Source organism: Lemur catta, chromosome 2 (assembly GCF_020740605.2).
Source record: "Lemur catta isolate mLemCat1 chromosome 2, mLemCat1.pri, whole genome shotgun sequence".
NCBI classification, from domain to species: Eukaryota; Metazoa; Chordata; class Mammalia; order Primates; family Lemuridae; genus Lemur; species Lemur catta.
Genome location: NC_059129.1, coordinates 118,613,958 through 119,108,663, shown reverse-complemented (window position 1 = coordinate 119,108,663; position 494,706 = coordinate 118,613,958). Strand labels below are relative to the sequence as shown.

Here is a 494,706-nt window from a genome sequence, read left to right as displayed (position 1 = left end):
CTCCGCCCGCCCTCCCGAGCCTGGCTGCCCCGACGGCCCTTGGCAGCCCTCAGTTATTTCCTGTGGCGCGGCTTTGCCCGTCCCACGCTTGGAGGGGTGAGCTTGGGACTGGGCTGAAAGCATTCCCCGGCCCGGTGTCGCCAGAGAACCCATGTTTAGTTTTGCAAAGAGCTTTGAAAACACAGGGCTCTGATTGCAAAATACTTGGGAAGAGGGAGATGTACAACAACTAGACCTTGCACATCTGTATCATGAAATATTTTCTTTACTTGGCTTTTTAAAAAAATGCAAATTGTGGCAAAGTCGCAAATTTTTAACAATGGTTTTATGCCTAGACATTCAGTGGAAACCAGCTACTGCTGTTTGCAGAATAGGGTAATGATGTGAGTATAATGGGCAGAATGCTACCGGGATTTGTTTGTTTGCCTGTTTTTTGTTTTCAGTGCAAAGAAACCAGGGGAAGGACAAAAAAATTAGGCGCATACATAAACAAAATAATCCAGTCCCTTTTGCAAATAATAACACTTCACTTACCTTCAATGCATCTTAGAATGGAGGCGGAAGAGAAGATCGCTGCACGACCACAATAAAGACCATACACTAGAAGTCATCAAGCTAGTTACTCTGATTTTAAAATAATTCTAACAAGTTGAGTATCTGGTTTCCACGCCCACAGCATTTATGGGCTTGTAGAGAGGTACAGGCCAGTCGGGTCCCTTAATATTCAATGCCTGAGCTCTATGCTGAGGTTGTGTGGGTAAGACAGGTCTTTTTCTTAAGAAGCTGATCATCTACTAGCAGAGAAACAGGTGACTACAATAAGTAATAAAATAACAGCTGCAAAAAAGTTGCGGCCTAAACTTTGATCTTTTTCTTTTCTCCAAATTCCTTTCTATGGGGGCCTGGTGAGTGATACCTACAAATGATAAAATCTCCCTGAACAGGTTTTTTTTTTTTAACCCTATATAATGTGGTTTACTTCCTAAGCTGATCCTGGTATAGGATCACATGAAAGCTAGAAGACCCTTATCTTAACTCAAGCATTTCTTTCAGCTGACTCCTAGTCTTTTAGACAAAGCCTTACTCTTTCAGCCAATCGTCAACTAAGGAATCCCTAAGTCCACCTGTGATTTGTAAACCCCCACTTTGAAATATCCTGCCTTTTCAGGCCAAACCAATGTATGCCTTCCATGTGTGGATTTATGACTTTACCTGTAATTCCTGTCTCACTTAAATGTATTAATATAAAACCAAACTGTAACCCAACCACAGTGGGGTCACTTGCTCAAGGCTTCTTAGGCGTGGCTCCATGGTCCTCAAATTGGGTTCAGAATAAACCTTTTTAAATTATTTTACAGAGTTTGGCTTCTCTTCCGTTGTCAAAGTAATCCACGTTAACATTGAAGAGGATGAGACTATGCCATCCCAAATATTAGACTTTAGCATAAGGATTACTTTTGTGCTGGAAGCAATTGAGAAACTGCCGACTCAAGAAGAACCCTCCACCGTCCCCCTTTCTGCCTAAAAGCAGGGCATAAATTTCTCATTGTAAAGATGACATAAATTTCCATTTTTAATGATGTACCAGCTCTCCCATACCAGGAAGAAGAAAGGAGTCTTACCTGCATTACACACTTTACTAAGCAACCCTTATTTCCTAGTTGCGGAACCCTTTCTGTTCCTAGTAGCTTTCCCACAATTTACCCTACCGGAAGCCCAACCCCCTTTTTCTTTTTTCTAGCCTTTTCACACTTTATCACCTTTTTTTAAAATGGTAGATAAGCCCCCAGATCTAACTGCTCCTTTGGGCTTTTAACTTCTTTCTTGTGAAGCCCCTACGTGCATGCATAATGAAACTTTTCTCCTGTTAACTTGTCTTTTGTCAGTTTAATTCACATGCCTCAGCTACTGAACCAAGAGGGTAGGGGAAAGATTTTTTTTTCCTCCTATAATAAATGCCAAGAGAAATATGAATGTTTCATTCCCTACCTAAGCAGAGTTATCAGCCCAAATGCCACCTATCGTGGACCACCGGTATTGTGAATATAGAGTCTTACCCAACACCTCTCATGTGAAGGAACATTTGAATTACCCAAGTCCTGAAAAAGATTTTTCACAGAGCTTCTTTTTTTTTTTTTTTTTTGAGACAGAGTCTCACTCTGTTGCCCGGGCTAGAGTGAGTGCCGTGGCGTCAGCCTAGCTCACAGCAACCTCAAACTCCTGGACTTAAGTGATCCTACTGCCTCAGCCTCCCGAGTAGCTGGGACTACAGACATGTGCCACTATGCCCGACTAATTTTTTCTATATATATTTTTAGTTGGCCAGATAATTTATTTCTATTTTTAGTAGAGACGGGGGTCTCACTCTTGCTCAGGCTGGTCTCGAACTCCTGACCTCGAGCGATCCACCCGCCTCGGCTCCCAGAGTGCTAGGATTACAGGCATGAGCCACCGTGCCCGGCCATCACAGAGCTTCTTTGAGAAACGACTGGGGCAGGGGAAGTATAAGGTGAACCTTGGACATCTTATTGTCCCAAAAAGCAAAGACAAATGGGGACTATCCAAAACACAGGAACTAGGTTGAAACAGCTTTCTTTGAGCAAGTGGGAGACAACTTGACATCAAGAAAGTATAACAACTGTGATATTATAACACCCTGACTGCATAAAATCCTTAAGTCCATAATGATAATCAAAAAATGAGAAAGAAAAACTAATGGGCCACCATTGGAAGTGACAATTACACAACTCCTAGGTATCCTTACTCTGAGAATTGGTAATTAAAGGGAAAGAATTAAGCATTCCTTATGCCTTTTTAGGAGGAGTGGTATTAAGAGAAAGCTGGTTTTCACAGAAGACTGTCTGATAATAAATGTAAAAGACATGAAAGAATTAGAACATTACCATTTTCCCACCATCCTAACTGATTTAAAGTTACTACATCATCAATATATCCTAAAATCATTACATGAAAGTCTAATGGGGAACAAGATATTTATAAGTTGCCAAAATATTACCCCACAAAACACTTTGCTAATTGCTGAAGAGAAAACATATCTTTGCACAGTATAAATAAATCTAGTTGTCACCACCTTTAATGTGTGATTAAACTTAGCATCAATAATGATGGAACAACCTGTGCCTCCTGTGAAGGCTATATAATCACCCAGGAAATATTCTTGCCAAAAATGTTTCACCTGAAGCCGTTAAGGCTTTAAACATAATTTCCAGTTTTCTAGAAATACAGAGACTAAAGCAACAAATAAAATAACATGATGAGGAAAGAATCAGACAAATCCAGAATGTGCAACATTCTATGAGAACATCGGCTCTAGCTTTTCAGTACATTAGGAGTTGTGGTACAGGAGCAGTGGGGTAGCTTGAAATTGAAGGCTTCCAGTCCAGTCATCTCGGCAGTGCACATTGTCCTCTGGGGAAAAGAAGGGCTGTTCACTGTGACAGGGAGGAATGGGAAGAATGTAAGGAGAGGAAGGGAAGCATGGACCAGATTATCAAAGCCCTCCAGAATCATGCTGAAGACCCTGAACGTTAGCCTGAAGGCACTGGACAACTTGGTTCTTTTTTGCTGTCATAAAAATAAGTAAATACCTACAAATTTGTCTATTTAATTGATTTTTAATATCTATTGATTCTGTCAAGTTTTTTAAAAAATCCTAGTTTTTTTTTTTAGTTTGATTATCTTTAACTGTAATTCATTCTCAGCACCATCCAACAATAATAAAACAGGGTTTGTTCCCCATGTCAGTGAACTGAAGTAGCCTACTGCTATCACAGGGGACCACAGCTATCGTCCGGAACTGTCAGCAACCTCCTCTGGGGAGTAGTCCCTGACCTCACCTCCACCTGGATTAGGTGCGCCCCCTGTGGGCTTTAATACACCCTTTGCCTGCCCTGACAATCCCCTTTACTGCATTTTCCCACTTCGTACAATAGACTTTATGCCACGTGAAGGCAGAGACTGCATTTTAGAGTCTTTGTATTCCCAAATGCATGGAGGTTGCTCAATAAATAGTTGTTTAGTGAATGCATAAAACTTTTATAAGCATTAGATCTATTAGCTACTCAGATTTGTCAAAAAAGAAAGCAACACACCCAAATAATTTTTTTAAGAAAAGATATCGTAGGTAATCTTAATGTCGTAAAGCTTTGTAGAATAACAGCCTGTTGTTGCATGGCAAGAGTGACGCCATCTTGAAGCAAAGCTGCCATGATGACGGATGTTTGACCTGCATACCAAGGTGCTCTGCAGCAAGGTCTTTAAACAATGCCTGTAGCATAGATAACCCTTCATAAAGATGCTTATCTAACCTCTCCAGTGGTCATGAGTTGTTGCTCCATAGATTAATATTGCTCTATAGAATTGTTGCCCTATAGAGACAGAAATGATTTCAGGAGTTTTGCAGGGCTTTGTCCTAAAGGAATATGTGAACGTGTTAGTTCACATATCAAAAGCTGTCTTGCCTCAGGAGGGCATCTGACTGGTCAGTCAGCTGCTTTCCAAGGTGACTCTGTGTCTCAGACCTGTCAGTTTTTTGCACCTACTTCTGCACGACAAAGCTTGGCATGCGTGGAGCCACAGGGTGAGAACTGATCAAAGAGTATCTGCCTGACAGACACCTGTGGCTAAAAGCAATTAGCCTAAGGGACAGTTCCTGCTTCACTCCTGACTACCTGTCTCAACCCACAGAAACTAGATAAAGAAATATAGAGCCACTGTATCTCTGTTTAACCTTTCTGCTAAGTGATAGTTTTATCTTAGAAGTTTGTCTTAGAAAGAAAGATTTTATAACCATTTGCTAATGTAGATAGAGTTAATTAAGGGATCTCTAGAAGCTTTTTGGGAGACTTTTAACCTAAAACGAACTACCTGTTATTATGTAAATCTGTTACCCCTGGTAATCCTCCACTGTACCAATAAATACTGACGTGAAATTTTACGCAGGGCCTCACAGCTCACAGGAATGCTGGAGGTCTCCCGATCCCCCAACTTTTATAAAATCTATACTTTACAAAACTGTACTTTCATCTCTGTGTATTCTTTTATTTCTATATTCTATTATTTTCTATTTTGTATTATTTTCCTTATCTCTTGCAATGACCCCTGTCAAAGGCACCCGATTTTTTGCTGGGAGCGTAGCTAACTCCCTGCAATGAGTTTTGGCAAAGTAAGTCTGAGACATGGCCAGCTGCACAACTCTTTACTCTAGAAGCTTGCTACATAAAGGATACTTTTCTGGAGAGTGGATGAGGGATCCACCCAGGGATCTACTTGTCTGAAACATGGCTTCTGTTCATAAGTCCTTATTAAATATTTCTAAGAGGCTGAAGTACGGTGGCTCATGCCTATAATCCTAGCACTCTGGGATGCCAAGGTGGGAGGATCACTTGAGCTCAGGAGTTGGAAACTAGCCTGAGCAAAAGCTAGAGCCCCATCTGTACTAAAAATAGAAAAAATTAGCCAGGCACTTGGGAGGCTGAGGCAGGAGGATCGCTTGAGCCCAGGAGTTTGACATTGCTGTGATCTAGACTGATGTCATGGCACTCTAGCCCAGGTAACGGAGTGAGACTCTGTCTCAAAAAAAAAAAAAAAAAAAAAAAATCTGAGAAACTAGATTTTTCATCCTTTTTCTTTGGCTTTTAGGGGTAGCTTTGCATATACCTGCTCACCACCCCCAAGCTTCTCCAGCCTGAGGCTACAAATTAGCTAACATTAATGTCTTCATCTCAATAGCTAAATGAACCTACCAAATGATACCAGGACACCAATCCTTTGTGAAATTCCTCCAAAATACGTCCAGATTTTCAAACAGTGTCTGGCATCACCAGTGAATTATTCCAAGCTGCCAACCATTCTCAGCTCATGTCTTACTGAGCACTACTGGTCCCGTCTTCATTCCAGAAAGTCCTCTGCTCTCACCGCAGATGAGCAGCTATTAATAGTTCACCTGGCCACAGTGGATTCTCTCAGTATTCACAGTGACAGTCTCTTGCAAATGAGAACAACTCCTCCATAAACATTTCACTCTGCTAGGTCTAGGGCCAGGTGGGAGGTATCACAGAAGACTATTTGGACCTATGAGAATTCTAGAATTCATTGAGATAGCAAGTTTCTTTACACACACAGCCCTTTTTCTCCCTAGAGGAAAATGTATGCTGCCAAGATAACCAGATGGGAAGAGCTCAGGTTCAAGCTACTGTACCGTTCCTGTCCCATGATCCGTCTCTGACCTTCAGAGTCTTATTTATTTCCTTAAAATAAGTTCCTAGGAGGCTTGATAGGTAAAAGATCATGAATTATTGTAAGTTTTTTGAAACATATTAGCAAATTATCCACCAAAAATTTCATACAAATTTACATGCTTATAAGTAGCTCCTAAAAGTTTATGAAATTCTACCATTTACTCTAATTTTTCATTTATAAGGAGTAAATGGTTGTGATTTTAAATCTTATTTTAATTATTAATGAATCTGAATATTTTTCATATATTTAATAGCCATTTGCATGTCTCTGTAAAGAGCTTTTGCTTTTTTCTAAGTTATCTTTTTCTATTACTTCATAAAATCTACTTATTAATTATCTAAAAAACTCTGTCATATATACTGAACATTTTCCCTAACTCGTTACTTGTATTTTAATTTGTATACAGTAGTTTTTAGCAGGCAATTTTAAAAATTTGTATGTAATCTTATGTATTAATTTTCCTTTGTGGTTTTATTTCTTTGTTCTAATGATTTCAAGGGTTTTCACTTCACAAGATTATTTACAGAGACTTTTACTTTTTTCCTTTAACATTTAATTCTTTAATGAATCTGGAACTCATTCAATTATATCATATGAGATAGGGATTTTATTTTTCCTCCAAAGAAACCAAGTGTCCAAGTGCCATCATGACATACAATCTACAGTCAAGAACTTCAAGGTCTGTTTCCCACACAAACGTACCTGCCCTGTCACTTTTTCTCAGGTCATACTTTTGCTAAATTAGTTATCTCACAAACTCAACTGCACTAATGTACTAATAAGTCCCAGTGAATTATTTTGACAAAATAATGGCAGGGAAACATACTATACACTTTATATACATATGTAGGCAGCCACTTTATTAGCCATTAAACTGCTTTAATTTCTCTTTAATGTTTATCACTATCTAAAATTATACTATCATTTGACTACTCACATATTCTTTATTTTCTTACTAGAATGTAAGCTCCATGAGGGCAGGGATTTTGTGGTCTTCATCTAGAGTCTAGCATGTAGGAATTTCTAAATACATATTTATTGAATGAGTTATTTATTTCATGAACTTTCTAGAGATTGAACCTGATCCTAAAGAGGTGACTCTAATGGGAACCAAGGATGGAGATTTTGGAGACCTGAAGGCCTTTTGTCTGCTGTTTTGCCTGTTTATAAGTCTAACAGTGCCTGTAGACATTTACTTCCACCCTCATCATAAAGTTGTTACACTGTGGATATTCATTCAGCATTCACATAGCTAATTCACCTCCCAAGCATTACCCTTGAGATGCAGGAATATTGTAATTAGTAATTATTGGTACTCTGCCTGTTTTCAACAAAAAGAAAAAAAAATAAAGTAAGAAAGAAAAGACAACAAGCATATCCTATTACAGTGTTGTTACATGTTGTAAATAATGAGCCATAAATGTGTTTACCAAGATAAATTGTTATAAACTGTCTCCAGCTTCAAATTTGTTCAGAAGTATAACTTATTTATTAAGGTAAATAGTTATTTTATAATACAATGAGAATTGAAGAGAGGATAACTTCATGGCAGACAGGACATTTTTCTGAATCATGTCATGTAGAAAATTATCTTTTTTTTTTTTTTTTGAGACAGAGACTTGCTCTGTTGCCCAGGCTAGAATGCTGTGGCATCAGCCCAGCTCACAGCAACCTCAAACTCCTGGGCTCAAGCAATCCTTCTGCCTCAGCCTTCTGAGCAGCCTGGACTACAGGCATGTGCTGCCATGCCCAGCTAATTTTTTCTATATATTTTTAGTTGTCCAGCTAATTTCTTTCTATTTTTAGTAGAGACAGGGGTCTCACTCTTGCTCAGGCTGGTCTCGAACTCCTGAGCTCAAGCAATCCTCCCGCCTTGGCCTCCCAGAGAGCTAGGATTACAGGCGTGAGCCACCTCGCCTGGCCTGAAGTTATCTTGATGTCACATGGCCTTCAACTCTACTGTCAGGCAAGCTATCACAGAGGTCATGGAACAAAAAGACTCCCACAGCAAATTAAGTTACTTACATCACACAGTTTACTAAATCAATTCAAAACACACAGTGAGGGCCGGGCACTGTGACTCATGCCTGTAGTCCTAGTACTTTGGGAGGCCAGGCAGGAGGATCACTTAAGGCCAGGAGTTCGAGACTAGCCTGAGCAACAGTCTCTACAAAAAGTAGAAAATTAGGCAGTAGTGGTGGCACACACCTGTAGTCCCAGCTACTTGGGCGGCTAAGGCAGGAAGATTGCTTGAGCCCAGGAGTTTGTAGTTGCAGTGAGCTATGATTATGCCACTATACTCCAGCCCAGGCTACAGAGGCAAGACCCTGTCTCAAAACAAACAAACCCATAGCGAGAAGCAGGGGGAAAGAAATGGGGTACGTTAACACACTTAGGATCAGATGCAAGTGGTGTGATTGGGCTATACTACCCTGAATCCTGGGGTCCATATTCATGCAACCTGTCTCTCTGCTCCATCAGCCTTCTGCTCATAGTGTGGTTATGAGAAGCAGAACTGAGGTTCAAGCAAAGGGGCCCATACATGGAAGGTTGCCTAAGACACTTGCTCTATTAGAAAGATGGAAGGACAAGTACACCTGGCCACAGGTGCTTCATATACATGTAATGCCTCATGATTATTAGATACCTCTTGGTCCTTCCATCTCTTTTAATGTGCATCTACATTTAACATGTACCTGCTTTACTTACTAACCACTTACTATTCATGACACATCTTAGTTCATTCATTTCCTTTGTTTTCTTTCCTTCAATAACAGATCTGAATGTTCTCAAACAATATTAACAAGGGCATATTACAAATCTCTAACACAATTCTCTGCTTAATCTGCTGCTCTTTTACCAAACCTTTATAACTCATCTTGAATTTCAACTTGGCATCAAAATCCTTCCAAAAGTTTGGCCTTAACTTTTGGTTTTTATTTACCAAAAGTAAATAAGCTCTGATATTTACTGAATAGTAGTGAATTCTCTGATTCTTACTATTTCTAAGGTAACAATAAAAGGAAAAGGTTGTTTACCTATCTAGCCTTTCCTGTCACTCCTATGATCTGTACATTTCCCACCCCGACTTAGATACTGATTAAAACTCCTTTACTTGGGATGCAGCTTTTTAATACATTTCCCCTTGCTCTTCTTAATTCCATTTAAAAAAAAAAAAGATAAAATGAAGGAAACTGCCAAAGTAGGATCCCTTTGACTACATGTTTATTTGAAGATCTTAGCCCCAGGCCTATCATTCAGTCCAACAAGTTTTCTCATTCACCTTCCTTTTCCCTCCCTGGAGTTATTTTACGGCCAGTCCTGCCAAAAAATTTCTAAATTTCCATAACAGGCATCCACAAGAAAACACTGCCTTCCTTTCCTGGCCCAAGACTCTCAACACATGTATTACAGATACAGTGACCAACTGTCCCGGTTTGCCAGGGACTATTCTATCTTAGCACTGAAAGTCCCATGCCCCAGGAAACCCCTCAGTTAGAGAGCCAGGAAAGGCTTGGAAGGGGCAGTAATATTTGAGACCAGATTTGAAAATGAGTGCATTAAGAGAGCTGGAGCAGTGAGGGTGACTCATTCCAGGGTTGTAGAGGCAGGACTGTGCAAATAGATGCTAAAGAAAGTGGGTCTGCCAGTTTGACTGGGTTAGGTAGCAGAGGACTGGGAGATAAGGCTGTAAAATTAGGTTGGGACCAGATTATGGAAGGTCTTAAATGCCAGGCTAAGCAATTGGGACTTTATTGCATCAGAATTGGGATTTGTTAAAGAACTCTGACCTTGGAACTGACATGGTGAAGAATGGCTCTGGAAAGACAGGTCTTTCAGGCCCATGTGGGATTTATAGGAGAGGGCAGAGAATTGAAGCCCCAGCTCCGGTTAATTCACTGTGATACTGCAGTAATCCAAGTGTGAGGGACAGAAACTTACACAAAGGTGTTGGCCTCAAAATAAAATAAAAGTGATAGAATTAAGAGACTGCAAGACAATAGCTGCTAAAACTCAATGATTAATAATGCACAGAAAGAGAAAATCAGTCGGCTAGCACCAGAGCATTAGAAGTGGGATGAATTGGGTATTCTCAGAGCAGCCCAGAACGAAGAGGAAGAGAAGTGGGAGAGTGGGGAGAAGGGTGAGTAAGTGAGCATGATAGCACAAAGAGTGTGCTGGGTGGTAGGACGCTCCCCTGGATCTCTCAGATATCTTCAGCAAAGTCATTAATTAAATTCACCAATCTTAGTTGTGAGTGATTTTATCATGGAAACCAGAGAGGGCTGAGAAACAGAGAACACACAAGGACTCCTGTGCCTGTAGGCTAAAAGTTTCCTATGATTATAAGCCCTTGACAATGCACAGAAATCTCTGGGAGGCGCTGGATTGTCACATGCTGTCAGAATTTGAGCCACTTTAGCTAGATATTGGGGGACAAGAGTGACATTGAGCTGGATTCTATTTAAATGCCCAAAAGGACAAGCAAATGCCCAAAAGTACAGTAAAGGACAACAACTGATTGAATAATAGGGGGATTTAGAGACAGAATGAGAAGGAGAAGGAAGTCATCAATCTCACATAGAGGAAAGCTAGTTAGGAAAGATGGATCCTGGCAAATATTCAGATGGGGTTATGGTTAAGGGAGCTACTTTCTAAAGATGTCAATTTTCTTGATGAAAATAGGTGGTGAAGTCACTTGCTGGGAGGACAGGTAGACACTGAGGGAGGACTTTTGGCAATTTGGAAGTTGTAGGTGTACAAGTGGTCATTGAAGCTGTGGTGTGGATGAGGTCACCCAGGGAGAAGGTATATGGAGTTAGAAAATTAGGGGGTTCCGGATGGGACACTTTCACTATCTCGGAATCTTCTTCTTCTTTTTTTTTTTTTTGGTACACTTCATCAGCTGCCTAAATTATTTTATACTTACTGCATTTCTTCTTTTCTGGCTAAGAATAAGAAACAATCACTGTAAGAATATTTCAATCACATCAAGAACATTGATTCTTTTTCTTCAGTCAAAATAAGAGGGATCATTTGCTTATTATGAGGTATATGCTAGTTTGTATAATTACTCCAAAGATAATGATGTCTTATATTGCTGGCTTTGAGATAATCTTTATTTTTATACACTGAAGTAGTTATTCCTCTTGACCACATTTTGGGCAAATGCCAGGTTGGCGGATTAGGCTTAACAGCTCTAATTAGGCTTCCTGAATTTGATTAGTGCTGGGGATTAGCTTCTCATTTGATAGTGTATCTTACAAGATTTCTTAGCTTGAAACTGTGTTTTCCTGGCTATTTTTTGTATCATATACATTTTGTAAAACCATCATTATAATTTCCAATAGACCAATCTCCATTCATGACTTGTTACTGTTATTTCCTAGTAAGATTTCCTGAATACTAAAAGGAAAGAGTTAAGAGTTGTATCAAATTCCACTTTCTGGGTCATCAAGGCTCTATGTTACTGTTTATTGGTTTCATTGTCCTCCTAATGTGCCTGAAAGTATTGATGCAGTTCATGTTTCAACTTCTCATTGATTGTCCATTTTAAGTGTGAGCTATACTTATTTTTTTTTCAGGGAGATATTAACATAGATTGTATTAATAGGATGTTAATAATAATATCTGGGTTAGCAGATTTCACATCTTTCAAATTTAATCTCATTGCTTATTTGGCACAATTATTCCTCATTTTTTAGTTGTGCAACTGATATTTAAAACAGACATCACACAAGCCTTCTTTGGTAAGACTAATCTTATTTGCATTCCAATTAGAGTATAATTGACAATTATACTATGAGGTTTTCTTTGACTATTGTTAGAATTAGAAGATATAAGAAATGGAAAAAATAGAAAATGTTTGAGTACCAGAGAAAAATAAATCAGAGTTGGAGGAAACTTGAGTCTGTTCTCCCATACACAGTAAAGGATTTCCTTACAGATAGTCATCTATTTGAATACATCAACCACCTAAAAGCTCTTTGTCTAAATATTGTGTGGTTTCAATTCCAAAAATATATTTCATGGTCTATTGATCTAGTTATACAGTGAAAGAAAGCCAAAATAATTATACGCAACAAAACCGAAAAAAACCCTTCACCATAAAGTATTAACTATCCAAGTTCCTCTGATTTATTTCAATCCTTATCACTTTTTTAGCAACAGTACTTTTTTTTTGGAGACAGAATCTCGCTCTGTTGCCCAGGCTATAGTGCCATGGTGTCAGCCTAGCTCACAGCAACCTCAAACTTCTGGGCTTAAGCAATCCTATTGCCTCAGCCTCCCGAGTAGCTGGGACCACAGGCATGTGTCACCATGCCCAGCTAATTTTTTTCTATATATATTTTTAGCTGTCCAGATCATTTGTTTCTATTTTTAGTAGAGACGGGGTCTCACTCTTGCTCAGGCTGGTCTCAAACTCCTGACCTCGAGTGATCCTCCCACCTCAGCCTCCCAGAGTGCTAGGATTACAGGCGTGAGCCACTGTGCCCAGCCAGCAACAGTACATTTTTTTAGATATAATTTCTATATATATAAACAATATATAATACTGTTTATGTCACTTTATTAACATTTTTCAAGTAACTATTTCAAATAAGTGTTTTATATTTTGCATAATTTGTACTATATTATACTGTGTTCTTGTATTAATGTGCCATCATTTGTTTAACCAGTTCCCAAATCTTCATCATTTTGGTGACATTTGGCTTTCTAATAGAATATACTTACAAATATCCTTGGATTTTTTTCCTTTCTTTTATACTATTTTCTTGACACATACATCAAAAGTAAATTTATCACTAAGATAAATTAAGAATAATGTTCCATGTTATGGGGTTTTTTTTTAAAGAAGAAAAAAGTGGTGTAAAGGTGATCTGCTTCCCAAAAGCCCTCACTATATTAAGTTTATTATTCACTTGGTACTTCCTAAGTGGTTACAGTTGCACTTCTTAAATCATCAGCAATGCTGAAAGTTTTCTATTGGTCAAATATTTATCAATAACTCTAAATTTATTTGGCTTAATAAATTGCCAGAAATTCCTTGGGTCTTGTAAATAGGCAACATTGTCTATAGGCAGTGTAATGAAGTGGTTAAGAGCATCCTTGAAGACTTCAGCAACTATGTTCTAGGGTATGATGTTCACTTCACCTACAATGTCTTTATTACCTACAGAAAAAATTTCAATCCTCCTTTAATGTCCATTCCATAAGTCCCCTTCATCTGACCTTTCAAACCAAAGGGGTATATTCTGCACTGTGAAAACTTCCTCCTCTATTTTCATCTTTTTGGGAGTAGTTAAAATATTCTACCTGCCATGATCCTCTCCTTGAATAGTTAGCACTTTAGCGGAGGCTAGCACTCTGATTAGCACATAGGACAGACTTGATATCGTTTTGTTCTGAAATAAATATGACTTGACTGATTCGTGCTTACACACCAAGGCCTCCTCTCACCTGTCCTAAAAAAGTGAAGTGACAAATCTACAAAATTTCCAAATAACAGTATTTTACATTGATTTTTCTAGTAATTTCCTCACCGAAGACTTTGAGCAGCTACACTTTTTTAAAATCAATCTTTGCCTTGTTTTCTCTGTGGAGATCTAACTTTCATAGTCCCCAATGTTGAAGCTCAAAGTGTTTGACCTCAAGACCTTGAGCTTAATCCTGACAGAAGAAAGAAATTTTTCAGCAGCTTCATTGCACTGTCTGAAAGGGCTTAGAGCACCCTATTTCTGAGTCCTGGTCTCCGGTGTACCCTCCACAATGACTGGGCTCCTGTTGTTTGTTAACCCCTCCCATAATCTTTTTCTTTCCTTTTCCTAGACCTCTAATTGAACTATGTTAGAAATCTGACTTTGTCCTCAATTCCTTTAACCTCTCTATACCTTGGTCCCCTGTATCTGTGGTTTTTCTTTTCACAGTTTCAGTTACCGGCAGTACAATACAATAAGATATTTTGAGAGAGACCACACTAACATAACTTTTATTAAAGTATATTATTATAATTATTCTATTTTACTATTATTTATTACTATTAATTGCTCACTTTGCCTAATTTATAAACTAAACTTTATCATAGGTATGTATGTATGTATGTATAGGAAAAAACATAGTACCGTATATATAGGGTTCAGTGCTATCAGCAGTTTCAGGCGTCCACTAGAGGTCTTAGAATGTATCCCTCCAGGATAAGGGGAACTACTATATTTTCCATCTCTTTGAGCTTCATTTTGGATAAGTTCATCAAACATTTCCTCCAGTTCACTAATCCTTTCTTCAGCTTTGTCTGATATACTGTTTACCCAGGCTTTGAGTTTTGAATTTGGGATACTGTATTTTTCATTCCAAGGGCCTCTGTTTGATTCTTTTCCAAATATGCTTGTATTTTTTTCTTGCTCATGTTTTTAAGTCTCTTGTTTCTTTAAACATATTAACCATGTTATTTTATATTCTATAGATGATAAACCTAATATTTGAAGTTTTCATGGATTTTCTTTTTCCTGGTTCATAATTATATTGACATAATTATATTGACTTCATTTCTTATATGCTTTGTGATTTTTTTTTTATCGTGAGCTTGTGTTGGACCTTTATCTGTGGAAATTCTTTGAAACCAGGTTTGATATTGCATTCCTCCAAAGAGGATATGGGTTTATTTCTATGTCACCAGGGGGCACTATTAACCTGAAACAACTGAAATTCAGTTTCTTATTGGATGTCTTATACCACATTGGTAAGGTTGCCAAATAAAATACAGGACATCCAGTTAAATTTAAATTTCAGATAAACAACAAGTAATTTTTAGTGCAATATTTGGGACATACTTATACTAGACATTTATTCGTTGTTTATCTGAAGTTCAAATTTAACTAGGAATCCTCTATTTTTATTTGCTAAATCTGGCAACCCTACACAGTTGCTTGAATTTGGCTTTAAACCCACATAAGAGGTTGCTAGAGTTTATGAATTCTCAGGGAATGTTTTTTTTCATTCTTCCAGGGCAAAGGTTGAGAAAGGTAAGTTTTCAATGTTGTCTTCTTTAAGGTAGATTTATTTTTTCTCACTTTTATACTAAAAGCATTGCCCATTAGAATCTTAGCTCTATGCAAGGATTACCTATTAGCTTCCTCACCTTAGGTAGATCTTTGGCTTTGTCAACTGTTTTCTGAACACCAATTTTCAAATGTTAATTCAAGGTTTCTTAGGTTGACCCTTAGGATGAAAACCAGTTTATCATTTACCTTTCAGTCTTTTCTTTCTTTGTTGTTTCTATAGATTTCTTACTGTCTTGCCAGCTATATAAAATGTTTTAAAATATTATTTTTATAGTACATCCAATATTTCTAGTTGTTTTGAGTAGGGAGTGGGTAGGAATAAGATATCCTTCAATCCTTCATTCCTTCTAACTCTGCAATCTGAATGGGTCTAGTCCAGAGTAGTGAGCGTCATTTCTTTGCTTTCATATTCTGCAAAGACAGGTAATCTGTCCAGTGTCAGAGTATGGAACCTTGCTCTGAGCTCAATCTAATGACTCAAGCAAACTGCCACATTTATGTCCTACCAGTGCTCTTTCACTGAGGTTAGAATCTATTTCCCTGTGCCCTAATCTCTTTTACAGAATATAGGTGAATTTAATGCTTCCAAAACACTACCCCAACTTGTCTTCTGAGTTAGTCCTCAGGGATCCCATTCTTATTGGTGTGTCATAACTACAGTTTCTAGAACCAAATCTGATACTTCTCATGGGATTAGCCTTAGATTACTTTCCTAGTTGCCTTCAGGAAGACCAGTTTTCAGAGTGGGGTTAGATTCCCCTGGGCACGTCTGCCTTCATGAGTGAGTGACCAACAATTTCTTTTTCAGCCCCATTGGTCCCAATGTCAGAGTTTTAGCTTGTCTGTCTTGTAGGCCCACCCAGCACTGTACACCTTTCGTACCAGTGGTGTGCTGAAACTAGCTCACATCAGACTGTGAGAGCCAATCATTAAATTTTAGGGAATTTTGAGAGCTTGTTACTAAGCCCAGCTATTATTAAAAATTAAATTATGGGCCAGGCAGTTCACACCTGTAATCTCAGTGCTTTGGGAGGCCAAGGCAGGAGGATCGCTTGAGCCTAGGAGTTCAAGACCAGCTTGAGCAACATAGCAAGAGCCCATCTCCACAAAAAATTTAAAAATTAGCCAGGCATGCTGGCACACACCTATAGTCCCACCTACTCAGATGGCTGAGGCAGGAGGATTGTTTGAGCCCAGGGACTGGAGGTTGCAGTGAGCTATGATGTTGCCACTACACTCTAACCTGGTCAACAGAGCAAGAATGTGTTTAAAAAAATTAAATTATGGATATTTATAATTAAATAAATTATATTTAAAACAGTGGTAACTATAAAGCTCTTAGAAGAAAACACAGGAGTTGATCTTTGTGTCTTAGATTAGGCAATGATTTCTTAAATATGACACCAAAAACACAAAAAACAAAAGAAAAAATAGATTAAATTGAGCTTCATCAAAATTAAAAAGTTTTGTGTTTCAAAGGACACTATCAAGAAAGCAAAAATATAACCCACACAATGGGAGAAAATATTTGCAAATCATATAAGAGGATTTTAAAAAGTTCATGGAAAATGCATACTATGAAAAATTATATAGAGATTTCGATTTTTTTTGCATGAAAATAAACTCATACTGACTTGTTATAACATGTCTGAACAAGATCTAGTTTGAGGCACTAAGAAGGATAAGAAGGATAAGTCATCAGTTTGAAAAGAGCCCCATCAGAACAACACGAATTCTGCTAAAATGGAAGAAAGAACAAACATTTAATTTATGGTAAAGCTTGGGTGGAAGAATGGTGAAATCATAGATGCTTTACGAAAACTTTATGAGGACAATACCCCAAAGAAATCAGCCCTTTACAAATGGATAACTTATTTTAGGAAAGGACAAGAGGATGTTGAAGATGAAGCCTACAGTGGCAGGCCAGCCATATCAATTTTTGAGGAAAAAAATTAACCTAGTTCACGCTCTAATTGAAGAGGACCAATGATTAACAGCAGAAACAATAGCAAACACCACAGACATCTCAACTGGTTCAGCATACACAATTCTGATTAAAAAATTAAAGTTGAGTAAACTTTCCACTCAATGGGTGCCAAAACCATTGTGCCCAGATCAGCTGCAGAGAAGAGCGGAGCTTTCAACCGAAATTTTAAACAAGTGGAATCAAGATCTTGAAGCATTTCTTTGAAGGATTGTAATGAATGAAACGTGGCTTTGCCAGTGCGATCCTGTAGACAAAGCACAATCGAGAGGTGGGAGAGGTCCAGTCAAAGCAAAATTAGACCAGTCAAGAGCAAAAGTCATGATAACAGTTTTTTTGGGATGCCTGAGACATTTTGCTTGTTGACTTTCTGCAGGGCCGAAGAATGGTAACATCTGCTTATCATAGGAGTGTTTTGAGAAAGTTAGCCAAAGCTTTAGCAAAAAAATGCCAGGGAAGCTTCACCAGAGAGTCCTTCTCCACTACAACAATGTTCCTGCTCATTTTTCTCATCAAACAAGGGAGATTTGGAGAGAGTTTTAATAGGAAGTCATTAGGCATCCACCTTATAGTCTTGATTTGCTCCTTCTGCCTTCTCTTTGTTTCCTAATCTTAAAAAAAATCCTTAAAGGGCAGCCTTTTTTTTTTTTTTTAGGAATAATGTAGAAAAGACTACATTGCCATGGTTAAATTCCCAGGACCCTCAGTTCTCTAGAGATTCTCTAAATAAATGACTGGTACCATAGCTTACAAAAGTGTCTTGACCTTGATGGAGCTTATGCTGAGAAATAAAGTTGTATTTTTTATTTTTATCTTTTAATTCCATTCACACCACTGCACTTCAGCCTGGGTGACAGAGCCAGACCCTGTCTCTCAAAAAAAAAAAAAAAAAAAAAAAAGACAACAAATGCTGGCAAGGATATGGAGAAATGAAAAATGTCCAGAATAAGCAAACCCATAGAGACAGAAAGTAGATAGAGGGTTGCCTAGGGCTGGGGGAGGCTTGTGACCGTCAGTGGTTATAGGGTTTCTTTTTGGAATGATGAAAATGTTCTAAAATTAGATTGTGGTGCTGGTTGCACAACTCTATAAATATATTAAAAACCATTGAATTGTATATTTTAAATGGGTGAATTGTATGGTATGTAAATTATATCTCAATGAGCTGTTAATTAAAAAAGTAATAAGTATTTAAAACATCACTTTCAAATTATTTTACATTTCACTGTTTTCTATGCTCCTGAGATTATTTACTAAGAGACGATGCCCAAGTGGCCCCAGAACATAAGACCAAATTGTGTACCATATTAAAACAAGGACTTTTATCTCAACTGATATCTTGTTTATATCTTTATAACAGACAGCCAGATGGCTTGAGTGATAATGCTCTGTACTAATCCTTTAGGAGGACTAGTTTGCTTGAGGTTTAAACACAAACAGTAATGATCTGTGCCATTATAGGAAATATAACGGTGCCACAGGGCTTCATGACAAATAAAATGATTAGAATATGGTACACGAAAAGATCTAGTCATTCAACCTACTGCACTCCATTAACAAAATTTGTTGAATATTATAGAAAATGCAAAAATGAATTAGATCCTGTTCCTGCAGGCAGTCAAGTCTCAGCCAGGAAAATGGAAATCAATTTAAATATTTAAAGATAAAGGCATTTAATTTACAGAGAATTAGGTACTGTACTTAGAAGGTCATGAGGAGTGAAAGTCAGGGGAGCTGCCATCAGCTTTCATAGTCACTGAAGTTCAAAGAATCTGAAACATCTTGCTTTCATGCAGAAGTCAGAAAGATGCAAGAGACCAAAGTCAATAATCATAGTTGCTTTGAAGCCCTGGGGTGAAAGATGCAGGGGAACAGAGAATTAGCTGCAAAAAGTCACATCTTAAGTTCACATGTCCCCCACTATGGCTGAAGAAAGAGGAATGGCTTCTATCCCTCTTCTGGCTTTTTTCATTCAAGTGCACATACGCCTCATGGGCAGAATCTAAACTCTATTTGGATCCCTTCTGTCAAGGGACCATGGAAAATGTAGTTCTCATTCATCCAGCCCCGACACAAAGAGAGGAGTATCAAAGGTACTAGAAGTGGTGCTGAGTACCAAGGAATAATACGTGACTCATTACCCTCAGGTAGTCAAGGAAATTTTCGGAGACTGCATAGAGTACCAGTTACTCTCAATGAGAGGGAATGCGAGTTGCAGAAATTTAGTCTTTCCTTCAGGTAGCACCTTGATATATCTTGAATCACTGGATTCCTAGACATTTTACCAAGTTGGCAGGCTCTGAAGTCTGTTGGGAGATGATTTTCCACCCTCTATCACATGCCTTAAGAAACATAAACAGTATTTGTGAATTTCTCTCCCTTGTTCCAATCATCATTATGTCATTAATGTAGGAGGCCACTGTGAAGTCTGTTGGATAGCGAGACAACGAAGTTCCTGTGGGTTAGATTAAGACTGAGAGCTGGAGATTTGGCATAGCTCTGAGACAGGACTGTTGTGTGCTGCTTACACGTCTGTGTAAAAGTAAGGGGCTCCTGTGGTCTTTACTTATTGGTGTAGAATAGGAGTCCGAAAACTAGAGCCTGCAGGCTGGCCATTTGTTCTGGAAATAAAGGTTTATGGGAATGCAGCCATGCCCATCATTTACATATTATCTGTGGCTGCTCTCATGCTGCAACAGCAGACTGAGTAGTTGGGGCCTGGACTTTTACAGACCAGCCAAAATACTGCCCTCAAGCTAAAGATAAATAGAAATAAAGCAAAGTCTTAAATTTACATCTAAAACAAAACCATGGCCCTTTTAGGAAAAATACACACTAAAATGTAGGAATAATAGTTGAAACCAAGTGCTTTTTTCAGAGATTTGAAATAATTACTACCTATTTAGGTGGGCTTTCCATCTAAGACTTTATATTCTAGTATAAAACAGCCAGATCTGTACTGTTCTCTTAACTTCTGATCAAATAAGCCTATTCAGAGAAATCTGTATATTTTCTTTATACCATTGGGCAACAGAACTTGTAATATTTGATTGACATAATAAATCACTACTTCTAATGAAGCACAATTTTTTAAAAAATAAAATCTCTGCCTATTCTAAAAAAGCTCCAGTGCAAATTTCAGTGCAGTCAGGACCTCATTTGGAATTCATTGGGGATTACTGCTGAAGCAACATATTGACCTGAATGAAGAGAGGTTGGCCTACAGCATGGACCCTGAGCTCTCTGTTTAGGAAAGCAAGAGTAAACATCCTCTGTCTTTTAATCTAGTAGTGAGTGAGGAGAGAACATGGGCAAATATTGATTCTATGACCTTTTAGTTTGTATTTCCACTTATAGACATTTTTCTTATATTTTTGAATCTTCGTAATAATTTGTAATTATATAATGCTTCATAGGCTTTGTGTTTTCAGAAATATATCATTTGATATCCATATCAACCCAGAAAATTTTTTCTTCTCACATTTCATAGATGAGGAAACCAAAGTTCAGAGAGTCAGTAAATCATCAAATTTCAAAGAGAAAAGTATCAAAAGGAACAAATATTCACCAAGTATTCACCATATTGTAGGCACCGTCTTAAGCCCGAACTCAAACCTTGATTTTTAGACTCCAAGTCTACTATGATCTGAATGTTTGTGTCCCCCACAAAATTCATATGTTGAAACTTGATCCCCAGTGTGATAGTATTAAGAGGTAGAGTCTTTGGGAGGTGATAAGGTGCTATCTGTGAGAAAATGGCCCCTCACCAGACCCCACTGAGTCTGCCAGCACCTTGATCTTGGACTTCCCAGCTTTCAGACTACATGAAAAAAATTTCTGTTATTTAAAATACCTGGTTATATACCCACTTACAAACAAGGTCAACTTATTGCTTTTTGTTATACCGACCCAAATGGACTAAGATAAACTTCAGTATTCTTACTATCACAATTTATTAATTTCCATTATTGTGAGTACTGAGAATAGTAGGTGGTGGTGGTAACTTGTAAGCACATAAAAAATACCAAAAATGGCCAGGTGTGGTGGCTTATGACTGTAATCTCAGCACCTTGGGAGGCTGAGGTGGGAGGATTGCTTGAGCCCAGGAATTCAAACCAGCCTGAGCAATACAGTGAGATCCCATTTCTACAAAACATAAAACAATTACCTGGGCGTGATAGCGCATGCCTATAGTCCCATCTACTTGGGAGGTTGAAGCAGGAGGATTGCTTGAGCCCAGCAGTTTGAGGTTGCAGTGAGCTGTGATTATGCCACTGCACTCCAGCCTGGGTGACAAAGAAAGACCCTGTCTCTAAAATACATACACACACACACCCCTGCAAACACTGCTCCCAAACTGAGAATAAGATGACTAGTCCAACTTTAAGGCAAAACCTGTTTATAAAGTTACTGAATAAGAGGCATTAAAAATATGCTTATATTATTGCATGAGAAATTAAGCTGAAGAACAGGAAGAACTTTTTTTTTCGTTTTTTTTCTCATGAACCTGACATTATAAACATAGAGGAAGAACTTTTTAAGAGTTTAGTTGTGATATTCTAAATTGTCTAATCACAGGAAGTGGTAAAGTGTTTCTGGATAATTATTATTATTAAAAGTAAACTTATCTTTTAGAAATGATTCATGTATAATCCTGCTTAAAGTCAGCAGCTGCATGAAAGGTTTGCCTTCTATTATTCTATGATACCATCTCTAGTAAGAGGGTGTTTTCCTTCCACTTTAACATCCTATAAACTCATTGTGAAAGAGTTTGTAATCTCAGATATGAATATGCTTCTTGAAGGATGTGTCATAAAGCTCTAGACAAATATGAAACAGGAACAAGTATGCTTTTCCTTGGCTTCTTGCAGAGGTCACACGCTACCAGATTCATGAGTTATTCACTAACTAATTTATCTGATAAACATTTATTACATATACACTATGTACTAGATTTGAAAAGAATATAAAACATTAGTAAAATCATTTCCTATCTAATAGATTTTGATTGGCCTAGTCAAAACCAATACTAGTGACACATATGAATTATTATCTTCATTAGAAAACAGTTTAAAGTACCTAAAAGCCTAAGGCTAGATGACACACAAAGGAAACTAAACAAGCATCCTTTTGTCATCTAGGCCAGGGGTCAGCAAACTTTTTCTATAAAGGTCCAGATTGTGAATATTTTAGGCTTCATAGGACCATATGGTCTTTGTACAACTATTTAACTCTCCCTTTTAGGGCAAAAGCAGCCATAAATAACACATAAATGAATGAACAAGGCTGAATTTCCATGAGGCTTTATCTGTGGGACACAAATTCAAATTTCATGTAATTTTCATGTGCCACAAAATGTTATTTTATGACTTTCTAGAACCACTTAAAATGTAAAAACCATTCTTATCATGCAAGCCAAAAACAGGCAGTGGATCATAATTTGCTGATCCCTGATCTAAGAAAGTATTATCCATGAAAGAAAATATACAGTTGCGGATGAGCATGAAGGATGTGCAGGCAACATAATAAAATGTCAAAATGAATATAAAACTAAATTGCAAATATTTAAAATATTTTCATATCAAGAGTCTGAAAGATGATAAAGTGTTATAGGGGTTTCATTTCTGGATGGAACAAACTTGGCTCTCCTTAGATGAGTAATTTCAGTCATTGGTGGAGAAGGACTGAATGACCACATGCTAAAAAATGAAAAATAAAGGCTTATCTTCAAATTTGTCACAGTTCTTAGCCATATGCTGCCTGGAAGTTGAACCACTTTCCATACAACTCTCTGTACTTGGCTTCTATTTTTTCTTTTGTTTTTTAAATCACTGACCTTGTGTTTCCAAAACTTTGTGTCACTTGGGGAGAGTCTGATAGACAAGAGATCTATGTAAGAAAACCTATCAGCTCTCTTAATAGAATCCAACTCTAGCCATCAAGGTTTGGGATGGAGGGAGGAACTCCAAGTGAAGGCTGTGACTGGAGCTTGGAGTGGTGCTGGAACTTACAGGCCTGACTAGAGTCTTCAGAAGTTCCTGCCCTGAGCATCTCTCATGTCCTGCATCATATCATTTTGTCTATCTATTACTCCACAGCAAACAGCGTCATGCAGTTATCACCTAACAGCACTTTGCGTTGGTTTATTGTTTAACTCTCATTTTTTTTTATCCTGGGACTTCCCTAATAGCACAGGCTGGGATGTCTGCAGGGACCTACCTGGCCTTCAAGCAAGTGCATCCTGGAAGTGTCAGGGAATTAATGCCCCATGGAGCAGCACTTGCCTGGGTGGGACAGGAGTTCTTCCTTCCCTTAATGGACAATTCTGAGGTTCCCTGGAAGGTCCTGGCAAAATAACTTTCTTTTATAGGCTTTCACTCCTTTCCTATTTTTCTCAGGCTCTGCTTTGAAAGTGAGCGGAATACTATGAACTGCTTTTACTCATAACACTTTTGACACCAAAGGTGTGGGCTTTTTCCTTACCAACAACCAGTTATCCAATGCTCCAGACATTAGCTGGGTACCCTACAATTCAATTCAGTTCTCACACTAACTACTTGGATCACCCTCCTCAAGTTTGATAATTTGCCACAATGGCTCACAGAACTCAGGAAAACATTTTACTTACTATTACAGGTTTATTATAAAAAGGATACAAATGAACAGCCAGATGAAGAGACACATGGAGAGACCTGGAAGGGTGCTGACCATAGGAGCTTCTGTCTCTGTGGATTTGGGTTATGCCACTCTCCTGGCACGTGGATGTGTTCACCAACCCAGAAACTCTCCAAATCCTGTTGCTTAGGGGTTTTCATGGAGGTTCACTATGCAGGCATGATTGACTATGCTGTTGGCCATTGGTGACTGAACTCAGTTTCCAGCCCCTCTCCCCTCCCTGGAGGTCGGGGTGGGGGGTGCTGAAAGTTCCAACCCTCTAATCACATGGTTGGTCCTTCTGGCAACCAGCCCACATCCTGAAGCTATCTAGGGGCCCATCAAGAGTCATCTTGTTATCATTTAGGAAATTCCAAAGGTTTTAAAAACTCTGTGTCCCTAATACATATTAGGGAAAGACCAAATATGTATATCTTATTGTATCATATATACTCAGAGTGCCTTAGTCTTCTCAGACTGCCATAACAAAATACCATAATCTGGTTGGCTTAAACAACAACAACAAAAAAATTAAATTCTTACAGTTTGGAGGCTGGATGTCCCAGGTCAAGGTCTGGTAGGGTCGGCTCCTGGTAAGGGCTTTTTTCATGTCTTCTAGATAGCCGCTTTCTCGCTGTGTCCTCACATGACCTCTCTTCAGTGTGGGTACCAAGAGAAAGAGAATCAGCTCTCTAATGTATCCCCTAATAAGGGCACTAATCCCATCAGACCAGGACTCCATCCTCATGACTTTGTCTAACTCTGCTTTACCTCCCTAATGCCCCATCTCTAAGTACTATCACATCAGACGTTAGGGCTTCAACATACAGCGGGGATACAAACATTCAGCCCATAACACAGGGTAAGACATTCACCTTTCCCTTGAGGAATCACGCTCTTGCTTTTATAGGCACAACCATCCTGGCCTCAGGGGCGACTGCACATCCATTAGTGCTCTGATCAGAGCCTGGTGTTGGTAGCCATGAAATGAATTCCTTTGGTGACAACTTCAGAGACTCTGAGTGATATTACTGTGGCTAATTGTAGATGAGCCACAATAAGATCACATGTACAATATGGGTTATAAAATAAGATTCCCTCTTAGTTCTCTGAGGGCTCTAGTGGGAGCCGAACCTAGGTCTGACTTGCACCTTATCAGACTGATAGTAGATTCTCCTGCGTCAAAGGTTGTCAATCCTGGCTGCATAGTAGAATCAGCTGGGGAGGTTTTGAAAACTACCAGTGCCTGGACCCATATCCAAAGTCTGGTTTAGTGGTTCTGGTACGGATTGAGGCCTCAGTGCTTTTTATTATAATTCTAAAGTGTAGCCTCAGAGGTCACTGCCCTACAGGGGCCTAGGTAAACTGCTCACTGCCCACTGTGAATTTTCCTAGTTCAGGAACAGAGACTTTAAAAAATGACTTCCTAAATACTTTTAACTACAGTTTAATTTGGGGCTGAGTTTACCAAGAGGCCAGGCAATAGTTAATTATAAAAGTTCTTTGAATCACTCAGGAGAAAATAAATATAATAATATTTAAAAACACCACATTGTACCCCAATGTTCATAGCAGCATTTTTTACAATGGCCAAAAGGTGGAAACAATTCAAATGTCCATCAGTGGATGAAAAGATAAACAAAATGTGGCATACACATACAATAGAATATTATTCAGCCTTAAAAATGAAGGAAATTCTGATACATCTACAACATGGATGAAACTTGAAGACATTATGCTAAGTAAGATAAGCCAGACACAAAAGGACAAATTATTGTATGATTTCATTTATTTGAGGTAGCTAGAATAGTTAAGTTCATAGGGACAGAAAGTAGATCAGAGGTTACCAGGAGCTGGTAGGTAATGAGGAGTGGATGGGAGAACAGGGCAGCTGGTGTTTATTGAGTACAGAGTTTCTATTAGGGATGATGAAAAAGTTCTGGAAATGGATAGCAATGCTGGTTGCACAGCATTATGAATGTACTTAATGCAAATGAACTGTATGGTTAAATGGTAAATTTTACATTATGTGTACTTTACCAAAATAAAACAAAACCTCCTCTTTATCGGTCTGATATTTCTGAATGAAGATTGAAGCTGTTCTGTAGTTCTGATGGCTACCATACCACTGATAGCAAAAGGATAGGTTGGCAACAGTGAAAGAGAAATCTCATTTAACAAAGTTTTTTTGGCATGTATCACCAGCCTGAAGTCATGATAAAGTGATGTGTTTACAGGACATTTTTCAGTTTTTAAAATATTTGAATATGAGTAAGTATGTTTAAGCCTTTTAAAGGAAAAAAGAAATAAGCCTGGACAACAGAGAAAGACCCTGTCTCTACAAAAAATTAAAAAATTAGCCAGGCATGGTGGCACATGCCTGTGGTCCCAGCTACTGGGGAGGCTGAGGCAGGAGGATCGCTTGAGCCCAGGAGTTCAAGTCTGCAATGAGCTGTGATCATACCACTGCATTCCAGCCTGGGTGACAGAGAATGAGACCCTATCTCTAAAAACAAAAAACAAAACAACACACGGACACAAAAAAAGAGGAAAAAATTTTTTGAAATCAAAATTAATGTTTGAAAATAAAAGTAGTGATGATCTCAGCACTTAACTTGATATCTTAACTCCAGAGTTTTAGATACAACAGTAGAGGGTATGTAGCTCCCAGCTTTAAAGATTATCAACCAATGATTAGCATAATGTTGGAGCAGGTGCTATAAAGGATAGAGATTATCATGCTCTTGGAATTTCTGAGTCATAGTATAGTCTGCCATAAAGAGCAGTATAAGAAAGGATTTGTTCAGACTGAAGAAAATCACATAATTAGGTCTTTTAGTAGCAGTAAGAAGTGCATGTTGTAAGATAATTCTAGGTCAAAAGACCCTGTAGATTAACTGTCACCAGCTCCCTTTTTCCTTCTTGACTGTCAACTTATGCAAAATTTTACTCCTTTCAAATTTGGATAATGCCTCTCTTTCTTTGCTTGCCATTAACCTGATTAATCTCTTTCTTGTACCTCCATTTCTCTCCCTGTTTTTCTGTGCTTCTCTCTCACATGAAGTCTTTTTCCATGGTAACATATTCTCAGAAATTATGATGAATGCAATGAGAAAAAGAGTAACTCATCATTTCCACATTTTCTTTGCAAATAGCTTTTCAGTTACAGCTCAGCAGTATAAGGCTGTGGAATGTAGGTAAACAGTTCCTACCCTTCTTATTCCCAGGGACATTGGGAAGCTCTTCTCTAAGCTCTTTATCAAACTCCCCTGCAGATGAGATTTTATGCAAGATAAAAATTTTAGAACTGAATGAATGAATAAAGAAAGGAGCCAGAAATTTCTAAAACATTCAAGTTTGTAAAAACTTTTAGAGAACATCCTGGGGTCCCTCTGCTCTCCTGTGATAAAATTTCCTTCCACATCTCTCTCCCACATAAAGGCAACTTGCCTCAAGGTAAAGAGGCTTTTGTAATTGACATTGTCCCTTTATCCAGAAAGGAATTTCCTGATCCCTAAATTCTTGGTTTATCCACATCAGGGGTGTCCTCTTCCCCAATTTGTGTCTCTTGCCTATTAACAGTGGCTCCACTGTGTGTGGTTGGGGGATTGGCACCCTACTTTTCCTCTCTGCCCTCTTTATTTTAATTAATTAATTACTTATTTAAAAGACAGGGTCATTCTCTGTTGCCCAGCCTGGAGTGCAGTGGCACAATGATCATAGCTCACTGCAGCCTCGAACTCCTGGCTTCAAGTGATCCTCCTGCCTCAGCCTCCCAAAGCACTGCGATTATAGGTGTGTGCCACCTGGCCTCCTCCCTGCCTTCTAACTTGACTGAGGACTCCCAAGAGCTTACCTGTCCTTCTCTGCTTCCTTAGGTCCTTGGGGAACCTTCACCCCAATAGCTAAGACTAAATTTTGGGAAGGCATTTTCCTATTGGCTAGAGTTGAACAGCAGAATGAGTTTTCACCAAGAAGCAATATCGTCCGAGGCAATGTGTCCTGTGGGAATAGGGATAAATACGTGGTTGAGCTACATCGTGGCTTCCCAATCACTCATTTGCTGGTGCAACATGTATTTATTTATTTGTTTGTTTATTTCTTTACTTATCAAATGACTGTTATTTGCCATGTGTTGTTTTACAGGCTAGGTATAAAACAGATGAGAATCAATGCTCTCAAGGAACTCATTTTCTAGTGGGGGCCATTAAAAAATGAAAAACTAAAATGTATAGGATGGTAGGTGGTGATAAGATCCAAGAAAAAAAATAATAGAGCAGAGAATGGGGGGGGGGGGCGGGGAGAGACAGAGAGAGAGAGAAAGAAAAATTGTGCAATATTGGAGTAGGGAGGGAAAGTGTCTCTGAGAAAGTAACATTTGAATAAAGACCTGAAGGAGCAGTGAGCAAGGCTTGCATGTATCTGAGGGAAGAACATTCCAGGCAGAGGGTTCAGCAAGTGCAAAGGATCTGCCTAAGGTGGTCATGGATGTGTTTTTCCAGGAAGAGCAAGAAGACCAGTGGGGATGGCATAGAATAAGAGAGTGGGAGAGCATTAGGGGTTGAGGATGGGAAGTGCAGGTGAGCTGAATCCTGTGAGTCTTTGGAGAACATTGCAAGGACTCAGGTGCTTCTTTAAATAACATGGAAAACTATGAGGGATTTGAGAGGATAATTGATGTGATCTGGCTTTTATTTTAAAGCTCATGCTGGATACAGTGTTGAGAAAAGTCTGAAGGGGGCATGGGCCAGAGCAGAAACATCAAAGCCAGTTAGGAGGTTATTGCAATAATCCAGTTGAGAGATGATGGTGGTTTAGACCAAGACAAGGGCAGGGAGGTGATGAAAGGAAATCTCTCTGGAAGTCTCGTGAAGGTCAAGTCAATAAGCCAATGTCTATGGATACAATAAGGAGTAGGAAAGCAAAGCATTGAGATAAGTCAGTCTGAAGTGTTCTAGAAGATAATAGTGTCTCAGTTTGTCAGTCTCCAATTGAAATAAATACTATTAATAATGCCCACATTTACAGATGAGGAAACTGAAGTTCAGAGGTAATTTGTTTAAAGTCACATAGCGTGCAGGAAGAACCAATGCTTAAACCTTGATCTATCTGATAAGAATCTATCATTTTAATCATCACTATTTAATTTTTTTAAATAAAAATTTTTTTTAGAGACAGGCTGTCTCTCTGTCATCCAGGCTTCAGTGCAGGGGCATGATCATAGCTCACTGCAGCCTTGAACTCCTGGGCTCAAGCGATCCTCCCACCTCAGCCTCTTGAATAGCTGAGACTATAAGTGCACACCACCACACCTATTCCTCAATTTTTTCTAGAGACAGGGTCTTGCTATGTTGCCCAGGCTGGTCTAGAACTCCTGGCCTCAAGCGAGATTCTCAGCTCAGGCTTCCAAAATGCTGAGATTATAGGTGGTGTGAGCCACTACGCCAAGTCAATAACACACTTTTTAGATAACTACAAGAACAGTGTTTTAGTTTAACTTTGCTACCTACCTTAAAAATATTTTCTTTTAGTAGCAGGAATCCTTATAAAGATATACCTGAGTGAGTGAGAGAGAAAGCTACATATACTGCATCATAAAATCTATTCCCTCTGTGTTTCCGATCATCACTCATAAAACCAATGTATGCTAAAGCGTGAACCACTGACAGGCATGGCTTACAAGAGTAGGAACAGCTCCATAAAGAAAATGAACTGACTGTAAGTAGGAAGGTGTCTTTCCTTATCCAGCCCCATTTGTCCAGCCTGACTGACGATCTTTAAGGAATTGTCTCCAGTCTGGCGACGATATGCTCAATAAATGTTTCCTTCCTTCTTTTCCTTCTCTTCCATCTTGCTTTCTTCTGCCTTTCACCAATTTGTGTCGATATGGCTTCACTGTGTTCTGAGAATTTACATCCTGATTCACCTGGCTTCATTCACCCCACACACAGTTCTTTAGTATATTTTAACCTCCTTTCAATGCACCCTCTCTTTACAGCTTAGCCTAAGCTGATCCAGTCTGCCTTGTATTTTTGTGCATCCTGGCCTCAGGCCTTGCTCTGATTCTCAGCTATTGTTTTCATCTCTTTTCCACAGTCAGGGAATCCATGAGCAGTTTCTCAGGCAACCGCAGAAAGATAAAAATGAGCAAATTTTTTTTTTTTTTTTTGAGACAGAGTCTCACTCTGTTGCCTAGGCTAGAATGCCCTGGCATCAGCCTAGCTCACAGCAACCTCAAACTCCTGGGCTCAAGCAATCCTTCTGCCTCAGCCTCCCAAGTAGCTGGGACTACAGGCATGTGCCACCAAGCCTAGATAATTTTTTTATATATATATTTTTTAGTTGCCTGGCTAATTTCTATTTTTAGTAGAGATGGGGTCTCGCTCTTGCTGAGGCTGGTCTCAAACTCCTGAGCTCAAGTGATCCTCCTACCTCGGCCTCCCAGAGTGCTAGGATTATAGGCATGAGCCACCATGTCTGGCCAAAAAAATGAGCAAATATTATAAATCTAATGTATGACTCAAAGTAGGGGTCAATAGATGAGTTTTCCTCCATCCGTGACCTACTGCCAAACAAAATATACTCTCACAGCTTTCCTGCTATACTCCTGCTCCTGAAATAAACACATAATGCTCTTGAGGATTCCTAGTGTTTTCAATTCCTGGTAACAATGGAAATATAAAAGGATATGAGAAGTTTTTAAAAACTTTAATGTGACATACCCTTAGACCCTTAGGTAAAAAGCCAATATAATATATTGACACCAATGGTGAAAGGGAGAAAGAATCAAGATGGAAAAGAAGGAAGAGAAGGAAGGAAACATTTACTGAGCACGTACTCAGTGGTAGGACTTGTGCTAGGCACTTCCAGGTAGGACCTCACTTAATCATCTTGTGTTGCATTTTTGTTCTGCATAGAGGAAAACATCATGGCTCTGGGTTGATCAATCTTGCTCAAGTTCCTACAACTAGCAAGTGGTGGAGCTGCTTTGAAGCTAATTAAGTCTATAATATTTTAATACTTTTAATGTATATCAAAATGTATGTAAATAATATCTTAAATATTTATTAAAATCAGCATTGATATATATGTCATAATCTTAATTATCCACCTTCCTTACCTAGGTAAGCCCTAAGCCATAGTTCTCCCAAAGAGTAATTTTATATTTCAATCACAATATGCCTAATTAATAGGAGAAATTTGTGTAAAATGGTAATTCGGTTTTGTTTTTCACAGACTTTATAAGGAATTTATAATAAAAATTCCTTTCTAAACGTAACTGTGGCATAACTTCCTCAGTTCTTTAATAGCTTCCAGATGTTTAGATAATTTTGTTTAGAAACTTTTTAAATTATCAAAGTTCTTTGCTGTTTAAATAGGACTTATAATAAAGTAAGTCTTCTCTACCCTGTTGGACCACTTGATGTTGAAAACTTTTTGAAGTCATAACTTCAAAGTAGTTTACATGGTTATAGTCTCATAATAAATACAGGATTATAGACTTTTCTGTAAGATTATAAAGGAAATGAAAAAGAAATCATGACAAAATGACTTCCCATGTTCCTATCTCTTCCTTTAAATGTTTACCAATTGGCTGGTAAACTCTTATTGACATTAAAGGATATTTTCTCTAGTACAAAGGGTCAAGGTCGAGAGCAGAACCTTCATTGTCAGCTCATAGACCACTGGCAACAGAGTTAAACAATTTACTTGGACTTGAGATAATGTCAAAGTGAATGACAATTTGTGTCGTGGGAAGTAAAAAGTCTAGGTTTGTAGGTTGGAGGCATGGATAGTAAAGTTTCCTTTTGCTAATAGTCAAAAGAGTTAGTAAAAGGTGAGGACAAATGTGGAACCAATTGAAAAAAGGGTGGAGAAACATGACTGAGACACTTACAGACAATTTTTATGCTTTAAATCTCAAGAGTCTGAAGATTAAAGGATCTGATTTAAAAACAAAGACAATGAAAACCAAAAAGGTCTTTTGTCTGAAGATGAAAGAACAACTTATTAAAATTTGCATTCTCTGTTTTTAAAATAGACAATATCTTAAGGCTACAGAAAAAACAACAAAAAGGGATAGCTTCAACTTCAGACAAGTAAGACAAGTAATACTATGGCAAAGAGTGTCACACAAAGCTGTTGTCATTCTGTGTATGTGGTGAATGTCCACTACTACCACACTTTGGGATGGAGCTCTATTACACAGTTTGTGTTCTTTTTATTAGTCATCACCATACTTTGCATCTGAATTGGTGTGAGGACAAAAACACAAACTTCTTTGACAAGACTTCATGATAGCACTAAGCCAATAAGGACTGTTGAGAACTAAGACTTGAACACTCTCATAATAAACTGGCTTTTAAAGTATAGCTCAAAGAAATTTAAAGGAGGCATAAATTGTAAATATTATTGCAGTATAAAATTCCACCTGCTTAGAACTAGCTCCATTATATTCCAAACAATTGGTTAAATACTTACTTAGAAGTGGTTTTCAGTTGCTTTCATTGCATTGTTTTCCGGGTCTTGTTTTTCATTCTTTCCTCTGGCAATTCTCTTTACTAAAATTGTTTTGTGATTCAATAAAGGGACCATGTCACCAAACTGAAAAAAATAAACCTATCTACTTTTCTCATCCTATTATTTTTTGTCTTGATTTGTCTTCTATTCTTTTTTTTTCTTTTTCATTCTTTTCTTTTTTCTCTTGAGTAAAAAGGAGGATATGATAGGGCAAGACTTCTTTTGCCTAGATAAGTTCTCCCAAAAGCCTTGCATCCCATAGTCTGTGAGTTTTTTAAAAATACTTTTCATTTTAGAACCTATATATGATAAGGGATATATTTCTTCAGATGTCCATATGTACACAAACCGTACTTATGCTTTTTCCATAATTCCTCGACTACTCACAAGAACAATCATATTAGGTTCACATTGTTATGTTGTTTAAAAATAAAGAACACATACATTGGGAATGGAGGCCATATAACTGGATGTTCATTTCTACCGCATATTTATTTTCAAGTCAGGAATTGATTTTCCTGAATGCAAAGCAAAACTGCTGTTGACAAACATTAAATATATTTATTCATGTAAAAAACTTAAAAATATCTATCATATTTAATTTTGACCACCAAGCTTGCTTCCTTTTAAAAAAATCTCAGAAATTAAAAGTTGATAATTACTTAGAATCCAGTAATTAACAGGTTTGACTTAAGGAGACAGGCCAATTCTATCAAACCAAATGTTAAGGGCAGTGTCTGTGTCATTTTAAAAGAGGCTTTAGTATTTTTAACACAATTGGAAATATACACATAGAATGAGATTAATTCTTTCTGCTATGAAGACCTAAGATAAAAGCAGAGAGAAACTGGTACTTAGAGATCACACAGATTTTTTTCCCAGCATTTGTTTTTTAATTCAACATTTTTATTGAAGTATTACATTCATACAGAAAAGTGCACAAATCATAAGCCTACCACTCAATGAATTCTTGCAAAGTTAACACACCTGTGTAACCACCACCTATAACAGGAAATACATCATTTCTAGTGCCCCAGAACAACCTCTCAGTCACTACTCCACCAGTAAAGCTAACCATCAACCTTGATTGCTATCACCATAAATTATCAGTGCCTGTTTTTGAGCTTTATATACATAGAATCTCACTGTGTACATTCTTTTGCATCTGGCTTTTTTCTCTCAGCATTATATTTTTGAGATACATATATTCTTTTTTTTTTGAGACAGAATCTTGGGGTGTTGCCCAGGCTAGACTAGAGTGCCGTGGTGTCAGGTTAGCTCACAGCAACGTCAAACTCCTGGGCTCAAGTGATCCTCCTGCCTCAGTCTCCTGAGTAGGAGTAGCTGGGACTACAGGCCCACTCCACACTACCTGGCTAATTTTTCTATTTCTAGTAGAGATGGGGTGTCACTCTTGCTCAGGCTGGTCTCAAACTCCTGACCTCAAGCAATCCTCAAGCGATCCTCCCACCTCAGCCTCCCAGAGTGCTAGGATTATGGCTTGAGCCAGCATGCCCAACCCCCTAAACTAAGGTCTTTATCTGATCTTCCCAGTAATCAGGAGAGAGACAGATAATAGCCAAATCCACAAATGGGCCAGTTTTAGCCAGCATGATAAGGAAGTCCCCACTGCTTTAACCTTCCAAGAAAAGCAACTTTAAAATGACCAATCCACTTTTTGTTCTCTGTTTCTACTTTCCTCTGCCTTATTCTGTCTAGAAAACCAAACTCCTCTGCTCAGCTCATTGGAAGATTCATTATATAGAATGAGTTATTGCCTGATCCTACAATAGCAAATAAAAGCCAATTTAGATCTTTAAATTTGTTGTAATTTTGTCTTTTAACATCTTTTAACTAGACATATGATCCATTTATATTGATTGTATAAATCAATATGCTTAGATACATTTCTGCCATCTTTTTTTTTTTTACTTTTATTTTTATTATTTTTGCCCTGATTTCTCATATCTCACAAGATAATGGGTAGAGGGCCAAGTGGTTTTAATATGTACATAGATACTATTTCTTATTATTGATTATTTCAACAGCCTATTTTAATTTTTTCAAATACATTACATATACTTGTTTTATTTTCTGTGTCTGACAATTCCTGTTACTGTAATCCTTGCCAGTTTGACACTGTATATTTTTAATTTTGCTGATTCTTGTTCATGATGGCTTGTGTATGCATGTGTTTTGTGATTTTTTTTGTTCTTTTTTTTAAACAAGGTCTTACTCTGTTACCCAGGCTGCAGTGCAGTGGCATGATCATAGTTCACTGCAGCCTTGAACTCCTGAGCTCAAGTGATACTCCTACCTCAGACTCCCAAGTAGTTGGGACTTAGGTGCACACCACTATGCCTGGCTAATTCTTATTTTTTTTTTTAAACTTTCTTTGTAGAGATGGGGGTGTCACTATTGCCTAGGCTGGTTTTAAACTCCTTGCCTCAAGTGATCCTTCTGCTTTGGCCTCCCAAAGTGCTGGGATATAGGAGTGAGCTACCACACCCAGCCTCTTCTGTGATTTTTGATTGTAAATTCATGTTCCTTGGAGTTTTAACTGTGAGAATTCCTTGAAAATTTGGTTCAAAGTAAATCTGTCAGATACTATTGACATTTATTTCTGCCAGGTGCTAAATTTTTATCTTCAGAATTCTCAAGCCACAAAGGCAACATACATTCTAACTGAATCTGAGTATCAGTGGGCCTGTGTTAGGAATTCTCAGGGAGGTGTTTTTTCCTTTCCCCTTCTCAGAATTATTGCAAAGAAATTAATGCAAGGTCTTTCTGTAGAGAAGACTTTTTCTTCTAATTTACTCACAAGGATGTTGCTTTTCAGATCACACTGTCTTCTAATAACGTGGCCTATGAAAGAAAGACAAAACTCTAAAACTATCAGAAAAGTGCAGATGACTGCAGGCAAAAGGCAGCTCAGCGGTTCTGCTAGCATAAACAATATAAATGGCACCCGCAAAAGGGTGACAAATGTCAAAAAGGCACGTCTTCCACTGGATAATGTAAGCCTTTTTTTTGTATTTTAATTTTTTTTTTTTTTTTAAATAAAGTAGAGATGGAGGTCTCCTTATGTTGCCCTGGCTAGTCTCCAACTCCTGGCTTCAAGCAAGGCTCTTGCCTCAGCCTCCCAAAGTGCTGGGATTGCCGATGAGAGCCACTGCACCTGGCCTGATTCAAGCTTTGAGGACCTGACTGTGGGTTAAATATTGTCTCACTTTTTACCTTGACTGTGGGCTGTTGTGCAAAGCACAACTTTATCAATGTGTGCAGAAGCCTGTGGCAGCTTTAGCACCTGCTTATCTTTGGGATTTTCTTTTTCTCATAGCTTCTGACCTCTTACAATTACTTTGCCATTTCTACTAAGCTCAGCTATGTATTTAAAAAATGTTTAAAAAATATTAAATTCATCATTTTTAGGTGCTATATCCTGAGAATTTTCCTCCGAGTATCAGGTCTGTTAAACTGCAGGAAACAGAAGTTACATCACCCATGTTCAATCAGGCTCACTGTTTTAATCTTTCAACAAATATTTGTGGAAGAAGCCCTACTTGAGCCGCTGTGCTTCGAACTAAAATACAGTGGTACACAAAGCAGACAAAGTCCCTGCCTTCACAAAGCCTGTGGTTGAGTGGTCCTTTATCATTTTCTGGGTGTGTTTTTCTTCTCAGTGATTGTGCTCTCTGGGAAGATTTTTCTCTGCAGAGGGCGGGATCATAGGTAGTAATAGCATACACACAACCTTAAAATCCCTACCATTCTAGGTGTTTTCCAATAAGTAGAACACATTTGTGTGCCCTGGGGAACCACACAAAATCAAACTGAAGAATAATACTTTGCTAATACCACCTTCCACCGCACATCTGTTTTGAATAAACTAGGGACCACTCCCTAAAATGGTCCATTTTTCAAGTGGAGGAATTTGTTTGCTTAGAAACTGCAACATTCCAGTTCCAATCCCACTGCCGCCACTATTTCCAGGGGCTATGTTACAAACTAGCCAATCAGGTCTGGGCTCTGTAAATATCCTAAGCAAACCCCATATAATCCAGGGGGATTACTCTTCTAATTTTTATCCTGGTACTTTTATTCAACAGTCTCTTCTGCTGCTACTATAATAGCTGATGATGGGTTTTACCACCACTTGTGGGGATCACTTACAAATTATGCACCACAGGCAGGGCTCCTCAGAGTGGGCCCAAGGAATTTGGCTTTCACTGTCCTGCCACATCAGAAGTTGTCTATGGTATTCTGGGGTCGTTCTGTCTGCCCAGCAAAATTCAGTGACACTGCTTAAAGGTCGTTTTGCCTTCCCAATCTCCACAGCTAATGAAGTGAGCACTGGAAGTGAAACTGCTGTCTTTGTCTTTCACCTAACCAAGCCCTCCTCCCAGGCAGTGCTTGGGAAAGAGTTCCACAACCGCAGGTCAGCTGACTGCACGCCTGTAGCAGGGTGGGGGGATCGCATGCCAACCCATTTTTATGAAAGTTTGGTGTTCCGTCTCAATAATTTCCCATAGTAGGACATCTACGATTTGTTGCAAAACGTGGATCCATGCCCATAAGGCTCTTTCCATAGTCTCTCCTTTGCCTTCTTCGACTCTCTATGGCTGTGAATGAGCCTGGAGCCTTCTATTCCGACCTCTCTAAGCCCAGTGAGGATTAGGCACAACTTAAGGGCCTATCACCCTTCTTTACTTATAAAGTAAAGAGAATCAAAGTCAAATATAAACTTTTCTAAACTTGTTCTGTGTTACTGCCTGAATTTAATTGGCATAAAATGGGACTCAATGAAATTTGTATATTTATATCAAAAATCATTTTATCCTCATATTTCATTTATACTCTAAAATGGCAGATACAAAGTATAGTCTCTGCTAGGTAGTGAGGACAATTTGAGGGCAAAGATAGGACCCAGAATTCCTGACTTCCTTTACCAAATTTATTATTTACTAGACTATGAACTCTAAGATGGCAGGTACAATGTATTATTCATTTTTTGTATCTCCAGAGCATGGCACTGGCCTGGTACCTAATGACACTCAGATTCTTAAACTGAAATAATATACCTTTGTTGCATTCTTTCCAAATGTAGCTTTTCTGGCATTTTTATTGGGCCTATTCTATTTCTGTTTTCAGGTCTAGGGAGCAATGGACTGTGAACCCCCATCGGGAGAAACTGTGGAGACTCTGTTCCAGGGTAAGGGAACCTGCACATCCATGCCTTTTCCTCTCTCTATCATTGAGCCAAAAGAAGCAGGGGCGTGTGTGTGTGTGTGTGTGTGTGTGTGTGTGTGTGTGTGAAAACTCCAGGTACAACTGAGTTGGATTTTGGCAGGCTTGAGATGCCTATACTTCTTCTTAGCTATAGTTGGGAGTGGCTTTTCAAAAGGAGATTATCATCACTTCAAGTGACTTACATGGAAAAGGGGTCCTGTGATGCTTTTGATGAAAAACCTGTGGAAAACTTTACTGTACATGGAAAGGAGAAGGGTTGCTTGAGGGCAGATTCTAATACTAGACTAGAAAAACACGGTGCCTGTGGTAAATTCTTTACAAAGATGGCTGCCAACAGTTTTTCCCATCACCGTCCACACGTTCCGGTCCTCCTACCAAGAGAAGTCTGTGACCCCTCTCCTTGAACTGGGGCTGGCCCTCTGTCTTGCTTTCACCAACAGAATAAGACATAAGTGATGTAGTTTGACGTGTGGGCCTGGGCCTAGAAGGCCTTACAGCTTTTGTTTTTATCCTCTTGAAAGTCAGGTGGCATGCAAAGAAGTCTGGGTTATAGTACCATATAGTCCACATGGAGGGAGAGAAGGAGGAAGAGAGACAGGCTCTAGAGGGCGAGAGTCCTTGTGGAAGAGAAATTATTAATAGGTGCCCCAGCTGACAGGCAGCACCAATGGCCAGACACGTGCCTGCAGCCATCTTCAGTCCTTTATCCACAGTTGACCCTCCCAGCTGACACCACATGGAGCAGAGATGAGCCATTCTGCTGAGTGTTGCCTGCATTCCTGTCCCCCAAAATCCTAAGCAATAAAATAGCTGTTTTAAGTCACTAAGTTTTGGGGTTTTGTAGCCCAACTGAAACTGTGCCAAAGATGACCCAGGTGACAGAGTGACTCCTGCTGTCATCTGTGTGGTATCTTTGTTGCTGTGGCAGTGGAACTGGGACTTCAAGCATTCATGGTGCTTTGTCAGGTCTGTGTCCTGCCTGTGGACCATGTAAATGAATGGCAGGTTCTCAATCTAGAGCTGTTGCAACACTTCCACTTGGTTTGGACATGGCACCCTGCAAGCACAAAGGTAAAGGAATTGATCACCCATATAGAGAGATCAATCTTTCTCAGGGGCCATACCTATGAGGGTGAGTTGGTAAGTCAGGGTGCTAAGAAGGTCCTGGGTAAATTTGTAGTCCATACTGCCAGATGAGACTTGCTTGCAGATAGTGCTGAGGATTGAGGCTGTGATGTTAAATTTGGATATGATGAGTCTCAGGTCTGGTTATCTAGATTCCTGTCTTGTTCTCTGTGTCAGTCCCTTGCCTGTTACTAGAGTCTGTTTGGTGGGAAGACCAGTCTTGTTCTTACCAGTCTGTTTTCCTGGGGTTTATCATTCTGCCCTTGAACTGCAGCCTGGTAGTCCTGACAGTATTTCAGCCTGCCTGCATCTCTAGATGTCACCCATTCAGGACTTTGTCCTTCTTTCTGTCCAAACCCCTCTTCTCTCCCTGTTAGATCTCCCGGCTTGCCTGGATACCACCTGTTGTTTGCTAACATGTCTATGGTATGGGGTTCCATCTGTTTTCTTCACTTCCTTATAGCTCCTGGAACTTGATTTTTCTACCCTCAGTTCTTGCCAGATCCTCACTGAATTTGTTCCTTTCCATTGAAATGCTGGGGCCATGTAAGGTTCTGTCTAAAACACAGAGTTTAATTCTTCTTCTATGCAATAGTCTTTAGGTATTTAATAACAACCTTTTCATTACCTTTAATCATCTCTTTAGGCTAAATCTGGCTGGCCTTCACATTATCAAAGTCACTCATTTATGGATAGAATTCAGATTATTAATATTCTTCTGTCCAGGGGCAAAAAATTATTCTTAAAAGGTGGCATAAAAAAGCAATTCTCCAGGCAGGGCGACATAGCAAGACCCTGTCTCTAAAAAAAAATAGAAAAATTAGCCAGGCATGGTGGCACATGCCTGAAGTCATAGCTACTGGAGAGGCTGAGGCAGAAGGATCCCTTCAGCCCAGGAGTTTGATGCTGCAGTGAGCTATGATTGTACCATTGCACTCCAGCCTGGGTGATAGAGTAAGACCCTATTTCAAAACAAACAAACAAACAAACAAAAAGATTCACAGACTTCAACAGAGAATATAGTAGGGATATCCTTTCCTATGATAAACTAAGTGTATTATATTTTACTAATTATGTATTTGTTATTATTTTGCATTAGTATTTTAAAAAGGTTTCATCAGGGGTGGAGCAAGGCTTTATGGGCCCCAAAGCTTATGTGACTTTAGAAACCCTTTTTTAAATACAGAGTGAAATATAAAATTACAAATATAAAGTTAGTTTCAAGGCCTGTGAAAATAAGGAATCCTGAAGTTTAAGTTTCATTAGTTTCATTGTAAATCTGCCTCAAGGTTCATTATAGTATTTTGTCACAAAATTCCCAGGTCTCCTTTACCAGAACTGCTGTCTAATCAGGCTTCTGCTCTGTCTTAGCACACCTTATTAATTTAACTTGTGCACTTAGCATATGGGATTGCGATTAAGTAAATTAACACATGTAAGGGACTTAGAGCAATGCCTAGCACATAAAGCACACAATAAATGTTAGCTATTATTATTTTTATTATTTACTAGAAGGACCTTAGCAAATAATTGATCTTCCCAATTATTGTTATTATTATTTTTTAAGAGACAGGGTCTCGTGTCGCCCAGGCTGGAGTGCAATGGTGCAATCACAGCTCACTGCAGCCTGGGCTTGAGGGACCCTCTTGCCTCAGCATCCAGAGTAGCTGGGACTACAAGTCCATGCTACCACGCCTGGCTAATGTTTCTATTTTTTGCAGAGACGAATTCTAGCTATGTTGCCCAGGCTGGTCTTGAACTCTTGGGCTCAAATGATACTCCCACCTAGGCCTCCCACCAACTCTCTTTTCTTTGATATAATGGAGATAATACCTGCCCTGCCTTTTTCATAGGGTTATTGTGAAGATCAAATGATAAAATATATGAAAGTGTTTTGTTAACTGAAAAGCATCATACACACGGTAGGTATTGTTACTGAGGTTTCATTTGACATTGTTAATTTTAGGAAAGGTTATGTTCAGGAAAGAAAGGGAGACTTGACTTTGGCTGAGGTGGAATCACTACAGACCTCACTAGAGGTGGGCAGAGGCAAATGACAAAAGGTGCATGTGTGGCCGATGCTGGAGGCAGTGAGCTGCACACCCTGTTTGACATGCATTCAGAAAAGATGACATAAGTAGAATGTGAGACACAGAGGCATAATTATACAAAAGAAAAGAACCGGAAGGCTATTCTGTATGTGTGAGTGTGTGTGTGTGTGTGTGTGTGTGTGTGTGTGTGTGTGTATGCTTGTGGCTTTCCACATTTTGGCCCCAAACTTTCCAGATTCTTCTTCAGCCATGTCACACTCTGCAATCCAAGTTCCCAGGCCTCTGCCCCGGAGAAATCCTACCCACTCTTAGGGTTGAGCATAAAGGCCTTTCCTCCATGGGGTTTCCCCAGCTCCTCCCGTCCCTCCCACGGGAAGAATAAATGGTTCCTTTTCAATGCCCTTTCTGTGAAAGCACTTTTCCACTCCAGACTGAGGGAGACCCAGTTTTCCTTACTCTGCATCTCCAGGGCCTACTCTAGTGCCTACCACGGAACGTAGGCTCAGTGGAGGTCTAGTCAGTGAAAGCACTTCGCAGAAATAACTTTTAAAAGTTGGGAGGACGTTTAAGGCCGGGACTCGCAGGTGAGACCGCCTAGCACACAGGCATTACCTGTCACTATCCGGGGCGGCCCCGAGGGCGAAAGAAGTCCTTCCAGACGGGGGTTCCCTGCGGCCCGCGAACCCCGCGGGGAGGGGCCCCCGCCCGTGCGGGGGCGTGGCCTGGCGCTGGGGGCGTGGCCGGGCCGCGGGGGTTTCCGTGCCGGGGGCGCGTCCGGCGGGGGCGCGGGAGGGGCTTCCGCCGCGAGGGGGCGGGGCCGGCGCGGCGAGGGCTCTGACGGCCCCAGCCAGGGAATTTCAATTTGAAACCTAGCGGAGGGAGGAGGCAGGCGCCGCTGGTCGGCGGCTGGGACCTGAGCGGGACGGGTCCCCGCGGCGAGCGAGCTCCTGAGGCGCGGCGTCGGGGTGAGGAGTCGTGCGGGGTTGCACGGGCTGGGAGATTAGTCTCTGCGGAACAGCCGGGGTGGCTCGGCTTTTTCCTCTGGCTGTTGCTGGGAAGCTGATCCCGGGCAGGAAGCGGTGGCGGGACGGTCCCACCGGGGGTGGGGGTGGGGAGAAGGGGGCCGGCTTTGGGATTTTCTGCAGTTTCCTCTCTTCTCCCTCCCGCTCTCTGCCCTGCCGGATTCCCGCCCCGGGGTCCGGGTCCTGTTGCTTCAGGCCGGATTGCCGCTTCCCCGCTCCACCGCGTTCCCCCTCTCCCCGGGAATCGGGACCGCGTCCCGGCAGAGCCTGGAGGGTGGGGGCACGGTGAGGACTGAGTCGTCCCCGCCGGGCTGCTGTGGGCTCAGGGTCACGCGTCCGGGCCCCGTGGAGCAGCAGCGGGAGAAATCCGGCTCCATCCCGGGCGCGCGGGGGCTGCGGAGACTCGGCCGCGGCGTCGCCCTTCGGGAAGATGGTTTGGGAGGGGGGTCGCGGGCCGGTCGCGCGCGGGGGCATTGCGGGGAGCCGGGCGAGCGCAGCGTGCCAGCCCCACGCGCGGCGCGGTCGGGCCCGGGGTGGCTCGCGCCCGGCCGCTGCCTGCGCTGTGTGGGAGCCGCGGAGAGGCACGCACGTTTCGTGCTTGGGTCCTTACCATTCCGACGCCCAGGCCAGCTCACCACGCACACATCTAGTTTTTCTCCTCTTGCGCTGGGAGCAGGGAGTTGGGAGCATTTTTAGGTGAGCAGCAGGGAAGGACGAGGAGAACTCAACGGAGCGGGCAGGGTTGGAATTGAGGCCGGGGACCCCATCCCCAGATGGAAACGCTGCCCCTAGGTAGCAGCCGGGACGTCTGCGGTGGGACGTCAGTCATTGTGCTTCCCAGTTGGCTAACCTACCGAAGGTCAAGTTTTTTTTTTTTTTTTTTGGAGAGGTTTGGTGGGAAGAGCTCCCGCCTAGAGTCTGTTATTTTTGGGAGGGGTCTCTGTGTGGAACCCTCTTTACTGACCGAGGACGCCTTTCATTGAATTTCCCAGTTCCCGAAAAGCTGCCCCTTTTTTAAAGAACCCTGGATGGGTGGGAGGAAAGGTGGAACCTAGAGGAGCTGTGGATTTATTTTATGTTTTCTGAATCACAGCTTTCCTCAGTTACTTGAACTTATTGCATCTGAAATAGCCTGTGTGTGCCAGGCGCCTTGCACCTCTTGTTACCGTTAAAAGTTTTTTTTTTTTTTTTTAAATGACTTTCACAGTTTCCCCACATTCTTTTATTTTCTTCAGTTCTCTATTTTTCCCCTTGTTTTTATTCTTTCATCGAAATACATCTTTTCTGTGTTCTCTGTTTTCTAACACTGTATTGAGAATTAGCATTTTGGTCGGTGTCCTCTCACATTTCCTTTTGAGTTTAACACTCGAGGGAAATTGAGTCAATTTCTTCACTGCAGGTGCTGGAATTTAGAATTCTCAACCTTTGAACAAGTTTTACTGGGGAACTGATAGTGCTTAATCCTATTCAGTTTCCCCTCGCAGGCTCATTGCAGCAATCCAAATCACTGGATTGCTGTTGCAGCCACTAATGGGGTTGGGTTGCAATGAAGTCTTGACTTGTGATAAGGGCCAGCCCAGTACATGTATCAGGCAGCAAGTTTGACACAACTTTTAAAGAGCTATGCTGTGTCACCTGTCAGAACTCTAGTGATCATTCCTGTAATTCAATTTGAGAACCATCATCACATTTCGGCTATCTACTCTGTGGAGGTTATTGGAGAACTGTACAAGTGGTAATGGCTTGGAACAATGGTGTGGATTTAGGGCTAATTTAATCCTATTCTGTCTTCCTCACTTCTTGGGCAGAATTCCCACTGAAGTCAGTAGTGGTCTTGTGTGCAGACAGACCGCTGAGAACAAGAGGCTGCTCATTTAGAGTAACTGGAGGGGACAGTGTCTTTCCTTTTAAAACATCCCTCTTTAAGAAAGACCTAGTCATAACAGTTCTTTAATCTTTTACCTCTAATCCAAATAGTTAAGAGCACTGTGTGCAAAAACCTTCGAAAGAAAATTTGTGGATGAATTGAACCATCAATCCTCAAACTCTTGAGATCTAAATTGGATGGAGATTGTTTAAAAAGATTAAAAGTGATTGAAAAATCATTTAACAATGCTAGAATGTTAGTAAAATTTTTGCTAACTTGCGTAAAAAACTTAAACTGCTATGGAGTTTTTTGCTGCAATGGGTATGTATATTTAAAATCTGAAATTTAAGTCCAAGTAGAAAGAAACAAATTTGGAGTTTCATGGGGTGAATCCGAAGGGAGGCCCACCAAAAAATAACTATACAAGTACAAAATGAGGACATTCAGATAGCTCTTGCTATATTTTGAGAGATGATAGCTTCAGTACAGTTTGCTCATGGATATAGTATTCCTTGGGAGTTAGTGACTATCTGGGCTCATCATTAGAATTGTGAGCACTTGTTGATTTCCAGGTTAACTTTGTGCTGATCTGATTCGGTGACCTTGTTAGATCCTTTGCTTCTTAATGTAATGTTCTTGTGGCTTATCCTTTCCAAATTACTAGTTCTAAAGAATTGAGTTTAGAAAACCTAACCAGTGACCAGAATGTAAAAATAGATATTTAAAAATCAGAACCGTGTCCACGTGTACTGCCTAACCACTTGCTTTCAACTAAAAATATTTGCAAAGATGACAAAGCAGTCTCAACCAAAATATTTATTGGTAAAATTTCTCTGTAATTAGTAATATCGTATAGTTATGTTTAACATCAGGTTCTACTCCGAATCACCACTCTCATATTCCTGTGGCTAGAGAACGACAAAAGTTGTATCTTTGGCATTTTATTTAGGAATGTGGGATTTATATTTTATATAGCATAATGCTAAATATTTTTGAAGGTTTGATTTTGTTTCTGTTTCCACAGGAAAGCATGGGCCTTTTTCTTTCTTTTTTTGCACTGAAGTGGTCTGTTTAAAAGCTATGTGTGGACTTTTTTGAAAAATATGAATTATGCAGTTTGTAGGGATCAATACCACTGAGAGTCACATTTTTCATTTCTAAAATCTGTATTATTTACTTGGAGAAAACAAAGGAAATGTGCCTACCTCCTCCACCCCACCTTTATTTAGAAACATTTTCAGTGTTCTTGTTTGTTTTTTTCAGATTCAGAATTGCTGCACCTAACCACTGGGTACCCTTACAGATTTCAAAGCCTTAAGTAAATGTTTATGCTGGCTTCAGTAGTCAGCAAATGGTAGCCAAACCCTCATTTACTGCTCTTTTATAGAAGCTTGGAATCAGGGCTGAACCCTTAGGAGTCAGCAAATCCACTCTCAGCCCTTGTCCCCTCCCCTCAACACACAAACATTTCCAGCCTCTTTGGAAAGCCTGAGTAAATAGGAGATTTGTATATGATTCTCCCACAGATTGTAGACAGAGCATCCTTTGGGAATGCCATGTTTTAGCATAAACCAGCAACTTGATGTTCATAATATTTGTATCATTCCTCTGCCTGGGCAATGTCCCAGACCAAAATCTAAAATGGAGTCAATGCCTGGTATCACATTATCTATAGGGAAATGGCCTCCAAGTTCCCTATTAGTTTTTTTTTTTTTTTTAAGAAACAGGGTCTTGTTCTGTTGCCTAGGCTGGAAGGCAGTGGCACAATCTTAGCTCACTGCAGCCTTGAGCTTGAGTGATCCTCCTGCCTCAGCCTCCCAAGTAGCTGGGAGTATAGGCATGCACCACCACACTTGGCTAATTCTTTTTTAAATTTTTTGTAGAGATGGAGTCTTGCTATGTTATCCAGGCTGGTCTTGAACTCCTGGTTCAAGCTATCCTCCTATCTTGGCCCCTCACAGTGCTGGGATTACAGGCGTGAGCCATCTTGCCTGGTATAGCTATTAGTATTATGGTTATGTAGAAGTTACAGGTAAGCCAAAAAGGAAAGAAGTAAATCATCTCTATTATCTAGAAATGATTGATAGGTTTTTTTTGGTAGTTTTTTTCTATAAAGTATGTATGTGTACATCTTTCGTATGAAAGAGGATATTATATATATTTGCTATGTGAAGCACCTGTACATTGTTTGTATTTAATAAATATTTGATGAATTAATTCACTAAAACTTTATATAATACAGGTGCTTTTAGTAAAGATTCCTTGAAAGTTGGAGTTGATTTTGTGGAAACTGGTAATGTTTCACGTAGAAATACCATGTAGGTAATAATATTTCATATGGAAGATTTGCTTTATTTTACCACTGGATGTCGTTCCCCCTTGTTTTGTGGTTGGCTTGGGATCTGTGTAGGTTTCTTACAGGTGTATTTTTCATGTCTGGAAGGGTAGATCATCTATACATTATTTCCCTTGTGTTGGGATGGTATTTATTTTAATGAGAATTTCAGGGGCTTTCTGAATTTTCTCATTTTTAAAGCGATGTCTCTTACTCCTTGGTGTTGGAATAGATGTCCTGTGGCCTATGAAAGCATTCATGCTGCTTCTGGTTTTTTTTTCCCCCCTAAAGATTAAAATTGAGCTAATTTCATATTCTCAGTTACCTTTAATATGGAAACATGTTTTCATTTCAGATACCTCTTTGAAATTTGGTATTTTTTTTCACTCCAGCATATTATAGCCATTAAGGTCTAAATGTATATAGATTGTCTCCTCAATAATCTTTATGCTAATCTGGAATAATTTGAGGACAAAGAAACTATCTTTTATAAGATCTGAGCTGTGGCCTTAAGTAAGGTTTTGCTTTAGATAGCCAAGTTGAAATTTTACATATATAACTAAATCTGGCATCACGGGGATGGTTTAGTTCTTTCCAGTTTAGAAGCCAGAGGGCGTGGAAAAGCTCCCAAAGTGATTTTATCACTGTCTTATCATGGTAGAACGTTATTGCCTAGGTCAGTTAGGGAAGTTCCGGGTATCTAAACTTAATCTTTCAGGGTATAATTGAAAAGCCAGCTTCCTTTTGTTTTGCTCTCATAGCCTCACCATCAACCTTCATGAAAGAATTTTCAAATACTTAAAAGATTTATGTTGCCTTTTTCCAGGTTAATTGTGGTTTTAAAAACTTGTCATATAGGTCAGATTATTAACTCTCTAATCACCTTTTCCAAGCCCTGAGTTCAGGTTTCTGGATCTCCTGATGGGCTTCAGAGCTGGACCGACCACCAATGTAACAACAGCGCTAAGTTTAATCATATTTTTCAGAGTTTCCTATATTCTACCAATATATGTATACATTCTAGTAGCTTGAAGACTTGAAATTAAAATGCAATTTACACTCTGCCATAATTCTTTGGTTCTTTTCCTTTTGTCCAAAGAGGCTATTTTTGTTTTTTAACCTTAGGTTCATTTACCTTGAGGGCCAGAGGGAGTTTGGAGATCATTTGACCTGGGGTGGGGACTAGAGAACTCAGAGGTTCATAAACTGCCTGAGACTGTAAGTTAAGAGGTATATACCTGCAAGTGAGTGAATGAGACATTGAGAGAGAGATAATTTGGGAAGCAGTTTATGAAAGGGTTTTGGGAAACAGAAAAGGTGAGCACTAATCTAGTTAAGTTCTTATTTTTTTGAAATCGGGAGATCGAAGTCTTAAGAAGTATTCTTTTATTTTTATGTCTTTTTTTCCATGTTACCCTATTGCACTTTCATCATTGATTTTTTTTTTCCCTTTCCTGCCTTATTGTGCTTATTTCCATTCAGCTGAAGTCTTTCATTCATCCCCTTTTACCCAGTTGTCAAGGTTAAACTGAATTTGGATGTAATCCTGGCCACTCATATTCTTACCCGTGAATTTAATGAATGTGTTTTATTTCCTCAGAAATTTCTTTGATGGAAATATTGATTGATTAGAAGGAATCAGTAACGAGCCCACACTATTTGGTGCTGGTTAGACTGCAACATACGCTAGTGTGACCTTGGGCAAATTATTTCTCGTAGCCTCATCTCCTTTAGTATGGGGTTAAAAATCATACCTACCCCAGAGTTATATGAGGATTAAATGAGCTAATGCTTATAAAATGCTTCACAGAGTGCCTGGCATCTGTGAAAATTGTTAGGTTAAGAAAGACCTAGTGGGTTGGTTGCTGGTGAATATGTGGTAAGCAAATTTTTTGCAGTGGTCAGGAATAATTATGTGGAAGTATAATCTTTAATATGAATATGTGGTAAGCAAATTTTTTGCAGTGGTCAGGAGTAGTTATCTATGTAGAAGTATAGTCTTTGATATGAAACTGTAATTTCCTATGGTGATCACAAGTTAAAACTACTTTTTGACAATTTCAGTATAGTATCTCTAGAATTTTTGAGGTTTTAGAAAACCCTGTTCTAACAAACTCCATTAATCCTTTTTGGTAATGTATAAAAGAGCATATATATGGCAAGGTGGTTGGGATCTAGTTTCAATAACATGGAAAATGTAGTCTTTTCCATAGGTTGCTGATTCTAAATGTAAAATTTGTGTGCATATGGTATAACTTCTCTCTATAACTGCAGCAAGCTTGCTGAAATAAGGCTATTAGTGAAATTTTTACTGATAATGTTTAAACTTCTACATATAGCATTAAAATATGACCTTTATACATCTGATACACCTATTTTTGTGTGTGAAATAGATCTGCTGATATATTTTCCACTAAAATAGTGTTTTAACTTTAAATTAGTTGCCAACATTAAGAAATCAGGAGGTTTCACGTAAGTATTTTTATTTTAGCCTGGAAAGATTGGAGGATTGTGGCAGCACTGGCCTGTGCTCCTCCTTTGCGAGGACTGTCAGCTAGAGTTTAGTAATTTCCATCCCAGGGGTCATCTTCTTCCTACTTTGTTGCAGTTCCTCCCATTTCCTTTCGTCTTACCCCAAACCATTTCATTCATTAGCATTAGATATTTGACTCCTTTAGACTGTTGAGTTTGCACTTCTTTTACTAAATATCAATTGAAAGATTCAGAACGGCCTAGATCAGTATGATGTTAGAGTGGATGTTGCTGGCAGTAGGGCTTTCTACCTTGTAGGCCAGCAGTCATTTCCTGCCTCTCCCTTTGTGAAAAATGAGCTTTGGGTCACTGTCAGAGTCATGGTTTATGGAATCCATTAATCAGTGCTCAGTATGCAGTAGGCCCTCAGAAACATGTGGAGGGTATACTCTTTCTGGTTTCGTCCTAGACTTCATGACTTACTGCTCTTAAACAAATTGCTTGGTTCTCTGAAGCCTAGTGTTATATTCCTGCAGCCAGTTTCTGTACCCTATTTGTATGTTATTTGGCTTTTTAAAGACTTTTTCCATTTCATTATTTAATATTTTATTATGTATGTCTATAAGATAAACACTATTTTGTAAACATAACTGGAATACCATCATCATGCTAAAAGTTCCTTAATATCAGATATCTTATTGGTATTTTAATCTCCAATTGTCTCAAGTTTCAATTTTTGAAAAAGTTTGTTTCGGTCAAGATCCAGTTAAAAGCCACACATTTTAGTTTGTTGACATCTCTTTCAAGACTAATAAGCTATAGTTGCCCCTTCATCTCTGATTTTTCCTTGCAATTTGTTTGATGAAGAAACTTAATGGGTGGTTCTACATAATTTCCCATAGTCTTGAATTTTGTTTATTTCAACCTTGTGGTGTAGTTAACCTGTTCCACGGTCCTCTAATTTTCTTCAGATTGATAATTGGATCTAGAGACTTAGTCTAATTCCCTTTCTTTCTTTTCTGTGTCTTTCTCTTTTTTCTTTCTTTAACTATTTTTCTTTTTCTCTGTCTTTTCTTTTGTCTTTTCTTCCTCCTTCCCTCCCTCCATAGGTGTGGGCATCTTTTTGACACTTCTCTTTGCTTTGCCTACAACCTCCAAGGCTCCAGTGCTCTCATGGCAGCTGCTTTGTTTAACCTATCCTGGACAAGTACATTTTATGCTCAATGGGTTGGCTTTGTTCTAGGTTCCATTGTAAGTAATCCAGTAAGGCCAGAGCATTGATAATCAAACATATTTTTAAAAAGGAAGGAAACTGTTTTGGAACGTAGACTAAGTTGATGTTTTGCATGTGTTAACATCTCTAATCCTTTTTAGAGCGATACCTTGGAGTAGCTGATGTGCAGCCCATTTTGTAAATAAAAACTTGAGACTTGAAAATTGAATAAATTGCTGAAGAGCACCCAGCTTGTTTGTGGCTAAAACCCTTTTATTGCTTTTAATTATTTGATGCTATTACTCAATAGAACTTGAAGTTTTTTGAATTTGTTCGCATCTGCAGTATCTAACTTTTATACAAGACAGGCTTGCTTTTCCTGCTTGGATTTTGCCTTCTAGTTTCTTTTGTAAAGATGTGATTATGAAGCATACTCAAGTACTACTTTTAGTTGTGTGATTCTTGAATCATACTGGAATGGGGAGGACCCTTGTTTTTCATGTAGAGTAATATTTCCAGTCTGATTTTTCAATGTTAGAAAAATATACCAGAATATAAAAATACATCAAAGTAAAATATGGGCTGGCACAGTGGCTCATGCCTGTAATCCTAGTACTTTGGGAAGCTGAGGCAGGCAGATCACTTTGAATCCAGGAGTTCAAGACCAGCCTGAGCAATATAGTGAGACTCCATCGCTACAAAAAATAGAAAAATTAGCTGGGCGTGGTGGCCTGTGCCTCTGTTCCCAGCTTCTCAGGAGGCTGAGGCAGGAGGATCACTTGAGTCCAGCAGTTTGAAGTTGCAATGAGCTATGATGATGCCACTGCACTCTAGCTGGGGCAACAGAGACCCTGTCTCAAAAAAAAGAAAAAGTGGCTATTCCCCCCACCTCTAGGTTCTTTATTTCTTATGGTTTTATACTGTTTTGCCTTGCAGATGGCATTCCCCAGAGTGCTTGTGTGTGATTTAGAAAGTCAGGTAATACTTCAGGGACTAAAAGGAAAAGCAGCAGACCCATTGCCTCTGAGGAGTAGGATTTCTACTCCTCAGAGGCAGTCATTTTCAATACTTTTGGTTTTATTTTCTGGTGTTTTGTCTCTAAATAACATGATTTTCTTGTTTCTTGAAAAAATCAAGAAACAACAAAGTATTTTTTTGTTTTATTATTTGTTAAAAGTTTATACATTTCCTAAGAGAGAAGGGGACATACTGGAAGTCCAAAGTTTGGTTTCACAGCCATTTAACAGCATCTGTCTGCCTCCTTAGTTCTTGTGAAGGTATTTTTGTGTGTGCATAATCAAATTGTGGTTTCTGGTGTGTGTGGGGGAAGCACTATTGATTCTGTCATCTTGCTGATTGCCTACTCCTGCTTCTTGATTTTTACATTTTAAATAATAATGCCTGTTGATTTTGTACCTGGGTTGAGTTAGCCTCCTTTTCTAACTTCCTCTTCCATTCTCCAACTTATGTGAGCCATGTAAAGTGCTTTGATTGCATGGCGGGAGGATTGCTTGAGCTCAGGTGCTCGAGACTAGCCTGACCAAGAGCAAGACCCTGTCTCTACTAAAAAAACAGAAAAATTAGCGGGGCATCTCTGCCCATGCCCGTAGTCTCAGCTATTCTGTAGTCCCAGCTACGTTGAGGCAGGAGGATCGCTTGAGCCCAGGAGTTTGAGGTTCCAGTGAGCTATGACACCACTGCACTCTATCCAGGGCAACAGAGCGAGCCTCTGTCTCAAAAAAAAAAAAGAAAAGTATTTTTCTATTCTCAATTTGATTGCTTTTATAGTTAAGCTGTGTATAGAATTCTAACTTAGTGATTACTTTCTCTCCAAATGTTGAAGGCATCTTTTGAATCCTTTTTTGAAGGCTGTTTTCAGTCCTCAGAGGTACCTGGAACCTCCAATTCCCAAGGCTCTTAGTGGTTTTTCAACAATCAGCTTGTTTCTTGGAGGCCCCCACCAAAACAGAAACTCAAGTTTCAGTTTCCTTTGCTCTGTTAAATCATTTACTTTGTACATAGGCTTTCTGTCCTCCAAAATTCTGTTGACTTACCTCATTTGCTGGCCTGTTGCCTCCCCCCATCTTTTTTTTTTTTTGGTGGATTTGTACCTTTTTTAGAAAAAATTTCCTTACTATCATTTTAGTGTGACTTTGGGAGGAAGCAGAAATTAACTCATGTTCAATCCACTGTATTTAGAGTTTTAAATTGACTAAAAATAAAATTCACAAGATTATTGTGGTGCTCACATTTGGTAAGGACTGGAGCCATATAAAATAATATGTATTTTTTCATATCAGCTGCTGGGTTGAATTTCAGTTATATATAAAAAGATATAGAAAAGTCAACATCTAGCATGGGTGGGAATACATGACTGATATGTTATTTAACAAGAAGATACTTCCTAGAAAGAGTTAAGTAAATGTACTATATTTTCTTCCTGTGATATTTCAAAGCATTAGTTTATATAGACTCTTAGAAATACATACTTGAACTAGATTTAAAAATATCCAATAAAAACAAATTTGGTGAATATGTATCTGTCAGAAATGGCAACCTTATTTTAGAGTTTATTGAACATCTTAGTTTATCTATCTTTGGACTGGTAGGTACTTGGTTGCCATACATAAATTTGAATATTCTTTGAATAGGATTGGGGATTAGAGTAACCTTTGAACTCATGTGGCTTCTGTTAAATACTGTTAGGGCGAAAAATTTCATTACTAAATAGGGTGTAAATAAGGAATGGGATTTACGTTAATGTGAAAGTACAAATGTTAGGGATTTTTGTATATGGGATTTGGGGAAGGTGAAACAGAAAGAAAGATTCTGAATAACTTGGCTGGCTATCAGTGGCTGTGAGGTCTGGAAGCTCCAGGAAGGTCTTATGGCTATGAGTGCATGTGGTTAGTGTTGGTCAAGTTGCCCAGTGGATTTTAGAGATTTGTAAGTTCCAATCTGCTATTCATGAAGGTGTTGCAGGCAATAGGTAAGGACAGCATTTCCCCAAAGTGTAGTGGTATGTTAACTGATTTGCGGTGCCACATAGATGGATCTTATTCTTTTAATGTCTTATAATATGTCAGTTTGGATCAGAAAAAATATACAAGTACCTCAAAACTATGATTTCGTTCATATTACTTAACATAAGGCTAGACTATTAAATATGATAGTTTTTCTAACTGACTTGATTTAAAGGTAAGTATTAATAATACAGTGACTATGGAGTTGACAAAAATTATAAACTAGCAATATGAATAACTAAAGTTTGAAAGACATTGGGTAGGTACAAAATATGACTTCTTTAATCACAATGCTTTTATACATTTTTTTTCTTTTCATAGATGACGATGTAAAACTGTGCTGAGTGTGGCATAGATTTCTAGGTATTTTTCTTTTTTTTAAATACTGTTTGTATTTGTAGAGTTTTTTTTTATTCTTTTCAAAATAAATCCTTAGAACATTTTCCCATTTGTTTTTTAAAATAATTTTGTACCGTAGTTGTGACAGGAAAGAAAGAGAGTTAGGAAGAGGTTAAACTTATCCAGAGTCATTCAGACTTTAGTAATGGAGCATGAGGCATAGTCAAGGTCTCCTTGTATCCAGAGTTGTTCCCTACACTGTGCTTTTTCTTTTCTTTCTTTTTTTTTTTTTTTTTTTGCTGTTAATGGAGTTGCCAATTGAAGTTTTCTTGGAGAACTCAGGAAGCCTGCCAAGTTTTGTAGCTAAAGGGATGTCCTGTAGCTTTTATATAGTTGTATCTTGAGCCCTGAAGGTAGACAGACCTAGGTCTTCCAAAAATAGTTCAATAAATGTGTCAACATTTTGAAATACTATTGAAAAAACAAGGAAGTAGAGGTCCCAGGGGATTATTGGAAAATGATGCCAAATGCCCTCACAAGTATTTGAAAAGCAAATGTGGCAGTGGTTTAGTGGCAGTGGTTCATATTCAGCCTTGGTTTTTGGAGCCCATTTTTATTTATTATGATAATCTTTTACTTTTTCCCAGTACTCTCTGTTTAATTGCTTTTAGAATGGTAGAAAAGCTGCTAAATGAACATATTCCTTGGAAAATTTTCTTTAATCCATTTCTCCTAAGGAGAAAAAGGAAAGCTTTTTTTCCTTAATAAAGTAGATAAAAATTGTGTGTGGGAAAGGTCAGTGTGTTAAGTAATGAGTTGGGTCTGTCCACTGACAGAGAAATCAAGAATTTATCCATGAATTTGTAACCAGAACTGTTTTTGGATCTTGGCCATTAAAATCAACATCAGTAAAGCCTTCGTCTTAATTTCCTTAATGCCAAGATTGTCTGTTTTATATTACACACATATGGGAATGTGAATACATTCCTCCATCCCCCTACACTCCCCTACTCAAAAGCAGGAAAATAAAGGTATGTTGAAAATATTCTTAACTTTTGCAGGTCTGCAATGAAGAACTGTAGATGTGGGCTGCATGCATAGTGCAGATGTGGCTTCCACCTAATCGAGGCCAGTTCACTTTCATCCTCAGTGCTGCAAGCTTAAATTGAAAGACTCAAGGGTAGATTCTAGAACATTCTGTAGATCTATGATCTGTGTGTTACCAGCTCTGTGTAGCACACCTGATGGCAGTGAAGGATATAGTGGCTCTTTTTTAAAGACCTTTTTGTTTGGTTAGATTTTTAAAAGCCATGTTTTTACTGTAGTATCTGACTATCTATTGAAGTGGTTTATTTGGAAGAAGGAATGTACTATGGTCAGTTATAGAAAAGTGTTTTTTTTTAACTTTTTGTGGAAAATTTTAAATATATTCAGAAGTAGAGAATAGTAGTGTAATGAACCTCACATACCTTCAGCTGGCTTCAGCAATTACAGCACATGGCCAATCTTGTTTCACCCTATCCAATCCCTGACTTCCAGCAAGCCCCCAGACTATTTTGAAGCAAATTTCAGAGATCATATACTTTCATTTATTTGTAAGTAAGTGAGATTCCTCTCCCTCCCTTTTTTATCATGTACTTTTTGATCTCCAAATTAACATTTATGGTCATTACTGATTTAGTAGAATAACAGAAAGTAGTTCATTTATGACATATTCAGTTGGCTTGTTTTTGGAGTAAATATCTGAATACTGTTTTGGTCACTGAAAGCAGTTTCACCTAAATGCAGCATTCTGGACATAGAGAAAGCTTTATCCAGTGCTAAAAACAAAAACAAAACAAAACAAGAACAAAACCAAAAATATAACCAAAAGCCCTAACAGTTTCTAAACCAAATCTGAACTGATCTTCAAATTTTAGGGTATCCTTAAAGTATTGTTGGTGTTGTATAAATTGTTTTTTTCCATGGCTCCTGCTTACATTCATGCTAGATTGTAATGTTTTTAGAGTTTCCTTTTTTCTTTTTTCCCCTTCCTCCCTCTTTTCTTTCCTTCTTTTGTATAACATAGTTTGGTGGCAATATGTTGGAACTAGACCAAGGGAAATGTTTTTTTTAGCTGACTATTTTAATGGTACTACACATTATAAAATCAAAGCAGCTTACCATGTGTATAGTTCTGTCTGGCAGTATGGTGGGGAAGGTAAATGCCTTAAACATTGATCATAGACTAGTTCAGAAATCATTATGTAAATTATTGACATTATGGCTACAGCTGACAATCACTTAATAGTTGAAGTGCTTTTGCTAAACAGCAGGTAGGATTTTGATGTTGGAGATAGTTTATTTTATATTGCAATTCATACATTCAATCAAAATATAATTAATATAATTTCTTTGTAAAGACATTACATGCGGAGTTATAAAATATTGATAATAATAAATACCATTTCTTGAATACTTAACATCTGTCAAACACTATTCTATAAGGACTTCTACATATATTTTTCATTTAATCCTCACAGTAACTCTGTGGGTAGGTACTAACTATTATGGTCACCTGTAAGAAAATTGAGGCACTGCAAGTTTAAGTAACTTACTCAGAGTTACTCAGCCAATTAATGGCAGAGCAGGGATTGGAACCCAGGCTGTCTGTTTCCAGTGCCTACATAACTACTGTCTTATATTACCCCTAAGAATATGTAAACTCTTTCAATCCTGTTCCTATTTGCATTCTTCTCCCCAGAGGTAACTATCTCGAATCAGAGCCAATACTACACTATGGCATTAGGGTATAATTTGATCACTGGGGGGTAGTTTCCATTCAGAAACTTGAAAGCAGTTAATGAGATCCTACTCATGTTCCTTTACTACCTTTAGTTATAAAGGGGGAAGAGAGAAAATGGAAGCATGTAGAGAGCAAGGTGGTAACTGCCAATGTCTGTCTGCCTTCTTTACTTTTAAAAAATGGAATGTTGAGTCCATCCGGAATGTTGACAAGTCACAAAGGGGCTGTTGAAGCCAGCAGTTCAAAGTACTGTTGAAAGGTCAAAACTTGTGTCTCAGTTGAGTACCTTGAAATGACAAGTGTATTATTGGAACATTGGCCATCACTGGTCAGTACTTAAGAGTATAGACTATCGTAGGAGTTTATCCTGAGGCTGTAGTGACTGGAATTTTAACAAACCAGGTACCTGATACTGTTTTCTCCTCATTTTTTTCTGAAAGGAGCAGAAGATAGAAAATTATTCTCACCTCAAGTCCCAGTCCCCTGATTACTAAGTGTGACATTGGGAAAGTGATGTTACTTCTTGTGTCTGTTTTCTCTTAAGTGGTTCCAGTTGTCAGGTGTGATTTTTGAGAGGTGGTGTCCTGGTTCTTGTCCTGAAATAAGTCCTGATTCATATAAGGTATCTGTGGCTCATTCATTTGTCACTGTGGAGAAAATGATTTAAAGTGTCCTTCCTTTAAAAAGGAAAGAAAACATAAACATAGTATTTTGGCAGAACATTGATAAAACTTTCATGGTATCTTTATAGCAACTTTGGGGGAAAAAAATACCTATTAAGTGGATGGAGGTCTGTGGTGGTGTTCGTTAACTGAAATTTTAGCCCTGGTCATCTCCCATCCAACATATTGTTGCCAGTGGTATTTCCGATGACAAATAAGGAACTGCTTATCAGATGTACAGTTTTCACAGACGTTTGTAGAAAAACCTATACAGATAGTCTTGTTAGCTACAAAATGGGCCAAAATAATGTGAAATTTGTTGGAAATAAAGGTTAAGTATGTTTTATTGTAAGCTCTTTGAAACAACTTTGGTATGAGTTGAAATTATGATGACATAAGTTCTAAAACAGGCTGTGCAATTTTGGTCTTGTTGTCAGTGTGCAACTTTATTAAAAAATAATGGATGCTTTTTATTCCTCAGCACAAGGCACTTCTGGTTTTATCACTCCATTGAAATTGCTCTTTTCTAGGTAATCGATGGCCTTGTTGGTTGTCAAATGTATTATTGAACTTGTTTTTCCCCTTATTGACTTTTGACATTGTTGACCAACCACAATGTCTTTGAAATTTTCTCCTGACATGTTATGGCTCTTTGTTCTCGTTTTCCTCATCCTTTTCAGACTTCTTTTCCTCTGCCTTTCTTGTTAGTTTTTCTTATTTCCCAGGGTTTTGTCCTCAGCCTTTGATTCTTAGCCCTGACTAATTTTGTATCACCAAAGACTCTATTTACTGTTGTAATCTGTTAACTCAAAATCTGTCCCAAGACCAAGTCTTTCTCTTGAATTCTGGATCCTTGGGTGACTTAGAGGAATCTCTACCAGTATCTTAAAGAAAGTTTTTAAATGAATGTGTGAAATATTTTGTGTATAATATGGGCTGTGATAGATTATTTCTGATTGACCTGGAATGTTTAGATAACCACATTTTAAAGGGTACATAGTACGTACTTAGTATATACTTGTTCAATAAAAATGAGTGGAAGCTTTGACAAACTGAAACCATGTCCGTGAAGGGTGACTGGGTTGTTGAGGTGAGGAGAAACTATTGCACGTGAGGAACTAGCTATTGAAATAATTCAAGCGGTTGAGATTTATTGGGGTGGACAACTTGTTGAGAGCTAGCTGTTGAGCATTGGCTTTCAGATTTCTTTTTGACAAAATCTACTGCAATAAATAGACTTTTCCTCTTGACCCTTTGTTCAATATGGACGTGTACGTGTGTGTATATGTGTGTGTGAATAGCAGAAACAATCTTACTGTGTGTAGTGTGCTCTGAGATTTTCCTTTCTATTTAATAAAATTTCAGTCAACAGTCTACTAACTTGATTTCACAACTCACCAATGGACAGTGATCTATATTTGAAAAATTCTTTTTCAGTGGATAAAATGAAGTGGTTTGGAGAAGGGAAGTTTCCTGCCGGTATGAGAAGAGCTTTTTAATAGGTGGAGCAGGTGGAGGTTGGAAGGGGGCTGCCTTGGAAGGGAGTACTTTCCCAAGGCTTGAAGGACCCGGGCAAAGAGGTCATTGGAAGATGGAAGGAAGATTCACTAGGTGGCAGCTGGGACTTTGTGACCACCAAGCTGTCTTCCAAATCTAAGATTTTATGATTCTCATTTTGTGACTTCTGAAATTTTAAGATGATTAAAGTTATTTAAAGATGAAAAATGCCAATTCCAAATTTTATTTGGCACTATTCTGCTTTCTTAAACCAAAAATGTCTCACTGCTCTTTTTTTAGACATTAGCTTTTAAATTTATTTTTTAATTAAAATTTCTTCTATCCTATATGTTAACTTTATTTCCATTAATTTTATTATTTACAATACTTCCTTTTTTTTTTTTACAAAAAAGCTTTACATAGAAAGTTTTAAATACATGATATACAAAAGCAAATTGAATAGTATATTGATTGACACCCCCTCCTCATTCCTATCACCCAGCTTTAACAGTTATCAACTCATGGCTGGCCTTGTTTTTTCTATGTCCCTTTTCACTTCACCCCTCATTATATTATTTTGAGCTAATCCCAGGCATATCATTATTCCATCTGCATCTATTTCGGTATGTATCTCTAAGAGATAAGACTCTTGAACAAAATCCCAGTATCATTATTACATCTGAAAAATTAACAGTAAATCCTTAATATCATCACATATTCACTCTGTTCAAATTTGTAGTCATCTTTGTTTTCTTCCATAGTTTTTTGTTTGAATCGGGATCCAAATTAGGTCAATACATCATGATTAGTGATAGGTTTCTTCAGTTCTCTTTAATCTATAGATTCTACTCCCCTTTTCTCTTATATATTTCCTTGCAGATTTTTTTGGAGAAGTTGGGTTGTTTGTCCCATAGCATTCCCATAATTCTTATTTTTCTGATTTCATCCCTGTGGTATAGTTTTAACTTGTTTCTCCATAAATTGATAGGTATATATACAGGCTTTTTATCAGCTTCTGGTTCAATTTTTTTTTTTTTTTGATGTGAATACTTCATTGGTTTTGTTATTTCTTAAGTATACTAAAGCAAATTGTAAGGATGTTTGAATTTCTTACTTAGTTCTTCATTTTCTAAAATCAGCCTAAGCCAAATTCACCATAAAAACAGATGGAACCACTTAGAAATTTGGGAAGATAATAATCCTCTGCAAACACCACATCCAAATACAAATTACACAAGAATTTCTAGTCTGGCTTTAATTCCAAAAAAGAAAGGGAGAAAGCAGCTGCCTTAGCAATTTCTATGGCCCACAAGCCAGGTTTTCAGCTAAAGGGAGACATTTTACAGTAAAATCAGTCTTGATTTTTCTAACACAATGATGGAAACATTTGTTTTGCTAGTTAAATTTCCCACCCAGTAAGCAAAAGTATCTTTAGTGACTACTTTTTTTCCCCCTGTCTTCTTCCTTGGCAGTTGGAAGTAGAAGGATTAAATTGGGAAGATGGGAAGTCAGAAAGCAACCAATATATGTGGGAAATCAAAGAAATGTGTTCTGCAAAGATACTTTGAAGGATGTTTGTAATCATTTTTTAAAACTTTTTATTATGGACATTTTCAAATGTAAGAATAAATAGAGGGGACAGTGTAATGAACATCCATATCCCCAACACCTAGTTTGTGTCCTCATGTTTAGTACACTTTCTAATAGAGGGGAATGGATTCACAGTGCCATTCCCTGGAATCTTCTGTTTTCATTTGTTATCAGGCTTGCGGCATAGGCCTTGTCTCTTCTTCTTTCTTTTGTCAATGCTGGTAAATCTTTTGCTAGTTTTCATTTTACTTTATTTTGGTTGGTATTCATTTTGTTAGGTGGTTGGTGGAGATTCTATGATCAGGTGAAGATACTGTGATTTAGGTTCGTTCCTTGTCTTCTTACTGTATTTCTTTAAAGAAAAAAAAAGAAAACTTTTTTTATAATGGAAGCATATACAAACATAGAGTAGAATAATGAATCTTCATTGTTCCCGTCTTCCACTAATTACCAACATAGGCCAATTTTGTTTCATTTGTATATCCCCCACACCCATACCTGTTCTATGCTGGATTATTTTAAAGCAAATCTCAGACATTATATCACTTCATACTTTTTTATATGTCTGTGATGGGTAAATATTTTTTTTTTTAAATCAAAGCCACAATTTGGTTGTCAAATCTAAAAAACTTATTTTCTTAATATCATCAAATACTCAGTGAACGTTCATATTTCCCCAGTTTCATAAATGCTTTTATAGTTATTTGCTCAAATTAGAATTCAAATAAGGTCTATGTTCCATTTGGTTGATATATCTCTCTAATACAGTATCTTAATATGTAGTTTGTTTCTCCTCTTTTATTGAAACTGTGTTGTTTGTCCTATAGAATTTCCCACATTCTGGATTTTGCTGATTGCATCCCTGCCTGTAGTGGTGTTTAATATGTTTCTCTCTTCTGAATTTTCCTATAAATTGGTAGGTAGATCTAAGGCTGTATCAGATCCAAGGTTGATTGTGGGTGGAGCAGTGGTTAGAATCCCTCATAGTTGTTAGTGTTTATTTCTTACTGCATCTCATCAAGAGTTATAATGGATAGCTGGCTCTTTTTTGGGGTGAGATTGATCAGTGGACTCGGGTGTATTTAGCCAGATCAATCCACCCAATATAAAATTTTCCATCAGGCTTTCACCTCATGGTTTTTAGCAGCCATTGATGGTCATTGCCTTGATACACTATTTCATTAGATCAACTTTTTCCCATATATTTTCTTCTGAAGTAATTTCAATTAGGGAACTCATGACATTTCACACCTAATGTTTTTGTTAAGTATTTGTAAGACATATGGACATTTTCCATTTAACAAGAACACTATTATTATATGTAACAATCAATTGGCAGTGGTTCTCTAATATTATCTAATATCCATTCTGTATTAAAATCTCTCCAGTCATTCCCATGACGTCTTTTATAGCATGTTTATCAAAGCAGGATCCTGCCAAGGAGCACATACTGCATTTAGTTGTGGTTATGTCACTTAAGTCTCCTATAATCTAACATAGTCCTCCCTCTTCCCTTTTTATTCCCTTTTCGTGACAGTGACCTATTGGAAAGATGCAAGATGGGGTCTAATGCATCTTTCTTTTTCTTGGTTGGTTGAATTATTTCTGTGTGGTGGTATTTAACTCATTCTTCTATACTCTTTTTTTTCTGTAAAGTAGAATTTAGATCTAAAACCTTGATTAAATTTAGAATAAACGTTTTTGGAAAGAGTATTTAATAGCCAATTTGTGTGCTTCATATTGTGTCATATCAGGAACCACAAAATATAGTTATCTCACTGTTATAAAAGCTAAAATTGAATAAGGTGATGACAGATCTCCCCATTATAAAATTATGTTTTTCCCTTTGATACTGGCATAGAATTCTGGGAGGAGTGAGATGTTGGCACCATACAAACATCTAGTTCTTTATCAGTATTTCACCTAATAATGGTACCATCCATTAGTGATTTTACCAGAATCAGTTGTCTCATTGGGAGTAGCAAAATGGTGATAAAATGAGATTTTTAAACAATTGTGGTGAGATACAGGTAACATAAAATTTTCCATCTTAATCATTTTTCAGTAGCGTTAAGTACATTGACATTGTTCTACAACCAATCTCCAGAATTCTTGCAACACTGAAACTCTGTACCCTAAAATGGGATTTTTATTATTCCTGCAAATTTATTAGCTTACCATTTTCTGAGCAAAATAATTTTCCCTCCTCAGTGTGGGCTGTTTTATTACCATGAAATACAGCATTTTGTTTGAAATGCAGGATAAATACTTAATTTTCCCCTTTATTTAATTTTAGAATAAGCTGTTGGTTTGTTTGTGTTTCCCTTTTTTGAATGTCGTTATTGACTTAAGGATTTTTTATATATTCAGTGTATTTAAATCAATTACAGACCTTCTTTTTGATGTTCAAATTGTCCCAGCATTGGCCATCTCCTTCAAACTGGCTCTTGTATCCTTTGGACACTACCCTATCAGCCCTTGAAAGCAAGGAATGTGTTTGTTTAAAGGCCGTAAGGTTTCTTTTGGAGAACAGCATCAAATCTCTATTAGCCATAGCACCAAACACATTTGTGTTATAGAAAAGTGCTATAGAGCAGAGTGAAAACTTGATACTAAGGCCATAACTGATGAACATACTTTATTTACTATTTGATTATATTGGAACAAAGTAGTTGAAGAGTTTGCATGTTGCCAGATTTTGTCTTAAACAGCATCTTTATTACTTTTTTCCTATTCTCATATTCACCTTCCTGGGCCATGGATTAAAAGATTGTAAACTTAAAAATGTCAGAGTTCCAACATATTTCACAGTTATAAAGTCCATCCTCAGAGGAAATGAAAAGGGGTTTGCATCCTAACCTTTGCCTTTTATTCCAACGTAACATAGCTAAACATTCTGCTTAGAGAAGGTCAACCTGGTAATGCTGGATCAGTGAGCTGCTGTCTTGTTTCCTGCAGGCAACTTTATTTCCTCTGATTTTGATAAACAGTTGAGGTTTCATCAAGAGTTTAAATGTTTAACTGAATTTGTGAAGAACTGTTTTGTAATGGAATAACCCCATACTTATATGTTTCCAAGCCTTTGGGAAGTCACTGTCTGACGTTTTTAAAACATGTTGGTTTTGTAAATTGGCTTTTCTTTTCTGAATGTAGAGTTTAATGTGGGTAAGTCATTGCATAAGCAATCATTCTTTTCAGTTTTGTAGGTTATTTTCCCTCAGGATAAATGTGGCTTAGTTTTATCCTTATACCCCCAATAGTCACTATCATGACTCTTTTGTTAAGCATTAAATATGAATTGCCAGTTTTTAAATACTTTGAACACTTACTGAATGTTGGGCAGTGGTACAAATAATACAGCTGCATACCATACTAATAAAAACAAAATGTTGTGCCTTGAAAAGCCATTTCTTCTCCAAGAATAGAAAGAAGTATTATGGAATTCTGTATTTATTTACCAATGAGTTAAGTTTTGGAGTAAATAAAAGATTATACTGTATTTTTGTTGGAAGTATTCCCTTTCAGTGTTAGGCATGGTTGGTTTATAAAATAACTTTATAAGATTATTTTTATAACAAGACAATTATTTTTAAAGAACCAGCACTTAATAAATATGTGAAATTGCCTTAACTGTAGAAATTGTGAATACTGTTATATCTAGTAAATAAAGTTATTCTGTGAATTTTCCAGATGGTGACAGCAACTAGAATAATTTGATTCATCATCTCTGTCCCATTTGTGATATTAATGAATTGTGAATTAGTGTAATTTAAATCTCTACTGGATTGTCCTATAAAAGACCCCAGAGGCTTAGTGTTTCTTATATGAGAATTTAGAGAGGTAGTTATTTTCTGTATCACTGTACAAGGGATTTCAAGCATTGAATAGAGAATATATATGATATATATGAGAGATAAAATTGCTTAAGTAAAAACAAATCAGAGTCAGGTAAATTAAAAACAACCCCCCCCCCCCAAGATTCAGATCTACCACACATGCAACTGTAGCTGTGGCCTAACATACATTTTTCCTGATATTTTGTTTAAGAGTATTTTTGTGCATATATTTGTATGTTCTATCTTGTTTTTATACAAGACATATTTTTAAAGGATATAATGCTTAATAAAGCCGTTATTCTTCTCTGAAATGTCTACTGGAAACTATTGAAGATTTTTTTCCCTCTTAAATATCATTCTTAAATGTTTTAATTTTTTAAAGTATAAAGATGAATAACATTTTTGAATAAAGGAAATTATAATAATAGTTGATTGATAAGTTTTTTCAAGTTTTTTTTTTTCTGAAGTGGTAAACATTTATGTGCTTTAGAGCCAGTTTTTTCAAACTCTGGTCCTGTGAAAGTGAGTCATATCGTCCAAAGCACAGCTCAGATGTCAGCTTTTGTATGAAGTTTTTTCTAACTCCTGCAAATAGAGTTAATGCCTCTGTCTTTTATGGCACTTAGCAGATTGGATATTAAAATCCTAAAAATGTCAGTTTTCCCTACTTACATAAACTTTTCCAGGGCAGCAACCTTATTTGTATATTCCTGTATTCTGTACAGCTATATGTTTTTCAGAATTTTAAGACATCCCATAAATTTTACCTTTTTTCTTCTTTTCATTTTGCCTACCTGGTTCCTATACCAAATTATAGAATATTAGCTTTAGAAGATTATAGAGGTCTTTTAACTCAACCTTTTAACTTATAAGTGAAAAAATTCAGACCCTGAAATATTATTATTATTATTATTTTTTAACAGGGTCTCAATCTGTTACCCAGGCTGAAGTGCAGTGATACGATCATAGCTCACTGTAGCCTCGAATCCCTGGGCTCAAGGGATCCTTCTGCTTCAGCCTCTCAAGTAGCTAGGACTATAGGCATTCACCACCACACCTGGGTATTTTTTAAATTTTTTGTAGACATGGGATCTCTCTATGTTGCCCAGGCTGGTTTTCCAACTCCTGGCCTCCCGCCTGGGCCTCCCAAAGTGGTGGGATTGCAGACATGAGCCACTGGGGCTGGCCAAGACCCTCAAATTTTAAATGATCTCCCACTGCCCACTACCCAGACCACAAAGCAAATTAGCCTCAGACCCAGGTTATAATTCATCTCTTTGTTCACTTTTCACAAGATCTTTTTCTTTATACTTGAGATTCTACCATTTCCCACAAACCTCCGATCATCTCAGTTAGAGGGTCTATTCTAGCCTCCAAACTATGGTGCTATTTATTGTATCATGGCAGCCTTTGTGCTTTCTGTTGTCATAATCATTAACAATGACATTGCTAACCTTTGAGTGCTTACTTTGTGCTAGGGCTGTGGGATAATAAGCATATTGTTTATCTCATTTTACCTCAGAAGCACAGAACATGGTAGATATTGTTGTCCACGTTACAGAAATAAGGAAACTGAAATTTAGAGAGATAAAGTCTTAAAAGGTCAAGGCTTAGATTTGAACCCAGGTTGATCTGATCACAGAGGCAGGCTCATCTACTCTGTATTGTAGTCTTTTGCATGGAATCGTCCTTTGTATTCCACTGGATTGTAAGATTCTTCATAACAATGAATATGTCACTAGTGTGTTTTTGACTCCTACAGCATCTATCACAAAAGAGCTCAGTAAATATTCATTAACTTCATTTGGAAGGATAACTTGACCACATCTTCAAGGTGAAGGCATTGCTGTTCAGTGGGAGAGGAAACAGAAGGTGACATGTGAAGTGCAATAGTAGAACTAAATTTAGGCTCTAGATGTAGGAAGGGGACAAAGGTATGGGGGTTGATTGAACTTTCTATGAAATGATATGGACAGCAGAGTTCTATAACTTTACTCATTTAGTGGTTGTAACATGATTTTCTACATTTATTTACCTGTAAGAGTTTGAAATAGCATCTCAGTTGCTATTGTCATTTCTGGCTTTGTTCGTTGTTATATTTGGTGTTTCCTTCTTTAAGTAGTATTGAAACTGTTTCTCAACAAGAGTTAACAAAATACTGATACCTTTTCATGGAAGATTTTTAAAAAAAATTTTTTGAAACAGTTTTACTCTTGTCACCCCAGGTAGAATGCAGTGGCATCATCATAATTCACTGCAACTTCAAACTCCTGGGCTCAAGTGATCCCCCTGTCTCATCCTCCCAAGTAGCTGGGACTACAGGTGTGCACCATGATGCCCAGCTAATGTTTCTATTTTTTTTTTTTTTTGTTCAGTAGAGATGTGGTCTCGCTCTTGTTCAGGCTGGAAGATTGGTTGTTTTAACGGAGAGAGGTCTTGGACGCTTTTCTCAAGTAGGATCTTGACCTTGTTCTTAACCCAGAGCTTCCAAACCGGTAGGAAGCTTAAGCTGTAGGAGTCCATTTTCTTAGGGATGTGGATTGTGTGAATGGTTGTCCTTTTATAGTCAGGCAATTAGGTGTGAAGAATCTTTTGTCCCTTCTGCCTGTTAAGAAGGTGAAACTCTTAAGCTGTTGAAGAATATTGATTTTCCATTTTTGTAGGGTTTGAGTTTAGTCTTCTTTGTTCTTTTGAACTAACCCCCAAAGGATATTGTGCCAGCTTAATTCTTTAGTGATCCGGGGTCTGGGAATGAACCCAACCTTCCCCAGTTAAGGGACAGTTGAATAACCTTTTGAAAATGAATACTGTCCATAACTTGAGAGATAGGATAAGTGACATGTTCAAGCTAAACTCAGTGTATGACGAGTACTAGTCTAGGAGACAAGAGACCTGAGTTGCTTTAGTCCGTATTTTATCATTAACCAGTTGTATGGTCTCAGAAAAGTAACTCTGAGCTTAATTTTTGTTATTTCTAAACTTGTAATGAGTTGTCTTATATTATCTCCCCCGCCTCCAGCTCCATATGTTTACTGGTTTTAGATACCAAATTTAGTTTCTTTCTGGTAGATATGAAACCATAATTAACATTCCCCTGGTTTGGTTGGGGAAACAGGTCTTTAGTGTCAGTTTGTAACGGCGTTATGCCATGCGGTGTATGCTGAAGCTGGCACGGAGACTTTGTGGTTCATCATATTCATTAGGAGATGTTTTAACTGTCATAAGCACTTTCTGTGTTATTATGTCTTTAAGTAATTGTTGGTGACTATAGATTTAGCCCTTGAGTTCTATTTTTATTGCGGTAAAATATACATAAAGATACATTAAAACTGTATTAAAATATATGTAATATGTATTGGTTTAACCATTTATAAATGTGCAATTCAGTAACATTAAGTATATTCTCAGTGTTGTGCAACCGTCACCTCTATTTCAAGAACCTTTCCATCATCTCAAACATAGATTCTATACCCAGTAAGCATTAACTCCTCCGTTCCCTTTCCCCCCAGCCTCAGGTAACTTTTATTCTACTTTCTGTCTCTATGAATTTGCTGTAGGTTCTTCCTATAAGTGGAATCATACAATATTTGTCCTCTTTTTTTTATGTTTTTTGAGAGACAGAATCTCCTCTGTCGCCCAGGCTGGAGTGCAGTGGCGTGATCATGGCTCACTGTAACGATAACGTTGAATCTGGGCTCTGTCTTCCTTTATCTGGCTTATTTCATTGCCTTTAAAGGCTGAGTAATAGTCCATTGTTTGTATGTGCTGTATTTTGTTTATCCACTCATCTGTTGATGGACATTTGTGTTGTTTTTACCTTTTGGCTGTTGTAATTCCATTATGAACATTGGTGTGCAAGTATCTGTTTGTGTTCCTGTTTTCAGTTCTTTTGGGTGTATACCTAGGAGTGGGATTGCTGGGTTGTGTGGTAATTCTTAAATTTGTGGGGAACCACCAGACTGTATTCTACAGCAGCTGTACCATTTTATATTCCCACCAGCAATTCGCAAGGGTTCTATTTCCTCTACCTCCTTGCCAATACTTGTTATTTTCCTTTTTTTTTTTTTTTTTTGATAATAGCCATCCTGATGTGTGTGAAGTGGTATCTCATTATGGTTTTGATTTGCATTTCCCTAATGGTTTAATAATGTTGAGCATCTTTTTATGTGCTTTTAGGCCATTTTTATATATTCTTTGGAGAAATGTTTATTCAAGGCCATTGGCCGTTTTTGAATGGGGTTTTTTGTTTTTTTGTTATTAGTCCTTGATTTTTAAATGTGACATTGAATAAGGAAGTATGGTATACATAAAGTTGTTTCCTTATGATTTTTGTTTTGACAGGATTGGTAGATGTGAAAACACCCTTTTTCATGCAATTTTTCACAAAAACATTCTTCTGTGACTTGAGAGATTAAATGATATGGTAAACAGAATTTGAGATTTAAAGTTTGAGGCCGCAGTCCATGCCTTGGGCAAGTTAAACTAGCAAGTGAGCCTACCTGTAATATCCTGGGATGATGGGTGCCCTGCCCACTGGCTCTTGATATGAAAATATGAATCTGAAAGCGCTTCATAAACTGAATAATGCCATTTGTTATTTTTCACTTTGACCTATTCAGATATTGCGACCTGTGCATATCTCTGTGAATGAGAAAAAAAATGAAGGTTTGTATAGTACTTGTCTTCAAAGGGACCAAAATTATTTCATTTATTCTCTTTACATTCTTAGGAGCTGAAAGGAGATAAATATTAGTGTATTTTATGGATGAAAGACAATGAAGGATGAAATCCTTGTATTATTCCACAGCTTCCTAAACCACTGTACTAATCCCTCTTTCAGCAAGACTTCATTGTGCTATTCTAAGGCTGTTTCTGTGGTTCTTGACATGACAGTATATAGGAATCTAACTGATATGTAACTTTGGTTCCCGGGTTTATCTGGTAAGCATTTCTTTAAGTGGTTTTCTCTTCAGATGTACTTGTAGGGACTTCTCAGAATTGAAGCCATTTTGAGATTTGCTGTATAGTTTAAACAAATGTTTCCTTTCTCTTTTACACCCTGTTCACTTTGGAGTAAGTGTAGCTACATCCTCTTCAAGAAATCATTTCATGGCATTTCAAGAGGAAAATAATTGTCTTCTACCCAATGTTAATATTAAAATAGCAGTTTTTTTCTATAAATATTATTCTAGTTCTCACTTGTGTACTTTATTAAATGCTGCCTTTAGAATCAATGAAAGGTTGAGATAGAAAACATTATCAGAGTTTCATGGTCAAAAGGCTCATTTTAGAGTGAACATAATTGCTATCTCATAGGTTGGATTTATTCCTTTTGGTTGTAAATGTTTACAGTTCTACTGAATTTTTCAGCTAGTATGTTTATAAATATTATTTTTTTGTGTGTGGCAATTCATATAACAAGAATTGAATGAGGAAATCAGGAAGTTTTAAACTGTAACATTGGCCAAGAGTTGGATTTAATTTATCCTTAGTAACATTTCTAATTAATTAGATAATTCTAATACTTAGAGCTTAGGATGTTTTCTTTTAACATACTTATTGGCACAAACCTATTTGAATTTATTAACCATATTATTTTGGAGCCATTTTGGGTACATAGTTAGCTTCTACTATAGCATTTTTTTGGTGTCCATTCTTACCACTTAAGTAGCTTCCTTTATTATGACTTTAAAAAAAAATTTGTGTATTTTCCATTATTACTTGTTTGCTTACTTCTCTACCCCTTAGCCTAATGGACATTTAGGTAAATCTGTTTTTTAAGTTGAATACTTAAACTAACAATTCGTAATTTTGCCTTTTTTGGAGTGGTGCCTACTAGATATTTAGCACTGTGCTACATTTTAATATTCTTTACCATTCTCTATAAACTATTTAATATAGTAGAGCCTTTGCTACCTTTAAGGTGGAGAATCTCAATTTATTAGCAGCTGTTGCTGTATGCATATAATTCTGTTTGACTACAAATGCATTTTTATAAGGTGAGCCTGGTGGCATCATTATGTAATATAAATGATTCAGGTGAACTTGATTCAGATTCAGAAAATTGTTTATTATTGAGGTGAGTGCTTGAGAAATTGCTTTTTTGAAATGTAGTTCATTTTAAAAAGATACTATTTGAGGTTCTAAAATATGCAAGGAAGGTTGTGTATTATTCTTTGATCTCATTACCATCCAAAGGAAAGCTTATATAAAAATGATTTTTCATTAACTTTTTGCTTTCCGGTATAGAGACTATTATTAGCCAAGTCCTGGCTGTCTGGTCAATTGAGAAATACTTTTCAGTAAAAGCCTATTGATATAGTTTTGGAAGTTTATGGAATACCTGCTCAAGTAGTTGCTTTTCTGAGGCAGGCAGTGGTGAGAGCAGGAGGTTCAAGCCCCAGAAAGGGCCACTGAGCCCAGCCATGGCATGGTGTGAGAGGCCACACTGCCCAGCAGTCAAGGAAGGGGTCAGGCCCTGCAATCACACAGTCTTTGCCTCTTGCTGGCTTTGTTCTTGAGCAAGTCACTTCTCTGGGCCTCTGGTTCTCTTAGGCTTGCTGTAAGTGTACAGCACAGGCCCTGGTAGGAAACAGCTAATAGTTGATCCCTGAACCTTTGTTAAAGTAGTCGAAGATCTGCAAACAGTGATTCCAAATAGTTTTTAGTGTATGTGTGACTGTGAGTACACATGTGTTTGTGGAAGGCTGCAATCCACCTATTATCCTCTTCATTGGAGTTTAGTAGTGCTTGTGTAGTCTGGAGGAGCTGCATAGAAAAACAAAAAACAAAAAACAAACAAGTCCTCCCCTGAGGATTTCATTGTTGGATATAGGGCTCAGAACAGTCAAATCTTGGTTCAGACTTCTAGGTATTGTGGCACCAACAGCTGTGTCCTATTAAAGATCGACTTTTGGCAGTTTGGTAGCAGTTAAACATCACTGGAATGTTTAGGCAATTGCTTTTTAATTTGACAGACATCTCTAAGTTTTTCCAAAGTAAATGTATAAAATATAGTCATTCTTTGACATGTAAATCATATTCAGGATTCCATGGGGGGAAATGAACTTCTAATTTCTGGAATTAATTTAAATTGCCATTAATTCTGGCAATTTAAAAATAGAGCTGTGATAGCTCTAATCCTTTCTGCATGTTTTTAAAAATTTATTTCCATAGAATGAAATTGTGGAATGTAAATTTAGCTTTTGAAAGGACAGTGATTAATGTACTGTTTACCTGGGTGATTCTTCAGCATTGACTAATGGAATTTACTAAAAACACCTTTCACAAGTGCTCAAATGGGGTGGGGATGATATTTTCAGGTTTTTGCAAAATATATCCTAAACTGTTAGGCTTTTTGATCTCAAGCGCACCAGCGTAGTGGCTCATGCCTATCATCTAGCACTGTGGGAGGCCAAGGCAGGAGGGTAGCACTTGAAGCCAGGAATTCGAGAATAGCCTGAGCAACATGGTGAGACCATGTCTCTCCAAAAAATAGAAAAATTAGCTGGGCATGGTGGCTCACACCTGTAGTCACAGCTACTTGGGAGGCTAAGGCAGGAGGATTGCTGCAGCTCAGGAGTTTGAGGTTGCAGTGATCTATGATGACACCACTACACTCTTGTCCAGGCAGCAGAGTGAGACCCTGTCTCAAAAAAGAAACACAAACAAAAAATAAAAAACAAAATCAATTCTAAGCAAAATAGAAGTGTCAGCAATTCCCTGATGCTTTTACCAAGTGGAGCCCACCAAAGGGGGATGTTAAAAGGAAACAAGGTCTTGTGTTTCCTTGCCAGATTTTTAGAAAGGAGAGAGATGTTAGGGAGGAAAATACTCGTGCAAATGTGAAATGTTTAAGGTTTTTTTTCCCCTTTAGTATTCTCTCTGCCTTGCTGATGAGTTATACTGATTGGAAGATGGGAAGGTTGAAATGTTTGCCATTTGATAGCAACAACTGATCACCAAGAGAGAATTGCGATAGCTTTGCAGAATTACTTGTAGCTCTTTACAGCTGAGTTATCAGTCATTTTTTGTGTACCCTCAGTAATCTGGCCGTTCAAAAATGTGACAAGAGTTTTATAGCATGTGTGGAGAAGGGGGGACACAAGAAATAAAGACATGGCAAGTACAGATTATTTTAGAGTGAGAAACACTGCTTTAAATAATTATTTATAGCATTTGAGTCATCTAGTTACACAAGTATGATTAGAGGTCAATAATGAAGAGAAAAATATATATGTAAATATGTATTTATCTGTAGTATATAATGTGCCCTGAAGAACTTCCCATGACACTGGTATAATTTAGTATATATTTAGATAATTTGGCGTATGATTTAGAGACTGCATGACCTTCTTTTCTTGAGATGATGGAAACAAAAAACTTCTATTTGAGGGCTACTGCCGTGAGGGATACATATTTAATGCAGTATTTTAGTGTTCAAAGTACTGAATCAGATTTAACAATTTGCTAATATATTTATAATTAACATTTTCCCTTTTAAAAAAATTAAACCAGTTAGAGTCAACTTTTTATATAGTGTAGTATGTCCTGAGCATCAGACATTGGAATATTTTTACTTCATTGCTTTATTCCTTAGAGAGCAAAATTGTGACTGAGGGATGACCCAATTCATTAGTGACAAATAGCACATGACTAGGTAGTCTCAGAAGGGGAAGTGAGCTCTGTACACAGAGTAGAAAACTGCTTTGTGCCCATGTCATGAAAGACTTGTTTGGCGTATACTTTTCTAAGGGGCCTAATAATTGCTTTGCCCCCTCCAGAGAGTATTTTAAAACAGGTATTAATTCTTAGAAGGTGTCAGTAATTCTGATGTTGCTCATGATTGGTAATGTTGGTGATTTGACATCATTTCTTTGTTCATAGCATGAATGAAGGGCAAATCGACTTTATGAATTATAACTGCTAACTTTTAAACTCAGGTATCTAATTTTCATACATAATGGAATGCTGGCCTTTTGTTTCCTATTATCAGTTTTTTTTCTGCCAGGCCTTTGGAAATGATCTCATCAGCCACCAAATAAGCCTACTGTATGTTGAACATCTGAATTGTGCTCAGGTACTTGTGATAGAAGTCATGATGCACAATTTTCACTTTTTCTTTGGAAATATTTCAACTCCTGGCAGTTTTTGATAAACTATTTAAAATTGGTTATCAGAAGAAAGTTGAATTGACTTTGGAATATTGTGAGACTCTCAGAAATATGAATAAATACTTTTTACACAATTGTTTTTTAATTTTTGAGGGAAATCGAAGTCATTGTTAAATCTCTAATGCTTAGCTTAGGAACTCTACATTTCTGTTGAAATGAACAAATAATTTTCTTTCTTTTGGCTTAATAAATTGAAGTTTTCTCTGTTTGGGTACTGTCTTAAGGCATTGCTGGTTTTAGCATCTTTACATAGGAAATTACTTGGAAACACAATGTTTACAAACTATTATAATGAAAATTATCACAATTGCTTTAAATGTTTTCCTGATGTGATATAGGAAGGGTCGATCACTATAGGGCATGATAATTGAATAAAGATTAAAAGTCTCCATAGATTATCCTTTATTTTATTTCAAAAAGATGAACAGGCTGCTATCCTTAAGTGTCATTTTTTGATAGACATTGGGACAAGAACTTAAAACCACACAAGAATTTCATTTTTGATGATGTAATGTTCATATAAACTTTTCAGAATGATGCCAGCCCTATTGCTATGACGTTTGGCTCATGAGGCCACTATTAATCATTGGCTACATTCATCATTGGCCTCGTATCTTTTTGGCAAACATTTGAGTCTCTGTAGATTTGTGAGGTAATGGGTAATTGTTTGACTTGCTAGGCAACAGCCTGCTGAGACCCAGTTGTGTTCCCGGGGGGAGCTATAACAGCTATGTTGGGGCTTGGCCCTGTGGAAAGGAAGCTTATTTGTCTTAGTGTCAGCTTTTTTTTTTTTTGGTATTACAATACATAGTTGGATGTGGGTGATACACACTTAAGACGTGAGTCTGAATTGTAAGCCTTGCTGTTAAGACTAAGTGTATTTCAGATTTAAAGGAATCAACTACATCTAATGGTTCTGGCTTACAGAAAGAAAAGAAAAAAAACAAAACAACAACTCCAAATTCAGCCCTGATATTTAACTTTTTCATATTTGGTTGTCATCAAGTAATTTTCATTTATTAGGAAAACATGTTTTTCTGATGTATTTTGCCTGCTTAGCCCCTTATGTAGTATGTACTTGGAATGAGGGTTATAAAATGTCCTGAGAATTCTTACACCTGAGCTTATTAAGCCAGGCAAATGAGTTAAATAGGTAAAACCATGACAGAGTAATCTTAAGACCAGTGATGCATATTACATGTATTGAGGTACCTAAAGGAATGGAGGTAAGATGAGTGCAGAGGGCCATATTGCAGCTGGAGGGCTGGGCAGAGGGGGCCCTCCATAGACACGAGAGGAGTTAAAGTTCTGTCTGTAAGGCATAGGGATCCATTGTAGCTGCTAAGTTGTGGCAAGGTGAAAGCATTGAAACAAGATGATGTAGGATTTTCAGAGATGTCCAGGATGGTTTGTGTGGAAGGCCTGCATTGGTGGTGTACATCAGGAGAGGCAGGTTTATTGGTACACAGTGGCTACCCTCATGAAGTAACATTTACCATGTTCAGTTCTCTTTAGCTCAGAGTTTGAGCCTCTGCCTTAGAGACACAAATTCATTCTTGTCAATCAGTCTCTTGATACTGGCGCTTAGGAAATCTGAACTATGACCTTCCTCCTTTCTCCCAAGCAAGAAAAACGAAAAACAAAAACCCAGCACCCACAAACAAACAGTGAACCTTTAGGTGAGATGGTAGGTTATAAATTGAAATGACAATTTGTTAACTTACAGAGAAAAATATAATATGGACATCATCCTGTCTAGTGTGTGTTCTGTTTCTTGGCCACATGGCACATTGTCAGATGAGTTGTGGGAGCGGAGTAAGAACTGGAAGGTTGAGTAATGATAAGAGAAGGCTTATGAGTAAATCATTGTTATTTTTTGTATCTGTTATCTGTCTGTTCCTGGGCTGGGTGCTTTCTCTTGTTCATGTAGCTTTAACAAAATGAATCTCGTCCCTGTCTTTGTCCATCACAATAAGACTATTCTTGCTAGAAGTGACTAAGTATGTGGGTCAGTCTGATCACTCTCTCCTTCTGAATTCCTTTTATCTGTCTCCTCATTGCTGGCCACTCTTAAGATTGACAAACTTCTTAGTCATTTTAATAATTTCAGTCATACTGCCTCAAGTCTTGGTGACCTGGGGCCATTTGGTATTTTTTTTTAGGTGACTTTGCATAGCTTTGGTCTACTTTGTGATGATTTTTCTGTACTCTCAAAGGATAATCTTATATTTAGGTTTCCTTTTGCCCCTCTATAATGCATACAGTTTGAAAAGACCAAGACAGCTGGCAGGGAAGTAATCTGGGAGGCCAGCTCAGGACTTCAGTTCCTGGCTCTGTCTGAGCTTGCCTTGCTGCTTGTATAGTATTTCTATACCTTAGGGGATTTGGAGTAGAGGGTTTGCTATAGGAATGAAGAAAGAGGAATCAATCTATCAATCTTTTTTTTCCCCCACCCCCCAATCTATCAGTCTTTTCAAAGAATAGATGACAGACTCTAATGAGGACAGATGAGTGAAAGAGAGAATGGAATCAGGCAACTCTGCAGTGAAAGCCCAGGGGATAGTCACTTTTGTGGGAAGATGATTAATTTTTGACAAAGCCACAGTAGATCATTCAAGTGGGGATAATTATGGGCCAGTGGTTTGATATTTTGCCTTTGCCTATTGATCAAGGCCAGAAATGTACATTTGGGTAATCTACATTAGAAATAATGGCTGTCTGATCTTGAATGAGTCTTTTTACTTTTTCTGGGCATCTCTAAAACAAATCTGTAAAAAGGTAATAATTCATGCCTTGTGTTCCTTAGGATGTTGGTTTGATGATTAATGGTAAAATAGCTAATATTATGGTGTTATGCTAAGTACTTTTGGGTACAGTGTCTCATTTAGTCTTCAGAACAAGTTAGGAATTGGATATGTTTGTCCCTGTCATTTGGAAGGGGAAACAGGCATAGAGAGGCACCCAAGTTCATAGTTACCAAGGGTGGACTTGGTACTTGTAGATGTCTAGCTGCTAAACACACCCTAACCACTACACTGCATTACTTCTCAGATAATTTATATGAAAGCAATCCAAAAAGCATACGGCTTTAAAAAAAATAGCAAGCCTTGAAATGAGCAGAGTAGAATGAGGTCTCCAGTGGAGAAGATGGGCTGGCCTGAGTTTTGAAATGATACTGATAAAATGAAGAATATAGAGGAAGAAAACTATTCTTAGGAGATTCTAGGGTATTAAAGGAAGAATGGCTTTGAATCAAATAAAGATGTATTAAAGAGGAGATTATTTAATGTTAAACTTCAGCTGAGGATCTATGTAGAGGATAGGAACCCCAAATCCCAGAAGTTGGCTTTTTCTCATGCTCAGGTATCACTTCCTCAGAGAAGCCCTGAGATTGGTTGGGACAGGATGGTATAAGATCTGGAGTATCCAGTGCTTAGTATAATATCTAATGCATCACAGGTGCTTGACATTTGTTAAATAAAGGAATTGTGGGGGCAGACCTCAGGGATATAACTTGAATAAGACGTGGTGGCCACTGCCATTAGTGAGCTCTCAGTCTAGTCGGGGAGCTTGATTGTTAAAACATAAATAAATTGTCATGTGCTACCAAAGAGCTCTTGTGGTGGACGTAGACCTTTGGCTTGTGGTCCTGCTTATTTACCATCTGTCACATGCCATCATTCTGTGATAGAAATGTCTTGTTTTGGGAACCTCTTGAGGCCAGGAGATTTAGTAGTGCCATAGCCTCTTTCTTGGCCTGGATACAAGACCCCTTATAATGAGTGCCCCTCCTTCCTGGCAGCTCTGCACCCTCATTTTTCAACAACCTTAACTATAACCCTATACACTAGTGATACCAAATTACTCATTTTCCTTTTGAACATGCCATATTGTGTTATGGCTTGGGGTTTTGTATTTGTTCTTCCCTCTGCCTGTTTTCTCTTTTCCTCACCTGCCAAATTTCTGCTCACCTTCCAAGTTCAGTTAAAAAAGGTATTCGTCTTAGTGAGTTCTTTGCTTGCCCTTGCCCCTGCTTCAGTTGACTCTCCTTCATCTGTGATTCTGCCTCTGTCGTGGACCTATAGCTTTATAATTGTGTCTTCACTCCCAGTAACCAGAGTGCTTTGTCTTACTTTCCTCTTTTTTTCTCAGCGTTCAGCTCAATGGTCGAGTCATGGAGGGTACTCAATGACTAGATCCTGAATGAATAAAATAATAATGGCTGACTGCCACTTATAAAATGACAGTTTTCTCCAATATTTGTTTTTAAAAAGCTTTATTTATTTGATGTGGAAAAGAAGTTAAATATTCCTGTAGAAATAGAGTTCTTTTCAGGAAAGGGAAGTTTGTTTTTGTATCCACTGAAATCTTTGGCTTACTACAGATGAGATGGAACTAATTTTGGAGGGAAGATGAAGGACAACAGATGGAAAGAAATAAGTAAGAAATAATAAGAAATAAGTAAGGCTATTTATATCCTTCAGAAGTTTCTTTAGTCACTGACTGTATAGCAGATGAAATAATAAAATCCTTAAGTATTTTTTATTACTTAGCAATCATATATACATGTTAAAATAGTAGCATGTATCAATATATGGAAGGAATGCTTTTTGCATTCTTTCATTTTTTGAAACTTTTTGTGTAAAACTTATCTAACATACTTTTCCTGGACATAATAGCTTCATTTCCTTTTAAATTGAGATTCAACACTTTTTACTAATTTATTCAACAAACATGTAGTGGTACCAAGCAATATTGTAGTAATGGAAATAAGATGGTTTACAAAACAGGTAAAAATTCCTGCCTTCATGGAAATCACCTTCTAAAGTTGAATCTGGTATGATGATGTCACAAGAATTTTATACAGAAACATGTTTGAGTACTTAATATCTATGATATTCATAAGAGGTTAATATTGTAGAATTCTATTTTAAAAGAGTTTTTTTTAAAGGCTTATATACAATGATATTATTTATAGTTTGGAAGGAAATACACCCTAGGAACAATTGATGATGATGGTGATTACATTGTTTTTATAATGGCAGCCAACACAAATTTCTTACCAGGCACTGTAATATAATTAGAATACTTTAATTCATTGAAACCCCACACTAAGTTTTGAGATAGGTGCTATCAATTATTTTCCTTTTACAGATGAGGAGACTAAGGGAAGGAGATTAAATCACTTGCACAGCAGATAAATGGTGGAGCCAGTTTTGAACTTAAGCATGTTAGTAATTTATTATTCAAAACAAGGCAATTGAGAAATTGTTCCCTTTAATAGACTTTATGTAGATTTGCATATAAAGCTGATGAAGAATTATCTGTAGAAGGTAGTGTAAAAAATATAGTATCATGTGGAAGATAATGTAATAATTATGAGCACTATTAGAGCCAGACTGCCTGGGTTTTCACTTAACAGCCATATGCCTTAGTTTCATCATCAATGAAATGGAAATAAGAATAATATTTACCTCATGGAGTTTTTGTATGGATTAAATTAGTATTAAATATATGCAAAAACTTAGCAGAATGGTGAACAGTGCAGTGTTCAGGAAGTATTACCTGCTGCTCTTTTATTGCACCATTTTTTAAAATAATTCACTTTCTTGAAGGTTTATTTTTAAGTTGCCATATTTTGGGATGTATACCTTGCTTTTTTTCCTGATTCATTTTTCTGTTTTGTATCAGTTGGGAGTTTTGGGTCAAAGTTTGCTCAGAGGGTATTAGAGTTCAGTTCTTTGAGTTTATGTAGGATTTTTAATGTTTCTCATTAATTCTTGCTTGCTACACCTTCTAATAGATAGTTAGAGCCACCAGTACATTTTATAACATAGGGAGTCCTGCAGTCTTGAAATGATGTTTGTTGAAGTGATATTCTTCTGGGTGAGCTCCTTCTGTGGAAGGGTCACAGCACTCACTAAACTCCCTTGAAGTAACGGGAGAGGGAGAGATCAGAGAACTTAGGGATTGTTTCAAGAGCATGATCAGCACAGTGAGTGCTGAAGAGCTTGGGGGTCGTGGGAAACCCCATCAGTAAACTGAGCAACTTTGACCATAATCATCAGTGATGGGCCGCTTGACCCTGTCTAAAGAGTGAGCCGAAATTGTTGATTGGCATCTCTCACCAAATAAACTTTAGATATTTATCATGGAAAAAATCAATCTATCCGTCTTTTCACTGACATTTCATTCAACTGTGGTTAACTCCAGTGATGGGAACATTTTGGAATGTGTGTAAGCAATAGATAGGGAGAGGAAATCACTTTGGGTCAAGGTGAATATAAAGGGCAGAATTATATAATAGACTGTTTAGAATGTAATAATGAGAACACTACATAGTAAAACTTGAGAAAGGCTACAAAAACTGGTATCAGACACTCAACTTTAAATTACTGTCACTTTAAATGAAAAAAAATTGAAATGAGCTAAGCATCACATTTAAGACAATAGAAAAAAAAAACAACCCAAGAATAAGTCCTTGTAATAAGGAAGGAGGGAGTTAATGACATGAACAAAAATTGTAAAAGAAAGAACAAAACAAAAATGCCAAGAGCTAATTCTCTGGTGGGGTGGAAGGAGGGAGGGATGGGAAGTCACCCAATAAATGATAACCCGTTAGCTATTTTATCTAGGGAAAAAAAAAAAAAGAGAAAAAATGTACCACCTCAGAAGACATTATAACTACATACATCTATGGTAATAATTTTGAAAGCACCAACAAAATAGAAACATATGTTTTCCTCCAGAAAAAATAGAAAACCTTAGAAATTAATAACCATGGAAAAGATTGAAAAATATTAGTTGCTGGACCTAGACTATGGGAAAATGTTTTCATACAATCATGGAATAGAAAACTCCCAATCTGTTCTAGAAAATAGAAATGCATTGAAGCATTCTTCTTATGTTTTCAAGCTAATATAACCCTGGTAACAAGTACTGTAACAAGTACTGACTAGAATAATGACAAAAAGAAAATTATAAGCTTATGTCACCCATAAATATATGTAAGGGCCTAGTAGAACAGAGAAAGAAAAGTCTGTTGTAACCAAGTAGAATGAATGAAGGAACACTATACCATTTTATACTCCTTTAATAGAATTTACCATATTGCTAATTAAAAGGAAAACATATAATTGTTTGCTAGGTAAGGCATTAAGGAATTTTATGAAATTCCAATATCATTCATGAAAATGCTAACTAAATTAGAAATACAATTTCTCTAACATGCCAAATGTCTTTCTAAATAATGTGAAACATTATATTTAACAATATACTAGTAGCACAGTATACTCAAGGTTAAGATAAAAAATTATTACTTTTAGTCATTTATGTGATTTTTGAAATTTGTCAGTACAATATGACAAGTAATGAGCATAAATATTGGAAAAGAGGAATCAAAATTATTCTTCACAGTTTATATAATATTCTGTGTGTAAAACCCAAGTGAATTAAGGGATAACTGATTAGAAAATTTTATGTAAAACAGATCTTATTTATTTATTTAAAAAATTTTCCCAGGAGTATAGATTCAAGTTGCCCTGAATATATGCTCCTGTAAAGAAGATCTTATTTCCAGTTCCTAATAATGTGAAATTCTGTTTTCTAGGGACAAATCTAACAAGTTATGTAAAATCTTTATAAATTGTGAAACATTGAAGGATATGAAAGAAGGGCTGAATAAATGGAGAGATGTTTATTGTCCATATATGGGGATGCTCGATATTGTAAAGATACCAGTTTTCCCCAAATAAATCTATATTTCAGTGAAAATTCATCCATAATCCAAACAGGGCTTTTATGGGCCAGCTATCCTAAAATTCATGTACAAATTAAGAATAGCTAAAATAATTTTGAAGAACACGTTGGGACAACTTGCCTGTACCATATATCAAGGCTATTATTAAAACTCCTCTGGTAAGGATAGATAATTAGACCAGTAAACCTAATTTAAACTGATATAAGTCTAGCTGGCTGTGGTGGCACCTTTTCGTTGTCCTGGCTACTTGGGAGTCTGAGGCAGAAGGATCACTTGAGGCCAGGAGTTCAAGGCTGCAGTGAGCTATGATTGTGCGAGTGTACTACAGCCTGGGCTACAAACCTGTCTCTTAAAACAAACAAAAAAACCGAATTAAGTCTCAATATAAACCAATATAAGGAAGCTTGTTATAGAGGCTGCATTATAAGTCAGTAGGGAAAGGGGAAAAAAAAATTTCGTTCCCTACTTCATACCATATACAAAATTGCATTATAGATACATTATAGATAGACTGAAAGGTGGAAAGGCAATCTTTAAAATTTTTAGAAGAAAGTATAAGCATTGTTGTGGAACACAGAAAACAGAGATGGTAAAAAGATTGAGAGATTTTATTCTGTTAAAATAAACTTCCACACAAGAAAATAATCACTCTGAAAAGATAAGACTCAACTTGGTATAATATTTTCACCAATGAGTAGAAAATTGATTTTTAAAATCCAGCTGGTGTTCAGTACTTGTTTTATTCCTGACAAGGTCTTACCTACTGTGAATATTAAAACCAGTAGTATAATGTTAAAATTTTAAAGCACTTTGCAAAACATATTCATGTATATTTTCATTTAGTTATTCTAATTACTTTCTGAGATCATAATCTAGGCAGGATTTTTATTCCGATTCAAATTAACCAGCAGTAGATACTTGTACTTATCTTTTCTGATTCCTAGTTAAGTTCTTTCATAGTTTTTTTTCCAACCCACAGTTTAAAGTCTAGGTATACTTCACTTATGTAGCAGATTTATTCCTGAAAAAGTCATGTTCAGATAAGTGTTTAGAACAAGTGGTATTTTAAATGTAACTATGGTGGCTTTCTAATTTTAGAGATCCAACGGTGAGTCTTTTTAAATAAATAATGACTTACTGATTTATTGCCTGGGCTTTTTTTTTTCTGGTTACTATAGTAGTTCTTAAACCTTAGTATGTGTAGGAATCATCCAGTAAATTTATGAAAAACACAGATTCTGTGACCCCCTCCAGTCTCAGAATTCTGCCCTTTCTGTTTCTACATTGGTTTTTTAAGGACTGTGAATTTTTCTCATTCATTTTGGTATTCTCCACAGTGAACAGACTGGTGGAATGTGTGTGTGTGTGTGTGTGTGTTTCCTTATTAAGTACTTAATAAATATTTGCAAGATGAATTCAGGAAGAGCTACCCAGAAGGCAATATCTGAACAAAATTAATACTGTATTAATTGTGGATGGAGAACACTGGAAAGAATTTAATGCTCAAAAGTTAGATGTGTGTTGAAATTGGTTTTCAATTAAACTGTTAAGCATTATTTTCAAACATTTTTTCACAAGCAAGATCATTTAAAAACATAATTATTTTAAAATTCCATTCCTGTTCCTTCTGGAAAAGGCATAACAGAAAATAAGAGTGAATGAAGAAAAATCACATTGTTTTGCACAAGTACCCCAAGCCTTCTTGAAGGTTAACAGTTTTCTTCTCAGGAAAGTTGTCCTCTAGCCACAGGCTACTGGGAATTGTTCAGCACATTGGCAGCAACACAGAAAACTGCCCTTTTCACCCTTTCCAGCACACAGACCTAGACAATTCATAGCTGGAACCCATCTTCAAGAAAGTGCTGGCTTTATTGAAGCCAAATGTCAGAGTTTTTCATTTAGGTACATGAAGGGCCTTCTGTGCTCTTGCCATATATAATAAAGTAAACCACACGGACATACTTGAAAACAACACAAACAAGCAAACAAAACACCCTCAACTTACTGTGTGTGAATACAGATGCAAACATAACCTAGTTTGTAATAAATACATCTCTCTGTCTTGCTCACTTTTTACCCCTCCTCAGTGTTAGCTGTGTGCTTTTTAATATAGTAACTGTGTAATAAATATTAATTGAATATGGGGTAGAGGTAGGATGAGAACAAACAGAAATCAGTGACCAATTCTACATTTTTCACCTCTTTTGTTGTTTGGAAAAAAAGTTCAGTTTTATTTTAAGATGGGTTTTCTAATGTGAAAAATTTAAAAATGTAACAGGAGTAAAGAGATTCCTTAATGACCCATTTAGTTCAATTCTGAGGTAAATCATTCCCAAGCTGAAGTTTTCCTAACATGGGCCAGAAAACCTGTGTTTGAACAGTGAACTTGAGTGCTTTATCATCTTTTGCCAGACCACTGGATAACCCTGGGCCAGTTGTTCTGTTGTCGTTTACCTATTTGAAAGTAAGCTGTGTGAAGATGTGGGCAATTAACTCAAGAAATGTGTGTTTTTGCTTTTTTGGTGATTATCTTGCAGGCTATTTTATGCTAGTGTTGAACAGCACACAACGCTATTTTCAAACCTACAGGAGTAAATCTCCAACATAGAGGCCTATTTCTTCTTGCTCTTTTCCACACTTTCTCATTAATATTAACAATTATAGATGTACTTTGAAGATGCTGATAAACAATAATGTGGAATCTCTTTGATACTCTGTTTTGATTTTAGAGATAAAAGATAGTCTGGTTTACTAACATTTAGTTAAGGCAAGCAGTGAATGAAAGCATGTTAACAATTAGTGCTTGTAGTTTATCTATTTAAATTGGAAAAATTACCTAAAATACCAAGGTGTGCCTTTTGTACCTAGACAACAGGCAAGCCTGGTCTCTGTACTGACTAGACATGCAAGCGTTTTCCTTTCAATTTCTAAGTTGAATTCCTTGGTTTGTCTTCCAGATTTCTTCCTTGTATAATCCATAGGATTTATTTTGTTGGAATAATTCAAAGTGTACCTTTGAAAAGGAGTTCTGAACTTGAGCATATTTTAAATTAGTGTTTATATTGGACTCTGACTGAAAAATATTCTTTTGATTATCTTCCATTATATCAAAGTGTAGTGGGTCTTGTGTAATTGAATCGAGGTTCCTTTGCTTATCATTTTTGTGTATGTGGTTTTTGGACAGTTTCTGATATCGTACGTGCTCTTTTGGAGAAGTTGCTTTTGCGTCATTTTTGGAACTTGTTTGTGGTTCAAGTCATTTTTGGAGACAGAAATGTTCCCGGGAAAATACTGGGTTGATTTTTTTTTTTTAATCTCTGAATTGTGAGCTTGGTTCACAGATTGGATTTTGGCATTCAGCTCAACCAGGGCAGGGTAGTATCCAGCTTCATTTTGTGAGTGACTGTAGATGCCTTTTTACCATTTGGGCTTTTTTGTTTTTTAAATAAATGACCAGTCTTTGAAATTTTAAGCCAAATGGTATACAAAGGAATTCCTGGTTTCCAAAGGATCCTCTTTAATTTTGTGTTTAAAAGGCAGTATTGGCTTTATTTTTAGAAATTAAATATGTTACAGCTGTTGAGTAATTTACCACCTCCTGCCCTCACCTTCCCTTAAATAATCAGAGGAGAAAAATGTGGGTTGATTTTGTGTAGTTGAATAAAAAACAGAACTTCAGCTTCATCTTTGTGACTGGCACAAATGCGTTTATGTGATCCACAAGATCGTAGAAAAACGCTAGATTCAAATGAAAGATGTCGTGAGTGAGTGGGTTGCCTGTGGGTTTTTTTTTAATTACACCTATTTTAACTACTTATTTGAAACTTAGCTCGGATTTGAGAATAGTGGGAAGCCAAGGACAATTAAGCGTCAGGAAATGGCTTCACGTGTTGCCTATTGCATCCTTGACGATTTGGATAAAACAGAAACAGCTGTGATTCCAAATGTCCTATAAATTTCAAATGTTGATGTAGCACACTTTATGAGCTCATTTAATGAAGAACTTTGCCTATATGTCTTTGGTGACTTGCTTTTAGTTTTCTTCCCACAAAAATGCAAAATATTTGGGGTTCTTACTGCTAAATGAAAAATTATGTGCATTTGGCTCTGTAAAGCAAGTAGCCTTGAGAGATGGGTTTGCCTAGAAATTGACTACGTTTTTGTGGGAGAACGGGTGAAAAGGGCAGTTTTCCTGTATTGCTGCCAAAAGGTCTGAACAATTTGTAGTAGCTTGTGGCTAGAAAACAACTTCTGTGAGGCAAAAACAGCAACTCCAAACTGGCTCTGGGTATGTGTGAGAAAGTGTTCTATTTTTCTCTCTACTTGAGTATTAGGCTTTGTAGAACATTTCTTTTAAAAAGTGAATTGTTAATATCGACTGCTTAAAATGGTGTTTTAGCTGATTTGGATAAAAGTTTGGAGAAATATATTTGGAGTTAGCACAAGTGGGGAAATAATGTACTTAAAGGTAGCATTTATATTTTGCTTTTGTTATAGCCATGTGCTTGTGTAGTAATTCATTTTTTTTTCTTCCCGTCTTAAGAATGAAGGTAAATTTTGACATCTAAGTTACAGAAATGGGTTTTGTCGATTTGTTTTTTAACTGATTAGAAATGTGTTTTCTTCTTAGTTCACTTGGGCAGTGTGTTCCGTTTTGTATTCAAAGTGTGTTTATAAAATACTATGTGTAACTACTGGTAATTGCCATTTATTAGTACTTAGAGTGTGCCAGGCACCATGCGGATGTCCTTACGTTGGTTATATCGTTTACTTCTCTGGACAAGGGAAATAGTTTAGAGAGGGTAAATGTCATGTAGCTTAGAAGGTGATTGGAGACAGGAGCTAGAGTCCTATTTGTGTATTCCTAATTATTTCAAAAAAGTTTTCCATGTATTTATTCATTTTGTAGGCTAAAAATCTGTAAAAGATTATTCTTGTAGAATGGGCTTAGATGTGGAGTGAAGATAGACTTGGTTTGGCTTAGTTTTACTGTTTTCACCAGGCTTTCTTTCCTTTCCTTTCTTTCTTTCTAGATAGGGTCTTGCTGTATTGCCCAGGCTAGAGTGCAGTGGCGTCATCATAGCTCACTGCAACTACAAACTTCTGAGTTTAGGAGATCCTCCTGCCTGAGCCCCCTTAGTAGATGGGACAACAGGTGCGTGCCACCATGCCTGGCAACTTTTTTTATTTTTTGTGAAGACGAGGGCTCATTATTGCCCAGGCTGGTCATGGACTACTGGCCTCAAGCAATCCGTCTCTGCCCCCTTGGCCTCCCAAAGTGCTAGGATGATAGGTATCAGCCACCATGCCCAGCCTAAGCTCTTTCTTAAATTGAAGCTTCCCACCATACATGAGTATATGTGTACTTAATTATTTAATATAATTTTGTGATCTGAATTAGCAGTTACCACCATATAAACACAATGACATTGTTACTTAAATGATCTAAACTTTGTTTTACTTTGTTGGCCTTAATTTGATTTTTCTCTTCCGTTGGAGATATCTATTAGCTTTTCATTAAAATGCAGGCAATAGATGGTTAAGGTATAAGCTTTTTCTTATCTTAATATTTTGCCCTATTCATCAACATCAGTTTCTTCTTCATTGTATATTTAATTAGTCTGATGTTCATCATTTAGCACAGTGGTGTTAAACCCGGGTAGAGGTGGCTGAGTGATGCTTTTTCCCTAAGGGACATTTGGCAATGTCTGGAGGCATTTTTGATTGTCATGACTTAAGGGCGTGCTACTAGTGGTAGCAGCCAGCGATGCTGCTAAACTTCCCACAGTTCGCAGGACGACTCCACAAAGCAGAATGTCAGTAGTGTAGAGGCTGAGAAACCCTGAGCTAGCTAACAAAACAACTCAATGGTAACTGGGCAAGTTTTTATTCTCGCTTCTAGAGATGGCGGAAGAGGATATCCCTCTGTTTGTTCTCCCAGCCCTAAGCTAAATAACACATGTTGACCTTACACTGGATTCTATCTTTCACTTCCTTCCTACCTTCATCCCATCCCCAATTCTGACTTAGGGGAGGTCACATTAAACTATTATATACATTCTGTTAGCCATAATGGTTGACTCCCTGTTCAGAATGAACTACCTTGGCTTGGGGTGGGAGAAAAGCCAAAGAATGAAAAGGATACCCATCGAAGATAAATTTCATTTAACTCAGTTTTGACGAAGGTCCTAGTGTGCCTCCCAGAATTATATTGAGTACCAGAGAATGCAGTTGTGATTGACGAACATGTGTCTCTACGTATCTATAGATAAGGTTGATTAGCTTTGTAAACTGAAAATTGAAATACAATAGATAAATAGAATTTTTAGAAAACCTTAACAAGAGACCTCTGAGTCCAATATCTATAAAATACCTACCTTGTTAATAGAGAAATTGATTGAGTTTTATCTTTTATTACCTCAGGAGTTCTTGGGCCTAAACTTTGTGATTTTGATTAAATACAAAAAGTTGAAAGGAGCAGCTTGTAGTGGTCTTTCCTTTCCTACTTGATGCCTTTGCAGGAACTTAGGAGTCTGTACTTCCTTTCTTTGTTCCCTCCATCCTTCACGAATGGCTCCAGTTTTACCCTACTCCATCTTCTACTCCTACACTGTTTTGCATATTGCTTTATGCAGATATTTCTCAGAATGGATTGTGGTCACGGGCTTACTCCCTGTGTCCATTTTAAGGCTATGATGTCCTAGCACAGTGCTGAGTACATAGTATCCAGTCCCTAAATTTTGAGCAAATGAATGGTGGAGGAGAAGGAGATGCAAACACCTTAGCAGTCTTAAAACTGAATGACGGAAAATGGTTACTAGGATGACTGAAAGACAGGGTGCTGAGGAAGGAGCCTGTCAGTGAAGATAAGAATTGTTATGTTAGCATGATCATACTGGTGTGGTTTGCTGTGCATCTTCTTTTTTGATGCTGGAGGTCTGGATGAGTGAGGCTAGAAGGCTAGCAGGCTAGCATGTGGTTTGTCTGAGGTTCCTCTAAGTATCTTCCCGCTCTGAAGGGCTGGTAGCTTTGGCATGTTCTTGAGTATGATCTGCCTATTTGTTGGCATATGGGTTTAAATTTAGACTACCCTACTGAGTTCTTTAAAAAACTGTTTTATATATTCATCCATTTATTTTTTCTTTATGCCTATCAGGAAGAACTGGGTTTCAAATTGTGAGAAATGGCCCTTGAAGTCCTGCAGTGATTGCCCGATGGCAGCACTCTTGTGGCACCTGGAATTCTGGGCTAGGCTTCTTCGGGCTGATATCCGTCCTTAGCCTTCAATTCTATTGGCCCTTGAATTTGAAGAGACATAACTCCACTTTACTCTGGGGTTTCTTCTCTTACATGAATTGCTGTCACCATTAGTGGCTTGGTTCGAATAAATAGCAACTCTATAATGTGCATGTTCTGTTTTTATGTTAAATTACACAAAAGCATTTATTAGACACTTGGTTTCAATCTAGAGATAATTGTGGGAATAGCTGTTTCTTTCAGCAAACGGCCAACTAGCAGGGCACCGGTACTTAGCACTTTTGGCTATGCCATTGGACTTGTCCCTTGCAACTTGAACATGCCTGATTGCACAGGTATTTGCATGGTTGAACAAATTGTATTTGGACAATAAACTGTTATCCTGTCAGTGATTAGAGAGGCAGGACATATTTATATATGGTTTACTTTGGTAAGAGAATTAAGAGAATATTACCAAATATTTTCGTAAAAGGGGAGAAAACAAGAGTACTTTTCGAGAGTAAATATTCTTTCTTTAATGGTATGTCAATATTGGAACTTGGCCTCGTACTGGGGCAGATTTTCTTTTTTCCTGAATGGCTAGTATCTTTTCTTTTTTGTAACATAGAGTTTGTTAGACAGAATATTAAGATTTTTCCTATTGGAGGATAGCTGTAGTTGGATTGTGCCTGAGAACATAGGAACATCCAATTTATAGTGTTAGTTTTTTTGAGTCTGTAATTTTTTTGCTTTATGTGCAGGTGTGAAGTTGATGTCCAGAAGAGTGGGAGTGTGGGTTGACTAGGGAACTCTTGTAGGATTTCTGGGGATCAGCAAGGATCCATTTAAATTTTGTGGCTATGAATTTAAATTGAGAAAAGTTATCATGATTATTTTTGTTTGGCTGCTTGGGTGCAAGTCTGAAGTAAGGCTAGAGATAGATGCAAGCATAAAGAAGAGGATGAGTGTACTGGAGGGAGAGAGGGGCAAGGGAATTAGGGTATGATGGTGGCCCCTGGAATCCAATTTGCTTAAGGAGGGGAATGAAGACTGGGGCAGTAGGAAAGTGATAGTGGCACAGGGGCCTTAGGGTGAAAGAATTGTTGGAGTTGGGGTTCAAGAGGGATTGAGCTGCAAAGATGCAAGATACTCAGAAGTTGGGATGCATGAAATTGAGATAATTATAGGGTTATAAGTCTAGGTTAGCATTTTTCAAGAAATCATTTTAGAGGGCATTTAAAAAAATGAAATAAACAACATGAGAGTCAGGGCCTCATCAAGCCTGTAGAAAACTTCTCTGCAAATTAAAAAAAAAAAGGCTTCCCTTTTGGGAGAGGAAAGAAAAAGGGGAAGGGAGGTGTCTCTTTTTCTGGCTGAGGTGTTCTGCTCGCAGGGAGAAGGCTGGGTGAGTGGAAGGGTCGGGGCTGGATTTAGCACAAACTGCCCAAGCTTAGGCTTTAGTCTTGGACAGAGTGGATCACACATAGTCATTTGGAAACTGTTTCCATTAAAACTGGGTGTGTTTACTGTATATTCTGTGAAGTGGGTTGGGATGTAAATAGTTTCCTCTGGATCACAGTTGGAGAAAATGGAAAGCCAGTGCTTGGGGTGTGACCGTGGGAATGGGAAACTGAGACAGTGAGAAGAACAGGATCACTGGAAATTTGCTTTTTAAATAGAACACACACAAACACACACAGTCCTCTGCTCTCTGCCTTACAGAAAGGAGGAGGAGTATGGGTAGTAAGTAAAAACTGTTTAGATTTGGAATGCATTATGCATGTTGAAGGTTTGGGATTCAGGTCCCGCCCACCCCCCAAGACCCTAAGCATTGTGGGGTAGTGAACAGTGTGGCCCAGATACTGGTTGAGCTTCTGGTCCAACATGGGTCTCCCCAGCTGCATTGTCTGTCAGACCAAGGGAAGTAGATTAGAAAAAATGCCAGGGTCTAGGGCATCTCAAAGATCCTGTGAGTCTGTGAAAGGTGGGCGGTGAGGAGAGGGGACTTTTGATCTGCTTTGGGTCATAGAGAGCTTTCTGGGCCTTAGTTATGGGTTGCCTACAAAACACATCACCAGCAGCAGGTAGTTGAAAATTGAGTAATTTTTAGAGGGTTGTGAGAGTAACAAAGCCCCATGGAAGATCAAGTAAGCAGTCTTGAGAATTTCGAGATAGGAGCTGCAGCCTCTTCCTTCTTCTGTTGTCTTGACTACTTTTTCTAAAATAAGAAAAAAATGTTAGTATTGGCATCTGAGTGTGATTTTTGCCTTTGCCTTTAGGATGTAAGTAAAAACAAACATATTGAAGATTTTCTCATCCATCTCCTCATTGTTATGACTTAGTGTAGGGTGCTGATAGGAAGTTGCAAAGCCCGTGTTGCTTTCTAGACTGAACTTGGGCAGTGGAGAGTCTCATTTCCCTTTGTGGGGCCACACTGGACAGGCACTGGCAGTGGGGAGCAGCAGGCTATATTCTGCCGCTCTTAAAAAGGGGAGAGGGACGTGACCAGGGACTTTCGCAGTGGGGAGTTGGGGAATTTGGGCAGAGGCTTAGGTTTCTCCGGGTGGGCTCTTAAAACTCACACTCCTATCTGCTTGTCAGGTACCCCATCTCTGGGTGGGCTCCTTGCTAGAGGAACGATGGGGGTAGCGGTTCTTCATTACACCGTCTAGCACGAATGGGAGGTGGCATGCGTTACTCTGTGTTCTAGTTGGAACTCTTTATTGCATGTTTTCCTTAGAAATGTTAAAATTTGTGGTTTTCAACTACTTTCAGGTGTGTTATAGATTATTGACCCTCTGTAGTAGGCTTAGAAGTTAATACTCCCTTTAATGACTGTTTTTTGGGGGGTGGAATAATAACAGTAGCTAACATTTATTGTTTATTTTATGCCAAGAAACCCTCATTCTATAATATTTTTTGCATTGCTTCAGATTCCCTTAGCCTCATTGTACAGATTGAGGGTGGAAGCTTCTATCCCCAGCATCACTTTTGTCGTCCCTGTCTCACTCCTCCACTGTGCCCACCCCTTCCCCAATCAAGTCCTCGCTCCATCTGGTGTTGGGGAGTTATGTATAGTTCTTTTTTCAAGCCAGTGACTCAAAATCATCCTTTTGGAATATAGCCTATCATGAGTCAGAGATTGTCTATAGATAGGCATGTAGAATTAGTCCTTGTCTGGCCTGCCAGATATTAAATAAAGGTTTAGAGCTGCTAAAGCCTGGTCTTCTAAGGATGGTCCTGACAGTATTTGATGCTATGTTCCACAAAAAGTTTAAAGCTGAAAAGTTGCAAGTACAGCGCTTCCTAAGGAGGACACAGTCAAGTATAACTGTGTTTTATATTAAACAGCATTGGGTGGGCTCAGAGATTCAAGCTGCAAGCTGCATTCCAGGGACAGTTCAGAGCCATGGCTGGTAATGACATCACCTCCGCAGGTGCCAGATTATTTTCCTCTTTTTCCGATATAGCCTGCCCATGCTTTAAAAAAAAAAAAAAGAAGAAGAAGAAGAAAACAGAAAAAAAGAAAGACAATTAAGTACCACTGTGAGAATTTCTTGGGAAAATAACTGTGAAATCCAATTCTGGTCCTGTGTGGAGAGGTAGGGAGATGACAATGCAATGATTTTTGAAAACCACCCAGTCCCAGAAATTCCAGTTTTGGGTTACTTGCGTTCAGTCACTCCCGAGAGATCTTTGTGAGGAGAGGTGGGGCGGAAGGAGGCGATTTCAGACTAGATGAGAAAAGTAGCTGTGGAAAAACAAAGTTGAGGGTTTCCCTCCCTTTATTTTGCCCCCAGTAAGACTGGGCCTACAGTGTAAGAGAACTCTGATTTGCAGTGTGTTTTGTAGAGAGCAAAGAGCTCTGATTCAAAATGTGAAGCTTGGATTTAAAGGATTGGATCTTTTTCATGATAATTTTATATGCTTATTGACTAGAATTTGGAATAGAGCGAAGCATAAATAATAAAAGATGGCCTCATTCCCACCTTCAGATAGAATCACTGTTAATATTATGTTGTTTTTATCTCCGTACTCTACGTTCACAGCTTTTGGAATAAATACTTAAGCAAACGCATATTTGTGTACATTTCACAAAGTGGGACTCATTATGTTCAGTTTTGATGTCTTTTTCACTCAACATTATTTGTGTTGACACATTATTTTTTTTAAATGTAGAATTTTAGAACAAAGATACTTTAAGAGAAAATTAATCCCCCAACCTTTAATTTTGCAGGTGAGGAAATTTAGTAAAATGAAGAAAATTGACTTGCTTACAATTACTGTTACTTTCACAGTTGCAAGTAGAATTGGTTTCACCTATTCCACAACACTTTTGACTGTACCATTCTGTCTATTTTATTTTATTTACTTGGGAGAATTTGTGAAGTATTGTTTTCCTCTAGGATAGCTTAAAGATCATTGACCCAGAGAGTTATATCCATCTAATTGTAACTTTGAAGAAAAAAAAGGAAAAAATCAAGACCACCCAAAGACAGCTGTTTAGTTAATTTGGCCCAAGTGATTGGGAGAAGTTTGAAAACCATTACAATGTGGCTGGATTGTTGCCATTTTAGGGTTATTTGATGTGAACCTGAAAGGAGGAGTAGAGGTTAAAAACATATGTTTTATTAATATATTTAGCATAAGCATATGCGAAGGCTTTCTCTTCTGCTATATGAAAACCAATAAATCTTTTAATAGCTTTTTAAATGGTTTTGCTAAAGTAATTATCTCATATGCCAAATTTCTTTTACTCAGGAAGGTATTTGCCTTATTTTGCTGAATTCCTATAGGAATTCTTAGCTGTATCATTCCTTTGGCAGTTGCTCATACACAGTCTCAGGGCATTTATTCTACTGTTGTCTTGAAATTGGACTTGTTTATTAATGTTAACTTTTCACGAGGTTGTCTTTGCTAGCAGTCTAGGTTATCAGCTCCTCAAGAACAAGGATGTTGTCTTGCCATTCCCTGTCCTCCTTCTTCTCTCTCCCCTCCACTTTCCTTCGACTCCATAGTACGAGCAGGGGACCTTGTAGGTTCACAGTATTATTGCTATGACTTATTAAAAATGTTCTGAATGCATTTGAGGCTAGAGAACATGGTCTCTTCTCTCTGAGTTTATAGCTGTGCTGATGATCTAAGGAACACTTCTGTAGACTAAATAGGTCATGATTTACACACTTTTCATTTTGGTCAACAGGCAGTTAGATGTCCTATTTGAGGCAGTCATTATGGCCTCAGACTCACCCTCATTTGTGTTTGACCTTAGGCTAAATCTGGAAGAAACTGTGTGACAGCTGAGGTGACTTTGTTGAGATGGGGAGGAATGTCTGAAAAATAAGTGATGGAGAACCATTAGTTTTTGTTTTACTTGGAAAAATTCCTCCACAGAATTCTTTAGAATATTAAATTCTGCATCTTGGAGACTTACTGACAATTTTGTATATTTTTTGGCTTTCTTTATTTTGAGGGAAGAATTGAAGCTCCGGTAGGAGGAATAGAGAAATCTGGTGTTGAAAATTTAAGGAGTTAGGGAGTAGGGAAGAAAGGAAGTAACTTATTTGCTAGAATCTATTTGTAGGTAGGGAAATAAGGAAGGAAGAAAGAATGGAAAGAGTTTGAGAAGTAAGCAGGATAAATAGCCAAATATTAGGGTGGGGACTAAATCTGAATGGTCATTTGGCGCAAAGTTGATTATACTTTTGATTCTTTTCCAGAAGGTTTTCAAATGATTGGGGTGGGTGGGTAAACTCCACTTAGAGATGACAGCTTAAGTGTTGGAGAAATATGACGGAAACTGGCCTGAGTGGCTAGATAGCGTAGGAAGAAACAGAATTAAAAAGAATTCTATTTTTTTTTCTGGCAGCTCTCTGTGCTTCTTATAATACTGTATTTAACTTGTTCTCTAGTGTTATACCCAAAAGTTTGTTCAGTATAATGTAAAGAATCTGCGTTTTGATTGCTTGCTTTCTTTCCTTTCTCTTTCTAAGCTGCTTGTCTCAGAGTAGGCTTTGATGCTTTCCCCATCCCCCAAGTGTGTCGGGACATCGAAGATGTGACCAATTCCATGAGCTGCACGGGAAAGCAGCCACACCACTTGTGTGATATGAGTGTACACACACATATGCTCTTTTCCCTTAAAAAAGAGAAGTATATGGTTGTAATGTAAAGTTTCTTTTGTTACTAGAGTGTGATTTCATTTCTCTTGAGTAGTCTGTTTATTATTAATTACATTTAAGTAATAAAGGATCTGCACACTCTCCAGAGCATTTGGAATTATTTGCTTTCTGTTTCTGTTTGGCTCTGCAAAAAAGTTAAAGTAACTTGGAAATTAATTTCACAATTGGAACAGGAACTATGCCTCCTAAAGGTATTTATGTTTACCTTTGGGTTCTAGTATCAGTCGCATTATTTCCTGACCCAGGGCTGGGCCACCTCTGACTTAAGCGCTATCGCTGAATTGTGTCAGCACTGCTACTTAAGGCGTTTATCCTAATCCAGGCGTCCTTGGATTGTGCCGTGCCAGTGAGCAAGGTGGTGGCAGTGATCACAGGCCCGGGCTGCAAGTGTGAGTTCTGAGGAGATCTATGATTACCTAGCGAATCCATTACTGATAAATGTGAGTTGGTGTTTTTCTTGGGATGTTCTGTTTTGACAGCATGCAGGGTAGTGGTATTTCTGTTATTTATACTGTATCATTCTCCTAGAATGGAATGAATATCTCTGAATTCTGTCCCACGGGGTACCATTATGCTGCACACATAAATAGATGCTGATGGCCAGTGAGGAACCAGCTGCGTGCTGGTTGAGATGTGGTAGATTTGGATTTTTGGTAGTTGGGTTGGCCAGGTTTCCTGGAAGTCAAGCTTGTATTTTACTTAGAGATATCCTAAAAGTTCTGTGTAACTGTTACAAATTATATTTGAGGGGTTCCAAAGGAATGAAATAACAGTGGATTTCTTATCTCATGCCTCAGTTATGAGAGCTACAGCTGCTGCTTTCCCTTTAGTTTTCCAGCCATTCCTTCTCCCTGTTTTCTGCTGTGATTTCAGTACCAATTTGAGCAGTAAAAGGATCCTCCCTAACCCGGTCTCATAAATGTTATGCACAGATGAGAGATTATAGTAATGTCTGTAATTAAGAAAAAAATAGCTAGTGTTCCACGTATTTATACTGTGTTTACCTCTATAAGAAATTGGAAGTTCAACAGTGTGAGGTGCACGGGGAAAAGAAGATAACAAGAGGAAAGTATGTTTGGGGAAAATGAACTCCATTTGAGAAAATGCTCAGGGACAAATTCATTCAGAAACATGAGCTCATCACCTGGCTGATTTGAGCTCAGCACCTAGATGATTTAACGTGTTAATGCAAATGAGAAATACCTGGCAAGACAGCCTTTGCCAGGAGGTTAGGTTTCTGCCTTTTCTCAGGATAGTCTACGAAACTGATCTCTCAGTCATTTAACTCAGTTTAAAATTCCTTAGATTCTCTAATATCTATAAAATAAAGGGTTGACTGAGTTAATTTTTTTGAGTCCCTCGCAGATCTGAAATTAATATGGTTCAGGAGGATTGTACACCCTAAAATATATTATTTTAGGACTTATTTCAGAGCCATTTCTAGTTTCTTCTTACTTTTCTCAGAATTTAATACCTTTTTGAAGATAGTGACCCATCGGGCCAGTCTTAATGCATGAGAAGCAATTATGCAGGATGAAGATAGTAAATCCCATGTTCTTCACATTTTCTTAATGTGAATCTTAAAAGATGACATGAGGTTTATCATAAATGTGCCAAAATAGTATTTGTTCCGTTAGAGTGCTGTTTAACTTAATATTTATAATAACATTATTGAATCATTAAGATGATTATTTTGGATAATAGAAAAATAAGATTATGATGCTTAGAATCATAAGCGTTTGAAAACATAGGTGTGCTGTATTTTTCTTCTTTTTGTCTCCTTTCTTTTTACCCAAAATATACTAAGCAGAACTTTGTGCAAAGGGTGTGTTGGTTGCTGCGGAGGACACAGAGTAAGACGGGCTTGTTTAGGAGTGGATAAAGTGGGTACATAGAACCTATAGTGGAGACCAGTGCTGAGCTCAGAAAGAGGGAAGCAGGGGACACTGTGGGATCCAGAGGAGGGAAGGGCAGCATGGAGCCGGGTTGGCAAGGTCGTAGCCTTGTGGCTGGACTTTCCTCGATGATGCTGGTGATGACCAGCATTCTAGTTGGGTGGCTGTCTTTTGAGAAGAGGCCCGAGGAGCAAGCCTGGAGACTGAGAGGCTTACCCCACAGAACGATAGCATTCGTCCTGGGCAGAACTGAGCAGAAAGGCTAAAAGGGAGGGTCAGCCAGCTCCTGGAGGACTCTGCATTGCAGTTGGAAGAATTGGGGTGTGCTTTCTGTGGTCAGTCAGTGGAATCACTGAGGTTTTCCAAACTGGAATGATGTGATCAGAACTGGAGTTTAGGAAGATCAGTTGGGTAACAGTATCCTGGTGGGATTCAAAGTAGGGCTGACAAATAATTTATGAGAAATAGTCATAGGGAGAAAACCTTACTCGTTGGGCTTATTTCCTTTAATCAGAGTCTACTGTTTGTAACTAAAAAGTTTTTTTCACAACACAAAAGTCATCAAATTATTTTTTAGGGTACCATCCACTGAAGGTAGCTAAGCACATATACTTCATATAAAGTGAGGAATAATCAGCTTAAGGTGCTGATTATGATCTTTCTCCATCCAGTATGTTGAGATATTTAGTTTGTATTAATCCTGGCTCTGGCATTGCTTCTCTTTGTTTTTTCCTAAGGCATTTCTTAGGGTTGCTCTCTTAACAGTGTTTCAAAAATGTATCTTGGTTGAGTGGGTATACCCTAATTTCCCCTTCACCTCCAACTTATTATAAGCAAGTGGTTCCAGTTTTGTCTGCAGTTTTAGGAAAGTTCTTGTCCCATTTTTAAAAATAGCTTGTCCTAGGCTGGGTGTGGAAGACCACTTGAGGCCAGGAGTGTGAGAGCAGCCTAGGCAACACAGTGAGACCCTATCTCTACAATAAAAAGAAAGAAAGAAAAATTAGCCAGGCATGGTGGTGTGTGCCTATAGTCCCAGCTACTAGGGAGGCTGAGGCAAGAAGATATCTTGAGCCCAGGAGTTTGAAGTTGCAGTAAGCTATGATGATACAACTGCATACTCTAGCCCCTGGCAACAGAGTGAGACCCTGTCTCAAAAAAAAAATTGTTCTTAATGCATGTGAACATCATTTGATGTTGATAGTCTTGGAATTCAAAGGAAAAGTATCTTGGAAAGGAAGTGAAAGTCTCATTGCTGGTAAGTTAAAGGGGGTGGAATTGAAACTCAGATCTGCCTGATGCTGAGTTATTTTTATCTGTAAGCCTCAGTTTCTTCACCTGTAAAATGGAACCAATCATAGTACATTTTTTATAGAGTGATCATGAGAAATTAAATGAAATGATATAGGCAGATTGCTTAGCATAATGCTGGCATAGCTTGTTTATAAGCTACCTTTTAGACAACAGGAATTATAAAAATGCAATATTTATGAATCTAAAAAATTTACTTGATAAAGTAATTTTATTTTTCTATTTTAGTTATATATTTTGCAAATTTAACATTTGAAATTACTCAAATTTTAAAAGCATTAAGCACTCTTGCTTTTATGTACTATAATGAGTGAAACTTGTGTCCTCAATAGTTTCTTTTAATTCTTCTCTACAGACTGTCATTCTACATGTTTAGTTCTGTTTTGTGTTAATTTTCACTGCCTTTCCCCCCTCCCTCTGAAATGCAATAGTCCTGTAGTGTCTTAGGGGAAACATTGTTCTCTTTGTTAGGGCTAAAGAAGTGCCTTTGTCACTCCTTTGAGACATTCTACAGATGCCATTTTGCAGTTCTGAAAAATATGTCCCTGTCCTCCTTGTGCTGTGTTAAATTGTGCGTGTATTGTGCTTGATATTTTAATGAAGTTGTAGAGAATATTTGACAGTAATACTTGTTATATGATAACAAAACAAAGAAAGGTTCTTTCTGGATCTAACGTAGATATGTGTTCCCTGATCCCGTCATAACCCTGTGTGGTCTGAAAGTAGATCCCTCCTGCACGTAGATGTGACCTCAGATGGCTGATGCTTTTTGACTAACTTCATAGGAAACTGTTAAAACAACCTCTTCTGAGCAGGAACTGGTTGATGTGTGTTGCTTTTAAAAGACCTCTTAATTTACATGTTCTTAATAGCATTTTAAGTGGCAAGTATACACTCTAATTTGCTAAGTGGCTTTAATCTTTGTATTAAGAAGTTGGGGTAAAAATCTGTTGGGAAATTGCTGTGATAAAATCCAGGAAATTCCTTTCATTCTTTTAAATCCAGTTAAAATCTAACTATAAAAAAAAGTCCTCTGATGTAGCAGTGTCTGAAAGCTTCTTAGAGTCCAGTGATTTCTTGTACATAGTGCCAAGCTCGAAGAGGAATTGTATGAATGTACCTCTGTGTTTTAGGTAAATCTATACCCCATGGCACAGTACCAGTTTATTATAATTTTTCTGGGACCTAGTCATCCTGCTTTGTACTGCCTTTAAAATTGCTAAGCAGGAATATGGAAATAAAGGGAGAAAATTCTACATTTTTTGTGTTAATGGACATTATTTAAAGTTTAAAATTTACACTAACAACACATGTTCAGTGCAGAAAACGTGGTAACAGAAAAATGTAAAGCAAAATTTCCTGCTCACGTGTCAGGAATAACTACCGTTAACATATTGGTTGAACATTTCTAGTTTTTTATCTGTAAATATGTACACCTGGGTGAAAACAACAGCACTATCCTTTTATTTATTTATTTTTGAGATGGGTCTCACTTTGTCACCCAGGCTGGAGTACAGTGGCAAGATCATAGCTCATTGCAGGCTCGGATTCCTGGGCTCAAGTGATCTCCTGCCTCAGCTTCCTGACTAGCTGGGACTGTAGGCTTGTACCACCATGCCCAGCTAATTTTTAAATTTTTTGTAATGCTGTGTTGCTCAGGCTGGTTTCAAGCTCCTGCGCTCAAGTGACCCTCCTGCCTTGGCCTCTCAAAGTGCTGGGATTACAGCCATGAGCCACCATGCCCAGCTGCATTATTTTTTTAAGCTTGCTTATTTTACCTTGGCAAAATAGGGTAATGTTTCTCTGTAAATTGTTAAGGTAGTAGAACTTAATTTTGCAAATGTTAATCTGTAGGGCATTCATTCATTATTTGGACTCATTTTAAATTTACTATCAGTAGAAAGTGTGCACATTTATTGCCAACAGATATGTGTCAGAAAGGGACAGGCCAATCATTTTGGATGCTTTCCAGGGTCATATAAGTGTAACAAGTCTATATTGTCACTGTTAAGAAGCCTTTGAAACAAGTAAAGATCTGATCACACAAGCCCTGACTCATCCTGGAGAGCTGGCTCACTGACTTTCCAACAAGAGCTGATTCTATTGTGGCTTGACTCCTGTCATCTGGGGTGGAGGTACACAGGGGTTACAGTGTTTGTATATGTCTGGGCATCAGCTGGGCTTGTTTTATGTAATGATTCCAAGCTCTTTGTCATGCCATTCCATCTGTTTCTCTTAAAGATAAATATACAATTGGTATAGGACAGATCCTGTTACAATAAACTTTATGGCAGAAACAAACTCTTTCTTTATATAGATGTTCTTTTATAACTAGAGGTCTAAGTGGGAAGACATGCCCCCAAGGGGACTGGTGGATACTGGGACCAGTCCTTCTCCACAGAAGAGAAAAAGTACCTCAGGCTCCCTTATTACCCTGGGGTCCAATGGGAAGAATATTTACTTTTGATACACAGATAATAGAACAGAAAAACAGATTTCCTTATCTAGTTATAACTGTGCTATTTTGTTGATTTTTTTCCCCAGCATTTATTGTATTTATATGTTCTAGTATGGGAATGGGGGATAAGAGGAGGAGATAGAAAGGGATGGGAAGGATGACATGAGTTAGTTGCAAATTATGGCTGAGTCAAACTGCTTGAATAGAACAAGTTACAATCATTGGACTGGGGTTGACCATGGAGGAGGCAAGGATCAGGCACATTGTGACAAAGGGGCAGTTAGGTATGGCAGCTAAGTTAATTGTTATGGATGCTACATTTCACCCCTTTGGTCTGATGTTTATGTAGGTATACACACTTTATGTTTAAGTGTAATATAGAAATGTGTATACTTTCAGTGCATATAGTCATAGATATGTCCTTGTCTGTTATAGTTCAGGCAAGGTACTGTAGGTACAACTGCAGGCAGATTCCTTCCCTCACCTGGGGCAGACTGTGCAAGGCCTGTTGACCTACTGCATGTGGAGGCAGTGTCTTATCTCATAGAACACAGTCGGCTGTGTTCATTCCTCAGGTGCTGTTCATTCCTCTGGTTCCCTTTCCATCCAGCCCATGTGTCCATGGTGAACCCCATCATTAGGTTTCCCCCAAGACATACTCTGCCCTGCCCTGCTGCATAGCCATATCACATTCTGTGGTTCATGGGGTGGACGGTTAGGGTCAGTGAGAGCAGTGATTGCCCTGGGTCTCAGCTTGTCCTTGATGTGTGATCCCTGATCATATCTAACTGCGCTTGGTGCTTTCTACTGGGAGGATTTCCTTCACCCACTATGTTATATCTTAGGGTTTTAGAAAAGGGGCTACATTGCTCCTAGCCCATTTTCATCTGTCTTTTATGTTCTCGGCATCCTGCTTACTCTGCCAAGGGGTTTTGCTGGAGTGGTAGAGACTCCCTGCTGGGCTGGTTTGCCATTTACCACACATCTCTTTCCTAGCCTCGTGATTTGTCAGTGTGTGTGTGCCATAAACTCACAAATAACTTCATTGCATCCCTTCCAATCCCAAATTTCATTCTGGGTTACCTATGGCTTAAAAAATCAGTAACCAAGCTATCATTAGGTTTGGTCATACACTGCCTATTTTTAACCTTATACCTGGAAATTTGGGGTGGATTTTTTTTCCAAGTGTAGATATGGGAAGCGGACAGTGTAGACAGATGAGAGTCAGCCTTAACAAAGACGTGGAAGCATGAAGACTCATTTCATGCTGAGGAGGCTGGTATGGCTAGAGTTCAGGGAGTGTAAGCAGAACACAGGCTGCAAGACTGGATTGGAGCCAGCCTGTGCTGTACCCAGGAGATATACTGAGGAGTTCGGTCTTCATCCTGTAGGCCCTGTGGGAGCCACTGGAAACCTTTTAAATTACTGGTTTTGTCATTATTGTTTTCAGAGACAGGGTCTTGCTCTGTTACCCAGGCTGGAGTGCAATGGTGTGATCACATCTCGCTGCATCCTGAAACTCCTGGGCTCAAGCAATTTTCAGGCCTCAGCCTCCTGAGTAGCTATAACTATTAATACAGGCGAGTGCCACCACACCTGGCTGATTTTTTTAAATTGTTTTGTAGCCATGGGGTCTTGCTATGTTGTCCAGGCTGGTTTCAGACTCCTGGCCTCCTGCCTTTGCTTCCCAAAGTGCTAAGTTTACAGCTGTGAGCCACCATACCCAGCCCTATTTTTGTTGTTACTTTGGAAGGAAGAGAATTACAAATATGTATTTTAGAAATGTTATAAGCTAAGTTTTCTGGGGAATTATATAATTTCCCTGGCCCAAGGAAGCTTCATTTCATATATCTTTTATTTATAGCTGCTTGATGACATCTCCAGCTCTAGTTGTGGTATTTGTTTTCTCTGTATGTGGTAAAACCTGGTGGTATTTATTTATTTTTGGTGGTATTTATTATAAAAGGATGAGACATTTAATTGTAATAGTAATTTCATTGTTACCAGTTAAGTTCATTATGTTTACTACAGAAAAATAACATGAAGCTTGGGAATGCTGATTTAAGGAGCTATCTTTAGTATTTGTTGCTCTTTATTATGAAACAAGTTTGTGCCCAGTCTTACTGTGTGTCAGGCTGTGGATCCAAGGGTAAGAAGACTGAGCTGCTGAGTTCACAGTAAGACAAACTGGCACTAAGAATTCAAAATGGTAATTTTAGTAGTAGAAATACATATAGAGAGAGGACAACAAGGTAAGTCTAGATGGAGAGAGGAAAGTATAAGAAGTGGTACCTGTTCTGACTCTAATTTGTTTTGTTTTACTGGGATTTGGTTTGTAGCTGTGCACCATTTAATGAATTAGATGTGGTTATTCATTAAATCATCAAATGTCCCTTTGACTACCTACTACATGCCAGGCACTGTATCAGGCTGCAAGGGAGATGGATGTAAGATTGCAGTCTTTGCCCCTAGAAATCTGATGGCTCACTTGGAGAGGTGGCCAAGTCAGTAGCAATTTAGTATTAAAGAGAGAAATGTTGGGGACTGGAAGTTGCCCTGCAAAGCTGTGCATACATAAATGTTTCATACTGAATCATTTTGTTTAATTATTTGATGGAATCTTTCTATACATCAAATGTGTGAGAGTGAGAATCCTTTTGTAAATCACCCTCTTAATAGTTCTTCAAGAAATACTTGTTCAGCGAATGAATGTATCTTTTGTGTAAGAATAGATTTTTATAAACTGGTATTAATTCCAAAGAACATTTGTATTGTTTGTTGCTTGCTATCCCTTCATGGAAAGGATACTTTTCTTTTCTTTTCTTTTTTTCAATTGAAACTTCCAGGAAGTATCACTCTCTTAGGATTTCTGTCCAAGCACTTTTCTGAAGCCAATGGGTGGGTGTATGTTTAGATCCAAGAGAAACAAATTATAACGATGGATGTGAACTTTTCACAGTCTTCTCAGAATAAAATCTTGAAAAAATATTTTTTACGCTTTTCTTTCTTTCTGAAGAGAAATAGAGCAAACATAACATGTTAAGCGTATATGCATCTTCACATTGTTTCCACTTTCCCTGGTAATTAGCAGGACACTTCAAAATGCTCATTAAATATTTTTGGTTAGGATTTTAAACCTTAAAAACTGGTAAAAAGAAGTAGATATGTGGTGGAGTTCAGATAACATTGGCCATTGCTGTTTTAGAGAATGTATGTATTTTGGGAGTCAAGGAACAAAAATACTATAGGGTTAGACCTATGAAGACAAGCAAAATATAGTATGGATGCCAAATAATAAAAGCTTTCTGTTGTAAGAAATGTGAATTAGGTATATTGAAAGTCTCAGCTTAAATTTATTAAATAAGAATGTGATTGGGAATGGATGAAGGCTTTGTAAACTGTGAAGGCCTGTAAGTGTATCCTTGGTATACCACACTGATTCTTTAAGCTACTCTCCTGCCCTGTATGACTACCATTATGTTTTGTGTGGATGTGAAAGAGGACACAACCATGAAGGTACATGTGACAAACCTGGCAGATGTCAGAGGGAGGTGGAAATTGGGGTAGAAAAGTAGCTATAGTCACAAAATTGACATAGTTTAGGTTCAAAGCCAACGGTGTTTCCAAGTCATGGACTTGAACTAAGATTGTACTGTTTAGTAACTAAAATTTAATTTTATAATTAAAGGTTGTAAGCACCTTTAGGACATTTAATCATATGCCGTTAGTGTACTGACCACATTGATTTGTATGAAGAGATCTTTGTCTGGACTTTTACATAGACTTTCTTTTCTTCACTCTTGCACTAAACAAGGCACCTCACTTCTGCTATCTAGGGCCATTTCTTTAAAGGCTTTACCATCACAAGTCATTTTGTATACCACAGTTTGCTTCTTCATACCTTTTCTCTTGTTCTCAGTTCTTATCTTTAAAGTAGGTTTCTTGTACATGGGATCGAATGAATTCTTCCCCTTTTTATACAGTCTGACAATCTCTGCCTTTTAATTGGTGCCTTCAGACCATTTACATTTAATCTAATTATTGGTGTGGTTTGGTATCTTGCTGTTTATTGTCTATAGATTAATTGACTATATTTTCCTTATTTCATTTTATCTCCACTATTGCCTTATTAGTTATACCTCTTTGTATTGTTGTTACCCAGTCTAAATTGAACTCATTAACTTGCATCCCAAACAGCTTACTCCTTCTTTGTTAATTGTTCTTTCTTTAGCTTTCCTCTCTGTCCTTGTACTTTTATGTGTCTTCAGCATTGTATCCTCTTACCATTCTACTAATTGAATATTTCTTGAATTTATCCACTTTACTCCACTGACACCTTCCCTATTCATATACTATAACCTGCACAGAGACGAACTTTCTCATGGCCCAGTTTTAAGTTTGGTAGCCAAAGAAACACAAATCCCAACATTGAAAAAATTGACAAACCATTGAAGTTTTTACTCTGGCCTCTAGAAAAACAAAAGATTTCATTATAATAGCAAAACTTAAAATTCTTTTCATCAATTTATCTTTCTGATTCTTCTTCATTACAGTATAGAGCAGCCCTCAAACTCTCCCCCTGAAACAAATCCCCTCCTGAAAAATAAATACCGACTCTCAGTTTTAGCTTGAGTCTCTCCTGTGTTCTTTTAGCAGCTATTTTCTTGTTTTCTATTCAGCCCATTCTACAATAAATTAGTCAGATTGCTTTCAAAATTGAAATTATAAAGGCATACTTCTCTTTGGGGGAGAGGGAGCAGAGGCTATGACTACCCATTTGTTAACCTTTTATTTTACTTTAAACATTATCCAGCTTTGTGGAGCTTATGACCTCATGGGGAGAAAGGCAAATAGAGTCAACTGGGCGTAGAGGTTGTTCAGAAGAGCGTGTATGGGTATATTTACCAAAGGCAGTTATCACATTTGTGTTCACAATTATTTGGCACCTAATGAGCTCTCAGTAATTATTTGCTGAATGAATGAATGATTAATGAATGATCTGATATTGGGCTTCCTGTCCTTCATTCCTGGCACTTATCTTGCCGTGTTAAGCTGGTTTGTAGCCAGTATTCTTTTGGTGGATTAGCCTGCCACTGAGACTTCCTTCCAAATATTTTTTTTTTCATTAGATACATGTAGGTGACTCTGTACCTGCTTGAGCTGGTACACTCCGTCTACCATGTTTAGTTCTTAGTATCTTGAACTGTATTCTTTTTTTTTTTTTTTTTTTTTTTTTTAATTTTGAGACAGGGTCTTGCTCTGTTGCCCAGGACTGGAGTGCAGTGGCATCGTCATAGCTCACTGCAACCTCAAGTTCCCGGGCCCAAGTGATCCTCCTACCTCAGCCTCCTAAGAGCTGGGACTACCAGCGTGTGCCACCATGCCTGGCTAACTTTTTTATTTTTTGTAGAAATGGGGTCTCGCTATGTTGCTCAGTCTGGTCTTGAACTCCTGCCTCGGCCTCTTAAAGTGCTAGGATGACAGGCGTGAACCAGTTTGCCTGCCTCTTATGGTCTCCCAGGCTTAAAACCTTGGCATATTTTTCTTAGTTTTTCTTCCTCTTTATCCACTATTTGGACTTCAACTCCTGTGGATTATTTTCTCTGAAATTTATTTAATATCTATCTTTTATTTGTTACTACGCTGCTACTTCCATCTGAGCTTATTGATATAGCTTTCCATTTGGACTCTCCCTGCTTCTACTTTCTGTCATTATTCTAGGTCCTCAAATTTATCTTCCCAGAGTAATATTCAGTGGTCATTCTGCTTGGCCACAGTCAAATGCCCAGGGGATCGGAACCCATGTACACTGTTGGTGGGAACGTAAAATAGTGTAACCACATTGGAAAATAGTCTGGCACTTCCTCAAAACCCTTAACATAGAGTTATCGTTTGATCCAGCTATTCTACGCAGGAATATGTCCAAAAGAAATGAAAACATACATCCCCATGAAAAATTGTACAGGAATGTTTATAATAGCATTAATCAAAATATCCAAAAAAGTAGACAAACATAAATATCGATCAGTTGATAAAAGGATAAACAATACGTGCTATAGCCATACAATGTAATATCATTGTACAAATGAAGGAAGAACTGGTACGTGTTACAACGTGGATGAACCTTGAAAACATGTTAAGTGAAAGAAGCGAGACACAAAAGGCCACCTTTACTTTGATTCCATTTATGTAAAATGTCCAAAATGGGCAAATCTATATATAGAGAGAATAGATTAGTGATTGCTGGGGCTATTGTGGGGTGATAGCTAAATAATTATTCAAAATGTTGTCGAACTATTACTACTATCTCAGAACATTTTTATCTTCCCTAGAAGACACGCTGTACCCCATAAGTAGTCAATCCCTACTCCTCCCTTCCCCAGCAACTTCTGAATGTTCTGCACCATTTTATATTCCCAGCAGCAATGTATGAAGGTCCTAATTTCTCTGAATCCTTGCCAACACTTATTTTCTTTTTTAAAAATTGCCATCCCAGTGGGTTTGAAGAGATGTGACTTTGATTTCCATTTTCTTCTTTTTTTTTAATGTTTATAGTAATTTATTTATTTTTATTTCACAATATTATGGGGGTACAAAACATTTTGGTTACATATAATGCCTTTGCCTCACCCAAGCCAGGACTACAAGGTTGCCCTTCCCCCATGCAGTGCACTCTGCATCCATTAGTTGTAAGTTTACCCACCCCCAGTACCCCCTCCCACGATTTCCATTTTCTAATGACTAATGCTGTGGAACATCTTTTCGTGTGATGACTGGCCATTTGTATGCCTTCTTTGGAGAAATGTCTATTAAATCCTTACCCAGTTTTTAATTGGGTTGTCATTCTGTTCAGTTGCAAGACTGCTTTAGAATATCTTCTGGATGTTATTAATAGACCTTTATGAGATACATGGGTTGCAAACACTTTTTCCCATTTTGTGGATTGCCTTTTCACTTTCCTGATAATGTCTTTGACTCACAAATGTTTTTATAATTTTGATGATATCCAATTCACCTATTTTTTTTGTTCTTTTATTGTGCTTTTCGTGTCATATTTAACAGTGTGTTGCTTAATCCAAAGTCATGAAGATTTATACTTGTTTCCTTTTAAGAGTTTTAGAGTTTTTGCTTCTACATTTAGTTCTTTGATCCATTTTGAGTTGATTTTTGTATGTAGTGTAAGGTAGGGGTTTAAAGTCATTCTTTTGTATGTGGATATCCGGTTGTCCCGGTACCATTTTGAAAAAACCCCATTGGAAAGACTTGGCACCCTTGTCGAAATCAGTTGACCATAGATGTGTAGGTATTTCTGGGCTCTCAGTTCTCTTTCATTGATCTGTATGTCTGTCTTTATGCTAGTACTATACTGCTTTGGTTACTCTAGCTTTGTGTAGTAAGTTTTAAAATTGGGAAATGTGAATCCTTCCACTTAAGTTCATCTGTTTCAAGATTAGTTTGGCTATTTGGGGCCTCTTATAATTCCATATGAATTTTAGGATTAGCTTATTCATTTCTGCAAAAAAGGCAGTTAGAAGTTTGATAGGGATTTCACTGAATCTGTAGATCAATGTGGGGAGTTATTGCCATCTTAACAATATTAAATCTTTGAATCCATGAATATGGGCTGTCTTTCCACTTACTGAGGTCTTCTTTGAGTTTTTTCAACAATTTTTTTTTTTTAGTTTTCAGTGTACAGATCTTATGCTTCCTTGGTTAAATTTATTCCTATGTATTATATTCTTATTTGAAGCTAAGTGGAATTATTTTGTTTTTGGATTGTTCATTTGTGTGGAAATAAAACTGAGTTTTGCATGTTGATCTTGTATCCTGCAACTTTGCTGAACTAGTTTATTACGTTTTTTTCTGGATTCTTTAGAGTTTTCTATATGTAAGATTGTGTCATCTGTAAATAGAGATAGTTTACTTCTTTCCTATTAGATGGTTTTTAAAAAAATCATATTCTTTTTATTTTTCTTGGTAATTACTCTGACTTGAACTTCCAGTGCAATGTTGAATAGAAGTGGCAAGAGGGAACATCCTGTCGTGTTCCTGATGTTATAAAAAAGCTCTCGATATTTTGCCATCAAGTATGTTAGGGGTATGTTTTTGTAGATATTCCTTATCACACTGAGGAAATTCCCTTCTATTCCTAGTTTATTTTTATGACAAGAGGATGTTGGCTTTTGTCAGATGTTTTTTCTGTGTCTATTGAAGTGATTGTCTATTTTTCCCCCTTCATTTCTATTAATATGATTTATTAATTTTCCTTTGTTAAACCACCTTTGTATTCCTGGAATAAATCCCCTTGGTCATGGTGTAAGATTTTGTTAATATGCTACTTGGATTTGGTTTGCCAGTATTTTGTCAAAGATTTTTGCCTGTATATTTATAGGGATATTGGTCTATAGTTTTCTTGGGATATCTTTGTTTGGCTTTGGAATCAGGTCGAATAGAATGAGTTAGGAATGGTTTCTTATGGCAGTGGTGAATATCATCTAAATTTGTTTGTGGTGCTGGCTGTACAACTCTGTGACTATGCTAAAAATCATTGAGTTGTATAAAATGAGAGACTTGTATGATACCTCAATAAAGCTGCTACCAAAAAAGAAATCGTCAGGAAGCTCCTCACCGATATGTTTAGCCCAGAGTTCTTATCTGGGCCTTCAAAGTCCACAACAGTCTTTCCTAGCTATCGTATTTCTGCATTACCTCTGATTTATCTTTGTATGTAACTCTGATCCAGTGACAGTGATCACTTAACTGCCCCACTCACCACTTCCTGCTCCGCCAGATCTCCCAGAACATCTTGTGCATCTTACTTTTTCACACTGCCTAAGGGCTGTTCCCACCTCTCTTGAAAGTTCCTGTCCCTCCTTCCCACCGACAATTTAACCTTACTTTCAAAGTTCTAATCAAGTTTCTTCTATTCACCACTCTAGCCTGCAGTAATTTCTTGGTCCCAAACCCCTAAATTTGGTGATTATGTTGTATCAGTTAAAAAAAAAAAAAAAAAGGATAAGTGTGATCTAGAATGTGTGAGTTTTCTTAAGGAGACAGTAGGACAGAATATTTGAAATCAAAACTGTCCTGGGAAATCGGTACATGTGTTTATAGCACACATAGGCATATATTCTTCTTTTAAATGTATTTACAGTTAACTCACAAATTTATACGGATAACTTTTCATTTGGACTTCTCTGGTCTCCCCCAAATACAGTCATGTACTACATGTTTTGGCCAACAAGGGCCATGTATATGATGGTGGTCCCAAAAGACGATAATGGAGCTGAAAAATTCCTATCATCTAGTGGCATTGTAGTCATGGTAACATCACAGCCAAGGTAACATCATAACACAATGGGTTACTCATGTATTTGTGGTGATGCTGCACTGCCAGTTGTATAAAAATCTAGCACGTGCAATTATGTACAGTACATAATACTTGATAATGATAATAAATGACTGTTACTGGTTTATGTATTTACTTTTTATCATTATTTTAGAGTGCATTCCTCCTACTTATTAAAAAAAAAGTTAACTGTGAAACAGCCTCAGGCACACCCTTCAGGAGGTGTCCAGAAGAAGAAGGCTTTGTTATAGAAGATGACAACTGCCTGAAAATCTCCAGTGGGACAAGATGTGGAGGTAGCAGAGAGTAATATTGATGATTCTGACTCAGTGTAGGCGTAGGCTAATGTATATGTTTGTGTCTTAGTTTTTAACAAAACAGTTAAAAAAGTTAAAAAAAATTAAAAAGAAAAAAAGCTTATGGAACAGGGATATAAAAATATTTTTGTATAGCTGTACAGTGCGTTTAAGGTGTTACCAAAAAGTTAAGTTAAAGAAATGAAAAAGTTTATAGGGTAAAAAAGTTATAGTAAGCTAAAGTTAATTTATTATTGGAGACAAATATTTAAAAAAATAAATTTAGTATAGCCTAAAGTCTACGGTGTTTATAAAGTCTACAGTAGTGTACAGTGATGTCCTAGGATTTCATGTTCATTCACCACTCACTCACTCACCCAGGGCAACTTCCAGTCCTTTAAGCGCCATTCATGGTAAGTGTCTTATATAGGTTTACCATTTTTTATCTTTTTAAATTGTATTTTTACTATCCCTTTTCTATGTTTAGATACACAAATACTTATCATCGTGTTACAGTTGCCTGCAGTATTCAGTACAGTAACATGCTGTATAGGTTTGTAATCTAGGAGCAATAGGCCATGCCATTAGGTGCGTAGTAGGCTTTACCATCCAGATTGGTGTAAATACAATCTATCATGTTCACCCAAAAATGAAATCACCTAACAGCGTATTTCTCAGAACATATCCTCATCCTTAAGGAATACATGACTGTAGTTCTCAGTGCTTTGAAGAAAGGCATATAATGATATATCTAGTCATTAACATTAAATGCCAGACAAGCATTTGTTGATGTGTATGTACATGTTTGGAAGATAAGATATACAATTTTCAGTTGTGTTTCAGTTTTCCTTGTGGATTTCTGAAATTTTTTGAGAAAATTTATCATACTAGATTAGAAATAGTTGAATAAAGTTCTGATGATATTAATAGTAAAGTCCGTGGGCAAATGTGAGACATGTATAGGGAAGACTGTTTATGTAAAGGCTGCTTTTTAGAGTTTAGTGAGGCATAACTGGGAGGTTATATTAACATACACATCATGGTGTAAAGTCAAGAGCATATCTCGCATAGAATAGAATTTAATTCAGATCAGGTATCTACCTCATATGTAGTTGTTAGGGGGTTGAGCCAGGATCCAAATTCAGGTTTGTCTCATTCCAGGACTAATGATTAACTACTATACAATTTTGCATTCCATTCTTATTAAGGGAAGTTATTTAATTTGTTTGAGCCTCATTTTATTTGAGTATACAATGAACTTGGTAATACTTGCTGTGCAGAGATGTTTTGAAGTATAAATGAGCATGTTTGTAAAGCATTTAGCAGAGAGTTTGCTTACAAAATAGGCAGGTCTAGTACTATTAGTAAAATATTTTGTTTATTCAAACCAATAGCACTGAAACTTCTGCAGAGAAATGAGTTTAGCTCTTGGCTTTAGAATATTGAATTCTTTACATTTGGCACAGTTTTAAGTGCTTGTTTCTCTAGAATTTAGACAATTTTCCAAGTTAAGTCATTTGGTTATTACTTTATTTCCCTCTATTCTTTTTGTTATTCTGAATGAATTGTTATCAAAGAAGAGACAGAATTATATCTTCTCTATTATTAACTTCCCTTCTGAAGAGTTTAAGAATATCTGACACTTGTGGTTAACTGCAATTGTTATATATTTAAGCCTTAGATTTTGAAGTTTGTGGAATGAAATTTAGGAAGGCTGATTTTTTTTTTTTGTTGGAAGCCATAGTAGAAATAAACTAGAGAAGTGGTTATTGGTTTTCATCTTGGCTACAGAAGAAGTATTTGTATAAGAGTATTTGTTGGTGTTGCTATAGAAATGTAGTCAAAACTACAGCAAAAGCATCACAAAATAAAGCATTGATTTGGTTACCTGAATTGTGTTCTTATGTTGGAATTATTCCTAATTGATTTCAAAATGTCTGATTTTTTTTATTCTTGGCTGTCATAAATATCCAAATATAATTTTAAATGAATTAAAGTTCAAAATAAATCAATATTCTGAGTATGAATACTAATATATAAATTTTTTTGATCACAATTAAGCCTTAGAAGTTTGGAAAAAAATTCTGCTCTAGTAAATACAAATTTCCTGTTTGTGATGGTGATGGATTGTAATTAAAAATGTATATGGCTTCATTTATTTTAGCATAATTTTGGTTCAGTTGGAGATTTTTCTTAATGAAAACCATATATAGGTGGTTTTTCCCAAATTTTATTTATATTTTTTTTATAAATTAAAATGGATATGCTGCCTTTTTTTTAGCTTTTTAATAAAGTTACAATTTGGATCAAGAGCAGTTCCACTAACCAGTTTGTAGGGGAAAATAGCTCTGCTTCTGGCTTTTATAGACTCTCTTGTTCAAAGGAAGGACTGCTATTGAGTCAGTTACAACTTCAGTGGAAGATGTCTTGCAGCTGTGCCTTTTTGGTTTTGTTCCAGAGATAGTATTTGTGTGCACTGTCAGAATGTCTTAAAGGCTCACCCTGGAATGGATTCAACCCTATAAAAGGAGTTTTGTTTTATAACCTTTCACATGTTCTTATGGGGTTCTGGTGGTGATGGTGGTCTTCATTATCTCGTCTTTTAAACTGGCATTTTATTGAGACACAGGCTTCACAGTTTAAGAATAGGAACTACAGTTGTAGGTATTGTATCTCATAACATAAATTTAGTCAAGCCCTTGGCACACACTACAATGCAAACAAGATCCCCCTCCCCAAACTTTGCAATTTCAGTGAGTTATTTTTTCTGTTCTGTGTTTATACTGATAAGAAGATTGGCACTCATTTGATTATATTCTTCTGGGTAATTTAATAGATATTGATTTACAAATCAAGGTAATGCATTAGAAGATAGAAGATTATGCAGGGAATTCCAAACACGGTTTGAAGAGTTTAAAACACCAATGACTTTTCATGTTGAAAATTGTCCAGCTTAACCCGTTTTGAACTGTATGTTTACATAAATGCTAGGAGAATTATCATCGAATATATTCAAGGTGGATAACCATATTTTCTTCAAAATTTCCCCTTTTCTCCTCAGGTTTTTTTCCTTTAAATTGTTAAAATTACAACAGGTTTATTTTAAAGGTCTTAATTGGCTTTTATTTGAGATTCTAAAAGCAGGCAGTACCTCCTTCTGTAAAATAGAATGAGTGTTCTCATGAACTGAACAAAGGAAGTTGGTTTTTTAGACAGAAAAGGGCTGAGGAAAGCAGAAACAGAACAAAAGCAGATGAGTTGTTTCAAAGTTACTTTCCTTCTAGGGTTAAAACAAAGGGGACTTCCTTATCATGCCTGCTCAGGTAAACTGGGCTACTTTTGATTGGTTGTTATGAATCTCCTGGCTCTTTTTATTGTTTTTTTTTTTTTTTTTTTTGAAAACTGTCCTGTGTCAGAGTTCAGTTCCATTACATGGCACCTAGCATGAGTGACTCCATTCCTGTTTGGTTTGGTCTGATGGGGCCTAGTGTAGGAGAATAGTCCAAAACAATGACCTCCTATAAATTTTATTTAACAAAATGCTCTGAAGTTATCAAGCTATTTAAGGTGGAGAATAAGGCTGTAGATCCACCCCTGTCTTTCTAGCTTCCTTAAACCCCTTTCTCTCCCAGCCCATGTGTATTTCCATTACCATTCCCTTTGGTCTCTGGGATTGAGATGTACCTCCTGGTGTCCAAGGTCAAAGTCTTCTTTCTGGGTTTGATCCTTTTGCGTCTGTCTCTTCTGAACTATATGCCGTCCATTTTCCTTTCTTTCTCTTTTGTGTCTTGAACCTCTCCCCTCTTTGTCTCTCCTATAAAAAGCCTGCACCAAACAACTCAAACCTCTCCTGTACATAAACATCTCCCCTCAACCCTAGACTTTTTGTGGTTATTACTTGCCCTTTCTCCAGCCTTTTCTTCAGTGCTGAACTTCCGAGATTAATTGACACTTGTTATGTCTCAGGCTCCTCTCTTCAACATTTTTTCTTTATAGCCACTTGACCTTTTCTCCCACTAGCCACTGAACTTGCTCTTTGAGGTTACCAGCAATCTTAGGATACTGTTTAATTCTTGTTGGTACCTGCAGCAGTCTGCCCTTGCCCTTGTTGGCCACACTCCCTGTTTGACTCTTTTTTCTTGCCAGTGCTTTCTTGGTTTGCTGTCTTTCTCTTGTGCTGATCCTTCCCAGCCTCCTTGGTAGGCTCCTTCCTTTCTCTGTTGGGATATTTATGATGAGCATTTTTCTTACTCTGTTTTGCCTGCAATTTGATCTCCCTCTGATGACACTGATTGGCCAAGCAATTCCAGATCTTAGTCTGGAAACCCCGCCTCTGTCATTCAGATACACATCTCCAGCCATCCTGATCTCCACCTAGATGTCACATAGGCCCTCCAGTCCAAGTGTGTTCAAAGCGGAAGCTTTTGCTTCCTTCTTCCCTGTTTCCTACTCTATTGGGAAATCCCTGTGGGTTCATGGTACCACTGTCGACCTTTGACTGCCAGGAACCTGGGAACTTTGTTCTCTATTACTCCCATAATCCAGTGCATTATCAAGTCCTGTCCATTTGACCCACTAAATATTTATTGACTCTAGCCCTTCATTTGCATCCTTGTTGCCTCTGTGTTGGTCTCCTGGATCCCTGAAGCATTATCTTAACCAGTTTCCTTTCATGGAGTCACTTGTTCTCACATGCTTGCAAAGTCATCCTCCAGAAATATAAACTTAATACCCTTTTTCATTGACTACAAGATAGAGTGAAAATATCTGAGCTTTTGTACACTGACCATGCATTGTTCGTTTCCCTTGTCCATGTCCTCCACTCCCTCCCCTCTGTTCCAAGCAGATGAGGGTCTTACCGTTCTCTGCAACGCATTTATCTTTCATGATTCCGTGCCCATCCCTTATAGTTCCCACGGTCAGGAGTGTGCTTCTGCCCACTTACAATGGGCCCAGTAAGTGCCTTCTTATCCTTCAAGGTCGGCTCAAACGTCATCTTGGGAAGCATTCTTCCCTCATCAAGTCAGTTACTGTTAAATTGTTTATGCTTACATTGTATCTTATTTTCTTTGTGGTATAGTTATTTATTTAAATGTCCTTCTCTCACACTGTTGGAGCCATGTTTTACACAGGTCTCTATCCTTAACAACTATCAGCAAGCAAAAAAAAAAAAAAAAACCCAATTCTTCATGGAATGAATGGATCGTAGCAAAACCCAAAAGTTCAGAAATAAAATTGAAATCTCATAGGCAAAGGTGACGTGAGTATGCTGGCTTGATGTTGGATATTTTTTGTTTATTGTTTTGGGTAGGTGTGGCAGTGGATTGGGACCATATTAGCACTTAGGGTTTTTTTTTTTTTCCGTAATTTAAGTTTGAAGAGGTAAGTTTTAGAAGTGAAGCTATAGAATGAAGTGGGCAGAGCTACAGTTTGAAATTAGAGAGAGCTAATAAAGTTGTGAAGGGTTGAAAGTACACTGGTTCTCTAACAAGTGTCCACACCATTGCAGATTGCATGTGTCAGGCAGAAGGGAGACAGTGAGGCAGACGAAGTGAGGAGAGGGCTCCAGATGGGGTTGGACCTCTCCCGGGCACCCTGGATGTGTGGCTGTGCACTGCTTACCACATACACCTTAACACTGCCCCAGCTTGTCCTTGTGGAAGCAGTGTTCAGCTTTGTACAGCACGTGTTTTGTTATGAGCCTATGTTTATATGTTGGGTGTTTATGTGGTTCTAGTAGGGCCTCTTGGAATGGTGGTGGCTGTTTTAATGGAAAGGAGAGAAAAAAAAGAAGGGAAACTACGGAGTGGGGAGTGGTTAGGGTGGGGAAATAGAGTTGAGAAAAAAAATAGATGAATTGGTAGGAGATTATGTTAATGTTTGATTTTTAAAAATAAAGTTGAATGTAATAATACCTTTACCCATTTTTATGGGAAGAAGTTTGGATGAATTTTTTGACCATGCAAATTCTATGTTTATTAGTAACTTGCATTCATTTAGCATGTTGTACTTTACCGTAAGCAGCTAGTATGGTAGTTCTTTGATCCTCACAACAGTCCCATTATTTAGGTAGGTTAACCCCTGGTACCTGTTTTTTCAGGTTGGGAAGAGTAGAGAATTTCTGGGCAATGGCCATTTTATTTTTGGAAACTTACAATTTTGGGGGGAGGTGGGAGGATATAGGCTTTTTCTTGGGTGCAGAGGTTGGGGCAGAGCTGGGGAGCATTTTAGGTCTGCTGGATTCCCAGGCTCAGGGCTGTTTGTTTCTTTTGGCCCTTGGATGGGCCTCTTTTCCCTTTTCTGTCTCCCCTTCTCACCCAGGCAGAGCAGTCTGCTATGGGGAGAGGCACTGGGATTATTAGCAAGAAACTGATGTCTAGCCTGATCAGATCTCTACTGATTTACGGTGTAAATAACCTAACTTCTGGGCCTCAGATTCCCCCTCTATGAAAGGCAAGAGGTAGGAGTACATGACCATTGAGGTCATTTTTAGCTCTGAACTACTTTGGTTCTATAAAAATCCCCATTTTGCTCAGTCATGTGTAGGGTGTTACACAGCTGCTAGCAAGATCTTTGTTTCTGCCTCGTTGGTAGTGGGCTTTGTGATAGGTGCTTTTGTTTTATTTCTTTAATCCCTAAGGCACACCTAGCAGTAGCATCTGCTCATTCAAAGTGAAAGAACAACGAGCCTAAACCTTGTAAGCCTGTAATGCCTTCCTTGACCCCTCACAAAGGAGTTGACCACTTCTGCAGTGTCCTTCCTGTACCTCTAGTAGCCCTTATCACATACTTTTTAATGATTTGTTTATGTGTCTGTCTTCCCTGCTAGACTGTGAGTTCCCAGAGAACTGGTGTGGGCAAGAATCTTCCCCTGGTTCCTTAGGGCCTAAACCAGTGTCTGGTGCAAAGGAAGAACTTAGTACATGTTTCTTGGATATAAAGTGGAATGAAAATAATACAAAGTACCTGATGGATTGCTATACTGGTCTGATTGTATAATTTAAAAAGTGATGCTTTTGGCTCTTGTAGTTAACTGTTTTTAAAAAAAGGATTTGTTAAGAGCTTTATCTTAACACTTTTTAGATATTTTTGTTGTTGTTCCAATCAGTAGCTTTTTTGCTTAGACAGTCCCAACCACCACCCCTTTATTCTTTTATTCGTTTTCCTCCCCTGTACTCCTACTGCTCCTACTTTCACTCCATACAGCCTGTAAACATCTGGGGTCATGCAACATATTTCTTTATTAGAATCACATAAATCTATAGTACCTTCTAACATTACATTTTAAAAATGTAATTGTGTTTAATGTAATTGGACATACGAGCCTAACATTGCTAAAAAGTGGGTAGGGAAGAAACTTTGCAGATGACTCATGTGCAGTTGTGCAAATTATTTTGTTTCAGAGCCTGAGTGAAATTAAACTGGGGTGGTATGTGGTTAAAAGAGAACTTGTGCATTGGAGCCAAGGTACTAGTGAAAAAAATTATTTTTTCTGCGGACATCAGTTATATCAATAGCAATGATCCTATGAAGTGTGGGCATTTAGTAAATTTTATAGACTAAGTGAAGTTCACCTATAGTCATAAAACTTTTCTCCATGTTTGTTCAGGAAGTATAGTTTTGCATTATGATAGGTAGATTGAAAGATTGGATTCCCTGTAAATTCAGTACAATAAAAAGAGTCCCCCCACCCCAAGTTATTATATTTCAGGGTTATGCCAGAATATTGTGTTGTCTACTTTTTTTCTTGGTAGGACAGATGATGATCACTTCTCAGATGGAGGTTTGAAGACTGAGAGGAATTTCGTCTTACTCATTGTAATTTTTGTGATGCTGATAACTTTATTTTCTGTTCTGATTTTGTCCCTTATGATTGGGGAGCTATGAATGACCCATCAGATTATTGAGTCCTTTACATCTTATTCAATTTCATTCTTTGTCCCCGTCAAGCAGGAGGTGGGATAATTTTTAAAAGTCTAGAAATTATGTTACTGGATTTAAGATAAAACTTTATTTGTACATAAACTCACATATGTAAATGTAGGAAAAGTGTTCCCCTTCCTAACTTCAACCAACTCCCTTGAATATTTTAAAAATAGCATTCAGAGGATGAGCCTTCTAATTTCCCATTTTCATGGAATAATGAGCCAATGTCAAAACGTGGCTCTTTTGGATTTTCTGAAGACAGATGTAATAGATATAAATTTGTATTAACAATTTTTTTATACTAAGACATTTGTGAAGATTTCAACCCATGTATTTTGTATACTTGAATGTGTTTAAAATCTTACTGGAAATGAATAAATAACACTGGACCTGGTTTGTATACTTCTTTGCTATTAATCATAACCTTCCCAGTAACCTTATATAAAGTTCAGTTTACTTAATCTAGAAAACAATGGTGTTAAAATAGAGGTAATGTAGTGTTGGTGGAAAAGTCCATTGGCTTTGAAGGCAGACCAAATTGGTACAAATTCTGGCTCTACCACTGTATATGTGAGTTTGGGAACTCATTTAATTTCTCTTGGTTCTAATAGCCCAGCTTTTTTTTATCCACTATATTAATAGTTTCTCCTGTTTCCATAGTGTCACAAAACTCTTTCTCTATCTTAATTTTCTCAACCTTTGTTTGAACAATGAGATTCAGATGTCTCTTGAGTAGGATCTTTTCTTCTGAAGCCAGCAGAGTTGCTGAGCAGTAGCATTGGGTTCCATAGTTAAGAAGGTAGGTGTTTTAGCTTGGGCTACCACAACAAAATATGATAGACTGGGTGGCTTACACAACAGAAATTTATTTTCTTACAGTTCTAGAGGCTAGAAGTATTAAGGTGGAGGTGTCAGCATGGTTAGTTTCTGATGAAGGCTTGTAGACAACCACCTCGTATCTTCACATAGAGAGGTAGAGAAAGAATATGCAAGGTCTCTGGTGCCTCTTTTTATGAGGGTACTAATTTCATCGCAAGGGCCCCACCCTCAAGACCTCATCTGAACACACCTCCCAAAGCTCCCACTTCCATATATCATCACCTTGGGGGTTAGGTTAAACATATGAATTTTAAGGGGGCACAATTCAGTCCATAGCCGTAAGAGAGTAAGAGAAGAAGACAGGAGACACAAGGATGATAAGGCATGCCTAGGATGGAACATACAGATCTACCACTGTTGAATTCACTAGGTCCAGTGGAATAGATTAGTAGCTCTCAGATTTCTGGATTCCATGGAACAATTTCACAAAAAGTGTGGAAGGCAATATTTTTCCAAGTTAAGTACCTTGTAACAAATTTGCAGTTGTACTAGCAGCATTTATTAAAAAATACATGTAACATAAAAAAGGAAGAACTTAATCTGAAGAAAGGGTGATGCTTTGAATTAAATGAAATTGGCTCTACTGAAATATCCTTTTCCTGCCTGTTGGTATAGGTGACATCATATTTATTTAAATATTATTTTCTTTGTGATAAAAAATGCCCCCTTAAAAAATTTTTTTTTTGTGAATATGAACAGATAAACTGCTTGGTAGGAGTTGTAAAAATGAACACATGGCTTCATAGTCTATCTCAATCCTGAATACATACATGGGTGGATAGGGCGGAAAACCGGAATTTAAAATGTAGTGGGGGGTTGTTACTGTAGAGTTAAGGAAGATTAGTTATTTCTCAGATCGCTCTGACCTTCATCTTAGAATTGACTCATTTTCCTTTAGTGACTTTATGTTTACTGTGCTTCTACTTGTATTTGTATTCATAGGAGAGATGGATGCAGGATTACCTTATTTTTAGTCATTTCTCAATTTAGGATTGACAATATAAAACAGGGATTTATCAGCTTTATGACTATATCATGGTACTTATGCAATCTATGTTAAAACAAGCCTCCATTTTTATGTACAGAATGAATAGACGTCCTTGTACAAATGAATCAAAATAGATTTTTCATTTTTATAGATTGAAAACTGGACTATGTATTTGCATGGTTTATATCTAAAAATGCATATATCAGTTTATAGTAGTTTATAAAGATGATTAGACTGTACAGTAGTCCCCCCTTATCCCTGGTTTCACTTTCTGTAGATTCAATTACTTGTGGTCAACTGCAGTCTGAAAATATTAAATGGAAAATACCAGAAATAAGCAATTCATAAGGTTTGAATTGCACGCCGTTCTGAGTTGCATGATGAAATCTTACCCTGCCTGCCCTGTCTGTCTCACCCGTGATGTGAATCCAGCAGATCACGCTGTAGGCACTACTTAATAGCTGGCTTGGTGGTCAGATCAGCTGTGGTAGTATCACAGGTTTTGTGTTCAAGTCATCCTTATTTTACTTAGTAATGGCCTCAAAGCACAAGATTAGTGATGCTGGCAATTCAAACATGCCAAAGAGAAGCTGTTAACTGTCAACTGCTTCCTTTAAGTGAAAGTTCTTGATTTAATAAGGAAAGGGGAAAAAATTGTATGCCGAGATTGGTTAAGATCTACAGTAACGAATCTTCTACTCATAAAATTGTGAAGAAGGAAAAAGAAATTCATGCTAGTTTCACTGTGATACCTCAAACTGCAAAAGTTATGGCCAACAGTGCATGGTAAGTGCTTAGTTAACATGGAAAAGGCATTAAATTTATGGGTGAAGACATGAACAGAAATGTGTTCCAGTTGATGACAGTCAAGTTTGGTACAATTCATGGTTTCAGGCATACACTGGGTATCTTTCTCCAAGGATAAGGAGGGCTACTATATATTGTGTATGTATACTTTTGTTGTCTATTTATAGGGTAGGTTGAAAATACAAAAATAAAAACAAAGTTGCAAAATGGAGACCAAAACAAAGTAAACATCATAAGCACAAAAACTAAATGAGAAAAAAATCTCAGTAGAATTACAAAAATTATGATTAAAAACTTAGAGTTATGTCATTAAAACTAGTCTTTATGTAGAAGGTTTCTTCATTTAGTGGGTAGAACAGGCGGCAGGAAGCTGACTTTTTTTCTTTGACCCATGTGAATTTTCTAGCTGAGGAATGAAGTGACTTGGAACCAAGCTGGGCTTTTCAACTGAGCATGCCCTTCTCCAGCAGGGTCTAGCTTGGGTGGGGCCAGTCTTGCTCATTAAGCTTTTGGACACTAGATTTCCATCAGCTTTCCAGTCTTCCAATGACAGGAAACAGCAGACAACGTGTTTGATGTGCTTAAAAGCTGCGTATGTATTTCAAGGGGGAGATTATTAGGACATTTCTGTTGTAGCAGTTGAGTTTCGTGATACATACTTGTTTGTTTCTGCTTGTGAAGGAAGTTTGCTGTTGAGAGTGTGATTAAATATTCAGTGGACTGAAAATTTGGAAAATACTAATGTACAGAAGTAGATGAAATCTGGGTAAGTACACTGCTTCACAAGAGAATATGTTGTTATATTAGAACCAAGCCCTATGAAGAATATATTTTTTTCCAATGGGCAGAGTTTAGTTTTAGACCACTTGTTTGCATTTTTCTAGGCAAATGTTTAATTTTTTCAGGTTATCTTTAACATAATAGCTTTTTCAGGTTCGAACTGTGAGAATAATGAAGCTAGTTGGCTTATATATATGTGTCTGGTTGTTTTATAATTGATGTATTCAGTGTTGTGGTATACTATATGAAAATTTATAATTAAAGCACAGTGAAGACTGGTGTAAGGTTAGTAGTATACAGCTGGGTTTTTTAAGCATGTTAAATGATAACAACTTTCAGTTTAACTAATTTATAAAGTGCTTCATTTTCACCCTAACTTGTTTGATTAAAAGAATTTATACTATAGCTATCAGAGATTTGAATTGTTTTTAGCATCTGCATATTAGTAGCCATTAATAGGACTGATTATTGTTTTGATGATGGAAACGCCCTAAGTAAATATTGGTCGAATAAGGATAGGTATCAACATCTTGTTTTATTACTGAATATTTAATCTGCTGTCACATTGAAGAGACGTGAAAACTCATCATATTGCCCAGATTCTGACATCCAGAGTTAGAAAAATATCTTCATGCTTTTTCTTTGTATAATGTACCAGTCTAATAATCTTTCTTCAAAAACATCCTTGTTTCTATGCTACTTTCTAACAAAATCAGTGCCACTGTAATTAGCAGACGATCTCTGCAATTGCTTTTTTATTGTTGACACTACAGGGAATGTTCCTATACCACTGAGGTATTTATGGTATTTTTGGGGAGATGCATGTGTACTTGGGAAGTTTAAGTTTTCTATTTTTTGTCCCAACAAAAAAAATTGCCTCTTCAAATTATTTGCAACTCGGGTGTGGGAACTCAATAAAAAATAACTGTCAAGGTGATGCTGATGATCTGGACAGTCAGTTATTGCCTCCCACCCCATGTGCTGGCTGTGTAGTGTTTCTGTACAGATTATATATTGATGACCTGTAGTTTAACATCATAGCAGGATCACAAGCAAAGTTACACTGGAAAAGTAAGATTTAAACTTTGATATTAGTTTTGCTTGAATTTTTTTGATGGACTGAAGGTTGAATGTCTAGCATATTCTCCAGCAGGACACTCTACCAGATCACTTTTGCAAATAGTGAACTTTGAGAATTTTACCTCCAAAGAAATAAATACATTTAGCTAAAGTAGAAACTTGTCCTAGCCACTGCCACTTAAAAGTAGTTATCTATTTGAAGCTGTTACTAAGTAGTTTTGAACTAAATTAATGTTCAGAGTTAGAAATACTTTGGGGGGAAAAGAAGGTTTTATAGCATTCCAAATGGCATGTCTGTAATTCCATTGTGGTTACAGCTTTTCCCGCTTAGGGAAAGTTGCTCTTATCGCGCCAGGTTTGGAGGGTCCATAATTCTAACACTCGATGGCACCTTCTGCTGATCAACTGACCAGTGAACTGGCGTCAACATGTGGATATGCTTACTTAAGCTGAAAAAAATCATTCAATTTATAGCCTTAGTTTTTAGAATATATGCTGTGCGTTGGCATAACTCTTTGGTAAGTGCTATAAATATTTAAAATGGCAGAAGAGCTAATGAACAAAATTTTAAAAATGAATTATGTTTTTTGACAAGATTTAGATATTTATGCCTGTTGACTGCAGCATTCCAAAGCTTATGGAGAAGAGGATTTGAAAGTATGAGATCAGTGTAGGCTCCAGCTTGGTGAACTTGTCATAGTGTGGGGGAGTTGATTGACTTTGACAAGCTTTTGTCTTATGACCTATTAAAATGCAGCGTCTGCAGCCTGTGCATTTATCCTGTGCAGTTAACCTTGGTGGATTTGTCGTTAGCTTATTTGGGAAGCGTCTCCTGAACCACTGCTGTTAGTTTTTAGAGTTTAATTCACACAGAAATAATATTAGACTGGTTGTCAATTACCACTTGAGACCAAGTAGGCCGTTTTGTGACGGGGCTGGGTAGGCATTTTATGCATAAGGTAATTGTGAGATGAACATAGAAAAAGTGTACTTCCTGGTATCTGTTATGATCACAGGAGATTATTGGTATTGGCACTGCTCTGTTTTGAGCCTGGTTATGATATCACTGGAAGAAAATGTGTATTTTTTTCTTCTATATAGCACTATACGATGGTGGTCCAAATAAATGTTCCCCAAATACTAGGAACATCACAAGAGATATTTATCACAAAGCTACCGGATGCATAACACCGTACTAGGAACATGTAGTTACTCATCTGCACAAAAGTTTCACCATTTTCATGTGAATATAGTAGCAGATGTGGGGCAGGGAATAGGTGTGGGCAGGAAACATGATGACATCCTTGTGTTTGTCAGGCCAGTTTTGTTCCTGCTTTTCCCTACAAATGAGGAGGAAACTGCTGAAAGAGATTGGGGATGTTGATGTAGGACCAGCTTGGAAATTTAATGACAATCTTCCATTTCTGTTTTACTCTCTCCCTTCACTTACTTACTTACTTACTTACTTATTTATTTATTTATTAATTAATTAAAGAGACAGAGTTTCACTCTGTTGCCCAAGCTGGAGTGTAGTAACACGATCATAGCCTCATTATGACCTCGAGCTCCTGGGGGCTCAAGTGATTTTTCCTCCTTCAGCTTCCTGAGAGGCTGGGAGTACAGGCACGTACCACCGTGCCTGGCTGATTTTTTAATTTTTTGTAGAGATGGGGTCTTGTGATGTTGCCCAGGCTGGCCTTGAACTCCTGGCTTCAAGTGATCCTCCTTCCTTAGCCTCCCAAAGTGCTAAAGTGTTGGAATTACAGAAATGAGCCATTGTGCCCAGCCTGTTTTAGTCTCCCTTTTAAAAAATTTCCTCAACTTTCAGAGAACTCTGTGCCCAAGTACCCTATTCCCAGTCCTCCAGCAGAGAATAGGAATAATCTTTTTGGCCTACCTGCATATGCACAAATATTATTGTTAGCAAAAGACACCTATTTGAACTCTACACTGAAGACAAAATGATAAAAAAATAAGCAAAGTTTTCTTAGGAACTGCATTTGAGCCTTGAACAACACAGGCTTGAACTGCATGGGTCCACTTATACGTGGGTGTTTTTCAATAAATACATTTGGCCCTCTAAATGGGTGGCTTCTGCATCCACAACCAAACTCATGTAGAAAATACAGTATTCGCTGGGTGCAAAACCCATATTAGGTGGGCCAGCTTTTCCCACCCTTGAGTTCTGTGGGGCCAAGTATGTGCAAATTTGGGTATATGCAGGGTTCCTGGAACCAATCCCCCACAGATAGTAAGGGATGATTGTATATGTATTAAATATTTTTTTAAATGAAGAACTTCTTAAAAATATACTTCTTAAAAAATGTTGCTGCTCCACAAACTTAGGTGTTGAGCTTATATTATTTAGGAGAGCAATCTATATGGGGTACGGGGTGGTTTGTGAAGTATGCTGAACTGAAGGCTGGCAGAAATCACTTTCTTTGAGGATACAGAGACAATCTTAAGCTTCCTGTGCCAAGAAATCATTTGCTTTAGGCCGTCGTAATGCTGCTGCTGAGCTGGAATAGACTGGAAAGTTTCTGTATGCACACTCTTCATTTGTGTAGTTAGAGCTTTGTGACAGGGCAAGGTGGCACTGTTGCTTGTGGTAGTCTCTTGTGGCACTTGAGTTGTCTCCAAGGAAGCAGGCCAGCCAAGTGCTTCACTTAATGCATATTGTTTTCCTAATAAAGTACTTCAGTTTATGAAAACTTCTACTCAGTGAAAACTGTCTCCTATATCTCACGTCATCTACCAGCACCATGCAGCATTTCCCGTAATCACTGTTGTAACTCTTCTGTATCCTTCTTGTTTCTTTATGCATATACAGGCATGTGTCTGTGTGTGTGTGTGTGTGTTTGTAGTCACGTAATTATCTCCCATACACTTTGCTTTTATCCTATAAGCTGTACTGTCTGTATAAGGTATCCTATCCCTGTAAGGTAACCTAACATGTATACTATGTGAATCTTGCTGTTTGTACTTAAGAGTGTACCTTGGGGTTATTTTGGTAACTGGATACCTTTCTCATTTCTTTTCTTTAGGGCTGCGTAATATTCTGTTGTATGAATGTGGTATGATGCCTGCTGTCGATGGAGGTTGATACTTTGCTTTTACAATGTTGTAGTGAATCACTTTGTACTTAATAAATTTACATATGTGCAAATGTGTCTGTAGGATACATTACCAAAAGTAAGATTACTATTTTAAAGTATGTACACGGTTGGAATTTTGATAGCTGTTGGCAAATCAACTTCCACTGGGTCTGTACTGATTTCCTCTTCTACCAGCAAGTGTATAAGATTGCTTCTGTTCGCACAGCCTTGCTCAGTAATTGCATGATTAAACTTTTAGATGCCTCCATCCTGAATTTTTAACGTCATTTCTTTTATTATGAGCATGGTAAGCATCTTTTCATATGTTTATATGCCCCTTATGTGTCTTTTTCTGTTTACTCTGCTCATCCTTTAGCCACTTTTCCCCTTGTTATTGGGATGATGATTTAAATCAGACTGGTGACTATAAAAATGAAATTTATTTTGAATTTTTTGATGTTGAGGCAACTTATAACTTGGATTGTTTTATTTGGCTTTTTTTTGTTCAGGTTACTTGAATTCAGCTAGAGAGCAAATGTCTCTACCAAATACAACTGAGAATGAGAATTAGTACTTTTTAAAAAGCATGATGCCTATTTGTATGAATGTTTAACCAGCAGTTTCTATGAAGGACCATTGTGTGATTTTCTGAAGAGCTGACAATGGTAGCTTTTGAGAAAACTGTGGCTGCTTTTCAAATTAGTTGTAATTTCTGAATCTAAATTATCCAAATTTATGAATCAGTGACAAATTGTGTGACTATTAATGCTAGTTTTGTTACCTATGTCCCCTACTAGATTGAGAGCAGGATTCTTTCATCTATGTTACTGGTATCTGGTACATGTGCTTTGCAAGTACTCAATAAACATTTGTTTTGAATGAAGTGGATAAGATTCTGAATCTACATCCTGACAGTCATTGAAATTGAATGGGGAGTGCTCAGGTAGAACATGTTGCTAATAATTATAAAGCCCCAAATGGTGGTGGCAATTTATTGATTACACATTTTCTTTTTTATTTCAGGAAATTATGGGGGTACAAACATTTTGGTTACATGTTATGACTTTGCCATATCCCAACCATGATTTGAGACGTGCCCTTCCCCTCCCTACAATGCTCACGGCATCCATTAGTTGTGAGTTTACCCACCCCCAACCCCCAACCCCCAACCCCCAATGAATATTACTACTGTGTGAGCATCTTAGTGTTGATCAGTCAGTGCCAATTTGATGGCGAGTACACGTGGAGCCTATTCTTCCATTCTTGTGATACCTCACTTTGGAGGATGGGCTCAAGCTCTATCCAGGAAAATATAAGAGGTGCTAGATCACCATCGTTTTTTATAATTGAGTAGTATTCCATTGTGTACATATGCCATATTTTATTAATCCACTCATGCATGGATTGACAGGCACTTGGGTTGTTTCCATATCCTTGTTATAGTGAATTGTGCTGCCATATACATTCGAGTGCAGATGTCTTTATTAGAGAATGACTTTTGTTCCTTTGGGTAGATGCCTAATAGTGCTATTGCTGGATCAAATGGTAGTTCTACTTGTAGCTCTTTGAGGTATCTCCAAATTCTTTTCCACAGAGGTTGCACTAATTTGCAGTCCCACCAGCTGTGTATGAATGTTCCTATCTCTTCACATCCACGCCAGCATTTGTTACTTTGGGATTTTTTGATAAAGGCCAATCTTACTGGAGTTAGGTGATATCTCATTGTGTTTTTGATTTATTTCCCTAATGATTAGAGATGTTGAGCATTTTTTTATATGTTTACTGGCCATTATTCTGTCTTGTTTTGAAAAGTTTCTGTTCATGTCCTTTGCCCATTTATTGATGGAGTTGTTTGGTTTTTTCTGATTATACGTTTTCAACAAATAATTAATTGTTGGGCATCGTGCTAGATGCTGGTTTTATAGTAGTAAAGTCATTTGGGGGTTGACAGAAGTGTTGCATAATGTCTCTGGAGCTGGATTCGAATTCTGCTCCTTTCATTTATTGGCCGCATGGCTTTGACCAAGCTATTTATTTTCTTTTTACCTTCTTCATCCGTAACATGGGAATAATTTTAGTTCCTTCCTTAAAGCGTTGTGCAGATTAAAGGAATTGCTACATGCAAAGTTTCTAGATCAGTGCTCAGCAAATAACTGATATTATCATTATTATTTCTGGTGTGATTATTACTACCATTACTATTGTTTCTAGTGAACAAATGGACATAGTCCTTTTCTTTGCAGAATCTCTATTTGATGACAGTGGGCCATCATTTATTATGAATTTGTTACGTGCCAGGCACTTTATGTCTAGCATCTCACTTAATCCTTAGAGCTGCCCGGCAAGTACCTATTATATCCCTATTTTGCTTATGAGGAAACTGAAACTCAGCAGGTCTAAATAACTTGTCCACGGTTGCATAGGTAATAAGAAGCAGAGCTGGAATTCTAATCCTGTTTTGTTTCCCGGACTTGATCTCTAAACCACCATGCTATTTTATCTAAACATTAAGTAACTTCTCACAGAAAGAATGTAGCTCCAGCTCTGGCTGTTACACAAAACCAGTGCTCCACCTGAGAGAAGGAATCGGAACAAGTGCAGTTCACCAATCTTTCTGACCACTCAGCTCAGAGCCAGCAGGGTTCAGGATGTCTTTATCATCTTTGTTAGAGTGTGCGTTGGGTTGCTGTTGGGTCGCCCAGTAGTACAAGGCTTATATGGAATGATTTATGCATGGACTCTGGTTGTTCAGCTCTCATTTCAGGAAAGGGCATCTATTTCTGGGATGGCCTTCATTGCTTGTAGAGAGGGGTTTGCTTGGTGTAGTTTTCTTTTTGACTTAATCCTTAATAAGAGCAGCAGAAACTTGCTTTCAACAGATAAGATTGTTCGTAATTATCTCAATTGTTATTAAAATTTGGTGGTATTGAAAATTATGCCCTAATTTTCAAAAACTGTCTCTCCAATATATGAAAAAATACATCTTATATTTTGATGAACTTTAAGAATTTTTTGTGTCATTCTTCTTTAGAGTTGTTAGAATAAAGAATTAATAGTTTATCTCACTAATATTAAGTCAAGCGTTAGGTTTTTAAAAACTGAACATCATCTGGAAGAAGATGAAAAATTTGACAACTATGGCTCTTCGGTATGAGGCTCATAAAATGCAGTGGGGAGTAATAAATAACCTGAGATAATTCTACATGTGCTCCCAGTTTCTTAAGGCTTATTTTGTAATGCTTTCCTCAGAATAAGCAGAAGCTGACATCAGGACGCTTTTGGCTACAAGGAACTGAAACCCCTGGCTCACTGTTTCAAACAGAGTTGAGGGGGAGGGAGATTATCTCACAACAGGAAGCTCCGACACAGGACAGAGTCACATGTGGCCCCATCAGGGGGCTGGTCCTCTTCTCTGTGATACTCTTGCCAGTGCCCTCTATAGCGTGTCAGTGTGTCCTCAGGCTTTCTCCCCTCAATGGATTGCAGATGGCAACAACACTTCTAGATGTTATGTATACAATGTGCAGAGGCAACAGTGGGGCTTCCTCTTCCCTGTGGCTCTTGGTAGAGAGAGAAATCCTTTTCCAGGAGCCCACCAGCAAATTTTCTCCTCGTCTTGTTGGTGAGGGGAGGGAGACTACTCTGACTGCCCTGAACCAATAGCACCCACCCTTGTGGCCCATCCTGGAGCCAGCCTCTGTTGGCAAACGTGGAAGGAGGAGGAAAGCTGAACAAAATTTGGGTTCTGTTAAAAAGGAAAAAGGGTGGAGGGAATACCTGGTCTGAATGTAACCTGATCCTGCTTAAACTTGAACTAGCAAAGAATTGCAGTTCATATCTTTTGTATGTGTGGGTTTAATTTAAACCAGATACTAGCTTACATCTTTTTTTTTTTACAGCCCCACCCCCACCTAGCTTACATCTTTATAGAAATAATTCTTTCTTATAGGTCCTTTATCCCTTTAAAGATAAATAAACAAATGATATGGTGTGTTATAAAGGTAACTAGGGTAGGTAGCATAGGATTATTTAAAAAATAACCCTTGTTTATCTTTACCATATAGATAGTCCCTTTGGAATGTATTAGTGCTTATTTGAATATGAGATACTTTCTAGACCTCCTGGCACTTAAGAAAAATAAACCTGCAAGGGAAAGGACTTAACTTTCAGTCTTCCCTAAGTCTGCCTATTTTTTTAATCCCTTCTACCTTTCCAAATATTTCTTCTTTTTTCCTCCGTTTTCAACTCCTCCTCCTCTACTTTCCCCTCCTGTCTTTTAAATGTCGAATATGTTTGAAAAGCATCACTCCGTTATTTCCAAAGCAGAGTTATCTGGCTGCTGAATCATTCCTGTATCTGGGTCGCAGTATTTCTTTTTCTCACACTTGATGCTTTAATGGTATCAAATAGTGGAATATTAAAAGACCTCCTCTTGGGCTGTAGGCTATTTGGGGAGATGAACCTAAGCAAGTGATTGTGGGTATCAGCAAGATGCTCTGTATATCCTCTACCCCATCTGCTACCCAACAGCAGATGAAAACTAGTTTTGTCAGATCTAGAAAATGGCTGAATTAGACCTGTCCACACATTGCCAATATTATTTAAGTTTAATGGTTATTTGTTGCAGGGTTTTGTTTTTCTCAAAGTTCAAATGAAAGCGCCCTCCATTCCTTTACTACCATTTTTGAGGTTTAGAAATGTATGCTTTTCTATTTTGTAAACCTTGGTTTCCTAAATAATGGATTGAACTCTGTTAGTAGAAATCAAAGCCCTCATATTGCTCATGATCCCAGAGGATGGGAGCTGCTCAGTTGGCAGTAGCACCCACCCTGGTCCCTGCTTCAGGATTTTATTAACAATAAGAGCTTATAGAATAGATTATTTCAATATTTTAAGGAAATTTCTGGACCCCAAAATTAGCATGAATGCTTTGCTTGAAGTTCTTCATATGAGTATGTAGAGTTGTGTATCTATTTTGCTTTGCTTGCTGTCGTATTCTGATTAAGGGCCAGTGTTTTAAGTGGCATAATGTTATATGGTTGGTAGTTCAGGCTGGAAGTGGTGACAGCACCTTGGAATTTACCTTTTTTAAACATAGGAGAAAAAAGAATGGTTTTATGTAACACGGCACCTTACCTAACGAGTACTGATCCTCTATTGATGGTTTTCTGCTTGGTTGCACGTTAACTGATGCATGCTTTTTCTCATGGAGCTGTTATAATAATGAACATTTTTATCAACCCAGATGGAGCATGCCAACATGGTAATTGTCTCCAAACCACATGCTTGTCTAATGGGCTGGCTGTTCACAGCAGTGTTGTTTTTGGTCGATGATAAGTAGAAAGGTCTTAGTATGTTATATAACCATACTAATGATGAATTTTGGGTAATTGTAGTTAAAGATTAGTGCAATGGGCATTGCTAGAGTTTGGAAAACTTGAGTTCTGATTTGGGGTTTGCCCATCTGTCATCACGCAAATTTCCTAGTTTTTCTGAGCCTCAGTTTCCTTGTTGATAAAATACAATGAGGATATTAGAGTAGATGATTTAACAATATTTGTTCAGTATATATTAGGTACTTTTTATGTGTCAGTCTAGATGCTGGGAACATAGCAGTATATAAAGGAAAGATCCCAGCCCTCACGGAGCTTTCATTTTAGTGGGAATGCTAGCGTTCCAGTGTAGAAGTTTCCATTTTCATGGGCAATGGAGTTTAAAGGCATACCCACATCTGAAACTCCGAGAGTTTTAGGCATAATAATTATGGTGAGTGGATGTGCTATAATCGTGTTTTCTTGATGGTGGTAATTTGTTCAAGAAACCATTTTATCAACAAAGAAGGTAGTGTTTAGTTTTGAGCTCTGTTGAGCTCTTGAAACTATTTTAAGGATATGCTTATTTACATATAATTATTATTGTTGAGTATTCACAATCCAATTAGTCATTTCCCTGTTTTCTATCTTGTTGCCCATTTACATTGATCACCTCTGAGGTTCTCAACACGTAAAAGTGTGGATACGGTGAGGATTGATGAGGACTTTGTGAGGCTTAACTGTGCTCTTTATTGCTGTATTTGGGCTTGGTCTTCAGTTTCTGTTACCAACTTTGCTGTAATTACATGGGCAAGTAATAACGTTCAAATATGATTTTCTTTGTGATGGGAATTCATCTGTAAATTTCTTTGAGGAAGTGGCAGGGTTAATTATAGTAAATCTCAGAATACATTCACATCATTTTCACAAACTGGCATGAATCTTCTTTAAGGACTGGGCCAAGGCCTTTGTGGTTATTAGGTCATTTATGCACAGTGGAGCTGTGATTCTATTATGAAGTATGTGTGAGGAAAGGTATACAACTTTGTGGTCCTCTATCTACTGGCCTTGGATAAGTCACTTAACTTATCTTCCACTTATTTGCAAAATGAGGATAATACCTGCCTTTGTGAGATGTTTTGAGGAGCAGAAATTATGGGCACAGTGTCTGACATAGTAAACATTGAGTGGTAGCTCTTATGATTAAAATATAAACAACTGTTAATGCTTTTAACGTAATAGTGGAAACTTGAGTTTTATATTTCATTGCTTCTAAAATATTCTGGTCAAAAACCGTCTTTAGTGATTGGTCCCCCGACTGTTTGTCACAGCCAGAGTAATTAGAGACCTGCCTGTTTATCTTGGTTAGCTTAGACAAGCGTGAGACATTTGGGTTTTAATCTTACCAGGACATTTATTCAGTTCTCAAAATGTAATTAGATAGCATATGCTAGAAATCAACTTTGTTCATTTCATGATTAATGTAAATGATATTCTCTGCTAAAATGGTACATGGTCAGTGGTACATTAAAGAAAAAAAGGTTTTCTGTGCAATATGGAACCAGTTTAAGTGTCCTCGGGTTCTTACTGGAAGACGTGATTTTGAATTTCAGGTGCCTAAGAATGAAAAGTAACACTGGACACGTAGGTATGGTAGTTAACTATTCCCTCTTGTGTAGCATCGCTGTCGAGGATGTTACTGTTCCCCGATCTTCCTGTCTCACTATATATTTCTTTTGGCTCTCATACCTTTTCTTCTGCCTGATCCTTACGTATGGTAATAAGGGTTCTTTTTAGGGTCCTCTAAGCTTAAACTACACTTTTTCTCTAGGTGATGCCAGTATCACCTGTGCTTTTAGCTATCACCCATATGATGACAACTCCCAAGCCATATCTCTAGAGCATATCTAGCCTCCATTCATAACTCGTGTGGCTCATGGCCAAATGGATATTTCCACAAACTTCTCAATTGCAGTGAATTCAAAAATTAAGTTAAATGTCAACTAGTCCCACTTCTACTGGTGTGCCCCATTCCCATGGATGATTCTACCATCACTCCAGTCTCTATCACCTGGAACTTGTCCTCGATTGTTTCTTCTCTTTGACTTTCTGTATTCAGTTTGAATACCAAGTCATGTCCACTCTACCTGTTTACTATTAGATTCATTTCTTGTCCTTTACTCAGTTGCTTCTGCCATTGTACAAACCATCATCTTCTTATGTCTGGATTACTGTAACAATCTTCTGGATGTCTTTCTGTTTCAGTCTTTTCTCTCATCCTGTACTTTACAGTCAGGTTGGGATATCTGAAATGGGAATCTCATTACGTTGGTCCTCTACGTAAAGTAGTTAATATGGCTTCTCTTTGCCTTTAAAATAACTTCCTCGTTGCCTTTAAAATAACACACACAGCTGGTGTGGGGAACAATGGGGGCGGGCATGGTGATGTGTGCCTGTAGTCCCAGCTACTTGGGAGGCTAAGGCAAGGAGGATAGCTTGAGCCCAGGGTTCAAGGCCATCCTGGGCAACAGAGTGAGACACTGTCTTTAAAAAAAAACCAAAACAAAGAAAACGCACACAAAATCTTTTATGTTCTAGCTTCTGCCTCCTTCTCTTAGTATTAATTATTAATATTACCAATTTGCCTTCCACCTCCCCTTCTATCTCCACACAAAAGTCCCCACTTCTACAGTGGATCATTGTTCTGTACCTGTGGTTTCATGTTTCTACACCTCCTTGTTTCTGGCATGTACCTGCCATCCTGACTACTTTGTCTGAATAATGAGTACTCATTATTTTAAAAGCACCTGAAATGTCAACTTCTATAGAAAGGCTTGCCAGATGACCCTCCTCTCCTAATCTGGGTTAAGTATCAGTCCTGTGTTTTCTAAGCAACATGCTGTTGACTTATCTGTGCTTATCTATGCCCCTCATTCCCTCAGCTTCTTGAAGGCAGTCTTTATTCCCATGCCTAATTCTTGGCACATTCTAGAAGCCATTAAATATAGGCTGATTGGTTGTTTTTGTGCTTGCATATTGGATGTGAATAACATTTTTAAAATTATTTTTTATTACTGAGATGTAATTCACATATCATAAAATTCATCCTTTTAAAGGATACAATCCAGTGGTATGGAGTATATTCACAAGGTTGTGCAACCCTCACGCTACTCTAATTCTAGATCATTTTTATCACTCCAAAAAGAAAACCTGTACCCGTAAGTGGATACTCTCCATCTTCCTGTCCCCTCAGCCCTGGCAGCCAATAATCTACTTCCAGTCTGTTTGGATTTGCCTATTCTGGACATTTAAATAAATGGAATCATACAACATGTGGCTGGCTTTTTTCACTTAGCATAATATTTTCAAGATTTGCCCATGTGATAGCATGTATCAGCCCTTCATTCCTTTTGCTGACTGAATAATATTCTATTGTATGAACATCACATATTATCCATTCATCAGTTGATAGACATTTGGGTTGTTTCCATTTGTTTTGGCACTCATGAATAATGCTGTTATGAACATTCATGTACAAGTTTTTGTGTGAACAGATGTTTTCATTTATCTTGGGCATATACCTAGCATTAGAATTGCTAGGCCATGTGGTAACTCCATGTTTAACTTTTTGAGGAATTGCCAAACTGTTTTCCAAAGTGGTGGCATCATTTTATATTCTTACTAGCAATGTTAAGAGTTCCAAATTTTCCACATTTTCATCAATACTTGTTACTATATTTTTTTAATTAAAAAAAAAATGACTTTTTTTTTTTTTTTTTTTTTTTTTTGAGAAATGAGGTCTTGCTATGTTGCTCAGGCTGGTCTTGAACTCATGGCCTCAAGTGATCCTCCTACCTTGGTCTTCCAAAGTGCTAGGATTATAGACATGAGCCACCACACCTTGCCACTATCTATCTTTTTGATTCTAGCCATCCTAGTGGGTGTGAAGTAGTATCTCATAGTGGTTTTGATGTACATTTCCCTAATGACTAGTGACATTGAGCATCTTTTCATGTGCTTATTGGCCATTTGTACATCTTCTTTGGAGAAATGTCTATTCAAATCCTTTGCCCAGTTTTAAATTGGGTTTTATGTCTTTTTATTGTTGAGTTGTAAGAGTTCTTTATATATTCTGGATTAGTATCGAGACGCCTGTATCAGATATGTGATTTGCAGAAGATATGAATAATATTTAAAAAAATAAATATAGTACTGATACATGCTACAACATGGATGAACCTTGAAAACATTATGCTAAGTGAAAATGTCATATATGTTATATGATTGCATTTACTTGAAATGTCCAGAATAGCAAATCCATACAGACTAAAAGTAGATTATAGGTTGCCAGAAGATGGGGGAAGGGAGGAATGAAGAGTGACTATTAATGAGTACAGGGTTTCTTTTTGGAATGATAAAAATACTCTAAAATTAGTGGTGATGGTTGCATAACCTTTGGAATACCCAAAACCACTAACTGTACACTTTGAAAGGGTGAATTTTATGGTATTTGAATTATATGTCAAAGCTTTAAAACATGTGTACTTTACTCTCTTTTTTTGACCTATTCAAGTTTGTATTTTAAGAGAGAGGGGTTTTGCCATGTTTCCTGGGCTGAAGTACAGTGTGAATACAGGTGTGATCATAGCACTCTATAGCCTCCAATTCTTGTGCTCAAATGATCCTTTTGCCTCAGCTTCCCAAGTAGCTGGATACAGGTGCATACCATCACACCAGCCCTAAGTTTGTACCACTTTTGAAGATAGCTGGGACATTACTTGTTGGCCACAGTGCCAGGACTTTGAGCACTTTGATCATTGGCAAGAGAAAAGAGAGCGAGTGTGATCTGCTATCTGTGCAGGCCCCGCCTATTCTTTGTCAGTGGTACTTCCAGACTTTAAAAGTCCCTCTTTGCTTGTGTCAAATTTAGGCAACCAGTTATTTTCAGATTTAATTTAAATTTTGTTTTCATTAGTTCTGATAAGATCAATCATTGGATGTATTTTTTTCCACTCTATAATTTCTGCATTTGATTTGGATTAGGGTCCTTAGATATTTTTCTTATAATCATGTATACAAAGAAAAGTATAACTGAGGGGGATGGGATGGACGTTTTCGAGGTTAGATTATAGTTTGAGTACCTTTCCCAGAAAAATTAACTTTTGCATTGGAATAGTGATGGTGAATTATGGGACTTAATCTTGGAAAACAAAATAATACATCTTTGTTCTAGATTTAATTTTCTTGCTATTAGGCACCGACTTTTAAAATATATTTTTATAATACCTAGCATTTTGGTAGATTTTGGTTTTAATGTGTGAAATTGCTGTGAAATGTGCCTTGATACTTTTTAACATTGTTGATAATGTTTTCATACTATAGAATGAAGGATACTAAGTATGGAGAAAAGTAATTTTCCTTTAAAAAACTGGATTGTTTTAGTCAATTATAATATTATTTATAACTAGTTGAAACTAATCAAAAGTAATCACTCTTGAGGTCTTCGTGACTTTAAGGTCCAACTGTTCGGATTTAGAATTCTATTGTGACACTAGTTTTGGTTCTGTGACTCTGAGAGAATTCTAAAAATTAGAGTGGCAGTCTTCATTTTCTCCGGTGATTTTGAACCTTCCTGTTGTGTGCTTTCTCCCTGTTATCTCTCTGCTATTCCCCTTCCCACCCTTCCTTGCCCTGCCCCTTGCCACCAAATTAAAATCGGGAGAGTTTGGAAAATAACATTTTGTGATTTTGTTTCATTTATAGCATAAGCTGTAACCATGACTACTGAGGTAGGCTCTGCCTCTGAAGTGAAGAAGGACTCTGACCAGTTAGGAGCAGACGCAACCAAGGAGAAACCTAAAGAAGTAGCAGAAAACCAGCAGAGTAAGTCATCTGATCCAGAGGAAGAAGAAGGTTCCCAGCCATCTCCGGCAGCTGAAAGCCAAAGTAGTGTGCGCTGCCAGAAGAGACAGAAGGAGCCATCTGAGAGAAGGGGTATTTCCCGATTCATTCCCCCATGGCTTAAGAAACAGAGGTCATATACCTTAGTCGTGGCCAAAGATGGAGGAGATAAAAAAGAGCCTACCCAAGCTGTTGTGGAAGAACAGGTCTTAGATAAAGAGGAACCCCTTCCAGAAGAAGAGAGACAGGCCAAGGGTGGTGCTGAAGAAGTGGCTCAGAGGAAGCAACTGGAGATTAAGGTTGAAGGCAAGGAAGAAAAACCTTCCGTGAGCAGAGCTGAGACACAGGTACGTTTGGGAGTGCTTGTCTGGAAATGAACACTAGGTAGCATAACCACATAACGAAAAGGATTGGTTTGTTTTGGATCGTTTCCAGATTTCTTATATGGAGATAACTGCTTTGGCTTAATGTTTCTGAAATGTGGGTCTTGGATTGGTCTACCCTAGGGTTCTCCTGTTAGCCCTTTAAAAAAATCCACTACATAAGCAAATTACCAAAAATTCATGTCTATTCCTTTTAAGATTGAGTAGATTCTCTCATACTCCTGTAACCTCTCCTTTTAAACAGAATGCCCTTTTATACCTTATTGATCTAATTTATTTAGGTATTCAGTGGGTAGTCAGTAGTAGATTTGTGCATTTTGGTTGCCTAATGAAGCCTAGGTTTTTGCCATGGTATGAGATTTTGATCAGAAATTTTATTGTTTGAAATGATATTTAAGTTGTAGTTGCTGGGATGTCATTTCTTTCACTCATTTAATGCTGAAATGTCCAACTTCGCAAACATGAGAGAATTGGTGGTAGAAGGAGGATGAGGGGAACTTTCCTTTCTAGCAGAATTTCCAAGTCTTTTAAAATCTCAGGCTTACAGCGGTTACAATAATGATCATGATTCTTGTTAAAAATTTTCCTCTTGGCCGGGCGCGGTGGCTCACGCCTGTAATCCTAGCACTCTGGGAGGCCGAGGCAGGTGAATCGCTTGAGGTCAGGAGTTCGAGACCAGCCTGAGCAAGAGCAAGACCCCCATCTCTACTAAAAATAGAAAGAAATTATCTGGCTAACTAAAAATATATAGAGGAAAAAAAAATTAGCTGGGCATGGTGGCACATGCCTGTAGTCCCAGCTACTCGGGAGGCTGAGGCAGTAGGATTGCTTAAGCCCAGGAGTTTGAGATTGCTGTGAGCTAGGCTGACGCCAGGGCACTCACTCTAGCCCGGGCAACAGAGCGAGACTCTGTCTCAAAAAAAAAAAAAATTTTCCTCTTATTATGTTGTTTTCTGTAAATTGGTTAACCTGAGTGTGAACTTAATTGTTTTCTTCAACAGCCTGCCGAATTAGTAAGTAAGGAGAGAGAAGAGGAGAAGGTAAAGGAACCACAGGAAGACAAATTAGAAGTAACAGCAGCAAAAAGAGTGACCAAGGAAGTGCAGACCAATGAACTAAAAGCAGAGAAGGCCTCTCAAAAAGCCACCAAGAAGACCAAAACTGTCCAGTGTAAAGTGATCCTCTTAGATGGCACCGAATACATCTGTGACCTGGAGGTGAGACAGGGAGCTGAGCAGAGAGCTATATTGATGTGTGGTTGTGGTGTGGCACAATGAATGTGTTTTACCAAGTTCCTATGAGCTAGTGTTTTTACAGTTTTGTATTAAAAAAAAAAAGATAGGAATACGTCATCGTTTCCATTACAAACAGTATTTCGTGACCCTTAGGATAAGCAGGGACGATGTTCTCTGCCAGTCTATACTGGTCATGTGTACTGTCTGGTGTTTGTTCTGGATGGGCATTAAATATTTTGAATATTACCTCCAGCTATAAGATGTTTTTCTTGAGGAGACATAACACTAGGTCGACATTTTAGAATAATGAAGTGTAACCCCAAATGTTTTATTTTTAGACAGATAATGACTTAAAATGTAGCTCATTTGTTTAGTTTCATTTAATTTAAAAATACCCATGCTTTGCAAAACATATGATTCATTAGTATTGATGCTGACAGAAGCCAATGCATTTAGCACCTTATAATTTTATGTCAGTCAGAAGAGTTTGTTGCTTTTTACAACTAAATTACTTTATAACATATACTAATAGCTAATGTTCACTGAAGAACTGTGTCAAGTGCTTTGATGGATTATCTCATATAATACTGAGAATCTGTATAAGGTAGGTATCATTGGTATTCTCAGTGTTACAATGGGGAATGTGGGCTAGAGAGATTAAACAACTTGCTGAAAGTTTCACAGGTAGTTAGTGATTGAGCCAATATTCCAGCCCTGGTAATTTGATTTTAGAGCTCATGGACCTGACCACAGAACTATATACTATTTTATCTGCCACACATGGAACCTATCTTGCTTGTTTAAAGTCTAGTCTAGTCTTTTCTTTGGTATTCTAATCTATTAAATATTAAAAACATTTTTCGTAATGTCTCACATTCTTGTTAAAAGTGGAAGTTATACTTTAACAACAGTGAAAGCATTCAGCTTGGTATTGACATCTTATGTCTATCTAGTTGAACAATAGTTTATTATATATATATTACAAGATGCTGAGGATACTAAGATGAATAATTTATGGTCCTTGTCCTCATCTTTGTATTAGTTATCTAGAACTTTATTTTACTCATTTGAGTGAATTGCTTTGATATTTCAATTGTTTAAAGAAAAGGAGTGGCAAAAGAACATTAAACATCCTTGTCTTATTTCTTGCTGCCATAACAAAATACCTCAGACTGGATAATTTATAAACAGCAGAAATTAATTGTTCTTGGTTCTGGAGACTGGAAAGTCCCAGATCAAGGTGCCAGCATATTTTGTATCTGGTGAAGGGCTGCTCTCTGCTTCCAAGAGGGCACCTTCTTACTGCATTTTCACATGGTGGAAGGGACAAGTGCTATGTCCTCCCTTTATGGAAAGGGCAAGGCAGCTCCCTTCAGTCGCTCTTATAAGGGCCCTGATCTCATTCATGAGGGCTCTGCCTTCATGATTTAAGCACCTCCTACAAGCCACCACCTCTTAATACCACCTTAATAGGGATTAGATTCAACATGAATTTTGGAGGGACACATGCAGACCATAGCAATCCTTAAAGCTTTCTTTTCTTCTGCCCCTTTTTAACACTTCCCTCTTGTACTTTCCCAAGACTCCCTTCCTGTCCCAGAGAGACAGAGAGATAGAGAGAGGGATAGAGGGAGACTAACTTTGTGTCTCACAGGTAGGAGTGGGGGACAGTAAAGAAAAGAATAGAAGAGAATGGTTTTTCTTAAGTCGAGTCAATGACTTTGTGTAATATTTGATCATACCTCTCTTGTCTTTCCTACTTACCCTAAAAGTTAAGGAGTCTACATTTTTTTTTTTAATTTATTTTTTATTTTTTGAGGCAGAGTCTCACTCTGTTGCCCTGGCTAGAGTGCAGTGGTGTCATCCTAGTTCACCTCAACCCCCAACTCCTGGACTCAAGCGATCCTCCTGCCTCAGCCTCCTGAGTAGCTGGGACTACAGGCACAGGAGTCATCACATCCGGATAGTTTTTTCTATTTTTAGTAGAGATGAGGTCTTGCTCTTGCTGGTCTTGGACCTATGACCTCAAGTGATCCTCCTGCCTTGGCCTCTCAGAGTGCTAGGATTATAGGCATGAGCCACGGCTCCTGGCTGGGAGTCTACATTTTTGAGCACCAACTTGATCTTAAGTGACTTTGAGTCATTTAGTCAACCTCTCTGGGCCTATTTATCTATAGAATATAGGATTATTTAGATAATCCAAAAGGCTTTTTAATTTCTAAAGTTCTCTTTATCACTAAACCACAAGATTGATGTACTTTATGATTTAAATCTATTTTTATTTTTTTGAAAGTCATGAAATATTTTAAAACTATAAAAATAAAGAAATAGAAGAGACAGTTGTGTATCCACCATAAAAATTTAATGAAATATTACTATTTTGCTGTGTGTTTTAGATCTTTAATGAAATAAAACATTAATGACATTGCTAAATTTCATTCCCATCTTTTCCTTCTTGCTTTGTATATTGTTTTATGATGCGTAAATCTTCTTTATTCATTTTAACTGCTGTATAGTATTTCTTTGAATGACTCAACCAGTTTATCCATTCCCCTACTGAGGCTCACTTCCTTTATATACAATAACAGTCCTTCAGTGAACATTCTAGAACGTTTCCTTGTTTACTTGTGCAAGAGTTTCTTCAGGGTAGGCACTAAGTGGTGAAATTGTTGATGGGTTACAGATATACTTCTTCAGTTTTCGCAGATGTTGCCAAAGTGAATGTGCCAATTTGCATTGCAACCAGCAACCATTAAGTTTCATTTTACCACATTGTCATTAGCACTTCTTATTATCAGACTTATTAATTTTGACTGATCATATGTGTGTGAAATCACATCAGTATTTTAATTTGCATTTACTTGATCACTGTCAACTTTTACTAGGTTATGCTTCAGTAACAACCTCCAAATCTTCTTGACTTAACATAGCAATGGTTTATTTCTTGTTCATGTTACATGTACTTGGTGAGTTGGCTGTGGCTCTGTTCCACATCATCTTTTTTTTGTTTTTTTTTTGTTTTTTTTTTTTTTTTGAGACAGAGTCTCACTTTGTTGCCCGGGCTAGAGCTGGGCAAGATGCTGTGGCATCAGCCTAGCTCACAGCAACCTCAAACTCCTGGGCTTAAGCAATCCTACTGCCTCAGCCTCCCGAGTAGCTGGGACTACAGGCATGCGCCACCAGGCCCGGCTAATTTTTTCTATATATTTTTTTAGTTGTCCAGATAATTTTTATTTCTATTTTTAGTAGAGACAGGGTCTCGCTCAGGCTGGTCTCGAACTCCTGACCTCGAGCGATCCACCCGTCTCGGCCTCCCAGAGTGTTAGGATTACAGGCGTGAGCCACCACGCCTGGCCCGTCATCTTTATTTTTGACCGAGACCAAAAAGAGTAGCCTATACCTGAAATATGCTGGTCTCACAATAAAGGGAAAAGAAAACATGGCAGAAGCCACACTATGGTTCTTGAATCTTCTGCTTGGAAGTGCTATATATCATGTTAATTTACATTTCATTGGCCAAGCCTGTCGCGTGGTCAAGGCCAATGATAATATGGTGAGCAAGCATCCTCTCATAGGAAGAAGGTGGTGAATAATTGGAAACATGAAAACAGTATTACAGTTTATAACATGAAAGCAATACTACTGTTTACAAAAGATGAAGCTGAGCATCTTTTTATATTTAGGTTTCTAGGATTGCTGCAATCTAGGATTTTTTAAAATATATTCTTTCTCAGATTAAGGACATTCTTTTCCTAATTTCTAAAACTTAATCATGGATAGGTGATAATTTATCAAGTATCTTCTTCAATTGAGAGGATCATATATTTTTCTAACCCATTAATGTAATTTACATTAATATTTTCTACTGTTTAAGGCATCTGAATTTCTAATGTAAACTCTACTTGGTCATGAGGATTCTGCATTCGTTTTGTGTGTATGTGTGTGTGTGTTTTAAGGATTTTTGCATATATTACCTTTAATTTTCTTTTATCAAATTGTCTTCATCAGATTTGTTATCTGGGTTGCCTGCTGTCCTCGTAAAGTAAGAGGTTGCTTCCCTCTTACCATTGTGTGGCAAAGCTTGGATAGATTAGTGATTTATCTGTACTTTGGAGATCTAGTAGAACTTGCCTTTAAAACTGTCTTGGCTGGTGGCCTTTTTAGGGGAAGAGTGCTGATGGAGGGTAGTTCCTGTTGCTTTTTAAATCAATTTTTTTTATTCTTACGGTCTGTTTCTGTTTTTTCTTAAGTCAGTTTTAGTAATTTGTATTTTTGGTGGAACCTCCATTTCATGTAATATAAGTTTGTTGGCATGAAGCTTTTTATTGTATTTTCATCCTGTGCGTTTGATTTTGGTTCCTTTTTTTATTTCTACTATTATTTACCTTTTCTTTTTTCTTGATTTCTTACTATATATAGATTTACCGGTTTAATATTTTTTCAAAGAACTTGGTTTTATTTATTATTTCCATTGTGTCTTTTCTATTTTCTCACATTTTGTTCCCCTTTGCTCATTTTCTTTGGGATAACTATTCTTTTTTTAATTTCTTGAGTTTAATATTTAACAAAAAATGCTTTCATGGCTCTAATTTTCTCTTTAAGTACCTCTTGTTGATTGTACAAATTTGAAATACTTTTGAACAACATGGGGTTGGGGTGCCAACACCCCGTCCCCCACAGTTGAAAATCTGCATATAACTTTTAATTACCCCCAAATTTAACTACTAATAGTCTCCTGTTGACTGGAAGCCTTTCTGATAACATAAACCATTGATTATCACATATTTTATGTGTTATGTGTATTATATGCTGTAGTCTTAAAATAACATAAACTAGAGAAAATAAAATGTTATCAAGAAAATTGTAAGGAAGAGAAAATGTATTTACTATTCGTTAAGTGGAAGTAGATTATCAGGTCATCATAAAGGTCTTCATGTTGAATAGACTGAGGGAGGGGTTGGTCTTGCTGTCTCAGGGGTGTCAGAGGCAGAATGTCTAGGCATCAGTAGATACACACAGTTCAAACCTGCATTCAAGGATCAACTGTATAGTGCTTTCATTGCCATTCAGTTCCTAGTGTCTTCTCATCCCATTATGGGTCATTTTTGACCCCTGGGTTTTTTTTTTTATAGGTGTGATTTAAAGTTTCCTAAATGTGTATGCATTTGTGTGTAAGTATATGTATGTATGTCTTTTGGGAAGAGGGGATTTTTCTTTTGTTCAGGTTTCTAGTTTTATATGACATTGTGGTCAGAATGTGGTCTAAATAATAGAGATTGTATTGTATTGGTTCAGACTTCGAGACATAATTTGTGGTCAGTTTTTGTAATAATTGTCTTTGAGTGTGGAAAAGCATTATGGTATTCTTTCATTGTTGATACAGGTTTTCAGATCTGTGCTGATGATCAGACATTAATTATGTGGGTCATGTTTTCTATCTCTATTAATTATTTAATTGGTTTATCAATTAAGAGAGATGTGTTAAAATTTTTCCTTATAATTATTCGTTTGATAATTTCTCTTGGTATTCCTGTAGGTTTATGCTTTCTTAAAACTTGGGGCTAGATTACTAGATATGTACATGTGCAAGATTATATATTCTTGTATAACTTTTCCCCTTTTTAATATCATAGTACCTTAAAGTTTATTTTATTTGATATTTATATTACTGTACTAGCTTTATTTTAGATTTGTCCAGATTATTTTCTGCCATTTCTTTGCTTTTAAACTTTGTGTCCTTGTGACTTTGAGACTTGTTTTTTAATCACATTTGGGAATTGTCTTTCAACTGGTGAATTAGACCATTTATTGCACATGATTACTGAGATGTGTGGCTATATTTTGCCATTTAGTTTTGGGCTGTCTATTTTTCTTTGTTTCCTTGAATTTCCTTTTTTCCCCTTTACTGCTATTCTTTTAGAAATTATCTTTAAGTATTTTACAGACATACTTAATGATGTCTATTATTAATCACTATGCCTACCCCTCTCATCCCCATTTTGTTTAACATGCATTTATTAGATCTCTGATCTCATTTTGGAATGATAGAAATAAAGCAATTTCTTATCTGTGTAACTAGTCCTTCTTCTCTGATCCTACTGCTAGTAGAGAATCCAACTTACTGTGTTGCCTGAAGCAGATTTGAGATAATATCCAAAGGTAAAAGCAGCAGCTTAGTTTTTTAACTCAAGAATTAAATTTTGGGAAAGCATAGGAGTCTTCATGTTTATGACTGTATTAATTTATAGACAGTATCTTTTTATTTAATAGAAGATTACTCAATATGCCATTATAAGAGTAAACTTTTGAGGACACTAAATCATGAATAAGCTTATAGCATTTGTGTTGAGTAAACCTTTTTTTTCTTTTGAGTACAAAGCAAAGCAGAGTTTAGTAGACTTTAGTGATGCTTGTCTCAACAGCAGATTTTATGTAGCGGCAGTTCACCTGAATTCTCAGCAGTGACTTCATATCTGAACATGGGTTGTATTAAATAAGGCATCAGTGTCCTAAGAGCTGTTGTAACAATGCAGAAGTTACAGATTGTATTTGCTATTTTAATTCATTTCCCTTTTATTCAAGGTTCCTTCTTATTTTGGTTCTCCAGTTGCTTGGTGTCATTAGTTTGGGTCTGCTACTCATGAGACCTGCTCTTATTTCCTCTTCAGAAGTGGAGCCCAGAGAACACTCTGGTGTTTCCCAGTTCCAGTACTGACCTTAGACAGATTGGGTGATTTGCTGATGCTGCTTATCTGAAGTTCCGTAGCTCTACACCGGAAATCACTGTCTGAGGACTATTTGGGGAAGTATGTTGTGGGAAACTGTAGCTATTAATGAACTTGTGAGCTCTCAAGGAAGGTGAATACAATATGGGAAATAAATACTTCTTTTTTATTTGGTTTGGGAGAATAAATTTGTTTCCATCCATTTATTGTCAGAAAAGGTTTTATTTCTGTCATGACTGTAGTTGCTGTTTGTTTCTTTTCTTTCTATCTGTATGTGTCTAATTTTCAATTAAACCTTTAGATGACACAGCATGCCCACTGAAGAGGACCTAATTGTCCTCACGTAGGGCCCCTACAACAGTAGGGGGAAGCCACTGTGACAGCATGGCCTATGCAGGAAGTGGTGAGGATATGGAGTGGCCTGGCTGACAGTGGCCTGGCTTATAGGGACCTTATAGAGTAAAGTGAGCTTCTGGAAGATCCTCAAATGCCAGGATGAGAAAATTAAGACTGAGCCATAGAACAGAAAGGAATTGGGGAGTAATGGACAAGAGATTGTAAAGTCATTGGTATAAGACCTAACAGGTCAAGATGCTGTTTAGATTTTGGAACATGGTAAATAGCAACATGGCTGCAGTAATTTAAGGGGGACTTTTTTATTATTGCATTAGTAAAGATGTACATCAGTGGTCCTATAGATAACAGTTTTATATGATGTAATTAGAGCATTTGGTAAATTAGGCAGTTTCCTGTTTGTGTAACTTATCAGTACCTTTGGTCCACAAAAGTACCTCCTTTAAGCCATTTAATGTAAATGTTGCTGTAGTAACTGAATAACTTTTAAAATCAAGAAGCATAATTTTGGGGGGTATTTTTGGTGTCCTAATATCATCTCTGCTTCCCAGATTACTCACTATATATGTAGATATAATTACTATATATCATATATAATATATAAGCATGCTATATATTTCTATGTATTATATATATGTATATATCTCTCTCTCTCTCCATATATCTATATCTTTCTTCCTCTCCCCATCCCTTACTTTTTATGGCTTATTGATTCCACATTTTTCCTCCTGTGGGCCATCTGACCCTTTTCTTTCTGCTCCTGAACCTTAGGAGTCAGATAAAGATGAATGCCCAAGCAGCCAGTATAACACTGACATTTGTTTTCAAAAACAAATTGTCATCTTTGAAGTCTGTGTTCTTTTAAGGAAACAGGGTATATGTTAATACTAAATGGATAAAAAAAATATCGCACAGAATTTGCTGGATTCCTAGAAGGTGAAAATAATAAATGAGCACAAATATTGGATAACAGTTCATTTTTAGTGAATGATTGTAGTTAAGTTAAAAAATACTATGGAAACGGCTTGACTTGAATGTTATTTTTGGCTTAGGTAACAATAGGCTTATTGCTAAGCCATGCATTAATGTTGACCCAAGGCCTAGGCTTTCTGTGTGCGTTTGTTCCAAATCTTTATGTTAGGTATTTTTTCATTGTTGTCAGTGAAAATTATAGTGTAAATTTTATATTAATTTATCATCTATTGATGATAAACTGAGATCGCAAATATCTTTTGAAAAATATTTTGAGGATTATTATATTTTTTAATGAAGAAACTTTGTATTTAGTATTTCTATTCTTTGCAATCTTTTTATCTCACTTGAGATATTTAAATGGCATATGACAAGCTCCTTTGGGACCAGATTTAACTTGTAAAGAATTTGAAGGAGTCTCCTGGATTCTGCATGTTTGCTCCAGGGACTTGACTATAGGACTCTTATGATATTGCTGCAGAAGTCGTTTGCATACTCTTTGTGTTAAAACAGTTGGCCTATTTCCTCTAAGGAAAAATACAGTAAGGTTTAGTTAAAGCCATAGATATAAATTCAGGAGATCTATGTTTACTTTTCTTTTGACTCTTTGGGTGTCTTGGGGAAGTCACTTCCTCCCTTCTCTTCTATTCTCAGTTTGCAAAGTGAGAATGAAAATATTTGCTTCCTCTATTTCTAGGATTGGGCTGGTTTTACTACAGCTGATAAGTCTGTATATATTTTTTCAAGTTTGAAAATCAGTGTGAAAGTTCCTGTAACACTTTGGAAGCAGGAGTGAATGCGCATTCTGAGTTAGAGTTGCTCACATTTTCCTCTGGCGTCTGAAAGTTGTTCCCACGTGTTGATTTTGTCTAAGAATTAACAGCATTGTTTCTACCCACACAGGAATGTCAGTGCCATTTTTTTCTTAGTTATGAATAAGGCTAACAGAACGTAGGCCCTCTGTATCAGTGTTCTGATGATACAAGTCTTTATCAGAAAGCAGAGTGTGTCAAGGTCTTCCTGCCTTTCCTTGTGTTGAGTTCTGGTCTCAGAAGTCTGATTTGATACCATTGCTTTCGAGTGTGTTTTACTTATTTACTTGTTTATGTCTATTTGCACCCTCCAAAGTTGATCTTTCAGATCTGTAGTACTGACCCTTACTAGGCTTACTAGTTAAATAGTTTCAAATATCTACATACTCTTAGAGGATCAGGAAGCTGTGGTACTCTATAAAATCCCATAAAATAGTGATAGATTTATATATGATTTAGGAACTGAGAAGAATTTAACTGGCATATTTTATGTGCAATTTAAAATTCCAGTGACACAGGTCAAGATGGAATATCTCTGTCCAAATCTCTCTCCATCTATCCCTTTAGCTTAAAAGGAGACTTAACAGGGTAATTCTGTTCAAAACTTAATTTTTATTTATGATGTGGGAAAAGGCTGCAATGCCATGTGAGTGGTAGAATATTTTGGTTCAGCTTGAAGAACCCAAGGGGCTCACAGGAGCAGAACATGGCCTCATCATCAAGTCACTCCTTAGCTGAGAGCACTATGAACTTTGTTCGATGTGACCTCAGGCTGTGTTCTCACCTCTTTTACCGCTGCATTTTCTGAGTCTTGCCTTCCTAAGTCAAATTGGTATTCTGATCAGGCACGTCCTGAGTTGTCCATCTTTCCTTTAAGTTTCTGATCATTGTGCTGTCCTCATCCACATATTCCTCCATGTCTTTTAATGTCCAAACTCAAATCCTGCTCTCAGAATGTTCTTTTCTTCCTCTGAACTTGTTTGCACCGTTAGTTTGATAATTAATCATGCACTTGCCTTGTGAAAGAATCTCTTGTATTGTTGTGCTGAACAACTGCTGAACTCTTCTGCTGTTTGATTTTTCTAATGCTTATATTGTTGCTTCACTTGGATTGTTATTAGTTCCTTGAGAAAAGAACTTCTCTCTGCCCACAGAGATTAATGTAGTTACCTAAAGTACTTCTCAGAGAAAGTAATTTTTGATTTATTTCCCTCTACTTTCTTGTGCATTTATAAATTTTTATCTCATCGAAGATAAATGATAGCATTTGCTTACTATGTTCCTAATTCTCTCCATCCTCTCCATTTAGAGAAGAAAGATTTGGGTGTATATATGTGTGTGTATAATCCACTGCCACCCTTATGATTGCTACTTTTATCCACCATTTTTTTGTTTTTTAAATGTTTAGAAAAAGCAGGCTAACCTCCTGTAGAAATACTTCAAGGCCTTAAGTAATTGAAAACAATTTATTACATTTCAACAAAAGATTGTGAAACTCTAGACGCGAGAGCAATGTGGAAGTGAATTTGATGTGGTCTCCAGCCCTTTACGAGTTCACAGGCCAAAGGGGAATGCAGAGTCTAGAAGCCAAGTATTCTTTCACTTAAATTGGAGCTGCCATCAGACCAGATTGCTTGCAGGCTAGGTGTAGGCTGGGCTTGAAGAGGTGAATCTAATTAATACTTCTTCCTTGCCCCTCGTTCTCTAATATTGCCTCCTCTTCTTGTGAGCAAACTAAAGAATGATATGGTTTTTATTTCTCAGTAGTCAAGAAATTCTATCACATGCTTTTTCTCTGCCCCATTTTTGGTTTCAAAATCTGGGGATTACCAGTTTTGTCCGTGTATCAATGGTAGTTTTAAAAGCATTAATCTTGACACTTGATTGTGGTGTCTAACCATCCCGAAGACAGTATCCAATCTTATGGGCCCTTTTCTCACACATACTGCCTGGCATGCCAGGTCCTTGTAATTTGCCACTTAGTAAGTTTTTACTCCAATCAGAGCATGGTAGTAGAACAGGAACCAGGTGTTTGAATTATTTTTCTGTTTTGGAATGAAATTACTTCAGGGTTGAGTAAGATTAGACATAGTAGGAAAGGTCATTTTCCGAATAAAATTTGTACTTTAAAATCTGTTTTGACACATTTTTTCTCACTCTGAAATGCATAGGCATTAAAAATTATAAAATCCTTGTCAGGCTTCATGAAATGAGGAGTTGTAATCTAATTACTCTCTGATCCAGCAAAATCCCTAAGATATCTTTTGTTAAACCATGGTGTCAGAATCATTCTGTTTTCACCAGTTTTATTTTCAGTCTCTCCCCCCCCCATTACTGTCTTCTCTTCTCTTGAGCAAATTAAATAATGTTACTTAGTTTTTATTTTTTCAACTATCAGGAAATTTTGCCAATTATTCTCCTTCCTGATCCCCGCCCTCCCTCCCCACCGTAGCTTCCAGGCATGAAGTGGGGATAGGGATTTGAGAATCCTGTCTCTACCTGTGTGGTGTTTGATTTATCTCAGGAAAGTTGGAGCTGGGGCTATTCTTTTCATCTAGTCCTTCTCAGCAGGATACACGTACTCTGTGGCCCAGTGGAAATGTGAACAGAATCTATCATTAGCAGTTACAGCACTACAATATACTATGCAAGCATTTGGAGCTTATAGGGATTGAACACAATGTAACATAATAAAATACAGTCTATAAAAAGCACTGGAATACTCCGAAAAAGAATTTCTTCATGCAAGGTGGCTAAATGATTAAAGCAATGATAAATGATCTACCAGATTGCTATTTTAATATTTATTTAATTATGCTCTGCAACAGAGTTACAAATCAACTCTGGACTGTTAGAAAAATTATGATTAGGAGCACTAGTTTAAACTCTCACATTACAGAGAGGCACCTCAAGACAAAAAGCTCCATTCTATCTATTAATCAAATGGCATCTAATAAATGTGTGCTTCATTTGCAGAATATGCCATTTTAACCTGTTTTGAGGTTGAGCCTAATTTTGTGCATCAGTCTAGTTATTCACATAGAGAGGAAACTTAATCTGAGTGTTATCATAGTCTATTATAATATTCATTGATATCTCCTTCCACATTTTTGTCAGCAACAATTTAACGTGAATCAAATAGGAATGCTCTGATAAGCTATTCTTCTGTAGCACAGAGAGCCTGTATGAATCAAATGTCAAAATTCATTCTATGCAAATATTTTATAGAGAATGTGCTAGCCTACGAAGTTTGGTGCTTATGGTTTTTGAAATAAATTTTAATGGAAATGGTGCTTAACAACTTTAAAAAAAATTACTTTAAAAAGTTTGGTGTGCTTCTCTGGCTAGAAGTTTGATACTAGCCTCTTTATTATCTAGCAATTATAGTCACCTCTCCATTTTTTAAAAGAGATTCTTCACAGACTTAAGCCAAGTCTTGCTGTTCAAAGTAATAGAAAAAGTTGGACAAAAATCTTAGATTTTCATTTCTTCCAAATTACTTTAATGACACATTGCTGGTCTCCCTTCGCAGTGGTATATAATGTTTAAGAAAAATGGAAAGTTAAGGAAGTCATATTTTTACAGAATTTTATAAATTTGTTCTCAAAATGGTATTCATTTAAATATATCTTAGGTGTTCAGAAATAATTTTTATCCCCAAATATTTGGTTCCTACCTTTTCTGAGAAGATAAAAAAGTATGAAGTATTAATTTATTTCTTAAGTTATTTATGAATTTTACTCTCAGAGATAAGCTTTACATATAAAACAGGAATACAGGTATACACAGACACATATATATGAATAAAACTGATAAAGTATTGCTTATGGTTTAGAAAAATTATATAAAAGTGCAGAATGCCAAGTTATTATAGGGCAGAGTTCATATGCAAGTCTTCACTGAGGAAAAAGGAACTTTTGGACTTTGAAGAATGTTATATTTAGGAAACTCAGCAACACCTAGCATATTACATTTTTCATTTGAAAATGATTAAATAGTAAAAATTTGAGATTACAAGAGACGGTTTTAATGTATCTTTTTATGTCATGTATAACATAATAAATGTACTGTCAACTTTTATTCAGGGTAAGCCACACTTTACTGAGCCAGTGTTGACATTTTTGACCCAGGGTTTCTTTGGCTTGGCGTAGCTAGGAATCTTCCAAAGCTGGTGTATCTTTGGGGTTCAAATAATTTAAATTCTTCACTTATGCTAAGTCATATGGAGAAGTGGGCTTTCACCCATGGAAAAGAAAGCATAAAAATAAATGCACTGACTCTACCTCCTATCTCTGTCAGTCTGCTTTCCATAATTTTGCTGGTACTGGTTCCATTCTTTCTCCTTTCCCTTGTGGGGGGAAGAATGCATGTGGGCATGTGCACACTCTGTATTGTTTTAGAATAGCTGCTATAGGAAGCAGAGCTAAATGTACATGTTCATTCTGCTATCTTTAATTGGAAGTCCACTTTCTACTTATAAAATTTGAACAATGAGCATGTTTTATTACTAAAGTAAAATGGACCCTCCCCCTGAATATAGCACATATCAAAGTTACCATGAGGCTTTCTGGATATCTTGTATAAAGACTTCTAATTGGTTATGGTAGCTTTAGTAGCATCTGTTTTGATATTGTTCATTTTTTTTTTTGCAGATGCTTTTCATTAATTTTCATTTTCTTCATTATTTCCTGCAGGTGTCTAGATAATCCATCTAATTTTATATGGTTATTTAATTGGGCAGAGTGGAGGTGGGTCATAGGACATGAAGGGGGATGGAAATGCTATTTTACTTAAAATATGTGTTATTTGGTGTTTTGGAAATAATAGGTATAATTTATTTGTTATCCACTTGGTTTGGGTCATTATTTATTATATATAGTTGGTAGCTTTGTTCATTGAACATTTCTGGACCCAGCTTTGGTGATACACTGTTGAGGAATAATTAGTCTTGTCTGACCCAAGGTTGGAGCCTGTGTCCCAGAGGGGAAAGAATGCCTTCCTGTGTTAGTGTTGGGTTACACACTGATTCATTTTCCTGTTGGTACTTTTCCCTCCTAGACTTTCTTGTTACTAGTTCCATGATGATATCCAATTATTCCTTTTTAGTATTATAATACAAAAATGTTCTATGCTTCCTGCCTATTTTTCCTTCCTCTAGAAGCAAAATTTCTAGTTCCTAAAGTCTAGCAGATAAGCAGCTAAGGAATGAGAGGATCAGCAGTTTGAATGGGTGACTTTAGTGTGTGAATTACCTGTACTGCCTTCTAAGAGATACTTGCATTTTAAAAGAAGACATCTGTTCACTCTAAAGAATCATAAGTGGTATAATTTCACTAATAAAGCCAAAAGAAGTAAAAGAAAAAAAAATTAAGGCAGTGGGGTTGGGTAGAGGGCTCAACTTTGGCATCTTTGGGTCAGGTGGACCCGTTATATGGCCTTTTTGAGAGGCACGTCTCAGTGCTGTGCTCACACAAAGCTTTTTAACTTTTTTGCTTCTGAATTCCTATTTTCTTTCTAATTCCTTACAGTTTTCCCCTTACATAGTTGTATTGATTTATGAGTATGTGTTTTAAGTCAAGCAAAACCTTGAAGATTCACCCAGAGTACCTCCTCCTCCATGGTGAACAAAGACCTTGTTGTCACTTTGTCTTTTGTTTTACTTTAGTTAGTCATCCACCAGGAATGAAAAACTTTTACTTAGAAAAAATGTCAGGCTGAATGGAAACACTGTTGCCCCAGATAGATCAATGTTTAAAAACTGAGATATCTCAAAATGAAGTGTGTTGTTTTTTTTCTCAGATTGCCCAGAAGTTGCTTGTCATTGAATTCAAGAATCAGAAATTCAGGTGGTGAGGTTGAAGGAAACTACTGTTGCTAAGAAACTATCAAGCCCTCTCCCTTTGTATCAGATCCTGTCTCCCTCAGCTTTACCACCTTAAGAAAGTAAATGTGTAAGTGATAAGTATTATTCTGCATTACCACTTGACTTCCACTTTGGCCAGTTGTTAAAAAATACTTTTAACACTCTTGGCCCCGTAGAAGTAAGAATAGTTTCATCGGGTCTGGTTTGTGATCAGATAAGATCTATATTCGTCTTATGTTTTTCTCCCTGATTTCCTTCTCAAAGGTAGATTCAAATATAGCTGTCATTAAAGATTGCCAGAGAAATTTTATTTTACTGGGTTGTATTAATTAGTCATTTTTTTTAAAAAAAGGATTTTAAGTGAAAAGTTGAGCAGTTGATATATTCTGTTGGCTTTTGGATTTGGGTCTTTGAAAGGTATGAAAGGATAATATACTCCATGGGATGTTGCCTCATCAGATTGAAAACTGAGTGCTGATGGATTTGGAGTGTGAGGACAGATAGTCTTACTATGGGACAGGAATTCTCTTTGCTGACTTTGTCTCATGGTCAGAATTTTTGGTTAAGCTTTTTAAAAATAGAGAAGCACAGAGGAGTTTCAGGGCAGTGAAGCTGCACTGTATAATGTGTGATACAGAGTGGATACGTGTCACTGTGCATTTGTCCAAACCTATAGAATATAGGACACCAAGAGTGAACCATATTGTAAACAATGGACTTTGGGTAATAAGGACATGTCAATGTAGGTTCATCAGTTGTACTACTTGATGGGGGATCCTGATAATGGGGAAGGCTATGCATGTGGAGGCACAGAGGGTATGTGGGAAATCTCTGTATCTTCTGTACAATTTTGCTGTGAACCTAAATCTGCTCTAAAAAATAGTCTAATAAAAATTTAAAAAATTACAGATGCTCAGGTCCCTCCTTTGTACATTCTAATTGAGTGGTCTGATGCTGGGCTTGAATATCTGTGTAGCCATAGCTAAGAACTGCTTTGAGAGGCCCCACATTAAGACTGCAGGAGGTCTTATTAAATGTTTGTTTGACTTTACTCAGTTGACAGCTGCTTCCTAACTCTAATTGGTAGCTGAATTCGTCTGGTTATGAGTTATTTTGAGCAATGCCTAGGACATAATAAGGGCTTGATAAATATTAACTGTAATTATCATTATATTTTAAAATCCTGATTATATTTTTCTCAGGATCTTACCAGTTTTCTTCAATTTTTGATGAAAACACTCAAGTCCTGTACTTTGGATAAATTCCCAATATTGTTCTTATATGTTATCACAAACTTTGTGATTTAGAAAGTCCATAATATAAATACACACCACTTATATATTCACAATTACTTTATAATTGAAAGAACTTGCTTAGACTGAAAAATTGAACTTTAGGAAGCACTTTTGCAAGTAAGAAAAAGCCCACAAGATTTAAAAATGATACACTTTGTCTTGAAATTTTGAATAAACCAATCCCTGATGTCTAAGAATTTATCCTCTTATTGGAGAATCCTCTTGTTGAAGAATCAGAAGAAACAGGCTATAACCAGTTGGGTTACAAAAATGTAGACTATCAAAGATGAATTTATTTACCCTGAAATAAACTCTAGAAGTGGAAAGATAGATTTTGACATAAGAAATCGCAGGCCATTTAGCAGCTGTTCACTTAGAGCAAATGAAGATGCAGATAATTCTTCCTCATAAGCTACGGTACTAGTCCATTAAACTTTTACTACCAAAGGAAAGCATTTAAAGGATGCCTGCAGGTCTGCGTTTTATGAATGGCTGAGCAACTGACACATGTTAGAACAGACAGGGGTGTTTACTGTTATTCTTTATAACTTTAAGCCAAAAAATAAATGTAATTCCTTGCATAAAATTTGTGAATATTTACATTTCATCAACAAATATGGTTTACTTAACAAGCTTTAAGATTGCTCTGGGGCTTTTCTGAGGTTTTCTGCAGTTTCATTCCAGAGCTTGACTTTGGGTTTATCATGGAGCCAGCATGTAGATGAATGGAGTGGTTGGTTTCTGGAATAGCCTCCTGCATACCTCTTTGGATGTGTGTAGACAGAAGTCTTCCAAGTGGGCACCCCCCCTGCCCCTGGTTTTCTAGCTGAATCTTGTGTCCTGAAATCTATTGAAAACCTGTGGTTTGCAGGAAATAAAAACTACAACCACCTTAGAAATAAATATAGGGTGTAATTAAGGATGAAAGATTAAAAGGTTAATGTTATATCATTGAAAGCTAAAAATTAACACTTCTTTACTCTTTTCTTTAAAGGGCCATGTCATAGACTTGTGGTTGACAGTGTGTTTTTTGTTTGTTTATATTGTTGCTGGTAGGATTTCAGGTTTTATTTATTTATTTATTTATTTTTTGGTGCCATTTTCCTCATAGCATAAAGATGAAACACATCTTTCTATCTTGTTTAAACTTAACCAAGTTGCTTATGAGGTGAATTGTGTTCTCAGTTAAGAATTCTGAAATATTTGAAAACCCAGCAAACTGGGGTGAAAAACATTCTGAGTACTGAATTCAGGCTTGAATGAGCTTGGAAGCATTGTGCTCATGAAGTTATGACATGTAAGAAAGGCAAGCACCTCTCTCCTTGAGGAACTAATTAAAGTATGTATGCAGTTTTATTAAAAGTGAGCCTGTCTGCTTCTAGCTACAATGGAGTTTCCTTTTTATTATTGTAAGATGCAGTTACTGGACGGTATCCTTACAGTCTCTTCTAGTCTGGTGTTTGTTTTTGTTTTAGTAGCAGCCTTTTTATTTTATTTTTAGCAATTAAAGCTACATTGAATAGTATTTTGTGTCATTCATGTCAACAATACTGCAAAATTCTCCCAATATTCTATTATAGTCCCGTGAGCCTGTGGAATGGAAAGGAAATGGAGATCTTTAACGAACTGACAGAGGTTTTCCCTTCTCCTTCCCTTCCTTTTTTTTTTTTTGTTGCTAAGTCTCTAAGGAATACTATATAGGAAAAATTTCTTCTTACAATTCTTGTAGTGATTTGTAAGAAACCTACATGTTTACATAAATCTGATAATGTCTATCTTTATACATGTGTACATATATACAGAATTGTCCTGATTAATGAAAATTAAGTTGGAAAAAGTTTTTTTTAAGTACTCAAAAAATAAAAATATGTGATGTATGTGTGTGTATAAATATATATGTCTTTTATATATACTTATATATGTGTGTGTTTATATATTTTATGTATAATACATATATATCTTTTTTCAGTAGTTGAAAAAACTTTTTCAAAGTTAATTCTTATTAATGATCAGGGAAACTTTTCCTAAAAACCTTCCTTTATTATAAATGACTCATTTACTATTGGAATTACATTTTTGAAAACACACAAAATCATTGGCCAGGGTTTCTTTTTGCCAGGGTTTGAAGCTCCCTCAGATAGGTAGGAAAAGAATTATCTGATAAATCATGACCTTGGACTATTTAAGACACTTTTCTGTATGGTTTTATTTGATTTCTTCCACCCCCATAACAATGTATCAGTTGTTGTGTTTGCTCTGTGCATACCTTTCTCTCCTTGGCCTTTTGTATTTGCATAGTGTAGTTTAGAGGTAGCACAAAATACATAGCTCCCGGGCTGTAATGTATGGATTGCATTGTGCACTTCCCGGCACCATCTCCTCGGCACACAATAACTGCAGTGTGGAGGGACCTACATGGAGACAGTGATGGTGTTTTATAAAACGCCAGTGGTGTGTGGCATTGACTGCAATCTGCCGGGTAAGCATTTGTACAAATTCCTCCAAGTTGAGAGGCCTCCAGAAATGTCATGTTTTGGCCTCAGTAATGAATACCACAAATAACAGCACCGGCATGGGGGACTTTGCTCAGCATCTCAGATTTCCAGCCTGCCTTTCTTTAGCTGGGTCTGCAGTAGATTTCATTGCCTTTTTTTTTTTTTCTTTTTAAAAGAAAGTTTCCAAAAGCTAGTCTTCCAGTTTTTTGAATAATATATTTTAAACCCATCTGAATCGTCTTGTCTCTCTTGTTTGGATGTCTCTAATATATCATGTAGTTTTTTTTTTTTTTTTTTGTAAATTTGATACTTGGAAAGTAGACCAAAGAACTTTTTTGTTTAAGTTTTCAACCCATTGATTTTATATTGGTGGTCAGTGGTGTAAGTAAGGTTAGGGGAGAGGCAGACAGGGCAAAAAATAGATTGTTAAGCTTGTTGGCATTTAATATAGAAAGTAAGATTTCTTTCTGAAGTGTACTTGGCAAGTTTTATGAACAGTTGCATGGCTTTTATTGTTTAATGAACTTGGTGTTACATTATCAGGATAGAATTTGATGCAGTTTGTACCTTATAAAGATTCTACTATAAGAGCAGTTACAAAGCAAAGGCATGCTTCAGATAGTAAGAAGAAATGACAGTGAAAGTGATGTCTCAGTGAAGGAATGTGCAAAGACTCTGAAAACAACCCTCCCCACCATCCTCGTCCCTTCTACATAGAAGTGGGACATGAACCTGCGCTTAATAAGAGAAAGGGAAAGATTGACTTTTCTGCTTATATCATTCCTCTAGTTCCCAAATAATATTTAGAAATGCTCTAATTTCCTAAGGAAGAGTTTAACTAAGTACAGTGTAGAATTGTGGAAGTATGGGTCTTTGCTGGTCTTCTCCTACAACCTGGTTGGCAGTGTGTGTTTGGTTTAGTTCCTTGAGTATCTATGAGTTGGTGGCGTGTGAGCTAGATCCAGTGATTGTGTAAGACTGCAAGTCAGAATGCCTGAATTCTAGATTCAACTCTGCCAACTTTTTGCTTGGCATTGTGGCATGGAGCCATTACATTCAAGAGTATTTTTTGGCTTATTAATTAGCTAATTACCCAGTGAGGTGCTATTGTACGAGGCACTCGGGTAAGACATACTTTGTCTTAACTCACTCTCCAAAAGTAATAAATGTCAAAAGAAGTAAAATATAAGAGCAAGTGCCATAGATGCAAAATGAAGTTCTTGAAGGAGAAAGATGACATATTGAGAGATTGGAATAGGCTTCATAGGGAAGGAGAATTTAGAGATTTGTCTAGGAGTAGGGGTGGAGTTTTGACACTTGGAAATAAATCAAGGTAAAAAAGGCAATTTAGAATATGTCATAGTAAGCTAGTAGTTCTCTCTATCTGGGGCAATACCCCCAAATTGCTATAACAACTAATGAACCAGCTCCATGTACTAGTATATTAGGTATAAGTTATAAAACAAAATATCTGTGTGTTTTGCTTGGTTAACAAATGTATTTTTGTAGTCTTTTGTGCAATAGAACTCAAGTTGTTGTCTATAAAAAAACAAAACAGTGAAAATAGAAAATTGCCTTCTTGGGTAGAAGTATAGAATACTAATGTTTATGGATATCACAAGTAAGAATTTAATTCTTTAAAAAGAAAGCCAGAAAATCACACTGGGAAATTAGATCAGTTAAACTCTCTATAACCTTAGTTTCTTCATTTATGAAATAAGGAAGTTGTATTAAATAACTGTGAAAGCTTTTAAACCATATTTAAAATCAATTATTATTTTTAGAGCAGCTCCTGTGATTGCAGCTGCCTTCAATGAATCCGTGTAATATGCCAAACATTTTATTAAGTACTTTAAATACACTTCATTTAATTGTCTCACTGCCAGTATAAGGTGGGTATTTTTATTTTAAAGAGAGGAAACTGAGGCATAGAGAAGTTAAGTAACTTGCATGGTTACAGAGCTGTAAAGAGGTAGGGCTGAGGGTCAAACTCGGGACACTGAACTGCAGTACTTTCTTCCACTGTGTTAAGCATTGGTTATTCTCGAGACAGGTGGTGTGTACTAGAATCTTGGAGGGGAGGAGGAACAATTTCAAGGAACAATTTCAACTCACATGGCCCCGTACATCTTTATGTACCAGCATTATGAGTTGTGCCTTGGTTCCTCGCCCCAAAATGAGAATTATTATTTATGGAGTGTGCTGTGAACAGTGTGAAGGCAAAAAAAGAATTTTGGTGAGCCACTGGATGGTATGGCTATGAGAGCATACTCAAGCAAGTTTGATTGCAGATTAGTGTTATGTTAATAAAACTAGTAACTTGGAACATTGATGTGTAGCACTTTAATGTGTGTCTCCTGATAATCTGACACTTTTTAAAATATAAGAAGAAATATGTTGCCTATTTTGTTTGCCTTTTTGAATTAGCTTCCAAAAGCAGATCACTTTTAGGTTTTAGTTTTAAGAGTAACTTCTCTGGGTTTTCTATTACAATTGTCTTTCCTCATTTCTTTTTATTTCCCTAGCTCATGTGTCTTTCTCTTTTGTTTCGATGTCTTTATTATAGCTATTTTTTTAAATGCATGTTAAACCCTTTTAAATGTTAATGAGCATGAATAATAAATTAGTGGAATAAGATGATTGTAGATTAACTTAATTTTATTTATTTTGCTAGGTAAAGATAGACCACCTTATTTTATGCTTCGTGTGTGTGAAGTTCTTTCACATTTTCCTTCTCTTGGTCTTTCTTGGCCATGTTTCAAATCTATCTTCCAGTTCACTAATTTTCTCTTCAGCTGTGTTGTATTCTGTCCATTTAGATTATAATTTGGTTATTATAGTTTTAAATTCTAGATGTTCTATTTGATTCTTCTTTTCAAAATCCACTTTTTGATAGTCATTTCCTTTGAGATATTTTAAAATATTTGTTTCTTTAAACAGAGAAAACATACTTATTTTGTGTTCTGTACTTGATAATTCCATTATCTGCAGTCTCTGAAGATCTGATTCTGATACTGTGTCTAACTCTCAACAGTGGTGGCCCATTTCCTTGTGTGTTTTATGATTTTCGATTATATTTGTCGGGATTTTTGTCTATGGGAATTATTTGCTTCTGCCAGGTAGCTGGGTCCATCTAATCTTGGACCAGTTTAAACTGAATTCTCTTTTGGCATTTTTGAATCAAACAGATAATGCTAATACCAGTCTCCAAATCTGCATGAGGGCCAGATAGCCGTACAGGATGAATATCCTTTATCCAAAATGCTTGGGACCACAAGTGTTTCGGATTTCTGATTTTTTTATATTTTGGAATATTTGCCTTATTGACCACCCCAAATCCAAAAATCTGAAATCCAAAATGCTTCAGTGAACATTTCCTTTGAGACATGTTGGTACTTAAACAATTTCAGATTTTGGAAAATTTTGGGTTTCAGATTTTCAGATTTCTTTACTTTCTCTACTGTATTTCTTGAGGTATGGTCTGTAGAACAGTAATTTTGCTGTAGAGTAAGTGAGGAAATGTTGTATTAAAAAAGACAGTGAAGGGCTGTACGTTCTCCCTCAAGCTTGGTCTGGCGCCCTAGATCCATTTCTGTTGGTTCAGTTGGTCACCAGACCCCAACAGCCAGAATGGTGAAGCAGATTGAGAGCAAGTATTCTTTTCAGGAAGCCTTGGATGCTGCCAGAGATAAACTTGAAGTGGAGGACTTCTCAGCTATGTGGTGTGGGCCTTGCAAAATGATCAAGCCTTTCTTTCATTCCCTCTCTCAAAAGCATTCCATTGTTGAAGTAGATGTGAATAACTGTCAGGACGTTGCTTCAGAATGTGAAGTGAAATGCATGCCAACCTTCAGTTTTTTTAAAAAAAGGACAAAAGGTGGATGAATTTTCTAGAGCTAGTAAGGAAAAGATTGAAGCCACTATTAATGAATTAGTCTAATGAGGTTTTCTGAAACTATAACCAGCCATTGGCTATTTAAAACTTATCACTTTTTATGTACAAAAACTATGAAGCATGGAAGACTGTAGACCCAACTGCCATCTGATTGTAAGTGACAATAAAATATCAATTCTCCCCTGGAAAAAAAAAAGGTAGTGGACTCTAGCCTAATAATTTTGGGAAACATCAGGTTGAATGATAGGAAACAGGATTTTTTTGCTGCAGAACTTATCAAGCTATCTAATATAAAATTGGAGTTTTGATGTTCAGTAGTTGTGTGCAGTAAGCTGAATTTTTCTTATCCCACGCTACTTCCCTTTTGGGGGATGTGGGGCATATATGTGGAACATCTCATGGGACCAGTAGAACATGCTTTGCTAGATAGAGGTAGGCTTCCTGATACCCTTGGCTGCTGCCTACTGCCTTCTGTTTCTCCCTGTGTGTTTGCAGCATGTTACTCTACGACGTGTGTGTGTGTGTGTGTGTGTGTGTGTGTGGCTATCTATCTTGTATTTCAGCTCCTAAATGGAAGATGTGATTGTATCTGGTAATCCTTATCCTCAGAGTACAACACTGTCATTGAGCAGAGCTCTTGTATCAGGCTGTCTCATAGGCAATTGGTCAGTATTCTTTGGATTAGGTACCTAGTTATGTCCAGACTGGTAGATATGTAATGGTGTCTTTTTTTTTCTTTTTGGCTTCCTACTTATTTTCTGTTGCTACCAGTTGAGTATAAATTTCCTGAGACCATGTATGAGTTATTCATTTCCCCACTGTCTTAACATAGGAACTGACACATGTTAGATGCTGGATCAATACATTAATACATTGAGTCTTTTAGTTTGGCAAGCCCTTACAGTCATCTGAGAGTGGAACAGTGTAGGCAGCAGTCATATTGCATGACTTGTCCATTATGGATGGTTCCTTTCTTCATCTAACTGTATCCTTCAGTATCTGTTGAACAGAACTTGACTCTGCCGGGGTCTATAAACCTCGAGAGTGAAAAATAAGTTCTTTTGAATATGTTTTCTCTCCCTCAAAAAATCATTTCCTCTTCTGAGATTCACTTCGGATGTCATATTCTTGGTGAAGCTGTGGTTTCTCTCAGACACAGTTACTCATTCCATTCTTGGTGTTCCCATAGCACTCCGTACATGTTAAATATCATCTTTCAACACACGCCTCATGGTGGTGTTGCATTTTCATTTTTCCTGCCAGATTTTGAGTTCATCAAGAGTGGAGATGCTGAATGAAAGTTTAAGTGATATGTGTGTGCATTCGGGATCTCATCAAGCATTTGAAATATCTATTTCCTGGAGATGGTAGGAGAGAATAGTAGAGAAACAGTCTGAGCATGTAGATGTTTTGGTGTTTGTTAGCTGTGGGTAGTGAAAGAGCAGCTGGCATCAGAATTCGGTTCTGGTTGATTGTGAGGCACTTTGGCACCCTGACATATCCTATATCTCATTGCGTTAGTTTGATTCTCATGGTGAGCTGTGACATAGCTATTATCCCCACTTTATAGATAGGAAGCCTAGGTGGTTTCCCTGTTGTCACACTTGTCCAGTAATGGTAAATGCTCACAAAATGTCAAATGATAGAACTGGGTCTGCCTCCAGCCCCTGTGCTGGTACCTGTTATACAGCCAGCATACTAACACCGAAGTGTGGCCGTGAGCTTCATGGATGTTTCCTCTTAATATTTTGGGGGAATTCTGTCCATGAGAACATGTTTCTATTTTTGAAGTGGAAACCAGTGAGAAAGTATGATTTATTAATAAAAATTGACTTTAAGCCAATGTTGGAATGTTTTCTCTTTGAACTGAGGTGTATATGTATAGATACCAGTTGTCTTAAATAACCTTTTTAATTTCAAATAGCATCATAATCAATTGTTGTGTATTACAACTGATTTAGTACTTACCATACCCTTTGTGATAGGTTCTATTATCTCCATTTCACAGATGTGCAAACTAAGGCAAACAGAAGTTAAGTGTCTTGCACATAGCTTGTGAGTAATGGAAATGTATTTAGAACTTTGGTACTTGGCATACAGAGCCCAATATTCACGTAAGCTACATTATGTGTACCTTTAATATATAGACATACAAGCACATATGTATCTTAAATGTGTTAATACTTAGTAATTTAACTGGATATTAAATCCTGATTGTGAATCCATAGTGATATGTATAGCACATTCCTTATTATGGTGAAATAATGTAATCTCTGTGGGTTTCTTCTTCCCTTTACAATTTGATGCAATTCTATTCCATTTAGAAATGTTGCTGTAAAAGACTTAATAATAGTATGTATCAGATTATCCTCCTCAAGATATATGTGTGAAGGAACATTAATTTTCACACAATGGATGAACTAACAGTTACACAATTTTGATAAAGGGCATCCATTTTGAGGTTGGAAAAGTCTGATGGCTTGTTCTTTTTTCACTAGCAGTCCGGTGGTGGTTCTTATCAACGCATCTGGGGAGGAGGTGTGTGTCTGACCTGACCTCGCAGTTGGGGTGTCCCAGGGATATGCATCTTAATTGGAAATGAATCACTACTTTGATTATGTTTTGCCATTGATTAGACAATGAGCTTTTCTTCTATGGCTGTCAAAAGGCTTTTACATCTCTGTTCACAGCAGCTTCTTAAATGAAAAAAAAAAAATCTTTTCAAGGCAACAATATGTTAAATCCTTAGGGGCAGTTGACTTATTGTCTAGTTCTGTTATCTTGTATTCTGAAAATTTATCCCAAAGAATGACTACCATATCATTCTCTAGAGAATTGTAAATAGAAGCATAGCTTGTATTGAAAAAAATTCTATTCTACAGATATCATGGAACAAAAATCAAATATCACACTAAATGTTGGTGGGATAAATTATGTTAGGATATATTGAATAATTTCAGCTATTCAGTACTGAATGATTTTCCCTGGGAGTATGCCTTGTAGATGTGTCATGAGCCACTGAAGCAGTCTGAACGTATTTTTGTACCATTTTTAAAATAAGTAAATGAACTGCTAGCATTTTGCCTTTTTAGTCCTTTTTATATTTGCATAGAGCATCAATAAAGCAGAGGGCATTTGACCATGATTTCATTTTAGATTTTATGCTTTGTATGTGTGTGTGTGGGGTGCGAGGGCTAAAGTGAAAAAGATTATGAAACATTTTCATATTGTGAGAAAATTAGAAAAGAAATATTTTATGGTAATTTTCAGTAAATCATGTATCTGATATGCTGTCCTTTACTTACAGTACTTACGGAATCTTTAGTGCTTAAAAAGTAAAAATGCTATTTTTTTCCTCCAGAAACCTGCTAAGGGACAAGTGTTATTTGACAAAGTATGTGAACACCTCAATCTCTTGGAGAAGGACTACTTTGGACTTATGTTTCAGGAAAACCCTGAGCAGAAGGTAAGTGATTTCAAGTTTATTTGTTTCTTTTTAGAACATGTTATATATATTTTTCTTAACCAGTTTATCTCAGTATAAAATTTAGCTTTAACATAACTTATGTGTTATTAAGATTTCACTATAGGAATTTGGTAAATTGAAAAATTATCTTGTGTAGAGGAAATGTCCTGTACCTTTTTGGCATTTTGAATGTGTGTGTGTGTATTTTCCACTTATATCATGAACAGACAGAATGGAATGTCATCAATTGAAAATTGGTGTTCTGGCATAAAGACAACACAGACTTTTAAAAATGGTGTTATCTCAGTCACTTTTGGTTCTCAGTCACTCAGTCTGGCCTTTTGGTACTAAGGATGGCTGGTCAAATGAGCTCACATTGTGCAGCCACCTGTGTGCTAGGTATTCAGCATGCCTGAAAAGCAGGGAAGGAGGCACATTGGAAGGATTCTGTCTGAGGATCCCCAGAGCACATGGCCACAGTGAAAGGGATTACTGTCCAAGATCCAACATTCAAATCACAGTGGAACAGAAGAGTCAATAGAGGAACATGAGTGTGAATTTTATTTGCCTACGTGACATTGTATTTACATGTCCCACTAATGAAATACAGGGTACTAAGTGTGGTAATTATAGATACATTACATCTTCTCAACTTGCTTAGTTTTAAATTCTTGATATCTAGTTTGTGGTTTAATTCCATGTTTAGACTAAAGACAATTTTAAATTGCATGCTTGCCTGCTGAATAGTATGTGAGTATTCTTATTAGAAGTGTGTTTAGAGTACTCTTCTCAGAAATAATAACATATGTGACTAAATAAACTAGGCATTATTTAAGGCTATAAATTACAAGGTGACCTTAATAATGTTTCCAAGCATTTCTCTTCTGTTGGCCCTCAAAGCTGCAAAAGAGAATGTGGTGGAAATTTGGCTATTGGTACCTACTTTTTTTGAGATTACACATTGGTAGGTTCATATGAGCGTTTAATCTTTGTAAAATAGGGAACACAGTTCAGTATGTTGTAAAATTTGTGTAGACTAATGTGTTCTGTTAGTAGAAATAGGATATGCCACATGAAGAAATCTGGTATTTCTGAACACTAGTTTTGCATAAGAAAGAGTAGTATTTAGATAGTAGGATTTACTATATTTTGACAACTTTCAATGTATGTGTCTAATCCGTGTCTTAAACACCTGAATCTCAGACCCATCTACTTAACAGCCTACTGTAGAAGGTCGTTGGCAGTTTCTTCTGTCTGTTATCTAAACATTTAGTATAAACCTTATTTATGTGTTACTGTTTCTCCCTATTACTCTACGAACTCCTTGAGAGTAGAGACCATGCCTTATTTATCTTTGTAGCCTCATCATATTGAGACATTAACTAATGTTTGTTACCTGTGTACCATCTCACACCCATAAGGATTGCTACTGTCGTAAAAACAGAAAATAACAGATGTCAGTGAGGATGTGAAGAAATTGGAACCCTTGTGCACTGCGGGTGGGAATGTAAAATGGTACAATTGCTATGGAAAACAGTAGGGCGGTTCTGCAAAAAATTAAAAGTAGAACTATCATATGATACAGCAATCCCCCTTCTGGGTCTATATCCAAAGGAACTGAAAGCAAGATCTTGAAGAGATATTTGGACACTCACATTCATTGCAGCATTATTCACAATGGCCAAGAGGTACAAGTAACTAAATGTCCATCAATGGATGAATGAGATAAAGAAAATGTGGTTTATAAATATAATGGAATATTATTCAGCCTTAAAAAGAAGGGAATCCTGTCAGATGCTATAGCATGTGTGAACCTAGCAGACATTATGTTAAGTGATACAAGCTAATCACTAAAACACAAGCACTGTATGATTCCACTTAATGAGGAATTCCAGTAGAATTGTGGTTGCCCGGGACTTATGGAAGGGGAAATGGAGAATTGTTATTTAATGGGTTTCAGTTTTGCAAGATGAAAAAGTTTTAGGGATCTGTTGCACAATAATGGGAACACAGTTAACACTACTGAACTGGATGCTAACAGATGGTTAAAATGGCAGATTTTATGTTATGTGTTTTTTTGTCACAATTAAAAAAAAATATTACCTATGTGCAAAGCAATATACTAACTGCTGAGGATCTAACAGTAAACAATGAAGACGTAGACCCTGGCCTCATGGTTGCTTCTGCATATGTTCTAGTTGAAGAGACAGTGAAAAAACTAATTGCCCATTTATTAAATTTTGATTACTGCTCTATAGGAAAAAGTCAGGACACTAACGGGAAGACTCTTCTTAGGCGGGAATGTTGCCTAAGCAGAGACCTAAAGTGTGAGTGGACTTAGGGCCTCGTGTCTGCACCTCCCATGTTCCGTCACCCAGCCTGAGGCAGGAGCAGCTGTCTACTTGAAAATTGGAAAGAAGCCTCCTGCGGTTAGTGTGAGGGGGATGAGAGTAGGTTAGAGGAGGGCCGAGTGTCAACAAGGGTCAGATCACATGGGGCCATGTAGGCTATATATTAAGGCTTGGGTAATTTAGTTTTTCCTAAGAAAATGGTTAGCCATTGATGGGCTGAAGCAAGGATGTGAGATGACCAGTTTTGCCTTTTAAAAAGGTCACTTTGGCTGTTAGTAGGAAAGGGACGAGAAGGGACTTGAGCAGGGGTGGTCACCCAAAACACAAAGGTGGTTTTGATTAAGGTTGTGGCAGTGTAAATAAAAAAGTGAGTAAGAGAGACTTAGGAAGGAGGCAAAATCAATCTGATGACTGACTGGGTATGAGGGAGAGATGGCAGATACCAAGAATAAGTAAAGCCTGGTTTGTGGCTACATGGAGGTGCTCAGTGAGGAGAGAAGGAGGACTTGATGGGAGGGGGAAGGGGATATCATGAGTGTAGTTTCAGACATGTTAAATTTTAGGTCAAATAACTTTTGTAAAGAATAAGTAAACAAATGAACTTAATTTTGGGTATGTCTTAAACAATAGCAGCTAGCATGGAAAATACTCCAGCGATAATCCATCTCAGTGGTACATAGTGCACAAGGTGGTTTTCTGTCCTGATGTGCAATATCATAATATATGTTGAGTTGAGGCTTGTAACCAGGCATAGTTATTTATACTTACCTCTTTTAAAAAGAATCAGAGGTGGCTTTTACCGCAAAAATATTCCAAATAAAGTAGAAATGGCTGTTAATAGCTGATCATTCTGGGATTCTCACTACGCAGCAGCCACAGTTCTTAGCACCTTATATGTATCGTCTCATAGTTTTCAGAATAAGCCTACAAGGTCGAGATTGGCAGCCACACTTTATAAACATAGAAATTTGAGGCATAGAGAAGTTAAACAATTAACCCAAGGTCCTCAGGGCAATAAATGCTGGAGATAAGGTTCAAATCCAGGCAAAACTGGTAGAAAAAATAGACTTTAGATTTTAGGGAAAATGTAACCCTTGTGAACTTTCTGTGAGTCAAGGTAAAAATGGGCACACTGTTTCATAGCTATCATAACCGCAAAAGTGGAAGTATACTGTCTTTCCTCACAGGAATTTTTCATGTTATCGCATTCTGAAAGTCGTCTTGCAAGACTTTACATATAAGGTGTTAAAGGATGTTGTGGGCTGAGTTCCTAGTATGAGTTTCACAGTTGGTGTTTCTGTTATGGCCTCAATAAATTTCAGGGCATGAGCTGACTTATTGATGGTGATTCTGTGACAGTCCGTGCCAGTGCTGCTCAAAAGGGACTTCTTCCTTTGTGTCATAATCATTTGAGAGACAGATTTTTCAATTAGGAATCTTACTTATTAGGAATCTTGTTCCTACCTCCATTCTTCGCAAACACACACACACCCACACCCAAATGCACAAATACACATTAATGCTCATATTTTCTGGGCATGCCATGATTCCTCCCTTCCCAGTTAAAAAATAGTACCATCACTGTTTAATTTGCACATGTGATGTTGAAGATGTTATGGACTATGTTACCAGGAGGGATATGGGATGTCATATCCCTCAGGTGCGTTCGGGCAGAAAACAGATTAACCGTTTGGTCAGGCTAATATTATCAAGTGTATAAATTTCCAGTAATCTAACTCAATTCAATGATAGAGCTAAATATTATACCCTCTCCTAAATACCAGCTGGACAATTATTAGGGCCTAGATAGGAGATACTTTTAAGTTTTATACCTGTCAAGGACTTGTGGTATGAATATTTTATATTGTTACATAAAGGAAGATCTATAAATTTTGGAAATCAGATGAGCAGTTTAGTGTTGACATTCCATTATAGCCACTGAGAATTATGACCAATGTTCTGGATGTGAGCAGGGAAGGGACGTTCTACCCAGAAGGGAAGCAGTGGCTCCAGCATGGGCAATCATGATGTGTAGGAGGTATTTCAAGCTCTCTGGCAGGGCTGGAGGAGGGAGGGGGCAGTGCCATCATCTCCATGTAGGAAAAACCTATGAGCCGCAGGCACATTGGAAGGGGGTTTGAGACTGGTCTTAGGGCTGTGTTTTCTCAGCAAGTGCTTGGTTTCAGCTGGGATCATGGGTTGATTTAGGGTGATTCTGTGGGGAGTGCTGAAGGGAAAGCAGCTGGAAAGATAGGCAAAGATCATATTTTGGAAGATCTTGTATCTCATGCTAAGAAACCTAGATTTTAAATAGGAAGATATATGGCCATATTTGCATTTCAGAAAGAATACATTCTTGGTATCAAGAAAGATGATGTAGGGGGCTGAGACCGGAGGCAGAGAAGTCAGGAGACTATTGTAGTCGTCTAGCCCAGAAGAGAGGAATACTAGGGCAGTGGTGTCAGGGGTGAAGGGGAAGAGACAGATGCTGTGCAGGTGATACCTGTAGGGCTTTATGACTGATCAGCTCTGAGGCAGGAGGGTGAGGGAGGGGTTGAGGATAATAAGTTCCAGGTGTCAGGGTTGGGGTAGCTGGGGAGTTTGTTGGAGACAAACTTTTACACAATGACCTTGGAGGAGGAGAAGCAGTTTGTGGTAGATTAGTCAGCAGAGAGTGAATTTAATTTTCATTTTGCCAAGTTGGACATGTTTGTAGGCTGTTGGCTAGATGATGTTTGGGGATCAGGAAGTTGGTGAAGGCTGAAGAAAATGGCAAAGAATTTGAGCATTAGTGTAAACTCTCATTTAAAGAAGCCTGGCCATGAGGAGAAGAACAGATCATCGGGTGATACTAGAGGATGTGGACCAGCACTTCCAATAGAAGTTTTCGTGATCATGGGAACATTCCAGACCTGCCCTGTCCAGTATGGTGGCCATTAGCCTCATATGGCTGTTGATCACCTGAAATATGGCTGGTGTGACTGAGGAAGTGAACTTAGATTTTATTTATTATCACTAATTTAAGTAGCCTTATGTGACTGGTGGCTATCATATTGGACAGTGCAGAGAGCTTACTAAGGGTTTTGGGGTTGGCAGATTTGCATCAGTGAACATAACTTTGGCTATGACAAAGCCTAAGAAAAGGATATGGATGGTTGAAGACAGAGAAAGTGATGATGACAAAGGGTTCTAGAGTCATGAAGAGGATTAGCTTTGAATAAAGAGGGCAACCTCATCCAGAGTCTGCAAGAAACAGGATAAGAGGTGGTGCAGTTGTTAAAAAATTTGAGCTAAGCAAAGTGCAGCCTAACATTTCTATGAAATAGAGGGTAAAACCATCTGCTTAAGAGTGAGTAGGGTAGCAGTGGGACCAAGAGAGACAGCCAACAAAGGGCTAGCGTGTGAATTTCTGTTAATAGTTCTGCTGAGACTGGCGATCATAAAATTGTGATGGCAGCAGAATATATTTATGTGTTTGTCTCTAATTGCCGTCAACAGCCTGGGTGTATTAGTGGAAAAATGGAGTATTGGAAGGGTTCTCTTGGCTCTGTTCATGGTAGTTATAAGAGGACAAAGGATTGAGAAAACTGGAGGTGCTGATGAGATGTAATCAAGGTGAGTATTCAGGGGGTCTCAGGAAGGAAAGTAATTGAAGGTGAAATGGGCTGATAGGCTGGGGGAAAATAATTGGGGCAAGGGATGGAAGTCCAAAGATGCTGAAGAGCAGGCACAGTGGGAATAAGTGGGCAGAAGACACAGAAGGAGAGGAAATGATTGTATCTTGAACTGTGTGATGGCACGAGCTGGGGTGTGGACATGAAGGGGATGGCTGAAGTCAAGGAGAGATTAAGGTCAGTAAGGCAGAAGTTATTAAGATAAGGATAGGTTTGGGTGGGTTTACCATAGCATTCTTGACAAAAAGATGCTAATAAGATGTAAATAAGAATTCATAATTCCTTATTACACTTTTTAGTTTCTCTTAGGAAATGTGAGATGAAAATACATATAAAATTAGGCACACACTTTGTATCTAGGCTTTAACTCAAAAATTTTGGGGATAAAGAGAGGGGTGTCCTTTCTGAGACATTTACTTTTTAGGAAATGAATGCTCAACTATAATTAGCAATATATTTATCCATGCATAGTCTAATTTGCTTTTATAACTTTTGTATCGTGCAGTTAAAAAAATTCCTGTTTATGTAGACAAAATCCAATCCTCTAGAGATCTAGGCAAAAGAACTCTTATTCTTCCAATATAGATTTGTATGGTATCCTATTTTTTTCACACAGATTTATTAATGTTATACTCACTCGGCTTAATCAGTCCTGCTTTGCTCGAAACCCATGCAGTTTCAACAATAGAATACAGGGGTGTAAGCTTCATTCTTTTTCATACTGAATATTACCTGGATTTATGGAAGTTTTGATACTTACTTTAACTTATAAAGTGAAGGTGAAGCAAAGCCACAATTATTTGTATGAAAATTTTTCATGGAGAGAAAAATCTAAACTGTCTTTTGGTTTTAGTATAGTACTGTATCTCTCATGGTGGAGACACTGAGTTGGAAGGCTTTTCAGTTCATTCTGAGTATGAAAATCTATCATTGTTAGTGTTAAGAGCTTTTAAATGTCTGTTGAGAAATCTCATGTAAACTTGGCTATGGAAAATGTTGTTAAAAATATGTGGAATCAAGAGACATGTTTTTCTTTTACATATGGAATTCCAAGTCCATATAGTTTTTATGTTCATGTCTAAATGAAACCATCATTAAGGGTTTGAACTCTCTTTAAAGCAAAAAGATTGTCTTGAATTTTTGATGTTAACAAAGTTTGGCATTTGGCCCAGGCATTATAATGTCATTTTGCTGCAAGCTGTATTGAAAGAGGAGCTTGTTAGAAATGTAGTTGATATCTACAGCTAACTTTATGAAAATTAGTTGAATTTGTCTAATAGCCAGACCATTTCTCCCTGAGAACCTAGAATTGAAAACTCAAATATTAAACTGTTTGCAAATGTAGACTATTCTTTAACAAAATTCTTTTCAATCCAGTTAAACTTTATAATCCGACATTGTCCCAGCTGTATAGTGAATGTTTCACTGTGATATAATGCCTGTAACTTTTCTCCTAACACCAGCATTATGGTAGAGTTCTATTAGACCTAATTGAGGCAAAGGTATATTAAAGGAGATCTGTTTCAGTGCAATAAATTCCTATGAGAAAATGTAGATTTTAGACAAAACTACTTTTATCCTTTTAACATTTGGTAATACAGTGTGAGTTGGGTTGAATTTGTTAATGTCTCTCACCTGGCCAAATTGGGGATCATCAAAAGCAAGTGAGGAAGGCATGTCTAGGCATTTGGAAAAACTTATAACTCTGGGATCTTAGGGTTCAGCTTGAATGGGGAATTAGGTGAGATAGATGGTTTTTTTGGAGGAAAGAAACTGTTAAAAAATTGTTCTAACACTTGTTAAAACAATAAGGCAGACTTTGTTCAGGACTGTTGGAATAGGTGTAGGGACCATTGCAGTGGGGTTTTGCAATAGACCAGAGAGATTGGGCTCAACAGCAAATACAACAAGGCAGAGTGGGGATTTACAGTCAAGGAGCAGAATGAGGGTCAGTGGATGGAAAATTACTCAGAGGAAACATCAGGAGGTACTTAGGGGGATTCTGGCTAAACTGACCTAACAGGATTCTTGCTGAAGGCAAGCCAGCGTGATCTGACATCACCTGGGAGCTGGCAGTGGATGAGGAACCTGATCAGATATTGAGAGTGATCAGATATCAGGGGAGGATGGGGAAATTATGGCTAAACCAACTTATTAGCAAGATTCTTTCTAAAACTGGATGGTGTGTAGATGGACATGGAAGTCCAAAAGTTGAGGCCTAATTGAGAAGAGGCTTCAGAGGAGCCTGACTAAAGTTTGGTCAAGGGGAGACTCTTTGCCAGAACTAGAAGATGAGTTTTGTGAATATGTCTTGAGTTGTTATCCAGAGTCAGTGTGGTCAAGGCCCTTCTGTGGCAACCACACGCTCAGACTGCTAATAGGATGCTGCCGGTTGATGACTGTGGTTACTTTTCTCTGTCAGGTGACAGTGGTTAGCAAGTGGGATAAAAGGACTGTGGGCCTTGGCATTCTTTGGTACAGCTGGGTCTTGGTAGTCTTTGGTAGAGCTGCTTGTTGTGCCGGGGAGGAGTTGAGAGGCAGATACAGGAATGTGGAAACTGCCCTGCTAGGGCTTTCTGCAGGAAGCTAACCGTAATTAGTGTTTACTCAGTGAAGGCTGACAAGCTAACAGGACTTGAAAAATGTCTCTCTACATTTGGCTTTTGGGGAAAAGACAGGAATTTCTATGTAAAAAGAGATCTAGAGCTGTGCTACTCAAAGAGTGTTCCAAGGACCAGCTGTGTTAGCACCACATAGAAGCTTGTTAGAAACAAAGAATTCCAGGCTCTCACCCTAGACCTGCTGAAATAGAATCTGCGTTTTGACTAGATCTTCACGTGATTCATATGTACCTTTAAAGTGTGAGAAGTTTTGATGTAAAGGATAAAATGTTCTTTTGAGGTAGCAGAATTATAGGCGTTTGAAATGTCACAAAAGCCAAGGGAGTATGGGGTCCTGATAGCCCCATGTGGTTTGTGATCCCAGAGGTGTTCAAATATTCATAGCCACTTAGACAAGAGTTAGGCCAATCCCATTCTTCATGGAAATTTGGACCATGTACTCTGAGGTTCTTTCCAACCCTTTTGGCATCGGATGAATGTAAATGCAGTGTTATTATTCATTATCAAGCTTTCTTTTTCTAGAGGTTTCTGTTGTTAGAGGATAATTGAGAATCATCTTTAACACTTTTTCTGAGAACATGTATTGAAAATGTTGTAGGGAAATGTCAGAAGACTTGGTTAACCAAGACTGTTTCACCCTCAGATTTGTAGTGGATAGAGAGTAGGATTAAGGAGCTTCTCTAACTAACCAATACTAGTACAGCTACTCGCTATGCTGCTTAGTTAAAAAAAAAATTTCTGTAACCTAAGGCAGGAAAAAAACCCCATCTTATTTTGTGTCTTGGATTCTTTTGACGGTCAGGTGAACTGTATAGACTGCCTCTTAGAATAGTGTCTTAAACGTATAATTATAATAAAGTACACAGAGCTATGATTACTAAGTTACATTCTCAAAACAGTAATATAAAATTTGGGATAAAATAATAGGTGTGTATTTTTGTTAATATATTAATTATCAGTATCTAGTATCTACTGTGATTTCAAAATACTGGTTAGCACAAATGATATTTCATATGGAAGTATTTTTTATTTCTACTAGTGACTAAGGTGCCTCTGATATTAACCAGGTTTTTTTCTGTTACATGTGTAATTGATGGTAATGCTAAATTTCAGTTAGAAGTTAGTGAAGCCTGGGCATGGTGGCTCACACCTATAATCCTAGCACTTTGTGGGGGAAGTTGAGGCAGGAGGATTATTTGAGGCCAGGAGTTCAAGACCAGCCTGGACAACACAGCAAGACCCCATTTCTAAAATAAAAACTAGCTGAGCATAGTGCCACATGCCTGTAGTCTCGCTCCTTGGGAGGCTGAGGCAGGAGGATCACTTGAACTCCAGGAGTCTGAGGTTGCAGTGAGTGATGATCACGCCACTGCACTCTAGCCTGAGAGAGACAGAGTAAGACCTTGTCTCTTGAAAAGAAAGAAAAGAAAAAAAAAAAAAGAAGTTAGTGAAAATAAAAATGTAACATTTTCACCTCCAACTTGAGTTCATCACCTTCTGATTTCATGTTCAAAAGTGATTAAAAATACTGATATTCTAGGATCACATTTTAATTTCAGTTTACTTCTGTTGGAAGTCCATTATAGGATTCCTTGTAACTTTTATTAGTCTCTTATTTAACTTGATGTTTGTTCAGAAGATAAATATTTACTGAGTTCATATTTTGGGTGTGGAGTAGGCGCTGTCAGGGAAAGTTGAGAAGGATACCATATTGAGTGAGTGAATGCTCCTGCCCTTAAGTAGCTGGTGAAATACTTTTTGTTTTTTTAATAAACCAAGATAAATTTTATTGAAATCTGATATGGGTGCCAGCTCTCCTGAGTTTTGCATTTTTGCCTATACCTTAACATTTGGGAAACACTGAGAAAATCCATCTTGCCTGATCATGAATCGCCTGGAGCTGTCACTAAAATAGAACTTCTAGGGCTCCTCCCCTAGAGAATGTTGAAGGATGTTCCAGGTGGGCCATGGGTAAATCTGTCTTTTAACAAATTTGCCAGATGGATTCTTATCAGGCAAAATTTGGAAAAGCTTAGCTGGGTAATACTTTAACATGTACGTAGAAGCACTTCGATGAGTCATACCGGTAATTATTTTCATGAGAGAAGGGATTGTGTTATTTATATCTTATCTCCATTTCTGAGAAGAGACTTCACCATAGTAGGACAGCTTTGTGGAAAGGGCTGACATTATCATCAGACAGTTTTCTCTAAGGAAAAGAGTTTGGTTTTCATTTTATCTGGCCCATGAATGGAGCAACTGTATTTTGTTGAACCCAGAGTCTGATTTATTAACTTTTTGTGGATAGGAATATTTATATAGGTATTCTTTAATGTACATAACATATCACCTTTGGAAATACAAAATTATGTGAAGAAGGGATATAGACCAAAAGGTGATAAACTAATTTAGTTTTATTATTGCAAAAAAAGAAGATATATTAAAGGCACTGGGGAAAGTACTTTGCATGCATATTTACTCTTCAGGAAGCAATAGAATGAAATAAGGTTTGCAAAGCACTACCTATGAGATGGATATTGTGATCCCCTTTTTACAGTTGAAGAAATCGTGGGTTACGGAAGCCGAAGAATGGGCCCAAATCAGAGTTGGTAGAAAGTGAGAATTTGACTTCCCTGTATTTCTGACTGTAAAGTCTATATATGTGGCTGTAACAGCCAGACCTTTAAGTCTAATGCATTTTTCTCATTCTCTATGTTATTTTCTATCTTTTTTGTGTCTGTTTCTTGGTCTGCCCAGCCAGCCCTCTTCCTTAAGTGTCAAACCAAGATGTTTATTTTTATTATGCACTTTGTTTATTAGAAAGTTTTATGTCTACTATTTATGTGTAATTGATGATATGGATAATAAACTTGCATTCTTGTAAGTCATTTTAAGTACTTTTTTGTTTTTTACTTGTGAATTTATGATGGTAGGCAGTAAAATTATACCCCACCTACCACCATCTAAGTACTCATTAGAGATAATTATTCAAATAAAAATAAATCTCATAAAAATAATATAACTTGTGATCATTTAAGATGACCACAGCAGGGAGAGGAAGGAAGCAAGCAATGGGTAGATATCAGTCAGCAGGTATTAATTTAGTACTTACTGGTTGCCTAAAACTGCCAAGTACCCTGGGTGATACGAACAACATGGTCTGGTCCAGCCCTTGCCAGCTGCAGTCCTGGGGAGCAGGAAGGCATCCTTAGTCCCTGGCAGAGATGGAGCTTGCAGTGTGGCGGCAAGTGTGGTTAGGAGAGGGCAAACCAGGTAGGTGAATGGAAGGTGTCACACCTGATCACATCAGGCACACTCTGTCCCCTTAGTCTTTGGATGGGGGTGGGAATAAGAAAAGAAGCCACTTCATTCAATATTCTGTCTAGCAATATTGTGGAAAGTGGCCCAAGAGTGACACTGAGTCTGAGTTTGGCTGGCCGACTTGTCACTCCTATTCCTGGGTCTGCAGAACTCTACGGACTCTCACCAGACCCTGTAGAAACTGTCAGGAAATTTGTACAAGGAGTTGGGGCTTTAGGTGAGAACAGAAGGGGCCAGATGGCTGGGACACAGGGTTAGTCCTTGGGGTCACAAGCTTCCACCATCTTCTGCTGGAACAGAGAAGACTTTATTGCTCTTCTGTATCAGGCACCTACACCAGCGGTCAGGCTTCATAAAACTGCAGATCGGGAAGTGTCTGTCTTTAAGACCAGCAGTTCCCTCTCTATTCTTCTTTCTCTGTGTTAATGTTCTGAGGAATTTTTTTTTTCTTTTCCTTTCAGTTTGCCACGAGTTGTCTCTGATTCATTTTTTCTTGCTGTGGTTGTTACTTCCTTGAATGAAAATGCCCCCCACTTGACCCTCCCTTACCTCACCCCCAGCCTCAGACCAGTCTGGCTAGAAGCTGGCTGATGAATTTTTCTCGTTCCCATGCACTCATGGTGGCAGCCGTTTGGCCATTGTGAGCCAGCTGTTGGGTGGGACAGCAGCTGCAGGGCCGGGAGCTGAATGCCAGGCTCTCTTCTGAGGCGAGAATTAGAGCTGCTCCCTCACACAGCACTGGAGGTACCATTAGAGGGTCCCACTGCCCTTCACGTCAGTGGCGCATGCAGCTGGGACACCAGTAATATGAAACTAGGCTCTGGCAGTTCTTTATTGAGAGGTTTGAATAGGTCAGAGCCATGCGTACCTTGGGTCTTTGCTGCCCTGAGTGTGGGCCACGGATGGTGTAGTAAAACCCAAAGAGGCCCATGCAACTCTGCTTTCAAAGAAAGCATCCTGTTGTTATTACTTTTTAATAGTGTAAGTTAATGTTATGTTGTAACATTTTAATACATTAGTAGGACAATAGGTTATTTGCTATGTAACAATAAATATTTTAATTGTTTGCTTTATACATCTGAATAAAATTCTGTTTAATCAGAGATGTTATATTATTTTAGATATTTCTCAGAATCAACAAAGCTGATTTCTTGTAAAGTCACTTATTTGAATCACTTTATTTTATATCAAAAAATGTTTTTCTACTATGTTAGTGATGACTTGAGGATAGGGTGGGAGAAGTATAAAATATATAAACAAATATATATACTTATATCTTTGAAAGACAAATATTTATGTCCTCAGGTGGTTTGAACCTAATAGTTCAAGTTTGGTCTTTTTACTTTAAGATATTATAGGGGTTTCCTAGTATGTTTTTATGTTAGCTTTCCCAAAGGGCAGAAATGAGGGGAAAGTGAAAGGGGGTTCCTTATAATTGTGACTTTCAACTTAGAATGAGGTTAAAAAGAAAGAAGGATGTTATAGTAAGCCCACGAAGGGAAATACTGTCTCCGGTATGACTGTACCTCTCCTTAGCATTGCACAGTTGCAGGGAAGAAGGCTTAAGGGGAGAGAAGGAGTTGGCTTTGGGGGTTGAGAGAATTGTGTTTGGTGTGTATATACTTTTAGCCAATGGTTTCCAATTCACATTTTATCCTTCATGAGTATGAACTGATTATTGCCCTTGAAGAGCTCTCATTTCAGTGAGTGCAGGGACTATTTGCTGGCAGTTCTACTATAGAATAAAGGTTATATGTAGATATGTTATGTTTCATCATTTGGACAAATGTTTCATTTCAGATCCAAGAGAATGAGGCCTATGAGACCCACTTTAAAAGCATTTTAGTGTTTTATTTATAACACACACATATTCACACACATACACACTCAAAACCAAATCAGTACTTAGCCTAGTGAAATGCTAATAGGTGAAAGCTGCTTTGAATAGGACATTATTAAAATATACTTATATTTCCATAAGTATGTGAACTGTAAACTGTTCTGTTTTGGATTCTGGAATATTTCTTGTGGGTTCGTTAACCTTTTTTTTTCTCCTTCCTTCAGAACTGGCTAGATCCCGCAAAAAAAATACAGAGACAACTGCGAAGTAAGTATTTTAACTAATCATACGCAAAGTAAGTATTTTAACTAATCATACTTGGAGGTCATTGAGTTTATCTTTATATTTATCTATTTCTACTTTTAATAACATTTATAGGAATATAGAGGTATATGGATACACTGTTTGTAGATGTACTGGAGTGAAGTCTCGAACAATCTTTTCAGTTCTCTGAGGTCTTTGCTGTCTCTACTCTTCATTGGTTCCATAGTCAAAGGCCACTTTACTAGCTCTTTGAATCTAGGTTTCTCATTAGGCCTACTTGTTCCTTTCTTTCAATGTTCTTATAGAATCCCTGAATGACTTCAGATGTCCCACTCTAACTAGCAGCTTCAGCTCCCTCCGTAGCTTCTGCATCTGCAGGTTGTGTTGCCTCTGGCTGGCTTTGTGATATCTGTGCCAAGAAACATTATTGCCACAGAGAATCTCTGATAGGGGATCTGGATACCTAATTTACTTCAGGGCCTGTGAATGACTGAAGCAGAGAAGGTAGGCAGCCCCAGGCAGCTAGGATTTTTAGTCTGAAGGACGAAATCTAGAGACTGGGAAGTTCCTAACAGCCTTCCCAGAGTGTGGGCTCCAGACTTGTCCAGAGAGAAACCATTTCTCTGGGTGCCAACCTGCAAAATGCCCTTTGTACTGTTGGTTTCATTTCCCTACTTACTTATTATTCCTAAAGTGAAAATGCTGGTACAAATCTATGCTTTCCCTATTGTCGTTTTCCTCTGCCTTCTGTTTCCTGTTTTAGGTTCTCTGCATGTCTTTTCTTTCTTTCTTTCTCTCTGAAGTTATTTATCTTTTTGATAGCCCATATCATTTCTTTCCTTCTCTACTCTCGTTTTTTATTCTGAGCACATACCTTATTTTTTCCCCATTTCCTTTCCTTGTAGACTCATCTTTCTTTTCCTTTTGTTTTTTTAATGTCTCTTATTAGAATGATCAACCTTTCTGATTTTCCCAGGACTGAGGGGTTTCTCAGGATACGGGACTGTCTGCGTTAAAGCTGGAACAGTCCCAGGTGGTCTGGCCTGGTTGGCCACCCTGTCCTGTGATTATTGTTCTGGTTCTCCAGTGTTCTCTCTTCGGCATTTATCATCTTGGTATTTCATCCATTCATATTTTCCTCATGATGGAAAAGGGGGAATGAAGCAAAGGAATAAGAAGACACCGATGAGTTATTCTTACATTATGGGAGAAACTGTACCAGAAAGCTCTGGAACTTTTTCCCTTTGTGCCTCCTGCAGTTGTTTTTGAAAAGCTTCCCAAAGTGCATAAATTCAAACAGATACAGACCCTTGGTTCTTACTCTTTCTGTGAAGCCAGACCTGCCAAGTGAGCCAAGCACAGAAAGAACAGGGCAACCTCTGACACATGATTGATGTTTCATTGAGTTGTTTCCTATGATTTTGTTTTGGTTCTTGTTTGGTTATTTTTATGTGCCACTCACTTCAGAGTCATGGAGATTTCCTAACTTTTGGAAGACAAAACTTCGCTGATTATGATTCACATTCTTATGTTTTGATTACTTGTGAATTTTTTTTTTAAGAGTATTCCAGGACTTTTGCCCTTGTGGTTTGGCAAGACGAATAACAGTAAGAAATAGCATTAGACTTTTTTAAACTATTGGAGCCAGTTTTTTAAATGGCATCCTGTACTGTCACCATCATGCAAATGGGCTGAGGAAATGAAGTTTTAGCTGTTATACTTACCTCTTACTCTCTGCTCATGATAAAATGAACAAAAAGAACTTCCTGTTCTATCTTAGCCTTATCGCTGCTATGATTTTATTGTCCTTTTCAGTTGATAGACAATTAGCAAAGATAAATACTAACTGAGTTATTTATGACAACCAGCAACCTAATGGTTCCGATTTAAAATTTGCCTTTAAAACCTTTATTTTATCAAGCTTACACAAATAAGACTCCATATATCTAAGGCTTACATATGATTGATATATAAACAACCCAGAGCTAGGAGGACTGTTTATATATAGCAGGCAAAAAGTGTGATGACAACAATATATAATTAAATTAAAATTTTAACTTGAAAATCACTAGGAGTAGATTTTAAGTGTTCTTACCACAAAAAACATGTGAGGTATAATACATATGTGACTTAGCTTGATTTAGCCATTCCAGAATGTATACATATTTTAAAACATCTTACTGTGTACCATAAATACATAACATTTTTATTTGTCAATTAAAAAAAAGCTTAGCATTACTGGTGCATTTCAATAGATTTTAGATTTGGAAATACATTCTAAAATATTGGCATTCTATTAGAAAATTTATTGCTGTAGTCATATCCAGGCAAGCATGTGCTAGTGTTAATACCTAGAAAACAAATAAACAAGGAGCCATTAAGAAATGATAATCCTGTGATGACTTTGCTTAATTATGGATTAGTGGTCACCTCAAACACGTATGTACGCGTACACAATGCATGGATATTTGACACAGTCAGCATGGTGCTAGAGGCCAAGAAACATTACATTTCATGATATTCAGGAAAATCCTATATCTCATTATCGTGTTTTTAAATGTGTAATGCAGAACTGAAATCTGTTTAAGGTTAGCAGGATTGACTTTATTAGTACAATAGTGATAAATTGATCCAAAATCCACCAAAAGTGCATGTATGTGCACTGTAGCCATTCAATAAACATTTGTTGACTGTTGAGTTAGAGGAAAAGGGAGTGTGCTGATGATAAGAAAAAAGACAAAATGACACATTGAACAAGAAAATGGGATTTAAGAAATTTTTCTTCAAGTCTATAAATTAAATATACAGTGTGTATAGAATGGAATAACTTATACAACTTTTTTGGTTTTTATTTACTGTGAACTTTGAACAGAACTCTACATTCAGTCTAGTGGAATTATTTGAATCCTTTTAGGAAAATAATGCCTGCCCTTTTCCCGTAGTTTTATTATTTTAAGCCATCCAGAACATATATCACAACATCAGTTGAATTTTAATGTATAAATGATAAGGCTTTAACTTTTAATAAGTCATTTATGAACATGGTTGTTTGATATATTCATTCTCTATGGCACAATACAGCAAAGTGTGTGTTTTATATGAGTATACTTACACCTACTCTATAAAATCTGGGAAATAATTTTGTCTTAAAGTATTGTGAAGTTTTACCACACATTCCCTTCCCTCTTTAACACTTTCTTCAAATAGCCCATTAATAATTTCTTGAATAGCTATTATGATCAACTGATCATTACTTCTCTTCCCCCAACAATGTAGAAATCCTGAAATGCTTCTTTTTCTAAAAAAGGGCAGAGAATATTTGACAACTAGAAATCCTGTCATTCAAGTCTTATCTCAGAACTATTATATGGAGGTCATAGTGAAATTTTTGCATAGTGGTTCACCATATAAAACATTTATTGAAGTACCAGTAAATGTTTATGAGAAAATGAACCTATTATCTTAATGGTGGATTATTTATATAATTGTTTTATATTTTATTTTTCATTTTGTTTTTGTTTTGTAAGTTATATTTTTTTAAATAAAAAATTAAATTTTGAACATTGATTTCTAGTGAGACTAGTCTGTACTCTTTGAACATTGACCTTTAAGTTTTATCAATATAGTCATTCTCTTGATTGGATAAATAATCATGATATTTAATAATTACAGATCTTCCCTGGCTGTTCACTTTTAATGTGAAGTTTTATCCTCCCGATCCTTCTCAGTTGACTGAAGATATCACCAGGTACTTTATAGTTGTACTTTTAAATGAACTTTTCCTTATAGCTGTCATTTATTTTTGTGCCCTGGGAGCATAGTGGTAATTTCAGGATTGAAAACCAAAACAATTTTTCATAAATTAAGTTTTGGTGGTTTCCTTGGACATGGGTACTCCTAATTTGTTTGAAATGTTGCCAGTTTCAAAAATTTTATTCACTTTCTTTAACTTCTTTATTTATATTTGAGTAATGAAAATTTTAAAAGTGATATTATTGGCAACTTTGTTTCCTATGTTATGCTTTAAAAAGTCACTGATATTTAATACTTCAGATGTTAATACTGATTATTTTTTTGTATAACTTATGTGCCTCTGTACTAATCTCATATTACAAAGATGAGATAAAGGTAGAATAATGAAATTATTTTTAAAAGCCAATGAACTAATAGTTTTTTTGTCTCCTGACCTCATCAAAACCACCAAAGTAACAAAAGTAGGCTTTCTCAAATAGAGTTAATAGCTATTTCATTTTTATATTCTCTGAGATTGTATGGGCTGTAAGAATGTACGCTTAAATTGCAAATAAAGGATTCAGTTTAGGAGCAAGAGAACATTTACTGATTATGAGTATTTGGTAACTAAGGAACATTGTGAATCAATAAGTACCTTGAAATCTTAGCCTTATTAGATTGGGTACCAGTGATAGGATTTCTTAGCTTTGGTAAGAATAAGCGTAAAGAGTGTTTTCTTTTTTTGTAAGGGTGATTTTTATATACAGTATATACAGCCTTTTAAAAGGCTGTTTATGTGGCCAAGGACAACTGTGTGCAGTGTATGTACTTTTGGGAAATCAGAGGGTCTTACTGAAAGACTCTGCTTATCTTTGCTTCTTTGTCTTTGATGCTCTGCTAGGGCAGTTTTGTTGTCAGACATCAAGTTATAGAGGTGCTTAAAAGAGTGCATAATGACCATGTGAAATAGGAATGATAGAGATTTCTTTCCAATATTGGATAAATGGCAGGCCTTTTTCTTCCTCTACTACTTGTTGCTGAATAGGAATGTACTAATTCAATTCTGATTGAATTAGCTTCAGCTAGTAAATAATAAATAGTAGCTTTTGTAACTGCACAGTGAGCTGCCTAGAGCATAAAACCTGACTGGTTGGCACGTGTAGGATGCAGAGCTTCACCGCAGGAGTGCCTGGAGTGCCTTTGAACTGTGCATGTAATTGGGGCTTTGTGACCTAACGCCCTCTCTGTACACATGCTCTTTCTTGCAGTAATTTGTTTTGGGGATGATAATCCTTTAGTGATTGCAAGTTTATAGCATCAGTAAGTGCTTTAGTTTTCTGTATAAATGGAGCTTGAACAGTCTGCCTGTTTGTAGTGGAAGGAATGATAACGTCTGCTAAGCTAACTAAAGGTCTTAGTGGTGCAGCTTGAGACCAGCCACCTGCCTGTACTTGTGGCCTGGCAGTTTCAGTATCACAGGTGAAATATTCACCATGACTTGAGTTAACATTTAGAAGACAAACATTTTGAGGAGTGCAAAAATGCTATTTGGAATAAGGTTTGAAGAATGCTTCGTAGTGCTGTGTGAAGAAGATGGAGTTGGGAAATTCAGGAAGCTCTTGCTATTTTTGTTTGAAGTTATTAGGGCTTAGACTTAGGCTTTGAAAACAGGGGAAAGGACCAATGTGAAAAGTAGAGACAATAATATAAAAAGGAGCAACAAGATGGAATCCTTTGTGTTTAGGTTGTAAAAGTATTAGAAAATGTGGAGAACTAGCACTATTACTGATTAGAGAATTTGAAGATAATCTGGAGCCATAGTTTAAAATTTAGTTTTCTAAAGTACGATTATGCTCATGTTGTTCTGCGGGTCAAGGAAACCTAATCCTCCTTAAAAAGAGAGCTCCTGCAATGCATGAAATACCCAAATGTAGTGACAGTGAGAAGACTTCCATTCTCGCAGAAAATTATTTAGTGTTTGCCATGCAACAAGTACTTTGCTAACTGGGGGACTGTGATGATGGTAAGCAGAGTCCCTGCCTAGTGATAGATTTTGGGTGGGAATCCAGGTATAACTGAACTGACCTGGAACCATGTGCTGGCTTGTGCTCTCTGACCCAACCACGATGGGATGAGGCCTGGACCAGAGGCCAGCACCCCCATTTGATCATGTCAGGGAAAGAACAGAAAGAGGATTGGGTTTAAAGAGGCCAGGCCAGGCAGAAATGTCCATGGGAAGAATGTCCACGGGAAGAAGGTGGTCAGCCACCGAAAGGAATGGTGGTCTCCAAATGATCTTCAAGAATGAGGGCACTGCCATTGATTTCAGAGGGATGGGTGGTGACCTTAGACAAGTGGTGAAATTCGAGAGTGGAAATCAGGTTTTAAAATGTCACCAAAAGGAATTCATAGTGGGGCCGAAAAGAAAAATACCCCCATGGACTCTAAATCTCATGTTTCTGCATGTTACTTAGTGGAAAACAGAAATTCTTTTATATCTATATAGTAAACCACTTGGAACATTAAATGAGAATATTATTATTATAGCCAAAAATTATTATAGCTGCCTAAGCTATTAATTCCCAGGCATCATGCCAGGTATCTTATTTATATTATCTAATTTTTATCCTTACTTTCAAAAGGAGGTAAAGTTCTTCTTATCTCACAGATAGGAAATTCACCTGAGGCAAGTAAATTAACTGGCACTGGGTCACATAGAGTCAACTCTTCCTGGCTCCAAATGCCATGCTGTTTCTATTAAACTGAGCTAGCTGCCTGTTTAGATACAGAGTAAGTGGACAAGTAAGGGCTTCAACGTAGATATTTACTTATAATTATTAAAGTTCTTTCAGAAAAGGAGAAATTAGTATGAAGTGTAGGTAGAGATGATAAAAGGGAGCTAACCTTAGCTTTTTCTGGCAAATGATTGTAGTTATTTTAAAAATTTCATTAATCTTTACAACTTTTGAGGGGCATGCTAATTTTTATTAAAATTTTAAATCCAAGGAATTTAACTGATTGAAATTTTTACTTCAGTCACAAAACTCTTTATTATGGTAGTAATCATAGACTATTACCAGAATTATCAGAATGGCAGTTTAGACTTTTCATCCTATTAATTAGCCTTCTGGACTCAGTTTCCATAAATAAGCCACAGGTTTAGGAGCCCAGGGAGCAAGGTGAGGCTTCTTAGAGAAGACTGGTTTTGCTGTGGAAACAAAGAGTGCCTATATTGTATGTTTGTTTTCAAAGGGATGTTAGCATTTAAGGATTGTAAGTGCTGCAATCTTAACTAACTGTTGTCCTCTGACCCTTTCTCCCTCTGTTCCTCACAGATACTTGTTGTGCCTTCAGCTCCGGCAGGACATTGCCTCTGGCCACCTGCCCTGCTCCCTTGCAACTCATGCCCTCCTGGGATCCTACACACTGCAGGCTGAGCTTGGAGACTATGACCCAGAAGTGCATAGCGACATTGACCTCAGCGAATACCAGTTTGCCCCCACACAGACTAAGGAGCTGGAAGAGAAGGTGATAGAGCTGCACAAAACCCACAGGTCTGTTGCCTTGCTTCCTAAAGAGAGAATGGCCGTGGTAGATTTAAGTAGCATCTCTTGTAACACTTGCTAGACATTTGAGCATAGTTTTGGGGATTATCCAGTTTTCCTTTTGGAGCCTCACCGAGCACTGATCAAGACAGCTTGTACCCCCTGAGAATCCTTTCATTGTTTTTATGACTGTAATACGAGGACCTTTGCTCATGAGAGTAAATGCTTCATTTATTGGATAAATGTACTTTTCCCTAAGATATCTCCTTTTCCTTACCCCCGATCCCTTAATATACATGCTGGAAAAATAAATATACCCACATACACAATTGGCATTTACTTTGTATTTCTTCTGCCTTTTAATTGTTTTTATCACTATGTTTGATAAGAAAGCCAGGGAGATAATGAAGCATTGGGGTTTGAATTAGAAATGTAGGTGGTGATGGATGTAGGAATAGTAACAGAAATGTGCAGGTGGGGCCAAGTGTGGCCACTCACACTTGTAATCCTAGCATGCTGGGAAGCCAAAGTGGGAGGGTCACTTGAGGGTCCAGAGTTTGAGACTAGCCTGAGCAAGAAGGAGACCCCATCTGTGCAAAAATAGAAAAATAAGTCATGCGTGGTGGCACATGCCTGTGATCCCAGCTACTGGGGAGGCTGAGGCAGGCAGGAAGATCACTCAAGCCAAGGAGTTTGAGGTTGCAGGGAGCTATGAGGCTGCCACTGCACACTAGCTGAGGCAACAAAGTGAGACTCTGTCTCAAAAACAAACAAAAAAACATCCCAGAAATGTGCTGGTGGTTCCACTATCTACAGAAGATGATCCTTTGTCTTACTGAAGGATTACTTAAATTACTTAAGTAATAAAATACCATACTATACTTCGGGAACTTTTATATCTGTGTGAAAAGAAAGTGGATTTTTACACAAGTTTTTATAACCCTAGCTACAAAGTTGTAATTTGTTCTGTATTGAAAAATTGTAGTTTTATAAAATATTTACTAAATGATCTGAGAGGAACTTTCAAAGATTAGGTTTTAAACAGGCCACATTCATTGACTTTTCTTTAAACAATGCGATATTTCACTCTAAATATTTTCTTATTAATGTCATTTAAATTTTACTAACCAGGCATTTATTGTATAATTCTAATATGAAATGGAAGGTACTGAAATACCTTGGGGAATATGAAGATTAATGGGACATGGTCTTGTTTTCTAGGAGCTTAGAACTGTTTAGTTAGTGATAAAGATAGGAATGGAAATAATTTTAGTATGGACAGAATGTGATATGTGCTATCTATCATAAGGGTAAAGTCAAATGCAAGTAATTGTGATCTTTCTTACAATCAATCCTAGCAAAATAAAAGGAGTGAGAATTTGTCTCAGAAAGATGAAATCACTGTTTTTTATTCTCAGTTAACTTAGGTTATACCTATTATTGCTGTGGCTTTTTTTTCCCCAGTGAGAATAATAAAAATCAACTCTTTAGGACAAAAATGGTAAGGGTGGAAATACACACCTCATTACAATTAGCACGTTTAGATTGGAGGATCTTAAGAGAAAATTACTAGAGGTTGAAAGTTGAGTCTTTTTACCTGTTTGCTATTCTTCTGCCAGCTTAGCTGGGTTACTTGCTCTATCCCAAACTCTCTAAGCTTAGACACCCTTTCCCTCATTTTGACCACATTTGCTTTGCGCCCGCCAATAAGATAATACTGTTTCTTTTGATTCTCAGGGGCTTATCTCCAGCACAAGCTGATTCTCAGTTCATAGAAAATGCAAAGAGACTTTCCATGTATGGTGTTGACCTACATCATGCCAAGGTACTGTCAACGTAACGGAAAGTAGCATCATTCCAGTCTGTTCACTGAAGTTTTGAGAGGGCTCCAGTTTCAGAATAGCCTAGTTCACTTTTGGGAAAAGGCTGTTTGCCTTCACTTGAGAGAGGGTCTCTGTAATATTTCTTTGACTACTTATGGGGTTTATGGTCATGGGAGGAACCATTAATTCTCCCCTTACTTCTTTTTCCAGTCTTTTTAATTAATACTTTTCATGGATACTTACCATAAGACACACCTTGTCAGCCGTTTTACCCCTTACCCTGTTTTATTCCCAATAACTGGTGTCCCAGTTTCTGCTAGGCCAAGTGCCGTGTCTGTCCCAGCTCCCTCTCCCACCTTTCTATTGAGCGAGGAGAGCAGATCTTAGCAGCCACAACAGGGCAAAAGTGGCATGGTTATGACCACTTCCAAAAAGCTTCTGGTTTGTGATGAGCCCTAAACTTGGGCTTTTTCCTGTAGGTCTGTTTTGGACTTTGTGAAAGATAAAGTAGGCTGGCACCTTCAGTCTAATTTGAGTCATGGTAAACTAATGGAATAATGGACATATGGAGAGCTGATCATGATCATGAAAGACACAATCCCGAATACCATAGTCCTGAAAAATCAAAATCCTGAAAATAAAATTCCTGAAAAAATACTTTAAAAAAATTTTTTAAAGACACTTATTTACATTTTTAAAAGGGGATTCATTTGAGAAATATAAAAACATGCCAGAGCACTACACACAATAAAATAGGCAATGATGTACACATTTTTGCCAGCATACTCAAGTATGCTAGTGACAGTCACATGGATATAATAACAGTTATGACTAGATGAACACTGTTCATAAAGAAATAGGTCAGAAAGTGAAACCTGTAAATGCATGTTAGTATGGTTGGTTGCTAACAAACATCACCGACTTCATGATCCTAGCTTAGATAATTACATAGTGGGGAGAGTCAAGGAGGAGGATGGAAGGCAAAGTGAAAGACGGATTTGGTTTTGAAAAATGTGTCCACAGTGAACTCAACATACTGAGAAACCCACAGTTGCTGCTTTTAAAAGACACTGCCAATCTCTAGGTACAGTTTAGAAGCCCAGGTTATATGATTTAGGAAATCTCTAGGAAAGCCCCCGCCTCGAAGATAGCTTTCCTCCCTAAGCCTCAGATAAGTAATTCTTGCATGTTCATAGTGAAAATAGAGGCAAATAGAAGAAAATAAAAGTCACTTAAATCTCTTTATGCAGAAATAAGCACTGTGAATATTTTGATACATTTTCCTTCTGTTTTTTTTTTTTTTTTTTTTTTTAAGATCTTTGAGCAGTTGAATTCTCATGCCTTTCTAAAAGGGGGTCATACTACGAATATCATTTTTGTTAGGGATTTTTCTTTTTTTTAACTCTTTTTTTTAACTATTACAAACATTTTTCCATGTCAGTAAATAGTGTCCAGCAGCATCATTTTTAACTATTAGATGCCTTTAATTTTTAAAGGTACTTTCACAGACACCATCTCATTTAAAATTTAAATATTTTTATTTTACAGCTGTATAGACCAGAGTACAGAGAATGGCTTGCTTAAAGCCATATATTGTTAAGCAGTCCCATCTGCCTGATACCTTCTGATAAATCCCTCTAGGAGGTGAAACAGATCGTCCTAACATTTGACTGTTTTTCAGGTCATTTTCTATATGATGGGGACAGGCTGGGTTAGCAAGAAACAGAAATAAGGGAGGAAGGAGAGAATAGATTTGGGACCAAAAAGACCTCCCAAGCCCATCTCTCCTTCTCTCTCTTTTTTTAAAAATTTAAATCCACGTTTCATTCTTTCAGATTTTTAACAATAATACACAACTTTTAACATAAAGATAGTGAAATCTCAAGGATAAGGAGGCTAAATCCTGCTATTCTTGCCACATATAAATCTTGCATCTCTCCGCCTTGTTGATCATTAGTTAGAAACCAGTTCTTAGATGGCAGTGTTGCAAGGCTTTGGAAGTCTTGTTTTTAAATGTTACGTCTTAGAAAACTAAAAAGTTATGGGCTGTATTATAAGTATAATGTCAGTTCTTGCTGTGTAGTTAGGAACAGAACACTGAAAAAATTCAAAGTAACCTTCACTCTGTTTATTATCTGATTGACTTATTAGATAATATCTGAGAAGTAAGATATTTGTAGCTTATTGAAAAGATTATGTGTAGCAATTGAAAGGAGGTTTTCATGTAGTTTAAGGTTTTGTGCCTTTATATTGCCTTGAGATCAGATTTATTTATTTTTTTATTAGAGGGTTTCTTAATGGTACATTCATGTTAGGATGAGTTGAATAAAAGGACTCTTGGCAAAGGTGCAGGAAAACCACAACACCCGTGGTCCCCCTGGGCTAGTGTCAGCAGCTCTCTTAACCTCTCTGTTCTGAAGGAGGACGGGCAGACTGGGTACCTGAACCCAAAAGGACAGATCTGTGTAGAGATGTCTGTCTGGAGAGGAGGCATTAAAGAGGGACACAGCCAGCCCGATGCGACCATGCAGGGAGGGAATCTGGGTATGAAATACCCTGACCTCCCTTCCCTTCTTCTCCACGATCTTTTGCGAGAACCTCCACGTACCAAACCCATTTGGAAGCCAGTTGTCATGGGATCCTGTTGCTATCCATATGGGGCAGCTTCCCAGGCCAGGGAGCAAGGCAGAGAAGAAGGTGTTCCTTTTTATTACTTTATTTTTCTGCCTCTGTTGCTGAGTGGCATAACTCAGATACAGAGGGTTAGGGCATGCTTGTTCCCTTTCACTTCCTACCCTTCATCTTTAATTTCTACTCAAACAAATACTGATAATCCTAAAACAGTTATGTAGAACACCACCAAAGTCAACCGATTTACTTGAATCTGGGTTGTGTTTGTATTTAAGTCAGATAAAATAGCTTCCTTGTCCTGTCCAAAGATTGCTTCAGACTAGAGATGTCTTGTTCAATGTTTCAAACGCGGTTGCCTCCTTGCTTGTGGTGAGAACACGCCGTCTCGGGCAATCTTCCGCCTTGCTCCCTGTGGCCACGGGCAGTGATGTTTTGGCAAACACACCGTGTGGGGCTGGCGCCAAGTTGCTTGGGCACCTGCGCCTGATTCATCCCAGCTTTTTATTCTATTCCTAGAGAGAGTTGTGGCTGCCAGGGTAAGGGTGGGTAAAGCAATAGATTAGATTTTTTAAAACCTGCTCAGGTTGACCTAATGCAATTTTATTTGTGTGTATCAATTATTCAGGTATCACAGCAGAGAAAACAATTGACATCAATTACCTAGTACTGTACCTTTATTTTTAAAAAAACTCTTATAAATTGTGTTGAATTATTCTTAGTAATAAGGCACTCAAAATATTACGCTTTTGTCGAATTGAGACTTAGACTGAATATGGTGTTTGTTTCAGCATTTTTTTTTGTGAGAATTTGTCTCGTGTGGTTAATGATCTCTGAGAATGTGAATGTATTTGAATAGTATTCTTCAGTTTCATATATCTTGAATGACATCCAGTTCTTCCCTTAAACAATGATTTGTGTATTTTGAATGTCGTGCATCTTAGATCTTCAACTCCACTTGAAATCTGAGGAGACAATTTTTCACTTTGGCCTGTAAATTTATTTGGTTTTTAAAAGGTCTTTCAGGCTTGTGATTATTCTAGATTGTCATCTATTTTAAATTAGAGCTCTGGGGAAGTAAAACTATTAATAACTTCAATAATAGTCTGCAGTTCTTTGAAATATGCCAGCCAAAGGAGTGCTTAATGAGAACTGGATGTCAGCACTCTGACTTATTGAAAAACTGCTTGAAAGAATTCAGAGATTTCAACACTGTCAGCCTAGAAGAGAAATTTTCTGTGGGAGATTAGTGCTTTGCAAAATATTGGCATAATTGTAACAGCTATTAGCTAGGGTGGTGCACCTGAGGTAAACTGGCCTACAGTAAAATGGTTGGACACACCTGAGATAGATTGGCCTAAAGTGAAATGGTGGGCCAACGGACTATTTCTGAGGGCTGGAATAGCCTTCAAGAAAGCACAGTTTATCTCCCTTATCTTCCAGATATTTAATCTAGTTGTTTCCTTTCTTCCCTTTTAGCTCTTACAACAGAGCTTGAGAATATATGCATTATGCCTTTTGAAGAATATTGTGTCCTATGGTCATGTTGCCATAACTCTTTGGTAAATCAAATCTGATCCTTGAACGTGCATAGATTTGAGATGTGCATGTGTCCTACTGTTTCCATTAGCTTGTGTACTGTCACTAAAATTTAAACACAAACCTTGTTAAGTTGGCATTCTGGGTGAGAGGGAGCTAATTAGCTTCTCTAGCCTATAACTTTCACAGCTCTAACCATGATTAATTGGGTTATGCTTGGCAGGACTCAGAAGGCGTGGACATCAAGCTGGGTGTGTGTGCTAATGGCCTCCTCATTTACAAAGACAGACTGAGAATCAATCGTTTTGCTTGGCCAAAAATCTTGAAGATTTCCTATAAGCGCAGTAACTTCTACATTAAAGTCAGGCCTGCAGAGGTAAGCAATGTCCTGTTGCCCTTGGCATATCTAATTAGTTGTGTCAGTGTGCTCCTTTACAGCCTTGAGCTAAATGAATTCTTTTCCACTAAAATTTTAAGAAAATGAACTATTCTTTATTCCATGGTAAAAAAGGTCAGGGTACTTGTTGATAAACCTGCATAAACATATTTCAAACAAACAAACACACACCTTTTACAGAAAAGAAGTACTAAGTGCCTGGCACATAATGGGGGCTCATTTTTTCTTGCTGAATCAATTAAGTGGTGGAGATCAATAGGAAGGTGATACAAATGAGTTTCAGTGGACATTGAAGGATAGTTGGCTTATGTTGCACAGTTGATACTTGCTTTTCATTGAAAATAGCACTACGGTCTCTGAAAAATTCATTTTGTATGATTATATTAGATACACAATATTTACCTTTTTCAAGAAGAATTACTTCTTGCAGAAACATCTGAATCCATGTTTTTCAGTAGCTTCTCATCAGCTCTTCAGGGAATATGCTGATTTGTTTTGTGGATTTATTCCAGATGGAACAGTTCGAGAGCACCATTGGATTCAAACTGCCAAACCACCGGGCAGCGAAAAGGCTATGGAAAGTGTGCGTGGAGCATCACACTTTCTACAGGTAATTTTAGGAAAATGGTGTGGTATTGCTGTTGGCAGCTCTGTGGACTTGGAGATGGTAGTGATGGACAGTGTGATAGGTGCAGCCACCCCCTGCCCTTGGGTTTCTGCTCTCTTCTGTGCCATATCTCCTTTGTCTGCAGTCCCCTCCGTGTCCTTTTCTGTGGCCTGAGGCCATGCCTTGTCCTCACTCAGACCTGAGCTGCCTCTGCAGTTGTCCAGAACTCCACTTCCTGACTCAAACCACCTTTTCCCCACCATGACCACACTGCCCTGCGCCTTCTACCATTCTTCTCCCCACTATCACTCACCTTGGGTTCATTTAGATGTTCTTATCAGCCCCCTCGTGGCTTAACTTCTTTCCCAAAGCAGCCTGAGGCCTGTGGTCTGGCCCCATGACTACTTTGTCAGCAGTGTTCTAACCCCCTCAAGCTCTTCTCCTCTTGGCACATCTACCTTCCCAGTCTGTGGGTCCTGGATGAGTCTTTGTGTCCTGACCTCACCTCTTCTGTACCTGCGAAGTGCTACCTTAAATAGCACAACTATTGCGACACATGCAATTGTTCTTTATAACAGAAAATAGCACAACTCTGCGCATTAGGGCTATTACAGGTAAATAATTTCCAACATCAGCTAGATCCTCCCTGCTACTGGGCAATCAAATCAGTTTTTTTACTTCCTTTGTCATTCCAAATGTTCATGGTCATCTTGAGTCCCTAGGCGCCCCTGCCACTCTCCTCGGATGCCCTCCGTTGTGTGGTTCACTGATGGTAGAAGCTGCGGGTCGTGAGTGTTCTCAGTATCACGCACCTTCTCTTTTTCCCCTTTTCCCCCAACCAAGCATCATTCCTCCCCCCAACCCCCATTCATTCTTTCCCTCCTCACTTGTCTCAAGGAGAAAACACCCATTCCTCTGCTTTGGTCCCTCACTTCATGCTTCACAAAGGATCTTGCTTTGTAAATTCTTTATTCTCTAGCGGATGCCTTTGGCTTCTTTGGCCGTTAATATATCCATGTCTTGCTCCTTTAAAAACTAAAAACCAAAGACAAAAACAAAAAACTCCTTTGACCGCCGAGCTTATGTCCTCTCTTCTTTTGTACTTTTCTTCAAGGGCATATTTTTTATGCATAGTTTGCTTATCTTCATTTTCTCCATTTCCTCAGTTTCCTATCACTGTACTCTGTAGGGCTGTGTGGCTAGACCGTTCATCTTTAAAGTCTTTGCTCTGGACTTAGGGGCTAATGCTGTTCCACCACATACTAGCTGTGTGACTGCGGTAAGTGACTCAGCCTCACTTTCATCACCCATAGGTGATGGATGTTCTGAAAATCAAATGAGGTAACAGACAAACTCAGAACCATTTCTAGTGTATTTTAAGGTTCATCTTCATCACTATTCTTAGTTTGTTACCACAATTTGCTATTTTTAAAGTGAATTATCAGCTGACACAAATAACTCCTTGAAGTTAAATTGACCAATATCTATTTTCGAGACTGACATATTCATTTTAGGGGAGAAATATAAAGTATACTTGAATCCATCTGACTCAGTTACACTGATCATATAAATCTCTGAAACGTTTATAATTTCTCTTGGTACCCATGACAAATTTCTCCTTGATTCAACATGAGCCTGCCTCCTATAAAGCTAGTAGATGACATTTATGACACAGTTCTAAGCCAGACAGGCAACAGCTTTTCCTGTCAAATAATGGTAATAAAAGCAATAATTCTTTTTAAAATAACAAGTGCTAATGTTCATTGAGCATTTGTTGTTGTCAGACACAGAATCGATTGGTTTATATCACAGTAATTTATTTGTTTCTCACCCCAGGCAAGGAAGCCGGTGCTTAGAGGTGGTGCCTACAGAGGGACACAGCAGCCAGGCACCTGAGCAGAGGCAGGGACCCAGCTCTCTGATCCTAAAGCCCACACTCCTCACCTCTGCACCGTCCTCTTCTTACATTCTTCTAGCAGGAGTTTCTGAGATGTGTTCAGCCCTGTAGTCCCCTTCATTATTTTTGCTAATGCATTGTGGACTCCAATTTAAAAGTAGACCAATTTGCTCCTGCAAACTTTTGAGATAATGGTTAACAAAAGCCCTTTTAAATTTTAAAACCTTGTGTAACATTGCTGACAAAGCAATATAAAACAGTTTATCTAACAGAGAAAGGGTAAATCATACTTTGTCTACAGAGTGCTTTGAATCAGATCAGCAGATTTTGTTCAGTTTTAGTTTATCATAAAAGGTGCAAATGATTTCTTTAGAAAATTACAGTGGCTTACAGATTGAAGCCATTAACAAATAAATAGATCTTTCTATTGATTGATAGATAGCCAGTCGGCTAGGCTAATATTAGTGGAATGAAAATATAATAATAAAGCTGCTACCTTTGTGTGGGTATTTAATTGAGCCTGTCACCATTCTAAGTGCTGTAGAGAGATTAAATCTTTTAAGCTTTACAACAAATCTTACGGGGCAGGTGCTATTATCTTCACTTTACACATGGAGAAACTGAGGAATAGGGGCATTAAGCAGCATGCCCGTGGTCCTATAGATTAGTAACTGGTGGAGATGGGATTCAAACCCAGACAGTGTGGCTCCAAGTAGACTCACTGTGTTCCACTGCCTGGTTGTGTTTGCAGCACATGTGCTTCCTTGTATTCTTCTCAGTGCTTATGTTGTTGTTCTTGCTGGTGTGTAAACTAGAGATTAACATTATTCTTGTAGCTTGACATTAAACTACCTCTTAAACTTGGCTTTGTGGAACCAGAGTAGTCCCAAATATGTTAGTGTCATCAGTGGCTTCATAGCCCTATAGAAGCATTTCCACTAGTTAATTGTATGATTAACTTTCGTAATTGTTAAGTGGGTTTTTCTTAAATGTTCCCTTGTATTCTATAGATAAACATTAATGATATTTGATGTATAATGGCAAGATTTAAAAAAATTAAAATGTTAATATACTTAAGTAGTAAAATATTTTTGATGCATCATCGATGCTTATCTTGCTCAAGGCCTTTAATACTCTAGGTAAAGGTTAGTCCTTTTTTGTAGTTTTTATATTCCCCAAAGTGAAATGGTAGATGTCTTTTAGTGGTTTTGATGTTATTCTTACGAAGATAGGGTCTTGTAGCAAGTCCAAATTTCTGTGGTTCCAGCGTTCTAATTTAAGGAATATGCAGCTCTTCCCAAAGTACAGTTGGAGGCACAGGCCATCGGCAACTTGCACCTTCTCAGCAGCATCATCTACATTTCCTTTGAAAATCGAGAAATGCTTCTGCTACCCTACATGCCAAGAAAGCAACAGTGTGTTAATTCATCTTTTATCAGTTTAGTTCTAACATGCTGTTTTTCTGGGTGGATACAGTTGATGAAGGATTGGTTCCTGTATTTATCACATCATAATTCACCTTGACTTTGAACTCTTCATTGTTTCATTGCAGAAGATTTCTAAAAACTTGTACAGAAAGTCTAGAAATACTTGAAATGGTAAAAAGCTCTTTAAGAAATCTCTTTTCCTTGGCAAAATGATAGGAAAAGTTTTGGTGGAGTTCTTCATTTTCTTGAATTATGAACTAAAGTCTTTTTTATTTAATAAATTCTAAAAGAGCTCTGAGATTATCTTTCTGTTAAGACATTTTGTCATCTCTTGATCAGACAATGAAAGCAAGACAATTTCAGTTGTATTCCAAAAAAGATTGGTTCATTTACTAAAAACATGCCTTTGCATAAGTCTGGAAATAGTTGACATCAAGGAAATTTGACTTCATTCATTATGAACCCAGAGCTTAGGCAGTAGAATTGTGCTGACAAGAAAGGATCTTAGTCATCTCTACAGATCAACTGTGTGTTGTGTTGTTCATGGGAAAGAATCACTTGATGGAACAGATTCCTGAGTTAGATGTTTTTTCCCAGAAGAAATAGGCGTAAATATTAAGAATTACTAATGGTAATGGATTGCTACTTGACATTTATAGCTAGGAGCAAGACTTCAGACATATGTGTTTATATAAATGATTTAAGTGACTACAAATAAATAACCTTTGATACACACTGAGAACAGCTGCTCCTTTGCTTAGGTTGAGAAAAACATATCATTTATGAATACATGAATGTGGATTTATTCATCTTATCACTATTATACAGCTGTGTATATAGGAGGGTTTATAATGTTCTTTTTTCATTAGAAAGTTTAGGTAGCATTGTTTTTGAGATATTAAAATACTTAGATTTAAAGTTTGGTTTTTAAAAAATATCCATAAAGTCTAATTTTGCTCCTTTGGTTTTTTTTTTTTTTTTTTTTTTCCTGTTTTCCCTATAGGCTTGTGTCTCCAGAGCAGCCACCAAAGGCCAAGTTCCTGACCTTGGGTTCCAAATTCCGCTACAGCGGCCGCACCCAAGCACAGACCCGCCAGGCAAGCACCCTCATAGATAGGCCAGCACCACACTTTGAGCGTACTTCTAGTAAACGGGTCTCCAGGAGTCTTGATGGAGGTAAATACGTTTATAATACTTTTGGATTTCATTTATCTTTCTCTAATCCAAAGAGGTTAGAAAATGTTGATCTGGTTAACAAGGCTACCAGAGCAGCGGTCTGCAACCTTTTTGGCACCAGGGACCAGTTTCATGGAAGACAATTTTTCCACAGATGGCAGGGTTGGGGAGAGGGGACATGGGGGACAGGGAGAAGATGGTTTCGAGATGATTCAAGTGATTATGTTTATTGTGCAGTCAAACCTCTCTGCTAATGATAATCTGTATTTGTAGTCACTCCCAGTGCTAGCATCACCGCCTCAGCTCCACCTCAGATCATTAGACATTAGATTCTCATAAGGAGTGTGCAACCTAGATCCCTTGCATGCACAGTTTACATAGGGCTCTCGCTCCTATGAGAATCTAATGTGCTGATCTGACAGTAGGTGGAGTTTATGGGGTGACGCGTGTGATGGGGAGCGGCTGTAATTACGGATGAAACTTTGCTCACTTGTACTCCGCTAACCTTCTGCTGTGCAGCCTGGTTCCTAACAGGCCACAGACCAGTCCTGGTCCACAGCCCAGGGGTTGGGGACCCCAGCAGTAGAAGGATAGCCATTTTTTTCTGAGTAAATAAAATGCTATTAATTATAATCAGAAGAAAATAATTTTGTAGTACTTTGAAATTGTTATTCTAAATATACTTTTTTTTTTTTGTACAAGTTGAACATCCCAAATCTGAAATCCAAAGTGCTCCAAGATCTGAAACTTTTTGAGTGCCAACATATGTTCAAAGGCAGTGCTCATTGGAGCATTTTGGATTTCAGGTTTTTGAATTTGGGATGCTCAGTCAGTAAGTATATATAATGCAAATATTCCAAAATCTGAAACAGTTCTGGTCCCAAACTTTTCGGATAAGGGATACTCAACTTGTATTGTCAGTGCACAAAAATATTCCTTAAGAGTTCTTGTTCATAAGATGTTGGACAAACATGTTTTTACTGGTTTGACTTGGTTGTGGTGTGTTTTATGTGGTTTAATTTCTTGAACTTGTTAATTAATGGCAAAATGTAATTCTAAGGGCTTTTTGGTATGGTATGGACCTTAATTTAAATGAACATAAAACATTCTTAGCATTATCAAATTTTTATGAGTTAAAAAACTCCTACTGAAGCTTACAAAACTTTCCATCATATGAGAAGATGTTCATAGTTTCAAAGGATTCATTTTAAATACAGCATTTTAACAAAGGAAAGGAAATATGTTTACTTGTTCTTTAACCCTAGGGGAGATATATAAATGTGAATTTTTTATTTATTAGAATTATAATTAGCTACATATTTGTAGTTTTATATAAACTATATAGGGAAATAAATTGATGATGCTTTTCTTCATATATGTATCTTATTACCTGGTCCAATTTTGGGTTAATAGGTTTCCTATGAAAGAGCTAAGATTAGATTTACATTAGAATGCTTTATGAAGGACTTAATTTTTCTTTCTATGTAATAGAAAATGATTAGTATGGATAATTTTCTACCTGAAGAAATAGTTTTCCAACATTTTTGGTTGATTATTCTCAAAATATATATAAAATATTAAATTTGAAAATTTTATTTTAATACTGTTTATCAACAGAAACTTTTTTGGTTATTAAGTGATATTTTGCAGAAATATTAACTTTAACAACTTATATTTTAAATAATTAGGTAAAACAGACCAGATAATGCTAACAGATAAAAAAGCTCTCATTAGTGAAGGATTGGCACCCACTGGCCTTGATCTACTTTTCCTAGGAAAAAAACTTGATGCAAGTGGACACACAGATATTTCCTAGGATTTATTGGTAGGCATTTTGGTATATAGTTATTAAATCTTGATTCTGGTGAATCTTCCATACAGTTTTATAGGCCACACAAAAAATATATAAGGGGACCATGAAACATGCTTCAAACAAATGTCCACATTTCCAAATGGCAGTGATTTACATTCAGTGAATTATTAATGTACTATAGCTGTCAGAATATCTTTTAGCTCATCAACAACTCTGAGCACTTTTCCAAGTAAATCCAAAAAATGTGCCAACCCATGTAAATATTTCACAAGCCTTGCCCCTTGCCACAGAGAATTTATACAAGTGCTGAATAAATGCAGTCACTGTTGTTTAATGCCTGGAGAGAAATCATTGCTCTTTCGGGAACACTGTCTGTTTTCAGCATTTGTTAGAAACTATGAGGCTCTATAACTCTTATACTGCAAATTTTAGTGTTTAAAAAGAGCAGTAATCCAGTGCATTTTCTTTGAGGTATATAAACTGTGCTCAAGGAAACCCACCATCTTGTATGGGCAGTTAGTGCAGAGGGTTATAGGAGGTCTGTATCTGAAAACAATGATTTTTGCAAGGAAGTGCAACAAACATGGCACAGTCATCCATTATTTTTCCCTTTGTGTTTGGGACACTGTAATTCATCAGATGGGCAAGTCATCAAAAGGATTATTGTGTTTTTGTGAAAAATAGGAGGCCTTTTCTGCCAATACATGACCAGACAGCCAGCGAACTCTTGAGTTAGGGCTTATGTTCTCCCTTTTTTCCCCCAGAGCAAAGCTAGGCTGTAACCTGGTACTGACCACTCGCCATCAATATACCTTTTTCTGCCCTTGACACGTGCTGTATTTTCTTTTTCCTGTTTACTTTTTAAGTTAGGCTAGAATAATTTAGGCATATAAATAATCCTCCCTTTAAAGTTCAGCAAATTAAAATAAATCCTCTAGTGATTACATAGAAAGTAAAAATTAATGTTCTATCTAAAGATCAAATATCAAAATAAAAATCAATCTAGAGCAGCTATTTTAGAACAGGGAGACTCCTCTGAGATTAGAAAATTGAACCAAAAAGGAGGCAAGTGAGTCATTTAAGAGAACAAACCACCCAGGTGCATGGGGGTGGGGGTGGGGTGGGGACAGGGAATGATTTTCTGAAAGTGGAGAGTATAATGAGCAGGGATGCTACTTAGACAGGACCACATGGGAAGGAAGACCCTGTGAGATTTGAAGGGTGAGGAGGCAGCCGTGAGGACAGGAGAATATTACAGCATTCTAGGAAGCAGAGGTGGCAGGGATAAATAAGGCTGTAAGGGAGGGAGAGCTCACTGGCTCCAAAAGAAAACTGCAAACTGAGATTAATCAGTAAGTGCTTAAAAGTATACAAAGTCAGCATTTTGTCAACTTCATTTTGTAACTTCTAGTTTTAACTTTTAATATCATTACATTTGAAACCATTTTTAGGTCACATTTTTTTCATTTTGCAGTAATTCCTGAATATGTGTAATAGGTACTTAGAAATCATAATTGTAAGCTAAAGAGTTAATCATAGCCATATACTTTTGCTATTAAATTATTAATATTTTGTTAAAAGTTAAAAAAAACCCTCTGGGCAATAAATAAGGGCTGGGAAAGTCTTAAAAGGTGAAGTGGTAGACTTAGAAGTGTAAAGAACTGGCTACATTTAGAAATATATCTAAGGACCCTGTTGGACTTGCTGGTGTTGAGAGGTGAAGGAAGAATCCTAGAAAATGTCCAGGTTCCTGGCTCGAGTAAATGGTTGTGAGGATGAGAGTAGCATTTGGTGAAAAACACAAGACTGGGAAAGAATTAAGTTTTGGATAGGGCAGGTGAGGGTGTGGTTTGAGAGGTATCTTTTGATACCTAGGTTCAAAGTGCTTGATGCCTCCCAAGTCCAATATGGTAGATCACACACAGCCCCTGCCCTCCAAGAGCTTGCAGCCTAAAGGATTTTGTGTTGACTGGGCTTCCCTAGGGGCATGGAACCAGAGCAAACCTCATGAAGTCAGTAAAGTACTTTTTATACAGGTGAAATGACCTCACAGTAGTTTGGGGAGGAGCTATAGATGGAAAGAGGTTTTGCTGCCTTCTACTTACTTTGCCTTGTTGAGGTTTTGGGTTGATCTGCAATATGACAAAAACTTCGATACAGTATATATTTCTGACTATCTGAAGCAGAGATGAAGAGAAAGCACATGAGGGCCAGGGATGCTGGGGGTGGGGGCAGCAGAGCGGTGTCTATGTATTAGATTTACTGCAGGTTGTGTTGAAGCATGGAGGAGGAGAGGAGTTAAAAAATGAAAGATATTAAACATAAAGAAGATAAATGCCCCAAACTTACCTTACTGTCTTACCTTTTAAATGTCATTCAAACTAAAGATTCCTTTATGGAGGAATTTTTAAAACTTATTGAAGTTATTAATAATTTTATTAATAATTTATCAGTAATTTTATTGAAGTTAAGAATAATTTTAATAATTATATAACTACTTGTTGCAATTGATAGATTCAGAGATAAATCCAAGGAAAAGCAAAGAGGACTCAAGAGAATTAAAATAGTGCTTACCTTGTAATTCTGACGTTTTTGCCTGACTCTGGTGTTTCAGCTGGTCTTAGAGCTCCTCCTTCTGGCCAGTTCCATGATCAGATTATATCCTTCAAAAGTGTGATTTGAGACCCTGGTGTAGTCCAGTTGGTTATAGTTCAGAATACTTTCAGAGTTTGGTAAGAGTTTAAAAATGAATTTATTTTATATGGTGATATTTTCAGAGCTCAATCAATATTCTTGTTCCTGTTAATTGTTTACATGCTGCTTGTTTATCTGTATGTGGGGGGTGGAATTCCATAAAGTTTTACCATTTATGTCATAAAGTAAGCCAAAATTATCATTCTTTACTAGCTCCAATTGGTGTTGTGGACCAAAGTCTTATGAAGGATTTTCCTGTCTCTGCTGGAGAGATTTCAGCATATGGCCCTGGAGTTGTCGGCCTTGCCATGGTACAAGATGGGGACGGCAGGAGGGAAGTGAGAAGCCCAACTAAAGCCCCACATTTGCAACTCATTGAAGGAAAGGTATGGTATATGAGTACAGTCTGTGGTTTTAAACGTTCACGTAGACTAGAGGCTATCTGTTGCATTTTCTGTTTTAGAAACCAAATGTTTAATATTAGTCATTGTATGTTCTCTGTTGATAAAACTTCCCAACTTTCAAATATGTGTAGGCTCTTTCTGGCTTGGACTGTGGTCTCTAACCTTTTTTTTTTCATTATTGTTCAAAGCAAAATATTTCCATGTAAATTATATTAATGCAAGTAAGTAATTTACTGGCCTTTTTGTCTGTCTTCATAATGTCTATATGAAAGATAAATCCCCAAATTATAAAAGCTATGATGATTTGAAATTTATATTTGGTTTGGTACAAGTGAATTTTAAAGTGTAGCTTGTGTCTTGATTATTTTAATTATGTTGACTTGAATTTTCTACATGAACAAAAGTGTTCTTTATAAAAAATTTTTTCATCAATAATGTATAACTGATGAAGAAATTCTTAAGCAGAGGGTAATTGTTTTGTGAATAGTGAGTAGAAGATGGTGTGTTGCTGTTGGCTTTATTTTGTGCATACACCATAGTGAATGGAGCAGTAACCTATATTGTGTTCCCAAATTTGTCACTGTTAACTTGTTACTATGCCCGTAAAATCACTTGAATATTGATTTGAAGAGTCTTTGAGTTCTTCAGCTCTCTTTTCCATATCTGCACCAAAAAAAAAGAGAAAAGAAATCATCCTATGGATTTATAATGTTTTCTAAATTTTACCTTTGAAAATTTTAAAGACATGCAACATGAATTTATACAGAACCTGCTAAATAAAGTAGCTGCCAGTGCCTCAGGAATTCCCGTACCAATTGCCTCTAATGTTCAGCATGGAGGAGGTCTCAGGGACCATGTGGGCCCTGTCTTGTGCCACAAGGACAAATGCATCATGTAGCAGGTGACATTAAATTATTTGCATTCTGTGGTTAAAGAATTTGTGACTATCATATTGAAAAATTATTTGGTCGAAAATTATTTTAAAATAATAGAAATCGTGTCCAACACAGTATCCTTCAATTGCTGAGAAGTTGTCAGAATCATATTTTTATAATTATGCTAACAAGGCACCCAGGAGAGTGAAAACAGAAGAGCTCAGCATTTCAGCAAGTCTCTGTTCCATTTTGCCTAGTTTGACACATCTAGTTTTTTTGGTTTTTTTTTAAGTTCTTCTAAGTTTCAGAGGAACTCTTGCTTGTCTTCAGCAAATGACTGGGTATGCTGGCATTTTTGCTAATGCTTTGAATGTCTGTCATCTACCAGGTTTAAAAGTAAATAATGCTGTTTGAATTCCATAGGATCTATTTGCAACCGGTTGGAAAATAATAATTAATTCAGATACCTATAAATTTTATGTGATAAAAGTAGTCTAGTCTTTCCTCTTGAAAAATGGATCATGTAATTCATTTTTTTTAACAATACTGTGTTAATATGATCCCGACTTTAGAGTGATAGTTTTCACTAACCTACCCATTTCTTCTTTTGTCCTCTTTCTCTTGCATTGTTTTGCCTTTGACTGTATCCATTGTGTAATTTCACATTCAACCACGGGTTTGCTCTTGAGAGTAGAGTGTTCCCATGTGCCCACCTTCACCACTCATCCACCGTGTTTCATCGTTTTCCCCAAACCTACTGCCAGTCCCTGAAATGGACTGGCTTTCAGACATTTCAGAGGAAGACCCCTTTGGGGAGGCCGACCAGATCACCCTAGACAGCTTAGAGCTCCTTTCCACAGGTGAAACATCAGAGCAGGGGGACCCTGAAGTCGCCACATCTGATTTGGTCTTGGATCCTACTGTAGTCCCTCCTCAGCCTGACTGTCCTTCTCCCATCCATGAGAAGACTCCTAAAGCGGCTGACCATGATGATTCTGAGTGTGGTTACTTCTTCAGTTTCTACAAATGTTTTCCCTCTGGCTTCCCCTCCCTTCTTGATGAAGATGGGTATCTTGCTTTCCCCAGCCTCCCCAGGGTCTGGGTCTCCTTCCTCCCCGCTGGTGTTCAGCACTATGTCCCCATCACTTCCCCGTCATTCATTCCTTCCCTTATCCTCATCTTTGGGCTACTTCTCTCTGCTTCTCAGTCGGTTCCTTTTTCTCTCACCTTTTCCCTTCCTCTGGCTCTGTCCCTCTGCTATCTGGAGGCTAAAGCCACCTCCTTTAATGTTTCTTCTGACTGTGACTTGAATGACAAAACAGAGGAAGAGGAAGCAGTTGCTGATACTCCTACATAAGCTTTAATTTGTGGAGTCAACAAACCTTTATCTTTAACCTTTCCTAATGTAGAGTGTAAACATGTGCATAAAGTTCATTGATTATCTTCAACATAGTATTATCTGCACATTTTCACACATACTACGTGTTAGTGCATGAGAAATAGGTGTAGACAGTTCTCCTCTATTGATATCTGTTGACCAGGTCCACACACTGCTAGTTCAGAGCAAAATTACAGGGTTATTTCATAAATATCTAGATCATACTAGATTTTTAACAAAAGGAGTGGGGGTGCAGGGAAACCTGTGTTGCCCTTAACAATTGTACAGGGTCTCTCCATTTTACAGACAGGTATTAATGCTGTTAATTTAGGATGGAAACTTTTGTTTTGATGTAGAGTAGAACTTAGGCTGATGCAGTGGACATTAATCGTAATTGATGTGTATTAGTAGAACTCCTTAGTGTTGTTATTTCTCTTGTTAGAAATCCAAGCTCGTCCTTGAATTTATGAGGATGTACCTTTACTCCTGACATTTGTTAGTCTAATCTCAGAAACTCCCTATCTCCCTATTATTGTAGCATTTGGGGACCAGATGAATTTTAACCAATTTTTTTCCCAACCCTAAATTTTGTAATTATATAAAAGAGTGACTGTCAGGTCTTTTGTAAGGAAGAGCTGTTACCTTTAACAAATGTGTGTGAAAAAACGTGGCTTTTTGAAAATTTAGATTGTATAACACTAAGATTGTGCCTCTTAGTGCTCTTTTATTTAAAATTAGGTGTCTGGTTTGAGGATTTTTACCCCTATATAAGACATTTTTTTTTTTCAAGTTTACTATCTCTGCGCTACTAAGTTAGTGTTAACATCTGCAGTAGGTTTTTGACAGTTTTGCTACATGTGGCCTGGAGATTTAGTGTCCCATTCTGTGGGTCCCATCAATACGTAGAGTAAATCACAAAATTTAGAGCAAACCTAAAGAAAAATGTGAAGATAACACAGTGAATGTGCATTGTAGGAGAAAACACAGTTATTAAAAAGTTTACCTGAGGAATACCAAAGATCAACATTTTAGAGATTTAAGTGTTGACCAAGGAATTGGAAGATGGTTCGTAACAGATTATTGAATGGCTGTGTCTCGTTTTTCACTTCTGATAAAAAGATGCTGAGCTACCTGCTTAACCTCTCAAAAATACCATGAATGATTTTTGAAAAGTAAGCATTTTGAACTCTCAGATTTGACACTATCATCCCAGTAAAGAAGGAAAGGAATATATGTTATGAATTAACATGTAAAGCTTAAAATGATTTTCTTTTGATATCAGAACCAAGATTTTTCATTCTCACTTTTCTTTTCCTTGAGTTAAAACTCAGTCCATATTTGTGTTAGTTTTAAACTTCCAAATTCATTTTTTGGGACAGATATTATTGAGAAATGTCCAACTATGAAAAACTGTTCTTGTTTAAAGAATTTTTTGAAAGAAAAGTGGCTGTATTTCAAAGATTATTTTTAAATACCCACCATTTTAATATGAAAGTAGCTGAATAAACCAGTTTTGTTCCCATGGAAAGAAATCCATATTAAAAAACTGAATACTAGGGTGAACATTTGTTCCCTGATATAAAGCTAAAGACAAATATTATACCTTACCCCATCACTAGTTGATTTAGACATTTCATTAGAATAGATTGAATGATGCCATTTTGCACTCTCCTATTTTCATTCATGAGTAAATTCGTGAGTAAAAAAGCATTTGAAAAAGCACAATCTAGGGACTGAGAAAGAGCGAAGCTTCCCTTCTCCATTCCACCTTTGCAAAGGATCGTTTCCATCATTTGTACAACACTGTAGGTGAAGAAAGAACAAAGTGGCTTAATATTCTGCATCTTCTGAGGGCCAAACAATAAAGGTTGGTAACGCTAGCTCACCTTTTAAGTTCAAATACAGCTTCTTTGCACGCATGGTGGAGTTTCCACTAATACTCCCCTTCTTTCTGGCCGTCTGCGGTGTGACTTCTAGGTGAAGATGGAAGAAGAGGAAACACAGCTGAAGGAGGTGGCTGTTTTTTTCCCCTAAAGTCAAATGCTCATGGCTGTTACCTGCCATTATTATTGTTGGGGGAGGATGCACTTTAGGGTTTATTTGTGAGTTGTGTTTGCTGTGGCTTTTAAGTTTTTAAGAAATTTTTAGTTCTTTTTTTTTTTTTTTTTTTTAATGTCTTAGACTGTCAAACTCTGGGTCATTTCTGGTGCTTGCTGATTGATACACTTATGTTTATTTGCCTTTTCCCCCTGTGTGTGATTTAATTTCACAGAAAAATTCCTTGAGAGTAGAAGGGGATAATATTTATGTCAGACATAGCAATTTAATGTTGGAGGTTTGTATAATCTAAGAAAACAACTCTGTCCTAATGGCTGCCCGGCTGCTGTGGACGGGAGGTCACGCACGCACAAGCTGGCTGGCAGTTTTCCTCGAGCACAGTGCATGGAATGCATGAGGGGACTTCAGCTCGGGAGTGCATGTTACCAGCATGACTGTGTTCTTTTAAAGTGGCTTAGGTAGGAGTGTGTCCACTAGAAGTTCTCCAAGTGACAAGTGGGAAAATAAAAAGTTCCGTTTTGTCAAAAGGATAAAGTTTTTATTCAGTAATCTTGACGTCGTTGTACAAGTAAACCTGTTCTTTAATGGGTTATCTCGAGGGCATAGAATCTGAAGTAACATGAGCCCATCCTTAATATATTAACCAAAACAGATATTTGTTTGTTGATCTGGCATTAAATCATTTGAACTTCATCTGTGCCCACTTTTTTTTTCCCCTAAAAATCCTTGTGAGTAGGCATGCAGTCCACTTAGTGTGTTCTGTTTGAGAGTATGCTAATTAAAGGAATTTTATCGATTAGAAAAAAAGAACGAGCAAGAGAGAGAGAGAATAAACAGAAAAGAAAGCCCAACCAATTAGCAACGTGTAAAATACGTTTCCCATGTCACATGAGAACATTTTTTCCCTCTTATTTTAGGGGTACTATGTGGCAATGTATTTGATGGAGAACTGCAGCTCTCAGTAATCTGACTAATCTGGTTGCTTTTGGTAGCTTTGATAACTGATGGAAATGTATTTTTGCCTAATTTACTAAAATGCTATAAAGTGTATTAAATAACATGGCTTTGAACAAATGTAAGAAATGTGCCTGATCTCAAGCCACAGTCATTTTTATATGCCATGCAAAGATTTTTAGATTTTCCTGAGTTTTTGCAAATGGCTACAGAAGCTCGTAGATGAGCAACTATGCTTGTGCATGAATGTGGAATATCTAATTTTATCAGATGCATGACCTGTCCTTTGAGAGTGGGAAGAAAGCTATAATCCATAGGTGTCCCCATGATTTTTTAAATATAAGAAAACATTTAAAATTCAGTTAAACCATTTCTTGAACACTAAGTACCTTTTATTCCTGCACGTACTATTTATCAGAGCTAGTCTAAAAAAATCCCACAAACACCATTTATTGGGGCCTACTCCCATGAAAATTGACCTGGTAGTTTTCCTTGCATCTTTGTCTGTGTAAGGATCATTTGGTATATGGGGTGGCTGGGCCCCACTTTTGTGCTTGGCAAGTATATGAGACCAGTATGTGGTTCATGTATTTCATAAAGAGGCCAAACAGAAGCAGCCGCTGGAAGCAGTAATTTTTATTCCTTAAGGATTATAAATCACCATTGGAATTTCCTGGGAAAAAAGTCAACCCTTGGTTTTTCCATTTTTGGGGGGTTACCCTGCTTTGGCTTTTCCTTCAGGCCAACTGTGCTTCTGAGTCCACCTTTCTCTGTTTTATACTTGATTTACTATGTTTGCAGAATGCAATTTTAGTAGCAACCCTAATCAGAAAGGTAAATTTGCTAGAACAAAGACATGGGCTGAGTTTCAAATCCAAGTATTAGGAAGAAGGGTTATTAGCTATTTTGATGATCAGTTCCATGCTTCCGTCTAATAATATAGATAATTATTCCTTAAAAATTCTAAATAGAGGAGGAATTAGAACCTTTTAAAATATAAATCATAAACAATTACACATTGAGACTTTATTTGCAAATTTTGATGAATTCACGGTTATTCATAGGTGATAATATGGCTTTTGAGACTTGGCATTTTTCTTGCTTTACAATGTTTTTTAATCATAAGATTGCTTTGTCTTATTTTTTGGTTTTATTTTCTATTTTTGTCCTACTGGGTTTTTTCCTTTTGGATTTCCCCCCCTTTGTTACGTTACATATTGCTAGGACCTGGATAAGGCCCAGGAGGACATACTGAAACATCAGGCTAGCATTAGTGAACTCAAGCGCAATTTTATGGAATCCACACCTGAGCCGCGCCCTAATGAATGGGAAAAACGACGTATCACACCTCTGTCCCTACAGACACAAGGGGTATGTCACTAGCTATTTGTTGGCTATATGTCTCACTGCACCTGTTCAGTAAAAGTCAAGTTTGTTAAGTTCCTATGTTAATTCTCAGGAAGTTAAAAAATGTTCCCATTTAATTTTTTTGTGTGTAATTGCTAACAATTTTTTAAATACTAAGTATTTATTAACAATGTAATACTTATTGGCCTAGTACTTAGGTAGATTGTATGTTTCGAAATACTTTTAAAATAGTTTCAGAATAATTTCACTATTTTACTCAGGTAAATTGGTGGTAATGAATTGTTATATAGGACATTTTAGAAGCTAACATTGTATTTACTTTTTGCTGAATTCTAAAATAAGGATGTTTACTTAATAATTAAATCATTAATAATTAAAGGCATGTAGACAGTATTTAGAATGGCTTAAGGTAATTACTGTGGATAATGAGTTAAACTCAGCTTTAAAGTCTGATGAGCCCTGTTGAAAACTGGCAAAATGTTATACATAATACGACGTAGTATTGAAACTTCCTAGTTATGAAATGAAGAAGTGTTTTAAAAACGTTTCAGTCATACCATTTCTCCACCTCATTTTTTTTCTTTCCATGTTTTACTTCTCCTCACCACTAATAAGTATGTATTGCCTTTAGAATATATTCTCAAAATATTTGTCTATTCATTCTTATCTACATATATTCCTCTATGATGCTTCCAGATCCCTCCTGTTGCTAAGAACTTCCATGGGCTCATTTATCATGCCTGAGGAGAATAGTGTTCATACTGTATTTAATCTACAGTTTCAAAAAGTATATAAAGATAACGTTATCCTACAGTTCCATCTTTCCCCTTTCAGCATCTTGTCCGACTTGAATATTGCCAAATTATAGACATTTGATTTAGATATTCCAGTGCTATTTTGATTCACCTTTCCTTAAAAAGCAAAGCTGTTAGTTGCTTTAAATTTCTAAGTTTGTGCCATTGAAAGAAAAATTGATCTTGAAGAACAGATGAGCAAAAATCATTGCTGAACTGAAAAACAAAACTTTCAAAAATATAGAGATTTAAAACACCGTGCATGGTCTTATGAAGTTGGATACAACTTAAATTCTTATTTTCAGATTTTTCTGAAGATACTCATGTCAATCTCAGCAGTCTATTTTAGGGTGGTGTGTTCTTTGGAGAAACAATGTGATGACATCCCAAAGTTTTGGTCTTCCGTTATGTGCCCTTGTATCTGGTTTGTTCCACTGACCTACACAGTTGTTTTGTGTTTGTGCTGCTACGGGTGTAATGTATGTGTCTTATTTGTTGATTATGTCTATTGTTTAAAACAATAGAGAAAAGGAGACCATCTTTTCAAGGATATTTTATCCATGAAGGAGAAGTACCTGATGGGAGCAACACGGACAGTTGAAGAAAAAGCTCAGGAGACAGACAAGGTGTTCACCTTGCATCCTTGGATCTGCTCTTGCTTTTTTCCCTTTTCCTTTTATTTCCATCCACAGCTATAGATATATTTATTTTTTCTTATGTGTCAAACTAAAAATTTTTTGGAAATAATTTTTTGAGCTTTTAAAAAGTTAAATTCCCACATATAGAAGCATAGGATCACTGGGTGAGAATATTACAGAAGCACTTTACTTGAAAATTCAAAATTTGAAATGCAGAAACATCACCGAATTTAGGTGATAAATCATCCCTAATTTGATGTATGTGGCTGACAGTCGGGAAACTCTGATTTCTGTGAAAATGCGCAGTTTGTACAACACTTACGCACGCTGTGGTGTTAACACTTCATATGTGCTTTAGGTTACTGTTTACTAATCACACATGGAAACCTTTTGAATTTGCATTTTTAAGATTTTTGATGGGGAAAACGATTTTGGTGCACCATAGCAGCCCCTCAGATCTCTCTCTGTGTTCTTGCGTATATGAAATATCTGACATTAGTGAAGAAGTTAGCTTTCCATTGCTTTTATATCCTCATTCCTCTCTTTCTACCGATTTTGCTTAGCCAGGTGGTCAGTTTGCTGGGACTGGAAAGCGTGGAGTCTAGTGGAGACAGCAGACATGTAAATTAGTAATTAGAAAATTGGGGGTACTAAGAATTCAGTGTTAAGAAAGTGAGATACAATGTTGTATTGGGGGGAATTGGGAAGGCTGCTTTACCATTGTGGTCAGGAGGAGATGGCATTGGAATCAAAACCTTAATGATGACAAGGAGGTGCACATGTGAAAATTTGTCAACGTCCAAGGAAGAGCAAGTACAATATCCCCAATGCAGGAACTAGTTTAAGGAACTGTAACACCAAATGACGAGGGTTTAGTGAACAAAGAGAAGCATGAAGGAAGGAAAGGTCAAAGAGGTTAGACCCCAGATCACATCAGGGTCTTAAAGACCGTAATAACAGTTTGGAATTGTATTGTAGGAATGATGGGAACCCTTGGAGAGTTTTAAGGTAAGTAAGTGGTGACATAATCCATATGTGTCTGACAGAAATCCCTCTGGCACTGGACGAAGAATGGATTATAGAGGGTGTGAATGAGAGCAGAGATCAGTGATGAGGAAAAAGTGTTTCCCTTCCACAAAGTAGGTTTTGTTAATTAGTGGAGAGTTTTTGTCAGAGCACACCATGGGGTGGAAGGAGGCAAAATAAATGGAAATCCCCTAAACTGGAATTTGAGGTCTAGCTGAGATGAAATATTTCCAGAACACTGCAAATGAGAAGGATAATATCAAATCTAAACCAAGTGACATATTTCTATACTTTAAAGTTTAGCCTGAAATCCAAAGCCAATTAGACTCTATGTGTATAATGAGGACTTTACGATCATGCGCTTTGAAATATGTATTTTTAGATATCCTCCAGAAGCAAGCTGAGTGGCATCATTTGATCAAATTTAAGGTGATGGTGTCCTTGGACTTTTTGCAGTAGGAAACTTTGGAATTTGGGTGGAGATGTTTAAAATTATTATTTTTCTGGATCTCATGTTTTAGGAATATACAAGATGTCTTATCATAGAAGGAATATACAAATGTCTTGTCATAGAAGTTATAATAAAGTGATGTGTGAAATTTAAATCTGGAAAAGCTCCTAAATGGTTTATCTGCACTTGAAGTTACTTTTTTTTCTGTTCTTTTCCTCTTGAACACATGCAGGAAAATATATACTTATTTGACATACATATGGATTGTTCTAGCTACTATCATCCATTGATCTACTCACACAACAAACATCTACTGACCCACCTACATTGCATCTTTTTTTCTTCAGATGATATACTATTACTAGTTGAAAGTATGTGAACACTTGAGTCTACAGAATGCCTTTTCAATTTCTGTCTTTGTTGTATCTTCATTTTGGTTTGATTTTGTGGAGTTTATCATTTATCTTTGAATTATAATTCTTATTGAAAGTAAAATTAAAAATTATTCATAAGTGTATAATTTGTCCAAATTTCCATTAGGGTTTTATAGATTTTTTTAAAAATCATAGATTCCTGTTTAAAAAATACGTTTATTGAACTTGTTTGAACTGTTTTGAGAGTAGAGCAGAAAATTGGGAACCAAGTCATTTAGTCTTTAATGTGTAAATAACTATTGTATGTCTATCCCCTTATGTACTGTGAGAATTACGACAATTTAAACTTGCATAAAATATTCTCTGATGAGTCTAATAGAGATTACATAGATTATAGTTTTAAGGTATTTTTGAAGGTATTTTATTGAATAATTAAATGCATGACACTTATTTAAACTCCCTGATGATCTCTTCCTGGGAGGGACACCCTTTCCACCCACCCTGCCCTTAGGGATGGTGTAATTATGGGCATGGCAATTAAGCTGAATTAGTCCAGAAGCTTTTTCTCCGCTGAATATTGCAAGCGCTTACCTCCCTCATCTTCACCTCACTGTCCCTACTCTTCACCCCTCTAGGCTCAACATCTGAAGGGGCATGTCAGAATGTCATTTATTTTTCTTTAAGATGTTTCAATAGTGAAGTTAATTCAGAATTATTCTTGCACACTTCTGACATGGGGCAGGGGTTCATGGTGTCTCTGTACTATTGGCATTTCAGGTTTCTGAGGACAGTCCCCAGATTTCCTGCTGTCCCCTCACACAAGTCAGAAACCATTCTTCGAGGTCCAGAAATATAATTTTTCAGGGGCAGAGGATTTTTACATTGCTCATTGAGTTTGCAGCTCTGAGGTTTTTTTTTACCTGTTTCTTTTTGCCCCCCAGAAAGGACTATTTATTTATCCCATGGCATATTTAGCATGTCTGAGGAAATTACTGTGGGTTGCTGTTGGAATGTTTGTTGTGCAGAGAGTTAAAGTGTGGAGAAGGGAAGAGAGATCTTAGGAATCGGAGTGGTAGGACAAGGCCTTACACAAAATGTGGAATATTAAGTGGGCCTCAGAGAGGTGGCAAAATTGGAAAGGCCCAGAGTGCGTGGGGAAGGACACTGGAAGCAGGAAGGGTAGGAGTGCGCAAGCTCTAACACAGGAATAAGCATTTCAAGTCCATGGGCCCCTCAAGAAGCAGTCTGTGCAGAAAGAGGCCAAGCAGCTTCTTCAGGAATATACGAAATAGTGTTTGGGTGGGTGGGTTGTGCTCAGTTTGTAGTAAAGCTTCAGTGATAAACCAAGGTGTTTTCGCTGGTGTCTGTAGGTTACAGTTACAGAGATTCTCAAGCTGGGTGAACACGTTCAGGCAAACCTCCACAACAGCCTGCTGCAGAAATCTCAGAATCCTCATCTTTCTTCCATTGTATGCTGTTCTGTTATTCTTTCTTGTGTAACTTTTCCTTCCTTTCAGTAGGTCACTGCTGTCTGTCCTGGCTTATTGTTAATTCTTTGCTTTTCCTTTTCTGACCTCTCTAGAGCCTAGAAGAGGAGATAACATCCATTTTGTTTAGTGAAAAGGGCTTTTCTGATAGCGTGAAAGCCACCTTCACTTCAGCCACCGCTTGGACAGCAGAGGGCGCTGTTGTGAACGCTAATGCACCTTCTGAAAAGCTTTCTTCCTCGCCCTTCTCACACTTGCCTGAGGTGCATTTTACTTTGTTTCCCCTGTTATTAAAAGCCACATCTGAGAGTGATTTTCATTTTTTGAATATTCAGGCACCCTTCCCTCCATTGCTTTCATTGGTGAAATTAACCCTTCCTGGGAGAAACATTCAAGAAAGAATGAATTTGGACATGAGGAAAAGATACGAATTGGATGTATCTGCTTCTTTTGGTCAAAATAAAAAAGAAAAATCTGCCTAAATTTAGAGAATCATTTAAACCGTTAAGGCCCAGAGTCTGAGTTATTAAGCAGAAGGAAACCTTCAACCAAGTAGAAGCTAAGTATGGTTTGCAGAGTTAAAGTTTTCAAAACACAAATTTCAAGCATCTCTGATAGCTTGTGCATTTTAAAATTCTGTTTTTATGGAAAATTTTGAAGTGCCTTCCATGAAATAATTGTTTTGAATGACCCTAAAGGATTCCCTTAACTTGGGCAAAACCCATCCAGCCGTTTGAGGTTAAGAAATAATAGTAATAATTTACTGACCTGTAATAATAATGCAATGTCTTTTTTGGAAATGCTGTGATCACTGGGTATCTTTATTATAAGGAAGCTTATAAGTACTTAAATGTTGCCTATTTATCAAAATAAATGGAAAGTTTTCCAGTTTTAATATCTAAAACTTCTGGGTTTTCAACAAAACTGGAAAGATGACTGTCTTATTCTATAACATGATTTACATGGTATTAATTTTGAGCAAAGAAAGCATACCCCAAGCATGCATGTAAGAATAATAGGGCAGATCAAAGAGAGTTTGTGAGTATATGCCAATACGTGCTGCAGAGAAGTGGGCCATTTTAGGATCTTTGGCTCATCGTTGCCCATGCCTCTGGGACAGATGAACACACTCCTGCTATCTGGTATGGGAAACAGCTCCAGTCCAGTTAGTATCTGGAGGGTTCAGAGGCGTAGTGCCCTTCCCCATTCAGCGTGGAGACACCTTCTTGAATAAATAGGCCTACCATCTCAAGCTGAATTAGTTTTAAGTTAGATCACAGGCAGTAGTACCGCCTGAATGTCAAAAAGTTGGCTATGCTTTAGTTTTATCAATGTAAAGGAGCCTTTTTTTAATAAGTGTAAGAAAAATTTGAAGCTTTTAAAATAAACTCCATAACAAAGTTTCTACCCTAGTTAATACTACCATAGCATAGTAATTTGTTATTAATGTATTCAGCCAACAGTTATTTATTGAACATTTAGGTGCTATATTATTCAACTAGAAAAAATTAATTTAATCCCAAGAAGTAGATGTCTGCAGGGGTTAGGAATGAGAGTCTCAAATAATAAACTTGATTCATGTCAGATTTCAAAGATGCTGGTGAAGAGCTAAATGGTGAGAGAAAACACTCGTAGCCATCATTGACATCCACCCAAATATGCAATATCCCCTTTACTGATCTCTGGTACAAAGTGCTATGTTAATAACCATTCCTCAAGTGAACATTTTTATGTTAATAGCCATCTGAGGCCAACTATAATTTTGCAAATTAAAGCTGTTTTTTAAAAGAACCAGCAAAAAAATAAAGGTTCCATCTCTTTAATGCTATATTCATTTAGGAAGCAGAGTTCCAGACTAGGCTTCATAGTCTGATTAAAACCAAAACTGTCAAATAGGTTTAAAAAGTTTTAAAATGTATCCTTTAAACTGATTAGTAAGCTTTGGTATAATCCCATTTTTTTAAAAAAAACCTTTTCAACAACAGAAGTAGAACTTATGGGTGTAACTATAATAAAAGCATTTTACCTCTTTGGGATGATGTTGGCTGTTTTGTGTTTTTGTTTCTTTCTGTAAGCTTTTTGGCATTTGTCTTGATTGTCCTTTATGTGACCTTGAGCAAAGGTTTTTGTAGATGTTGATTCTTGCTGTTCTGTCTTTGCAGTGTCAGATGTTTGTTTCGGTGGTTGTTGAGGTACAACTGTATTGATTTTGTGTCCTCGGTTGCTTTTTGTTCTGCAGACACGTGCTCCCGAGTCAGAAGGGCCTTGCACTGGAGCCAGGGATGCTGTTAAGGTTCTCCCCTTTTTCCATGTTCACACCATTGCCTGACGTTTCGCATTGCCTCACGTTTTCCCCCGCTTCCCTTCCAGTCAGCCATCATAATCATCTTTGTTTTTCTCCATGACATGAATCTGCCATCAGTTACTTTGGGTTTTCTGTTGTTTTTATTTATTCATATATTTTTGTTTTCCTTCGTCCATTCTTTTTTGTACAGAGTTCACATGAGACTCTGAATGTAGTGGAGGAGAAGAAGCGGGCAGAGGTTGGGAAAGACGAAAGAGTAATCACAGAAGAAATGAATGGTAAAGAGATCTCACCTGGGAGTGGTCCTGGGGAGATTCGTAAGGTGGAGCCTGTGACACAAAAAGACTCCACCTCCCTGTCTTCTGAGAGCAGCAGCAGCAGTGAGAGTGAGGAGGAAGACGTGGGCGAGTACCAGCCCCACCACCATGTGACCGAGGGCACCATCAGGGAGGAGCAGGAGGAGGATGAAGAAGAGGTGGAGGAAGAGCTCGGCCGAGCAGCCAAGGTAGTAGAGAGGGAGGAAGCAGTGCCCGAAGCCAGCCCAGTCACACAAGCAGGTGCCAGTGTAATCACAGTAGAAACAGAGATCCAGGAAAACGTAGGTGCCCAAAAGGTATCTGGAGAGAAGAGTGTAAATGAAGGCGCTCTTAAGCAAGACGTGGGAGAAGAAACGGAGGAAGAGCAACATACAGTTAACGGAGAGGTGTCCCATGTTGACATTGATGTTTTGCCACAAATTATTTGTTGTTCAGAGGTAAATGGGAGTCCCGAGTGGGAGCTAAACTCTAGGGCTATCTCTCAGGTGGGGGACTCCTGCCTTTCTTCTCCTGTCCTCCCAATTCTCCTTCAGCTTTTTCAGCAAGAATCTGATTTGTATCTCTTTTGGGAGGAAGGGGGAAAGCACCGCTTTGTGGATTCTCTGCCAGCTCAGCTCAGTTCCTGGTTTCTAGCTTCCTTACTGCAACTGGGTCACCTCTAGGGTAAACTTTCCTACAACCACCACATCATTTTTTCCTTCCTCTTCACGGTTAAAGTTTTCTTTGCATGTTTTGGTTGTTTCCAACTGTTTTGTCTTTAGTTGCACTGCTTCCTCACACCAAATGCTTTTTTTTGTTGTTGGTTTAATTAGAAAAATGTATATGTAATGTTGAAAAAAATGGTCAGTGTGAGTGTGTGTGCTCCTGTTATGATTGGGTTTGACATCTAGGCTCATTCTCTTACTCTTCAGCTTCAGACTTTTAGAAATGACAGCAGGATCTGATTACCATGGTGCTCTGAATGCAGTATCCGGCAGTGATGAGAACATTATTTTTTCAATGCCACTGTGATTTCTGTTTTCAGATTCCAGGGATTACATGGTTTGGTTAAGAGCTTTTTCTTTCTTTCCAGGCAGCCAGAGGCTAGACTGTATGATAAGAGAATGCCCTTCTCTTCTCATTCTTCCAAATGTTAATTGTGGATTATTTGCAAGTTGATTTTATGTTTTGTGGGTTATCTACATTGGATATGAGTCTTTTCCTTTTCTTTGCAAGAAAGAACTTTTCAGACTCAGATGAAATCTTGGTCGCTAGTTGCAGTGTCTCTCATTTGAGAGCTAGGCTGAGGGAGGGTTTAATTCCATTGTAATATTCTTGATTCTGATATTAAATGCCCACAATATAGGGATTTATCCATATTTTGTTCTTTGATGAGGTGGAAAATCTTGAAGTTACATTGTCTTGAAATACTTAAGTGGATTTTTATTGTTGCTTTTAAACTTCCTATTTCACTTCAGAGAAGATATTTCAAGAGTCTTTGAATGCTTGGACTTTTATTTTCTGCATTTAATATACAGTCGTTCCTCTTTAAATAGTCACACCCATTGGGAATTCTCACAAAGAAAATACTGTAGTATTTTGGTAGCAGTATAGTCTGATGTTGTATTAAACATACATGCTGAGCAGACTACAATATTGTTAAGCCATAGAACCTCTCCTTTAATATTTTAAATTGTTCAAAACATTAATGCAATATTAACAGTCATTTTAGATGTAGCATTTTAACTCATGTAATATAGAATAAACACTTTAATTTTTAGACAAGTATAATTGAAAACAATCATACTTGAAGATATCCTTTCTGAAAATATGTCTGTTGCCAATAAGGCAGAAGGCTTTTTGGGGAGAAAAGTAAATCTCAGCCTCTCTAGCTGGTGTGCCTAGTAAAGGCAATGAGCCTTCACACAAGCTATGTGGTTTTTAAACTGCAATAAAAATAGAAGCAGGTCACTTCACATAGTTCATTCTGGTTTTTTTCGATTTATTATTACTTGCCCAAAGCTAAACACACACACTCTCTCTCTCTCTCTCTGTCTATATATCTAATATATATATCTGTACACTAGGCTTGACATTTAAGTAGTTTGAGACCATCATAATTTGAAGAGTAACATAATGTAGGAAGCTATTATGTTAGTTTATTTTTCATATATGTGTATATACACATGTATGTGTGTATATGTATATATGTACACATGTATGTGTATATATGTATATGTATCTGTATATATCACATATATTTGAAGGAAAGTTTTTCTTTTTTATCTTTTGTTTTAGATTATTTGCTTTTATGCTTTTGTGCATGAGTGTGTGTTTGGTTATGTTTCTTACAATTGTTTTTGAAGGTTCCATTAAGCACTTTTACTTTATTACCTCTAGAATTTATTTTTCCCTTCGTTTTCCACCTCAGCCACCAGTGGTAAAAACAGAGATGGTAACAATTTCTGATGCCTCACAAAGGACAGAAATCTCCACCAAGGAAGTCCCCATTGTCCAAACTGAGACCAAAACCATCACATATGAGTCTCCACAGGTATAAAAGCTCTATAGACGTGGACTATTTCTTTCTTCCACTTAAAAATATGTCTGTGTTTTCATTCTGTCTTCTCCTAGTTGACATGTTTCTGGCTTTAAAACTGTACTTCAACAATAACATAATTTGCTGTGTTGCTGTCTTAGATTGAGACAGAGAGGGGCAATTAAGTTGGTAACCTAGTAATTATAGGAGGACCATACATACGATTATTTAGGACAGACAATATCAATCTTGTTCCTATTATTGTAAACCATTTCTGGCCTGATGTATCCAAGAATGTTTGTATACAAACATTGAGAAACAGATCATCTTACAAAGTTTATTGGATCTGATATAATTGTGGATTAGAAGGATTTAGGCTCTTTTCCCTCTCTAATTCCATGAAGACAGACCCAATCAACTCATACTTACTTATAAGTAAAACACACATGCACACACGCACACACCTGTGCTTCGCCTTCATGTGGGATTATTTTCAGAAGACTTCTGTAGTAATTTGATATGTAAACTGTGATATTATGTGTCTAAATATCAGATGTGTGTGTTCGATTTTAGGTTTTTACACATTGGTTTTATAAAGATTTGAAATAAACACTAAGATGTTTAACATTAAGAGTAACAAAAAAAGGAAAGTATTCATTGTTTCAAAATGGAACTATTTAAAAATATATACAATAAATATTTTCTCTACTGAGTTGAACCCTCCATAGTAGGATTGTATCATGGTAGAGGATGGCAAATGATTGCCTTCTCAAATTATTTTTTTAAAAGGTTTAATGAGTGCATGCGTGAAACATTTCTCAATTATTTTAGGTATGCTATCCATATGTGTGCATACATACCACTTAAGTACAAATAGATTTCTTATGAATGGTTGTGGGGGGTCATTACTCATGTGTCTATATTGTGGTAAGTACCCAAATAAAGAAATACAGGTGCATGACCCATGTTTGAGACAGGTTTCCTCTTAACTTATGGTCAGAAAGGCTCCGGACCTTCTGGTTATTTCCTTGTGTCAGTGTCAGGAAATGGAAGGCAAATATGTTTGGTGATCTCAATATAAACTGTGTTTGGTTATTAATTTGCTTCATTATTTCCCCTGGTAAACTCTAGAACCTTCTGCCTCTTCTAGTATCGAAAGAACCCAAGTTAAACCTATTTTAACATGTGCATGGGATTTAGGTATAATATATACAGAGGCACATGCATACCTGCAATATTGAAATATATGTACCCATATATATACTCACAACCCACAAATTACTATAGGAACAATGTAGTTTTTATCTACTAGAGATAAGCAAATAACCAAATCATATATATAGGTTCAGTCAATCCTAGTCAGCTTGTGTTGCTTACTTTCTGAGAAAATGTTTATCTTTACCTGCCTGTGCTTAAAAAATAGTAACAAACTCAACACTTCTTATCACCGTGGAAATTTCTCTGCCTGGATCTTTCACTTCCTTTTGTAGCCTTCTGCAAATGTCCCTCAGACAAGTTCTGCCAGGATTCCCTTGTAGCTTTCAATCCCACCCTCTCCTTCCGTTCCTCCTCTTGTCTTTTCTCACAGGGTTTGCTTCTCCATGTGCATTTGGCCTTTTGTCTCTATTCTGTTTTAAATGCCAGCCACTCTCCTGGACAGTAAATTAGCACTATAATATGCAAAGGACAGGTGGATAATATCACCTGCCAACTGCATAGAATTTAAAAGATGTGTGTTTGAAGGGGTGGGGGTCTCTCTGACAATATAATGGAAGTTAAATATTACTTTGTATTTTCCCCCCAACTATCCAAAGATTGATGGCGGGGCCGGTGATTCGGGCACATTACTGACCGCACAAACCATCACAGCTGAGTCCGTGTCAACAACGACAACCACACACATCACCAAGGTAAAGCAACCTAGGGGAATCCTATGGGGAGGATGGTACATTGCAAACAGGATCTTTTCTGAATTGTTTCTCTCTTCCTATACATGCTTCCAAGTAATACACAGACAGTGCCAGTGGAATAAAAATGCCTTGATTTAAAGTGAGAAATTAGGCTCCATTGATAAATGCATGTAAATCAAATTGCAATTTTGTAAAGTACATGGGGGTAAAAAGATGTTATGAATAGCTATAAGACAGCCATAAGAGCAGAGATAATATAATTTATAATTTATAAAAACAAAAAAATTTATAAAAACAAACCTGTGCTGCTACTTTTATTAAACCAGCCCTCCTGACTCAAGCTAGTGGATGAAGGCCATCGTTCAAAATTTTCAACAGGTGTTCAAATAATGTGAATTTTCATTTATTTAAGATTAGTGGTATGTTGATTTGGGGCATTTTTCTGGATTATTCTCTGTATGTTTAACACTGGATAACTAGTGTGGCCCTGAATCAGGAGCTTCAGCCTCACCTGGGGACTTGTTAGAAGTATAAATACTGTGGCCCCATCCAGAGCTGCTGAAACCCTGGGAGTGTTTTTAGGACATTTCCAGATGATTCTGATGGGTGCACAAGTCATCAAATTTCTAACTCCGGCCTTATTTTCCACTGTTTCCTTTTGCTTCTACTTTTCACATATGATTAGTGCTTAAAGGTCTCGAATGTGTCATGGAGTACCTTTCCCACTCCATGTTTCAAAAACAATTTTAAAAAAAAAGCAAAAAAAACTTTGTGAATTAAAAAAATGCCACGTAAATGGAGGATGCTATTGGTGCTCATTTAAAAACGTATCTAGTTATTAAAGCTAGTGATAAACGTTGCTTCTTACAGTAAAATGCCATCACTTGTTACTGAGTGTGTAAATTTATCAGAGTGTAAAGGTTGGATATGTCCGTTTTCAAGACAGTATCGATATTTGCTCATTGTCTGTTTCGAAGGTCACAGCCAAATGATCCCCTCAGCCTTATCCAGTGTGCCCCAGGCTCTGTCAGCTTACACTGATTCTGTGAGGCAGTTCACCCAGGGGCTCCCTCCCCCAGGCTCCCCCAAAGCCTTTGTTCAGCCGTGCTCTGTGTCCACGTGCACAGCTACATGTGGAAAGCTGTACTCAAGCATTTAACAAAAATCTCACCCATCTTCCAAATCTTAAACCAAATTCAAGTCCTATTTTTTATTATCGCACTAAACTTAAATGAACAAAATCACCAAATGAATTTGTGTGACCAGAATCAGGCAGTCAAAATTATTTCATCAAAGAATTTCCCAAACCTAAAACATACAGCTAAATTGTTAAAATTCCTTATAACTCTACAAATACCAATGTTTCTTCTTTCTACTCTTCTTTTCAAAAATTGGCCAACTAAGAACAAAGAAACTCAGGAAATTATGACAGACTGTCCCAGTGGAACAGCTTGGATTAAATGGCATCAGTCCCATCTTAATCTCACCTAAATTTTGATAAATTAGTTTTAGGGTTGCTTTCAGTGGAGGGATGTTTATGGATGCTATAACTTTAACAGTGGGATTCTCTATTGAGCTTAAAAATAAATTACATCACATTTAGTGATTATCTAGAACATCAGTTTTCTGCCACTGTGTGTGGCATCACAGAAATCAGCAGGTTTAGGTGGGCACCGTCTCTTCTCTCTGACTGTGTAAACATGCTTCAGTGATTGATATTTTTTCTTCTTCTCATATATGATCTTTAGACTGTAAAAGGTGGCATATCTGAAACAAGAATTGAGAAACGCATCGTGATCACAGGAGATGCAGATATTGATCACGACCAGGTAAAGAATTTAAGTTCTAGATCTAAACATGGTGTTTGTTTTCTAAGTTTTGCATCTGTCATCATGTTACATCCCTGCGTAAACCCTTTCTCCCAGTGCCTCCTGGATGAAGTCCGCCTCCTAAGCAGGGCACAGAGACAGTTCACAGCCTGTCCTTTCAGGTTTCCTACCTCTGAATCAACATAAAACTTAGATTGCTATTTATTTTCCACTGGCTTTATATGCACTTTGGGGTCAAAATAATCTGGAGGTTTCTGGCAACCATTAGATATTCATATGGGCCTGGTTTAAAGGCAAGTTATCAAATATTTTTTAAGTGAATGGCAGTTTAACGATAAGGGCTTCCAAAAAAATGGAAAAAGCCTCTAAGCTTGACTTAATCCTACTTTTAGGAACTTTTCAAGTATTTTTTATACCATTGGAAAAGCTGGGTCATTTACTACCAGGTGTTTTCCCCTAATTATTACTATTATCAGGGTGGGGGGAGGTAATTTAAGGTCTTTTACAAAGTGAAAATTTACATTGATTCTGAAAAATTTTTAGAAAGAATCATGCTTCTATTCTAATGTTAAGTTTGGCAGTGTATATGGCTTTGAACAGGTGATGAATGGAACTGCTGGAGACTTTGAGAGCAGCTTTCTTTTTTTTTTCTGAGTGATTTCAACTCAGATGTAAAGGAGACCAAGCTGTTTTCCTTTATAACAACTTGAAGAAAAGGAAAAAAAAAATATTCAATTGGCCATCTCAGCTGGGGAGTAGGAGCTAATGGTAGTTATACAGCTTTGAATACAATACTGAGCTCAGCAAAGAGAATCTTAAAGAACAAAATTTTTCGTTTGAGGAGGGCTCCCTCTATGTGACCAGGGAGAAATGGATTTTCTTCATGCTCAAGAAGAAAATTACTCCCATTTTTTTTGACCTTTATAAGCCTGATTTTACTTTCATGTTCATAATGTATTTTTTTTAATTCCTTGAGAGTTGCCCTTACTCTGAATTTTGACTTAAGAGTGGAGATTCCTAGGAGATGACTAGTAAACTTTCCTGCTTACCACTGAAAATGAACTACCTGTGTGGAATCCACGCCTCCACTTTCCCAGAGAGGATTTATTCTATTGTCCACCGGGACAGTTTTGAGCTCCCCTGACCTGAAGTGATTCTTACTCTTTTTCTCTGGGACTCTTGCCCAGCAAACGTTGATTGAATTCCCACAGCGTGCAAGGCAGAAGCCCACATTCTTTAGCATGGTGGAAAGTGCAAATTGGGATCTCTCAGCCATGATATTTTCTACCCTCTTTCCCCACCTAACCTGAGCCCTTTCAGGTCACTTTTCCAGCAGGACTGCTCTCAGGTTTTATGTGATGTATATTCTTTTGCCTTTTGGGCTATTTTACCTGAAAGCTCAAATCTAGGTAGTACTTCTTCTGAAAGGTAAACATTAAAAACACAATCTGGGCCGGGCGCGGTGGCTCACGCCTGTAATCCTAGCCCTCTGGGAGGCCGAGACGGGTGGATCACTCGAGGTCAGGAGTTCGAGACCAGCCTGACCGAGACCCCGTCTCTACTAAAAATAGAAATAAATTATCTGGACAACTAAAAATATATATATAGAAAAAATTAGCCGGGCATGGTGGCGCATGCCTGTAGTCCCAGCTACTGGGGAGGCTGAGGCAGGAGGATCGCTTAAGCCCAGGAGTCTGAGGTTGCTGTGAGCTAGGCTGACGCCACGGCACTCACTCTAGCCCGGGCAACGAAGTGAGACTCTGTCTCAAAAAAAAAAAAAAAAAAAAAAAACCACAATCTGAAATATAAGTACCAGAACAGCACATATTCATACCTCTTAAAAAGTCATGGTGATGCTGCGGCCTTAACTGCTGCTGCTGCAGAGACACGCGTCTCTTGTATGGTGTCATGTTTCAGCCATTTGTAAAACTGAGGCCAGATATCCAAACGAAGAGGACAGAGATTTAACTTTTTCACGTTTAATTGTGAGATGGCATAAAACACTTTGAGTAAATTTGATTGTGGCTTCCAGTACGCTTGTCACCAGCAGTTCATGATGGGTTCACCTTCTCCTTAAAGCCTGTAAATGAAATGATGGAACTATTTAAAATTAAATGAGGGAATCCCTTTCCTGTCAAAACCTGATGTTGATCATGTAGCGACCTTATTGCCATTGACACCTTTTTCATTCCTTGACGACGTTAAAAGAAATCTTAATAATGGAAAGGAAACCTTCATCTGAGATAGGAAAGAAGAAATCTCTTTGTGTTGGCAAATCAAAGAGGCATGCTTTTATGGAAACCTGCTTTGCAGATTCTTCACCCTGTGCTGGTCATGACACTCTCAGCTCCCTACCTGGAAGGGCTAAACCACACTGCAGTTGCTCTTCAGAGTGTATTTCTTCCTATAATAAAATAATTTCTCAATTTGGCAGTATGATAGTTTTCTCAACAATCCTTATTGCTGTAATGAATATTTTATAGTATTTAATTTCAAGTGCTGATACTATGGAGTGAAAGGAGTTATAACAAACTGATTTCAAATCTGTTTGAAGATGATTATAGCAGTTTCCGCTTTTCCTTTTCTGCTAATTAAAGTGTGTTTTACACATGTTATCTTCTCATGGGCATCATTCATATTTCCTCTTTAACAGTTGGCGTGGTTTATCGCAGGAAGATCTTTGTAGCGAACGAACATGAAGTCAAATTGTCTGATCATTTGTCTGTAGCTGCCTTTGGCTCCCATCAGAGCTTGTCCTTGGCATTTTGCAGTACACAGTCCACAAACCAATATGCAGGAAACAGTTTGGATCATTCCAGTCTTCTTCCCTCTGAACACACAGAACAAAAAAAAAAGTAAAACCACAATCCTGTGCATTCTATCTTCTCCCTATTTCCATCCCAATTTTCATCCGGATCAGCACACCTGAAAAGCTTTTCTGACCTCCTCTGGTACCGGCTCCTGCTCCTGCTCCCATTGCACTCTCCCCTGCAGCTGTCCACTCTCCCCACATGACAAACACTTGTGCTACTGGTCAGATTGGAGGCTGGTTCCATGCCTGATTTCCCTTGTCCTGACACAGGTGGCTCACCAGAGTTTGGTTCCTGGTGCAAATTTAAGCACCCTCAAGTGTCTTCCAAGCTTCTGTGCAAAAAAAAAAAAAAAAAGTTTGCATGTAAAAACAGTGCCTTTTTTTATAACTTTACCTTTTTTTTTTTTTTTTTTGTTTAATGGAATGAGGCTCAGGGTTCTGTTCAGTAAGCTTACAGCTGACAGACACTATCATGCAAACAAGAAATGCAGTTGTCCCCTTAGGCAGGTGACAGAGCAAAAGAAAAAATTGCACTGCCTTTTTTAAATGCACAGTTTCCTTAGAAGATACAGTATTTAATGTCCTAGCAGAATTTCTTTAGAATTCTTTCTTAGACTTTGAGTGTTGTTCTATGGTGTTTTGTTTTTTTACTTTCTCCCCAAAACCTCTTTCAAAACAAAATGAACAACAATTAAGAAAACCATGTTCCCTCTCTGAAAAACAGGATCTTTCCACTTTGCCAGAACACTTTTACACAGCTTACTTTCTGATAAAACACAGGGAAACTCTGCTTTCTCGTTGCCCGGTCCAGGGAAGAGACCATGAACCACAGCGTCAGCTCTCTGGGTTCCACTCCTGCCCTGCCACTCACAGGCTGGATGTCCTGGACAAGGCCCTATTAACCTTTGTGCCCTAGGTTTTTTCAGCTATAAAATAGGGAGCTGTCCTTTAGAATCTTATCTCTGTTCTTTAGCTCGCCTGATTTTGTGTTGTTATTACTGCTCTTTTAGTTCTTTGCCCTAGAAGTTTATAGATATCTTCCTGCAATATTTTAGTTCAGCAAACATTTTAGTTCAAACAATTACTGAGTGCCTAAGAGGACAAAGATGAGCAAGGCCTGGCCCTGTGCCTCAGAGCGTCAGGCAGTTGGGTGATAGCTCGTGTCACTTGAGTGTCTAGATCAGATTCTATGCCAGCTGCTTTACATCATTACTTCAGTTCATACCGCAAACCTTAAAGTGGTCTTTACAGTCTCAATTTTAGTCTCACATTCCAGGTAAGAATGCTGAGGCTCAGAGAACTGTGTTCTCCAAATCTCACAGTGAGCGTAAGCCTGGGATCAAAGCCAACACGTCTCTTCTCTATGTATCATTATTTGGAAGTAGACTGGAGGATTGGGAAATGAGAAGCATTCTCTAACATGAGCAATGAGTCCATTTCAGATCTTGCTATTTCCTCAAATAAAAAAGTAAGAGCATTTGGGCATGAGGTTGAGTCTGGGTCGATCAGTGTGCATGTGCTTTGCCACCCTGAGGTGGAGCCTGTTCCTCAGTCACGGTTGTCCTTTTCCTGACTCTGGCAGGCGCTGGCTCAGGCGATCAGAGAGGCCAGAGAGCAGCACCCTGACATGTCGGTCACGAGAGTGGTGGTGCACAAAGAGACAGAGTTGGCGGAGGAGGGGGAAGACTAAGGTAAGCAAGCTGTGTCGTCCCTGCCCTTTCTTGTGCTAGTTCTGTGCTCCTGAACCTCTGGAGGGATGTGAAAGGCAATTTTCTATCAGTGTCTCTGTTTCTTATAGAATATTAATTTTTCAGCTATTATTATGCCCAGGTGCATTTGCTCAGGTACATATAATTATAAACTCTGGACTGATGGGTATGTGGTGTTAATAACTGTGATTTATTGAGGGGCTGCTAACAATTGACATTTATATGTTACTTTACTATTTATTAGGCACATTAGTATAAGTTATATTAATTGGTATTCACAAACTTTTTGAGGAAAGTGCTATAATCCTCATTTAGTTGAGAGATTTTTATTGTAGAAGGAGTAAGGAGGAGATGAGTTCAATCCTTTAAATCTAGACAATTAAGAATTGTATATCAGAGAATGAACCATAAAGGAAAAGATTGCTTTGACTACATGAAAGTTAAATATTTTAGTCAAGTTACTGTAGCTTTATAATGAGTCTTGATATCTGGTAGGGCATCTTGTCACCCACCAGTTGTGTTCTTTTTCTTCATTCTAGGTTTTTTCTATTGCATATAAATTTCAGAATCAGATTGCTAGGTTCTAAGAGTAAACGCTGTGGTATTTTAATTGGAATTGCATCCATGCTGTAGTTCCGTATGGAGTGAATTACATCTTATGTATTGTCTTCTTTTCCATGAACACACAATGTCTCTCTCCACTTGTATATGTCTTCTTTAATGTGTCTTTCATTGATATTATTAACTTTACTATATTAATCTTATGTCTAGCAACCTGACTCTTTATATTTTAGATACTGTTCTCAATACAAGATATATAATGGGCCCATTAAGTAAAAATCATTCAAAATTCTAGCAAAACCAAAACATCCAGTTGCCTGAATAAATATGCTGTACTATATATGAATGTTGATCTTTTTATTTTTGAGATGTATTTCTCTGATGGTTTGATATATGGAAGGCTGAGAACATTCTTACCTAGGAGCCAGAAGACTGACAGTGCTATGTATAATCTTGTCAGATATAAAACTATTATTGAGCCGAGGCGGGTGGATCGCTCGAGGTCAGGAGTTCGAGACCAGCCTGAGCGAGACCCCGTCTCTACTAAAAATAGAAATAAACTATCTGGACAACTAAAAATATATATAGAAAAAATTAGCCGGGCATGGTGGCACATGCCTGTAGTCCCAGCTACTCGGGAGGCTGAGGCAGTAGGATCGCTTAAGCCCAGGAGTTTGAGGTTGCTGTGAGCGAGGCTGACGCCACGGCACTCACTCTAGCCTGGGCAACAAAGTGACACTCTGTCTCAAAAAAAAAAAAAAAAAAACTATTATTGACATTAGGAAAGTCAATGAGATGATACAATCTACCTTTCCTAACTCATAGGACTTATTGTTAGGATATAATAGGATAATGAATGAGAAACTCTAGTGTTATACAAATGTAAGGTGATAACACTAGATATTTTTCCTCTAAATTTTGTGAATCAGTCACTTATTTCTTAATCAGGAATATAAGACAAAAATTAGTAACCACTATAAGCATTACCAATACCTCTGCCTTCGCTTGTGGCATTTTGAGAAGTTTTTAAATGAATTAGTTATATCAGTTAATCCTGACACCTTATATTCATTTTTGCAATAACACACACACACACACACACACACACACACACACACACACACACACACACACACACACACACACACACAAAACTTTTGGAGTGTGCCTGTCTCAGAGGCTAACTTTTTTGAGCAGCCTTGTTAAACAGATTCAAGAAGTTAAAGTGTAAACTTATATTAAATTTATAAGGTGAGCAAACTAGATAAATTTGGAAAGACTGGTTCATCCATTCAAAAAATATTTAACGAATTCCCGAATATGCTAGGGCAGGGCTAGACGTTGAAGGTTCAGTGACAGACAAAGCAAACACGGTCCCCTTCCTCGGGGAAGGAAAGGCTGAGATGTTCCAGAAAGGGAGGTGTGAATATTAACAAATAAACAAAATGTAATTACAGATTTGATAAGCACTCTGAAGGAAATAGAGTTATGAGAGAGCAAAATAGGGGACTTGAGCTATCATAAATGTCACCTTTGACTGGAGAAACAAAGTTCGAGTTTGAGATCTGAGGGATGAGTAGGAACGAGCTTAGTGTCTCAAAGTCGTTTAGCATCTCCACCCCCCACTGGCTGCGGCCTATTCTTAAAAAATTTCCTTTGCTGGTGAAGGTCAGAGCTGGGAAGAGTGTGATTCCACTGCTTCAGCTACAGTCTGGCTGCTCTGCCAGGATTCTGCAGAGGCAGCAGGTGGGCCGAGGCAAAGGGCAGGACCAGGACAATACCTGAACATCAGACAAGAGAGTGACTATTTGCAATGTGTACCTGCTTGGTCTCCCTTTTTCAGGCACAGAAAGCTCTCCCCCTGACCTGACCTCATCCTTGGAGTAGCTCTGAGCTTTTGATTAAGTTTTGAAGGTGGGGGGAAGGGGGAGCAAAGAGAAAGATAGTCAAAGAACAACCTGCGGAGGAGGACGAACCTCTCAAGTCCACCTTTCTCAGCTGGTGGCAGCCATCTGTGAGGCAGAGAGGAGCTAAATGCAACTCTGTTAAAAAGAAAGCAGGCTTCAGATGAGTGCCGCACTAAATCTTTGTAACTTTCTTACGTCCTTTCAAGGACTACTCCCCTCTGGCCACTTTATCCCAAATGCATATTTATGAGCCCTCACGTGGACACAAAACATTACTGACCTTGTCACCACTGGAATGGTGTTCCCAAACAGTCGTGATCCGGAGGGAGAAGGGTTCCAGGCTTGGTGGTATGGTCCGTGTGGTCTCAGGAGAAGGGAGCTTGTGACTCTGGCTCAGTCGGCACCACGAGCTCTCCCAGCCCAGACTTCCCCTGAGCCTCTCTGGCTCCTGGAGACGTCATTGATGTAGGGTGAAAAAATGGACAGAGCCTCCTTTTCATCTGAAAGCAGTGAGCAGCCGGCGAAGGATGAAATGACAGAGGAATATCTGCTCATTTAGTCACTCATTTTATTCATTCATGATACAGATATGTGTGGAATACCTATTGGGTATCATCTACTATTTCATCAGAGAAATACCAAATGAAATAAGGTCTGTGCCCACAGACAATAAATCAATGGTAGCAGAATAGAGTTTCAGGTTTTCAACCTCAGGTGGTGGGAACAAAAAGGAGAGATCTCTAAATCAGAATAGGGCATCAGAGATGGCTTCGCACTGAAGCCCCAGGGTGAGCAGGAGTTAGCTCTAGGAATAAAGGAGTGGAGGGGGGCATCTCAGGCAAGACCAGAAACATTGAACCTGGAATGATGCAACATCAGGTGGAGCTGGGTTGCAGGAGACTTGTAGGAGAGTGACTAGGGGGGTCAGGGGAGAGATCCTATCCTAACGAGTCTTCTAAGGCAAGCGGAAGAGGCTGACTGTCCTCATAGCTGTTGTGTGCTGCTCACATGTTTGAGAGATGGTAAGGAGGTGAAGTTTTGTGACTTGGTGACTGTTGACATGGGACCATGAAAGTTAATGAGTTAGAAAAGTGGAGACCAGAGGAGAATCACACATCACACTAAGGTTTCTGTCTTGGGCAAAGGAGTTGGTGGTGGCACTTATAATTTGAATCATGGAATACATGAGTTTCATTTATCATGTGTCATTTGCAATATTGTCAGTCTTTTCTGCTTGGCTGTCTTAAAGCAAAGGTGAAGGTTTGGTTCTGTGCTACTGTAGGAGGGACCAGGTGTCACAGGAATTCTGGAGGAGCTTGGAAGTGGGTCTGTAAGGCCCTGTCTTACACACACGCACACACACACACCCACCCACCCACCCACCACGATTAATTGGAAGTTTACCAGATGGTGTGAATGTTAAGAGGGAGGGTAGCATAGCAGATTTGCTGGGTTCAGGTCTCCTTGTTAGTTGTGTGACCATGGCAGTGCTGTCATCTTTAACCTAGGGATGATATAGAATTTACAGAGGTCAGCAATGAACCTTTTTGCTCTTAAAAGTCAAACAAAAATTGAAATTTTCTACCCCAGAGATGTTGAGTTTGAGATGCCCGTAAAATGTCCAAGTGGGGAGGGCTAGGAAGCACAAGAGCTTTGAGAGCACAACAGGCTTCTGAGCAGGAGGGAGATTTACGAGTCACCTGAAAGCATCCAGTGCTTGAAGAAGCCTGCAGTGTGGGCGGTGTTTGTTCTCCAGGGCCAGCTTGGAGAGTTGAGGCCTGGGGGACAGAGGACGTAAAGAAGGAAAAAGGGGGTCATACAAGATAACTTCAAGAAGGAGAGAAGAATAATCAAGGATGAAATATGACAGAGAAGCCAGTGAGCACGTCTTTGGGAATTGGTGGTACAGAAGCCAACCTGGGGCTGTCATCAGAGCTTCAGGCAGGCAGTAGGGAGGGAGCCCTGTGGCAGGTTGAGGACGTAGGGATTTTACACAGTGCTTTTAAGCTGAAAACACAGTAACAAGGCCTTTTGCTCTTCCATCAGCTCTGCCTATCTTCATCCGAGAACATGGAGAGCATTAGGTCTCCTGGAGCTATTGGAGCTGATGCTGTGATTAATAAAAACCCAATCAACCCATCACTCCCTTGAACCTCTTAGATACACTCTGAGCCCCACCCCGCAATGAATAACTGAATCAGTAGTGTTGCTTTCTGTACCATTGTGCATACACAGACACCAGTTTCTAAACAAGACAAACTTGGGTTCAAACCAACATTTCAGAGCCAGGATGATGATGTGCAGGGTTTCAAAACATGATCTCGCAAGCCAAACAGGAAATTAACATCAGCTATATAACTGACTTGATGAGAAAAAAGAGAAAAGAACCATGTTGGCTGAACTGAGCTGAAGCTAATCGTGAGCTACTCACTTGTGTGTGGGCCCTGCCAAGCACCACCCCTGACCTTGAAAGAGAATCACAACCCTACTGACTTCCCAATGACTATTTTCAGTTCAGGAGACAGGAATTTTCCAGGCATATCAAATGTGTTGCATTTTTATTTTGTTCTGTTTGCCTGGTTGTGCTAGTCTCAGACCTAAAATTAGCCTCTTATTACAGCTTAGGTTTCAATATAGATTAATGACACCTAAAATGAAGACTTCTACATAGAAATAAAAAGCCAGCTTTGGTTTAGTGAGTTTTAGGCACAGCTAGTTTTCACTCTGAAGTGTTATGGAATATTCTAATGTAACATTTATAAATCTGGCAGGTGTTATCAATGAGTCAGTTACAATATATTTGAACTCCCCAGCACAAGAGGTGCTGGCTGCCACTGCCTCGTGCATGTTTTAACACAGGGAGTCACTAATTCCTCAGGGCTTGCTCTTGGACATAACCATTATTGATTATTTTTTCAAATGAAACTATTTTTTTTCTGGTAATAAAAGAGAGATTATGATGTTTTAAAAGGAAGAGGCAGTAGAAAATGTCAGTGACCCATAAGTCCTCTGCTCCCAAGGGTAGATAATCTCTTTTAACAGTGTATGTGTGTGTACACACAAATACACACACATATATACTCTCCACTCACATCCACACACACCCTTCTGTTTATATAGGCTGGTATAGTCATTGTATCACATCCTGTTTTTTTTTTCCCACTTAACAGTACATTGTAGATATCTGTTCTTATTGTTACCTCATTATTTTTCAGCAGCTATTGAATGGATACATGATGGTTTACCTATACAGTCCTATTAATGGGCACTCACATTATGCCTCAGTTTTCACAGTTATCACACAGCTACTGAGATTATACTTATTTGTACATTTTTGTGTATTGATCTCATTGTTTCTCTGGGGCAAATATCTTTAAAACTTTGGGTTGGTACGCCATCAAGGGTTTTTGACGTATTGCCAAACTGCCCTCATTAGAGGTTCTGCAGCATTGACTTCTATGAGCAGTTTATGAGAACCTTGCCAACACTAAATATTATAAGACATTTTTCAAAATCTTTGCCAATGTGATCAGGAAAGAGCACTTGTTTCTCCCGTTTTTTTAATTGTGAGGAAAGAGCATTTTTTAGTTGTATTTTTTTATTGCTAGTGAGGTTGGAATACAGAAACACAGATGCTACACACACGGGTGTGTGTGTGCACACATGTATTATGTGATTTGCATTTCTTTGAATTGACAGTTTGTGTCCTTTGTCTATTTTTCTATTCTGGTGTTTATTATCTTTTTTTCCTCTTACAGATTGGTTAGTTATTAACCAATATCACAAATGCTACATTTCCCCCAGTTTTTTATTATTAGTAAGGATTTGCAGTGGTACCAAAAAGGGGTGAGAGGCACAAGATAAAATTGACCAGTTGGAGACATGTAGGTCATATTCAGAATTTTGTTATGGAGCCAAAAGTAGGTCTTAGAATTTGAATTAATAATTATTAATGCTTAAAACTGGAAGATATCCAGCAATTTTAGAAAAATCCCTGACAACACAGCATTTGCTGTCCCTCATGGCTACAGTGTGGAGGCTAAGCAGGCGCGGCCAGCCTTAGACCAGGAGGAGCTGTGTGTGTCCACAGAGCCAGCGCTCTTCCTATCCCTTATCTTATATTGAGGTCCTTGGTGCCTCTTCTCCCCACTCCTATATGTCACCCACCTGGCCTCTGAAGGGGGTGGGAGCTAAGGTTATGACTTTGTTACCCTGTTATTCCAGTGTATGTATTTAAGCATATGGAAATTTCAAGAAAATTTAATTTTAAACTCTATATAGAGCATCTTTGTCTCTATCCTCCTCAACTTTTTTTTTTTTTTTTTTGAGATAGAGTCTTGTTCTGTCACCATGGTTAGAGTGCAGTGGCATCATCATAGCTCACTGCAACCTCAAACTCCTAGGCTCAAGCAATCCTTTTGCCTCAGCCTCCTGAGTGGCTGGGACTACAGGTGTGTGCCACCACGCTCTGCTAATTTTTTTCTGTTTTTAGTAAAGATGAGGTCTCGCTGTTGCTCAGGCTGGTCTCGAACTCCTGAGCTCAAGTGATCTTCCCACCTAGCCTCCCAGAGTGCTAAGATTACAGGCATGAACCACTGTGCCTGGCCTATGATGTAATTCTGTTGGCTTCCCCCCACCCCATCCCCAAGTTCCTGTTCTTCAATCTTATATTACATATTAGTCCCTATTACTTTCACTCATGGATTCATTAATATATATTATCAGCCTGCTCTGTTCAAGGGACTATTATAGTTGCGTGTGAGAGAGAAAGGCATAGGAACATTCATACAAATAACATTTAGGGTAAAAAAATAGTATGTTTCAAGAGATACCTAGGATAAAGGATTGTGAAAGTTAACAGGAAAAACTCCTCTGATTGGCAGACCAGGAAAAACCTCCCCCAAAAGAGTAGCAGGAAAGCTCTTCTGTGCAGAGCATGAGGATGGATGCAGGGTGATTGGGCAGAGAGGAAGGAACATGTAGGAAAACAGTGGGATGGATACCAGGGAGAACAAACCTACATTGTGGCCATGTGTCACATTTCCAGCATAGCTGGAAAGATTTGTTGAAGGCAAACTGCAGAGGGTCTTACATGCCGTGTCTACCTTTGTTTAGGCTTTGCTTTGCAGGTCATTGCATCGGGTATTCAAGCATGGGAACAGCATTTTCAGCACCATCCTTTAGTAATACTAATTTATCAGTGGTGTGTGGGATTGACTACCAGGGTGCTACATTAGATGAAGTCCCCTGTAAGGAAACCATTATTCAGGCAATTGTTAATGGGGAAACTGAACTGGACACCTCTAACTTTAAGAGTAGAACTAAATTTAACTTGGAAGCAAAACCAGGGGTGAAATATCATATGTGAAAATCTATAAAAATTAAATGTAGTGTTTCTTCTCTTTTCCATCAAATGAAGCTCAGTACCTATATTACTCTTGGGAGTGAAATTGCAGTAGTGTGTAGGCCTTTGAGAGCAATATAATTCCTTCGAAGGAGACAGGGCTCAGGCAGGACAGCCCAGTCCAGAAAGGCCTGAATAGGAGACATAGGCCTCACAGGGCCCACGGAAGAGCCTCTTGAGGAGATGGGGGCTCCAAACAGCATTAACGAGTTCCAGCAAACCAGGAAAAGCAAAAACATTTTGCTGAATTATTTGTAGAACAGGAACTGAGCTTCATTTGACTGGAAAGGAAAAAAAACACTAGATTTAATTTTCCCCAATATCCAGCAGGTACACAATACCCGTGAGAAAGACAATAGCAATAGGCCAGGGATAGCAGATAAATGTTCTCAGGACCACTGTACACTCCTAAAAATTATGGAAGAGCCCAAGGAGCTTTTGTTTATGAGTTATAGTTACTGAAATTTATCATAGTGGAAATCAAAACTGAGAAGTTTAAAAAATATTTGTCAAGTTAAAAATAATCAGTTAGTGAAAGAAGACTGTCTGGAAAGGCTACATGTTATATGATTTCAACTATATGACATCCTGGAAAAGGCAAAATGATTGAGACAATAAAAAGATCAGTGGTTGCCACTGATCTCATGAGAAAAGTCTTAAAATATCAGGAAGCTATCAAGCTCATGGTGACTAAAATACTATTTTCCAACATTCTAATTTTCACCTAAAAGCTTGAATTTTGTCATTGGCAACAAGGACTGTCAATTGTTTTTCTCGAAGCGGCAGGCTCACTTCATTTGCAAGAAAAGGCCAGCCATGTATCCAAACTGAATAACACAGTTTGTCATCAATTCTCTCAAGTAAAAAAAGATGGTTTATGAAAAAGGCAGGTGCTTCAACTCACAGTTCAAACAGTCATACAAACACTTTCTTTTCCTCTAGACGTTGTCTTACTTCTGTGTGCAGTGGGAATGTTATGTGTGTGCTTTCTGTTTCATGACATAGAATGTTAAAAAGACATGTACTCAAGGGTTGAGGTATCAGAAAATTAATATTTTTTCTTTTGCATCAAGGACATCCTTAGGCGAACCTGACTTAGTGTTTCCCTGCGAGTGCATGCTGGCAAAGAATCAGGCAACTTCCAGTAAAGTTTCATGCCATCGCTTTGACCTATGTATACTGAGATGCCAGCAGGTTTACTCACCATTGTTGCACCGTTGGTGAAAATGTCAACACACTGAAAAGGACAAATAATGTCTTAACGTGATCAGGAAAACAGTTTTGACTCTCCGACATCCTTAGAGAGTCTTGGCAGCCCTCAGGATCTGCAGACCACACTTTGTCTATATTACAGTGGTAATATAAAGATTTTAAGAATTCACTGTTTCCTGGGTTAACCAAATGGAAATTTAATATACTTGCATTTTTTACTCTAAGAGTCTTACAATTTAAACAATGGAGATTTGGTTTAAAAATTAAAATCAAATATGCCATTTGAGAATCAAAGAAGAATAAAATGAAAGTTTAGCATTAGAAACAACTGTCAGATTCATAAAGTATCATATTTAAAATTGAACTTTATACCTGAGCACATGGACTTCATTTTTATTTATATGTATATTCTATTCCTAGTTTCATAATCTCTGATTATATTACTGTTCTGTGGTAATTGAATATTCGTTAATCTGAAGAAATGTTTCTTTGCATTATTATTTTTATTGTTTTCTTGTATTTTGGAAAAAACTATATTTTTGCATTTTTATTGAGACTTTGAATGAGTACTTTACCACTTAAAGGCAGTGTTTCTAGTGGTTTATGTCAAAGGCTTTTAAAAATCAATTTACTGAATCCGTTTCTAGAGTAGAGCACTCTCAAGATTCAGATCCATATGTGAGCCCCTTGTCTCTGGAAACTCTAAGGTTGTCCTTTACAGATGAGATCATAGAACTTCTATGTGTGAACTTGACTTGTTTCACCACTGCTCTTTGGGCTTACAGGGAAAGATCAATAAGAACTCTGAATCCTCTGTGATGGCTGAAGGCAAGGTACACAAGCAGCACGTATCCATGAAGAACTTGCACATAGAATTAGGCCTGTGATTAGACGAAGAATAGCCACATTGACATATTCTCACATTGGCCAAAAGAGGGGGACACAGGCCAGGGAATGTGACTGTAGGAGCTAGAAATGTTTACTGACATTGTATAGTCTAGGAGTGGGAAACCGAAGCATGGGAAAGAAGCAGTGGTTTGAGTGTTTTTGTTTTTGTTGACTTGACCACAATTCTAATTCATAAAGTATAATCCATATACTTAACAGCTATGATCTTATCCCAATTCAGGGCTAACCTTATGATGTTGTAAAAGTGGAAGCAGGGTGAATTAATGCCTATGATTAATGCCTGTCAGTTTGTATTGACAAAGTAAAGATGTCCAGACTTCTACAAATATGAGGTAGAATTCAAGCTTTAGAAGAAAGAGTTCTTGAAACTTTTACAGCTCTTACATGAACCAGTGCTAGTTTTCATTTTGGTTGGGATATGTGATAAATCATTTAGATTTGAAATCTGATCTGTAAAGAATTGTCAAATATTAAGTTTGTTTCTCACAGATAGATGCCAAAAGACAGAGAAGTGTAACATGTCCGATGCTTGTGTAGCAATGACATGGGTAATTCCTTCTTTGTCTTTTCCCTTCCTGACTTAAAAGCTAAATGTTTTGTATTTAGGGACACATTTCCACATATGTTTAAGTACATAAAGCAGTCAAAAAAGATAAGTGGATGTGTAAATAAAATCTTCATACAGTAAGTTGTTCCCTATTCATTCACAGCAATAAGGCACCGGGGGTGTTCTTGACATACTTAATATCTAATTAACTCAGTGTTATACTTCATCTACTGCTCTTTTAAAGAACAAGGAAATAAATTTAATTTTAATGTTAACATTACAATAAATGTAATTTTCTTTCATTCTGAAATATGGAATCCTGAGCGTACATCAAGGTCATCATTTGTGATACTTATTACCAGAAAAAAAAATTAGTTTGTTATACTTTCTAGTGCTTTGATTATGAATAAGTGGGAATGAATTATATTTGAGGTTACATGGGTAACTATGTCATTTTCTCTGTATTTAGCTTAGTAAATGTTGAAGTTTTTTGAGATAAAGATCTATTTCCTTCAATTCCTATATACTCCTAGTTTCCTGTAATAACTTTGAAACAAATTTAATTTTAGCTTTCCTTTACAAATTTATGACTCATTAAAAAGTGAAATCTTTATTTTTGATGAAAACGGATTCAAAGAAATAAAGTGACACAGTCAGAGAATAGAATCCTAAACATTGTTCTCTGTAGGTTTTCTTTCAGGCCCTGGTAACCTCAGGGGTTCGTTTTCTGTAATGTAGCTAGGCTAGGCAAGATGGCGGCTGTGTTCAACAAATGGTGCGCAGTCACTAAGCAAAGCAAACAGAGACATTAATACCAGCTTTCAAAGAACAAGAATAGGTAGCAAGACTGAAGGTCTCGTATAACTGCCAAGTCCAATCTGATTGGTAGTTTTATCCATTTCCTCTCACTGTCCCCCACATTCCTTTTTATAATTTCTAACCTAAAAAAGGACTTTGTGTTTTCTCCATTGATTTTTTTTTTTTTTTTGAGTCCCTGCCTAGAATCAAGCAGAAGTACTAAAAAGTAATGAAATAGCCTAAGGCAGACACAACAGGTTAGGAAACAATGAATTCAATTAATCTGTCCTGAATAATCAAGAGGGTGTAATATTATCTGTGATAAATCTAAATGTTGGGGAGTTTTTTCATTAAAGCAAGACTTAATTTTGTCTAACCAAAAGAATGTACATTCTAATTGACTTTGGGACCAGTGTCTCTTAGGACAATAATTGCCACTCTCCACTGTCCTCTGTAATTACCTATCATTTTGCCAAAACTTCCAACCAAACCGAAATAGAAAATGAAACAATTGCCGCCCTAAAACCCTTTTTGTCTTTCAGGACCAAGGTACCATCATGTTTTGTGGTCTTCTCTCCTACCTACCTACCTTTGATTAGGGGCTTCCCCAAGACCTATACTCACATGAAACTTAGTCCTGTCTGGTCTCACTTACCCCTTCCTTCTTACTCTGAAATCTACGTCTCTAGTCCATGCCTCACCCGGGCTCTATGCCTTCGTTCACTCTTTTTTGTTTGTCCTAAGCCCCAGACTCTAAACCCCATAGTCCTCTGTGATACTGTCTTCTTACCACCACACTCTGATTCTTCTTCAGTGGCGCCTCTCGGGTTTCTCTGTTCCCCTGATTTCCGTACAACCACTCAAGTCTGAGTCCTTGCCAGCTAGCAGTAATGCCTGGCATTTGCCATCTTCCCATCCAGCCTGGACCCCTGCAGTGGTCTCCTGACTGGTGTTCCTGCCCCTACTCCTCTCTGCCTTCAGCCATCACACTGAAGCCACAGCGGTGTTTTCAAAACATAAATCAGGCCATGCCAAACCCTTGCCCTAAACCAAAGGAGAAGCAGTTCCAACCTCCTTTCCTAGGCTTACCGTGCCCTGCATGCACTGGTCACCCCCTGGCTCTTTGACGTACATTTTGCCCCTCCCTGGCTCTTGTCTGAATTCTCTTTCTCAATTCATTCTTTTTTCTTTTTCTTCCCCCTGCCCTGCCCCGGATGTATTAGATGATGTTCATACTTCTCAGGCTAGTATTAAAGATTAGACCTAATATTTCTTACCTTCCATTACTCGCTCGCTATACCAATCCTTAGCTTTCATAATGTTTGTTTCTTCACCATTCTATTTCTCTCATTCGTTTCTGCCTCCTCCCCCCACATACATCGTTATGCCCATCTTAATATCATAGTAAGTACCAGGTACCTCCTCACTCCCACGCCCCCCTCCTCATTTCCTCCTCCCGCGCTCTCCACCTGAAGCGCCCTTTCTGTTCATTTCAGTGAAGGCAAAATGGACGGTGGTTTCGCCCTCCCTGAGTCTAGCTTGGAACCTACTCTGGGTTCTCTTTTTTAGATTCTTTCCATACAAATTGTCTCTGTTTTACACTAATTAATTCTTTTGCAGTGTATTCTTATTTGCCAGTGGCTTCTAGTGTGCTTGTCAGTTCTCCAGATATTTTAAGCCCCTCAAGGGTGGAATAGCTGCTCGTGCTTGTCATCTGGTAAACATACTATTTACTGCAGGGCTAGGCGGATAGTAGCTGTTGATTACTTGATTGGAAACTTGATGAATGTTACGTAACATTTTTTGCAAGCCTTTCTTGATGGAATGTTTAAGACTTGTCTCTTTTTCTCTCCTAGAAAGTCATTTTTAAAACAACATTCAACTTCGTGAACCTGAAGAATTTTGACCATTCCAAGTCTTAATGCCACACCACTACTCCAGCGAATTTATGCTACAACTGGTAACGATGACCAGAAGCCTGAAGAATTAAAATGCCAACACCAAACCTTACCTTAACAGCTCTGGTCTACATTGTTCCCACCCATTTTAATATATTGTTTTGTGTTATAACCACTTTTAAATAGTCTTAGTTCTTTCTTTTCTTTTTTTTAATTAAGGGGTTTTGTTTTTGTTTCCTGTTTACTTTGTGTACAACTACCTGCTTTTTGTGGCTCATTCTGATCAAATGACAGTGAACGAAGCCAGCCCCCGCTGGTAAGGTGCTGTTCACTTGAACAGGTGCTGTTGTGCGGAAAGGAAACTCTGTGACTAATGTAGGTAGTGACTTTCCTTCTTCCAGATTCTTTCCATTGAATTCTCACAGTACGTATTTACAGAGTTTTCCAAGGGCAGTAAATATACTGTATGAGAAAATATTAATACAGATTAAAAGCATTTCTTACATTTTGAAAATTTTCTAATGTTTCAGCATTTCACTGGGGATGTTTTTTATATTGGACCCTTTGACTTTCCAGTCCTGTGACTTTTTACTCTTAGTAGAGAGTCTGAATCTCCAGACTGGAGAATTACGAAGTTCGCTGACCGCGCACTGTGCTCAGAGACCTGCCGTGCCACAGTGCCCGTGCTTCTCACACACACCCTCTCGGCAGCATTCCAGAACAGGAGGGAGAAAGAAAACCCTTTCCTCCCTTCTACTAAAAGATTCAGGCAGCTTAAAACCTTAGTGCTTTCTTTTTAACATATCCAAATTTCAATACTTTCCATTATTTGAACACTTGGTTAGAGCACTTGCTTTGTATTAAACCTCCTTGTGTATAAGTAAAACTGACCTTTTGTTATTGAGCAGGCATATCTCTTTCAGATAGTTTGATGATTCACACAGGTTTGAGGACACTGGGAAGAGAGGTAGGGGGCTAGGGTGGTTTTTTGTTGGTTGCAAGAATGTTAAACCATTTAAAGCTGACACCAGAGACCTGATAGGGACTTATTAACTGTATTGAACGTTTTTCCCCTTGCTTTTGATCCTATGTATAGTTATGATGCCAGATTAGATTTATAGCAGCTTCAAGTTGTATTAAATGATATTTTGCTTTCTGTAATACTGTTATAAAAAATAAAGTTTGTTTTATTCTCTAAGCTCACTGCTTCTCTTTTTATAAAGGTTTAAAATAATAAACTCGAGTGGTATTTCCTATCAGAAGTCATAGTAATTTGTGGTATGTAGCATTTTTAAAATCTAGTTTCAGCTCTGTTTTATAATTTGACGATGCTGCCAGCATCACTGATTAGAAAGGGCGAAAGCAAAGTTGAAAGTTTGTAAATCTGATGTTTAACGCTCCAGATTCCTTCTGCCTGGGTAAATAATCCAGCCCAGCTTTTACAGATTCTCCAAGGGATATTTTTGCTTATTTTCTTTGTGTATTTTTTGTTTTGTTTTCAGGAAACATTTTAGCGGTACCATCTGAATCTTGCTTCTCTGATTCATGTCCTTTACTTTGTGTCTACTGAGCCCTAATGTGTCAGGCAAACCAGACTTTGCTGACGGCCTGCATCTGCGTCTAAGTGACTCGGCTTATTGTAAAGCTTTTGCCAAGGCACAGCGGATTATCTTTTAAATATACTTTTCTTTTAAATATCCAGCAAATGGCCAACAGGGTATATTCCTTTTAAAATGTTACATAGCATTTTTTTTTCACTAGTCATTTAAAATAAGTGTGTTAAGTATAATTTGCATAGCTGTCATCTTTGAGAACTCTTTCCACTAAATTATCTCTCACCTTGTGAAAGGCCTTTCTCAGTTTCTCTGTAATTATTACAAAAACAACTCTCTAGAGAAGGCTGTTTCAGCAAGCCAAGCCTTAGCAATACTATGGAACCAAATGTGAATCTGTAAGTATATTTCTCATCAGAAAGTTTGTATGCGTAGCATTCACATCTAAATCACAGGTTGATCTTCCCAGGGTGTTTTGAGAACTGTTTTCCTTCATACTTCTAGTGATAACAGCAGTGATAGGAAGAAAGTTTGTCCTTACAGTTCCCATGGACTAGGAAATCCAGTGTTCGGTTAGGGCTCAGCTTTATTCAGCTGAGACAGCAAGGGCAGCATTTGGGGTCCTGGAGGCATCTAGAACATTTCTCAGGACTTAGGACTCACAGAGCCACTCAGGACAATGTTGATTATTAATCCCACATGACTATAGCAGCAAGGCTGCCTTTTTTAGTATTCTGTATGCCTTAGAAAATATTTCTCTAGATGTTATAATCTCACCTGGTAAACTGGGCTTCCAAAACCCCATATGATAGATTAAACAGAAAAGTAAATCAATAGGTTTTGTAATGTGGATTTGAAAAATTTAAAAAGTGGAAAGAATAGTTTAAAATTTCCAATCTGTTTGATGGTAATTATTCATTTGATGGTATTTTTGAAGACATGTTTCCTGCTGTTCTGTTTGTCACTCATATGTTAGGATATATTAATATATGCCATTGCCTAAATTTTCATGAACTCAGAGGTCTCTTCTGATTGGCACACTAATTATAAAGTCAGAAAGCAAGGATGTCATGAGCATGCTTTGAAAATTCTAATCATTTTTATAAATAAATCAGAACATTTATTTCCAAAGTGTTTAACATTCTGAATTCTGAGAGAGTTAAGAACTCTACTTTCTGAGATCTGATTTTGCCAAAGAACTTAAGATTTCAACCAAAGCTGTTTTTGTTGTCTAGGAGTGTTTGTTCTTGATTTTCCAATTGCTACTAAATTATGTCTAGAAAATTCTGGAGACTATTACCTGGCCAGATTAATTATATGTTTTTTTTAAAGGGTTTGCAAATAATATGTCAGAAAACACAACATATGCCCTTCCTTGCCCAATTTTCTGTTTTTTCAACTTCTACAGGTTCAGGATGTGGAGTGGTCATGGACTTGCAGGTTCCCAACATCAAATTGCTAAATTACCAACACGATGAACAAGAGACATGGAAAGATAATATTAACAGCTTTGGGCTACCTCTGTAAAATTTTTTTTTGGTAAATTTTCATTGAGAAATGATGGCAACATGACAGAACTTAAAGCACCTATAATTTTACTGAAGGTCTCCAGTTGGAGGAACATGTTCTTACTGGGGAACTCTTTCAGATACTAAAACATTAGAAATACGATTAGAAATTGGTTCATTAGATTTGGAGTCAGAGTCTTCTGTTCAAATCCTGGCTCTGTCAGTTTCAGGCTATCTTCCCCTAGGCATACTTACTCTTAGGTAAAAAAAAAAAAAAAAATATTATTAAGAAATGAGATTAGGAACTATTGGAGTGAGACCACCAGTCTGGGCCCTGGTGAAAGGCCCTGGAGAATAAGATGCTCCTGAATGTAGGATCGTGTCAGGAGACTGCCCGGCTGGTCAAGGTGGAGGCCGAGACGGCCTGTTTGTTCAGCAGCAATGAAGAGGACTGAAGCGGTCCAGGCCCAAATACGATCTTAAACTGGACCCAGGAGATGCAAAGAGCAAAGACGTGACTGCAGCTGCTTGGCTGTGCTTGGCAAATGATTTGACAAATGTATTAGCAGTGCCTTCAAGCAGATGATAATGAAACCCTTGGGACTTCTCTCTATGGGAAAACTTAACATGTTTTTCTACATATTAAAAACATTCACAAATCTAGTCGATTTTATTGGAGTTTCTTTACTGTCATTTGATGGCAAAAGAACAAAATCAAAAAATCTCGGGTGTTGCTTTAAACTACTTGGTTGTGCTCACGTATGTGTGGAGCTCATGTGTTGCCACAATGGCTGACACGTGTGGACCAGCACCCACCAGAGGCAAAACTCAGGCTCTGAAGGGCCTGTCACTGAGGAAGGTGGAGCAAACCCTGATGGCTGAGCCACAGATTTGGCTGGCAGCTGCCTGAGATGGGAATGCGAGTGTCCTTTCACACCTTCTGTTAAAGAAAGCATTCTTACATAAGCTGATTTCCACCAGGGGCTAAAAAGAGATCCCACCCAGAACTGAGAGAATATTGTTATTCCTTCCATATGGCATGAGCACTGTTACTCTGAGTCACCTCCGTCTGTAAGTCCCAGCAGACATTTTCATTATAATCAAGTGCAATAAACTGTAGAAATGAGTGTCTTTAGTCAAACAATAAGTAAAATATGTATCAGTGCAAGACGTGCAAATGGCAGCTGCTCACTGGATGGGTAGAAAGATTTTTGGGGTGGACCTGAGAGGAAGAAGCAGAAAATGTCTTGCACAGGTGGTGCATTCTTGCTTTTGGTCATCCACGCAATCTCTTATGTCACTACCAAAATTGGTGCATTTCTTAGAGGTGACCAAAGTCACCATGTTTTATAAAGTGAATCACAATAATAGCCTGTTAGAGTCGTGTGCAAAGATTGGAATGTAACCAGACTTAAACTTAGAAAGTATTGAACATCGTTGGTTAATGTCAACTTGAGAATGTGGAAAGCACAATAGTAACCACGATCTATTGAGTTATTTATTTAGTTAGTGAGACAGAGTCTTGCTCTGTTGCCCTGGCTAGAATACAGTGGTGTCATCATAGCTCCCTGCAATCTCAGACTCCTGGACTCAAGTGATCCTCCTGCCTCAGCCTTCCAAGTGGCTGGGACCATAGGCATGCACCACCAAGCCTGGCTAATTTTTCTATTTTTTGTAGAGACAGGGTCTCACTCTTGCTCAGGCTGGTCTCAAACTCCTGAGCTCAAGCCATCCTCTCGCCTTGGCCTCCCAGAGTGCTAGCTTTGTAGGTGTGAGCCACCACCCCTGGCCCACAATCTTTTTTAACTGCCACCTTGACTTAAGTGTTTCTTTTCAATTATCTGTGTTGGCCCTTTAGGGGTCCCACTGAAAGAGAATTCTGTTAATGAAATGTTGACTTTTTTCCATATTTAGAAATAGCTCCCTGGTATTTTGGTTTTACAGGCTACTTGCCTTATTCTCCTCAGGAATTGTGTGAACATTCTGTTCTCCTTTCCTTTTCCCTGTTTCCAAGTCATGTCATGCGAAAAGCTACATTCATGGGTGAGCCATACCTAGTATTGTGAGATTCTACTTGTTTTGTATGTTGTTTGTGACAATGATTTGTGAAAGCACTTGGGAAAAGGAGAGACACAAACTCAGGTCCAAAAATGACACCTGAGTGGTGTCATTTACGAGTTACTGAACTGCAAGAGGAACACATGGAAATACTCTTAAATAGGAACTCTACTGAGCCCTCTCCAAGACATTCCTCTTTTGCTATTCAGTTGATCTCTACCAGAGTTTCTTTGTCTCTAAAACCAGAATCATATGGGCTTCCATGGGATTATGTAATAACTTCAGAATTTTATTTTAAAAATATACCCTTCAGAACAGACATAGTCACAATAAAAGTAAAAAAGTTATGTGTCCAGTCCATAGACAAATCCAAGAAAATCTTCTTAGTACTTTTTCTGTTTCAGCTGAGACTCTCAGAAGTCCTCTTGGACAATAGCTGCCACTTTTCAATATGGTTCAGAACAAGCATCTTAGTGTACTATTTTTGCTGTGGTTCTAGTTTGTCAATCTACTTAATTAGCTAAACTGTGGACCGTTGCTCTCTGACCAGTAGAAATTAAATCCATTGTGCTTCAGCTATTGGAAAGTCCCCACCAGTCACGTCCGCTTCCTTCTTTGGGACAGGGAAGAGCCATCCTTGCGTTTGTGTTGTCGGTCATAAGTCTGGGACAGCTCATTAACTGAAAGAAAAAACATGATTTAATAATTTGGAGACAGACAGCTGAATGCCATTGGTCATTTACAACTTATAAGTATTGGCCAGCATTTCTGATGCTGGTGGCCTTGGTGAGTCACAGAAGTCCAGGTCTTCAGAGCAAGTCCTGCTACAGGATGTCTATGTCTTCAACCACTTCCAATAGATGTGTAAACGCTTCTTTCTAAATAATGGCCCTAGCTAGAATGAACAAAATACCACTGTGATGAAAATTGTTCCACGATAGATTAGGTGTTGATTAAATTGAGGCCCACACATTCAATAAGCATTTATTAAGTATGTATAAAGGCCAGAGCTTGGAGATATGGAAATAAGTCAGGGTTTCTGCCCCTCTTCTCCCTCCCAAAAATGTGTTTGAGCATTTATAGTTTTTAGACAAGTCAAATTAGTCTTCTCCTTCAGACCTTTTGGCAGTTTTTACTGACGACTCTGTTTCAGCCTTTCACAACTGCACATTCCTTAACCCCTTAAAATATTTTGTTAAAGCTACTCAACCAAAAAAAAAAAACCTCATCAATGACATCTAGTTACTAAATCTAGTGGCATTTTCCAATCTCTTGTTTCTTTCCTCAGTGGCATTGACAAAATTACCTCCCCGCCCCCCGTCATTCTCCTTCCTTTGGCTACGATTAATATTCTGTACCATCTTTCTATATGCTTTTATTTGCTCCTGTAACCTAAATTATTATCTCTGGTGATAACCAAATTTGATCTTTAACCCTGGGATCCCTTTTGAGATCCTGACACATATTCCTTGAGATCTTCCTGGTACATCAGAGAACGTGTCTCTCTTCCTGACTGCCACCAGCACACACAACTGATCCTGTGTTTGCCCTCAAAAGTCTTATTTTCAGAATTACAATTAATCAAATCAAGCTAGAGACTAGGAGCTTCTAATCTCATGGGAGATAATAAACATGTTTATAGAGTTGAACCTGAAAATGTTCTCTTTGGCTCCCATATCAGGTCCATGCAATTTATCTCTTGCCTGATACTTTATATGCCATGCACCCAGGACATGTGCACTTTCCTGACCTGGATTCTTCTAGGCCTCCACAAGTGTTTGCATCCTAGTCAGGAGAGGGTGCATATGCGATGGTAACATGAGCCTCAAGATTTAATAGCCAATGTTTATTGAACACTTGCTATGTGCCAGACACTGTGTGAATCTCTTTGCATGTCTTCTTATTGAATAGTTGCAATGACATTATGAGCCAGTCACCATTATTCTTAATTTACAGATGAGCACACTGAGGCAAAGAGAAATCAAGATGGGGTAATTTGTTCAATATCACAGAAATGGATGGATTCAGGATTTGATCTCAGGCAGTCTGACTCCAGAGTCCACACATTCAAGCACTGGGTCCCACTGCCTTTCCACAAAGATTGTTGCTATTTCAAAGGTGTTCCTTCAAGATGGCGCATGGCTTAGACTATAAACTCATTAAAACATGAGTAATTTCTTCTTTATTCTTAATTACCAATGGCTAACTGCACAACAGGTGCTTTGAATGAGGGACCAGGATACAAATGGTAGAGCTGAAAATGGGTGACCTGAATAATGAGATTGAAAGAAGTGAACTATTAAGAATCAAGAGAACTAGAATAGAGAGGCCAGGAGGAAGCTCATCAATCTCTAATGAATCATCTATCCAGTGAATAAAGTGTCTGTACTAGGCACCATGTGGAGAGCGAGAGAAATAAAATGATTTGTCCTTCTAAAAGAGCTTGCAATTTGGCCATCACTTTATTTCAATGGATCTATTAAGGACAATGCGCAAAGAGAGATTAGAAAGGCAGGTGGCCTTGAAAACACTCGAGTTTGTTATTATGGAAAATTCTGCAAGCAATGAAGTTTTCCCTGGTGGACCACAGGTGAAGAAATGTAATCCCCTGTGACTCAGAGGTAGATCTTTATGCGGAGGAATCACCATCATCAATAATTATAATTACTCTTCTTATATAAAGAGATTGATCAAATTCTTGCCTTGTTTAAAGTTCTCCCACAGATGGTGGTTAATTTTTTTGCCTGAGCCAAAAAGATTCTTTTATTCAACAGATGACCTACTCAGTGTTCAATACTGCTGGGGTAGTGTGTTGGCTGAGAGAGTTAGCTCTGGAGCCAGACAGCCAGGGTTCAAATCCTCTCTCTACCTCTTTCTGGGTGGGTGCCCTTGGGAAATTTAATTAATTCAAGACAATTTTAATAATATCTATTGTAATGACACAAAGAGTGCCACCTTGGAATTTATGAGCCAGCAGGGATAATAATGACCAACAGTTGTTCAGACCAGGCACTGTTAAGGACTTTATATGTATCACCTCACTTAAGCCACAAACCAACCCCACCAATCCTATAGTTATGTCCTGATATTATTTCTGTCTTGCATGTGACGAAATTGGAGCTTCAAGAGATTGAGTGGCCATTGTTACAGAGCCAAAAATCAAACCCATTTGGTTTGACTCCATAGTCTGAGCTCCTAACAATTTTACTGTGCGAACCCTTAAGTTATTTTTTTTCCAAGTAACAATTTTTTTTCTCTTTGGTTGCTGACCACTAAAATGTATTCATGAAGTTCAGTGAAAGACACCTCACCACCGTGTTATGTTTTCAGTTCTTCAGTTATCTGTTTCAGAATGTAAGTTGCGGAAGGTCAGAACCTGATCAAAACCCAACCTTATTTTGGATCTAATGCCATACAAAAACTTTTAGGTGTCAAGTAGACATTTTTTTTTTTTCTTTTGGGTAATGACTATTTTTGGCCATGTTGGCTGTTTTAGAGAGCAATTTGTTCTTGATCGGGGTGATGGTATTTTGGGGTGGGGTAGCACTGGAATTAGAGGGTTAGGACTCTCAGGACTTGGGGAGATGAGACAATGAAAACTTCCACCCTAGGAGATGTCATTTGTCCACAGCAGTGGTTGATGAAGCGTTCGGCTATGGAAAGTTCAAGACTCAGACCTCCATTCCAAGAGCGACCTACTCCTCCTCAAGGCCATTGACACAGATTGAAGAGTGCAGGATGCTAGAGGATTTTCTTTCTTCCTTTGTGAGAAAATTGATGTTCTCTACATACTAATTAAATTTACATGCACCATTACCTCCTAAGGCTTGAAGTGGAGGGATTAATGTTGAATGATTACAATACCTCCACATGCTTTCTATCACATCTTAAAACGGCCCTTTCGTCTGACAGACCTGGCTATATGAGACAGGCAAGCTGGTTTTCTGTTTTAGAATGCAGGACTCTGGGGTTCTGTGAATGTGCCAGTTCATCTATCAACGTCCCTCTCTTTACAGGAACAAAATAGGAATGATTACACTCGCCGTAACCCTGCTCGGAAGATTAACGACATGACATTTGACCATCTGTTTGCCGTTTTTAAGTGGATGTTGTGAAATGGAGATACACACTGGTGATATTTTATTTTGGGCCAAGTGATCTCATTTGCCCTCAAACCGGAGAGAGGATATTACTAGTTAACCTTAGGAAAATGGCTACAGAAGGAACTGTAATTTTTTTAAAGCTACATTTTCTTGGAGTTTGTGGGTGTTTTTTTTTTCCCCAGAAGAAAGGAGTATTTGAAGTTAAAGAGACCAGATCTACATAAAAATGAAAACATCCATAGTCTAAGGTTGTCCGCTAATACTGGGAAATGTAATTAAGAATTACTCCAAAAAAACGCACAGATTCCATTTGAAAAAGAGGGGGAAATATAAGCAAATGATAGTTTGAATATAACATTCTTGAGAAAATAATATACTACAGGTTGTTTGCCCATCAGCTGCCACCCTGGCCAAGAATCTCCAAGAGATAGTGCTCAGGGCCCCCAAACTTTCCTCACCCTGGCATGCCTAAGACCCAGTGTCAGCGGAATGAAAACTGACAACAGGAGGGACCACTTTTGTCCACTCAGCTGTGCAGTCCTCGCTCGGTATCCTCCAGGTGGTTGGCAGCCACTGGTAACAGTGCTTCTAGTCATTGGTATTCTTTTCAACAGTAACCTTCAGATAGGACCCCCATTACATCAAGTAACTGATGCACGGATTTCTGTTCTGCCCTAACAAGTAGCTCCTTCCACCTCTGCACTCACTCCTCCTGTGCTTCTTCCCTGCAGCCTGGAAGCTCTAGGCACACTTCAGTGAGAGCAAGCCAACGCGGGAGACCACGGAGAGAAGCCGCAGAAAGTAGAGGCTCATTACATCTCTGGGGTGCCCCTTAGCTGTTCAGGGGATCCTGCCTCTGGCGAGAGTGCTCAGCTCTGGCATTTGGGAAAAGACTTAAGAAGAAGGTCATTCTTACAGCCTTTTGACCAGACATTTAATGAGGCGAGGGCCAGAAACATACAGATTTGTAGTATCTCCTCTAACGTCTGATGATTTTGCCACTTTTGTGGTTTTCTAGAACTGGTACTATTTTTGCTCAGTTTTGAAAGCCCATAATTAAAGTCTGCTCTGGTATGTAGGACAATCCATGGATTACGGTAGATTCAAAAATATTTGTTGAACAAATGAATGAATGAGAAGCATTGCTATCCAGAAGTATGATGTAAAGGTGGAGTAAGTCTTAAAGGTGGTGAAAGGACTCTACCCAGAGAACATTGGCCCTCATCCTGTGAGGCTGACATTCTTGCTGTCCCTTAGGTTAGCTCCTATGCTGCAAAAACTGACAGCTTTGAGAAGGAAGGGACAGACATATAGTTGGGGCAAGTCTAGAAGTCAAGAAAGGCTCAGTAGCATATCAGAATTTGGAGATGCTACTGCCTGGCACTGTGGATGGCACATTCCCTGCACTTCCCTGGCATCAGCCCCCTGTGATGCCAGGCCACGTCCTCAACTGCAAGTTGACTTTTCCAGGGTATTCTGTCACAATGTGATTGATATGCTTTTACCCCAGAATTATCTATGTAAAATACTATAGACCCATTTAAATGTTCTAGATGTTTTCCTATAGATGAGTGAAGCTATAAATCCAAGATTTGCTCTCTTTTGCAGAGTCTGACCAAAATACCAATGTCCCCCTGAATTATCTGGCCTGTGATAACAGGTAGGTAGAGGTTAGTAAGAAACCTGGAAATCCACAAGGCTATCTTGACCTGTTATTTCCCTTATTTCTTGCTTGATACATTTTTGAGATACTGAAAATTTTATCCAGCCAAGAGACATCTGGAGATGAAACTTGGAAACTACGTGGAGTATCCAAGTCCCTGACAGTGACATGTGCATCCTTTTACTGTACTGAAGGTGCTGAATGTCAGTGGGAGCCAGGGATGCATGTGACTGACGGTGGTTGTTGCAACCACTCTGAGAGTCCTTCTGAGTTGAAAGGCAGAAAAGAAGCTGTAGTCAGGATCTTGGGGATGTCTAATTTTCTCTTCCTTTTTTTGGAGGCTCTTTCCATGGCTCAGTGGTAATGAATGACTGGGTAGCAGGACATCCAGCAGACTGGTCTTGGGGCAGTGGAGGATAAACCGACTTAATAAAGAAAAGGATTTAGCACATGAATCCAGTAGAGTGAGACAGAATATGGCTTGATCAGTCAACAAGAGAGCTGTTCATAAAAATGAGACACAAAAATTGAAAGGCTAGGGGGATATTTTAGTTAGTTCTGATGGAAAAGTTGCAATTCCATAATATACTCTATGTCCTCTAGGGTTTCTGTATGTTCTAAATCTCAACTTAGAAATAAATATCCCCAATTGTACTTCTATAAGATTTTAGGTTAAATGTTATAGCATTAGCCATTTAAGATTCTGAATATCTGTTTATATGGTAACATACATGAAGGCATTGTTTGGACTTGGCAAGTTTTTGTGGAAGAGGAGAGGTTTTCAAATTTGTTTTTTTAGTAGCTTAATACAACACCATCTAAATTAAGAAATATGACCGGTCTTTGTTGATATTGCTAAAATAGTTATTAACCTCTATGATATTAATCTAATGTTTACTGGGTAGCGTGTTGACACATAGTCTAACAACTCACAGCCCAATTTCATTAATATTAATTATAGCAGAATAAACATCTCAATCCAGAACTCAAATGCCCATTCCAAATCACCTCAAGCTTCTTGAGTTTTTACAACTATACTCTCACGGAAAGTCTATACCAGGGTCAAATATCTATCTATCAGGGCTTTACATTTGCCAAACACTGTGACGGCACAATGATTAGGACATTTCCTGACTAGAAGTTCAGAGGATGAGAAAGAAGTGTTTGTATGCACACACACGGGCACATACACATGCATGAACATACATGGGCACACACAAGTACATACATGCACACAGGCACATATACTCATACATCTGTCACATAGAGAAGGCAGACCATGAACAATGTTTTAATGTTTGCAAATCTATCACCTTGAGAGACAGAGACAAGCAACCACATGCGAAAAGTGCTGACTCACAGTTTGTGAGGTGCTACAGTCGAGGAGTCCCTGCAGCTGGCCTGCCCTCACATTCTAGCCCACGATCCACACTGCTGAAAGGCTCAAGCTCTGCCAAACTCACCAAATCTTGAGAGAGGGCTTATGGAGAAGTACCTACAAATCAAAAGGGTGTGTTTCTCCAGGCCTCCCAGAAACCCTGGCAATGCATTGGCCTGTTTCAAAGGTGTGCCACAGGGAAGGACGCCAGCCCTTCCTGGGTGGCTTCATGCTCACCCTCAGTCAGTTTGATCCTGAAGTAGGCAATGAGGAGGAGCAGCAGCAAGGTCACAGGCAGGAAGATCCCAAAGAAAAGGAACCAGCCGGGAAGCTCCTCCAGGAAAGCCGACAGCACAGAACTCATGGTCAGCCGCATAGACCTGCCGGGTGGGAGTCACTCGGGACGGGGAAGCTTTGCTCTGAGTCTGTGCTTCTTTTCTTCTGGGGCTCTGGCCTTTGCTCAGCACCTCTCGGTGGAACTTTTGTGGACTTTGCTCTATTTAAATAGCTCCATGAATTCTGATAGGATTGCTGGCAGGTTACTCTGTAACTCAGCTACAAAGTGTAGAGGAATTGAAAGGCAGATCTTCCAAACTCTTCCACAGATGAGAATTTATCTGACAGGGGTGGGGATGACCCTGGGAGGCTAAGATTTCTTTGCATTCAGTCTATTGGAATGAAAAGTACCTGACTTCAAGTGAATCTCATTGTTTTATATATATATATATATATATATATATATATATTTTTTTTTTCTATATGTTTCCAGGTACAGGAAGAGTTTTTCCTACACTTTCTAAATTTTAGAGTTAAAAATTACTTAACACATGGACTGCCACACTAGAAAAAAAAATTTTTTTCCCTTGGGGCCACAGTGTTTTATTGTAAAAATAGAATAAAAACTTTGAAAAACAAATGATCATTCCTAATTTAATGAAAAATTTGTTATTTTTTATTGTTTTCTGTGCGTGAGTTATATGCAATTAAATTGTCAATATTAATTGTAACAATAAGAACATCAACAAGTAAGATTTTCACGAACCAATTGCAGTTGCATATGCTTCACGAGGCCCCAGGCTCAAAAGTAGCATGAGTTAAATGCAACTCACATGGCAGTTGATGTGTTAATAGTCATGCTACTATATCTGTGTGCCTGTATCTAGAAAATGTGAATTTTTCTTCATACATAGTTGATGTAATTAAGACCAAGGAAAGAGAAATTAGATTATTTCCACATTGAAAAACTCTTTCTGGAAGCTTTGTCATGTTTGAACATGTTTGTCATGTTCTTTCTTCCCATTTGATCCCATTTGGCAAGCCTTCATTGAACGCCTAGATAAAGGTAAGTAAGAAAAACAGCAAATAAATAAATGACAGTAATGTGAGCTTCCAGGTGTGCTACTCTGAATAATTCTCTGAGAGGTGAATTGGTTTATCCATCTTTCAACAAACATTTAATTCTATCAGAACCCAACCTCTGGACTAGGTGCTGGATGTGCAAGGAAGAGTAAGTCATGGTCCCTCCCCTCAGAGAGTGGGAACAGACACAAACAGATCATGGCCACAAGGAAACATGGTGGAGTGTCTGGTGAGGTGGCTCCTTCTCCACTCAATGCATCAGTGTTAGCGGGCCATGTTAGCTTGCACCCTTCACTCTGCCCAGCTGGCCCTTTCCTGTGGCCCACCCTTAGCAGTAGAAGGTGGCCCCTAAATGACAATGGCATGGGTTGTGTGCTAACTCCAAAGTTTCTGGGAAAAGAAAGATCAATAAACTGACAAATGTCAAAGTTGACATGGAATTGTTGACTACGTTGAGCTGTTTATTGATGGCTTTAGTGAAAATTTTCCAGAGATACTGGTCTATAAACTACAACTGACTAAAAGAATCATCTCCATATTCAAAGGATCCTTTGGAGAATTTGGAGCAATTTTGGTGGGGAGGAATTGGCAACCACCTTTTTGGGCTCGTTCCTCCTCTCACATTCTAAGCCTGTCTCCAGCCCCTTTTAGTGAGGGACTGGAAGATCTATCAAGGACAAGGTGCTGCTAGCGCCTCCCAAATTCTTTTTATCAGGGAGATTGCGTGGTCTTGCAGAGTTTTAGTCCCAGCTGTAAAGTCTGTACCCTAATTTACAAAATAATAGAACTTGAGAGGGTCTTTGGGGTGCTTGCCTGGCATTCCTGAGCAGTGAACAGTAGATCATTTTCATGTTCATAGGAGTTTTAGAATCAGCTTATCAATTTCTGTAAAAAAAGCCCTGGTGGGACTTTGATTGGGATTGTGTTGAATCTATAGATCAATATGAGGAGATAATCAGTATTTTAACAAGACTGAGTCTTTTGACCCATGAACATGATATATTTTTCCATTTATTTGGGTCTTTAACATCTCTCATTTTTTGCAGATCAAGAAAAAATAATTCTATGCTTTATACAGAACCAGAAAAGGGCCCAAATAACCAAAGCAACCGTAAGCAAAAGGATCAAATTGGGAAGCATCACTTTACCAGACTTCAACCTATACTACTACAAGTCTATAATAACCAAAACAGCATGTACTGGCACAAGAACAGAGACATAGATCAATGAATCAGAACAGATAACCCAGATATAAAACCATCCTCATATTTTCATCTGATCTTTGACGAAGCAAACAAAAATACACACTGGGAAAAAGAATCGCTATTCAATAAATGGTGCTGGAAAAATTAGATAGCCACATGCAGAAGACTGAAACAGGATCTGCACTTCTCACCACTCAACAGTAGTTTTCAGAATGCCAGTCTTGAACATCTTTCTTCAGATTTATCACAAGTATTAAATATTTTATATCTTATGCTATTGTAAAGTGTATTGCTTTTAAAATTTTAATTTCTCATTGTTCATTGCTAGTGTAAAAGATTTTCTTAATTTACAAAAAAATACCTCATCATGGAAACTTCTAGATGATTAAACATCAGAATTGATTAAAATATCCTTCAGAGATTGAGAACTTTGATCTATAAAGGCTCTTATCTCAATCTAAAATGGTCACTTGGGGCTACATTTGGTAGACACAGGAGCTATAGAAAGATGGAGTGTTTGGAACATTGGTAATCTTTCTGATTTATCAGATTTTGGGGTGGCGTCCCATAGGGAGTGTGAAGTTTCTTACCACAATAACCACAAATTCTTTACCTGGATTTTTGCCTTGTAGGAACAATTATTAATGTCATTAGAAATAGCTACATTGGTGAAAATGAAGGACATATTATATCGGGATTTAAGCCCTCCTGTTCATTTCCTTAGTAGCAAATACTCTCACTGTTGATTTACATGATGATTTAAGGCAAAAGTGATTACAAAATCTGAAATTCAGGGGAAAATTCCTTGGAGATTACTGGCATAGCACCTATGGACTACTAGTGACAGCTGGCCTATCGTAGCCAATTGTGACTATTTATGCCAAACCTGCCAGGTATCTGACTTGGATTCTGCATTTGTCTGACTGAGCCATAAAGAATGACTCACTGCAGTGACACACTGTGGAGCAATGCAAGTCCTGACGTTCATCAGCAGAAGGTGCCAAAGAACCATCAACTGATATCTGGAATATCAAATTACATACAGCTACAAAACCAACACAAAAAACCAAATACAAACAAAACTAATGAATTTCAAATGAAATGGTTTGATTTAATTCCATGGGTGATGTTTTGTTGAAATGAAGCATCACTCACCATGTAAATGTAATTCTGACTATTCCAGTGAGAACTCTTCTGCGTATGAAAGCCTACATTCCTCCGGTTCTTGTTGACTGCCCCTCTGAACTTTGCTCATTAGCTTATGTCAATTAGAGCAGTATCACTTGGCAGCAATACTACAGTAAACACAAAGATAAGGGCCCTTATGGTGAGCATTGTAGAGGGGAAGGGCATGCCTCTAATCCTTGCTTGGGTGAGGCAAAGACAGAATGTAACCAAAATGCTTGTACCTCATAGTATCCTGAAATAAACAAACAAAAAAGATACCTGTCACTAGAAACAATATTGTATCTTATATTATTGTTTATTATAATGTATTATTGTATATTATATTATGTTATAATATAATATAAAAGCATGGCTGTCACTAGAAAAATAAGAAAGATAAGGGCCCTTAAAATCATGTGGCAATAGGTTACAAGGTGTTCATGCGGAAAAAAAAAAAAAATCTCCACTTTGTGAACTTTGAGAAAAGGCCCACCATTCATTATACATATTTGCAGGTAACAAATATTTATTGAGGGCTCAACATGTGCCCTAGAGGCACTGATTTGGGGGATGTGGACATATTCATGGATCAAAGCGTCTGTCCTTGTGGAGCTTATGTTCCAGTCAGGTAGGCAGACAAAAAGCAACAGCAGGTAACCGTTATTGAATGCTCGTGCTGTTCCAGGTATAGTCTAAGCACTACACATGTTAGAACTCATTACATTCCTGTAACGATGCCTTCAAAGTAAGAATCATATCTGTCATCACCATTTTACAGATGAAGAAGCTCATGGGACTTTCATATTAATAACTTGTCAAGGATCAAACAACTACAAAGTGGCAGTCAGGATTTAAACCAGAGCCCAAATTCTTATCCTCTATGCTTCACTATACTCTACAGCCTCTCAACCTCTTAGAGCTACACATACATAATGTTGAGTAGTGATTAGTGCTCTACTGAAAAACAAAGCAAGACAAGAAGATGAGAGAATAATAGAAGTGCTAATTTTAGGTGGGGCTGTCAGGGAAGGTGTATTAGTTTGCTAGTGCTGCCATAACAAAATACCACAGAATGGGTAGATTAAATAGCAGAAATTTATTTTCTCACAGTTCTTGAGGCTAGAAGTCCAAGATCAAGACGCCAGCAAGGTTAGTTTCTGAGACCTCCCTCCTTATCTTGCAGATGGCCACCTTCTCATTGTGTCCTCACATGGCCTTTTCTCTGTGTGTGTGCCCCTCCTCCTCTTCTTTCTCTTCCTCCCCCTCTTCCTCCTCCTTCTTCTTCTTCTTCTTCACATATGTAGGCATGTATGTAAATTCATAGGATACAACGACACAAGTCCTATCAGTTTAGGGCCCCACCCTTATGACCTCATGGAATCTTAATTACCTCCAGAAAGGCCCTATCTCTAAATACAGTCACGTTGGGGGTTAGGGCTTGAATGTATGAATTTGGCAGGGGCGAAGGGGATACAATTTGGTCCACAACCAAAGTTTTCTCTGAAAAGCTGACTTTTGATCAAGGACTCAAATGCAGTGAAAGAATAAGCCGCTACACATTTGGAGGGACAGGGTTCTAGGCAGAGGGAACAGTAAGCACTAAACCCCTGAGATGGGAATGCTTTTGGCCCGATGGAGAGTGAGGGAGAAGGCCTGTTGTGGCTGGAACACACTGAGGAAGGAGAAAAGTGGTAGAAAATACACTTGTGAGAAACACTGATCTAGAAACTCGATAATACTGACAATAGGCCAAGGAACTATGCCCATAGTGCAGTTTGTGCAGCTCTAATTCTACCACATTTTCTTAGACCTTGCTTGGAGAATGGCTAATTAGTGTGGAGAATACTGGGATAAGTAGGTTCTTTACTGCAAAGTTTCTCAGAGCCTTTGTTTGGTAGGATGCATTGTAACATACAGTGTGCAGTCTTTCCCGAAACTTCTTTTTGCCAGGAGAATCTCAGGAGATTAGGGTCTGCAGAATACACTTTGGAGTATGGAACACTTATAGAAGGAGGTTTGTCCAGGTCCTCTGAACGTAAGTATCAGCATACAGGTTTGGAGTTCTTAAGTGGGGAACAAATAGTTAGGGAAGAAATTTATCATTTTTTTGTGTTTTATTGGCTTTCATTTTTGTTTTTGTAAATTTTGCTAGTACAGTCTGCCCCTAGCAATTCAAGAAACATCACTTTTGTCTTATTGTTCATGAAATTTTCCAGTGTCAGCTCATCCCACTTTGCAGTTACTTTGTTTATAGAAAAATGATCATTGGGATGTTCCCACCTGAACACAGCTTCCTTGTAATCCCATCCTGTCTGTGGTGGTAGTGGTGGTACAAACTAGATGTTTCTGGTCATTAACAACAGGCTGTGACAGGAATAGTGGCTCTCTGGGAATAGCATAGGGATGAGTGTTTGCACTCTGGGGTCTTGGGAGATGAGGGCACTCTGGTACATCAAAAAGTTATTTGTCGTTTGAACAAATTTGGAGTATCAGATATGGACGTTCTGCTTGATTCATGTTTTCTCTCCCTCTACCCATTATGTTTTGGCCAGTCAACATTTTTATGAAATAAGAGAGGCTGATTTACCATGAAGCCAATGAAGTTTAAATCTCAGTGCCCCTCACTTTCATGGGCCCTTCCAAAACCCAGGGAGGGATGCTGGAAATACGTGCACATGGTCATAGATTTTGTAAAGTTTGCGACAGAAAGATATATTAACCACAAGTGATTAATAGTCTGTCTCTTTTCACTCCAACTTCCCCTCTGCCATATTCCTTGTGTCAAGGAGTGGTGGAGCTGCCATAGACATTTTGGGGACAGTGTCTAGGGAAGATGAGTTGGGGACATATTTAGTTTAGGTTAGTAGTATGTTATGTGGTTTGTAGTCATTTCTGTATATAGTTAAGCTGTGGTTAGCTGTTGTGGTGTAGGAATGACTTCCACAAAATACTCCTGCCACCTACTATGCTGCCTCTCTTGACGCAGGGACAAAAAGTTCTACCACAATATGATCATATCCTACGCACATGACTTCAGAAGTGCATGGAAAGTGGAGAAGCAATAAGGTTTGAAATATATAGAGTCAGAAGCTACTCTGTAAAATGCCTTCAAACATCATACATGTAAAATTATTAGTGGAAGATTCGCTTGTCTTTGATGCCAAGTCAAAATGAAAGTTCTGTCCTGCAGTGTTTACAGTTACAAACACAGTATACATTTTTGTGGATATTATGTACAGTATAATTTGTCAGAACTCCTGAGTTTGAGGACAAAAACCAGTAGCAGTAGCGCTACAAACAGTGAGTGTACCTTTGTGTGCAGTTGCATGTTTTATGCATCCCAAACTACTGGATTACACGTTAGCATGTACCATGGCCTTGTCCTGACAAAGTATGATAGTTTTGTACAAAAGAGCTTGAAGATGATCCATCCACCTGGCAGAGCAGGTCCTGAAGAAATGACTGTTCCAGTAATGAAGCTATCTGTATTTATTAAAGTTCACAGTATGCAATGTAAATAATTAATACAGTTATACAGTTCTATACAACATAACAGCAATTTAAAAATAAATTCAATCCCTTTTGTGAATGCCTTCATTTTGAATTAATTTTATATGTTATTCAAAATTATTGATTGTACCAAAATTCAAATGTGGTGAAAAGGAAATTTCCTGGAGGAGGTCAAAAACCCAAACCAAAAGAGTGCTAGAAGCCTCAGAATATAAAACATTGTATTGATTCATCAGCTTTGTACAATTTTTAATTTGTTGTGATTTCTTTTCTCAGTCTAAGCAAATATTTTCACATACGATTGTGTTTTTGCAGTTTTGCACTCTTTTCTCTTAAATAGAACCCCCCAAAATGTGTAAGTTTCATTACTCAAAACTTGGATCTGCTGCGGAGTGAGAGTAGAAATTTTCCAGAAGAATCAAACCTGAGAGAAATAGTAATTGTCTAATTTGTGCTTCCTGCCATCATTTCTGTAGGAGGCTGACCTCTTCTAATTGGTCTCTCTGAGTATTTGGAGGTTCTGGAAGGCATCTCTAATTTAGTAGGCCCCCACCGGAGGGGCATTTAGCAAAGCTGGCCATATTCAATATTAAAAGGGAGGTAAAAGTAATGCTAGAGACTCCATGGACATGTCAGAGAGGAGCTTCAACTGAACAGCAATTAAATTTAATCCAGACACCATCGATTGATTTAATGTTTTATTTTTTAATTCAGGGTCAGCCTTTTTCTACAATTTAGTATTATTCCTACTAAATACACGTCACAGAGGGTAATCCAACGTGATTATTCCATTTCGCAGAATTATAGCTGACCTTTGAAATATAAATTGGAATGCTTTTATTTTAAAACCCACAATTTTATTTCTATTTCTCTTTAGAAAAAAAATCCTTGCGACTTCTGCAATATCCAAAAAGTAAATCTGTGGCGCTCATTTAAGCCTGAGCATTTGCAGATGACTGACAAATCTGACTGCTGGTTTGCACAAGCCCTGCTTTCTGTCAGACAGCTGCACTTCTGAGATTCATTGCTGTAATATAGGCTACATTCTCTCATTAGCAGAGTAAGTATAATGCGCAAGTCTGTATTAATCACTAGGGGTAACTTACCAGGTCATCGTTAAAATTTGTTGTTAAGATCGTAACAAGAAAATAACAAAATAACAGCTGTTTGTATAAAGAAACTAGGAGCTTATTTGCGTGGCTACTGGAGGCAACAGGGAGATTAATGCATGTTGTCAGTTCTACAGGTTTAATTTGACTTGCTCTAAAATAGCATCAATACACATCTCCCCTTGCCATTCATTTCTCCTGAATGCTGATAAATTCACTCTCATTTCACCCTGAATGCTGCCAGGCAGTAATGAGTTGTAGCCATCTGGCAGTCTTATTTTCTCTTTCCCTCTCCCCTAAAAAGCAGCAGACAGGGACATTCTTTTCACGGGCGTGTCTGCAGCTGCTTGGAGCTGCTGGCCTTCCTCTTGGGGAATGCAGGGCAGATGTTGGTCCAGACAGTAAATTCCTGAACTGGCACACGATTTTTGGGTTGTAGGTGGTGAGCAAAAGCCTCCTCCATTTCAGAACTGTGGGTGTATAACAGAATCTGTATGTCAGAATTAACAGTTAAGCAATGTAAAGGGAGATTTGCAAGGTGCAGCTACTGCTATGAAGTAGTATCGTACAGGTACATAATAATACAGTGTACCCAAAGATAAGGCTCTTTATAGACACATAAAGCAATATTGTTAACATTGTCTAACTCTTAAAAGAACAGAAAGCCATTTGGTCTCAGTAATTGCTTCCACATATAATTTTTTCCTTTCATAATACTTTCAGAGTAATCAGACATATTAACCCCATATGGGTAAAAGAATAATATTAATAAATAAAACTCACATAAAATTTGATTCTATTTCAAGGATATGTTTTTTCAAAATCAACTTTATTGAGGTTTAGTTTATATAATAAAATGCATCCATGTGAGCCCACGTTTCAGTGAATTTTGACACATTTGTATACTCAGGTAATCACCACCACAATCAAGATATAAAATATTTCTATCATCCAAAAAGGTTGTCCTTGTGCTCCTTCCCAGTCTCCCCATTCCTAACACCAGGAAAACTGATTTTCTGTCAGTGTAGATTCAGTTGACCTTTTCTAGAGTTTCACAGAAACGAAATCTTACAGTACCTGTGCTTTTGTGTCTGTCTTTTTTTTTTTTTTGCTTAGCATAATTCATCCATGCTGTTGCATCTTTCAATAATTAATTTCTCTTTATTGCTGAATAGTACTTTATTAAGAAAATGAAATCACTATGTCAAAGAGATACCTGTATTCTCATATTCATTGCAGCCTTGTTCACAATAGCCAAGATACAGAAACAATTAAATGTCTGTCAATGAACGAAGAGATAAAGAAAATGTGTGTGTGCACGTGTGTACTGTATACATATACACACATAATGGGATATTATTCAGACTTAACAAAAGAAAGAAATCCTGCCATTTGGGACAATATGGATGAACCTGGAGGACACTATGCTAAGTGAAATAATCCAGACACAGAAAGACAAATACTTCATGGTCTCACTTACAAGCACAGTCTAAAAAAGTCAAGCTCAAGAAAACAGAGAGTGGAATGGTGTTCTCCAGGGGCTGAGGGGTGCGGGAATGGAGAAATGTTGGTCAAAGGATACAAACTTTAGTTGTATGATGAATAATTTCTGGATATGGAATTACAGCATGGTGACTATAGCTAATAACAATGTATTATATATTTAACATTTTTTAAGAAAGTAGACCTTAAATGTTCTCACCACACAGGTGATGAATATATTAATTAGCTTGATTGTGGTGACCCTTTCACAATGTGTGTGTATCAAATCATCACATTGTACACCTTAAATATATACAATTTTTTTATTTATCAGTCATATCTTAATAAAGCTGGAAGGAAAAAAAAAGCAGTCAGTACTTCACTAGAGTCATCTAAATCTCAGTTACATGGTTACTCCCTGTGGAAAAAAGCTCAATAAAAATCAAAGGAAGAAAAAGAGGTAAATGATGTTTCCCTTCCACAACCCAAATATGAAGGCAGGGAGGGGGGACATGTGGATAAGGAGCCAGGACACTGAAATGCTTTGGCCGATGACTTCCATTAATGGCATGTTCTGGTTGACTAAGACCCAAAGGAAACACCACGTCTGCCAAGTGGATGAACACGTACCCGCTCAGCCTGGTGGAAAAGACCAACGCAGAGGCTGTTGGCTGTTGGTGAGGAAGAGCCAAGGACAACGTCAGAAAGTGTTGCAGTAATAGTAGCAAAGGACCACACATTGAGTCCTTTTGTGAACTAATTACTCTAAAATCTTGCATTTCTCACCAACCATGAAATTCAATTTTAGAGAGATGAGTATATTGTTTAGTCATTGCTGGGGGAATCTGATGACTTCAGAGCCATTTCTCAAATTGCCTGCAGGGAGGGAACGCGGACACTAACAGTTATTGAATCGCCTCATTTGCTCTTTGGCGTGTTAGGTGCTTTCACCTGCACTGTCTCATTTAAAAGAGTCATTTAAAAGAGATTTCATTTGACCTAAAGAGAAGGCTGTTGTAATTGGCAGAAAGAATGAGTTGGATGTTTCTGTTATAGATTTTGCTTGACGGAAGTAATAAATTTCACTTAGGTTTGACCGTGGTTTTTTTTTCAGTTGCCAATCAGAGGGAATGAATGTTGTTCTTAAATGAATGACCTCATTCATTAGTGTGTGTTCCTTTCTTTTTCCACCTACTGGTCCTTGTTCTGTTTTCCTTCCCCCTGCTGATCTTCGTGATCTGCTTTGCCCCGTTCTTCTTTGTTTTTGGTTAACGTCATGTATTGGTCACCTGCTGTCTCCCGCAAACCCTCAGCCCTCCACTTACTGTAGCGCACTCCTCCAATCAGGGCCTCACGGGAGGCTCGTGCTGCTCCCTGGGGTTCTTATTTAATGGGCTATAATCAAGGACTAAATTAAGAGAGATCTGTTCTGCAATTATTTTTGCTTATTTTTTCCACCTGTTTCTTAAAGGGGAAATATCGTCATAGAAAAACAAGAGTCTGTCTCATACTATCTCCCTGTTTATTATTCTTGTTAAAACTGGGTGTGGGCTAAAGGATATTCATCTCAGGGGCTGAGTGAAGAACGTAAAGGAAGAACAGAGGTTCGCTGTTGTGATTGATTTAATCTGTATTGAAGATACAGAATAAATAGAAGGTGCCGCTCAGCTCGCACATGTGGTGGAGGGTCCGGCCCACAGCTGACATCACAGGGAGTGCTTATTTGGGTCTTGTGATTTGGCAGGTGCTAAACAGTCCTGCATTGGACCTCCCATGGCTGAATTTGTAGACCTTACGTACAAATATTCCCGGATGCAAAGTCGTCATTTTAACCTTTGTGATTTTGAAATCCCTCGAGAGTTTCAACATTAGGTGATTATTTAAAATATTCATCTCTGGTTCTTTGTCAAGCACACTCTGCTTTCATTTATTCACTTGTTTACATTCCGATCTTTATGTATTCCAAAGTTGAGAAGTCTGTTCTTGAGGCACAGAAAGAAGTAAGCAATTTAAATGCAAAGTATTATAAAAGCATTGTAGAAACTACAGTAGGATAGTTGGATCATGCCAAGGTTTTGATCATGTCTTTTTGTTTTCTGTAATTCTGATGCTTTGAAGTCTTGGAGGCTTGCTGATCCTGGAAGACTGACTACTCCATCAAATCCTAGAGATAGTAAACAACTCCCCCCAGGGAGTGTGACTTTCATATGCACACTAAACAACCTAGAGCCCAAACCCACACCCGCTACTGGGCTCTCACACTCACGCTCTCACCCCTACTCTAATCATCCCGGGGCTAGGTACCAGACCACCAGAGAGAGCCCCTGTACCCCACAGAGCCTGCTGAAATTATTCTAACTAACCAATTCTAAACCTGCTTACCCTGCCTTGCCTCGTCTCTCCTGCAGAATCCACAAAAAAAGGCTCTTGCCTACATTTTCCCCTCTCCCCCCTTGACTACTGGCCTACCATCGCTAGCTGCTCCAGTGGCCCTGTGTGGTGTGGCTTGCCCCCATCCCTTGGGATTTGCAAGTAACAAATATCTTTCCAGTATCAGTCATCTCCTGATCTGTTGGCCTTGCCATACCTGAATAATAATAATAAAACCTGCATTTTAAAACAAAAGGCTATACTGGCTTGGGAGCTTGGGGCCCATGTCTGTGTTACTCAGTTTTATGTTGCTATAAAGGAATCCCTGAGACTGGGTAATCTATGAAGAAAAGAGCTTTATTTGGCTCATGGGTCTGCAGACTGTGCAGGAATCATCTGCTCTTGCCAAGGGCCTCAGGGGGTTTTCAATCAAGGTGGAAGGTAAAGGGGAAGCAGGTGCGCCACGTGGCGAGAGAAGGTGCAAGAGAGGAGGTGGGGCCACGCGCATTTAAACAACCAGCTCTCGCGTGAACTGATGAAGTGAGAACTCAGTCATTAACTCGGGAGGGCACCGAGCCATTTATGAGGGATCTGCCCGCATGATCCAAACACCTCCCACCAGGCCCCACTTCCAACCCTGGGGGTTAAATTTCAACATGAGATTTGGAGGGGACAAACATCCAAACCAGTGTCCCCAAGGAAATTCAGGGTTTGAAAGGAACTTGAGTCTTGAGTGACTGTGATATTACACAGATGTGGGAGGGGGGAAGGATGGGAGCCAGGCAGTGGGGACAGCACATATAAAAGCAGAAGTGTGGTGTGTTCACGGTCAGTGAATACACAGGATAGTGCGAGAGTCGGGAGAGGAAAGAGGTAGAACATAAACAGGGGAAGATCGGTGGCGTTAGGTTGCCAAGGGCCTTGCTGGGCCCGCTAAGGAGCTGGATCTTACCCCGTTTGCTTAAGAAGGCGGCAGGTGTTTTAATCAAGGTGGCAGGATAGACAGGTGTGTGTTATGGAAAGAAAACTGATAGCCAAGCGGAGGATGGCTGTGAGCAGAGAAAAGCCTGGAGCCTTGGAGGCTAGTTCAAGATCGTCTCAAAAGTTTAATTATAAATGTGAAAACAGGAGTTAAGGAAAGTTAAAAGTTAGGGCAGTAGGGATAGAATCGGGAATAACATTGAAATCTCTGTACTCTCCCATACGTAGTCTGCCGTCATTGCATACCTCTTGTGTCTGCAAAAGGCTTCCCTGAAAAGAGTGGGTGGGTGAAAGTGCTTATAAGGTTTCCACTCGTGACTTGAGTGCCTTCTGTGTTTTCCTTAACTCCAGCTGAATTTGGAAATTCATGACAACCATTGACATGAGTAAAGGGAATTAGAAAGGTTGGTGTATGAGAATCCAAGAGAAAAAAAGTGTTTTACATCTTGCATTATCTTAACCCTTATGTATTAATAAAACATTATTTTCTTTCTTTCTTTTTGTCTTCTATTTCTCATTCTTTCTTTTCCTTTCTCCCTTGCCCTTAAAGTATTTATTATAATATATTCCCATATTCATTTCCTTTAGAGAAAGTTGTGTTTTGAGGTTAGAAACCATTCTTTCTGCAAATATTTGATGAGTCCAATATTTTGCCTTCTTCAAAGCCAAAAGCATTTCATAGCTGACAAGAAAGGATTTTTAATATCTTGACAACAGATATTTAGAATTGTCCACTTTTAGAAGTATAGCACCAGGTGCCATGACTAGTAAAAGAAATATCGGTGAAGTATGATCCTTGTTTTCCAAAAGGAGGGCAGAGTAAATCACAGAATAATTTAATTCCTCTCACTAGCAACTTGTCTTATTCAAAGGTTTCCTGGCTGAAGAAGGGCTTTGTTATAGTGCAGATAAAATGACATACTAGATTATTCACACCAGTGCTAAAAATTGATTTTGTTTCTCCTACTTGCCGAATTTCAAACTAATGAGATTTGACTATTTTACAACTGTAGCTGTTGTCATGTAGCTTTACAATTACCAGAGCTAGCTCTTTCATAAAAAACCAGCTGCTATATTGTTTTATAATATTTGACACAGTTTCCTTTCTTTGTTCACTTTTCTTTATCCTTCCACAATTATGTTCTCTGGTAGTATACCACACAGGTAAAACGGATTTTCCCCATAAGAAGATTTTTAAAAGGGAGGCATTAAATATTGATATTACAAATATGACAGTACAAATATTTTCCTTCTGAAAGATTAGAAAGGATTAGTCACTTTTTGTTTTAGGTTTAATTAAGGTCATATAACACAAGCCCCCTATAGTGTTTTGTGACATCTGTGGTTCTTTCTGTTTAAATGCAAAAATTCACAGATCTTGGAATAGTAATTAGCAGTGTTATTGATTTTTGGGATGACCTAAGCAAAAGTTTCTGCGAGGCACTTTGATGCTGTGTTAACTGCAGAATAATCAAACATTCAGCTTTCTTGCCAGTTTCTCTCCTTGTCTGATTCCAACTTGTTCTCAATAGCAATTGTACATTTTCTCTTTGCAGACCTCCGCTGTGTGGATATTTCACCTTTGTCATGCTGTGGGCCTTGCAGACCTTCAGCAGAGTGGAGGTTCAGCTAAATAAAGAATTCTTCACAATGTCATAAAGTCCTTGAAGCTAGGACTGTGTTTTGGGATTCTTGTAGCTACACGTACCCTGTCTAGTGCATGGTCCCTGTAATGTGTAGCAAAGATGGGCGTCATGGTCAGTAGTCTCGGTAAATTAGGGGATGTTGCAGGGAGACAAGCCTAGGACCCTGTTTCTGTGACATGAGTGTTAATCTTTGTGGGTTATTGGATCCTTAAGCCTTATGAGGCCGCTCCAAGGTAACTATATATTTAACAAAAAACATCTGAGGCTTAGTTTCTCAGGCTGTCTGGGTGTTTATTTACATGCAGAAAATTAATTTGTACTTAAAATTTGCAAACACAATGCAAAACCAAAATCAGGCATGTGGTCAGTCCCAAAGATATGTCTACAAATGGAAATAGATTTGAAACATGATAGATATAAAAATGGGAAAGAATCAGTCTTTTGAGTCAAATGCTATCTCTATCTCCATCTGTTGGACAAAATTAACTCTCTAGAGGAAACCCACTTCAGTGACATGTAAATTCAATTTATTGATGAGAGAACTCTTAACTGTCTAGAGATGCTCTAAGAAAACAGCCTATCTTAAATATTCCCAATGGCAAATCATCTGTAAATAGACATTTTAGCATTTTCTGAAAGCATGTTAAAAAGAAGAAAGGGGCCATCACAATTACAGGTATAAATGAATAGCAGGCGGTTGACATGGAAGCTGAGGTCAGACGAGTCTAGGGTCATAAAACTCATGAAGAGAACTTTCAAGATCATCTAGTTCAACTAGATGAAGATGCTGAGAACCAGAGCAGATGTTGCTCTCCTGGTCATAGGTAGGTAGTTTAATCTTTCTTTTTCTATCTTTCTTGCTCTTCCATCAATTCATTTACTCCACAAACAGCTTTTAAATGTCTGCTCTGTGCCAGTCATTGTCTAATCTGTTTAAGAAATGGAAAAAATGGATACTTTTTTTTTTTTTTTTTACCATACCAAGAATCTAGAAAAAGGGGAATTGGAGAAAAAATTTTGATTATGTTAGTTATACAGTGCTTTACAGTTTTCCCAGTATTTTTGCATAGCTCATTCTTTTTAACCGTGACAAATAACTTAGTAACTTTTGGTTTTAAGCCCCAAACACTCAGTATTTCTTTAGGCCCGACTTAGGGAGAGTCTTCTCTGAATGACAGACCATGTTAGTGAGCATCCTTCTATCTAAAAATGATCTAAGAAGGATCATTTATTTGGCTCACCAAATAGCATTTGAAGCTGTGCAGGCCCAGTAGAATTTAATACATTTTTCTCTTTTGGTATTAACCAGACTTGTAGATATTGGGGCAGCATGAGCTAATCCTCCTTGAATCAGTTGACCATTGATGATTGAAATACTTTATCAGGAATTTATCTTTAATGCTCCAAGGCAGTTAGCACAATGCAAATCACCCAAAACAGGCCAATTTTTCTCCAAGATATTTTAAATACTTAACCTACTCACTGCCCCAAACGGATTCTCTGAAGGAATCTTATGGGATTTTAGGGTGTCCAGAAATGAGTCATAATATACAACTCATTACCTCATAAGCAATGGCCAGGTGATGTAATTATAACCTTGTTGAGATGGTCCATGGCAGTGACAACAGCCAATCATGAATGTTATTTGAGGGTTAACTCCCCAGTTGCTTGCACAGGGGAGCTTGATGAGGATCAAGGACTAAAGACACGGTGTGTTTGCTGATCTCCTGGACTCCTCTATTGCCATGGTTTGGAGGAGCGTACAATTTAGTGGGAGGAGATAAGGAAGTAATTTTAATGCATGGGATGTTTTTGCTTAAAGGAGGGCCACTGCCCATAGCCAGTGGGTCGAGGAGAAGATGACTAAGAAGACTTTGTCGAAGGGTCAGACCTGAGCTTAGTCCCAAAAGATGCTTGAGAGTTGGCTTGAGAGTTGGGCAGGTGAAGAACGACAGGAAGTGTGTTCTCAGCAGAGGAAACAATGTGAGCAAAGTCATGGAGACACAAAACAGGAAGGTGGTTGTGTGGGACTACACTTGGTGTTAGCAAAGTAGGACATGCAAGGTGAGGAGGGCTAGGAGATGAAGCCAGAGAGGTAACTAGGTGTTATCATGGAGAACACACAGCAAGAGACCTAGCTGACGAGGGCCTGAACTGGGACGGTGGCAGCAGAAATAGAGGAGGGGACCACTTCTGTCCATGGAGACGCTGATCTCATATTCACAGTAGTCGTCAGCAGTTTAGCTGGAAAGGGACAATGTCCTCTGAATAGCTCTTCTTATTTTAGTCCAACATTGCACTTAACCAGCTTAAGAAAGAAGGAGGCCAAAGTAGTTCATTTTTAAATTTACACTGGAAGTCAGTTCATCCTTTTTGACTAAACCAATATTTGGGAAGGACCAAATGAATAAGAGACGAACTACTGGGTATCTCTACCCAGAATGTGCACTGTAGACTTCCAGGAGGGGCCATGCTGTGGACCACAGTATGAAGGATGCCCCCTGGAGTTGTGTAGCGCAACTGACCCTGTTTGGAACCGAATTGACTTTAACATGAAAAGAGACAAATTAAGCACAGGATTTCTAGCACTTTGACTTCCGTCAAAGCTTCACAATTCACCTCTTAAAAATGCTGAACAGCTGACAGAGACATAGAACCACTTCATACTCTGTCTAGTTCTATCACTTTCCTCAATATAATATTATCTAAGATAATCTTCAGGACTTTTTGTGTAGAAGAGTCTATACTTACAAGGATTGACGTGCTTTTTTTTTTTATTGTTCACGGTTACAGGAGTTATAGTTCAGATAAAAACAAAGCATAGCTTGCCTTTCTCCCCTGTTTACCCTGCCCCTATCAAAAAAATGTTGAGAAGTTATAGGTGATTTCTTTAAAAATACAAAATATGGTATCCGAAGACTGTTAAGGTTGCCTTAGAAATGTAGGTGTGGGCTGTGTCGCTGTAAAGGAAACGTCACATAAAAAATGCCTGGGTTGGCTGTTCCAGGTATACAAGGCTGACTCCCCTGAGGCCAATGCGTAGATAGGTTCTGTTTTGACCCTGGAATTTCCTGGCTTGCAATTATGTCATTGTAGGGATTACAGATCTTTATTGTATCGAAAGAAGAAAACTGCGTGAAGCGTGTCTTGTTCAAGATGGGTGCTTTGCATAAGCGAGAACTTGTGCAAGGTTTTTCTTTCCATGGTCACTGGTCTGATGGTTCTTCTCTGGGTGAGGAGAGCAGTCCCGTCTCAGAACTGTCATCTGAAGGACCACAGCAAAGGCGGGTTGTCTTCTGGGTCACTTTTTTTTTCTTTTTGACAGGCCATGCTTTTGGATGCTTTTTCAAAATGAGAAGAAATTCTCTTCTTAATGTTTCAGTTTAATTTTTCTCATTGTCCTGTTCACAGTGAAAAATGTTCCCTCGGCCCAGTTTTTCCTTATACTGCTGACAGCATGACAAACACAGACGCGTGTGACTGGGTGCTCAGACGCCACCCCCGCATTGTCTATGGGAAGTCTATTCACCCCAGCTCCCACCCCTTCCCGGAGTGACAGTGGGCTAGGTGACATTTTCAAATTAGCTAACTTTGATTTATGAATGGGCTTTATTCTTTCACCTTTAATAACGCATTAATGCCATTTTCCCGTCAGAGTTCTGGCAAGCCCTTCTATTTATTGATCTGCAATTTTCCTAGATTGTGGGGGTAGTGGGGTGTAAGGGAGGAGAATATATGTGCTCGTATGTGGAAATAATAAGATTTCTATGGGCAATAGCAAGTATCTGTGATAATCAAGTTAGGAACCACATTGCAGTGGAGCCATGAAGTAACCGAGACTGTGTGTAGACAAGGATGTGAGGAAAGAACATTTCTGGTTAGGGCTCCTTGTCACTTGTGAGTAAAAGGGGGTTTCACAGTAGCCTACCAGGCCCTAAAGCAGAGGTCCCCAACCCTTTTGGCACCAGGAACCGTTTTCGTGGAAGACAATTTTTCCATAGACTGGGAGCAGGGGGATGGTTTCGGGAGGATTCAAGCACATTACATTTATTGTGTACTGTATTTCTATTATTATTACATTGTAATATAGAATGAAATAATTATACAACTGACCATAGGTTGGGGACCCCTGCCCTAAAGGGTCTGGTCTCCTGTACATCTCTGAACTTGTCTCCTCTTCCTCACTCTCTGTGCTCCCCACTGCAGCCACCCTCACCTCCTTGTCATAGCTCGGACATGCCAGCTACTCTCTGCCTCGGGGGCTTTGCAGGGGCTGTTCCTACTGCTGGACTTCCCTTCACCTACACACCTGCCTGGCTAACTGTCTCACCTCCTTCAAATCTGTGCTTGCATGTCACCTCAGCAGCACTATCCCTGAATACCCTCCTTTTTCTCTTTTCTGTTGAATTTAGCTATTATAAAATATTAAATAATTGACTTCTTGGGTTTATTATTGCCTGCCTCCCTTGACAGAATGTAAACCTGATCAGAGCAGAGGTCTTGGCATGTTGTTTTTCACCGCTGTATCCCAGGTGACTAAAATAGTGCCTCACATGTAGTGAGCCCTCAATAAATAATTGTTGAATAAAGAATATATATGAGCCAAGAAGGTCTTTACTGCCAGCACTGTCTGCATGATCCCCGCCCCTGCCACGATCCTATACATTTTCTTTTCTTAAACCTTCGGTTTTTTTTTTTCTTTTTACTTGAAATAACTATTCAATGTCAGTATTTCCCCATAGACTGCACACTCCTCTAGCACAGGGCCATCTTTATTTTTTAATTCCCAACATTTGCATAGTACAATGAAAATGATAATGTTGAATTATAATGAAATTTGTTGTCTATTTCCTGGATAAGTGATTTATTTTACAATTTTATTTTAGTCTTCAGTATATGCTGTGGACACAACTTAGGGTAATTTGTACTGTTCTTCCCAGGTCATTAGGTTTGTGTTAATGATGCCTCCCTAGAGCAGATAATGAAAAATACTAACACCTCAATTATACCTTAAAATGCGCTGAAGAAAATAATCTTTAGTATGACCATGGAAAAATTGCTTAACAAGTTAATGAATTTGGATATAAGATTTTTTTTCTGGAAAACACTGGAAGAGATTAAATGGAGCCATCCTCACCATCTAACTAAAGTGGGTCCTGGTGACATTTTCTCACATTGTCCTGTTTTGTTTCCTTATTGCTGTTATCAGTATATAACATTTTCATATTAGTTTAACTTGTCTTTTCACTATAATTTTAAGGTCCATGAGAGGTTGTATTCGTTTCCTATGGCTGCCGTAACAAATTACCACAAACTTGGTGGCTTAAAATAATATAAATGTATTCTTTCCCAGTTCTGGAGGCCAGGAGTCCAAAACCAAGATGTTGACAGTGCCGTGTTCTTGGGGATAATCCTTCCTTGTCCCTTTCTGCTTCTGGAGGCTGTGGCAATCCTTGACATTGCATGGTTTATAGGCTTCCGTCTTCTCATGGCCTCCCCCATGTCCGTTTCTGTTTCCTCTTCTCTTCTCTCATAAAGACTTGTCATTGGGTTTAGGGCCCATCCTAATCCAGGAGGATCTCACGTTGAGATCCTTTACATGATTACCTTTTCCTACATAAGCTCCTGATGGATGTACCATATGGAGGGCGACTATTCCCCCCACTGCGGGGTCTCTGACTATGCTCACCAATGCTGTATTTTCAATAGGTAGAATGGTTTGAGTGCTCAATAACTATTTGGTGAACGATATAAGGAGAAAAAGGGCATAAAATGTAATGGATTCTTAGACTTCCTGGCAAATACCAAATAAAATGGCCATGTGGTGGTTAGAATCATATAGGATGAGGCAGAGAACATCCTTTCGAGGTTGTCAAAGGACAAAGTTCTTTAGAGAAAAGCCAATTCAGTCTTTAAAATGTGAACCCCTCGACTCACTGCTTTCCTTTCCCTACTGCTTTGGTTCTGAAGGAGAACTGCCAAAAAAAATCCAAACATGGCCAGGTGCCACGGTAGACAGTTACTGGGAGAGAGTTAATAATTGCATTTAAGTGTTGTACAAAGAGAAAAAGGGAAAATACATACAAAGAAGCATTGGGTCTGGGTTGCCCTCTCTACAGTAGCCGTGAACCTGTGCTTGGCTTTGCATAAGCCATACTAGGTCATCAGAGACTCGGACTGTGGCTTCTGCCCCCAGGCGACTTCTCCTCTACCTGTAAGACCAACATATGTAAAATAAGCTCAAGTATTGTTAGTCTGTTCATAATAAAGTGCTGTGTTGTGTGGCAGAGCCCGAGCCTGGGAGAATTAAGAGAAAAGATTATATTGAGGGCATGAACTGTCAGAAAATATAGGGCTTTAGCTGGTCCCAGCAGGATGGTTAAGATACAACTATGTGAAGGCTTTCCTGAGGGAAGACGATGAGGGAAGACACAAAGGCAGGAGTGTGCACTGCACAGTTGTGGGTCTGCAAGGAAACAGGTAAATACAGAGGCGATGGGAAGTCGGAGTGTGTGATGGGCGATCAAGTCGGATATGTGAGGTGAGCAGACAAGACAGCAGATTCACGTTTTAAAATTGGCTTTCTTTCTAACTAGAGATGGTCAGAACTCATTTGTTGCCTCAGCTTGTTCCTTCGCCTCTTAATGTGTGCTCTCTGACAGTGGGTAGCTGAGAAAAAAAGAAGCCTTCACCTGTCCTTACCAGAGGAACCCTAGTATTTTTTTTTCTTTTGCTGTTGTGACCACCGAGCAATCCTCATCTGTTAACTTTTCCAGCATTTTTCCCTCTATATAACGTCATAGGTCACATTCTATTTTTGATCTTATGAGTTTTTCCACTTCTCTTGTGATATTTTCCCTTTCTCAAATGTCCATGTTATTAAATGCATTCATGTAGCAATTCCTGTTTCTTGTCATATTAGATTTAGTTCCTTAAAAGTATTTGGCCACAATTCAATTCTGGTTCTGGAAATTTTTATAAGGCTTTAATGTTTCTTAAAATGGATTTCATTATAGTTTGTTGCTTACTCAGTAGCATCATATTTAAAATGAATAAAAATCCTTTAATGTATTTCCAGATCTTAAAACATCATTGGCATTCATTTATTGGTAATTCTCTTCATACAGTGCCTTGGAAACTAAGTTTTTCAACTGTCTATTAATTATTTAAGCATTGGAGCTGAAGAACAATTCAAAGGGATATTTTGAACAGGTGCCAAATCTCAGGATTTATTTTTTATTCAGCCTCCTTAAACTTCCAAAAAATTATTCGGTATAAATGCCATAAGAATTATTGGAGAGCTAATTAATAAAATGTTTGGGAGATAATTATATCTGAAATTTAGACTAAGAATCATCAGGTTAAAATTGAGTGCAAAATGGCAAGCCAAAGCAAAATATGACAAAATAAAAAAATGCAGCTCTCATCAGATAAAAGGAATAGCAACTAAACAAAAATCCCTTTAATCAGGAGGGAGGGATTTTTGGTCTGGCACTAATTTATTGCCTAAGTCATGGACCATTTGGATGATATATTAATAATTTGGAACATTTGGATGATATATTAACAATTTGTTAAAAGATGCAAAAATATTTAGTTGGCCATTTATTATGTCACTGATCAATAAAGCCAACATATGATTCCATGTTGAATGTTTTTACATTGACAGAGAAGGGAACTAACATTTATTAAAAGTTGTAGCCGACAGTGTTAATTATTCATCAAATGTCGATTCTCCTTTTTTTGTGAAAGAACCCAGGGCAGTGTGCCCAGCTAAAAACTCCATGTTCAGCTAGATTTGTGTACTTTGCAGTTAGGTACGATCACGTGACTAAGTTCAAGTCAATGAGATGTAAGTCAAAGTCACTTCTGGAAAGATTCCTTACAAGGGAGAAATAAATTCTTCCTCCCATGGGCTCAGTAGATGTTTTGGCCACGAGGTGACTGAGGATTAAAGGTAGGAGGCATCCGGAGGTGGGTCCCTGAAGACTTCTGGAGTTATCATGCCAGCCCTGGACTGCCTACCTCCAGACTTCTCTGTAGGAGAATAAACCCTCATGTGGGTATATAAATAAACCCACTGGAGTTGGGTCTCTTTTTCTAGCAGCCAAACTATTAGTAAATTACTCACTGATACCCATGCTCATGTAGTGTCAGTAGCTTTTCAAATGGTATCTCTGAATTGTCTCAACTTTCCCTGGAATCATATAGTACTGATGTAGAGCATTTGAGGTCCTGGGTAACGTCCTAAGAATATTTCAGGTCAGTAAAAATCCAAACTCTCAGGTTTTCACCACATTTGTGACCTGAATTCAAGGCTTGCTACAAGGGTTGAGCTTAGAAGGAGTCGCTCTCAAGTTTTACTTTTTGAATCTCAATTGTCATCGTGTTTCTTTTTGAATATTGTCATCGCATTTCTTGTCAGTGCTAAGAGGAAGCACGGGAAGAGCTTTGGGTATAATCAAAGCGTAAAGGTAGACTACAAATCCTTTGGGACCCATGTGCTGGGGTCATGACAATCAATGGAGAAACTCGAAAAAGGAAGAGGACATGGAAGGCAATAGCATCGCAGCCCATGTGTTAGCACCCTTCTTAAGTGCTCCAGCAAGCCCTGGAGCCTCTATATTCTATTTTGCTAAGCGAGGTGGTATTTTTTATATATGCCCTTCCTCCTCACCTCTGAGAAAGGTGTATTGCTTGGCAGGCTGATTTATAAAAAGGCATGAGGGTAAAATAGAGACAGTGGCTGACTGTAGGAGAACATCTTTCTAAAGTCTGGGACTGTGCTAAAATAACAATGTGACATATTCTTCCTCCCACACCACACTCACTCCTTAGCACAGGTCCTCATCAGCTCTTGTTGACCCTGTTGCGAAAACTAACTAGGCTCCCTCCTGCCACTCTCTGGCCAGGAAGTATGACCTGTGCTGAAGTCCCCTTTCCAACATAAATAGGAAGCTGTTGTTCTCCCTTCCTTACAAATTTTTGATAAATTCTATTACCTACAGGGTAGAGCCCAAACTCCTTGGCCAGTCATCTAGTCCTTAACTTTACAGTTTCATCTTGTATAATTTCTTCCCTACCTTCTAACATTCCTCTCCCTGTAGGCCACCTTGAACTTCCCATTCTGCAGCATTCTCTTTTACACCCAGCCATTTTCAGACTAATCAGTTCTGACAACATACCATTAGCACCACGCTATTTTTGAATTGAGCATACATGGCTCGCTTATAATGTGTCTGAGTCCCACATCCCAGAGGTCTTACCTTTGCTATAAAGGCACCAGGTTATCTCTATTTTCTCCTTTTCTCTTATTCTCTCTAGTGATTTTCACAGAGGGATGTGGCTTCTCATGGTGTGAGCTTATTTCTCTTGATACTGCATGATAGTTGCCATATAAGGGTGTCACTGAACAACCTTGAGGCACTGCCTTCTCTTCATTTCTTCCCAGCCGAGTTGGCAGTATTACTCTTCTGTTACTCCCTAAAGAATTTGTTTTCTCAGTTTATAGATAACATACATTTTCTTCTTTTTTCAGCCTCTCAGTTTTGCCAAACAAAACTGCCTGAAAGAAATAATCACTCATTAACTCTCTAATCTTACTAATGAAGCACCTAAAGCCTACTCTATATTTAGTCTGTTGGATTGAGAGATGGCATCAATTCTGAGGGCATTCAAGTGTCCTCTTGTCCCCCACCCCGCCCTCCCCGTACCCTCTCATTGCAGAGAGCTGATTCTTCCCTGGATGTCACCACCCTCTGGGGATATTTTAAATATTTGCTGAAAGAGAAGGATCCCAGAGCGCTCATCTTCTCTTACCATTCTCCAATGTGCCTCTATGAGGATAATTTCCAAATCTGTTTCTCTGACTTCTGTATCAAACTCCAGACTCCTGTCTCACAAGCTGTTGGGCATTTTCACCAAGACACCCTGCTGGGACTTAAATTTCAATGTCTAAAAACACACTCTCGATGTCCAGACAACAAATGGACTATCCTCCAGAGGGATGTAGATCTATGGATGATGGCATCTTCATCATTATTATCTAGGCAATTTCCCCAGCAACTTCCCTGTTCAAAAATTACATAGAGGGTGGAAATTTAACTCATGAACTTGATATTTAAAGTCTCTACAGACTGACTCTGATGTCTTTGCAACTTCATGTTCCACTATTTCCCTCCTCCCTGCCCCAATCCTTTGCAGCAGTCAGGCATGTGCTTGCTATTACAGAGAATAATTCTTCACCAATTTTTTTCAAATAATACTCCTGCAGAAATGTCCTCCTTTCTCCAATCCGAATGTTGCAATGAAGTCACTGAAGGCTTGGCCCCTCCAGTCCACAGAGTTGTCCTGATCCCTTGAATTATTCCTTTATACTTTGTGTATGTACCACTCATTTGGTACATCTTATATATGATAGCCTCTGTATCTAAGAGGACTTAATGTGATTTGCAAAATTTAGGGTGAAATTAATGATGAAATTAAAACTATTTATAACAGTAGGAAGAGACATTAACAGATAAGCCGAGGTGAAATGTTTGCTATAATGAGTCACAAATGTGGCTGACTTTCCCAGCAGCTGAGCCAAACTGCAAGTCGCACTGGGGTTACATCATCCTTATTTTATGCTTTAATTTTTAGAAAAAGGAAGGATATGAAAAAGCTCTACAGAGAGTAACATTTTTTTCTAGAACAAAACCTCACAACACATTTATAATGTGAGTCTTTTTTTCATAGGTAAATCTAGTTCACAGTGAAAAAGGAACAAAGGTGTTTCTTGCATGAAATCTTCCAGTGTCAACCCTGTATGAAAAATACAGTGTGAAATTGAAGAGCTGCGGTAGTGTGATTCCGGAACTGCACTTTCTGATGATCAAACAATACCAAGATAGAGCTTGGGAAACCTAAAAGAATACGTGGTCTGCTTGTCCATTTTACTCTGTCTTATTAAATGTAAGGGAGCTTTTGGATTATAGTTGATTTCTCTGATAAGTGCTTATTTTACATGTCTATGTTGCTGATAAAAAGGAAAAGCGTGTCCTTAGAGACCAGATGCACAGAAGGCAGAGTTGTCATTCTGTTGTGAAAATATAAAAGGCAGAATTGTATTCCACCCAGACAGTGCAGCCCACTTTGATGACCAGAAATGGAGTCAACCCTCTCCCCCTCCTCTAAAAAACTTAAAAAAAAATCTTCGTAAGAACATGATATTGCACTTACGAAATTATTACAACAATTTTATAAGACCAACCCCTCCTCTTCCTCTTCCTCAGCCTACTCAATGTGAAGATGAGGATGAAGACCTTTATGATGATCTGCTTCCACTTAATGAATAGGAAATATATTTTTTTCTTCCTTATGATTTTCTTAATACCGTTTTCCTTTCTCTAGCTTACTTTAAGAATACAATATGTAATACATATAACATACAAAATATTAATATGTGTTTAAGTTATCAGTGAGGCTTCTGGTCAATGGTAGGCTACTAGTACTTATGCTTTAGGGGAGTCAAAAGTTATACATGGATTTTTGACTACATGGGGTGGGGGGAGGAGTTGGTGCTTCTGACCCCTGAGTTGTTCAAGGGTCAATTATAATTAGTAACAACAATATTTTATACCCTAATGCCATTATCTGACGTCCTAGAATGGTTCTCTATGCTTTCTTTGTTGTCTCCACCTCTGATAACATGACTATGTTGGAAATGACATAACAAGGCTGAGAAACGCAGTGACATAGTGTGTCCTACAAATTGTTTTAAAGTTGGCGTAGAGCCATTACTGAGAAACTGAGATAAAGTGATGCTGGGATGATGCTTTCTGGTGATTTGACAATTTTAAGTTAGATCTAGGAGAACATAAAAGGTTGGATGGTTAATTATTTTGTGCACAGGACTCCCAGCCTTAGTTTCTCTCAGGTCTTCACTCCAGATCACTGGGGGAGGATCTCGTAGACCTCAGCTCTTACTCCATCTGGCCACTCTGATGCTCTCTGTCCTTCGGGTGGGCCATGCATTCCTTTGCTTTGCGCTTTCCTTTGCCTGCAATAGTCTATGCCTGGGTACTCAAGTAGCTGGTTTTCTTTCACCTTCTAAGTGTCACCTCAGCAACACTTTCTATAGTCAACTAAAATAAAATAATCTTTAATTTTGTATTCCCTATCCCATTACCCGATTTCACTTTTTGCCATATCTGAGAACATGCATTTCATACTTCCCTCATGACTCTCTCCAACTCCTGCTCCCACTAGAATGGGCTATTTTCTGACTTGTTCACTGCTGATTTCCAGCTCTTTACAGCAGTGCCTGGCAGCTAGAAGGTGCTCAAGACATATTTGTTGAATGACTGATTGACCGACTGGATAAATATAGGAGGCTCACCTAAGTGGGGGCTACTCACAGATAAGAGGAGGTCTTAAACCAGGCAGACTACATAAGAGTTGCAATTTTTATCTTATTGGAGAAGGTTCACAAACATTATGACACTAGCATTGTAGACAACGAGATGCAGAATAAAGATGTAGCTGGAACAGAGTTAAGAGATCCTGATAAATGTGTTTTGTGAGCAGGTGAATTAATGTAGAATAGGAGAAAGAGAATTTTATTTAGAATGCAAAATAACTTACAGAATAATATCGAGAATCCCTAACAACTGGACCCTATTGGTGTCTCCTGAAAATTTTCTCTTTAGTCTTGCCCCAGGCCTTTCAATAAATATTTGTTAAATGAATAAATTAACAAAAGAAATGTTAAGGGGCACAAAATATAGACTTTGGCATTCTACCTGAAATAGGCAGGCAAGCCTGGCCTCAAACACAGTTATGGAGTTTGTCTTTACTATTTGAGTCTATTCAGAACTTCCACGGTGGTGCCCAATTTTGGCCAACTCTCCTAGACATTGTTCCAATTCTTTTTTGATCCTTCTCCTTTCAATACTTTCCTCTGTTCAACAGCTTAACATCTGGTTGAACCAATGCTGGGATCAATTTTGGTGAGGTGAGGGGAAGTAATTGGTAGCACTTCTTCCATTGTATTGTCAGGAACTGTGAACGGTCTGAGATTTTACCCTAATTACAAACTTACAAGTTAGCCTGCTTCTGTTTCATGGATATTAGCAGAAGACATGAGACTCCTGGGTCAGAGGTTAAAAAAAAAAGAAATTTTATTACTCACAAAGGCATAAACAATAGCCAGAGCTTCATGCCCCTGAGTCACACATGGGGGCTGGGGTGTCACAGGTAGACCTAGACGGTGCCTGCACATGCAGTGAGTGCATTGCAGGAGAGACACACTGAGTTTGGAGAATCGGCCACTTTCATAGTCAGCGGAAGCTGGCCTGCTTTTTGTCTTAGGGGAGATGTTGCCCTGTCTTTCAAGCTTGCAAACTCAACCCTGAGAAATGGCTTGAGTAAGAAGCAGAGCCTTGTATTCTGTATTCGTGGTGTACTTAGCAGGAAAATGCAAAGATGCTTGAGGCCAGTAGTGGACAGCTTTTTCCAACATGTACTGCATGAGGTGTGAAGAGACTGAGTTTTGATAGGCACATATGGCAAAGAGGAGATGGAAAGGTTGGATAAGTAACACAGTAAAGGCTGACAAATGTATAAAATTCTCTTTTAACACCAAGTAGAAAGATATTTGAGCATTTGGAACCTTGTAATTCTAAATGGTATTTTCTATACTCAGATTCACAGTAAAAAAAAGAATTTCTTTAGCAGAATTTCAGAAAATCTAATACCTGAATATCCTAAATTCAGATCATGGCATTTCTCCAAATCTCTCAGTTTATGTCTTTGTCATTGCCCCCGTTTGTAGATCTATTAAATAGTAGAATAAATATTTTTACTTCTTTTAGTATTGGGGCTGTATATTAGGATCTCAACATCGTATTCTTAACAGTACCTCACATTTGGCAAATTTACTAAAGTCCTTTGTTTCATGAAGTAAATAGCTTCAGCCAAACTGTCTTCCAAAATTGCTCTGCCATTTTGCATTCCCATCAACAACAAATGAGCGTTCCTGTTGCTGCATGTCCTTGCCATCATTCGGTGTTGTCACTGTGTTGGGTTTTGGCATTCTGATAGGTGTGTAGTGACATCTCATTGCCATTTAACTTGCAATTCCCTAATGACATATGATACTGAATATCTTTCACATGCTTACTTGCCATCTTCACCTTCTTTGGTGAAGTATCTGTTCAGGATTTTCCCCCATTTTTTAATTGGGTTGTTTACTTTCTTATTGTTGAGTTTTAAGAGTTCTTTGTATATTTGGATAACAGTTCTTTATCAGATGTTAGGCTTTTTATATAAAACTACTTCCTTTATTATTGATCTTTTCTTCTGGGTTGTGTATCCCATCGATTGATTACGATTAAGCAGCCACAAACCTCAAGTTTGTCTGCTGTGATAAAAAGGAGAGGTAATGCTGAATTTGCCCAATTTTAAAGTGTTTTGCAGAAGAGGGTGTGGGGGTGGTAAAGAGGAGGGTAAAACACCGAAAATGAAACAAGTTAGCGTTTTACAAAAAGTCCTGTTAAAATTTCCTCTCTAATGAAGCGAGTGACATAGCCTCTCTTTTGTGTAACATTGGAAAACTAGTTTTCTGTCCTGATTTAGGTTGGGGATCTTTTCAATTCTCACTAAGGTATTCTCAAGATGCTTTAACAAGGGAATTTTTACGAAGCAGTTTTTTTTATCAACTTGCAAGATTAGTTTTATCAGAGTTTAACTAGGTCATGCTTTCTTTTCTATCTCAGCAGAAATATAATTTATCAAAAGCTGAAACAGAGCAAATGTGGGATGTGCTTTTTAAAAAGGTGAGTTTGAGATGTTAACGAATTAGCTTTATTATTTTAAATAGTTTCAAGTTTAAACACCAAAATGCTTGAGTACGTGGCCTTTCATTTGGATGGCTAGCCCATTGTGATTTATCTTTCTTCTGAACACCTGAGCATGTGGGGTCTGTATTATAAATTTGACAGTTACAATTTAATGATTTATTTTGGCAACACATTGTCTTGTGCCACTGTTTAACTTTCCAAGTTTTTCTGTTTAATCTCCACAACTGAAAGAAAAACGCTTGTGCATTAAGGCGCTCAGAGGAGCAGAGCCAATAGGATATATGGATATTTGCATGTATAGAGAGAGATTTATTTTAAGAAGTTGGCTCACAGGATTGTGGGGGCTGGCAAGTCCAAAATCTGTAAGGCAGTCTGGGTGGCTGGAAATTTAGTTAAGAGTTTATGTTTCAGTCTTGAGTCTGAAATCTGCAAGGCAGACCAACAGACTAGAAACTCAGGCAGGCTTTCTATGCTGCACTCTTGAGGCAGAATTCCTTCTTCTTTTGAAAACCTCAGTCTTTTTTTGTAAGGCCTTCCACTAATTGGATGAGGCTTACCCACACTATGGAGGGTAATCTGCTTTATGTAAAGTCAGTTGGTTGTTAATATTAATGACGTCTCAAAAATACCTTTACTGCAACATCTGCAACTGTTTGATGAAACAATGGATAACATAGCCTAGCCAAGTTGACACATAAAATTTACCATCTCATCTTGAAAACAGGAATTACAGTTTCTCCTTCTTTGTGTTCACCACAGTATTTCTGGTCTATGAGTACCTCCTGAGTACAGCAGCCCTTCTTATCTGTCGACCCTCAGTTGACGCCTGAAACTGCAGAGTACCAAACCCTATATATTCTATTTTTTTTCCTATACATAACACTTATAATAAAGTTTAATTTATAATTTAGGCACAGTAAGAGATTAACAGCAATGACATAATAAAATGGAACAATTATGACAATAGACTGTAAGGTATGTGAATGTGATCTCTCTCTCTCTCAAAATATCTTCATATTTTCAGGTTACTGGTGACTGAAACCACAGAAAGCAAAATCACAGACAAGGGGGACTACTACAAATTCATACTGGTTGAATAAATATTGGAAGTAAATATTATAGTTTAGTTTGTCTCCTGAAAATTACATATATTACTTCTTATGTGAATATGCCAATGGTATCCAGATATAAATTTAAAATATTAAATGTACAGATAGACAATACCAGTAGTGATTCTTAAAAAATTAACCTCAAGTAGAGAAATGGAAAGAAATAGCATTTTAGGAGATGGGAACAGCACGAGCAACTGAGGGTGGTAAAAAGTGTGGTCGGTTGGTTTTCAGGACAGTGAGGAAACTGACGGTGCTAGAGGGCGGTGCGTGTGGGGGTATCCAAGTAAAGCAAACCGTCGTGACATTGTGGAAGCCTGTGGAACTCAAGTGGAAAGATGTTCACTTAAATGAGGGGTGGCCAATGAAGTTTTTGAGCAGGCTGAGTGATATATGTATATTTTTTAAATCTGCGTCTGTTAACAGTATTTGGACTGGAGACAATGAGGCAGAGACTGCGTCACATCCTCTGAGAAGTAGGTGCCAAGACAGGGTCAGACATGTGACAGGTTTGTGGTGGAGAATGTCTGTGAAAGACGAGGGGGGATGGAACAGTAAGAGCCTGGGGACCTGCGGTGTCCAACGGGGCAGCCCGAGCCCCACGGGACTGCGGCGCGGGGCATTTGCCATGTGGCTAGGTTGTGCTCAAAGGTATTAAACACACCGTGCACTTCTAAAACTTAGTACCAAAAACAAAGAAAACCCCCACACATATGAGAATGTAAAATACCTCATCAATGACTTTTAAAATATTGGCTATGGATTGAAATAATATTTAAAAATAAATAACTATATCATTAAATATATATAATTAAAATTTATTTTACTTGTTTCTTTTTACTTATGAAATGTGGCTACTTTGAAAATTTAAAATTATGTATATGGCTCACTGTATATTTCGATGCGGCAATTCTGAGACACTCATGAAAAGAGAGAGGGAAGGAGGTTTAGGTAGGAAGAGTTGACAGCACAACTCTAAGAAATTTGGACCAGGCTGACGGGGAGTCTCAGAGCAGAGGCTGGCCTTTGGGAGAGTCCCACATTGTGCAGGAATGTGTTGGCACCAGGACCCCAACCATGCCCAGTCACTGGCTGGGACCCTTAGGAAAAGCGTGGTGTTGTGGCAGTGGTGGATGCCAAGGTGACAGCTGGAGCTTGGAGGCTGTCAATTAACTATGCTCCCCACAGCGGATTCTTTGGAAGGAGATCTGAGTATCGAATCTTCAGGGATGCCTCAAAAAACGAGTACAGATGGTTCCCAATTTACAATGGTTTTTGACATATAATTTTTCCACCTTACAATGGTGCGAAAGCAATACTCGTTCTGCACACTCCTCGACTTGCGATGGGGTTACGTCTGGATAAATTCATGATACATTGAAAATATCCTAAGTTGAAAATACACTTTGGACATAATGAGATTTTCAACTTATCATGAGTTCACTGGGATATAACCCCATCCTAAGTCAAGGAGCATGTATACTCGTTACGGTAATTTATATAGGTAAACACCGGCTGGTTTACTTGCCAGTGCTGTTTGGCCTGATGCCATCAGTCACGTTTCCCAGCTTCTGTGTCCTGTCTTGTCTGACCCAGCCCCATTTGTGTGCAGGACACCGACACTGAGCACTAAATGAGACCCATCCTCAGACGCTGTAACTTCTCTCTAAGCGTGTTAACTTGCTAAGGCTCTGTGACAAGCAGGACGGCAAACTGACCCTGGGCTAGGCTGATGTGTTTGTTTTTGAACGCTCTCCTGTGGGCACTACAGCTTGCTGTTCTTCTGGCACCATTACCCATCAAAATTTAGAGTGCTGTCCCTAGAAGGTCTTATTTGATACAAACTCTCTAAAAAGAACCAGTGAGCTGAAAACATTGTAGACCTTCAACTATTTCTACTCTAAGTTCTCCATTTCAGAGATTATTCCTATAAAATGTATGCAGCCTTTAAAAATGATAAGCCAGCCACGTACAGTCATGCACTGCATAATGACATCTCTGTCACGACGGATGGCATACGTGGCCGTGGTCCCACGGGTTATAATGGAAAATTCCTATTGCGTGGTGATGTCATAGTCTCCATGACATTGTAGTGCAATGCATTACTCACGTGTTTGTAGTGGTGCTGGTGTAAACAAACCTACCAGTCATAAAAAGTATAGCACATGCAATTATGTACAGTACATAATACTTGATAATCATAATAAATGACTATGTTACTGATTTATGTATTTATTATACTATACTTTTTGCCATTATTTTAGAATATATTCCTTCTATTTATAAAAAAAGTTAACTGTTAAACAGCCTCTGGCATGTCCTTCAGGAGGTAGTCCAGAAGAAGGCATCGTTATCACAGGAATTGACAGCTTTATGTATGTGATTGCCCCTGAAGACTTTCTAGTCAGTGGCACAAGATGTGGAGGTGGAAGACAGTGATATTGATGATCCTGACCCTGGTAGGATGTGTGTGTTTGTGCCTTAGTTTTTAACAAAAATGTTTAGTAACTTTTTAAAAAATAAAAGTAAAAAAATTAAAATAGGAAAAAATACAGAATAAGCATATAAAGAAAATATGTTTGTGCAGCTGTACAATGTGGGTCTTAAGCTAAGTGTTATTACAAAAGAATCAAAAAGTTAAAAAAATTAAGAAGTTTATAAAATAAAAAAGTTACAGTAAGCTAAGATAAATTTATTATTTAAGAAAATTTTTTTAATAAATTTCTTGTAGCCTAAGAGTACAGTGCTTATAAAGTCTACGGTAGTGCACAATGATGTCCTTGGCCTTCACATTCACCCACCAGCCACTCACTGACTCACCTGGAGCAACTTTCAGTCCTCCAAGCTCCATTCATGGTAAGTGCCTTATACAGATGTACCATTTTCTATCTTTTATACCGTAATTTTACTGTACCTATTCTATGTTTAGATGTGTTTTGATACACAAATACTTACCATTGTGTTACAATTGCCTACAGTAACCTACTGAACAGTTGTGTAACCTAGGGGCAATAGGCTATGCCATATAGCCCAGGTGTGCTGTAGGCTACACCATCTAGTCTTATGTAAGTATACTCTATGATGTTCGCACAAGGAGGACATTGCCTAACAATGCATTTCTCAGAATGTGTCCCAATTGTTAAGTGACACATGACTGTACTTGTAGTTAAGGTCTAATGAGAAATGGTTCGGTCCTCAGAGACTGCAATCAAGCTCAGGTGCAAATGCAGGGGAGGCAGCTTTCTCTAGGCATGGCCTTTTCGTAAAGCAGCTGAGTGATTGCAAAGAGGAGAGGAGAGATTTAGATGCTGTGGTTTTTGATGAAGTGATTGGTGCTGTTAGGAAGGTGATACAAAGGTTCTGTGAAACAGGCACTTTAGAATGTAACTGTAACCACTCTTAGATTGCTTCTGAATTATTCTTTCTGCGTATGTTGACATTAAATCTCCAAAGGAAAAAAATGTTTATGTCATGGATAAGAAACCCCCATAAATGAATCCCCCTCCATAAAGCCAGGGATTATTCTGTAAGACCTCAGGAGCTTTTTTAGTCATTAAAATATTTTAAATAAATTATGAATATTATTAGGTATAAAGGACAAAAAACATTTTCCATAAATTTTTGACCTGCCAGCATCCACTTTACGCTGTAAATAAGACAGTACAGTTGAGTGAATAGTTAAGACTTTGAAAATCTCTCAGGCTTACAGCTGGCAGCGTGCATTTGGGTAAGTTACTTAACCTTTCTCAGCCTCTATTTCTTCAGCTGTAAATGGGAATGTTTAATGTACTGACACCATAAGCTTGTTGTGGGAATTAGTTGAGATAATGCAGGTAAACTCCTAGGATTGTGCCTAACACCTACGAAATGCTCAAGAAATAGTTGTTAGTATTACTACTTGAAGAGACAGAAATTACTCCATTCTTGCTAGGCAATAATGTCACATTTAGGAAAATGTACACAGTTCCTGGCTTGCAGTGATAAGATAGCAAATTAAATGATTGCCTGAAAACATCTATAATCAACGATCCATTTAGGAGAAGGTCTGGTGGACCATGTTGCCACTACCATTAAAACAGTAAGAAAGATATTAAAAATCAATAGGTGCTTGCTTCTGATAACACTGAATGGCTTACAGCAGAGCATGATAAACTCAAATCCCTAAATTCTCAGTTTGAGCCATGGACTGAAATTCAGGGATGTCCTATAACCACGACAAAAGAATTCTTGCAGGTGTAAGGTAAACTCATCAACATCGATTAGTGTCGTAATTTTTCACTATATATGTCACTTCCATGGAAGTGCAGGCATTGATCAGAAAAGAGCAAGTCCCTGGCCACTGGGATGGTTTCCATAAAAGGGACCCAGACATTTAAGTATAGGTCATTAAGTATGAAATGTCCTATTTTGAGTCAAAAGTTTAGTTTATCACATCTCAAACAAGAAGCAGTACCATTAACCAAAGTATGTGCCTAAAGTGGCTACACAGTTTTGCCATCTTAACGGCAGCTTGTTATGCCAGCAGCAAAGAAGCCTGGAGAGGGAGTGGGAATGAAATCGTGAAAGGTGTTTTCCACAGCTTGTTGAGAATTGAATATTTTTCCTTGCAAGAAGTGATCCAAAGCCTGGAAGAAGTGGTAGTCAGTTGGTGCAAGGTCTGGTGAATACGGTGGGTGACAGAGAGTTCCCAAGTCCAGCTTCTGTAGTTGGAGCAGCACTGTTTTTTGTGACATGTGGTCTTGCAAGAGGATTGGCCTATCTCTGTTACCAATCTCGGGTGCTTAACCGCAAGCATTCTCATCATTTCATCCAATTGGGTGCAGTAGACATCTGCTGTAATCAATTGACCAATGAATTTGTTTCTGATGGAACTAATTTGTAAGCAAACTAATGGAGCAGTTGGTTTTCTCTGTATGTGGGAAGAGGCTGCAGTTCTAGTTAAGTCTCACGACTTAGATATTCCAGGTTTCTGCTGCCTCCTCTTTGATCTACCAGGATGAACAATTTCTCACATGTGTCATCCTTAACTGCCCTAGTGGCCGCTGAGGCAGCTTTTCTAATTATCTCCTGCTGCACATAACCGATTGACTGCTGACAGTTGTCAGTTAGGCAGAACTCGTGCCTCTAATGAGAAGGCACAGCTCAATGCTGCTCTGATTATCCATTGGAAGCATCTTTGTTGTACCCTAAACAGTCATCTCATTTAGTTGTGACAAAAGAGAAAAAAAATGAATAGAATATTTTGATGGGTCAGAACAATTTCAACATGCAGACCTGTAAATTTGCCCACAAAAATGAGATTTTACTGGAAATGGATATACCAATATATTAAAAGAGGTCACCTCCTGGTGGTTGGTCTACTTCTGTATTCTAGTCATTAAATTCGAAATGTCTGATTTTGAATCAAAAGTTTAGCTTATTGTATCTCAAACAAGGAGCAGTACACTTAATCAAAGTATGTGCCTAAACTATCTACACAGTTTTGCCATTTTAATGTTAACTTGCTTATGCCAGCACTGAAGAAGCCTGGAGAGTGAGGGTGGATGAAATCGCCAAAGGCATTTTCCACAGGTGGTTGAGAATTGTTTATTTTTCCTTGCAAGAAGTGGTTCAAAGCCTGGAAGAAGTGGTAGTCAGCTGGTGCAAAGTCTGGTGAATATGGTGAATGACAGAGAGTTTCCAAGTCCAGCTTCTGTAGTTGGAGCAGCATTGTCTTTTGTGACATGTGGTCTTGCAAGAGGATTGGCCTGTCTCTTTTGACCAGTCTTGGCTACTTAATCACAAGCATCCTCATCATTTCATCCAACTGGTTGCAGTAGATATCTGCTGTAATCGATTGGCCAGGTTTCATGAAGCTGTATGGAAAATATGCTTGCCCTTTTTTTTTTCAAAACAAGGAAAAATCTCATCTATGGACAAAATTTAGGGCTATGTTGCTGACATAAATTTTAATTTACAAATTTATGTCTTCCCTGTGAGTCTGGCAACCAAACACTCCAGCTTTTCATCTGACTTGATTTTTTTTCAGGTTAAGGCAATTCATTAATTATATAATTGAATAACTTAATTTTTATGGTTTTTAAAAACATAAACTATTTTTTTATTTAAGCAAATCCAGAAATCAAGACAAATCACTTAACCAGGTATGTGTCTTCATTTGGGGATTGGAAAACATTGATAATATGATATATGACTTATATTTTTTTTAAAAAATGGTGTGTATATGGCCATTCATAGAATAGTAGTACACTGCAGTGATTCACAACACGTGATCTGGGGCCAGACCTGGGTTTGAATCCAGGTCCTAATGCCTACTTATTAGCTGTGTGACTGTGGAGAGATTACCTAACTCTTCAGGCCCTTGGTCCCTCATATGTAGAATGCAGATGAGAACAGGACCCCTCTTAAAGGATGTGGATTGCAATGTTGTTATCCATCAATGGGTTTGGAAGAAATGGTAGCTCTTAATTTTAGTATTGCTCCCTTTGCATCTGTGTAGGGGCTTTTTGAGATCTCCTCATGGTACTTACTTGGTTTTGGTTTTGTTTTTTATCACAGATCTACATCAGAGAGAAAATATAGTTGTCATTCTCATTACAGAGGCTGTGTTCACCCCTCGATTCACAGCTGCTGGTGAACTATTGAAGAATCATTTCACGGATCTTGGCTCCTGAAGAATTGAGTGTCCATAGAAATATCAACTAATTGACTCTTTTGTATTCTTCAGTGTTAGCTCTTAGTTGAGACTGATGATCGGTAAGATCGAGATGAAAAGATGCCTTATGGCAAGGACATTGGAAGTCTCAGGAGTTGGGGAGAGGAAAGCTGAGCCAGAACTTTTACTGCATCAAAGAAACGAGGTGGAAATTGCATAATTAGTTCTGTTACATCAAGAACCCAAAACCCAAAGTAAAATAAAATAAAGTAAAAGGCAGCCTTAAACCTACAACAAATTTCAAAGCTGGCAGATTGAATTTAAACTTTGCACAGTTCAGGATGGTCACATGAGAATATTGATGTCTAAATAATAAAAACTGATTATTTATTTGCATCTGTGTTTGCTTTTCAGTTACTTATTAAGATGATAAAGGTCAATACTTTCTTCTGCTTTGCTTTCCTAGGTTAGCCGAGAGTCCTCTGAGATCAGAGATTCAGAAGAGGAAATGAACAGATGTAATGAACCAACACATATTTTTTCCGGTGTGCTGGCAGCTATTCCAGGTTGTCGATTTTGAATAATGTAGAGCATATGCAGACAGTTAACCACATCAAGATGTGCCTAGAAACCAGAGACAGTGGTGATAAAGTTGAAAACACTCCCATCAGAGAGCTAAGACCTTGTTCCAACACATATTTAAGCATAAGGCTTATTTGCCCACTGGTCTTAGGTTTAATGGGTTGATTTCCTTATGATCCAAATCTTTGAAATACTATCATTCTTTACTGCCTGCTTTTATCACACTATGAAATTGTGCCTTATTGGCTTTTAAGAAAAAGTCAGGTACTGATATGAAAAGGTCTACCTGCCGATACAGGATGCAATAGCTATGAAAAAGATACATTTGCATTTTGAAAAAGAAAAAATTTAAAACACCCTTTGCTTTGAATCCTTTTTCCCCTCAAGATGAATATGCATGCCTGATAAATATTTACTCAGGGCCTTTTTGACATTGGACCTGTGAGAGGATTCTAGAACATGACTTGGAAGTTTCAATTCTCTTCCATGAATGAAAAGACTTCCCTGTTGTTTCTCAAAACATCCACAAATACACTTTTGAATCTTTTCACACTTTTTTTTTCTGTGGTTGACTTGGGCTGGGCTGTAGCTCTGCCCCACGCCTGAGACATGGAGACTGTTCAGCATTCCAAATGCTCCTGGTGCCAGACTGGGGGTCTAGACAGAGACAAAGTGAAGACAAAGAAATGTCCAGTGTTCGTGGAATTTACATTCTAACACTAAAAAAGCTTAATTTGTAGAGAAACTACATTGCTCATAGTAGAAGTCAAGAGAATTCTGGAAGATTTCCAGTAGTGGTCAAAATAACTTAGCATTTATCTCATATAAAAATATTCCCATGGTAAAATTTTAGCTTAAAAAAGTATAAATATCAGTGTTGGACCCATTTGAATTTTTATATGTTTATAACTGATTTTTTTTCACTGTATAATTTCTTCCAAACATTAAAAACCTATGACTTAGACTTCTGATGGGTTAAAAATATATTCTGACTAATGGTAGGCCCTGAATTCTACCACATGCTCTTATATGAATAATGCCACCTCATCCCAAATCAAAAGCAATGGTAAATTTGCAATTCCCTCAAAGGATTGTAAATGAGTCCCGTTGTCAAGCTGCCAAAGTAAATTAACAAGATTTAAATTTTGCCATAATATCTATCAGAAATTCAAATGACTAGTAATTAAAGCAGTCCTTGCTCTCTTGTGACACATGCAGCATGACAAAACAGTCCTAATATGTCACCTCTTTGCTTCTGCCTGTTTTATTATTTCTGTTTGGGTACCTGGTGGCTTATTCTGTAGGGTGTCTTACAGTCTATGAAATTCTAAAAGTAAAACAGAAATAAAATATAAATATTTTATGGTGTGGGTAAATATATGTTCCTCAAAGCTATTCTGTACTCTTGAGTTTTATAAGAATAGCATCTTCTATAATAGCTTGTTATCATTATAGAAAATTTAAAAAATACACACGAGAGAGTGACTACCCACAATTTATCACCCCGGTAAAATCACTAATAACATCCCTTTGTGTGTGTGTATTTGGGTCCAGATAGTTTGTTAGATATTCTGAAATAATTGTGGTCATAGGACATATAATATAAAATTGTATAAAATGATTTTTAAAACATCTTTTTCTGATTATGAAAGTAATATGGTGACATACTGATCATTTGAAAAATAGAGAAGATGAAAATAATCTAGAATCCCACCCAGAGATAACCTTTATTAATATTTTGATAATTTAAAATTATAACCTTTTTTCTTTGCACATTTTTATATGTTTACAAGTACACAATGAGTAACAATTTTTTGGCATAATGGGCAGAAGAATATTATAAAATTTTGATGGAAGATGCTATCCACAGGTGCTGGTGATAGATAATATATTTATCTTTCATAGTTAGAGAATGTCAATGATTCAGGTCATTAAAAATGAATTTTAAAGAAATAGAAAATGTTTCTAGATTACTTGGCAATGAGAATGATTTCTTTTTCTTTTCCAGGAAATTCTGATTATGTGTATTGAAGGGAGAGGGGACAGAGTTTGCAGGGAAGAAACTTCTAGTTTTGTTGCTTTTCCCAGTTTAGTGTCATAACTGCATTTAGCTACTGGTAGCAAGAGCTAGAACCCACCTTCACCAAGTAACATTTTAAATGATCACATCAAATATAGTGACGGATTCCAGGTGAACTCTGGGGTAAAGAATTGGGCTCAAGAAACACACTTTCTGGAATTGTGGAGGGAAAAAATCCCAGAAGCAGAAGAGAAACAGCTGAGATAGTTTAACTCTCTGAAGATTTGGCCCTAGCCTACTGAATTCTCATGAAAACACATATCCAATTATATTTCTAAGTTTGGAATCCAAAGTAAATAAATTAAGTCTCAAGAGCTCTTTTGCCCCTTTTATACACTTGGACTATTATTGAGTTTTAAACTTTTTGATTCATCTTGTTGGAGTACTCCTTCAATTAATTTTTCCAAGAAAGGTACATGTGCAGGCTCTCTGGGTATTTTCATCCCTGAGAATGTCTTTCTGGGACATTCTTTTTTTTTTAAATTTCAGAATAGTATGGGGGTACAAATGTTTTGATTACCTGGATTACTTTTGTACTGCTTGAGTCAGAGATATTAGTGTGCCCATCACCCAGATAGTGTACATTGTACCTGTTAGGTGTAATTTCACCCATCTCCCCCTCCCCGTTCCCACCTACATGATTTCTGTTAAGCTTTACTTCCATCTGTGCACACAACTGCTGATTGGTTAGTTCCAATATAATAGTGAGTACATGTGGTGTTTGAGATATTTTCCATGTATGCCTATTTTGTTAAGAATTTTTATCATAAAACGGTGCTGAATTTTGTCGAATGCTTTTTCTGCATCTATTGAGATGATCATCTGATCTTCCAACATTTTTGGTTCATAATCTTTTCATTGTAAAAACTGTAGAAATTGTTTCAAAGTCTTTTGCCAATTGGTGTTGCTGGGGAGACATCTTAAGTCAGTACTTTTTGTGTATTTGTAAACAATGGGTAATTTCTGCTTGATCTCTTATGGGTATTTTTCCTTTCATTTTTCAGTCTTGGTCCATTAATTTTCCTTGGATTTTGATATCAAAACTAAAGAACTGGCATACCTTTAAATCCCATGTGTTCATTAGGGATTTATCTGCAACAAGACAGTCTATGCATAAGAATATTACCCAATGGCATGTGAGGTATCTGTGATCTCATGACTAGGTGTGATATCCTCACCATCCCTCAGCTGAATAGGCTCAATATGCTGTTTCAAAGACAGGCATTGCTTAGGCCAGTGGTGTCTGTCTGTACTGGGTTTTCTGAGCCACAGTAAGACCAAAGTTTAATAATTTTTCTAGAAAATGACCACAATCTTGGATTGCTCTTTTTGACTGCAATGTTTCATCTATTGATTGATGGAATTTATGCCAAGATTGAGAAGAGTATTTTGCAGTGAAATCCTAGCCAGAGAAGGAGGAACATTTGGCTTGGAATTCATCAGTGTCTAAAACTCTTGAACATTACAAGAAAAGCAACAGCTGAATGTATGTGGCAAATGTGGAAGATCACAAGCAATTTTGTTTAATTATGTGGTGATAATTGAAAATTTTACTCAGGATGTAGCACACTTTTTTAATTGATTTAGCTTAGATCTCAGTAAACTCCTTTAATCATCATTTTCAGGTATTTTATCAATTTCAAAAAAAAAAATCTTTAAGTTTGCACCTTCACTGCATTTAGTAGTTATTTTCTTGTTTCTTTCTCATGAATACAAATATAATCCTATATCCTTACAAAATGTCTTGTTTCTATGTTCCAAATGACTACTATCCTCTAATTTTTAAAAATCTCTTTTTCAGACCAGGCATGGGGGCTCATGCCTGTAATCCTAGCACTCTGGGAGGCTGAGGATTGCTTGAGGCCAGGAGTTTGAGGTTGCTGTGAGCTGTGACGATGTCACTGCACTCTAGCCTGGGTGGCAGAGTGAGACTCTGTCTCAAGAAAAAAAAAAACAAAAACTTTTTCCCTTTCCTTTGCAATCTGGGAGATCTTTTCAAGTTTGTTCTGCAAATCACTGACTCACTTTCCTGCTGAATTCTGCTTTTTACTGACAAAAAGGTACATTTTAGTTCCATTTCAATTTTGTTTCTTTGTAATTCTTTACTACCTCCACCCAATTTTAAATGAAAATTCTTTTTTTTTTTTCATTTAAAACTAATTTTTTAAAAGTCTCAGCTGGTTTTCTGTGCCTTAAGCTCCTCTTCCATAGAGGCAGTATTGAGGATACCATGCAATTCTGAAAGTGTTTGGTTCATTCATTATCTGTTTTTAACAATTTACTCTTGTTCTGACTCTTAAGGATAAAAGCCCTAGGCAAGTTTTAAAATTATCTTTGAACAGGAGAGCCACACTAGGGCCATAGTCCACATGTGCACCTTCGACTCCGATGTCCGGGCCTTGGCATATTCCTCGTGTTCCAGGGTGACTCTGCAGTCCTGAGACAGGATTTTCTCCCTCCTGCCCCTAACTTGATACTCTGAACAAATGAAATACAAGAAAAAGTAAAATACACAGTCATCCCTCAGTATCCGTGAGAGATTAGTTTCAGAACCCCCATGGATACCAAAATTCAAAGATACTCAATTCCCTGATAGAAAATGATGTAGTATTTGCGTATAACCTACCCACATCCTCCTGCATACTTAAATCGTTTCTGTTGTTATGCTTCATTATTTAAGGACTAATGACAAGGAAAAAAGTCTGTACATGTTCAGTACAAATGCAACCACCCATTATGTTCGATCTGCAATTGGTTGACTCCGCAGGTGCAGAACCCGTCTGACTGTACTAATACCATGATTTTTGTTTCTGTCTGAACCCACAAAATTGCAGGAACTACATGTCCCAGGTGCCAACCTGCCCCCTCCTACTTTACGCCCTATCACACTTTCTGAATGGTGTGGAAGTGAGTGTGCGGGCTGCAGAAGAGGCTTGCAGTTGGACACCTTGGAAGTATATTGTTCATTTCAGAATTAATGGTTCAATAAAAGTGCTGAATCTTTTTATCTATCAATTCAGTTGTATTTTTTTAGTAGTTCTAATACAAAAAGACTGAATATTTACAACATTAAAGATAAATACTATAAATGAAATCCAATTTATAGTTGTCTCTGGCTACTGATTCTCTGAGTGTTCTTATTTTTTCTGTGCTAGGTCTTTTGGATGATCATACTGTGTACAGGCAATTTGTAACAATTATTTAATGAAGTGGAACAAGATTCAATATTAATACGTTCATGTTGCATTCCTGGACATTATGCAATGGCATAATTTTTCATTTGCTAAGGCCACAGCTTGATGCTTAAGGTCACAGTGTAAAATACTTTAACTTCATGGAAATCACAGTTTGTAAAGGATGTCAAGCAAGAAAAATCTTACCCATATTGCCCAGGGATTATAAACACTGCTGGTGATTCTTAATGTGTCCTAGACCCAATATTTGACTCAAACCCTGCAGGGGAGCTTAGAAAGCTGAAGACAAAAAGATAACACATTAAGCGTATATTTTTTCCGTTTCTGTTGATGCTCACATTGAGTGCGATGTGGTTACAGTTTCACTGTAATGACTGTGACAGTAACTATAATAGTAAACAGTCAAATATAGCGTTTGTTCAAACTACTTTTCAGTTCTCTTCCTGAAAAATGCATCTTTTAAGTTTAAAGTTTCTAAATTGATTTTTGGTTTCTCAAAGAATTTTTTTAAAAAATATTTCCTTTCAGATATTTGAAACACATCAAAAATATTTTTTTCCATACTTTTAAGAAAGACCTAAAACCGTTTTGAGTTTAGATTAGACCACATGTTTATATTAGAAGTTAAGGAAAGTGATCTGCATTAATGTTGGGAGTAGTCAATATACTTACGTGGAGTACATACCAATAGCATGTCCTCTGGTGTGTTTTCGATCATGAATTCATGGTTTTACTGTTTGTTTACAATCCAGGTTTGCATGTCTATTCAACCTGTTTTGCTTGTGACGATTAATGGAAGTAATGCAGGCAAGAAGGAGTTAGATGATAACGTCCCATCATCCCTATGCCTACAGTCATATACTCAGGGGCTGTGCCTATTCTTGTCCCCCACTGTTTGCATGTGTCTTCATAGAACTGAGGAATAGTAGATTTGCAGAATGGCCCTTGCTGGATGCATGCCCTGAGAAGCTGGTTTGTGCCTAGGCCTGTGATTGTGTGCTTGCCTCCATGGCTGCTATGCTCTGTATACTCCCTTGGATTCCTGATTATATATTGCTTTGCATTATTATTTAACTGTTTGGCATATTAAAATTTTGTCTTTTCAACTAAATTTTCAGTTCCTTGAGGTCAGAGGCAGCATTTTATAAGCTCTTTTCTTATTATCTCTCATATATTATGTGCTCCATAAACATTTGTTGAGTTAAGCAGAAAGGAATGCAATTAACTATATATAAATATGTGCCTACGTGCTCTGAGAGTCAGGGTATTCAAATTCATTTTATTTTCTGGCTAAATGAGTGTAAGTCAGGAAATTATTTTGTTTTAAGCCTCATTAACTTTCCTGATTTAGCAACATATATCTGAAGAGTTCTTAACGAATGGAGAAAACATGCTATGATGTTAATGAGGATACAAAATTATATATACTGTATCATTTCAACTGGAATTGAAAAAAGGTTAGAAACATCTATCTCTGGGTGATTATATGCTTTCCCCCCTCCTTCTTTTGGCTTTTCTGTACTTTTAATATTTTTGGCACTCAGACTATTTACTTTTGCAATCAGAAGAAAATTTAAGAGGAAAAATATCTTTCCAGTCTTTGTATGTGTGTATACATGTATGCACATGTGTGTGAGAGAGCTATTAAGATTTTTCTCTCTAAAGTAAAATAAAGCAACAACAATAACAAGCTCTAAATGAGGTTGGGTTTTGGTTAATTGCTATTTTATTGAAACGTGTAGTAACCTGATATAATAAAAGTCATTTTGTTCAGCATTTTATTAACCAGAGCTCTAGCTCTATATTTATCAGATGCATATCTTTATCTATATTTATAACATCTCTCCTCAATCTCTATTTTAACATCATAAGCTTCAACTTATGTGATAAATGAAGAGAATGTGTTCTAGCTAATCAAATATCAGAGTTAAAAGAGATAATAGCACTTTCCAGTTGACAGAATGCCAAAAAGGTTTTTATTGTTTGTATTCATATTAATGGGCAATCACTCAGAAAAATTAAATATCTGTACATAATTACACACTATTTTAATATTTAACCTCTTTTCCCTTCCTCTTCAAAAGCATAGTAAGGTATCTGAGGAATTATAAAGCGATAATGCTGGAAGCTAATGGCGACAAAACCATTTTGAGCACCTAACTCCGGCCATGCTGGGTGTTGAGGGGAGAGAGCTAAACATGATCCGATCTCTGCCCTGAGGACCTTCTGTCTAACGGGGAGACAGACATGTGGGAACAGTTACAAATGTGCTAACTGCCCTGAGAATGGAACCTTTTAGCCGAAACCATCATCCACTTTCCTTCTACATTTGTGCAAAGTCATTTTTATTTGAAATTCTATTTGGCCTTTAAAAGTTCTCATGGATGAAAGATATATATCTCAAGAGCACTTAAGCTCTTATTCTCTGTCCAGGTTTATGTACAGTCCCAGTCCTTAGAGTCAGGGTAGGTTTGAACCCTGGGCCTGCCTCCTACCAGCTGTCTCAGTTGGGGTCAGTCACAGAACCTGGCTCAGCCTGTGGCTTCGTCTGTAAGGGGCTGCAGTGACGATCAGCGGAGACAACACGCAGGAAGGTCCTGGCACCAGACCTGGCCAAGGCTCAGTATACAGGAGTGTGGTTGTCAGCAACTTAGTCACCATTTGAGGGTGAGAGAAATGTCATTTAAAAATTTTCGATGACTCGATTTCTGGTGCTAGGTCCCTATTTCACTGGGCCACCCTCGGGTTATGTTGACCTTTCTGCATTTTGACACAGGACCAAAGGGATAGTGGTGGTTGGAGGAGGGGTGTCCTTGGTTATCGTTCCCACTTTTCACAGCTCTTGTCTGCTTGGTCCTCTGCCACCCCAGGGCTGCGGGGATCTTTTGTGAGGCAACCCACATCCCATCTTCCATGTGTCTCTCTGGTGTCTCACAGCCTCCTGTGTGGGTCAGAGAGCTTGGTGCATGTTCCAACATTTCTCACACCCTCAGACTCTTCTTTACTTTTCTTTTTTTTCCCCATCCTCTATTCTCCCACAAATTTGTTGTTTGCACCCACAGATAACTCACCCTTTCCAGCATCTGTGGAAACCCTCTTTGTTTTTCCAAGGGACACCTGTAAGCTTGTGATGTTTTCCCCTCAGCCACATAAGTCCCTAGAGGCAGCGAGGGGTGACCAGCTCCTTATTGAAAGAGAAAAGACAAAAAGGAAAATGAAATACAAGAGAGAAACAAAAACAAATTAATGTCTTAAAGGATTACCTTGCCACAGTAGATTTGATAAAAGGATCAGAAGAGAAATAACAGTTAAGACTTCAGGTAGTTCTGCTGTGGTGGTTTTAAAAATATGTCTACAATTCTTCAATCCTTCTATTAATACTATCCCAAGGTGGAACTTAATTTCTCTCCTCTCAGTATGGGCTGACCTTAATGACTGGCATCTAATGAACAGAACACAGCAAAAGTGCTAAAATGTCACTGAGGTGAGGTTATAAACAGACTGAGGCTTCTGTCTTGGGTGCTCTTTGCTGGAGCTCTCTCTCTCTCTCTCTCTCTCCTGTGGATTACTCGCTCTGGCGGAGTCATCTGCCACGATGTAAGCTGTGCTCTGTCCTGTGGAGAAGCCCACTGGGGAGGAACAGGGGGAGGTGAGGCCTCTGGCCAATGACCCACGAGGAACCAAGGCCCCCCAACAACTGTGTGAGTGAGTTTGGAAGTGGAGCCTTTAGCCCCGGGTGAGCTACAAGATGAATGCAGCCCTGTCTGACTGAAATCTCACAAGAGACCACCCAGTGACATTCTGACAGAAAGCATTTGGCAACAATTTAAGTGCTACACAATTTTAATGGATGCAATTAAATGACTAGTAAAAAATAGTTATTTCCATCTCAGTTGTACAGCAGAGGCCATCTTCATGGCAATATACTGAAAAATCACAATATGAAAATAAATTTAAATGAAAGGAAAGGACAGTGTGAACTCTTTTCTGAATCTCTAAATGGTTTAAGGGAGATGCCTGCAGTACCCTGCCCAGAACTAATAGCAACGTGTGCAGAGTGTGAGGTGCCCTACCCATTAAACGTGCATCTGTCTGCTGTTAACATTATAATCCTGTTCTGAAGTTTTGAGATTTCCTTTTCTTTCTACTCTGATGCTTATAATCAAAAACATAATTGCTGTAACTTTGAAGCAATTTAAACAATGCTTTGTTAGAAAAATTACCCTTAAAAGTGTGATTTACAGACAGCATACTGGGGTAAGCACTCACAATTATCTCTGTTGTCATAGTAACTTGCAGTTAGAGTTTAACCCGGTATATTAAAGTAACTAAGAAAATGTTGGTGATATTGGAATACAGAAAGATACATGTACTATCATTTACCTGCAGTAATCTTGACATGAAAATTCTAATAAGCATTTTAAAAAGCAAAAGACATTGTGTTTTGTTCTGAAAATGTAACACTATAACTTGAAGCAAAAATTACTGAAAATTTAGATGTGGTCCTTTGTATCATATAACTAAGAAAAGTTTGGGTGCTACTTTTTCTAGTAGAAGTTAGGCAGGGAGTATAATTTCCAAAGACTATGTTTGATGCCTACAATGACGATTTTCTTTCTGCATTAGGAATTTGCTTAAAGAAATAAATGTGGAATTACAGTTCTATTAAAGATCATGAGAAAAAAAAGGAGATGACATTATTACTTCGACAAATAAAATAAAATAATGTTCTGTGTTCCTATTCTCTAAAATTTCAGTAGAACTTAAGCCATATGCCTATGTGGTTATATATGCACACATAACCAAAGACTCAGAGTTGGTCCAAAAGATTTTGTGCATTCTCTGCTTCAGGTTTTATTAGTAAAGGTGTCATTTAGAAGCTTCCTCTAAGGATATGCTCCCAGAGACCTTAAAATAACACTCACTAGCAAAAACTATTATCTCTGTGACAATCTTGCTATCCTTTTTATAGGGGACAGAGAGTATTAAAAGGGTGAGCCTGAACCAGGCAGTGAAGTTCAAAAAGTTTTAATGCTCAGTCTGGTTTATATGTCATTGTAATTGAGGGGGATCAGAATATGCTACCCCTAAATATGCCACTTTGGTAGAAAGATTATTTTGAGCTGAAAACATTTGAGTTTCAAGAGATGTATAACAGAAAGGCGGCTTTCCAGAGCTTTGCATAGCTGACTAAAAGCAGAAACTCCTGAGAAATAAGGACGGCCATAAACCCCCTCTCCCAGGGAAGTTTTATAGCCGTGAAGAAGAAGGAAAGTTGGCACCAAGATGGACCTGCATGAACAAACTACCAAGGCAGCCTTTCTTTTCTATTAGTTTCCTCCACGTGTTTACCTTTCTGCAGTTTTCAACCCCCAGAAGTCTTAAAACCTGTTTCCTTTGCCTTGCCATGTCTCCACTATTTATGGTCTTTGTTAAAAAGGGTATATAAGCTCTTGGGTCTATCTGCCTCTTAAGGTCATCACTTTTCTAAGAAACTTCCTGTGTCAAATAAAATTTGTATGCCTTTTCTCCTGTTAATCTGTTTTTTGTCAGTCTAATTTGCAGGGTCCCAGTCAATGAACCTAAGAGGTCAGAGAAAAAAGATTTTTCCTCCCTTACATAATTGAAAAACCTACACCAAAATTTCTGCCTTTCTGTCATATTAAACAGTGAGGACTGGTATAAAGATAAGTCAGTTTTGAGGCCAAAATCTGGGGATTAGAGTATGGAGGAAGGATTTTCTGGGTGAAACAGGGAAATGTGAAACAAATAGACAAAGGGAGAGAGATTGGGGGAAACAGAGGCATGGTTGGTCTGTTTCCCTGCCAGCCCCCACTCCATTGCATTTTGGGCTTAACTCTAGGAGAACATGGAGCGACTTTAAAAGAAACCTACTGCAAAGCAGATGCCTAGAGCTTCTTGAATTTTACACTATATGGTATGAAAAATGGTCTTTCCATTTCAGTTATTTTAGATGGCGAATTGAGAGTTCAGGTTCTGAAGTTCAGAATGTTTGGATTAATCAAGATGCTGCAAAGGAAAATGGAGCCAGAAGCCTCATAACCAGGACCTGATGATTTGGGGCTCTGTTGCAATCACTCGAGTATCTCCCTTACTCAAGGCTATCGAAGTGTCAGAAATTGCTCCTGTCACCCGGCCAATACTCCTCTTGAATTTAACAGTCTGTCACTCACATGCCTCTACCTGTTCGAAAGTTCAGACTCAAAATCCACAATATTTTATTATACTTTAAAAATACATTCCTCTCTAGCATCACCAAAATAACTTTAAAATGTGGACTTTTTACTTAGATTGAAAGAGATGTTTTTTGTTAAGTCATTTTCTATTTAAAAGTATAAGAAGTTCATTATAAAAAGGAACACAAAGGTTAATACCTTATCTTGCTTAACATGATATAGAGATTCTGTTTTTGAACTGCTAATTGGTACCTTAATAAAGTTTGGCAGCTCATGAATAAATGAAGATATACATGGATGTGATCTAAAATGGATTGTCTAAAAATACAAAGATGGCTACATTTGGGATCATCACAACTACTCTTTTTTAGCCTCTTTATCCAAATTTTTCGGATGTGTTATTTGATGGGTGGTGTCAAGTTCTAATACAAAACATTTACATATAAATATAATACTTACTCTTAGCACACATTTTCTTTTTTCCTCTGTTACTAAAAAGGCACTTCTTTTAGGACAGTTTCTGCCTTTGAAATGTCATTACTGCTGTTATATAGATTGTTCTCTAAAAAAGGAGCTATTACCAACAGAATGTTGGTAAAATTGAGCTTAAGTCAATATCTCCTTAAAATAAAAAAATCATGATGCATAAACAATGCATTATGAGGCTGAAATATGAAAGGGGTTTAGTATTGTCGTCAATTGTTAACTTACAACAAAGTGTATCAGGCTGATAATTATTACTGAGCTGCAAGTAACTTCCTCAGCAGTGGAAATGCGCTTGGGGAAATGACTCTAGCCTTTATTTACAGGGCCGGCCCAGGTGTATGTGGGGCTGCTGAATAAAGGGAAAGAACCTGGGAAGATGCTGAACTTGCTCTGACGTCACAATCGAGAGAAACAGGTGCCACAGTTTGTGTGCTTCTTGATTGGGGGTGACGCTCCTGCTCCAGGCTGTTGGTAGCTGGCACAAGGCAGAGCCCCGTACACCACAAGGCAGAAAGGTACCTGTTCCTGTCCTGTGCCATGCTAGTTGTCCACTTTCATGGAGGTGTAAAAGCATTGCACTGGGGCCGTTGTAGGCTGCACTATGGCGTAGCTGATTATGCCTCATTAGTTCCTCCAATAGAAAGTCAACTCACCAGTGATCGATTTTACACAAGACACTGTACTTGGCCCTGCCGTGGCCACACAGATGAGAATGATCCAGTTCCTACCACACAAAAAATTCATTGCCTCTGAGCCACCTGTCTAGGCTACTTTACCCCTAATCACAGAGTCCAGGGCTATCTCCTGGGTTACAGTAACACAGTGCATGGTGATTTAAAGGAAATTTGATGAAGCTCTTATTCCTCTTTTGGGAGAGGAAATTGATTTGTGAACATGTTTCCCTCCATTCTCCCTGGTTCTTTATAGGCATAAAGAGAGTAGCATGAGGGTAGGGTTTAAGTACATTTCTCTTTGCCACCATCAGCTCCTCCCTCCCTCTTCCCATTGCCCCCACACACTGTGGAATTTAAAATTTTACCAGCTGAAAATCATTTGGGTTGACAACACTTCTGGAATTTGGGTAACTATTTATATAGCTCCCTTGTTAGTCTGTAAACATCATTTATGTTCATCTTTCTATGTCATGCTACAACTCACTATCTAACATAAATGCAAGAAATGCAAATTGAATGGTATGTCAATCACAAGCTCTCTCAAGACATGCACATTGAATGAATGGATAAATGGTGTGGGCTAATGTAATTAAATTGTTTTCCTTTCACCATCTAGCTGGGATTCAGGAGCAGCCAGAGGCAACATAACTCTCACGGGGTTCCAGGAGAAGGGAAGGCTTTGTTCTAGAAGGGAAAAAGGAGTGGGGGCAAGGGAAGAAAATGGACCGGGAAGCATTTGCCCAAGGCAGCCTTGCCCAGCCAGCCAAATGCTATACTCCTAATCTCTGCTCAGCTCTGTCAACCCATATAACAAGCACAGAGATGCCCTCTGAAAGAAAAGACACTTATTTGGGAATAGAGAATTGCAGTGGGAATATACATGCCGTAGTGAACTATGTTCATGTTCGGGGAGGTAAAGGAAGACCAAAGTTTTTAAAGGAAAAATTAGGTGGATTACATAATTGTTTTGAAATGATTATCCTTGGCTACAAAGATCAGTAACAACAATGACACCAGACTGAGGTTGGACAGGCAGTTGCAGGGCAGATGTCCTTGCTGAAGTATTGTTTGTGTAAAACTGTGATGGCGTTTGTGCTTATGGCTTTTGCAGAGTATTTTGTGATAGTTGTTGTTAGCAGGCACACAAGCATGAGAAGAACCCTTTCTTCATGGCCTTTCCCAGTTCTGTTTATCAGGTTTTTATTTGTTTGCTTGTTTTTAAACACAAGTGTCTCCATTTTGATTCTGACAACTTTCACAAGCCACAGCACTTGCTTTCCCTCAGAACACTAAGGGAGAGGAGTGATCAGAGCAGGAGAGAACAGAGGCTGCTTTATAGCAGGAGCATAATAGATACTGGGAGGGACAGCTTGTGCCAGAAATGGAAGGTGTCCGGGGATATTCTTTGACACACTTGCTCGAACCTGTGCCCAATTGATCAGCAACTTTAGTCTTAAGTAGCATTCAAACAGAATGCACTGTCTGAGGACTCTTGTTAGCCTGAGTGACTTAGAGAACAAATGGGATTCTTCATTAGCAAGCATGCAAGTACCCTTAAATCCAAGGTTTAATCCTCATGGTTGGTCAGGGAGGGGATTTCGGAAGGGGAATTTTGTTGGTGTGTCTGATAGGAGAGAAGATTGCGATTCCCTCGTTTGTTAAATCTGGAGAATGAGCAGGTTTTATTTCTTAAGTATGGAAATACAAGCCATAATGGATTGATTTATGGAATGAGGATGAGAATAGCAGTGCCTTCAATTTGTGTTGTTTCTTTAGCTTTTGCTAATCAGGCAAGTCATTTAACTCCACGCATCTCAGTTTCTTCATTAAAAAAATACTCATGATTTTATATGCAAAGGTTGTGTGGCTAGTGGTAGCACAGGAAAGATTAGAAACTAGATCTGCCTTCTAATTTCAGTCTCTTTCCCCTGACCTGCAGTCCAGGGCCACAGCAGGGTGGGAGACAGTAGCAGCAGAGCTATTAAGAAGGGCAAGAGAGAACAGGATATTATTGAACCATCATAGTAAGTGTGAGGATGGAAGAAAAATTACAATCATAAAGAAAAGCCTGTTATTAAAAACCAGAATTCCAATATTTAACATTATATTGGGTTAAAAAAGAGTGACACAAATAAGGAAGTTTGGTGAGGGAAAGTGCTGGTCAATTGTTGGCTTTAAAAGCATGCCACGGTCCATAGATTCAAAACCAAGGCTTTGGAAGACCCCTGGGAAACCAGGGGAATGAAATCTGAAGTTTTTATCACATCTTAAAATAGAAGGAATTCATGTTCATTTTAAGGAAAAATTGGAATTGACATTTCTGCTAAAAACATTCATTAGAACCAAAAAGCAAATGATAAAGAAAGGTCACCCAGGTATCACTAGTCAGTTTATCTGCCTCTATCTTCTGATAAGCATAAAAGGTATGGTTTGTGATAAAATCCTAAAGGTGAAAATAGGATACCGAATTATGCCACTGCTTTCTGAATTACTGTTTCAATATACTGTGCTTTTCCCTGGGAAACAATTGTGATTTTCTTCTGAAAGTATCTCTCACATGTGAGAGAATCTGTGAAATTAACAAACCCTTCTCTGTGAAAGTTACAGACAAAAAAATCCAACACTATAGATCCTTTATTCCTTCTGGTAAAATAATTAAGCAGGAGGCCATTAGACTGAAGTGGCTCTAACAAACTGGGATTTTGGTGTAAACTAAATGAAACTTAAGCTCAAGAAATCATAAGTCACCAACTGAGCGTTAGTCATATTATCAGGGATTTTCCACCAAAACGGTCCAAGTAAGGCAACAGCTCAAATTTTAACTAATCAGATGATTGCTCTGCTCTGCTTCTGAATTCACACTGCAAAAGCCTTCCTTTCAAACTCCTCCATGGAGCCCCAGCTGAAAATGATTTGGTGCTGCCCTATTCATGAATTGCTCTTTGCTCAAATAGACTCTTAAAATATTTAACGTGTCTCAGTTTATCTTTTAACACTTCCCTAATTGATGATCTTAGCAATCATGTACTGAGTACAGCACTGACCACATAATTTGTGGGGCTCAGTGCAAAATGAGCATGTGGGAGGTGTCAGGGTTGGAGGTATCCATTTGGGAGTCAGCTGCATCTAGACAGTATTTAAAGCTGTCAGTCCGTAACAAGATCAGCCTGGAAGAAGCTGCAGATGGAAATGAGAAGAGAAGCCAGTGTAACGTCCCTGTGCATGCCAGCAATTGGAGTTTGAGCCTAGCAAAGAGAAGCCGACAAAGGATGACCTGAAGGAGAAGCTAATGAGGTAGCAGCTAAATCTGCAGGTTGAGGAGTCATAGAAGCCAAGAGAATGAAGTGCTCCTGGAGAAGGTTTGGTCCCAAGTGTGGATTCCTGCTGAGAGGCTTGGCCAGATGATCATGGAAGAGTGACCCTTGAATTTGGCCTCACTGAGACTACCAGGGACCTTGACAGGAGTGGCTTCAACAGAGTGAAGGGGACTGAAGTCTGACTGGAGAGGACGAAGGGTGAGAGAGAGGAAGGAAATGGGACGGAGCATGGAGGGGTTGTGGGATCAAGGGAGCAGTTCATTTTTTAAGATGGGAGGAACCAAGCAGACAAAACTATTACTGAGCATGGAGTTTGTGGACTTTTGCTGGAAGACTCTCAACAAGTTTATTTGGGTATGATGAGGGAGATGACAAGGACCTTCTTCTTCTGAGCTGGTAAGCAGAGGGGCAGAGGCTACCCTGCCCCAAATAGTATTTCATTGCTATGTTTTTAGGATGTAAGTTTAATCATATGGCTCCCTTCCTTACACTCTTCAACCATTTTCTGTCATCCTTCATATAACTTCCAACCTCTTGAACTCATCTCTCGTCATTTTCTTCTGCCTCTCCGCACACTCGGGCATACCAGCCTGCTCTCTTGTTGCTGGCCTTTGCTAGCAAGTTTGCTCTACTCTTCCATTAACTCCTACTCATCCTTCAGATCTCAATTTAAGTGCCACTTCCTCTGGGAGGTCTTTTGTAACCTCTAGACTATATTACAATCTTTGCATTATTTTAACTACTTGTTCATTTATTTAATTACTTACTTTTTGCATTAGACTATAAGCCCAGGAAGAAAAGTATTCTGTTGGCCTTGTTTTTGGAGAATTTGCAGTGTCTAATGCACAATACATGTAACGGGCTTCTCCCACCCACTCAGCCCCAATATTTTTGTTAAGTGTTTGTGAGTCAATTTGAATGTACAAAAAGGATATGTAGGAGGAGAGGGGCCAGGCAGCATTTTTTTAGGGGCCTGGAGTTGGGCCAGGCAGTCTAGCTTAATGGTCTAAGCAAAGACTTTGGAGCCAGATTTTCTGCTTTCAAATACTGTCTGTACCACTTGGCTCTGTGACCTTGGGCAACTTACTGAACCATTCCCTGCCCTTGTCTCCTTTCCTATCAAATGGAAATGATACTAGCATAAGGTAGTTATGAGAACTAAATGAGTTTAAACATGCTAAATACTTTGAACCACTTATAATCATTATTATTTTACTTGTACTTCCTTATCAAAATAATCATCCATAGTTTTTGTCTTAAGGGGAAAAACTAATACTTTTTTTAAAAACTCATAAACAACTGCTATGGTTTGAATATAGTTTTTCCCCACCAAAACTCATGTTGAGACTTGGTCCCCAATGTGGCAGGGTTGGAAGGTGGTGCCTTTAAGAGATGATGAGGTCATCAAGATGGATTAGCCTCAGGAGACTGGGCTAGTTCTTGATGGAATGGATTAGTCCCCATGAGGACAGATTGTTACACAGTAAGCCTGTCCCTCATGTTTGGTCCCTTTTTGCACATACCTGCTTCCCCTTCCCCTTCTCCCCCATTCTGTGATGCAGTGTGAGGCTCTCGCCAGAAGCCAAGCAATGCTGGCACCATGCTTCTTGGACTTTCCAGACTCTAGAATCATGAGTCAAATAAACCTCTTTTCTTTATAGATTACCCAATCTCAGGTATTCTGTTATGGCAATTAAAACAGATTAAGGCAGAAAATCTCTTGGATTTTTCAGGGTTTAGCTGGATAAAGAATACTTTTAGACAGAAAAAAAATTTAAAGGCTTGTTAATGCAGGAAATTAACATTAAGAAATAATTAAGATTGTTATTTCATCATGATGAAATTACTATGAAGTTTGAGTATAAAAAGCATGTTTACACAGAAAATTAGCTGAGAAGGATTTTTAAAAATTAATCTTCTTTCATATTTGTTCCCAAATCACTCTACAGCCCTCAGAGTAATGTCAGTTCCTCTCTTATCACACAATGAACTCATGGCACTTTTGGTGACATTGGAAAGAGAAAAGAAGAGAACTTGGTCAAAATTTATTGCTAGTTGAAAAAAATCCAATCTTAGCACATTCAATATAAAAATATACTGATTATTTCCTGTGTTTTCATCTGGGATTTATGGGATCTCTGTTTTTCAATTTCATCTTCTTATCTGTCTGAAATCTTCAAATATTGCACAGTGTTAGAATCTTTGAAGAATCTTTGTAAAATTCAAATCTTTTAAAATGAAAAGGATCTATACAAGCTGATGCTTCCAATATGAGAAATCAGGCTTAAACATAGGTGGTTTTAGGAAAACACTTAGCAGGGACTCTGGCCCTTTGTCTTGGCCCTTGATAGACCGTGAGCTCCAGTACAGGGCTCTTTGTCAATTCTGTGTTCCCAGGGTCAACTACATACATAATTATGCTGGTGGCTCAGGCAATGTTTCTTGTATTCAACTAATCCAGAGACTTGATTCATGATGTAATATGATAATGTTGATTCTTAAAGAAATTGTTCTATGTTTATAGTTATAAAATGGAAATACTGGCTGACTTTGAAAGTTGCTTGTGTATTGATCAGGAAATCCTTTGTGTGTGTAAAATACTTAGTTTTTCAAGAGAAAAATGTGAGAGGAGTAATATATAGGTATGGGTTAGCTATCTTGTGCAATTAGATAAAACTCAGTGGCTCATAATACTCATATATTATCATAGTTTACATGCTTGTGAGTTGACTGGACTTTGCTGATCTTGATTGGGTCTGCTCATGTGTCTGTGAGTTGAATGATGGCTCTGTTCTAAGCTGGGATTGGCTACAGAATCTTATCTGGGGTAACTTTATTACTGTGTCCCTTCTTCCTACTGGGAATATGGTATAGCCCAGGCATGCTCTTTCTTGGTGATGGCAGAAGCTCAAAAGAACAAGTGAAAGCATGCAAGACCTTTTGCACACTTCACTTGCTGGCAAGTCATATGGTTGAACTTAGGGCAGGGGGTTGGGAAGTACACATTTGTGGGAAGAGTTGCAGTCTCATGACAAAGGGTATAGCTATAAGGGGGAATGGAGAATTGGGGCCATTAATGCAATCTACCATATTACATTTTGGAGGCTGTAAAGGTGAAATATAAATTAACTTTGTTATTATTCAACATCTTAAAAGATTTTCCACTTTCATCAATATCCCATAAAGAATGTCCTTTAAAAAAGATAATTTCATTAAAAATTAACTGCGCTCTTGGTCACCAAAAAATTTTTAATTAGTCCAATGGTTCATTTAGTCTTTGCCCTCCCATTATAGGGTAATTGAAATCTTAACCAAAGATTTTCAGAATAAATGCATGCTGTGTATTTTGTTTGACTATTTAGTTCTATAGATAAGGTCTGACTGAGAGCCCAACTTTGCACCAATATTAATGTCTAAGGCTTGTAACTTTCTGCATTGTTTACTTCCTACTTTTTTCCAGTGTCACAAAAGCTTTTCACTTTCTAGTAAACAAAGAAAGAAAAATAAAAAATTGAGAAGTCATACCTGTCATCCCAAGTATGGATCAGATGGCCCTTCACAGCTAAAGTAGTGAATAGTATGAAATAATGATTTCTTATGAGCAGTTTATTGCTTTTCACCTTCTCAAGAACTCAATTAATTCAGGAGCTAAAATAAAATATAGGCAGGCATTAGGTTTCTATTTGAAAACTAGCAGCTTGACACAAAGATGAATAGTTTTCGTACATTTTACATGAAAAAATAAAAATGAACAGCTGCTATATCCTTGTAAAGATCTTTTAAATAAAAGATTCAAATCAGTTTGAAGATATCTGGTATTATCCTCTGGAAAAACTCTTTAATGTGTGATATACAAGTTTTTTCTGGGTGCAGCTTGAGAGAGTAAAATCTATGGATTTTATGGATTTTATGAATGTCTTTGGAGATAGTTGATATGTGTCAAGTTTAAGGTGAGCATATCAGAATGGATGTACCAGGTGAGTGTGGCACAGGAAGGGCCCTACAGTATGGGGTGGGGCATACCAGACAGTTCAAGAGAAACCATAATACCAGTTCAAGTGGTATTTTTTGCTCTGGGCCTCCTTTTTTATGAACCTCTTTTCTACCATTTCTCCATCTCTAACCCTATCATTTCCTTTTTCCGGTCGAGCATCTGATACCTGCATTTTGCTTGTACTCACCTTCACTAAAACCAGCAGTGTACTGATTAGTATTTAACACCCAGCTATCTAAATAATAATAATAATAATTCCTAGTTTGTGGCATTTGCCATTTTCTGTGGTGTAAATACTCCCACCATGGCTGACTTCAAGCCTCCCATGTGCTAATACAGGATGCAGAATTGGGAAGAGATTCACACCATTGACTCTGTGAACCAGCTCCAACAAACCACTGCCTAAAACCCTTAAAAGTAAAAGATATACTGGCTTACTTAAAGACTTAGATGTAGAGACTTAAAAAAGATGACCAAACTTATATTACATGATATTTGAGGCCTGGCGAGCACGATGGGTTGTCGTCTAATGTTTCCAGTGACCAAAAGTCAAGGCACAAATTTGTCACTTTCCTTCTCACTTTGATGTGATTTTCAAGATATAGAGACAACTGTAGTTTCTCTTGATGAAGATCTGGGAGTTAAAGCAATTGCACGGAGAATCATCAGAACTGCCACATTCTCCCTGTTCCCTGAAAAGATTCAATGACACGTGAATGGTGGTTTTCCATTTCAATGCCCTCAAGGAAATCAGGTCAATGGAGAAGAGTCACCATCCTGCTGACCATGAGCTACGTGAGCCACGAGCTCCAGAGATGAACTGCGAGCTTGGGAATGATGACAGGTCCACAGGGGCATGTGAGCTCAGGTGAAGCCTGATGAGTGTTCCAATTCATATTTTAGCAGCTTCAAGATGACTTTTGTATAGAAAAGGCAAAATAAAGCTGAAATAGTGAGTCTATAGCAATGGAAAATTGCATAATGAAATTTATGTAAGTTTCCAGTTTCCGTGGATTTGAGAAAATTCTTTTTTTATTTTTTACTCCTTTTTTCCATATCTAGGCTTTTATGCTTCCTGACAACCTATTGCCTGTGAACTGGGTTGTAACCTGCTCATATTGTGAGCTGAGGGCAAGGGTGAGTGTGGGATGGGCTGGAATTTTCTGTACTGATTTCATCCTTAAGACACCACAAGCTTGATGCATGAATATTTCTGTCTTATAAAAACAACAATGATGACATAATTTACTGAGCTCCTATCTTATGCTAGGCATTGTTCTAGCTTCTTTGAATGCCTTACCTGATTTCATTAATTTTATGAGGCAGAGACAAAGGGAGAAAAAAATAAACATTCTTCGAAAGGACAGCTAATATATTTTCAGGCAAATTTTTTCTTTGGATAAAGGCAATCTGTGATTTTGAGTCCTGTGACACAGAGTCCTGAGATGCAATGAAGACAATCTCCATCAATCCTATAAATTTAAAAACTCATGTACTATTTACTTCCTTGTTGTTTCCCACATGCTTGTGATCTTATTTTCTGCCTGTGATGGAAAGAGACATTCTCGGCTCTGAATTGGCCCCTAGAGCAAACCTGTGGGATGTAGCTGAAATGCAGAGGGAAGATATTTGTCTGAAGGTTTATGGACTAAGGATCTGAAAGGTTTGTTCTGATTCAAAAGGAACCAGGAAAACAGGGTTGGGTGCTCACTCATATCTTCAGCAAGGTATATATAAGGCATGGTGCGTCTGCCAGTGAGGTGCTGTGAATTACCATCCTGAAACCGGGCTGTGCGAGGTATTGCCATTTCTTGATCTTCATTTAATATATCCACATCAGAGACCCCATCCCCCAGCCCCATCAGTACTGGGCCTGCTGCCTCTCCCAGAGTCACATCAGAATTCAGAGTCCTGATGAACCGGGGGAATTCTAACCTCCAGCACACCATGATTTCTGCTGACATCCTCAATACAGAGGCCCTTGGTGGCCCCCAAATGCTGGCTCTGTGTTTCTACATTGTGGGCATGGAAACTGTTTCCGGGGCTAGGATCACTTCTGCCTGGGACTCACCATTGCCAGATACGCCCTGTGGCAGCCACTGTAAGTTCTCTACACTTCTGAGGGTGCTGGGAGGCAGCGTGACAGGGTGGCATGGGTTTCTGCTGGTCACAGGGCCTGCTGACATTGACTCATTTCCTCCTTCTCTCTCTCTCTCTCTCCTCTCCTCCTTTCCTTCTTTCTTTTATTCTTTTTGCCCTTGTGCTTCATTTCCCCTTTGCTTCCAGGACCCCTGGGAAGCATAATATTTTTAATGACTGAAGCTTTAGGAAAACAATGGTTGCCTTTGAAAGCAACATAGGCTTTGGGGCCTACAGCATAACATAAACCTGCCTCTCTGCCCTGCAAAGGGGCCCAATGTGAAATACAGGGAGAAAACCATGCAATATTATAAAAAGAATTATCCTATAAGGGTATTTATTGGAATAGGCTAGTGACAAGATTCTGTTCTTCCGTTAAAAAGGGAGAAAAAGACTCTTCCACTCATCGCATGGGGAACTGCCCTGTTTCCTCCAGTGGACATGTCTACTCTGGGGTCTCCGGGAGATGTTGGTCCGTGTTGGCTGGGAAGGTGAAGACCTCTCTGTCCATCCCCAGAAGCCTGACTTTCCAGCGTCTTGCCATGACTGACAGGCTGGTCACCAAACTGTCCAGAAGCGTGCCACCTCTGTCATGCCCCAACAGTCCGCATGTTCACCTCTGACCACGGGTGTGACACTGCTGACAAGCAGGGGCAGGACAGGACAAGGAGGGGCAGGACACAGAGGCAGCGGTGCCCCCAGTGGATCCCCTTCCTAACTTCTCATCCTGCCCAGCACAGCAGGTGCAGGAAAGAGGGAAATGGGGCCGGGCCTGGGGGCATGTGTTGCTTTTCCGCGCGTCTATCCTTTCCTTCTCTTTAGGCTCAGTGGTGAAAGGAACAAGAAACAAAGGAGACAAACACTATTGCATTGCTTCTTTTCACTCCCCATTAGTCCGACTTCCACCCCTTTATTCTTCCAGCTTCTATTGAAATTCCTCCCCAGGTCCAATGTTGGCTCTAGCTGCAGCCCCCTGTATTAGTTTCTCACTGCCTTCTGCTTTATTTGCAGCTGCCTGTACCTTTTTCTAGAACCCTCGGCCCCCAGCTGACTCCTCTGTGCCAGGCCCAAGAGTCAGTGTCAGTGTGAGTGGTGGGGGTGGATGAGGTGAGATCCCAACCCGGAGGCTGAACCTGCAGTGAAGGGAGATGTGTTCCCATCATCCCTGTGAGAAACTGTGAAGGAAGCTTCCCAAGGGACTGTCATGCTTGGAGAGACCATGCTGTTGAGGAGTAAGTGAAAGTCAAGGCCCGGACCTGGACCCAACCTTCCAGTCTAAATTTTCTCAAAGAATATGGTATTAGAATCCAAGACTTCCAAGTGGTTTTGGAAAATAGCATCTTCTTAGATTTGGGATTTCCTGGGTAGACTGGTATTTTGTCACTTAGCTATTGCTATGCAACAAGCTATTCCAAAACTCAGCGGATTGGAGCAATAAACAGTTTCTCATGGGTACAGTCAGCTTGGCCTTATTTGGCTGGGCTCTATGGTGCATCTATGAGTAGATGGCAGATCGACTGCGGCTGGCTGGTGCAGGCTGGCCTCACTCACATGGCAGCTAGTCAGCCGAGGTCGGGGTGGAGATCGCTGAGTCACCTGTCTCAGTCTCTAGCAGGGTAAGCTGGGCTTGTTTTCCTGGGAGTTGCAAGTTTCCAAGAAATGGTGGAATCACAAGGACTTCTTGGGGCCTGAACACAATGTTAGTGTTGTCACATTCTTTTGGCCAAAGCAAGACACAAGATAAGTTCAGAATCAGTGGGAAAATGGACCAATCCCCCCTGATGAGAGGAGTCACAGGGTCATATGGTAAAAGGCACAGATACAGAGAGGCCATTTACTGGGCCATCAAAGCCATCAGTCTTCCACAAGTATAATGCCCCTAGGTCCCCAGGAGTATGAGACCAGCTCCCAGATAAACAGAGAAGTAGTTGAAATTAATCTTTTCTACCCTCCCATTTCCCATGTCCGTGATTCCTCCCTTTGTCCTTCAACACGGTGACTAGTTTACCCATCACTCAGGAGAGGCTAGCTCTCCGAGACCTGTTAAAATAGTTCCTGGCTAAAATTTTGCATCATCAGGGAGAATGTATATTGAATGGAGCATTCCTAAAATTTCTAGTGAGGAAATTTCAGACACTCAAGTTGGTGGTAAGAAGATAAATTCAGAAGGTAGCAAATGCATCCTACAGTTTTCAAATCATGTTAACTAGTTAATTTATACATGTATTCATTCAATTTTTCATTCTCTTATTTACTCCTCTAAGGTGTTGGGGCTCCTACTAAGTGCCGTATATAGTAGACTTCTTCTTAGTTTATTGTGTAGTTATAAGAAGCATAAAACAACTGAAACGAGCTTAAATGTAGAAGAGCACATTTCATCAGAGCGTCCCCCTAAAGCCAAAGGCAGGAATATGGCCAGGCCTCAGGAAGGACTGAACAGGGTGCTGGAACTCTGGCAAGAGACGTGGGCTCTTCCTTTCTTGCCTTGATCTCTCTTTTCAGGTTGGCTTCGTGTCTCTTGCTACAGAGCTGCTGTGTGTGAAGCCTCGTTCTAGATGCTGGAAATACAGTAGTAACCCAAGCAGACCAAGCCCCTGCTGTCCTGGAGGCTCCACTCTCATTGGGAGTTCAGGGGAACAAAAAGAAGAAACAGCACAAAAATAAGGTCAGGTAGAAATAAGGGCTGCGAAGCAAAGTAACATGAATAAAGGATGTTGAGTCATGAGAAGTAGAATTTTGACAGAATGTGGAGAAACGTGTCTATGAGCTGACCTTTGGGCAGATCTGAGTGAGGTAGAAGAGTAGGGAAAGACTGTTTTTCTCTCATTATCCCTCAAATTCCCAAGGAAGGGAAGCTGTTGGTCCAGCTTAGATCTGTGCCCGGCGCTGTGAGGAGGCCGGGGTGGGGGTTGGGGAGCAGAATCTTGTGGTCCCAATAAGCTGCCCAGAATCTAAAACCACATGGATTAGTAGGAAGCCAGTTTCCAGAGAAAGGAAATGTGTTCAATTCCTAGGGCTGTTGTAACAAATCACCGCAAACTTTTTGGCTTAAAACAACAGAAATTTTATTCTCTTGCAGTTCTGTAGGACAGAAGTCCAAAGTCATGGTGTCAATGAGGCCATGCTCCCTCCAAAGGCCCTAGGAGAAGATTCGTTTTGGCCTCTTCCATCTTCTTGCTGCTCCTGGTGTTCCTTGGCTTGTGGAGCATAACTCCAGTCTCGACCCCTGTCTTTACGTGGCCTTCTTCCACGCTTGTCTCTCTGTCCTTTTCTGTCTCTTACATGGACACTGTCATTGGATTAGGACACACCCTAACCCAGTATGATCTCATCTCAATCCTTAGCTTAACTACACCTGTAAAGACTCTATTTCCAAATAAGGTCACATTCTGAGGTTCAGAGGATACATGAATTTGGGGGCCACTATTCAGCCCACTATAGGAGGGGAGAGAGGCTATTGGTCTGGGGCTTGGAGAAAGCCTGAGAAGGTGTCCCCTGCATGTGCACCATAAGGGGTACAGAGGATATAGATGCCTGCCCTAAGGCCCTCACAGTCTGGAAGTGAAGACATGTTGATAAATGCTGGTAGAACAATGGGAGAACTAGCAGAAGATTATATAAATGCCACAGGAACCCAGACAAAAGTATAGTGTAACTCTGCCTGGGAGAGCCAGGGAAGTTTATCCAATGAGGGGATATTGGGTTGTCTTAAGTAAAGAGTGTATCTGGTGTGTGCTGGGATTCAGACTTGAATCAGCCATTGGGAAAAGAAAGATAGATGATCACTGTAGATCACAAAATTACCATCTCTCATTTTCAAAGGGGTAGAAAGGCTTACGAAGCTGAGTGCATGTTATAGAGTCAGCATGGATTTGAAGCCTTTTTGCCAGGTGAGTTTTTGGCAGAGGCATGTGCTTTGTCCCACAGACTCAAGGTTGTTTCCATGATGTTCCTACTCAGCCCGTTGTCCCTTCCCTGGTCCCCTATTAACCTACTTCATTTAGTGCTGCTGCCGTCAAACAGCAGGAGCTATGGTGACTGATAAGAAATGTATTAATATTCCTAAGTGTCATGCTGAGAGGCCTTTAACACTGTGGCTAGCAGTCATGTCTTCCATGTACCAGAATCATCTCTCCTGATGCAGGATATAAAAGGCTTTTGCTGCCTGCCAGGCCTATTTCTCATGGAGGGTAATGAGGTTCAAGAAATGCTAAGCCAGATGCTTTTTGCAATTTTGCATAGCTCAATCCATTTGCCCACAGCATGCAAAGGTCTCAGATTATGAGAGAAATTGGAGACCTGCTCTGCATCTGAATCACTGAGCTGCTTGTTTAAAATATTTTTTTTGGTCCCTGGTTTCATTTGCTATTAGAAAGAACAACCTGCATAATATTATTGTTAAAGTGAGTGTCTGTAGACACAGTACTTCCATTTATTTATTGCTAGGTGTTCAGATCTTTAGTCCTAGTCTCTGGATAGGTTTTCCTTCTTCCCTTAGCTTTGTCAACAATGAGGAAATTTATTTATTTGAGATATACAATGAGTCAATATGACTCCACTACAAAATAAAAGGCAGAGTCAAAGAAGAAGTTTGTTCCTAGAAAATCTGTGAGATTGGTTGTCTGATCTGAGAAAAAAGAAAGAATTAGAACAGGTATGTTTATGAGAATTCATGTAATTACAAAGTATTTTTAATGTGGAATTTAAATACAAACTTTGTTTATGTATAATATTTGAGGTAAACAAGGCCAATGAAAACAGTATAAATTAAGAGACAGATCATTCCTTTTGTGCTCATCTTTTTCCTTTTAGTCTTTATTGTATTTATTAATTTTTTTTGTTTTTAAATTTTTATTTATTTATTTATTTATTTATTTATTATTATTTCAGTATATTGTGGGGGTACAAAAGTTTAGGTTACATACATTGCCCTTGCCCCCAGTCTTTACTGTATTTAGTATTATTTTTTTATCCATATTTAAGAGCAAACTAACTTCTTATACCATTGTTATTTTAAATAAATTATTATGCATCTTTATATTAAACCCCAAGGGTTTAGAGAGAGAGATTCCTGGGGCTCCCAGTTTTCCACGTCCAATGCTCTGGATCCAATGCCGCGTGCCTGCCAGTGTACCCCAGGGAGGAGCCGCCCTGGCAGAACCAGAAGCAGAACAACTGGGAAGAAACTATTGTGTGGATTTTTAAAGAATGAGGAATTCTTTAGCATATCCCTCCAACTTTTCCCTAACCACCGGTCAATGTCTGAAATGAGCTGTTTTTATGATAATGCCCCTTGAAGGGGTAGCTCTTTAAGCAGGGACTAGTGACTTGTCCTTGAAGGTGACGTGAGAGGATCGTGGAACAGTTTTGTAGAATCAGGCAGAGTCGCTGATGGCTCTGAGGGTCTCAGGAAAGTTTGGGAAACCCACAGAAGGACCCTCTGTATTCGGGGTAGTATTTACAGCGTGGGCTGTGGAGTGGCAGATGGGGCTTCCATCCCGGCCCCGTGGTGGTCTAGCTTGTCCTTCTGAAAGTCATTTATGCTCTCTGACTCTGTCTCCTCTGCTCTCAGGGGAGATTCAGCACCTTGCTGCAGCCTCACTGCCACCATGAAATGTGGCATCAGAGCTCCTGGAATGTAGTGGGCTCTGCAGAAATGGATATTGCCCTCTCTTTCCCAATTTCCTCCAGAGCAAGCCTGCCTTTGATTTTTCACTCGGCCAATTTCGCACCTTGCCATCATCTAATGGTTTTCTCTGTTTTATTTATTAGACATGTCACGAGTGAAGATAGCTTCATTTTTTCCATCAGGATGAGAGAGATACCCTGTCATCCCTATTACCTCTATGCAGCCCGACCATGGGCTCTGTTGCTCTGACTCTGGTTTCCTCGTGGATTCGGGTTCTACATCTCCAAAGGGAGCTGGGTGTTTCCACTTGGATGCTTTTCCATCTCATCACATTCCTCATCTGTTTAATCTCAAATTGAATTTACCACCTTATCCCCAGAGCTGGTTTTCCCTCCTATATTTTTGCATCTTACTCTGTCATTCTTCTAACCATCCTAAAGGCAACTATTGGGTTTATCTTCAATGCCTCCTTCTCCCTTGAATCTTCTATATTGGATCCAAAATGCTACTGATTTTATTCTCCCTAATGTTCTTTGTGCCTGCTATTTCTTTCTTGTTTTCTTTCATTCATCATTTACTCAGCAAATACATTTATGGAGCACCTTGTGTGTGTGCCACTGCAATAAGTTTAATTGAATTCTTATCTCAATTTTATACTCTGATAATAATTTTGTAACTGGTGATGGAAGTCTCTGCTCTGCAAATTTCTGTCTGCAGGACTTTGACCAAGTTACTTAACCTCTCTTAGCCACAGATTTCTCATCTACAAAGTAGCACTCAGGATAGTACTTATCTCTCAGGGTTTTTAGGAGGATTAAGTGAGTTAATACATATCGAGAGCTTAGAGTAGTACCTGGCACACCTAAGTATAACATAGATAACTGGTTTCCCTCTCTCTTCTTCCTCTCTCTGTAGCTCATCCTTCATCTGATTTTCTGGATTTGCTTTAAACAAAGCTTTCATCAGATCACTTTCTAGTTTAGTGAATGCTTATTCCCTAAAGAATAAGGTCATTTCTTTGGCTTGCCATTCAAGAAGCTGTATACCTTTGAGTCCAGCCTTACTTCCCACTATCCACACAACTCTCCTCCTGCTGTGCAGAACTTGGCCTCACCATGGGAGCAGCACCTCAAGTTTGCATGGTCCTTTCCAGTGTCCTGGGTTTCCTGTGTGTCAGGATACGAGAGGCCATCCCTTCACCACCCTCGGCAGGCTCTCCACTTCTCGTGTCGAATGCCTCTTCCCCCCATTACATTTGTGTAGCCTCAGGCTTCCTATCCTCCTGTTCTCACTTTTCTAGAGATTTTTCTCAGACCAGCCTGGTTCTCAGTGATACATGCAAATTCTTAATAGTGTCCACTTAGTTCTCTTTATGTACCATAGCACACTGTACTTACCTCTATATCGGGTAATTTTCCGTACCAGATTTTGGCTTCACATCATCCAGGACAGAAACTAGCATATTTTGTCTCGAAAGGGTCAGATAGTAAATGTTTTTCAGGCCTGTGGGCCATATGGTCTCTGTCTCTCCTGTCAACTAGTCACGTCTACCATTGGAATGCAGGGGCCTTCACAGACAATACATAACCACATTGAGTGTGGCTGTCTTTCAATAAAACTCTACTCACAGACTTACCTGGCAGGCTGCATTTGGCCTTTGGGCTGTATATCAAAGACACCTGATCTAGGCAAGTGTCTGTTCATATACTGAGATATTAAATAACATGCTATTGATGAAGTGATTTTGGATGTGAGAAGGTTGGATTCTAATGGGTCTGTGACCATCTCTGCATGTGAGCAGAGGAGATACACCCACTGCTTACAAACATACAGCAGCTGTACTTGGAAAAACCATGCTTGCTGTATCGCCATGCCTGTTCTCTGCAGAAAATTCTATCTCAACTCCTGAGAGTGGAGAAAGATGGGAGGTGGGGGAAGGGTGGTTGCCAGGAGGAAAGTCTCATTGCCATGGAAACAGCTTTCTACATTCCTGCATTGGTCTGTGAACACCAGGTGGTTCAGAAGCCTCTGAACTTACATTGTGAAGAGAAAACTGCTCTTGACAATACTCAGAAAAATGCATATGCCTTGACCACTGGCCCACGGGTTCCTGAAGCATTTTTGGACACCTGCACATCACTGTTTCCTGAACATCCTTGGAGAATTTTTTTTTAACTGGTTAAGCACAGGAAACAACAGTGATTGAAGTTTTAGGTACTCTTTCTTTCCTTTCACACTGTAGATTAATGCTAGACAAGCGTGGCTAATCAGACTTACCATTTCTTCACACTTTATTACTTCGACAAATGGGACAGAGAAACCTTCCTAATATTCAGAGCATCCCAAGATTTCATAAAACCATTTAAAAGATTTATTATATTTTCTCCCCAGAGTTTCCTGCTCGATTTTACATGGTGCAAATTCCAATTTTGCTCTTCTAAATGGAAAACGATTCTTCCTAAATACCTGTCCCTCTTTATGTTATGTAATCAATTGCAGATCAAGTTTTTTGAGATATATCATGTAATAATTAATTTCTGTAGTTGATTTAAGTCTCAAACTATAAGCCTTTTGTTTCACTGTGAAGACTAAAGAAATCTTAGGTTGTTGCTACGTACTGGAATATGGTGCCCAGAATCGATGGAAGTCCTGTCGGAGCACAGTCAAGTGCAGCGTAATGACGTTTTGGTCAACAACCACATATACAACCCATAAGATTATAATACTGTATTTTTACTGTGCCTTTTCTATGTTTAGATAAACAAATACTATTGTGTTACAATTGCCTACAGTATTCAGCACAGTAACATGCTGGACAGGTTTGTAGCCTGAGAGCAACAGGCTATACCACGTAGCTTGGGTGTGTAGCAGGTTGTACCATCTAGGTCTAAGTTCACTCTATGATGTTCACATAATGATGGAATCACCTAAAGATCTATTCTCAGAATGTATCCCTGTCATTAAGCAACACATGACTGTATAATGGTAGTCAATTTTGGCTAGAGATATTGACTGGAATTAAGTCACAATTGCAGACATCAATGATTAGAAGAGGAATGAATGCTCACAGAAATGTTGTAAAAAATATGCGGCCTCTATATGACAACACCACTGACTCTAAGTGTGCTTTGGATTGTTTTTCCAGCAGCATCGATATTTTCATTTGTTTCTTTATGTACTGACTACACTATTTTCAGATGATGGCTTGCTGAGGTTAGGATTATAGAGGAAATCTTCAAATGTTGGGCACATTGCAAGGAATCACAATACAGTGGTTGACGTCAAGGTAACTGATAACTGAATCCAGGTCCTTGTCCCTTTATGCATCCTCCTTCCATTGCAGTATTATCCTCAGAGTTTCAAAATGCCCTTCAGGTACCACTTTCATGACTTCTGCCATATCTGAGTATCACTTGTTTTCTGGGTGGAGTTGTACCTCCCCAAAAGATACGTTGAATTCCCAATCCTGAGTATATGTGAATGTGACTTTGTTTAGAAATAGGGTCTTTACAGATATAATCAGGTGAAGATGAGGTCATACTGGGTTAGAATAAACTCCTTTTTATAAGAGGATAGAAGTATGGACACAGACACCTAGAGAGGAGAATGTGACGTGAAGATCCAGACACACACACACACACACACACACACACACACACACACACACACGGGAGAAGGACACATAAAGACGGAGGCAGAGATTGGAATGAAGCATTTGTGGTCCAAGGAATGCCAAGGGTTCTGGTGACTACCAGAAGCTGGGAAGAGGTAAAAATTCTCCCCTAGAGCCTTAAGAAGGAGCAGGGCCCTATCGACAATTTGATTTCAAACTTCTGATCTCCAAACCATGAAAGAATAAATTTCTATTGTTTTAAGCCACCCAGTTTGTGGTGCTTTGTTACAGCATCCCTTGGAAACTGTATAATTACTTAGATAATATTTTTCTTTAAATGGATTCCTTTTTACAGAAACATCCATCTAAAAAAGTAAACTTTATAGCAATGTGGTGCATGGAGAAGCAATATCATTTTCCACACATAAACTATGGGATGAACATAAAATTATTGCCCTATGACCTGTTTGTCGGTGGACTACCCGATGGCTTGCTTTCGCTGTGCTCTCTATAACTTCTGTTTAGCAGCCTGGTGCCCTTGGTTTTGGTTTAGTCCTCCCCAGTCCCAGGCTTTGAGGCAGAGAAGTTTGGGCTGAAAACCTTCACTCTCTACTTGGTTGTTGTATCAGGATGCCTTGGGCTGAAATGAACAGAAACTCTTGTTCAAATTGTCTTAAACAATAGGAAATTTATTATCTCAAGTAACAAGAAGCCCAGAGATAATGCAGATCTCAGGCGCAGTATGGTCATGGCCCTAGCTCAGCTTCTCTGCCCTTTTCTTCATCTGCCTTTCTCCCTGTGTTTATCAGTGGGCTTCTCTCAGGGTTACAATGTAGTTCCTCACTGAAGGAATATACAGGGGGGAGGGCGGTGAGGGAGGGGTATGTGGGGAAGGTAGGATGGAGCAAGAGCCTCTCCACATCATGGGTTATAAAACCCATCTCTTCAGTTGATTGGATTTATTTACAACATGTGCTCATCCCTGAACCAACAACAACAATCACCACGAGAATGCTGTGCTCTGGGTTCCTGAACCCACCACAGGCAATCTTGGTATGGGTTGGTTAAGATCAGTTCACATACTCTTGGGCTTGAAGCAGGACTAAATACCTGAACTATTAGGAAATATCACAGAGGGATTTGCTGCTCTATAGGCAGGTAACAAGCTCCCCGCCACCCTTTCGGATATGTAACACCTTTCGGATATGTAACACCGAACACACCCTTCTTTACAATGGGACACCTTCAGGAATGTGAATGTCTACATGAAATGCACTCACCTCTTCCCAAAGGGAGCAAACACAAAGCCTCATCCAGATCTTGCATCTGGCTCCAAGTTGAATCTCTCTTGGAAACATCTTTGGTCTAGAAATCTCCAGTTAGAAGTTAAATCACCACCTTTCTCAACATTATCTAGTACAATGGTGGAAATGAAAACAACAATGAATACTCATTTGGGAAGAGAGGAAAATGGAAACAGCCCTCAATGGTCATTGGTTCAATGCACATGTCCCAGCCTGCTGGACAATGAAGATTCATGGTCCACGTCTTGGTAGCCATTCTGAGTGCCCTATTTCTGCACTGCAAAGGGGTTTCCCATCTATTGTTCTCTGTGGGCACATCTGAGAGGAGCATTAATGAGAGAGAAGAAAGATGCCCTTTTGGGAGCTGCAAAGCTTTAGCAGTTTTTTTCTTTAGCTACAATGTCAGACATCTAGTGACTGCCTTAAGGGATGAACTATTACAGGATGTTGTTGGTTGGAATCAGCAAATTTTTGATAATACAGTGGTCTTAAAAACTTAATAGGCACTTTTTTTACTGAATTCTGATTAATTCTATGGAATAGAAACTACATCTAGAGATCTTACCCAGACATATTCTTTGTTTTGGATTTTCTTCTTCTCCCTCCCCCCGCAGCCTTATTGAGGTATAATTGACAAATAAAAATTGTATATATTTACAGTGTTACAACGTGATGTTTTGATATATGCATACATTGTGAAATGATTACTACAGTCAAGCTAATTAACACATCCATCATATCACTTATTTTCTTGTGTGTATGGTGAGAACATTTTAGATCTATGCTCTTAGCAAGTTTCAAGCCTATGATACATTAGGATTAACTACAGTCCACAGACTGTACAATGGATCTCCAGAACTTTGCCTCCTGTCTAATTGAAACTTTGTACCCTCTTACCAACATCTGCCCAACCACCTTTCCCCACCTCAGCCCCCAGTAACTACCATTCTACTCTCTGCATCTATGAGTTCAGCTTTTTTAGATTCCACGTACAAGTAAGTACATGCGGTATTTATCTTTCTGTGCTTGGTTTATTTGACTTAGTACAATGTCCTCCAGGTTCATCCATGTTGTTGTAAATGACAAGATTTCCTCCTTTTTAAAGGCTGAATAGCATTCCATTGTATGTACAAGTACGTATGTGTATATATATGTACATATATACATATATCACATTTTCTCTATCCATTCATCTGTTGATGGAAACTTAAATTGATTCCGTATCTTGACTGTTGGGAATAATGCTACAATAAATATGAGAGTGCAGGTACCTTTTTAACATACTGATCTCATTTCCTTTGGCTACATATCCAGAAGTGGGATTGTTGGATCATATGGCAGTTTCATTTTTAGTTTTTTGAGGAATCTTCATAAGTGTTTTCTATAATGGCTGTATTAACATTCCCATCAACGGTGTGCAAGGGTTCCCTTTTTTCCACATCCTTGCCAACACCTGTTACCTTTTGTATTTTTGGTAATAGCCATCCTAACAGATGTGAGGTGATATCTCATTGTAATTTTAATTTGCATTTCTCTGATAATTAGTAATGTTGAGAATTTTTTCATATACCTGTTGGCCATTTGTATGTCTTTCTTTGAGAAATGTCCATTGAAATCTTTTGCCTATTTTTTGGTCAATTTGTTTTCTTGCTATCGAGTTTTTGACTTCTTTTATATATTTTGGATATTATTAACCCCTTATCAGATGTGTGGTTTGCAAATATTTTCTCCCATTCTGTGGGTTGTCTCTTCATTCTATTGATTGTTTTCTTTGTTGTGCAGAAGCTTTTTAGTTTGATGCATATTTTGAATTATCTGTTTGCTTGCTATGTCTCTATACCTTGCCTTATTACCCTAGCCTCCAGTATAAAAGCTGCTATTTTAAGATATTTCAAGGCAATAATCTAACCTGTAACCCCAGGCTTCTTGCATTCCAGCTGCTGCTTCACACTGAGCACGTTAACTCTTAGTCCCATAGAGAAGGCCTAATGGAGGTGCACAAGCAGGGCCAGTGATCAGGCCTTTCTTTTGCTCCTATTTTTTCTCCTGATAAGTCTCCTTAGTCTCTGCCTCTGTTGAAAAATTTTAGTTTGGAGTAGAGAATTTTAATTTTACAATCTTTCAAGGCATAAAATTATCAGACTCCCAGTCATTTTGGCTTACAGGTCACAGGCAGAAAAAAATTTTTAACAGCAAAGCCATATTTCCTTTTTTCTCCACTTTTAACATAGCTACTTGCAACTTAAGGTTGTCTATTTCTTAGTAAATTTTCCTGAATGCCATCAGAAGTAGCTAACACAGTCCAATTTTCTTAATTTTTCCTAATAGTAGAGTCTTTATAGATACACAGTCCATGCCCCAAGACACAATGTGCAATGGCTTAAACAAGTGTTTTATATTGTATAACAAGCATCATCATTTCCAGTTGAGAGTCAGTCTGCAAACCCAACTCCAGAGGGCGCCATTCATGTTCCACTCAATCACAATCTGCATGGTTATACACTGTGGCCTGCAAGGAATTGTGGAATCCTCACTGCCTTACTCCCATTGTTCCACTCAGCCAATGCCCCATTTGGGAGTCTACTGCCTCCTGCACCCTACTTTCTATTACCAATTTCCATGTCAGTCCTTAGTCCCAGTGGCAATCAACAGAGATTGAATCTGCTTAATTCAAGCAGAATTGCAATTTATTGAAAAGGTACTGTGTAGCTCATAGAATTGTGGGGAAGACTGGAGTACTAGATTTGAAAAATAGTCAAGAGATAGGAAGCTACATGTCTCATGCCCCTGCAAATTTTTGTCATAGCCCCACATTGGTGAGGGCCACTGAAGCTACTGCCACTGACCACTGGATGCCACAGTGTGTAGCAGCACCATTGCTGCACCTGGAAAATGGATGTCGCTGCTGCTCCCACATCCCTCAGTATAATTTCCTGTCCCTGTTATCACCATCTACAGATGCAAAAATCTCAACTGGGCGCATCTGATTGATTGAGTTTAGTTCATGTGGTTAAAGTTAGCCCAGGGGAAGCAGTGGAAGCAGCTCTTTCAGTGTTTTCAGCTTCTATGATAAGAGGTAGGATCTGCATTCCCCAGGACTTTAAGGTGCAGAATTTTCTATACATGGGAAGGAGGTGAGGACGATGGGTCAATAAAAAGAAATGATATGTCCATTTCAGCTGAGTATGCACCTGTTAGTGGCATATGCTCTGAATCCACAAACTAACATTTTATTTATAGCATTTTTCATAGTTCTGCCAGTGCCTAAGTAATACCAGCTGCTATTTAGTAAGTGGACACAAAATGTTTCAAGTGCTACTTAGAGGCGATCTATACTTCTCACAGCTCCTCAAAGTAGCTATTATGATCCTGATATGAATGATGATCCTGATAATTATAGTAACTAGGACTTACTGAGTGCATACAACAGGGCAGGCCCTGCACTAAGTGCTTCATTTGCACAGCCTCATTCAGTCTTCTGAGTTTATTGTTCCTATTTTATTCCTGAAGAAACTGAGACCTGAGAGCTTGTGTAACTTGCCTAACATCAAACAGGCAGAAAGAGTTAGAAATAAGACTGTAATCCAAATGCCTCCTGGGGCCTTTCCCCTGTATCATATTCCCAGAGTACAATAATAAGGACTGCACCAAAGTCAAGTTTTGGCCTTGGATTTGACCCAAATTTATAATTCAAGTTTGCTTTTACTTTGACCTTTGGAAGTCCACATAGGTAAATGCTCACTTCAGTGTCATTTGTGGCATCCTTGAATTTTTGATCAACATATTGTCATCACATAGTTTTCATCGTCTCTAATCAATATATCAATGTCAGTAGCGTGAACAAAACTTCTCCTTTGGATTTATTGTCAACATCTGAATAGTCACAGTCAAACATTGTAAGCCATTCCAAATGTAACTTGAAGTGAAAATTTTCTTATCAGCCATGTGCTTAAATTCCATCAGTTGATTGAATTATTTGTTATTGCAAGACTAAAATACTTTAAATTAATGGCAATTGTTATAGCTGTTAACTTTATGCACCAAAACAGTTATTATGAATTTTATAATAGTCAAATAAAGAACAATATTGGTAACTAATATGAATTAACTAGATTCATTAGTTAGATAGCTTTTGAAGAGATTATTATTTACTTTTTGAGCCAAAAAACATATATATAATTTTAAATAATAATGTAACATGGAATAAAATTAAATTATATCATCATTCTATTCATCAGTAGTTTGATGTACTGCCATTTATATTTTTAAAGCATAATCTTTAGGAATTATATTTATTCTTTATTCATTTAATTCTATTTAGATCTTGATTCTTTTAAGAAAAAAAATCCTCTTTGGATTTTTTCATTTCAAGAGGAAGAATTTAAAAAAGCAGCATGTCAACATTGTCACTTCAAAGTTATACAAGGAGGAAAAACTCCAAAATCATGTACAACAACATCCAGGATGAATCATCTTTAATACAAATAGAATAAAGAATTTAAAAGATATGAAGAAATGAAGAAAGCATTAGGGAAAAATGAGATACCTCAAACACATAATATTCTCACTAATCAAAGCTTAAAACAATAGACTTTACCAAAAAATGCTTTAAGAAGACTATTTCTTATAACTTTCATTCTATAGAAGCTATAAATTTAAACAAAAGATTGGTGAATTGATTGCTCTACAGTCTAGACTTTTAGCAGGTGAAGTTGAAGGATATTTTTAGATTTTCCAAATCTATTAATATGAATCCACAGGTACAATGTTCCTTACAAAAAACATTTTTCTGAAAAAATTTTTCTGAATTATATTCTGTGGTGCATAAAAGGGTTAAAACTGTTACTAGATGAACAATTTGAAAGTGACTATTCACTGTAGTGTTGCAATGTGTGGTACAGATAGCTCATAAATGACAATATTGTGAAACTGTGTTCCTGTCCTTTTAAAATTTGACCACTAAACATGTTAGCAATAAAATTGTAATTTTTTGTCCAAAATTTTATATTGGTTCTTGTTTTTAGAAGTTCTTTCTTTGAGAGCTATATTTCACTGTGATCTTAACTTCCAGGCAAATATTGTGATTAGCACTTGACCACTCAGCATTCATTCAAGATGTGTATTGTGTGCTCCTCTATCATAAAAATGGCTCCTGCCTGTTCAGAAGCCCAGACATGTATTTCTTAAAATTCAGAAACAAAGTACTTTCCAGGCATGAAGGAAGGGCTGAAACTCAGCCAACACCAATGCCCACCTATTCCCCTTTCTCACGAATGTTTTTTTTTCTTTTTTCTTTTCAGTGTGTGTATCACCACTGGTAAGGTTTCGCTTCTCAACACAGAGTGCTGCTCATTAATTTGATGAGCATTGAAGAGCTGTCGAAGGCTGTCTGAAACAGATTTTTTTTTATTAAACTCTCTTTTCTTTATTGATGACCTGAAATATTTATGGGATTAGATTTTATTCTATTAGAGATTTAACTATTTTGAGTTCAATTTTGTGATACGTACTGAACTTCACAATTTCATACATGTTACGTTCTTTTTTTTTTATTTCAGCATATTATGGGGGTACAAATGTTTAGGTTACATATATTGCCTTTGCCCCACCCGAGTCAGAGCTCCAAGCCTGTCCATCCCCTAGACAGTGCACTGCACCCATTAGGTGTGGATATACCCATCCAAACAGATCTTACGCTACACACAGTTGGGGTAGCATTTGGGGAAAGTATAATTATCACTGCGCCATTAAACTCGGCCACTTGGTGGCACCAAAAAGTAAGATCAGCCCCATACAGAAACCCATTCAAGAGGTAACCAGTGCCTAATGCGTTACAAAAAGAAAGTAAACGACAGTCATTTCTGGAGAACAATGGGCTTTGAGTTGATTTTTTTCCTTTGTAAAATTAGTGGTGGTCAGTGGTGGAAGAAAAGGGTATTAGATTAAGAGAAGATCCCTTAAATCCCTCTAATCTTGGCATTCTGTGATCCTCATGTGCCATGAGTTTCTGGCACACTCTCTGTCAATTGGACTAAAAATGATGGTAACAGCCAACACTCATATGTACTTATTATGTGCCAGGGCACTGAACTATGTGCACCATAGAGATTAGTATATCAGCTTATTTTTCTTTCTTATTTTCCATGAGAATTTTATAAATACTCAAAACACTATAATATTAATAGTTATTATCATTTTGCAGATAAGGAAATTGTTTTGTAGAGGCTGAATGACTTGCACAAAGCTACATGGCTGGTAAATGGTGCAGCTGGGATTTGAACCGCACAGTCTTCAGAGCCTGGGGCTTCATCGCAACACTCTACTTCTAAAAGATTCTTCCTATTTATGCGGAGGGTAGGGGTGGGGAAGAGGATTACTTCCATAATTTTGGTTCTTTAGAAAGGGAAGACTGTTAGGGAAAGCCTCCTACACATGCATATCTTACATGGATATGCAGTCCATTTAAGAAATAATGCTTGTTACTACATTGTTGTCATTGGGGAATAGAAGATGAAGCTCGCTTACTGTACTTTCTTCCAAATTTTAAGTTGAAACCATGTCTTTCATGATTCAGAGGCACAGAGTTTTGGCCAGGGATTTTGGAGTCCAACAGTGTCAGTATAATATCCTTTTTAGCCCATGGTCCCTGGACAGCATAATCACAGAGCTGCAGTTTGTAAACAATGGGATGACATGATTTTAGGGAACTTGATATGGAGGTGAAGAGGGGAAAAGAACAACAGTTCTTTAGACAGCTATGTAAACCACCAGAGAAGGGGAATAGGGCTTAGACTGCAATGGCAGCTGTGGTCGCAGAGAGGAAGGATGAGATGGAAAACAAAGGAATACAGGGATCTGACGAATGACTTGGAGACTAGGCCAAGGGAGAAATTCACCATTCTCTTAGCAGAGAGGACTGGAGATGGTATTGGGAGTGATTCTCTGTGTTACCAGAACAAATCGTTGAGGCAGATAATTTTGGAGATATGAATAATAAGTAGAGCATGTAATTAGTGGTATGTGTCCTCTGGAAGGCAAAACAAAACAAAACAAAACACCCCCAACTTGCCATAGAATACTTTCTCTTAAAAAATGGCCAATTTCTAGTCATTAAAAGTTCCTTTAAAGTTTTGTTGTTGTTGTTTTTCCTGGTTATTGGGGGTGTGTTTGTGGAAGTCGTTGGAATCTGTCTTGGAGGGGACCAACGAGAGGTGGGTTCCTGCCTTTTTAGCTAGTTAACCAATTTGTACCACTATCAGTCAAGCACACAGGGGAACTCTATGGCAGACCTACATCAGCTCAGGAAGCCCAATGCTATAATTGCTTAAAGGACAAAGACAGTGTTCCATTTTTAGGAGAATAGTTTTATAGGCTCTTTTTCGTTCTTTTTCCTCCTGACACATGAATTCTGCTATTTTGCTAAGTAAGTGCCTATGCTGGAAAACTGATGTAGTGGTGGGGTGAATAGCAAGAGAAAATAGAAGGTTGGCAGGTTTGTTGGAAGACTAAAAATAAGTTGACATTGAAGTTATGCGGTTCTGCAATTTGGCTTCTTGCTGGATTGCTCTGATCAAAAATTTGTGGGCAATGAGGTAGTAACTACTGGCCAAAATTTTCAGTTTGAGATTATCTGTGAATTTTAATTATCCACTTCTTCCCCGTCCTCCAGGATCAAAAATAATGGAGATTTGGATGCACAAACAGAACATGTGGAAGCCAATCAATGGCAACAGCAATCAGCTTTCAGGTTGACAGAGTAGAACAATGGTCTTTGGATATGAGGACATAAATCTCCTTTTATCCTTTTCTGAGGGATCTCTGCATTAGCTGAAGCTTTTGCCTAGTTTGAACAGATTATTGAACTGGAAGCCTATTACAGATGGTGGCATTTTGGCATCTCTGAGAGGCATGCAGGCAAGTGATGGAAGGGAGTCACGGACCACACTGCTAGGGACACTGTCTGTCTGCAGGGAGAAAGGACAGATCAAAAGGCTGGACCTTCTCATGGAGAGAGAGCCTTTGGTCTTGGTCTGGGATGGGCTGTGGAACTGGAGGGAGGGAGTAAGGATGTGATGGTAAGCCTGGGCTCTGATCAGGGGATTTTGATGGAATCTGTTATTGAGATTTATTGGTAGTCGTAGACACTAACTAAGTTAGCCCTAACTACTATTGAACATAGGTAACAGTTTCATTGTGTTGTCAAAAGAGCTAATAATCACCTTATCAATGGTTATGATTTGGTATTTTATTTGTATTAGAGATTGAATAAAGATAGATATCACCCCTGTGGCATCCCTGACCTCTAACCATTTTCCCAGGGGTACCAAAATGAGAGGTCCTTTCCGTGGAAGTCAGTCAAATGCATTCGTTGGTGTCAGTTACTAATTCTTTCATTCAACATTAAGGTCTATTATGTTTGGTGCTCATTGCTAGGTAGTGACTGACGATTAGTCAGAGCCACTGATGTCAAAAACCTTTCTGGGGGGGATTAATTATATATATATATGTAATGTAAACAAGCCAAGGAGTTTCTCTACTTCATTGTTCTATCAGATATTTGAGAACTAACATTTTCAGAGGCTTTACCTTTACCTTTATGCCTCTTAATATAGTCTGTCCTTTCTCCTTATTCCTCTCCATGTTTCTACTTGACTGGGCCTGCTTTCCTCTTTCCCTGATTTATTGAGTCATAGCTGAGTGGCTTTTTGCTCGGGAAAGTTCTGTCATTATAATGAGATATGCACAGTATATCGATTCTCCAACTTCACTACTGAAAAGCTACAAGCAGGCAAAATTGTTCTAAACTGAAGTATTTTAAATGTGAGAGAAGAGCTGGCCCTGTAAAGGAATCTGCAATGAATTCTTTGATAAATAGAGGGATCCTTTTGTATATAAACAGTAGTCCTTTATTTTATCTGTTGACAAGATCTAATTTTAAAGTGGGATGAGCCCACATTATAATATTAGAATAAGATTAAAAAACTTGTCACTCCAAAAATAACTTCTTTTTTTGCTGTAATAAGAATCATAGGTAGAACACAACTGTCATCTGATTTTAAATAAGTGTGGAAGGTAGGTGGTAAACAATGGAATTACATTATGTGCGATTTTAAAGTCCTAGAAAGAATGTTTGTATTTATCTTTTAGTAAAGTTATTCCAGGAAAGCAATGGTGAAATATGAATATGAATTTTATACTTGAAAATGAAGGTGAGCTCCAATCTTAGCACATATCTCTAGTGAATCAATATCTGTCTTTCTAATATGGTTGTTATAATCTTCAGTTTTGCTAGTGGTGAATATAATTATTGACATAATAATGAAGTGCTAAATCAGAGCTATGGGAAAATGTTAGTGAAGTAATGTGTGCAGAGGCCTGCAGCTATTCAGAGGCAAGCGCTATGGTTCTTCTTAGAATTCTTAGAATTTAGAGTTCCCAACTACCATTTTGTGTTAGCTCTTTTTTGAAATTATTCTGTTGAGTAAGTGTTATCTTTCCTTTGTGTGTCTGAAAAAAGCAAAACTTAGAAAAGTTTCAAAATATTACTTTCTAAGTCACTTGAAAGCATGTGTATTAACTAGGAGGTGAATTGTCTGTTTTTCTGTTTCAAATACTTTTACTCAGCAAAGAACCATAGTAAAATCTAATAGCTAATCAGTATTAGTCTATATTGGTGGTAATGTGTATATGGGTTAGGGTATATTTTATCTTTGCCATTAATCAATTGTTCAAGCATCACAGCGTCATTTATTCAATAATCATTTATTTCTTTATTGGTTTGTGAATTTGAACATTTGCCCTTTTAGTTTAAGTGGAGACTGATGGAAAAGGATACGTAGAAGACAACATATAGAAGCAGCAGGCTTGTATCCCAGCAGACAAAACCTGAAGGCAATTACATTTCCAAGTATTATGTTAATAACCCAAACTGTGTTCAATAGTCAGAAACAGTGAAACAGCAGACAGGCTTTAATTAAAGCTTCACATCATTCTTCTCAATAGCTGCCTCCTCACATAAACAGCTGCTTCATGGCATCCATGGAAGAAAAATGCTTCCATTTGAAACTTCCTTACACAAAATCTAAAATTTCATCCAATAGCAATTCTAAAAATTTGCCCTTTTCTGAGTGATTTGTAACTCCTGTATGGTATATTACATTTTGTTTATTTTGGAAGTTCTTGAGCATTTTATTTGTGTCTATTTCTGATTGAGTACCTTATATCTGTAAGACTTAAAGCTATCATTCTGTGTAAAGTGCTTACATTAAAGGAAAAATATGAATGTTAGTTTAAATAAAAAGATTATCGCTCTAGAATGAATGACCTTAAGAGGGAAAAAGCATTAAATGATGACTGCACAGTTAGGGAGTTCAATAGTTTGCTTGCTATTGATTATTTTGTGCAGTTAACATCTGTCTGCAGTAGCCACATATTTAAACAGCCCTGTCATGAAGAATCTTTAGTTGGACCTGCCCGACGTTTCAGAAGGACACATCAGTTGCATGGAAAAATCATGCTATATAAATCTTAAGACATTTTACCTGTTGATGAATTCTTAGGACATTTATCTTCACTTGCCTGAAACAAAAAGCAAGAGGTAGTAGGTTAAGTGACTCAACCCTTGCTACCCAGCAAATGAAGTCACTTTCTCACTTATGTTCCCATGTGGCGTATAGTACCTTGTTAGGATGCAGAACGCAGAGTGTTGTTGCTCCGATAAATATATTAGAGTGATTTATAACCTTAATATGTCCTCTGTATATCAATAGCAAGAAAACAAATAACCAGATTTAAAAATGGGCCAAGAATCTGAACAGACATTTCTCAAAAGAAATCATACAAGTGCCCAACAGGTATTGGTAATATGCTCAGCACCACTAATCATCAGGGAAATGCAAATTAAAACCACAATCAGATACCACCTCACACCTGTTAGGATGGCTATAATCAAAAAAGGTGAAAGTTAACAAGTGTTGGTGAGGATGCAGAGAAAAGAAGCCCTGAGTACCCTTGGTGGGAAGGTAAATCAGTACAGCCAGTCAGGAAAACAATATGGAGGTTCCTCAAAAACTAAAAATGGAGCCACCATATATGATCCAGCAATCCTACTTCTGGGTATAGATGCAAAGGAATTGAAATCAGTATGTTGAAGAGATATCTACACTCCCATATTCACTGCTGCAGTGTTCACAATAGCCAAGATGTGGAATCAATCAAAGTGTCCATCAACAGATGAATGGATAAACAAAATGTGGTATATATTCACAAGGGAATATTATTCAGCCTTTAAAAAGAAGGAAATTCTGTCATTTGCAACAACATGGATAGATCTGGAAGACATTATTTATTCTAAGTGAAATAAGCCAGGCACAGAATGACAAATACTGCATGATCCCACTTACACGTGCAATCTAAAATAGTCAAACTCATAGAAGGAGAGAGTAGAATGGTGGGTACCAGAGACTGGGGGTTGGGAGTTGGGGTAATGGGGACATGTTGGTCAAGGTGCACAAAGTTTTAGTTAGACAGAATGAATACATTTTTGAGATCTATTGCACAGAATAGTGACCACACTTATAATAATGTACATTTCAGAATTGCTAAGAGAAAATTTTAAATAGTCTCACCACAAAAATGATAAGTATGTGAAATGAGGGATTTTTAAATTAGCTTTATTTAGCCGTTCCACAATGAATACGTATATAAAACATCACATTTATTCCATAAATGTATACAATTATTATTTCTCAATTAAAACAAAAGAAAGAAAGACTTGATGGAACAAGTAAAGAAGCTCAGTGTGGTGTGTGATGTGAGAAGCCCAAGAGGTGAGGATAAATAGAGTGTCAGAGCCAATTTAGGAAGTACTTTTATTTTGGGCCAAGATGAGGAGTATCAGAGACTTATAGCATAATGATTAAAACCATGAACTTTAGAGCCAGCTCTGTAACTCACTAGCTATGTGACCCTGGGTAAGTTACTTAACCTCTCTGTGTCTCTGTGAAATGAAAATAGAATTTATAATAGAATCTATCATATATATATTTATAGCACATATATGTGTGTGTGTGTATATATGTAGACACACACGTACATTACACTCACTTAACAAATATGCCTTGAATAGATACAGTCATCTGAATGTAGTAAATTATTATGAAGTCCTGTGTCTGGCATATAATAAGCATCATATAAATGTTAATTATTCTGATTATGGGAGATAGACACAAACTGAGGACAGAATCTAGTTCTTAATTTCCTTGCAAATTCAAGAAGGGTTTCAATGCTGAATAAGACAGACGAGCCACTTGTGTTCTATCTGTGTGCACCAGGGCCTTTGATCTCTTCTGCTAGTAGATAAAGTAAGACTGTGTAACAGTCTGTCAAGGGCATCTGGCTGTGTGTTGAAGGCCGTGTTTGATAGCAGATGGTGGAAACACCAGTTAGGGATTCTCAGGAGAGCAGTGGGCCTGACTGGAAGGTGCAGAGTAAATGCTAAAAAGCAGAGCTAAGGAGGCCATGGGGTGGGTGTAGAGGAAAGGAACTGGCTTGGGAATCCGACCACCAGGCTCTGAATCTTGACATTAACTTGTCCTGAACATTGAACCCCTCTGCAATGGACTGAATGTTTGTGTCTCCCCCAAATTCACATGTTGAAATCCTAACTTCCAGTGTGATGGCATTAGGAGATGGGGCCTTTGGGAGGTGATTAACTCATGGGGGTAGATGAGTGGGATTAATGCCCTTGTGAAAGAGATCCTTTTCCCCTTTCACCACATGAGGACATAGAAGCAAGAAGGAAGCAGGCCCTCACCAGAACCCTAAATCTGCTGGCTTCTTGATCTTTGACTTCCCAGTCTCCAGAACTGTGAGAAATAAATTATGTTGTTTATAAACCACCCAGTTTATGCCAGCCAGACAAATGAAGACATCCTCACTTAACTTTTCTGGGTTTTCTAGCTCTAAGCTCCATGATTCAATGTTGATTTCTCAGATTTGCAGCTGAGTATTCTTTGGATATTATTGTTAATTTCTCATAGACAATTTGTGCAAGGCGGCTGCTGGACACAATTCCTGATGTCCCTTTGAGAAACCCAGGGGAGGAGAAAGCAAGGCCATTGATGCCCCTGGTTCTCTCTTAGGACATTTTTCTTAGGAGGTTCCTAGCAAACCTCTTATTTTTCACTGACTGAAAGTTACATTTCCATGTGGAGGCGAGGGGGGATGGGACTGTCCTTAAACCAGCCAGGACCAAGCCTGGAATTTACCAGAGGCATGTGGCTCTGGAAGTGTTGGGTGCCTCAGTTGGACTGCGTGTGTACTTACCTAGTTTCATGCAAACGGTGGTTTAAAATGTTAACAGAGTAGAATCAGGGGTTGACTTAAGGTTTTCCATGAGTTATCTCCCTCCACAGAACTACTTGAAAATAATTTTTGTTATAATTTTGAAACCAGCTTTGGCACCAGTGAAGTCTGCTTGATATCAACCTTCTTTTAATGGGAGACTGAAAAATATTTTGCTGAAATCCAGGACAGCATTGGCTCATCCTCAAAGTAGAATAATTCACGGCTTGGATCTCATCTCCTCTTTGGCTAACTCAGTTCCTTGGAGATGCCATCTAGACTCATGGCTTTCAATACTGTCTACATGTGGAAGCCAATATTTATATTTCTAGCACAGACTTGTCCCTGAACTCTATTCCAAACACCTGTTCTACACTTCAACTTAGATTTTTAATAAGCAACTCAAGACAGCATGTCTGAAACTGGGCTCACGATATTTCTCTCTGTTATAACCCTCTCTAGTCTTCCCCCATCCCTGTAGAGGTAATTTGATTTGTGCCGATGACTCAGAGTGAAGACCTTGAAGACATCATTGACTCCTTTTTTTGCTCTCATGCCTCTACATCAAATCCATCAGCAAATCATGTTGGCTCTGCCTTAAAAATGTATCCAGAATCTGACCCTCTCCCACTACCTCCATGGCTACCTACCATCCCTAGTCCAAGCCACCATGGCCTGGATTATACTAATAGATTTCTAAGAGGTCTTCTTGCTTTCTCTTTAATTCCCTTTCACTCCATTTTCATCAAAGCAGCCAGAGTGATACTGTTTAAGTCAGATTAGGTCATTCTTCTGCTCAAACTTTCCAATAGTAAAAGCTACAGTCTGTGTGTTGACCTCCAAGGCCCCTCATCACGCCTCTGCCTTTGTCTCCTGCTCTCCTCCCTGCCTTCTTTCACTTCAGCCCACGCTGCCCTCCTGTCGCTCCTTGAACACAGGCTGGACACATTCCCACCCTAGGACTTATGCACAAGCTGTTTCAGCTACCTGTAATGCTGTCTCCCAGGTTTCTGCTTGGCTTACTTCCTAACCTCTTTTAGCTCTTTTTAAAAATGTCACTTCCTCAGCTATCCTATTTAAAATTGTGCTTTCTCTCAAGCTTCCTATACTCCTCTTCTTCTTAATTTTTCTCCTTAGCACTTATGTCCTTACATGCTAAACTTACTTACCTATTTTTTGTGTGTCTCCCTTATTAGACATAAACTCCTAGATTATATATATATAGATATATAGATAGATTATTGCTATATGCTGAGAAACTCGACTCATAAGTTCTCAATAAGTCTTTCTATTGAATGAATGTCAAATGGGCAAGCTTATCAGATTGAATAAATATGAATGCCTTGGTTTAAAGCAGATGAATTGAATCAGGACGTCTAGGGTGGAGAATGAGAACGTGTAGTTTTAAAAATCTTCCTAGGTGATCTGATGCACAGGTGGTTTAAGATCTAGCGATGTAAGGCATCCTCTGACCAACAGTATTTATGTGTCCCCATTAGTCTGTACCGGTGGCTCTTTCACAGAGGTACAGCACAGGCTGTTTGTCTCTTTCGTTATACTGACCATCCTGGGCATATAAGTCCTTTGATTTAACAAAGGAAGGAAGAGTTCCGACAAAAGTAGATTAAAGCAGGAAACCTGCTTTAGTTTTCACTGGTAGCAGTTCTTTCCATGTCAATAGGTTACCAAGCTGAAGGCATTTTCCATGACTCAATGGAATTAGTTCTGTAATTACTCTCGCCAACACAAACCTACAACATCTTGGGGCTATGAGTTTTAATAATATTTTTCAGAACACATCTGTTCATTTAGTTGCTGGAGGAGGCCAAAGCATTGATTTATTTCAGCAGGCTGAACATTCTCATTTGGTCCTGGCTGTCCTGCAGCTCTGACTTGTGCAGTTCACACACACACACACACACACACACACACACACACAAACACACATGCACACACAGCCTTCACACCAGAGCTTCTCACCCCTAGAGAAATTATTCTCTACAGTTACACTTTCATGCTAGGTTACAAAAAGACAGGAGGATGTCAGGTATATCCCTCTCCTTCCTACCTCTCTAGTTAGTTCTAGGTCTACTTTGTTTCATCTTGTTTCTACCCTAGACTCTTTACCATATAAACTACGTGGGTCGCAAGGGCTCCCCTCCCCTGAGCCAGTCCACATGCAGCTTCCCACCTATACCTCTTTTTTTGAAGTTGTGCTGGGCACTGCTTGTGCAAAGGCAGAGTTGTGAAGATGAGGAACCCAGGTATGAATTTCTCCCTTCTCACCCCTTCCCTTAGCTTGTCTAACACACTTACAAGGTCCCCGCAGGAAACAAAGGAAACTGAATTTGCCTCCATTTCTTCCTAGGAAGACCCCGTGTCGATCTGGGTCTGAGAGAAAAGCTTGCTGCACTCCCAAACCTCCTCCTCAGCTACGGAGAATGAAAAATCAGGAAAAGAAGCAGCTCTACCCAGAAGTAAAGTGCACACACAGGCTCTGCCCCCCAAACCTTCCTTCTTTGGTGATTGTTGAATCAGCTCTTAACCTACGTCTGGAAAATAGGGGCACATTTTTTGTTCTGCCAAGAGTATATGCCTTTTTGTTGTTACATAATGACTCGAGATGTGTTAAAAGAGGCTCTGAAGTCCCTGCTCATTTGTTGGGAATGGGGTATTGGGTAAATATTGTAGCATTTCTTCTCTCCTCCCTCTCCCCATTCTATTTGCTCCTTCCCCGGGTTCCATTTTCTCCTTCCCAGGCAGGTGACAGTGACAGCTAGTTAGCCTGTCAATGGGAGGCCAGTTGGAAACTCTAGCCTCAGTGATTTTCTGCTTCTGGTGGGAAGGCACAGGGTGGTAGGTGTACTATGGGGATAACTCTCAAACTGGAAGAGTTGTTCCTTGCACAAAATTCAACATTGGGTGTGGGGTTGGGGAGTGTGTGTGTGTGTGTGTGTGTGTGTGTGTATGTATTTGTGTAAGAGAGAGGGAGAGAGAGAGGAGATAGGGCATAGACACTCATCTTCCATCTCCCAGTTCCCACCTCAGCACTCCTTTACCCCATACTTTCTTTCCAGAGAATGACACATCTGAGGTCTCCCCTCAGCGTCTACCTGGGCTCAAAGTCAGGGCTACATCCCTTTATCAGGGTCTTCGAGGGACAAGTTTTGAGGAAGCAAGAATACATTGATTTTGGCCCTTTTTATCTTGGGTTCCTTGATTATGGAAACTTTTATCTGGTTGATTGGTTCAGATTCTTCCATTGTCTAGCATGTTCACTGCTCTAACTAATACTTTCTCAAAGGAATGGAATGGAGGAATATGAACTGAAATGATTCTCTTAAATATCTGGGAAATTCCAGAGTTCAAGATGGTTTCTGGTTATTGCTTTTCTAGAGCATAGGGAAGTTAACCTGTTTGTTGAAGTTCTTTTTTTTTTTTCTTTAACAAGCTGGTGGTGATGATGAATCAATTTGTTAACATGAAGCTTTGAAATTATAGTGCATTTTACAGACTTCAGGTGTCAATATTGTCTCCCCAGAGGCAAAGAAACTAAGAACTGACTGTACCTCCATTCAAGTGATGCTATGACATTTCCATTCCAGAAGTGTACTTCTGATGGTGTGCTGTTCATCACTTTATAGATGCTTTTATGGTAAATCACTGCAAAATGAAGAAAGGGCAGGGGGAGAGAATCTGGCAAATTGATAAGAATTCTGTGATGTTGCTGTACACTGTTCAGCTTGTGATTCAGAATTTGAACAACATGTGCTGGTTTATTAATCACAAGGTAAGGGACCAATTGTTAGACTTTAGCATTGGACAATTTTGTTTTAGATGTCATTCTAAAACTTTAACAAAGCTAAGTATTCAAAAGCTGCTTTATTAGATGACATTATTTCTATTGGTAGTGGTGCAACCTCTTCCTGCCATTCTGTCAAACATGTTGAGTGTGAATTAAGGGAATAAATGCTCAGTTTATTGTCTAATGAAAATAGCAATCGAACACATAATTTTAACAGAACCAGTGGATTCTTTTCATAATTGTGAGCAACTAATGGGTGAATGATACATAAGGTTTCAGAAGTACAACAGGGCATTGTAAGTATCCCTTAAAGTCAGGTGTTTATGAGCAGGTGACCTGTGTGCATACAGATTTACCAACTAGAAGTTAGGTGAGAATAAATTATATTTATTTTTTATTTGTTCTGTTTTTGTTTTGGATCTCTCTTGGGATTCAGTTATTCTCTAACACAAAAAGGCAATTAGCTTTTTTTTTCCCTCTTGGGGAAAATTCAATTGTGGATATGAAAATAAGCTGCTAAAATTTAAAATAATAATAATAATGAGTTTTGGCTTTGAAAGAAACGTAAAACTTAATATTTTATTTCATCCTATAGTAACCATATGCTATAAATAGAGTAGGTATCATTATCTTTATTTACAATAAAAATCACTGAGCCTGTATCAGATTAGTGAATATTAAAGTCTTTCCTCAATCTTCCCAGAAAAATAGTGATGAATTTTAGCACTTCTGATTCAATGTCTCTATGTGCTGTTCCCATTATTGTTGTTACTATTTCCTTATTGGGCTATTTATTAATATATCCTGGTGTGATCTAGGGAAATATTGATATTTCCTCAAGGTTTCTGATATCTCAAATAACATGAAACTGCTTAAGTGAAGTTTCATTGCCAGCATTCTCCAAACTACCAGCAAGTCTATTCAGATTTCTCTAACCAGAAAGAGGAATGTCTGGTGTTTCGCCCTGTCCATGTATCAAGATCTTTTCAATTCCAGGTTAGATTAGTACACAAGAGATTTTAAGACCCACACATGAAAATCTGCCACACCTTGTGCATTAAGCACTAGAATTTTCAGATAAAATTCCTAAAGGTGGTAGTTTTTCTCTTAATAAATGTTACAATGTTCTGATCACTTGGATTCACATTACTATTTGTCTTGTGCTAACAAAGGATTTTGTGGGTACAAATTTTTTTCAGGGTGCACCAGAAATTGTTAGTAGTTATTTCAACCTTTAAGGAGAGGGGAGGGAGATTATTTTTTCCTTTCTGTACTATTTAAAAAATATATATGTATTACTTTAGAAGAATAAGTTTAAAATGTACAATACTTATGTAAAGAAGAAAAATATGAGAATTGTAAATTCATCTTTGGAAGACCGAAGAGCATAGCATGATGAGAGTTGTTTCGGAAAGCCTGTATCTATGGGTCAGACTAGTCTGAGAATTACGGTAGAGCTGCAGGCCACCACCAGGGATCCAATTTTCTGAGAAAATGAACTTGGTGAGAAAGTAAAAATGAAGGAGTGCTCACACTGAAAGTGATGAGAGAAATCAGCACTTTCATATTTAAAAGAATGTATGTCAGATGTTCTGAAAGTTACAATCACAACTAACAAACATATCCTTAATGATTTATTCCCTCAACATCCTATGCCTTTGTTCTTGTGAAAAAATGCTGCAATTCACTTTCTTTCCAAATATATGTGCCTGTCTTCTTTCAGGTGAATATTTTACCTGTGTTTACTCTTACTGCCCTAGTTTTCAAAATGCATATTTGAATCACTGTTCAAATGTATGTTAGGTAGACACATTTTACAGGTGAGTATAGGGCACCCCCCACTTTTTAGGTCCACAAACAATTTCCAGATTTCCAAATCCACTCGTTGAGTGCATCCTGTGCAAAAATAATACACCTGGTGTTTTTATTTTTATTTCAGCATATTATGGGGATACAAATGTTTAGGTTACATATATTGCCTTTGCCCCACCAGAGTCAGAGGTTCAAGTGTATCCATCCCTCAGACAGCACACACCACACCCATTAGGTGGGAATATACCCATTCATTGCCTCCTCCCTTCTCCCACCTGCCTGACACCTGATGAATGTTACTACTATATGTGCACATAAGTGTTGATCAATTAATACCAATTTGATGGTGAGTACATGTGGTGCTTATTTTTCCATTCTTGTGATACTTCACTTAGTAGAACTGGCTCCAGCTCTATCCAGGATAATATTAGAAGTGCTAGATCACATTGCTTTGTGTGGCTGAGTAGAACTCCACGGTATACATACACCACATTTTATTAATCCACTCATGTATTGATGGGCACTTGGGTTGTTTCCACATCTTTGCAATTGTGAATTGTGCTGCTATAAATATTCTAGTGCAGATGTCCTTTTTATAGAATGTCATTTTTCCTTTGGGTAGATGCCCAGTAATGGGATTGCTGGATCAAATGGTAGTTCTACTTTTAGCTCTTTGAGGTATCTCCATATTACTTTCCACAGAGGTTGTACTAGTTTGCAGTCCCACCAGCAGTGTATGAGTGTTCCTATCTTTCCATATCCATGCCAACATTTATTGTTTTGGGAGTTTTTGATAAAAACCATTCTCACTGAAGTTAAATGATATCTCATTGTGGTTTTGATTTGCATTTCCCTGATGATTAGAGATGTTGAGCATTTTTTCATATGTTTGTTGGCCATTCTTCTGTCTTTTTTTGAAAAGTTTCTGTTCATGTCCTTTGCTCACTTTTTAATGGGGTTGTTTGATTTTTTTCTTGCTGATTTTCCTGAGTTCTATATAGATTCTAGTTATCAGCCCTTTATCAGATGCATAGCATGAAAATATTTTCTCCCATTCTGTAGGTTGTCTGTTTGCTCTCATGATAGTTTCCTTGGCTATGCAGAAGCTTTTTAATTTGCATCAGGTCCCATTTATTTATTTTTATTGTTGCTGTGATTGCCTTTGGGGTCTTCTTCATAAATTCTTTCCCTAGGCCAATGTCTGTAAGAGTTTTTCCAACATTTTCTTCTAGAATTATTATAGTTTCATGCCTTAGATTTAAATCTTTTATCCACCATAAGTTGATTTTTGTGAGAGGTGAGAGGTGTGGATCCTGTTTCAGTCTTCTACTACACATGGTATTGAGGGTAGTTGATTTTACTCTGCACCAGGCCCTGTGCTAAGTGCTTGTATTAGTCAGGGTTCTCTAGAGAAACAGAACCAGTGGGAGACACATTCATCTATTAATATTTATATAAATATCTACATATTAAATATATACATATATAGGAAAAGATTTAATATAAGGGATTGGCTTACCAGGTTATGGAGGGTGAGAAGTTCTGATATCTGCATCTGCTGTCTACAAGGTGGAGGCCAAGGAAAACCAGTGGTGTAGTTCCAATCCAAGCCCAAAGGCGTGAAAACCAGGGACCAATGGTGTAAGTCCCAGTCTGAATCTGACGGCCTGAGGATCTGTAGCTATGATGTCCGAGGGCAGGAGAAGATGCGTGTCCCACCTCAACAAGCGAGAAGGGATTCAGCCTTCCTCTATCTTTTTGGTTTTTTTCGGGGCCTCAACATGTTGCATGATGCCTACTCACATCAGTGAAGGTGATCTTCTGTACTCAGTCTTTTAATTCAAATGCCGATCTCTTCTGGAAATACCCTCACAGACACACCCAAAATTAATGTTTCACCAACTGTCTTGGCATTCCTTAGCCCAGGCAAGTTGGCACAGTTCTTTACCTGCATTATTTCCCTTCACCCTCACAAGTGCATAATAGAGATTATCTTCCTTATTTTACACATGAGGTAATTGATGCTCCCAGAGGAAAAGTAACTTGTTTAAGGCCACATGATCAGAAAATGGCCAAGCTCCAGGCTCTTAAAATACATAAAGGAAAGAACAAAAAAAATTCTAATTTTTATGAAAGCTTTCCACACCCTTCCTCTTCTTACATCCCTTCCCCGATTCTCACAGACACCCAAAGCAAACTCATCACCGTGTCTGCATCTATTTCTTCAGAGGTCAAACAAAACTCCTCAATTTCTCTTGTCTATTTTCTCAAATTTTCTAACTATCTTTTAGTTGTACATTCTAAGAGTTTAAACAATTATATTCAATTATTATATTTGATAATGTTTGTCCTGAGTTATTGAAATGTAACTTGCCATACTTTAATCTTTCAGAGATATGGCAGACAGACTCCAGAGTGATCATGCCATGATCCCACCTCCTGCTGTTCACACTATTATGTATTCTCCTCTCCCTGAGGTTGGGTAGGATCTACGATTTGCTTTTAAACAACAGATGGGAAGCCACTTCTGTAATTATATTATGTTACGTAATATTCCATCTTGCTGGTCGACTTGCTCTATAAACTTTCCTTACTAGCTTGATGAAGTGAGTGGCTGTGTTGGGGAAGCCCTCTTTGCAAGTAACTGCAGACAGCCCTGGTAACTGTGAGCAGCCTTGAGCTTCCTGGGACAGGCTCTAGCAGATGAGGGTGGCCCCTGTCAACAGTCAGCAAAAATCCAGAGCTCTCAGTTCTACAACCAAAAGGAAATGAATTCTTCCAAGAACCTGAGTGAACTCAGAAGTGGATTCTCCCCCAGGTTAGCCTCCAGATGAGTACATGGCCCAGTTCACACCTTGATTACAACTTTGTGAGACCCTAAACAGAGGGCTCAGTTAAGCTGTGACCAGACTTCTAACCCACAGAAACTGCTAGATAATAAATGGGTATTGTTTTAAGCTGCTAAGTTGTGGTAATTTGTTATTCAGTGATAGATAATATAAAAGGATTTTGTCCTTTTTGTCATAGTATCCTGTTCTTGTTTTGTGACTCATCTTTCCTTAAGATAGCATTTGAATTATTTTTAAATAATTCTTTATTTTTAAATAAAATAAAAAAGTTTTCACCTTTTTCCTGAATTATCTCTATTTCCCTCAGTGTCAGTTTATTTATTTATTTCATTTTTTTCATGCAGCTGGTTCAATGCCTGGTGACCTTTGATTATGCACTTGTTTTAAGTCGGGAGACCTGAATATATTTTGGTTTTCTCTGCTGCTGTTTAAAGTTTCCTACCTTAAAATCTCTCTCATGAGAATGAATTCTGCCGAGAAACTCTGTATGGTGTTGACTAACAGCATTTGTGTTTGGGTAAATGTGTAAGAAGCCGGCTATTTGATGGCAGAGTCTCACATGTTAGAATGAGAGGGCTTTTATTCTGGGTCACCAATATCCACTAAGCTAAAAGGCTTAATTTTCTTCAAATGTTTTATTCAGTCTTAGGGACAAAATGGTGACTGAGTTTGCTTTTGGTGCAGGGGTGGGGGAGGAGGATGAAAGTGTCACTTCTCACTTTCATCCTCCAGGAGTCAGACCGAGATATCCCTTCTCATCTTTGCTGTTGCCTCATAATTATGTTGGGCTGTGGCCTTCTCTTACTGTTTCATTTGTCAATAAACATCTATCCATCTTCAGTTTTCCAGAAATGCTGTTAAATTCTGCCATTACAATGACCCCTTCTCTTGCCTCTCCATTTTGTGCATTTATTTCAGTTAGTATATGAGTCAGCTAGGGCTGCCACAGCAAAATACCACAGACTGGGTGGCTTGAACAACAGAAATTTATTTTCTCACAGTTCTGGAGGCTGAAGTCCAAGATCAATGTGTCGGTAGGACTGGTTTCTGGTGAGGCCTCCCTCTTTGGCTTGCAGATGGTCACATTTTCTACTGTGTCCTCACATGGCCTTTCTTCCTTGTGCACATGCTCCAGGTATCTCTCCCTCCTCCTATAAAGACACCAGCCCTATTAGATTAGGGCCCCGTTTTCATGACCTCAGTTAACCTTCATTACCTTCTTAAAGGCTATATCTCCAAATATAGTCACCTTGAGGGTTAAGGTTTCAATATATGATTTTGGGAGAGACACAACTCAATCCATAAAAATGAAGCATCTCAGGAGTCCACCAACTTACATAGAACTAAAAGGGAACCAAGCCCTTGGTTTAAGGACACTGTGCTGTGCTGCCAAATTGTTTTGAGGCCTGCCACTCTTTGGACAAGTGCTAGAATCCTTAGAAGAGTAGGGCTATAAAAAGAAAGCCAAATAACAACAAAAACCGCATGAGCGGCCAAAAATATATGACTGGAATTTTTTGTGTTAACAAGCACACCAAGTAGAGCTGCTTTCTTACTTCAACTTGGGGTATAAAAACAGAAGAAAGAAACCGGAGCCAAGAGAGTGAATGGGAGAGAGGCATTTTAAGGGAGTGTGTGGCCTCCATGGGAGACGGTCAGGGCAGCAGGGCAGACACTAGTAGCTCACTCTGGGTATAGGTCTGGGGTGTGGGCTTCAGGAGCCAGGGGTCAGCAGCTGGGAAGGGCAGCAGGTGCAGGGCAATCTAGTTCCAGATATTTTCTCTGAGCTACAAGAAGGGATTTGGAGGTGCTGCATTCCAGGGGGGCAGCTGGTGGATCTAAGTCACAACTTTCTCTTCTCTTGTTTCTGAATGTGACCCCTCTGTGGTTCTCGGCTGGTGGCCCGGGAAACACCTGTTGCAGTTATTGGGGCCCGTGGATTTATTCAGGCTGCTGTAAGCTTAGGGACTAGACAGTTATCCTCAATAAAGTTAAGTTGTCTTGGCCAATGGAAGACTCCATGAGCTGGCATCTTTTAGTAATTAAAACTCACTCCTGTCTACAAAAGAGTCTACTGTTCAGGTGCATATTCCAAATCATGTCTCTAATATGAGATAATGTCTTTTAAAGCAGCCACAAATTAAGGAAAAAGAATCCTTTGGACAATAAAAATAGATGATTGTTTTCACTTATTTCTTAGCAACACCCTTGTTTTTCCATTTCAAGCTTAGTGTTCAAAAGTAGCTTTGATGTTTTCTACTTTATATTGATGCATTAATTCACAACAGAAATTTGCCTTTAATTTGATGATAGTGGGTATTTCTAGTAGCCTAGCATGTTTTTAAGGGGATAGAGTGTCAGTCCCCACAGCTTAAAAATCATATGTAAGTTTGTATTAAAAATATAGAAAGAAATAAAGATGACCTTCCAAATTCTTTTAATAAATTAGAATTTTGTTGTAAATATTTCTCAAACTATTTGTATGACATCCTAGAATTTTCAAATAAGCTTATGTTGCAGAGATTAGTAAGCATAAAGATATTTGGGGTATTTTGTCTTCACAAATATTTAAATATTCTTACTTAGTTCTGTCTTTACAAGTCATCTGACACTTTAATAAAAATCAGAATATATAATTTTCCTATTTTGGGGTGCATTTTCCAAGTTTCCAATGATATTGTTAGTCCTGTAAGGGAAGGGACTATACCACATTGAGCTTGAAACTCCATAGCCGATGTTTCTTAAGTGCCCACTCTACACTAGATTCTGTGATTGGTACTTGGGATACAATGACACATCTATTGTCACAGTCCCCATCAGTAATTCACAGCCCAAATAGAAAAACAAACACACAGAAAAAAAAATTGAATACAATACAGATCCTCTTCCAAGCTCATGTTGTTGGCAGAATATGGTTGTAGGACTAAGGTCCCTCTTTTCTTGCTGGCTGTCAGTCAGGATGTGTTCTCAATTGCTAGACGCTGCCTGTGTTTTCCCACTATGTGGCTTTATTCAAAACCAGCAGGTGAATTATTTTCCTTATAATCACCCCCTTTAGAAAGGGCCCAGTCCCTACTCAGGGCTCACCTGATTAGCTCAGGCCCATCTGGGACACCCTCCCTTTTGAGTAACTCAAAGTCGGCTTATTTGGGACTGTCACCCCTTTTACTTAATGAAACCTAATCACAGAATGAAATTCGTCATATATACAACCCCACCCATGTTGAAGGGGATGGCATTACACAGGGTGTGTGCACCAGGGGGCAAGAATCTTGCAGGAGCCCCTCAGGATTCTACCACCGAAAGACACAAGGACAGTTCAGGCAGAGAGAAAGGATAGGAGGTGATCACAGCCTCTTTGAGGGCATTTTTTCAGTAGGAACTAAAGATGGGAGTGGGGAAGGAATAGATCAGAAAGAGAGGAAAAGCCTCTACTTCAAAATGGTCCTGCAACTGTTCCTTGGGCTGTCACACCAGCCCGCCCCCCTCGAAGCCTTCACCTTCCCCATCTGTGCTGTTTGTGCCTCATAAAGACGGCGCTGAGAAGAGGTGAGCGAGCGTTCACATTTCATAGGGGAACTCTCTGGAACTGTTTCAAAAGAAAGTCTCAGCTGTCACAGATTACCTAAATTGGAAAAGAGAAAGGTCTTCCTGACCTCAGGCAACAAACTGGGATTCAACACATGCTCCATTCTTGGAAGGGACTTTCTCAGACTTAGTCACGCAGGGGCTCGGTCTCACCCGGGAGTGTGATTATCTGTGCCGCCTCCTCTCCAGCCTCCCCAGACACACTTCATCTTCCCACACTGCCACCAAGCGCGTCCTCGTCAAGACTTTGCTTTTCAAGTCACTCATCTGCTCAGAAGTCTGCGAAGGCTCTGGAGAGTCTCTCCAGGTAAAACTAGAATTTCCGATTGTGCGTTTTGAGGCCTGGGATCAGAGGTGCCCTCTGTTCTGTTGATCACAAAGCACCAAGTAGAACTGTAGGGCTAAAAGAAAGTTTAAAAGAGTTCTGTCATCTTTTCTGTGAAATCATAGCCCTCTCCTCCTTCAAAACACTTCTGTGTCATATTTTAGACGGCTTTTCTAGAATGGTTCAATTTAGCACGAGTTATTTGCAGACATTAGGAAGGAATGCAGACAGCAAGCAAGAAACAACAGTTTACTGACTGAATAAAAAACAACTCAGGGCAATTAAAAAAATCTTTTTTTTTTTTTTTTTGGAATGTCCTCTGACCTTCAATAGTAAATGAAAATGGAGCACCACCCAAGTACTCCTCCCTTTTAAGTTGAATTACTTTCTCTCCAGCTCTTCAATATCTTCCTTCCTTCCTTCCTCCTTCCTTCTCTCCTCCCTCCCTTCTTTCCTTCCAGCATGTACTAATGGTGATTGGCATTGAAGCTATAGAGATGAATATAACGGAGTCTCTCCCATCAGGAAGGATAAAGTCTAGGGGGAAGACACACAAAGAAATATCTCACTTCAGTGTGATGCGAAGGGGCAAGTGGCCACTTCTTCCCTGAGGGTGTTGTGATTAGCAAAATCTCTATTCAGAATTTAGTTTTTCAGCTAGGTCTGGAAGAATGATTATTTTTCAGGTGAGCAAGTAAAAGGGTTTTCCAGGAAAGGAAATAGTATAGAGCATGAAACTTAGGTAATTATCCATTCAACTTTAATTGATTGTATCCAGTTACCTAGGTAGTCATTTATACACCATTAGATTCTAGAAAGGACTTAAGGTCATCTAGGAAATGTGTGCATGACAATAAGATAAACCAAAATGAAAAATTAAGTGGGTGAGAAAAATCCAGGACGGAGAAAAATTAGGGGTAGAAAAAAAGAAGCAGCAGCCAGGACTGAATTTAGTATAGAAAACACATGCTGTACAGTTGCATCCTTGCCAGAGGAAGACCATAAATCTGGAGCTAAGCCTTTTGGTGCCAACCCCAAAGGAGAGAGATGCCATCAGCTACAACATTCAGTGTCCACGGGATCACATGAGCCAGTTGTTGAGGAGCAGCACGACTATTCCTGGCGTTGAGAACCAAAAGGAATTTTCCTCATGGGTCTGTACAAAGAGGAGATTCAGTAATTCTGCAAATGATTCCCTAAGCAGCATCTTTATAGCAATGCAGGGCTGAGGGTCATAAAATGATTTCTTATAATGCCTTCGATGTAAGCTGATGACATAGTTCCTTTTTCTACATTGCAAGGTTAAACATTCTGTCAAGCCTTCTTACTGTTTTCTTTTTTCTTTTTCTTTTTTTTTTAAGCCAAAGTAGGGGTGGAGTTACATGTACTTTAAAATTTTTCCAGGCTAAAATTTTTGCTGTGATGTCACATGGTATATTCTTGATGGTCCATTGATCTGGGTGCTACTTGGTTTTATAATATCTTCTTTGGGATCTTAAAGGTTTTTATTTTAATTATTATTGATACATAATAATTGTCTATGGGCACACATATATGATATTTTATACAAACATATAATGTGTAATAATCCAATCAGGGTTGAGATGTCCATCATCTCAAGCATTTATCATTTATTTGTGTTAGGAGCCCATTCTACTAAGTGAAGTATCACAAGAATGGAAAGACAAGCACCACATGTACTCACCATCAGATTAGTATTACCTGATCAACACTTATGTGCACATATAGTAGTAACATTCACCGGATGTCGGGCAGCTGGGAGAGGGAGGAGGGGATGGTATATTCACACCTAATGGGTGCGGTGAGCACCATCTGGGGGACGGACACGCTTTGTAGCTCTGACTGAGGAGGGGCAAAGGCAATATATGTAACCTAAACATTCATACCCCTGTAATATTCTGAACTAAAAAAAAATTAAAATATTATAAAAAGAACATTCCAGATTGACTTTTTTAGTTATTTTGAACTAACTATTTTGAAATTGCAGTTAGCTATAGTTGCACTATTGTAGTACCAACCACTGGATCTTATTCTGTCTATCTGCATTTTGCACCCATTAACCATCCTCTCTTTCTCCCCCCTCCCTGCCACCCTTCCTAGCCTCTGGTAACCATCATTCTACTTTTACCAGGGGTTCAGGTTTTTTTTTTTTTTAGCTCCCACATATGAGTGAGAATATGAGATGTTTGTCTTTCTCTGGCTTATTTCACTTAATATACTGTCCTCCAATTCTATCCACGTTGTTGCAAATGATAGAATTTCATTCTTTTTCTATGGCTGAATAGTATTTCTTTGTGTATATATACCACATTTTCTTTATCCATCCATCCACTGATGGACACTTAGGTTGATTCTAAACCTTGGCTATTGTGAATAGTGCTGCAATAAACATGGGAGTATAGATACCTCTTTGATATACTGATTTTCTTTCTTTTGTATATACACCCAGCAATGGGATTGCTGGACCATAGGATAGTTCTATTTTTTTGAGAAACCTCCATATTGTTCTCCACTGTGGTTGTACTAATTTACATTCCCACCAACGGTGTACAAGGGTTCCCCTTTCACCACATCCTTGCCAGAGTCTATTATTGCCTGTCTTTCTGATAAAAGCTATTTTAACTAGAGTGAGATGATATCTCATTGTAGGTTTTTTTTTTTTGTTTGTTTGTTTGTTTGTTTTTGAGACAGAGTCTCACTCTGTTCCCCGGGCTAGAGTGCCGTGGTGTCAGCCTAGCTCACAGCAACCTCAAACTCCTGGGCTTAAGCGATCCTCCTGCCTCAGCCTCCCGAGTAGCTGGGACTACAGGCATGCACCACCATGTCCAGCTAATTTTTTTTGTGTATATTTTAGTTGTTTGGCTAATTTCTTTCTATTTTTAGTAGAGACAGGGTCTTGCTCTTGCTCAGGCTGGTCTCGAACTCCTGAGCTCAAACGATCCGCCCTCCTGGGCCTCCCAGAGTGCTAGGATTACAGGCGTGAGCCACCGCGCCTGGCCCCATTGTAGTTTTGATTTTCATTTCCCTGATGATTAGTGATGTTGAACATTTTTTCCTATATCATTGGGCTCTTTAATTAATGCTTGTAATTATCTCATAAACGTACCTGTCAGTTGTTTTACAATTACTTGCTCCATTTGCTCCGTTAGACAATGAAATCCTGGCAGTGGAGGCTGAGGAGTCCACAACAGCATATTGTTCTGGGCTCAACATACAGTGTGTGTCCAATTGATGTGGCTGACTGCGATCAGGTGATATTATCTGGCTTTTTCTTGTTTCCTTTTTCTTCCTTTAACAGAGTAATTTCTAATTCCTTTAATCTTTCCTGGTTTTATTGTCCTTGGAAACATTACCTAGTATGTTAATTCTTTGATTAGAAACCCTTGCAACTTTTATTTTCATATCTCCCAAATTCAACACCATTTAAGATGTATCTAAAAATAAAGATAAGAATGTTCCAGATTCTTAGAGGATAAAATAATAATAAACATGATCATTTTCAAATGTGACATATTATGCAGTATAATCTAAGAGGTTTTAACTGTAAGATAAAAGGACCTATTTTAGTATTTAATTCTAGAACATTAACATCCCATATTAGATTTATATTAATATTATAATTTATCTGTACCTGTACAAATCTATTCATTTTTACATCTAGAATGATTTTTAAAAAGACACATTAGATACTAACCTAAATAATGCATATATTTAAATATGTCAAGCCCTGGTTAATATATATGCAGGACTCTTCATGAGAGAGCCAAATAGAACATTTTAGAAATACAATGCATCAAAACAAAGTAAAACAATAGGAAGCTCTGTCATAAGGTTTCACATGGCAGCAGTTCTAAGCTATAATCTTAGCTGTACAAAGGGCTGAAGGATGGGCTATTTATAAAATGATTGCAAAATGATATACAACAAACCTATTTCTCCACGAGAGTTCAGCTGAGGGGAAATGTTTCTTTTCTGTAATGGCCTCAGCATTCCAACCAAGGATCTTCCAAAAGAAACAGGTGATTAATTCTTAATTATTCCTATTCCTAAAACCCATTCCAACCTACTTGATGAACTAGTATAAAATTTTAAAAATACCCAAAACCCTTGTGAAAATAAACACTAAAAGACAGGAATGAAAGGTATTATGATGTAATATAAAAATCATCAAGAAGATTGTGGATGGAGGAGTGGAAATAAATGAAGACCAACCAAATGAGAAAAGCAAAGGCTATTTATTCAGAGCTTGCTATAGCACGGGAGTATCACTTGCATGTAGCAGAGACTCAAAGGCAGGAAGAGGAGTTGGAAAACTGTACAGTAGAAAAATGAGAAGGCTTCAGGTGTGCCCTGATTGGAGGCTGTTGGCCTGGGGAGGCTGGAGGCAGGTAATGAGAAATGGGGCATCCTATGTGATTGGTTGAGGGGGCATATTTGGCTTTCTCTGGTTGATCTTAAGTTGGAAGTGGAGACAAAAATTAGGGCAACTGTTGGTTATTAATTAAGTCCTGTCCATACTAAGACAATTGTGACAGATGTTATTGTTTGGCTTTCTAGATTGTTATTAGAGATAGCAACCTGGCTTCCTACAAGGCTGGCTTCCTGGGCTGTTTATTGCAGACAAGGGCTTGGTTTCCTGGGCAGGTTGCTGCAAGTTGTAGGTCAGAGTTCTATTTTTATATATGGTCTGGCCATTGTCCATTTGTATAGTCAGTCTCTTAGTGGACAGAAAAGCCCTTAAATTTACTGCTGGCTCTCTGAACTTTGGGATATGGTTTTCTAGCTCTGCAGAGGTGGTTAGATCCTAGTACTAAGGTCCCCAGCCCCCAGGTTGCAGACCAGTACTGGTCCATGGCCAGTTAGGAACTGGGCCACACAGCAGGATGTGAGTGGTGGGCAAGCGAGCAAAGCTTCATCTGTATTTACAGCCGCTCCCCATGGCTCACATCACCACATCACCACATAAGCTCCACCTCCTGTCACATCAGCAGTGGCATTAGATTCTCACAGGAGCACGAACGCTATGTAAACTGTGCATGCGAGGGACCTAGGTTGTGGTGCTTATAAGAATCTAATGCCTGATGATCTGAGGCAGAGCTGAGGCCGTGATGCTAGTGCGGGGGAGTGGCTGCAAATACAGATTATCATTAGCGGAGAGGTTTGACTGTACAATAAATATGATGCCCTGTAATCATCCTGAAACTATCCCCGTGTCCATGGAAAAATTGTCTTCCATGAAACCGGTTCCTGGTGCCAAAAAAGTTGGGGACTGCTGTCCTAGGGGAAAAAGATGGATCACACAATGATGTGGGGACTGCTGTCCTAAGGAAAAAAGATGGATCACACAAAGAAATTAAAGCACAGCTTATTTTTATTCATTAATTCACCATGGAAATGTCTCTTCACAGTAGAGAAGACTGTCTGGGGAACCCAAATGAAAACTAGAAACTACCTTGCTCTTAAATGATGGTGGAGGTGGTGGAGGAGGGATGGGTGTCAGATCATTTTAGTTTGTTCTCGCTCCTCCTCTGCTTGCAGAATATCTCAGCTACAGGGTAGTTTGTACAGTTTTAAAAGGCTTGTCAGATGATTGCTGCATGTTCTGGGCTGTTGGTTTTCTCCGCCCCCACCTGCATGCCAAGCCTGAGTTGGGGAGCAGCTCTCTCTGTCTGGTGCTGGGCACCTTCGTCCTCGAATTCTCCTTGGGAAACGTTGTCCCTCTTATTTTCCCAAACGTTGAGAGGACAACATTTAGAAAATTTTTCAGTGACTCACTGTCCTTCTTTCTAGGGTAAAAGGAGGGGAAAGTCAAGGCGATTCAATTTTTACAGTTCGAATACAAAGAAAAAAATAGAATAACATTCAGATTTTTAAGATCTTGCAGCAGAGCAACAGGCTTGAGAGGCAGGTATGCTTCAGAGGTAAGGGATCATTCAAGTTCCTTTAGATCCCCATTCAGCACGTCCACAACCAAGCCCGGGGTCCCGTGCTCACAATGTTCACTCTGCACCTCACACCCTAAGCCCAGAATATTAGGAAGAACATCAGGGGCCAGGGAGACAGACATGGGGCATTTTCATCCAAGAGGGGCTGAAAACAACCAAATGGACTGTTTAAATCACTATCTCTTCAATTATTTCAGTGATTCCATAGTAAGAGATAGATTTTTCATTAAGAACCAACAAGAACATACAGAACAACTACAACACAAACATCAAATAATGCTGACTGTATGTGTGTAGTACACTCTGACATTTCCTATTTTATTATATTCTCTTTTTTTTCTCTCTCTTTCTTTTAAACAAATGGTGATGATAACCCACTAAACTAAGGGTAGTGACCAACTAATGGGTCATATCCCTCAATCTGAAAATACTGATTTAAATTTTGGCTTGCTCTAGCCTATAATTCACATTTGACACTTAGACAATTTATTTTTCGGCTAACTACCGTGTGGGAGCTGAGAGGCAATACCTAAATAAGTGTAGGAGAAAATAAAGCACAAGGAAAGAAAATTGATATTTACAACACAACCAAGTTTTAGTGGGAGTCATGTTTCATGACCCCAGACATCATCTTTCCAGCTTCCTCTTTCCAGTAACTTAATGTCCCTCTTTTTTTTCCTAGGGGTTCATTCATTCATTCATCATAGAATGTTCTGAACTACTCTTATGTATCAGGTTCTGTTCTGGGCCTTGAGGATAAGTGGTGAACAAGACAAAGAGCAACTTTCATGGAGCTTATATTCTATTAAGTCAATATTTGCACCAACCATGATGATTTTAGGAAAAACAAAGCTTCTAGTAGGAGTGGCTCACCTTGCAAACACACTTATTCAAAGCCATGATTTTAACTTTTCATTCAGAATTTTAAAACAATATGAGTAGGAAAAAACACCGTCATGGAGTCAGAAGCCATTATCAGCCTGGCCAGTGAATTCAGTGTGACTTCCCTGATGAGGAGGAACACCATCTATGTTTACTGAACCCAATCTACGTGCACTATTTCATGAGCTTTTGCAATGGCCCTATGAAATAGGTGCTATTATTCATGCAATAAATTGCTAAGGCCACATAGCTGGTAAATGGCAAAGTTAGGATAGAACCCAGGTCTATTTCCAATTCACATATATCCACGCACTTCCCACTGTCATCTTACACAGGGGACTGGACTATTGGATGAGGCTGGTGATGTTTAAAGTATTTAAAACCTGGTGTGGGGGTAGGCTATCTATCTGTCTACTTACCTATCTATCCTACATGTATATAGATATAAATACAGATATTTATATATCTTATCTATCTGACCCAAGCAATATAATTTATAGTGTGGATTGTTCATCAAAAACATTGTAGTAATTATCAAGTCATTTGCTGATTTTTAGAAATTATGGGTATGACCTTCTGTTCAAAAATGGCCATTACTAGATAGATGATATCTTTATGTGAACTGTGATCTGATACAAACTCTTAAAAATTTCTGAATAGTATGACTTACAGTCTTAATAAGTGGAAATTTCTCAATGATACTGTTTACATTATTGAATCTTCTCTCAACTTCTGCTGAGCCAACATTAATCACATTAAAAAATTTCTAGCCCTCAAAATAGTGTCAGAGTTTTATATACTCTGCATTACTTTTTTTAACTATGTAAAAAATTACTTAAAAGAATGTTATATTTAGAATTCAATAATTCGAAAAAATTTAAAAATGCTTTACCTATTTACTTTTGTTATCAAAAAATAGAATATTTCATGTAATTTACTGTCTTTAATATATTGGTTTTACCCCTGGAATTGATTGTTTATATGATTTATTGTACTTTATTTTAAAAATAGCATCTCTGATTTTCCTTAATAGGTTTATTTTTTAGTTTTATAGTTGTTTAATCTATTTTATTGATTATTGAATTAACATCACCTTTAATAATTGAAACATTTCTTTACAGATAGGAACAAACATTGAAATCCTTAATAGAACACCATTTATTAACATCATATCTCTAAAAATGCCATTTTCCAAATGTCTGTTCAATGCTTCATTCACTTCTTCTCCTAGGATTCATTCATTCATTTATTTACTCACTCATCATAGAATGTATCGAACTCCTCTTATGCACAAGGCACCCTCCCAGGCCTTGAGGATAAGTTGTGAAAAAGCGCACAAGGAGTGACCCTTGTGGAGCTTATATTCTATTAAATCAATATTTGTACCAACAATGATGGCTTTAGGATAAAACATCTATTTTTTTAGCAGGCCTTTTCACATTTTCTGTTCAAATGAATGTACTGTGTTCAGTACAATTTCCAGGTTACTTTTGTAGTCCTAACACTAGAGTGATGGGCAGATCCACATAATCTTCCTATGTTTGTTATTTTAAACCTCAGCTCTCATTTAATTCTCTGTGATGTTTAATTGACTTTTTAAACAAAGGATTTAAAAGGATTTACTTGAATTACATCTTTTCTTGTGTCATCTAGAGAATGAAGTGCCACGTTAGAAAGAGGATTTTTTGATAAAGTTTGGGACAAAATTGCAGACTTTCTCCACTGGCATTTCCCACAAAACTTAATAAAGTTCCCATAAAATGCAAACATTTTTTGTTAAAGCCATTTAACAAAATCGTGATCTTTGATCATATGTTTTATAATTATTTCATATATATTTTTCCATCTTTGTGAGATCCACAAAAACTGTTAAACTATCCTCAAATACTGAATTTCATGTTTTAATTAAAATATTAAAAGTTTTCATGTAAAAGTCAAAATATAGTTGCTAATGTTAAATTTACAAGTTTTCTGAAAAGTGATTTTCTCATTTACTGTATATATATATACACTAGGACTTTTAAAAAATGGATAATATGGATATATCATTGCAAACACATCCTTTTTTAAAAAGTTCTAGTAAGTCTGAAAATAACAGATTGTTTTTACTATGTAATAGTATTATAATTTTATCATTTTCTTTATTTGATCCATGACCTTTAACAGGACATTATTGCCATTTTGATGTAATATGTAAATGTGCAGTAAATTCAATTTTGAGTGATATCTTTTGGCTCTAATATTTGTCAATATTAGTAATAATCTATTTATAATTTTGTTGAAATGATCACTTTTTTTTTCTCAGAAATACAAATTATCTGTTGTATTGTCTGTCATGCACTGTAGTAGAGGAGCTTTTAGGCTGTTCTGATTTTTGTACCAAAATCAGTTGGTAACCTAGATTCATTATAAATCTCATTTTTTATTTTGTTCTGCTGTACATTCAGAAAAGCATGCTTGTATTTACAAGAAAAGTTAAAAATGTGTCCAAACTTTGTTGCCTCTTTAAGAATTTTAAAACAATATTTATTCATGTAAATTTATAACTCTAAAAACATTGCACATTTATGACCTCCACAAGAATTACAAGGCATTGACAATAACCCAAGGAAAAAGTGAACCACTTGGAAGCAGCGATGACAGTGCAGTTGAAGAGGATAATAAATTGATGATTTCCCTGGAGCACAGAGAGTCTTGTGAAAATGAGCAGGAAGCCATGCAGGCTGTGACACGTACTAGATTGGCAAACGTGCGGGGGATATTTCTCAGATGTTACTGTGTATGACAAGAGGTTCATTTACAAATGGTTGTTGGAACAGCCTTCAAATATTAGCTTGAAGTGATGAATTCATATTAGAATGTTTGTTATTCATTACTATTGCTTATTGCAGTCAACTATTACACTCTTTACCAACTGATACAGAGGATTCAGTATTTCAACAGCTGCTACCACTAGATGGATTTGCGCCAGCTGACATCAGCCCTGGGAAGTCAGCTCACAGAGCCCTGAATTACCTTGTTAGATTTACTTTCCTGACGATTTCTTGTCACGTACCTGATACTTAGCCAAATTGAGCTCTTTGTTCTGCCCTAAACACCTCATTCAATTTCCTACCTTACTGTCTCTCCTCGTAATTTTTATTTAAAATGTCTTTCTCCATTCTTGCAATACTTCACTTAGAAGAATGGTCTCCAGTTCCATCCAGGTTGTTACAAAGGGGATTAATTCACCATACTCAGATACCAGTATACATATACTGCATTTTATTATTATAATCCACTCATGTATTGATGGGCATTTAGGTTGTTTCCATATCTTTGTGATTGTGAATTGTGTTTGTACCCCCGTAATACTCTGAAGTAAAAAAAGTTTTTCTCTCATAGCCTTTGCTGTTGAATCTCTTCCCTTCCATTATAATCTGACTCAAATGCTATTTGTCTGTTTCATCCCCACCCAACCACCCACTCATCCAGTATCTGATCTTAATTTTGACTGCTGGTACTATCAAAGATAAAAAACAAGGCCAGGCACGGTGGCTCATGCCTGTAATAGTAGCACTCTGGGAGGCCGAGGCGAGTGGATCGCTCAAGGTCAGGAGTTTGAGATCAGTCTGAGCAAGGGCAAGACCCTGTCTCTACCAAAATAAATAGAAAGAAATTATCTGGCCAACTAAAACATATATAGAAAAAATTAGCCGGGCATGGTGGCGCATGCCTGTAGTCCCAGCTACCTGGGAGGCTGAGGCAGGAGTTTGAGGTTAAGCTTAAGCCCAGGAGTTTGAGGTTGCTGTGAGCTAGGCTGATGCCACGGTACTCACTCTAGCCTGGGCAACAAAGCGAGACTCTGTCTCAAAAAAAATAAATAAATAAAAAATAAAAAAGATAAAAGACATACAGTGATGCCACTTCCTTTTATGAAAACCCACCTCGGCCTAATCTGATGAAGTTTCTCCCTCCTCAGAAGGAGAACTTGTGGAACTTTACATATTCTATCTTATATTATGGCTCATTCTGACGTTACCAGTCTGATCTGTAAACAACTGCAGGCATAGATGTTTTGCACTTATTTTTAATCCCTTGTACTTCCTGGTATATTATGCTGCACAAAATGGTTAGTTAAGGAATACCTGTTATGAACTGAATGAAAGAGAATAGAAGCTATGCAAGCATTACTTCATTCAAATCCTCTGTTCTTAAAATGCTCTTATAATTCCCTCCCATTCTTTCTAGAAATTTCTCTCTAAGATAACTTTTTAAAACATTCATTTGTATACCTATTTATATGTGTATATACATATACCTGTATGTATAGATCATAAAATCAGTTAAAACCCTCATGTATTCTATCCCTGGGTCAGTCCCGATCACCTTTTTGTGGCAACATCACTCTCTGAGCTCAAGCTTCCACTGAAATAGCTCAGATGATGTGTTTCCCTGTAAGATGTCTCATGGAACTAGGGAAGTGCTTAGAATCTTTAATATATACATTAAATTTGGAAAATCAGATACTGAAAAAAACCTTGAAATTATCCATATGCAGAAGATTTGAAAGCATAATAAGTTCAAAAAAATAATTCTTTTTTGGAGTGATGAAAATAGGACACAAAAATTTGGGTTGCATTTTATAAAAATCATTGAACTGGAGAGTGAGTAAAAGACAGTTGAAGTCATGTACATATAGGTATTAACACATAAAAAGATTTAATGAACAAAGTAGTCATAAGTTGAATTCATTTAGTTAGGGTTTTTATTTTTCCCTAATTACTCTTTTTTTTCTTTTATTACTATTTTAAATTGACACATAATATGTATACATATTTATGGGGTACCATGTGATATTTTAATACAATACTTGCATGCCAGCGGTCCCCAACCTTTTTGGCACCGGGGACTGGTTTCATGGAAGACAATTTTTCCATGGTGCTCAGGGGCGGTGCTGTGGGCAGAGGTGGAGCTCTGTGGCCTGGTCCCTAACAGGCCGCTGACTGATACCAGTCCGTGACTGGGGGTTGGGGACCACACATGTATACAACATGTGCTGATCAAATCAGGGTAAATGGCATATCCATCACCTCAAACATTTATCATTTCCTTGTGTTGGGAACATTCAAAAATCCCCTCTTCTAGCTATTTGAAAACATACATTATTGAAAATATAAATTATTGTTACACTTAGGGATTTTGAAACGCTAAAAGAGGGAAAAACAGGAGTAGCCAAAAAAAATACAAAAGGCCTTTTCTTAAAAGCCACAATAAGTCATTGTGAGTACTAGGGGTGTAGGGTATCCAGGAAACTGATGGTGATCAGAAGATTAGAAAAATATTATAGTCAAGGGTCTGATAAGTAGGTGAGGAAAGTCTAAAAGGAAATGAGAGAGAAGACATTGGATTTGACCCAGAGGATGTCACTAGCTACAGTAGAGAGACCAATAGCAGGGGAATGATAAACATGGATGTCAGATTGCATGAAACATAGAAATGAATCACAGGAGAACAAATCGCAATAGAGAGTGGAGAGAGCATGTTGTAGATATAGGAATTTGAAATGGAAATGGGAGATGGAAGAAAAATATGAGCAAAACAAGCTATATGTAATGTAAAAAACCATATGAGAGATTTTTAAAGTTCTATTCATGATAGCCCCAACTTTATGGTTGAGATAAAAAATAAATTGGTAAGCAGTCATCCACTTTGTATAGGCATTTTCCCACTTTCATGGTATCTTTATAGTATTCTTTTTGGGAAAGATAGCAAACCCATAATTCTGTGCTTAGCTTTTATACACCGAGTATCTTTTGACTTAAAAATTACTTTGAATTAAAATTGGCTTTTCAATGTGGTGAGAGGCTAGCTAGAGAAATATTGGGAGGAAATTTGGAATGCGATGGTATGTTTGTGGCCTTGATGGTGGTGATAGTTCCATGAGTGTTTACATATTCTCAGACCCATCGAGTTGTATTCATTAAATATGTACAACTTTTTATGTGTCTACCTCAATAAAGTGGTTTTAAAAAAGAAGTATTTTGATTTGTACTCAAATGCACATGTCAACTTGGGCTTCCTGTCTATCAAAATCTACATAAGATCAGTTCAAACCCTCATTCATTCTGTCCTCTGTGTTAGTCCCAATCACCTTTTTGTGATCACATTGCTCTCTGAGCTTAAGATTCTAGTGAAATAGTTCAGTTTATTTGCTGCCCTGTAACACAGCTCATAGAGCAGGTGAAGTGCTCAGACTCTTCACAATTTCCACAATAAACAAACAAAATCCATCATTTGCTTCCCAAAAGTCTTTTAGCGGGTAACAGATTTTGCTGATAATTTCAAGAATATGGTGTTCACACCTCAAGTGTCAACAATTTCAGCTTGAACTTGAGACAGCTTTCTTTTTAGCAGTTCTTTATCTCTACTGCCTTGTGAACATTTATCCAACTTTCCAAAATAGTTACTGAAAATAAAAAGTACATGCAAAGATCGTGAGAAGTGAAGAGCTATTGCTTTATGCACTTTACTAGCAATCTTAATATGAGATCAATGTAGAAGATTGGTGTAAACAAAGCATATTTGCAAAAGCTTTGCATACATCATTAGATATTTAGCAGAATTCAGTACATTATGCAATACAATTGCATTATCAAACAGTTTTCTTTACAGTTTTATACAGAGAAAATATATGCAATCAAATTATATATGGAAAGAAAGAAAACTGCATAAAATTGCATGCCATTTTATAGCTTCCAGATGGGAATGCAACCCTGCCAACACCCTGATTTTAGCTTGTTGAGACCTGTGTCAGACTTCTGATCTACAAAACTGTAAAATGTTTGTTTTGTTTTAAGCCACTAAATTTGTGGTAATTTGTTACAGCAGGAATAGAAAACTAATACATCCTCCTTCCAAGGTGACACAAACTTCCCTGCAAAAAAATGAACAGAAGTTGAAGAATTAACTTTTTTTCCTTCTCTCTCCCTTCTCACAATGGTATGTAGTAGAGTGAACAGGTAAGGTAGCTTCTGTCTTCTCTTCACTTTGGGATGATCCAAAGAGGAGACAATTTTGAAAGAGTCAGTTTTTAGGGACCTTTAAGGATTATAATACAGGCTTTGGGCAATGAGTGTAGCCTCTTAAGCAGACCGCGCATTGTGATATTTCAATTATGGCAGTTAAAAATTTTTAAATCAGTATTCTTTAACCACTTTTGATATGTATGGGAATCCTGCAGACTTAAGAATTTGCTTACAAAGGAGATCTTACAAAGATATATTCTTCTCTCTCCTGCCCTTCCTCACCATTAAAATGCCAGAATTGCAGGCAAAAAGATGACTGTGGGGAACAGAGAGGTATTTATGGTTATGTTTTTAACATAAATTACTTACCCAGCACTTTCTTTCAAAATTAACAAAATTTTCTGCACTCCAATAAGGAAACGATTAGAGTCTGCAGTAAGTGACCAGAAGAGCAGAAAAGACCATGATAAACCTAAGCCTAAATTAAAGCCCACTTTTGGGCACCATTGAACATTAAAGTTGGAGTGAAGAGAACCCTTAAAAGTTGTCTGGCCTAACACCCTTATTTTGTGGATGCTCAGGAAGGCTAAGCCATTTATTCAAGTTCAAAGACCTATTCAGTGACAGGGCTGGTCACGAACTCACTCCTGGTTCCGTACTTTGCTCTGCATCACTCCGCACCTCCATCTTTCACCTGCTTGTTTGTCTCCTACATTAAATCTGCCATGCGGACCTGTGGATTCCTTTTAGGAATTGTCACTTAGATTTAGTCTTTCTTCATTCTCTGACTCATCTTCCTCATTTCATGCCTTAATTGCCACAACTGCCTTCTAACTAGTTTCCCTCTGTGTGATTCATCTATACCTTCCCGCTGGGCTGATCTGCCTAACACATCACATTCATCATAATATGCCAAGACTGCCAGAACTTTTCACAGACGAGTGTCAAGCACTTCACCTTGGAGTTCCATCCCCTGTACAGTCTGGTCTTTATCTCTCCAGCTTCACCTTCTGATGCCTAACACGTGCTCTCTGTGCCAGCTGGGATGGTCTCCTCACTACCACACTCTCCTTCGCATGTCCACTCTCCTACGTTGTTCATGGCATTCTGATGGTCTGAAATGTCCTTTTTAAAAAAAAATTCTACCTCCAAAAATATTATCAGTTCATGAAGCCTAGCTTAACACTCTCTTCCTTCCTCTGACTGTTTCCAATAACTCCAACCTCAAAGAATTACTCCCTTTCCTGAGTACTTTTAGCAAATGCTTTCTGTGAATTACACTTGGTTTATACAGTTTAGCTCTTCATTGTGAATGGCCTGTTTCTTGTATATAATGGAAAGGTGAATCTATTTCACAGGAGAGACCTCAGGGTGTAGAGTTGATTTGTGAGTCGTCAGTGAATGATCCCCTGGGATTGGATAATGCCCCTCAAGGAAAGCAGGGGTAGAGAGACCAAGAATCTGAGCAGAGAACCTGGCAAAGGGAGGACAGAAGGCCAGGAGCCTGAGGAAGATTATGCAAGAGAGGTCAGGGAAGAGAAACAGGGTGAGGACATAATGGAATGGAAGAAGCAGCAAGTTTCCAAAGAAGAATTCTCTCTGCATCAGGAGTGTTAAATATTATTGCCTTTATTTAAGACAAAAGGCCCCACGGACCACTATAACAGTTTGGGATTTAAATTAGATTCCTCCTAAAACCAGCTTGTATATAAGAACCATAAAGGTAGAAAAAGAAAATAAATATAAAGCTACAATCTAAATCTAAACAATTCTTGTTTTAAAAATGCTTTTAAAGATATAGTGTTGAGTGATGTTTCAAATATATAACTGAAGTTATGTATTTATAACTAAATAAGATAAAAAGACAAATTTTTTCAATGAAAGAACCGGTTTAAGAACAAAAATTAAAAAGAAAAGGAAGAAAGAAAATAATTTAGGCAGCAAAAACTGGAGGGTAATAGCTAGGCTGTTTATTACAACAACACAGCAGGTTGTTGCCAAATTACTTCTCCCACCATGGAGCAATTTAGTCTGGCCAGACTATTCCTTCAGGGAGACAAGCTGCTAATTGCATGCACCTTGGCAGTGACCTTTAAAAAGTGCTGTGGCATTGAGAACAACCAAATTAGTTGTGTTTGATTTATTAGCCTAGCTAATTAGATGAGCCTTTGACTCAATGATATTCTAGTTTAATTGAGTAAATAGACTACCTACAGAAATCAACCAAGTCACCTGCCATTGTAAGTATATAGAGTCTAAAGGTGCTTTTTGGAAAACCAAATCAAGTGGTATACAATTTTGTCCTCACTATCAGGAAAGAAAAATTAGATGCGTTATAGAGCTGAGTTTAGATGCCCCAGTATATTTCATTGCATGTTTAGCTGTTACAGCACTTATTCTCCATACAGCCAGCTACTTCAATTGAAGAACATTAGGTGATCATTTGAGCTTCCTGTTTAATGCACAATTTTACTGGAGGCCAAAAGAAAAACATTACAGCTTCTATACTTGCATATAAAATTATTTTCTATTTTTTTCCTCTCTCAAACGGTACCGCCGTATAGTCTATTCTATACTTTCCTATTGGAAGATGAAGCTCACGTTTTTATTTGGAATTTCCAATATAAAATTCAGATCAGAATCCCTTCTTTTGTTGTCTGTGGCAAATTAGGGATAGCTACTATTAATGTTTGCAGCTGAACCATGTCCCTGAAAATTCATGTACAGCAGGAACCTCAGAACGTGACCCTATTTAGAAATAGGGTCTTTGTGGATGTATTAATAATTAGCTAATACTGGATTAGGGAGGGTCATAAATCCAATAACTGGTGTCCTTAAAAGAAGAGGAGAAGACACACAGAGGTACATACAGGAAAGAAGAGAGGATGTGTTTAGACTCTTTATTTACCTTCTGTTTTTTTCAGAGTTTCTGGGGAGTCCATTCACTGAAATGCCATCTCAGCTTGCCTCTGCCCTCCTAACCGCCCCCTGTGTGTGCTCAGCAGACATCTCCTTTGAGCATCACTATGTGTGTTGAAGTGCCCAGGGACTGTGATTTCTTTTCTGTGACTTTCCTAACCCTTAAAGGTCATGCAATAGTCTCATATAAGCCTACTAGAGTTATTGCACAATGGGGCCCAAGAGCCACTGGGGATTTTCCTTAGATAAAAAGCTTTTATTTTTTATTGCTTTTGGAAGTTGTTGCATTTGTTAAAGCCTGACCTCTAAGCTTACTGTTTTAATATTCTTTCAAGAGTCTTAGTTGTGCGTTCTCCATATAAGATCTTTGTGACTGAAGATGGGTCTCTGGGTTTGGAGACTGTTGGTTTGAGAGGACAAAAAATTGCTGCTTTTTTTAATGCCGCGTGGGATAACATGATGGTTCCCTGGACAGATCACAGGTCCAGAGAGCATGTGTTCAAAGCTTGTTTGTTTGCTGTCTGCCCTTCAGCATGTTACTTAACACCTTCTGCCCTCAGCTTCTGTTCACCTCACAGGTTGTTGTAAATTGTAAATGATTTTAAACATCTGAAAAGCTTAAGACAGTGCCTAGAACTTTGTAAATACCAGATACATGGGATTTCTTATTATTAATCATGTACACTGCGTCTCATATTAAAATGTTCATGAGATACTCAGGCACTCATGAGCAGGCACATTTTAGAGCCAGGGAGTGGTGTTACAGGTTCTTGTGATTCAGCGCTGTCTCCTTGTTTTCAGAGAGCTGTGTTGGAGCTAGTGGTGGCAATGCTATGCTGGGAGAAAAGTGAGAACTATCATCTCAAAATAGCTCAGGAAATATTGTTTATATAGTCTGATCAAGTAAGAAATGTCTAGTTATCAGTTTTTTTGGTAGTAGAGAAATGTCATTGAAAGCACATAAGAATTATTAAAGAATTACAACAAATAGAATAGGATCAAGAGGCCTCTTAATTACGCACCTGACAAAACATGAGTATGAAGAGGCATACGTGGAAATGTAATTTGTTCTGATGAGACACAGTGAATGGTTGTGAAGTATAGAGTAAAATGAAACATTGCTCCTGGTCTCTAAAGGGGCAGAAAGTCATGAGGGGGCCATAGTATTCATTTACTACATGAGTATTCATTCAGCTGTTCATTCATTCATCCACTCGTTCATCTAATGAAATATTCAGCTCCAACTGCGTATGAGGTCTGGTGGTGGGCCCTCAGAATTCAGAGGTGACTGAGACACTGTCCCTGGTCTCAAGGAGCTCCTTCAGAAGCAAAACAAACCAAGGCGGTGGAAGAGGTGACCCCAGTGGCCCATGCCCAGCATGTGCCCCAGCCAAGACGTCTCTTGCCCTAATATCCAAGGTTGATATTCCAGGGTGATGTAGTACATAGTGACTAACTGGAGAGAACTATTTTCATACAAACTAAACCTGGAAGAGTATTTGTGTCATGGTTTGTGCCATTCTTGAAGCCCAGAGCTTCTAAAAGGGCATAGAGCCAATCAAGGAGGGAAGACTCTATCCTGCTCAGGATTGCCCCTCCCCCACCTGGGGACTTCTCACACCTTTGTGGTTTTTAAATGTAGACTCCATGCCATCAGCAGAAGCCCTGGTTGCTATGGTTTGGATGTGTGTCCTCTCTAAACCTTATATTGAAATCTGATCCCCAATGATGGAGGTGAGGCCTCGTGGGAGGTGTTTGGGTCATGGGGGCAGAGCTGTCATGAGTACATTAATGTCCTGCCTCGAGGGTGAGAGAGTTCTCACTCACTATTCCCAGGAGAGCTGGTTGTTAAAGGGAGCCTGGCATCTCTTCCTCCTGCTTCCCCTTGCAACACACAATCTCTGCACACGCGGCTCCCTTTACCTTATGCCATGAGGAGAAGCTGTCTGAGGCCCTCACCAGATGCCCAATCTTCAACTTTTGCAGACATCAGAATCATGAGCCAAATAAACCTTTTTTCTTTGTAAATTACTCAGCCTCAGGTTTTCCTTTATAGCAACACAAGACAAACCAAGACACTGGTCCAGATTGGCACAGCAGGACAGACAATCAGGTCTTGTCTCCTCAACAGTTACTGGTGCAGAAGCAGTGGGAACTCGAGGTGCTGGAGCCAAACTGGGCAGCTCAATAGTTTCTGTAGCAGAGAAGGTGGGACAGGGGAGAGGATGAGACTAAAAATAGGTTGAATTGAGTGTCTTAGACTCTTCCCAAACAAACAGATCCCATGTCCCTGAATTAGATAATTCCATCTTCTAAGGATTTAAGGATATTGAATAACAAGACCCTTCCGCTTGCTACTCATTTCTGCCTCATCATGCTATTAATAGCTTTCTAGAGGTTTTGTTGTAAGAGTGTAGAATAAAGTTGAGTGTCTGATGTATTGGTTAGGGTCCCACCAGGAAGCAGATGGCACACTCAAAGTAAGATAATTTGAGGAGAACTTATTAATAAAGAGATTAATGATGAAGTTTTGAGTGGGGCATAGGGGAACCACAGAAATAGTGCCGGTACCTGGGGTCAGGACAGTGGGGCTGTTATAGGCTTGAAGGGATGAGTGGTTGCCAGACACCAGAGGGAGAGAGAGTGCTGTAGAGTAGTTCCCAGGAGGGGAGTAAGTGATCTCCCATCCCGTGGAGATCTTGCGAGAGGGAGCCAGGATAATAATGAGCCTGGGTACCTTTTGCCTTCCTCCAGCTTTCACTCATGCTCCCCAGTGCTGGACCAGGGCAGAAGCCAGGAGCTGTGGGAGTCCATTGATGTGGTTCATACAGCAGGGAGATGAGGGGAGAGCAGATCCAGAGGCTCGAATGAAAGACACAAGTGCAGTTTCTGCTACACTGTAGTTACACAGTGTTTTCTATGGCTAGCAGCAGAGGGACGAACAAGTTTAAAACCTACAAGGGTCAATGCCAGCGTATGGTTATGGGCAAAAAATGCACAATCCATGCAACCAATAGTTACTTTAAAGTGATGAGTCCTTTACTTGGTTTTCTTGAATATTTTGAAGGCATGAGCAGAGCCAAAAATATTTCTCAAAAATATGTATTTTAATCACAGTTTCTTCTATGTTTGCTCTGCCTCTCTCTTTAACACCTTCCCTCCTTTGCCCTAAAATATCCTCCAGCCATCAATTACATATTTAACCTGTTACCTGCCCCACTTTGCACACATTCACCTCCTGCTCTTCCAATACAAAAGCCCAAAATACTTTGATTTGCTAAGTAGGGTGGACCCTTGTTAAGGGTGGAAGAGGGGGAAACCCTGAGGCAGTGGCACGTGGGGTAGGGTTATAGCGCACAGGGTGGATAAAGCTTCAGTATATTCAAATATTTTTAATCTCATCTTATAAGCATAGGAGGTACCCAGAGAGGCTGGCTGGCCAAGCTCTGGGGAGTTGTGCCAAAGAATTTTCTGGGCCTAAGTACAGTTTAAAACATACATTCTTTTTATCATGGCTGTGTTTTGCTGCTAGAAGCATAAATCTGTGTTGGTCAATTATATTAGTGTCAACATTGGGTGATTAGGAACCCATTAAAGTTATTAAAAACCTGAGTCGGATGTTAGAAGTGTTCCTCCAAAACATTTATTTGTGAACTGTAGAACCGAGTAGCAGATTAATAGAGAGATCTTCATTGAAAGATAGCAATCAAAGAAATAAAATACCGCATTGATCTCTGTATTGACATATCCATGAAATAGGATTAATCAGTTTCAAAGACTAGAGGTTTTCAAGTCTTTTTAATAATACAAAATATAACATAAAATATTTGCCTAAGTGGTAAGATGTTGTCTAGCACAAAATTACTTACAATAGATTTTAATATTACCAAACCGTTACATGGTAACATTTCATACATATGTATATATACACACGTATCTACAGTATGTGCCCACACAAAATTAGTATCAGCAGACTCTTTAGAATATTTGGTAGTGGAGCTTAATGTTCCAATACAATTTAGCAGCACATTTTCCTTGCCCTGACTCAAGTTAATTGCAAAACGTTTCTCTTCCCAGCTTATCATTTTAGTGTTCCTATCTCTTTTCTTCTTTCTGCTGATTTTTGCTATAGCTGAAAATTAAGCGGGTTCCTAGAAATGAATCATGGTTTTCAAAAGAAAATAGAGTAATTTTGGAAGTGTTAATTAAGCTGATTTATTGAAGAATATTATATTTTGATTTCTAGAAATAAAAGTGTTCCAAAAGAGCTTGGAAATGCTGAAGAAAAAAAATTGAAAAATTTTGAAATTTGAAAAGGCTTATTAAGGGCTATTAAGGGCTATTAAGTCTCTAAAGTAATCAAACCAGAACTGAGAACTAGAAGTACGTAAGGAAATAAATGCACATCAAAAATCTTTTCCTGGGTTTGTTTTCAAGGTTAAAGCAGAACAAAAGGTAAGTAATCCAGGCTGGACTAAATGAACTGAGTCTGAGAAGTTTTTAGAAAGAGAAATTCTAACAAAAAAAGTATTTCCATCTGGAAGTTTCTCCTTTGTAATTATAATAACTCTGTGTATTCCTATGTCTGCCCCTTTTATGGTAAGCACAACAAAACATTTATAAACTTCTACTGTTTTATGGGCAAGTATTACTCAAATTATCTACCTGAGAATGTGTAAAAAGAACATTTTATATTCTATACCAGTTTTACCCTGGATTCAATATACCTCAATTCATAATAGCTTCTATTCTCATCTGTCAGCATATGGTGTTGATCATACGGTGCACAGTAAGACAGACACAAGGTTTCCAAATGCCATGGAGTATTTTAAAGGCTTGAATTTTACAAAATACAAAGTCACATTAGAGCCCTGTTGTTAGGCAAGTCGATCCCAGCTGTGCTCAGAGTCTCTGACAACAGGACATTTCATTCACTGCTGTACAGTGAACACCGATGTCACTTAGTAGGAGCGGAAACCATTACCCAAAATACCAGAAGGACAGATCTCTCTACAAATGCTCTAGAGGTGTACACATAGAAATCTGGGGATGGACACATACTCAAATTCACTTCTCCTTTAGGCCTAAACTTTCCCATTTCTTTTTCAAAACTATAAATTTGCAGCATGAATGAGAAGACGCAATCTATGTTATCATTTTTCTTTATTGAGAAAAGAGAGTAGTAAATGTAACAACTAGCATTTCAGAAATTCTCAGATGAGGAAGAATATAAATGGATCAACAAAGGCTTCTGTTTTCACAGAAAATACCACTGATAAGATATTCGTTGTTAAAATAAATATAGAAGTGATTCATTAACAGCATTTTATTCATCAGACATTTTGCAATGCAGGAAAGCCATTCATTGAGTATTGTGTAGCTGGCACACTTGTTGGGCGTGGAGTCCTAGGTCCAGTTGTGTGACTGTCGGCAAATCACTTCTGGGTCTTTCACCGGTTCTCCAGTGAAAGGGTTGAAATTTCATGTCTAACATCCTTTTCTACTCTGAGTTTTAAATGATTCTTTACATTCTAACGAACATATTAATTAAGGCATGTGATTTTCCCAGGAAGATTTCTTTCTCTTGTGTGTGTGATGTGTATGTATAACAATTCAATTATTTTTCTCTTTTATATGAAAAAAGAAGGTACATTGAAATGAGCCTTTATCCAAAAAGACACAGTATTTCCACACTTTTAAAGAAACTTTAAAATATGGGAGATTATTTCTAAAATAATTTATTCTAAAAAAGTTTTCATATTTATGCGTTGATGTATAAAGACAAAAGATGAGTTTACATAAAATATAATTTTTTTTTTTTTGAAACAGAGTCTCACTCTGTTGCCTGGGCTAGAGTGCCATGGCATCAGCCTAGCTCACAGCAACCCCAAACTCCTGGGCTCAAGCAATCCTACTGCCTCAGCCTCCCAAGTAGCTGGGACTACAGGCATGTGCCACCATGTCCGGCTAATTTTTCCCATATATTTTTAGTTGTCCATATAATTTTTTTCTATTTTTTAGTAGACACGGGGTCTTGCTCTTGCGCAGGCTGGTCTCGAACTCCTGAGCTCAAACAATCCACCCTCCTTGGCCTCCCAGAGTGCTAGGATTACAGGCGTGAGCCACCACGCCCGGCCCATGAAATATAAATTTTTAAGGTATATATTTTAACAACTGTGATGAACATTTACCTTTGTTTCTTTTGTGAATGAGTTTGTGCTCACATACCGTCCATGTACCCAGGTGACATGCTGCATGCTTGTGATAGTCTCCAGAGTGGTCCTCAGTGATTCTTACCTAATCCCCTTATCTGGGAATGTGATCTCATTTGCAAATAGGGTCTTTACAGATGCAATTAGTTATGATAGGGCATACTGGATTAGGGTGGGCCCTAAATCCAACATAACTGATGTTTTTATAAGAAGAGGGAAATCTGGATATGTTGACCAAGACACACAGAGAACGTCAGGTAATGACAGAGGCAGAGACTGGAGTGCCGCAGCTGCAAGCCAAGGAATGAACACCCAGGGTTGCCAGCACCTGCCAGAAGCTTCAAGAAAAGAAGGATTCTGCCCTAGAACAGGCACAGAGAGCAGAGCCCTGCCAACAGCTTGGTTTTTACATTTCTAGCCTTCAGAACTGTGAGAAAATAAATTTGTTTTGTTTCAAGCCATTCAGTTTGTGGTACTTTGTTTCAGCAGCTGTAGGAAACAGTGGCATTATAGAGGAGTGGAGAATGAGCAGTCTTTTCCATAAATGGGATTAATTTACATCTACATGGAAAAAAAGACAAATTTGATCCTATTTCAAACCATACCCCAAAATCAATTTTATCTGTATAGTGAATATAAATATGAAAAGCAAAATAATAAACCTTCTAGGGTAGGAATTGATTTTTTTAAACAGTATGTAAAAAATATTAACCATAAAAGAAAGAATTGACAAACTTTACTACAATAAAATTAATTTCTTTGGTTCCTTAAAAGACACTATTAAGTCAGTAAAAAGCAAGCCACAGAGTGGGTAAAGATACTGGCAACATATATGTAGCCAACAAAATGCTGTTATCCAGAATTTAAAGGACTCCTGCAGATACTGCAATATCAAGTGTGGGTGAGGATGTGAAGCCATGGGGCCCCCATACACTGCCCCTGGAGGCGTCAATTGGAACGAGCACTTTGGAAGGCAGTTTAAGTTATGGTTGCAGACATGCATTCTAGCAAATTCCACTTTTAGAAATGAGTGCTTAGGTATAACAAGACACATCTACAGAAATACTCCTAGTATTGTGGTTTATAAAGTTCACCAATAGTTGAATGTAAAAATAAATTGTCAGCCAGGCATAGTGGCTCAAGCCTGTAATCCCAGCACTTTGGGAGGCCAATGGGGGAGGATCACCTGAGGCCAGGAATTCAAGAACAGCCTAGGCAACATAGTGAGACCACATCTCTAAATAAAATAAAATAAAAAATTAGCTGGGTGTAGTGGTGCATGCCTGTAGTCCCAGCTACTTGGGAGGTTGAGGCAGGAGGATCCCTTGAGCCCAGGAGTTTGAGATTGCAGTGAGCTACGATGAGACTAATGTACTCCAGCCTGGAGGACAGAGTAAGACTGTGTCTCTAAAAATAAATAAATAAATGATCATATAACATGACACTATAAAGCAATAAAATCAAAAGAACTACAACTACATGCAATTCCATGAGTACCATAAGCAGACTGTTGAGTGAAAGTATCCAGACATGAAAGGATACATACCATATGATTTTACTACACGGATTTCAACACCAGGCAAATGGTAGTGTTTAAGGATATATGCTTAGGTATCAAAAATCATGATTTTAAAAGGAAGCAAATCATTAACTTAAATGTTCAGATAGTTGGTTGCTTTTGAAGGGTAGGCAAGGAAGGGGCGGCAATGAAGAGGAATCACCCATGGGCTCCTGAATGACAGGGAATATTCTATTTCTTCTAAAAGTTATTAGTTAGGGTGTCTGCTTTGTGATAAATCAAAATATTGTACATGTCTTTGTTCTGCATTTTTTGACATAGGTGTTTTATTTCACAATAAAAAGTATATGCTTCAACTATCGGGACTAGGTCAGGTTGTACTCCCTACTGTTTTTACTTTGGACTTTCCATTGATTTCTTTAATTTTCACCACAGTAAATATGGTTATGGGTAGAAGCAGTGTTGGGGGGTTTCTATTCAGTTCCACCACTGGGTTTCCTGACAGAATAAGATGACAAGCTGAAAACACAACTCTACACAAAGCAAAACGCATGTGGTGCTGTGTTCCAAATAAATCACAGTTTTCAGTGCAACCATCAAAATAATATTATGGCTGTGAAAAAATTATCGCTAATTTGTTAGAAGTGGCGTTGCACAGTTTTGACTTATGTTTTCTCGTCTCATCCATTCTACACTTAGAGACTCACTGTGAAGTTGTGGAAGGTTTCTAATCATCAGAGCTCACATCACTACCAAAATTGACATTTATTTCAGAGGATTGTAATCAACATTTATAAATTAATTAGACTTTCCTTTCTTACATATCAAACTAAAGATCAAATACCATAACTCATGCACCCAAGAGAAAAAAAAAATGTAGTATACTTATAACTTACTCTTTTGATTTCACTCTGCAGTTTTCCTAAACTGTTTCTTTATTCACTTTGAAGGAGGAACTTCTGTTTTATGTTTTGTTGTTTGTGGGTGTGTGTGTTTCTAATACCAACAGTGTCTCGTTCTATTGCCAAGTACAGTGGCTCCATCCTTAGTGCATTGCAGACTCGAACTCCTGGGCTTAAGCAATTCTCCTGTCTCAGCCTCCAAAGTAGTTGGGATTAGAAGCAGGAGTTACCCTGCCAGGCGGGAACTTCTGGTTTTATTCAAGTCATTTGCCCATGAGAATGTGCTTAGTCTCTTTTGCTAACATAATATAAATAATTATAAAACTGTTAAAGCCCCTTTTATTTTTTCCTAATGACATCTTTTATTTCTGTCACTTTCATCTCTAAGCAGTCTATAGCTTTCCAATTTCATATGTCTTCCTATGTCTAGAGTACATTATTAAATTCTTTTTAAAAAATTAATTGGAGAAAAATTATTATTAACATTAAAGCTAAAATTTCCTTTTCATAAAGCTCAGTGTTACATTTTGGAAAATGTAATAAATGTCATCACTCAATGTTTAAAACTACCAAACAGAAAAATTAGAAAGCATCTATAATACAATCAATGCAAGGATGTTTTGAAAAATCTTCAGTAGTTAAATTGGGTTGTTTGTTGTTATTACAAAAGTAAAACAGTCTGCAGAAAAACTAGAAAACTCAAAACATAAAAAATAAAACAAAGATATCACTTTTTTAGTGTGTATCTTTCCAAATTTTTTGCTACAAATACATGCACATTTTATGTTTACTTGCATGTATATGTATATATAATATACATTCACGCAATTTTTCTATTGAAGGAATAAGTTTGTTACTTAGTAATAAATAACTGTTATTTATTAATTATTTAAATACTGCCTGCTTTAAAAAACATTTCGGTGATCAGCCACAAGAGCAGAATGCTCACAGCATTGGAAGGCAGGTGGAAAGCAAAAGCCCGTACTCTGATTGCTTTGAAACTCTCCAATCCCACATCAGGCTGCATTGATGAGCAACCCGCCACGGTTTTACAGTTACATCTCCAGAGTTGAATCACCTCCTTGAAAGAAATTATTTTTATTTTGTGGTTTTAGAACATTTGGCTCAGTAGGAAAGTCAGTGTTGAAGGCCCTACTGATAGTGAACAATAAGAAGAAAATGATGGTAAACACAGAATGAAGGGAATTTCTAGTGAATGCAAATGCAAAGTATGCAGATCAATAGCTCTCTTAGGCCCGTAGGAGAAGATCATTTTCAAGCTGCTGTGATAATATAGTTAATCGCTGGGTGTAGGGTAACAATGTTACCAAACCTCACGTTTGCATTATGTTTGATAGCGAGCATGTTAAAAATTTGATCTTCATACAACTCTGTGCCATATATAGCAATGAAGATACTTAAATCGGGAATAATCATCCCCATTTTACATGTATCCCAGGAGTAGCAGGCCCTTCCTTTTATGATGTGAAAATTTTTCTGCTTGTTACCCAGTGAGGGGCAGTTAGGAATTGAGCATTACTGAATTTCATGGCCAGGGCAATTATTGCTCTTGTAGGCCCATAGGTCCCTTTGCATACGTCAAAAATCACTAGCTGATTTATATGGCAAATTCACCCATAAATTTTACTACTTTAACTATTATTAGGAATATTATTAAAAACACGTTATTTGCTAGGTAACTTACCACTGATTGTGAGAAACCATAACAACGTCCCAACAGATGTTTTTACTATTGTATGTGTGCACGTGTGTATATATGTGTATGACATGATATACAGAGAAAAGGTAGGCAGGTGAGTCTGAGGAGGCCTAAGAGGAGGAAAGGAGAAAATAGGAGAAAGAATCAAAACTTTTACTTCATGAATCCGAAGGTATTTGATTGTATTCACCTCTAATAAAGGAGGACTTCATTCTGGTCCGGAATTTGGTTCATCTCAGTTAGCACCAGCAATTTCTAGTTATGTCTGGTCCACAAAGACAGGACAGCTGTCATTTTGTCATATTTTTCCTCCCTCAGGAAGGGTGCTACTTGGAGGGAGCATTTTATAAAAAACAAATCGGTATTTAGAGGACACTTGCATTTTACAAAGGTTGAGATCAACCTAAGCCAAACATGTCCGACATACAACTCTTCTTCTCATGGGACACAGTATAGTTTCAAATGAAACACATTTTTTCCCTTGGAATGAACAATCTTTACTTGTGGGAAAACTGTCCAAGATGAAGACAGAAAATGTGTGGCTGTAGAAAATACGACAATTCTACAGCTGGTGTGGAAAATTCCATTTGGAATATTTGGTCCTATTCAACATCACAATTTGATCAAACATCTACTTGCAGACAATACAAGTGTAAATAAATAATCTGTTGCTTATTTATGGAGTCTAAATTTAAAATAAAGAAATAGGAGGTTTGGTTTATTTTCTGAGGTGAAGAATCTATTTTAAAAATCTTTACTGAAGGTCATACCCTCTCTTTGATCTCATTTGAACTGTTTGGGAATAACTTTTCCCCCTCTGAAAACATTCTACCCCCACCCTCTGCCTTTAGGAAATGCTTCTTTTCCTCCTTTATTGATTTGCACACTCATTCATCTGCTTCCGTCTTGTGATTGAAAGGGGCTTGAGTGACAGGTATGACCCGGGGTTCTGAGCTTCTGTTCCTACTTTATCGATGGGGCTTGTCAACTGCCTGACATGTGCTATTTGTTTCCTGAACACTTTAATTTCAAGCTCTTTATTTTTGCTGAAATTCTTTTCTTTTGGATTGTTTTCTTGTTCTCCTTTGACATTTTGCTTTTTGTATAATTTAGTGTGCAGAATTATGTTAATTTCTACCGAGTTGCAGGTTGGCAATATTCTCCTATAGTCTTAATTACATTTTTTATTATAGAAGTAATATGTTTATGGCTTTCTACACAAAGTTAAATGGTACTAAAGTTTATAAAATAAAATGTAAAGTTTCACACCTCTGCCCCATATCCCCTAATCAAAGGTAACTGTAGTAGGATATATGTGTGTGTGTGAGTACACACACACTTTTCTATTTGTATAAGAATAAACATGTTCATATTTTTTTCCCATGAGTTGGTAAACTGTCTTCTATTAATGCATATTCATTTACGTCTGTGAATAAATGAACTATAAATTCCTAAAAATGGAACTGCAGTGTCAAGTGTATTTATATTTAAAAATTTAAAAGATATTGACAGATGGCTTCCTAACTAATCTATATTAACAGTGTAGAAAAGAGCTGCTTTTCCATTTCCTAACAAATAAAAATGTACTAACAATTAATCTTTGTCAACCTGGTAGATGAAAATAGCACACTGTGGTTTTAATTTGCATTTGCTTAATTTTTAGTAACATGAAACATTATTCCATATACTCATTGGCTATGTGTGTTTCTTTCCCTGTAAAATACATTTTTGTATCCTTTGCTCATTTTTCTATTTTCTTTTTGGTCATTTTCCAATTAATTTGTGAGACTTCCTTTTATACTAATTAGGCCTTTCTCATAATTGTTGCTATTGTTTTATTAAACTGTAATTTTTTTTTCAAAAAACTTCGTGTGTGGTGCTATTCTCAGGATCAATTTTTAAAATTTTTTTACATGGACAAATCTTCCTTTATAGTTTCTGGGTTTTATATCATAACTAAGAAACCTTCCCCCATTCCAAAAGTATAAGCACATCTACCATTATTGAGCTCCGGGTCTCCAGTGACGTGCCTCCCTCTCTCTCTCTTCCTCCCTCCCTTCTTCCTCCGTCCTTTTTTTATTTCCTTCTAACATTTAAACGTTTGTTTCATCCAGAATTTATTTTGACATGAGAAGTAAGGCAGGCATTCATGTTTTTCCTTAAATAGTTAACCATTTGTCCTACATAATTTGTTGAATTATTCATTTTTCCCCATTCCTTTAAAATGGCCCAATATCAAAAATTTTAAACAAATAATTTAGCCTGAACTTTTAAAGATAGATTTTTGTCTGAACTTGGGCTGCCGTAACAAAATACCATAGACTGGGTTGCTTAAACAACAGGAATTTATTTCTCACACTTCTGGAGGCGGCAAGTCTCACACTTCTAGAGGCTGGAAGTCCAAGATCAGGGTGGCTGGCTGGTTGGCTTCTGGTGTGGGAGTTTCTTCTTTGCTTACAAACAGCCACTTTTTTGCTGAGTCATCACATGGGGTGGGGTCGGGGAGAGAGAAAGCTAGTTCTAGTCTCTTCTTCTTCTTATAAAGACACTAATCCCATCATGGAGGCTTCACCCTTATGAACTCATCTAAATCTAATTACCTCCCAAAGGCCTTACCTCCAAATATCACACTGCAAGTCGAGACTTCAATATAAAAATCTGGGGAGAACACAAACATTCAGTCCATAACAGTTTGTAAGAAGCATTAAATAAAAGCTGGTGTATACGTTTGAGCAGAAAAAAAGGCCTTATTCCATTCCTTCAAAATCTATTTAGCATATATTGTATTCCGGTCAAGATGCTCCAAAAATAAATCAACCACTTCCCTTGGACAAGTAGCTCCTAGTCACTGTGGCAGTGGGAAATATACCAACACTTGCAACACAATGTGTTTATCATGACAGAGCCTTGCATTCATTCAACAATCAACTTGACAGGGTGCTCATGGAACTGTATCCAGTGGTGTCAGCAAAGGCCCTCCCAGGGCAGTGTGCCTTGGCTGAGCCTTGGGGAGTGCTGACGGCAGTCTTTTCAGCATTCTACATGCCCAGCATGATGACCTGAGAAGTCTAAAGTGAATATGCTTTTTGCGAGACTTACGACAATTCTAACCATCATATAAAGGTCACATTAAATACTGCCAGAGATAGGAAGGAATAGTACAAAATTTAGTAGTTATTAAGAGCTCACAATCTATTCTGCAGGAGACCATTAAATGTGAATTAAAAATGAAACTTGAGGGACTTTTGAATTTCCTATTGGGAACTTATTATCATTCCTTTTGAAAGGTTTCCTCATTAAAAACAAAAAAAAATTATTTCTAGGAATAGTGATGAATAATTAAGGAATAACATATTTCTGTTCTGGAGGCTATGATAGGGTCCAATTCTGTCTGAGAAACTAGTGAGCCATATAAATATTGTATCTGGGTCAACAAACAGCTGTTCAAAAATATCTGTGGTATTTGCTGTTTACTCTGATTGCCTTGGATAATAGTCACTAGGCAACAGGACGGTTTGCTCTATTGTGCATGGCGGCCTTTAGTTAAGTTGTTATATAACAGGCCAAGGTCTGCTGTCCATTGCTGAGATCCACTCAGATGAATGCAGTCATGCAAGGAAGCATGGATGCAGAGCCCCCGGGTGAGGGCATGTTGCATTCTCTAATGCCTCATACAAATATTATATATTAGCAACATTACTCATTTACTCTGATTAAAATAATTTATAGCAGATTAAAAGGATGTAACCCATACATTTTTTAAGCCGAGTATGTGTTTCACCTTGTTTGCAAATGTCTGGGGAAAGTAACATGTGGATGTCCTAGAAACCATATTTTTCTGCTACAGTATAATATGTGTGAAGCTGGTAACTAGGAAAAAACTGGCAAGGCACAAGGTTGTATTTTTTTTTTAAACTTTTCATTGAAAATAAACTTTAAAAAAATCCAACAATCACAAGTATACAGCTTAACAAATTTCACAAACTGAATACAGCTTTATAACTGGTGCCTTGCTTAGGAAACAAAATGTTACCCCCACCGTGACAGTTTCAACCATGGGCTCGGGGTGAGGCTGTTTCCTGGTGAGACAAAGGAAGCGTAGACTGGATGGAGTTAAGGGTTCCCAGTTGGGAGGAGAGTCTGTCTCCCTAAAGACAGCAATGCTCACAAAATTCATAAAGGAGCACAAAGAGCCAGTGAAAGTATTTCCGGCAGTTCCTAGGGAGACATAGCTGCAGAACTGGAGCATCTCGCTTTGAGCACCTGCCTGGACGCTGTTCAGCAAGCACTGACCACTGGTGAATCTGTCTGGCGAAAACCACAATTTGAGCATCTTGAAACAGACTGAGAACACCTCACAATTAATATTACAGTAAATGACAACTCAAGAAATGACTGGTCCAATGTGAATACTGGGCTCGTTTGTGTCTGGAATGGAGAAGCAGACCAGGGTTGGAGCAAGATGAGAATAGCAAAAAAGGAAACATACGAGGCCCCTTTCAGAGGAGTCTTCCTGGGTTCTAGAATGGAGAAATTGACAGTTCATTAAACACCACCACCCTTCCACACACACACAAAATAAAAAACACACTGTCATCCCCTCTTTTATTATCTACATTTTGTGTACATATTATTGCTTGTTGTATTTACAGACACTGGTTATTTTATGAGTTCTGTTTTTTTTTCCCCAGTCATATTTTTCAAATTTTCAAAATTTTTTCAAGTTTTCGGAAAGCAAGTTTTGTGTCGTTTGTTGAAGTCCTCAATTAAAAACACTTTTTTTATTTTTTAAATTTCAGAATATTACAGAGGTACAAATGTTTTGGTTACATAAATTGCTTTTGTACCGTTTGAGTCAAAGTTATAAGTGTGCTCATCCCACAGATAGTGTGCCTTGTACCCATTAGGTGTGAATTTACTCATCCTTTCCTCCCCTCTCCCACCTGCTTGATTTCCAAAGAATGCTATTTCCATATGTGCACATAAGTGTGGATTGATTAGTTCCAATTTAATTAATGGAACTAATGTGGTGTTTGTTTTCCATTCTTGTGATAGTTCACTTAGAAGAATGGTCTCCAGCTCCACCCAGGTTAACACAAGAGGTATTAGTTCACCATTTTTTTAATGGCTGAGTAGTACTCCATGGTATACATATACTACATTTTATTAATCCACTTATGTATTGATGGGCACTTGGGTTGTTTCCACATCTTTGCAATTGTGAATTGTGTTGCTATAAACATTCAAGTACAGGTGTCTTTTTAATAGAATGTCTCTTTTTCCTTTGGGTAAATACCCAATAGTGGGATTGCTGGATCAAATGGTAGGTCTACTTTTAGTTCTTTAAGGTTACGTCTGTACTACTTTACACAGAGGTTGTACTAGTTTGCAGTTTCACCAGCAGTGTATGAGTGTTCCTATCTCTCCACATCCACACCAGCATTCGTTGTTTTGGGACTTTCTGATAAAAGCCTTTCTCACATGAGTTAAGTGATAGTTCATTGTGGTTTTGATTTGTATTTTCCTGATGATTACAGATGTTGAGCATTTATTCACATGTTCGTTGGCCATTAGTCTATTTTCTTTTGAGAAATTTCTATTCATGTCTTTCCAGCATTGCTTGGAAGTGATACTTTAGCCAGGCAGGCCTACCCATCAGAAACCTGTAGTAAAGAATATAGAAGTAAAATATGGCTAAATAAAATAAACACTGTGCCTAGTGTGGGAATAGTCTGTTCTTGTTTGGAGATGTGGATTGTTTATATAATGAAGTTTCATGCTAGCTTTATTAGACTAAATCTACTTTATTTATTTATTTAGTCTCTGTAGAACAATATGTTCTTTACATCAAACAATGATATCAGCTATAAGAGCTATGCTGATAGAAGGAATAGGAGTGCTGTATTAGAGAGAATATTTGGATCAAACACTTAATACACGAAGGAAACTGTGGTTATTGTATACTTAATTCTGTTACTCATATAAAGTAAGAAATAAATTTATGATTTAACCAAAGCGATATTAAGTTAAAAGATGCTATTCCATGATTTTTTAACATATTAACCTATTCAAAACACACTTTTGTTTGGTTATCAGTGTTTGGTTATATTAAGAATTTATTACTATTATTTAGAACATAATTATGCTTTAGAGATAGGGAATTTTACTATATGTTAGAAGAGAAACCTTAATTATCTATACTAAGACGACATGATTAAATTATATGTTAGAGCAATAATTACAGTGCTAAGGAATCTAGTACCCAATGTTCTTTGAAATTCTAATTTGTAATGTTAGTTAAAACAACAATATATTTTAGGACAAATCTGTAAAAAGTACAGTCTTGAATAACAAGGATTTTGGTGGTGAATTTATTGTGGCCAAAGGAATAAATTTATAATTGCAATATTAATAAACAGACATTGTATATTTGTAGTTCAAATACAAATTACTTCTTTTGTTTATTAAAGTAAATTAAAATATTTATAAATATGTACAATTAACTGAAATATTAGGGGGAACAAATGCCTAAAAAATGTCAGACTAAAAAACATCCAGATTAGCCTGACACTTGGCTTCGTTTAAGCTTTGTTAAACGTGACCGTGGTTTCATATGTTTCCTTCTTTGCTCTTCATTTGTTATTCTCCTGTCTCCCTATCTTTCTTCCTTTTTTTTCTTTCTGACAATTTTTTGTCTGTTCAATATTTTCAGCATCTTGTGGTTCCAGGGAAAGATGACTTGTGCATGTGTTTCTCACTCACTGTTACAGACCATGGTGTATGGTTTTGCGTTTGTGAACACATAAAAGTCTGTGTGAACAAGACCCTATTCCGTTGAGAGCTTTACTTGAGTAAAGGAGGCTTCAAAACCAATTCTACCAAGTCCCAGTTTGCGAAGGATTTATTGGCTATTACAGTTTTTTTGGAAAACACAAATAATCCAAAATTTCCCAGCAAACCAGCCTTAAGATGCCTAGTAATCCTCCATGCCTTGAATCTAAATATTGATGTGTCAAAATCTGAGTTAACCTCAGTGTGAGACTAAGGAAATTTCCACAGGATGGGAGGCTTTCCTTTGATTCAGGTATCTTAAAAATATAATAGAAATGTGTTCTTGAAAACATGAATTATCTTGAAAAGATAAGAGAAGGGGTGTTCTTTAAACCGTTTATTAAGACTGTCATTCAGATTGACTAAGAGCTCCCAAATAGGAGATGGCTGAGTGTAATAGCTAGGACAAAATTAGGAGTGAATGCCACCTAATCAGAGACAATACTCAAATAAGGCATTGCAGTGAAACTGAGTTCATTATGGGCTATCATCCGTCAGAACCGGATGAAGTTTCACGTTCTCCTCAGAGCTTGGTGTGATAAAAGCAATGCCTTCTACCCTTACAGCTGCTTTCCCCAGCAGGCACTATTACATTTTGCCCTGGGTTAACAAATTGTCTTATCCACCACTGAATCCCCTAGTGTCTGAGTGGGCATGAGAGGTAAGGTTGTCAATATGAGCACAATGGGCCGGGGCTGTTGGTGGGGGCAGTGGCCCTGCACTTGCTGGGTGCTGGCGTGCAGGTGGCCAGCCAGCCCACTGGGCCCTGAGCTGAGAAACCTTGGAAATCCCAAATTTGTGAACAGATTTTGAGGAGTAATTTGCCTTTGATTTAAGCACCCCTCAGAAGTCTTGCCGATTTAGTGTACTTTAGGGGCGGACCAAGATGGCAGAATAGAAACCTCCAGTGATAGTCCCTTTGCACGAACACCAAATTCAACAACTATCCACGCAGGCAAGCACCTTCAGAAGCACCAAATATCAGGTGAGTCATCATACTACCTGGTTTTAACATTATATCAAGGAAAGAAGCACTGAAGAGGGCAGATAAGACAGTCTTGCATTGCCTACACCACCTGCCCCCAACCCCGTCCTGTGCCTGCATGCTGGAGGGAGAGTGAAATGATTGCGGGGCTTTATATTGAAGCTCAGGGCCACCGTGGCACAGGGAACACAGCACAGGGCAGAAATTACAATTAGAATCCTTACAGACATACCTTTTAATTCTTACATAATTATGCATAATACAGTATATTTTATATTTGACAATCAGTTTAAATAGTCCTCTATTATTGAACATCGAGGTTGGTTCAAATATTTCACTCATAAATAACACAGCAATGAACATCTTCCTATGTAAAACTTTTCTGGTCTAAAACATGCATATTTGTAAACTTCTTAGTAAAAACTGCAAAGCATTTTTTAGCAAGGTTGTACTAATTTATAATCCTACTAATTCTAATACTGAGAATACTAATACTGAGAATAAGCAGTACTAATATTAAGAATAATATATTTATAAGAACCTGTTAATTTGTTAAGTGAAAAACAATGTCAGTTTAATTTGATAGGCTAAATGCTTTTTTCATAAATGTATTTGCTACTTATATTTCCTCACCATGAATTGTTCATGTCTTCTGCATAATGATATTTTGGTGGCCATTTATCAATTTAAACTAAGAATGCAACCATTTCCAATATTTGTTGTAAATATACCCTCAGTTTTTTGTTTTTTGTAATATTGTTCATGATACTTTTTAGATACATACATTTTACATTTCTATGAAAGTAAATATACTGATATTTTCCTTTCTGATACCTGGCAATGCTTTCAAGTTTAGGGAGTCATCCTGATCCAGAGATCAAATAAATAATCATCTTTTTAAAAATTAAATTAAATTAGCATTTTACATACAACTGTTCAATCTCCTACAATTTAATTTGGTATGTGTTCTCAAATCATATTTGGAAATTAAAATGAGGTCTTTGAACTTATTTAAAAAATAATATGTAACGCTAAATTCCTCATAGTGTTTGATGATTCTGATTGAATGTTCAAATTAATCTAGCCAAATTGACATTTTATCCATTTTAGACTTTACAGAACCAAATTATGTCCATAGTCTCTAGATCTTTGGAAGTGCAATGAGCTTTGAGGAGTAATAACTGCGAGGGTGGTTTTCAGTACTCTGTCTGAGTCTTGTTCCTCAGTTTGTTTTGTGGTTATTGTGCTTGATTTTAGAGGGAAGCTCTTTGTTATTATTGGGCGAGCTGAACTAACTCAGTGGTGGGTCAATGGTCACTGTTCTTGGAGACATGAAATGAAGCTTAATTTTCTGAAGAAGCCACTGGCCCTGGTATGAAATGGCATTCTAGTGACATTTTTCTCCTCAAAACTTAGTGCTGCTGCCTGTGTTCTGAAATTTAATCTGAGGCCCAGTGGGCAAGTGCTGCCACAGGGGTTAAGAATAATGAGTCATCCAGGGTGCCGACATCTGTTTCAAGTTTGAAATTGATGCACTGCTATTTTAAAAAAAGACTTCTGACTTTTCACAAATGAATAATTACCGTCTCACTGCTTTAAGAATTTGAAAAATGTTTTTATTTTTCCACCTTATAATCGAGTGGTGAAATTCACAAAATTATTTTGAATTTGTGGGAAGAACATTAACTTTTTTGCATTCTGAGTCATTTTTCCCTGCAAACTGAAATTAATTTAAAGGGAATTTTACAGGCCCAGGAAGGGTTTGGATGAGCATCATGGAAGATGACATTTTTATGTGACTAAATTTATGACTCTATGACTCAGACCAAGAAGGTGTTTTTTTGGTTGGTAAGGTTAAGTCCCAACCTCAGACCCTCCATGGTCAAGGTTATAGAATAACTATTGTACAGCTGAAACAAGAATGGGAAGTAGACTCAGGCAGGCAATGGCAGTGCCATTTCATGGCAAATTTCCTACCACATTTTATTTCCCAGACAGGTGGTAGTAATTATAATACTCTAATGAACAAAATAAACCCCAGGCATGGAAAGATTCCAAATATTTGGATAAAAAGGGAAATGTGCACTTAATTACCCATCCACTGTCAAGTAGTCAGATGTGAGTTGTCATGCAGATGAAATATTTGAGTTAATCTGTTTTTATGTAGCTATAATCTTTTTTTTTTTTTTTTTTGAGACAGAGTCTCGCTCTGTTGCCCAGGCTAGAGTGCTGTGGCATAAGCCTAGCTCACAGCAACCTCAAACTCCTGGGCTCAAGCAATCTTTCTGCCTCAGCCTCTCGAGTAGCTGGGACTACAGGCATGCACCACCATGCTTGGCTAATTTTTTCTACATATTTTTAGTTGTCCAGATAATTTCTTTCTATTTTTTTAGTAGAGATGGGGGTCTCACTCTTGCTCAGGCTGGTCTTGAACTCCTGAGTCAAACGATCCGCCCACCTTGGCCTCCCAAGTGCTAGGATTACAGGCGTGAGCCACCACGCCCGGCCTTTGTGTAGCCATACTCTTAAAGTAGCAGAATAATAAATATTTTCGATTCCATTGTTGATTGATAATTTATCTTTTTGGTAAATATAGATTATCTGTGAAAAGACCAAACTACTGAGGACTCCAAATAATGAGTTCTTTTTATAATCCACAGCCCTTCCCATCACTCACTTTATTTACTACATCATAAATATCTTAATACTATTCCTAGAGATCCAGTTTGTGGAAAAAAAAATGTGAAAGCTCCAAAATAATTATCAACTTTGCTATTTAACTTCAGTTGCTTTAAAATCTATTTTATTAATTACTGGTAAAATTTGCTCTTAATTGTTCTAAACAAAGGGTTTGAACATCAGCAGCTGCAAATGGATTAAGCTTCAGGATGTAGAACTCACCTCATGATGTGCATATGCTTGTTTGTTCAGATTGGGCCTTTTTTCTCTTACTGTCAGGTATGTGGTTTCCTTTAGAGATACTAAATCCCTTAAGGATGGTCCAGAGAAGTTTCCATCATTCTTTTGGCAATTAGGGAACTGCTCCCAGTTGAGTACCAGCTTATTCCAGCAGCAGGAAAAGTTGTTTCTTATCATTATTCTAACAGTTCACTCATCAATCTTGCTTCAGCAACTAGTTGGGCATAAAAAATTGATTGGATGAAAGTGCTCTCTCACTTTTGATATATTTATTACCTTAAAAGCAGCAGCAGCAACAACAATAATAACAACAACAAGAAAAACTAGAGAATTCTGCGTGTGTGTCCTGTCAGGATAAGACTAAAAGTAAGAACATGTTTTTTTGTTTGTTTTTTAAGTTGAGAGGATTGTCAACCTGAATAACAAAGAGAGGTTCTCTAAAAGAAAATATTTACTTAGGAATAGGTCATTGCAATGGCAACATGCCAAAGATTGGAAATATAAAACAACAACAATCTTACAAATCTCAGAACTATGGAATTTGAGAATTCTTGATACAGTATTATAAACAGTATAAGACAAAATATAGCACAGCTTGGCAGGTGAGGATTGTACTACCAGGATCAGTAATAATATAAAAATCATATGCCCACAAGTGAAAATTATATTAACTCTCCCTTACTGTGTGCCTCCACCTTTCTATTAGGTGTTTCTTGTACATTCTACATAACCCGCAGAGAAGCCTTGCACAGCTGGAAGTTGCAGTAATTAATCTCATTTTGTAGATAAGGATCCTGAGGATCAGAGAAGTTAAGTAATGTGCTCAAGGTGAGATAGGCCAGATAGATTCAAAGATAAGTTTTTTCTAATTTCAAAAGCCTGTGCTCTTTCTATAGCGCAATAATTATAAGTTAGTAAAGAAAGCATATTCTCTGAATTATCTGAGAACTAGGCCCCGAAAACAGATCTTCAGATCCTGGCTATAAGGCTAGATATTTTTGTCTTGTTAAAAATCTGAGTACATTGATAATATTGCTCTATGATAAACAGAAACATCTCAAACTATATACAAAAATAAAATAATTAGGTGAGTCTGACATAGTTATTTAGACAAATGCAAGATGTTCAAGCCATACCATTTCAGAAAGAGGAAGGTAAGTATCTTAAAGGTATGGGGAACCTCTTTACACTTGCAGAAGTTCAGAAAATGATACTCAAATTACTTGCCAGAAAAAGTGGGAACAACTCATCAATAGGTGGTTTTATTGGCTTTAAATTGTGCTTTATTTTAAAGTAGCTAGTCCTATATACGAAAACCAAAATTATTTAATGCAAATATCTGCATCTTAATAGCTCCTATAACTCTGGTCTTATCCTCTGTTTGTCCATAGGATTAACTGCATGTAGCGCCCATTTTGGCACTTAATTCTAAGTTGTGTTATTCTTTTTTCATGGGAGTGTAATTTGTCTTTTTGGTTAAATTGCAGTCTTTCAGAGGCTAAGAACTCCATCATTTGGCTTCCTATGAATTTCAGCAACCCCTAGCATAGTGCTGGGCATGTGGTCTGTATTTAACATTTAAAAAAAATTAAACCTGATCTGGCCATTTTGGTAAACTGGACTATATTAGGGTTTCTTCTTTTTACAAACACGTTCTCTAATGACTCAGATTTTTACCCTGGCATAAATATTAAAGAGTTCTGGCTGTTTGGTGTTACTTGTCTGAGTTTGATCATATCAGGAGCAATTTATGAAGCTGTCTTATAACCTTTTGAAAAATACAGTAGCCATGATTTAAATTTACTTTGAGCATCAGATGCTTATAAAAATTTTCTTTTCAGGATGCTTCATCTTAAAATAATGATAAGAAAACCTCAATAATCATCCTTGATCAGAGTATGTTTTTAAAAATGCAGTGCTATTGCACAGAATGGAATTGCTGACAGTGCTAAAACAAATCTTCTGATTATATATAGCATTTATCTCTAGCCTATTATAGATGAAAAAGTTAAATTTGATTAATCTTTCTCTTGAAAGGCTGTTCCAAGCTGACAGGTAAGTCTGGATGGAGATTCAGTATTATGAAGAGCAAAACAAGTGGTGCTTTAGGCTTCCTGAACAACTGAATTATTTAGATGTTTTCTAAGATAAAATTCTTCTTGCATTTCTCTTTCTGAATCCCCTGCCAGTAGTATCTTCCTCCTAAATCTTTAAAGTATTCTTTGAAAAGAGCTGAGTGATTCCGTCTGGGTTTATGGACCCATGCAACTGGAGAGAGGGACTCTCCTTGTCCAGAGCAGATACTAGATTAGTGTGAATTGGTAACACCCACCACTTATTAACTCCCTGTGGTGTTCCAGCTCCCATGTCACACAGTTTTTATGACTTAGGTCGTTTAATTCTTACAACATCCTCCAGTGTCATTTGCCTCTTTTTCTAGATGATATGACAAAGGTCCACTGCTATTCATCAAAAGGCTCTAGACTATTAAAGGCACATGTTCTTAGGGGAAAGAAAACTTTAATTCTAACATGATAACTATAAAGTACAAAAAATTTAATATTATATTTTATAGCAATAAAAAGAAAATCAGCTTAAGAAGGGATCTCAAATAAATCTTAATATTTTGAGTGGAACTTCAAATTTTATAAAACTTGGTCATTTATAAATACTTTCTCCACTTTATTGAGGAAAGTGTTTCTGTTTTAATAACTGCTTTTTCATGCAAATTTGAGCAGATTCTGCAATACTGATTTTGGTGTAGTCCCAAAACAGAAATCCCCTCTTAATATTTGTTGAATAAAGAAAAATGCTCCCTCTCTTCCAGACCTTATTAATCCATTTCTTTCACCAAAGATAATCACTGTGAACAGTTTTTTTTATGAATCCATTTACCCATTTTCTTATGCAATAACATTCATATATGTCATAGAATAATTTCATATCACTGAATCATGCTGAATGGATTGCTTTTTCTTTACAACTAAATTTTTAAACTAAAAATATACCTTGAATATATTTCCTTGCCAGATTAAATGGGTTTATTTATTTCTTTTTTCTTTTTTATTTTTGCTTACTGCAATATGTACCAAAGTGTGAGTGAATCATAGTTGATTTAACCATTTCTCTTCTAATGACTATTTTACGATTTGAATGTTTATGTCTGCTCCAAAATTCATGTTGAACTTAATCTTCATTGTGGTGGTATTAAGAAGTGGGGCCTTTGAGGAAGTGATTAAGTCACAAAGGGTCTGCCCTCATGAATGAATTGGTACCTTATTAAATGGCTGGAGGGTATTAGTGAGGTCCTTTTGCCCTTCTGCCTTCTGCCATGTGAGGACACAGCATTCCTCCCGTTTTGTTTTTCCACCTTATGGCATATGAAGACACAACGTTCACCCACTCAGCAGGATGCAGCAACACGGTGCCATCTTGGAAGCAGAGAGAGCAGAGCTCACCAGATACCCAACCTGGTGGCACCTTGATCTGGGACTTCCCAGCCTTCAGAATGTGAGAAATAAATTTCTACTATTTATAAATTACCCAGTCTGTGGTATTTTGTTATAGCAGCACAGACTGAGACATTCATACATTTAGTTGTTCTAATTTTTGCCATGATAAGTAGAGCTGAAATGAACATTCTTATATGTATATCTTGGTATAAATATTGCTGTAGGATAATCAACAAGTATTTTGAGATCTCTCACTATATTTTAGAGAATGATTGGGATGGTTGGAGAGAATATAAAGAATAAAATATGTTCCTTACCCTCAAGAGATTTTATCCTATATGGAAAGATAAGCTATAGGCCTGTGAAAAATAAAATAATAATAACGTAGATAAAGATGACCTCAAGTATTAGATTTGAGAGCAATCATAAGATACGATAAATTACTAAATATATCATCCATTCATACAACAGATAATCAAAATGGAAAGTCACCTTCCTTGCTCTGATATCATTGCAGCCTAGAAGGGAACATGGGGAAAACATTGTAAGGACACAGTGGAATTCTTGAGGCATATAGAGTGCCTTTGGCAGCCCAGGGGACAGAATACCTGGTAAGCCTGAGAAATTAGGAAAGGATTCATTGAAGAGGTGGCATGGGAACCATAACTTGAAGAAGAAGTAGGATTTAGCCACATAGAAAAAAGAAGATGAAAAATTATTTAGAGTTATTATCTTGTAGGCAGATAGAGAAGTGAGAGCATTAGTTCAGGTTGGAAGGCCAAGAAGGGTTTTCTGGATAAGGTGGGTTTGAGCTGGGTCTCTAAGGGGGCACAAGTCCAAATAAACAGTATATTGTGAGTCTGGCATACAGTGGAATGGCCTGAACAGAAGCCATCGGAGAGGGCTAGTGTATCCAAAGATTGCTGAATAATATGGTTTGGCTGCAGTGGTAAGATCAAAGGAAGAAAAGGTAGATTAAGGCCAGATCAGGAAGGCCTTTAATTTTGGCCAATGCATTAGACATTACCCTATAGGGAATAGGGAACACTTTGGGAAAAAAGTATTTGGCAGCTATAGTATAAAAGTAAGTTAGAACTCTGGAGTATGGATTTGTATTATAAGTGGAAATGTATTATAATTGCATGTCATTTCTTAGACAATTTTAGACAAAAATTTCTTAAAGTTGAAAATGGTCTCCTATTTTAAGTGCTTATATAGCCTAGTAACCCATCACTGATTAATCCCCTAATAATATTCCAAGAAAAATCTAAACTCTTGTTCTTAGTTGAGAAAAGAATGGCATCATCCTATTTTCATCCTAAAAGGATTTCTCGGGCTGCTGTGTGGAAGGCAGACTGTAGGGGGACAGAAGTGGAAACAGCAAGACCAGTTAGGGGACAATTACAAGGGATCATGGTGGCCTGGACCAGGAGGTGTGATGCAAGTGGTAGGACACAGAGAGAAATGTACCTTTGGGAGGAAGAGATGAGCGGAGTTATCTGACAGTGTAGAGAGGCAGTGCAAGAAGAATACTTGTTGACTTTGTGAATGAATAATGGTGGCACACAGGTTGTTCAGTAGTAAGAATATTAGTTTAGTTATATTTATTCCTGTTTTCCTTAAAAATTATACTTTAAAAAATCTTTATAAGACTGGTTTTATTGATCATTATTAGTAGTTAGAAGAAAGGCTAAGCTTTTCTACCATACCTCCAAAATTCATGATTTAAAGAAGAGACAGTTTCATTTCCCCCTCGTGTATCACTCTAAAGTGAATGTTCCAGATAGTGGGCAGCTCTATCCCATATGAGACACAGGGACTCAAGTTTAGCTTCCTCTAGAGCCACTTTGTTAGTTGTCTGCCATGACTGAGGTACAGGTATATTTGGGTTCCAGCCAGCAGGAAGAACAAGACCTTGGAAGTGCATGCCCACTCTCTGGCCCAGGGGCCCATATCACTTGCACTCACATTCCCCCAGTTAAGAACTCAGTCATATGACCACACTCCCTGCAAGGGAGTCTGGGAGATGTAGTTTAACCGTGTGTCTGGATATCATTCTTTTGCTGTGGAATAGAGTATAAGGAGTAGATTTTGGTAGATATCTGGAAATCTCTGTTTTATAAATACATTATTTACTCATTTCATTGAGGGCGTATTTTATGTTAATGTCTGTATTTGTGAGTTTTTTTAAAATAACTATAAGATGTTATATGTGTTATGGCAATAAAAGCTTGAGAACTGATACTATGGGATCATCCAATTGCTTTTTTCCTGACCTCTTATTTAAGCCCTTGATAATAAATGATTTGGATTCATGGCTAAAATTACTCACTCAGTGACGTGTGCAGTATGGAGGACAAGAATATCATCATTTAGTCAGATCAGTCCTCATCATTAGGTAAGCCACTGACATCCTGACATCCAAGTCAGCCTCTCGTAAGTTCTTCCAGTGGGAACCTGGTTCGCTCCTGAGCAAGCTGACAACAGAGTGTCAGGACTGTAAATGCCATGGGTTAGATCCGTGTTAGATGCTGCGTGCTTGCCAGCTACTTCCTCATTCTGTCTTCCCTTTGTCCTGTGAGCTCCCAATAGCCTGTGACTGTGAGTCCCAAAAGCATTCTTTTATTTGAGAGATTTGTCCTTTAGCTGAAATCAACTATTCACATTACATACACATGTCATGTATATCACATATGAGGCCCTGCTGTCTTGACCATATAGACTATAGAAGTCATTTACCTGGTCATAATTACACAGTGAGTCTATACCTTAGTTCATGCTCCTGCTTTTCTATCTTCCGTTTCTTCTCTTTCTCTTTCCAAGATTTAGCCATAAGGTTTTAGCATGGAAATGTAGAGCCAGCAAGCAGCACTTTCCCTGAGCTCCGTGTACCCATCCCCTGTTGAGTGCAGGTGGCAGGTGATATGTTTCTTGATGATAGTTTGCACCTAAATAGTGTTTAAAATGCACAAATATGTGAGTTACTTCTTTTTTCCTTTGCTGTTGTCTCTGTGCTTTTCTCTCTCTTTCTATTAATGACACATGGGTTTACATCTAATTTTCTTCTGTCCTATGAATCTCCCATTATCTTTATGCAAATGCCAGTGCTTAATTATTGTTCATGCTGGTGTTTCCTGAAGTCAAATAGCAGCTACCCAGGTGTCTCACAGGGAGGTACCAAAAGACTTTATTCCTCTCCAAGAAACCTTGTTCAAATGTCCATTTGTGATATCTTCCATTGTTAAGTGAGTCACCAGAAGACTCCCTGCCCTTTTCGTGCTTAGATACTCAGAGAGACCACACTGGAATGCCAAAAGAGATAAAGAAAATGCAGCTAGCTAGCTGTACCCATCCTGAGTCACATGAGTTAATAAGCCATCTGCTAGCATGCACAGACTTAAGTGCATAGTGTAGGGTGGTAAATCACATGTTTAGGCTCGGGAGAGGGACATTTTAGAAGCTGGATCCATCCTCTACATAGTCTCCAGAGACATCAACTTAAAAAGGTAAAGCACCAGGTAAATTCTAAGTGTCTTAACATGGCATACATGTCCCTATTTGGTCAAGTTCATATGTCCCTTCAGCCTCACTGCTGTGGCATGACCCTATATCCCTCCCTCACCCCCCATCCCATGTCCTAGTATATCCCAGAGCTTGGCACACATAGTTGGCACTCAGAAAATATCTGTTGAATGAATAGAATTAATTAATATTCCTTACTTTTGTGCCTTTCTTTAGCCTAACAGGCCTCTCCCGCCTCTCCATCTGGTTGACTCTTAATTGTGAAGCCTTCATTCAGGCAGTGTCCTTTTTGCCACCTGGGAGGGGCAGGAATTCGGTGTCCCTCCTCACTTGTCCTGTTGTTTTTACCAGGATTGCGTTCATCACATCACCCTGTAACTGTCTATTCGCATGTTTATTGTCCTCACCAGTTTGTGAGCTCTGCAAGGGCACAGAGGGAATTGGATTGTCACTGGATATCCAGTACCTGGTGCAATGGCTGGTACATTGTCCAGTGAATGAACTTATTAACCCTCAATACAATGTAACTGCAGAAGAGACCAGCATATTCTTCTTGGTGGTTGGTAAGCTCGTTCTCTCCCCAGTAGATAAATTTGCTTGGGAAATTTATTGGTTACAAAAAATTTCTGGGGGATATGAATCAAACCCAAGGGAGCTGGAGAGCCTTCATGGACATTTCCATTAAATTTGGTGAGTCACTCTTCCCCTTCTGTAACAACATATTGGACCTGTCAAGCAGAGCTAAGTACCCGTGGCAATCAGCACACTTCTTCCCTGATGAGTGCCAGGCACTGCTGGGTCCTTAACTTCCCTCAACTCCCTCACACAACAGGAATGGGCATTTGTTATCATGACTGTTCCAGAGCTTATATTTTGGATATTTTCCAGATTATGAGTTTTAATTACTAAAGGTTTAAAAAAAAGCCATAATTAATCCCAAACCTAGATTTCCTTGCAGCTTAGGGAACTGGCATGTGACTTAGGTTACACTAATTAGGCCTCTCCCATCTAGGCTTGGATTGGGAATTGAGCAATGCAGAAAGGCAGCCCTGTGCGGAGAACACATCTGGCAAGCATGGTGGTAAAGGCCTGTGGCTGATCGGGGTGGAGCTGCTGGCACTCAGCCCCCAGCGTCGTCTGGGCATAGTGAGGGTGGCTGTGGTGTCTTTGCTCCCGGAAGTGTGTTTGGGCATCTGTCCTGGGTGCTTGGCCTTCCTGGCCCACTTGAGATTTCTGTGAGTGGCCTAATATCACTTAATAAGGTTATTTTCTGCTTACACTAGGCAAGATGAATTTCATAGTTTGTGACCAACCTTCCTATTCAACACTCATAATGTTACTGTACTTCAATAGCCATTTCCAGAGAAACGTTGCTTTCTAACGGTTCCCATGAAGACTTCTTTCCAGGGCATTTAGATCCGTTAAGTGACGTGGAGGTTACTTCTTTTACGACCTTGCCCATTTCTCCCAAGTTCTGTTGCTTCTCTCATTTACTATCCCCCACCATGTTTAAAAACCATTTAACCAGAATAGGAAAGTAGAAGGAACACAGGCTTTGGAAACACAAGGGACTCTGCTACTTATTAGTCACATGATCTTGGACATTTTCTTAACCTTTCTGAGCCTTCCTCAGAAGATGTGGAAACAGGGCCTACCCTGTAGCCTTGCTGTTAAAATGAAACGAGACATTATGTAGAGAACTCCTGACACATTTACTGACATCAACTGGGAGCTCCCCTAAGAGGGCCCTTGTCAGTCTCCCTTCAGCAGTCTCCAGCCTTTTTGGCACCAGGGACCGGTTTCCATGGATGGGTTCGGGGGGCGGGGCATGGAGCTCAGGCGGCGATGGGAGCGATGGGGAACAGCTGTAAATACAGAGGAAGCTTAGAAGCTTTGCTTGCTCCCCCCACCGCCACTCACCGCCTGTTGTGCACTCCCCCAGGTTCCTCAGTTTCATGGAAGACAATTTTTCCATGGACGGGAGGAGGGGCGGAGCTCTGCGGCCCAGTCCCTAACAGGCCTTGGACTGCAGGTGGGACCCAGGGTTGGGACAGCAGCCTTAGGTAACTTTGAAAGAAACTTGAAGATCAAGTTTGTTTCTCTGTTAGGTTGAGTTCTCCTGCTCAAGAATCTAGAATAGCTTCCCTACTGAAGCTGTCGCCTACTGACTTGATTTTTAAGGTCTTACCCTGGAATTTAAATTCTTCTCTTTCCTGGTCCTGTTTTGTCTCTCCACCTTATCTCTTATGATCAGTGTGCCAGAGCCTTTTGCTTTCATCAGCTCAACCTTTCCATGCCCCCAACACTGTGTGCATTCCCACTGCTCCCCCCATTACCCTCTTTCTTGGGCTTGCCCTTTCCTTCTCTGCCAAGCCAAATCAAACCTTTCAGTGAAAATATTTTGTATGCATAACATATTGTATGTATGACATATGCCTGCAATGCACACACACATATATTGCATGTATTTATATATGGTGTGACATTCTCTGTGCTTACCTCAAGACATTCCTTGACCAAACACTTTGATTTCTCCCCATATTGTTCAATTTTGATGTTGACTGCTTATGTCAAGTGTCTTACTGTTAAAAAATAATGCATTTATACCCTACCATTTAGAGAGTCCTTTTAGTACCAGATAAGTGCTTTGCATGGACTATCTCATGTAATCTTTACAACAACCCCATGCAGTAGGTACTAGTATTTTACTGATTTTGTAGATGAAGAAAATGAGGCACAGAAAGGTTGGCAGTGGAATCAACTGAATTTCGTGTGAAGTCTCACAGCCAGCAAATAGCAAAGCCAGGATTCAGCTACAACTATATTGCAACTACATTGCAATCTTGAGGTAAAAAACACTTCTTCAATAATATGAGATTTCTTTGTATTATTTCCTATTCCTTTCTATTATTTCCCTTTGTGCCAGGTATAGAAATGATAAAAAGAAAGAGAAATCAACTTATTGTATGGAACACAGTGAACACAGTGGAGAGTGAAATAAAACGAGGTCAGAGGCCTGATCAAGTGGAGCCTGTGGGCCGTGATCTTAATGTCACCTTCACTGCCATCTCTACCACCACCACCGATAAAGTGTGCACAGAGAGGACAACAGAACAGCAGTAGCAACATGTGAAACGCAGTCACAAGAGCATGGCATTGGTGAGTACATACTCTCCTACTTACCTCTGAAGGATGTCGCGGTTACTCTGAATGACAGGCTACTCTGTTCAGTCCCTGCTTAAAGGAAGCCCTGCTAAGGAGTTTGCGTGCAATGGGTGAAAGTGTAGCTCAGTGACAATTTCTCACAATTTTTTTTTAAATTTCAGAATATTACAGAGGATACACATTTTGGTTACATGAATTGCTTTTGTACAGTTTAAGTCAAAGTTATGAGTGTGTCCATCACTGTATAGTGTGCATTGTACCCATTAGGTGTGAATTTACCCATGCCCTCCCCCCAACCTGCTTGATTTCCATTGACTTTCACTACCATATGTGCACATGAGTGTTGATCTGTAAGTTTCAATTTAGTAGTGAGTACATATGGTTTTTGTTCTTCCCTTCTTATGATACTTCACTTAAAAGGATGGTCTCCAGTTCCATCTGGGCTGTTACAAAAGGTATTAGTTCACCATTTTTTTTATGGCTGAGTAATCCTCCATGGTATACCTATACCACATTTTATTGATCCGCTTATGTATTGATGGGCACTTGGGTTGTTTCCACATCTTTGCAATTGTGAATTGTGCTGTTATAAACATTTGAGTGCAGATGTCTTTTTTATAGAATGTCTTTTTTTCCTTTGGGTAGATACTCAGTAGTGGGATTGCTGGATCAAATGGTAGTTTTAGGTCTTGAGGTGTCTCCACACTACTTTCCACAGAGGTTGTACTAGTTTTCAGTCCCACCAACAGTATATAAGTGTTCCTTTCTCTCCACATCTGCAACAGCATCTGTTGTTTTGGGTCTTTTTGATAAAAGCCATTCTCACTGGAGTTAGGTGATATTTCATTGTGGTTTTGACAGACTTAAACCTAAGGCACGGAACTATAAGAATTTTAGAAGAAGAGGTTGGAAAAACTCTTAAAGATTTTGGGCTAGGCAAAGAATTTATGAAGAAAACCCCAGAGGCAATCACAGCAACAACAAAAATAAATAAATGGGACCTGATTAAGTTAAAAAGCTTCTGCACAGCCGAGGAAACAATTGATAGAGTGAATTGATAACCAACAGAATGAAAGAAAATATTTGCATGCTATACATTGATAAAGGGCTAGTAATCAGAATCTACAAATAACTCAAGCAAATCAGCAAGAGAACATCAAACAACCCCATTAAAAAGTGGGCAAAAGACATTAACAGAAGCTTTTCAAACATTTCATGATTTAAAGACTGAGGATGTAAGTTTGAGTTCCAGCTCTCCCACCTGTTAGTGTGACGTTTTGGCAAGGCCCTTCAGCTCCCAGAGTCTTAGATTCCTTGTCTACAAGGTGATAATACAAATGTCAGTATCACAGCTGTGAAGGTCAAATGAGAAAGTGCACAGTTTTCAATTATTTTTTTAAAAGCAAAGATATGATTATTATGAACATGAAAGCTTTTGTTACATGAAAGCTTTCATGTTCATAATCTTTTTAGGATATCCTATTCCCTATTCAACAGTAAAAGAAGTAATCCTCTTTCCACTTTATGAAAGAGGAGCAAAGACAGCAAGACTCACTGGCAGCACTAAGTTTAGATGTTTCATAGGCAAATGTGACTTGTTAGAATATATAGAAAAGGTAACAACCTTAAAAGGGAATTTTGAGTTAAATACTGAATTGCAGACTTTATTTGTGAAGCTAAGTAATATACATTACACATCATTCTCTACATGGTTTGGACCCAGGGGGATGCTCTGTAGGGCAGGAAGCTATCCATTTGTGAACGGTAATTATAAACTCTGACAATCTGAGTCATATAATTATTTCATATTCTTCTAAAAAGGGTTTTGGTTTGGTGCTTTTGTGTATAACATTTATTTTGTACAAGGCTATTTTCTTAAGATTTTTTTTCCCATTTTGATAATATAAGCTGATAAGAAAATCGGTTCAATAGAAAAAGTTTGCTTTATAACCCAAATTTTCAAAGTTGAAAAAGAAATCATACACTCTCATTATTGTTCTTATTTCAATTTTAGCACGGAAATGAACAACTCTCCCTAGGAAGTCAAGATAAAATGGTTTTACTTAAAATTTCAATTTAAAATAAAAATCCAAATTAGTGAGCAGGCAATGCAATTTACATTAACCTTTCCCTCGTGATGATCAGATGCCTACTGAAGTCTTTATTAAGCATCACTAATGTTAACTAGCATCAGGTGGTATAATTCATGTATACGACTTATTCAAGGAACTGGTTGCAAATGAGTGTCCCTGAGGGAAAGAGTTCCAGCCTGGCTCATTCCTTTTTAATAATATTAGCTTCCGTTTCTATGGAAACTGCACATCCTGTTTTGCTGTTTGCATAAGATGTCTTTAGATTTATTAAAATAGATTTGAATAGTTAAAACTAATAGTAGCATTCTGCTTTAAGTATAATAATATCACATTGACATTTTCACAGATGAGTTAATAAATCACACTTCATTATAGGAAACTATGCCAATATAAAGTGCCAATTACAACTAGGGACTTCTGTTTTTGAATTTCTGCATGTTTCTAAAATACAAATGTTGGAGCTCAAAGAGGGAAATGATTGTTTAAAAATCATTTGAATAAAATATACCAATAAAAAAATGGGCAAAGAATGAAAATCATAATCTCTCTATATATATTTAAATATATATAGATGAATAACAATCATAAAATGTATGTAAAATATATATTCTTATAGAATAAGTATGTTATATAAAATAGGTATATTATCATCAAATATTATATAAAATATAAAAATTATATTGAAATATATATATAGCTAATAAACATAAAAATATATTCAACTTCACCAGTAATCAAGAAATGCAATTTCTAACATTAACATAGCAGTATTTACCTCTTGATTAGCCAAGATGAAAAAGGCTGATAAAACCCAGGGTGGAAGAGTTGTGTGGAAACGGGCACATGACCAGAATGTTGATGGGAAGAATATAAGCTGCCGGTTTCTGAAGGGCACATCAATAATATGTATAAACAGCAAGCCACCTGACCTAGACATTTCACTTTTAGGAACTTTACTTAAGAATTTATAGAGATAAACTAATGAGAAAATTTGCCATAATATTGGTTATGATAGAAAAATATAAAAACAAAATATGGAAATAAGTAAAATGTGTGTCATCAGGAAATTCTTTACGTTGGTCACACTCTATGAGAGAGCTATGCCCCACCCACTTCTACTCATCAGTGTTTCCTTAGTTTTTAGCACAAGGCCTAGATGCTTGATGATAGTTGTTGAATGAATTTAAATGATGGTAGTAAAGCACAGCTAATTACCTGGAAAGATGTCCATGGTATGTTAAGTTAAAAAAAATGTGACAAAATAAAAAATGTGATCACTTTTTTTTAATTTTAAAAATCATCACTGTATGTGTATACATGTGGATAAACTCTGTAATAATATGTGCCATGATAATTAAATCAAAAGGTGGTTCATAAGAAATGGAATGTGAATGTGAAACAGTTTTAGGGGTACTTAACCATTGTATTTTGCATGTATTTTCTTTCTATGTACACAGAGTGACATATAATAAAAATCAATGTCTTAAAAGCTCTCAAATAGTTTTTTAGTAAGTCTAAATTTAAAATTCTATGCAAGAAAACACTATATCATAGTTCAAGGCCAGTATTTTTTTCTTTAGAGTTACATAAAAATGGCGTGTCTAACAACATTATAGGCTTTATGAACTATGGTGCCTCTCTACATTGAACTATTATTGCAACAGTTTAACTGGTTTCTGTCTTCTTCTAATCCATCTCACCTATTCACACCAGATTTATCTACTTAAGCACCAATCTCATAATTTTATTTGCCTTTTCAAAGTTGTCAATGCTGCTTCTTTGAGCACAAGTTAAGATGTTATGAACTGAATGTTTGTGTTTCCCAAAATTCATATGTTGAAGCCCTAACAACTCTCTCTTCCTCTCTCTGTGCCATGTGGAGACACAGCGAGAAGGCAACTGTCTGCGTGCCAGGAAGAGGGCCCTTCCCAGAAACCCAGTCAACCTGTACTGTGATCTTAGACTTTCCAGCCTCTGGAACTGTGAGAAATAAATTCCTGTTGTTTAAGCCACCCAGTGTATGGCATTTTGTTATGTCAGCCCAAGCTAAGACAAGATCTAAACTCTTTAACAGGGCACGCAGGAGCCCTCATGATGGAGGCTTCATGAGTTCCTCAGCCATTCTCCATATACCCAGCATATCCACCATTCTACACCCAATTCTCTCCACATTCTCTGCATCTGTACACTTCTGTTTGTTTACGTGAATCTGTCTGCCTGTATTGCTATTCCAGACCCACAACCCCAGTCTTTGCCTGAGTTAAATCCCACTCTTGTTTCAAAATTACAATTCCACCTCCATGAGACCTCTTAGATTGTCTTATTCATAATTCAACTTTCCTTTTCTTAGGATAACATTATTGGAAATTGATTATAGCACTTACCGAAGTCAGCCATGTTTAATTGTTAATTGTGAACATGTCTGAGCCTAAATCATATCTCACTGGGCTTTCTCTTTTCTTATTCTTCACCTGGCCAGTTATAACACACAAGGTCAAGCAAGTACGTAATGAATGTTTACTGAGTAAGCTTTGGATTTATTAAACTCTTCTATCAGAGTTCAAACCCTCATATTAAAATATATTTAGATATATTTGAAAATACAGTTTTCTTCACAAAGCTAATATAATTTGAGCCTTCAAAATCCTTTATTTTAGATTGAGGATTTTGGCAGTTGATTGAACACAGGTCACTAACAACACAATCACAACAGGAATCACAGCACTTGCTATGTGTCAGGAACTGAGCTGAACATTTTACAGACATTATGGCATTGAATTCAATTACAACTATCTTGTGTAGATCCCATCATAACCTCCATTTTGCTGATCAGGAAACATGTTTTGGGAGGTCAAGTAACTCATACTTCTACCCCTGAGCCTCGGCCCTAATACTCAGGATACACCCTGTTCCTCATGACAACTGTGTTTCACCAGGACTCTTATTAGTGATCTTGAAAATTGCTACTTACAAGGTCAGAGTTCTTTTGTTTCCCTCAGTGCTCTATTCACTGTATTTCTTGACTTTCTGTCATTTATCATCCCCTATCTGAGCTACAAGAAGGACTTGATTCATAATTTGTTTTGCCCCAAATGCTTACTACACTATGAAATTATTGTTTTGGCTTTAGAGTGAAGGTGTGGAAATAGGTATATATATATATACAGTTAAATATTTATCAGAGACTATTTGACTAATCCTATATAGTTCTCTAAATTTCACTTCTTTATCTGTGGAGAGTTGTCAATGGCCTCCAGTCAAAGACCACTGGGAACACATCCATAATTAACAAAATGGGGTTTATGGCCTTGTTGTGAGGAGGGAGAACACATATCAGAGAGAACTGTGGGGTGACTCAGTAACAGGGTGCTAGAAAGGACTTAAAGGATGTGGCCTTGTGTTAGGTGATTTGAGGGAAGGTTCAAGGTAGTGGGGTTTTGCTTGGATTGGTTGCTGTCTGGAAGAAGTAACATGTCTACAATTGGGTATCTTTACTAAATCTTATCTAGAGGACAGGAGGAATGAAGTGAGGCTTCAGAGAGCCCTTGACTGATGTGGGTGTTCTCTGAAATTGCATCCAGTAGGAGAACCCCAGGTCAGCAGCTAGCAACACTCAGGCCTTAATGGTAGTGCCCGCCAGCTCCTGGCTGTCAGGATCTGGCTTTTTACTCTCTTTTTCAGAGTCTGTAACCAGATTTTAGAACCATTCAGAAGCCTCAGAGACTATATTTCTCCTGACCCCTGTGACCCTGCCTTGAATGCCGTGCTCAGTGAATGTGCTCAGTGAACACTGGCTGGAGGGTGATTCTCCTACCTCTCTGGCCAGCTTGACCTCTAGGGTGGCTTTGGTGAATAAAGAAAAGAATCTTTAAAAAACATAAATCTAATTTTAAATCTGCTTGGGATATCATAAACCATTAGTAAAATATATTCTCTTGGTTCCAAATATACTACTTTTAAGCTTAGTTGTCTTAATTAGCATAATTTGCTAACACTAAAAATAATTTCTAGAACAAAAGCCTCTGAAAATAGAAGCAAAAAGAGCTTTTTTCCTCTCTCATTTTAGAAATTAATCTCCCACTATTTTACTACAAAATCTTTAAAAGACCGTGGTGAATTACTGATAACTAAACTATTTAAATCCTAAACTATTTTCTTATTGTTGCCCATTAACCATTTGAAATTCCTACCATGAAAATACAGTGCTGAGCAGTTCTGCATTTCGTCCTTGTTTTCAGCCTCAACATTCTTATAAGATTAGCACTTGACAAATAAAAAATACAACCTCCAAGGTGACCTTGGTAAAAACAATAATCACAGCTTACTATGTTGCTGCACTTTAATCTCATAGCGAGGAAGGGTCACCAGAAAATGGGGCTCCCCATTTTGGGAAGGTGATTCAGAAAAAGAAAAGATATTGATGGCAGAGGTCATTCATTCACCAATCAATCAATTAACCAATCAATTAGATAAGTTAATATGTTCTTTGAATTCCAAATCTGAGCCAGATTCAGAGCTGTAGGCTAGAACACCAATGTAAGCAAGAAAAGCACTCATGGAGTTTACTATCAAGCAGGTGAAACAAACATGAGTCAGACATATCAATTAATGACTGTATAATTGCAAATGGAAGTTCTCTAAAGGAAGAGAACTGGTTTCCATGAAAGCAGGGAACAGCAGGATCCGAATTAGACTAGGCTTTCAGGGAAGATTCTTGGGAAAGTGATTCCAGAGATACAAAAGAGGGGTAGGTGAGACACTCAGCAGAAGAGAAAGGGGAGGATGGCTGAAGACTCTTCCAGACAGAGGGCAGGGTAGTGATAAAGGCTTTGGGACAGGCAGGAGGAGGGCTTGTGTCTTAGATTGGGCTCCCTGGAAATAGACTGTGAGACAGAGATTTGCATCCAGGTGTTGATTGGGTGTGCTCTCAGAAATACCACCTCTAAGGAAGTGAGGGAGGCTCCGGAGCTGGGGTGCCCTTTGGAGCTGCCTCTGTATCCCTTTATGGACCAGTCTTCTGCCCCTTAGGTGGGGGTGTGACCTTGGAAGAGCCAGCTGAAGGCAATTCTAGGAGTGGGTCTCAGCTGTGAGGTTGGCAGCCAAAACTCCAGGCAGCTGAGGGAAACGAGTACTCTGGGCTTGAAAAGGAAACTGGGTGAGTCGCCACAGCTCCACTCTCCTTGACCTACAAGGGTCTGTGTGGCTGAGTTTCAGAGAACTGGAGGATGAGTGAGTGGTGGGACAAGAAGCTGGAAGTGGGACAGGAGCCAGACACACAGTGCCTGGTATGCCTTCTTACGGATTTCAGACTTTATCTTCAGAGCAATTGAGGTAAGAACCAACATGGTGTCAGGGCATAATGGACATCCTTGGCAAGGAGATCCCCGGAAGGTGCAGTGTGACTGTCATGTATTAATATGTTTCCGCCTCCTTTCAGATTGGCTCAGTGACCTGTATTAACTGCCCTCAGGGATACCCATTTCAGCGCTCTTAGCTGTTCTGTTTTAGAATTCCCAACACAGAAGTCAAGCAATAGTATAAATGAGAGTTAAGAATGTTTGTGGCTGTGGGCTGAAAGACACTTACTCCCTCTCACGGTATTCAAATGCAAATGTTAAGAAAGCTCTGTGTAAGACATGTGATATTTTATTGGCTATTTCCTCACTAGTCCTCAAATGTAATCTGTAGTATAAGCATTCCACTTCCTTGATCACATAAAGCATGTTACTATGTGAGGCTGTTATAATTGGTGTCAACTGACTATATTTAGTTAGAAAGATTTTGTATTTTACGTGGCTATATTCTGTATTTCTGTAAACACTAAGCTCACAGATGAAAGGATTCATAATATTAACCAGAAAAATCAAATTGATTTAGTAAAACCTCATCACATGCTTGATAACCAGGTATCAAGAATGTATACTTTGTGTTTAGATGTTCACTTCAATCTTTGATGCTTTGAAGAATTATGAATCTTTCTTCTTGCTTTAATGCTCTAGTGTGAGATCCTTCAGGAACTCCTGAGAAGCAGCGGAAGTGATTCTTGCTCACATCCTTTCCCCAGGATGATGAATCACAGTAATTCATAAACACCATGGAGAGCTTTTGTCTGACAGTTTAATAGCTTTCCCTTTAGTCAGTTGGTGTAAGAATCTGACTTTGAGCCTATTCATTTGTGAAAAAAGTTCAGTGTAATTTATTGATAGCTCCTGTGCCCTCCCCACAGAATGAGTTGTCTTCTGTGTGTGACAATGATGCTGGTCGCATGTTGTGTAAAGTTACTGCTCTGAGGTGTTTTTCCCCATTGAGTGCAGCTGCATAGGTCCAAATTCACAGGTAGAAAATCCTCACCTGGGCATAATTGTAGAACTTCACCTCTTTCCCTCACAATCTATCAATTAGCATGTCTGGCCCGTTCTACCCCTTGAGCAACTCTCTTCTCTCCACCTCTTTTGCCATCACCATAGACAAGTCTACCACCATTACGCCTTGGCTTGCCTCCTGCACCCCTCCAATTCAGCCAGGAGTCCTGCAATTGATTCCCTCAGAGCTAATTTCCCCCAGTAAAAATCTGATTAGGTACTCCCCTTGTAAAAACTCTTTGGGGCCCCTATCACCCTAGCAACCATGCTTACAAACCAGGTCTTGTGAGCCTCCCCACCAGTTCTATCTCCATGCACATCTCTAGGTTCCATTATAAAAGGAGACTCTCCCACCTGTCCTTAAGAAAAGTCTTCCAGATGAAAATATAGCCTGGATACCATAGATTGTTTTTCCAACTGGAAGCTTTGTAGGAAGGTTTACCCTTCAGAAGAATAGTCATGATTATTTCAAACTCATATTCAATATCTTTCCTTTTCATTATTGAGAATAGTGTGCCCTCTTGTATAAAAGGGCCTGTTGAAATTGTGTCTTTTAATTCAACAAACTCTGATATTGTATTGGATTGGTAATTATAAAGATGACTAAAATAAAACCCCTGACCCTGGGGAGATTAAACTATATTTATGAAATAGGGACTTTTAAACAACTAACTAAAATTGCAACTAATTCTGTATTGGAAATATAAAATAAAACATCGTGGAAGAGAACAATCCATTCTGACTAGAATTTCAGGGAAGACAGAATCGAATCTGGGTCTTGGAGTAGAAACAATATATTCTAGATGAATCGAATATCACAGGAGCTGTGTCAGGAACAGAGATTTAGGGGAGCTCTGTGATCATTGGCTGGAGGGAGGAGGATGAAGTCTTAGAGTGGGAAATGGTCCTGGGAAGATGAATTGTACTTAGGGCAGACAGGACTTTAAATGCCATGCTCAGGAGTCTGTGCTTTATTCCATAGGCAGCAGAAAGGTTTTGAAGTTCTTTTAAGTGAATCCGACTTGTATTTTAGAATGTCACTCCATGGTGAGAGGGATGTGGGAAGAGGCTAGAGATTGGAGGTGAGATGGTGAGATAGAAGGGTGAGTAGGGAGGGGTCCTATAAAGCAGGGGACAGGCATGGGAGATGGCCAATGTCTAACCGTTGAGTCTTGGCTGTGGGTTGTATATGGGAGTGAGAGTAAGAGAGTTGAAATATCCTGGATTTCTTGTCTGGCAAGCCTCCAAGATGGCCTTCAAGATGGCCTCCATGGTCCCCATCTCCTGGGGATTCCCTCACTTTTGTTGCCCCTCTCACATTGCACCACAGTTGGCCTCATTAGCCAATAGAATATAGCAGAAGTGACTTTCAATATTAGGTTATAAAGTCACTGTGCCTTTTGTCTTGGTTGCTTGCTCTTGAATATTTGCTGAAGTGGAAGCGGCTGCCTTCTATGGTAGGCACACATGGTAACGAACTGGATTCGCTTGGCAATAGCCATGTGAGTGAGCTTGAAAGTCAATTCTCCAGGTGAAAGAAGTCCTTATATAACTATGGGCCCAGTTGACATCTTGACCACAGCTTCATGAGAGATCCCGATCCTGAACCACTACTCAGGTTAGCTGTTCCCAGAATCCCAATCCTCAGAAACCCTGTGAGAAAATGTTTCTTGTTTCAAGCAGCTAAATTTGGGAAATTTTCTGTGCAACAATAGACAACTAAGACACTGGGTAATTGAACAGATCTAATTAGCTATGATAGGAAATGAGCAAGGGGAACCAATTTTATCAAGGAGATGACAAACTTGATTTTTGACATATTTGGGTTGTGCTGTGTCTCTGAGTCTCTGTTCGTCATGCATTTGGGAGTAGATGTGCAGGACATCCACAGGTGTAGAATGGCAGTTCTTAAGCTTAAGCATTTATCACAATCAGAATCTGTTGTCAGACAGATTGCTAGGCCTACCCTTAGAGTTTCTGGTTCTGTAGGTTTGGGACTAAGCCCACAAATGCTGATGTTTTAGATCCAGGGACAACATGTTGAGAACCACTGGTATAGAGTGAAATTGAGAAGAAAACACAAAGTGATAACATTATTATAACTAATAGTTCTCCTCTCTCTAGTATTATGTATACATTGTAGAGCTGAAATATTTAGCAGTTAAAGAACATGAATTTAAAGAATTTAAAATAATTTGCCAAAATTGGGGTTGGGGATTTTTGTAAACAACAATTCATTAAAAACTATATGCAAGGAAAAATTGAATTTTCTTGCCTTATAAGGGACATATAATCAATACTTCTATGGATTCACTGGACACCTTTTCCTATATTCTGCTTTTGCTTTTTGCTCTTAGTTTTGTATTTATAATCCAAAAATGGATTTCAGTTAATCAGGAAGCACATATGAAAAAAAATCCAAAAGGAACTTCAAAATATTCAATTATGTGCTACATACAGGACTTTCATATTTCTTCCTAGATTGCTGGAATAAATCTCTGAAGATTTTTCTTTGACAACAAGGAGGACTGATTACATAGATCCCATATCAAAACTATGTGGCATTGGTGCTGCATCTTGGCAGATAAGGCCTAACCACCAATTAGATTAAAGGACATTTTCATAATGAATAGCTACTATGCAGGAATAAAGAGTTGTAGTTCCTAACCCTTTTGGAAGTTCACATGTACAGTATACCAATTAAATAAGTGACTCATCTCATTAGCTAACCAGAGAAAGGCAATAAATTTTGTTTTCTCAACAATTTTTTTATATGGATACCCTTGTGGGTTGACATTTTCTTTGCATATTCAGGATTTGGTTAAAACATCTTCCACCTTACCCATACTGCATAAAAATGAGGCTAGAGTATGTAATCTCTGATGTTTCAGGAGGGAAGGCTGAGCCCTCTCTAACTTAGGTTCCTGATTTCCTAGTAACTGATCTCTTGCCTTGCTATTTGAGCTAGAGCTGCAACCTTGTTGCCTGGTGACTGTGCTTATCTGGATTTCCTGCCAGTGAATGCTAGATTCCTTGTGCCTGGATTCCGATGCACTTTCTAGTTTGGTACCTACCTATGAACTCCAGTCCCTCTCAACCTGTCCTTTGACTGACCCATTCCAGATGTTGTTTTCATGGGCTGTTGCCTGTCCTTTGACCAGTTGTGTCTCAGTAGACTCTTAGCTCCTACCTTCTTTAGTCTGGTTTCTTTATCACCAACTAAGCCAAAATATTCCCCTGGGGAAGATAGAGAAAAGAACAAGTACGAGAGTGTGCAAATTACACAGAATCAGGACAACAGCCCTCTTGGCCTGGTGTTGTTTCACCGTGAAAGCCACACTGGATCATCATACCTTGTTCTGTCACATTTATTTGTCTATAAAGGAAAGAGACCTGCTTGAGCCTATCATCTCAGTGAGACAATTAAAATGTCTCATTTTAGTAGACATTTTATATTAATCACTTTTATCTTTTTCCAACCACTACTTGATGCAGACAAGTCGGTCAGACTCTGGATCCAAAGGTTTGTGCTAACATGTGCTGACAAAGGGAATGACTGCCTTTGCAAAAGCGTCCATCAGGAGACTCTCAACACAGCTCCCAACCTCTGCAGTTTTCTTCTCCTCCTTCATTAGAGGCTCAGATTATGTCACCCAGAACGTTCTTGCTATAGAAGGTCGAGCATAATCAGTTCCCATAGGCAGGATGAGGAAGGGAGCTGTTCAACAGCCACTCGTTAGAGTAATATGTGGGTTTGTATAAATAAATAAATGCCCGCTAAACCCAGGAGTGGCAGGGAGCAGAACCCAGCAGCACTCAGATTTTGTGTGTAAGTTCAAAGGCTTTATGGCCTGTGATACAAAAAGAATATTATCAGTTAACCCTGATGTATGCAAAATAATTATTTTATGTGAGTATACATAAGCAGGTGAAAGGTTAATGCCACCTCTCAATTTTGGCTAATAGTCTCAGCTACTATTTCCTTGTTGAGAAGTTTCCATCTTATTGATGCTGTCACCAACAGCAGCCCTGCAGGCTTTGGGTCATAGGCAGCATAACTGCCCATATCAGGGTTGGAGGGGTATGTGTGAGTGTGTGTGTGTGTGTGTGTGTGTGTGAGTGTGTGTGTGTGTTTCATTTCCCAAGTATGGGGGTCTTTATGACCTATGAATACTTGTTTTATAGAAATCTCTTCCTTAGAAAATGTTTTTTAAAAAATTAACCTACTTTCCTCCCAAATGTCAACATGTCTCTTGTCACTTTTAATCACTTTATGTGAAAAATATATTGTGTGGTTTTTGGCATTTTTTTCAGCTGTTTTATCATAATGATAAAAAAAGTCTCTTTTTTTCATTAGAGTAAAATTGATGAAAATTACAAGACACAGACAAAGGCTTCAAAAGTGTTTCCCACATTGGCCTGAGCACATCACCCTAGGCCCTGCTCTTCTCCGTGTTCTGGGCCACATCCCATCACTGTACCAAAATCTCCAGGAAGATTGTGTGACCCACAGGGTGAGGTCCTGGATGAGTCTTACATTCAGACAAGTGGAAGAACGCTTGAGAAAATGGGTCATGTAGGGTCTCTGTGGACCATCTCTTGAAAGTCTTAAAAGGCCCTGAAGCCTTGACGGCTGGTTCTAACACAAACACATGTGGACCTGGTGATTGGCTGGGTCTCAGGCAGACACAGTGATACAGTCACAGAGATGTGGTCCCAGATTACTGCAGGGTTAGCCACCAGAAATAACTGAAAATAGAATGGTGCTTTTAGATGAAATTGAAAATGAAAATAAAGCTGAGAATCTTATTCATGCAGCTTCTGAGGGCCTTCAATAAAATTCAGATATACTTGCTCTAATGAAGACAGCAGCTGGGTAAAGAAGGGTATTTCCAAAGAGCTTCAATGGTAAGTCCTATGGAAAAATTCTAATTCTGCTTCCAAATAGTAATTAGAAACCAGAGTGACCAGAGTAATAGAACATGCAAGGAGACTCAGGGAGAAACCAGAGGAGGCCATTTGTCCTGCTTAGCACTGTGGCAGGAGGGTAGAACTCTTCCTCCCAAACCATTGTCTAACTGTTGGTCTTTTGCCTATTCTCTTTAGTTAGATTGCAAACTCTAATCTCCCACCCTCATACTCACACTTCACCCTCATCTCAAGGGAAATCCAGAGGAAGAAACAGAATAATAGAAGCAAGATCAGTTGCAAGATCAAAGATAAAATGTCCAAAGGCTAAGGTGGTGATGAGGAGGAATTGCTCATGTGTAAAATGGTGGCAATTTTAACACAATTCATTATTAGGTTGAACTCTATAAAGTTGCTAAAACATAACCAGTTGGGATCAACAAAATCATTAATTTCGGAAGATAGAACCTGATGGTCCCTATCCCCACTTCAGGGTGCTATTTAAGCCTCAGCACAGCAGCATGGAAAGCTCCGGGGGTGTGGAGTCAGGCAGTCCTTAATTTGAATTTCTTTTCCTGCCAGTTAACTATCTTGTGGAATTGCTTAATCTCTTCAAACCACACTTTCTCCATCTGTAAAACTGGTTGTTAATAACTCGCTTTCAGGGTTGTTCTAAGTATTAAATGAAATTATGTAAGGCCATTAGTTCAGTGCCTGATACATGCAAAAGCTCAACAAATATTAGATTCAAACAGAATAAGCTACATAAATTGTGGGACCCAGTGAAAACTGAAAATGTAGGACCCTTTGTCACACATTATGAATATCTAAACAGTGACAGCAAAGCATTAAACCAAGCAAGGGGTCCTGCTAAGAACTGGGCAGCCTGCAATTGCACAGGTTGCCAATGAAGCCAACCCTGATTACAGTGTGGTGACCAACTATCCCAGTTTGCCTGGGACTGAGGGGTTTCCTGGAACAGAGAACTTCCAGTGTGAACACCACAAAAGTCTCGGGCAAACCAGACAGTCGGTCACCCTGGTACTCTGAAACCACTTCACACTGGTAGGTCTTTAGACAGATTTAAAGATACTCAGACTTTTACCAGAGAACATCTGTTCATTGACTCTTTCCCAGGATGAGGCCTTCCATTCCCCTCTGGAGGGTTAGCCATCAGGTATTATTGAAAATAGAATGGTGCTTTTAAATGAAATTAACAATGAATACCCCCTCTGTTCTGACAGCTCACAAATTCTAAGGCATCTGTAGGGATCTCCCACACCCTAACCCAGGGGGGACCTATGACTCAGAGTGTTTCATGCTGTTTGACAAAATAATCTTGAATTAAAAAAAATTGTGCCAGTTTTCAGCAGATGAAAAAAATATTGATACAGTGCTTTTATCATCCTTGTAAGAGCTGGCACCTCCAGAAATTTTTCTCTTTTCATACATATGATTGAGGAGGCTGAGTTTATTTGCATGCCAAAGAATCCATTTTTTAACACCTGCAAAATTTATTCACTATCTAATTTATAGCTATGTCTTACATTTGCACAGATGTCTCGGAGTTCTGTATACCTGAGGGAAAAATTAAGGTTTAAAGCAGCTCCAAGACCTTCAAATAGAGTGTTCTTCTGTTCTTTCTACCTGAAATGCTCTTCTCTGACTCTTTGTCTGAAAAATGCAGAAACAAAAGCAAAAAAAGCAAAACACCTACTCATTCTCTAGACCTCAGCTTGATATTACTTCTCTGACTCTTCAAATTAAATTAGGCATCGCCCTGCCCCAGTTTTACTTTTCCAAAATGTCCTATTCCCAGCTGTCGCAGCACCCGTTCTGGCTCCTAAGCACAATACCATTTGTGCGTTGACTTGGACAACGTCCATCTCTCCGTAGGGAGTGGTCCTGTAAGCTTAGGAATCTTGTGGCTTTTGTCGGCGGCTCCATCTCGTGTATCCAACATAGAGCCCAGCACATGGAGGCACTCATCACGTATTTGCTGAATGAATAAAGGAGTGAAAAATCAAAATGACCAAAGATATGGGCTCCAGGAGAAACATCCAAGTTTCTATAGCATTTACTGTAGACTCTGCCTGTTACGTGTCGGATGCTTTCCTGGGAAAATGGCTCTTAACTCGAAAGGCATTAACATTTAAATCCTTATAAGGTAACTGTGTTGAAAAGCTATATTTTATTTCTATAAAACTGTGGTAAAATACTTGATGAAAAGCACATTGAAAACTATGTACTGCTAGAGCATTGTATTTTAATGACTGGGTAGGTGACCACTTACTGTGCTACCCAGTGGCTGCAGGCTCCTGATAGCAAAGACAGGATGAGGCTGCAGTGCTTCAGAAGCGAGACTTGGGTGGCATAGCTGACCTCCTAGCAGCAGATGTGGATGCTATAAAAAGCCAGCCCGGCTACTGAGTTTATGAAGCGATGATAACCGGGTCATCGCGAGGAAGATAGTCAGCTCTCTCAAGAGGGATCTCTCTGCATTAGGTCATCTGAGTGTTCCTTTGTAGTAGAGTCAGTGAACTCAATGTCATGCTTGACAGGACCAGGGGCAAAATGCAGCATTGTTTTGTTTAACTGTTTATTTGACAACAAGTTCATGCCGTGTTAACGGAGATTCAGACTATAGACAGTAACAGTTCTGCTATATTCAACATCCACCATGTGACATTCAGAAAGCTGTTTTTAATTATATAGTTGGAGACACTACTCTTTAAAATGGAAATTCATAAGCTAGAATTCCCCCAGAGCAACCTGGACGGTGGGGAGAGCTCAGCATATTGGAAGAACCGAGGACACACAAAAGTTCTAGTCACACGTGGTACCAGAGGGCAGAACCGGAGCTAAGAGTCCTTTACTTCGCAGCAAGGCATACTTGTATCATTTTAAGAAGGTGCTTTTTAAATGACAGAGCTGCCCAGCAATGCAGCCAGCGCCCTTATGAAGTAGTGAGCGCCCATCACGGAAGGTGTCCAAGCAGAGCCTTTTAAAGGGGACTTTGTAAGAAGGATGCGTGTGGTGGACAGAAATTTAATTTACCTTTAAGATTTCTTTTAATTCTATGATTGTTCTAAAATTTTGAAGTCTAGATGAATATCAGGTATACAGATTTTTTTTAAAAAGATGGCTCTGATCATCAGCATCCCAAACTCCTTCCATCTTAAAAAGAAAGACAACGTTCAGTTTCCTCATTTTCTGTTTTTTCTCCTCTTTACAGCTAAATCACTCACAAGAGTTGGCCACACTTTCTGCTACCTCCACCATTTCACCTTCCCACCCCGCCATGATTCAACCTGCTGAAGTCAGGCTTTCGTCTCCACTACCCTATTGGCAATGTCTCACTGAGGTCACCAACCACCTCCTTGTTTATAAATGCACCAGAAACTTCTGAGTCATTATAATACTGTCTAGAGCATCTAACACTGCTGGACACTCCCAGCTTCACAAAATACTTGTTCTGGCCTCTGTGACACTATACTTTCCTGGTTTCCTCCTATTTCTTTGGTTACTCCTCTGTCACCTTGGGGGGTTCCTCTTCCTCTGTCTCTACAGAGCAGTATTCCTGCACATTCCATCCTGTGTCCCTCCTAATTCTCACTGCACCTGCCCTTTCTGGGATCTCACAATTACTCCTATGGCTTCAACAATCATCTATGTGCCAATGATTTTCAAGTCTGTAACTCTAACCCAGATATCTCCGGTTTGAGCTCTAGACCCACATATCCAATTGCCTTCGTCCCTCCACTGGGATGGCCCACGTGCTCATCTTCTCTGAGCTCGCCACCTCCTCCCCCAGGATCTGCCCCTGAGCCTCCATCCCAGATTTCAGGAATGTTCCTACCATTTCCTCAGTTGATCAAGCTAGAAACCCAGATATCTCTTTTCTATTCCTCTTATCCATACCACCCAAGTGCCAATTCCTTTCAATTATTCTTTTCCTTTTTGACTCCATAAAAATGTTCTATCTGCTCATCCCTGCCTCAGCCCTCCAGTCCGGAGCATCAGTATCCTTTGTCTGGGCTGTTGCTATAGTCTCATAATTATATCTCTGGCTCCAGGTTTTCCTGATGTTAGCCCATACTACAGATAGTGATTTTACTAAATATTCTTAAGTCCTTCTAAAGCCCCCTAATGCCCTCAGGATGGAGTATAAATTCGTTAGAATGACTTGTAAGACTCGCCATACCCTGGTCTCTGCCTATATCGCAGTCTCACCTCTTGCCTCTTTCACTGTTGCCTTACTGAGCTCATTTCATGAATATTTCACTCCCTTGGCCTAAAGCCTCTCTGTCCTTCCCCTCTGCCCCAACTCTTTCCATGCCACTGTACCACCACCACCATGCTAACTCATCTTTCAGGCTTCGCTAGCATACATGTTAATTTTTCTGGAAAACATTCTGTGATCTCTACTCCTGCCCCTGCCTATGCTGAGCTTTATGCCCCTTTCTGGGCTCCCATGCAGCCATGCTTAGTGAGCATTATCCTAATGGATTTAAACGTTTGTTTGCATCTCTGTGTCTCCTAGGATGTTCCATGAGTACACATGGTGTCTGACTTACTGTTGCTTCCAAAGGGCCTAACACAGTACTCGGCACATCAATTATATTCAACAAATAGCAGAAACTAAACTTGACTTTAAGACATAATATCCCAGAGATTAATTTTAATTCCATGTAATGGAATCTCATGTGGGATGGTATGTGTGTAGGGTTAACAGTAGTCTTTTAGTGCTTGATTATATACACACATATATATTTATACACACACACACACACACACACACACACACAATGCATATACATATTGAATTAGTTTCCTGTGGCTGCTGAAACAAATTACCACAAACTGCATGGCTTAAAACAACAGACATTTATTTTCACACGGTCTGGAAGCCAGAAGTCCAATGTCTAGGTGTGGGCCTGGCTGTGCTCCTTCCCAGGGCTCTTGGGGAGATTCTATTTCTCCGCTCTCCAGCTTTTGGAGGCTGTCAGCTTTCCTTGGCTGGTGGTGCTGTCACTCTAATCTCCGCCTCCATCTTCACAGGACTTTCTCCTCTAGTCTGTCTTTGTGCATCTCTTCTAAGGACACATGTCTCTGGATTTAGAGTTCACCCCAATAATACAGGATAATCTCTCTATCTCAAGATCCTTAACATAATTACATCTGCAAAGGTCTTTTTTTCCAAATAAGGCCACATTCACAGGTTTCAGGAATTAGGACCTGGTCATACCATTTTGGGGGCCACCATTGCATTCACTGGCATATACTTTCCTGGAATACCTTAAAGAGACAATCTTAACATTTTTTTTTCTTTTAGAGAACCAAATTCTTTTTACACTACCATTTTTGAGTTATTGAAAACAACTCTGTGTCTTCCAGATAGAATCCTAAGGAATTGAGCGGGTTCTACATAAATTTAGGCTCCTTTTAGCATGTGTGCTATTTTATCTACTGAAATATCTGTTCCGTCTCTTTTTCAAAGAAGGAAGGAGTTAGCTGGAAGTACAACTGGTGCTACAGTGCAGCTATTTCTGACTAAATAGGATTATTTTTGCATATCTGTAGACATTTTGCATGCTTTTTTCCCTTCCTAAGTTATATTCTTACCATTCTATAATTCCAACTTGGCTAAACATTTTTGCATATAAAACTGTTCCTAGACAATGAAGCTAAGAAGAAATGTTCCCAAACAGGTTCATACAGTTATAAATCTGACTTCTCTTGTAGTTTTAACTTTTGTTAAAAACTATCAATTTGAAAATTAAAACTAGACCAGGATTTAAATTGGGATATATTTAAAACCCACTTTTAAAATTTTACATATAAACAAGTATGTTGATTAAGATGGCCACAGCTCTGAACTACATATTATGAAGAGGTGGAATCTCTATTTTCAACAAGTATAATGGAAGCTTCTATTTCAAAGAAAAATCTGTCTGCGTGTTCAAATGGTAATGATCAGTCTTAGCATTATGGAATGTTTATGACCAGCTTTCTTTGAACCAGTTACCTTGAATTTTCTTTTATTTGTGGGGAAGCAGCATCCAAGTCATGGGAAAAACTGGTGAATTTTACAACTCAGAATAATAACATGGTCCTGTAGATTGTTGATTTGTGTTCCTAAATTAATTTTTGTAAGGAATACCAGGAATGAATAAGATATCTCTGAAAATTCAAAATGTTTTCTCTGAAAGTACTTTTTTGAACAAAAATAAAATTGATCCTCTTTCAGGTTATGAATAGGGGCACTGAAATAGAGGAAGATAAATTAAGGGTCATATCTGATTATATTTTCACATGCTCTTTGTCTTTCTCACATTCTTTTTGACAATTCAAAGGGGTTGCACATTTTTTCCCAAGAAAAGGCTTATCATTATATTTTTTAAAAGTTTATTTGTCTAAGTTCTGATAAAAGCCACTCAAAAAATGCATAAACATTTATTATTAGCTCCTATGTGTTAGTAGTTGTTTCTCCTTTGGTAAATGTCTAATAAATAACAATACTCTGTAAAAGTAGTTAATTATAATTGCTTATGGTTGTATGTTATGAGTTATTATTCAAGAACTGATTTTTATATATGGCCTAGGAAAATGATGGACTGACTTCTGTTTTGATGTCATGTAGTTTTTTTTTTTTAACCAAATTATTCCATTCAGCATTATGAGTTTTTGGCAAATGAGATAATGATAGCCCTGGGGAAAAACTTATATACTCTGGAAAGAATTTTGTTATTAGAAAAAGAGGAAGAAGAGGGAAATTATTTGAAGAATAAGAACCAGGAGGCTATATAGATTGATTTTGGGAACAATAACTGTGCTTTAAAATACTAGAGGAAGTTAGTAACATTAGTAAGAAGTAGGAAGTTAGTAGCAAGTTAGTAAGATTCAACTTCTTTAAAACCTAACATGAAAAAGTCAGTAAAGGTAACGTACATCTACTGTTTCTTTGTGAATTTATAAATATCCTCAGGAAAATCTACATATAAATATATAGTAAACTGCTAGGTTTATTTCTTTTTATCTCATGCAATCTTAGCTTTCCTGAGGTAGGTTTTAAAAACACAATAATATAAAGCATTGTAAAATCTTTTTCTTCAATTCTGGATCTTAGTGTTTTATTTTAACTCAGTTTTATAGGACAAAAACCTATAACATCTATGGTATAAAAAATCTGCTTACTTTGTGGATCTAGAAAAAATAAGGATACAATATTAAACTGTCTACATAAAATAGAGAAAATTTTTATCCAAAAACACATTTTACTTTTATTGGTTAGCTACAAAATCTGTGTAAGAAATAATTAATGTTATGCATGTTAAAGTTCCCACCCATTGTGCATGTGCTTGTCTTTGATTTAAACCCACAAAGGAGTAAGATAATGTGGCTAGATGTAAAGAAATCACTGACAGAAAAGGTTGACAAAGAACATGGGATTAAGAAATGTGTCTATTAACAAAGGAATACTTTTTGAAGAGTTTTTTCTTTATTCTAACTATAGAATGGAAAAAATCCTCAAAACATTAATCACATGTTATTTGCAATGTAAGTATTGCTTTGCATGGGTAACTTTTGGCTAGGATACAAAGTATGTCTAATACATGAAGGTTTTATCTACTAGACCACAAGTATATCTCATCATCTGACACTATGCCTGACACAGAGTAGACGCTCAAGAAATGTTTCTTAAATCAGTAAATAAATCCTTTCATTTCCCACCAACTCCACCTCAGCCCTCTTCCCCTGACCCTGTCCAGGCAGCTTTATAATAACAATCTTTGATTGCGTACTTCCCAAATCTCAGACAGATGGTACTTTTACATGTACCGTTTCATTTATGCCACAACCTAATTAAGTTCTATTAATACTACTCTCCACTTCGCAGATGTGAAAACTGAGGCTCAAAGAGATTAATTAACTTCCCCAAGGTCACAGTTGTCTTTCTGTCTCCAATCTGATGCTCTTCAATCCACGCTTCTCACAGCTCCCAGATTAATCTTTCTAAATACAGTTACCATGTGATCCATTGACCAAAACCTTTCAGTAGCTCTTACAGACTTTAGAATAAAATTCGAACTCTTTAACATAGAGAAAAGATTTTTTTTAATTATTTGGCCTTTCCCTTATCTTTGTCCTCCTTTCTCACAACTCTTAGGTAGATATTTTATGATACTTCATCATCCACTTAAAACTTCTTTTAGCTTCTTAATAATAGTAAAGTGTTTAACTCCTTTTTACCTCTGCATATATTGTTTCTGCCTTAAATTTCCCTCTACCCTTCTACATGTGGCCAATGCCTATTTATAAATACCTCTATCAGAACGTTATAAAAATTTCCCCAATAGTATTATTATTACTGCTTTAAAAATGAGAATCATCATGAATTTGTTCTGCTCTATAATGTATTGCTTTGAAATGGCTTACTGGCAAATCTGCACTGATCAGAAAAAAACTGGCTGTAAGAATGTTCTAGTTCTAAGAATTACAAACTTTTCTCTCCCCATTCGAGATAAAGCAGTTGATATTATGATTAGGCAACCTTCCTTTAAGGGGATCTTATAATAGGAATAAGGAAACTATAAAAGCTAAGCCTCTACCGTCTTGGAGACTATGGGCTCTCAAAGGAAAGGCCAATGTCTGACAGGCTGGGTACAAGAAGGCAGTTGGGACCAAGCCCCACATATTAGCAGGATTCTGGCAGCTGGTCCATGCTCCTGTCAGGACAGCCTTCCCTGAAGAAGGGCTCGGGACAAGGGCAGCCCTTCCATGTCAGGAAGCTTGACTCCAAAGTATAGTCCAAAATTACGTCTTGTGTTAAGACCCTCTCTTTTTAGACACACTCCAGGCCCCTTTATTGTACATCTTAAAGTCAAGAATCAGATACAATGAGTTAGTCATATCAATCTTTCAAAACCTGGCAGCTCAAACATGATTTGACTTGATTAATTTTTTTGTTGTTAAATTCAGACTACAGTCAAATATCCTCTAGGTTCAATATGGGCTATTGTGAGTAAAGGGTCTCCTGAGCCAATGAGTGAATAATGTCTTTTATTAGAACAAAGGATATTGTAACCAAAAAAAACAAAACTGGTTCAACATATTTGAGAGTGTAAAAGGAGAGTTAAAGGCGAGTCTCCAGAGAGGAAAAGCACATTGCATATTGAAAGAGCTATGCAAATGCTCTTATGATAAGTGAGTTAATCAGCTTGAGAGAGCCCTTGAAAGAATCACACCCATGGCCTCCACGCTGATTATTTCTAGATTTTTTTTTTTTTAAATGTGCAGGCCAGTTATGTGAACCAAGATTTGAAAAGGTATTTCTTAAATATTTGATAACATTTGGAATAAAATATTGAGGAGTTTCTACCTGAGAGGTAGAGCTAGTAGAAACCACTGCACAAATTCCCAGATGTGTGCAATCTGAAGGATGCAGCAGGGAACCAGCAAAGGACCAGGAAACCCCGCCAGATGCACTGAGTACCTTTAAGTTGCATTGGGCTTTGCTTAAAGGTTTTTAGACCAGATATGTTCCAGAAATTTGTCATGGGGTTTTTGCTCCATCACTTGGTGTTCACAAGAGCAAGGAGATACTGAAACATCTAAATGCTTGTACTTGACATCTGGGGCCAAACTACGGTCACTGCTACCTTAGTGTCTTTGAGTTTTTCCCCAAAGTTTTATTTTCTAGCTCTTGTTCACCACTCCCTCTGCCTTGTCCTGTGACTGTATGGTTGTCTCCTCCAGGACGCTGTGGCCGGAGGTTGCTGCAATGAGAGGCTCATTGCATTTGAGTTGAGTGGTCACAACTCAAGTTCTCTGATCCAGGTACGATACATATCTGTTCTCTTCTTTTTCTAACTGGCTGCAGTACTTCACTAAGGTAGCAGGAAAAAAAACACACATACTGAATCCTTAGCCTCTCTAGGATGAAAGAAATAGGGCCCCCTGCTCACTTTCTTCCTGTGCTAGTTATAGTTTCCATGTGCAATGTGTTTTCTGTAGAAAACGTAGATATTCCCCAGTCTTTGTTTCTATTTACCCATCACGATGCCTTTCTTCATACTATAGTTACTGAACTTCTTAACACATCTTTCACCAAGCTTTTTTGCTTACAAAACTTTCACAGTTTTTGACCCTGAGCATCCCATATCCTTTTGAATTTATGGACCCCCTAAAGTGATTACAATTTAATATTCTGAGACCTCTATGACCTAGATTTAGTAAGTAAAATGTACAGGATACAATGCTACCTGTTGTGGGGAGATCCTAATCTCTAGAAAGCTTTCTATCCTAGGGAGGAGAAGAACCAATAAAAATAATAATCTCATAGATTGTCTCTCTGTTCACTCCCTTTCCTCTGACTTCAAACATTGTCTAGGTCTTTCTTATCTTCCAAAGACCTTTTCTTTGGCCCTGCTACCCCTTCTAGAGATCGTTCAATTGTCATCCCTGGTTTCATTGCTAAATTTTCTTAGGGAGAGGCAATATAATATCAGGGTTGAGCACACAGACTTTGGATTTAGGTAGAATTAAGTTGGAGTCATGTATGGTGATAGAGGCCTTTGTATTTCAAAGATTTGTACCATACCAGATCTTAAGATCTATTGGTTACTTTAGATAGAGGATAGGATCAGCTCCTTTTTATCCAAGGGCCTAAAAGGAGAGTCAGAAGAACCTGAAGGAAGAATGGGGTGCTTGGCTCACATTCTCTGCTCCCTTCGCCCTCTGGGTGGGAATGTGGACATCTGGAGACTGCAGCAGGAACAGCGAGCATCTTGAGCAGAGGAGATTTGCTGGGGCTTCATCCTGCTGCTTCTGTGTCTCTATTGCCTGCTCTTGAACTCCTGAGATTTTACTTCCACCCTGACCACTCCATACAAACTGTCCTTGCCTTGAGCTGTTTTCCTGTCCTAAATGTGGATGCTCCTCATGGTTTGGTCCTCGGCTCTCCACTGTCTTCTTACCATATGATCTTCTTTCACAATCTCACTCACTACCAGATGGTGGGGTCAAAGTTGCAGTGTTAAATGAATGACTGACACATAGTGAAACCCTCTGAATTGTCCTTAGTCAAGGAGAATGTAAAATGAGACCACAGAGGGTAGAACCAACCTTAGACAATGGTTCTCAACCACGAATGCATATCAGAACTGCCTGGGTAGCTTTTTCCAAATACACAGACCACCGCGTGGCCCGACTCCACAGGGAAGTGGTCTAGGCATATGTATGTTGACAAAGCATCCCAAGAAATTCTGAGGCATGCTGGTGGTTAGAACTGCTTGTAGAGGAGTATTTAAGTTCCTATTTAATCTACTTCCTATCCCTGATTTTAAGTGCCCTATATTGAAGTTTTCCCCCAGTGAACTAAAAAATACCTTCAGATGACCAATCACAGCATTGTAAAGTATCTGAAAAGAAGAATGAAAGAAATAGCTGAAAAGGCTTAATATGGGAATGAAAGGGCTTAGTATGACAACTAGTTGTTTCTGTCACAAAAGTCAGACTGCATGTATTATGTAGGAAGAATCCAAAGGTTTACTAGAAGTATGAACATATTAATTGTCAAGCAAACATCAATGTCAGATGAATTACAGTCTTAAAGTAGTATGCTTGTAAGGGTCATTGTTTCATGTAAACATTCCAACTTTTAGCGCCAGATGTTGATTTTGAATTTTAGACAGAAACAGACTGTCTACATTTTGGGTAATGATGCAACTAACTCATCCCAGCATTCACCTGTACAAACATTTCTTATTAGATCTCATCTATATGTAAATATAATATAAAGCAGCTAGAAAAATTTTTGATATCTTCAAATGCTTGCCATATGGCTGATATGTGGAACACCACTGACACTGTAGAAGTGGGAGAGATAAGGGGATGTTGCAGGAAGATTTCTGGCTCGGTATAGCCAGCAGTTAGAGCTGTCCAAGCACAGAATGAGCTGGCACCCAAGGCTTTTAGTTGCTTGACGCTGAGGGCATCAAAGCTGGGACTGCATGGAGACTTGCAGGGATGCGGGAGAGAAGGGAATGTGCAATACTTGGTCTCAAATGTGGTATAGCTAGGGCTGTGGGCTGTGGATCAGAAGGAGGGGAAGGAGAGGGAGAAGTAGCTGCTCTACCCAAGCATCTTCTTTCAGAACAAGGGTTTACATCCTGAGACACCTGTGGCTCTTGTCTGTGAGCTCTCTCTCTCCACCTGATGGTAGAACCTATTTATCTAGGCTTCCGACCTCCAGCGAACCTTACAATTTTGAGAACCTACCATTCCTAGATTCCCAAAGCTCTGGCATCAACTCTGATAATTCCCTCTCTCTCTCCTCTTCCTTTCTCTCTCTCTCAGTACCAACTGCCCAAGACCACATTTCCCCCCCTACATATCCATCTCAGAAACAAGCTTGTACTTCAAATGACATATCTAGATTGCTACTTTGCTTTTATTCACCAACACGACAGCAGAGGTTTTCTTTCTCCAAAGTGTGTAAACCAACTGGAATGAAAAGACTTTTCCAACAGTCAGGAAAGATTCTTTAAGATTCTTTATTGTTTTCTCTCAGTCTACGAAGCCTCTGAGTCTGTCAGAGCAGGAGATTAACCCATCATCCAGGAATTACCGTTAGCAAAGCCTTCTTTCTTGTCACACAAATCCCTGATCTCTGCGGGGTTTGATAATTTATTTTGGAATTTGTGGGTATATTTTCTGGTAGAGGTTGATCTCTTTATACAATTAGATGTGTTTCTGACGATCAAAGTAGAAAGCAAATATGTGTAAGTACTTAGTAATTTCCCACTCACTTTTATAAAAGTGTTTTCCCACAAGAAATAAAAGGATCCACTGTGCAGTGAAATTTGCTTTTAAGACTCCAAGCTTCACCTTAAGAAGCATTCCATCCTTGTCAACGTTCATTACATTTATTCTCCACAGAGCCTGACCTCACAGTTAATTAAAGGGATAAACAAAACAGTACACAGTGAATCAGGTACATTGGAGTGCTGATCTCAACTTACCTTTTATTCTTATTGCATGACTTTAACTTACTTCTCAGCTTCCTCATCTTAAACACAAGGATAGTAACATTTACTCAGTAGTGTTGCTGTGAGGAATAAGTGAGATAAAATAGGTAAAGCTCTTAGCATGGTGTCTGGTATTTGAGAAATATTAGCTTTTTTCCTTTGTCCCTATTTTGTTGAATAGTTGACTCCATGCTTGGTCATTATTTCAGGTACTAAAGCATGGAGAAATCATACAGACAAAATTTTCAGTTGACTTAGGCAATGTCAGCAGTATCTGATTTGCAGACAGAATTCACCCCACTGTGTTTTATAGACACTGCTGATTGGAAATATTCCACGGACCTCTCTCCTAATTAAGACAGAGCCCACAAAGACATTTGTGTTGCTCCCCAAGCTCATGTGGGTTTTCTGTGGATACTTATATGACAGTGTGTTCAAAGACATGCTCAAAACAGTACCAGCAACATCCCTGTCACACTTTAATCCAAAACTTGTATGAAGCAAATCCAAATCCATGAGGGAATAACTACAATATACAGTTTCCCCTTTATTTGCTACAAAAAGTTTTCATTTAATTTATTTTTAAAATTTACTTTAAAAACTATCTTCCCAATCTTAAGTGCCACAGAGCTTAATGAATCAAATAGTCCAATAAGTCTTATTGGCTAGACCTAGTAGCCTATCAATTCTAGGTTCCACTTCCTGCAGCTCAGAGATAGACTCTTTCATATCCTTTAACTGATTAATTAGGTGTTTATCTCCAAAGCTCCATACTAAAAATTATGGTTAAAAAAAAAGTTAAGATCACATATTAACTACCTTCTATGGAAGATGACTTTCTCTTGCTTTTACCACATACATTTCCCACCTGCCAGTGTGGATATATAGAATTTGGTTATATTAATAGTCAGTGTTTAAATTAGCATAAACATGCAGATGATGTCGATAGGTGGCCAGGCAGTATACTAGGATTACCATTCCTTTCTTGCAAACATTTTATTTTCCCTTGTTTTTCACCCTCTTTAAAAAGACTCTGTTTTCTCCAGACTGCTTTTTCTTCTGTTTTGGCTACTATTTTTCACATTTGAGGCCATCCTCCAAACTCACTAGATCACTGGAGGTGTGTAGGGTTTGTCAGCTCTGGGCTTCAGTAGAGAAGCAGCTGGCTAGGGCAGTCTTTGGGGGAACTTGGATGTCTGTATCCTTAAGTTTTTTCTCTTCACATAATCAGATTACCCAAAAGAAATCTCTAGTCGCCTGCTGAATGTCTCAACAGTCTTCCTTATGTAATGCTCATTTAATCCTCCTGTTTCCCTATAGTAGCCTTGTCAACTGAGCTGGTGTTCCTCAATCCAAAAACTGATTTACTCTCTCCAGAGAAGAAATCTTTAGGCCTCCTAAAGATTGGGATGGGGAGAGAAATTAGCCTGCCACAGTAATTTAGGGTGCAAAATACTCTGAACATTGAAATATATTTATCTTATTCAAATGATTTTTTCAACATTTTTCCTTATTTCTATTTCCTGTAATCCCATAAGATTGGGAAGAAAGCATATCAGTGTCCTTTGGGGCTAAAAAAAGGCAAATCACAATAAGATTGCAGGTTATACAATATGTGTTAATAAAAGAACACAGAAGCTAGTGTACTTTTATTTATTAGCATTTTGTGTAATTTTTTACATTAATCACATCAAATGAAGCCTGTTATACATTAAAGTGACCTTTAGGAGTGGTTGGGGTCTTTTTTGGCTTTGTTTCTTTTTAAAATACCTCTTTAGTTCCATTGCAAGATAAGCAATTTATTTACTGTAAGAAAAACTATGTCTTCAAAGTAAGACTTTACACCTTTTATCATCTACTCTTTCTTAAGTTGTAGTGGCTTGAAGCATTTATTCATATTTCATTCTACTGAAGCACTCTAGAGTAACTTCATTGTGAAGTAAGGGTGGTTTGTATTTTCAGACATAGAACTCTAATGAATAATGTACATTTTAAAAAAGACTTCTGTTTTTAGTACTTTAATGCATAACTACCTTCTTGGCTCATAAAACCCTCATTCTGCTTTTAAAGTACATCTTTAGTTACATAAGTATATCCCCCAAATGGCTAAACTTTTGTAAATCATGAAATGTGTTTCCTAGTTAAAATCTCCTACCCAAAGTAGCTTGATGCAGGGCTTAAAAATTGCTCAGAATAGTTAGACAGGATGAATAACTCCTGGACATTTATTTTACAAAATAATGACTAAAGTAAATAAAAATGTATTGTATACTTGAAAATTGCTAAGAGAGTACATCTTAAATAGTCTCACCACAAAAAATGGTAACTATGTAAAGTGATGTTAATTAGCTTGTGATAGTCATTTCCAATGTATGCACATATCAAAACATCACGTTATATGCCAGGAATATATAAAAATTTTATTTGTCAATTATACCTCAATAAACCTGGGAGGAAGATCAAATAAAAATAATGACAAAAGTGATGAGAGTGCTAGAACAAACATGGGATTAAAAACAATTATTTTGTGAGGCCATATATGAAGCTTGACCAAAACTCACAATCTAGTTTTAAAAATCCATAGTGTTTTTGACGTAAAAGAAATAAAAAATTTCTTTAAGGCATGAAACACAAAAAAGTATAAAACATAAACAAACTGAAAGAAGACAGACCAACAAAGCATTGATTTTCTTTATAAGCAAGGAGTTCTTATGTATCAATAAGAAAAGGGTCTACAATACCCAATAGATCTTATGAAAAGATGGTAAGCATCATTTCTAATGTAAGAAATCCAAATTACAGTTGAACTTATATACCATCTTCATTTATCAGATTTTCATAAAACACATCATGTTGGCTAAAGATTGAAAAATGGGCATGTTGATAATCCTTCATAGTAAATTAGAAAATCTCTTTGTAGAGACATTTGATAGGATTCATCACAATTTAAAATGCACATATCATTTTATGGAGAGATATACCCTACAGTTATAACAGTATATATGAATAAAGATTTACATAAAGATATTCATTACAATATTGTTTGCAGTAGCAAATTAAACCTACTTTTCCATCAAGAGTGGAGTGGTAAAATAAATTTTGTAAGGTGCAATAAATATTCCTATGTGGCTGTTTAAAAAGAATAAAACAGATCGAAGTGTACTAATTTGGAAAAATCTTGGGAAATTTTATTTATGGAAGAAAATGAAATTAATGATATTATGTATCCATATTAACTTTTGGGTAAAAAAGATTAGGGAGTAAGAGAGATACACATATTAAATACATATGCTTTATTAGGCATGGAATTTTCTGCATACACTCAGTCATTTATCTACTCAATTCAACAAATATTTATTGACTGCCAATACCTATTTTAAGCATATAGAATATACGGATAAAATACACAACATCTCAGTCCTAATGCAACTTGCTTTTTAGTGTGGAAGAGAGATAATAGACAAAATCATAATTAATAAGTGATATGTATATTAGAAGGGGATAATATCTATGACAGAAAAAAATAGAGCATGATATGGGCCTTAAGAATCTAAGTGAGTTGAAATTTTAAATATAGTAGTTAAGGTAAGTCTCACTGAAAGAAGTGAAGCCTATGATACCAAAGGAAAAAAAAAGCTGGTAATGATGTTTTTTAGAAGGGTACTTGGATGCCTGATATACAGGGATGGGATACTTTTTTCTGTAAAATACTTTTATATACTCTGTGAAATATTGTGTAATTCCATTAACTTTTAAAAAGCAGTGAGGTTATTCACATACACATACAAAATGCTCAAAATAAAAAATTATGCTAATGTATTCAATCCTCTCTCTATTCAATCTATATTTTCCTCCAAACTTACATAAACATAGTAGACAGGCATGAGCCTAATTCTTACACACTACCACTCAGCCTACACTGGAGGATAATCACTTATTTTAGTTACAACGGCATTGGTAGGTATTTTGTCCCTAGAATTGAACTAGAAAATCCGAAGCATTTTTGCTGATGAGTTCTAAGGCCAATAGCTATTTATTTTCTTTTCACACAGGTTATTTGGCTCATTTTTACTGGGAGAATGTACATAAAAGACTCAACAGAGCAAGCACAATCAAATTGAAATTCATCTCTTGCTGCCTATGAGGTTTTACTTTGGAATGCATGTGTTTTTTAAAAATGTTGATTACTCTAACTGTACAACTTTTGTTTATATTTCAGTGGCAATTCAATATAACAGAGCTATGCTTTTCTTTAGCACATCCATGACATTGGTTGATTACTTTGTGCAGAGCACCTGGTTTTGGACACGGTGGTCTCTTTAACCTCAAGACACTTAACACATAAGGAAGCCTAAATATAAGCATCAACATACAGTTGACCGTCAAGTAACACAGGTTTGAGCTGCGTGGTCCACTTGTATGCAGATTTTCTTCCACCTCTGCCACCCCTGAGACAGCAAGAGCAGCTCTCCTCTTTCTCGTCTTCCTCAGCCTGCTCAACATGAAGACAATAATGAGGGTGAAGACCTTTATGATGATCCACTTCCATTTAATGAATAGTATATATATTTTCTCTTCCTTATGATTTTCTTAATAACATTTACTTTTCTCTAACTTACTTTATCATAAGAATACAGTTTTGGAGATATTTCTGGCGGGAGGAAATATCCCCATCCAGATACATTTACTTTTCTCTAACTTACTTTATCATAAGAATACAGTATATAATACATATAACATACAAAATATGTGTAAATCAACTGTTTATGTTATCAGTGAGGCTTCTGGTCAACAGTTAAGTTTTGGGGGAACCAAAACTTGTACACACATGTTCAGCTGCACAGGGGGTCTGTGTCCCTAACCCCTGCATTGTTCAAGGATCAAATGTCATCAGAAAAGGATGTGGGAAGCATAAAGGTAAGGAATTTGCTTATTTCCGAGGAGAATAAATTCCCTACTTGCCCACAGAGAGGAAAAGAAATGAGGCTTGGATGTATTTTTTTAATGAAGAGAACAAAAAAAAAAAAAATTGGGGAGGAGATGAAGAAGGCCTTGTCAGGGGAATGATGGAGCAAAATCAATTTTCAGAAGTGGTTTAGCTAAATATAACAGATTTGTTAAAGGGAAGCGTTTAATAGTTGTCCTCAATAAGTCTTGTTGTGGGAATGAGTTAATGAATGACTCAGGCGTCCAAGACACAAGTTGGAGTCTCTGTGGGGTTTGATTAATGGGAGTCACTGGATCCAAGCTAGTCGTGAAATGACTTCCATGCTGGTAGCTGGTCTGGCTGAGGAAGGCTGCAGTGGAGGGGAGGCAGAGAGCGTGGAGCACAGTGGTGGACCACAGCCAGAGGGACTGTGCCCAGAGGACTGTCTGTGTGTCTAACCATGGACTTGCTGAGCACTGACAGTCAAGGAGAGAGAGGGCTTGAAAAAGTAAATGAATGCTCCTGAGAAAGCACTACTGTGCTATTGCAATATTTAATTGTTATTTCACTGATAAGAAAATAATCCATTTAATATTTTTGATAACAAAGACTAAAGTTCAATTGAGAGACTAGACTTGACCTTCATTTGTTTTAAAGTTCACCATTTTACATTTTTAAAAAGCAGTACATGGATTATACATAAATGCCACTTCCTGTACAAACGGAACCAAATCAATCCGATCGTTGCTTTCTGAATAATGCATATTAACAGCATGAAACAAAGTATGCAGTGTTGGGCCTAAGAATACTGAGTCATAGAAATGCCCCCTGTATTTCTGGAGACAAGATTTGATTTCAGAAGTCACACAAGGCTTTGCCTTAAAGAAAAAAGAAATGTGTTGGTTCAAAAGCTGCCTCGTCTCAGGAGGGCGTCTCCTTGGTCAGTAAAAGCTGCACTTCAAAGAGACAGCTGTAAACTGGGCCTATGGTTCTCACCTGTTTTGAAAGACAAGGCAGGCCTCTTCCTAGAGCCATGGGTGGCCGGAGCTGGCAAGGACCCCCGGAGATGAGAGTTGATCAGAGAGATATGCTAAAGCCCAAGCCGGGCCCAGAAGGAGCCATGTGGTTAAAGTAATTAACACAAAGCACAGCTCATGGTGACTTCTGAAATCATCTCTCTCCAAGAACACAATCACCGGAGCCAAGATGTCTCTGGTTTTTGAAGCAATAGCCTTATCAGAAAACTTAGAAGTTTGCCCCAAGAAGATTTTACAACTCATTGTTCCCCTAGTTAGAGTTAGTTAAAGGATCTGTATAAGACTTTGACCCTAAAGCAAACTGCCTGTTAGTATGTGAATTCCGTTGCCCTGGGCAACGGGAGCCTGTACCTACCCTATATAATACCTGTGTGGATATTCAGTTTGGGAGATATTTCTGGCGGGAGGAAATATCCCCATCCAGATACCCTGCTTTTATCTATTTTCATAAACCTTTACTTTATAAACTATATCTTTGGCTCTGTGTATTATTATTATTATTTCTGTTTCCTACTATTTTTTCATCCTTTGCGATGACCCCTGCCTGAGAGACCCAATCGGAAGAAAAAACCTCTTTGCTGGGAGCGTAGCTAACTCCCCGCAAACTGGCGTAGCCAGCAGGATATTCCGATAGGGTCTTAAAGGCAAAAGGCTTTGCTCGAGCGAAGGAATTCCCGAATTGCATCGCAAGGGACCTGGAGTGGATTGAAAGTCGCGTGCGTGTCTTACCTGAAGAGAGGTAAGTGAACATCTCCAGGGCAAAGTAAATTATTTTTCTGTCCGGATTAAAATAATGAGGATGACTATCTTTTCTGAGTATGTGGAATTGTTGAGAGCTTATTAAAGAGTGGTAAATTAGTTGCCAAAAAGTAAAATCTTGAGAAATTGTTACATTTAATTTCCAAGCACTGTGATTGGTGCCCACCTCCGGGTGAGTTCAAGCTGCAGTAGAAGCAACTGGCGCTGAAAACTTTACAAAAAGCGCACCGTAAAGGAAAAAAGATTCCTGTATGTATTTGAAAACTCTGCTCTTTGATTTCTCAAGCTCTACAGCCATTTCATTCTAACTCAGAATTCTCTTTTAGCGAGATGGACGATATCCGTCCTAAAATAAGCTTAGTTTAAAAAGAAAAAAAAAAAAGAGAAAAAAGAAGAAAAAAGAAAAAAAAATTCTAACGGTGAACTTTCACTTTAAGCAAGAGCTCTCTGCACGGCTCAAGTCAGCCGCTTTAAGCTTGGGAACCACTACTTTCTAATGCAAATGATTCCCAAAAGCATGATCCACCCTTGAGAGAGGCTGATAGAAAAACTTTTAAAGAGCAAACTAAGATCTTAGAAAAGATAATCAGGTTATTACTCAAATTCAACAGTGCTGTATTAGAGCATAAAAAAAGATAACTTCTAAACAGTCTGTGTTTTCTTGTATAAAATGTTAATGAAACTTATGTAGATTTTATTGCTAGATTGCAAGATGTGCAAAAAACGGTTAGTCTGCCTGAGTTAAAAAAATTTTTGATGTTATATATATTGGCTTTTAATAATGTTAATTCAAAGTGTTAGTGGCCTTTACATCCGCCGCTCAAAAAATTAAAAAAAAAAAAAAAATTTGCCAAAATTTAAGTCAAAGGCTTTTAAAATACAAATGTTAGCTGAGGCTAGCGGTGAGAGAAGCATTCCCGAAAAGCAAAAAACTGTCGTAAAATGTCTCAATTATGGCCATAAAGGACATTTAAAAAAGAATTTGTAAACAACTTTCCAGAGCTTTTATCCATAACCAGAACTCTCTTACATGAAAAGAAATTTCAGTACATTTGGATGTAATTGATTCAGATTACTCAGAAAAAATTTCAGTTATGATGAGTTCCAATTTTGATTATCTTATTCAGGCTGGAGACCGTATTGCACAACTTCTATTATTACCTTATATACAGATTGGAATATCTGATATTCTAAGGCAAGGAGGTTTTGGGAGTACTGGAACTAAAGTATATTGGCAAACTTTTATTAATGACCAGAGACCTCAATTAAAAATTAAGTTAAATGGCAAACCTTTTGTTGGACTTGTAGATACTGGAGCTGATGTTACAATTATTTCTAAAAGTTTTTGGCCAAAGGCTTGGCCTTTACAACAAGTTCCTACTGTTCTTACCGGAATAGGAACGATGACTGATATATTTCAAAGTCAACAAATTTTAAATTGTTCAGGCCCTGATAAACAGACAGCCACTTTAAAACCTTATGTGGCTAACATCGCTATTAATTTGTGGGGAAGAGATTTGTTACAGCAATGGGGAGCATACATCAATATACCTAATATATCTGCTCCTGCTAAACAAATTATGCTAAATATAAATTATAACCCCTGTTTTGGTTTGGGTAGAAGGAGCCAAGGGGCTAAGACTTTCGAGGCACCAAAGGCACATACTTTTCGGCATGGTTTAGGCTATCCAAATTTTGGATAGCGGCCACTGCTACTGAAAAGCACCATTATGCTCTGGCTTTAAATTGGATATCACAAAAGCCTATGTGGACAGAGCAGTGGCCGCTAAACCAAGAAAAATTGGGTGCTCTTCAAATATTAATAGAAGAACAATTACAAGCAGGACATATAGAGGAATCCACCAGTCCGTGGAATTCTCCTGTATTTGTTATTAAAAAGAAATCTGGCAAATGGCGAATGTTAACTGATCTAAGAAAAATCAATGCAATTATACAGCCAATGGGAACCCTACAGCCAGGACTTCCCTCTCTGGCTATGATCCCTAAAGATTGACATATTATAATAGTAGATCTAAAAGACTGTTTTTTTACAATTCCTTTACAAATATCTGATAGAGAGAAATTTGCCTTTACCATACCTGCATTAAACAACCAACAGCCGACTAAGCGATACCAATGGAAAGTCTTGCCTCAGGGCATGCTTAACAGCCCAACCCTGTGCCAACATTTTATCAATCAGCCTTTAGATATATTAAGAAACTGTTTTCCTCATAGTTATATTATTCATTATATGGATGATATTTTATTTTCATGTTCATCAAAACAAAAATTAGAACAACTGTACCAACAGGCCAGGCAAATTTTGCCTCAATTCGGTTTAATAATTGCTGAAGATAAAGTCCAACATGACTACCCCTTTACTTATCTGGGATCTCTCATTGATAGAAACAAAATAATTCCTCAGAAGGTTCAGTTATGTATTGACAAATTGCAAACTTTAAATGATTTTCAAAAGTTGTTAGGAGACATAAATTGGCTTAGACCTATGTTAGGGATTCCTACTTATGCTTTAAGTAATTTATTTGCTATACTAAAGGGTGATTCTGATCTTAACAGTCCTCGCCAACTAACTCAGGCAGCTCAGGAGGAATTGGCATGGATTCAATCTCATATACACAAAGCTCAACTTTCTAGAATAAATCTTAAAAAGGGAATAGATTTAGTTGTTTATCCATCAAAACATTCTCCCTCTGCTACCTTAATTCAAGAAGAGGGTATAATTGAATGGATTTTTCTCCCACATAAACAACAAAAACGTCTTTCGACATATTTGGACAAAATCTGTCAAATTATATTTAAAGGCCGTCAAAGATTAAAACATCTAAGTGGCCTAGATCCTGAAAAAATCATTGTTCCTCTTACTAATTCTCAAATTCAAATGGCTTATCAGCAAAACCTAGATTGGCAATCAGGTATATCTGATTTCATAGGAATTATTGATAATCACTATCCAAAAAATAAGTTGTTCCAATTTTTAAAATTGACTCAATGGATATTACCTAAGATAGTAAAGTCCATGCCTATACCTCATGCTCCTACCTTTTTTACTGATGGCAGTAGCAATGGTCAGGCAGGTTATTCTGGTCCTTTAACTAAGGTATGGACCACCGCTTACACTTCAGCACAAAAAGTAAAATTGCAGGCTGTTACTCAGCTTTTACTAGATATTACTTCACCCTTAAATATTGTTTCTGATTCGCAATATGTTGTACAAACAGTTCTAGCCTTAGAAACAGTTACTATTACAAAAACTGATGAAATTTCCAAACTATTTCAGCAACTTCAATCGATTACACGGAATTGCCAGTTTCCACTTTTTATTACCCATATCAGATCTCACACTAACCTTCCAGGCCCATTAGTGGCTAACAATGAAAAAATAGATCAATTGCTCGTTGGTTCTGTTCAAGAAGCAACTAAATTTCATCAACTGACTCATATTAATACTAAAGGTTTAATTAAAAAATTTCACATAACCAATAATCAAGCCAAACATATTTCTCATTGTCCCACTTGTCAATTAATCAATCAGCCTAAATTTTCTGCAAGAGTTAATCCTCAAGGTCTCTCACCAAATGAATTATGGCAAATGGATGTTACACATATTCCTAAATTTGACAAGTTAGGTGTTGTACATTTTACTATAGATATTTATTCTGGTCTTATTATGACTACTCCATCCTCTGAAAAAACTGTTAAACATATACTCTCACATTTACACTCCTGTTTTGTCTACATGAGAGTCCCAGCCACCATTAAAACTGACGATGGCCCTGCTTACACTAGTCATTCTTTTGCAGCTTTTTGTATTAAATGGGACATCAAGCACATTACTGGCATTCCTTATAATCCTCAAGGACAAGGTATTATAGAACGTACACATCAAACTTTAAAAAACATGTTATTAAAACAAAAAGGGGGAGGTAGACAGTCTCCCAAAGATAGAATAAATCAAGCCTTATTTACCTTAAATTTTTTGAATATTCGTAAGGAAGATAAATTAACAGCAATAGAAAAGCATTGGAATGGGAGTCGACAATCAGACTCTTTCCCTCACCAGCCTATCTGGTGGAAAGATGATGTAGAAAATATATGGAAAGAAGGATAGGCAAAGGTGTGGGGGAGAGTTTTTGCTTGTGTTTTGACAGATGACAGAAAAACAGTCTGCATTCCAAGTAGAAAAATCAAACCCAGAGTGGAAACTCGAGGGGAAAAAGCGGAAGACACGTCAGGCACAGATCATGACGTGGGGACAGCTGAAGAGAACATACGAAGAAGCAGACAGGATATTGAACCAGACATCTGTACCTAAAACGTCTGTAAATCTTTTTCTTGCCATGATCTGCGTGGTGAGCATGGCGGTAAGAGTGTCTGGCAACCAAACCTATCACTATTGGGCATATATTCCTAATCCACCTTTAAATAAGATTGTTAATTGGGCTGACATGCCTTTCTTAGTATTTGTTAATGATTCTAATTGGCTACCAGGACCTTATGATTATCGTGGTCCAATGAAACCCAGTGAAGAGGCCACCAGAATTAATAAATATAAAGTTGGCACAGAAGGCCCTCCTATATGTATTGGTAAAGGTATTCATTGCTTAAAACCTGCCATCCAAACCTGGTTAGTCACCAGCAATTCAACTGGCAATAAAACTAAAACCCAGTTATTCCTTCTAACTGTCTCTTCTTTTTCTCCTTTTGGGCATTCTAAAATTGCACCCACAGATGCACCTATTTGTAAGAAGTAATAATTTCTGACCCTAAAACCTGGGTACAATGGGAAAATTGTAGAGCTCACACGGGGCGCATTCTTGCTGGGTCCACATTTTATGGTGTTGTCCTAGACTGGAGTCCCTATGGACATCCTGCCTCCTCTCACAATTTTAAAAAGCTTCATTGAAATAAAACTGCCACCTCAATGTCTGTAAAAGACACTGACCTTAAAAGTCATATTACATGGCTCATTGATGGTATGAGCTCTCCAGCTCCTCATATTTTAGGTGGCCCTATTCATGACCAGTTGTGGAAAATATCAGCTGCTTTACATCCTTTACAGGCCTGGATTAGCACACACACTTTAGATACAAACGATAGCCGAGAATGGACTTTTAATTTAAATTCTACTCATTATATTCAAGTTTGTGTTAGACTGCCTTACTTATTTATGATTGGACATGCTGTTTATGATGAACCTTCTTTCCTAGTGACCTGTAACAACTGTTCTTATTATACCTGTATTAACAATTCTATAAAGTTCAATCCTTATAAGGAAACACTTTATATTCTCAAAGCCAGAACAGGACTGTGGTTACCTGTTAAAATGAATAGAGTCTGGCAAGAAACACCAGCAATGTTCCTTTTGGACAAACTACTTAACCACAATCTTAAACGTACAAAAAGATTTATTGGTCTCTTAATAGCAGCTATTTTGGGGATCATTGCTGTCACTGCTTCTGCGGCCACGGCAGGTGTGGCTCTGCATCAGACTGTTCAGACCACTGAATTTGTTCAAAATTGGCACCACGATTCAAATCAATTATGGTCTACCCAAAATCAAATTGACACTAAATTAGCTACTCAAGTGGCTAACTTACAACAAGCAGTCACCTTGTTGAGAGACCAGGTTATAAGTCTACAAAAGCAACTTAGACTCCGTTGCGATTGGAATATCACTCAATTTTGTGTTACACCTCATATATGTAATCAAACTCGGTTTCCTTGGGAAAACATCAAAAAACATCTATTTAATCAAGGAAATCTGACTGAAGAGATTGGAAACTTACAACAAGAAATATTAAGTACCTTCAGTCACAAACTTAAATTGCTCTCGGAAGCTGACATTATTAATGACATCTCTTCTGGTTTAGAGTCAGCTGATCCACTTTATCATCTTAAGATCTATGGGAGTTCCACTATTGTAACTTTTGGCATTATTTTAATCCTTTGCTTGTGTTTATTTATAGTCTGGAGAAAACTCCAAAGAAGACAAGAACCCGGAGACCAACGCCTTGCTGTGATGGCTGTCCAACTCCATCAACTTTCTTCAAAAAATAAAAAAGGGGGAGATGTTGGGCCTAAGAATACTGAGTCATAGAAATGCCCCCTGTATTTCTGGAGACAAGATTTGATTTCAGAAGTCACACAAGGCTTTGCCTTAAAGAAAAAAGAAATGTGTTGGTTCAAAAGCTGCCTCGTCTCAGGAGGGTGTCTCCTTGGTCAGTAAAAGCTGCACTTCAAAGAGACAGCTGTAAACTGGGCCTATGGTTCTCACCTGTTTTGAAAGACAAGGCAGGCCTCTTCCTAGAGCCATGGGTTGCTGGAGCTGGCAAGGGCCCCGGAGATGAGAGCTGGAGATGAGAGCTGATCAGAGAGATATGCTAAAGCCCAAGCCGGGCCCAGAAGGAGCCATGTGGTTAAAGTAATTAACACAAAGCACAGCTCATGGTGACTTCTGAAATCATCTCTCTCCAAGAACACAATCACCGGAGCCAAGATGTCTCTGGTTTTTGAAGCAATAGCCTGATCAGAAAACTTAGAAGTTTGCCCCAAGAAGATTTTACAACTCATTGTTCCCCTAGTTAGAGTTAGTTAAAGGATCTGTATAAGACTTTGACCCTAAAGCAAACTGCCTGTTAGTATGTGAATTCCGTTGCCCTGGGCAACGGGAGCCTGTACCTACCCTATATAATACCTGTGTGGATATTCAGTTTTGGAGATATTTCTAGCGGGAAGAAATATCCCCATCCGGATACCCTGCTTTTATCTATTTTCATAAACCTTTACTTTATAAACTATATCTTTGGCTCTGTGTATTATTATTATTATTTCTGTTTCCTACTATTTTTTCATCCTTTGCGATGACCCCTGCCTGAGAGACCCAATTGGAAGAAAAAACCTCTTTGCTGGGAGCGTAGCTAACTCCCCGCAATGCAGTGCTCTGAGCCAGTTAGCAACAAAAATTAGAAAAATGGCTTCATGAGAATGGTTAAAACCATTGTTTAGGAGTAAAAAAAACAGACCAATAAAGTATTTTTGGAAGCAGACCAATCCATAAATGTGTTGAGGGGGCAATGGTGTAACAAACATTTGTTCCACATCCTTAAATTTTCAGATTAAGAAAAATATTAACTTGTTCAAATGTGACAGAAAACTGTCACCACTAAATGTAGTCAGATATATAAATTGGACTATAAGCCAGAAGGCAGGGTCAAAACGCAAATTTGTCATTAAGATGGAAAACAAAAATCCACTATTACAAAAACAAAGTAATCTTGTCCTCATCTGTGACACTGCAACTTTTTAGATGAATCTATTAATTATGATAGCTATAACGAGATTAGAAAGAATTTGATTAATATTGGAGATAGTTAATTCCACACTCTGCATGTAATGATTTCTTTCCATTTTGTACTTCTAAAATGAGATGGAAAATCTACAACGAGATCAGAAACATTTATTAACTTCCGAGTCTTGGAGATGATCACTCCCTTTTATAGACATACAAAGCTGACTTAAAGTCAGATGGAAGCCAATGGGAAAGCAAACAGAAATGTGAAATCCTCACATTTCTTCCATCATCCAGATCAAGTACATTTAGGGAAGGGACCAGGTTTTACGCCCATACAGTTTATGATAAATGCAGCATATTATAAATATGCACAGGAGCATGCATTTATAAGAGATATGAAGAAGGAGTGAGTTTATGTTCAGGGCATTTTTATTTTCTTCCCCAGTTAAGCTTTGTGGTGACGTGGTGAGGTTCCCGGGAAGACCAGGCTAGCTCCCTACAACCCCAGATTCCCTGGGGGCTGAAGGTGTTAATACTTCAGGTTTAACAATAAATAGTGGCAACCTGTAGGAGGGGTGCCAAATGTAGAAAAGAAAAACTAGAAAAGTGGCTTAGGTTGAGGAATGAGGAGACAGGTAGGCAAAGATGGAGAAAAATGCTGACTTGCTTATTTGACCTTCACCCCATTCATGTGCAATGATTAACCTGTTGCTTTCAATTCATTTTTGCCTGCTCTAGTAGGGACAAAATGGAAGCCGTATGTGTACAGATTCAATGCAGTGCACCACAAAGCCCTGTTTGAGACAGGAAGCCGGGGAAATGTTTAACCCCAGATGCTGTAGCCACAGCAAGAAACCTCACAGTTGAGGGTAAGGTGGCAATGGCAGAAAGGGATTCTGAAAGAAGGGGATGAGACTCCCAGGTGACCCCTAAATCTTTAAGACAGGAGGGTCTTTCAACTATACCCCACTTCAATAGTGGAAGAGATTTTCTCAAAACCACTGGTAGATGCATTCATGATACATGTTATAGGCTTTCAAAATAAGGATAAAAATAGCTGAAGTCACGGAAATGTGGTTGAAGAAGTTCGTATCATCAAGCCCCAAAATGCTAAAAGTTTAAAGGCTAAAATTTGTGATTGCAGGTGGAGAAACTGAATGCACTTTGAAATCAGGTTATTGGCTACCTGTCTAACCCAGAAGACTGTGCCTGTGGTGGGACATGCCCAGGCCCTCCATGATCTAACTCCTGCTTGTGTCCCCAGCCTGTAACTCATGAAAAGGCTCTCTGAATGCTACACCAAGACCTGCAAAGCTGTATACAGTTCTCTATTGCTCGCTACTCCCCCACCTCAGAACGTTCTCCCTGTACCTTTTACCTTGCTAGCTGTTCCTCAACTTTCATGCCCAGTTGAAAGTAATCTCCTCCAGGAAGCCCTAGACAGTTATGTTAACCAAGATTTTGTTCCCTTATAATCATCTACTTACTTGCTAATCTCCTTACTTGCTAGACTGTAAGCTCAATTTTTCATCCATTCATTCATCTATAGAACAAGTATTTAACTTTTTATGCATGTCACTAACAGGCCCTGGTGAACAATAATGAACCACATGGAAATTGTCCCTACTCTCATAGACTTACAATCTAGGGAGAGGCCATTGGGTATTTGATCTTTTTAGTACACCTGTCTGATGTTGAGGGTTCACCAAGTTGCCAGAGACATGGAGAGACACAAAAAGACTAAGCCCTGTGTATGGGATTTTATCATTTTGGTGATACAAAAGCCACATCTAATTCTTATAAGGCATTGTTCAGGGTATCAATTTGAAATAGTTTTGGCTGCATATAACTAAAAGCCCAATTTGCACATAAGGATTTACTGTTTCTAACATACTAAGAGGAATGTAGTCAGGCAGCCCATTGTCTCCACAATGTCATCAGGGATCCAGGCTCTTTCTGCTTTCAGCCACCCCTAGCACATAGCTTTTTTTTTTTTTTTTTTTTTTTTCAAGATTGTTGCCTCATGGTGGCAAAGTGGCTGCTCTACCTTTAGCATCATGCTGCATTCCATGCAGAAGAAGGAGAAGGGCAAAGAGCAAAAGGTTCAGGCTAAGTGAAACTGCCTTCTCTAAGAAGATTTTCCTGAAGTCATACCCAGAAAGTTCTGCTTACATTACATTGACGCAAGAACTATGTCACAAGACCACACTGCAGTTGTAAGGCAGGCCGAAGAAACATATCTGTTTTAAACTGGACACTTACCGTCACCATGAACAAAACTAGGGTTCTTTTTGTTAAAAAATGGAGAATATAGATATTGGGTAGACAGCCAGCAATATCTGCTGTATAGATAAATCACTATTACAAATCATTTTTATGTAGGCAGTTCCTAATTCTGGACTGACTCATGTTCTAAAATTGTTCATTTCTAGGTTTATTGTTTGTAACTCAGGTTGTACTTACTCATGATAAAACTGTAAAATAGTTTTGAGTGCTCATTTGTTCCCAATGTGTTCCAAGCAGTACAGAACATATAGGGATTACACTGCACAGAGGCAAACTCCAAAAGTATTGGAGAATTTTAACTCCCCTGACAGCTGTGGGAAGCCTTATCCTATTTGGCATAAACCTGAACATTTGATAACAGCTGAATGTCTCAAAAGAGAAAGGAAACAATGAGTGGATCTAACACTAAAAGCTCAATTCTAACCAATAAGAAAGAATTAGACAAGTGGTATAGTTGAAAGACGCCAGGCTTTAAAATTAGATGGCTGAGTTTAAATTCCTGGCTTTCATACTTATTGGCTATTTGACCTTGGGCTATTTTTACAATCTTTCTAAGTCTTTTTTTCTAATCTATAGAACAGAGATAATACTTCATGAGGTTTGGGGAACAATTAAATTAGATAATGTATGTTAAAGACCTAATATTACTATATAGTCATATACTTTTTAAATAGAAAAGCCATATCTGATTTTTGAACTGGAAGCAATCAGAATATTTAGGGAGAAGTGATTCTTTCCATGTTAATAAAGCTTAAGGAAGGGAATTCTAGATAAAGACAGGCTTCAGAAAATACAAATATGCTTTGTGGGCAAAAAAATGATGGTATTTCTGCTTTTGTAATTTCAAAATTTTCTAAGACAAAATAGGTATGAATTTACAGCCAGAAATTTCAAAAGGGAAGACAATTTGAAGAGGTTGATAGGCAATAATACATAACATTTAGATCACACCTTTAGCATGATGGGAAAGAAACAAATAGCTCTCAGAGAGCATCCCAATCATAGATTTTTATAGACACACACAGAGGCTCATCGAAGAGAGGCCTGTAAGTAAACACTGGTGTGAAACGGCTGTTCTGTTTGTGGATCAGCACGTGTATGAGGTTCTCTATGTCTCTCTTGATGCTTAATTTCAGGAAGGTTATTAGCAAATCAGAACAAGTCAGGAGAAGATCATTCAGCATAGACAGGAGTTTGGAATCTTTATCTATAGAATGGTTAATGAAATGATGCTATTTGATCTGGAGGAAAAAACATTCCTGGAGACCCAATGTCTGTCGCCAAAGGCTCAAAGACTGTAACACAGTGCAGCCTTCAGACTGGAGGTGGCCTGGTGGTCACCTACAGGGTCACTGTGTTTGGCCAACTCAGTCTTGACCCAAATAAGTTTTTTAAATGTTTTGAATTAGCAGTCAACCCTTAACATCATGAGATTTCACTTAGAAAACCTGATTTCTGACTTGAAGGAATTAGACATTATTTCTACTTTTAGAGCAAAAAAATAGCTGGAGTAGAGGTTGCCTATTGCACAGGGCACGCTCTTGCCTTTTCACCAATCTCTGTTATTTTCAACATCTCCCTTATCAAGTGAACAATCTTCATAGCAATCTTTCATCAGGTTTTTTTGGCCATACTTTTCTAGTAAGAGAGTTTCTACCAAGATTTTTCTTACTCTTGCCAAGCAGCATTACTCACTGGCATTCAAGGTTGTAGCCCATGGTCTAGATTTATTATGTATTGTGCTGGGTATAAAACTAGAGCATACAGCAGATTTTTAACTCAGTTAAAGAGCTTCCTAACAAAGTTGTTTGAAAATGAAGTGGGCAGTGTTTTTGGAGTGTGGCCATTGAGAACGAGCTCCCGGTAACTATGAATATTCAATAAAAGGCTGAATGCTCACTGTCAGTGATGCTGGGTGAGAAAGGCTTGCAGGTCATGGATCATTTCTTTATTGTTGTGCTATAGTTCAGAGGGGTAACCATGACCCCCACCCAGTCGTGCCACCATATTTTGATAAATATATTTTAAAAAACACTTTTAAAAAACTATAACTGAGCATAAATCCAGTATGATTAGAATGTTGCGTTGGAAGACAGTGGTAGTGTAGAGTAAGGTTCAGCTTTCAGCAAGTACTAGGTAAAAGGCAAAGAAAAAATAAAAAGATTGCATGTTTCCAGGAAAATGAGAGAACTTTCCTCTGTGGGTCTCTAAGAAGGTATGGCCGGGCCAGTAAACAATTCTACTCAAATAGAGACATAGCACCAAAGGGCAACCAAGTATGATAACCAGGGATACTGTTAGAGATTCTACGAGGTCCTGATACATGAACCAGTGACTGCATTGTAACTATTAATTTGTTTAATGCTTTTTGTAGTCTCTCAGTCTTTTTAAGTTTACTGCCAAATGTTCAGAATTTGTAAGTGCACTGCAGATATAACAATTGAGGACTGAACTGGATAACCTCTGCTTTGGTCCAAGTCTGAGATAGTAATATACTGTATATCTAGATGCTAGACAAAAAGAAAGCTCTATTGTGAACTCATCTTATTTTTTTGAGATAAAAAAATGGAGATAAACAAAGGCCCGATTCTTTGATGTATGAGATAGACCTGAGACTCAATTGGTGTATTTTCTTTTTAACATTCAATGTCACATTGTGGGCATAGCAAAATATGATTACAATCTAGTTGTGTCTGTTAAAGTTACTACATACTATCTATTTGCTGATTTGATTAAGAAAATATAAGAAAGCTTTCTGCCAGTTTATTCACGGTGCCCTACAGTGCTGGTCCCACCACAGTTGTTCTGTGATATGAGCTTCTAATACCCAATAACCTGCATTACCCCTATGAATTTCAATCAGTATGGATTAAGAATGGATGATTTAGCTTGTAAAAAATAACAAACTGAAATGCAAAATTCAAATTTCAAAAGTAAATGGCAATAAAAATTTAATCTGAAACAGCACTCAAACTATCTTTCCTTTTCTCATGCTGTTTAATTTAAGGGGATTTTTTGATAGCAATAGGGAATTTCAAAGCACTTTGTTGTCGATTTATAACAATATTTCTTCTCTGGGACAAGTCATTCCTCCCCTGGGGGACTTTATTCATTTTTCCATTAAGAAAAGGATATAAAGCTTGTGGTGAAAGATTAGACAACTATTCTCCATTCATGGGCCCACAATAGCCATTATTTTAAAAGATTTGTGAAAAACAGATTATCCTGTCCCTCCCTTCTCCAAATGCTAAAAGTTTGCCCACGTATGTGGAAGGAGATATGAGTTTATCCTTGTTTTATTATTTGATAAATTGATTTAAGTTAATGGAACATATCAAATATTTTAAACAAATACATAGACATTTTGCAACATGTTACAAGCAAAATAAAAATGTAATAAGTATATATTTTTTAAAAATTGACATTTTTTAGATACTTGTAGATTCACATGCAGGCGTAAGAAATACTAGAGAAACTCTTGCACATTTTGCACCGTTTCCCTCAATGGAAACATTTAGCAAGATTATAGCATATTATCACATCTGGGATATTGACATTGATCCAATCTACCTCTATTATTCAGATTTCCCCAAACTTACTTGTACTTGAATGTGTGTGTGTTAAGCTGAATACAATGTGTAGGTTCATGTGCCAAACAGTTCCAACATCACAATGATCTCTTGTGCTGTCCTTTTACAACCTTGTCACTGCCCCCTCACACGCTCTCCCTACAGCCACTCACTCTTCCCCATCACCTCTGTCTTTTGATTGAGGTATTTTGACTGTTTGCATTTAAAGTAGTTAATGATATTTTAGCACTTAAGTCTGCTATTTTCTTATTTGTTTTCGATTTGTTTCCTCTGGTTCTTTTTCCCCTTTTTGTCTTTTCTTTACCTAAACATTTTTTTTTAGAATTCCATCCTGAGTAATAGTAATTTTTGAATAGTCATTTCAAAATAGAGGGTTTGAGTGTATCTCTTTGTACAGCTTTAGTAGTGATTGTTCTGGGTATGATAAGGACTATAAACTATATATGACTTATCATGGTCTACTAGAACAAACATTTACCAATTTGCTTGAAGTGTGAAAGTATTCCATTTAGGTTCCTTTCTCTTTCCCACTTTTCACTGCTGTCTTGGGTATCTGGTGGTGTTATAATTTTTATTTGAATCATCAAATATAATTTATAAAATCATGAGGAAAATGATAATTTACTGTATGTACCCATATTTCTTTCCTTTCTGTTTTTTGTTCTTCTTTCATAATAAAAAGTCATCATATCCAATGTATATCCAAATAGTCTGAACAATTATTCCCAGCACTGGCCTGGACTACATATAGAAGAGAGGGTTCTGGAAGGAGAGTGGGATATATAAAACATACTGATGCTGCAAATGGAATGTTCTCATTATAAGTTACTCCAAAACTCAAGAAATTATTAGGGCTTAACCTAGAACTTTGACTCTCTCACCTGGAAAGAAAATGGATATGCCTCTGTTTTAATCACTTGTATCCTGGACTTGAAATGTACCAGGACCTCCTGCTGCCAAAAATTAATTTGCACATGCATCGGGGCATGCACTGAGTGCGTGGCCTGGTTTCAGGGAAAAGTGCCCGCGGTTATTTTGTGCGCTAATGTGAACCTTGTGCACCAGCACAGGGTCTGTCATTGGCTGGAATACTGGGCTATGACTCAGAAAACCCCCGTTTCTATTTTTGCCTCTTCCACTGCCTTAATGTGTGACCTCAATCTTTTAACCCCTCTCTGCCCCAGTGTCCTCACCTGTGCTATGCTTTTCCCTTTACAGAGCATAAATAAAATATTGCTTAACGAGAAAAATGTGTTTTATCACAGCAAAAATATTGACTTTTATGACTGAGTTCTATAAACATATTCCTTGTAAGCCGCATTAAAAATGAGATGTCACAAAGGAACATGAGGATCTGCCAAATGATATGTTAAGATAATCCTGCTAGGCACTGTGATAATTGTCCCGATAGATATTATTATTACTCTTAATGCTGAATTCATGGTGCTTTAGTACAGGAAATGCCACAGTTTGAATTCCATCTAATTAAATATATCATTTGCATAGCAACATAATGGAAAGGAAGAAATTATTATATGTAGATATACATATTCCTTCTCCATCTCTCTTTTTCTCTCTCCTACAGAGGAAGAAAAGAGGGCTCATTGCCAGTGTGCTCAGGGCAGGAAAAGAGTCTTTAGGAGGAAAAGGAATGAGAAGTGGCTGTTCACCTAGAAGTGACAAGTGAGAACTCTACTGATGAGTTTCCTCTCAAACTTAACTGAGCGACAACATGGAGAACGATTAACTCAGCAATCAGCCTTTATTTTCTAATGGGCATATACTAATCAAGCAGATTCTCCCTTTCATTTTATTTGCTTAAAAATTGTCAATGACCCTTCATTAAGAGCCAGGTCCTATTCTGGGCACTGAGAAAACATAAATAAGTCTCTTTTTAGAAATAGCATTAGTGAGGCCATGTTTAAAACTATGACATAGTCCGTAGAATCCAAGTCTGGGCTTTGACTAGTATGGCTAATATGGGAAATGGATTCGAATTTCTTCATTCACATTCTCTGTACCAGTTCCCGCTTGTAACCCATGGGGTTCTTTGGCCATGGTGCAGAACCACACCAACCCCTCCTACACATTCTTGGATTAACATCACGTTCTTATCTCTGACCAAAAGTATGTTAGGTAATGGCAGGCATCTCCTTAGAAGACAAGATTGTTGAAACCTAAAAAGTCAGCTCAATTCAACTAGCTTTTCTGAGCCCCTGACATTGTTCAGTTGAGGAACAAAGAGGTGAGCTGAGTTGGTTAAGGTCACATGGCTTGTGTCATGAATAAAACTTATGTATCTTGACTCTTTATTCATCTTTACTATATCAATGAATTAAGTAAGCTGCTTTTATTTCCAAGGACATACATTTCATTTATTAAAGAAAGGTCAAAATGTAATGTAAAAATTGTAACTTGGCGGTTAAGAACATGGGTCAAGAGTGAGGCTGTCTGAGTCCAGATTCTGATGGTACGATTTCATTTGGGAAGTTGGGAGATTTAGTGACATAAACTTCTCAGTTCCCTCATCTATTAATGTGTAAAATAATAATAATCACTCACAGGGCTTTTGTGGAGATAGATAATCCATATGATGGAGTGGGTACAGTTTCTGGCACTATTTAAGCAGGAAATAAATGAAAGCAATGTGTGCAGCAAAAAAATAAGTATTTGTTTTCTTCTGGAGTATTTTTGTACAAATCCAGTTAGATCACAGAGATACCTTTATGTTCATACAAGTTCTTAAAACTTGAGCTATAGATATTATCTTAAAAATAAAATTCAAAGAGCTAAAGGTAATGACTCTGAGAAATGTGTGAAAAGTTCCTTGAATGTTTGTTTACTTAAAATATATAGTGGATTCCTGGAGTCAAGCCCAGAGAAAATTTTAAATGACTTGTAAACAAACACAATCAATCTAAATTTAGAAGAGGAAAGGAGAAAGGGGAAGGAGGACAAGCTTCCAGTGAGAACCCATTTATTATTTTTTCTCTGTAAAATCTCTAGGGTCTAACTTCATCTCCCAAAGTTTTACACTTGGCCCTGATAATCTGTTTCACTGCCCTTCAGAACACAGAAATATGGCAAGACACATTGCGTTTTCCCACCTTACTCCCTTGTCTGAGTTAAGTAGATGAGTTATTTGTCATTGGAGCCAGCTCTGGATTACACGATGCAGTCCTAAAGCTGCTCTGGGAAGGGAGCTCTTCCACTTTGTCCCTCACCTCTCTGATGTGTTTTCATTTCCTCTGCCAGGCTCAACTGATTGTGTCTCTTGCCCTCATCCTCTCCGTGGGCCGTCACTGTGTACACACTTATGTCTAAATTGCAGCATAAGTAATAAATCTCAAGCACACTTTTAGTTCTTTTCACCTTGCCCCTTATAAAACTTGTACATGAGTTTTCAGTATAGAATACGAGTTTGCACAGACCAAGGAAATGCACAAATTAATTATGCTAGAGGTTCTTTCTGTTGCATGAATTTATATGAGTCAATATATAGCCATCTAAACTGTTATTTATGCATTTTCTTCCATTATAAACCTTGAAAACTGTCAAAAGTTAAGCCTCATTTAAAAAATTCATTTGCTTCTCATTTGGAGAACTAAAGAGGGACTAATAGGAAAGCACCACGATTTTATGCAGTTATTTTGCTTTGAAAGAAAATAACAGTCTCTTGTAGTGCATTTTTGTAGTGCATTTTTTCCAGGAAGTAAATATTAAATAACATATTAGCCCACTGAATCAGGGTAGAAGCTGAATGGTGACCTGCTGTTCCTGATGGCGGTGGTGCCTGTGGGCTCTGTGGGTTCCTTCCTTTAGGTATTGTTCTTTAAGACACTCAAACGCCATTTGCACCCTTGGCAAGTGCCTAGACTTCTGTGGAATGTACTTTTATACACACTGTGCCCTCTTTCTTTTATTCTGTTACCCTACTCCATTTTTTTTTCTTTTTGTCTCAATTTTTGCATGTACCTTTCCGTGTTTTGTGTGTTTTTAAAAGACTTACTAAATTCTTTTCAGAACGAAGCATGAGTGAATGAATGACAGATAAATAAATCTCCCAGTGTGATCCATACATTTGTCTTGCTCTCACATTTAAGTTTTAACATTAATCAAAACAACCACATTTTGTTTGGTAATAACATAGTTCCTAGGATAATCGGTGCTAAATTAATTCATATATTTGTTGAGTTCTTGTTTTTTATCAGGGTCTGCATTATGTGCTAACATAGTGGTAGATAAACACACATGGTTCCTGACCTCAAGAAGCATAAGTGAGTCTTTCTACTAGTCAATGACTACAGCATCTGCATCAGTATTTTCTGTCAACATACTTTACTCCAATATACCTTGCATGAATATGTTTGTTCACGTATGTGATCTATGTAGCTATTTACATTGAACTTGTCTAGTCTGATGGAGAATTCAGCATGCTACAAAATCTTCCAGTTTTCAGCTGAAGTTTGCTAGGATCATGATCTTCACATAACTCTCCAACAGATTTCAGTCCCTGTTACTACTATGGTTTACAGGATGAAATTTATTTTCTTTTGCTCATTATAAAAGGAATTTCCTCTGAGAGGTGATGAATAATCTCTATTACCATGTAAATTATAGCTGAATTTTCAGCTGTTAAACTTAAAGAAGTGTGTCATCATGTACATTTGATTAGATTTTGTATGTGTGTGTATGATTAGATGTTTATAAATATGCAACAAGCAGTTAAATCTGGATTCTCTTAACTACACACGTTTTTCTTCTCACTCTTTTCCTCCTCATTAAAGCATTTAGCTATCTACTTGCTTATGGACTAAGTAGATTGAACAAGCATGACACCTGCCCTCTAGTGTTATTGTCAAAAGCTTTTAGTAAGCACATAATTGTGCAAGGCATTGGGTAGTTGCTGCGCCCAAGAGCTGTATACTCCGACTGTCTAGATATTTTTTCTTGTCAGAGATGATTCTTATGTGGCTCAATCCCCATATTCATGGAGCTAAAATACTGAACTTTTTTGTTTTCTAAGAGGCTGATGAAGTGTATATCATCTCTTGTATCCTTTCACATTAATAATTATGTGGAAGTAGTGATTTTCTTTTTCTGATTCTTTTACTTTATATCTTTTCTCCTCTCTTCCCTGTCCCTAATTCTCCCTCTCTCATGAAAGAAATTCTTAAATATTTTAATGCATATTTTGGGGAAAAGCCATAGGATGTCAGGTTCAGGTTGATTTTTATCTAACTGATCATTTGTTCAAATCCAGCTGAGAAAAATACCTTTGATAATTACAACTTAAATACCTACAGTGTATGCCAGCACCACACAATTCCAGGGGGCACCACTATAGTCTTGGTAACTCATACCCAGGCCCAGATGTGCACAGGAACCCCCAGATCCACACCTCTGACCCTGATCTTTCTCCTACATTTCTAGTCTGTCCTCTGACCGTCCCACCTTCTCAAAATCTACATGTCTAAAATGAACATTTTCTTCCCACTACTCTCAACCCCAATCAACTTCCTGTATTGATTTTCCTACTTTTTTCTTTCAATCACACACACACACACACACACACACACACACACACACACACACACACACATTATTTTGCAGTTCTCATCATTGCTTACATACAATTAGTTGCAATACCAACATACTGACTCTTTTATCAAAACATCATGGGCATCGCTCCCTTCCTTTCTCTTGCTGGTTCTAATGCTCCTAGTTTAGATTCCTTATTAATTTGTGTCTGGGTTATCGCCAGTCCCCTTGCTTAACAAGGCCTTTCTCTGCTTCACTGCTCAAAACTCCACCCATCATTCAAGACCTGCTTAAACTGGCTGGTTGCCACAACTCAAAGAGATTTCTCCTTCCTCTAAGTTCTCTAAGCACCCCTTGGAATTTATATGATTATTTTCTAAAATAGTCAATGAAGTTGCAAGCTCCTTGAGGGGTGGGGCTGCTCCTGATGCATCCTGCATTATTCACACACCCAGCACCGTGGCTCACCTAGTCCATCATCAGGACATAAAGGAATGTTCCTTCCTCACCCTTGAACTCCAAATGCTCATCTCCAACTACCCTTCACACACCTCTATCTGAGAACATCAAGCACGATAATCACCAAGTTCCCATCACATCTGTCTCCCCCTTATTTCCTATTTCTGTATATCCATGCAACCACCCACACCCAAACCTCAGCTCATCCCTCAATCTTCCTCTGCCTCAGCCCCACCGTCCATCCAGTCACCAGACCCTGCTACATGGGTCCAGCATTCTGGCATCTTCTTACTTTTTCCAAATCCATCCTCAGTGCCGTTAACTTAGTTCAAACTCTATATTTCTGACTTGTATCACTGCAATGATCCAAGTTACTTCCCCTGTTTTCAGTCTTTCTCCCTCCAACCCATTCTCCATGCTGCCATCTTAGTAACCCTTATACACCTGATTCTACAACTCCCCTGCTTAAAGTTGCTCCTTGCTCATCAGCAGTCCTTGCAGCAATGTTCAAACTCTGTAGCAAGTCGTCAAAGACATATTTTCTGACTCCTGCTTCCTTCCAAGGCTCGGGCCTCTCCACCTCTTTCCTCCCTTTACCCCCAAGCTCCAGTGGTAACGGCGATTGACTCCCTAAACGTCTTTCCCCGAGGTGATTTGCCAAAGCTGGTCATGGTAGTCATGCTGTGATTTCAAACATGCCCCAAACAGGCTCCCTTGGAAGGCAGCACTTTACATGACTTGGTTGCTCCTGTGCTTGAGAAATGTCAAGGGGCTCAGAAGTGTAAAGACAAAGGAGTTGGAGGGTCGCTTCTCTCAGTGTTAGGTGCCTTAAAAAATAAATTCACAGGCTCTATCCAGGGTTGCTCAACTAATGGCAGATAGGGAAACAAAGCAACTTTATGTAACCATTGCAAGATGAATTTTCTGCCTTCATCCATATCCCAGGCTAGATGCCTGCTTAATATTACATTCAGAAAATGGTTTTCTACACTGAGGAAATGAAGCATTAAACACATTCTCTTTCTTGGTTATTTGACTGTGAGCTAAGAACTGGTTGTTTAGTCGATAGTGGGAGTAGAAGCTGAAAAGATGCATAGGGTAGGGCCAAGCTTAGATAAATTTCTATACTAGTAAGAAGAAACTATGAGTAAGTAGAATCTAAGAGCCAGAGAAAAGTAGAAGGGCAATTGATCAGGAGTGGCAGTGATGGTAGAAAGAAGATGGAAAAGAGCCCTGTTGCCATATTGGTGGAGAGGCAGCTGGCACTTTTGGCAGAAGGACAAAGCAATAGCCTGGTCTATGAGCGCTGCTGGATACTTCCAGTGCCCAGACAACAATTCCCATCACAACAAATCCTTCCTGGTGCAGCTGTACTTGGTGCCCAAGTGTGTTTCTGTTCCCTAGGGAATGTAAAACATAAAACAGCCTAACAAACACACCAGCAAGTTCTCTGAGGATGAGGGCTCTGTCTTGTATGACTTGATATCTCCAGCACTTAGCACAGTGCCTGCTAAACAGCAGAGCTCAGGAAGTATGTGGCTGATAAATAACAGGATGAGTAAATGCATGTTCAATGAACAATGCATGAAGACAAGAGAAAGAAAGATATAGAAAAAAGTGTAGAGATAGATTTCTTACCAAATCAATTTCTGGAAATAAAATATATTATTTCAAGAGCTTTTACCATAATGATGTAATTACAGCATCACAAGTATGAGAGCTATAGCTAAATGCAAGTATCTCAGTCTGTGATGAGTCCATGATGGTAGTTTCAACCTGCTCTGGAATTGGAGAGCAATGCACTCTCCAAATTGCTCTGAAAGCTCATAATGAGCACATAACAGTCATTTCCAAAGTGATTGCATGTCTATTTTTCAACTGATACAAGAATCCTAATGAAGCACTGTAGAGAGGTAGTATCTTCATTTGAAGGGTTCAGACATGTTTCCTTCAGTGAGGTTACACAGTTCCTGGGGAGTATGACCTCTCAGCGTCCCATGCTCTTTCCACTATGCCATGGAACTGCATGGCTCTGGAGGCAGTTTAGGCTCCAGATTGATTTTGTGGATCATTTGTCACTATATCTTACTTCCCATTAATTAGAATTCAATTATCTAGGTTTCAATATCCTAGGTGCCTAAAGATTAATAATAGATATTATTAGTTTTTTCTTTGACTGACAGGTTCCATTACCAAATCAGAATGTCATAAGTTTGCCACTGGTAATGCACAGTGAGTGCAGGCGCTAGTTGATGCTCTAGGTCTCTGTGCGTTAAGCACTGCTTATATTCAGTGACCCTTAACAAATATGATAGTTATTAATAGTCACGAGAAAATGACCTTGCTGTATTAGGAGGACAACAAAACACAATTTCTTGTAAAAAAAATTTCAAACCCACACACAGAAGAGCAGTAAACTTTTAAAAAAAGTGGTTTTTTTCAATAAATTGATTTTTATTCCTTCAAAATTACTCAGTGCCAAATCATCCTTTTTGTTGTCTGTAACTGCAAGGCATACCAAAGAGAAATCCTGTCACATACAATGACCTTCCCCTTTTAACTGGTGTTATCAGTGAATCAGCAAAGGGATGCCCTAGTGTGTGAAATTTATGTTAGTTCACTGTAGTATTATAGATTTTTAGTGTTGGAAGAAACCTGAAAGATCGTCTAGTTCCACCATCTTTCTCAAGCATATAGAATACCCTAGCAATTTCACCATTTGAAAAGAGCAAATTATTGTGTCCTGACATTGTATTCCTGAATATTTCTACGAAGTACAGCCAAATAAACAAACAGTCAAAGCATAATAAGCAAACAAACAAAACCCTACAGCACTGGCAGTGGAAGGTCATGTGTCTGAGATCCCCTCATTCTGGAAAAGACCTTTGTTGTTGATCAATATGATGTTGCCACACGAACCTCATTATACACAGGACTCATGACCTCAATAGAGGCAAGACTCAGCTCCGTAGTTTCCAATAAAGACTGATACAAAGTAACCCTGAAAAAAGAATTGGTGCATATAGAGCAGGAATACAGGACACATTCTTTTTTCATCTGGTAAATCTTCAGTAGGTCTGCACAGGGAGATGTGGAGCTACACTGGCGATTTAGCAAGATTGAATGACAGGTTCAATAAAAGATTGACATGTTGAGCAATGAGAACCCAGAAAAATCTTCTTGTCAAGATATTCCAATAATCTTCTTTAAGACATTCTTAATCAGTTGCACCATGCTTTCAAACACAAGATTTTAATGAGACACACAGATGGTCTCGTAATCCTGCAAGTCATCTGAAGTTATTGCAGGAATAAGTGTCAAGGAATCCACATGTTGCATTACTGCCAAGGAGTTGTGATTGTTGCAGTAAAGGATTTAGGAAGTAAGCAAGTGAAGGTTAGAGCCCACGGCTGCCTGATTCTAAAATCCATACTAAACACCACAGCACTACACTTCCCTCAGTCAACATGATTTGTGTATTCAAAACTGTGTGTTGGCAGCTTTCTATAATAACATGGAAATATTTCCATCACATACACTTCTATATAAATAGGTAACTGTGTTGACAACATGTGAAAAACTTGAAGATTGAGGTGTGACAGACAAGACATTAAAGACAATGGGGCAATGCCAACAATGGTCATTTCCATATACATGTTTAACTGATTATAAACTACCTTCATGCACACTTGTTACTTGACCCTCACAACTGCTCAGGTGAGGCTCAGAGATACTGAGTAACTTAATCAAGGTCACGTATCTAATAAATGGAGTCGGTGACATGCCAACACAACAATTCGCAGATAGCTTTCAAATTGGTCAACCTCTGCCTCCTGTATTTAGATTGACAGAGGCCATTCTGAGATCAAATCATATTTGAAGCTGCCCTTCTAATGTAGGCAATCAATGTCTTGGGTAATTCAAGACATCAGATTCAAGTGTAGGAAAATCCCCCAGTATACAAATACTTCTGAGTTAAAGAGAGGATGCTCTGGTTTCAAAATAGTAGGCTGAGCACACATTGAACTCTACATGCTGAACAAAACCTAGAAATGAAAGTACGTATGTGTATACATATTTGTGTGCATGTGTGTGTGTGTGTATATATATATACACACACACACAAATACATAGTCACAGCTCCCAAAGAAGAATGAAAATTTTCAAAAATTGTGATGAATCCCTAAATTACTTAAAACAAATGAGATCAGATTTTAAAGAGCTAAATATCAACCCCGAACATGTGCAGAGCCCAGGGGAGAGAGAGTGAGAACAATGTCAGCATCTGGTTGAGGCATAGACATAATCAGAAGGAGGCTTAATGGGGTTTTGGCAGTAAAATCTATTGGGCTGGTGAACCCTTTAGAATCCCCCTCTCTCTCCCTCTCTCTGTCTCTATCTCTATCTCTATCATCTCTATCTCTCTATTTTAGGGCTAGGAAACTGTGAGAGAAGTGTCTCTTTCCAGGAGAAGTAATTTTTAGGACAGAGAGCCAAGCCCTTGGTGACAGGTGGAGAAACAGGAACTGTTAAGCTCAGAAGACCAGGTGCCAAGACATCCCACCAGGGACATGCTGCCCTCCTCTTGCTCTCATTTAAAGCCTTGTGGAGCCCAGTTGCCCAGATTTTCCCTCCAGGGAAGCTTCATGTACAGAGGCAGCTGTCCATCTGCAGAAATCACAGCAGAGACATAAACTCAAAGTTAAGAGTGACAGACTGAGGAAAGCCACCCAACAAAAGAAAGACAAAACACAGAGCCCAGTCTGAAAAACCAGCTAATAAAGCATTAAGAACAGGATGCTTAAAATGAATCTAATGCTATCATGAGAAAGATTATAGAAAATATTGCACCCAGGAAACAAATTATGAGCAGTTAAAAAGAAGAACTAATTAGAAATTCAAAATTCAATACCCATGGATGATTAAAATACACACACACACACACACACACACACACACACACACAGACAAAATAGCAAATCAAGGATAGAAGAAACTTTCCCTAGCCTGATGAATGTTATTAGCAGAAATATCTAGCAAAGATTATACTTAAAGGTGAAACATTAGAAACATTACAAGTAAAGCCAGGAATAAAACAAGGATGCTGGTGTCATGGCTAATATGCCAATTGTATTGGAATAAGGCAGTAAGTCAAAAATAAGAAATAACAGGTATAATGATTAGGAAAAAAAAAGAAATTAAACTGTCTTTTTTTATAGACAATATAATTGTTTATCTGGAAAATACACGGTAATGAATGGAAAACTATTGGAAGTACATGAATTAGTCTGGAAGTGGGTCTAACATGAAATCAACATACAAAAATCCCTAAGCAATTCTCATTTAGAAAATCCTATTTATGATAGCAACAAAGATGATGAAGTAACAAGAAATAATGCTTAACAAGAAAAATAGAATACGTTTCAAAAAATTATGAAATGTTATTGAAGGACATAAAATAAAACCCCAATAAAGGGTGAGAGATCATGACCATTGACAGGAAGATACATTCTTATTAAAATGTTGCTTTTCCTCAAATTAATATATAAAATAAATGGAATTCCAATCACAATCTCCATCAGACTTTTCATGGTAGTTAATACACTAAAATTTGCATAGAATACTAAATATGGATGAAAAAACAATTCTAAAAAAGAAGTCAAATGAGCTGATTATCCTATCAGATACCAAAGTTTATTACAAAGATAGGATAAATAAAGTATATTGATGCAGGAATACACAAATAGATTAAAGAACCAAAGGAAAGAGCCCAGGGTGAGATTCATATATAGATACTTGGTATGAGGGTGGGAGGGAAGAAAGAATGGACTTCTCAATAAATGGGTTGAAAACAACTGGTTTAATAATACATGGAATAAACAAATTAGATCACTATAAAAAGCAAATCCAACTGGATTGTAGACCTAAATGTAAAGCAAAATTAGACTGTAAATTCAAAGAATATATACAATATATTTATAATTCTCAAGGATATTTAAGACACAAAAAGCAAAAACAAGAAACATTGGCAAACGTGCCTCCCTCAGATTATAAAATCTTCTATACCACAAAGATTTCATTAAAAAGTGAAAAAATAACTGACATACTGGAAGAAAATATTTGCAGACTACATAATAAAGGAGTCATATTTGGAATATACAGGAAAAAGTTAAGTTTTTTAAAAAACATATTTTTCATTAACCAAACTGGTAAAAATTTAAACGTCATCAAGAACTTGAGGAAATAGAAATAGTTTTAAACTGTTGGTGAAAATGTAAACTGATATGATCACTTTAGAGAGGAATTTGCCAGTAGCCAGTAAAATTTTAAATATTTATACCTAGGAGTTCTATTTCTGGCATATATCCTGACAAAAATTTGTACCTGTGCCAAAGGTGTTCATAACATTATTTGTAATAGCAAAACATTAGAAGCAGTTTAAAAATGCATTTCTAAGTGAGATATAGATTGCATTTATCAGGAATGGATAAATAAAATGTGGTATGTTCACAAATTGGAGTGCCCCAACAATAGTTGAAAAGAATGCACTAGATTTATGTTAAGTTAAGCATAATGACATGGGGGTAGATCTCAAAAACAATGCTGAGTAAAACAGACTAAAACAGTACTAATATAGTATATATAGTATTATAGCATTTAATATTGATATTAAATACAAAATTTTAAAAACCATATGCTTTTATACACATGTGTGTTTAAATATAAAATCCTCATGATACTGATTGCCTCTAGGAGTTAGAGAAGAAAATGGAATTAATGGGGGTTAGTAGGGAGGGAAATAAAATTTTAACTTCATCTATAATGTTCTATTTTTTTTGAAAGGAGAATATATTCTTCTATTAACTTGCATAATTAAGATTAATTTAATTTTCAAACTTGCTATAAAAATATAATGTTATAAGTGCACACACATACATATACTCTTTCATTTAGTGTCATGCAATTGTTCCCATGATGTATAGTTCATTCTTATAATAAAATTAATAGGTACTATTTATTAGTCACCTACCACATGCTAGGAACTGTGCCAGGATCTCTATACAAAACTCATTAATCCTATTATTAAACCTGGGTGTTAAGTGTTATTACAGTATCATAAGTGGAAACAATATCCTCACAGGGGCCGAGCACCTGACCCAGTATAAGACAGGGGCTCAGCTGTACCAGGATTCAAACTCATCTCTACAAGTTTCTAAAGCCCATGTGTTTCCCACCACCCAAAGCTTCCTTTATGTCATAGACAGACTAAAGCTGATTGCTCTCATTGGTTAATGTGCAGATGACGAGTATAGCATCATTTCAGCATGGAGTGCTCCTCGAAGTTGTCTTTCTCTGGTCCCTTATGTTATAAAGCCAGTGTGGGAACACATGGTCCCATTGTTCTCCTTGCGTTTCAGCATTCAGGATAAACTCAGCTAGTCTAAAAGCTTGTTAGCATGGCTCCAAGAGACTGGGAAAATGGCCCAGTCTGGAGCACTGAGAATGTTCCCAGGCCAGGATGTACCAGCCTAGAGAGAGTGAGAGTGATGAATGAGGCTTCTGTTTACGCCTGAGCAAGCTGTGTGTTATGCATTACATAACACAGAGACCGATGAGATGTACCTGGCTTCCATATGGTGGCCTCTGGAATGTATCCTTGTGGGGCTGTGTACAGAAATATGCCAGGCTGGCGCATATAAAGCTGGACCTAGAGAGGTGTGGTTGTGCTTCTAAAAAGTAACTTACTCAAAGACTATCATCTGCTACTTTGAAACCGTACAGAGAGATATAGGGGGTGGGTTCAGAGGCCACATCTGCCTGAGATAATGCAACTCTCTGCCTAGCAGGGGTATCAAGTTACAGAGGGTTCTAGTCACAGTGCATTGCAATCAAATGGTGTCTCAGGGTTGGACAGTGCATAGCCTGGGCAGCCATTGATGGTGGTCCTACTGCTGTGTGTCCTCACTATGTTGACACCTTTGGTGGTCTCTGACAAGTAAGCCCTGTTTGAATAGTTCCAACGATGCCTGCATCTGGTCTTTTCATAAATCTGCAGCATCTATTGACATGGGCGCATACAGTGGCTGTGCACACACCTTCTCCTCGGCATTGGCCTTTGTTTTGATGGATGCTCTGGTTATTCATTGTGAAAGCACATTTGTTAAGTCAGCTCTTCATTTTTGCTACATAACCACTTGGATTATCTGTCAAACACATGTGCAATCTTTCAGCATCTCTTCATTAAAATCCTTATGAGGGAATAAACTGAACATATAGACAATGATTCATTCATTAATACAAGTTATTATTTTATATATTCTCTACTTTTATTCAATCCAAATGCTTTTATCACACACTTCTATCATAATCATGCAAACCAGATGCTACAAACCACATGATTAGTTCAAATTGTAAAAGTACCAGTCAGAGAATTACGGAAAGGAAGGGGTTTGGGGAGAGATGTCTCTTGATCCCTGGATAATAGCAAAGGCTCTTTTGTTTAGATACGGTGTCATTATGTAGAAGATGTTTTTCTGGTGCTGTTGGCAAGTTATATCTTCTATCCATTAGACAGATCATTGCTAAGCAGTGTACCAAATTGTAAATTGATAGAAATAGAAGTTTATCATGCAACCATACAGTCCTCATAATGAACTGGCTCAGACTTGAAAGTCAGGAAATACTTGACATTCTAGAACCTTCCTCAGGACAGTGATTTCAACTCCATCAATTTTTCTTTCAAGTGTGAGTTGAGCTGTAGACACATGAAAAATTGCCTTTAAAAAACGTTAATAAAATAAACCCAGCAGATGTTGAATAGCCCCAAGAAGAATAAAGTGATAGCTGTAGTTTAAGGACACCTTCATCGTGGATGACGTATGGCTTATCTTGGGTAGAATGAGCTCACAGAGGAATGGCTATGCACTGTGGCTAGAAGTCACAGATAAGAAGAGCAAAAATGGTAGCACCATTGATTTCACATGTCGCTACAATGTGACATGTAGAAAACACAAACTGCTTCCCGATGTCTTTGTAAAAATACATGTCCTGATAATTGCATTATTCAGAGATCAGCACAATAAGTTACCACACCTGGAATCCTGCAAGACATGATTTTACAGAGCTTATAAGAATTTTATATCCAAAGAAATTTTCAAAGAAAGTCATTTTTCTCAGAGCAATTCTGGATGGCAGGCGACTGGCTGAATGCAGGAACCACATATGAATAGCTAGCTATGGAAAGCTTGGGAAATGACAATTGGTAAAGATGTTTCTCCAGCTGCAACAGTAAAGATTTAATTGACTGTTTGCCCTAGAAATGGGAGCAAGGAGTCTTGTTTCCAGGGTTCTTTGGTGTCATTTCCTTATTAGGCCTTAGTGCCAGCTGAACTGATCTGAGGATGCCGCCTGGTCTGACCACATGCTGAAACTCTGCATGCAAAGGGAACATTAATAGATTTAAAATACATTATTGAAAAGAGTGCTTCAATTAGGGTATCCCTGCTTCCCTTATTAGCTCCCAGGTGCTTAGACAACACCTAGGCAAAGGTAATCATTGCTACTCTGAATAGCTCCCAACCTGAGCCCTGGGGAATATGGAAACTATAAGACTCACAAACATGAATAGTGAATCATAGAGTTATTTTTATAATATTATTACTTTGGAACACATAGCAGATAATAATTAAAATTGTATAGCTTCTTCATAGTTCTTATTTCATTTAATCCAGACATCCTATGAGATAAATAAATGAGTACCACTTTACAGATGAGAAATCTGAAGTTCAAAAGAGTTCTGCAGCTTAATCCCAAGTCACATGGCTTGGCATTTCTGACGTCAAAACCTGTACTATTTTCACTATGTCTTGCTGCATCTTACAGCTCAACATTTTAGTGATTTCTCAAAACCACTTTTCAAATGATCTTTCTTAAACAGATTAATGTTTTATCACAGCAATAAACATAAATATTTCCCCTACTCTGTTTTTAAAAATATGATTTAAAATTGGAAGTAGAGTGCAGCAAAATTTGGGTTTTCTAAATTGAGCTAAAATCAAATGAGAGACTGTGTTATAAACTGCATTTCTGTAATTTTATCAACTGTGGGATAGGCTAAGTTGGCAAAAGTCATTTTTGCTTTCCATTGAGACTGGTCCTCTCTAAACATAAAAGAGTGAAGCAAAGGGGTAAGATGACAGGAAGATCAACATCTATCCAACCCTCAAGCACCTCCTGTATGCCACAAACCATAGCTGAAGGTTATATATTTTATTGCTAATCCTTATAAGAATCGTGCAAGATATATTTTATTGACCTCATTTTACAGATGATGAAACTGAATTCTGAAACTTAAAAGGAGAACAGGGGTCCAGAGTTCTTTTTTGCATTACATTAATGTGAATGGAAAGTAAAAAGAATGGGGTACATATCAACAAATACTAACCATCAGGCACAGTGGCCTGTTATCCCAGCACTTTGGGAGGCCAAGGAAGGAGGATTGCTTGAGACCAGGAGTTTGAGACCAACCTGGGTAATACAGCAAGACCCCATCTCTAAAAATTAAAAAAAAACATTACTGGGCATAGTGGCACATGCCTGTAGTCCCAGCTACTCAGGAGGCTGAGGTGAGAGGATGGCTTGAGCCCAGGAGTTTGAGGCTTCAGTGAACTATGGTCATGCCACTGCATTCCAGCCTGGGTGACAGAGTGAGACCCCGTCTCAACAAAACAAAACAAACGACCAAAAATACTAACCATAAAATTGTGTTTGTACTTCTCACTGGACAATTTTGTCACACTGAGAGATATGGAAACGTTGAGTCTTAGGACTTTATAAACCAATGAGAAGGGAACCCCTTACTCCTCATGCAGCCCCTTTCTAGTGACAGTGCAGCAAGGGACAACTGCTCATTCTGATGGCAGGAGAGAGGAAGTGCATTACTGGAGGGCTGAGGCCCCATTCTGGCAGGATGATGTATGCACAGTCTGCTTATCAGATAGACCCTGACTCAATTAACTTGCACTTGAACAAGTGCATGGAGTTACGAGCCAACAGCAGCCAACCTAGGAAAAGTGCCTCTACTCCATCCCATGATAGCTATAGACAAAAGGCAAAGGGCATCTAATATGCATACATTTAGTCTCTTTTAAAAAATATGGAATATAATAAATATTCAAAGAGATCATTCAAGAGAATCTTCCTGAAATTGGAGGCTGAAATCTATACATTGAAACGGTATGCTGTGTTCCAGAGAAAGTTGGCCCAGATCAGTCACCTCAAAGACATACCCTATTAAAGTAATTAGACTTTAAAATAGCAACAAAAAAGGCTTTGGACAGCCAAGAGAAAAAAGACCAAGTTTTTTCTTTAGGGGTAAAAGAAAATCAGCTGACTGAAGGTTTCTCCAGTTATATTTACTACCATAGGACAATGAAGCCATTTCTATAAAGTGTGGACATCAAGGATATTTATTATCTTTAGGCAAGCTGCTCTTCAAGCAGAACAGCTACATAAAAAAAACAAAACATTTTTTTAATGCAAGAACTCAGGGATATTGTTCCCATGACTCCTTAAGGAATTTGCTTAGAAGAACCTCTAACCAATCAAGAGATGACTTAAAAAAAAAACACAGCAAGAGGACTTGTAGTGAGCATTGATGATATTTAACTGTAATACCAAGTCTAAAGCAAATGTGGAAATTGGGATGTCAGGACAGAATGCAAGTAGTATTTGCCATGCAGAAATCAAATGAAAGGGAAGGAAAAAGAAGAGAAGTGAACGAAGTTCACTGATCGCCTTATCTATAGCAGAGATTCAAAGGGTATCTTTTTTAAAAAAATTTATTTGGAAATAGTTTTACATTTATAGAAAGTTGCAAAAATACAAATAGTACAAAGAACACCTATAATTCCCTTACCCAGATTCATCTGTTGTTAATGTTACCCCACTTGCTTTGTCATTCTCTCTCTCCTTTTGTGCACATGCACACATATGTAAGTATGGATATATATACATACACATACACATACATATATATGTAATTTTTTTCTGAACCATCTGAGAATAAGTTACATATACCCAGAGCTGTTTCCCTGGCCCTCAGCACAGTCCAACCCTGGCCTGGATGTCCCCACAGCTTGGTGCCACATCTTACCCCACCCACTCTCCCACGGCCACCAGTGCACCGTGAGGCCTCAGACCTAGTCTCTTTCCTCTCAGCAGAAAGCCCTTGCTCAGCGACCAAGACCAGGACTCCACTGTATGTACTCCCTGTGGGTGTTAAAGATACAAGCACTTAACCTGATTGACAGGCTTGGGAGAAGAAGCCTGCTTCCCCGCTCGGGGGTGACTGCACTTGGGGGAGATCTGATAAAGGGCGCTGCCCTGGTGCCTGCTGTCAGCTGAGGGCCACCTGAACTGGCAGTGAGGACCTACTTAAGAGTCTCATCAGTTTGGGAAAAATAGTCTTTCACGATAGTTTTATTGCAAAGGTTTACGATTTATATAATCGAATGTTGAACGGAGCTGTCCCTATTATGTTTGATTGCATTTAAAGTCCTCAAAGTGAAAACAGTTAAGTAACCAGGAGAAGCAGGATATAACCCCTTAAAAAGCAGCAAAACCAGGCCTGCTACCGTGAGCCCAGTCCTTCATTTAAACAGAAATCTGGAGATATCTGCAAAGTCATAGGTTAGAGAGTTGGCAGTCTGGGGAGAGGGGCGCAGTGGCTTTTCCCCAGGGAAATGAAAGGAAGCCTTCTGCCCTCCACCCCCAAGCCACATGAAAGTGGGCTCTAAGAGAAATGTTCCAAGGATTGGACACAGGGCACAGAACCAGCAATTCATTCTGTGCAGATCTTTCCTCTGTGCTTTTCAGACCAGGAGAAAAGAATAAGGAGTGGTGGCAGAGCAGGGAGAACTCCCCTTTTACTGTCTGGCATAAAAGAATGGGTCAAGTGGCTACTCTGGAGAGCAGCCGGGCTTGAGCCATCTTGCTAAGAGCCTGTGTAAGGTCACAGGCCACCAGGTGAAGACACCACTGCAACAAGAACCTCGTGGGAGCTGACAGGGCAGGAGGAGGCAAGAGCAGATCTCAGGTCAGACAGTTATGCAGTGGGAGGGTTTGGGGGGCTGTTGACAACCAAGTGGGACCAGAATCAGCTGGGCAAGTGGAGGCACTGTCCCCTTCCCTTTCCCTCTCCCTCTGCTCCAATCCAGGGGGCAACTGACCACACGCCCTCCCAACGCTGGTTTCTAAGTCTGGCCCCCAGGGCAGGAGGACCTGAACATTAGGTTGGACTGAAGTTTTAAATTGACTGAACCAGACTGCAGTTTTCATACCTGAAAATGGCAGAAAAGCTATGGCTCCTACATTAGATGTCTTGAAAGGGCAAGAAAGAGGGCCATCCTATAGCTCCTTCAGAAGCAGTGATGGAAGAAAAAAAGCAATTTCTTGCTGTGCTCTCCTAAGTTCACGCTGCTCGATGACTTGTCTAACTGAAATAAAATCTGGAAGTAGGCTATCATGAACTTGGACACATCAGACCTTTTGCTTTTAGAAGCTGTTGGATTCAACTTGGTAGCTTATTACTCAGTACGAACTGGTCTATGTTTCAATATTTGCAAGAAAATTAAATATGAATCAGAGGCACATTGATCTGACACATACTTTAGGACATTCTTTTGTCTTGACATATGTACAATTCACAACCAGAAATTCTAGTTTTAAATAATTGACACTCGAAATCACTATTTTGTAACGTATTTCAGATGAGCCTATATTGCATCTGAATATCTAAGACTATATTTCTTACTTTTGGGTAGTTTTCTTTCAAATATAGAATGCATATTTGATCTCGAAGAAGGAACTTAGAGTGAAAAAAAAAAGGAAGAAAGAAAAACAGGAAAAAAGTCCCAGTTTCTTGTTACTATAGCAATAGCTGTACACATAGTGTGAATTACAGATGCAATCCACGGTGAGGGTCATTTTATTGGTCAGTTGGGAAGTATCCACAGATTTGTACTCATAACCAATAAACAGAGCTCCCAGTCTGGGAGGCTTCTGCCGTTACCAAAAGTGTAATCACTGCTTCCTTTTGAAACAGAAGTTTCGGTCTCTCAGCAGCACTCCACAAAGCAGTGAGCGGCAACCTCCCCCTCTTTCCTTCCCACCCCACTTCAGAAGAGCACACAGAAGCTGTGTTTTACTTGCTCGAGCTAAAAATATCTCACTTGTGAGTTGCGTTACTATAACTTAATCCTTCAAAGCAACGGTAAAATAAAATTGTACTTCCTGATGGTGAAATTATACAGGCGAGGACAGGCGGGGACAGGCAGGTGCGGAGAAACCTCTTTCCCTAAGCTGCAGCGCTCTGTTCTGGTTGTCTATGATGTGATGAGAGAAAGGAAACACCAGAATAAAAACCTGTTCCAACCAGGTAAGCAGGAACAATTTCCAGTATTTACAACAGAAGGAATTTAATGAAGGCGATGGGTGGAACAGGTGATGGCGTCTGCGAAGCCACACGCGGGACAGTGAGAGACTCGGAGGCCAGCTGCAGGCAGCTCTGCCACCCTGCTCAGCCCAGAAGTGAAGCGGAGGAGGTGATGTTACCACTAGGGTGACCAGCTGTTCAGTTTGCTGAGAACTTTCTCAATTTTGGCACTGAAAGCTCTGCATCCCGGAAAACCCTTATTCTCAGATAAACCTAGATGGTTGGTCATCTCCATTACCATAGCCCAGAGCAGGGACCCAGGAGCCAGGACCACGGCGCCCGTCTAGCGGGGGCTAGAGCCACAGAGAAAACTCAGCAGCTGCCCAAGAAGCGCGGGGAGGTACTCCGGCTTCTTCCTCATCCCCACCCTCCAATCTCCCATCTGAGCCTCCTATTGGCCAAGCCAGATGTCAGTCAACTCATACATACAGAAAAGAACAGGAAGTGGTTGAAGAATGGATCCGAGGGCACATGAGCCCAGCCAGGGTCAGCCCTGTGTCGGTGGGCAAGTCACTTCACCTCCCTGAGATTTGGTTTCCTTGTTCGTGCAGTGGTGACATTGTAGATAATCGTGAAAAACAAAAGAGTTGTGCAAAGTGCCCAGTCTACATCCTGGCACACTGTAGGCACTTGATAGACAGCAAAGTGGTGGGGAACTATTTTTGACATGTTTAGCCATTGCTATTTCCTTTCTCTTCTTTGCTCTTCATGCCTCAGGAGAGAGAGGAGGCAGGGGAAGTAGCCTTGATCTCCTCCTGGCTTTTGCTTTACAAAAATTTAAGCCTTTGGGGTGTGGCAAGACTAAGCCCTGTGTCTGAAAGTCAGAAATTTGAAGAGAGCAGGGATTTCTCTCCGGTCTCCCGATTTTGCAGCAAAAGATTAAAAGAGATTGGAGAAACAGCAACGACTGCACTGACTTTGGTGAGTGCTAGATTAAAGGACGCTGTAGCTTCCTTCTGGCCAGAGCCTTGAGGAGACCCCAAAACCTAAAGAGGAGGGTGGGACCTGAGAGGACCGGCGTCCTGCTCCCTGTGCAGAGACCCCGGGAGACAGCAATGCTCTGGGCAAGAGGGAGCATCTGCACACGGAGAATGACAACCTCTTCCCGGACACCCCATGCAGGTGCAGAGCCCTCATGCAGCAGGAGTGTGGACCTGGACAGGGACACGATCCCCCAGCAGCAACACGAGTGAAAGCTAAACCACACGCTCTTCTCCTTGGATTTCAGTGAAAAGCTTTTAAACTGGAGATGGTATGAAGAAAGCACGGTGGAATTCTAACAGCGACACACCAATGCACTCACAAATAACATGTTATTTGTAGGGAGGCGGCTAAGCTGGGTTTGATTTGCAGTGGGCATCTGTTATTTTTGGCTCCCAGCCTCTGCATCCCGGCTAAGCCAGGCAGTGTATTACACACCCTGCGTGATCGTTTCAGTCGTGGGCACGTAGTCTCAGGGTAAAAACTTGCTTTTTAGCTACTGGGAAGTAGATTATTTTCTGATTGAGTGGGTCTTCCCATGAAGCTGTGCATGGAGACAAAGAATGGAATCAACACAGAGGTAGCCAAAGCAGAGCCCAAGAAAATCAGGTCCTGAAATGGCATCATGTGGACCCTCCAATCAATCTGTACCTGAAACTGGTCCTATCCCTGCACTTTTCAGTTATTTGAGCCAATATATTCCTTTTTTGTTGAAGTCCATTACTATTTTCTGACACTTGCATGTAAAAGAGTTCCGACTTACACATTGTTAAACCGGTTTATTTACCATTGTGTGTGACGCTGGGTAAGTGGCTCTAGATCCTGAGCCTGTTTGCTCAGGAGGATTAAAGAAGGTAAAATATGTCACACCCTCAACTCCAGGGTGTGTGACAAATGTTCTCTACACAGTATTGCTTAGTGTTCATAGAGCTCAGGTTTGAGAGCTGGCCGTGTGGGTTCTGATCTTCATCCTGTCACTTACTAGCTGTGTGGCCTTGGGCAAGTTGCTTATCCTCTCTGTGCCATGGTTGTTCCATGTATAAAATTGGGGTAGCATTAGTATCTACCCCACAGGCCGGTTCTGTAGATTAAATAATTCTTGATAAGTGCTTGCTAAGTGCTCAACATATGGTCAGAACTCAAAAACATGTCAGCTACTACTACATATGGGATAGGGTCTTCCACACAGATGCTTGATCAAGTAGTTACAGTATAAATTTGAAAGAAGAGATGGTTTGGTGATAGAGTGGGTACGACACTGGATTTGAAGTCAGAAGAACTTGGTTCATGCCCTACCTCTGCTACTTACCTGTTCCTTAACCTTTTAAAAGTCACTTAACAATATGGACCTCAGAGATCTAGAGTCACTGTTACTGTTACTTTGGCCTGTACAGTATAAACAGACTTCTTTGGAAAACTCAGCTTTTTGTCTCTGCTATGGATCCCAAGTTCTTGATCTATCTGCGGTTGTGAAATGGAATAAGTTTAAACTTAATAATTTTAATTAAAGCAGTGGTGCCCAACCTGGCGGATCATTTAAATCATAGATAGAGCTCTTATAATAAACCAATTCTGGGGCTCACCACCATAGATTCTTGCTGAGTAGGCTGTGGGCAAGGCCTGGGAGTCTTTAAATAATTCCTCAGATGATATTGGTGATCATCGAGGCTTGGGAACCATTGTACTAGGGGGCCTAGTAATTAATTGGTGAGTTTGAATTCAGCAATAGCATCCTAAATTAAAAAATATTAATTTAAAGATGGGAAGCATTTTAAATAAAATTTTTAATGCATACATTATAACAGAATATTAATTCTGGAATGAGACAGGGATTATCTAGTTTGATCCATTTATTCACAAATCACTTATTCTCTAGATCTCTTGATGTTCCTGGATTTTGGAGATTTGCTGAAGGCCATACATTTTGTAAAATAGCTGGAATTGGAAAGTGGGTCTTAACTGCTTTCCCTTTCCTCATATTATCATCTCAACAGAACTTAAACATGAGTGCTTCATATCTGGGATTTGTTTTAATCATGTATGGTAAAGTGACAGACATAGAACAACTGCCTTTGAAAGAAGAGTTGCATTACTCATGGTTCCCAGGAGAAGGGGGCATGCCACACCATGCAGGGTCATGTGGCAAGCTCCAGACTCAGCCAGCAGGCAGGAGGAGGGGGGGGAAGTATGACCACAAGCCTTTATTGTGGTTCACACAGAAAGGCAAGGCAGGACAGGGTACACAGCTTAGCATTGGCTAGTTTGAATAATTTTGCCGGCCTCTGGGGTATAGGGGTGGTCACTAGTTGTCCAATACCTGGCCCTGGAATGATTCAGGGCAGGGAAATACTGACTTTATATGACAGTTAGATAGAGGAGATGGTGGGGGTGTCTGGATTGGTTGGTTTGCATATGAAAGATGTGTTCTGGGAGAGTCCTGTGCTATCTCCAGGAATTAGCTGGCCCCAGGAGGGGCAGTCTCTCCAGATTAGCAAGACCTCCAAGAAGATGTCAAAGCATCATAAAATATAGAAAAATAAAAATATAATTAATACAATGAGATGTGCTGTTTGCTTCAAGAAATAAAAGACATTGTTCTCAGTTCTCTGGTTTCAGCAAAGATGGCAGAGAGGGGTATTGCCTTGTCTCCTTCCTGCATTATTTTCTAAACTTGAGAATGAGTCTCTAGTCTGGGAAAAGAAGGTGGCTAAGATTTGCTGAATGCTGATTCTGTTATCCAGTTTGTGACTGCTGAGGGCTTCAAAGAGCAAGAAGACACTGATGCCATCAGGGCGATCCTACTAGAACAAGTTTCCTATGGCACAGTGGGGGCTTCTGTGAATGTTTATTCTACCATTTCTTACCAGACTTCAGAAATGTCCATCTACCAAGCACCATTTAATTTTCACACATATTTCATCCTCCCTGGGGGCAGGGAATGGATGAATAATCTCTTTTTTTTTTAAATGTTATGAGCAAAACAGATCCCTCAGCCCTGTTCTTCTTAGTTCAAATGTCAAATTTGTTTTACTAATTAAAAAATCTTGCTGGATCAAATGATAGTTCTACTTTTAGCTCTTTGAGGTATCTCCATATTACTTTCCACAGAGGTTGTACTAGTTTGCAGTCCCACCAGCAGTGTATAAGTGAGTGTTCCTGTCTCTCTGCATCCACGCCAGCATTTATTGTTTTAGGACTTTTTGATAAAAGCCATTCTCATTAGAGTTAAGTGATATCTCACTGTGGTTTTGATTTGCATTTCCCTGATGATTAGAGATGTTTAGCATTTTTTCATGTGTTTGTTGGCCATTACTCAGCACCTCTTGTATTATCCTGGATAGAGCTGGAGCCCATTCTACGTGAAGTATCACAAGAATAGAAAAACAAGCACCACGTGTACTCACTATCAAATTGGTTTTAACTGATCAACACTTATGAGGGGGGAGGAGAGGATGGGTATATTCACACCTAATGGGTGTGGTGTTCACTGTCTGGGGGATGGACACACTTGAAGCTCTGACTTGAGTGGGGCAAAGTCAATATATGTAACTTAAACATTCGTACCCCCGTAATATGCTGAAATAAAAAAAAATTACTTATTTTTAAAAATAGCTCTATAAGATGGTTTGGTAATATATACACAGTATTTAATTTTAAGATTTCTACTATATTCTTACTCATCGATAATAAAACTTTTAATGAGCCTGTACTTAAGAATCATCATCAGGCAAATCTATTATTACTAAGAAGCTACTGATACTTCATACACCCTCTGAAAAATGATCTCATTTAGATATAAATTATTTCATCTATGTCTTTACATTTTGTTTTAGTTGTAATTATGAAAGTTGCCATCTCATTCAGTATATCATTTTTGTTTTTCTAATGAGGAAATCTATTTAACTAGAAGAATGGTGAAAATGTTCTTTATAGTAGGTAATAACCTCTGCAGGAAATATTAATCAGTGTAACGCATATGTGAATCTGAATAAAATCTTTTAATAATTTTCAAGGATAATTGGTTTTATGAAAGGAATTTGAGAATATTATATGCCCACAGGACATTTTTGTCTTGCACAAATAACAGAGTATTAAATGTAATACTTTTAATGCAACTTTTTCTGCCATCCCTTTCTTGAAATGGTAGTATTAGAAAATGACAGTCAAAAGACCTCAGTTAATGTCTTATATAACCAGCTGAGCTGTCTAAAGCAGATTAACCTCTTTGGAACTCAGTTTTCTCATTTTTTTTCCAAATGGTAAAAATAATCACACATATTTTAATGGCACTGTGAGGATTAAGTAGCATGATTTATGTGAAAATACTCTGTAAAACTCTCTACAAATGTTATAGATTATAATCACTCTGTGAAGTTTCATGAAGCATTTTGGCTTTTAGGAAGATAAGGGGTTCCTTATCTTTCTGCAACAATCATTGTTATCTCAATACTGTCCTAATTTATTGGGCTTTTTGCAAAAGCCAGAGTCAGTTCATATACATTACTGATTTTATCCTCAGTTTTCCCATCTGTCTAATAGAGTGGATTTTACTTCCCTTATTTTAAAAAAGAAGCTGTTAAGTAACAGGTCTACTATCGCAACTAGAGTCCAAGCCAGGACTTGGACACTGGGAAATCTATCCATGGGAGCTAGCAGTCTTTGCTAGCATCCCCCTCCAAATGATTTCCTAGGTGCAGAGTTAAGGAAAAGAGGAAGCAGGGATGTGACTGTTTGCATTTTGGTTGTGAGGCAATGTCTTTTCTGGGACATGGGCTAGCCAGAGGCAGAAAGGCAGGAGCTCCTCAGCACTGGCCGTCCTCTGTCCCCTGGTGAGTCTGAGGCATCACTCGTGTGGCCAGGCCCAGGAGAGTCTGCATGGAATGATTGTGTATGTCCTTCCAAACTCTTGAGATAAAGTGAACTAAAAGGAATATGTGGCAGCACACTTCTGATAAGAACCTCTCTGTGTCCCAATGTCACCATTAGCAGCATGCACTTCTTAGGTACTTTGAAGGGGGCTTGGTGAGCTGAGAGGACACAGGTGGCCTCTACCCTGCTGTGTGAGCTGGGCAGCTCAGGCACGTGACCAAAGAAGAATCACTGGATTTGACCCTGGGTTTGGAGTCGTATCAGAGAAATGTTCTTATAGTTCCTCTGAAAACACTACTGGGTCATGTCTTGTCACTCGGTGGGTTAGGAGAAGGGAGATCCCTCCCAAATAAAGCCATCCTACCTGTCGGCACCCTCATGACCACTTTCACCAGCAGGAAAGACAGGGTGTCCTGGCTTTTCCATTTGATGATGAGTCACGATGCTTGCTTCAGGTAAATTTAAAATGTCACAAATACCTGGCACAGACTCATTTCCATTTCTACTGAGAATTTTTTTTCCTAAACCTTCAAATGTGCTAGCTCATTTGTCTGATTTAACAAATTGACTCATTAGTGATTCTATAATGGGAGCACTTACTAATGCTGCCTGTTTCATCCAGGTGCTAAGACACCTTCCGTTGTCACAGCACCGATGTGAGTCAGATAGTAACAATGGTGTCCTTTGTTTTTATGAGAGATGAAACTGAAATGAAATACTTCTCATGATGTCGCTAGGTAACAGAACATATCCAGAATTTTTCACTCCCTGGGCAGATTCTATCTTTCCTCCTATTCATAGATTTCAGTTATCCATGGAGAAAATAGCACTTGGTGAAGATTCTGGACGTGAGGGGTCTTGTGTCTACCACACAGCAAATGTAGGTCTTTGGCAAGCCAACTTTGCTGATTTCTGCTTCAGTTATATTATTAATAAAATGAAGAATTTTAAAAGAATTTCCAGTGGATTTCCCTTTATTACTCACTCAGCAAACATTTATTAAATACCTACTATGTATCAGACACAGTGCTAATTCCTGGGGATACAAAGATGAGAAAATGACAGTCCTTGACTTCGGAATACCTAGTGTCTAGTAGGGAAATAGACAAATAATCCCACAACTGCTATGTAGTATAGGTAGTGACATGATGGGATGAAGCTCAGGACACTATGGGAACGTAAAATTAAGGCACCAAAACAACTGAGGTTACTTTCTCATTGTACAAAGATGCTGAGTGGCAAGTATGAGCTCAGGCTGCTAGACTGGATTATCTATCAGGACACTTCACCACGCAACACCGCTGCCATGAAATAAAATCAAGTATGGCAGATATGCTAAAAGGAATAAAAATCACTGAGAGCAGCAAAAAGTTAAAAAATAAAAAACAACAAACCCAACAACTTTTTAATTCACACAGGTAGCAAAAGAATGTATCTTTGCTACAAAGGTTACCTGGGTTTAAATCCAAGCTCTGCCTCATTAACTTGATCATTTAAGCCAGTTCTTCTGCACCTTGTTTTCCTGCCTATAACCCACAGAAGACAATTGACCTATCTCTGAGGTGTGCTGGAAGTATTAAATGAAACAATGAAGGCTAGATGTTTTATGGGCAATTTATATACTTCACTTACTTTTTTAGTTTATAAGATTTCAACACCTTCTTGTAGGCTCTCAAAGGAAAACAAAATGGCTTTTTATTTTTGATTTCAGTTCTCTTTAATACATGTTGCTGGGAATTCTATCTCATTTCTCTCTACTTGCCAGTAGGAACCCTGAGTGGATATGTTGTAGGGCTAGCTATGAGAGTGGTGATGTTAACAATATTGACATTGGTTTAAAACGAGAAAGGCAGGTAGACTCTTAACCAGATAGTATGACAAAGAGCTTCTGTACTCGGTAAAATTTGTCACAGAGACTCTAAACAAGAGATCACATTTGCTATTAATAATTCCTCCCACCCCATCATACAGATCAAAGTGTTTCCCTTCCTTGGATTGCGTAGGTGGCCTTCCCACTGTCAGATTTTGTGTGACACACATTCTGAGTGAAGTACAACAGCTATTTTCCTAGGGAAAGGAAATCCCAAGGACCAATTGCATAAACATGGGAGTGTATAGAGATTTAATCCAACTTGGGATGGCCTTTGAACAATTAGGTTCTTCCAGCTGTACCATTAAAGCCAAGCAGCTTGCTCTCTGGCTCACCCACGGAGAAGTTCTATTCTTTTGTATTAAGCTGTAGATGAGACACCTACATCCCAGTTGAAAAGTGCTTCTCTGCATATGCTTTGAACTTGATCTTCCAGGTCTGTCCTTTCCAGGGTCCCATCTGTGCTCTCTCTAGCTACAGCTCCCTATGCAAAGTGTCCCCTAAAATGGAGGACTTCCTTTTACTACAAACAGCTTTCTCTTTTGCATCATCCTTGCTGCCCTCCCTATCTCAAAATAGCAGCTTTTACAAACCAATGACAAAATTCATTTTAAGGATGAGAAAACTGAATCCCTGAGAGTTTGTGAATACTGGGCCCCTTCTCGTAGCTCCAGACTCAGTGTCCCACGCTCTGTTCACCACCCCACACTGACCGTAGTTATCTGACATTCTCTCTTTCATGAAGTCTGAAACTTTTCTGAAATTTTTGCTTGAGTGAATAATTTGCTTTAAAAAGAATAAGAAGTCAAAATTCACACTAAAAGCAGAAGTAAAGGGTGATAGCCCTACCAGAGATCACGATATTAATTGTAATATAAAACTACTGGGAAAATTGGATTCCATCTGAATAAAATGTAAACTTAGATTCCTACTTCAGACAATGTGTAGGAATGAATTCCAAGTGGATTAAAGACACAGATGTGAAAGGTAAAATCTTTAAATTTATAGGTGTTGGAGAATATCTCTCTGACCTTAGGCTGGAAAAACGGTTTTTTTAAAAAAAATACCTAAATATAAAGATGAATAAATTCAAATATTAAAATTTAAAACTTCTCCACAAAAAAGACATCATAGATATAATTCAAAGTCAAACTATAAACTGGCAGAGGGTATTTCTACACATAAACCCCATGAAGGATTAATTATCAGGCTATATACTTTTTAAAATTTCTAAACATCAATATGAAATAGACTCAAAACAACAGAAAAGTGAACAAAATATATGAATGGCTAACTCACAAAAAAGAAAACATAAAGGCCAATAAGCATATGAAAATTGATCAACCTTGCTATTAAGTAGGGAAATGCAAATTAAAACCACAATGAAATAAAATCTCACATCCTTCAGATTGGTAAAATTTTAAGAATCTGATAATCCCAAGAGTTGGGAGAGATGTGGAGCAACTTACATATGGCAAGTGGGAGTCTAAATGGGCATAACGAATATTTGACAGCAGTTTGGCAACATTTAGCTAAGTTGAAGATACACATACCCTCAACTTGGCAATTATATTCTTAAGACTATACCTTGGAGAAATTCTTGCACATATACACAAGGAAACATACACAAATACAAATACAGTGGGATTGATTGCAGGGTAAAAAGTAGGAACCTATCTACAAAAGACAATTAATAGAAGATCAGCTTATTATACTGTGATGTCTTCATAGACCAGAATAGAAAATGGATGAAGTAGACGTAATTAAAGCAACATAAATAAATTCCTTAAACATAATGCCAAGTGGAAAAAAGCAGTATGCAAAGTACATGATAGCATTTATATAGAGTTTAAAAGTACAAAATAATGTTTTTGATATGTACATATGTAATTATAAAGAAACCATAAAGAAATATGCTGAAACATTAAATATTCAAATTAAAGTTAATTTGCTGGGAAATGGGATGGGATCTTAGAGTGTCACATAGAGTCTCAGCAGTGTTGGTAGCACTTTAAAACAGAATTATGGGTGTATCTGGAATTTATCATAATAACTTTTTAAATTAGAGGTAAAACATACAAGCATGAATAACTTTTACTGTATTTGGTAATGTGCTGTCTTCACAAATATTCTTTCACTCAATTCTCATAGTAATTCCTCTTCTAATTTCATGGATCACAAGGAAAACATTCTATTTACGTTTTCAAATACATTCCACATTGCTAGTGTTAGAAAAAAATATCAATGTACCAGGCAATCAGAGTCATGGATTCCAGTCTAGCCCCTGACAGTGACTAGCTCTGTGGGCAAGTCACTTAACCTCTTCATGCCTTTGCTTCTCAATTTATAAAATGAGAGGGTTGAACTAGATTAGTGCTTAGACCCCTTTCATGATGGTTTTGTGACTTAGATTACTGATCTTAATTAATTATATTATCTCCTAGAAATATTTTATTAAAACAATTAAACCAAAACAGAAATTATAGGAAACTTTCAGATGGGAATAGTAACTTGCGGGTATCAAAGAACTGGCCTGAGTATTAGATGAGTGTATACTCTGATAAAATACGAATATTGTAAACTATGTTAAAAAAAAGGATTCTCCTTAAATACAAAGTAGCAAATCTACTCCTACACGAACTGACTCAGATTCTAATTAGGCAGATTTTGTTGTGTCAGATTCTTTTTACTGCACTGCATTATTGCACAGTAAAACCAAATTAATTGGTACTATACTTTGAGAACTGGTCACTATGGTTATCCTATTTTAAATAGAAATGAGATTGAAAAGAACTCTATTAACATGACCCCACCACTGCAAAGCAAGAAATGTCCATGTAATGTCCTTAAAAAAAAATAGCCATCTAGTCTCTCCCTCAAGTTATTTCTTGTTGCATTTTCTATTTCGTTTCTTTTATTAATATGCAATTTTGTGATACAGTGGTAGGGTGTATGATTGTGTAGCTCTTCAGAAATAGTCATGAGGGATATGTCTGTCTATAGAATCTTACTAGTTGTCTAGAAACAAAATGCCTGTGTCCTGGTTTTACCAAGAGAAAAGCACTGACAGATTCTTGCACAATAGCGCCCTTTCTTTTAGATTTCCAGTACTCCACAGAAATGGCTATAATATATTATCACCCCAGATAGGACAGCTGCAAGGCAGTTTAGTAGATTATAGTTTCCTTACCTTTCAGTCCAGTCCAGTCTTCCTGAAAACACACTCTTAACCTTGATGGGACTCTGAGGAAGGAATCAAAGAAGTAATATAGGAAATTAACATTCACTGAGCACAGATTTCCTTTGCACAATAGAAAGCACTTTTTCCTTCTATTGCATCTCATTAAAGCATCTCAACAACACATCCAAGGAAGCAGTCTTAGATTAATTTAAAAATCAAAGGTTAATACAGAAAATTAAATAATACAGATTATTTTAAAATAAAGAGATAGGTATTTGCAACATAATCAGGCACATGAAAACAAAAGAAAGTGACAATGTTAACATCAATTAAAATATAGCTTAAAACCATAAGCCTCAGATGGGTCAGAGGTATACTATATTAATCATGAAACATGCAATACACAAAGGAGCTATAACAACTCCGAAAACTTTATATACTAGACAATAAAGCTGTGAAATACATCATGTAAAAACTCTCAGAAATTCAAGCTTCTGATAAAATCAAAATAATAGTATAGAACTTGGGAATCTCTTGCAGAATTTGACAATTCCTATAACCCAAAATATGTATGGTTATAGAGGATTTGAATAAATATACTAAAATAAACATGCTCAGTGAAAAGGTATCTATAGAATTTCATATCCTACAAATAAAAATACACATTAATCTCCTATGCTCATGAAGCATTCACAAAAATCAATTACATACTAACCTAGAAAGAAAACTTTTGCGCATTCCTTAAGGTAGAGATTTTACTAATATAAGGACATTCTCTGATAAAATACAATAAAACTATAAATCAATAAGAAAAATATTAACACAGAAATTAAAAATATGTTTATAACTAACTTCTGGGAGAACATAAAGAAATAAAGGCCAAAATAGGCCGGGCGCGGTGGCTCACGCCTGTAATCCTAGCTCTGGGAGGCCGAGGCGGGTGGATCGCTCGAGGTCAGGAGTTCGAGACCAGCCTGAGCAAGAGTGAGACCCTGTCTCTACTAAAAATAGAAAGAAATTATCTGGCCAACTAAAAATATATATACAAAAAAAATTAGCCGGGCATGGTGGCTCATGCCTGTAGTCCCAGCTACTCGGGAGGCTGAGGCAGTAGGATCGCTTAAGCCCAGGAGTCTGAGGTTGCTGTGAGCTAGGCTGATGCCACGGCACTCACTCTAGCCCAGGCAACAAAGTGAGACTCTGTCTCAAAAAAAAAAAAAAAAAAAGGCCAAAATAATTTGAGATCAAGATCAACTAAAAGGATAAGGCTTCTTATAAAAATCAGGGAATGTCAAGGAGTGAAAACTCAAATATCATCAGGGGCCAAGCAGGGAGGTCAAAGTAAGAAGGGTCCTAGTATAAGGCAATGTGGTGAGAACTGAGGGGAACTGGGGAATAGATACTAGGCTTAGGTAATTCAAAGCTTCAAAGAAAAATTACTTAACAAATAACAACAAAGGAAGGAGGAAGAAAGGGAGGGAGGAAGGGAATAGAAAAAATGTGATCCAAACAAAAAACATATTTGTGGTTAGTCAGTATATTACACCTGTTCTATGAAATACAAATGGAGAATAAAAACAAGCCAAAATAAAGTAAGGTGATCTACTCAGTAAATATTGTTGGAATAATCTCTAACCTGCTAGGGCTACCATAAGGTTTCACCGGTTCCTCCATTAGGATACCAACGGGGAAGCTTTACAAAGTTAGCGTGCAGCCTACCATGTCATACATAAAGCAGGACTTCTTAAAATTATACCCAGATGTCCAAATCCCAAAGGTCTTTGTCACTCGAGTGGCTGGACAATCTTTCCACCTGCATTTTCCATGTTGCCCTCCTCAGGTGGGCTTCTTTGAACTTTCTTGTGCAAAGGAATGCAAGAAATATGGTCTGTAAGACTCTGACTTGTGTTGAAAACCAATGAAGAGCAACTGCTAAAGGTGCAGAGTGGTTTAGAGCTGGGGTCCCCAAACTATGGTGAGTTGTATAGTTATTTTATTATATATTACAATGTAATAATAACAGAAATAGTGTACAATAAATGTAATGCACTTGAATCATCCTAAAACCATCTCGCCCACCCAATCGCGGTCGTGAAAAAACTGTCTTCCATGAAAATGGTCCTTGGTGCCAAAAAGGTTGGGGACTGCTGGTTTAGAGGAAACAGAAGGAAGAAAAGGGCATTCCTTAAAGCTCACCTGAAAACAGAGAATGACTTTACCCAGCTGGTGAGTAGTAAGGGTGGACACTGGGTGGTGGCTAAGCCACAGGTCCAGTGTGATGGGGTCTGCTGGGACCTGAAGGTCTAGCATTGCAGTCACCGTCCTCCCCAGAGATGCCCTCGTGGGAAGCATAGCACAGGAGCTGCAGATATGGGGCCACATCAACACCCCGACAAACACACATGTACCTTGTGTGCCAGTGGTCTAGAATTTACGCGTGCGCACGCGTACATGCACGCATACTTAGGCTGTGGAGAAGGGAAGGGGGAAACTACAAAAATGCCTCACAAGGAATAAATTAAATCAATGCTTAACAAATTTTAAAATCCGTAAAATTTAAAAATCCACATCCTGTCATCCTGAAATATGTAGCCTCAGAGTCACAGAGGAAGTTGATTTACAGAAAATGGAGAGAGTGACGCGGTATTTCTTATATAATTACGCTTGAGATTTATAACCGCCACACTTATTTTGTCTCCTCTCTGGGTGGCACAGAATTTTTCCTATTTCCTTCCTTTTTTGATATTGAGAGAAAAGTGTCCCCTCTTCTCTCGACAGATAAAGCTACAGGACTAGATGTGAAATGCAGCCAGTGAGTGTCTTTTGTCTCTCTTGTCCCTGGCAAAGAATTAAGAGTTCTCGGTCTGCTTCTAAGAAAATCTTCCTTTAATGGAAAAATTCAAAGGAATATAAAAAGCATTTGGCTCTGAAGTCCACAGTGATTTTGTAATGTGAAACCACGGATAATAAATGAGATCTTGATTCCAGTTTTTAAGCAGTTTTTAAAGCAATTTCAAAGGTAGAAGGAACCACAGAGGAAAAGTCATCATATTTTTCACTCTAAGGAAAATTCATCTCCTCAGCAGTTTTGTCAGGTGATCAAAGAACACGTCCAAATGTCCAGAGCCTCCTTCCTTCCGAAGGATCCAAGGCTGACCGAGCACAAAAGCAATGCTAAGCCAGGTCTCCCTCGCCTGCTGCTCTTTGTTAGTTTTTTGTACCTAAGTGAAGGGTCTGGTGTGTTACTCTACAGAATTCCATATGGCTGATTAAAAAATAGTCATTCAACACACTTTCGTAAAGCACTATGCCAGGTATTAGCAGTAAAACAAGCATTTTGAGAATCAATTTTGTTTTATGGAAACAAAATTTCATAGCAGAGTGATTAGGAGTCTGTAAAATGGAATTATAATTATAACTAGAGAGAGTTCTTGTGAAGATGAAATGAAATTCATTGAAGGCATCACAGTCTCAAGAACATAGTAAATGCTAAATAAATATTAGTTGCTATTTTTATGTGTGTTTGGCTAGCTTGTTTTTTCTGATTATAGAAGATATTCTCATTGAAAACATATAGAAATCTCTAAAGAAGAAAATAAAACCCTGTAATCCAGAAAAATCTGCTTCTCTTTCTCTCTCTCTCTCCTTTTTTTTTTTGTATTTATAAATACATTTGTGTTATCTTGGGCTGCTATAACAAAATGCCATCCACTGGGTGGCTTAAACAATAGACATTTATTTCTCACAGTTCTGGAAGCTCAAAGTCCAAAATCAAGGCGCCAGCAAATTTGGTTCCTAGTGAGGAACCTTCCTGGTTTGCAGAGAGCAGCCTTATCTTTGTGTCCTCACATGGCAGAGAGAGAGCTCTGGTCTCTTTCTCTTCTTGTAAAGACACTAATCCCATCATGGGGCTTCTACTGTCATAACCTCACCTAATCCTAATTAACTCTCAAATGTCCTACCTAAATGCCATCATAATGGGGATTAGGGCTTCAACACATGAATTTGGCATAGGGGCGGGGGGAAGTGGTGTGCAAACATTCAGTCCGTAACATTAGGGCATGGAATTATATCATATCTAGAGTTTTATCCTATTATGTTATCTTAAATATACAAGCTATTCACATATTTGTTAAAAATTAAAAATCATTTGAAATAATCCCCAGTATCTGCATGATATAAGGATATTTAGTTATTCTCTTATTGATAGATTCTGGGGTTATTTTAACTTTTTCATCATCATTATTTAAAAAGCATGAACCTCTTTGTGTATTGCTTGCATCTCTGCCTTTTCCCTTTAGGAAAAATTCCTGTAAGTGGAATTACTGAGCTCAAAAATGATTATCATTCTTAAGTAGGATGCAATGTTTTGCAGAAAGATTGAACCACTGTCAATTTTCACAGCCACATTTCATGAGGGATTTATGCTCTCACTGGTACTTTGTCTGACCCTCCCTTTCTCCAAATGAAGAAGTGATCATATTTTCACACTTTCCTTTTTCTTAAGTGTGTAAAAAAGAAAAACATGGTCATCCATTTTGATTTACATTTTTAAAAATTTTTCATGAGTTTGAACCTTTTTCTTAGTCATTCTTACATGTATAAATTACATGTTTGTATCTTTGGCTTATTTTATACTTGGGACATTAATGGTTATCTTAGAATTCTTTGTATATTAAGGATATTAGCTTGACTCATATTGTAGCACATACCGCCCCACCCCAACACACGTGCTTTTTATTTGTTTGCCTTTTTGGTTTGTGATAGTTTTTGACATAAGGGTTTTTATCTTTTAAGTAGGTAGGTAGATCTATCGATATCATCATTACAAATGTTATAAATGTTTTAAAACATTCATGTATTTTTTCCATTGTATTTATTGTATTCCATTGATTTGAGGGTTTTTTTATATTAATATCCTGATTCTGTCACAGAGTCGCCTGCTGGCTTTCCCAGTGCTACTTCACAACCATTTTAGCTAAACATGTCTCCTGTCATCATCCAAGTAGAACAACTAACAAGGCAAAACCACGTAGTATAATGTTAGAAACCGCCTTTCAATTTAATCCATTTATCCATACTTTTTGGGCACGTTCTTTTAATCATCTAAAAATTTCTCTGCTTTATGTGCTTCTGTGATTACAAGAGCTTTAGTTAAATATCCATTACTGCAAAAGAATTTATTGAGCTAGATGCTGTGTGCGCCAAAATGAAGGCTCTCTGTAAGTAATGAATTCCCTCAAATACCAATCTTAAAGTTCTTATGCAACTGTTAAATATTTTGGATAATTTATGCGCAATATTATGGCTTCCCTTCTAAAGAGGATATTTTCTGTGATAAAATTGATATTAATTATTAATATTTATTAGATAGTCTATAAATACATGCAAAATAGAAATGTGGGAGAAATAAACCTCATTATCCCACTACATACATGGTGAACAAAAACTGGTAATATTTTGATATATTTTCAGGCTTTTATACGTGTCCTATGTATTTTTAAATGTTTATTTTTCTCTGATTATGATAGTAAGACATGTTTCTTATAGAAAATACTATACAAAATAATGAAAAAATCATTCTTAATCTTTCAGCATATACAATTTTATTCCTGCTTTTATTTATTAACTTGACATTCTAGTATGTGTATTCAGGTATTTTTCTACATTAAGAAGAAAACTCTTTGTAAATGTCACACTGGCATATGCTATACTTTACTTAATAACTTCTCTATTGCAAAACGTTAAAGGTCTTCCAAATTTTTATTATTTTAAACAATGAATATCTTTGAACATACAGGGTTTTTGTTAGTTTTTTTTTTTCAATTCATATTATTTCCTTAGTTTATATTCTTAGAAACGAACTGTTGGTACTATCTTAAATACATCTATTGCCAAACTGCTTTCCAGAAAGGTCACATCATTTTAAACCCCTGCAAATTTTCCTTTCTGTAAGTTTATAAAATATCATTAATCTGTGTTTTTTGGAGTGTGCATTTCTTGGTAAATAGGGATATTTACCCATTTCCAGGCTTGTCTGCTATATTCTCATATCTCATATCATGCAATGAAAGCAATCACATGTGCAACCTGTTTTATTTCATCGGAGTCTGAAGACTTCAGTTGTTTAGCCCAGTGCTTCTCAAAATGTGAATTACCTGCGGATCTTGTTAAACTGCACATCCTAATTCGGGAGATCTAGGGTGGGGCCTGAGACTTCGTGTTTGTAAAAAGCTTCTAGGAGATGTGTCTGTGTCTTGGTCTCCAGATACACAGAAGTATTCAGACCCCCCATGACTTCCTATTAAATCTTGGGCTCCATTTTCCTTCCCATGTTTGTCTTATCTTTTACAGTTTGAAAACTATTCTTCTTGATGGAAGAGACTTAAGCAAAAAAGAAGAAAGGAAGGAAGGAAAGAAGGGAGGGAGGAAAGAAAAAGTTGAGAAATGCTGCTTTCTGGTTGTTATATGTTAAAATTATACCACATGACCCCAAAAGTGACCCTCTCTTTCCATGGTTTTTAATACTCTTTAATCCTTTGTATTAGAGTAGATCTCAGCTCACTTTAGGATGGAATCTTACTAACTTAATTCTCATTTATCCTCCTTTTATTCTTTTCCTTGTCTTTGTCCCTCTTTTTGCCATTTGTCAGTATACTTAAAAATTCTGAATGCATCAGCCACAGTGAGCAGTCACAATGATTTTTAAAATGCCTTCACATACTCTTCCTCATTGTGAAAATTGCATAATAAGAATTTAGCTTTGTAGACCCCCCACACACACACACTCACCCACCCACACTCTCCAAGCATCTTCTCTCTTTCCCTCTAACCATGTTCTCTCACCTTCTGGTTACACTGAGCTTTTGGAAATCCACTTTTACAAGGTCTGGCGAAACATAAGATTTCATGCGGAGATTTTCCCTTTTAACTATTGTGGCCCCTAGGATGGCACAATCACCTACTCCCAAGGTCACTATCACTTGCATATCTTGAAACAGTTCTTCACTAGTGAGGTTCATCAAAACTGAGATGAAAACACTGAAGGTGCAGGAGTTTCCTTTGCAAAATGTAAACCACTTAATGTATTATATTATATCCTGCTGGGGAGTGAGTCATTCCCCTTGTTCCTCCCTTAGTCTTAAAATTTTCACCAAAGCAAGCAAAAATGCATCAGTCTGTTTTTAACAGAATGAGTCTTTCAGATGCCAAATGGTTGAAATCCCTCCTGGGCTCTGTTTTGTGTCCATATCAAGTGTGTGGTCTGTGTTGGGAAGGCACACACATTTGCTGTGATAGCACTTCTATTTCTCCTATTTCTCTTCTAAATATTCTTCTATTATTTATTTTAATTACAATTTTATATTTCATACATTATATACACTTGATATATATATTTTCCAAATATGTTTTAATGGTTGTATTATATTGGATTAAGTGGATATTCAGTAATTTACATAAATATTTCCCTGTTGTAGGAAACCTGGCTTTTTCAGATTGTTTTTTGATAAACAATAGTAATTTAAATATAAATTCCTTCATATAGTTTTCCTGTATCTTAGATTTTATTTACTTAATATAGATTTCTCAGTGTGTTTCTTGATAAATAAACTGCTACAATCTTTTAAAGATTAAGATAAGACATATCTCTGACTCAGAAATCCTAGTTTTAGGAACATATTCTCTAAGATAAATTTTAGTACTGTAAAACTGTCAGATCAAATTATGTGTGTGTATTTGAAAACTGAACGATTGTTACATATTGCTCTCTAAAAAATTCCCAATCTGTTTTCCAAAAGAAATAATTAATAATACCTGGATAATGTGTACAAGTTAGAAAGAGATTGTCATCATTGTTTGATATTGCACGTTGAAAGCATTCTTTCTAATTTAATAGACACAAGACAAAAATGGCACCTTGGTTTAATTTCCGTATATTTACTAACCACCCAGGTTATGCATTTTTCCAAATTTTTTACTAATTTGTGAATCACCTCTTTCTCTCCTCTGCTTACTTGTCTTTCTTACCAAATCCCAGGAAAATAATTTAAAAGACAGAATGAATAGATAAACCTAACTATTCATGTATTTGTTTTAATTATTTCTTCTATTTCGCTCCTCATGCTTATATGTATCTACATTTATAAAAAAAGATGTGAATGTATTTTTTACATACAGTGCTAAATATTTATCCTTTTAACAAATCTATTTCTTTAGACAGTCTTATAAAATTATCTTGTTCATATGTCAATGGTATGAACACTATCCAACAAGTCCATATTCCTTTGGACTCACATTTAACTCTTTGTGGCATGTTTCTAGTTTACTTCATTATCCAACAAAGTCAGTGTTTACAGACTGTGCTTATAGACTATTCCTACATACATCAGAAAATTACTTCAAAGCACCGAGTCAAGAGCTGCAGAGTCAAACTAAGGATATTGATATGCAAATTATATTAAATATTAAACTAGGTCACATATCAGGACTTTTGAAAAGAACCCTAAAAAATTGACAGAAAAGAGCAGCATTTGGATTTATGTGAGAGCCACGGCAATCAATCTGCTTTTAGAAACTAAGTCAATTTCTATTAAATGGTCAAGAAAAACATTATGTGTTTGAATTATTCATTTCAGATCTAAAACTTCTATATTATGTTCGATTTGTAACCAATCAGCAGAGCTCTATATGAATTGCCGCTTGGGCATCAAGTCACTGGCAACTTTGAGATTTTATTAATATATGCATCAAGAGGCTCTTGAAATAGAAATAAGTAAACTGGTTGCAAAATTCATCTTGCTTATTACAAATACAGCATTGGTAAAGTTTAGTAATTAAGAAGATTTAAGTGCCAATCTAAACGTGGTTTTGGGGTCGCCCCAGATAGTGTTAAAGTCTGAGGAGCATAGATTTTGATATCTTTGATGAGAAACTCAGTCTCTGGGTAGTTCTCGAATTTGTTGTCTGAGGATCGTTGGTGGGTGGGGTGAGAAAACAGACCAGAACATTTGATTGGATTATTAATTCACAACATTTATTACCTGTGTATGGAATAGGAAAAAAGTAATACTATAGGGGCTGGGTCTGCATAGACAAAATCATAGGTCATATACATAACAGTGAATTGAAAAGATTGGAAGGTGAAAAACACGCCAATATCCTCCTGAAAAAATACAAAATTCAAGCAATGTTTCTCAATAGGGGGTGATTTTACTCCCCTCCCCCAGAGGACATTTGGCAATGTCTGGAGACATTTTGGACTGTCCTATCTTGGGGGGGGGGGTGTATTGGCATCTGGTGGGAAGAGGTCAGGGCTGCTGCTGAACATCCTACAATGTCCCCAAACAAACAATTATCTGGCCTCAAATGTCAAAGGTGCTGAGATTGAGAAACCCCAAATTGAAGAGGTAATTTTAAAAACTGTGAATATGTACAACTTGTCTTAATTCTCCTGTTTTTATTGATTTGGTTTCAAGGATAAAGCCTATAGGGAAAATATGACTGCCGCTTATCAAATTTGTTTTACTATTTTATTAATCTCTAAGAGGTGGAACCCATATCCTAGAAAAATTCTTTACATGAATGATGCTTACCTTGTGCTGCTGCAGACAAATAAATCAGGTAAAAACGAATTTACACAGATTAATAATAAAACATTAAGATTACCTCAATACCACACAGAACAAAATGGAATTTGGCCATTAAGTAGTTAATGTGATTAATATGGATAACAAGCAAGATGCTTCAGGGTCCCAGTGGAACATTTGTCCTGAATTATCTGGGTTGACTGTCCACTCCTATTATAGGAACTGAAGGAGAGCCAAATCTCTCCGTGCAACACAGACATGAGCAGTAGCAGATGCTGCAGGGTATCAGGGTGTATGCAGGAGAGAGAATTCAGTAGGTATGCTATTGTTCTTAGCTAGGAATGGGACTTCAAATAAGGAAAATACAAATAAGGAAGGAAATATAACAGAATATTCCTTTTATCATTTTTGTGTATTTATAGATGATAGCCTACAAAACTAGCAGTTATTTTTTTAAATTATTCTCCTGTACAATTTTAGCACAATTCCTTTTATAATAGGGAACGTGGATGAAAAATGTGTGCAGTTTGTAGGCTGCTGCTGTGGCCTGACTAGCTTTGATGCCTTGTTTACGTGGCCAACGATGGGCTCTTGTGACTTTTGCTTTCATTTTTTTGAGGTTTATAAACATCACTTGGTAGTAATTTATTGGTTGTGGGGAATAGAAATGAAATATTTTGTAAGCCTGGTAGTTATAAATAATTTTGATAAGACATTAATTGCATGGATATTTTGCACCTTAAAACATATTTTAGTATGTTTAAAAATGAGTGCCCCTAGAAAATATCCTTAAGTGTTAGGAAATCCAGTTACACAGAAAGTTATATTAAGTATTAATATATTATAGTCATTAAAAATATACTTATTAAGTATTTTTATTTATTAATTAAAAATTTGACATACTGCCTTTAGCAAGTTGTGATATGACACAGATTGTCCTCTCTTTTATTTGGTAACTATTAATAGCTATTTTTCTTCCATTTAATAAGCTCTATTGACCAATTCACATTGAATACTAATGTAGGTAAAAAGCAAATGCTTACTGTTGTGTTTCAAGCTAAGATAGAACAGTTGAGTTTATGGATTGAGCTTGTGTTCCAAACTGATAGATAGAGTAGAAAAATTGAAAACCAAAACTATATGCCCAGGCTCAAAAAATAAGATAAACATCTTCATGAACCAGAAAATACACAGAAATAACACGTTCAATGGGGCTAAAGCCATTGGCATTCTGGGATCTGGTTTTGGAAGCAAGTGGTAGAGGCCAGGAGTTTCATTTCTGCCAATTAAAGGGAGCCAGAGTTTCATATCAATTTTTAAAAATAGATTTATATTTATACAAATTGAAATATGTATGTAGATATATTTATTAAAATATAAATTATATTTTGAGATATATAAATGAGGGATTGGAAAGATGCTTTGCTATGTAAAGCTATGAGCCCAGGTACCTCTCAGCAAACCTGCACTACAAGCAATATCAAAGGAAGTTATTCAAGTAAAAAGAAAATGATGCAGATGGAAATTTAAAAAATCTATACAAAGGAAGGAAGAATGCCATAAATAGTAAATATGGGGGTAGATGTTCTAGATAGGTTTTTTTTTCTTTTAAAAGATTACTTTGAATAATAATTGAGCATTGAAAACAAAAATAATGATAATTTATTATGTGTTTACAACATATTTAGATGTAAAATGCATAGCAATACTAGCACAAAGGATGGAGGACCACTACATGTGAAATGGTATAAAATCTGAGGGTAGTTTATGATAAGCTAAAGATGTACATGCTAAACTCTCAATCAAGCAGCTGCTTTTCTTCCTCCTCCTCCTTTTTTTGTTTTTACAACACCATAAAAAAGTAAAAACTATTCTCAGCTCACAGGCCATGCAAAAACAGGTCATGGGCTTAAAAAAGAAATTATACCAAAATGAGTAGAATTAAGGGGAATAACAACCATAAAAGCAGACATCAATGAAGAAGAAAACAGACATAACAAGAAAATCAATGAAACAAAAAGTTGGTTTTGGAAAAAAAAATAAAATTGATAAATCCCTAGCTAGATAAATAGAAGGCACAAATTACCAATATTAGGGATGGAAGAACAGATGTAACTATTAATCCTACGCACATTAAAAGGAGAGTAAGGAAATACTATAAAGAAATTTATACCAATACTTTCAAAAATTAAAATTGGACAAATTCCTTAAAAGAACCAAATTACCAACACTGACTCAAGAAGAAAAGCAAATTGAATTCATAATTTAAAATCTTTCCACAAAGATAACTCCAAGGTCAGAGGGGTTTCTGTGGTGAATTCTACCAAACATTTAAGGAAGAGATAATACAAATGCTACACAAAATTTTTCAGAAAATAGAGAAAGAGGGAACACAATGCACCTCATTTTATGAAGGCAGTCTATCCTGACACCAAAACAAGAAAATAAAAAGACAATCCACAGCCTGGGAGAAAATATTTGCAATTCCTGTTTCTGACAAACACTGCACGCTACCTTGGTGATGGGCACACTTACAACTTTGACTCAAACTGCACAAAAGCAAATCATGTAATCAAAACATCTGCATCCCCATAATATCCTGAAATTTAAAAAATTTATTTAAAGTTAAAATAAAATAAAATTTGTCTAAGCATCTCCCCAAACATGTGAACAGACACTTTTCAAAAGAATTTAGGCCAGCTTTTTCGCAACGGGTTTGCCGCCAGAACACAGGTGCTGTGAAAACCACCCATAAAAGCCAAAATGGGAAAGGAAAAGACTCACATCAACATCGTCGTCATCGGACACGTAGATTCGGGCAAGTCCACCACTACTGGCCATCTGATCTACAAATGTGGTGGGATCGACAAAAGAACCATCGAGAAATTTGAGAAGGAGGCCGCTGAAATGGGAAAGGGCTCCTTCAAGTATGCCTGGGTCTTGGATAAACTGAAAGCTGAGCGTGAGCGTGGTATCACCATTGATATCTCCCTGTGGAAATTTGAGACCAGCAAATATTATGTGACTATTATTGATGCCCCGGGACACAGAGACTTTATCAAAAACATGATTACAGGCACATCTCAGGCTGATTGTGCTGTCCTGATTGTTGCTGCTGGTGTTGGTGAATTTGAAGCTGGTATCTCAAAGAATGGGCAGACCCGTGAGCATGCCCTTCTGGCTTACACACTAGGTGTGAAACAACTAATTGTTGGTGTTAACAAAATGGATTCTACTGAGCCGCCCTACAGCCAGAAAAGATACGAAGAAATTGTTAAAAAAGTCAGCACTTACATTAAGAAAATTGGCTACAACCCTGACACAGTAGCATTTGTGCCAATTTCTGGCTGGAATGGTGACAACATGTTGGAGCCAAGTGCTAACATGCCTTGGTTCAAGGGATGGAAAGTCACCCGTAAAGATGGCAATGCCAGTGGAACCACACTGCTTGAAGCTCTGGATTGCATCCTGCCACCAACTCATCCAACTGACAAGCCCTTGCGTCTGCCTCTCCAGGATGTCTACAAAATTGGCGGTATTGGTACTGTGCCTGTGGGCCGAGTGGAGACTGGTGTTCTCAAACCTGGCATGGTGGTCACCTTTGCTCCAGTCAACGTTACGACTGAAGTAAAGTCTGTGGAAATGCACCATGAAGCTTTGAGTGAAGCTCTTCCAGGGGACAACGTGGGCTTCAATGTCAAGAATGTGTCTGTCAAAGATGTTCGTCGTGGCAACGTTGCTGGTGACAGCAAAAACGACCCACCAATGGAAGCTGCTGGCTTCACTGCTCAGGTGATTATCCTGAACCATCCAGGCCAAATTAGTGCTGGGTATGCTCCTGTACTGGATTGTCACACAGCTCATATTGCCTGCAAGTTTGCTGAGCTGAAAGAAAAGATTGACCGCCGCTCTGGAAAGAAGCTGGAGGATGGCCCTAAATTCTTGAAATCTGGTGATGCTGCCATCGTCGATATGGTTCCCGGCAAGCCCATGTGTGCCGAGAGCTTCTCAGACTATCCTCCTCTGGGTCATTTTGCTGTTCGTGATATGAGACAGACAGTTGCTGTGGGTGTCATCAAAGCGGTGGACAAGAAGGCTGCTGGAGCTGGCAAGTTCACCAAATCTGCCCAGAAAGCTCAGAAGGCTAAATGAATATTATCCCTAATACCTGCCACCCCACTTTTAAACGGTGGAAGAACAGTTTCAGAACTGTTTGTTTCAATTGGCCATTTAAGTTTAATAGTAAAAGACTGGTTGTTAATAACAATGCATCGTAAAACCTTCAGGAGGAAAAGAAAATGTTTTGTGGACCACTTTTGTTTCTTTTTGTGTGGCAGTTTTAAGTTATTAGTTTTTAAAATCAGTACTTTTTAATGGAAACAACTTGACCAAAAATCTGTCACAGAATTTTGAGACCCATTAAAACAAAGTTTAATGAGAAAAAAAAAAAAAAAAAAGAATTTAGGCCAATGGCCATTAACGCAGGAAAAGATGGACAACATCATTGGTCATCAGAGAAATATAAAGTAAAACCACATTGAAATGCATCCCATAGAATGTCTGAAATTACATTTTGTCAAGGATGCAGAGCAACTGGAACTCTCATTATATCTGATAGAACGAAAAATAACATAAACACTTTGAAAAATAGTTTAACAGTTTCTTACAAAGTTAAACATACACTTACCATGTGACCCAGCAATTGTACTCCTAAATATTCTACCCAAAAGAAATAAAATCTGTGTCTACAAAAAGGCATGTACATATATATAAATAACAGTTTTATACATAATAGCCCCAAACTCTAAACAACCCAAATGTCTATTTAACAGGATGAACAGAGGAACAACGGAATCCTACGCAGCATGAAAAGAAATAACTACTGATACATTCAATGGCATCAACGAGTCTCCAAAATATGATGAATAAAGGAAGCAAGGCACCAAAAGGCACACATTGTAAAATTCTGTTTTTACAAAAATCTAGAAATGACAAATCTAATCTATAGTAATGGGAGTCAAAGAAGTGGTTACTTGGACCTAAAAGGGTGGGAGGTTGGGAGAGGTTTACTGCAAAAGGGCATGAGGGAAATGTAGAGGATGGAAATGTTCTATGTTGAGATTGTGGTGGAGGTTTCACAACTATATACATTTGTAAATCACATGGCACTTACACTTAAAATAGGTGCATTTTATTGAATCTAAGTTACACTTCAATTAATTTGATCTTTCAAATTTCAGTCTTGATAATTGCTAGAATGCTTTGTGAGTTGGTGGGCTAAATGGTTCATATGTATACCATGGAGTACTACTCAGCCATTAAAAAAATGGTGAACTAATACCTCTTGTATTAACCTAGATGGAACTGAAGACCATTCTTCTAAGTGAAGGATCACAAGAATGGAAAAACAAACACCACATGTACTCACCATTAAATTGGGACTAATTGATCAACATGTGCACATATGGAAACATATGGAAACATAACATTCATCGGAAATCAAGCAGGTAGGAGGGGGAGGAGGGGATGGGTATATTCACAGCTAATGGATACAAGGTACACTGTCTGTGGGATGGGCACTTACAACTTCAACTCAAATAGTACAAAAATAATTTATGTAAGCAGAACATTTGTACTCTGCAATATTCTAAAATTAAAAAAAAGGTACAGATCAGAAATGCACCTGCTCTTCAATCATATATGATTAAAAACAATTTATTGTTCATGGGCATATTTGTTTGACATGGTTTTTCTAATATGTGTCCATGTTAGTATTGTATATGTTGAACATACTATCTAAGCTGTAGAGAGAATGTATATATTATAGTTATGTTTAAGATCAGTATAGCAAATAGGGACCTAAAATTGTTCTAAGATGAAGCTTGTTTGGACTAGAATTACGATCAATGGTATACACCTTCTTCCTAGGGTAGGTAAATGGTTGTACAAATGTACCTATATCCAGGCTGAATGTAATGACTCCAATATCCTGAATCCTTCAAAATTTTGTCATTTGACAAATATTCAGCAATATTACTTAGTTTTTAAGCTAATCTCCATATTTATATCACTCATTATATACAAACCATCTGTTTTCTCTCCTGCTCAAATAAATCTGAAAAAGCAAAGTTGTTGTACCATGAAAATAAGACTTTTTGGCCCACTAGATACATCAAAAATTAAAGGGAAACATTTGTTCACACACAGTAATGTAACTCTTAAGGTACCAATGTTAAAGGGGTCTGGAATCTCAAGTGGAGAAAAGGTAATAAGTGAGAAAAGGGCGGGGTTAAGGTTACGACCAAGTGGTAGGTGCCACCCGAGGGCCAGCCTTCAATACAATGGCAAACTTGGATGCTGTAGCTTGATAGGCATGTAGTGCCCTGGTGTCCACAATAGGCTTTAGGGCAAAGAGACTATTTCCAGATCCACCTGCTGGGAGGAATAGAACTGATCGACAGAAGCTAGAAGGGCTGACTGTGGGTTCAGAGGGGCCCTTCAACATTTGAAGGAAATTAAGCAGGGGCTGACACCTGAAGTCATACAGACTCTGCCACGACATCTAGGACATCCCAGTTTGGAAGATACAGAGTATCAGTGTCATCTGGAATACTTGCAGGCTTTCTGGTGGCAAGCTGGCAGGCAGCATCGTTTGGGTGAGCATGAACTAGACCTTCTGTTCTTTTTTCTTTGTGGAGAAAGAGGAAAGGAAAGTAACACTTACTGCATTTACTATGAGCCCTCTGTAGGCACTTTGCTCGAGATATCTCATCTCATCCTCACTTATTACCCACATTGTTATAATAGGAAATCATGAAACTGAAGCTCAGAAAAATTGTCACCTGCTTAAGCTCACACATTAAGTCATTTGATTTAAAAATTGAACTCAGATCTGTCTCCCCCCATAAACTGTGTTCTTTCTACAACTTTGCAAGGCTAGAAGGTCATTTTTGTCAGTACATCAAAATTGCTAAGGCCTTTACGGACAGAGTCATACCAATCAAATTCACAGGAGACTGATTCATTATAAGAGTTATAATTTATAAATATACAATGAGAAATAAAACTGACAAGACAGACTAGAGGCCTTGAATCAACAATTTAGTACATTCTTTCACTAAACTCAAGAGTTATCTGGGAAGCTAAATTATATTCAAAATATTGCTTGGTCAGGTTAAATCAGAAACAACGGACTGGAGTGATCTTTAGTATAATGGGCCTCCATTAAAAGAGACTGAGGCTGCCTTCCTCACTTGTGAATGGGTGACAATTACCAATGTCCCTTGGTCGGAGCTCGCTCTCCAAAGCACAGTGCTGAGTGCATACTACCACAGCCATTACATGCACATGCCACATGAACGTGCTTCTCTTTCAGAATCATTTATATTCAGTCTCTCAATATATATTGTGCATCTCTACTGGCCTGACTATTCTAGGCACTGGGAATAAAATAGTAAATAAAAATAGTCGATGTCCCTGCTTTTGATGGAGGGAGTGCTAAAAAAAGATATCAGAACCGAAGAAATTAAAACATTGACTTAGCTCCAGCTTTAGATATGCAAATAGAGTTGTTTTTATAAACTGACTTTATATAATGCTACTCTCCACAAATCACTATACCTCAAAAGTCTGTGGATAGCTGGCTGTCATCCCTGTGTGTCACCTACATAAGGTAAATCAATGGTTGAAAATCTAAGAACGTTTCCTGTAAAAGCCGGTAGTTCTCAGGCAATTTTTATCTTGTGGCATTCTTGAGTATTCCTGCAGCTCCTCTTAACTCAGAGGACACCGAATTCTTCAAAGATTTACTGAATCTCTAAAGGAGCCCTATAAGCAAGAAATCGCAGTAGCATTTGTTATACTCATACAAATGTCATCCATGTTGAGTGCTGTCTGTCCCTGGGAGATTCCGCATTGGTTCTCAACTAGCTTTTATGATTAGACCTTTCTGAAACAGACTTCGCAGTCAATGAGGAATACTTACCATACTGGATGACCTCAGAAACACTTCCACAAATTCCTGCCAGGCACTCTGAGGATTTTGTGTGGTGCTGTTGTCCCTCTCATCACTAAGAGGACTCTAGGACTCTGATTCTGTCTTGTTTACTTTTTATTCTAGGATTTTTGTTGCTTTAACACACCAAGGGAAATAAGTGAGCTGATGGCTGAAAATTGAAACTCTCGAGTATCTAAGAATTTGATCAAAATGCCACTTGTAAATGAACTTATCCCAAATATGAAAGCAGCCCTTGCTCTCTGCTCCCCAACCCCTGCCAAAACAAAATTAAAAAGCAATCTTTAATACAGTAGAAATTCCCTGCTTCTACTAGTGATTCAGTGAAATTCAAATGGTAGATTTAAAACAAACAGTTTCTGCCCTTTAAACCCCAGCCTGGCACCTCCTAGCTGAGTGATCATGAGCATGGTGCTTAACCTCTCTACACCTCAGTGTCCTTATTTGTACAAAATGAGGATAATAATTGTACATATCTTATAGGGTTGTTGCAAGGGTTAAAGGAGTTATTGCATGTAAGCTGCTAGAATAGTGCTTGGCAAAGAGTATATGCTCCATAAATACTGTATTAGCTTGCTACAAAGCAGTGGCCGACTCAGTCACACACCCTGTGGCTCTCACTCTTCTAACTTCTCTTTCCCCTCACCCTTGCTTCCCTGGGATTGCGCTCCCTAATTAAATCATATCAGATACACCGTTGCCTGAGGTCTGCCTTCTGGAGGCTGGGCAGGATGATCTCTAAGATTCCTTAATACACTAAAAATCAGATGTTTTGGTGCAAAGAGAGTGAACTTGCAGTCAGAAGACCTAGTTTTATGTCCCCCAGTTTTAATAATGGCATCTGGGTGACCTTGAGCTAGCCATTTCACCACCTCAAATGTTGGCTTTCTTTTCAGTTAATGAGGATAAAATGTACTTTCTGTTTTTATAGGAAACACAGCTTTCTTCACCAAATGATTGTAAAGGTTGACTGGATATTTATAGGAAAGCAGATTGTAACTGTAGAGCTACACACATCTGTATCTGTTGAGGGACAGTCGTCTTCCCTTCCATCTCACATTTGTGTCACTAGGGACTTCTGCTCCTCCGCCCACAATGGGTGAGGACTGGGGAGACCTCTTCTGGCCTCTTGCTCTTCCTCCCCACCGAAGCAGAATGGCCCAGGTTTTCGGCGGGTAGGACACATGGCTCATGCAGGGCAGACCCTTTTGCCCTCCAGAACCTCCGTGAAATCAGATGTGGTGCGTGCTCATTCGTCCTGGCCCTCCTTTTGACTTCCTGCTACCCCCTTACAGAAGCCCATCTGTCCCCAACATGTAAAGGCCTGTGATTGCTCACTCTCTCCCTGTCCTGCCGGTGACGGTGCACCAGGCCAGCCTGCTGATCTTGCAGCAGATTAGAACAGACAAGTGCGCTTGACATTTGCCCTGCAGGGTTGGCTGTCCTCACAGCCAGGGCCCAATACGCAGGAGGAAGAAGCTTAAATTAAATTAGCTTAGTCTAAGCTACACAACTACCATAGTTTACAGAAGCCTTGAAGTCTAGGAGTGATCAACAACTAATGAAACCTATTCTCTATTTTGTTAGAATCTGGAAAGGACTAAGAATGTGTCCTCACACCCCACTAGACCCCACAACTTCTAGCAATATCTATAACATAAGGATCAACACAGTCCTCAAATAGTCATCACTTTTATCCTTTGACTGATGCTAAATCTTCAAAATAGAAAAGCGAATTTGGAAAGGTAAATATGCAATCACATTCCCTTTGAAAACAAAATGAGAGAAAAGAGTGTGTTTAGAGAGCCAGATGCAAAAACTTTTAAGAAGAAACAGATCCTATCTGCACTGAACTATATTTAGATAGAAAGCCATCTGGCCACAGTCCAATTGTACCTCCATGTTCTGTTCAGAACTTAGCACACTCCCTCTCTCTGTTCACATAATATACCACCAGCAGCAGACACTGGGTTATTTAATATAGGTTTTGACTGCCAGCAACAACAGCTCTAAAAATAATTAGGATAACTAGCATACGTCACTGAATTTCTATAGGACAGAAAAAGTGTTGAAACCACTTACGACTGAAAATATTGAAGCCGGCATACCACTGCGATCTCAGACTCATCAGAAAGGCTTCTACCTCATTAGCAGGACCTATTTCAGTTCAAAATGCTAGCTCTAAAGGTTACCTATTCTGGTGGATTTGCATTATTCCAACTTAGCTAAGATGGAACTAAATTTTTCATAATCCTCTTGCCTTAATAGCTCCACGTTAGTGTGGACCACAAGAGATATTTTGCATGAGGTTTGGAAGGCGGAAGTCAACCAGAAGCCATATTCTTTTATGCTGTTGCAGCTCTTCCATATTTTCACCGTTTCCCGGCTCACCTTGTTGGTGTGCAGCAGACAGCACCGGGCAAGCAACTGCTCCCACTCTTACCAGATCTTCCTTCAGCTTGTCTGGCTTCTGGGCCAGGTGCATGGTTAGTTCCCATAGGACACCCAGGTCATCAAATTGGAGGCTGAGAGCCAGTAAGAAACCAACATAGTTTCTAGTTCATCTTTGTGGGTTCCAGGTTTTCCTCTCTCCCCATCCCACCCCTTCACGTGCATTTTCCCTTCCCAGTGGCCTCAAATTCCAGCACCAGATACAAAGATAAAAGCTTTACACGGGCTGTTTAACAAGCTCCCACAAATATGTAAGGTCAAATTCTTTTAATAAATCCCAATGGTTCTGTTTCCTTGATTGAACTTTGACTGATAAAGATTTTGATACTGGAAGTAGTTCCACAGGAACAGAACCTTCAGGGTAGGTTCTCTTCCCAACAGCTTGCCCTTCTGACTTCAAGCTTCAGCACAAATGCAAGAACAATAGTTTTACTTAGACTGTTTAACTAGTTCCCATAATTGTATAAAGTGAAATGTACATATGACCACTAGGTCATGTGCACACCCAGTGGTCATATATATACTCACGGGCCATGTAACAACATTTTCATCCGTGACAAACTGCATATGCAATGGTCAGCCCATAAGATTATAATGAAGCTACCCTTTACAGGTGAACCATTTTTCTTATCCTTAATGCTATATTTTTACTGTACTTTTTCTATGTTTATATATGTTTAGATACACAAATGCTTGCTATTGTGTTACAATTGCTACAATACAGTATAGTAACATGCCGTACAGGTTTGTAGTCTAGGAGTAATAGGCTGTAACATATAGCATATGTAGGTCATAGGCTATACCATCTAGTTTGTGTACTGACACTCTATAATGTTCACACAATGATGAAATCACCTAATGATGCATTTCTCAGAATGTATGTCTGCCGTGAAGTGACGCATAACTGTATATGTACCTGTACACACACACATAAGGTGGTTGTGTGTATATATGCTTCTACAGTTATGGGGACACAAAACATGTACTTTGTACTCAGAAAATTGAATAGAATCGAAAAGATGGTTCCTATGGACATACTTAACATCTTAAAATAATACAAGCTTAC

At 38.1% G+C, this 494,706-nt stretch overlaps 4 protein-coding genes and 1 pseudogene across 12 annotated transcripts; 4 read left to right on the top strand and 1 right to left on the bottom strand.

The window, feature by feature from the left end:
- Positions 1 to 41,757: 41,757 nt before the first annotated feature.
- Positions 41,758 to 240,457, top strand: EPB41L2 (erythrocyte membrane protein band 4.1 like 2). Of its 9 annotated transcripts, none has more exons than XM_045544355.1 (22): positions 41,758 to 41,872; positions 135,835 to 136,319; positions 137,357 to 137,572; positions 163,363 to 163,467; positions 177,499 to 177,541; positions 181,211 to 181,286; positions 184,606 to 184,824; positions 186,553 to 186,640; positions 191,029 to 191,181; positions 191,715 to 191,812; positions 196,137 to 196,309; positions 201,030 to 201,202; positions 205,746 to 205,808; positions 207,710 to 207,856; positions 209,172 to 209,273; positions 214,863 to 214,916; positions 215,119 to 215,433; positions 217,656 to 217,778; positions 219,578 to 219,673; positions 221,422 to 221,502; positions 225,897 to 226,005; positions 239,218 to 240,457. In XM_045544355.1, the coding sequence occupies exons 2-21, from the start codon at positions 135,849 to 135,851 to the stop codon at positions 226,002 to 226,004; spliced, it is 2,904 nt and encodes a 967-aa protein (XP_045400311.1). In that variant the 5' UTR covers positions 41,758 to 41,872; positions 135,835 to 135,848; the 3' UTR covers position 226,005; positions 239,218 to 240,457. The 9 variants fall into 9 exon arrangements, with proteins under 9 accessions (XP_045400311.1, XP_045400306.1, XP_045400309.1 ...); XM_045544350.1 differs by having other exon boundaries at positions 215,119 to 215,682; XM_045544352.1 differs by lacking the exon at positions 41,758 to 41,872 and adding an exon at positions 42,186 to 42,214 and having other exon boundaries at positions 215,119 to 215,682.
- Positions 159,737 to 160,046, top strand: LOC123633260 (annotated as a pseudogene).
- LOC123633259 (band 4.1-like protein 3) lies at positions 202,419 to 203,498 on the top strand. The gene has a single exon (XM_045544360.1). It carries the CDS (start codon positions 202,799 to 202,801, stop codon positions 203,450 to 203,452), a length of 654 nt encoding a protein of 217 aa, XP_045400316.1. The 5' UTR covers positions 202,419 to 202,798; the 3' UTR covers positions 203,453 to 203,498.
- Positions 240,458 to 244,689: 4,232 nt separating the features above from the next.
- On the bottom strand, positions 244,690 to 307,087 carry SMLR1 (small leucine rich protein 1). The gene is given in 4 exon segments (XM_045542245.1): positions 244,690 to 245,058; positions 251,760 to 251,911; positions 251,913 to 252,018; positions 307,009 to 307,087. Coding segments are annotated over 4 exon segments (420 nt in total). The 3' UTR covers positions 244,690 to 244,975.
- A 178,777-nt stretch (positions 307,088 to 485,864) lies between these two features.
- LOC123633256 (elongation factor 1-alpha 1-like) lies at positions 485,865 to 487,485 on the top strand. Its single transcript, XM_045544349.1, has one exon. The coding sequence runs from the start codon at positions 485,939 to 485,941 to the stop codon at positions 487,325 to 487,327; it is 1,389 nt and encodes a 462-aa protein (XP_045400305.1). The 5' UTR covers positions 485,865 to 485,938; the 3' UTR covers positions 487,328 to 487,485.
- Positions 487,486 to 494,706: the final 7,221 nt, after the last annotated feature.

Excerpts from the sequence above, each read along its gene's own strand:
- EPB41L2 (XM_045544350.1), top strand. The coding sequence starts at position 135,849 with ATGACTACTGAGGTAGGCTCTGCCTCTGAAGTGAAGAAGGACTCTGAC. Across the intron at positions 186,641-191,028 it reads TTGACCTACATCATGCCAAG|GACTCAGAAGGCGTGGACAT; the intron begins GTACTGTCAACG and ends TATGCTTGGCAG. Across the intron at positions 205,809-207,709 it reads ATAGCAATTTAATGTTGGAG|GACCTGGATAAGGCCCAGGA; the intron begins GTTTGTATAATC and ends ACATATTGCTAG.
- LOC123633259 (XM_045544360.1), top strand. The coding sequence starts at position 202,799 with ATGTGCCCACCTTCACCACTCATCCACCGTGTTTCATCGTTTTCCCCA.
- LOC123633256 (XM_045544349.1), top strand. The coding sequence starts at position 485,939 with ATGGGAAAGGAAAAGACTCACATCAACATCGTCGTCATCGGACACGTA.